The 507705-nt window shown below is 41.2% G+C and overlaps 2 protein-coding genes across 4 annotated transcripts; one reads left to right on the forward strand and one right to left on the reverse strand.

The window, feature by feature from the left end:
• Positions 1 to 229385: 229385 nt before the first annotated feature.
• Positions 229386 to 483723, forward strand: ANO3 (anoctamin 3). 3 transcript variants are annotated; one of them, XM_075836999.1, is made up of 27 exons: positions 229386 to 229575; positions 324063 to 324257; positions 346343 to 346467; positions 348117 to 348173; positions 366973 to 367131; positions 372484 to 372584; positions 380826 to 380870; positions 397795 to 397926; positions 410333 to 410439; positions 411448 to 411503; positions 412921 to 413042; positions 414503 to 414637; positions 415494 to 415590; positions 419590 to 419650; positions 462302 to 462384; positions 464365 to 464505; positions 465970 to 466134; positions 468087 to 468123; positions 469520 to 469631; positions 471921 to 471978; positions 476142 to 476239; positions 476804 to 476949; positions 477532 to 477684; positions 479114 to 479261; positions 479349 to 479429; positions 481663 to 481768; positions 482317 to 483723. In XM_075836999.1, the coding sequence occupies exons 1-27, from the start codon at positions 229530 to 229532 to the stop codon at positions 482497 to 482499; spliced, it is 2949 nt and encodes a 982-aa protein (XP_075693114.1). In that variant the 5' UTR covers positions 229386 to 229529; the 3' UTR covers positions 482500 to 483723. The 3 variants fall into 3 exon arrangements, with proteins under 3 accessions (XP_075693114.1, XP_075693112.1, XP_075693113.1); XM_075836997.1 differs by lacking the exon at positions 380826 to 380870; XM_075836998.1 differs by lacking the exons at positions 229386 to 229575; positions 380826 to 380870 and adding an exon at positions 323723 to 323958.
• On the reverse strand, positions 430018 to 448667 carry MUC15 (mucin 15, cell surface associated). The gene is made up of 4 exons (XM_075836996.1): positions 448581 to 448667; positions 436331 to 437131; positions 434746 to 434901; positions 430018 to 431304 (listed from the first exon to the last, which is right to left on the reverse strand). Exons 2-4 carry the CDS (start codon positions 437085 to 437087, stop codon positions 431174 to 431176), a joined length of 1044 nt encoding a protein of 347 aa, XP_075693111.1. The 5' UTR covers positions 437088 to 437131; positions 448581 to 448667; the 3' UTR covers positions 430018 to 431173.
• Positions 483724 to 507705: the final 23982 nt, after the last annotated feature.

The following is a 507705-nucleotide window of genomic DNA, read 5'->3' on the forward strand; positions in this document are numbered from 1 at the left end:
CGGATACAGCTCATCTAAGTATGCTGTAAAGGGGGAAAATACTCTATTCACAGCACTCTTTGCATGTTCACATGTATAGCAGTTTTTTTTTTCTTGATAACATAATTATAGACTTGCATTAAGAGTCTGACTTCAGCTTCTACAGCAGACCCCCGGTTGAACGGATCGCCTATGGGTATAATAGAAAACCAAGTAAGCTGATACTACATTTTACCACATGTAAAAACTGGAGTGCTTCCCAAAATAAGAATTCCAAACTTAGACATTTATGGCATGTTTGTTCGGCCCCCTCTCTACTAGCCCCAACCTGGAATCGGCAACTTGCATTCACCACACCAGGCGAAACGGGGGTCAGGTGATCGTCGTTCTCGATATAGGTGTGGGTACCAGTGCTGGAATCCGCATTTATCAGACCTTTATGGCATATCCTGTAGATATGCCATAACGTCTAAATTGGGAATACGTTTTTAAATTATGAAATCCTGGCTGATTTCAGTCACCACTAGGGGGAGCTCTACATGATGATTTATACAGCTCTCATTAAATGCAATGCTAGTCATGTAAATCCATATGTAAGTAGCTCCCGCTAGGTGCCTTGCAAACAGAAATAATCGAGTCATTTAAAGGGGTTGTCTGGTTGGGCGAATACCTTAGCACAGTAGGGGTCCCCTGATGCTGAGCCTCTGGGCCCCATGTCTACGTGGACTAGCGTGTCACTGTGTATAACATTATACTTATTAGGATATGATTTTGACTGCCTTGCTCTGCTGGCTGTTCACTGTAAAATCTTACCCAGGATATGTACAGATAAGATAAGACAAGTTTCAGTAGATGTGGTGTCAATGATTGGCAGTAATTCTGAATGTACTTGACACAAACATAAGTTTATTGAGGTTTTCAAATGTCAACATTGTATCCAAATCTAAAACTAGAAATGTTACACACAGAGGCAGATTTGGCATTTCTCAGCCGTCTTCTGTCTAATTTGTCTTCTACGCAGTGTTAAGAACGGGATTTATTGATCTTTAAACCATAATTTAGGTTTGTAACTAACAATTAGCGGATGAAGGATGTCAACAAACAGAACATACTGTATACTACCATTCGCTGCAGGGGCCGGGGTAATTATTCATGTCTCTGCATGATTAGGAAAAAATCAGAACTGTGTAATATTGATCTAACAGCTTGAAAATATCACTCAAATGGTAAGAAGATTACAGCAAAAAGAAAGCAAAAATTACAGACTAAGAAGAAAATTATAAGTTGCGGCAGTGTTTCACAAATTACTATGCTTGTCACGACGTCTAGATCTTTCATGGGTTCCATTGTTGTGCTAATTTTATTTTGTGTTTTGAGATTTGAATTCTACTGATTTTAGATTCTTTGCTTTAGGCTCTGTTCACATGGAGTTTCCTGCAGGCAGAAAAAATCTGCCTAAGACCGGGTTCCCACAGGACGGATACGCTGCGTAAATATCATGCAGCGTGTCTGACCTGGAACCCGCAGGACATTTCCATCCGGAAAAAATTTCGGACGGAAATTGCACTGCGGAAGGAAGCCGTTCATACTTACCCCATCCCTCCTCTGACGTCTGCGCCGGCCTCCCTGGATGACGTTGCAGGCCATGTGACGCTGCAGCCTGTGATTGTCGGCAGCGGTCACATGGGATGCAACGTCAGGAGGCCGGACTGCAGGAAGAAGGAGGACGTCCTGGGTAAGAATGATTTTTTTTTTCTTCCGGCGTTACGATTTTTGCACCATAAACGCAGCGATTACGCCGAAAAAGTCGCAACGCTTGGCTTTCTGCTGAGGGTTTTGCAATCCCAATTAAATTCAGTGGGGAAAACCCGCAATGGAAAATCAACAAAAACGCAGCATAAATTGACATGCTGCAGAATTAAATTCCGTACCGTAGGTCAAGTTATTAACCTTTTATCTGCGTTTTTTTCCGCAGCGTGGACATGAGAGTTTCTAAATCTCATCTACTTTTCTGCTATTTTAAACGCTGTGGAATTTCGTTGCAGAAATTCCGCAGCGTTTATGCTACATGGGAACCCAGCCTTAGAATTCCTTCGGGAATTTTGAGGCCGATTTTGAACTGCCCTCGCTTTTTCCCACGTTTATTGCGGCGTTTTTTTTCGCCCGCAGCCATTGAAGCTAATGCAAGGACCGCGGGCAAAGAATGCCTCCAAAAACGCTCGGAAACTAGCGCTGCAGGTTTTTTCTGCCTCCCAATGATTTAATGGGAGGTCAGAGGCAGATACCGCGGCAAGAAAGGACATGGCACTTTTTTTTTTTCCTTAAAAGCTGCCCTGGAAAAAACCGCCTCTGCCTCCCATTAAAAAATCAATGTGGGCGATTTCGGACAGTTTTTTTGGCACTGATTCCGACGCAGTTATCGCATCAAAATCAGCGACAAAAAAAACTCCTTGCGAACAGGGTCTTATGTTCTTCTTTATCTTATTATTTTTTGTTTGAACGTTCATCTTCATCATTTTTATAATCAACATATTTTTCTATGCTGTCTATGTTTGTTACATAGTTAGTCCTCTGTTAACATGGCTTCTACTAAAATGACCATTGTGTAGCTGCCTTGCATCATGATCATCATCATCATCATCATCGTCCATCATTCATCATCATCATCATCATCATCATCGTTCATCATCATTATCATTATCATCATCAACATCCATCATCATCATCTTTCTGCTACTTTTTATTTTGCCTCAAAGTTCATGTTTTTATTTGTCTTGTTAGGCTGTGTTCACACGGAGTTTTTTGACACGTTTTTTGACGCGGAAAACGCGTCGGAAAACGTGCCAAAAACGACCCAAAATGACTCCCATTGATTTCAATGGGAGACGGAGGCGTTTTTTTACCGCGAGTAAAAAAAACGCCTCGAGGCAAAAAGAAGGGACATGACCCTTCTTGATGCGGTTTCCGCGTCCAAAACCGCATTGAAATCAATGGGGACACGTAAAAAAACACCTCGAACTAGTGAGGTGTTTTCTGACGAGTATATTGCCGAGTGTTTTGGAGGAGTTTCTTGCAGGAGTCGTCTCCTGCTGCTAGTCCAGCCCAGCAAGGGGCTGTCATTTCCTGTCTGCTCGTGGAGGCTGAAAAACATCGTGGACAGAACTCAGGGATACAGAAAACCGAAGTCCTGCATCCAAATCGAATACAAGTAAGTGCAATTGCTCCTATGTTCCCTACATGCTATACATGTATGGAGCTGTGCATTTTTCTTTTTTGCATTTTTTTTTAAAAAATTTTTAAAAAATGTTTTTTTTTTGTTTTTTTTTAATTTTGTTATGCAGTTGTTCATGTATGTCATCTCTTTTTTTTTTTAACATTTCAGGAACAGACATGACGACAGCAGAGGTGTACCACCGAATGGACATTGATGTTGGGAAATTGATTCAAGAAGTAAGTATACTTTTTTTTTTTTATGTGGGCCTGTTCACATCAGCGTGGTTTCCGCTGAGGGGTTCCGTCGGTGCTTTCAGTCAGGGGAACCCCTCAACAGAAAGGCAAGTGTGAAGTGGTGACAGATCCGTTGCTAATGGTTTCTGTTTGTCCCCGTTGTGCAAAGGGTTCTGTCGTTTCGACGGAACCAATACCGCAGTGTAGGGAATCCCATTAGCAACGGATCCATCAGCATTGAAGTCAATGATGATGCAAACAGAAAACAATGGTTTTTTTTAATGTGGGCCTGTTCACATCAGCGTGGTTTCTGCTGAGGGGTTCCGTCAGTGCTTTCAGTCAGGGGAACCCCTCAACGGAAAGGCAAGTGTGAAGTAAGTTCCGTTTGCATCACCATTCATTTCAATGGTGACAGATCCGTTGACAGAAGGATGTCAGGCTGGGTTCACACGACCATGTTACGTCCGTAATGTACGGAACGTATTTCGGCCGGAAGACCCGGACCGAAGACAGTGCAGGGAGCCGGGCTCCTAGCATCATAGTAATGTACGATGCTAGGAGTCCCTGCCTCGCTGCAGGACAACTGTCCCGTACTGTAAACATGATTACAGTACGGGACAGTAGTTCCACGCAGAGGCAGGGACTCCTAGCGTCGTACATCACTATTATGCTAGGAGCCCCGCTCCCTGCACTGTCTTCGGTCCGGGTCTTCCGGCCGAAATACGTTCCGTACATTACGGACGTAACATGGTCGTGTGAACCCAGCCTCATGCATGTGAAAACCTCGGCAAAAACAGCCTGAAAAACCGCCTGGAAAACTGCCTCAAAAACCACGTCAAAAACCACGTCAAAAACCACATCAAACATGAAAACCTCCAGGGTCAGTTTTTACAGGAGGAATTTTCCTCCTGCAAAAAACTCCGTGTGAACAGGGCCTTAGTATGCCTGTCTTTACTGTATACATTTCATCGTCAATCATCATCATTATCGTCCATTTTCATCATCATCTTTCTACTACTTTCTTCTCCATCTACCCTCAAACCTCATTATTTTTACTTACTGTTTATGTTTGTTACATAGTTGTTGCTCTGTGACCAAATGACCATAACTACATTACATTGCCTCATCAAAATCATTATCATCACTGTCCTCACTCATCCCATTCATTCTCATCATTGTCCAACCTCATAATTATTAATCATCATCTTTATCATCATTATCTTTCACTTCTTTCTTCTTCATCTACCTACATTGCATTGAATCATTATCATCATTCTTTGTCATCATTATAATCATCATCATCATCATCATCGTCCTTCTTGTACTTTCCTTTTTTTTTTTTCCTCAAAGGGGTTTTCCACGTTCTGACAACCGATGACATAGCCTCCGGATCGGTTATCAGTATATGATCGGTGCGTGTTCAACACCCGGACCCCGCACTGATCCGCCACTCCGGCTGCCTCCGTGCACCGGACAATATTGCCGGAAGTAGACGGTTCCAGTCAAAGAATAGCGGCGGAGCTGCAGTACTGTAGCTTTGCTCCTATTCAAGTAAATCGGAGCAGAGCTGCTGTTCTGGCGAACGGGCGCTATGCAGTGGTATGCAACGCAGCACTGGCGACATTGACGCATATAAGGACATTGTATGAGCGCCGCTAGAGTGATGAAGGAGTCAAAGTTAATAAGTGGAGCGGTAAGGTGAGTATGTGGTTTTGGGGGGGTTTTATTTTGATGAAGGGGGGAATGTATGGAACATGGCTGCGGTCATTGCAACACAATTGTAGCGTACGGTTTACTCGAAGTCTTCAGTCTATTAAGACTGGCGTATGAAATGCCAGTCTTAACAAATTCCGCCTTAAATGCTTTTATTTTTCCACTAGTGCAAAATTCAAAATGTCATGTCCTCAAACTTATTTGTGGCTTGAAAACATATATAGATATATATCTATATATCTATGTATCTATATATATATCTATATATATATATATAGATATATATATATATATATATATATATATATATATATATATATATATATATATATATATATATATATATATATATATATATATATATACACAGTGAAGGAAATAAGTATTTGATCCCTTGCTGATTTTGTAAGTTTGCCCACTGTCAAAGACATGAACAGTCTAGAATTTTTAGGCTAGGTTAATTTTACCAGTGAGAGATAGATTATATAAAAAAAAAAAAGATAATCACATAGTCAAAATTATATATATTTATTTGCATTGTGCACAGAGAAATAAGTATTTGATCCCCTACCAACCACTAAGAGTTCAGCCTCCTCCAGACCAGTTACACGCTCCAAATCAACTTGGTGCCTGCATTAAAGACAGCTCTTACATGGTCACCTGTATAAAAGACTCCTGGCCACAGACTCAATTAATCAGTCTGACTCTAACCTCTACAACATGGGCAAGACCAAAGAGCTTTCTAAGGATGTCAGGGACAAGATCATAGACCTGCACAAGGCTGGAATGGGCTACAAAACCATAAGTAAGAGGCTGGGTGAGAAGGAGACAACTGTTGGTGCAATAGTAAGAAAATGGAAGACATACAAAATGACTGTCAATCGACATCGATCTGGGGCTCCATGCAAAATCTCACCTCGTGGGGTATTCTTGATCCTGAGGAAGGTGAGAGCTCAGCCGAAAACTACACGGGGGGAACTTGTTAATGATCTCAAGGCAGCTGGAATCACAGTCACCAAGAAAACCATTGGTAACACATTACGCCGTAATGGATTAAAATCCTGCAGTGCCTGCAAGGTCCCCCTGCTCAAGAAGGCACATGTACAGGCCCGTCTGAAGTTTGCAAATGAACATCTGGATGATTCTGAGAGTGATTGGGAGAAGGTGCTGTGGTCAGATGAGACTAAAATTGAGCTCTTTGGCATTAACTCAACTCGCTGTGTTTGGAGGAAGAGAAATGCTGCCTATGACCCAAAGAACACTGTCCCCACTGTCAAGCATGGAGGTGGAAACATTATGTTTTGGGTGTGTTTCTCTGCTAAGGGCACAGGACTACTTCACCGCATCAATGGGAGAATGGATGGAGCCATGTACCGTCAGATCCTGAGTGACAACCTCCTTCCCTCCACCAGGACATTACAAATGGCTCGTGGCTGGGTCTTCCAACACGACAATGACACGAAACATACAGCCAAGGCAACAAAGGAGTGTCTCAAAAAGAAGCACATTAAGGTCATGGAGTGGCCTAGCCAGTCTCCAGACCTTAATCCCATTGAAAACTTATGGAGGGAGCTGAAGATTCGAGTTGCCAATCGACAGCCTCGAAATCGTAATGATTTACAGATGATCTGCAAAGAGGAGTGGGCCAAAATTCCATCTAACATGTGTGCAAACCTCATCATCAACTACAAAAAACGTCTGACTGCTGTGCTTGCCAACAAGGGTTTTGCCACCAAGTATTAAGTCTTGTTTGCCAAAGGGATCAAATACTTATTTCTCTGTGAACAATGCAAATAAATATATATAATTTTGACTATGTGATTTTCAGGTTTTTTTTTAAATATAATCTATCTCTCACTGGTAAAATTAACCTAGCCTAAAAATTGTAGACTGTTCATGTCTTTGACAGTGGGCAAACTTACAAAATCAGCAAGGGATCAAATACTTATTTCCTTCACTGTATACATATATGTACATAACTAAATGTTTTTATAAAGAATTCTGTATATACCAGGCATAGTATTTAAGGAGTACAGTGTGCATGCCTGACCTTCAAAGAAAGGACAGAGAATTGTTTTCTAATGTATGTAATAGACTCTGCGATCTATACAAGAGACTTGTGAGTTACTCTTGAGCAGAGCATGAATAATGACCTACATGGGAGAATCAAAGTTCTCAAAATGCAAAGAATCCCATTTTCTCCAAGACGGTTACTCAGATATTGAACCGGTAGGAAATTCATTATTCTGGTCAATATAAAAGATTAAATATGGATAAAAGATGACTTCACAATACAGGACAAGAATCTCATAAAATGCCAAAGTACACCACAGGGATAAGGCTTTCGTATTCTTGCACGATGAGGTCAACGGGGCTTTGTTAAACAGAATATTTATGCTCCGGTGTATGTTCAGTAAAGTATTTATCCATAAGATAATGTGAGTAGAGAATACATGCATCATCATTTTATTGATATCTTGTCTTCACATTCTATAGCAAACTACTTTAGACTTAGGCAGAGCAAGGTTGGTGAACTGAAGACCCATGGGGAAAAACTGTGTATATATAACCTGTACCTAACTGTAATGCCGACGGCGGGTCCCGCTACTGCTGGCGGTCCCCGCCATCAGTTCTCGTACCTCTTCCAGAGGCCTGGGTCAGCCTCTCTCCCAGGCCGCCGGTGTCAGCTGTTGTCCTCCATTCTGGGCCCTGTTGCCCCCCCAGGGCTATTTAAGGCACCTCCACTATCCATCTGATGCTGAGCAAAATCTGAACAACATAGTTGTATCCTGCTAAGGTTCCTGTGTATCAGATTCCAGTCCGCTATTGCTATTTGTTGTCAGCATGTGTCCAGTTATCAGCAACCATGCTGTATCCAGTCCACTATTGCTGTTTGTTGTCAGCTTGTATCCAGTTATCGGCTACCAGCCTGTATCCAGTCCGCTATGGCTGTCTGTTGTCAGCCTGTATACTGATATCTGCTATCTGCCTGTGTCCAGCTACCTGTCATCAGCCAGCTTCCAGCTACCCGCTAACTGCCTGTGTCCAGCTACCTGTCATCAGCCAGCTTCTAGCTACCCGCTAACTGCCTGTGTCCAGCTACCCACTAACTGCCTGTGTCCAGCTACCCGCTACCCACCTGTGACGCGCTACCTACCTGTGACCAGCGATCCACTATCAGCTTCCATCCAGCTTCTCGCTATCAGCTTCCATCCAGCTTCTCGCTGCCACTCCATCAAGATACAATCTGCCAGTGCCTGTTCCAGGTCCACTGGAGCAGCAGCTATTCCGCTGGGATCACATCAAGAGGTAGCCTCCCACAGCGAAGACCGGATCCCTGTATAGCGCATAAAGGGTGGAGACCGGGAAGGCTTCTTAGATAATGACCTTAGTGGTGGCCCGAAGCCAAACCGGTGGAGTAGCCCAGTGACTCCACAACTTACTGGTCGTAAAACTAACTAAAGCTGGCCACACTGATTGGACAATTGTCACCAGATCTCAACACAATAAATAGTTTGGAAGCAGTGATGTCTTCTGTTAGGGAAGATTTGGCCATGTGGTATTGTTACTTGTGCAATCCATTGTTTCTCCAACGGTAAGCTGAGCCAAAGGCACCAAAGAGAAAAAAGAGAAGGAAGCTACAACCCTAAGTAATATTTATTAGTAAAAGCTGCATAATCACCTCGTCTATCACATGTTAAAACCTTGTATTACTGGAAGTACACTTTAAAACTTTTCAGACTCCTATGTCTTGCTGGTGTGAGTATCGGGGAAGCATTTGATACTATTCTACATTTTACATGGTTATCTATTTTGGTCCATGATGATGTAAAAACATTAAATTACACATTCGCTTCTTGGCAGATACTGATAATTGTGGTTAAATAGCAACAACAGTAACTGTACTTGAGAAGACCTATTGGGACTGGATATTTAAAAGTGAAGAATTATTATTATGCTCATTTTACCACCTTTCACTTTTACCAACCGTTTCTAAATCAGGAATTGCGTAAAATGTCACAATATACTCAGCCCTGCAGGTAGAACACAGAATTTGAGAGTCTCAAATGACTTCTCTACAGAACATGAGACACATTCTTAACATTATCTGACGACTACTATCTAAATTCTGATAATTGGAAACTGAATTTAGGAATGTAAGCTCTTGCTCTACTAGCTGGATATCATTATAAATTGATATTTTGTGCTACTAAAAAACGAGTCTTCATGATACAAAAGATATTACAATAATGCCAGTGGCTTTGGTTGGCCACCGCATTTAGAATAGGGATACAGCCCAATATGTTCTATAAACCCACGGAAAATGAGGGTTCCAAAAATAGCCAAAGTCTATCCAATTATGACTATATCAAGCCATTCTCTTTTGCATTTTAAAATACATTGGTAGAGTGAGTTTTTATTGAAGGTCTTCACTAAAACATGGGGGGGAAAAAAGGTAATAATAAATGTGCAACGCACTATTTGTAAATTTAAAGAGGCTCTGTCACCACATTATAAGTGCCCTATATTGTACATAATCAGATCGGCACTGTAATGTACAGGGTGGGCCATTTATATAAATAAAATGGGAATGGTTGGTGATATTAACTTCCTGTTTGTGGCACATTAGTATATGGGAGGGGGGAAACTTTTCAAGCTGGGTGTTGACCATGGTGGCCATTTTGAAGTCGGCCATTTTGTATCACACACTGATAGCAAGACCGCAGAAGAAATTCCTCCCGATCTGACCCCCTTAGACTTTTATCTTTGGAGTCATCTGAAGGCAATTGTCTATCTGTGAAGATACGAAATGTGCAGCAACTGAAACTACGGATACTGGAAGCCTGTGCTAGCATTTCTTCTGCGGTGTTGCTATCAGTGTGTGAAGAGTGGGAGAAGAGGGTTGCATTGACAATCCAACACAATGGGCAGCACTTTGAACACATTTTATAAGTGGTCAGAAACTTGTAAATTACTCATGAAAAAATAAAGTAACGTTAAAACCAAGCACACCATTGTTTTTCTTGTGAAATTCTCGATAAGTTTGATGTGTCACATGACCCTCTTCCCATTGAAAAAACTAAAGTTGGATACAAAATGGCTGACTTCAAAATGGCCGCCATGGTCAACACCCACTTTGAAAAGTTTCCCCCCTCCCATATACTAATGTGCCACAAACAGGAAGCTAATATCACCAACCATTACCATTTTATTTAGGTGTATCCATATAAATGGCCCACCCTGTAGATTGCAGCAGTTTTTTTTATTTCGAAAAACGATCATTTTTGACTGAGTTATGACCTATATTAGCTTTATGCTAATGAGTTTCTCAATGGACAACTGGGTGTGTTTTACTATATAACCAAGTGGGCGTTGTACAGGGGAATGTATGATGCTGACCAATCGGCGACCAATCAGCGTCATACACTTCTCTCCATTCATTTACACTGCAGATAGCAATATAGCTATATCGCTATGAGCAGCCACATAAACACACTGTAACGTTACTGCAGTGTCCTGACAATGAATATACATTACCTCCAGCCAGGACGTCATGTGTATTCATTCTCCTGACCACTTCTGTAGCGTCTCTGTGAGTTACAGCATAGCAAGGCATAGCCTCGCGAGATTATGCTGTAAACTGTCATCCACAGCAATATCTCTCTGTGCTGTGCTGTAACTTAGAGACGCTACAGAAGTGGTCAGGAGAATGAATACACATGACGACCTGGCTGGAGGTAATGTATATTCATTGTCATGACACATGAGTAGCGTTATAGTGTGTTTATGTGACTGCAGATAGCGATATAGCTATAGCTATAGCTATGTAAATGAATGGAGAGAAGTGTATGACACTGATTGGTAACTTATTGGTCAGCGTCATACACTTCTCTACAACGCCCACTTGGTTATATAGTAAAACACGCCCAGTTGTCCATTGAGAAACTCATTAGCATAAAGCTAACAGAGCCTCTTTAAGGAAATGATTGAATGACCAAGGCTCACAATTATTGATGGATTCTTAGGGAGGCATAAGGGGGGGCTCTATGAAGAGATAGTAGAGCGGAAGGGGCCCATATATAGTTCTTGCATGAGGGCCCTCTGATGTATGCGTCTGCCACTGCTTTCTGCCAGCTATCCCAGATTAAATCCAGAAATCAAGATTCCTTGTGATTAGAAGTGAGAAATTGAACTTCCAGTCTCCAACCCCCAAAAGATTAATCACTTTGATTTGTTGTAGATTTCAAACCTGGTAAATCGATTCTACTAAGTCGTGGTTTTAAGATCTTACTGTTTGTAAGGTTTTGCCAATAACCTGATGGAATTGGAATTTTCTGGTTATTTTTTATATTTATTTCCAGTTATAATTTCCATCTGAGTTTTTGATTTGTCTGAGGTTACCGTTGTAACTTTTAATTTGAAATCTTTTAAATTTACTTTTTAACCGTATAGTAAATCATAGTAGAATTTTATCCTGTAGAATTGTGTCCATTTATGATTATTGTTTTAAAGTGTAGCTAAACGTTTGACAAACTTCTGACATGTCATAGTGACATGTCAGAAGTTTGGATTGGTGGGGGTCCGAGCACTGAGACCCCCACCAATTGCTAGAACGAAGCAGCTGAAGTGCTCGTGTGAGCGCTCAGCCGCTTCGTGCCTGTTCGGCTTTTTCCGGAAAGCCGGTGTATCGGAGTACGAGCTCATAGACTTTCTATTGAGTCCGTACACCGATACATTTATTTCCGGAAAAAGCCGAACAGACACGAAGCGGCTGAGCACTCATCAAACTATTTTAGGCAGGTGTAGGGGGGGGATTGTCCTGGCTTCTGTGTCCCTGGTAGTTCCAGTCAGTTGATGTGCTAGCAAGCCACACTACTTTGGCTAGTCCATCTAAATACAGTGCTAGGGCAGTGATCTAAATGTTTGACCCAGTGAAGGAAGGCCTATTCATAAACAAATTTAGATTAATTTGAAAATTATATTTTGTTAATTAATCTTAAAAAATGTAACAGAATTTATTAAAATTATTACTAAAATTAGTGGAAAATCTTGTATTTTATGCTGACTTGTTGTTAGGATTATGAATATTAAATTTTTTTTTTTTTTTATGTAGGGACAATAATACTTGAGCGGAACTTCCAATAAATTTATCCGATCTACGATCGCTTGTTGGTGAAATACTCCTTTCATTCTTCTCTTTACAGATATTGTTTGAGTGACTATCCAAATATGTTACTTAATCTATTGTTTATTTCCCTAAAGAAAATTTGCACAGAAATTATCTGAGACGCTCTTGAGCCTTCTCAATCCACCACAAATGTGTGGTGGACTTGTAGCGTTTCCTAAAGAGCGTTATTAACAGTACTGCTGCTTGAGACAGGAATAAACTGATATTGAGACTTGTCTTTTGTTGTATCACTAATCTTTTGAGAACATGAGGGTCTGGGGACAGATGTTATTTTAGAGTTAAAGTGTAATAATACAATTTCTGCGATACACAGAGAAAGAACCTACCGGACTGCACTGTTTCACCTATAGCACCACCCTTTTCCCACGACATCGGTTAGGGTTGAGTTACTCAGCCGGCTCCAGGACTTATGTACCTCTTGTGAGTCCGGTAGTTAATTCGCTGAGTAATATTAGCAGGTAGGGAACCAGACCAAATATAAGAGGGATTGCAACTGAAAACAAAGTCTATATAGCCGTTAGGCCTTAATCACACGAACATGTTTTACGTCCGTGATACGTGCGTGAAAATCACGTGCGTCGCACGGACCTATGTTAGTGAATGGGGCCGTTCAGACAGTCCGTGATTTTCACGCAGCGTATGTGCGCTGCGTAACACTCACGACATGTCCTATACTTGGCCGGTTTTCACGCATCACACAGCCAATGAAGTCAATGGGTGCGTGAAAATCACGCACGGCACACGGAAGCACTTCCGTGTATCGCGCGTGATTCGCGCAACAGTAGATAAAGAAATGAAGGGAAAAATAAAAGCACCTCCTTCATTTATTTTTCAAAAAATCAAAACCGCGTGTCATAAGCATGGCATATGCGGGAAAATCACGCAGCCACGCAGCCAACACTGATGACACACGGAACTGCAACGCGCAAAAAAACGCAGCATTTTTTGCGCGCGCAAAATGCACACGTTCGTGTGAATAAGGCCTAAGGGAAGGGTAAAACATAGAAAGGAATGAAGCGAGGTGAGGTGTTCAGTAGTTGGCAATGGGAGTCAGGCAGAGACAGGTGTAGTACCAGGGGTAAGGCATAACGTACTCAGGAAGCCAGGGGCCAATAACAAAGATGTTGCAGAGCTGGCTAGGCGGTACAGTAGTAGTAGTCGTCAGGAGGGAAGTCAGACGAGCCAGTGTTCAGTAACGGAGATTTAGCAGAGATGGTAAACCGGTCAATCAAGGGTCTATCAGAAGTCAAACACAGTACACAGTATACACCTAAAACATTGGCACGGACACTAGTGCAGTAGGGATTTAAGAATTTCACCCTGTCTCTCCATTGGCTGTGCTGCAAACTTACTGCGGCGGCGAGTCGCGACGGCTAGAGGGGAGAATTAACAGAGTAGAGAGCCACTAAGAAAGAGCATGTCCTGGTCTTGAAGACTTGTCCAAGGCAGAACAGGCATCATGTAATACTACATATCGCCTGCAGTGGCCACTGCAGGAAAAATTTATGTCTAACATATCTTCCCCTTGCGTTGCTTGCTTGAAGGGAGTTTCAGAAGCCGGACCCATAGTGATTGATGAAAGGAAGTCAAATCAAGACAACTTTTTTAAAAATAAGATTTTTTTTAGAACTATCCATAGAACAGCATATGTTATCTACTGCTGTTACATCGTATGCTAAAAAGCACCATAATGCTATCAAACTCTTTCTAATCTACTCCTCCATGTTCTCTTGTTGCACGCAGGGAAGAAATTTAACACATGGCACTTGAAGTACGAAATGTTACATTTACTTATATAGCAAGGCCAAATAATAAGAAAAACATAATTTAATTTCACTGTGATTTGTCCATCTTTGACTCACCGTGTCTGCTATTGCACCAAGAAAATTATAGTCTTCCAAGCTTGCATTATTTCTTATGTAGCATTAGAAAATATATTTTCATGTCTATGGTAACGTGGGAAAAAAAATAGACAAAAAGGGAATTCTATTAACATTTAGCAAAACTCGTAGCAAAAAATAAAAATGGACATAAGAGAAAATATGAATATATTTTGCGCTGCATCAGATGATTATAATTGATAGGCTTTCCGTTCATTAAAACACGTGCATTTTACCATGATTTTCCTTAAAATCTGCATGTTTAAAAAAGTCCCAATGGTATTATAAAGAATTCCCTAACAAGCACCTGTCAGCTCTGCTAATATGTCTGTTTTAGAACATTTTTACATTCCTCATAACAAAAATTATGGAATACATAATGAATAATGCTGGATTATCACTTCTTAGAACTTTGCATTGTGCCGTTCCTCTGTCACTCCTCCTGGAAATTACAATTCTGACTGTCAGCTTGGGCAGTGTCAAAGTGTGTGGAGAAACGTCCCATTGACAGGGAGAATGGTAATACACAGTTGTCAATTTATTTATACATTTCCAGGAGGATTGATAGAGGAAAAGCACAACGTAGAGTTCTAAGAAAAATTTCCCTAGAATATTATGTTATTTTACAGGGAATGCAATTGTTTACTAATACAGACATGTTAGAAGATAGATAGATAGATAGATCATCTTTAAATGGTTCAGGACCGCCCACTATTTATAAACGGTGCGCAATCTAGGTCCTTAAAGCCTGCACCATGGTATATCTACGGTGTGGGCTTTAGCTGGCTGACCGCCGAGGACCCTGGATAGAATACAGGAGCGGTTTTCACTGCTTCTGGCTTCTCTGTACATATTGCTCAATGAGCGTTGTGTATAGGATAGAGACAGTGGCGCTATTGGTCCCAGTGATCATGTGACTAGTCACATGATCTCTGGGATACCATTAGTGGGAGGTGGCAAATAGGTCTAACTAGACCTGGCACAGCCCTATCAGTAACAATAATCACTATAACAGGGCTGGGTTTCCCTGCTGTGGGGCAGCCCCAGTTACAGAGGAAAAAAATAGTGGGGAAAAAAGAAGTAATAATAAAGTCTCCTAAAGTCCTTTTTTGACCTTTGAAGGATAATAATAAAAAAGTAAAAGAAAAGTACAAATAAATAAAACAAAAAATACGCATAAAATAGTACCAGAAATTTTTTTTCCCCCCGCCAATCATTGTCATAATGCTAGCCCTCCTGACCCAAATACCCTAAAATAGACATGTAATATATCAAGATTTATGGTAGACAATGACAATCCCAAATAAAAAAAAATCTATTTTAGGGTATCACTATATTATTACCAGAGAAAATGAGTTAGAAAGTAAAACAAGTATACTTTTTAAAAAAAAAATAAATCAAACTGAGCCTAAAAATTCTATAAAAGGCAAAATTCAGTCTATAAAACTTATGAAAAAAGAAACCTGCATTGTTCAACATAAAACTTCGCCACAATCATGTCGCTAGTTCAACAAATAAAAAAGTTGTAGCCGTTTAACTAGCGCGTGCTAAAAATGGCTAAACGGTGTCTGATCCTGAAGACTCAAAATAGCCTGGCACTGAACCGGTTAAATACATGGGCCGCAGCTGATCTTTTTTACACATACAGTATAAGGATCTACACAGGAATTAAGGAAACTTCAGATCCCGCATTGCTATAGCAATCATATTTTAGACACTTTAGAAAAAAAAATATAGGATTTGAATTTTACTTCTCAGCAGGAAATCAGCAAATTGGGTCTTTTAATTGAGAAAAAAACCAAAAACATTTCCCGTTAATAAAAACAAATCATTGCTGGCTGCAGGGAAAAAAAGCAATTTAGCTTGTACTCAACCTTTTCTTATCAGATTCTTCAGGCTGGTTAGATGCAAAGCAAATGTTAATGTAATAATGTTATAAAGTAGTCAAATGGTACAGGGTTTCCTCAGCACAGAAGAAAGGCCTAGGAGATGATAAAATATGTACTTTACCTTGTTTTAATATTTGTATTATTGGAAACATTGAAGCCACACAAAGAACAGTCATAGTACAACACTTATGGAAAGAAAGAATAAAACCCATAATTTATAGTGTAGGAATAACACAAATATTACAATGTTTTACAATAATGACCGGTTTTATAGTATCAAATATTACATCATGTAGCACAATGCAGGCCAAACACTACAGTTACTAAGCAAACCAAAATGAAAATTGATTAGAATAGAATTTCCAGTTGGGGTGTTATCCAGCATACACATGAGGCGGTCACTTAAAGGGGGTTGTCTCATCATAACAACCCCTTCCATGGGCAAAATACTTCTCTCCACATTATACAGACTGTACAGGAATTTGTTAATGACTGGTAACCCTGGTTAATACTAGTGATGAGCGAATCAATTCTAAACAAATCAATATGGGTCTGAATTTTCCCAAAATTTCTGATTGGTCAAAGTCCAAAAATATTGGGGTTTGCGCCATGCAAATTGGTTACATATTGGCTAACGGCTGCCTTTTTACAGGTTAGAAACTTAAGAGGGGAGAAGAGTAGATTGAAAAAATAAATAAATACCATACTCACCATGCAATGTCCTGATGCTGCCCGGCGTCAGGACGTTGTATGAGCCGTGTCATATGACCCGGAGAGTAGAAAATGAGCAGTAAAATGATTCATTTAAAAAAATAATCGAATTACATTTTCCTTTTAAACGTAATTGTACGATTCAACGTGGGCGTCTACCTTTCCATGCCACACAGATTGAAATCGACGCCAGCTCCCTATTTTAATTTACACCAGTTTTCTGGTCCAAATTCTAATAAATGTGTTGAACCGCTGTGGCCCAGCCCCCTGGTGTGAAGCTATGCCCCGTTTCCATAAAAGTGGCGAGGGTAACGCAAATTGCGACTTTTGGGCCCTTTTGTGACTTTTCTACACCAGAAAACTGGCATAGAGAGGTTGATAAATCCCCCCATGTCTTTTATCTTATGACCTAAAATGTAATAACACAAAATTCTCCAATGCTTTGTGTGAGGATGCTGGCATTGGAAATACACTTATGTTTGTGACTTTGAACCAACAGTATGAGGCTGGTTTTAGGGGCCATAGAACTTGCACATTTTTGTGTCAATATTATGGACTCAAGAGTCGGGTTCCCCTTTGTTCTACTGGACCGAACATAGATGAATGATAATAGAACCCTATGATGATATAAGTTTGATTCAGTACAACCACAGGCGATCCGGGTCTTTTAGTTATAATATGATCACTAAAATGCGGCCTCAGACCTGAGCCCTGTCCGGGCATTGTATCTTACTCTTAGGCAGTGTATGTCAGTATTATTAGGGCCCTATATGCAATTTATATTGACACTATATAACTCGTATTTGAGCATTGTGGTGTCATTATTCTGTGCATTGAATGGTAGTGTTATTTGGACACTGCGTAAATACCTTCCACTTTTTAACGAATATGCCATAAAGAGGGACAATTCATGCGGCGCGTTGCGGAAATCTTTTATTTTTCACGTTAAGCCGAGCTTTTAGTCTTGCCCAATCCCTGTTCATACACCCCAGTTCCCTTTGTGCCCCCACAGAGTAATAGTGGCCTTCTTTGTGTAACAAACAGTAATACTGCTCTTTTGTGCCCCACACACCTTAACAGTGTCCACTTTGTATGGCACACAGTAATAGTGTCCCCACACAGTGCTAAAACTTTCTTAGTGTCTCCTCACAGTAATAATGCCCCCTAGTGCCCCCCATACAGTAACAGGTCCCCAAAGTGCCCCCACACACAGTATAATGCCCTTATAGGACTCCCTGTACAGTTTAATGCTCACCAAGTTCCCCCACACACATAGCATAGTGCCCCTACATAGTATTATTCCTTCATAGTGCCCAATACAAATTTTCTAAAGCCCACATAGTGCCCCACACACAGTATAATGGTCCCATAGCACCCCACAAACAGTATAACATCTGCATAGTGCCTATATACCATATAATGTCCCCATAGTGCCCCCCACACACACAGTCTAATGTCCCCAAAGTGCCTCCTAAAAATAATAAAATAAATGATTACCTAGACCCATTCCCACCACAAATGGAGGAGATTCCTCTACAAGTCTCCTCCGGTGTATGCTGTGCGATGATGTCACCGCATCGTGCATGCATGCGCCAAGCTACTCACAACAGGCATCACAGTGAGAATGATTGACCAGGGAGCTGACAGCTACCTGGTACACCATTGTATCCAACTGTATATGTGTATTGAGGATGAAGATACAGTTGAAACCGGGACACATTCTGGGCTAAGGCGGTCCTTTAATTACAGAAAATAGAGACAGGTGAAGGTGTTTGGACTGTTGATCTGGTCATCATATTTCCATCTAAGAGCCTAATAAAAAAAATTCTAGAACATGAGGACTTTATATTTGTAGAGTTTATATTCTCAGTATCTGAGAATTTGCATTGAAATGCTTTAATGAACAGACTAAGTGAATATAAAGTGGGTTTTTTTTGTGTTTCGATATTAAAAAGGTAATTTATTTGATGCATAACAGCCGAATCAAATAAAGATAAGAGACTAAGACAGACAATAACCATTCATCATACCTAAGTGTTCCTCGCAAGCTAGATAATATGTAAGCCTAAAGTTACACAGTTTTTAATCACAAGTCTTAAGTTTCAGTTGCTTTTACAATACACGAGGTTTAATATTAGAGCCATGATTGATTATATAAGGTAAGGTTAAAGAGAAACTTTGAAAAGAAGACCTTGGACATAGATGTAAGATTATTCTAAAATCCATTAAAGGGGTTGTCCCAAGTTGACTCAAATTTTTTTTTTTTTAAACATTCTAAGCAGGAAATGAATTTTAAAACATTTGCTGTTAAAAAAAATTTAAAATTCATTTCCTAAGTGCCTTTTTTTTACACTTGATAACTCAGCAAGTGCTGGTTATCTTTTCTAAAAAGGGGCGTGAGCGGCTCGATGTCAATCAAGCCGCTCTGCTCTGCAGTGTGCGCGCTCCCGATGTTGCTAGATACTGTAGTTCTAGCAACATCGGGAGAATGTTCGTCTCAAGCGGGCATGGTAAGCCCGATTGAGACGAACTTACCGTGAATGTCATCAACCCTACAATACACTACACTACACTACATTACACTACACTGCATTCACCCCGTTTCGGCATTGTTATGATGCATGAGAAGTAAAACAGATATAGGTCTTGTTCACACAAAGTTTTTTTTTGCAGGCAGAAAAAATCTGCCTCAGAATTCCTTCAGGAATTTTGAGGCAGATTTTGAACTATCTGCGCTTTTTTCAGCATTTTTCGCTGCGTTTTTTGCCCACGGCTATTAAAGCTAATACAAGAACCACAGGCAAAACATGCAATGCTGGTTTTTCCTGCCTCCCGTTGATTTCAATGGGAGGTCAGAGACAGAAACTGCGGAAAGAAAGGAAATTCTGATTTATTTATTTTCCCGCGAGCGGCCAAATGAAAAAGGCTGGGAAGGCTTTCCGTAAGATTTTGAAGTGTCTTTGTAAGGATTTATGCCTATTTAGCCAAAGGAGTATTTCTGAGGTCAGGAACGGCTGTTGTATGTGAATATCTGTCATGGAATCGGCATTTCAATTCATCCCAAAGGTTTTAGACGGGATAAGGTTAGGGCTCTGTACAGCCTATTCAAATTCCTCCACACACAACTCCTCACACCATATCTTTATGATCCCTGCTTTATGCACAAGGGTATAGTCATGCTGTATGCAGGAAAGGGTCTTTAGTATAGATGAGCCAATTGATTCTGCACATATTGAATTCCTTATGAATTTCCCCAAAGTTTTTGATTTTTGCAAATTCGAAACTTTTGGGATTTGTCCCGCATGAATAGCTTAAAATGGAGGACACCATTTTACAGATCAGAAGAAGACAAAAATATGGAGAAAAAGGATCCCATGACCTTGGGTGGTGGCCTGGCGGGCTTCCCCATAATATCTTGCAGACAGCCCTCCCTCTTGCACAGCCAATTATGAGAGGTATAGGTGTGAGTCACCGATGACTCACCGTGGATAACAGTCATATGATTCATAGCCACTATAAATAGCCCAACCAGGAAATGATGGTGCTTTGTAGGGATAGAGATAGGAGAGAGAGGAAGTCAGACAGAGCGTGAGAGATAGTAAAATACAGAATTCAGATAAATATTAAATTAGTGTCAGTGAGTGTGTTTCATAGTGAGTAGAAAAGAATAGATAGCTAGATTTACAACAATTTGAGATAGATTTCAAAGAGACAGGACCAAGTCAGTGTCATTGTGTTAGCTAGGCAGGCACAGGCAGCCATTGCTGTGAGTGAGTGCTGCTGCAACTATCCAATACTTGAGCACCGGTCGCGCTTGTGTGAATGCATGACCGGTGCTCCATTCATTTCTATGGAGCTGCCGGACACAGACCCCGGAACTCCCAAGCTTCTCATGGAGCACTTCGGGGGACTTTCAGTTCCCCGTTATCCTTATCGTTGGAGGTCCCAGCTGTCTGACCCCCAGTGATCACACATGTATCCCCTATACTGTGGAAAACCCTTTTAAATTCTGGCGCTCATAGCGTGTTACTGCCTGCTGATTCAGATGTCACAGGGTTGGATACTGTCCTAGAAGACCTCAGTCTGTCATACACAACTGTCACGGCAATCGGGCAACCAATTAGGTACAGTTCTCCTGGCATCTAGCAAACCAATATTTGTCTATCAGACTGCCAGATAGTGAAACTAAAGTTATCACTCCACAGAACATGTTTCCATTGCTCCAGAGTCCAGAGGTTGTGTGCTTTACACCACTCCAGCTGACGCTAGGCATTGTACATGGTGATCTTAGGCTTGTGTTCAGCTTCTCAACCGTGAAAACCCATTTTATATAGCTTCCAAAAAACAGTTCTTGTGCTGATGTCACTTCCAGAAGCAGTTTGGAACTCTGTATTGAGTGGTGCAACAGAGGATAGGCGTACTCGCCACAAGCTTCGCCCTGTGCTGGGAATTTGCGTGGTCTACTGATACGCGTCTGAGCCGAATTACTCCTAGACAATTACATTTCACAATAATAGCACTTGCAGGTGACTTGGGCAGATGTAGCAGGAGGCATCCTATCACAGTGCCACATTTGAAGTCACGGAGCTCTTCACTACAGCCCGTACTACTACCAATGTTTGTCTATTGAGATTGCATGGCTGTGTGCTTGATTTTATGCACCTGTTTGCAATAAGTATGACTGAAACCCCAGAACCTAAAAATTAGGAGGGCTATATAGCTTATGAAAATTGTTAATTCTGTATTAGCCCCTTAAGGACACGGCTAATTTTGGCCTTGAAGATACAGCATTTTTGTCTCACTGGATTCTGAGGACCATAACTTGTTTTTTTACATTTTGAAATAATTTTTGGCATGCTATTATTTTGCAGAACATATAACAGTGTTAAATATATATTATTTTCTTTTTTTGAGCAGAAAGCAAAATAAAATAAATTATGTCGTTGTTTTATTTACGGCACTCTAAATTACATGTTCATGTTAGTTTCTTTAGTTTAATGAAAACAATTTAAAAGTAAAATAATAGCATTTTTTATCTTTTTTACTTGTAATTTTTACTCCCATTTTAATTGTAATTATATATATATATATATATATATATATATATACATACATACATATACACCCTATATATACTGTTTGTATATATATATATATATATATATATATAAAAAACTAGATTTTTATAATGCACAGGAGCAAAGACAGCGATTAGGCTATACCTAGGATATACCACATACAATATTTCAGCACAGAGCCTCTGTTAGGCCATGTTCAGACGTGGGAGAATTTTTCCACTGAAAATGTTGCTGCAGATTCTTTGTGAATTTGCAGGAACATTTTCATATTTGACAGGTAATTCAGACGTTGTGGATATCACAGCAGACTTGTTGCAGATTTCAACCTTTGCAATGCAAATGCTGAAATCCGCTGTGAAATTCCGCCGCATCTCCGCAATATAATGTGCATGCTGCGCAGGGGAAATTCTGCACCGCAGCCTAAATTCCACAGAGTTATTTTCCGCAACGTCTGAAATAAGTTTTCTAAAAATGTATAGAAACAAATGTAAATAACGGCTGCTGCAGAATTTCACTGCGGACTGTCCGCAGCGGAATTCAACAGCAATTCCGTCACGTCTGAATGTGCCCTTAGGGGTTACATTGTCAGCATCAGAGCTTTGGTGGCATTGAGCCACAACTGGGGATTCTACTAATTACCTTATGTTTCAGGCCCAGCTAACGAAACTTTTTTTTTTACATTTTGGCCAAAGTTTTTGGTGCATTAAAAATGAAAAATCTATATTATATATAATAATATATAATTATAATATCATTATTAGCAAAACATCTTTTGTGCTTTGTTTTATTTTGCTGTAGGTTCTTTTTCTTCTAGTAGAGCAGAGCTGGTCAATAAACAACAAGAGGAAAAAAAATCTAATATTCAATATCTAAGTGGATAATTGGCTGTTTGCTCTCGTCTCCATGCTCTGTGCATGATTTTGGCTGAATGTGTGGTGGCTTATTACAATAATCAAAGACTGTTTGACCACAATAGCAGTAAACAGATTAGTTTGAAGTAGACATTTTCTACCTCTGTGTTAACCTCACAGGGCACAGCAATGTATTATTCATCTACCACTTGTGACGTCTTGTCTTTAATTCAGACTTGTCAGGGGTCCAATTTTTTGTCTTTATTTTTTTCCAGTATATGTGGAGCCTTAAAGGGGTTTTCCACAACCGAACAACTGATGACCTATCCACAGGATAGGTCATGAGTATATGATCAGTGGGGGTCCAACACCTGCACCAATCCGCTGCTCCGGCTGCCTGCGGGCAGCGGTTGTCATTGCCCACTATGCAGTGTACGGCGCTGGAAGAAGTTGGCGCCGTACATTGCATAGCGGCCTTGCTGCAGGACTGCAGCTCTGCTCCTATTCACTTGAGCGTCTCGGCCGCTATTCCGTAACCGGAGCCATCTGCTTCCTTCATGGATGTTCGGTGCCCAGAGGCAGCAGGAGTAGCTGATCAGTGTGGGGTCCAGTGGATAGGTCATCAGTTGTCCGGTGGAGGAAAACCCCTTTAATACATATATATTTTTTTTAAAAGTCTTTGGTCTCTAATTTTGTGTTCCCACTAAATTAAAGTGGTATTAAAAAGTGGTATTAACATCTTAGACAATTAGGGCATCTTCACAGGATAAGCCATAAATGCCTGATAGATGTGGGTCCCAGCTATGGGACCCACACCTATCTTGAGAACGGTGGTTCCCCGAGATAACTGCTGCATTCACGCTTAGACTAAGTGGAGAGGTATCCAGGTGTACAGAAACAGCTGAGCTTGTTGTGCTACGCTGTTTCCGTTACATCGTCAGATGGGGATAGGATCAGGGGACCTACATTCTCGAGATAGATGCTGGTCCTAGCAATTCCGACATTGTTTTTTGCATTTAAATTGATGCCATTCATCCTGCAATATAAATAATGTGTTACCTTTATTCAATGAGTTGGTACAACTACGGCGATACCAAATATGTATCATTTCTTTTACTTGTTTTACTACTTTTGGACAATAAAAACTCTTTTAAACAACAAAAATGTTTTTTATTTTGCCGCATTTCAAGGGCCATAACAATTTTCTTTTTCTGTTGATACAGCCATATGTGGGCTGCATTTTTATAGGATAAGACGTCGTTTTAATTGGTACATGGGACTTGATTCACTAATATTATTGTTTTTAGGGGGGATAGAATAAAAAGAGATTCCATCATTGAATTTTGTGTTTTTTCATTATGGGATTTACCGTGTTATTTAAATAAATTATGATCGCAGCGATACCAAAAATATGTATTTTTTTTTTACACTTTCACAAAATAGTACCACTTTTTATGGTAAAATGTTTCTTTAAGTTTTTTACTATGCTCCTTTTTTTTTATAAACTTTATTTGAAAGTAATTAATAATTTTTTAATCCCACTAGGGGATTTCACAAAGTGATAATTTAATTGCTGATATTTTGCTCTGGTATACTCAGTATACCAAAGAATCACTGTCTGTCAGTGTAAGCGCACGTTCTGATGGGACAGAAATATTCCGCTGCAGATTTTGCCGCACGTTCGCAGCAATTACACAACGAATTTGCTGCAAAATTTGCACATGTGAGGGTTCACCCAGATTGCTGCCCCGCAATAGACTGAACATGCTGCAGAATGTAAATTCAGCACCGAAAGCTATTTTTGGCACCGTTGTTTTCTGCAACGTCCGCATTAAGTAAACTAAAAAGCTATAGAAACAAAAAAAAAGCGGCTGCAGATTCTGCAGCAAACCCCCCACATCTGAACTGTCACTAAAGTCTATTTGCAATACACACACAGCCATGGCAGGCCTGCAGGTCTTTGTTAGACCCTATTGCCACCATGGCAGCCTATTAGCCACCCAAAATCCACTAACGGGTGACAGAGGGAGCCCCCTACACCTGTCAAACCCTTAAATGCCGCAGACGCTATTGACTTTAGCATTTAAGAGGGGAAATGGCCAGGATCAGAGTTATATCTGATCTTAGCTGTTGCAGCGAGTAACTAGCCCCTGAAGATGATGTACACGACATTCTGCATTAGTGGCTAATCTGGAGTTGTAATATTGTCTTCCAATCTTATAGTACTAGATTTTGTTTTTATAGTTCATTTTGGATGTTTTTCTGAACGTTCACTTATAGGGTATGTGCACACGTAGAGTTTTCAGCCGTTTTTCGGGCCGTAAACGTTCCGAAAAATGGCTGAAAAATCGGAAGCAGAACGCCTCCAAACATCTGCCCATTGATATAAATGGGAAATACGGCGTTCTGTTCCGATGGGGTGTTTTTTTACGTCTCGTTTTCCAAAAACGGCACGTAAAAAGACGCCCGCGAAAAAGAAGTGCATGTCTCTTCTTGGGAAGTTTTTGGAGCCGTTTTCCATTGACTATAGAAAAACAGCTCCAAAAATGGCCGTAAAAAAATGCCGCGGAAAACGCGAGTTTGATTAAAAAAACGCCTGAAAATTAGGAGCTGTTTTCCCTTGAAAACAGCTTTGTATTTTCAGAAGTTTTTTGCTAAGCGTGAGAACATACCCCTAGGTTCACATGGCCTATTTTCAGCCGTTTTTCAGGCCATAAACGTCCCAAAAAACAGCGGAAAATATGGAGGCTGAACGCCTCCAAACATCTGCCCATGGAAAAACGGCATTCCAATCCCACTGCATGTTTTTTACGTGGGCGTTTTTAAAAACGGCACTTAAAAAAAGTCCCCTAAAAAAGAAGTGCATGTCATTTCTTGATCCGTTCATTGGGTCAATAGAAAAACAGCTCCAAACACGGACGTAAAAAACGCATCAAAAAAACGCTAGTTGCTTAAAAAACGGCTGAAAATTAGAGGCTGTTTTTCATTGAAAACAGCTCCGTATTTTACAGCCATTTTTAGTTTGCCATGTGAACATAGTCTTGTAAGTGACTTTAACCCCTTCCCGACATTTGACGTATCCATACGCCAAAGTCGGTTAGGGGAAGTATGGAGCGGGCTCACGAAGTGAACCCGCTCCATACGATGCGGGTGTCGGCTGTTTGTTACAGCCGACACTTCAGAGTAACAAGCGTCATCGCGCTCGAGCGCGATCCCGCTCGTTTAACTCGTTAAATGCTGCGGTCAATAGCGAACGCAGCATTTAAATCGTTAGAAAGAGGGGGGCAACCCCCTCTAACAGATTATTGGGCTTATTAGATGCCTGTCAGAATCACGATATACTGCAATACATTAGTATTGCAGTATATCGTGCAAGCGATCTAACGATCGCTGGTGGAAGTCCCCTAGGGGAACTATTAAAAACAGTAAAAATGAGTTAAATAAAGTTATTTTTTTGTAAAAATATTCCAAGAAGTAACAGTGTAAAGGTATACGTTTAAATTACTAAGGTGTAAATATTCTGCCTGTATAAACGTTTAAAATAATTGTTTATTATCAAAATTATTAAAATTGGTGGGGCACGGAGTGCCAAAAGATCCAGGTACAGGCGTTGGCAACCAGATCAAGAGCGCAGACTGAATTGTATGTGAAAAAAAGGAGACAATCAGCACGCACCCATTCATGGATGCCTGATTGTATCAGAGGTGAATTGTCACATAAACCAGCTCAGAGTGCTTGGCAAATATTGATGAGATCTGATTGCCACAGATTAGTTAGCAGGCACACTCCCAACGCGTTTCTGCACCTTGTAGGGGAGCGTCCTCAGGGGTACGAGTTGCCTGAATTATTAACGTAAAGTTTAGAAAGAGCCTGTCAGCTGATATTCAGCTGTTCGTTTGGTGTAACGGCGCATATGAGACATCTGATGGTGGTCTGACGCGCGCCGGGGAAACTCGGAAGTTTTATCAACCCAAGCCCCACCCATAGAGGCGTTGCGTAGTGTCGGGCCGTCCAATGAAGGAGTAAGGCGTGTGAAAACACACGCCCCTACAAGGGGCGGCTCCATAGTAACCACGCAGCCAATGAAAGAGATGCATCAAGCATCAATGGTAACAAGGGGGAGCTAGAGGTGGCCAGAACATACAGCGCCGATACCAAGGCTGGAATAAGCGCCATGTATGCAAAACAGGGGATCTAGTGAGCAGATCAGTGCACACAATCCAGCAAAGTAGTGTATCAATGGCAAAGGTCATACAAGAGATGGATCATTAGATCCAGTATTAGGGAAACAGTACAAGAATGAGATCGGGAAACAATCTCATAGCACACTAGGATGTTAAAAAGAGGTCAGTGCAGGAACACAGTAAGTGGGCAAGGCATATTATAAGAAAGGAAGGTAGGATATAGACTCGTTAAGGCCCAGTGCCTTGATGGTTTGCATCCTGAAAATCCACTGGGCCTCCTTCTGTAGAACACGTCTATCCCAATTGCCTCCCCTGGCAGGGATACTAACATGTTCCATACCTTGGAACCTGATAGAGGAGGGGTCTCCCTTGTGGTGGTCCCATACATGTCAAGAAACAGAAGTGTCAGCTTTATTCTGAATGTCACAGATATGGTCCCGAATTCTGCGTCTGAACTCCCTTATTGTTTTGCCGACATACTGCATACCACATTGACACGTAATCAGGTACACCACCCCCTTGGTGAGGCAGTTGATGAATGACCTGTTGGAAAACATGACTCCTGTCACAGTACTCTTGAATGTTTTGCTTTTCCAAACAGAGCTACATGCTTTGCATCTACCACACTGGAAGGACCCAGTGACATTGGTCGAAAGCCAAGTGGTGACAACAGGCATCTTCAGGTGACTGTGCACCAATCTGTCCTTAAGATTGCGGCCCCTCCGTAAAGTAATCTGAGGACGGTCCCCAACTAGACCACCTACGTCCGGGTCCGCTTTAAGGATGTCCCAGTATGAGGTAAGTATATTTCTAACCTCAAAGTGTGCAACATCGTAGGTACCAATTATCCTCATGACGTTATCCTTCTCTGGAGATACTTTAGGGTTCAATAGGGACTCCCTATTTGATGTAATGGCGTGTTGGTATGCCGATTTCAAAACACCACTGGGATACCCTTTATGCTCAAATCTCTTTCTCAGACTGTTGGCCGACATTTGAAAGTCTGACAGTGTGGTACAGTTCCGCCTAGCTCTAATGTACTGACCCTTTGGGATGCCCATCTTCAGGGGTCTAGGGTGACAGCTATCCCATCTGAGAAGGCTGTTGGTGGCTGTGCTTTTCCTAAAGATTTGTGTCTGGATATGTCCCTGGTCAGTCTTCTCTATTTGGATATCAAGGAATGTGATATGATTATCCTTAATTTCAGAGGTAAAGTAAAGACCCAGGTCATTGATATTAAGAATAGAAACAAATTCTCCAAATTCTGCTGTTGTACCTGACCACAATATGAAAATGTTGTCAATGAATCTTAACCATAATAAAATGGAAGAGACATATTTCTCCATTCTATCACAAAACACAAATTCTCTCTCCCACCAGCCCAGATAGAGATTGGCGTAGGTGGGAGCACAAGGACTACCCATGGCAACTCCTCTGAGCTGGTGAAAGAACTTCTGTTCAAAGATGAAGAAGTTGTGCTCCAGTACAAAACGCAACAGGATGAGCACAAATTGATTATGCGCACCAAACTGAGCCCCTCTCTCATTGAGGAAGTATTCAACAGCACCACATCCCAAGGAGTGAGGGATGGAGCTGTAAAGGGCCTCTACATCCAGACTTGCCAAATGGACATTGGATTCAACTTTAATCCCCTCAAGCTTCCTGAGGACCTCCATTGTGTCACGCACATAGGACGGAAGTGCCGTCACAAAGGGCCTCAAAATCCTATCCACATAGATACTAGCGTTCTGAGACGTCACGGGATGAAACACTGGCACTTAAGGCACTGGAGAATGACACGGAGATCATAATTAAACCCTCGGATAAGTGGGGTAATGTTGTTGTGATGGACCGTGCGCAGTATGTTACCATGTGTCATAACATCCTGAAGGACAGACTTTGCTATAGCATCCTGACTGCCAATCCTACAGCAAAATACATGGCTGAACTCAAAGAGATTGTGGGGGAGGCTAAACAAGCTAAGATCATTGATGTGCGAGAGTTGTCATTTATTGTGGGACAATGCCCACAGATAGCTACCTTTTACAGTCTTCCCAAGATTCACAAGGGTCTCAGTCCATTAAAAGGAAGACCCATTGTCTCTGGGATTGATAGTGTGTCTCAGAACGCTAGTATCTATGTGGATAGGATTTTGAGGCCCTTTGTGACGGCACTTCCGTCCTATGTGCGTGACACAATGGAGGTCCTCAGGAAGCTTGAGGGGATTAAAGTTGAATCCAATGTCCATTTGGCAAGTCTGGATGTAGAGGCCCTTTACAGCTCCATCCCTCACTCCTTGGGATGTGGTGCTGTTGAATACTTCCTCAATGAGAGAGGGGCTCAGTTTGGTGCGCATAATCAATTTGTGCTCATCCTGTTGCGTTTTGTACTGGAGCACAACTTCTTCATCTTTGAACAGAAGTTCTTTCACCAGCTCAGAGGAGTTGCCATGGGTAGTCCTTGTGCTCCCACCTACGCCAATCTCTATCTGGGCTGGTGGGAGAGAGAATTTGTGTTTTGTGATAGAATGGAGAAATATGTCTCTTCCATTTTATTATGGTTAAGATTCATTGACGACATTTTCATATTGTGGTCAGGTACAACAGCAGAATTTGGAGAATTTGTTTCTATTCTTAATATCAATGACCTGGGTCTTTACTTTACCTCTGAAATTAAGGATAATCATATCACATTCCTTGGTATCCAAATAGAGAAGACTGACCAGGGACATATCCAGACACAAATCTTTAGGAAAAGCACAGCCACCAACAGCCTTCTCAGATGGGATAGCTGTCACCCTAGACCCCTGAAGATGGGCATCCCAAAGGGTCAGTACATTAGAGCTAGGCGGAACTGTACCACACTGTCAGACTTTCAAATGTCGGCCAACAGTCTGAGAAAGAGATTTGAGCATAAAGGGTATCCCAGTGGTGTTTTGAAATCGGCATACCAACACGCCATTACATCAAATAGGGAGTCCCTATTGAACCCTAAAGTATCTCCAGAGAAGGATAACGTCATGAGGATAATTGGTACCTACGATGTTGCACACTTTGAGGTTAGAAATATACTTACCTCATACTGGGACATCCTTAAAGCGGACCCGGACGTAGGTGGTCTAGTTGGGGACCGTCCTCAGATTACTTTCCGGAGGGGCCGCAATCTTAAGGACAGATTGGTGCACAGTCATCTGAAGATGCCTGTTGTCACCACTTGGCTTTCGACCAATGTCACTGGGTCCTTCCAGTGTGGTAGATGCAAAGCATGTAGCTCTGTTTGGAAAAGCAAAACATTCAAGAGTACTGTGACAGGAGTCATGTTTTCCAACAGGTCATTCATCAACTGCCTCACCAAGGGGGTGGTGTACCTGATTACGTGTCAATGTGGTATGCAGTATGTCGGCAAAACAATAAGGGAGTTCAGACGCAGAATTCGGGACCATATCTGTGACATTCAGAATAAAGCTGACACTTCTGTTTCTCGACATGTATGGGACCACCACAAGGGAGACCCCTCCTCTATCAGGTTCCAAGGTATGGAACATGTTAGTATCCCTGCCAGGGGAGGCAATTGGGATAGACGTGTTCTACAGAAGGAGGCCCAGTGGATTTTCAGGATGCAAACTATCAAGCCACTGGGCCTTAACGAGTCTATATCCTACCTTCCTTTCTTATAATATGCCTTGCCCACTTACTGTGTTCCTGCACTGACCTCTTTTTAACATCCTAGTGTGCTATGAGATTGTTTCCCAATCTCATTCTTGTACTGTTTCCCTAATACTGGATCTAATGATCCATCTCTTGTATGACCTTTGCCATTGATACACTACTTTGCTGGATTGTGTGCACTGATCTGCTCACTAGATCCCCTGTTTTGCATACTTGGCGCTTATTCCAGCCTTGGTATCGGCGCTGTATGTTCTGGCCACCTCTAGCTCCCCCTTGTTACCATTGATGCTTGATGCATCTCTTTCATTGGCTGCGTGGTTACTATGGAGCCGCCCCTTGTAGGGGCGTGTGTTTTCACACGCCTTACTCCTTCATTGGACGGCCCGACACTACGCAACGCCTCTATGGGTGGGGCTTGGGTTGATAAAACTTCAGAGTTTCCCCGGCGCGCGTCAGACCACCATCAGATGTCTCATATGCGCCGTTACACCAAACGAACAGCTGAATATCAGCTGACAGGCTCTTTCTAAACTTTACGTTAATAATTCAGGCAACTCGTACCCCTGAGGACGCTCCCCTATAAGGTGCAGAAACGCGTTGGGAGTGTGCCTGCTAACTAATCTGTGGCAATCAGATCTCATCAATATTTGCCAAGCACTCTGAGCTGGTTTATGTGACAATTCACCTCTGATACAATCAGGCATCCATGAATGGGTGCGTGCTGATTGTCTCCTTTTTTTCACATACAATTCAGTCTGCGCTCTTGATCTGGTTGCCAACGCCTGTACCTGGATCTTTTGGCACTCCGTGCCCCACCAATTTTAATAATTTTGATAATAAACAATTTTTTTAAACGTTTATACAGGCAGAATATTTACAAAGTAATTTTTTTGTGTAAAAAAAAATATATATATTAAAAGTAAAAAAAAAAAACCTTTTCCCATTTTCCCCCTAGAGCATAGTAAAAAAAATAAAAAAAATAAGCATAATTGGTATCACTGCATCCGTAAAAGTCTGAACTATTACAATATATAATTATTTAACCCGCACGGCGAACGCCGTAAAAAAAATAAATTGTAAACGCCAGAATGTCTATTTTTTTGGTCACCTAATCTCCCACAAAAAAATTAAATAAAAAGTCATCAAACCGTCGCATGTACACCAAAATGGTACTATTAAAAGCTACCGCTTATCCCGCAAAAAATAAGCCCTCATACCACTTAATGTTGTTTTAATTGCACAGGGAATTCCGTAAAAACGGAACGCAAAAAAACATGGAGGAATCGCTGTTTTTTTCATTTTCTACCCCACAAATATTTTGTCTCCCGTTTCCCAGTACATTATATGGCAAAATAAATGGTGCTACGAAAAACTACAACTCGTCCTGCAAAAATCAAGCCCTCATAGGACTATATTGACGGAAAAATAAAGACGTTATGGCTTTTAGAAGGTGGGGAGGAAAAAACGAAAATGAAAATCTGAAAAAGGGCTGCGGCGGGAAGGGGTTAAGTGACTTTTAGAACAAGGGGCTGTTTAATAATACAGAATATTTGACAATCTGGCACCTGTCAGATCCCATTGATGTCAGATTAAAGGAGGTTTATGCATGAATGATGTACCGTATTATGGCATTTTTTACGTGCCTCTTTGTGTTGCGGTATGAAAAAGAAAATATATCAAACGCCATCAGTTTTCTGGATACTGATTTTCACCCATAGAAGTCAATGAGGACTTAAAAAGGACGTCTATGTGAACGAATCTGTGTTAAAACCTCTGAATAAGTTCAGATTATTTTCCCCTAAACCACCGACAAGAAGGACTGGCTCTGCAGTCAGAAAGGCTTTACCACTCATAAAGTACTTAATACGGAACACCATATGGAACACACAAGCACACAGAACTCATACAGCACCCATACGCAATACCACATGAAAAATATACGGTTAATAATATGGTACCATACGATACCAATTTGAACAGATTCATGAAGTTGTGTGCTTGAGGCCTTGGGCACCAAGGAAGCTTCAAAGTGATTTTCTATATATGAAGCATTTAGGAAAAAACAAGCTGGTGTTTGTCAGCAAAAAAAGATTCAATAGAGACACAAGAATTTAATATATAAGTACAAGAACAGCAGAATCGCTGATAATTTTTCATTCCAGTATAAGGATGTGGCACGCTTTTTAAGCGCATAAACTACTTTACACTTTAGTTGTTAATATAAATTGAAAGTCTGGAGTTTTTGCTGACCGCAGTCTTTAAGGAAATATATATGTAAATTAGAAAAATACTGACACAGCAAATGAGAACTATAAAATTAACAGAAAATAAAGAATAAAAAGTATAAATAAAAAAAATATATATACTAATATATATATATATATATATATATATATATATATATATATATATATATATATATATATATGTGTGTTTTATTTCTCTTCATTATTGTAAAGCTGCATTAGAAACTAACTTACAGAAATGAATAAAGGATATTGTGGATGAACGTATGGGCCTAAACTTCTGTGTTGACAGTTACAAGTTACCCCAGGGATGATGAAATATTTTTATTGTATATAGAGATATTAAAATAAATTCCCCAGGTTCTAGATTCTAGGCACATCAGAGTGATTCACATTTTGGTCAATCAATTAAGTGTAGATCTTATAAAGTTTTGCGTATGTATACTTGTATATTTTATAATTGCCCCAACAGCTCTCCCTGGGAATATTAGCATCATATATTGGACTGTCAATAAGTACCTACTCAGTGGCAGGGACGGCGTTAGGGGGGGGCAAACTGGGCAATTGCCCAGGGCCCCCATTCCTGAGGAGGCCCCCTCCTTCAGCATTGCTGTTCAGCTGCCCATCTGTGAAAGCAAGAGGGCGGGTAGCTGAAAAGTAGAAACAGTCAGGTACAAAAGAGTCTCTACAAAAGAATCAGCATGGAGGAGCGTCGCCAGATCAACAATATTATCATTGATAATAGAGGCAATCCGGCCAGTGGCGGATTAAGTAGACCATAGGTCCTGGGCTGTTCCCCCAAGCTTGCCCCCCCTCTCCACCACCGCCCTGCCACGTAGTGTCTATATTAAACACCACCTTTCTGCGTGAGCATTGACAAATGAGTGTTACGATTCACTGTTAAAGGGCTGTGTCCCTACATACTGACAGTCTCCAACCATCGCTAACAGTATCACAATGTGTAGCGACACATCCTCCTGACAATTGGAATGGTAACACGCATTTATCTATTAGTCCTGGGTACACAAAGACTTTTTATAGAATACAAGGATTTTCTATAATAGACACGTCAGGAGAGGTGACAGATTTTGTTTAAATACTGTGACTCACAAGTGATGTCTTCTCTGATGGGAGTCGTGATCTTTTCTTCTCTTCTCCATCTGACACAGGCCGTTATTGCGACTTCCACTGATAACTGAAGTTTCCTGATGAGAAATCTTTGCCCTTCGATTCTGCAGCCATTTTCAGCATCTATAGCAACACAAAAATTCAGAAACAAAACCCCCTAAATTGTTTTATACCCCAGACCAAACCCCATAGCAAATTAAGACCCCAGGTCCATACATTAACCCAGACCAATAAATTCAGTCCCCAAGGGGTAACTAAACATTTAAAAAACTTTTGGCGTGTCATACTGAGATGTCAGAAGTTTTGATCGGTGAAGGTCCAAGCACTGAGACCCCCAACGATCGCTAAAACAAAGTGGAAGAGCACTTTTCCACATAATTTCAGATAGTCTTTCCTCGGAGCGGTGAACGGATTCATAGGCTTTCTATTGTGCCCATACACCGCTTGCTTGACTCAGAGGAAAGACAATTAGAAACAAAGTGGCACAACACTTACCTGAGAGCTTCTGACACTTTGTTTTAGCGATCAGTGGGGGTCTCAGTGCTCGGATCCCCACCAATGAGTGCATTTGGCATATCACTATGGCATGTCAATTTTTAAAAAAAAGTTTTGTTACCCTTTAAGCAGTCAGACACTGCGTCTGACTGACTGCTGAGTGCTCTATGGGAGGGTCTGAGCGTCTGACTCTTATGACTCTGGGGGGAAAGAGTTATCCCCCCGATAGAGCCCTCAGCAGTCAGTCAAACGCTCTGTCCCCCCCCCCCCCCTTGCAGTATAATAACTACTCAGGGCTCTATGGAGGGGCATTATACTGCAAGTGGGGTTCTGAGCATCTGACTGACTGCAAAGGGCTCTATGGGTGAGAAATAATTTCCCTGCCCATAGAGCCCTCAGCAGTCAGTTAGACTGTGTCCACACGGGAGGATGCGCTGCATAATAGCACACAGCGTATCCGCCCTGTGCGCCGCATGGAATTCCAGGCGAAAAAGCGCACCAAATTGTGGTGGAGTTTATCACCTATAAAGTCCGATGTGAAAAACTGCAGCGCTAGCCGGTCTTATCCCAGGAGACCGCTGCAGCCTGTGATTAGCTGCAGCGTCGGTTACATGAGATTAATCGTCATCCCAGGAGGATGAAACAAAGACTCCTGGGTAAGTATAATATATTTTTTGTTCTCTGAGTTATATTTTTTGCGGTGGGATCGCTGTGAACCCGCCGCATCAGTATATGATCAGTGGGGGTCTGACACCCGGACCCTGCACAGATCAGCTGCTCTGACTGCCTCCGAGAGCAGCAGATGGCTCCGGACACAGAATAGCAGCCGAGCTGCAGTACTGCAGCTCTGATCCTAGTTAAGTGAATAGGAGCAGATTTGCATTTCGGCCGCTATGCAGTGTACGGATCTGCTTCTAGCTCTGTACACTGCATAACATCCGGTACCCGGAGGCAGTAGGAACAGTTGGTCGGTGCAGGGTCTGGGTGTGGGACCCCCACAATCATATACTGATGAGATTACCTATCCTGTGGATAGGTCATTAGTTGCCCATGCCAGAACATCCCCTTTAAGTACTATATGGCCTGGCGGCAGCAGTTCTCTTGTCTGGGGTCTGAATGTTGTTGTTTTTTTAATTCTCTCATTGTGATATATATTATCTGTGTTCTGAATATATATTGCTGCAATAATACTATGCAGCCAGAGTAAAGTAATGAAAAAGAAGAGCTTGGTGTTCTGTAGACCAGTGAGTGTGAATAGGGGACCTGATTAATCCCTTCACACCGCAGCCATTTTTTGGATATTAACTTTTTTTTTTCCTCCCCACATTCCAAAAGCTATAACTTTTTTATTTTTCCATTGATATAGCCGTATGAGGACTTGTTTTTTGTGGGACGAATTGTTGATTTTTATGGCACCATTTATTGTACCATATATTTTACTGGGAAACTGGAAAAAAATCTTTGTGGGGTGGGATGTGAAAAAAATCAGTGACTCCTCCATATTCTTTTTTTGGGGTGTGATCCCATCAATTTGTCCCTCAATTCCGTGCAGTCTGGCAATTTACTTGTCATAGCCAGATGTCCATGTTGGGTCCATGAGAGCAAGCACCCCAACATGAATTAACCCCTAGTGGTTTGGCATTTCTACATTTCTCAACATGCAATGTTAAATACTTTTGTGTATAAAGGTATGATACCTTCATTGGCTAACCATAAAAGTTCTAAAGCTTTCAGAGCACAGAGGCCCCTTCGTCATGCAATTTACAAGTGAAAATGACATTTCTCAACAAAAGAAGACATTCGTAGGATTACATTGTCTGTCTATGGGGCACTCCAACCCTCTGTAGACATCTGGACATAATCGGGATCCTTCCCTTTTAGTCTTTCCCATATTGATACCTGAAATAAGGATAGGGTGGGGATATAACCTGTACCCGTCCTGGGGAAGTGCAGGTTCAGGTATCTGATGTATCATTTGGGGTGGGGGAGTGACTATCATACTGGTAGATTTATCTCCCGCTGTATCTCTAGCTGCAGTGTTTTTTCTTATTTCTGACCTTGTGTGTTTTATATCTGGTTTACTGTAACATTTTTCCCTTTTACTTTCCTCCAAACCCTTATTCCTTCTACTGCACACCCTTCCTTCTGTGGTCTCACTATATCCATAGCCCTGGTTCTCCTCGCCTTTTCCTGGCCCTTAGAACCTAATTTGCTATTTAGTGAGCCCATTTTAACCCAGTCCTCTACTTATTAGCGTAGCAAGCCCTAATTCTTGAGGTTTATTCCTGGAACTCTTTACCTAGATTCCCCTGTAACAGTTCCCCTATCCTGGAAATTTTTACCTAAATTTCCATTAACCTGGAACTTTTTTATTGTTTTTTTTTTTTCCTTTAGGATAGCTACCTGACTTTCTGGAATTAATACTTCAAGCACAGATATAATACACAAGAAGAAGAACACACTGCAGCAGCTATTCATTCTGGGGACCAATTTTTACCTTACAAATATTTGACAATTATATGTTACATACAAACGTATGACCTTATTCTGGTTCAACCAAAATATTTTAAATCTACAAATGTAATGTCGGGGTAGGGAGACAGACAGGTGAGCCCTAATCTACCCGCCTCTCAATCCCTGCCTACTTGCAACGACCCGCCCTAGGCGACGGGGTACAACTGGGCGACGGTCCCTACACTCAATAGGTGCACGACAGACAAACAGACAAGGGTACAAAGAAGCCGGGGAAATGGGGAAGTTGCCCACGGGAACACCGTGAGCAACAAGCGAGGTGAACGAGCCGAGTCAAACCAGGAGATGAGCGAGGTACAAAAACGCAGAGCAGAAGAGTGGTCAGTAAAGCCAAGGTCAATAACAAGCAGAGGGTCAGTAGTTCAAGAAGCTGCAGCAGGGCCAGGAGACCAGCAGAGAAGAATCACAAGCAAAGGAGGAACAGGAAAGGCAGGTATAAATAGACAGAGGGCGGGAGCTAGCTCCGTCTGGCCAGGCTGTGATAGGCTCTCCCACTCCTAAGCCTGCCATCCTGAGTGGTGGAAGATGGAGTCAGTCTCACAGACATAGAAGCAGGTGCAGACTGATTACCTATGGGCATTGACACAGAAGCTGTGTCTGGCAGATCCTTTACAACAAATGCCAAAACCCACTTAAAACTATTACTTTACAATAAAGATACAGACGTTGCTGAACAAAGACATTCCCAGACTTTCAGAAGGGGAGGGGGAAGGGCGATATGAACACACATAGCTGGATTAGCTGTGTAACAGGATCTCTTAAAGAAGAGATAAGGCAGGTGTGAGAGGACCAATGAGGGTGAGGCCAACCACTGTTTCCCTCCCACCGCTAAAGTTCAGCTATGCACAGCAAGATTCACTATTAGCCCTTAATGTGAGGATTACTAGCAGCCTAGAGCCTAGTAATAGAAGTTGTGGTGGCTTAATTCCTTTTAACACCATACTGAAGAGGACCATTCTACTGACTCAGATATGTTTCATATCATACATTAACAGAAGCATATACAGTGAAGGAAATAAGTATTTGATCCCTTGCTGATTTTGTAAGTTTGCCCACTGTCAAAGACATGAACAGTCTACAATTTTTAGGCTAGGTTAATTTTACCAGTGAGAGATAGATTATATATTAAAAAAAAACAGAAAATCACATTGTCAAAATTATATATATTTTTTTGCATTGTGCACAGAGAAATAAGTATTTGATCCCTTTGGCAAACAAGACTTAATACTTGGTGGCAAAACCCTTGTTGACAAGCGCAGCAGTCAGACGTTTTTTGTAGTTGATGATGAGGTTTGCACACATGTTAGATGGAATTTTTGCCCACTCCTCTTTGCAGATCATCTGTAAATCATTAAGATTTTGAGGCTGTCGCTTGGCAACTCGGATCTTCAACTCCCGCCATAAAGTTTTCTATGGGATTAAGGTCTGGAGACTGTTTAGGCCACTCCTTGACCTTAATGTGCTTCTTTTTGAGCCACTCCTTTGTTGCCTTGGCTGTATGTTTCGGGTCATTGTCGTGCTGGAAGACCCAGTCACGAGCCATTTTTAATGTCCAGGTGGAGGGAAGGAGGATGTCACTCAGGATTTGACGGTACATGGCTCCATCCATTCTCCCATTGATGCGGTGAAGTAGTCCTGTGCCCTTAGCAGAGAAACACCCCCAAAACATAATGTTTCCACCTCCATGCTTGACAGTGGGGACGGTGTTCTTTGGGTCATATGCAGCATTTCTCTTCCTCCAAACACGGCGAGTTGAGTTAATGCCAAAGAGCTCAATTTTAGTCTAATCTGACCAGAGCACCTTCTCCCAATCACTCTCAGAATCATCCAGATGTTCATTTACAAACTTCAGACGGGCCTGTACATGTGCCTTCTTGAGCAGGGGGACCTTGCGGGCACTGCAGGATTTTAACACATTACGGCGTAATGTGTTACCAATGGTTTTCTTGGTGACTGTGGTCCCAGCTGCCTTGAGACCATTAACAAGTTCCCCCCATGTAGTTTTCGGCTGAGCTCTCACCTTCCTCAGGATCAAGGATACCCCACGAGGTGACCTTTTGCATGGAGCCCCAGATCGATGTCGATTGAGAGTCATTTTGTATGTCTTCCATTTTCTTACTATTGCACCAACAGTTGTCTCCTTCTCACCCAGCGTCTTACTTATGGTTTTGTAGCCCATTCCAGCCTTGTGCTGGTTTATGATATTGTCCCTGACATCCTTAGAAAGCTCTTTGGTCTTGCCCATGTTGTAGAGGTTAGAGTCAGACTGATTAATTGAGTCTGTGGACAGGAGTCTTTTATACAGGTGACCATTTAAGACAGCTGTCTTTAATGCAGGCACCAAGTTGATTTGGAGCGTGTAACTGGTCTGGAGGAGGCTGAACTCTTAATGGTTGGTAGCGGATCAAATACTTATTTCTCTGTGCACAATGCAAATAAATATATATAATTTTGACTATGTGATCTTCTGTTTTTTTTTAAATATAATCTATCTCTCACTGGTAAAATTAACCTAGCCTAAAAATTCTAGACTGTTCATGTCTTTGACAGTGGGCAAACTTACAAAATCAGCAAGGGATCAAATACTTATTTCCTTCACTGTATCTATATACATCATTACCATGCACAGCACAATGTAGACACTTACAGAGACAAACCGCTATTCCCCTCATATTTCAATCATACACTTGGTACACATAAAGCACACACATATAACACGTACAGCATCCCAGACAAATTCACGGAGATTCTCTGCTGCCCAAAAGATTCGAAAGAGACTTACCCAACAGAGAAAGGGAGAGGTTGATTAGCAAGACAATGGCTTACCCACCGATTTTTCTCTCCCTTTCTCCAAAGGGAAACTCCACGCTAGTTTCAGATCAGGCGGGTTTTGATGAGATCTCACTGGGACCTCCAACTGTGAGATTAATCCCCAACACTATTGAGTTCCTTTTCTCCATAACAGAATTTGTCCAGGATTCATTCATATTCACAAAAATGACCGATCGGGAGAGATTGCACATACAATGGTTTGATGTACAGAAATCTAAAATGGCTGTGGAGGGAGCCTTTATTTATAGGTTCATGCTTTCACTTAACACACATTAACCAATAAGATGATGCCAAATATGCAATGTGTATGTTCACTTCTATATAAGGTAACAAGATTCTTCCTCCTAGAATCCCTTCAAGAATATCTGGTAGTCATAAGTTTGGAATGCCTGGTGTCGACATCTTTATCCTATGTATTCAAATGATGGGGAATGCCATGTTTTAAGAGAAGATTAAAAACATATCTAATACATATCTCCTTGAATATAATGCAGTGATTTTGATAAATATAACAGGTATTAGATTTATTACTCTGACAGGGGGGGGGGGGTTTACCGCCTCCACTGTGCAGTAAAAATGACATGTTAACTTTATTCTGTGGATCAATATGGTTACAGCGATACCAAATTTATATTTGTTGTCATTTACCGAATTGACTGAATGTAACTATATTCTTGGTACAATATTTTAACATTTGGGGGCCGCTATTGTTATTTTGCCCAGGGCCACACTTTGCCTAAAACCGGCTCTGCTCAGGGGCGTACTAAGTAATTTGTCAAGAGGTGGTTTTACCTGAAGGTTATAAATATAATGCGCCCAATATAAAGTGTAAACATAATGTCCCCATATAGTGTATGTAAATACTGTCCACATAAGTAACATAATACAGATCAACATAGCAAAATACTGTATAATACAAACAGTACACATAAATACTGCTGTCATACTGTACACATAAACAATGCCACTATACAGTACTCAACAATCCCATCTAACAAGAGCCAGAGTAGCCCCATTAGATGCACCATCAGAGGACTTAGCCCCAATAATATGACAATCATAACCAGCTGCCCTATATAAAGTAGGGCCATTAGTGTGCTCCCTATAAACAATAGTGCCAGCAGAGTGTTTCTGGTATTGTGTCTTCCTGGCTCTGATATAGAGCTCCAAACCCCCATTTCCTTCATAAGGCTATAGAGGTACTTGATAAAATTCTTGCTGCCTACGGCCATAACTGGAGCTTCGTTTGTAGGGTTTTATCAGCCATAGTATTATACATATGTAGGTGTGTCACAGATAGTATGAGAATATGGGCCTAACAGGTCATCCTCCAAACTTATAAAGCATATTTTTAATGGATAGGAGTTGTGTTTGATAAACCTATTCCATTTCTCCTGTATTATATCTTTCTTTTCAGATGCTTTAGGGGAGATTTATTAATAGTTTCATAGGTTCCATGAATTTTGAGAGTCAGCACAAATTGTGCTAAATTAATCAAAATAATGAATGAGGTCTAATATATTTGGCACAACTCACTAAGGATATTAAACAGGCAACTCATGGATGTCTTACAAATATATCAAAATAGCGCACCTGCTTAATAAATGTTATGACCTTATTTTAGCCATACTCCGTTTTCCTAGACACTTTTTAAAACTGTCATGGTAGGTGTAAAAAGTGTCTAAAACACTAAATAAATTTAATACATATCATGTTCTCCATTGCTTTAGTGCATATTGCTTACCAAGGCACCAAAAATGCGCAAAAAGTAGCGTACAATACTAGTAAATGGGGTTTTACATGGTGGATTTTATTTTATCCATATTAGGACACGCTACAGATGTTTAAATCTGCAGCATGTCCTGTATGCGGCAACATTTTTGGCAATATTTTTGTTCTGAATTTCACCATTGGCAGGGTTAAAGGTGGATTTTGCCATTTTACTGTAGATTTGTGGTCAAAGCCATAAAAACTTCTTAATCTCCCCTATGTCAATCCTCAATTGCATGATTTTAATATGTCCCTATGGGGGTTAAAAACATGGGCATTATACAATGACCCATCATTTTACCCCAACCAATAGCAAACTTGGTAAGTCACTCAAATTGCCAGCCCTAGTTGTCACTTTTGCTGTGAAATATTTGCTGGCAATTTGGGTGACTTACCAAGTTTGCTATTGGGCCCCATGAAATTGACACCTGCTCTGCGACTACCATTTAGAAAACATGGTATTACATGAAAGGTTTTCTTTTAACATTTACTTTATAACAGAATATAATACAGATGTAGAATTAACCTTCAACCTCCAGATAATTTGTAATTTGCAAAACCGTAAAATCTCGAAAAAGACAAAATCTTCAATATTATTATTATGAATCTCTAGCCACATTGTGATGTTAGAAATTATACTGCTGCAATCAAGAAATGAGCAATTTCATGTCCTTAAACTAATCTCTTTATCTTTCATTTCCTCTTTCTAGCAATAAACTGGTTTTGTCACCTTCGCGTCTTTGAATTTTAACAATCATAACAGAAAACAAATTCAATCTAAATATTTTTTAGTTTAAAAAGAAATGATGAACATTCAGATATTTTTAAAGGTGTACATACCCTTCTCTATGATAGTCTTCTCTTTAGTATATGCTGGTAAAATAATGGCAAATTAAAGTCCTGATCCATTCCACTCTATTACGGCATTGTACAACCTCCGAGTTGTACGAAGTCAATATATGACACGCATACAAGTCTATGGGTCCATTCAGTACCTCCGTATGTCTCTGATTTCAAATGAAGTTTATTCTTTCGGCTTCATACAGAATCCAGTCGAATTTTTTTCTTTTTAAATATTCCATCAGATGTCATATTACTTAGAACACCTACATAATACCAGGCAGCATAAAGACTGCCTAAACCTCCACAGTACAGAGCCGTAGTGTGTGCCACCATACAGATTGCATGCGCGCAGCTCTTGTGATACATAACTAGACATGCCCCTTTAAAAAATAATCCAAGCATTTTCTTTTTTTATTTTGGGGGGGGGGGGAGATCCATTGATTAACAGGGCACACGCATTGAACACCATCGTCACATACATTTTCCGTTGTAAAGAAATTGTTATTTGTTAGTATATTTCAGGCTTGTTATTTTGCATGGGATGAAAATTAAATGAATGTCCTTCAACAAACCTTGGTTCTTAGACAACAAATTGTATTACACTTTAGTGTCACCTACCTCCTAGCAAAATGCTGTTGGATTGTTTTTCCTCCCCTTAGATTGTCGTTAAAGAAAATAAGGTAATTGATTTTTTTGTCATTATTTGTAAGTAAGCTTATTTTTTCCTAATGATATATATATATATGGAGACATTTAGACAGGCCTTGTTATATGACCTGGCAGAAGTATAGAAACCTTTCCCTAACATTTAAACTCAATTCTAAAGAATATAAACACCTGCAGTATTTTTGGTGATTATTTTTTTTGTGCATTTTATCTATTATGTGGGGGAAAACATCCTGCAATTTGTGTTAAGTAAAATGTTTTACTATTTTTCTTCTGCAGTTTGCATGTATTACAATACACGGCTGCTCGAGTTCGTACAGTCTCAATCCAGTTGGGTCAATCTGCAGCCCCTCTCTTTCTCCTGAATGCTCATCTAAACTTGAAACTAATCAAATTATGTCAACTGAAATCAAATCAGAATTGGGCGACTTTTTCATTGCAGTGTTTTGCATCAGTATTTGTAATCCAATACCAAGAGTGGAACATAGAGAAAAATTATAATGGAAAGATTTGCACATCTTCTGGGTTTAGGAATCTCACCTGGTTTGGCTTACATATATTGACCAAAATATTGACGTGTGAAAGTAATCTAAAGCTTAGGAGAGCATTCAGGAGAGGAGAAAGAGGGGCTCGAGACTGACTCGACAGGGAGCCGACTGTCTGTATTGAGACTGAACTAAAATCCGCAATAAATCCACTTGTAACAAACTGCGGAAATGCTGCGGAGAATCCGCAACAAATCTGCTACCTGTGTGGGTATCAGGTGAGCTGTATGTTTCAGAATAGCGTTTTTTTTTTTTTGCCTACAGTGTTAGATATTAATATAGAAAGTGTATTTCCCTGATTAAAAAGCAATTCGTTTTTTCCCATTTTTTTAAAAATTGAAATAGGTGTAAATTTGTTGCGGATTAATGCCTTATATATATTTATAGTGGTCGGAGATTTGTTTTTCTGATACTGAACTTAAAATCCACTGCATAGATGTACAGTATGTTTAAAAGAGAACACAATGGCTACCTGCAGCCTCCACTAGAGGGGGCATACGGTTATACATTGAACAAAATCGTAACTCAATATGCAGTAAACCCCTAAACTCCCTCTAGTGACGGCAGCAGGCAGCCAGCATGTTGAATCTATGTCTATGCAGGCAATTTGGAGTGGGTGGGGGGGATTAGGCAACAATCACCGGGTCATCCTGTTCCAGGATGGTGGATTGGGATGGCATGGACCAATATCATGATGGGTTGTGATGGGGTCCAATTAGATTTTGGCTATGTGGCTCAGTCTGTTCTCTGTATTCTAATTAAATAGGGTAAAAGGGATAGATCATAAAGCATTATGCTGGATCATAACGGATCCTTCGTATCCTTCCCATGTCATAGATCCTCTAAAAATAGAAGGCATAACGGCAGGGTGAACAGGCCTTGCTTAAAGGGAATATATAGTCAGAAAATTATATATTATTGCAATCGGGTTATTATTATTATTATTATTATATACATGTTTTTTTAAACAAATAAGTGCTTTTCTATTTTTATGTTACTATCCACATAAAAAAAATATTGCCGTTTTAACACTGATCACTAGAGCAGTCACAAACAGCTGATATTTCCTGTTCTCTGCAGATCACTTGTCAGTTTAGCTGTATATACAAACACAGGATGAGGAGAATCATGTAATTATCATTAGCGGATGGGCACGTAAATGACAGCTCTATTGTATGTGGCCACATGCACACAACAGTAAAAACGCCCATAATTACGGGCCCATAGACTTCTATTGGTCATGGGTACCTTCCCGTTTGCTTACGGGAAGGTGCCCGGGCCGTTGAACAATATAGAATATGTCCTATTTCAGGCCGTAATTACAGCACGGGCAGGCCCATAGAAGTCTATGATGCTCCCGTATGTACGGGTGGCTACGGGTGTGCACCCGTAATTATCGGAGCGTTTTAGGCGACGTCAGGGGATAGTCACTGTCCAGGGTGCTGAAAGAGTTAAACGATCAGTGCTGGATAGAGAGAATGGGCTGCACTGATCAGAAGTAACTCTTTCAGCAACCCTGGACAGTGACTACCGCTGGACAGTGAGTACCATGAGCGGCGCTCACAATATAGATTTCTAATGTTTCCTTCAAAAACCTGCAACAAAAAAAAGTTTATACTTACCCAGAACTCCCTGCTTCTTCCTCCAGTACGGCCTCCTGGGATAACTTTTCATCCCATGTGACCGTTGCAGCCAATCACAGGCTGTAGCAGTCACATGGACTGCCTTGTCATCCAGGGAGGTCGGACTGGATGTCAAAAGAGGGACGCGTCACCAAGACAACGACCAGGAAACATTTGAACTTCTTTTTCTTTCTATCGCTGCGTTCCGCTGCGGAAACTCTGCCTGAAAGGGCTGCCTCTTCTCTCTATCCATCACTGATAGAGAGAAGATGCTGCCGATCAGAGCTGGATAGAGAGAAGAGGCTGGCGATCAGTGCTAGATAGAGAGAAGGGGCTGTCCCTTCTCTCTATCAGTGCTGGATAGAGAGAAGGGGCTGCCGATTAGTGCAGTGCAATATCATGTAAAGAGAAGCAGAGAAAACGGGTCTGTAAATATGGGTGGAATACGGGTGACAAAGGACTTGTATTTACGCAAGTATTTACGGGAGGGAAAAAATACGGTCGTATGCACGGGGCCTTACTTGAAGCCCAGATAAGGCAGCATAGCAACACTATATACTATACATTATATGCACAGATAAGGATCTGTATGCCTCTCCCCTGGTCTTTGGGGGAGGGGCTATACTGAATCACTTCCTGGACACTGTAAAAATCAAAATCATTTCTCTGTCAATCGACTCCCATTTATTTCAGCTCTCATAAAATGCACACACCATGCTGTATTGACTACACAGGTATTAACGGAAGAAAGTGTGTCTCCTATATGGCTGCCCCATGGAAGGCTTTTTAAATAACAAAAAAATAGTTACAACATAAGAAAAGACTAAATACATTAATTATTGTGTATATATTTAAATCTAATTAGTGAATCAAATTAAATACATGACACGTCCCTTAAAAAAACCGAAAAACCTAATAGTGGCCTTTAGGATTACTTGTAGAAATGGAATCATAAAATGATTTGCCACAGAGTATAATAATTGTACCGTTACTCTACATTCACTTACCTGAATTATTTCTTTTTCAGCTAATTAAAAATTGTTTCTTCTTTAATTTTCGAGTCTAATTGACTGTATGCTGTATGAATCACTTTTAATTATGAGTAAATTAATTCTTATCACATGTGAATGGCTTGCCAGTATCAACTACAAAAAAAAAGTAAAATTGAATTGTCATCTGCATGAGGATGAATGGCGTCTCTGTACTAAAGGTTATCCAGCTATTTGAAAATTCTAAATTATGGAGTCTAACATTTTGCAAAGGTGTTCTGGTGTCAAAAAGAGACAATGAGTCAAATAGTAATGGTCCCTTGATCATCGCATACATCATATTGTATTAATAGGATACTGTGTGAGGGCAGGAATTACATGGCATTGATAATGATATTGTGGATAAATGATTTACCGCCGGATATGTTTGCTATTCATAATAATTACTGATGAGATTAATCTTTATCTATTCATTGCAAGTTTTAAAAAACTGTGAATAACAATATGATGGCTCTCAACACCAGCAGGCCCTGAACATGAAATATTTAGGTAGAAAAACTATATTTTTATGTAGCTAAAAGAGCATGGGACCATTAAAGCCGGATTGCTTGTAGCCTCATTCATTATTAATGCTCCGTAGATTGTTTAAGGCTGTAGCATCCTTCACATCATAATTACGTAGGGAGAACATCTTAAATACAACTACGTAGGGAGAACAACTTACTTACAACAGTTGTCTCAGGTAAAGGGTTAAATATGTTTCTGTCAAGAGGAATAATATCTGATCGTGTAATGTGTCTTTTGGTTATTAGTTTATTAAGGAACAAACATACATGTGCAGCTGCTCAGGGGCCACAAAGACAAGGGGGCCCACTGTTACCTTAAAAGCAGTTTCCTACTGTTTACTGGAGATTATACTGAATTTTATAGTTTACAATAACTGGTGGAGGTTTGAGAGAGGTATGTCGTTGTTCTATGCTTAGTTATTTGATATTGAAAGGCCTATACACTGTACTAGCACTGGGGCCGATTTCTATCTGTGTCTGTTTAGCTGGTTGACTGGTTTGAGTCAACACAATGGGTAACTGGTCTGTTTAGTAAGCAACTGGGATTTGGTATTTGGTATATGCTTAGATTACCTTGTTGATCTTCTGGCACTTTATTTTTTCTTTCGGCAAATTTATAGCACATACCAGGCATAGTAGCAGGCTGTTATGAGCAGCAGGTCTGTTCTTGCATGCTCGTCATATCCTAGCTATTACTCAGCAGCTGGGGTAGTTGCTAAGGCAAGTAATGCCTAGCTTATTAATCAGTGCAGGTCAGATGATCACACTGATGTGAGTTACAGTGGCTCGTTTAGAGAGAGCAACCTAATTGGTCTGCCTATCCTTAAGATAGCTTCGGCATTATGGTGTCGGTGATAGTGTATACTTTGTGGGTTAGCCTGTCCTTCTCTGCACTTTGTAAAACACAATCTTACACTGTCTTGTTTTTTCCAGCTCTGTCTTGTATTTCATCAGTCCTTGTTTGCTTTAATATTTGGTCTTTTTTAGTTGTTCAGTTTTATTCTGTCTCAAATGTTTTCTGTTCTGCTTGCCTTGTTACACTGGGTTTTTAATCTGTTCAGTTTGGGTTTCATTGCCTCTGGTTCCCAGTGTTTTCATGGGGCTGTGTTAGGGACAATGTTTGCAGACCAGGGACTTATTAGAGAAAGTGTTTGGCACAATAAGGATTAGTGGCATCTGGTGTTAGGGTCAGTGCTTAGGGATAGATACAGGGACAGATATAAAGCAAGCTAGAGTTAGGGTCAGCTTGTTATCATCACCCATTATTTGTTTGTTACGATCATCTGTCTAATATCCTCATCTTCTTACCATCCCTGTTTTCAATAAGTGAGTTCCTTTTTCCTGTATTCCTGTGGCCTACTAGTATTGTGATATGTGCTCCATATTTTCCTTTCCTTCGACAGTCCGGTTCACTCACAATTTGGTCTTACTGTAAGTCCGGAGGATAACGGAGAACCGGGAGACACTGGAAAGTGGATTGCTGTATGTAAATGCCCTGTTCTGCCGTCTTTTGGCCAGCCAGCATCGTTACACAGGCATAGTAGTTACAATGGAGCCCAGAAGTCGAAGCAGACTCTGAGTTGAGAGGCAGGAGAAGATGGAATAGAAGTTATTGGCAGTGGAATCTATAGCACTGAGACACCAAGAAAGGAAGGTAAAGACTCAGGCGCCATACCAGTGTACCATACCAATGTATGTGCATGAAGGTACAGTAAAAAAAGAATCACCCAGACATGTTTTGTTACAGATTTTCATAGAATATTGAATTTTAAATAGCTTTAAGCTCTAGGTTTGTTGCTTTTATGGTGTTTTTCCCCCATTAATTTCAATACGAAAAAACAAATGCACCAAGGAAAAACATATGTAAAAATCATGTAGACAGTTTACATGCATTTCAAATAAAAAAAAATCTTACAACATTTCCTAGTACTGTGATTCAAAGGAAACTATAAAACCTTCAGACCTTTGTGCAGATCTGAACTTTACCACATGGTGAATAACCGTGGTACATACTTGTCCTTTTCAAGATCCAACTCACGTGACCCAAGCTGTTTTAGTTTTGGAACTTTACAAACCCTTCACCAATTGTAATGTCATGTACCCTGTGAAGTCATGTAAGCTTATGTCTATAACGACAGTCATGTGTCTAATGATGTCATCATGATTGCCAAAGTCGGATTGATTATTAACTTGGTGGTGGAGGGTAACTGCAGATTTTTATCGCAAATAGTAAGTTATATTTTAGGTTTTGTCCATACTACTGCATACCTCACCCCATTTCCTTACTACTTTTGGCAGCCATATTGAAACAAATGAAGAATTTTTTCCTCCTACGGCCTGTCTTAGGTGGCTTTTTCAGAAGTGTCAGGCAGGCCGAAGATGTTTGTGTCATAATTCACCGTGAATCTTATGCATTGAACCAAAAAATATTATATTAAAAATAATCCGTCACAGTCTGAATATCAGTCAGAGACAGTCACGCCCTAGGCAACTACCATCACTTTTACACTACAGATTCATTACAATGGGCTGCAGGAGACTGGATTTCACAAAGAAGACGGCTAAAACAGTCAAATAAATATATTACAAAGTATATTATATTTACACAAGCAGGCGCTTTATCTGTATTTGTATAAAGGCGGAACTTCTCCCTAAACACCTATTACATTCAAATTGGAAAAACTGTAAAGAAAGTGTCACTTTTTTTATTGTAGACATTTAATTTATGTCTTATGTGCAGTACATATAGTTCAGGCACATATTATTTCATCAATGTAGCCAAATAAGGACTTGATTTTTGTAGGATGAGTTGAGGATTTTTTTAGCCATTTTCAGGGAAAACATATGTAGCATTTAATTGGGAAAATGCATAAAATAAAAAAAAGGAACATATTTTTGGCAGGTTTTTTTATGCCATTGACCGATCATCATACACGCATTTTTAATTCAACAGGCTATTATAAATACGGGGACACAGAATATATGTGCAGTATATCATCTGTGAGAAAGACACTGTTAAGCCTTGACATTAAAATCACCTGCCTAATATTGTGCAGGTTGCCCTCGTGTTGCCAAAACAGCTCTGACCCTTTGAGGCATGGACTAAAATAGACCTCTGAAGGTTTCCTGTGTTATCTGGCACAAGACATTAGGACCAGATTCTTTAAAGGGAATGTGTCGCTAGAATTTATTTATTTATTTTTAGTTAAACAGTTAGTATATAAATGATTACACATTCTTTTAATTTTTTTCATTTTTTCACAAAGTCAGGAAATATTATAGATTAGGTTCTAATTTATACCATTTCCATGTGCTGGTCACTGGAGGGAGCAATTCCCAAAATTTCAGCATTGGCATGTGGTAAAGCAACCTCATTGCTTTATGCTGCAAAATTGGAGAAGCCACACTCGCTCTAGTGTCCTCACACAATCCCCCCTCCTTTCTCCTGGCTAGTGCCAGGAGAAAGGAGGGGGTTGAATGTTCAAACCTCCTACACTGTGTGACACAATTTTTTGAGCGAATGCACAGTGTTGGAGGATTAGATACAGTGGTAATCACACAGTATAACACGAACATACACACACATCACATACACAAATATAACTTACCTGCTCCTGCCGCCGCCGCAGCCGCCGCCGCTCCTAGTCCTTGCATCTGACCATATGGCCGGAAGCCGTGACCGGAAGTTGTCATCTTACTGTCCGAGCGTGGCTTCTGGTCCACATGAAAATGACGCCAGATGTCGCTCTGCCGAAGACCTTCCTTTTGGTCTGTGTGGGAGCGGAGCATGCGCCATTCCCACACGGATGGCGTACGCTATAGTGAATGGAACGGCTCCCGTTCCCATTCTCTATGGAGATGTATGTGCCGTATTCCATCTCTGTATGTGTCGTTAATCGACACATACAGAGATGAAACAAAAATGGCAGCCCCCATAGAGAAGTAAAAGAAAGAAAAAAGTACAACACAGCAACATAAATAAATAAAATTTATTTTAATGACATACTAAAAGCCATAATATATAAAAAAAAATATTTTTTCGTGACACCTTCCCTTTAAGTCCTGTAAGTTGCGAGGTGGGACCTTCATTGAGGGAATTGGTTTTTGGCACATCCCACAGATGCATGATCGGATTGAGATTTGAGTAATGTGAAGGCCAAGTGAACTCTTTGTCATGTTTCAAACCATTCCTTAACAATTTTTGCAGTGTGGCAGGGCGCATTATTCTGCTGAAAGAGTCCACTGTTATTAGGGATTATTGTCAAAATAAAGGTGTCTACTTTGCCTTCAAGAATGTTTCGGTAGGTGGTCTGTGTCAAAGTAACATCCACATAAAATGCTAGGACGCATGGTTCCTCAGCAGAATATTGCCCAGAGTATCATACTGCCTTTTTCAGCTTGCCTTCTTCCCATAGTGCATCCCGATGCCATTTCTTCCCACGTTAAGTGACGCACACGCACCCGGCCGTCTACATGGTGTAAGAGAAAATGTGATTCATCAGACCAGGTAATCTATTTTCATTGCTCCATTGTTCAGTTCTGATGCTCACATGCTTACTGTAGGTGCTTTTGGCAGTGGACACAGGGGGTCAGCATGCGCACTTTGACTGGTCTGCGGCTATGCAGCTCCTGACACCACAAGCATGATTCATTGTGTGTTCTGACGCATTTATATCATAGCCAGTATTAATGTGTTCAGCAATTTGTGCTAAAGTAGCTCTTCTGTGGAATCGGACTAGACTGGCTGATCTTCACTCTCCACATGCATCAATGACAGTTGGGCACCCATGGTGCACTGGTTGTCCTTCCTTAGACCACTTTTGGTATGTGCTAACCACTGCATGCTGGGAACAGCCCACAAGACCTGCCGTCATCTAGCCATTCCAATTTAGCCCTTGTCAAAGAACATTGCGCTGTCAGTCCCTCTTTGAGAACAAACAGTATTATTAAAGTTGATAAAATAACCACCTTCTTATTTTAGTTTTAAGGTGGAATTTTCCTTTAACCCTTTCCCATCCCTGGATGTGATAGTAAGGTTCTATTAAGTCCCTGTAACACTGATAGGCATAATACATTGCAATTCTTATGTACATTAGTATTGCAATGTATTATAGAAGCAATCACAGGTTCGCATGTTCAAGTCACCCATTAGGACAAAAAAAAAATAATTAAAAAAACAAACAACAGTGGCCAAAAAAGTTATGGTGATCGGACGGAATGTGGTGATGCAAAAGCAAATGTTTTTCTATAAAAGTGAAAGAGAAATCCTTCAAAACAATGGCAGAAAGACACTTTCTTCAACCCTAAAAAATAACAGTTAACCAATAAGTTGTACTGTATGTACCCCCAAAACTACAACTCATCCTACAAAAAAACAAGCCCTCATACAGCTATGTCAACAGAAAAAGAAAAAAGTTATCAGCAAAAACGGAGAAAAAAAAAAGCTTCGCCCCTGAAGGCCCATAATAGGGTTTTTACAAATAGGGTGCTTACTTAAGGGGTTAAGTTGGTTATGTCGAAAATTGGAGTTCACTATTGCACTTCCATTTTTCTCCAATTGGTCTGTTCATTTAATTACCTGGACACCAATCTGTGCATTTTTGTCTTTATCTATTTCCACTACAACCTGTAGAGGTTTATGCAGAGGAACACTTCATATAATTTATACTCTACCGCGCAGAAGGTTTTAAGTATATTATTGCTGCATACAAATAATTTGTTTTAGTCAAGATGCTGCAGTACTCACTGGAGGCTCATTTCTTTTTTATGCATCTCCTATGTCATTTCAATTCTGCAATAAAGTGCTATTTAGATTATTCATGTTTACAATTCAGTCATCTATTACATTTGATCTCTGGGATAGCAATGAACCATACATGAGGATAAATATCACATCTGTACAAAAATAGAACCAATGCAAATGGCTTGAATAAACATAAAATTTCCATTTTGAAATTCATGAACAATTCACATATTTTGTATGTTGGACCCTGTTTTTCACCAAGCCTTAGGCTATGTTCACACGGAGTATTTTGGGGGAGGAATATCTGCCTCAAAATTCCGTTTGGAACTTTGAGGCAGATATTCCTCTCCCTGCACGCCGATTTTCGCGGCAATTATCGCGCTGTTTTTCGCCCGCGGCCATTGAGCGCCGCGGGCTTAAAACAGCGAGATATACGCTTTCTCCTGCCTCCCATTGAAGTCAATGGGAGGTCGGAGGCGGAAGCGCCCGAAGATAGGGCATGTCGCTTCTTTTTCCCGCGAGGCAGTTTTACTGCTCGCGGGAAAAAGACGCCGACGCCTCCCATTGAAATCAATGGGAGGCGTTCTCGGGCCGTTTCTGCCGAGTTTTGCGACGCGGTTTCCGCGTCAAAAAACTCGGCAAAATACCCCGTGTGAACATAGCCTTATTGATTAACCGGTCCTGTTGACCATAACAACAAATCACAGTGCAGCTTTTATTTTTTTAAGCAGGTTAAAAAAATTAAATCTGATCGGCGACGTATGCAGCGAACGTATTGGATGTATTTACACGCACAGGTAGTTTGTTACACAGTCAAAAACAGAGAGACAAAAAGCATCAATGTTACGATTTGCTGCAGTTTATTTTATTATAATATTTATTTATTGTAATAAGACAAAGCTGTGCAATTTGGTAGCACATGTTTAAAATCAATACTCTGGAAACCACAACTTAAGTGAATGTGCCATTCGTGAACACAATTTAATTTTTTTTATTATCTAAATTAATAAAAAAATTCTTAATGAATCTTTATAGTGGCCAGATTTTAAAATTCTAAAATTCCGACTGCCTGTAGTCACAACCAGAGGGAGCCAAGGAGCTTATGAATACTGTATAAATATTGAACATAATAATAAAACACTATGCAGTGGCCTTTAAAGAAGACCTCTCACCTCTCCTCTCCCGTCTATTTTTATCAATACTTGTATTCCCCATGATATAACAATTTCAGATTTTTTTTTTCTTAGAACTCTGCTTTAAGAAAACTGGGTGTTACCATTCGCATTGTCAAAGGGGTGTGTCTCTACACGGTCTCACTCTGTCAGCACTGATTGGACATTGTTAGTCTGTGTAGGAACAGACATCCAACTGGTAACACCCAGTTGTCAATATATACATAAATTTATAGGAGGAATAACAGAGGAATGGCACAATGTATTTACTAAATTAGACTTGTCAGGAGTGGTGACAGGTTCTCTTTAAGATCTAACTAATGGTGCCAGAAGGAAGCCAGAGTTCTGTCATTTAACTGTAAGGCTATTTTGGATTTCTATATCAGAAAAACAGAGCTCTGACTGCTATACAAATATACTAACAAATTAATCTGCACAGAATAAACTGAAATTCAATATGATCTGAAAATGTAGACATTCACTTTAATGAACAGAGATATAGACAGGTATAATCAAGTAAAGTTCTTACGCAAATACTATATAGGTATAACATACTTACCCCTCTGCGATCCAGTGTCATCTCTCCCTGCAGGCCACTCCAATTAATATCTCAGGGTGGCTGGCAGGGATGCTGGCCGGCACATACGCAGAGCGCAAGGATGTCCGTTTAGTCAGATGCCACTTATAGGTTTCGGGTTTTTTCTATCCTGTTCCCAGTTGCTGACTTTATACTTGAACCTTTTTTGTTGTGACCTCTTTTCCTCGTACCATAAACTCAACTTGCCGAACTACTGACCACTGCTTCTGTGTCCCATACCAGATCTTCAACATCACGAACCCTAAATTGCTTGACTTCACTGCATGATATTTCTGATATGTGCTTGTTAGGGATCTGCCAGGTACTTCATCTAGCTATACTCCTGGGATTAATCAATCCACACCTGAGGCCAGACCTGCTCGACTGACACCATCTCCCACCAACCAGGGTGGCAGGCTCAGGAGTGGGAGAGCCTATCGCGGCCTGGTCTCTCGGAGTTAGCTCCGCCCCCTGCCCTTTATTACCTGCCCTGTGCTCTCCCTCAGTGCTTGTAATTCTTTTGGATTCCTGGCCCCACTGCTGCTTGCTCCAGCCTGCTTCTGCCGTGCTTCTGCCTTGCTGCAGTTCTGCTTGACCTGCTTGCTTGCCCTGGCTTGCTTCTGTCTCCGTGCCTGCTCGGGTGTACTCACTTCGTCCTGGTCCTGACTGTTCGTTCGCCGCCCCGTTTCCTCGTGGCGTTCCGTGGCTACTGCCCCTTCCCTTGCGTGTTCCCTGTTTGTCTTCCTGTGCACTTAGCCAGCGTAGGGACCGCCGCCCAGTTGTACCTCGTCGCCTAGGGCGGGTCGTTGCAAGTAGGCAGGGACAGGGCGGTGGGTAGATTAGGGCTCACTTTCCCTTCACCTCCTTCCTGCCATTACATAATTACAAGCCCTTACCTAGTCTACCATTTCTCCTACGCTGACGCTATCATGGACCCCCTTGAGACCCTGACCCAGCAGATGCAGGGCCTCTCCCTACAGGTCCAGGCCCTGGCCCAAAGGGTCAATCAGGGTGACGCTGCTTTAGTAGTACCCCTCACCTCACCTCTAGAACCCGACCTCAAGTTACCTGACCGGTTTTCAGGGGACCGTAAGACGTTTCTCTCCTTCCGGGAGAGTTGCAGACTGTATTTCCGCCTAAAGCCCCACTCCTCAGGTTCCGAGAACCAGCGGGTGGGTATCATCATATCCCGACTCCAGGAAGGGCCCCAAGAGTGGGCCTTCTCCTTGGCTCCTGACGCCCCTGAACTTTCCTCTGTTGATCGTTTTTTCTCTGCCCTCGGACTCATTTACGACGAGACTGACAGGACTGCTTTAGCCGAGAGTCAGCTGGTGACCTTACGTCAGGGTAGGAGACCGGTTGAGGAATACTGTTCTGATTTTAGGAAGTGGTGCGTAGCTTCTCAGTGGAACGATCCGGCCCTAAGGTGCCAGTTTAGGTTAGGATTATCTGACGCCCTGAAGGATCTGCTGGTTAGCTACCCCTCGCCTGACTCCCTTGACCAGGTTATGGCCCTAGCAGTACGACTTGACCGACGTCTCAGGGAACGTCAGCTAGAACGCTTCAGTGTGCTCCCCTCTGACTTTTCTGCGATTCCCCCCGAGGTCCCGTCTCCTCGCCCCTCCACGGAGGACTCGGAGGTACCTATGCAACTCGGGGCCTCCATGTCCCCTCGACAACGTAGAGAGTTTCGCAGAATGAATGGTCTCTGCTTCTACTGTGGGGACGACAAGCATCTACTGAACACCTGTCCCAGGCGCAAGAATAAGAAGCCGGAAAACTTCCGCGCCTAAGTGATCATCGGGGAGGTCACTTGGGCGCACAGGTATTTCCCGTTAATGTGAAACGCAATAAAATTTTGCTTCCCTTTCAGGTCTCGTTTGCTGGCCAGTCTGCCACGGGCAGTGCTTTCGTGGATTCTGGCTCATCTGCTAATATCATGTCTGTGGATTTTGCTATGTCTCTAAAGATGCCTTGTATTGATTTACCTTATCCCATCCCTGTAGTAGGAATCGACTCAACCCCCCTTGCTAATGGTTATTTTACTCAGCATACTCCTGTTTTTGAACTCCTGGTTGGCTCCATGCATTTGGAGCAGTGCTCTGTACTGGTGATGCAGGGATTATCGTCTGATCTGGTATTAGGTCTCCCCTGGTTGCAGTTGCATAATCCCACATTTGATTGGAATACTGGGGATCTCACCAAATGGGGTAATGAATGTCTTATGTCATGTCTTTCTGTTAACTCTATTTCTCCCCGGGAGGAGGTAAACACGCTTCCTGAGTTTGTTCAGGACTTCGCCGATGTGTTTTCTAAGGAGGCCTCCGAGGTGTTGCCCCCCCATAGAGATTACGATTGCGCTATCGATTTGGTGCCTGGTGCCAAGCTTCCTAAGGGTAGGATATTTAATCTTTCATGTCCTGAACGTGAAGCGATGAGGGTGTATATCCAAGAATGCCTGGCCAAGGGTTTCATTCGCCCCTCGACTTCTCCCTTAGGTGCTGGCTTCTTCTTCGTGGGGAAGAAGGATGGTGGTCTTAGGCCGTGCATTGATTATCGTAACCTGAATAAGGTCACCGTAAGGAACCAGTACCCACTTCCTTTGATTCCGGATCTTTTTAATCAGGTTCAGGGAGCCCAATGGTTTTCTAAGTTCGATCTACGGGGGGCATATAACCTTATCCGCATCAAAGAGGGGGATGAGTGGAAAACTGCGTTCAACACACCCGAGGGTCATTTCGAATACCTGGTCATGCCCTTTGGGTTGTGTAATGCCCCTGCTGTCTTCCAGAATTTTATTAATGAAATCCTGAGAGAGTACCTGGGTAATTTTCTTGTTGTGTACCTTGATGACATACTGGTGTTTTCCAAGGACTGGTCCTCCCACGTGGAGCATGTCAGGAAGGTGCTCCAGGTCCTTCGGGAGAATAATCTGTTTGCTAAGACTGAAAAATGTGTCTTTGGGGTACAGGAGATACCATTTTTAGGGCAAATCCTCACTCCTCATGAATTCCGCATGGACCCTGCCAAGGTTCAAGCTGTGGCGGAATGGGTCCAACCTGCCTCCCTTAAGGCGTTACAGTGTTTTTTAGGGTTCGCCAACTATTACAGGAGATTTATTGCCAACTTCTCGGTCGTCGCTAAGCCTCTTACGGACCTTACCCGCAAGGGTGCCGATGTCCTCCATTGGCCCCCTGAGGCCGTCCAGGCCTTTGAGACTCTCAAGAAGTGCTTTATCTCGGCCCCCGTGCTGATTCAGCCCAACCAAGAGGAGCCATTTATTGTGGAGGTTGACGCTTCCGAGGTGGGAGTGGGGGCCGTCTTGTCCCAGGGTACCAGCTCCCTCACCCATCTCCGCCCCTGTGCTTACTTCTCTAGGAAGTTTTCGCCCACGGAGAGTAACTATGATATTGGTAACCGCGAACTTCTAGCCATTAAATGGGCTTTTGAGGAGTGGCGGCACTTCCTGGAGGGGGCCAGACACCAGGTAACGGTCCTTACGGATCACAAGAATCTGGTTTTCCTAGAATCGGCCCGGAGGCTTAATCCTAGACAAGCTCGGTGGGCACTATTCTTTACCAGATTTAATTTCTTGGTTACCTATAGGGCTGGGTCCAAGAATATTAAGGCTGACGCTCTGTCACGTAGTTTCATGGCCAATCCTCCTTCCGAGAAGGATCCCGCTTGTATTTTACCCCCTGGTATAATCGTCTCTGCCACGGATTCTGATTTAGCTTCTGATATCGCGGCTGATCAGGGTGCAGCTCCCGGGAACGTCCCTGGGGACAAACTGTTTGTTCCCCTGCAATACCGGCTGAGGGTACTCAGGGAAAACCATGACTCCGCTCTATCTGGTCATCCTGGCATCTTGGGCACCAAACACCTCATTACCAGAAACTATTGGTGGCCTGGGTTGCCTAAAGATGTTAGGGCTTACGTCGCCGCTTGTGAGGTTTGCGCTAGGTCCAAAGCCCCTAGGTCCCGACCTGCGGGCCTACTACGTTCCTTGCCCATTCCCCAGAGACCTTGGACCCATATCTCCATGGATTTTATCACCGATTTGCCTCCATCTCAGGGCAAGTCGGTGGTGTGGGTGGTAGTCGACCGCTTCAGCAAGATGTGCCACTTTGTGCCCCTTAAGAAGCTACCTAACGCCAAGACGTTAGCTTCTTTGTTTGTGAAACACATCCTGCGTCTCCATGGGGTCCCAGTCAATATAGTTTCTGACAGAGGGGTACAATTTGTTTCCTTATTTTGGAGAGCTTTTTGTAAAAAGTTGGAGATTGATCTGTCCTTCTCCTCCGCCTTCCATCCCGAAACTAATGGCCAAACGGAAAGGACCAACCAATCCCTGGAACAATATTTAAGGTGTTTCATCTCTGACTGTCAATTCGATTGGGTCTCATTCCTTCCCCTTGCTGAATTTTCCCTGAATAACCGGGTCAGTAACTCGTCAGGGGTCTCCCCGTTTTTCTCTAATTTCGGGTTTAACCCAAGGTTCTCCTCCGTCTCCCCTGGTTGTTCCAATAATCCTGAGGTAGAGGAGGTTCATCGGGAACTGTGCACTGTCTGGGCCCAGGTTCAGAAGAACCTAGAGGCGTCCCAGAGCGCACAAAAGATTCAGGCGGATAGTAGACGTTCTGCTAACCCCCGGTTTGTCGTCGGGGATTTGGTCTGGTTGTCGTCCAGGAACTTGCGCCTTAAGGTCCCGTCCAGGAAGTTTGCTCCCCGATTTATTGGACCTTATAAGATCATTGAAGTCCTCAACCCTGTATCCTTCCGTCTGGAGCTCCCCCCATCCTTTCGCATACATGACGTCTTCCATGCCTCCCTCCTTAAACGCTGCTCCCCGTCCTGGTCCCCCTCGAGGATACCTCCTGTTCCCGTTCTCACCCCTGAGGGGGTGGAATTCGAGGTGGCCAAGATTATGGACAGTAGGATGGTCCAGGGCTCCCTCCAGTACCTGGTCCATTGGAGAGGATACGGGCCGGAGGAGAGGACTTGGGTACCTGCCCGTGATGTTCACGCTGGGGTATTGATCAGGAGGTTCCACCTCCTCTTCCCCACTAAACCGGGTCCCCTTAGTAAGGGTCCGGTGGCCCCTCATAAAAGGGGGAGTACTGTTAGGGATCTGCCAGGTACTTCATCTAGCTATACTCCTGGGATTAATCAATCCACACCTGAGGCCAGACCTGCTCGACTGACACCATCTCCCACCAACCAGGGTGGCAGGCTCAGGAGTGGGAGAGCCTATCGCGGCCTGGTCTCTCGGAGTTAGCTCCGCCCCCTGCCCTTTATTACCTGCCCTGTGCTCTCCCTCAGTGCTTGTAATTCTTTTGGATTCCTGGCCCCACTGCTGCTTGCTCCAGCCTGCTTCTGCCGTGCTTCTGCCTTGCTGCAGTTCTGCTTGACCTGCTTGCTTGCCCTGGCTTGCTTCTGTCTCCGTGCCTGCTCGGGTGTACTCACTTCGTCCTGGTCCTGACTGTTCGTTCGCCGCCCCGTTTCCTCGTGGCGTTCCGTGGCTACTGCCCCTTCCCTTGCGTGTTCCCTGTTTGTCTTCCTGTGCACTTAGCCAGCGTAGGGACCGCCGCCCAGTTGTACCTCGTCGCCTAGGGCGGGTCGTTGCAAGTAGGCAGGGACAGGGCGGTGGGTAGATTAGGGCTCACTTTCCCTTCACCTCCTTCCTGCCATTACAGTGCTATTAAACTTTTGTGGCTGTTACTTTTAGGAAACATATACCGTATTCTTCCTCTATATAGTCATCTGGTTCCCCTACCAATGATGCCAGAGAATCAATCACAAAGTCCTGGGGCCTGGGTGAGTACCTTGACCCCAACTGAAGTCATGGGAAAGGGGGGTGCTATAGGCTTAATTGTGCCACCTGGTTGGTCCTTTCTCTGGGTATCGTAGGAACTAGATCTTAAAACAACGTGACATCGTTTTGGGCAATAGATTAGCACTGGTTAATAATCAAACACTCCGAATTTTCCGGTATATCATTTTATTTATTGTTTAAATATTTAACAATATTCAACAGTAATTCTAATGCCAAAGTGCATATACAGATGTGGCCAACCTTACTTTTCTTGAATAGTAAGTTATACAATTTGTCACGATACCAATTCAATACAACCTCGCGCCATCCCGTAAAAAAACGTATGCGTTAAACGTATAATTTTTTTAACATGGAAGTCTATGGATGTTTGAGACATGTTTGTTTTTCTAACATGTGAGTCTATGGGCGATGGATGGCTGACTGATGGCTGATGGAAGTATACTTTTTTACATGTTTGTTTTAAATTTCACGCCATACATATGTCACATTTAGAGAGAAAGTACAGAAGGACACGTGTACTCAGAGAACAAAAGTGTGCTTCAGAGTGTGCAGTGTCCTAGTCGCGCCATCTATAGCTCTTCTAAAGAAGTTGAAAAGTACAGAAGAGCAAAAAAGAGAGTTCTCGGTGCCACTCAATTACACTTAATAATAATTAGAGCTTATAATTATTAAAAACGGTTCTCATCCAATACTAAGTGCATAAATTAAATGACTAACATAATTAACAGCAGTGAATGCATTACAAACATATACATAAGTCACATAGTTACATAGTTAGTACGGCTGAAAAAAGACACATGTCCATCAAGTTCAACCAAGGGAAGGGAAAAGGGAAGGAAAAATTTCTACACATAGGAGCTAATATTTTTTTGTTCTAGGAAATTATCTAACCCTTTTTTAAAGCCATCTACTGTCCCTGCTGTGACCAGCTCCTGCGGTAGGCTATTCCATAAATTCACAGTTCTCACTGTAAAGAAGCCTTGTCGCCTCTGCAGCTTGAACCTTTTTTTCTCCAGACGGAGGGAGTGCCCCCTTGTTTTTTGAGGGGGTTTTACAAGGAACAGGATTTCACCATATTTTTTGTATGTGCCATTAATATATTTATATAAGTTAATCATGTCCCCCCTTAGTCTTCTTTTTTCAAGGCTAAATAGGTTTAATTCTTTCAATCTTTCCTCATAACTTAAATTCTCCATGCCCCTTATTAGCTTCGTTGCTCTTCTTTGTATTTTTTCCAACTCCAGGGCATCCTTTCTATGAACTGGAGCCCAGAACTGAACTGCATATTCTAGATGAGGCCTCACTAATGCTTTGTAAAGTGGCAATATTACATCTCTGTCCCGCGAGTCCATGCCTCTTTTAATACACGACAATATCTTGCTGGCCTTTGAAGCAGCTGATTGACACTGCATGCTGTTATTGAGTTTATGATTTACAAGTACACCCAGATCCTTCTCAACAAGTGAATCCGCCAGTGTAGCGCCCCCTAGGACATATGATGCATGCAGGTTGTTGGTACCAAGATGCATAACTTTACATTTATCTACATTAAACTTCATTTGCCAAGTGGACGCCCAAACACTTAGTTTGTTTAAATCTGCCTGTAATTCATGAACATCTTCCATAGTCTGAACTATATTACATAGCTTGGTGTCATCTGCAAAAATAGAAATAGTGCTATTAATCCCTTCCTCTATATCATTAATAAATAAGTTGAATAATAGTGGTCCCAGCACTGAACCCTGGGGTACACCACTTATAACCGGGGACCATTCAGAGAAGGAATCATTGACCACAACCCTCTGGATACGGTCCTTGAGCCAATTCTCAATCCAATTACAAACTATATTTTCTAAACCTATAGTCCTTAATTTACCCATTAGGCGTCTATGGGGGACAGTGTCAAATGCCTTTGCAAAGTCCAAAAACACTAAATCCACAGCGGCCCCTCTGTCTAGACTTCTGCTCACCTCTTCATAAAAACAGATTAGGTTAGTTTGACAACTTCTGTCCTTAGTAAAACCGTGCTGGCTGTCACTTATAATGCTATTTATTGTCACATAATCCTGTATATAGTCCCTCAATAGCCCCTCAAACATTTTCCCCACAATTGATGTTAAGCTTACTGGTCTATAATTACCCGGGGAAGACCTAGAGCCCTTTTTGAAAATAGGCACCACATTTGCCCTGCGCCAGTCCCTAGGCACTATACCAGTCACTAGAGATTCTCTGAATATTATGAAAAGGGGGACAGAAATAACTGAACTAAGCTCTTTAAGAATTCTAGGGTGTAACCCATCTGGTCCCGGAGCCTTGTGCACATTTATTTTATTTAATTTAGCTTGGACCATATCTACATTCATCCAATTCAGTATATCAACTGATATATTAACAGCACTGGCACCGACTACATCAGCTGCTCTTTCTTCAGTTGTATATACAGAGCTAAAGAACCCATTTAGTAACTCTGCCTTCTCTTGATCCCCTGTGATCAACTCCCCATTACCATTATCTAGGGGTCCTACATGTTCAGACCTTGGCTTTTTTGCATTTATATGCTTGAAGAATTTTTTAGGATTTGTTTTACTATCCTTGGCCACCTGCCTTTCATTTTGTATTTTTGCTAATTTTATTACATTTTTACAGATTTTATTAAGCTCCTTATATTTTACAAAGGCTACAGCTGTACCCTCAGATTTGTATTTTTTAAATGCCCTTTTTTTGTCATGTATTGCCCCTTTCACAGAAGGTGTAAGCCATGTGGGGTTTAATTTGAGTCGTTTATACTTATTACCTGTAGGAATAAATTTTGCACTATAATAACTCAAAGTAGATTTGAAAATCTCCCATTTATCATTTGTTCCATTATTTGACATTAGTTCTTCCCAGTCTATATCCTGAATTGCAGCCCTCATCCTGGGGAAATTGGCTTTCTTAAAATTAAATGTTTTTGCCCTCCCAGCCTGCGTTTGTTTTTTACAGTATAGGTAAAATGTAACTATATTATGATCACTGTTACCGAGGTTTTCACGAACATTGACATTCCCAACAAGATCTGCATTATTAGAAATGACCAGATCCAACAGAGCTTCACCTCTAGTCGGGTCTTCCACAAACTGGCCCATAAAATTTTCCTGCAACAGGTTGAGGAAATGTCTCCCCTTTGCAGTTGAAGCCGAACCATGACACCAATTAATATCCCGGAAATTAAAATCTCCCATTATCACTACAGTACCCGCCTGTGCAGCCCGCTCCATCTGTTTATATATCTGACCTTCCATCTCCTCAGTTATATTGGGGGGTCTATAGATTACACCAAAAGTAATTTTTTCAGTGTTTACCTCCCTTTCTAGTTCCACCCACAAGGTTTCAACCTCCTCACAGTCTTCACCCACTATTGTCTCTTTCACACTCGCCTTCATATCCTGTCATCCTGATATATCTTCCTAATACTTCATAGGAGCAACCATGGGTGAAAACTATGGCCAAAAGTGGAACTGTATACTCCCCTGAACTGTGGATCATTTGATTTAGTATATGTGTAACAATAACCTGCTAGAATTACCGTATTTTCCGGACTATAAGGCGCACATAAAATGCTGAGAATTTCTCAGAAATAGAAAGTGCGCCTTATAATCCGGTGCGCCTTATATATGAACCCGACAGTAAAGAGAGGGGTTCATACAGGATCCTTTACCTCTATCGTGGGCGGCAGGGGTCGGCGGCGGCATACCACAGCACACACCATGCTCCTCCCCCCCGTGCGCCTATGAATTTATTCTTCACTTGGGTTTTTACAGTATCCATAAATGGATTGAGCATTACGGCCACCGTAGTCAGGAGCCACACTGAGTGATACTTACAGCTCTGTGCGCAGGATCCTTGCAATATATCTGTGCTTTAGCGTTAACTATACCCACTACCCCAAAAAATGCCTCCTGTTAAGAGACATGCTTATGATGCAGGTTTCAAGCTTAAAGCTATAAGTTATGCAGTAGAGCATGGAAATAGGGCAGCTGCAAGAGAATTCAACATTAATGAATCCATGGTGCGTAAGTGGAGAAAACAAGAAGATGCCCTCCGCCAAGTAAAGAAGACCAAACTGAGTTTCCGAGGAAACAAAGCAAGGTGGCCACAGTTGGAGGACAAAATAGAACAGTGGGTTATGGAACAGAGAAACGCAGGTAGAAGCGTCTCCACTGTCTCTATTCGACTCAAAGCCACTGCTTTAGCACGTGACATGGAGATCAAGGACTTTCGAGGAGGTCCTTCATGGTGCTTTCGTTTCATGAAAAGGCGTCATCTCTCCATTCGCACCAGAACTACTGTGTGCCAGCAATTACCAAAGGATTATGAAGAGAAGCTGGCCATTTTCCGCACCTACTGCATAACCAAGATAAATGAAAAGAATATCCAGCCAGAACACATTATTAACATGGATGAGGTTCCCCTCACTTTCGATATCCCCGTAAACCGTACTGTTGAGAAAACAGGGACCAGTACGATATCTATACGTACCACAGGAAATGAGAAGTCATCTTTCACTGTAGTTCTCGCTTGTCAGGCTAATGGCCAGAAACTACCACCCATGGTAATTTTCAAGAGGAAGACTTTGCCTAAAGAAAATTTTCCTGCTGGTGTCATCATTAAGGCTAACCCAAAGGGCTGGATGGATGAGGAGAAGATGAGTGAGTGGCTGAGGGAGGTCTACGTCAAGAGACCGGGTGGCTTTTTTCACAAATCCCCATCCCTATTGGTCTGTGACTCGATGCGCGCCCACGTGACCGATACTGTCAAAGCCCAAGTGAAGAAAACTAATTCGGAGCTTGCTGTCATCCCTGGTGGATTAACCAAAGAGCTCCAGCCGCTAGATATCAGCATCAACAGGTCATTTAAAGTTAAATTGCGAGCTGCATGGGAGCATTGGATGACAGAAGGTGACCACACATTCACCAACACAGGGAGGCAACGCCGTGCGAGTTATGCCACTATGTGCCAGTGGATCGTGGATGCCTGGAAGAATGTATCAGTCTCCAGTGTCATCCGAGCTTTCAGGAAGGCTGGAATCACCACTGAAGAGCCTAGCAGCAGCAACGAGACCGACTCGGATAATGAAGAGGAGGACCCCATGCTTGATGCCGAAATCGCCCAACTGTTCAACTCCGACACTGAAGATGACGGATTTGATGGATTTCTGGTGGAGGAATGAACTGAAAAAGTACGGTAAACGTTTTGATTTGCAATTACAGCTGAACCAGTTGCAAGTTATTGTTAAAAAGTGTAATAAATTTTGACTTGCAGTCTGAGCAATGGTTTATTTAACGGTAATGTGCTGCGCCTTATAATCCAGTGCGCCTTATATATGAAACAAGATTGCTTATAAGGCGCTCATAGAAAGTGCGCCTTATAATCCGGTGCGCCTTATAATCCGGAAAATACGGTAGTCTAATTTTTCTCACTTGTAGCTTAGTTGCTTGTAGTTTATAATTGATACTAAAGCTATCTTAGTTGTAAAGGAAAGAGGCTCAATATCCACTTGCTTGCTGGTGAGCTTATGCTCACATACAGCAGCCAACCTGAATACAATGAGCTGCAGTATAAAAATGTGGGGAGCATAGAGCAACGGCATTAGCCACTTATAAGGCAAGAGGTCTGTTCAAGACTACCTGAAACTCCTTTGCAGCTGTAGACCGCCGCTCATAGTTGTGTCCTATTGGATTGGAGATAAAAGGCAGTCAAGCAGCCAATACTGAAGAATATAAATTGCAGGTAAGCATCATCCATTGGCTTGATTATAATTTTTTAGACCTCATTTGGAATTCTGCTTTAATTTTTTGTGTGAGAACAGTCAATACATATGGAGACATGATAACAATAGAGCCATATCCAATATCAACCAATCTGGATCCAGCTGTAATTTTTTTTTAACTCTGTGCTTTGGAAATTAAAGCATCGATCTCATTGGTTGGAATGGGCAACCATATCACTTTTTTCTTCTGCTAGTTTTCCCTAATATACCAAGGGAGTATGAATAAAGTTCAGACTACACAGAGTTTGTTTGTAGTCTGTAACCATGGAAACATATAAGTCTGCATAAGAACTGTAGACACAGAATGCTATGGGATTTGTAATGAAGACTACATGCAAAGTTTTTCTAATTTAAGATACTTTGGAGCAATAAATATGGTTTAAAAGTGGACATATCGCTTAAAGGGCTTATCTGGGCCAATTTCTGAAGACAAAAAAAAAAAGCTTTTACCTGAATATGTCATAATTAAAAATAATAATAATCTCATGCTCATAATCTAATCCCCTACTGCTTCAGTGCTGCCAGCAGGGCCGCCATCAGGGGGGTATTAGGGGTAGTAGTGTAGGGGGCCCGGCCAAACTTAATTGAAAGGGGGGCCCGGCAACTGCCGCGACTTGCCTTTGGTAGAAAAAAACAGGCCCCTGCAATGGGGCCTGTTTTTTTCACCAAAACAATGTCGTGAGCTGCGGGCCCCCCTCTCGTGAAACACCGCCGTGAGCTGCGGGCTCCCCTCTTATCACTGCCGCGAAACACCGCCCGCTTGCGCGCGTACGAGCGCAAGCGCGCGCGCCCACGCACGAACGACCAGGCGCGCCGCCGAGAGGGAGGCGGTGCGCCCGCAACACAAGATCTAGGGGGAAGGACAGCCACACTGGACAGCGGCGCAGTCTACTTACCTGCTGGCCCGCCTCCGACTCGTCCTCCTCGTCCTCCTCCGACTCCGCCTCCTCGTCCTCTCGTCCGACTCCGCCTCCTCGTCCGACTCCGCCTCCTCCTCCTTCTCCAGAGCGTGGCTGCCTAAGGAGAGGGGGAGGAGTCTAGTTGTTGCGCGGCGGCAGTTCTACGATCCCCGCCATTTTCTGGAGCCTGGAGCCTGGAGGTGAAGGACGACATCTGGACCGAAGACATCGCCTGAAGAGGACTGGAGTGGGAGCAGCTCTTCTGACACGGTGAGTAAAGTGTCTCAAAGTGCTGTTTATGTATGGCCCTGTTCACACAGAGTATTTTGCAGGCCAAAAAAATCTGCCTCAAAATTCCTTAAAGAATTTTGAGGCAGATTTTGACCTGCCCACACTATCTTGCCGCGTTTTTTGCCCGCTGCGATTGAGGACAGCAGACAAAAAACGCAGCGAAAAATGCATTTTCTGCCTCCCATTGATTTCGATGGGAGGTCAGAGGCGGAACTGCGGCAAGAAAGGACGTGCTGCTTTTTCTTTTTTCCGCGACTGGCTCCCATTGATTTCAGATTAAATCAATGGGAGGCGGTTTTGGAAGTTCTTTGGTGCTGATTCTGACGCAGTGTCCGAGTCAATATCAAGGCCCAAAAACTCTGTGAACTGGGCCTTATTGTTAGGGCTTATTCAGACGAACGTGTAATACATCCATGCAACGTGCGTGATTTTCACGCGCCTCGCACGGACCTATGTTACTCTATGGGGCCGTGCAGACTGTCAGTGATTTTCACGCAGCGTGTGTCCGTGTGTCCGCTGCGTAAAACTCACGACATGTCCGATATTTGTGCATTGTTCTCGCATCACAGACCCATTGTAGTCAATGGGTGCGTGAAAATCACGCCCAGCACTTCCGCAGCCGTATAAACTATGAATGAAAACAGAAAAGCACCACGTGCTACAAACATACAAACAGAGTGTCATAATGATGGCGGCTGCGCGAAAATCACGCAGCCGCGCATAATACGCTGCTGACACACGGAGCGGTTATGACCTTTTGCATGCGCTAAACGCCACGTTTTTGCGCACACAAAAAGCACACGCTCGTGTAAATCCGGCCTTAGGGTAGGAACACACTAGGCATGAACGCTGCGGATTTTATGCAACACATTTTATTGTGGAAAATCCGCAGCATATTACAGTCGCAGCAGAGTGGATGAGATTAGAACAAATCTCATCCACACGCTGCAAAAATAATGGACCTGCAGTGTGGCTTTTTAAGCCGCAGCATGTCAATGTATTCTGTGGAATCGCTGCTCCTCTGTTGCGGAAATGCTGCGGTTCTGCCGCAAAAAGCACACATGAGAAAAAAAAAAAAAGGCACTTTTTTAAATTTATAAAAAAGTTTAGACTTGCCCCGGCCGTAGTCCTGGTGACGCGATCCTCTATTCTTAGCGCAGCCCGGCCTCCTGTCATGACGTTTCATCCCATGTGACTGCTGCAGGTCACATGGTCTACAGCGTCATCCCAGGAGGCGGGGCTACGTTCAGAAGAGAGAGATGCGTCACCTAAACTACGGCCGGGGCAAGTCGAAACTTTTTTTTCCCTGCAGGATTCCCGCAGCGGACACGCCTCACGAAACCTGCGCCACTATTTGGTGCGGTTTTGCTGGCGGAATTCCCTGTGGCTACCGGGGCGGATAAGCTGTGTAGTTTTACTCAGCATATCCGCCTAGTGTCTTCCTTATGATGTCGCTCCTGGAGCTGCTGCCGGTCTCTAAATAGGCAGTTGGTCCAGTAGAATTTGGAATTATTTTTTTTTGTGAACCAGCTTAAAAAAATACAAAACTTTTGTGTTAGGGCCTGTTCACATCACCGTTCGCTTCCGTTCCGTCTGAGGTTTCCGTCGGGTGAACACCGCAACGGAAAGTGAAAGTGACAGCTTCCGTTTCCGTCACCATTAGCGCAGTCGACTACTAATCTCATCCACTCTGCTGCGACTGTAATATGCTGCGGATTTTCCACAATAAAATGTGTTGCATAAAATCCGCAGCGTTCATGCCTAGTGTGTTCCTACCCTAAGGCCGGATTTACACGAGCGTGTGCTTTTTGTGTGCGCAAAAACGTGGCGTTTAGCGCATGCAAAAGGTCATAACCGCTCCGTGTGTCAGCAGCGTATGATGCGCGGCTGCGTGATTTTCGCGCAGCCGCCATTATTATGACACTCTGTTTGTATGTTTGTAGCACGTGGTGCTTTTCTGTTTTCATTCATAGTTTATACTGCTGCGGAAGTGCTGGGCGTGATTTTCATGCACCCGTTGACTACAATGGGTGCGTGATGCGTGAACAATGCACAAATATCGGACATGTCGTGAGTTTTACGCAGCGGACACACGGACACACGCTGCGTGAAAATCACTGACAGTCTGAACGTTCCCATAGAGTAACATAGGTCCGTGCGAGGCGCGTGAAAATCACGCGCGTTGCACGGATGTATTACACGTTGTTCTGAATAAGCCCTAACAATAAGGCCCAGTTCACAGAGTTTTTGGGCCTTGATATTGACTCGGACACTGCGTCAGAATCAGCACCAAAGAACTTCCAAAACCGCCTCCCATTGATTTAATCTGAAATCAATGGGAGCCAGTCACGGAAAAAAGAAAAAGCAGCACGTCCTTTCTTGCCGCGGTTCTGCCTCTGACCTCCCATCGAAATCAATCGGAGGCAGAAAATGCATTTTTCGCTGCGTTTTTTGTCTGCTGTCCTCAATCGCCGCGGGCAAAAAACGAGGCAAGATAGTGTGGGCAGGTCAAAATCTGCCTCAAAATTCGGTGCGCGGTTCCAGGCGGTCGCGGGTGCGCATGCGCGGGAGTTTGCGGTTGCGCGCGATCGTTCGCACGGGCGGCAGTGTTTGACGGCCCCCATGACGACCCCCATGCTACCCAGGGCCGCCATCAGGGGGGGTATTCGGGGTACTGATGTGAGAGGCCCGGCCAAACCTAATTGAAAGGGGGGCCCGCAGCTCACGACATTCTTTTGGTGAAAAAAACGGGCCCCATTGCAGGGGCCTGTTTTTTTTCTACCAAGGGCAAGTCGCGGCAGTTTTCCGGGCCCCCCTTTCAATTAGGTTTGGCCAGGCCTCTCACATCAGTACCCATAATACCCCCCCTGATGGCGGCCCTGGGTACCATGATATAGTGCTGGACGGAGTACCGTTAACAGGTGGTGCCACGGTAGGGGGGCCCAGAAAATTTAGCTGTAGGGGGCCCTGAAATACCTGATGGCGGCCCTGGCTGCCAGTCCATGGTCCCTGTGTTGTACCAGTACATGACTGCTCCAGCCAATCACTATTGACAGGGGTGATTTCAGTAAGTGGGGCATATGGCTGCTGCCATCAGTGATTGGTTTGAGTGTTCACATACCAGTATGGTACATTACAGCTAAAGCTAATGTAAATAGAGATGGACGAGGAATCGTCAAACACCACAATATACAGGCAGGGGATTAGAAGGGGAGCATGAGCTTTTCTTTTTTTTTGCCAAATGCAGTTATATATATATATATATATATATATATATATATATATATATATATATATATATATATATGGCTTGGAAACTCCTTTATTTTCCTTTGGTTTCCACCTTTGATTTTTTTTCTGCAAGTATAATGATTTTAATATTTCCCATACTAATCTGTTTGTATACACTGGAGAGAAAATATGCCCCATGTGCATAATACAGAATCCTGTAAACATAAATTCCAATTATGAGTTATTAATTTCAAAATTAGGCAAAATCTGAACTTTTTTATTAATAACCTTCATCAGGCTGATATATGCCAAATACCAATTTCCATAATATCACTATGAAATTTTCAAATCTATCCTCATAGATCATATTGGATAAATCACACAGTAAATTAACTAAAACATGGAAAGTGATCGCAAAGTAAAATTTAGGAAAATAGGGACTAATAAACCGAATCATTATTATGGACTTCGTAGATTGACAATCAAAAGCTTAATTCACAGAGAGTTTCTAGGACAAATTCTACTTCCTGGAACCACACAACTGCAATTATGCCGTCCTTATGTTACACAGTGGGGGCTATAATTAATGATGAGGGGTTTAATTCTATATACAGCTTTCCTAGATTATGCATTGTTGGTGGATGAGAACAAGTTTGTTAGAGCAGTATGGGTCTTTTATCATAAATATCCGATGCAGTCAATACTTTTTGTAAAACTATACATTGGGAGTTTATTCAATTCGAATAAAAGCTTTAAATTATATATATAGAATTAACACAATAAAGCAGAAGGGATTTTGTGTTTGTTACTGCAGAACCTTAGTGAGTCCAGCAAATGTGTTGATTATCTAAACTCAACCTGTATTCCCATCATCCCTCCATGTGGTTGTGTAAAAAGATGTTGCTACTTAGTAACCAACTCTAGTTTCCGTAAATTGTACCGCTCGTGGTGCCTTTTGGATGGAGCATCAGCTGCTCTTCCAGTTTGTACATGCTGAGATTTATTGATCAAATACAAGGTAGTTAACACAACGTTAAAGGGCTATAACGTGTGCTAAATCCTAATAGAAAAAGAAGAAAACAGCCTCAAATTATAGGAAGAAAGGAAGAATAATACAAACATTAATAAAACAGAAGCATGAAAGCAATGCAATTTTTTCTAAGTCTAATAAAGGAGGTCGAGTCATGGAACGCTAATCTTTTTAAAATACGCCAGAAAATAAGCAGTGTAAACATGCCCTTCAAGTGTTAATTTAAGAGGGGTTGCATGGAGAATGGCGCAGGAACATGTTGGTAGCTATTTTAAATTTTTGCTTCATGGCGCGCATTAAACTTTGCATATCCACTACAAGAAGTGCCACGTGGTCGCAATAATTTGACATAGCTGGTTGGTTCAACAGCGCAAAACTGATTGTGACTGATCTGGTAACAGGGGAAATGAAGTGTAAAAAAGTGAATGTCTAATCTTTTGGGGAACTTTTAAAAGTAAAAGAAAATAAGCATGAAAAAAAATAGTAATAAAAGAAATACTAATAAACTGGGGGGGGGGGACCCTTGCCTCACCACCAACTGTTTCTGCAGCTGTAACCCTGACACAATTCCCATATGCCTCATGCCCACGACCGTTGTGCCACTCGGGCCATTTTTGGCAGAATCCGAGTGGCACCCGATAGTCTTCACGGACCTGTTCACTTGAGCGGGTGAATCGGGTCCGTGAAAAATGGTCCTAGTCTCCGATCCGAAGAAAGATAGGACATGTCCTATATTTTCTTGGATCACTGACGGAACTCGGATGGCACACTCGGTTGTGTGCATGAGTCATTAGCTATGGTCCGAATAAATTGGTTTCTTTAATAAAGCCTTAAAATAAAAAATAAAAACATAAATACATGCAATAAAAAGCAGATGAAAATAAAAAGTTATTTTTTCTTATACAGGTGATGTGGTGACTACCTTATTACAATTTATCCTAAGGTGAATCAGTTTAGGATCCTCATGTCTGGTAATTGTGCTGGCTGAATAGTTTACAGTTTTCATTGGGCAATCTATTTCTAAGTTTCATTGTGAGCTTAAGGATAAACAGGTTTTGGATGCAAATTGGCTGACAAAGGTTCGACACTACAAAAGAATACTAATGTCTGCAGAGCGTTCTAGACCAGGCGATGAGAATAAAACAGACAATTTTTTTCTTAAGAGACTTCTGAGAAGAAACTTAATGTGTCTTCTTGACACGAAAATATATTTTGGTATTATTAAGCACTTAATGTAAAATCCCTGTAGTAGATAAACGCGTGGAGTTGGGTTGAATGTTAAAACTCTTAAGATGTTTAATCCTCTCTCCTCTTCAAGGAATTTAGCCAGAATATTTGTTTCTTACAAGATAAAATGTCAGAGAACTTCTTGTAACCCATTCACTGCTACCCTAACCTAATTCTCTCTTATTGTTAAAATAAAAAGGGTATTGCAGTGGCGAACACTGCATATCAAAAGGGGGAATAACACATTGAGATGGTATTAGCCTTCCACCATCTTGTATGCAAGCATTATCTCATTCTACAAATTAGAGGTCACACGCAAGTTGGAGGTCACAAGCAGCAGGGAGAAGCCCACTGCCTGCTGCTTGCGTTTGGTACATATTGAGAAGTGTGTGTCCTGACAACTGTCATGGTTTAGAGCATTAAACTTGGGTGCCCAGTGCTGTCAATGCTAGATTTGACAGATAAGCCTAACCTTCTGTATCTTACTTTTCTCTAGACTAAACTGGTGTGCCCCTCTCCCTTAAATGATCACTAACCTTTCAACAAACTTTTCATGAATTAAGATGACAAGCGAATATAAGAAACTTTGTAATATATCTTATTGGAGAAAAATTACCTTTTCTCCACTTATCATGCCTCCTGAACTGATCATTTACTCTCAACTCACTGCTAAAATTTGTCTTGAGAAACAGATTATCAACTCACTGTGGGATCAGGTTACATGCTGCCCATAGAAGTCTATGCAGAGGGGATGGGTGAGGGAGCTGCTGGAGGAAGACAAAGGCAGATAGACACATGGAGATACTGACGCAGCATCTAGTAAGTGTTATATCTTTCCCCAGTGCTGGATGCACAGTTACACTGCTCATTACTGCTGGATGATGTCCTCCATGTTGCTGCTATTTCTGAGGGTGCGATACAAACAGATAATGGAGCAGAATGTTCTTTTCCTTTTGTGTGCAATGTTTAGGAGACATTATCGCAGTTAGACTCCACTTACTAGCTATGGGGAAACTGGGAATTATAGTTAGAGCCTGCAGAGGGAGGAATCTACTAAAAAAAATGCAAAATACAAGTCATATAATGGCCAGAAATAGTGTTATTCCTTATATGACAGATTATTCTGAAAAGTCACCTGAGGGGCGAGGTACACTTTAAAGGCGTTATCCAGGACCATTTAGTTACCAAAATTGGTGTGTGGTCATGTGCCGTTCAATGTAACGCCTCTTCCAGTGGTCATGTAACGTCTTCCAGATGCTCTCCCATTATAAACATATATTGGGAGCACCTCTAGGGGATGCAACAACATGACTTCTTAGTTAGGTAATGCTTTTGATAGCACATGACCATGGTTGTATTGTAAACGTGTGGCTGCCTTAACCAGTGGTGGGTTCAGAAAGCTAGACAAAATTATTTTGGTAATTGAAGGTTACAAGTAAACATAATTTCTTTGTATAAGTCTTGTAGCAGTCCAAGTGATATCGAGAAGAATTATCCCCAAAAACAGCTCTTGTGAGCTGCTCGAGATACAGTAAAACAGCATAATGAACCCATAGATTTCATAGACATATGAGATAAAGTGACTAGTTGCTAAGAGTCCTGGTAGACATGAACTTCATTTTATCTATTGAGGCCTATTACACATCTCATTCATAAGATTCTCTCCCCATACATCATTTTTGATCAAATGGATGATAGGATCTCTGCACAAGGGAGTGGGTATTGTTTCTAGGGAAATCTTTATTTTAAACAAAAAAGGCATACAGGCAGATCTCCCGATGTACAAAGATCCTAAAAGTGACCAGAATCCAATCTAGTCAAGATGAAGGCTAGGCTCTCATACACACCTCTGACGCCCCCAAAGTATGCATTCATAGTTAAAGAAGTATTTCAGTTGTGTTCTAGTCCCCCACTCCTCCCCAACAGAACATCCCTGTGAGGAGTAGTTGTATGGAGTGGCAATCGGCCGTGCGCGCTTCTGCTTCATTTAACTCTATAGGAGGTAAAAACATAGCCCTCACCAGTTTTGCCTTTCCCATAGACTTGCAGGAAGTAGCTGGAATACCCCTTTAATAATTAGAGAGAGTCTTTAAACATTTTCTAATTCTACTAAGTCTCTAGGAGGTAGAGCAGCAAAATTTTCTCCAAATCCTAAACCTGACAGATCCATTTTCCCATCTCTATTAGTAAGTAAAACAATTTCCTCAAGAGATAGCAATTAGAGTAAAATAAATTCCACAAAATGCAATTACTGTGTTATGTCCACATTTTTATTTAGTTGTTCTGTCTTCTTTCTTCATTAAATTGATGGTTAGATTTTTTTTCTCAGCGATATTATTCAGTATCTTTTTACTGATGATTGGCTGCTATGTAATTATCTCCAGATTCCATGAATAACAAAGATTTTGAGGGTCGGAGATCAATCTTCAAAATTAATGAAATTTGATCTGTAAATGGGTTTCCCTGTCGAAGCTCCTTGGAACCAATGCGAAATCTGTAATGGGATTCCCAGCCACCTACCATGTACCATTTATAATATTGGTATTTCCTTATGTGGCAGATGAGACTTTGAGCATCCTCAAGTACGAAGGCCCTGCTGCGACTCCGTCCTTTGCACCCCATATAGCTACACCCCTGCTCTCTCTACTGTCTTGGACACAGACTGATAGCTATTGCTTACAATGCAACTATGTGAGCCGGACTACAATGATTCCATTTATCGACAACTAGAAGAGATCTTGCAAATAATAAGTGATATAGAAATTATTTTACAAACGCTTATACATTTTAGTTATGATTTGATTAAAAGGGTTGTCCGGGCACGGGGTGGTATTTCATACTGATGACCTATCCACAGTATAGGTCATCAGTATATAATCGGTGGGGGTGTGACACCTGGAGAACTCACCGATCAGCTGTTCCGGCTGCCTCTGGGCACCGGATTTCTGTGCTGGAAGCGGATGGCTCCGGTCACAGTATAGCGGCCGTGCTTCAAGTGAATAGGAGCAGAGTGGCATTACTACAGCATGTCCACTATACAGTGTACGGAGCCATCTGCTTCTGGCACTGACCACTGCATAACATCCAGTGCCCAGAGGCAGCCTGAACAGCTGATCGGTGCGGGGTCCGTACTCCCACGATCATACACGCCACGTTTATCTTGACTGATAATTTCCTGCAGCGTAATAGTACACAACAAAAGTATTTAATGCGTTACAAGTCAAGATAAAGATGGCTACATCTGTATACTGATGACCTATCCTATGCATAGGTCATCAGTATGAAAAAACGCCCAGCACCCGGACAACCCCTTTAGGCTTTATTATATATAACAGGTCAATCTCTTTAAATATTCAATTATCTTTTCTGTTTGTCAAATCATAAGGACTGCACATGAGCGTGATATGGCTCCTTGTAGATAGCCGCAATACAACACCTATAGGCTGTTATTGGGCTCGCCCTGCTGTACCTCCTTGTACTTCTAATTTCATGTTGGGACCATAATACGGACCCTAGATAATGACACATTTTATCCATGACCCTTGGATGAACATTCCTCTTGTTCTCGCTCACATTAGATTAGTATAGGATTGCTACAATGAAATAAATTGTGAGAATAGATAAAATAATTTCTTTTTTAATAAATGTGATTATTATAATTAAGAAAAGCAGAATATATAACGATAATCTGTAGGTCTCCCTTAGCAATTGCCAGAATGCTAATTTATTTTTCAGGACAATTTTAATTATTTTAGTTTAAGGAAAGAATAAGAAATGATTTTAATTGATAGAATATTCATCTTCAACTTTGTTTTGCTTCTTCTCTATTTAGGAACTAAAGCTTGAATAAGTATATGCAAATCAAATCAATTCAGTGTTGAATTGCTTTATACATTAAGGAACATGTATGTATAATCAATCAATCAGGCTAGATGAAGGTAATTATTTAATTACAGTCCTTGGGAGCTCCATCGTGTGCAAAAACATTTGTCTAGATTAGATGTATCATTCTACAGTAAAAGGAAAAACTGCATTTACAAAACAAGAATTACAGGAAATCTCTGTCTAGCATCAAACTGGGGCTCCATGTTCCCACCAGAGGAAATAATTCTGCGGCCCACACTCTATCTATACAGAACATGTGCACATCCATTTTTAATTGCATCGTAATCTTTGATGTTATCATTGCACAAACAGAATATATCATCAATAAGGTTTAGTTGGTTATTTGTGAATTATCCCATTAGAAATAAATTCAGGGTTGGACTGGCCCACCAGAGGATCCTCCAGTGGACTCAAGTTCTGACACAATAATGAGCCCAAAGGACCAGCAGAGTTCAACCCCATTTGCAGCTGACATTAAAGTCAATCTCCAGGGTTCCTTTCTTATGGGTGATTACCTAAATAACCACTTATAACCTATTATAGCCTTTTTACACAGCCCGGTGATCAGGGGAACGTAACACTCGTTTCCAATCAAACAATCAGCTAACAAACAAGCAAATGCTCATTTGTAAACAGGGGTGTGCTACCGACAATGATGTAAACTGTATGGGGATGAAAAATCTTATAGTACAATGATTGCTTCACGTAAATGATAGGCGATCGTTTACAGGCAGAAATCTGCCGATCTAAAATGATCCTTAGGTTGGCCATACATTTTAGATAGCTGCCAGCCAAACGCTCGTTCAACCGACGCTATTCCTCCTGGTTCCCCCATACACATGCACGCTTGGCTTGACAGAACATGTATGGGTTCTCTGGGAGAAAACCACTGCCAGACTCCTCCAGCAGCAGCTTATCTAATAAAGAACAAAAAGATCGGGCATTTTGAAAGTTAATATGCAGTCCCTTCTCTCCCCCGACAACTGCCATCGGAAAAGAGTCGGACACCGGCAAACACATTAGATGGTCAGCCGGTCCCACCGAAATTGGTGGGTTCAGCCGACATTCATCTAATGTATATGGCCACCTTTTGACCTTATTGTTCATATATGATAACAGAAAGGTGATAAAAGTGATATAACAGCAAAGTTTATGATGCAAATAAAAGTGGACATGCACATGTCCTGTATAGATGAGAGTGGGACCTCCAGTGGGTCCAATATATATACTGTCGGCCATGACAACAGTATCTCTTAAGAAAGCCAATGACTCAATTCCTTAACATCAACTTTTTTTTTCGTAAAATCAGAGCATTTAGTTTGAATCAACCTCCTATAGACCCCAACGTGATGTAAAAATGAATGTTGGCTTCTGTAAGCTGTTTTGTAATATTGTTTTTCTTACTTATCTAATATTTTTCATCTTTATTTCGAAACACCATTTATCATAGGAAAAGCTGTTGTGTCACAATAATTACACATCCATAGATTTCTGTGCAACTTCTCTAATTGCAATATCATTCATAGTCAGGAAGTCCCATAATTGAAAATAGCTAAAGTTTCTCTACAGGAAGGATTCTGAAAACTGTGCCCTGTAGCCATATTGGTATTTGTTGTTTACCTACAGTACATTATAACAGTCTATGGCTTGTATATGAAGAATATAAATTCTGTTTGATCCTAACATTTCTGCGGACATTCTGATCAAATTGGCATCATTCTCTAGAGTTATTTAAGCTAAGTATTTACTAGACAGTTGTACTATAAAAGAACATTGACCAAATCAAAGAAAAATTGAGGCCACACGGGAACTAATCAATTATTGGTCTGACATTGCCAACCAATTTTACTGGACGTTGCATGCCATGTTTGATTACCAAGCAAACTACAACATGGGAATTACACGGCCTCCGCTGTCACATGGGAATATGGTTTACTCCATCTTCATCTAAACATCATTGCCTATAAAAAAAAAAAGAGCCAGAAAATTTCAATGAGAAACCTTCGTTTTCCCTGGTGTTTCCTATTAAGTAACCTATTGGTAATTAATACTAATCTATAATTATATAGTGCCAACATATTGTTAGGTGCGTTATTTTTATACTAGCATGACGAAAATATGGCAATATGGATCTGGGTTGGGGGTATAGGTGTAGCAAACCATGTAAATACAGCACAAAAAATTGCCCCAAAACAGTGTGAATTATTATACTATGAGTAAATATATAATTTACTTTTCAATATTAATGCAAAACTGATTAAATCTAAGTGCAGAAAGTAAATACATCACTATCCATTCAAGTGAGTTTCACAGTCTAATTTCCCTATTTCAGGCTAGTCTACCATTATAATTGGAATGTGGGAGGAAACATAGCATGGCTCCAAATTTCACTTGTAATACCACAACTAACCACATGGTGTGCTATGTAAAGAAAGTATGACTATGAGCAAGATATAGTGCAAAGCACTTTTTTTTTCCAGCAATGTAAAGCACAATACTTTAAACCACCACCTAGTGGTGTTTTTATTTACATTTTCTACTCTGATATTTTGAGTTGAGTCCTTGTGCTAAAATAAAAAAATCAAGCTTTTCCCCGTCATTCTGCACTCAATACCCCATAATGACGCAGTGAAAACAGAGTTTAAGAAATTTTTGCAAATTAATTAAAAACGAAAAACTACTATTTGGTATGGACATAAGTATTCAGACCTTTTGCTATGACACTTGGAATTTAGTTCTGGGGGCCTACCATTTCTCTAGATCATCTCTGAAATGTTTCTACACCTTGATTGGAGTCCACCTGTTGTAAGTTCATTTGAGTGGACCCCTTGTCTATATAAGGTCTCACAGCTGACAATGCATATCAGAGCAAAAACTAAGCAATGAGGAGGAAAGAACTAACTGTAGAGCTCAGAGAAAGGATTGTGGTACAGATCTGGAGAAGGGCACTAAAAAATTTCTGCTGCACTGAAAGTTCACAAGAGGACAGTGGCCTCCATAATTCTTAAATGGAGGTTTGGAAAAACCAGGTCTCGTCCTAGAGTTGGCCGCCCCACCAAACTAAGTAATCAGGGGAGAAGGGCCTTGGTAAGAGTGGTAACCAAGAATCCAATGGCCACTCTGGCTGAGCTCCAAAGATCCTGTGTGCAGATGGGAGAAACTTCGAGAAGGTCAACCATCACTGCAACACTCCACCAATCTGGGCTTTATAGCAGAGTGGCCAGAAAGAAACCTATCCTCAGTAAAAGATACATAAAAGCCTGTCTGGAGTTTGCAAAAAGGCACCTAAAGGACTCTCATACTGTGAGAAACAAGACTCTGTGGTCTGACGAAACCAAGATTTAACTTTTTGGCATCAATTCTAAGTGTCATGTCTGGAGGAAACCAGGCACTGCTAATCACCTGGCCAATACCATCCCTACAGTGAAGCGTGGTGGTGGCAGCATCAAACTGTGAGGGTGTTTTTTCAGCAGCTGCGACAGGGAGACTAGTCAGGTTTGAGGCAAAGATGAATGGAGCAAAGTACAGAGATATTCTTAATAAAAATCTGGTCTAGAGTGTTCTGGACCTTATACTATGCCGAAGGTTTACCTTCCAACAAGATAATGACACTAAGCACACAACCAATACAACTCAGGAGTGGCTTAGGGGCAACTCTGTGAATGTCCTTGAGTGGCCGAGTTACAACCCAATCAAACATCTCTGGAGAGACCTGAAAATGGCGGTACACCAACATTTCCCATCCAACCTGGCAAAGCTTAAGAGGCTCTTCAGAGAAGAATGGCAGAAAATCCCCAAATCCAGTGTGGTATCATACACAAGAAGACTGGAGGTTGTTTTCGCTGCTAAAGGTGCTTCAACTAAAGTACTGAGTAAAGGGTCTGAATACTTATGTCAATGCAATATTTTAGTTTTTCCTTTTCAATAAATTAACAAAGATAACTAACATTCTGTTTTCACTTTTCACTTTGTCATTGAGTGCAGAATGATGGGAAAAAATGTATTTTTTTTTAATTTTAGCACAAGGTTCCATTCAACCTTTCCTTCGGAGGAATAGATGGACAGAAAGCCAAATGGAAACTATAGCTTTCGTTTGCATTACCATTAATTTCGGTGCTTCCAATGGTAATGCTTCCGTTGCAGTTGGTTTCCGTTCTGTAAAGTTTTGGTTTTTTATTCACAAATCTGTTTTTATTGAATCAGAAAGAATATGAAGAATGGTATTACAGCAGGGATGGCTCGCAAGCCCAATCATTGATGCAGGCAACAAAGACGCCAAAACAAGAGATAGGCCATACCAATAGAGTAGAACTAAACATACAAATAATAATAATAATAAACAAAAATAATATGATAATGAGTGTGACACTAGGATAACATAGTTATCTCAGGGGTATACCTCAAGATAGAAGTGACCCATAAAATATTTGATTAAATTGATAATCAAATATTCGCACATCTGAGGATCCGTGCACTGGAAATCTAGGATGCTCGAGAGCCCAGACACCCAAACTCACTTTTTAGTTAAATAGTAGCTTGGTCAAGTCAATGGCAAAGTACTGATCACTGCAGAGAGTATATACAGGCTTATTTGTACCTTTGTAGAGGAGGATTATCAGGATTATTGAGATGTGTCACGCATTGGTTGAGAGCCTCGTGAGGCATGAAATTCATACCAGGACTTGAACAGCTTTAAGAACTTAGTATGGCTACCTAATTCCCAACTGGAGAGTTCCTTCAACCTTGCAATTTGTTGGATCTTATCAAACCACTGGTCAATAGTCGGGGAGACAGGCGACCTCCATTTCAGAGGTATGAGAAGTTTTGCAGCAGTAAGTACAGTTGTGGGAAGGTTATTTTTTGAGGGATGAAGCCTAGGAGAGGGAAACCACAGCATTAGTTACGGAGATAAAGAAATGGAGGTTGAACATATTCTATTAATATGCTGTTGTACTTCACACCAGGAGGGTTTAATTAACTCACAGTTATACCAGATGTGGGACATTGTTTCAGTATCTTTGTTACATCTCCAGCAACTATCAACTTGGGAGCAGCCCATTACTTTAAGCTGGTAACGAGTTTTATGCCATCTCGTTAAGGTTTTCTATGAATTTTCTTGAATCTTAATACATCTATAAAAGCCATGTGAATTAGAGAGATTTCTGGAGGGCGTAAATTGAGTATTAAGTTATTTTTCCATGAGGAGATAAAGGTTGGTTTAGGCGGACCTGAGTTTGTGATTAGTTGGTGGTATACTTTGGAATGAAACCACTTAGGGAGTTGAGGCTTTAAAAGAAAGGATTCCAGCCAATTTACATCTCTCATAGGAGATGGGGTTGTCTCTAAAAAAAAATTGACAGAGGTGTTTGAAAGACACTTCATGCAAAAAGGATGTAGTGTGCTCTCCAGCAATCGCCAATAAAGAACAAAGAGAAGATACTTGGGTGTTATCCTTAAAAATGCGGAGATGGACTTATGTTTGTGAGCTTGGACCAGGGGAATGTCAATGGGAAGGGGTTCCATTGACAAAAGCCGGTATGGGGCTTATTGAAATTTTCATTTTTTTCACGGAAGCAATAGAATGGTCGACTACACTATTGTTTTCGTGAAAAAAAACAAAAAAAAAAACTTTTCTGGAATGGAAACAAATGGAAATCAACTGCAACGGAAGCATAACCATTGAAATCAATGGTATTGCATATAGAAGGTAAAGTTTCCATTAGGCATTCCAGTCATCGGTTCCCCCAACGGAAAGGTTGAATAGAAACCAAACGCTACTGTGAACAGGCCCTCCATGATAATCGCTGTTTATCCAGCATCGTTTAACTTTTTGTTGCCGACAATCCTGATGCTGGGCCTCACTGGGATTAGCTCTAATCTGTAGGGGAACCTGTGATCAATTCCTCTGTAGCGCCACCACAGGAAAAATAAAGAATTACACAATTCAAATGAAAACTTTTGGGCTGTCCATGAAATACATGGACAGGCCGGAACCCCCAGAATGAGAGATACTCTTTGTAGCTTGTCTTTGTTCTGACTAATAGATGCTCCATCTAGAATTCCGTAACAAGGTATTAGAAAATGGGTTTTCTAAACCAGACAACCTTTAAAATATTTTTTGTCATAATGTAAAACTATACCGTATGTACACATTGTATATGTAGTATTGTGTCTTCCACTACACAACTAATGTGCTACACAATCAGTTATTTATGACCGCCTATTTTTTAGAAAGGAGTATGTAGGACGTACTATACAGATAGCTCCATTATTTATAAAAAAAATTGATCCTGAATTATAGGCATTACCTTAATTGTTGTAATTAGGATGATGCTTTATGATGCCTGTCAGATATATATATATATGTATGTATGTATGTATGTATGTATATATATATATATATATATATATATATATATGTTTATATATTTATATATATATATAAAATATTAAATAGAATATCGTTTTCTGATACAATTCTTTAAGAGAATAATTTCAAAAGTACATGTACATTTTGTAGCTAGTAATAAATGTATAAAAAAAATAGAATAATATTTATCTAAGGATATTTTTAAATGAATCAGTTATTATTTAGTATAAGTGAAATGTGCCAGCCCCCATGCATTTATTATTATTAATAATAATACTAACTATTATTATTATAATAATAATAATAATAATAATAATAATAATAATAATAATAATAATAATAATACATTCGTAAAATATGGAATCTTTTTTTGCATTTTTTTTTTTTTTTTGCAAATTTTCCATTTTAACTAGTTTTATTCAGGAGAACTCTACAATCTATTATTATGTTTCCTCACTCATTCTATGGCAATTTTCCATCACTTTAAAACATGCCTGTGTTTTGATGTATAGTGCAATTCAGACCCAGGCTGGCTTCAGACTTTAGGAAGGTGCATTTTGTCTCACTCTGCATCCTCTGTCAAGTAGGTTGGCACTGTCACCTCAAATTAAGATTACTCGCAAGGTGCAAAATTATTCCTTTAAGAAGCCAAACTCGATACCCTTAGCTGTCTGTTCTGCATGAAAGACATTTAGTTATAGGCAAATAAATAAAGTTGGAATGTTCTAATGTCAAGAGTCTCCAATACATTCATCAGCAAAGTTTTAAAGTTGGCTATAAAAGTTAGTGGACATTTCACTACTGGTTACGGACTTGCAGCAGACAAATTGGCCATGGTGGTCACAATGTATAATAATCAATTATTTTCAGGGGATTCCGCACTACAAAGCTTGGATCACTGAAGCAACTCAATGTATATTAGACATAAAGAAAAAAAAAATGTGTTTTTGAACATAGAGCTTTACTAAAGATATAGACTTTTCTTTGTAGACCAGAGTAAATGTGGATGCAGGTGTAATGCAATGCAAATGACAAACTATACCAAAGTCAGGACATAGAACAGTCTTTGTATTTGACTAAACCAGATGATAAAGTTATAACACAGATAAAAAAACAACGTAAATATCAGATATAATTAATTAAAGAAGACCAGTCAGCTCTTCTGACATTTCCTTTTTTATAAATATTTGTATTCCCCATGAAATTACAATACTGATGCATCCTTTATTAGAAATCTGCATTGTTTCGCTCCTCCGTTATTCCTCCTTGAAATGTATGAATAAATTGACAACTGGGTGAATAAATTGACAACTGGGTGTTATCACTCGCCTTGTCAATAGGTTGTGTCCCTAGCAATGATTCAATTATATCAATCTGTGTAGGAAAACGACAAATTGACAAGGGGAATAGTGAGACTATGTTCACGCGCAAAAGTAAAAATGGCTGAAAATTACGGAGCTGTTTTCAGAGAAAACAGCTTTTGATTTTCAGCCTTTTCTTAGCTGAAAATGTTTTTTCAGGTGTTTTTTGGAGCAGTTTTTGGAGCTGTTTTTCTATAGACACAATAAAAACAACTCCAAAAACGGCTCAAGAAGTGACATGCTCCTTTTTTTTACGGGGCGTTTTTTTATGCAATGTTTTTTAAAACGGCGGCATAAAAAAATTTCATTAGTGAGCGACACACCATTTTCCCATTGAACTCAATGGGCAGATGATTGTACTCTTTCAGCTATCGGTTTTTTCGGGCGTATTTTGGGGGGTTTACGCCCTGAAATACAATTGAAAACACCTACTGTTCTAACAAAAGTTGTTTCAGAATTGTTATTTTATAAAGTAATGCAAGTATTTAGTTAAATAGACATGGCAGAAGATCTGACAGTTCCTCTTTAATTTAAAGTCCTCCAGGCAGACATCGAAACAGTATTATGTTGTATATTATTATGCTTCAAACATCTCGGTGTGACTGTTCCAGTATCTCCCATACAATATGGAAAGTGCCCACATGCCCAGCCACCTATCGTCTGTAAACATATATAGTGATATACCATAAATGTTTGGGGTGTAAAAACTTCTTTAACTGCAGCACGATTTTACCCCAGGATCAAGACTAGAGATGAGTTTCACCAACATACAAATTTGGGCTCATCAACAGAGGTAGAAATGCTAAAATATGGATCTATATTTCATTTTTACAAGCAGCAAATACAGAATAGGAAATATGCAATCTGCAAAATGCTAGCTAAGCTCATTTTCAGTTTTGCTTATCTCTAATCAAGACCTAAAGCTTCAAAAGTGTCAACTGCTCTGGGTGTGCGTTTTGGATGCCCATAGGGGCTTAAATCTTATTGTCCCTTCATAGATGTGAATTACTTGATATTTTCTCAAATTGAAGCAAGGTCCTGGATACAACCTGCTCCGGAAACCCCAAAAAATATTGTTTAGAAGAATTTTTTTTTTAAATGTATTTATGGATCTTAATTAGGCTCTGTTTATATCTGCCTACTGGATTCCCTTTACAACAGAAACCACGACACAGCGCCTGATAAGTCGTATGATGAATACCACCGGTGCCTGATGGACTCCACTTAGTTATAATGGGTTCTGCCATGTACTGTTGTGGCGTCTGTTATTTTGGTGGAAAGAACAGTGCAGCATGCAGCGCTATTCTTTTTGTCAAATCTGGCGGAATCTGTGTCAGAGGCTTCTTTTACACGGCCCGACATGATCGTCAAAAGCTCGGTGATCGGCGCTCGTTTGTTCCATTGGCAAGGAGTTAGTATGGGGTAGAGCGCTCGTTACTACAATCGCCCATCCCCAAATATTTCCATCATGTCGGCAGCACATCTCCCTGTTTACACAGGGGGATGTGCTGCCGACAATGATAATAGTTTCGGCATTTAAAGTCAACTGATCAACGAGCGTTTTTTGATCATCGGCTGATCATTGCCCTGTTTACACAGGGCAATAATTGGGAACACTCATTTGCCCGATAATTGGCTGGTGTAAAAGGGCCCATTGAATGGATCCTCTGAGGCACATGTGAATACAGCCTTACGTCATTTTTGGCCGGTGAAATGTATTTTAGTTAACAACAGTTAATATTTATAAAGACAAAAAAAAATTCTTCTCTAATAATGTTTGTTGTTAAAACTAATGAGAACAGGTTTATCAGATAGGACGTTACGGATGTGTTGTATTTGGATAGTTTTCCTTATCAGTTAGCAATGTGTTGGTTTATGTTTGGAATAAATTAGTAAACTGTTTTATCAGCTTGTAAAAAAAAGTGTAAATTGCTTATTAAATAAAATCTCTACATGAACTTTTTTATTGGTGTTTTGAGATCTTATTTCAATAATTCCCCCTCTTAGTTACTTTCCCTCACGCTATCCAAACCCACAGTTATTTACAGTGAACATAACTATTGACTTTTACATTTTAATTTTTTAGGAAGAAATTTATTGGTGATTTTGTTTAGGTATATACTGTACACAAATTAGACATCTTACCACCACTTATTTTAAAGCAGTTTTTTACTCTTCAAGATTGATGGCATAGAGTATTCCTAGGATGCGCAATCAATATATGATCAGTCAGGTCCAACCATTGGGAATACGTGGCTCGTACTGGCAGCAGAACTTCTCGTAATCAGCACAATGACCTTTTACATTTGCAGGGGTTGTCAAAATCGCTTTAATTATTTATTTCCAAATAGTCCCAATATAATATGTCTCACGTATATATAGTTGGCGCATCATTCAGGTCCCTTTAGTGCATATTACCCCTTAATGACCCTTAGGGCAGGTTCAGATGTGGTGGAATTGCTGTGGAATTCTGCTGCGGACAGTCCGCAGTGGAATTCTCCAGCAGCCGTTTTTTACATTTGTTTCTATTCATTTTTAGGCAAGTTAGTTCAGACGTTGCGGAAAACTCCGCTGCGGACCATAGGCTGCGGTGCGGAATTTTCAGTCCGCAGCATGAACTGTCTGTTGCGGAGAAGAAGCGGAATTTCACTGCGTATTTCAGCCTTTGTAATGCAAAAACTTAAATCTGTGGCAAGTCCGCTGTGTTTTCTGCAACGTCTGAATTACCTGTCAAATATGCAAATATTGGTGCAGATTCGTTGCGTAATTGCCCCAAATCTGCACCAACATTTGCAGCGGAAAAATTCTGCAATGTCTGAACGTGCCCTTATTTTGGCCTTTAAAAAAAAGACTCCAGGCTCCCCCTTACCCTTCTTTTCAACTTGTTTAGTTATCTCTTCCTATGAAATCCCCCCTGCCCTAATACAATACACCAGTGATTGTCTCTCCGCTGTCTCTAACATCATGTCCTCTCTCTATCTGAAACAGAATCTTTCTAAAACTGAGCTCCTTGTGTTCCTACCATCTATCAACCTCCCTAAACTTCATGTCTCCATCTCTGTGTGTGGCACTACCATAACTCCTAGGCAGCACGCCCGCTGTCTCGGGGTTATTTTTGACTCAGATCTTTCCTTTACTCCTCACATTCAATCATTTTCACGCTCCTGACACTTTCACCTCAAAAACATCTCCAGAATCCGCCCTTTTCTTACTGTGGAAACAGCCAAATCTGTCATTGTCGCTCTGATTCACTCTCGTCTTGACTACTGTAACTCATTACTAATCGGTCTTCCCTACACTAAATTCTCCTCTTTCCAATCTATCCTTAATTCAGCAGCTACGTCTCCCGTCAGCTCTGTCCTAATAGAGCTGAGCTAAAAAGCAACATTCACTGGGGTAAAAAAAAAATAGTAGGTAAACATCACCTATAGGAAATGATTTACAGATAATTTTTATGCTCACTACTGGACAGTTGCTTTAACCCCTTAATGACCGCCGATAAGCCTTTTCACGGCGGTCATTAATGGGCTTTATTCTACAGCGCCGCCATTCTACGGCGCTGCTGTAGAATAAAGTAAACAGAGCAGGGAGCCGTCAAATCTCCCTGCTCTCAGCTGCCAGAGGCAGCTGAGGGCTGGGGGCGTCCCTGCTCTGCCGGGTGAGATCGATATTAGTATCGATCTCACCCGTTTAACCCTTCAGATGCGGTGCACAATAGCGTGCACCGCATCTGAATGGTTTTGGAGAGAGGGAGGGAGCTCCCTCTCTCTCCCACCGGCACCCGGCGATAAAATCGCCGAGTGTCAGTGTCTTCTATGGCAGCCGGGGGTCTAATAAAGGCCCCCAGGTCTGCCTGGACCGAATGCCTGCTAGATCATGCCGCAGGCATGACCTAGCAGATGCCTGTCCGTTTTAAACGGACAGGCAGTAATACACTGCAATACAAAAGTATTGCAGTGTATTATAATAGCGATCGGAGGATAGGGAAGTCCCCTAGTGGGACTAGTATAAAAGTAAAAAAAGTTTAATAAAGTTAATTTAAAAAAAAAGTGAAAAAAAAAATGAAACACCCACTTTTTCCCCTTACAAAATGCTTTACTATTAAAAAAAACTACAATAAAGCAAAAAAGTTACACATATTTGGTATCGCCGCGTCCGTACCGACCCCGACTATAAAGCTGTTACATTATTTAACCCGCACTGTGAACGCCGTAAAAAATAAAGTAAAAAACAATGGAAAAATTGCTGTTTTCTGTTAATCCTGACTTTAAAAAAATGTGATAAAAAGTGATCAAAAATTCGCATCTACTCTCAAATGGTACCAATAAAAACTGCAAGTCGTCCCGCAAAAAACAAGACCTTATACAGCTATGCCGACGCAAAAATAAAAAAGTTACAGCTCTTCGAATGTGACAATGGAAAAATGTAAAAAATGGCTTGGACATTAGGGCCCAGAATGCAAGCAGGGGGAAGGGGTTAAAAACCAGTAGAATTATTTGCCCCTCTGCATAACGTTTTTATTTTTTTTACAGGACAAATTGTTGAATTGTTTTAGAAACCATTTTCAGGGAAAATGTATATAGCATTAAGTTTATTTTATGAGGAAAATGCCTAAAATCCCCCCAAAAAAGTGTTCCCCCCCCAGCAATTCACTGATTATAATGCCTGCCCTTTTTTTTATTATTATTGAATGGGTTATTATGGACATGAGAATGCATATGTATATCATTTGCAATTTTACTTATTTAAATTTTTTGCAAAAATTACAAAAAAATATTTGCTGCCTTTTAAAAAAATAAAATAAAAACGAGCCAAACACTGAGCTTTTACTGTGCAAGGAGAAGTTGCTGCTGAAAACAAGTAGCTTGCCATGTACTCGGACTTCTGCCAGAGCTCGGAATAAATAGTTGGAGGGCTAAAGAAGGTCAGCTATTTGCTCATTCAACTGATAGCTTTCTCTCCTGATTTCACCACAAACATGCATGCTCAGCTCAACATGCATGTTTAATTTAATGGGAAAAAAGGAAAAAAAACACTGCCAGACATCTCCTGCAAGAACAAAGGACCAGGCATGTGGAAATCTGGAGACCCCATAGGAGTCCCCATACAGAGATCGTCTCCCGAAGGGATAAGTAATTTACAGTAGTGGATAAAACAGCTGAATATTTGTTCCCAGTTACAGGTAATAAAAATAATCTGACATTTCAAACAAGATATTATGTCATATGGATAATATGTAGATCATACACTGCACATTGCCTCAATGTCAAAGTTGAACTATAAAATATAAGTCTCTAGAGACAACCTACTGAGTCGTGGAAGCTTGGTGCCTGGATGGTGTCTCATTTTTACTGTGGAGCCCCACCAGGTCTCCATTTTATTTTTTTAATCTACCTCTCTGTGACATTCAGAGAAAGAATTAAAGAGGCTCTGTCACCAGATTTTCAAACCCCTATCTCGTATTGCAGCAGATCGGCGCTGCAATGTAGATAACAGTAACGTTTTTTTTTGTTAAAAAACGAGCATTTTTGGCCAAGTTATGACCATTTTTATATTTATGCTAATGAGCCTTTCTTAAGTACAACTGGGCGTGTTTAAAGTTATGTCCAAGTGGGCGTGTATTGTGTGTGTACATCTGGGTGTTTTTACTTGGCACCAGGCGACAGAGGCTACAGTTGATTCTGCAGCAGCATCGGCGTTTGAAGGTAAGTCGATGTAGCCTCTGTCGCCTGGTGCCGATGTGTCCTCGCTCGTCCGACACGATGCAGGACCTGGGGCAGAAAGTGACGTCACAGCGTGATCTCTCGAGAACATGCTGTGTGTCTGTGCACTGCCAGAAGCTGGGTGGTAACGAAGAGAAGTGGATGATGCTGATTCGTCAGCATCATACACTTCTAGTCACAACGCCCAGCTAGTAAAACAAGTAAAAACGCCCATATGTACGCACATAATACACGCCCACTTGGACATAACTTTAAACACGCCCAGTTGTACTTAAGAAAGGCTCATTTGCATAAATATAAAAATGCTCATAACTTGGCCAAAAATGCTCGTTTTTGAAAAAAACCAAAACGTTACTGTAATCTACATTGCAGCGCCTATCGGCTGCAATATGAGATAGGGTTTGAAAATCTGGTGACAGAGCCTCTTTAAGCAGGATCAGACGTTTCACCTATAGGACTCACTTTTACTGCGGCTTTGGTTAGGGAGTTGCTACTCTGCTGGCCTGAGGACTGGCCAGTGGGTGTTGGTTATTAGGAAATAGATTTTCTGGGTAATGTACTGTAGGTGGAACTGTGGCAGGAAAAATATAGTGGACAAAAAGGTTGCCAGTGGCCATAGGAGTCTTGTAGTCTAGCTGGGTCAAGAGTGGTCAGTCTGGTGCAGCGCCAAGGGGCACAGCAAATAAGTAGTCAATACTAGTCAGGTTGGAATAGAAACTTAAGGCAGCTAAAAGTTCAAAAGGGCACAAACTATACACAAAACAACCCAAGGTCAGTAAACGGAGGTCAAACATTTTTTGTATAAACAGAATACCAGTAAGGTACAGGGTATAACCACTATTACTGACAGTGAGAGCAATGCAGCATAAGCTTTACATAGAACACCCTGTTCTCTAAAAGGTTGGGCGGCCATGCACACTGAAACAATATATATAAGTGTGAATAAATTATGAGTGATCGCATTAATTAGTATAGGTGTGCTATGGTTATAATCATTCTCCTTAACTCTTAAAGGGGAACTGTCAGCTTTTCTGGCATGTCTGTTTTATGAAATACTTGTATTTTCCCTAAACAACAATTCTGTAGTATCTATTCTTAGAACTCTAGGAACAACTCATTTGCGCCATTCCTCTGTTATTTCACCTGGAACTGTATGAATACATTTATAACTGGGCGTTACCATTCCAATTGTGAATAGGGTGGGTCCCTACACACTCAGACACTCAGGGGAATAGTAACACCCAGTTGTCAATTTATTCATGCATTTCTAGGAGGAATAACCGAGGAATAGTGCAACTCAGATGAAAAGAAAAGATACCCCAGCATTGTTTTTTCATAAGGAATTTATAATGTTAGATTTTTTTATTTTTTTGCTAAGTTTCGTAAGTGTCCATTGAAGATATAATGCACATTCAGTCAAGTTTTCAGTTAATAACCTTTTTTTCTCAACAGAACTCATGAAATATGCTTCAAGTCATAAATGCTTGTATAGATTGAGAATAACTGTTGATATGATTTAAGAGAATTTTACATCAAAGGGCATTGACTATTGAGCAAAAAGATATAGACTTGTTTTCCATTCCATAGGCAGAGTCATTTTGAAACTATGAAAGGAGACCTAACTCGGATCCTGTCGAATTAAAAATTGCTAGTGCAATGTAGTGAGATGAAGAACCCCATTAGACATGTCCTCCGCAGTAGAAAATAAATCATTAGAAAGAAATGTTAGACTTATACATTTTAGTGGTAGAATCAAAAATTTCTACATGTTCCTAAACTGTCCAATGTTTAGTAATAAAATTGTTTCAAATTTTTGATGTGCTTCCAAAAACTTGTTAAAAGTTGAATTTACTTTTATCATGATGTTGCCTGGTCTTACACCTGATCACTGTCATCATAGCTTATAAGTCATTTGAGGTATGAATTTGCGGATTCACCAATACTGGAGAACTGTTGTGAGTCCGGAATCCGGATGACAAAGGGATGCAGAACAAGGGTTTTATGTCATCCGACTGACCTCAATAGACCCGTGCTTTTGCGGACTGCAAAACTACGGGCCTGTGCATGAGGCCTTAATGCTACAACAAGGCAAATATGTTATGGGGGCATTTTACTATGGATGCACTCATTTCAATTACCAACCACCAACTTTTATGCCCTTTAGTGACACTATTTAATATTTTTGGCCTTCAGAACGCAGCTCATTTTTCCATTTTCTCCTTACTGCATTCCAAGAGGCATACCTTTAAAAAAAAAAAAATTGATGATATTGCTGTGTGTGGTCTTAATTTTAACATTTTGGGTTGTATTTTTGATATATAATTTTATGGTACATAAAAATTGCCATTTAATGTAAGCTGACTTTGCACAAAACCGCCATTGTTTTTTGTGGTTTGTTTTTATTGCTGTTCTCCGAGAACCCTAAATTCTGTTTTAAATTGATTGTATAGGTTGCAACGGTTAAGGGGATATATCTTTATTTTTTTATTTTATTTTTGTTTGATGACATTCATTTAAAAAAACTGTTTAGTAAAGTAACCATGTCAATTCTTATATATATTTTTCATGCGCATGATTTTTTTTAAACAAATTCTTTTATTAAGCTATATCTACATTTTTATTTTACTTTTAAATGTATTTATTTTTTCCTTATAATGCATTGGAATACCTATGTCTTCCAATGCTTTAATGCCTGTACGTATAAAATGCATAGGCAGCTGTTAGGACATATCCAAGGTATGTCCTAACAGAGAGTGGCTCCCTGTGGGCCTTTGTTAGACCCAGTGCTGTTCTTTAAAACCATTAGCCCCAGTGATCACTATCACTGGGGCTGACGATCAGGGGGCAAGGGAGTCCCCCACCTTTGTGATGCAGCGATCGCTATTGATCCCGACCTAATAAGAATTAAACAGTCAGGATCAGAGTTTCCTTTGATGCCGGCTGTTGCTGCGGGATGGCGACTGTCAATCATAGCTATCCCACCCTCGAGTGGTCGCATAGACTCAACTGCTGTGCCCCTGCGACCTCCGCATCATAAACGTACGGCGCTGGGAGATGAGTGCAGGTTTCCAGTGCCGTAGATGTAGAGTGCAGGGCGGGAGCGGGTGAAAAGTAGATGACCTCACTAAGCTATTTTATTGTGAGGACTTTGTCATACCGCACTACTGTACTCTATGTATTGTCCTTTTAAAAGATTTTTTTACTTGAAAGGAAATCAGCACCCTCAAGTTAACCCTTCACTCAGCTTAACTCAATAGACATCAATCCGACTCACATGAAAGCAACTTGTCAATATTTAGTTTTGCACAAACTGAATTCTCTAGTATATCTCATCTTTGTCCTCTGCGACACAACACGGCAAACTAATAAAAAACCTCAGTGATGAAAAATTCTTCAGAGCGGACCTGGCCTATAGCAATAAAAACACTCCGTTCTTTTAAATGCAGACTGAGTTCATAGCTTCCACTTCAAAAATCCAATCAATCTTGTAATTTATTAATACTCGCAGTCCATCTAATATCCAAGATATACGATTGCCTTTTCTTCAGGTTGGTTTATTGTCACATCATTATTAAGCTGAAAAACCTTATGGGTGCAATTATATTCTACAGAGAAAAGAAGTGCTAAGTCTGAAGTAAGTGGATTAAAATTGATTCCGTGAGCAGATTTATTCGGATTCGCTGTTAGTAATTACAAAACATGGGGCGAACAGATGTTTGGAATCTTGAAATTGAGATTTCAGGCTAAATCCAAGGAAAAATCACAAGGACAAATAAGCATTATATTGATTTGATAATGGATGATGACTAGGTACGAGTGCCAAAAATAAGCTACTTGGTAGGGTCTGATTACATTCATGATATATTAAGAAACAAAAGTTCTTGAATGATAAGGAGCCTATACAACTGGGATTTTGTTTGGATATTTTAGTGGAATAATCCTGTAATGTTGAAAATTATGTTTTTATTAAATTAAATTATATATTTCCTAGAAACCCACAGTCTTAAGGCTGAGCAAGACTCTTTAGCAACATAATTATAAAATCCTAATATATAAAAATAACATAAAGAGGATGTCCGTTTTTTTTTTACAAAATTTTTTGTTAAAAGGGTCCACTGAAAATAAACTGATCACAAGGTATCCTGCTGGCACCCACAGTGATCATCTGTAATCTGCAGGAAAACCTTACAGCAAGTGTTCAATTTACCTGCAGCGCCACCACAAGGAAAATTGAGCATTACATGGTGTTCATTCAAATCAATAGGCCATATCCTCATTATAGTCTTTAAATGTCTGATAGGTGATGGTCCCACCTTTGGGATTATCATCCCCAGCAGGAGAAAAGAGGTCCCGTGACCTCTGAGTAGCCGTAGAAGCTGGCTAGCGGTAGCCTAAGGCTATATTCACATGACCGGGTATCAAATTGGCCGTGAAAAGCTGACATTTTTCACGACCGATTTGCACCTGTGCGGGAGCCGTTTTCACGGATCCCTCATAGACTTGAGTCTATTGAGGGATCCGGGAAAATGGGCAAAAATAGAATATGTCCTATTTTTTCTCGGGCCGTTCACACAGTTCGTTAAAAAGAATGGGCGTGTGAATAGCCCCATAGACATGCATTCATTTTAATGCAGCCGTAAGAGGAGAAGAAGAAGGGAAAAATGGCTATGAATGGCAATAGTCAGAGGCATAACTTGAAGCTCCAGGGCCCTAATGCAAAACCTGTAACAGGTCCCCCCACCTACCTCGTGCCATTTATTATTCTGATATATGTTTTCTTATGTGGCGGAGGGGCCTTTGTGCTCCCTAAGGCACCACGTATTGGGTGCATACTTCTACACCAAAAGCTACACCCCTGGAAATAGCTTTGTCCACTATAGTCTATGGTAGTTAAGAAAATAGCCAAACAAGAGCGCTTAAATTTTCCTTAACTTTCATGGGCTACAAAGTATAGAAATGTGCACACCTGTGGTCAGCTCTCCTCCAAGTTGTGGCTACCATTCGTTGTCTTCTGCAGCTAAATGGGGTTATGGAACCCCCATTATCTCGAGAACTGAGGTTATCGAAGTTAGAGCCTCAAATTTGACAAATTTTTGGCTGCTGCTCTTACTTCTAATTTACCAATATGTGATCAATTTTATATTTTGGGTGAAAATACTTTGTAAAGTCTTACTGAACAGGATTTTCCTAATTAATATAACATATGTAACAGTTATTACCTGCTCTTCTAAATGGCAGCTAATGCTAGGGCGCTGCTCCTTCTATAGACATTGGCCATAGAAGAGCAAAAAGTGCCAAGATGAAGCATTTGATTCTACAATATATTACAATTTGTATTCTACACTCATTTGATCACTTGGCCTGACATGATTATTTTGTACTTTTAGATGATACTGTTGAATACAGTGGTCTACAGCCAATGGCTAGGGTGCCACATGTGGATCACAATTCCCAGTTCTGTAGCTCATAATAGGAACCTTGTATTATGACTGTATTATGACTGTACACGCTTGCTACCTAAGACTTCTACATTAACCATATTGCAGACATACTGTATCCTTACCCCTAAATAGTGGCGGTTTGGATGATATAATACCTATTTGCATTCGGTGTGTATCACTTAAATTGTGCAGTATCACTCCTCATTTGAGCCAATCAGTGCTTAAAGATGCTCTGAGAATCAAATTTCAGGTTTCATATGTGTGTTCGCCATTTTGTACTTGATAGTGACTACCGACCATTACTCAGAGTTCACTGTAGGCCACATGGTATAAAAAGTTGTAGATACTAAATGTCCAGTTGTTAAAACTGTTGTCCTCTTGTAATTGAGAACGTATTTTGTAGACCAGCTGATTATAGGGTTCCGGTGCTAGGACTCTCTGCAATTAGTTAATGACAGCTTTGCAGAGAGTGATGCATTGCACTTGATGTTAATAGGTATCGATGTAATTCACAGACACCAGTCCTAGAAATGATTACATCTGAAGAACATTCAGCAAACTACTGTAACGTCTATGGCCGGGGATTGTTGTTCAGACTTACCCCTTGACGATCCCGGCCATGGACATCTCTCTTCACGGCATCAGCTCCCTCCAGGGAGACGCCGGCACTGTCTTCCGGGTCCCCGGACTGATTTCTGCAGGGCGCGCGCCCGCGCGTGCACGACCTTAGAGGGCCAGTACGCATCCAACTGTCACCCATCAATTATCAGCCCAAATGGCTGCTGGACTATAATAAGGGGCTCTGCTCACTGGTTCCTTGCCTGAGAGTTTTTGTATACCTAAGTTTGTCTTGCAAATGGTCTTCCAGTGTTTTCCAGTTCCCAGTGTTATCCGTTCTTGCTGCCTGTACCCTGTATCCGGCGCTATCGTATCTACAAGTGAAAGTCAAGTTGTGCCTTCCCACTGCATCTGCGGTGCCACCTGCTGTGAAAGTCAAGTCGTGCCTTCCCGCTGCATCTGCGGTGCCACCTGCTGTGAAAGTCAAGTCGTGCCTTCCCGCTGCATCCGCGGTGTAACCTGCTGTGAAAGTCAAGTCGTGCTCCCGCTACTGTCTACATTGCCTCAGGTACCCGTTCTGAACTATAGACATTGTTTTGTACCTTGTTGGCCAGCTGCTACTCGGCTATGCGGTACGGCCCAGTGGGTCCACGCCTCGCGCCGTGACAACTACCTTCCCAGGAGTCAGTCTAATTAAATAAAACTAAAGTAGCAAATGTTGGCTAATGCCCTAACTTTTGATGTATGAAAATTTTCAGTTTTTGGTGGAAATTCTTTTTAAAGAGTTTGTCTTCTTTGGACATTACTTTATGTTAAAAGTGTCCCTTGTCGATAAGCCGCTAACGCGGTGTCCTGCTGCTGAAATCCCTAAATATTAGTTATAATCTGTAGGGAAACCAGACAGAAATGATCCATTTCCCTTACAGCGCCACCACAGGGGAAAAGGAGCATTCAAATTTCTATTAAAAATTAATGGTCTGTCTATTCAATGCACGGATGTGCTAGGTACTCCAGAGTGAGATGCACTCTTATATTCTCTCCACTCTTGATAATAAATGAGGGCCCTGAACAGGAGATTATCCTCTATTTACCCAGAATTTCCTAATAGGCTATTTGAAAATAGGGTTTCTATATCAGACAACCCCTTAAAGTAGAGGTCAGCAACATGTCGGTTGATCGCCGACTGGTGCCAAGTATATCACAAGCTCAGTCAGTGCTGCAGATTAAAAACCAATCTGCAGTACTCAGTCCCCGGATTTCCATGGAGCCCAGATCCTCTGCATAAAGCATCAACATAGTGACGTTCGTGCAAAGGCGTTTGGGAAGGGTGTGGGTTCCACCACTCCAGCGATAGTGCACATCATCCCCGGCTCTATCACTTGAATAGCTGGGTGATATGCACTGACAGCTTTAACCTGGTTTGCTGCATGTTAGGAAAAGGCTGGGTGACGTGAGGAGGTGGCGGCTGTTTGTCAGGGCACGAATATTAGCAGTTAAACACTATGGGAGCATTATTTTTATTGAAGGCACTGTTACTCATAGTGGTACTATAGAGAAGCATTATTATTATTGAGGGCACTGTAGAAGAGCACTATTACTTATGGAGGCACGGGAGAGCCCTTTTACTTATTGGGGCAATGTGGGAAAGCATTATTACTAATGGGGGCACTAATATTGGCATTTGGGGGGTGCATTCTTATAATTGAGTGCACTGTTTTCAGTGTGGGCACTGTGGGGAAGCACTATTACAAATTGGGGCACCATGGGAAAGCAGTATTACTAATGGGGACACTGGGGAAAACTATTACTAATGGGGCACTGTAAGGGGGTACTATTACTAATAGAGGAACTGTAGGGGGAGTACTATTATATTTAAGGGAACTATGGGTAGCACTGGTACTAATAATGGCACTGTGGGGGAGCAGTATTACTATTGGAGGACTATGGAGCAGTACTAGCACTAATGGGGGCACCCTGCTTTGCACAAATATTTTTTCCAGCACTGCTTGAGCACTTTTACTGTCAGGGGCTGTGTGTGAATATTTTTAATGTCACTGGCACTTTCAGCTTGGCACATTTAGTTTTGAAGGACACTTTGATTGTGGCACTATTACTATCAGAGGCCGTATTTGCTGAGCCTAATTATATTTTAGGATGCTGTGTGGCACTAATTACTTTAGGGGGCACTATCTGTGTGATACTAGTATTTTTTTAGGGGGACTATCTGTATGGCACTAGTATTTATACAGAATTTGGGTGCACTGTGCAGCACAGCAAGCATAGTATTAGAGGTAGCAGCAGTGTGACACTGTTGGGGCACCAGGATGGGGAGTTTGTGTTAAGTAGGTGGGGAGGATGATGGAAAAGGGAGGAACCTAAGATGCCTGGAGAGCAAACGCTGCAGAGATGAGTTGTAGCTGGAATAAGCATTCATAGAAAGTGAGCAAAGAGAACGTTTATATCAGAGAAGACCTCACCTATGAGTCACAGGAAGTAATTGTTATGTACTTTACCAGTGACTTTGTCTGATCACTATTGTATTCTCCTCAATGTTCTGTAGTGCTAAATTTAATCAAATGGTAATATCCATTCAGGGACCATGTCTTTTAAGACTTTAGCAATTCTTTAGATTGGGAAATAGAAAACGGTGAGCACTGCTCAAGGCAATATGATTCACCATACAGTCAGAAGAATAAATTAACAAGCACAAATTACTAATGATATATAGAGGCCCATATCTGGAATAAAGTCCTGTCATTCTATATGTCAGAGTAGGTCTAGATGCAGACTTGATCTGATTGTTGGTTGATGTAAATGAAAACCTTCTATTTAGACAATTTATTCATCTTTAAGCATTATTCTAAACTATTCCTCTTGTCATTTTAGCTGAAATGAAGCTCAAGGTGAATGTATTAGCCTTTCAGGCATGACGTTAATGTCGGCTTATTATCATTTCAATTAGTGATATTAAATGCTTCGGCAGGATTTTTATTATACAAAATTTTTCACAAAGTAGTATCTAAATTATCTGTTCATTACAGACACAGACCTTTCTTTTCCATTTGACTGGCAAATCAAATAGTGCCTTTAAATAAAAGCAATGCGATTATGGTTATTGTACCTACTGGCAAACTTTGTCTAACTTCACAATTTCTTTAAAATTTCATTCCGAGAATAAGTACATTAGTTTAATATCATCATACAAGCAAGACATCTCTAGTCTAGTTCCTTTCATAAATGTAAAGAATAGGGTAATTTTATTTTATAATGTATATAGTAGTATAAAGAACTTGAGACATGGACACCTTATGGAAATTCAATTCATATTCCATATTTTATAACTATGTACAATGAAAGGCACTGGTGCTGTTAATTAAAGTTAAATGTACCTTTTGAATTATATATTTTATTCTCTATTTAAAGGGGGTTCTTCTTTCTGGAAAATGCTTGTACTGCAAGTGGTTATTTTGTGATCCTGGCCTTAGATGGTTTTGAACAGTGTTTTTTAAACTAAGTTCCAGGGAAACGCAAGATATCTCAAATAGGTCTATGGGGTTCCTCAAGATAAAAAGGGTAAAAACGAAAGACAGTTGTTATATCATTGACAGTCTGACATCATTATGACGCTTCAAAAATCATTCGCAGTAGCAGGCTCTTAAAGGAGTTATTTTAAAAAGACAACCTTTTTTTAGGGTCTGTTCACACTGTCATCAAGGGTTCCATTATATCATAAACCATGACAGTGGTGCCAGGTCGATCACACGACGGACACTTACGGAGCCCAACGGACCTCATTGTCTACAGTAGAGTTCATTCAGGTTCTATCGTGGTGTCCATAGTTTTGACAAGAAGAATAGCGCTGCATTGTTCTTCCCTTTAAATATGACGGAACTGCCAACGGAGACTCCGAACAGAGCCTCTGACAGTAGTGTGAGCCTTAAAAGGAAGCGATCCCATGATCAACTTCTGATAGCAGCTGATCACCAGATAGACGCACATTTGTGATATTCAAATGAATAGAACACCGTCTAATACATGGATGGGATAATATACCAGAGCTCTTCACTCTGGCTAATAAAGGGGAGTTCTGAGAGGGGAACCCATTTAATGTTATCCATAGGCCCTAATAGGTCAAATGGACAGAGTTTGTCTTTCTGAGATAACCCCTAAAGTAAACTAAGACACAAAGTATGAGCTATGATGGTCCCTCATTGTCTGAACCAAGCTGAACAGACCATAAGCATTTGACCAAGCAAGTCAGGACCCAGCATTGTGATCTTGAAGACTCTGCACTCTCAGACGTCTCGAGTTGTGCAACTAAATGTGTGCTCTGGAAAAGACAATGTTCTTAGATGCTACCTTGACACCAGCCCAAAATGTTTTTTTCCTAGGTGAATTCTTTAAGAGAACTTAGGATGTTGTGCTTTGACTTTCTTTTGGAGAAGTGAATTTGGGTCATAGACTTTACTGCAAAACATTTCTAGAACTGAAAGAGCACTTTAAGCTGGGGTATACTGTATTTAATGTTTCTAAGCATAAAATAAAAGCTAAATTAAAAAAGAAAAATAAAGTTGACGTTTAGCCGGCACCTCTAACTTCTGAAATCAAATATAAGTGTTCTTCAATTACTTTTGTAGCTTTTATGAATCCATGCGTTACAATAGTTTGAGAATCTTTTCTTTAGAATTTTCAGTCGAATTTTAACACAGTTGCCATTTTATAAAAGGGGGAAAGAAATCAAAGTCATTGCTGCTATGGCGCGACCAGTTGTAAGGACCTTTGTGTAATATTGGGGGTGATGTGTATGACACCGGTCTGCCCTTGGCTCATACTGCATTGTGTATATAGTTTATACTTAATGCCAGGCAAAAGGGGTATTGCATTTCAAAAGCAGATTTGTTATAGAGATTATACCCTTATATCACAGAAAATCAAGAGGACAGGGAGTGGTAAGAGTAGGGGTGGGGTATCCCAACACTCCAGGACTGATAGGCAATAGTCCCTGTATGTCTTTTAGCTTATGTGTCTTCAAACAACATCCTTTTAAACATAGGTGAACTGAGAATCGCCTGGGCCATAAAGCAATACAGATGAAGGGGACTGTATAAATGTGCATGACGCAAGCTCCCTCTAGTGGTGACTGCAGTTTGCCAGAATTGTGTCACTTAAAGACTATGTAAACCTTTGAATGCCATTTTTTTTTAAATAGAAAGGTCAGTCAGTGTTATTGGTGTAACTTTATAAATAGTTTTTATTAAAAATTATTTTCACTTTTTGAGATACAGCTGCTCTGTATTCTGTATACAGAACCGCGGACCTGATGGGTTCAGCATCAGCGGGTCATGCGTGTCTCTGACACACAGGTCCCGCTGACACTGAACTCGTCAATTATGTGATCTGACGGAAGCAGGATTTAGCGAGCGATACAGCTGTTCTGTATAGGGAAAATAACTTTTTAATAAAAACTATTTATAAAGTTGCACTAATCACACTGACTGACAATTTTAGTTAAAAAAAAATAAATAGAAAAAATGGCTTTCAAAAGGTTTACATAGCCTTAAAAGCGATTGTCCACAAGTGGACAACTGATGACCTATCCACCGGATAGGTCATCAGTACATGATCTGTGGGGTCTGACACCCGGACCCCGCACTTTAAACTGCCCCGGACGTACATGTCGAAAGCAGTTGGCTCCGGCCACTGAAAAGCGTCCGAGCTGCAGTACTGCAGCTCTGCACCTATTCAAGTGAATAGGAGCAGAGCTGCAGTTCTGCAGCCCGGCCGCTATGCTATGTACAGAGCCATCTGCTTCCAGCTCCGTGCATCGCATAATGCGCCATAACAGTCGGTGCTCGGAGACAGCCATAGCGGCTTAACGGTACGGGTTCCGGGTGTCGGACCCACATCGATGATATACTGATGCCCTATCAAGTTGATAGATCATAATTTGATCAGTAGTGGACAACCCCTTTAAGGCTTTTTAACATCTGCGCCAGATGCATGCTCCCCCAATTTGTCCGACAAAACGACGGAAATGTCAACGGGTTCCATTGGGTGCTGATGATGTCTATCATGTGACGAATTCAGCGCTTTGGGATATTCCTTGTTCCGCTCCTATTATAAAGTAGAACAACGAAAAACCATAACGCAGATGTGAACACAGCCCTAACTCCAAGAAGGTATCAGGGGAATCAAAGCTCCATATATAAATAATGCAGCCCTGACCCACTGTGCCCTCCCCACCCCAATCCTCTGGGCTCTCGATCCTCCTCAATCTGAATTGTTTTCACTATTTGTATATGTTCACTTGGCATTAGTAGTAGTCCGATGTGCTTTGTTAGAAGTGGGTTTTCTGGATCATTAGATATCAAACGTATGTCATGGATTTCAGCAGACTAGGTTTTGAAATCAGCCAAGCTTATCTAGTGAGATATTGCAGCCGCTTATGCTTCAACAACAGGCTTGATATATTCTGCATAGCAGTGCCGGCATGATGTGGATAAACAAGGACATAAACACTAATTACCTCTTACGTGGCAGTACACTTAAATGTTTTCTAAAACTGCTGGAAATTAATTTAGAGATTACTGGATTACTGTTAAGTATGTTCTCCATCAGAATTGTACACAGTAATAAAGGAAAAAGGCGAAAGATTATGTTTACTTTTATAAAATAGTAATATTTGCTAAAGACATGTTTGTTTTGTGTGCGTAATGCACAGTGGTTCTGTATAATTGAGTGTAATCCTCAATCTAATAAAGTGTTGGGTTTATTTACAGTAATTATTTCAAGTGTCCAACATTTTTAATCATTGGTAGCTGGGCTTATGTTGTTGATCTGATTTTTACATTTGCATTGAAGAAGAGTTAAATATCCAAAGTTACAAAATATACAAAAAGAAGCTGGACCCGCAGCAATGAAGTAATTGTTAGGCTGGCTTATATGAAAAAGGGATTGATGAGACAACCTGCTTAGGCCAGGATCACATACAGTTTTGATACAGTTTTTGGATCAGTTTTTTAAGCCAAAGCCAGAAGTGGATCCAAAAGGAAGGAAAGGTGTAAAGAAAAAACTAATACTCCTCTCTTTTGTGTCCACTTCTGTGTTTGGCTAAAAAAAAAAAAAGTCAATAACTGCAACAAAAATTGCATCAAAACGGTGTGTGTGATCCTGGCCTTAATGTTGGAATCACACATGCCGTTTCATGGCAGTTTTTAATGCAAGTTTATTTAGATAAACCACAGGAGTAAATACGAAAGAGAGAAGTATCAGTCTTTTCTTTAGGCTGGGTTCACACGACCATGTTACGTCCGTAATGAACGAAATGTATTTTGGCTGCAAGTCCCGGACCGAACACAGTGCAGGGAGCCGGGCTCCTAGCATCATAGTTATGTACGATGCTAGGAGTCCTTGCCTCGCTGCAGGACAACTGTCCCGTACTGTAATCATGTTTTCAGTACGGGACAGTTGTCCTGCAGCGAGGAAGGAACTCCTAGCATCATACATAACTATGATGCTAGGAGCCCGGCTCCCTGCACTCTGTTCGGTCCGGGACTTGCGGCCAAAATACATTCCGTCCATTACGGACGTAACATGGTCGTGTGAACCCAGCCTTATACTTTTCCTACCTTTTGGATCCACTGCTGGCTTTGACACAAAAACTGCATGTATGATTTCAGCCTTAGGCTGGATTCAAACATTGCGGATTTGTTACAGATTTTAATTCAAATTTTTGAGCCAAAGCTAAAAGTGGTTTCAAAAGGAATGGAAAATATAAAGGAAGAACTTATACTCCTCATTCATCCTGGATCTACTTCTGGTTCTGGTTGAAAAATGTGCATCAAAGTCTGCAACAAATATTTGATGTGTGAATCCAGCCTTAGAACCACTCCAATCACAAATGGTATGAAGCCTAGCTCAAAGCTAAGGAAGCTGAGATATGGGGAGTTGTTTGGTACAGTTCTCCATACCTCCGAACTTTCAATTATCACAAAAAGGGACAACCGTATTTAAGCCATGCCTCTAATCCCGCCCAATTCCCACACATACACACACACCCGCTCCAACATTCACTATATCATGCTCCCATAGTGCCTCCCTCATAGCTGCCACCATACAGTATAATGCCCCTATAGCTGCCCCCATACAGTATAATGCCCCCATAGATGCACTAACAGAGTATAATGCCAACACAGATGCCATTATACACTGTAATGCCCCCATAGCTGCCCCATAAAGTATGATGCCCTCATACGGTATAATGCCCATAGCTGCCCCCATACAGTATAGTGACCCATAGCTGCCCAATACAGTATAATGTCACCATAGCTGCTCTTATACAGTATAATGCCCCACGGCTGCCCCATACAGTATAATGCCCCCACAGCTGCACCATACAGTATAATGCCCATATAGGTTCCCCCATACAGTATAATGCCCACATAGCTACCACCTTACACTATAATGCCCCCATAACTGCCACCATACACTATAATGCCCCCACAGCTGCCCCATACAGTATAATTCCCCTGTAGCTTCCCCCATACAATATAATGCCCCCATACAGTATAATGCCCCATTGCTGCCCCCATACAGTATAATGCCCCCTTAGCTGCCCCTAGTGCCAGTGCCCACATATAAAGTGGCAGTTCCCACATAATGCCACAGTGCCCATGTAGATAGTGCCACACACAGTGCCCAAGTAGATAGCGCCAGTGTCACCTGTAGATAGTGCCACAGTGCCCATGTAGCTAGTGCCACACCCCCATTAAAAATAGTGCTACCCCCCTGTAGATAGCGATACCCCCCTGTAGCCACTGGGAGTCCCTCTGGGGGTGGAATCCCAAGCAAGAGCATCAGCAACGCTGTGTCCCAGGATTCGGCTCCAGTAGGAACCACTGATGTTGCTGTTCATATATGGACAGTGATGTCAATGTTTCCCTCTCGGAGCGAAATCCACGGCCATAGCATCGGCAACGCTCTATCAGTGTATTCTGCTATGGAGGAGCCATTGACGTCACTGTCCATATATGGACAGTGACGTATGGGGATTTCCAGGGCTCAGCGCTTAAAGTAGCACTGTCCCCGGAAAGTCCTTTGTACTAATGCTGAAGCAGGGAGCTGACGGTTCCCTGCTTCAGCATTGGGTTGAACTGTATTTGCATACAGTTGACACCGGGAGTCTGGGACATACCACCGGCCGCCCAGGACAGTGGTTCACTGCCTAAAATCCCAGACTGTCCTGCTGCTAGTTGGGGGGTATGGTTCTCTGTTACAAAATGCGTTCTTGCTCACCTCTTTCCTGATGGCAATGTCGTTTTTGACCCTGGTGGGATTAAGGGGTGGGATTGACCCCTCCTGTGCTTTGCAACTTCTTGCTGTTCCATTGGATGCTCCTGATGAACTGTGCTATTTAAAGAGTAACTAAACTTTCAAGAAAAATTCTGACATGTCATAGTGACATGTCAGAAGTTTTGATCGTTGTGGTCCGAGCACTGAGACCCCCACCGATCGCTAAAACAAAGCGGCAGAACGCTCGGGTGAGCGCTAAGCCGCTTTGTTTATGATCAGCTCTTTTTGGAAAGCCAAGCAATTGGTGTACGGGCTCAATAGAAAGTCACCAGGTAAGCATAACTGCTTACCCCCAACCCATTGTTACTATAAACAAGAGATGATGCACGATGTGCGCCGGGTGTTCTTTGTTTTTTCCTCCTATTCTGTAGATACTATACGTTTTTTGAAATTTTAGTTACCATTTAAATCCTGTCTGTCCCATCAGACTTTGCTTGAGGAATGTGTAGTGTTCCTGATTGTGGCCCAGTCTGGTGTAGCCTGCCTCTTGCCTCTTGATCCTGATCCTGTTCTTTGTACCAAAGTACCAAAGTCCTTTGTGCTCCTGGTATTAACCCCTGGATACTGTGTTTGATCTCCTGCTGTGATTGTGTACCAGTCTTGCTTCATAACAACAGACACACAAAGACCCTGGTAGTTGGTGGGCATATGAGCAAATACTACTAACTACTTGCCTAAGGCAGAAACCCTGTTTCCCAACTACCTCTCTAAATAATGAAATAATCTTTATTAATGCTACTAGAAGCAACAAGAAACGAACCACATAAAATGTAACAGAGTCAATGGGCACTGATAATGAATGACCTGAGGTCACAATGCCTAAATAGCATAGGGTTAGTGTAATGCTAGTGTCGGCATGTGTTGCCGCCAGCAACTGCAGTTACGCCACGGCAACACAAACTAGTGCTCTATGATACGTCTATCAGCCAAGCATTGTATTAAAAATGAAGTATAATAAGCCCCCATGTCCTGTTTCGCTACATCAGTAGCGTTTTCAGGGGTTTCCAGGGTTAAGACGATATTGATGTAGCGAAATATGTCGCAAGTGTTTTTATGCTTGGTGAATAAATCAAATACATACACTTCATTGGATTATCTCGAGTGCTACAGTTCCTTTCTTTGATTTACATACTGATTGTTTCCCTTGAACCTGGGATTCTTTGCTAGGTGCACCACCCATGATTGGGGAGTTGTCTTTTCCCGCTGGTGAGACTTATATGGCTGCGCTGCTGATTTCTTGAATATCTACTCTTGGATTTTGTTCATGGCATCTCCTGGTTTCATGTCTAGTGCCTAGGCTTGGTCGCTGCTCTGGTTCAAGGTCTGCTCACGGTTCAAGGTCTGCTCCTGGTTTAGTCTATGGTCAGCTTCATCTCTTCTACTCCGGTGTTTACCATGTCTGAGCTTATTGGCCCTTCTGTCTACTTATGGACTGTCTGGTTACCCATTACCTGTTTCTGCATCTCTGTCCTGGTGGTGTTGTCTCTGCTGCTACTAGTTGCCAAGTGGCTGCAGTCCAAGGATCCACTACCCAAGTTAATAAATGACATTGGACACAGGAACAGATGAGCAGATTTCGGGATAAAGCAGTCTGTCAATAAAGCATCGTTACATTCCCACACTGCCGAGCTGTGGGTCAATCATGGTTATATACTCCTGTCCTGTGACACATTTTACTTATGATGAGTATTGCACTATGTATAATATGCTAGGAGGAGTAAATCCAAAAAACACATTTAAAGTACCAGTTAGTCTTATATATTGCAAGGAGTAAAAGCCAATTTTCACTTTATCCTCAAAGACCATATATTTATGTTTTCATGGAGAAAATACAATTGACTTGTAACTAGTGGTTATTAAAATTGCTGCATATTCCTTTTTATGTGGTAATAGGCTTTTTTTTAACAGCTAAAATATACATGAATAAAAAAATAAAAAATTTTCATAAAAATGGCCGGCCTATTTTATTGGCTGTGTCTGGTATTGCAGATCAATCCCATTAAAGTGAATGGAACTGAGCTGCAAAACAAAAACAAATAGGTCTCTTATAACCCCTTTTTCCAATACTTATAAATAAAAAAATATATCAATGTCCAAATGTAAAATGCCAAAAAGTTGAACTCCATGGTTTACCAAACAAAAGCTGTAGACCCTAAAGATCAAACCGAAAGATATAGAACACCAGTAGTTTAAAATCTTCAACTTTTTTTTTGAATGCTTTTTCCTTTTATGTGTTTTTGATTTATATGTTGAATCGTGAAGTAGTTAAGGTCAGAATTCCCTTATCGGTTACCTCATTGAATGTTATTTAAAATGTAATTAGGTTCAGCTTTGAGTATATGAAGCAATATATAGCTCCCAAGGCTGAAATAATTCCCTGGCTGCTTCCACTATGTAGCAATATACCAAAGCAAGGGGATGCTCGGCTGAAAATGTATTATGGCTACTCTGCGTGTTCTTCAATAAAGGTGTGATCTGCATGTTTAGCAGCTCTGTATACTGTATTCCAATCACATTGCGGAGCTAGCATTCACAATAAGAAGATAATAGAGATGCAGAATATTGTATGATTAATGACCTTACAGTAATGTGATATCTTTATATTTATGCTGTAATATAACAATTTCCTCAAATTTCCTTCTGAGGCAAAAAAAGATAAATCAGTTTTAGAACATGCCCAAATTATTTAATGAAGATGTCTGTTATAATTAGTAGCTTTGCCCAGTGCAGTCAGTGAGAGAATTTTATTTTATTTCTCAGTTTCACATGAAGCATCCCCTGTTTGGTGGCACTTCCCATTGACGATGACACCAAGAAATCAGTTGTCACTGGAGGTGGCACTTCCCTCGGCATTGGTTTTCAATGGGTTGTCCACTTTGTTGCCCCCCTCCTCAAAAAATGAGATCGCAATAGTCCTGCTGCTAGGACCCTCAATGATCAGCTATAATGTGCAGGGGAACTGGGCAACAGGTGACTAATTGCCTTACAGCAACACACAGGTGAAATTAAGTATTACACGGTTCCCAGATAAACGAATGGGATGACCTTGTCGTGCATTGAATACCTGGTTCTCCAAAACGAGAGTTTCTTTAAAACCGTTCCAGCTAATCCATGGTGGACATGAGGGGACTCAGAATGCCCCAAATAGAGTATTTGAAACATATATTTAAACCAGGTAGTGCCTTTAATGTAGGGTATAACAAAGGATACTATGATTAAGCTATATATATATATATATATATATATATATATATATATACATATATATATATATATATATACATATATATATATGTGTGTATATATATATATATATATATATATATATATAAAAGTATATACATAAATATATATATATGTATATAAAATTATAACACGTTTTTAATAGTTATAATCCATGTCGAAATGCCTGAAATAGTAGTGCCTCTTAAAAAAATTATGTTTCCAAGGAATGTTTGACCTAAAAACAACATCAAGGTAAAAGGTAGAATTTCAATTATGTGTTAGCTAAAATTAAAGATTTCTTTCAAGTAATAAATATCTTGAAAAACAAAAACTTTGCATTCAGACATTATATTGAACAAAATAATCAATTTTTAATGTTCACCTAGAGATTTGACTATAAAATATTGAAAACACAAACAATGTAAGATGAAAGTAAAGGTAAAATATATATATATTCTAAAAAAAAACATGTAATTCTGGTTAAATAAAAAAAAAGTAAAACATGAGTACAAAAAGAGGAATTGGTGAAATGTAAATTTGACATAGACCCCTAGTAGCAAAACGGGATGTATTTTTCTACATATTTTTCTTTATTTAAATATATTGTCAAAAATACATGAAGTAGTTTAAGGCCTAGTTCGAGTTTTTTGGTGCTTTTTCTGACGCGGAAACCATGCCAAAAATGGCCCAAATCAATGGGAGGTGAAAAAAAGCTAAATGCTCTTTCATCAGGCGTTTCCGTCTCTGACCTCCCATTGACAATAATGGGAGGCAGAGAAAGCGTTTTCCGTGGTGTATTTTCCCCGCTCAATGGCCGCGGCCGAAAAACAAAGCAAAAAAAATGCAGCAAAGAGAGTGCAGGCAGGTCAAACTTCCTGAAGGAATTTTGAGGCAGATTTTTCTGCCTGCAAAAAAACTCTGTGTGAACATACCCTTACTGATCCACACTTTGTTTTCATTACCAATACTTCTAGTGCTTGTGGCACACATCTACCCTCATTGAAGCTCGCCATTGTGTATATAATGAGACCAGTAACACGCATTATTTTAAATCATTGATGGCAACTTCTAATAAATGTATAATTTGCTCTTGCAGTGTCTCCAGGGAGCTTGGTATTTGCGATGCAGAATAATTGCAATAAAAATGTTACAATACTTTATCGAAGAATATTCTGTCCCCGAGAGCATTTCTTTCCTTTTGTAAGAGGAGCCACCAAGTTGAAACCATAGTCAACCAAGTACATTCTTGGATTGTTTCTATGCAATAGCCCAAGAACAGATCCAGATATTTTATTATTCTTTAACCTACAAAAGACATTAGTGACATCAGACATCGTGCTTACAGGTAGGAAGTGGAAAGGAAAACTGTCTTTCCCTTTAACATTTCAGGTAAACCTGCTGCATTATTTCAACTCAGAGTTACCCCATTGCAAAAACAATGCAGCCCCATTGAGTTAAAATTCTCCTGTTCTGTATGTTTTTCCCCCTTCAGGACACAGTAAAAAAAATTTTTTCATTTTTGTTCTTCTATCGTCGCGTTCCAAGAGCTATCATTTTTTAATTTTTCTATTTAAATAGCCATATGAGGGCTTTTTTTTTTTATTAGGGCAAGTTGTAGTTTTCAATGGTTCCATTTATTGTACCATATAATGTACTGAGAAACTTTTCATAATCATTTTCCATTTTTCACAAAATGAAAAAAGTTTACATAATTGGTATCACTATTAAAATATCACATTATTTAACCCGCTGGGTGAACCCTGTAGGAATAAACAAATCACAATGCCAGAATTACTGTTTTCTAGTTACCTCACTTTCCAACTAAATGGAATAAAAATAGACCAAAAAGTCGTATGTACGGCAAAATGGTACTAAAAAACAAACGCTTTCACCACTCCATTGCCTGAAAAATAAAAAAGTTATGGCTCTCAGAATATAGCGACACAAGACAATTTTTTTTAACAAAGAATTTACTTTGTAAAAGTAGTAAAATAAAAATAAAAAACACTATATAAATTTGGTAACAGCGTAAACGTGCTGAACGGCAGAATAAAGTTAACATGTCATTGTTACTGCACAGTGAACTCCGTAGAAACAAAACCCTAAAAACTATGGTAGAATTGTGTTGTTTTTTTCCTCCCTCGCTATTGACCGCTGCAATCCCAATCCCACTGTTTCAGGCAGGGTTCAGCTGTATGAAAAAGCTGGCACCTGCCGCACATGGCGGATGCTCAGCTCCTGAGCCTTTGCCATAGTGGGGTAGCACACATCTGCCATATGTGACACTATAGGGTTAAAGTAAATCGCTACCTTTACTCATCATGTCATTTGTAGTTCCAATATTTTGTGCTGATGAATTTTTCTATATATTCGCTAAGTTTTTCTGATACAAAGCTCCAAATAAACATACAATTAAATTATCCAATTCTGTCTTCCTGTAGCTACCACTAGTGGGAGCTTAGTAGCTTACTGTATACTCTTTCCTTATTGAGTTCAATGTATAAACAGTATGCAGTAAACCCCCAATGTCCTAATTACATTATGTACATGCAGGCGATTTGGAGTTCACTTTTAGAAAAACGGCCGCTATAAAGATATATTAAAAAAAATAATGAAACACTGGAAATTGACCTATTTAGAGAAAAATAAAATGTTATTTAAGGGTGAACATTCGCTTTACTGAAAGTTAGAATGTATGTCATTCATAATTTGTTTTAACTATATGCCATTTTATTAGGTTTCTCACATTAAATTCTCTGTACTGAATATTTCATATTTCATATTTCTCTACACCAAGAAAATCTACCTATACAATAGTAAAAACCTATTGCACTTCACGGGTGAAAAAATATTCGACTTGGAATAAAGTGACTTCATATGGTGGGTGATCTATCCTACTGTCGACAATTCTCATCTTTTATAGACTGGAGAAATCTGTATTTTATGTGCCTGAAATTAACTTTCAGTAGAATCTGACAATTAACAGAAGCAAAATGTCAAGTTTCAAATGCTAGAGGACATTTTTCTTTACTTAGAATAATTGTTAATATTACAATGATTATCTGGATTAAATATGGATGTATTGAACAAAGAATCTTGCCATTTCTCATAAAAGAGCTCGAAACTTTCCATGAAGTACCATTGTTAATCTAAGACTTTTCATTACTTCCAAATCTCTTCCATCAAGCTACTGTACTTATGTAGGATTAAATGTTCCATAAATCTCTTATAGATATATACAGTGCACAGCATAAATGAGTACACCCCATCTGAACATAAAAATATATTATCATTTCTAAAAGATCACCATAGAGAGATGCTAATATTATTAAACATATAATTATTAAATATATCACATTACTATCTGTAAAATAAAGAAATGAGGCAACTTTGCTCAAATCTAAAGTTGAAAAAATGAATACACCCTTGATCATATGCAAAAAAAATTAGCAACATACTAGTACCTAGCATGTCCTCCGTTACTTTAAAGTACTGCGCTGACCTTTTTGGCATCAAGTCTTCAAGTTCACAACATATTGTCACGTCTATCCTTTTCCACTCTGGGAGGATGACCTCCTTGAGTGACTTGATGCTTGATGGTAGATAAACCAGAGTTGCTAAAACATTACAAAAAAAAAAAAGGAACCCTAAATATGTCTTATTTGTAAAGAGAAATTGCTGAATTTATTAGGTTTCAGAGCCATGTTCCCAGAGCTTGTACGGTGCCAAATGGAGCCCTATGATTCTAAGTACGGAGCTGTAGGCACTCTGCGTGCCTCACTAGGGAACTATATTAGGCTAAATTGACACCATGGGAAAATGTAGAAATGACAATAGACTTTAATGGGGAAACATATGCCAAAAGGATATTCTTTTGGCATAATCTTGGCTGGGATACGACAAAATCTCACAACCTCAACTTTTAACCCCTTCCCGCTGCAGCAATTTTTGGATTTTAATTTTAGTTTTTTCCTCCCCACATATCAAATGCCATGACTTTTTAATTGTTGCATTGGTAAAGCCATATTAGGGCTTTATTTTTGTGGGACGAGTTGTCATTTTTCATGGCACCATTTATTTTACCATACAATGTACTAGGAAACTGCAAAAAATATTATTCCTAAATTTTTTTGGGGTTTTGTTTTTACAGCGTTCACCGTGCAGTAAAAACAACATGTTAACTTTCTTCTGTGGGTCAATATGATTACGGCGATACCAAATTTATATAGTTTTTTTTATGTTTTACTACTGTACTTTTACAAGGAAAAAACTAGTTGATAAAAATAACATTTGTTTTGTGTCGCCACATTCTGAGAGCCATAACTTTTAATTTTACCGTTGATTGAGCAGTATGAGGGCTTATTTTTTTCTGGGTGAGCTGTAGTTGCTATTGGTCCAATTTAGGGTACATGAGACTTTTTGATCACTTTTTATTCCATTTTATTGTGGGAGATGGGTGACCAAAAAACAACAATTCTGGCATTTTTTTATGTAGTTCACCGCGTATCCAGCAGGGCTTAATAAGTTTACAAAGATGGTAGACCTGAGGACTTTCATTATGCCCCCAGGCTGCCATGACAACCACATGGCTTTGATTTTTGAATTTACAGACACCCAAAACTGTCTAAATTATTTGAAGCTGGCCCTGAATACAGATAGTAGATCTGACCTATTAGGTTTAAAGGGTAACTAAACGTTTGACAAACTTCTGAAATGTCATAGTGACATGTCAGAAGTTTTGATCGGAGGGGGTCCAAGCACTGAGACCCCCACCAGTCACTAAAGCGAAGCGCTCGTGTGAGCGCTCAGCCGCTTCGTGTTTGTTTGTCTTTTTCCGGAAATCAATGTATCGGAGTACGGACTCAATAGAAAGTCTATGAGCTTGTACTCCGATACATCGGCTTTCCGGAAAAAGCTGAACAGAAACGAAGAAGCTGAGTTGCATCGTTTTAGCGATTGTTGGGGGTCTCAGTGCTCGCACCCCTTTCAATCAAAACTTCAGAAGTTTGCCAAACGTTTAGTTATCCTTTAATATTCTTAGTGAAGCATTGTTACAGTTTATAATATGATAAAAATTGTGCAATTTCCACATTGGAGGTTGAACTACAATTCCCTCATCTCTAGTATTGAAATTGCAGCTGGGTCTTCAACAACACATTTTTGTTTTCCTTTGAAAATGTTTTCTTACTTTTTATTTTATGGTAAGTGCTACTTTATTTTCTTTCCTCCAGTCTCTCTGATAAGAAACGCTGTGCTTGCTGTGTGGTTAATTCATCATAATAATGCAGCTCTATTTTCTATATCACCACTCCCTTTGTCTCGCTTAGTTTCCCTTAGTCATTCATCTCTTAATAAAGCATGATAAAAAGAATATAAGTTATTTTTCTTCCAGGTTTTTGCTTAGTTAAAATATTTCCAACAAAGGCTTTTTATTTTTTTGTTCAAAACGAGAAAATACCTGCATCAACAATATAGACCACATAGAAGCACAGAGAGCAAAAGCCTGCATCATATACACATATTCACTAAGCATAGGACCTATCTTGTGATCTGAAGTCCTGTGCCAAATAAAAAGAACAATCGTAACAAAAAAACGTAAAATGACTAAATGTCTGTGAGTCGTTATTAAATAAATGCTTGAACTACAAAAAATAATCACTTTTTAATAGTATCTGTTAAAACCCAGTTAAAGTTTCTTGAACTGCAACTCTTTGCTAGTGCCCATCTGTTTGTGTCCACTTTCATTAAGAATATACACAAGGAAAGACCATACTTACTAAATGGGCAGGTTAACACCAGTTCCCAGCCGGATGCAGACAAGCCACAGATGCTACATAGAGGAAGAGTGCTCAGGTGCGATATACTAGTGATATCCACTCCCACTATTCATGAGGGGAGCGGCTGCTCAGTGTTGTCACTGCACACAACAAAAGCTTCAAAAAAGGTCTTGGCTGCACGGCGTGGCATATCTTGCCGCATCACAGCCTATTAGTCAAATAGTTCCTGGTCTTGAATGGACATTGACAGGCAGGGCCCATTTTATGGGGGCAGGGCGGTAGCAAACAAGGCAATTTCTCAGGGCTTCCATTTCTAAGGGGAACAGGATCCCCACCTGAATTTACCATAGACCCCTTCCATGCCCTAGACCACTATGAACCCTTTAAATGCTACTGTATAGATCATAGACATTAAATAATGAGGAAACACTGTCCAAAAATGCAGAGCATGGGGGACCTACTTTGTATGTTTCCCAGGGCCACATTTCTATAAAACCAACCTGTTGACAGGTCTGGAGGAAACACGGCTAAACTCTAACCCCTTCGGGACGAAGCCATTTTTTGATTTTTGATTTTCGTTTTATCACTCCCTGCATTCCAAGAGCCATAACTTTTTTATTTTTCCGTCAATAGAGCGGTGAGGGCTTATTATTTTGCGGGAGGAGTTGTAGTTTCTTTTGGTACCATTTATAGTTCCATATAATGTATTGGGAAACTGAAAAAAAATTCTTTGCGGGCTGAAGTTGGAAAAAAACTGTGATTCCTCAATTGTTTTTTGGATTTCGTTTTTACGGCTTTCATCGTGCGGTAAAAATTACAACTTATCTTTATTCTGTGGCTCAATACGATTACAGTGATACCAAATTTATATAGTTTTTTTTATATTTTACTACTTGTATTGATAATAAACTCTTTTTAAAAAATTAAAAAATGCTTTGTGTCGCCACATTCTGAGAGCCATAACTTGTTTATTTCTTCACCGATTGAGAGGTGTGAGGGCTTTGTTTTTGTGGGACGAGCTGTAGTTTTTATCAGTATAATTTTTTTATTACATATTTTTTGAGAGCTAAGTTGACCAAAAAAACAGCGATTTTGGCGGTTTAATTTTTTTATTGTTTACGGCGTTCACCGTGCGCATTAAATAAGACGACATTGTAATAGTTAAGACTTTTACGGATGCAGCGATACCAATTTTGTTTACTTTTTTTATTTTTTACATTGCTTTAGGGGGAAAATGGGAAAAGGAGGGTGTTTTGAACTTTACATTTTTTTAATTATTTTTTTCACTACTAAAAACTTTTTTTCACACACTTTATTAGCCCCCCTAGTGGACTTGAACCAGCGATCATAAGATCGCTGGTACAATATACGGCAATACTAACGTTTTGCAGCATATCGTTACTTTTCGCAGAAGCAGAGTGAAGGCAGCCCTGGGGGCCTTCATTAGGCCCCTGGGCTTCCATAAGAACCGTCATAACACCCTGATTGAGCGCAGCATTTGAGGGGTTACATAGCCGGGAACAGCGCGATCGCTGCTCCTGGCTGTTAGTCTCGGGTGTCCGCTGTAAACTACAGCCGACACCCGCAGCATATGGAGCACGCTCAGCGCGTGAGCGCGCTCCAACATCAACTTCCGCACCCGGACGTAATGGCACATCAGGGTGCGCAAAGGGGTTAAGTCTTCAAATACTTACTACACATATGGATTCTGGAGCAATGTGATATTTTTTTTTATTTTTTTTGGCTGCACGTACACTTTAATCATTCTTATCCTAATAAATCAAGATTGGTGATGAGGGAAAATAATGTAATGCAGATGATCTGACCAATCGACATTTACGTCCTATTGTTCCCCTATTCTTCTTAATATATGCCGTTTACATTTTTTACAGTGATTGCTCTTCAGTATAATATTCAGTTCTGCGTGTTCTTAGATTTGTAAGTCTTACCAGAGGATGTAAGATAAGTCCTTCTGTGCGTACGCTGCATTCCAAGCCAAATAATTATATTATACAAATTTAACCAAAGCTTCTTGCCAAAATAATGCTTCCGTATATCACTATTTAAGTGGGAATAATACAGACCTACTTGACAAGTCAGTGATAATGTTGGCAGAGGACAATGCAATCTATCACTGAATATTACTTGTGGGTTCTTAAAGGCTACTTCTGGCGGAATCCATCTCACTTCTGCTAAAAGATAATGGTTATTGTAGACAGTATGGAAAGATAGTTCTGATTATCGCTGCCAGTGCTTCAACACTGAGCAAATGTAATGTTGAGGAAACAAAGAATGGAATCGTAAACTAAGTCATACCTGTAAATCTGCGACTATGACGCAACTTAAAGGGAACCTGTCTCCAACATTTCACCTATTAAACCAGAAATACCTGGTGGTAGTGGGTGAAAAATCATTTTGATGTTACCTATAATTATCTTCTAAGTCGGCTCTGTACCTTTAGTATTCAGTTTTTTAGGGATCCCGAGCCGCATCCTAATGAGCATAAAAGAGTTATATCTTCGTTTGAAGAGTCATATCTTTACTCCTCAAGCCTTTCCGAGTTAACCTCGCCTCCCTTCTTTTGATTGACAGCTCCTCGCCTCCCCCCAGCACATTAAAATCCCGAGCTTATGCATTGATGTCCTGTTCTGGTGCGTGCGCACAACGGGACACCATAGCAGCGCATGCACAGTAACTAGATTTGAGGCTCGAACAATGCAGGGAAGGGTGTTGGACCAGACATGACGGGCGAATGCGCGCTGTCTCATACGAGATTTCGGCATTCAGGGCAGGCTAGGTTTCGGCAGTGGGCGGGTATTAGAAGAGGAACAAACGAGACTGACGGATTATTACCATAAAAGGCATACCTCCCAACTTTTGAATTCGGAAAAGAGGGACATTTTAAGCCACGCCCCTAACCACTGCCAATATCCTGCATAAACACATCAAATCACGGCCAGATCCTTCTGCAAATAACAAGCGCACATTCTCACTGCGGATCTCTGGACTCTCTGGATATCACAGATATTATGGATCCGGTTATGTCGTCTTGATGTTACTTTTCCTAACTTGGGTATAACATCTGCTCATCATGGCAGCAGCTGCAGGACAAACCAAAAGTCTGAGAACAATGAAAGTCAATAGGGAGACCCTGTGGTTGATGACTTTTTGATTGACAAGTAGCAGAGTTACATGATGGGGTTTTTTTTTTCCAGTTGTGTAACTCTGCTACCGTTCAATGGAAAAATAATCCACCAGAGCCCCCTTGTAGATCGCTCCACATGCAGCCTCTTGTAGATAGTGCCACACACAGCCCCCTGTAGATAGTGCCACACACAGCCTCCCTGTAGATAGCGCCACACACAGCCCCCTGTAGATAGCGCCACACACAGCCCCTGTAGATAGCGCCACACACAGCCCCCTGTAGATAGCGCCACACACTGCCCCCTGTAGATAGCGCCACACACAGCCCCTGTAGATAGCGCCACACACAGCCCCCTGTTGATAGCGCCACACACAGCCCCCCTGCAGAAAGCTCGACACACAGCCCCCCGGTAGATAGCTCCACACACAGCCCCCCTGTAGATAGCTCCACACACAGCCCCCCAGTAGGTAGCTCCACACACAGTCCCCCTGTAGGTAGCGCAACACAACCCCCTTATGCTTTGTGCCACATTGCCGCCAGCCCTACTGCTGCCACTCTCCGCTCTGCTTTGACGTCACTCACCGTCAGAAGAAGGCAGGGGTCTTGCAGTGGCGTTCTCACTGGTGTCGATGCCAGCCCGGGAGTGAACCAGTCCAGTCACCTGACCGGTGAGGTCAGATGACAGGTCAGGTGACTGTACTGGTCCACTCCCGTGCCGGCATCGATACCAGTGAGAACACCGCCGCAAGACTCCTGCCTTCTTCTGATCGCTGCTGCAGTCAGCAGCGATCAGCTGTTTTGCTGCAACACCCAGTGGGACATTTTGCAGACCGTCCGGGACGGCAGGACAGCGGTGAGAAACCGGGACTGTCCTGCCGGAACCGGGAAGGTTGGGAGGTATGTAAAAAGCGCAAAATGTTTGCAGACAGGTATTAACCATCGAAGGAGTTTAGGAGAGGGGATAATGGCAATTAACTTTTGATAGCAGTAGCCAGCGATGAGAAGAGTTCAATAGGTGAAATACTGGTGACTTGTTAAGTGTTTTCATATGGGAAAATAGTTGTTAGCGTTCCTGTGACCATTGCAAAATAAATAAACTAAATAGAAATGATCAGACACTATTAATTGCAACAACACATTGAAGTCAAAGTGTAGTCATGATAGTCCCGCAGTTTTGCTTAATTTTTTGGGGCAATGCCATTTTGCTATGGAGCACAAGCCATAAATGTTTTTCTCCTATTACAGAAGGGTGACATCCAGAGCTAGATTTACTAGATTTACTAGATTTACCTATAGGCACAGTAGATCCATACCTATAGGTAGTCCTGGGGGGAGGCCACCTGCTAAAGAGGAAATTTATGAATGGATGTATTTTTTTCTATATGTAAATCATAGTATGTATACAGAGGCATATCTGAAGGCCTCTGGGCCCCAATGCGTAATCTGGAATAGGGCCAAAATCTACGATGTGCCATTCATAATACTGGTGTATTCTTATGTGGCAGATAGACATTATGTGGCAGAGAGACCTCTGAACCCGCTATAGCTTTGCCTCTGTATGTATATGTTAATAATGCACTCGATGTGTGGACAGAGACTAGAACATCCATTGAGGGACAAGGGGAAGGCTGCAGAAAAATACATTTTACTTATATATGACAGGGGGTGGCCTTTTTTATGAATAGCACACAATATATGCCTACAGGCCCTTGAGATCTGGTAATGGTCATATCAGCACAGTAACTTTGCCACACTATGTGAGGCGCCATATTATATATGAAATCACTGCGGGAGGTACAGTATGGCCCTGAAGACTTCTATTCGCACCATATTATGGCTCAATACTTGGAGCTTGCATAGAACCATAATTTGACTGTTTGCATGATGCCTTATGGAAACCTGTGTGATCCTTCTGACATGTCCAATCCACACATTGTTATAATATCCTAATCCCTCTAATGTTCAAATGTCTATATCCAGTGACTCTTTTTAAGGGTTCTCTTAATAATTTTATTATGTAATGAACGTCATTGCTCCTGAGCCACTGCCATTAGGTAATGCTTATTGTATGTATTTTTAGTACATATAACATACAAATATTTCACTAATTACTCATGTAGTCTTCCAATACTGATATATTATAAACAAGTACCACTTAATTATCCTATCATCTAACACAGAGATACAAAACTTATGAAGTTATTACAGTCCCAGTTAGAGGACACCAGTTGGGAAATACTAGTAACTAGAGAGGAGCGAATTGATTCTACACAAATCAAATTTGTTATGAATTTCCCAAAAGTTTTGGATATCGTGAATCTGAAATCTTTACGATTTATCCCGCACGAGTGGCTCAAAATGACAGCCGACATTCTACAGATCAGAAGAACACCAGAGGACAGAGAAGAATGATCACATGACCATAATGACTTGCAGCCCACCCCCCTCTAACACAGCCAATCATGAGGACTATAGGTGTGAGTCACTGATGACTCAGTGGATGACAGTCACATGAGTCATAGCCACTATAAATAGCCCAAGCAGGATGTGCTGCTGCTTTGTGGCTGGGGATACACATAGGAGAGAGAGGATGTCAGACAGAGAGTAAGAGATAGTAAAACACAGAATACAGATAGATAGTGGATTAGTGTCAGAGAGGGAAATAACAGAGGAATAACAGAGGAACGACACACAAAGTTCTAAAAAAGGAAAACAAATATTTACTCTAACAGAGATATAGGGAGAGATAACAGGTGCACAATAAGCACATTATCCAATCATTACAAATAGACAAGTCCGCTACAATAGCATATTGCAAACAATGACTAGTATCTGAAATTGAGATGAGGACTGTGGAAAATGAGTTGGATAGCCGATCTCCACTTTAAACTGCAACTTATAATTCACTTGAGTCGAAAAGACAATTTTAGGAAATAGTACAAAAACTGATGTGACTGTATGCAGACGCCGGCACTGCTCAATTCTCAGGTGGATTATGTTCAGATGCTGCCAACATTCATAAAACTGGCACATACTTGAAAGACAGTTAGCTTAAAACAATGGGACATTTGTTGATCAGACATACAGAAAATATGAATCATTGTCATCTGCTGAGTCTAATAATATTGCTAGAGAAAAGCTCGGTATCAGATTTGTCTGCTGGAAGAGCTCTGTTATAAATCTGCTATTAGATTGCATTTCAGTTGTCTTGATAGAGATTTGCTGCATAGAGATTTATGTGTAGTCACTTGGATCCAGGCTTATTACAGGGACCAAAATACTCATAGACCATAAAACACTTTAAAGTGAATTTCCACCTGTTGTTTTTAGGTTCAAAATCCTGTGCTAATTATTTCTTAATTTATCTTTATAGTGGTCAGAGCTTTGTTTTTCTGATACAGAGCTCCAAATCCCCTGCATAGCCATGGACTTAAAAGATAACATGCTGGTTCCTGCAGCCACCACTAGAGGGAGCTTATGAGTTTGTTGTATACATTGACGCCAAAGCACCATGCAATAAGGAATAACAAGAGCGACGGGGAAAGCCCAAAATTATTGGTTATACTGAAGATGAGGCATAATTTGAAGCACCTGGGCCCTATTGCAAAACCTCTTACAGGGTCCCTGCCTACCATGTGCCATTTATAATACTGGTGTCTTCTCATGTGGCAGATTATATATAAGAGAGTGTGTGTGTGTGTGTGTGTGTGTGTGTGTGTGTGTGTGTGTGTGTGTGTGTGTGTGTGTGTGTGTGTGTGTGTGTGTGTGTGTGTGTGTGTGTGTGTGTGTGTGTGTGTGTGTGTGTGTGTGTGTGTGTGTGTGTGTGTGTGTGTGTAGAGAGACATACACACATATAGACATTATTATTATTTTTTTTAATTCTCTATTTTTTTTATTCTCTCCATATAATTGTTCAGTTTTTTCATGTGACATAAACACTATAACTCTTTATTGCCATCTTGTGGAATAAAATATATTGCAGTTCTGTACTGCAATGAGTATTTTAAAATATTATATAATACACTGAGACTCTTGTATGTTTAAACTTACTCAATTACTCATATACTGTACATTCTAGTGGAGTAAGTTTTGATTTACATATCTATAAGGCCCTGCTCACCTACAGTAAGTCAATGGGTCTGATGGGCATCAATGGAGTCCCACATACAGCGGATCTGGCAGAGTGCCATGGCTTCCGTTATAAATGATAGTCATGACACAGATCTGGTCAGAGCCTAGTATTTAACAAGTTGTTTGGACTACACATCAGTATTACATATCTGAGTGGTTGTATATATTGTCAAAAATAGCTCGATCTTCTAATCTCAATTCCGACCAAGTCAAAGTTAATGAACTTTGACTTGATCAGAATTGGGCTTAGATGATCAAGCAGGAGAAGGCAGAAGCCACTGTACAATGAGCCAAAATACCAGAGTTCTGACGGATTTGTGTAAGAACGGGATTCGGCAGAAGTTAACTAGTGAAACTTTTTTAATAAAAGCAAATTACAAAAGTAATTTTTATGTTCAAATAAATGCATTCCATTAAAAAAAAAAAAAAAGTCCCTAAAGGTGTTCATAGTTAAAGTTTAGGGTATGTGCACACACACTAATTACGTCCGTAATTGACGGACGTATTTCGGCCGCAAGTCCCGGACCGAACACAGTGCAGGGAGCCGGGCTCCTAGCATCATACTTATGTACGATGCTAGGAGTCTCTGCCTCACTGCAGGACAACTGTCCCGTACTGTAATCATGTTTTCAGTACGGGACAGTTGTCCTGCAGCGAGGCAGGGACTCCTAGCATTGTACATAACTATGATGCTAGGAGCCCGGCTCCCTGCACTGTGTTCGGTCCGGTACTTGCGGCCGAAATATGTCCGTCAATTACGGACGTAATTAGTGTGTGTGCACATACCCTTACAATTCAGATTTTTTTACCTTTCATTTTATTGTTTTGATGAAATATGACAAGCGTGTGGATAGATAGATAGATAGATAGATAGATAGATAGATAGATAGATAGATAGATAGATAGATAGATAGATAGATAGATAGATAGATAGAACACTGCTCGCTCGGCTTTCTGAGGAAAGTCGATCAGAAACGAGACAGCACAGCGCTCTCCCGAGTGCTTCTACCGCTTCGTTTTAGCGATTGGTGGAGGTCTCAGTGTTCGGATCCCCACCGATCAAAACTTCTGACATGTCACTATGACATGTCAAAAGTTTTTTAAAAGTTTAGTTACCCTTTAACAGAAATGCATCCAAAATTCATCTGGGAATGCACAACACAACTGCAGCATCAGAAGACAACATGACTCTGCGCCTCTAAGCTAAGAGTTTACAGAGGGCACAACCTCACCATAATTGGACAGAAGAATATTAGTGTAGTGAGTCTTGACTTATACTGAAACTTGTATATGGTAGGGCTAGAATTGTTGGTACCTGAGCATACTCGAGTATCTTTGTTTACCATGTTGAACCCTTGAAGACCACAGTTCCTGTCTTCTACTGGTTCCTTTTCACAGGATATCACAAACGACATGTTACCTCAAGTTGGTTGAACATAAGAATGAGTTCTCTGTTCTCCAGTAGATGCCCATTCACCAGATATAAATCCAATACCTTTGGGATGTGGTGGAGGAGTGTGCAGCTAGCTGACAAATCATTAGTATCGTTGTGAAATGTTTCTAGCACCTCGAATCCATGTCGAGGAATTCAAGAAAGATGCAGCTAAGAGGAAAACATACCTTACGCCATCAAGTAGTGATGTCACTAAGACGGAGAATGTGTTACTGAGTCCTTGAAGTAGTCAGGTACTTTACTTACTATACAAAAAACAAAAGTGTTGGTCCGCTCACCATTGCAGCAGGATGAGGACGCCACAGCCCATGATCAATCGGTGCTCGGGCAGAGAATCCACGTCGGAGGTGGGTACATAGCCAAGAAAAAAGTTAGGATCCGGCACATGACGAGGTAGGATAAAAAATGCAATGCTGTTTATTGGTATCTGTTTATTATAATGATACCAATAAACAGCATTGAATTTTTTTTATCCTACCTCATCATGTGCCGGACCCTAACTTTTTACTTTACTCACTATGTTGTGCTTGCCATTCACTAAAAAAAAGGCTCATAACCCTAAGGAGAATAGTGTTGATCTCAGTACCTGAAGGTGGTCCGGTGGCATCTCTGCATCAAAGGCTGGATATTCTGATGGGTTCATAGAACTGGGGCAAATGGAGAAAAGGAAAAAAACTTTAGGCTGGTATTGGCCACAGAAGAGAAGAAGAGCTGGAGGTCGACCAAGAGCAGCAAACTCATTAAAATATGATACAACGTATCTCAGTGTCTCTGCAATCCATCCCTTGGGTTGTACCTAAGATAGACATCTGATTTATTTCCTCCTAAAAGATCTTCTCCAGCTGGTCTATTTTTTGGTAGCACCAATGCTAGCCTCAATTTTTTTCCTCATCTTTATTTTGTACAAAGAATTTATTAAATTGAGGGCAAAGCGGTTGGAGGGGAGGTAGATTTCCATATTGCGTTCTATCAGCTATAATTTTGTTTGTCTAGATGAGTTGGAGAGATTGATTCACTTGATTGTAATGCGCACATGCAGCAGAGCTGGGCTTTGTCAATGCAGCAGAGCTGGGCTCTGTCAATGCAGCAAAGTTAAATCCGTCATCCGTCAGTGTAATCAGTGAACTAATGAAACAAATAATTGACAAATTCACCTCTGCTATATCTTTATGATACAAGGGCCATGGTGCCCGAGGACAATGCGTTTTCTAGGCTACTGGAAGGTGAGTATTTGTCTTACTTGCAGAAGGTTTTCTTTATAAAATAGGAAATTTCAAGAATTTGTCACCGATGTCGCACGTAATCAGGATTTTGGATCAAGCATTTCACTTTCATAACCCCTCTGGGGGGTTTAGAAGTATTACAAGACATAGGCCGCAACAACCACAGAGTTCACAGACAAAAGCTGATGGATATTTGCAAACTTACAAAGAAGCAATAGAAAACTGCGAGATAAGACATGAAAATCTCTTTGATAATATATTTATATTCCCTAAAATGAGAGAACCGCTACAGATCCTATAACTGTGGGATATTCTATCTATTTGTCACAGGAAATAGTCACGATAAACCTTTTCACAAGTTGTTTTCTTACTTTTGTCAGGTAAACATACAAAACATAACCTTTACATTGTGTCTCAGCAGATGGAACATTTGTGGCTCTATTCAGAAAAGCTGGAGGTCTTATCTCTCTTATACTAATCCTAAGTTATCATGATGTAAAGCCCTGGTTATCTGCATGGCATGTGCACTGCGTTCTTCATGCCAGTTACTCATCTTGTGGATTATGGTCTCAGTCTTGGAGTTATGGAGCGCAGGAGAGATCTACATCATAGAATGGTACGGCTAAAATCATTTTTCGCTGGATATCAGTGGACTATTTGCTATCGAAACTGAATTTAACATTTTGATGTGGTTTAAAGCGACAGGCACATGTATTATGACTAGGTTTTTTTTACAGAGCCATAATAAGAATCCCATTGTATTGCATGGGGCCTTTACTGTACGTCTCTATTGTGGGGTGCTCCATCGGAAGACGTATGTACGGAAGTATTCTTGCCTAGAAGCATTAAATGGTTCACTACATGCGGTAACTGGCGGCAGGGCTGGCCTTTGGAGTGTGCGACCTGTGCGAGTGCACAAGGCGCTGCACCCTCCCTGCGTGTAGGGGGCACTACTGTGTCTGCTGTTTAATGAGCTCTCTATCCTCTGCTCCTGGTTACACACAAGAAGGAGACAGGAGCAGAGGCAGCAAGAGAGAAGGAAGCTCTGCCCACAGTCCACCCTTGCAAAAAGCCTGTAAGCTTGTCAGGAAGAGAGGATGTAAGTGCCTAATGGAGAATCTTTCTGCTGTTTATGCCTGTGTGTGTCTGTCTCTATGTGTCTATGTGTCCCTGTGTTCCTATATATGTGTCTGTGCATATGTCTCTGTGTTTCTATATATGTATCTGTGTTTGTGTATATGTTCCAATATGTGCGTGTATATGTGTGTCTGTGTGTCTATATATGTGTCTGTATCAATGTGTGTTATTTGTGGTATTACATAGGACTGCAGGTAACATGTGGTCTCCAGACCACTCTGCAGCTATCATTGCATCCTAGCCAAAAGCAGGACTCATCGCTGAAGAGGATAGGCCTCCATTCCAGCTTCCATTGCCATCTTGCTGTGCACCACTATAATCTTTGAGAGCGGTGGCATGTGGTCAATTGAACACATGTAGCTGGACGTCTGACCCATAGCCCAATTTTGTGCAAACACCTTCCGATGGTTCGTGTTGACACTGGTTGCTGCCCTAAGCTTAGGATGTGAGGTCCAATTTCACTTGCACTACAGAATGGATCACCACGCACCATTCTTCCAATCAGACGATCCATCCGTGCAGAGGTTCGCCTCCACGCACTTCTTGCTGTCATTCCCGTTCGTTGTTATTCTCCCAACCTCTGGGACACGCAACTTTGAACAGTGCTGACATCTCGGCATAGGCACATAACGATCTGCCGAAGTCATAAACCAAGGTCTTTCAGTTCAAGGATTCTGTCCCTCTCAGTTTGCGACAAGTGGCGATAACTGGCACGTCTATGAACAGGAGGCATCACACAATCATCCCACACCACTTGATCTGATTTATGAGGTTTCATGTGGCTGAAAAACTTTGCTTTCTATCTGGCTTTTATGCCTCCCACATGCCACAGATTGGAGCTCGGTGCTTGAAAATCTGATCATTTGCCGATCTTAGCGACACCTGATACTTCTTCGATTTGCATAACCTTACGGCTTGTCCTTCCTGGTGTTGTAATTTTAGTGTTGAGGAGTGTATATTTGCCTGTATATCTAAATATGTCTTTATGTATGTACAGTATATACTGTATGTTCCAATATGTGCGTGTCTATATAAGTGGTTAATTTTTGGTTTGTGTAGGGCAGCAATAGCGTCCCGCTCAGGCTGCCATCCAACCTAAGGCCGGCCCTGCCTGACGGAGCCTGTACAGCAGCACACGGAGGTTCTTTTTCTTTACATTGCCAGTACAGGAATGATGGCCTTAAACTGTGATGAATGTTAAAGTACAATTTTTTTTTGCAAAAGCCAAGTGCACCTACCACTTCAGGAGATTTTCAGAATAAGCTGAAATCTGTGTGTACATGAGGAATAACACTAATTCTGGCCATTATATGGCTGGGTTCACACGAACATGTTACGTCCATAATGGACGGAACGTATTTCGGCCGGAAGTCCCAGACCGAACACAGTGCAGGGAGCCGGGCTCCTAGCATCATAGTTATGTACAACGCTAGGAGTCCCTGCCTCGCTGCCGGACAACTGTCCCGTACTGTAAACATGTTTTCAGTATGGGACAGTAGTTCCATGGAGAGGCAGGGACTCCTAGCATCGTATATAACTATGACTTGCATTCTGCATTTTTTAGCAGTTTTCGTCGTTTGCAGGATCTCTCCCTAATTCTCAGTTGTTTCTGAGCATGTGGGCTTAGCCTAACAGCTATCATGTCTCCCATACACTGCACACAGAGAAAAGGAGAATCTTGCTCTCCAACGTATCTCTATCTATCACATCTACTGTATATAGAAGCTGCAGCAGCACGGAGGAGATTCTACAGCAGTACTGAGCAGTGTCACAGAAAATCCAGCACTGGGGTGACATAGAAATCTTACTCGCACGTCTCTGTCTTTCTTTCTCTGCTCCTACTTAAAGGAGTTAGCCACATTTTTAAAACATACCAGTCATATGCCTTAATATAAAAATTTATGAAACGTACTCATATAATGTGTAAACTTATGCCCCCCTGCCCGGTCTGTAATATGCAGGGCAGGATGAGGGAAAATATAAATAATTTGCGGCGGCAGTAATGAAAGTTGCGGCTTGTGATGCATTATTTGACAGCTGCATATGCAGATCTATACAAGCTATCACTTAGCAATATCTGCCTATGCGCAAGCAGGCGATGCCATAGATGCAATGGTAACGCAATACATCACATGACTGCCGCCACCATTTTTGCCACCACTGCTCCTGCCCCACCAGCTAAGCCCCTGCTCATACATCCCCCTTAAACACCAGAACATTATTTCCCAACTTAATTAAAGTAAAATATCTCTGAGTTATCATCTCAGTGGCGTAACTATAGGGGTCCGAGAGAGCCCACGGGCTGTAATGACCGGGGGGGTAGGGAAACGGACAAGTGAGCCCTAATCTACCCGCCACTCTGTCCCTGCCTACTTGCAACGACCCGCCCTAGGCGACGGGGTACAACTGGGCGGCGGTCCCTGCACTCAGTAAGTGCACGACAAACACGACAAACATACAAGGGAATACAAGCAAGGGAAAAGGGGCAGTTGCCCAAGGCAACACCGTGAGCAACCAGAGTGGTGAACGAGCCGAGTCAAGCCAGGAGTGTGCGAGGTACCAAACGAAGAGCAGAAGAGTAGTCAGTAAGCCAGGGTCTGTATGGAGCAGGAACAAAATAGAAGGAGCTGTAGCTGGGCCAGGAAACCACACGAAAAAGAATAACAAGCAAGGAGGAACAGGAAATGCAGGTATAAATAGACAGAGGGCGGGAGCTAGCTGAGTCTGGCCAGGCTGCGATAGGCTCTCCCACTCCTAAGCCTGCCAGCCTGAGTGGTGGAAGCTGGAGTCAGTCTCAGGGATGTAGATTCAGGTGCTGACTGATTAATTAAGGGAGTTAACCCCGAAGCTGTGCCTGGCAGATCCTTTACAGTACCCCCCCCTTTTATGAGGGGCCACCGGACCCTTTCTAAGTGGACCTGGCTTACTGGGGAAACGCAGGTGGAACCTCCTGACCAATACCCCAGCGTGAACATCCCGGGCGGGTACCCAAGTCCTCTCCTCGGGCCCGTAACCTCTCCAATGGACCAGGAACTGGAGGGAGCCTTGGACCTTCTTGCTGTCCACAATCCTGGCCACCTCGAATTCCACCCCCTCAGGGGTGAGGACGGGAACAGGAGGTCTCCTCGAGGGAGCCAAGGACGGGGAGCAGCGTTTAAGGAGGGAGGCATGAAACACGTCGTGTATACGAAAAGACAGGGGTAACTCCAGCCGGAAGGAGACAGGATTGAGGACCTCAATGACCTTATATGGCCCAATAAACCGGGGAGCAAACTTCTTGGACGGAACCTTGAGACGCAAGTTCCTAGACGACAACCACACCAGATCCCCGACCATAAACAGGGGGTTAGCAGAACGTTTTCTATCAGCCTGAGTTTTTTGTACGCTCTGGGACGCCTCTAGGTTCTTCTGAACCTGGGCCCAGACTGTGCACAGTTCCCGATGAACGACCTCTACCTCGGGATTGTTGGAACTACCAGGTGAAACGGAGGAGAACCGTGGATTAAACCCAAAATTACAGAAAAAGGGGGAGACCCCTGACGAGTTACTGACCCGGTTATTAAGGGAAAATTCGGCGAGGGGAATGAATGAGACCCAATCATATTGACAGTCAGAGACAAAACACCTTAAGTATTGTTCTAGAGATTGATTAGTCCTCTCCGTTTGACCATTGGTTTCATCATGGAAGGCAGAGGAGAAGGACAGATCAATCCCCAACTTCATACAGAAGGCTCTCCAAAACAATGAAACAAATTGTATCCCTCTGTCCGAAACAATATTGACAGGGACCCCATGGAGACGCAGGATGTGTTTGACAAACAAGGTAGCCAATGTCTTGGCGTTGGGTAGTTTCTTGAGGGGCACAAAGTGGCACATCTTACTGAAGCGGTCTACCACCACCCACACCACCGACTTGCCTTGGGATGGAGGCAAATCGGTGATAAAATCCATGGAGATATGTGTCCAAGGTCTCTGGGGAATGGGCAACGAACGCAGTAAGCCCGCTGGTCGGGACCTGGGAGTCTTGGACCTAGCACAAACCTCACAAGCGGCGACGTAGGCCTTAACGTCTTTAGGCAACCCAGGCCACCAATAATTTCTGGTAATGAGGTGTTTGGTACCCAGGATGCCTGGATGACCAGATAGTGCGGAGTCATGATTTTCCCTAAGTACCCTTAGCCGGAATTGCAGGGGAACAAACAGCTTGTTCTCAGGAAGGTTCCCGGGAGCTGAACCTTGATCAGCAGCAATTTCAGAGACTAAATCAGAATCGATCGAGGAAATGATTATACCTGGAGGCAAAATACAAGCAGGATCTTCCTCCGAAGGAGGGCTGGCCATGAAGCTACGCGACAGTGCATCAGCCTTAATATTTTTAGACCCAGCCCTATAGGTAACCAAAAAATTGAATCTAGTAAAAAATAACGCCCATCGAGCTTGTCTCGGGTTTAGCCTCCGGGCAGATTCTAGGAAAACCAGATTCTTGTGGTCGGTAAGGACCGTTACCTGGTGTCTAGCCCCCTCCAGGAAGTGGCGCCACTCTTCAAATGCCAATTTAATGGCTAAGAGTTCGCGGTTGCCAATATCATAGTTACTCTCAGTTGGCGAAAACTTCCTAGAGAAGTAGGCACAGGGGCGGAGATGGGTGAGGGACCTGGTACCCTGGGACAAGACAGCCCCCACTCCCACCTCAGATGCGTCAACTTCCACGATAAATGGCTCCATTTGGTTGGGCTGAACCAGCACCGGGGCCGAGATAAAGCACTTCTTAAGGACCTCAAAAGCCTGGACAGCCTCAGGAGGCCAGTGGAGGAGATCAGCACCTTTGCGAGTGAGGTCCGTAAGAGGCTTAGCGATGACCGAGAAGTTAGCAATAAATCTCCTGTAATAATTAGCGAACCCCAAAAAACACTGTAACGCCTTCAGGGAGGCAGGTTGGACCCATTCCGCCACAGCCTGAACCTTGGCGGGGTCCATGCGGAATTCATGAGGAGTGAGGATTTGACCCAAAAATGGTATCTCCTGTACCCCAAACACACATTTTTCGGTTTTGGCAAACAGTTTGTTTTCCCGAAGGACCTGGAGCACCTTCCTGACATGCTCAATGTGTGAGGACCAGTCCTTGGAAAACACCAGTATGTCATCAAGGTACACTACAAGAAATATCCCCAGGTAATTTCTCAAAATCTCATTTATGAAATTCTGGAAGACCGCAGGGGCATTACACAACCCAAAGGGCATGACGAGGTATTCGAAATGGCCTTCGGGCGTGTTAAACGCAGTCTTCCACTCATCCCCCTCTTTGATGCGAATAAGGTTATACGCCCCCCGTAGATCCAATTTAGAGAACCATTGGGCCCCCTGAACCTGATTAAAGAGATCAGGTATCAAAGGAAGGGGATACTGGTTCCTTACCGTGACCTTATTCAGGCTACGGTAGTCAATGCATGGCCTAAGACCACCATCCTTCTTCCCCACGAAGAAGAAGCCAGCACCTACCGGAGAAGAAGAGGGACGAATGTAACCCTTGGCCAGGGATTCCTGGATATACTCTCTCATGGCTTCACGTTCGGGACAAGAAAGATTAAATATCCTACCCTTAGGAAGCTTAGCTCCTGGTACCAATTCGATAGCGCAATCGTATTCTCTATGAGGAGGTAACACTTCGGAGGCCTCCCTAGAGAAAACATCAGCGAAGTCCTGAACAAACTCGGGTAGCGTATTCGCCTCCTCAGGGGGAGAAATAGAATTAACAGAAAAACATGACGTACAACATTCATTACCCCATTTGGTTAGCTCCCCAGTATTACAGTCAAACGTGGGATTATGCAACTGCAACCAGGGAAGGCCTAGAACCAAATCGTACTATAATCCCTGCATCAACAGTACAGAGCATTGCTCCAAATGCATGGAGCCAACAAGGAGTTCAAAAACAGGGGTATGCTGTGTAAAATAACCATTAGCAAGAGGAGTGGAGTCGATACCCACTACCGGGACAAGTTTAGGCAAATCAATCAGAGGCATAGCAAGAGACATAGCAAATTCCACAGACATAATATTAGTAGAGGACCCTGAATCCACGAAGGCACTGCCGGTAGCAGACCTACCACCAAAAGAGACCTGAAAGGGAAGCAAGATCTTAGTACGTTTCCTATTTACTGGAAATACCTGTGCGCCCAAGTGACCTCCCCGATGATCACTTAGGCGCGGAAGTTCTCTGGCTGCATTCTTACGCTTAGGACAGTTGTTCACTTGATGCTTGTCATCCCCACAGTAGAAGCAGAGACCATTCTTCCTGCGGAATTCTCTACTTTGTTGGGGGGACATGGAGGCCCCGAGTTGCATAGGTATCTCTGAGTCTTTCCTGGAGGAACGAAGCAACGGAACTTCGGGAGGCATCATGGGGGAGTCGGAGGAGAAAACACATAAACGTTCATGTTGTCGTTCCCTGAGACGTCGGTCAAGTCGTACCGCTAAAGCCATAGCCTGGTCTAGGGAGTCAGAAGAGGGATAGCTAACTAGCAGGTCTTTCAGGGCATTCGACAGACCCAACCTAAACTGGCACCTTAAGGCAGGGTCATTCCACCGAGAAGCTACGCACCACTTCCTAAAGTCAGAGCAATACTCCTCAACAGGTCTCTTACCCTGACGTAAGGTCACCAGCTGACTCTCGGCAAAGGCAGTCCTGTCAGTCTCGTCATAAATAAGTCCGAGAGCAGAAAAGAAACAATCAACGGAGGAAAGTTCAGGGGCGTCAGGAGCCAAGGAGAAGGCCCACTCTTGGGGCCCTTCCTGGAGCCGGGACATAATTATACCCACCCGCTGGCTCTCAGAACCTGAGGAATGAGGCTTTAAACGAAAGTAAAGACTACAACTCTCCCGAAAGGAGAGAAAAGCCCTCCGGTCCCCTGAGAACCGGTCGGGCAACTTGAGGTGGGGTTCAAGAGGTGCGGTGAGGGGAACTACCAAGGTAGCATTAGGCTGGTTGACTCTCTGAGCCAGGGCCTGGACCTGTAGGGAGAGACCCTGACTTTGCTGAGCCAGGGTCTCACGGGGGTCCATAGTGGTGTCAGGGACCAGGGTAAACTAGGTATGGGCTTGTTATTATGTAATGACCGGGGGGGTAGGGAAACGGACAAGTGAGCCCTAATCTACCCGCCACTCTGTCCCTGCCTACTTGCAACGACCCGCCCTAGGCGACGGGGTACAACTGGGCGGCGGTCCCTGCACTCAGTAAGTGCACGACAAACACGACAAACATACAAGGGAATACAAGCAAGGGAAAAGGGGCAGTTGCCCACGGCAACACCGTGAGCAACCAGAGTGGTGAACGAGCCGAGTCAAGCCAGGAGTGTGCGAGGTACCAAACGAAGAGCAGAAGAGTAGTCAGTAAGCCAGGGTCTGTATGGAGCAGGAACAAAATAGAAGGAGCTGTAGCTGGGCCAGGAAACCACACGAAAAAGAATAACAAGCAAGGAGGAACAGGAAATGCAGGTATAAATAGACAGAGGGCGGGAGCTAGCTGAGTCTGGCCAGGCTGCGATAGGCTCTCCCACTCCTAAGCCTGCCAGCCTGAGTGGTGGAAGCTGGAGTCAGTCTCAGGGATGTAGATTCAGGTGCTGACTGATTAATTAAGGGAGTTAACCCCGAAGCTGTGCCTGGCAGATCCTTTACACGGGCCCCCCTGCCTCATCAAGCCCTCCATAGCCCAATACGCAAGGTCCTGATGCGGGACAGTGTTAGGACATTGTATACAGCAGCGCATACAAGATCATTAATTTGACTGGCGTCAGGACCTTGTGTTCTGAGCATTGAAGAGAAAAAAGCAGTGGATAGGTCATCAGTAGGAAAAATGGTCCCGTGCTTGGACAACCCCTTTAATTGTGAATCAATTTTGGGGTCTGATTAATGTAGGGGTTCGGTGTGGGGTCTGAATTAATTTAGAGGTCTGGTCTGGGTATTCATTTATTTAGGAGTCTTTCTCCCATGCCCCCATCTTACAGTATGTGGTTGTGTGTGTGTAGTGCCATTGTCCCAGCATGCTCTGATGGTTTATCAGGTCATGCTAGGAGTTTTCGCAGAAGCTGTATTTTTTACCATAACTCCGCCGACATGTGTGCCCTCACCCTAACATTTAAATGGAGTTGGTAAATGCTCGGGAGGAAGGGGGCCCCATTCAAATGTTTGGTATTGGGCACAGCACTTTGCTTGTTATTTAATATTCTTCTCATACATTTTTGAGTTATCTCAATTTCCCACCCATTAAAAGACACTGTATGGCGACCACCAAACATGGTCCTTACAGTGCTGGAGGATGTCATCTGGCTTCTCATATATCTTAACCCCTTCCCGACATTTTACGTATCCATACGCCAAAGTCGGGTAGGGGAAGTATGGAACGGGCTCACGGAGTGAACCCGCTCCATACGATGCCGGTGTCGGCTGTATGTTACAGCCGACACTTCAGAGTAACGAGCGGAACCGCGCTCGAGCACGATCCCGCTCGTTTAACTCATTAAATGCCGCGGTCAATAGCAACCGCAGTATTTAATTAGTTAGAACCCCCTCTAACCCCCTCTAACAGCTCATCGCGCCCCCTGCAATGCAATCGCGGGGTGGCGATAGTTGCTATGGCTGCCTGGTCCACCGTCTTTGCGCTCCTATTAATACTTGCCTGTCAGAATCACGATATACTGCAATACATTAGTATTGCAGTATATAGTGCAAGCGATCTAACGATCGTTGGTTGAATTCCCCTAGGGGGACTAATAAAAAAAAGTAAAAATTAGTAAAATAAAGGGTTTTTTTTCATGTAAAAAAAAAAATGAAATATTAAATGTAAAAAAAAAAACCTTTTCCCATTTTCCCCCTAGAGCATAGTAAAAAAAATAAAAAAATAAACATAATTGGTATTGCCGCATCCATAAAAGTCTGAACTATTACAATATATCATTATTTAACCCGCAAGGTGAACGCCGTAAAAAATAAATAATTGTAAACTCCAGATTATCTGTTTTTTGGTCACCACATCTCCCACAAAATATGAAATAAAAAGTGATCAAAACGTCGCATGTACCCCAAAATGGTATCATTAAAAACTACAGCTTATCCTGCAAAAAATAACCCCCCATACCACTTAACTGACGGAAAAATAAAAAAGTTACGACACAAAATAAATTTTATTTTTTACACTTAGGTTTTTTCTTGTAAAAGTAATAAAATATAGAAAAAACTATATATATTTGGTATCGCCGTAATCGTATTGACCCAAAGAATAAAGTTAACATGTTGTTTTAATTGCACATTGAATTCCGTAAAAACGACGCGCAAAAAACAATGGAGGAATCGCTGTTTTTTTTCATTTTTTACCCCGCAAGTAATTTTTTTCCAGTTTTCTAGTACATTATATGGCAAAATAAATGGTGCTACGAAAAACTACAACTCGTCCCGCAAAAATAAAGCCCTTATAGGACTATACTGATTAAAAAGTTAAAAAGTTATGGCTTTTTGAAGGTGGGGAGGAAAAAACTAAAATGAAAATCTGAAAAAGGGCTGCGACGGGAAGGGGTTAATATTCTTCTCAGGCATTTTTGAGTTATCCTCATTTCCCACCCATTAAAAGACACTGTATGGACCGAACACGGTCCTTACAGTGCTGGAGGATGTCTTCTGGCGTCTCATATATCTTAAACTCCATACAAATCCTCGCCTGCATCTTCTAGTTCTCCTCCTGTGCAAGATTTAGCTTTAACTTTAATTCTGGTAATCTAATCATGAAGCAGGAAGCCCAGGATGAACAGAACTACAAGTCCAGAAGAGATACTGTAGATAGTGCTTGGAAATCATGTAAATAGGGGAAGGATAATTCTTTTGTTTTCCTAATAAAATGCAAGCAATGCTGTATTCATAGCATAAATCTACAGGGGCTTCCGAGAATAGCTATTTACATTAAACATCATGGCTTCTAGAACAAGATTGACGCTAATGATTATGGTTTAAAACAGAACTATTTGTGCAATAAGCCCCTGTCTTTGTTGATTCTTTTTCTTGTACTTCGGAGCCTTCAAGACGCGTCCTGTAGCTATTTGCAGCATCATTAACAAGCATGTCTATTTCTTTCCTCCTGCGTCTTATGCAGTTTTTCGCCTAAGTCCAAATAACGGAGTGTTGCTTCCAACACAAATCACTTAGACTGATTCCCCACTATCATCATTGCTTAGAAAACACTATGTTGTGATCCCCTTGTGTTTGTGGATAATTTCTGCCGAGATGGAGTGAATTGCGCTATTCATACTGAACATCCCCCTGAGATAGCATCACACAAAAGCACAGGATAGTTTCAATCCAAGATAAAACTGCTGAATGTCAGGACGGAATTGAAATGATTTTCAGTCTTGTGTTATTGCTACAACTCGGTGGAAATGAGAACTTTTATTTGGCATAAAGGCCAAGATACACTAGACTGTCAAATATCTGGCGTGTCAGCCATAAATAATGGTGAGCGGTCCGCTCTGTTTAAGTCTAACTCCCTTTACTTATAGCACAGCTCCATCAGCTTTAAATCTTTAAAAAAAACGATTGTAAGAGCAATATAGATCCAGCCGCAAGATTGTTTATAATGTACGGATGCATCAAACTGCTTTAATGCACATGTAATCTGAAGGAAGATCTAGGAAAAATTGCTATAATCTTACCAAAGATTGGCCTCCTTGTAAAAAAAATATGCCAAAGTAGTCATTATATCTGGAGACATTTAATATATTTACTCGGAATAGTCAAATATTGTAAAAAAAGAGGACGATGGAAAATAGCTGTGAAAGAACCACTTGTATAAACTGTTGTGACTGCTGGTGGAAGTGCAGTTATATTAAAGAAAATACTATTGTAAGAATTCATTTATGGGGTAGATGTGGAGTTTACAATCAGAAATGTTTTGCAGAAGCGAGAAAAAAAATTTTTGCTACAAAAATTGCATCAAAAAGTCACTGGTTGTAGGCTGAAATTCGAGAATTTCTCCTTTGTGGGTCAATCTTCCTTATGTCACGACACTGTGACAAGAGTAGTGACGTCGGTCCTATGCTCTACAATAGCCAGGAGTTACTGTTGGCTATCCTAATTTTTTGCCTCTAATATCCCTTTCCCTATGCAGGAAGCTAAGATATGGGGAGCTGTTTGTTGGGGGTTCTTACACAGTAGAGCTGCTTTATATGACCATGTGCCTTCCTGTAACATAGTATTCATTCAAAAAAAAAAAAAAAAAAACCTTCCTTGCAGAAGCACTATTTTGTCAGGAGAAGGAACCATGTGTGACCATATTGTTTCTGTTATTTCACAGGCAGGAACAGGGACACAAGGCAACTCAACAGAGTGACGAGTCCGTCAAACAACTTCTTATATCTCAATTTTTCGATGACTGTGAGGGTGACATTGGTGAAGAGCAATATTGGCCTCAAAGGGGTATTCCGCGTTATCTGTGAACCGACCCACAGTATCCCATTGATCATCAGAACGAAGAACCCAGCATTGATTCTTTAGGCACAGCGGCTTGTCCCTATGTGTGGCTTTGCCTGGTAGTGCGGCTTAGCCCCAATCACTTGACGAGCCATTGTGCCTAAATAAACAATGGAAGGGCTGCAGTAATTGGACCTCCCTGATCAGACATTGATGGCCTATCCCAAGGAAAGACCAACAATGTTTTATTCCTGGAATGAATTTTTCTTCCTTTATACAGTAATGAAATGCCTGTCCGCAATACAGTATTCCAAACATTTTATACTAATGTTGCATAATCTATAAGTATGTGGAAACATTTATTATATGAAAAGTGTTTTATATGTTTCATATGTTTCACTTTTAAAAAGTATTTTAAAGTTTTAGTGCCCTGGGTTGTATTATGTTCTGGGAAAGTTAAACATAGGAGGAAATTCTCCAAAGAGCAATGCGGAGACATGATTCAGAGTACTATAACCTAATAAAAAGAGACCAGAGGGAGAGTGATCCAGACAAAGCTGGTGCAGTCCATCAAGGTCAATCTATTATCAGTGTTGATTCAGAGGAACCCCTCATATTATGGGGAAAAATTACTCAAATATATAATTTTAATAACCAATTTAGGGAAATGTATATTTGTAATGATTTTGGATAGAGCAGAAAGATTTTCAATGAGAATATATGTATTTACTGAAAGAACATTAAAGAGGCACTGTCACCACATTATAAGTGGCCTATATTGTACATGATGTGATCAGCGCTGTAATGTAGATTACAGCAGTGTTTTTTATTTAGAAAAATTTTCATTTTTGACTAAGTTATGACCTATTTTAGCTTCATGCTAATTACTTTCTTAATGGACAACTGGGTGTGTTTTATTTTTTTGACTAACTGGGCATTGTACAGAGGAGTGCATGACGTTGCCCAATCAGTGACCAATCAGTGTCATACACTTCTCCCCATTCATTTACACAGCACATAGTAATCTTACAAGATCACTATGTGCAGCCACATATGCACACATTAACGTTTCTGAAGTATCCTGACAATGAATTGGCGTCACCTCCAGCCAGGACGTGTTGTCTATTTAGAATCCTGACACTTCGGTAACGTTTGTGTGAGATTTACAGCAAGGCAAGCGTAATCTCACGAGATTACGCTGTAAACTGTCATTTAAAACGAGATTACGCTTGCCTTGCTGTATGTCTCACACAAACGTTAGCGAAGTGTCAGGATTCTGAATAGACATCACGTCCTGGCTGGAGGTGATGTCTATTCATTGTCAGGACTCTTGAGTAACGTTAATGTGTGTATATGTGGCTGCACATAGTGATCTGGCAAGATCACTATGTGCAGAGTAAATGAATGGAGAGAAGTGCATGACGCGGATTGGTCACTGATTGGTCAGCGTCATACACTGCTCTGTACAACGCCCACTTGGTCAAAAAGTAAAACACGCCCAGTTGTCCATTGAGAAACTCATTAGCATAAAGCTAATATAGGTCATAACTTCGTCAAAAATGATTGTTTTTCTAAATAAAAAAAACACTGATGTAATCTACATTACAGCGCCGATCACATCATGTACAATATAGGCCACTTATAATGTGGTGACGGGGGCTCTTTAATAAAACGTTGACCAAAATAAAATGTTGTTACAATAAAAATCACCAAAAAATAAAATCAGATTTAAAGGGTTTGTATCATCTGGGCATCCCTTAGTATAGAATGCAGCCAACCAAGGAAACACAGTGACTGCTGCTGGTCAACTGATGTTGCTGAGAGAAGATGTCGAGTGGCCACATATGTTTTATTACATGGCACGTGTTAAAAATAATGGTCATGTAAAGCAGGAGCCACTCTTTCTAATACCTTTCCATTCTGGCTAATTGAGGAGAATCTTGCGTGTGAGACCCTCTCTGTGATGCCCTCAAGGGCGTACATACCAATGTCATGAAAAGAGGATGGTGGGGAAAATTAAGTAATTCTATATTGGGTGGCAAAAACTGGCATCATAATGGGGGGCTATTTAGATCTTAGCTATGGGGCACCCCTATCTTCTATGTACACCAGTGGCAGACGCAGACAGTCGAGGGCCCCAGTGCAAGAACAGTTTATGGGCAACTTGCTCTCCAGTATCTCTTCATAGATCATGCAATTATGTCTCTCTAACGATCCATCAGTAATTGTGAGACATAAAATGCAATATTAGCCATAGAAGCCATTTTGCTATAAACATGTCAACACTTCAATGTCTTCTGTTGGGTTTTCTGGTTATTCCAACAGTCATCTGTGCCACATGGGGCAAGAAAACAAAACGTCTTATTCTAATTCAGCGCAGTAATATATTTTCTCAACTGTGTATTTGTCTCTACAGTATAAGTAAAACATTTTTCTATCTTCAACTATGTAAAATTGAAAGTCTTGTTACAATAATATTTTCTTGCAAAATAAATATTTCTGCATTATTTATATCTGGTAAAAGAAAACTTTTCTGAATTTTTTTGCTGTTTTTGAATTTTTGAATAGCAAGGGGTAACAATGTGTGGTAGGGTGGGGGGGGAGGAGTTGAAAAACTTGCAGTGGCTCCTTGATGTCATGGAAATGCCAAGTTATGGTAGATGGTTACATATAAAAAAAAAGTTGGTGTGACCCATTACAAGTCTTAAAAGTGTAAGCATATAATAAATATAGAAAGTATAATAAAAGAAAACATGAAGATGATATGAAATTAAAAATTTATCCAACTGCTCTTGCAGGCTAATAATTTTAATACTAACCCTAATCGTTTTACCACCAAGACAACACAACCCACAGACTCCCTCTTAGGTATCAGCCTAAATCAATCTCATTTAGAGGGGAAACTAAGGGGTCAGGCACTAATATTGTGTGGAGGGCACATAGGGGCCACCATTACTTTTTTGGAGGGGTACTAAGGGGGCACTATTATTGTGTGGGACACAAAGGGGGAACTACTTCTATAAGGGGCACTAGGTAATAACTTTTACAGTGTGGGGCACTAAAAAGGGCCCTATAATTGGGGGGGGATGTGCTGAAAAGTAATGATCCAGAGATGCTTGGGAGTCAAATTCTGGAGAGACGAGTTGTGGCCTGAAGAAGTCGTCATGGCGTTCTAGGGAGAATAGAGAAGAAAAGGGAAGGTGAACAACTCAAACCAGAGAAAACGTCACCTGTGAGTCATTGGATTTAACTGTATTGTAATCACTTATACAGTCTGCAGCTTGATAATGCTCTGCGGAGTGCCAGTGCAGAACTGGTATATGACCACTGTTTAGGCACTGTATGGTGATATTATTGATTATATGGGTCTTGTTGTAGTTATACGTGGTTATGGTGTGAAGGTATTATTTGGCTCCTATATAGTGGTATTGTATGGTGAGAAAATTTGATAAGTGCATGACTGTATTATTTAGAGATATACTATTATATGTAAATTAGTGTTTATGACGGGGCAAATTAATTGGGAGCAGGGCTCATTTATCTATGGATAGATAGAGCATCTCTCCATAGATAAATGAGCCCTGCTCCCAATTAAGAGCAGGGCTCTTAGAACCCTAGGGCCCTAAAGCTTCTAAAGCCCTAGAGCCCTAATTTTCATTATAAAGTAATTTCGAGGGACAGTCTACTGATTAGGTGGTGTATCTAAGCTTATCATGTGTTCTAAAAATTATTTTATAGCTATCCTGTCTTTAGTTTATATATTTTTATGGGGAGGACAAAACCTATGTCTTGGGACTTGTGCTCCTGATCTTTTTAGACCCCAGCAATGCCCTTGCTCTACAGAGTGAGGAGACCATCAAACAACTTCTCAAACTGTATCTCAACTTTCTAAATGACTGTGTGGGTAACATTTGGGTAGAAAAATATTGTCGTTAAAGGAGTTTTCTTGGAGTAAAACATTAATAGCCTATCCTAAGGATAGGCCATCAATGTTTTATCAGTGATCCGAACCCCATTGATTCATCATTAAAGAAGATGGTGAGTGGCCACACATGCTATATGACATGGCACCTGTTAATATGAATGGGCATGTAAAGCAGGAGCCACTAGGGATAATAGAGGAGGGTCTTGAGTGTGGAACCATCTCTGTGATGCGCTCAAGGGCGTACATACCAGGGGTCATGAAAAGGGGATGGTGAGGGAAACAAAGTAATTCTGTCTTGGGTGGTAAAAATTGGCACCATAATTGGGAGCATTATGATCTTGTGTATGGGCCCCTCTATCTTCCATATACAACACAGACAGGGATTCTGAAGTTTTTCAATTCATCTATCTGTTATAAATGAATATTTGTTCTGTGATTTCCAATCTTTTCTTTGTTCTATGTATATTAAAATAAAATTCTCACAATTTTTAAGTGTCACTGCATGTATATTCATGACAGTATTTAGTTGCTAAAATACGGCATTATATAACAATTTGAAGCTATGTCGCAGACACTGGGATCACGCCTAAGTACAATATTAGTCATAGAAGCCATTTGGCTATAAACATGTCAACACTTCAATGTCTTCTGCTGGGCTTTCTGCTGATTCCAACAGTCATCTGTGCCACATAGGTCAAGAAAACAAAATGTCTTATTCTAATTCAGCGCAGTAATATCTTTTCTCAATTGTGTATTTGTCTCTACAGTATAAGTAAAACATTTTTCTATGGTCAATTATGTAGAATTGAAAGTCTTGTTACAATAATATTTTCTTGCACAATAAAAATCTCTGCATTATTTATATCCAAAAAAATAAAACTTTTTGCATTATTTTTGAATTTTTGAAAAGGGGTAAAAAGATGTGGGGGGGGGGGGAGAATGGTTGAAAGACTTACACCAGCTTCTTGATGTCATGGATATGTCAAGTTAAGGCGGATAATTATGTATAAGAAAGTTGGTGTGACCCGTGACAGGCCTTGAAAGTACACCGTGTTCCAAATTAAATTGCACATTGGATTTAAGTGTCATAAACATTTAATTATTAGTTTTTCAATTAAACTCATGGATGGTATTGTGTCTTAGGGCTCTTTGTATCATTGTAATCAATCTCAGACACCTGTGATAATTAGTTTGCCAGGTGTGTCCAATCAAAGGAAAACTACTTAAGAAGGACGTTCCACATTATTAAGCAGGCCACAGGTTTCAAGCAATATGGGAAAGAAAAAGCATCTCTCTGCTGCAGAAAAGCGTGAAATAGTGCAATACCTTGGACAAGGTATGAAAACATTGGATATTTCAAGAAAACTTAGGCGTGATCATCGTACTGTGAAAAGATTTGTGGCTGATCAGAGCACAGACGGGTTCCTTCAGATAAAGGCATAATGAGGAAGGTTTCTGCCAGACAAATTAATAGGATTAGGAGAGCAGCTGCTAAAATGCCATTGCAAAGCAGCAAACAGGTATTTGAAGCCGCTGGTGCCTCTGGAGTCCCGCAAACCTCAAAGTGTAGGATCCTCCAGAGGTTTGCAAGTGTGCATAAAGCTATTATTCGGCCACCCCTAAACAATGCTCACAAGCAGAGACGGTTGCAGTGGGCTCAGAAATACATGAAGACTAATTTTCAAACCGTGTTGTTTACTGATGAGCGCCGTGCAACCCTGGATGGTCCAGATGGATGGAGTAGTGGATGGTTGGTGAATGGCCACCATGTCCCAACAAGGCTGCGACGTCAGCAAGGAGGTGGCGGAGTCATGTTTTGGGCTGGAATCATGGGGAGAGAGCTGGTAGGCCCCTTTAGGGTCCCTGACGGTGTGAAAATGACCTCTGCAAAGTACGTAGAGTTTATGACTGACCACTTTCTTCCGTGGTACAAAAAGAAGAACTGTGCCTTCCGTAGCAAAATTATCTTCATGCATGACAATGCACCATCTTATGCTGCAAAGAATACCTCTATGTCATTGGCTGCTATGGGCATAAAAGGAGAGAAACTCATGGTGTGGCCCCCATGTTCCCCTGACCTCAACCCTATTGAGAACCTTTGGAGCACCCTCAAGCAAAATATCTATGAGGGTGGGAGGCAGTTCACATCAAAACAGAAGCTTTGGGAGGCTATTCTGACATCCTGCAAAGATATTCAAGCAGAAACTGTCCAAATACTCACAAATTCAATGGATGCAAGAATTGTGAAGGTGATATCAAAGAAGGGGTCCTATGTTAACATGTAACTTGGCCTGCTAAGTTTTTTTTTGATTGAAAGAGCTTTTGATTTCTGTAAATATGACCTCCTGATGCTGCAAATTCAACAAATTACCATTTTAGTTCTCTTTACAACCTTTAAAATGTTTTGATCTCTGTTGTGCATAATAATTTGAAACAGTGCATTTTGAGTTTTTTACTTCTAAAAAAAAAATCTTATCATTAGGAGATTTGTTCAATAAAATTAGCATTATACTCCAACGGTTGATGGCTTGAAGATTATACTGACTGTCATTTGCATCGACTATTTAGGAAAATCAGCGAAAAATAACATTTGCATAATAATTTGGAACGCGGTGTATAAGCATATAAAAAATATATAAAGTATAATAAAAGAAAACATGAAGATGATATGAAATTAGAAATTTATTAAGCTGCTCTTGTAAGTTATGTGCATATGACAATGTTATCTTATAGCTTTATAGACAGGAAAGATGTTGACAATATGATATTTTCTGCAGACCTGAGGTCAACGATGAGTAATATTGAATTTATTTGAAAGACATAGTATAAAAAATGTACAGAAATATACAAATATACTGTTTTATGTAGAGAAAATTTGTTATAGGTCTGATCTTGTCCGAATCGCAAGCATGATTGCCCGGAAAATTTGTGTCTGACTCTCTGATGTCTTCTAGGACTGTATACATCAGTTAAAGTGGCGCTCGCCGGTGGCTGAAATTTAGTTAAATCCCAAAAAGTTTTGTAATTCATCAAATCCGAAACTTTTGGGAAATTTAGACTGAATTTGATTTATGTATACTCGATTCGCTCATCTTTAGTTTTAGGGTCAGTTCACATGTTACGTAAATACTGTGGATTTTCCGCAACGGATTTCGTTGCGGAAAATCTGCAGCATGATAGAGTAGCAGCAAAGTGAATGAGATTTAAACAAATCTCATCCACACACTGCTTAAATGCTGAGTGGAAAAAAACACGCAGAAATTGACCTGCAGTCTGTTTTTTTATTCTGCAGCATGTTAATTGTATTTGCGTAAATGCTGCTTATTTGTTCCGGGATTTCCCCATTGCATTGAGTCGCAGCGATTCCGCCGCAAAAAACACAACTCAGGATAAAAAAAATCTTATACCTAATACTTACCCAGAAGTTTGTGTCTCTTCGACCAGACCGGACTCCTGGGATGATGTTTTATCCCATGTGACCGCTGCAGCCAATCACAGGCTGCAACGGTCACATGGGATGAAATGTCACCCCAGGGCTGCAGAACCCCATGGCATCAGGACTTCAGAGGGATGTGTCGACATAGTAAGTATCTTTTTTCATTTTATTTATGCAGTTTTCCGCAGCGGACATTCTTGCCGTTTGGTGCGGTTTTTCGGTCGGAATTCCCAGTGGCGCACAGGGCGGATACGCTGTGTGCTTTTACGCAGCGTATCCGCCCTCTGTGAACAAAGCCTTAGGTTGGGTTCCTACAGTGCAGATTTTGTATGCGTTTTTTTTTTTTTGCCAAAACCAGGAACGGAAACCTAAACAGAAAAAAATATGTAAAGACAGGCCTTATAGGTCTCCTCTCCTGGATACAATTCTGGTTTTGGATAATAAAAAAAAAAAACACATGCAAAATCTGCAGCAAATCTGCACTGTGGGAACCCAACCTTAGGGTATGCTCCCACACACAGGATATGCTGCAGATTTTCTGCAGCAGAATCTCAAGAAAATTGCCGGTAAATATGTCTAAAAAATCTGCACCAAATAGTGTGTTTTTTCTTCTCATATTGCTGTGGAAACGTTGCGGTTTTACTTGCGGATTTATGTTAAATATTGGTTATAGCAAAACGATATGTGAACCTGAGGATATCCAGAATATTTTTTCTGCGTTTCCCCTGCGTAAACGCTTTAAAAACCACAACAAAACAAATACGTTGTGGAATTTATGTTCCCCATTGAAGTCTATGGGCAAAACAAGCAGCATCTTCGTACAGAACCCGCAGCATAAATTGACATGCTACGGAATAGACAATCGCACCTCAGAACACTTTCCACACGACTTTTCTGCATTTTTTTCCCGCATCGTGCGCATGACATTTTCTAGATCTCATTCATTTTGCGGCTACTTTTAATGCTGCGGAATCTCTGCTCAGAATTCCATCTTGGAAATTCTGCAGCGTTTACGCTACAGTGGGAACCCGGCCTTATGGTATTAACCTCTTGTGATTCTGCCGGTGGGAATTCTGGGAATACTAAGCTAGTGCCCAGGCTGGCTCTTGTGCCACTAGCTGCGGCAGGATTCTGTACCCATTAAGCCTTTAATGACCAATTAAAAATAACGAAAGGGAAGTCAGGTCTTTAAAACAATTCAGAAATGTTGTGTTAAGCAGACTATGACCACTAGGAGTCACTCTCATCATCCAAAGTGCCTGCATCCCTGGATACGTTTCGTCCAGTGAATGTGTATTTGTGTGGATTGCATTTCGGAATTGTCTTCATTGTGACATAAGACAATTATATTTGATATACTATAAATTAGGCTCTGGTGTGTATGCACGTATTTAGGATAGGGAATTTAGATTGTAAGCTCCTTAGGAACGGACATGATATGAGTGATGACAATCTCTGTACTGCACTGTGGAATATGTTGGCACTATATAAGCAACAGGAAATAAATACTGTACTTCAAACAGGTAGAGTAAACATGTGTAAGAGAAAAATATCAATTCGATTGTGAGCTCTGCTAGGACCAATGTGAGGTCATTCTGTGATAAATAAATCTATAGGAGGGACAGTAGGGTCATTTCAGTTTCAGCAAATACAGACTATTCAATGTATAATAAAAATGTATACAACTTTCCAATATACTTCCTGTTTCAATGAATTCATATTTTTTAAGATCTCTGCTTGCAGTCATCCATTCAATCGGAACCTTCATTGTTTAGTTCCAGTGCAAAAAAAATCTGTCCTGGACATGCAGGTGCACTGCTCGTTACAAAACAGTACTGTAACGAGCCGTACACCTATGTGATCATCAAAGGACCAGGACAGATTTGTATCCACTCAAAGTAAATAATAAAGGTTTCCATATAATAAGAGCAAGCAGAGATATTAAAAACCATGAAGAATTGATACAGAAAGTTTACTGGAAAATTGTATAACGTTTGATTACACAATGAATAATTCTAAAAATTTATTTGCTGAAAACATAAAACCCCTGTAAACCTTTATTGCTGGCATAGAATAAAAAAGTAATAAAGTAATAAAGAAAAATTTGAAAAAAAAATAAAAAAAATAATGAGGGATATGGAATTCTATGCTGGAGCGGCATCTGAGCTCCAGACTGGTCCTTCTTGGCCACACCCAGCTGGTCCTCTCTTTTGTCTTCATAAACTTGGCAGGGAAACTTCCTCAGACTGTGTTCCTAAATCTGAGTCTCCAGCAGAAACTTCAGCGCTATCGTTGACAGGATCCAGCACTTTCAAAGACAATGACTCCTTCAAGTCTAGCAGAAGAATAAATAATTGAAGCAATGAGGTGTTGCCGCTTTTAGAAACTCTTCTAACATATCTTATGGGAGACAGGGAGCAGCTGATTGAAGTGAAAAAAGAAAAAGTGGCTACAGAAGTCAACTCTGCACTTTCGTAACTTTGCTCTTTGAAAGGTGGATTTTTTTTCTTCGTCTTTTTGGAAGGTGAAAGGTTTTCATAATGTCAGCAGTGAAAGTTGAATTGGATAATCTTTCTTCTGAAGAAATTGAGTGTGACAATGACTTCAAATCCAATTTTATTGTGACAAATACCAGTGAAGCAGATGTCGATTACTGTGAACCCGAATGTATGGCTTCAAGCTGTAACACTCCTGGTAAGATTTTACTTTGTATTCTCCGGAGCCTTAGCTGGATGTTACCTTGTTAAAATGGTTCTGTAACGACTGATAACCAATGTTTGGTAAATGGGAAGAATTCTGTTTGAAAGCACAACTTTACGTCATACATATACAGCATGTACGTGTCTATATATATATATATAAATAAATTTATTCCAACATCAATGACACCTGACAGATCCCGATTATAAAAATTTCTGGATTATCGAATCTTCAAATAAAGTGTCGCAAGGGTAGAAAATCTCCGAAATCAATATATCAATATGTTATTATAACATTGATTTTTTTATTTTTTTTTCACAAGAGGATTATTCTGATTCTGTTTATCTCGACTTAGTCTTCTGTCTCTAGTTTTGTAAAATTCCACAATTGCAGTTTTAAGGTGGAAGCTGCGTTATCAGATTTTCTGGATTATTGGATGGCCGATTATAGGAATTTTATTGTATGTATATACAGTATATTACATGATTGGTACATAATTCAAACTTGTACATTTTATACATTTAGATTGTATGAGATCAGACAAAGTAGTTGTACAGGATTAGAAAACAAGAAATCTATCATAAATCCATGTCAGATAGTGGAAGCCGTATGTGAATGAGATTTATCTTTATTATTTATTAATCAAAATCTGCGTTGCAAATACACAATAAATCTACAGACTGTATATCCAACAGTATCGCATCAAGGCTTGTGGAGCCCATGTAAAAACACATGTGGGGCTATGGAGATAAGGAGAATAATACTGTTACCCAATAGTTGACAAATAATATAGCCACATAGTGACAAATAATAGTGTCTTACAGCATCCATATGATACTAGCATACAGGGTGTATATAATAGAAGTATAGGAGTGCTCATATAATAAGGCTATAACACCCTGATGAAGGTTTAGGTCATGGAAGGAGCAGGATGGAACAGGTCCCAAAGTCATGGAGGCCCCGAGGCAGTTGCCGCATTTCTCCAAACTGTTATCTGGCCCTAAAACTTGGCCTTAGATTACTGCCAATAATTATAACATTGTATCCAACATACAAGACTTGAAGCATATAAACAAAACAAATACCTAGTCCACCTGGGCATTAACTAACCAGCAGGTTTCCTTACATATAGTAAACCAGGAGTACTCGGTTCCTTGGATCAGGCTTTCCACACTATCCTTGTGTGGATTCCTAGGCTCTGACTCTGGACTACATTCACTGCAGCCCTGATTAGCGCAGTGAGCCCAACTGTACTAATTTAGGATAGGGAAAACCCCGTACTGGAGCGGGGAGGTAATGTCCCTTTACCAATCCTGCTTGCCATTTCATAGAAATCCAGGCCCGGAATACAGACTTGGCAAAAAACCTCCACAAACTTAGTTTTGCTGAGAAACCAAATTTCCTGGATTCTTCATCACACCCATCTTACCCAGCCAGGTGAGAAATACACCCCATCCAGTACTTTCAGAAATGGCACCCCTGTTGCCTATGGCATACAGTCAAGTTGTCATCAGGAATAGCTTCTGTTACTGCTAAAGGGGTTTGGGAGAAGATAATCAACGGTGAGGCGGGATGCATTCATTTGTCTAAGGTGCACGTGACATGAAAAAGCATGCTTGAGAAAGGGGGCGGCCCCCCGAAACGTTGCACAGGTGTTGTCAGATGCCGACCCTCCACACATGTTGTCTCTGCTATCGGTGAAAGCCCTGGATGTAACTGGAAAGACTAAGACGGAATTCTAACAAGGACACTTCCAGGACTCTAACCTTCTAAATGGGTGAAAAAATATTTTTGTACACATTTGCCAATTGTTATGCCTTTGTTTTCTGTCAATTGACATGGAAAACGATTTAATACAGTTTTCTATATTTGACACTTTTGTCTGAATTAGTGCTTATTTTCTATACTCTATAGCCAAGAGATTGAAAGCACCTGCACTACCACACCCATAGGTTAGAAACCTCAGACTTGGCATACATTTACACCATTTATATGCCCCGTATTCTAGACACTTTTAAAAACAATAAAAGTAAAGTAGGTATTTAATGTGTCTGAAACCTAATTCAGCATTTCCCTTAGTAAATCACCTCGGGTGTGTTCCACATCTAAATAGATTCTTCACTCTAGGACTTCTTCAACATATATATAAATGGACAGAAAGTGTGGGCTTGATTCATGCTACAGGTCTGTTTTGTCACTGTTGCTATGTCTGGTGGTTGTATTTAGTGCCGCAAAGTTAAAAATATTACTGAAGACAACCAGGAGCTATGCATGTGGCATAAAAGGACCCGAGGGCAGAACTGTCAATTATAAATATGTCTCACCCATATTCAGCTGCCAGTGTAGATAACTTTTTCCAGATACACATATGTCATTTTTTGATATTATAGTATATGCCAAAATACGTATATATGTTCTTATTCCGGAAAACAACTTAAAGGGGTTTTTCCCATCAGGGACATTTATGGCATATCCACAGGATATGCCATAAATGTCAGATAGATGCGGGTCCCACGTCTGGGACCCGCACCTATCTCTAGAACGGGGCCCCCTAAACCCCGTTCTACCTCTCAGTGTTGCAGCTGAAGTGTGTGATTTCTGGCCATGAAGAATTAAACAGCGTAGATCGATAAGCTTCTCTGTTCCCGTAACTCCCAGTGAATGGCAGTTACGGAAGCAGCGTAGCATGCGAGCTACTCTGTTTCCATAACTACCTTTCAGTTCTATGGGAGTCACGCAAACAGCGTAGCTCAGCGATCTACACTGTTTTCTTCTTTATGGTCATAAATCACACGCTTCAGCTGCAACATGGGGGTAGATGGGGTTTAGAGGGCCCCTCTGCCATGCTGCAGAATGCTGGGACTTAAAGTGCACTGAATACCCGATGCCTTAGATGTTCACTCTCTATGCAATACCAAGGTACGCTTAGATACTGTAATAAGATGTTTCTATGTAGTGTTTCTTCCTCAACCATAGAGATCAGGTACATAACACCTTACAAATCACTCCAAGACAAGTCTAGAGTAGCGTGTCACAATCTTTAATGATTCATTCCCAATTTCCGTCTTTCTGTGATAGTCGTCATAACCTGTACATGTATTAGAGACATATGATAGCTACGGCATAGTCTGGTGGCCAGGACACATGAGAACCACAACAAGTTACAGAAAGTTACAGAAAGAGCTCCTGTTTTATTAACACCTAGAAACCAATTACAACGATGCTACACAAACCAGTAACCATTGAGTTTACTTGAACATCCACCCTAGAAGAAACATGAAATGTCTATGAGATATCATTCCGCCTTCTTCATTCCCATTATTCCTCCGCATATTTAGCAGGTATTAGATTAATACAGAAGTAGAGTAATACAAAATAAATAATAGTCATATACAATTTATACCCAAAAGCCTATTTCTTCAGAAAATAATCCCCTTCTTAAAATCTGTTTCTAGAATCAAACTTGAAATCTTGTTTCTATTCCTGCGTGGAGATTTAATTTGCACTTTGTATTGTTCCAAGCTTGGTGGTGATATATTGCCCAGTGCAATGTCCCTGTCTCTTGTCCTGTGTCTGACACTTGAGTTGCAACATGTAATGGAAATTAGTCATGTGGGACTTGCACTTACCTCTAGGTCCATAGTACTATAACTAGACACATCCTGAAATACAAATATTACTATATCTGCTATGTAAACAACTCAATTTCCCATAGGAACATTGCAATTTACATTCAGGTGAAACTTGATAGGACATCAGGAATAAAATAATGTAGAACGTAGTACTGTTCTACAAAATAAGAATGGTTGTGGGAGAATAAAACATTTGTTCTTTTCTTCATTCTGTAAAAAATGTAAACGTTATTATAATTTTTTACATATATATATATATATATATATATATATATAGATATAGATAGATAGATAGATAGATAGATAGATAGATAGATAGATAGATAGATAGATAGATAGATAGATAGATAGATAGATAGATAGATAGATAGATAGATAGATAGATAGATTAGATAGATAGATAGATAGATAGATAGATAGATAGATAGATAGATAGATAGATAGATAGATAGATAGATAGATAGATAGATAGATAGCTATATATATATATAGATATATAGATATATATATATAAAGTCTACACACCCGTTAAAATGCCAGGTTTTTGTCATGTCAAAAAACCAGTACAAGATGAATAATTTCAGAACTTTTCCCACCTTTAATGTGACCCATAATCTGTACAATTCCATTGAAAAACAAACTGAAATCATTTAGAGGGGGGAAAATAAAAGAACAAAACTACAATAATGTGGTTGCATAAGTGTGAACACCACCTTATAATCGGGGATCTGGTTGTGTTCAGAATTAGCCAATCACATTCAAACTCATGTTAAATAGTAGTCAGTACACAGCTGCCATCATTTAAAGTGATTCTGAGTAACGCCATATAAAGTTCAGCTGTTCTATTAGGATTTTCCTGACATTTTCTTTGTTGCATGTGACAGTAAAAGCCATGGTCCGTAAAGAGCTTACAATACATCAAAGGGATCTGATTGTTGAAAGGCATCAGTCAGGAGAAGGGTACCAAAGAATTTCCAAGGCATTAGATATACCATGAAACACAGTGGGCAGCATGGTGGCTCAGTGGTTAACACTGTTGCCTTGCAGTGCTGGGGTCCTGGGTTCAAATCCAACCAAGGACAACATCTGCATGGAGTTTGTATGTTCTCCCTGTGTTTGCATGGGTTTCCTCTGGGTACTCTGGTGTCCTCCCACACCCCAAAAACATATAAATAGGGAATTTAGATTGTGAGCCCCAATGGGGACAGTCAAAAAGAGGAACTCTGTACAGCACTGTGTAATATGTTGGCGCTATATAAGTAACTGAAATAAATAAATAAAAACACCTGTCAAGAAGTAGATTATATTTGGCACAACAGTGACATTACCAAGAACTGGATGAAAAGGCAAGACAAAGAGGCCTACAGCAACATTAAAAGAGCTGCAGGACTTTCTGGCAGGTAGTGCTTTTGACAACAATCTCCCATATTCTTCATATGTGTGGGGTAGGGGGGCAAGACGTGGAAATGTTCAGAAAATTATGGAACATGTCCGTTCTTTTGCATTTTGCGGGCTGTGCTCCCATACTTTGTATGGGAGCACGGCCCGAAAATGCGGCTGTCAGTCAGCGGTCGTGCATGGAGCCTTAGGGTGTGTTATAATTGAACACAGAGGACATATTATCAATAAGGTCTAATATATTTATGAATCAACCCATAAGTAGTAGACCCTAGTGGCAAGAGATTGTCTCCAAAGTCAGCCCCACATGGACCTTTAAGGTTCATTATGTGACAGAGTTTGAGCCCACCAGAGGATTCCATAGTATTCTGGTCAGCTTGTCATATGTTTGTATGAAGGTTTTTTTATTTATACACAGTGTGTCATTGAAAAAAATATTAAGCCATTCTCCATCAGATGTCCTATGGACACCAATTCCAACCCTTGGAAGGCAATGGAGACTGAAGAATCTAAAGTATTGGCAAAGATGATGGTTTTGAAGCTGAAATCACATTGAAACTCATACAATACCCATTCGAAACTCCATATAGAACTCATACATACATGGGTTACGTATGGTATCTGTACAGAACATCTTACAGAAACACATACGGTTTTGATGTAGGGTAAAAAATATAGTACTAAACAGAACTTCACAAGTACAGTAGGGGCATACGTATCAATTGGTACCAATTTTTCATACAGTCATGGGCCTGATGCCTATAAATTTACTGAAAAAGTACAGCAAAAAAAAAATTATGAAGCTAAATTACAGAGTTGCTAGATTTTTCTTTAGATGACTACAGACGTGTCCATCCCTACCTTTGCTTGCATTTGGTTAAGTAAGCTATTTCTCATGAAACCATATTGACACAATATCGCGACATGATAGCAAAACCCTTCATAGGCTGCAATCCACATCACAAACCCTGGGTGACCACGCCTTAACACATATAGCATAGACATCTCATGACAAAGTATCGTGAAATTATGTTGTTTTTTTTAAAGCTAGTCATCTCTCGCCACACATCTCAGGATATGTTGGATAAGAGAAAAGGTCATCAGTTTTTGAATCTAAATTTAAAAAAATTGTTGGGATATTTGAAATTTTCAGAAAAAGACTAAACTATTTTCTACAGTTTGATCTTTTGGAATTGAAAGTGCACATTTATATATTTAAAAAATAAAAAAAAATCTTATATCCAAGCACATTCTGACTGTTTTGTAATATCATTTAAAGTCTATAATATGACTGACACATCTCCACCCCTCAGGGCAAGCTGAAACTGGTCTATTCTCTTGAATACCAAATAACACATATTGCCAGAATGAAACACTTTATATAATTTGATATATTCTTTTATTACTGCCCTTTTCTTCTAAACAGTCATTCCCACCTGATACTTTTACATCCGCAAGATAGCAGTAAATATTCTCATCACTAGACTTTTAAGGTCAATGGATCGAAAAGTCTCTGATTCACTAGGTTTTATTTATTGCTTTCCAAAATTGTCAACGCTTCATGCACCTTGATAATCATAATACGACTTTCTTAGTAATAAAAAGAATGTTCAATGTTTAGCCGTTAAAATATTATTTTTTCTAAGTTAATTCTGAAAAATGGGGCTGCAGAAGTAGAAAGACCCCTCTGCCACATAAGACTGCATCAGTGATATAAATGGTGCATGGTGGGTGAGAGACCCTGTTACAGATTTTGCATTGGGGCCCAGGAACTGTAAGTTACGCCTCTGGATGTAGTAGAGCCGAATTTTACATTTAAAGCATATGTTCAGCAGTGTACAACTTATATATAGAAGGAATCTATATATATTTATATTACATTACTTATCTTGCTCTCAATCTGAATTACGCCATGTTTTATAATCTAAAGATGCGTTAGAAATTCTGAAGGCTTCAGAGTTAAAATCTCTCAACATCCCTTTCTTGTTCAATATCAGCACATTAATGTCTCCTGATTTGCATTTTTATGGAGGCGAGCGCGCACGCACAGCTCCGACGCCGTTGCTGACATGAACAGAAGAGGAGAAGAAGAATGTGAATTCTTCTTCTCCTCTTCTGTTCCATAGCGACAGCGTCAGAGCAGTGCGCGTTTACACGCATGCTCTCCTCTTTCCAGCTCTTGTCAGATAGTAAATACAAGAATGTGTGATCTCGCGAGAGAGGTCACACAGCACAAGCTGCTCAGAACACTGTCCGTAGCTGATTGGACAGTGTCAGAGTGCTGTGTCCCGCCCCCTTCCCTTTCCATAAAAAGAAACATCCCACTGACTGTACAGGGGGTAATTTACATATTGGGCGCCAAATATAATGGCACCGATATCTCAAAAACGTAGGAGGTTAGACAGGTAGTATAAAGTGCCCCGGGGTTTACACAGCGGTGCCTATAACATGGTGCACTCAGCTGCACATGGGCTAGTGAAAGGTTCTCTTTAAACAATTAAATACCAAGATAAACGGAATCTTTTCCACAAATCTATATATCAATCTTCTCAACGCCTGCTGAGCAGATATGACAGAACGATCCATGTGACAGGTTTGCAAGGCAGCAATCCATCAGTATGTTCTATTAAAATGTGTTGTCCGAGATAAAATTACTATGTGTTAATGCTTGTAATTTATTAATGTAAATAGATTTGTAATATACTTACATTTTCCAAAGTGGCCCCCGTTTCCAGATCCTGCCATGGGGTACTTGAAGGGTAACGTCACTCTCTGGCCACTGTGTTGATCTTCAATTATTTTCTGGGTATACAACATGTTACTTGTGACGTACAGTATATGGGCTGTTCTGCTGTACAGCCCGTAACACGAATGCGCGGTCCCTGCTGTTCTCGCGGTCTCTGCTGTTCTCGAGATAACAGCAGGGACCGCGCATGCGCGTTACGGAGGGTACAACAGGAAAGCCCATATACTGCGCGTCACAAGTGACGTGTCGTATACCCGGAGAAGAATTGAAGATCAACACAGCGGCCAGAGAGTGACGTCACCCGTCAAGTACCCCACGGCAGCATCTGAAAACGGGGCCACTTTGGAAAATGTAAGTATATTACAAATCTATTTACATTAATAAATATTAATACAAGACTGTAATATTAATATTAATACTACAAATATTAACACATAGTCATTTTATATCTTACAACCTCTTTAAGGTATTATGCACTATTCCTTCTGTAGAGAGCACTGATCCTCCATTGCTGTTTCCATATTAAGTTGGAACGGCCTTGCTATAAAACAATATCAGTAACATCTAAATGTGGAGGAAATTCAGAAAGAATAGGCAAAATAGGAGAAAAAACTGCATAAGGTGGAGGACTGGTGGTCTCCATAGAAGGGATGGTCCAACGGACCTTGACTAAAATACAACTGTTCTCATTCTATGCTGCCCTGTTTAAGAACAGTATCGTATGGGGACAGATTCGCTGCACTCATACTCCAAAAGGCCCAAAAATTAATAGGAGGCTGAGCCTGCATGTCTCTAGCTCCAGGATCTCACAGTCTAGAGGTCTTTATGGACATCGCTACTCTGATAATCACTTACTCTGCATTCTATTCAGATGTTCAGACAGAATTTGATGTCCGCTCGAGGGCTTTGTAGTGCAGAAGACAGAATATTTATCAACATACATGGCAAAGAAAGTGCTTCTGCAGCATAGTCTCAAAAGATAATGGAAAGTGAATATAACTTAATGAGCATCTATATACATGCCACTACTCATTATGTCTTCATGTACACATAAAACGAGTGGGAAAAAGAGGGATAATTAGGATTGCCATCCGACGCATTAGAAAGGAGGTGGTTGAGTGGCAAGCATACATATCTACAAGCTGATTAAAAGACAGAAGTAACAATAGAGCTGTCTCACATTCAACTTAGATATCTCCAAAAGTGTCATTTTGTACACCTGATGTATGAGCTTTAATGGAGGTTGAATCTAATTTTCATTTCACAGATATATCCAGGAAAGCTTCATGCTGTGCAATACAAATCTTTTCATGCAAAATTGTGAAGAGACGGTAATGACAAGATTGGTTGAATCAAGTATAGAATAAGCACGTGCGCTGCTCCTTACATACACAGCCAAGCCGGGTGACCGCCGTTCTGGAGATACTGTAGGTGTGGGTCCTAGAGCTGGGACATGCATCTATCAGAAATGTATGGCACATCTGTTTGGGATATGCCCTTTAAAGTAGTGAAACTCTATTTTGTGCCCAACCTTTGTCCTAAATGGGGAGAATAAAAAAAAAAAGTTTCTATATGTAGTAAAAAAAAATTATGTGAAATCAGAGAAATTGACATAGTTGATAATAAGGTTGAAAAAAGACACAGGTCCATCAAGTCCAACCTATAATCCGACAGTGTTGATCCAGAGGAAGGGGAAACCCTAATGAAGTTGATGCTAAGTGCCTCATTAGGGGAAAAATTCCTCCCCGACCCCAAATACGGCAATCAGAATAAATGCCTGGATTAACGTCCCATCTGCAGAATCTAGTACTCGAAACCTGTAATATTATTTTTTTCAAGAAAGGCAGAAACGAAATTATTAGATATATTCTGGATTATCTGACAGTCATAAACATAATATAACTATATAAAATTTAAATACATTGTGAGGGTAAAGATCGACATCTACTACTATAAGGGTATGTTCACACGTAGTCAACCAAAACGTCTGAAAATCCAGAGCTGTTTTCAAGGGAAAACAGACCCTGCTTTTCAGACGTTTTTTTACCAACTCGCATTTTTCGCGGCGTTTTTCGCGCCGTTTTCGCGGCGTTTTTTACGTCCGTTTTTGGAGCTGTTTGCATTGGAGTCTATGAGAAAACAGCTCCAAAAACGTCTGAAAGAAGTGTCCTGCACTTCTTTTGACGAGGCTGTATTTTTACGAGTCGTCGTTTGACAGCTGTCAAACGACGACGCGTAAATAACAGGTCGTCTGCACAGTACGTCGGCAAACCCATTCAAATGAATGGGCAGATGTTTGCCGACGTATTGGAGCCGTATTTTCAGACGTAAAACGAGGCATAATACGCCTCGTATACGTCTGAAATTTGGCCGTGTGAACATACCCTTACTTTGTTGTTTAGGGTGGTTTCATACAGTGTTTTGCTGCATTTTTATGCCCTTTCGTGTTTTTTTTTTCAGGGTATTTTGTTTTGCGTTTTTGTGGTGCTTTATTTGTGTGCAGCATGATGTTCCATTGAAGCCTATGGTCAGAGGCATTTTTTTTCCAAAAGGGGCATGCTCTGGATGTGTTGTTTTTTCTATAGGTTTCTCTATAGGACTTAAAAAATGCCAGAAAATAAAGTGAAAAACTTCACTAAAAACGACATGAAAAAGGGAATTACATTTTCATAACACTGGTGTTTTTAGAAGCGTTTTTTCATGCAGTTTAACATGCCAGAAAAGATCTTTGTGCGAAGGAGGCTTAAGGGTATGTTCACACGGCCGTAAACGCCCGAAAAATGGCCGAAAAATCGTAAGCAGAACGCCTCCAAACATCTGCCCATTGATTTCAATGGGAAAACGGCGTTCTGTTCCGACGGAGCGTTTTTCGTGGCATTTATTTACGCGTAAAAAAACGGCCGCGAAAAAGAAGTGCAGGACACTTCTTGGGACGTTTTTGGAGCCGTTTTCCATAGACGTAATTGAAAAAAGCTCCAAAAACAACCGTAAAAAAATGCAGCGAAAATCGCGAGTGGCACAAAAACGTCTAAAAATCAGGAGCTGTTTTCCCTTGAAAACAGCTCTGTATTTTGAGACGTTTTTCACTCTGCGTGTGAACATACCCTAAGGCTGCAGTCATGCAAGGAAGATTTTGTTGCGGAATTTTTTTACGAAAAAAATTAGTTCAACTAAATGGAACTTGCAGAAATCCATACACCTGCTGCAGAAACAACCACATTTAGATGAATTCTACTGATTTTCAGTATCAGAAAATTTCTGCAATAAAATCTGTTGCATGTGACTGCACCCTTAGTCAGAGGAATAACCTCCGTTCAGTCCACTGCTTCCGATCATGAGAAGTTACACATTATATTGCCGTTCAAGTGGATTGTCTGACTTTCTGAATTATCAGCTGTTATGCGAAGTGCATTCCTGATGACATCCTTGAAAGTGGGAGAGTCAAAATATCTGCACTGCAGCTGTGTAATAGAGCTCTGTGTCCTCCGGATAGGCCATCCATTTCTAATCGGGGGCGCAGGACTCATACAAGCGCTGCTTTCCCTTCATTTACCTTCCTGCATGTGAATTGGAGAAGGCTGAAATATTGTGAACCGCAGCTACAAGTGTGTCAGCGATTCACAGTGTGAGTGTAAAGGAAATGAACGCTTGTATGAGCGCTGCGGCCCCTTCAAACAGCTGATCGGTGGGGGTGCTGGGAGTCGGACTCCAACCGACCAGATATTGATGGCCTATCCTGAGGATAGGCCATCCATTTTTTGGGATTAATTCTCTCAATAACAAACACATTCAGGTAAACAAGAGAGGTGAATGTCTGCCAGGCGTCACCATTGCTATGGAGGGGAAAACACAGAAGGCTAGGAAAATCCAATCTGTATGATTTATTGTTATCCAAAAACAGACATCCAAGTGTGTCATCCAGCTTCTATAGGCTTTCTAATCTATAGAAAGCCTAAAGAAGCCTATAGAAAGTTTGGGTGGATAAAATGTGAAAGAAAGTGATGGATATATGTTTGTTCCAAACATTTTATTAAATATGAATTTATAAGAAACGAATGATCTTGGACTAGGGTTCCTTGGTCCCGCTAGAGAAAATAATTCTAAGTGAACATGTTGCACGTCCACTTTTAATACCATTGTAAACTTTGTTGTAATTATTGCACAAACAGGACATATTGTCAATTAGGTCTAACAGGTTATTAGTAAATAATCCCATAAGAAATAGATCCTAATGGCAAGTGTTCGGCTCCAAAGTCAGCTACAAATTGAGTTGTCTTCTTCAGGTGTGAGGGGCTCATCATTGTGTCTCACTAGAGTTTTCTTGGGTAGTATGATGGACTAGTGTAACCCTTAGTACCTTCTGCTTGTCACGTTGAATGCTTTAATGGATTTGATTTGATTGATTTGAGTGTTTTCTGGTAGTGTATTGTTTAGGGCAGGGGCGTAACTAGGAAAGATTGGGCCCCATAGCAAACTTTTGACTGGGCCCCCCCCCTCCCCTGGGTATCACACAACCCCCCCTTGTAGATAGTGCCTCCCTGTAGATTCCGCCACACAGCGCCCCCTGTAGATAGTACCATACAGCCCCCTGTAGATAACGCCATAAAGCCCCCTGTAGATAACGCCATACAGCGCCCCTGTAGATAACGCCATACATCCTCCCCACTGCAGATAACGCCATACAGCCCCCTGTAGATAACGCCATACAGATCCCCTGTAGATAACGCCATACAGCCCCCCCTGTAGATAACGCCATACAGCCCCAAACCCCCCTGTAGATAACGCCATACAGCCCCTGTAGATAACAGCATACAGCCCCCCTGCAGATAACGCCATACAGACCCCAAACCCCCCTGTAGATAACGCCATACAGCCCCAAACCCCCCTGTAGATAACGCCATACAGCCCCCCTGTAGATAACGGCATACAGCCCCCCCCCCCCGTGTAGATAACGCCATACAGCCCCAAACCCCCCCTGTAGATAATGCCATACAGCCCCCCATGTAGATAACAACATACAGGCCCCCTGTAGATAATGCCATACAGCCCCAAACCCCCCCTGTAGATAACGCCATACAGCCCCCCTTTAGATAACGACATACAGCCCCCCTGTCGAAAATTCCATACAACCCCAAACCCCCCTGTCGAAAACGCCATACAGCCCCCCCTGTAGATAACGCCATACAGCCCCCCCCTGTAGATAATGCCATACAGGCCCTCTGTAGATAATGCCATACAGCCCCAAACCCCCCCTGTAGATAACGCCATACAGCCCAAAACCCCCCTGTAGATAACGCCATACAGCCCCCTTGTAGATAACGCCACACAGTCCCAAACCCCCCTGTAGATAACGCCATACAGCCCCCTGTAGATAACGCCATACAGCCCCCCTGTAGGTAACGACATACAGCCCCCAACCCCCCCCCCCAAAATAAACGGCCTATAGTTTGTCCTACAAAAGAGATGTATCCCCTATCCACAGCGATAAGGAGACCGGGGGACCGAAAGTCCCCTGAAGTTCTCCATGACAAACTTCGGACTACCGGAGTCTGCACAGTTCAATAAAAATGAAAGGAGCGCTGGTCACGCATGCTCACAGGCACGACCGCTGCACAATTTATTTCTATGGAGCTGCCGACAGACCCCAGAAGTCCGAGGTTTGTCATGGAGAACTTCAGGGGACTTTCGGTCTCCCGGTCTCCTTATCGCTGCCAGCGATCACTCATGTATCCCCTATCCTGTGGATAGGGGATGCATGTCTTTTGTAGGAACAAACCCTTCAGTGGCGTCGCGCTGTAGCAGCCATCGCGGCTGCTAGCGGAGCCTCCGGCCATGTGGGGGGCCCGTGCCGGTGGGCAGCGCGGGCCCCCTCATGCTGCGGGCCCCGTAGCAGCCGCTGGTTTAGGGTTATATTTTGTTTCCGTTTTGTTCTGATTTACTCGATAATTAACTCTAATGAGGGTGAAGTTATCACACTCTTCACACCAATTTACAACATTCATAAATACATTTTTACAGCTCCACAAGGGAGTTATGGTTTTGGTAATTTATCATGCTGTCCTTTGACTTTAAATCCTGGAAAATGTATAGCACTGGTTAGCATTCAAGTAATACACATCTAGAAACAGACTTAGCATTCAAAGTTCTTAACTTTTGGTACGTATTAGCGATTGTGACCGTCTACCATTAGATAAAGCCGAGAGCTACTTTTGAACTAAAAAGAAATGTCAACAATTTTCAGATCCATCAGTCTTTGCTGATTAATTTCTTAATATAACCTTCCAGGGCTCTATTTTGTTGATACATTGCTCCAAATTCCCTAAAATTGCATATAGTGAAATGCATACATTCTGTATGCTTGTTGTCATCACTAGATGCAGCATATGAGCTTACTGCATATTTCTTATTATTACAGAGGACTTGTTACCTCTCTTGACATGTCTGTTTTAGTAAATACTTGTATTCCCTATGAAATAACAAGTCTGGAACATATATTCTTACAACTCTGCGTTATGCAATTCCTCTGTTATTCCTCCTAAAAAGTAATGAATAAATTGACAACTGGGTGTTACCATTTCCCTTGTCAAAGGGGCGGGTCCCTACACAGTCTGACTCTGTCAGCACTGATTGGACATTGTCAGTCTGTACAGGGACACACCTAGTAGTATTACAGAATGGATGGCCATGATGTGGTCACTAGAATAGTAGACATCACTGGTACGCGTATTAATTTACGACCCCTGCTATGTGGTCAGCACTAAGAACAACTCCATAGGAATTACTGTGAAGCTGACTATGGGTATTTAAATGTGGCAGACACTATTGTATAGGCAGTGCTGTAGCTCTAGCGCCGTTGAATCGGTGCAGATACTGTAGGTGGTAAGGACTATTTTATGAACTCCATATGGTTGTGATTACTAGTTGAACATCAATATGTTGTTGTCACTACAGTATAAATACTTAATTGTGGCTGGCACTATTTTATGATCTAGAAAAGAAATTGGCACACTTGCACAAAATCATGGATTTTGTAGTAATTTAGTCAGGAGTATGATTAACTAATTATACCAAACAGGTGATAATGATCATCATTTTAATATGCAGATTGAAACATAGTCATAAGTCCAGAAGGAGCTGTGTAGGAGGCTTAAAACTGGGTGAGGAACAGACAAACTCTGCTACAAAGGTGAGGTTGTGGAAGAAATTTTCATGTCACAGGTCCACCATTGCAAGACTGAGCACATCAACAATACACATGGTGGTTATACTGCATCAACAAAGTCTCTCCGAGGCAAAGATTTCAAAACAGACTGGGGTTTCAAGTTGTGCTGTTCAAGCGCTTTTGAAGAATCACAAAGAAACGGGCAACGTTGAGGACCGTAGACGCAATGGTGGGCCAAGGAAACTTAGTGCAGCAGTTCAAAGACACATCATGCTTACTTCCCTGCAGAATCAGAAAATGTCCAGCAGTGCCAACAGCTCAGAACTGGCAAAAACCAGTGGGACCTCATTAAATAATTGCGGCAAAAAAGCCATAACTTCGAGGTGGAAACAAGGCCAAGTGACTCAACTATGCACAAGAACATAGGAACCTGGGGTGCAGAAAAATGGCAGCAGGTACTCTGGACTGATAAGTCAAAATTTGTAATATTTGCTGTCCAAAGAAATTTGAGAAAAAAGGATCACTCTTTGCTGAAGGTGCTCCAGCACAAGCATTGAAAGTCGACCACGTCCCCAATAATGGAAGGTCCTCTCAGTAAATGAAGATAAAACAGCTTTATTGCTTTAAAAAAGAGACATGTGTATCGAACAGCAAATGTCTCTGTGTATAGAACTGGAAGCTACGAGTTTCGGCTACAGGGCATGCTTTGTGTGATGCTTATGCTATAGACAGCACAAAGCATGCACTGTAGCCATATTTTATACTTTTTAGACACAGAATCTTCCTTTGCTTATATGAGAACCACACAGACAAATATTAGAATAGTTTTTATTACATAATATCAAAAAACATAAAGTAACATTATCGCTTACAATTGGACACTGGACGTCTTTTTGTCAAATGTTATGTTAATTTGGTTTTGTATAGTTTCAATAAGATTTTAACATTGTTTTATAGTTCATATGCATTTTACTCTTTAGAGTATGATTGATTGTGAACACTTTTACAATTACCAGCAGAGGAACGGGAACTGACCACTCCCAATACGAACTTTCACCTGCACCTCTGACCCAGAAGTGTTTTTTTCTCAAGTGAGCAATTAAAGAATGTTCTTCATTGTTTTTCACATAAGCCTGATGAAGACCTAAGTACCAGGTCGAAACACATAGCTTCCAGTTCTATACACAGAGACATTTGCTGTTCGATACACGTGTCTCTTTTTTTTAAGCAACAAAGATGTTTTATCTTCATTCACAGAGGCATTTCCATTATTGGGGACGTGGTCGACTTTCAACGCTTGTGCAGGAGCGCCTTCAGCAAAGAGTGATCCTTTTTCTTTGGACTGTTTTTTCACATCGGATCCCGCTGTTTTGTCAGCCACCGGTGCCTATTCTGAAGGCCAGCAGACTGCCCACGTATGGAGCTCAAGGTCTCCACATACTAGATGATTGTGTTGTGCCGACTAACTTGCACAACCACAAAAGATGAGTGTATCATGAAATACACTTCTGTTTGAGCCATCTGTTTTTGAATCTACGGTATTACCTTAGAGGAGCGCTCTGTGTCTCTCTTTTTTTCCTGTATCCTTTTCCATAATATTTGACTGTAACAGAAGGCAGTTTGTTTGCCGAAGGACTGGAGATTGGTACAATGAGTGTCTGCAGGCAACAGTGAAGCATTATAGAGGTTCCTTCCTTGCAAGTTTTGGGCGGCATTACAGAAAATAGAGTTGGGGATTTGGTCAGTATTAATGGTGTCCCCAATTATGAGAAGTACAGGCAGATACTTATCTATCATGCAATACCATCAGGGAGTATGATTAGCTCCATATTTAATCTGCAGCAGGAGAAAGACCCCCAAACATACAGCCAATGTTATTAATAACTATCTTCAGCGTAAAAGAGAACAAGGAGCTCTGGAAGTGATGATATGGCCCCACCGTGCCCTGACCTCAACAGCAGCAAGTCTGTGTGGGGTTACACGAAGAGACAGACGGATTTGAGGGAGTCTACATACTCAGAAGATCTGTGGTTAGTTCTCCAAGATGTTTGGAACAACCTTCAAGCCAAGTTCTTTCAAAAACTGCAAGTGTACCAAGAAGAACTGATGATGTTTTAAAGGCAAAGGGTGGTCACACCAAATATTAATTTGATTTAGATTTCTCTTCGCTCATTCACTTTGTATTTTGTTAATTAATAAAAAAAAACTATTAACACTTCTATTTTTAAAAGCATTCTTACTTTGCAGCATTTTTCCACTTTTGCACAGTTTATATATATATATATATATATATATATATATATATATACATATATATATATATATATATATACATCTGTTACATATACTGTATAACGTGTTCCAATTAGTTCATGTATAAATTGATGTATGATTCATATAATTTGTCTAATACAACATTCCCCAATGTTAGAACATACAATATTTATGCCGTCCAGTATATGTTACCATGAACATTGTCAACCATTTTGGCCATCCTAGCCCAGTCTTTTTCTTTACTAAGCCCATAAAAGTTGGGTAACTGCATACGTTAATGCATTCATAAGCTGCCTTTCATTACTGTAAAGATCTAGCAGCACTACAGTTAATGTCATGTATGGGATCACATTCCCTGATCCAACAGATCAGTGATTTGTTAATAATGTCTGAACGTTCATAGAAGAGTAAAACCCTACTATAGCTTTATGTATTATGCACTAACATGTCACTTACATCATTTGATGTAAGACAGCACTGCCCAAGGTCAGACAGGGCACATCCAGCCAAAAAATAATTACGACTAGTAAACATCCCCGGCTTTCATCTTATACCACAAACACCTTGTTTTATTTATTTATCTACAAAGACTGTGTTGGGTTTTCTTTTCCCAGATTTTCTCATTTTAATTTCTCAGCAGTGCGGCACCTAAAAGTAAGACTTTGTTCTTCCTCTATCACCAGAGGGAATAATACTAGATCAATCATGACAGATGTCCTTTCATGCCTTGACTTTTTAAGAACAAAACAAAAAAATACAGCTGAGACATGGATTATTTCCGGATTTACTACTTTTACTTACTGCTGTTTATTTATTATATTGTATTTATTGTACATTTAAAAGTGTCTATTAGGTAAATGAAAGCATATAGAATACAAAGGGCCCCATAGCTGACATCTTAATGGGGTCCAATTTTGAAGCTGGTTTACATGAGCACACATTTTCTACGTGGAGCAAGAAGGGTCCAGTACTTGCTTAATCAATCCTATCCAATCCTTTCTAGGAAAAAAAACAGGCAGCATGTCCCCCCTTCTTACCTTTATTTTGCGCTGCAGTGCCCATAAGAAAATGTTGCCTTTTTTAGGTTGTCATCACTTGCTTGGAATCAGGATGAAGAAAAATCTGAGCTGAAGCCCCATATTCCATTTACCCCCATAGCATCTGCCTGTTCCGCCCAATATTATTTACACCCTTGCACATGGACGGGCTGATTTAGTGGACACAGAGATGGGTTGCCAACCTACTTCTTTGTGTTTCTTGACAAAAGAGCAAGAAAACAGAGACAAAATCTTTATGAACATAAAAAAAAAAATCAAATAGATAATAAGTAAGAGTTGTCTTTGTCTCAGAATAGTAATATGAAAACATTAGTAGCATTTACTGAGAACTGAAAATTCATCATAAGTACAATGACAATAACCTGCACAAGTTACTTCAGCTTCACAAAAATCATGGACGCATCAATTTATTTACCACAAATATTGACAAAAAAATGCTTTATTTTATGGACTGTCCATGTATAATCTATCGTTAGCAACCTTGGCAATGGGCAAGGATAACAAAAGTAGAATACCCACAGTGCTCAATTCAGATCGGTTTTCGGGGGACCTAGTTATTCTGTCTGATGTTGGGATGGAGATCCAAGGCGGGAGCGATGAATGGCGGCGGCCATGTGTGAGCTCCGGAGCGCGAACGGCGGGTGCTGCTGTCTGCTGCCGGGATGGAGATCCAAGGCAGGAGTGATGCATACCAGCGGCAGCCGTGTGTGAGCTCCGGAGCGCAAGTGGCGTGTGTCGCTGTCTTATGCCGGGACAGAGATCCAGGGCAGGAGGCATGACTGGGGCGAGCGCCACTCACTGTCTGCAGCCGAGAGCAATCTCCAGAGCGCGAGTGGCGGATGCCGCTGTCTGCTGCCAGGATGGAAATCCAAGGCGGGAGTGATGCATGGAGGCGGCGGCTGAGAGCGAGCTCCAGAGCGCGAGCGGCGGGCGCCACTGTCTGATGCCGGGATCGAGAGATGGAGAGATGCTGGGATGCCGCTCTCCTGGAAGTCCCCCTCGGCCTCGCTCGTCGGTCAGTTCCCATTGCACTTTACCTTCCCAAAAAGCTATGGGGTCGGATCTGAAGGCTGGATCCGACCAGCAGTTCCAGAAGCCCGGCCGCTTTGGTGCCTCCCGCCGGTGTATTATGCTTGAGGCCACTCGAGGGGGTGACGTCGATTACACAGGCTCCCCGATCCCTGGCTGAGAGAGAGTTCCAGGGCGAGAGCGGTCAGTCATGACCACCTCATTCCGATCTCCTGGAGGACCCCTTCGGCGTTGCTCGCCAGTCTGTTCCCATTGCACTTTACCTTCTCAAAAATCTATGAGGTTGGATTTGAATGCCAGATCCAACCAGCAGTTCCCGGAGTCTGGTTGATTTGGCACCTCCAACCGGTGTATTAGGCCTGGTGACACTCGAGGGGGTGACGTCGATTTGGCCACCACCTGAAAAACACTGAGGGAGCACGGGCTCCCCGGTCCCTAGCCAAGATGGAGTTCCAGGGCGAGAGTGGCCACCTCATGCCACTCTCATGGAAGTCCCCTCCGGCCTCGTTCGCAGGTGCCATAATTTATAGTGATTTTGAGTAACCCCATATAAAGTTCAGCTGTTCTATTAGGATTTTCCTGACATTTTCTTTGTTGCATGTGACAGTAAAAGCCATGGTCCGTAAAGAGCTTACAATACATCAAAGGGATCTGATTGTTGAAAGGTATCAGTCAGGAGAAGGAATTTCCAAGGCATTAGATATACCATGGAACACAGTGCAGACGGCCGTCAAGAAGTAGATTACATTTGGCACAACAGTGACATTACCAAGAACTGGATGTCCCTCAAAACTTGATGAAAAGGCAAGATGAAGAGGCCTACAGCAACATTAAAGGAGCTGCAGGATTGGCAGGTACTAGTTGTGTAGTGCATGTGACAACAATCTCCCGTATTCTTCATGTCTGGGCTGTGTGGTAGGGGGGCAAGACGGAAGCCTTTTCTAACAAAGAAAAATATCCAAGCCCGGCTATGTTTTGCCAAGACCTACATCAAGTCTGTCAAAAGCATGTGGGAAAACATGTTCTGGTCTGATGAGACCAAGGTTGAACATTTTGGCCATAATTCCAAAAGGTATGTTTGGCGCAAAGCCAAAACTGCAAATCACCAAAAGAACACCATACCCACAGTGAAGCATAGTGGAGGCAGCATTATGCTTTGGGGCTGTTTATCTGCAGCTAGAACTGGGGCTTTAGTCAAGGTAGAGGGAATTATGAATAGTTCCAAATATCAGTCAATATTGACACAAAACCTGCAGGCCTCTGCTAAAAAGCTCAAGATGAAGAGGAATTTCACCTTTCAGCACGACAACGACCCAAAGCATACCTCCAAATCAACAAAAGAATGGCAGAAGAAGATCAACGTTTTGGAATGACCCAACCAGAGCCCAGAGCTGATTCCCATTGAAAATCTGTGGGGTGACCTGAAGAGGGCTGTACACAGGAGATGTACTCGCAATCTGACAGATTTGGAGAGCTTTTGCAAAGTATTAGTTTAAGGGTGTGTTATAATTGAACACAGAGGACATATTATCAATAAGGTCTAAAAGGATATTTATGAATCAACCCATAAGTAGTAGACCCTAGTGGAAAGAGATTGTCTCCAAAGTGTTTGTCACATGTTTGTATGAAGGTTTTTTATTTATACATATATGAAATTGCGGGTGCTGTAATATTTACAAATTAGAAAGTTAGTGATTTAGCTATGGTTCAAAAGAATAAAAATATACTTGCCCCAATCACAGGCAAAACAAATTTATAAGTTTCACAAAATTAATGTAAAAACTCAAAAAGTTACTTCTGAGGGTTGTGTACATTATAACAATCTAAACTTGATGCAGCCATAAGTATAGAAATTCTACTTGAAACCCGAACTATGAAAGGTTTGATGTGAAGACTGAGGTACATAGTGTCATATTTTACTGTTGTAATCAATGTGTAAGGGCACATGAATTCATCCGGGAGGAATTTTCTTTCTCTTTGGATATTGTTCCAAGTTTTTTTAATAGTGTTCTGCAGTTGATTTATTTCAGCAGAATTCTTTTTTATCTTTGTTAATCCTGCCAAAGATTAGCATCTCTTAAAAGGTTTACTCTCTGTTGCCTATGTAATTCTCTGTTGTTATTCAATTTAATAGGGATTGTTTTTTTTATATTTATGTATCAATTATTTTTATATATAATATGTAAAAATATATTATATACCGGATATTATTGTCAAAATTTGATTCCAGCAGAAAAATTCTCTATAGCTGGCCATAGACTGAAAGATTATCTATGAACAAACAATAATATGATTGTTAAAGGGCATGTATAATCAGAAAATTACATATTATTTAAATCAGGCTGCAATTATAAACTTATTTTAAACTGGTTTTTTTTTGTCTTTGTTATGTGACTATTTACAGAAATAAAATCTTAAAATACTGCAATTTTCACACTAAGCACTAGAACATTTATAATAGGTTGATGCTTTCTGTTCTCTGTAGCTGTTTTCAGCTTTGCTGTATAGATTGGGAGAGAATGAGCAGAGCCATCTTATTATTATTAGAGGGTGGACGAGTAAATGATAGCTCTATTGTACTGCTGGAGGCTGAATAAGGCAGGATAGCAACAATATATACACAAAAATAAGGTTCTGTATGCAGTTTCCCTGTCGCTCCTGGTTTCTGGGGGAGGTGGCTGTACGCCATGACTTTCTAGAGAGTGTAATAGTGTATGACATTTCTCTTTCAATTGATTCCAATGAATTTCAGCTGCTATAGAGCACACACAGGGAAGGGTTTCCCTTTAATAAAGTCGACCATAGGGACGTTTTTAAAACTAAAATTAAATACATGAGTCATTATTTTTAATTAAAATTGTTACATGCATGGTACTAAAAATAAAAAAATAAACAATCAGTTTCCAATTAATGGGAATCTACCTTTATCACTCATGTTTTATTTATTTTGCAGCCATTAGTTTTAAATGCAATGATCAAAACAATTTAAACAATTTAAAAAAAACATGTGCAATGGAAATATTTTCTATAGAATTTTTTTGCATATCATAGGAAATATCTGCTCATGTATGCTCCTTTCCTGACAAGCAGTCTGATCACAAAAAAGTCAGGAATTGTTAGTGCTGCTTGGTCTATCAGTCCCCTTGACAAAGGGGTACTGATAGACCTTAATACAATCTCTCTCTCTATCTCTCTCTCTCTCTCTCTCTCACAGTTCTTACTGAAAATCTTCTTAAATTGAATTTAAAAAAAGATAATTAAAAAATAAAGAATAAAAAAAAATGATTTGTTAGAATGTAACCTTGTTTATGAAATCATATTTTCCAATGTTATACATTTTAAAGTCAACCTGTCCCGATGAATATGCAGTCCAATCTGCGAGCAGCATGTTGTAGAGATTAATATACAGGTGGGTCTGGCTCTTAGTCCAGCTGGACATTTAAAAAATGTGGTATTACATGGTGGCCGTTTAGATGACTGGCTAGTCATGTAATATATTAATGGCTCGGATACGCCGGAGCAGGAACAACTCTTACAGAGTGTCTCTTCGCTCTGGCTAGAGGAGGGTTACGACCAGGACACCCCATCTATGACATCCATATGTCCTAGTAGGGCATTGGGAGAGGTGCTGTCTTTATTAGACACCCCCTTTAACTGCAAAAACGTTGAACAACTTTGCAAGTGCATTATTTTCTACTGATCCTGAGTAATATCATGTGTTATAGGCCACTGTCAGAGTAGCATTCACAGTTCTGTTGGCTTCTGAGCTGAAATCTCCCAGCATTTTCTATACAATGCTCAAAAACAAAGAAGGTCCAGAAGTTTAACTAGTTGGCAGTTGTCTACCCCAAACTCTTTTTATCAAGCAAATGTGTCTCTTCTGAGCATGCATGCTACTCCTAAGGGGTGAGGAGGGGTAAGCAACTGCACTATACCTTTATAACTTTTCATTCTTAAGAGAACAAAAATAGGATCCGTTAAAAAAAAAATTGTGAACAATACTTTTTAATGCCGAAAAATAGATGGCCGGTCAAACCTGTTTAAATCCATGCATGTTATATTTTCAGCATATCCTGCTAAAGATGATGGGATCTGCCCACCAAAATGTAATGTGTGTGGGCAGCAGAAAAAAATAAAAAAATTGAGGCCATAAAACAGAAAAAGTAAAGTTGACTGTAAGTGGCGTTTCTTTATAAATATGGATTTGACGCAAAATATACACTTGGCAAAATGTTGGCTTCAAATCAAGAACCGAAATACAATTGAAGCTTTTTTAGATTTATAGCTAAAATGTATATAAAAAGGTGAATTAAAATGATAAAGACCTGACTGTAACATTATTATGCGATGAATCTTTAACTACAACACATAGAAATGTCATAAAGCAGCATAAGACATCCTGTTTTCCATTTATAATATAGATTTAATGTGATAAAAGATTATACAAAATTTTACAATGCAATTGATTTCTATGGGAGAAAAAAAATCACATGAATAAAAAAAAAATCTATAAAGTTATAAAAGCCTCAGGATTTTCATCTATGAACGGCCATTATATATAATGTAAAGAAGCTTGTCCCTAATAACTATCGATATATTTCTACTGCTGACTGCATTGTTAATTTAGAAAGAAGTATCCAGTAAAATAAAATTGATTTTGGGCTTTACCCGTTACTGCTTCAGGTTTGTATTTATTGTCCTATAAACAGTTTTAAGATCTTAAACTGTTTAATCAGCCATAAAAAAGTTTTGAGAACGTTTTTATACTTTTTGCAATTCATTACTTATCAGACAATAGCCAGGCCCTACATTGGACCACACATACCCATTAATTTTCCAAACAAAGATTGTTGTCTTTTCACAATGGGTGGTAGTATAATGTGATGGGTATTTTCTGCAAAGGGGATGTCTTGTTCAGGCTATGTTCAAATCTACGTCGGAGCCTCCAATTTTACTAGAATAATGGCGCTACATGCATCGCAATTCTTATCATTAGAGTGATGTACACCGCTGCCACCAGTGGTATTTGTCATACAACAGATTTGGCACTGCATGCTGCTTTCCATTTTAAATGGAAACTAGAATACAGATGTGAACAGAGCCTTAAGAAAACAATTTTTAAAGACCCCATTATGAAATTAAGAACTAATAGTGAGAAAGGGGCCCCCACCAAGGAACCTCATCTATTAGCCAGAGCAGAGAACAGCTACAAAGAGCTTCGGACATTCTGGAAGGTGTGTGTATTACATATACAGCACATTGATTTCAATAAAAACTGTGTAATGCCTACTTTCCCCTGTAGTGGCACTGCAGGGGAATTGAACACTGCCAGGTTCTGCCACATATTACAGCTGATTGCTGAGGATCCTAGCAGAAAGATACCCTGTAATCAGCCAATCAAGGGACCCTTTTAACAAAAAGAGATTTCCAAAGCAGATGACCCCTTTATTTAAGGCTTTGTACACATCAGCATTATGGCTTTCATTCTTAATAGAGCCACGACAGATCAGATCTTTGTTCAAAAGAATCCCAATGAATACAGATGGATGCCGTTGACTTATAATAGGTCAGTCACATCTTTATTTGGTTTCTGTTTATTTTTAAAGGAAGCATAGCAATGAAGTTACAGTTCACTTATCTGAGCTGTGTCTGTAACAAACCACGCACCTGTGTGTCCATCGCATGACCCACAAAGATTTTTACAGATTTTTATTCTGTAATCTATCTATCTCTCTATCTCTCTATCTATCTATCTATCTATCTATCTATCTATCTATCTATCTATCTATCTATCTATCTATCTGTCTGTCTGTCTGTCTGTCTGTCTGTCTGTCTGTCTGTCTGTCTGTCTGTCTGTCTGTCTGTCTGTCTATCTATCTATCTATCTATCTATCTATCTATCTATCTATCTATCTATCTATCTATCTATCTATCTATCTATCTATCTCTCTCTCTCTCTATCTATCTATCTATCTATATCTATCTAGATAGATATAGTGATAAATAGATATAATTTCTTTTTTTCAGTGTGTACATGGGGCCCAGGTTCACTATTACATCCCTTTCTGTGTATTTTTATACCCTCCACTTTTTTTCTAATATACTGTGTGAATCAATTAATCATTATATTTTGTGTTCAAGATCTCTGTTGTGCTCTGATTGCTGTTTGTGAAAGAGAACCTTCATTATTTACTTCCACGGGATGAAGATCTGTTCTGTTCATGTGATGCTCACACAGGTGCATGTTTTGTTACAGTTACATTGTAGTGATCAGAGATCTCTCATGTGGCGAGCCGTGCACCTGAACATCACATGACCAGGACAAAATGTCATCCTCTGGAAATAAACAATAAAGGTTTAAATTCATAGACAACAAGCAGAGATACGTAAAACCATAAGGAATTGGGACAAAAAGTATCTTAGAAAATTGAATAACTTTTTTTTTTAGCATAAAATGAATACTTTACTGGTTGAACATGAAATATCCCTTTAATCACTATGTACTTAGAGATAATACAGGTTTTGTAATCGTTCTACTTGCGTAAATAAAGTAATTGTCTGAAGTGTAAGATGTATCCGAACTTGTCTCCCCTGAACAGTCTAAGACAAGACTACAGGTTGATGTTTCCCTTGAGAAAATGACATCAGAAGAGGCAATCCCCAGCACGCAGCAATGTAACGCAGCCTCTCTGTTCTCCTCCTTAAGTAAACAGCACGCATCCTTTGTTTAATGTTGTGTTCAACTTTGGATACCCAGAATGCATTGCCAGGGAGCTAAATAAAAGGTTATGTGCCTGCAGAAAGGAAGTCCTTGTAAGCAAAAAGCTTCCTAAACAAAAACCTGTTATTATAAGAAGTCACTGAGTAAGAAAATGTTATTTATAGAGGTTTACTTATGATAAATGATTCGTAATCCGCAGATATTATAACAAATATACAATAAAAAATAACAGAATATGTAGAAAGACTGTATAGCGAGTCACCCTATTGCAGGCGCGTAACTATAGGGGTTTGCAAGTGGGCCCTGGAGCCTGAGGGGTCCAAACGGTCATTTTGTCCATATAAGGAGACCAGTAGGATGAATGACGTGATAGTTGGGGAGCCCTGTTACAGATTGTGCATTGGTGCTTAGTAGCTTTAGGCCCACACAGAGTCTCGCGGGAAAAAGAAGCGTCATGCCCTATCTTTGGGCGTTTACGTCACTGACCTCCCATTGACATCAATGGAAGGCAGAGAAAGCATTTTTCGCGGCGTTTGTGCCCGCTCAATGGCCATGGGTGAAAAACGCGGCAAACGGCGTGCAGGCAGATCAAAGACGAAATTTTGAGGCAGAATTCTCTGCCTGCAAAAAAACTCTGTGTGAACAGTGCCTAAAGTTACGCCTCTGCCCTATTAGCAGTTACTACAAATATTTCACACATTCTTTCTGATGGTGTGAGAATGACCTGTGGCAGGGCCACCATCAAGGCAGTAAACTGAGGTATTGCTTTCTGGTGTCCAGGAAAAAAAAGGGACCCAAACTCACCTGTGCGTCGTCACCCACATATTACCCACTAGTCGCTGAATGGGAACGGCAAAGTTTCACCAGTGAAATTAAAGATTCCTCTTTTATAGGGAGTCATGTGCAAAACTGGCTCCCAACATGGTGCCCTTTATTTAACATAAGTGTAAAATATATTGGTGCTAATTATTATACTGTCCCCCTCCCCCATTGACCCTTAAAATGTTTGGTATAAGCTTGAGAGGCAGCACAAAGTTCATATTATGCGTCTTCATTTTAAAGTCAGTGGGTCAGTGTGCCCACCAAATGTACTCAATAGGGTGAAGATCGAGGTTCATGGACAAAAAAAGGGAGTCCAGGGGGAACTGATTATTTGCCTTTATGGGCCCCAGGTATTTCTGATGGCAGCTCTGCCTAAGGTAAACCTATGCATTCTCTTACCGCCCTGTGCTGCACACAGTTCTCTTTTTACATTTTTCAAGGAGCATGAAAATGATGGGCACTGGCCCCGTTTGTCCTCCGGAGCCTCTGCTACATCTGCTGCACCTGCGCTACATCATTCTCACTGCGGCATTTCACTAGTTTATGGACAAGTATCAAACATGAATCATCATGGGTTGCGGATTTTGTGAATCAAGAACAGAATAAAATGTATACCATTTTATTGTCCCAAATGAACACATGTACTTTACTGTAATCTAATTGTTTTATTCTTGCCTGATCCACATCCTGTAACTGTAACGAGCCGTACACCTGTGTGTATCCACTAGAAGTAAACAATAAAGGTTCCTATTGAATGACTTTATAACTGTCGACCTGTGTATAGCTTGAATTGATCTTGGTAGAGCTAATTCTCCACTTTTGATTAACATTGATATATTTACACAGCAAATGTCAGCCAAAGGCCACTACGACGTGTCGGCCAATCTTGAGTCATGGTCTCTCTTTGACAACAGGACACCACGGTCATCCTCTGCTTACCCAACCCGCAAAATCGTGACCCTGTGACATTATTCTTCCCGAACCTTTAAAGGGGTATTTCTCCCGTTTCCCACGGCTTGTTTATCAGCCCTGTGGTTAGTTCCTAGCTATTTTCTTTTTTATATTTTTGTGCTTTTCATGTGTTTGCTCCAGCCTGCCTGACTTTATTTGATCTGACCTTTTTGTGTACAGACCCCAGCCTGTCCTTTCGACCCAGTCTTCTGATACTGATTTTGGACCTGACAATTGCCCACCTGTTGCCAAAATCTTGTCCTGACTATGTATTTTACCCAGCCGCTATCTGCTGTTCAACCGTCTATTGAGGACTATTTTGGGCATCGCGACCTGGGTCCATCCCTCTTTGCGGGCGTTAAGTGTGAAGAACGGAGACTAACTTCCATAGATTAGACTGCACCAACCCAATAATAGTCACCTGAACCGCTGCCAATATTTTTCCAAGACCGTTTCAGTCTTACTTCTCGCTGTGTTACTCAAATCCCCTATCCTAAAAAGCCGTCTGCATTTCTGCTGCCAGCTAGCCGCGATCTGGCATCATGGCGCACTCTTAGACTGTAACTGTAGGGAGCGTGAAAGCAAATTTCAGATCTCAGAATCATTGTAATATGTTGTTATGACATTTTTGCTATTTTACTTTCCCAAGTATTATATATTTATATGATAAAATCAGACTATGTGGATGTTTATTTATAAACAGCATTGATCCATTTACAGCAGCTATTCTGATTTTGAGTGGTTTCCAGGTACACAGCACAGAATAAGAGTAGACTGAAATACATACAAACAAAATTAAATAGATGGTTCATTTCATTAAAGCCATATCTTTTCAGATTAAATCCGGACCAGCGATCAGCAAATCACCATTAGTCCTTCTTCAGGAACCTACAATATACGATAACATGCCACTGGCTTTACATTCTCCCTCCTGGAGCTCTTGCAGGGAAATGTAATATTACAGTATATATCATTAATTGAAATAAATGAGCAAAGACTGTATGGAATTGATGGGTTCACCTCGGCGAGAGTATCCTGACGGTGAGACCACCCTCTTTGTCACCCATATGCCCTTATAATGCATATAAAGAGGGATTGTCTTCGTAAGTCATCCCCTTTTAATGAACAGGACTGAACTATAATACCAGTCCCAGCCAGGTCCAAAAGTAGCGTTATTTCCGGGTGGAAAAAAATGCAGACCTCCTCTTCAAATCACCTACAACATTGTTAGATCTGTATATATAGCCAATGTTAGTCAAACATTTAGACAAAACTAAATGAGAAGGAGTAAGACTAGGGCTCCACGATGTTGCTCGCAAGTTGTGGTAAAATCGTGACATTACCTTAAATTTGTTTTTCCCTATGGCAGAAAAAGTCAGATATTTTGTAATGGTAGCAAGGTCACCTGTGATTTATTTACCCATAGGGAAAAATTAAAGTCAGGACGTGACTACCAGACGATACCATGTGGCCATGGGGCCATTAAACCAACGGCCGTCACAAGGACCCATGCATTTCAATGGGGCCGTTCACACGACCGTTGTTTCAACGGAGTGGTTGAACGCTCTGTTGAAAAATAGGACATGTCCTATGTTGTTGCGTAGTCTATGGGGGATCCGTGAAATCACGGCCCGCAGGGGTCCACCTCGGACGTGGAAAACGGCAGTTTTTCACGTCCGAGGTGGGCTATGTTCGTGTTAATGTAGCCTTAGACTCAACTTCAGTTAACTTTAACCAAAAAGTTTTTTGCTTTTTTCTGATTAACCTTTTCTATGACGGATTTACATCAATCCTAGTGAAGCTAACCGTGCTGATGTTTACCTTTCTTCATCGGTGATGGACAAGCATATCCCAAGCCGCATATTAATCAGTTGAACTGCACATAAATTTGCATTTAATTTTTTTTTAATTACTTCTAGTTAATTGTCATTTTGTTGTGATATTAGCCACACAGTACAGCTGCATACATTCTCAACATCAGACCAGATTATTTTAATTTAAAGTAAATAATGATAATGATATGCTGTGATAATTGTAAAGCCTCTCATGCTGAGATGACATAAAGCAACTAAAATAACAACCCAACAAAATAAACTTAGCTTTTTGTGTATTTAGCAACTATAAGGCCGGGTTCTCACGTAGCGTAAACGCTGTAGAATTTCCGCAGCGGAATTCTATGTGGAAATTCCGCAGCATTTACAATAGCAGCAAAGGGGATGATATTAAGAAAATCTCATACCCGTGCTGAGTAAACTTTAATAAATTGACCTGTGGTGCGGAATTTAATTCCACAGCATGTCATTTTATGCTGCATTTTTGCAACTCCGGAAAACAAAAATCATACTTACACAGGACGCTCTTCTTCTTCCTGGGATGATGTTTCATCCCATGTGATTGCTGAAGCCAATCACAGGCTGCAGTGTCACATGGCCTGCAACGTCATGATAGGTGGCCGGAGCGGGTGTCAAAGGAGGGAGGGGGTAAGTATGAGAGCTTTTTTATGAGCGGAAATTACGTCCGAAAAAACGGAACATAATGTGGTTTGATTTTTCAGACGGAAGGTGCTGCGGGTTCCAGGTCAAATACGCTGCGTGATTTTTACGCAGCGTATACAACCCGCGGGAACCCGGCCTCAGAATATCCATTGCACTCATTGGCGCAGATTTAGTAATACTGTCCTGAAGACAGACAGGATAAAATTAGACCAGACAGGCTGAAACTGCGCCAAATTTATTGCAATGGTGCACGCTGTATGTTGCATTTAACACACGCCGTGTACGCCACTTTTTGCTCATTTATATTGTGTATACACAGAATGAAAAAAAATGTAATGATCAAAACATAGGTTAAAGGACTAGCAATCATTTTCTTTGCTTTATGGAAGGGCTTGATTTATTTCATTGAGGCCAGACCTGCATGGTACAGGTGCAATTCTACTTTAAATTTCAAAATTAGATCTATTTGCTGCATGCTAAATACATTTCTAAAATTTCTACCTATTTTTCAGTTCATTTTTATTATGTGTAGTATACAATAATCTCCTATTTAACTGGAAACCGTCAAAAAGCAGCTGTTGATGGATCTATTATTCTTATTCTGTGTCTATATTTACAATATTTTAGAAGTGTCCTGCTGAAAATAGTTTGCAAATCTGATTGGCTCGATAAAGGGGTTGTCCCAAGATTAAATGTTATCCCCTAACCACAGGATAGGTAATAACATGCTGATCGGTGGGGGTCCGATCACTTGGACCCTGACCGATCACGAGAACGGGGATCCGGTTCCTTTGAATGAATGCACTGCCGCTCCATTCATAGTATATGGGACTGCCGGAGATAACCATCTGCCATGTGCGACCTGCCACTCCATTCATTTGGAGGAACAGGCCCCCTGTTCCTGCGTTTCGTCTGGGTCCCAGCGGTCGGACCCCACCAATCAGCGTGTTATCACCTATCCTGTGGTTAGGAGATAACTTTTAATCATGGGACAACCCCTTTAAATGGTATATCCGGGAATACACATTGTTGGCCTATCATTAGGATAGGCCATTCATTTGTGATCAAAGGGAGTCCATCCCTACCATCCCTACCAGTCGGCAGAACAAATGGGCGCTTCGATATTTATCCAAGCACATCCGTAAAGCGTTACTGGAGCTCAAAGCCATTGTGGGGTTGCTGATACATGGGGGTTCTAGAATTTGGCCCCACACCGGTCATATATTGATGACCAACCCAAAGAATGGGCCTTGAGTGTGTATTGCCAAAAAAAAACTTTAACACCTAAAAACCCCCTGCTGACCTGTTCATTAACACATGAATTACCATGGTACAGTGAATATTAATGACAGTTGAATTACATACACAATATAGGCACATGCCATCAATGTGGGTGACATGTACAAAGTAATGGAGATCTGTAACATATGGTGCTAAATTGCAATGCAAAGGTCCAAAAATATTCAGGCCCCTGATTAACAATCAACCCTGAATATGAACAACTATAGTAAATAATGATAATGGGTATATTCAGTTTTGGATTTTAGTTTTCACTTATCATACTGTATTGCAGATATTGGGCTTTTTCAAAGAATGATAACAAAAAGTGTACTCGTTGCTTGTGGATTGATCTACAAGCCTAAGCATACAAGTTTTGGTCACACAGTTGAAGCAGGGCGGTGTTTGTTTTTTTGGCACAATTAATACACTATCCGTAGTTCTACATATAATAGCAGGCAAACCTACTGTATTATTTTAACTTAGTGAGTTATTACAATACAGAATTTAGGCGACTCCAAAAAGTTAAATGACAAACATCTATCAGACCGAGATGAGAGTGGCTACAAGGAATCTCTCTCAGTCTGGATGACCCGGCTTATACGTGCACTGAATGAGCAGCTTGTTGACTTTAAGGGTATGTTCACACGAGTTCATTACGTCCGTAATTGACGGACGTATTTCGGCCGCAAGTACCGGACCGAACACACTGCAGGGAGCCGGGCTCCTAGCATCATAGTTATGTACGACGCTAGGAGTCCCTGCCTCGCTGCAGGACAACTGTCCCGTACTGTAATCATGTTTTCAGTACGAGAAAGTAGTTCCACGGAGAGGCAGGGACTCCTAGCGTCGTACATAACTATGATGCTAGGAGCCCGGCTCCCTGCACTGTGTTCGGTCCGGTACTTGCGGCCGAAATACGTCCATCAATTACGGACGTAATGAACTCGTGTGAACATACCCTTATGGGTTCTGTGTAATGCTTAATTTCCCCTGTGGTGACGCTGTAGGAGAATTGGACATCTGCTTCCCATGAAATTCCAGCTGATCATTGAAGGCCTTGCAACAAGATACTCTGTCATCAGCTTAACATCTGGATATTCTTCTAAAAAAAGGCATTGTTTAAAGCACTTTGACTTTTTTTGTCGGCACAATTTTTATACACAACGCCCATTATTTGTATTCTTTGTCTCTTGCTACTTCTATATTTTTATCTGTGTGTTTTATATTTACTGAATATTTATCTCGGGGGTCAGTTAATTATACGCGTATTTGTTTTTCTTTTTGTTTCATAATAGTTACATTTTTTATCAAATGTTTTTAGATTTGTTGTTTTTGATGCTGGCAATTAGGTACATTTTCAATCCTCTAAAGGGATAGACTGGGGAAAGCTTTTACTCACTCGAAAAGGATCTTTATTTACACACCCCTAGTAACACTATTCCTTTACAGTATATTTTTCTTGAAACTGTGAACATGTATCCAAAATGAAATAAAGTTTAATGTATTATTATTATTATTTAACCCCTTAGTGACCAGCCCATTTTAGGCCTTAATGACCAAGCTATTTCATTCGTTTTTCTATAGTCGCATTCAAAGAGCTATAAAGTTTTTATTTTTTCGTCTACATAGCTGTATGAGGACTTGTTTTTTGCGGGATTAGTTGTGCTTTTTAATAGCACCATTTTTGGGTACATATAATTTTTATATTAACTTTTATTAACCTTTTTGGGGGGGATTATAAAAAAAAACTGAAATTCCGCCATTGTTCTATGCGTTTTTAAATTGACGCCGTTCACTGTGCGACGTAAATAACATGTTACCTTTATTCTATGGGTCGGTACGATTACGGCGATACCACATATGTGGAGGTTTTTTTATGTTTTACGACTTTTGCACAATAAAAACACTTTTGAACTAAAATCATTTGTTTTTGCATCGTCGCTTTCCAAGAGCCGTATTTTTTTTATTTTTCCATCAATGTAGTGATTTTTTGGGCTTGTTTTCTGCGGGACAAGACATAGTTTTGAATGGTACTGTTTTGGGGTACATGGGACTTATTGATTCATTTTTATTATGACTTTTTTGGGGGGCAATGGAAAAAAATTGCAATTTCGCCATAGTTTTTTGCGTTTTTTTTTTACGGTGTTCACTTTGCGGTTTAAATTACATATTAACTTTATTAATGGGGTCATTACGGTCGCGGCGATACCACATATGTGTACTTTTTTTTTTTACACTTTTACTAAATAAAACCACTTTTTATGGAAAAAAATGGTTTTATTTATTTTTTTACTGTACTTTTTATTAATAATCTTTATTTCACTTTGATGACTTATTTTATTAGTCCCACTAGGGGACTTTACTGTGCGATGTTCCGATCGCTGCTATAATGCTCTGGTATACTTCGTATACCAGAGCATTATTGCCTGTCAGTGTAAATCTGACAGGCAATCTGTTAGGACGTGGCTCCGGCGCGTCCTAACAGGCATATGTCCAGGGCAGACCTGGGGGCTTTTATCAGTCCCCCGGCTGCCATGACACCCCATTGGAGACCCGCGATTGCATTCGCGGGCCGCCGATGGGTGACAGAGGGAGCGCACTCCCTCTGTAAACAAAGTTAAATGCCGCGGTCGCTATTGACGGCGGCATTTAACGGGTTAAACGGCCGCGATCTAAGTAAACTTCGATCGCGGGCGTTGGAGCAGGAGCTCAGCTGTCATCAGACAGCAGAGACCCGGCTCCTGCCTGCACGGGAGACCCGTGCAGGACTTAGACTAGGCTGACGTGAAAAGGCGTCAGCCTAGCCTAAAGCCCATTAGTGAATCACGTAAAAAGGCGTATTAGTGGTCACTAAGGGGTTAAGACACAGCCAATTTTGGCCTTGATCACGGAACTATTTTTTTTATATTTCCCTCTTTGCATCCCAGCGCTTATAACTATTTAATTTTTTGGCCCACGCAGCTGTATGAGACTTTATTTTTTGCGGGACGAGTTGTACTTTATGTAGGTACCATTTTTTTTGTACATTTACATATATATTTAATATCTATAGATTTTTATTTTGGCAAAAACATAGAAAACAAAAGAAGTTCCACTGCAGTTTTCTTTCTTTTTTTCTACACCATGCACCGATCATCATAAATAATGTTATACATTTATTGTACAGGTTGTTATGGATGTGGGGATACCAAACATGCGTATGTTATTTCATGTTTTGGGACTTATATTTTGAAAAGTTTATTTATTGTAAAAAATGTGTATTTCTGTGTATTTTTTTTACTATTTTTTTATTGACCTATGACCCGATTAAAGGGGAGACCCCCTTCTCATTTGAGCTTTAAATCAGCTTTGATCGCAACATTCAAACTGTTAACGGCGGAAAGAAGAGGTTTCTCTTCTCTCCGCTAATAGAGCGGGGCTGCAGCTGTGTATTACAGCCGTTACATCCGCTGCCCCGCTCATAGTGGCGCGCGGACACAGGACCAGAATACTCATCCTAATGCGCCAATTACCTGCCGCTCAGGACGAGTATTCTCGTCCTGTGTCTGCAAGCAGTTAATAATAATATTTTTATTATTATAACAAAACACTATAATTAAATTATTTAATTTTGAGACCCGTGTAGCTGTGTGTTTCAGTCAGGTAATAATCGGGTATAAACAGGGCAGCGATCAGCCGATGAATGAGCCAACGCTAGTTTATCGGCTAATAGGATCTTTCATACGGCCAAAAAACTGGTCGCTGATCGGCAGCAAAATTCCCAGTGTAAACAGGGAGATGTGCTGCAGTCAAGATGCAAATGTATGGGGACAAAATATCGTAGCAACTAACGTTCATCCCCATATTCCCTCCCGATCATTGCTCAGTTTGGATGGAGGAAACAACCGCTGGTCGACCAGCTATATTGTAGATATGAGCTCATTAATGGGTGGTAAACACGGACAAATATCTGCCCATGTAAAACCACCTTTAGTTATTGTGATATCATATGTGGGTTTAGTTATGTAAGCTGCTATGACATCACAAATGTGTATCACTCAGGTAAGCTGCTGTGACATCACAATTGGTTTTAGTCAGGTAAGCTACTGTGACATAACAAGTGTGTTTCTGTCAGGAATGCTGCTGTGACATTATAACTATTTCAGTCAGGTAAACTACGTTTTGTGATATCACATGTGGGTTTTAGTCAAGGAAACTGCTGTAATATCACAACTGTATATCTATCAGGTAAACTGCTGTGACATCGCAAGTGGGATACAAATAGGTAACATGCTGTGGCATCACAAATGTGTATCACTCAGATAAGCAGCTGTGACATCACAAATGTGTATCACTCAGGTAAGCAGCTGTGACATCACAAATGTGTATCACTCAGGTAAGCAGCTGTGACATCACAAATGTGTATCACTCAGGTAAGCAGCTGTGACATCACAAATGTGTATCACTCAGGTTAGTAGCTGTGACATCACAACTGTGTTTAGGTCAGGTAAGCTGCTATGACATCACAAGTGGGTTTGAGTCATGTAAACGGCGGTCAGGTTCTGTGACATCACAAATATATCTCCGATTATAAAACAAGTTTCCATAAATCAATAGCACAAGTGAAGATAACAAACTTTATAATATACCTTATTACAGAGAAATGCCTCTTTCCCGCCTTTATTCTGTAATAAGATATATAACAAAGTTTCTTATCTTCAGCTGTACTATTGATTTATGGAAAACTGTTTTATAATCGGAGATATACTTTAAAGAAAACATTTCACCTGCCCATACATGTGAAGCTGAGTGCAGCATGTAATGGGGAGGGCTGCACAAACCCTGGGGCACTTTACATTTTTTTTCTACCCTCCTCCTTTATTTCGATATCGGTGCCGTTATATTTGGCACCCGATATTTAAATAACCCCCTGAACTGTCAATGAGGTGTGTAATGCCAAGGCTGCGCGTAACATGGATGTGACACTGTCCAATCAGCTACAGACAGTATCACAGCAAGAGCTGGAGAGAGGAGAGCGTGTGCGCGCGCACGCTCTCACTCTTCAGCTCTCGGCAGACAAGGACAAGACTGATCTCTCACGAGAGATCACACAGTCTTGTTCCTGTCTGCCGAACTGGCAAGGAGGCGTGTAATGGCAAGGGGGCTTGTCATTGCTGCGGACTGTGCAAGAGCTGGAGAGAGGAGAGCGCGCATTTGCGAAAAATCACAGTCTTCTCCTTGTCTGCTGAGTGCTGAAGAGTGAGAGCGTGCGTGCGCATGCGCACTCTCCTCTCTCCAGCTCTGGCACTGTCCGCAGCAGTGACACGCCCCCTTGCCATTACATGCCCCCTTGCCATTACACGCCCCCTTTCCGGTTCGGCAGTCAAGTACAAGACTGTGTGATCTCTCGTGAGAGATCAGTCTTGTCCTTGTCTGCCGAGAGCTGAAAAGTGAGAGCGTGCGCGCGCACATGCTCTCCTCTCTCCAGCTCTTGCTGTGATACTGTCCGTAGCTGATTGGACAGTGTCACAACCATGTTACACGCCCCCTTGCCATTACACGCCCCACTGACAGTTCAGGGGGTTATTTAAATATCGGGCGCCAAATATAACGGCACCAATATCTAAATAATGGAGGAGGGTAGAAAAAAAAATGTAAAGTGCCCCAGGGTTTGTGCAGCCCTGCCCATAAAATGCTGCACTCAGCTTCACATGTATGGGCAGGTGAAAGGTTCTCCTTAAAGTAAGCCTTTGCAACATAACTAATGTGTTGACCCGTATTCACCATCTTCTAACCCCCCTGAAATCATGATCTGGGGAGTCTGAGCATCTCTCCAACATTCATCCCTCAGGTACTGATTCAGAATTGTCAGGCTGTTTTTGGGGGCGTATAATTTAGTCTGAGTACCCCCAGCTCCTTGGTCTTACCGTATGGCAGGTTCCATAGTTTTAAGTAGCTCCCCCAAGCACATTATTTCATATTCGTCACATTCTTTTCTACTAGATATAAGTACATGTTATTAAAATGTAGCCCCTGATATATTTTTTTTATTCATATTCTACAAATGTTGGTGTTCTACTAATGGACCAAATCTGTACATACCTCTATGCATCGCCCAGTAAGGTCAATAGGAGCTGTATGCAGCTTTCTAAAGATGGGGATTGAGATTTCTACACTCTGCGCTTAACCCCTTTACGACCGCCCATGATACATGTATGTCATAGATGGACGGGGGTTGTATGAAGCAGGACCCCGGGTGAGCCTGCTCCATATGCCACGGGTGTCATTAAATGGTTAAGAAAGAGATCACCAGTGTCGTAAAAACATATATTAGTACAGTGTACAATACCCTGCAGCCATGTCCCACAATCTACCAGTCTACTAGAAAGCCATCCCGGAAGAGTGAAGCATATTATTGTAGCAAAGGCAGGACCGAGTTCATATTAATCTCCATGGAATAAATGTACAATAAGTACAGGTACATATGGATCTGATGTCTGAGTTTAAGCCTTCATACTCCTCTTCTCCATGTTCATTGCCTTCTTCTCCCAGCTGTTAACGACTTCCTTTACCAGTTGTGATATTCGGAGTAGTCCCTATACAAAGTCCTGGGTGGCTTGTGACAGTGATACTCAGTTGGTATTGTGAGATACATTTGATAATTTAGTATTTCCTATACTGACTCCCAAGCGGCTAACGACAGCTCTGCTTCACTGTCATGTCCAGCTCAATCTGTCGCTGGGGCTTAGGAGAGGACAGCAGGGAATCTCAAGAATGGCCACATTCAGATAAATGACAATTCGGGGACCAAACGCTAAATCTTCAGCTTTTGCCTGGACAAACTATAAAATGAATTTTTCTTTATCTTTAAATTCAGAATAAAGGTGACCCCCTCCTCCACACTGCCCCCCTCATCGCACGACTTTATTTACTGTTGGTGTTTACTTGGATAAGATACCAAGAATACAAGGTGTCATCCTATAAGGAGGATCTCATCATTGTCTCATCCTTATTATTCTCACCAATATCTAATACCACAAGCCTCATCTATTAGTGACCTGAGGAGGTGTTCATAGAGAAGTAACACAAGGAAATCGGAGTAAGTGGATCTGGAAGAGCTGTAGGTCACTCATGCTACAAGGAGGTCAGGAGGAAGTCTTGACTTCTTATATGTAGAGTTGGAACTTGTATGAACCGCCGGCTCAGTTCTCGTTCATGATATAACATAATGTAGGCAGCCAATTCTAGGTTACAAATGTCATTATTTTTGTATTTAATAAATAATACTCTTGGCAACAAATAAGAATAGTTATTATAACCACAGCAATGAATTCCAATAAAGAAAATTCTTCAAGGAGCTTTTTATCTAAAGTACAAACATATTGATGATTGATATTTAGTAAATCTGAAAATAGGAACTGCTCTTCTTCCCTGAAGGTCAAATCCTGTGCATGCCATCAATCTCCCACCCTTTCATTCATCATCTTCCAGAAAAAAAATCCAGTTTGAGGTAAAAAACAAAAACAAATCTACGTTGAAAACAATCGGTTTTCATTTTGTATTGTGGAAGTGCATGAGTCAGAGACTGGAGTGGTCCAAGCATTTACCAAGTGCCAGTATAGATTTATCCATGAAACAACAATTCAGGAGACTAATTTCTTAGAACTTTACGTTCTACTGTTCCTCTGTTATTTCTCCTAGAAATTCATGAATAAATTGACAACTGGGTGTTGCCAGTTGGGGGTGTGACAATGTCCAATCAGTGCTGACAGAGTGAGTCTGTGTAGGGAGACGCCCCTTTTGACAAGGATAATGGTAAAACACCCAGTTGTCAATTTATTCATACATTTCTAGGAGGAATAACAGAGGAATATCACAACACAGAGTTATTAGAAAATATGTTCCAGAATTGTTAATTAATGGGCAAGACAAGTATTTATTAAAAGAGACATGTCAGAAAAGGGGGAAGGTCTTCTTTAAAGATAAGAACCCCCAAATATTTGATAATAGAGAACAACTAAAAGGGGCAATTATTTATTCACAGCATTTTATATATTGTGTGTAACTTTCTACATTGTTCTTTTTGGACACATTTTATACAATCTATCCATATAGAGCAGTTTGTATAAAAAAATGTGTAGTAACTGCATGTAAAAAAAAATAATAATACCACACTCCCAAGTTCCTGTCCTTAAGTTCAACACTTGAAGACTTAAAGGGGTTTTCCAGCCAATAAAAATTGATGGCCTATCCTCAGGATAGGCCATCAATAGCTGGTGGGTCGGGGTCTGACTCCCGGGACCCCCACCGATCAGCTGTTTTGCAGGGGCCGTAGCGCTTGTACGAGCACCGCTTCCCCTTCATTTCTTGTTGATCACTGTGAATCTTCGACATACATTTAGCAGCGATTCACAGGTATTGCAAACTTTTCTCCCATTGAAGAGAATGGGAGAAAAGGCTGCAATACCTGTGAATCACCCCTAAATGTGTGTCAAAGATTCACAGTGATCAACAAGAAATGAAGGGGAAGCAGTGGCCCCTTCAAAACAGCTGATCGGTGGGTGTCACAGGAGTCGGACCCCTACCCATCAGCTATTGATAGCCTATCCTGAGGATAGGCCATCAATTTTTATTGGCTGGAAAACCCCTATAATTTTGACAAAATTTGTCTAGTAGAATGCTTAGCATGCAGTCATTAATCTCCGGTCGTTTTATTTCGGGTCACATAGTTGTGGAGTGGCTTAACAATATGGCAGGTATTCCACTGCAAATAATGAAGTAAGTGGAAAATGCAGCCTGATAAAGCAGTGCACTTATTTTACAAGTTCAGGCACTATAATTTATCTATATGGAAGGACCATTACAGGCATCTACTTGATGATCATTTTCCTGATCAGGCTAAAAAGCCGACAGTTTGTTAATTGGATTATGGATATAATGCTACATTTTTCATTGCACCATATTGATCTGTTGATTTTAGCCACCCTTAATTTATGTTGGTTACAGGACATTGATTTTCAGAAATCCACAGTCCAAGATCCAAACAATGAATTCATTACATTAGGGCTTCTTCACACAGGCAGATAAAGGCAAATTAAATATAATAAAGGAGATGCCAGGGAATCCCTTCTATGTATATTGTATTGTAGAGCGCCTTATTTCCTTTGCACCACTTGTGCCAGTGTGCTGGAGAAGTTCCTTATCTAAGGTTTCATCTAATTTGTTTATTTTTTTTCCAGGCTTTTTTTTTGGCCAATTTCTCCACCAAAAAACATATTCCTATAACCACTCATTGTACCTGTACCTAATATGTATGGAGCCGTATTAAGAAACCCATAGAAATCTATGGGGCCTTATGGTACTCCCCGATTTCATTCAAAGGAATATGGAGGTTTTCTGTTGGGTTCCTCATGAAACCCACAGAAAATAAATCCTACTATGTTCTGTTCTATCGGATGCCATATTGCAGAGCTATTCTGTCCTATAATCTCCATAATATGGTGCATGGAGCGCCCCAGTATGAAACTGCACAGGGGCGTAACTAAGAAACATTGGGCCCCATAGCAAACTTTTGACTGGGCCCCCCTCCCCTGGGTGCCACACACAGCCTGCCCTTGTAGATAGTGACCCCTTTAGATAGTGCCATACAGCCCCCCCTGTAGATTGTTTCATACACACCCCTTATCGACAGTGCTTTACAGCCCCCCCCCCCTGTAGACCATGCTATACAGCCCTCTCCCCAGTACAGTGCTATGCTGCCCCCCTGTACAGTATATAGTACGATATATCGCCCCCCCCCAAACAAAATATATTATACTCACCTGGGCCCCGTTCCCTCGACGATTGGAGCAGCTTCTCAACGCCGACGGGATCCTTGTGTAGGCCGGCATAATCCATTGACGTCGTCACACCGGCCTGCACAGGGATCCTGACCCTGCACCTGATAGGCTGCCGGCCGAATGTGGCCTGTGGCTCTCGGCAGAGCAGGGAGATACCTCCCTACTCTGTCATAGTGTTTAATAGTATCTGCCGCAGGCCTCGTAGCAGACGCTATGGCAGCTACAGCGGTAGTTATGCCACTGAAGCTGCAGTGACTCCCTGTGCCTCCATACAGCCTCTGTGCATATTTCTGCCTTATAATGGGCTTTTTTGAGCCAGGCACCAGAATTTCTTCAAAAACGTAAGGCCCTTTTACACTGGGCGATTATTTGGGAAAATGATGGTTCATAGACTGCTCGTTGCCGATCAGCAGGGGAACGATCAGCAGATGAACGAGCAAACGCTGGTTCATCTGCTAATCATATAGTTTTAAAAGTGTAAAATATTATCATTGTCGGCAGCACATCTCCCAGGACGGGCCGTGTTAGGACCTTTATACCTGTAAGGAGAATAGGGAAAAGATTGAGTTGTAGATACTGTATGGTTGCATATTGCTATGTCTTCAAGACTCTTAAGCAGTAGCTAAACGTTTGACAAACTTCTGATATGTCATAGTGACATGTCAGAAGTTTGGATTGGTGGGGGTCCGAGCACTGAGACCCCCACCAATCTCTAGAACGAAGCAGCTGAAGCGCTCGTGTGAGCGCTCAGCCTCTTCGTGTCTGTTCGGCTTTTTCCGGAAAGCCGATGTATCGGAGTACGGGCTCATAGATTTTCTATTGAGTCCGTACACCGATACATTTATTTCCGGAAACAGCCGAACAGACACGAAGCGGCTGAGCACTCACATGAGTACTTTAGCTGCCTCGTTCTAGCGATTAGTGGGGGTCTCAGTGCTCGGACCCCCACCAATCCAAACTTCTGACATGTCACTATGACATGTCAGAAGTTTGTCAAATGTTTAGCTGCACTTTAACTCTGTAGCTGATTATTCACAAGATGTTCAGATGTCGTCTTAGGAGCTCTGCCTGCACAGAGAAACACATGCTATTGTTTAGTGTGAACTTTTACTCCTACAAAATGAGTGGGAGAAAATAATGTGCCTGTATATGCAAGAAAGAATGGCACGCTCCCACCACTTTTGTGCTGTGAACAATTTCTGCAAAAATAAACCCAATCTTATTGTCTTGGTAATATGTATTACTACTATCAGCAATTGATTGAATTGTCAAACCCGAAGTAGAGGCCAAATACGTGTCCCATTTATTTCCATGCTATTCAACACATGTTCTATGGACCTCAGAAGGAAAGGATTTTATATGTCAGAACATGCTAAAATAATGTTTAAGTAAAAAATGCATATGTGTAAGTAAAGTTCCTACTTGAAAAATACAACTAATATTTAAAGGGATTCTAAGGATTAAATAAATGTGTCTTATTTAATATATTGGCATATTCCCATTTAGAGCATTTATGGTATATTCTCATTCACTGATTTCCTTTTACCATTGATATCAATAATGGTCATGCTGCTTAATCGAGTCTTTCCATAACTTCCATTGACTTCAGTATAGAGAGCAGCGTGCAATGCAGCCACCTTTCCTCTGATTTCAATGGAATGAAGGGGACTTGCAAATGGGGGTCATGGGTCCTTAGATATGCCATAAATGTCTAAAATGGTATTAAAACTTAAAAAATGCTGATCATTTGTAGTGTAGTCAGTTGCTATAACAACTTTCACAGAATTACACATGCTCATAGAGAAATAAAGCGGGACAGCCACGGATTCTGGGTAGTGTCCTGCTGCCCCTGTTTCAATTGTTGAATACAATGATGGTGCAGGGAGCCGTGAGCTTCCTGCTCCAGCATTCACTATGTGACACACGCTGCGAACGGCTTGTCGCAGACAGGCACATATCAGCAACATCATCGCGCCTGTATGCCGAGCCAAACACAGCACAAACTGGTGACCTGCAGAGGGATTTCCTCCATTCATAGTGGAAAGGGGTTAGGTGGTTAGTATTTATTTTGTTATTTTTAGGAGGCACTATGTGGGCATTATACTGTGTGCGGGAGGCACGATGAGACCATCATACTGTATGGGGGCACTATTATTTTTTTGTGGCAACCAAGGCGTTAAAGGAGTTATCCGTTTTGGATAATCCCTACTTGTTAAAAGAGTCCCTCGGCAATAAGATGATGACAAAGGTTCCCACTGCCGGGACCACCAGCGATCAGCTATGATTTGTAAGGAAACCTGGTAGTAAGTGTTCAAGTTCCATGTAGCGCCACCACAGGATAAATGAAGCATTACACAGTGCTCATTCAAATCAATGGGTAGCCTTTGTAATGCAGGACAGGTCAGGTCTTCCAGAGCAAGAGACACCCTTTGTAACTGTTCTCCACTCTGGTGCAGAAATAAGGATCCAGAACAGAGAACTCCCCTCTGAGGAAATATACATTCACACTTTGGCATTTTGTCACTGAATAGCTTCCATTTACATAAGGCACCCACACATATGTAAATAACTCGTTCTATTGTCCTCATTGTGTATGCCACAGGCACTTTATTGTATAGTCTATTAGTAGCATTAAAGTACATTTATTTCTATCTTAATGCACATTTTGATGATGGAGAAAACTACAAGTAAACATGTGACAATCATTTGTTTATAAGTGCGGTCGTTCCTTCTATAGAATAAATATTCCCTTTCCATTCATTTTACTAGCACAGCATAGTGGAGGCGCTATAGGCTGCTGGATTACAGATCTTTGCTACACTCTAGTGGACTTTATCTGCAATACAAAGTCACATTATTCCTAGATAGATTGTAATATATCAGATTCTATTTTTGATCTTTATACAAAAATCAATGGCAAATTATTGCAAAACTGCTTCATTTTAGTCCAGTATTGATGTCTATATGTCAGACATTGCTGTAAAATTATATATGCAGAATTACAGTAGTTACCATATTCCGAGCTATGTAATTACTGTAGAACGGATAGCTGGTATTACGAGTCAATTTACACATATGAAGGGGTTGTCCCATCAAGACAACCCCATTCTATATGGCCTATTATGGACATCATAGAGGGGTGCCCCTTGATTTTGCAGCCCCCACTCAAAGAGCCAAAGAAGAGAGCCACTAACAAGCATCAGCTCTCGTTCTGCTGGACTCAGGCCATTTATGTAGTACATGGGCAGCCATTCGAATGGCCATTATGTAATACTACCTTTGACCTGCAGTGGCGGCATCATCCCCCAGCAAAATCAGCTATTTGTCAGGGGTCTCAGGAGCTGGACTATTGTGAAGCCCTACAGACCCTTAACAATAAGCTGATCACAAATTGTCCTTCTGCTGGGACCCCCAGCGATCAGCTGTAATCTGTGGCATAACTTGGCAGTAAGTATTCAATTTCCCTGCAGTGCCAACACAGGGGAAATTAAGCATTACACAGAGTCTATTTAAATCAATGGGTTGTCTGTTTAAGGACAGGACAGGTCCTCCAAAACGATAGACACTCTTTATATCTGCTCTCCACTATGGTTTAAGAACTGAGAATCCCGAAGAGAGGATCCCATCTATTAGTTTATAATTCCCTAGTAGCGTATGTGAAAATAGGCTTTATAAACCCCAGCAATCAGCTATAATCTGTGCATAACTTTGCGGTAAGTGTTCAAATTCCCTTAAGCGACACCACAGGAAAAAATAAGTGTTACACAGTGCCCATTCAAATCAATGGGTTGTCTGTGTAATTCCGGACAGGACAGGTCCTCCAGAGCGAGAGACGCTCTTTGCCACCGTTCTCCACTCTGGCAAAGAAATAAGGATCCTGAACAGAGGACCCACACTCTATTAATTTTGAATTTTCTAGATTTTCTAAACTGTTTATATAGGTTTTCTCTAATGAGACCATTCCTTTAATTTTGTAGACTTATTTATAAAGTCAGAAAGAATATTTATTGATTTATTAGAGACTGGTAATTCCAGAAATTTTCCAATATACCTTTATCTGAAGTTTAATGTAGATAAATGTAAAGTTATGCATCTTGGTACCAACAACCTGCATGCATCATATGTCCTAGGGGGCGCTACACTGGCGGATTCACTTGTTGAGAAGGATCTGGGTGTACTTGTAAATCATAAACTCAATAACAGCATGCAGTGTCAATCAGCTGCTTCAAAGGCCAGCAGGATATTGTCGTGTATTAAAAGAGGCATGGACTCGCGGGACAGGGATGTAATAATGCCACTTTACAAAGCATTAGTGAGGCCTCATCTAGAATATGCAGTTCAGTTCTGGGCTCCAGTTCATAGAAAGGATGCCCTGGAGTTGGAAAAAATACAAAGAAGAGCAACGAAGCTAATAAGGGGCATGGAGAATTTAAGTTATGAGGAAAGATTGAAAGAATTAAACCTATTTAGCCTTGAAAAAAGAAGACTAAGGGGGGACATGATTAACTTATATAAATATATTAATGGCACATACAAAAAATATGGTGAGATCCTGTTCCTTGTAAAACCCCCTCAAAAAACACGGGGGCACTCCCTCCGTCTGGAGAAAAAAAGGTTCAAGCTGCAGAGGCGACAAGGCTTCTTTACAGTGAGAACTGTGAATTTATGGAATAGCCTACCACAGGAGCTGGTCACAGCAGGGACAGTAGATGGCTTTAAAAAAGGGTTAGATAATTTCCTAGAACAAAAAAATATTAGCTCCTATGTGTAGAAATTTTTCCTTCCCTTTTCCCTTCCCTTGGTTGAACTTGATGGACATGTGTCTTTTTTCAGCCGTACTAACTATGTAACTATGTAACTATGTAACTATCTATATTACCCTTTTTACAAGCATGAGCAATTGCGGTAATAGAAGAGAGTTTCCATGCAGGAATTATATTCCCTTTTGTGGGGTGGAGCAAGGGTGTTAAAATGTGCATTGAATAAAATTGTATTCCCTTACAGTACGTATTGCAAAATTTTTGACATTTGTGTTATTATTCTCCAAGTTTCTCTCAAGTGCAATAAAGGGGCTGCAGCGTTCCAGCAGGCACCATATCCCCTTTGTTCTCTTTATATAGTTAAGGACCCACAGTCCGCACATTATTGGCATATCTTAAAGCGGCTGTCCAGGCATGGGGCAATTTTTCATACTGATGACCTATCCGCTCTGCCTCCCATTGAAATCAATAGGGGGTGATTTCGGACATTTTTTGGCCCCGATTCCGACGCTGTTTCCACGTCAAAATCAGCGCCCAAAAAATCTGTGTGAGCTAACCCTAATATGTCATGTAAGTCTTGTCCATGACCTTTAGCACAGCTCTGTCTGTCTGTTAAGTGATAAAGGCTCTGAACATAAGTAATTGTATTATCATCCTGGATGTACCTGTCAGAGTGACTGAGACACTGATTGATGTACTTTACCTGCACCAGTGTGAGAATATTCTTACAGAGCGAACGAAAGCAGCGACGAAGAACCATCTGACATATGTCTCAGACATAGCATGTGTTTGATCGCGTGTTTTATCTTGTCTGATTTATCAACCCGTGTTCAACAATCCTTATTCCAAGAGACACGAAAATAAAGTCCTAATGGGTCATTTCACGAAGCTGCTCCACACTTTTCTATTTTAATTAAATTCTTATTTTTTACTTTTATGTTAATTAGTCTACTCAATACATTATTCTATGAGCAGCGACCCCTATACTCTTTTATTAAGCGCACATGTGCAGATTTATGATAGCATACATTTCTGGCCCACCAGGGGACCACAGGAACCAGGGACAAACTGAAAAATGGCGCGTTTCTTTGTGTTTTTACTTTATTTAATAACTTCAGTTCACTACTTTTTTCTATGCTCTTTTTTCAGAGTTTTCCTTGACATGGCTGGATATTACAAAACCGTGTCAACCTGCACAAAATAAGGAAAAAAAGTTGTAAAATTATTTTTCTCAAAATGTATCACTTCATATCCTTCACCAGTCCTCTGAGCTCTGATGTGAAGTATAGGCCACAGTGATGAGGTGTTCATAGTGATGCCACGTCATACCATTCCCTTCCCTTAGGGGGTCCAACGTCATATGAATGGGGCAGAAATTGGTAGGTTGTCCCAGACTGGACCTTTCTCACATAACTTTATTCAGTCCTCTCTTTTTGTTTTCTGCATGTACTTACTAGCTTATGTTGTAACCATTTGTAACTACCGTAATAGTCTTGCAGTTTTCTTGGACATTTATATGTTTTCTACTTTTTCTGAGTTCGTTCTGTACACTATATTTATTTGGGCTTCACACTTTTGCAATATATCTTTTCATGAACTACCATATTGTTGTTCTTCCACCTGTATACAGCTTCTAAATTTAAGGGCCAGAACTTTTATCCCTAAGTTAGAGTGGATATTTTTACATTTTGAAAACTATATAGACAGTAGATATATATACAGTGAAGGAAATAAGTATTTGATCCCTTGCTGATTTTGTAAGTTTGCCCACTGTCAAAGTCATGAACAGTCTAGAATTTTTAGGTTAGGTTAATTTTACCAGTGAGAGATAGATTATATTAATAAAAAAAACAGAAAATCACATAGTCAATCGACATCGATCTGGGGCTCCATGCAAAATCTCACCTCGTGGGGTATCCTTGATCCTGAGGAAGGTGAGAGCTCAGCCGAAAACTACACGGGGGGAACTTGTTAATGATCTCAAGGCAGCTGGGACCACAGTCACCAAGAAAACCATTGGTAACACATTACGCCGTAATGGATTAAAATCCTGCAGTGCCTGCAAGGTCCCCCTGCTCAAGAGGGCACATGTACAGGCCCGTCTGTAGTTTGCAAATGAACATCTGGATGATTCTGAGAGTGATTGGGAGAAGGTGCTGTGGTCAGATGAGACTAAAATTGAGCTCTTTGGAATTAACTCAACTCGCCGTGTTTGGAGGAAGAGAAATGCTGCCTATGACCCAAAGAACACCGTCCCCACTGTCAAGCATGGAGGTGGAAACATTATGTTTTGGGGGTGTTTCTCTGCTAAGGGCACAGGACTACTTCACTGCATCAATGGGAGAAAGGATGGAGCCATGTACCGTCAAATCCTGAGTGACAACCTCCTTCCCTCCACCAGGACATTAAAAATGGCTCGTGGCTGGGTTTTCCAGCACGACAATGACCCGAAACATACAGCCAAGGCAACAAAGGAGTGGCTCAAAAAGAAGCACATTAAGGTCATGGAGTGGCCTAGCCAGTCTCCAGACCTTAATCCCATCGAAAACTTATGGAGGGAGCTGAAGATCCGAGTTGCCAAGCGACAGCCTCAAAATCTTAATGATTTGCAGATGATCTGCAAAGAGGAGTGGCCCAAAATTCCATCTAACATGTGTGCAAACCTCATCATCAACTACAAAAAACGTCTGACTGCTGTGCTTGCCAACAAGGGTTTTGCCACCAAGTATTAAGTCTTGTTTGCCAAAGGGATCAAAAACTTATTTCTCTGTGCACAATGCAAATAAATATATATATAATTTTGACTATGTGATTTTCTTTTTTTTTTTAAATATAATCTATCTCTCACTGGTAAAATTAACCTAGCCTAAAAATTCTAGACTGTTCATGTCTTTGACAGTGGGCAAACTTACAAAATCAGCAAGGGATCAAATACTTATTTCCTTCACTGTATATACTTATATATATATATATATATATAAATATATATATATATATATATATATATATATATATATATATATATATATATATATATATAATATATATATATATATATATATTTATAGCAAAAAAGAAAGCAGCAGCACTCACACAGAAATTGTTGATCAGGTGCCCAGCAAAACGTCCCGATCCTCGGACGTAATGTAATCTATAGAAAAAGAAACTTTGCAGCACTCTAATATGAAAAAAGTGGTGGTTTATTCACTCCAGATACAACAGCAACGTTTCAATCCTACAATAGGATCTTTATCAAGCCTAGTGACACATCTAATACTGCAAACATATATAGGGTTGAGAATGCTTTGCATAATTGGTCTCATTACAATATAATAAAGTGTTAAGTGCTTAAAAACTTGATTAATACATGGTTTAAGGTATCATTGTACATAATAAACATGATACAGAAGGTGCATATGTGCATATACAATAGCGTGAACAGCAATATACAATACAACAAACGTTAAAAACAACTGATTAAATCATAATCATTTATGCCTCAGTGGTGTTGAGATACATCATCATGAACCCACTCACCAATCAGAACTTCAGATGCATCAGGTAGATCATTAGTATGCAAAGCCATAGGCATACATAGTAGCAGTCAGCTGCACAACTCATGGTAATTAGGATGTGATACATCCGTGTAATCCCCAGAGGCGGAAATGTATCGTTGCTCAGCAGCAGGACGCATCGAGCGCATCAAAATGATGTAATGCGTGTCAATGCGTTCCACTGGTCTGATCATGTGTATAACGGCATCACAAGTTGCCAGGCAACTGGTGCAGATATACCACGGATAGCAGATAGCACGGCTATGTCAGTCAAAAGGTCTAAATTGCAGAAAAAGCAAAATACATTAATACATGCTCCTCATGGTAAGTAATGGAGATATCAAGAATACCGAAAAGTAGCGTTACAGTATTATATTATTATATCGGCTTATTGTAGATGATCCACACGTGGGTACACAAATCTCTGTCCACTGTCACGTGTCCAGAACTACCTTATTCCCAGAGTTTCCAGAACCACATAGCAGCGTCTTCACGTGCACAGGATGTCCCGTCAACCACACCCGTGTAACGGACCAAAAGTGTCACATCAGCGACATCGTATCTCAATGAAGAATATATATTTTTTAATATTGTAATATCTCTACATCACTTAAAACCAAGAATAGGAGACTAGAAAAAACTCAATCAAATAATATACATATTTTATTGATATAATAGGACCAAAAGAACATAACATAGCCATGCCAAGTATCAATTACACAGTAACTTTATTATTGAAAATAATAGAGGAGATTCCGAAATTCTGTTGGGAGTGGTATTCAGATCTAAAATTCAGTTCTTATATTAGAAACTACGGTAGGTCGAGCCAAAGGTCAGAGCAAGCGGCAAAGGTTTGTCATGGGTCACTAACAAAAGGTCAGGGCATGCGGCAGGCAAGGATAATCAAATCTTGATTTTATTCTAAAGAAATTATCTACTCTCCAGATTGCAATACCAGAAAAAAATAATGAGAGAAGAAAAATGGTGTATCCAGCACACTTGTGAAAAAAAATAGCTATGATTAAGAACCCTAGAGGTCTGAAACGCGTAAGCGTGGTCCCGGAATTATCATTTTAATTGTTTTGTTTTTAAAATGACCAAATAAAGCCTATTTTTTTTACAAGAGTGCTGATACACCATTTTTCTTCTCTGATTGCATTGCAATACCAGACACAGCCTATGGACAGGAGAGGTGCTGTTTCTGGGGAAAAAATCAGACCCTCTTTTGTCATTCTGGGCAATACCTTGAAATACATGAGATTTTTCAATTTGTTACCATTACCCTTTAAATTTCTCAGAAACTGCATTCTTAATTAAGTACTAAGAAGTATATTATAGACAAGATTCCTATAGGAAAAATAAAGTAAGTTATCTGTATGTTAAATGTTTCTAACAATATATAAACTGGGTATAAAAAGAGTTCATCCACATCAGAATTTGAATATAAACTATTGAGATTGGCTGAACGGTATAATAGTTCCTGCGATCTGAAATCAAGTGAAGATGTTTCCACCCAGAGCGGAGTTAAGGGGCTACTTCAAAGAGCATTTAAAAGTGATAAAATGAGCGGGGAGAATGTGTATACAGAAGATGACAGTGAGTATATCCATTCATCGTCAGGGCTCTCCAGAGAAGATTTCTGGCGCCCAACTTGTCATAATATCGGATGGTCAGAGAACATGGTGTATTTGAAGCCTAGTGAAAGTGACAAGAGGTAACACAGGAGGATGATCAGGGTTATATTTATAAGACAGGGCACAGACAATTTACTAAGTGTTATGTCACCAAAGTCAGGGTGAATGCTACATTATTTAAGCTTGGTTTATACAGTTCAGGACATCCCAGCACTCCTTTATTTCAATTGGCCTTTGACAATACAGCATGTCATACCGCTCCTTATTGTCACAAGGCCCAGGGATAATAAAATTGTCAGCGGGCCTGCAGAAGGCGCTGTAAACTCACTTTGTCACCAAGGGATTTGACGTGAGGCTAAACCGGGGAGTGGAGTCTAAGGGTACGTTCACAGGGTTAACAAAATACGGCTAAAAATACGGAGCTGTTTTCAATGGAAAACAGCTCCTGATTTTCAGCCGTTTTTTTAAATAAAAAAAGCGTTTTTTACGGCCGTTTTTGGAGCTGTTTTTCTATTGAGTCAATGAAGAACAGCTCCAAAAACAGCTCAAGAAGTGACAGGCACTTCTTTTTACGGGGTGTCTTTTAACGCGCCCTTTATTGAAAATGAGGCGTAAAAAAAGGCCCGTCAGAACAGAACGCCGTATTTGCCATTTAAATCAATGCGCAGCTGTTTGTAGGTGTTCTGCTTCCGATTTTTCAGCCTTTTTTGGTATGTTTACGTCCCAAAAAACGGCTCAAATTAGCACGTGTGAACATACCCTTAAGGAACTCCTGTCCATTACTCTTTAACCCCTATACAGGGATCTGAACTTTACTACTGGGGAACCCCAGGTTAGTACCCCCAGAGTAGTCTCCCTTAGTGACGACAAAACCAATAGACTGAGGGGTCAGATATAACAAAGATCAGGGCAGGCGGCGAATGGACACTCACGGTTGGTTGAGCCAAAAGTCAGAGCAAGCGTCAAAGGTTCGTCAGGGGTCACTAGCAAAAGGTCAGGGCAGGTGGCAGGTAAGGATAGTCAAAAAGTACAGGCAGAGGTCAATCACAGGAAATCCAAGAAAACAATGGCAGGGAAATTCTAGACACGCTAGGAAGAACCTAATAGGTCAGGCTAGGTGTTCAGGAAAGGGAGCACCCTTAATACTCAGGGAAAGCTGGGTGGATAATTTGGCGCGCGCTGGGACACTTATTAATTTCTGTCCACGTTAAAGAGGACCTATCAGCTCTCCTGGCATAGTAAATACTGGTTTTCTCCTTAACATAACAATTTTAGAGAATCTTTTCTTCTGCATTGTATTTTCCCTCTATTATTCCTCTTGGAAATGCATAAATATATTGACAACTGGGTGTTACCAGGCCATCGTTAAAGTCAGACTGTGTAGGGACGCACTCTATTTAGAAGGGGAATGGTAACGTCCAATGGTCATCTTATTCATACGTTACTCACGTTGTTTCAGCGACCGGCGCTCCTAGATAACTTCTCTTTGATATCAATAAAAAGTGTATGAAATGGATTGGACTGGTAGAGAACTTATTCTCACTCACAAACAACACATATAGTACTAATGTAAGAACACAATCCTGCATGTACTTGTAGTTCTATGATAGTCGTAGAGCCAGAACTAACTATTGCTGGTGTATGTAATGGCTGCTGTGAGTATATACGAGGGTGAGTCAAAAATTATCCGCACTCAGGCTGTAGAATTTATTTTAATTCACTTTCATAAAATACAAATACATCCTTTGTCGACATAATCTCCCTGCTTTTCAATACACTTTGTCCATCTGTCAACAAGCTTTTGTATCGCCACAATAAAAAAATGTTTTAGGCTGATCTGCGAGCCACGAATGTACTGCTGTCTTCACCTTATCATCAGACGTGAATCTTCATCCCTGTATGGCTTCTTTTACTGGACCAAACAGGTGATAGTCCGATGGGGCCAGATCAGGATTATAGGGAGGATGCTTTAACACCTCAAAAATAAGTTTGGGGAGAGTGTCGACAGTATGGGCAGCGGTGTGTGGATGTGCATTGTCATGCAACAACACAACGCCCTTGGGTTGCAGTCCTCTGCGTATTGTCTGAATTTTAGGCTTCAGCTCCTCAGTGAGCATTTTGGCACCAGACACCCTCAGATCAGAAAAAACGAATCACTGTACGCTGCTCTTCTTTCGTGCAAATCACAAGTGGGGCATGGGCACCCCAGTCACAAACAAACAGATGTAAAACATTCATACCAGCATAGAAGTGACTGGGGAGACGGCAACCTCGTATGGAGAGCGCTGATAATACCAACAGAAGTTTTAATATATTCGGAGTGCGGATAATTTATGACTCACCCTCCTATATTGTCTGTACAGCGCTATGGAATATGTTGCCACTCAATACTAATTCTAAATGAAGCAACTCAGTGTAGAATACATAATATCCTCTCACTTATATCTGGGAGGAAACATTCTCAGCTCCTGGTGCCACATCACCCTCCACCTTCCACGCTGCAGTTGACAGATCGCACTTGGGAAAAACATGTAACAATTCCAGCAATGTAAACATGTCATTTAGAGAGGAAATGGCCTGGCATGTCGGAAGTGCTCGATGACGACCGCGAGACCGCAGACGGAAATGTACTGAACTTTACTGTAATGATCCATTCTTATAATAACTCTCCGCTGGTGCAGTCGTGTCAATTCATGAATAAAAACAGACACCTTGTATTACCGTAAGATGTGGTCCAATCTTATATAAATAATGCTTAAAGGGAAGGTGTCATGAATTATTTTTTTTTTATCATACTGCTTTTAGTATTATATGAACATAAATATTATTTATTTGTGTTGTTGTGTTCTACTTTTTACTTTTTTCTTACTTTTACTTCTCTATGGGGGCTGCCATTTTTTTTTTCATCTCTGTATGTGTCGATTAACGACACATACAGAGATGGAATACGGCACATACAACCGCATAGAGAATGCAAACGGGAGCCGTTCCATTCTCTGCAGCGTACGCCGTCTCCCACACAGAACAAAACGAAGCTCGTTCGTAGAGCGAAATCCAGCGCCATTTTCATGTGGACCGGAAGCAAGCTGCTGCCGGACAGTAAGATGACGACTTCCGGTCGCGGCTTCCGGCCATATGTTCAAGGAAGCGAAGACACAAGGAATAGGAGCGGAGGTGGCGGCGGCAGGAGAAGGTAATTTATGTTTGTGTATGTGATGTGTGTATTATGTTTATGTATGTTCGTGTTATACTGTCTGCTGAGCACTGTATCTAATCCTCCTAGCTCTGTGCAGTTGCTCAGAAAATGGCGGCACACAGTGTAGGAGGTTTGAAGATTCAACCCTCTCCTTCTCATGGCACTAGCCAGAATAAGGGAGGGGGGATTGTGTGAGGACACTAGAGGAGAGTGTCTACCCCAACTTTGCAGCATAAAGCAATGAGGTTGCTTTACCACATTGACCATGCTGTAATTTTGGGAACTGCTCCCTCTAGTGACCAGCACATGGAAATGTTATAAATTAGAATCTAATTTATAATATTTCCTGACTTGTGAAAAAAATGTAAAAAAAATAAAAGAATGTGTAATTGCTTAGATAATAATTGTTTCACTAAAAAAAAAATAAAAAAAAATTCTAGCGACACATTCCCTTTAAAGGGGGTCTCCAGGACTTAAACATTGATGGCCTTTCCTTAGGTTTGATTGGTTGGGGGTCTGGTCCCTTCATGGTTTACACAGGCACATCAGCTCATCCATAGGGGCGGCTGGGACTTGTAGTGTAAATCTTACTATCCACTTGAATGGGACTGAGCTGAACTACCAGGCACAGGAGTCAATACAGAGGAGCCTGTGTAAACAATGAAGGAGACGCAATGCTCGCTGGAGAGTCGCTGTCTCTTCATTCTGCAGATTTGGGGAGGTCCTGGAGGTCAGACCCCCACCATCATTAAATCTGTATTTATTTTCATAGATTTTACTTAAATATAAAATATTTAAGAATCGTATATGGACACGTTTTGAAGATCAACCTCCTCTTCAAATAAAAGTGATTGCAGTCCCATTACTGCAGCTCAGTCCCATTCAAGTGATCAGCCATCTCTTTTGTTTGAAGGGGTTGATCGGACAAGCTTTTGGTCTTTGATTTCAGCCACAGTGACTTAAGATATTGCTCTATGAAGCACTCTGTTCCTCATTTTTAGTTGTCTTCTACCACATTTCACTGTGAGGGTATGTTCACACGGCCTATTTACGGACGTAATTCGTGCGTTTTTGCCCCGAATTACGTCTGAAAATAGCGCCTCAATAGCGCTGACAAACATCTGCCCATTGAAAGCAATGGGCAGACGTTTGTCTGTTCACACGAGGCGTAAATTTACGCGCCGCTGTCAAATGACGGTGCGTAAATAGACGCCCGCGTCAAAGAAGTGACCTGTCACTTCTTTGGCCGTAATTGGAGCCGTTATTCATTGACTACAATGAATAGCAGCGCTAATTATGGCCGTAATGGACGCGGCGTTCAAGCGCCTGCACATGCCGTTACGGCTGAAATTACGGGGATGTTTTCAGGCTGAAACATCCCCGTAATTTCAGCCGTAACGGACGCCCTCGTGTGAACATACCCTCACTGTTATAGGGGCATGTGGCAGGCACTGTTATGGGGGTCCTGTGGCAGGCACTGTTATATGGGCATGTGGCAGGCACTGTTATCTGGGTTCTGTGGAAGACACTGTTATGGGGGTCCTGTGTGTTGGGCGCCTGGGACGATCAGTTGTGAGTGAGGCTGATGAAGAGTGAGATGGAGCGATCCATGTTTGCTTGCCCCAAAAGAGAGACTAAAACGGATGAACCTCCCCCACCCTGTAAGCATAAGATGGGTCATAGAGCCCTAGGAGTAGACCCCTGCATCAGAGAAAAGATTGTTTGACTGCCCATTGTGCCCGCGCTGCATACTTAGAGACTGTATAAAGTTGTCGCAGTAGCTGCCAAACGTGTGCCCCTCTGTGAGTAAAAGAGATATGGTGCCTACGGACTGTACACATTGTAACCTCCAAGATTTCCACCTCTGAGTTAGGGGGGATTCACACGAGCGTGTATTCGGTCCGTGCGGGCCGCGTGGTTTTCACGCGGCACGCATGGACAATACAAGTCTATGGGGCAGTACAGACAGTCCGTGCTTTTTGCGCAGCGTTTGTCTGCTGCGCAAAAAGCGCGACAGGTTCAAAAACTCTGCGTATTTCGCGCATCACGCACCCATTGAAGTCAATGGGTGCGTGAAAATCACGCGCACCACACGGAAGCACTTCCGTGGGACGAGCGTGATTCGCGCAACAGCAGTGAAAAGGATGAATGAAAACCGAAAAGCACCACGTGCTTTTCTGTTTCCGAACATCCAAACGGAGTGTCTTTGCGATGAGCGAAGCCGGACAAGCGTACCGAACTTCACCGGGTTCGGCCAAACTCGTTTTGGCCGATCCCGGCAAAAAAATTATCGGTACGCGACGTCAGGAGATAGTCACTGTCCATGGTGCTGAAAGAGTTAAACTGTTTCAGCACCATGGACAGTGACTTGCGATCCCAAAATACATTAACCTGTAAAAAAAAAACGAAGTTCTAACTTACCGATTACTCCTGTCTCCTTCCTGCAGTCCGACCTCCCGGGATGACACTTCAGTTCAAGTGACAGCTCCAGCCAATCACAGGCCAAGCACAGGCTGCAGCCAATCACAGGCTGCAGCGGTCACTTGGACTGCTGCGTCATCCAGGGAGGTGGGGCCCGATGTCAAGAGAGGCGCGTCACCAAGGACGCGTCACCAAGGACGCGTCACCAAGGACGCGTCACCAAGGCAACGGCCGGGAAGTTCTCGGTAAGTAGGAACTTTATCTTTTTTTTTTACAGGTTTTTCGCTGTTGTGTTCGGCATTCACTGTCGAGGGTGCTGAAAGATTTAGCTCTTTCAGCACCTTGGACAGTGACGGGCGTTGACAAGCCTCATCTCTATGATGCCGGCTGCGCGAAAATCACGCAGCCGCGCATCAGACACGCATGACACACGCAGCTGTCAAATGGTTTTTGCGCTCGCAAAACGCTGCGTTGTTTGCGCGCGCAAAAACGCAACGTTCGTGTGAATCTCCCCTTAGTGAAATTATGTTTGCACTTTGAATGCCATGTGGACTATTTGCTGCTGCGTCATCCTTCTGCGTAGCGATTGCCCAGGCCTACCACCGCTGGTTTAGTCGCTTTCCAAGTACACTACAAGTTACTGCATTAAAGGATCATGGAGCAGAGAAAACATTTTCATTTTTGGATGCAAGTTTATTTTAAAGAGTTTATTCAGTTTAATGAAAACAGGCTGGATAAAGATATACAGAAAAGTTCTGCAACTTTCTAATATATTCAGTGAAACATCTGTTCACGCAGCTTAGGGTTTGTTACAATGTATCTGTGTAGAGTAGGTCAGGAGTGGAGAATCTTTAGGACCAAGTGTTCCAAAATTTGCAGTCATACTTATGGGAAATTCTAAACATACCAACAAGGTTAGGACTACGCTCTGACAGAAAATAGAGGTAAATTGGTATAAATCACCAATTGCAAAATCTCCAACATGATTTTACCATGATTGTACAGCCGGGTACTAGGATTTTTTTGTCCCCCTGTAGACTCTGAAGGGGCGGACATACCGCATGTGCAGCCGGTGCAGCTGCACAAGGGCCCCGCGTGGGAAGGGGGCCCGTTCCTCTGCTGGCCGACTCAGTTCTCAGCTGCGCGATGCTGAGGACTGAGACAGAGGCCCGTCACCCGCCGCAGCCCCCATCCTCCTGTCTCGGTCTGTGTTACAAGTGTACAAGGCTGCACTGGTGACGCGCTGCCGATGGCACGTGACCGCTGCTGCCAATAACTCCTCATTGGTGTGCTGCTGAGGACAGTAGTTCCACAGCAAATCGCTGTTGAGGGCATTGATTGGCTGCAGCGGTCATGTGCCATCGACCGCGCGTCACCACAGCAGCTTTGTAAACACAGAAAGGGATAGGGGCTGCGGAGGGGGAACGGAGGCGCCGGAGGAGGTGAGTATAGGTTTTTCATTTTCTTTGCCCACATTTAGGGACTTAGTTTAGATAAGAATTTAACCCGGAAAAAAATGTGTTACTTGTGTTCTAAACTGGTAATAAAATGTACAATATAAATCTTCCTTCATAATTTTTATTAGTAAGGTTTATTTTTATATGCATATATATGTTTAGGTAACTTTGTCGGTATTGGGGGGGGGGGCGGGGGGGCCCTGGCACATTATCTGCACAGGGGCCTTTTGCAGTCTGTGTCCGCCACTGAGACTCTGCTAAATATGAACACAGCACTCCGGCCCCTGTCTTAATGGGACACAATCTCTTGTGCAGCATCTTCGTCTCATCAGCTCTCACACCCAGCATCTCTACTCCTTGGCTGTACATCCCTCTGCTGGATTTCACACTACCTCGGCAGTCTCTCTGCAGCCGGCACACTCTTTCTCTTCAGTAGTTCTTGATCTGTATAAAGCGGCCTCCACATCATCTCTCAGTAAGCACACAACTATCTCTATTCTCTTAGGAGCATGAGGACCTCCTATCACTCCATGTGGTTTCTACCACACTATGATCTCCTCCTTTTTGACAGCCCTTTTTTGATGGCTGATGCAACAGAGCCATCTAGTGGCGGCATCAGCACACAACACCAGACAACCATAGTACATATACAGTGCAAAACAGTGAAGTAATAAAATATATATATATACAATAACAGTGCAGATGGCAATACAGTTCACAGCACTGCAGCGCCACAATGCTGACCACCACAATACTATTTTTAAAGGGTTAGCAACATGAAAATCACATACCAAACAATAAAAAACATATGTCATTAGTCATTTTTAAAGGAGGGCTCCGGCCACACCTTAGACACTCTATCTCTTGTATGCTTAGCTGTTTCTGTTCCGTTATGCTCCTGCCTTAAGTTTTTGACACGAGAAGAAAATACTTCCTGTCAACCATATTAGTTCTTAAGCATTGGATTTTATGGATCTTTGTCGGATATTCACGGGACAGCCTACAAGTCCCTACCCACCTAATGACTCCTGGTTTCTTCTTCCCCATCCATCTTAGCTCTTCCTGGCAACCAATCATTGTTGGACAACCCTCCCAGCCATCTAACTTTGACAAAAAAATGCCTGGAACAGTAGTAACTTTCATTCACTGATCACTATAGAGGTGAGGTTTTATATATTTGCCCAAATGCTGTGCATAAACCCTAAGTGGGTGTAACTACAAGATGCCATAAACATGAAACCAGACTGTGTGCTTGATTTTATGCACCTGTTTGCAAAGAGGGTGGTTAAAAAAAACCTAAACTTACTAATAAGAAGGGCTGGTGACAAACTTTTGGCCACATAGTTTATATGAAAAGGCATTAATAAATCTCCAGTGCTGGAAAATCTAGTTTGCTGATGATGTTATTAAGGAAGAAAGTTAGAAAATGCAAGGGTATTTTGGCTCTGTTCACACTTTCTAGTGGGTTTCTCGCTATTTTTGAAGGCAAAAATAGTCCCATCCGCAGTGAGAAACCAGAACCCGTAACTGGTATAACTGTAATTGCTCCTTTATAATTTTTCATTTTTTCTATAGTACTGATAGTGCTTTCTATGTGTGTATATGTGTGTATATATATATATATATATATATATATATATATATATATATATATATATACTGAGCTTTTTTTATTTATTGCGGAGGTCACGACAATAAAAATTATATTTGTACTTTTGTAATTCTGGCGTTTGTCCAGAAGATGGCGATGTTTTGTTAAAAATATTCACCGGGTTACATTGGCAGTGGCAAAACCACAAATTCAGGAAAACGTCGTTTTAGATATTGTGATATTGGAATAGAAATAATTGCTGCACAACAGAGCAAAATAACAAATCAGGGAAAACTTAAAAAAGCTTTAATACATTTTACTATACTAATACATTTATATAAATTATACTAATATTTTCTTTTGAGTACTCTGGATTGATCAGTTGAAACAACCAATTACACATAATAATATTTTTGCTAAAACTTTGCTCTCTTTTTATAACTTTCAGAAGTTTGTACAATGAGTAACAACCACTAATATTTAACTTTTTAACACTGCTTCAGAACTTTTGATACTGCTGCTTTGTTGCCAGAAGCAGCGCCACTCTTATCCCCAGGCCGTGTCTGCTTTTGCAGCTCTTTTTTTTTTTTAATGAGGACATCTCTTCCAAAAGCGTTAGACCGGGGACACACATTGCGTACAAAAAAAATAAAGTATATTGTAAGTATATTGGGTTTAAACAAACCCCATTCACTTACAGCTTAAATAATCTGCAGCAGATTCTAGACATGCTGCAGACTTTCAAATGCAGCGCCCACTACAGGGGAAACGTAGTGTCACATGCAGCCATTCAAATAAAGGAGGTCCATTTAATACATAGATGGATCAAGTTCACCAAAATAAAAGTTGCTACTTGTTAGATAAGACCAACTGCTGGATGTAATTTGTGTTTTTTTTAGTCAAAATTGCTCCTCATGAATATTCATTAGGGTTTCCGCCCCTGCTTAACTCTTTTACAGTAAATACTCTACCAGCTTAGTCTAAATGCAGACAGCTGATTGGCCTGTCAAAATGTTCTTACGTCATGCTGACCTGGTTCTGATCAGTACTACATCTCTTTGAATTAGGAAAGACTTGCCATATCTGGCTATGGGGACTTGCTGGGAGTTGTAGTTACCCAACAGCTGGAGAGCCACAGCTACACCCCACAGCTATACACCTTGACTAAATAGCATTCACGCAAGTCTCTAATGCTTTGTCCTTCCCCACTAGTATTTTACCGGCCACTACTTATCCAAGCCATGTGGCTATCCACCCTAATAAAAACTACTCAGGAATTGGACTACTACCGACTAAATTTAAGGTGGAAATCAATAAATAATGACTGTATCATATCTGTATTGATTTCTGCCCTAAGTAAAAAATGAAAATGTAAGGTCAGTGAATGGAGATGTTGGCACAGCATCAACAATGTAATACAATATATTCCTCTTATATCCAGGAGATAGGAGATATTTGATTATTAAAGGCACAGTAACCCAATGTCTGTATGTTCAGCTAATAAGATAATCAATGGCACAATTCCATAGCAGTACCATCATTTCCTTAGTAGGGTTTAAAGGGATACTCCACTCCAGTCTGGAGCCACTTAAAAGAGAATGTCTGAGGTTCGGAGAGCCCCTTTTCCCCAGCTGTTATCTCAGTGGGAGAGATGGAGCATTGCTTGGTAACAAGAGAAATAACTGGAATCCAATTGTATTCATTTAAAGAGTACATGTCACCTCTCCTGACATGTCTATTTTAGTAAATAGTTCTATTCCTTATAAACTAATGATTCTAGAGCACCTTTTCTTAAAATTCTACATTGTGCCGTTCCTCTGCTATTCCTCCTAGAAATGTATGAATAAATTGACAACTGGGTGTTACCATTCGCCTTATCAAATGGGTATGTCCCCATACAGTTACTCTCCGTCCTCACTGATTGAACTGTGTTAGAATATGTAGGGACAATCCCCAACTAGTATACCCGGTTGTTAATTTGTTCATAAATTTCTAGGAGGAATAACAGAGGAATGGCACAATGCAGAGTTCTAACAAAAGGTGCTTCAGAATTGGGGAGTACAAGTATTTACTAAAATAGACATGTTAGGAGACCACTGGGTTTTCTATCTGGACAATCCCTTTAAGTAGCTGTCACTTTAATAGCACGGCTTACATAAGCAGAGAACAGGGAATTTACCATGTTTGCTATCTAGAATCCTTTCAGCAGAAATAAACCACAGTAATGAACACCGGGCAGCTTTTGAAATACCACCTACACATCAGCGCGCAGGTAGTCACTGTTCTATCTAGTATTCCCCTTGCAACATATTGCTACATTGATAATTTACCATTAAAGTTTATTTGAGGACTTGTTACATAATCTAAATGATTCATTAAATCACCAGACGAGGATAGCAAGGCTGCCTGTATAACGCGCAAGTAACAGAATCTCTGCATGAAACAGTCAATATCTGGAATTTAATACATCCTCGTAGAAATCCCAAACCTCTGTAAATGTGTCCTTTATTTCTAGTCTGCCACGATGCCGCTCTAACAATCTATTTTTGGAGGAAAAACTTGTTACTGATTGATACAATATTCTTTTTATACACACAGATGTAGCAGAGCTGACTTTAAGGGTATGTGCACACGACCTCTTCTCATACGTAATGGAGGCGTTTTACGCCTCGAATTACGCTTGAAAAGACGACTCCATTACGCCTACAAACATCTGCCCGTTGCTTGCAATGGGTCTTACGATGTTCTGTGCAGACGAGCTGTCATTTTACGCGTCGCTGTCAAAATACGGCGAGTAAAATGATGGCTCGTCAAAAGAAGTGCAGGACACTTCTTGGGACGTTTTTGGAGCCGTTTTCTCATAGACTCTATTGAAAACAGCTCCAAAAACGTCCGTAAAAAACGCCGCGAAAAACGTTGCTCAAAAAACTTCTGAAAATCAGGAGCTGTTTTGCCTTGAAAACAGCTCTGTATTTTCAGACATATTTTGTTAATCATGTGAATATAGCCTTATTTGGGACCACTTATGGTGATTATATCATGAGTGCTCTCTGTGGTTTTCCATAGGTCTGCAAGTAAATATACTGCATTATCTTAAAAAGGGTAGTGTAGTTTAGATACATTTTCATATATCGTATTAGGGAATTCTAAGTCAATAGCAGTTGGGGGCAATGGCGGATTATAATATGGGCGTTTCGGGCGGTCGCCCGGGGCCCGAGGCTGCCAGGGGGCCCATCGGGGCCCGAGGATGCCAGGGGGCCCATCGCGGCCCGAACCGCCCATCGCGGCCCGAACCGCGCTGCCCGCTTCCAACTGAATCTGCATCCGCAGGACGCAGATTCAGTTGGGTTGAATGCTGGAGCCTCGCTCCAGCATTCACTCTGCCGTGAGCGGCTCGGTGCAGGCAGGCGCGATGTAGTGACGTCATCGCGCCTGTCTGCACGGAGTCACTCACAGCACAGTGCAGAGGAGGAGAAGCATCGCATCCCCCACCGTCGTGGGAACCGGGATAGGTAAGCAATTATGTTTTCTTTTTTTATTAGGTACGTACATATGGGGCATTATGCTGTGTCAGCTATGGGGCATTATGCTGCGTCAGCTATGGGGCATTAGCTGGGTCAGCTATGGGGCATTATACTGTGTCAGCTATGGGGCATTATGCTGTGTCAGCTATGGGGCATTATGCTGTGTCAGCTATGGGGCATTATGCTGGGTCAGCTATGGGGCATTATGCTGGGTCAGCTATGGGGCATTATGCTGGGTCAACTATGGGGCATTATAATGTGTCAGCTATGGGGCATTATACTGTGTCAGCTATGGGGCATTATACTGTGTCAGCTATGGGGCATTATACTGTGTCAGCTATGGAGCATTATACTGTGTCAGCTATGGGGCATTATACTGTGTCAGCTATGGAGCATTATACTGTGTCAGCTATGGGGCATTATACTGTGTCAGCTATGGGGCATTATGCTGTGTCAGCTATGGGGCATTATACTGTGTCAGCTATGGGGCATTATACTGTGTCAGCTATGGGGCATTATACTGTGTCAGCTATGGGGCATTATGCTGTGTCAGCTATGGGGCATTATGCTGTGTCAGCTATGGGGCATTATGCTGTGTCAGCTATGGGGCATTATGCTGTGTCAGCTATGGGGCATTATACTGTGTCACCTCTATGGGGCATTATACTGTGTCAGCTATGGGGCATTATGCTGTGTCAGCTATGGGGCATTATGCTGTGTCAGCTATGGGGCATTATGCTGTGTCAGCTATGGGGCATTATGCTGTGTCAGCTATGGGGCATTATACTGTGTCAGCTCCTGGGGCATTATGCTGTGTCAGCTCCTGGGGCATTATGCTGTGTCAGCTATGGGGCATTATGCTGTGTCAGCTATGGGGCATTATACTGTGTCACCTCTATGGGGCATTTTACTGTGTCGCAGCTATGGAGGCATTATACAGTGTCACATCTATGGAGGCATTATACTGTGTCATAGCTATGGAGGCATTATACTGTGTCGCAGCTATGGAGGCATTATACTGTGTCATAGCTATGGAGGCATTATACTGTGTCGCAGCTATGGAGGCATTATACTGTGTCATAGCTATGGAGGCATTATACTGTGTCGCAGCTATGGGGGCATTATACTGTGTCATAGCTATGGGGGCATTATACTGTGTCACATCTATGGGGCATTATACTGTGTAGAGGCAGCTATGAAGGGAATTATACTGTGGGGGCAGCTATGGGTGGCAATATACTGTGGGGGCAGCTACGGGGGACATTATACTGAGCAATTACAAGAGCTGCAGGTCCAAGGGGGAGACGCTGTGTAGCACAATATACAAGGAGGGATTGTTGTATAGCACTATATAGAAGAGGGGGAGGGCTATGTGACGCTATTTACAGAGGGGGAGGACTGTGTAGCGCTATTTACAGGGGGCTGTGTGTGGTGCTATCTACAGTGTTTGACACAATTATATTCAGGGACGCAGTCTATGGTGCTATAATATTTAGGGGCACAGTGTTTGTACTATTTCATTCAGGGGCGCAGTGTTTGGTGCTATTATATTTAGGGGTACAGTATGTGGCACCATGATAATATTATCTTTGTTTATAGGTGTGGAAATGTTGGAAAAGTGAGGAGCCAAAGACATCTGAGTGGCAAATTCTGCAGAAATGGATCATGGCCGGGAAAAGTCGTCATGAAGTCTGGACTGGATGGAGAAGAGGAAAAAAACTACGTCGTCACCTGTGAGTCACTAGATTTATAGAGAATCTGTCACCTCTCCTGACATGTTTATTATAGGAAATCCTTGTATTTCACAAAGTCTTTCTGCAGTCCAGGACTGATAGACAATTCCCCTTGTCAAGAGGATGTGTCCTAGCACAGTGTGATGCTGTCAGTATGTAGGGACACAGCCCTGTGACAAGGGAAATCGTAACACTGTTAATGCTTGCCCAAAAAAGTAGTGTTAAAAATAGTTACGGTGCGGCAGGGCGGCGGTGAGGAAGGGGGGCCCAAGTTTGGGTAACAGCCCAGGGCCCATGGTCTACTTAATCCGCCACTGGTTGGGGGTCCCCCTTTAGGATCCTCATCTCATAGTCAGAGTGGAGAGCGGTTACAGAGAGCGTCTCTGGCTTTGGAGGACCTGTTCTGTCCTGCAATACACAGACCACCCATTGATTTGAATGGAAACTGTGTAGTACTTATTTTCCCCTGTGGTGGCGCTGCAGGGAAATTGAACACTTACTGCCAGGTTTCCCCACAGATTACTGATCATCACTGGGGGTCCTAGTGATCAACTTATTGTTAAGAGCCCTTTCCAACAAGTAGAGATTATTTACAGCGAATAATCACTTTATTTTAATGAGTCATCACAAGGCACAAAACAGAGAATACAATTAATGAAAAGGAAAATCTTCTACATCTGTATATACTGTATACCTAGAGTAAAATGAGTAAATGTAGCAGTGCCAGTGAACATAGTATACAGTGTAGAGTGCAATATCTATCACCGCTATTTGTGTAACTAAATAGCATGTATGGTACAGTAAAGCTCTGTTTACACTGGCTTCATAGCCTCCTAGTGGATCCCATTAACTTCTGTAATATTTGGCAGCCACCATTGTTATTCCATAGTATATGCCTTGTTATGGTGCGGGTTGTGCACTGCTATGCCAAGAATGATAAATACACTTTAAACGTATTACTCTCACCCACAAAGCTCTCCACAGCGCTGCACCTCCTCACATCTCCTCCCTCATCTCTATCTACCACCCAACCCGTGCTCTACGTTCTGCCAATGACCTTCGATTAACATCCAGCATAATCCAAACCTCCCAAGTTTTCTCTTGTGCTGCACCAGTTCTCTGGAATGTGTTACCTTGGAAAATCAGATTAGTTCCCAACTTTCACAGTTTTAAACATGCCCTCAAAACACCTATTTTTAGACAGGCCTATAACATTCTCTAATCTGACTCTTTTCCCTTTTACATTAGTCATGAGAACTTGACCCCTCCATTCAGCAGTATCCCCCACACTCCTTACATCCTAATGCACTTCATGTCCGTCATACACAGACACTGGCCGGTGACCGGCTGAGGCCTCATGCACACGACCATAGCCATGTGCACGGCCGTGATTTTTGGGTCGGCCGGCCGCAGAGTGTCACACGCGAGTCCACCTGCAAATTGCGGCCCGTGCACATGGCCGCGTGCATTATTTCCTATGAGCCTGGACCGCAGAACACGGCCGTAATAAGACATGCCCTTTCTTTCTGCGGTCCAGGCTCCACGGGAAACCACGGTCGTGTGCATGGGCCCATAGAAATGAATGGGGCCGCAATTCTCCCATGGATTTTTGGGGTAATTGCGGCCACAAAAGCACGTTCATGTGCATGGGGCCTTATGCAGCTTTATGTACCACCCCATGTGTATAAAAGATGGCTGGACTATTGTACTTAACAAGCACTTTTCACATTTTGTGTCTCCCTTATTTCCTCATAGATTGTAAGCTCTTGCGAGCAGGATCCTCACTCCTCTTGTTTAAATTGTTAATTAGTTATTAACTATGTAATGTCTGATATTGTCTGTACATGTTCCCTCTGAATTGTAAAGTGCTGCGGAATATGTTGGAGCTATATAAATAAAGATCATTATTATTATTATTATTAGTATTATTGCTGCTGTAGCTAGCACTATTGTGCGGGTGCTGTGTGGCATTATTATAATGTCAATTTTATGATGGCACAAAATCTTCTTCATGCTAACCTACCAAATTTAAGGAATTGATGGAAGGAAGCATGACTAAAAAAAATCAGACTGCGCTCAGGATTTTTTTGTGGTCTGTAACTATGGAGACTGTAACTCAGGAGCTGTAAACACAAAATGTTTTTTTTTTAATCAAGACTTTATGCTTCATTTTGTATTTAAGATGCATACGAGTAATAAAATGCATGAATTGGAAAATAAAGTTCCCTGACATCTCCCTGCAGGAGCCATAAGCAAGGCTCCCCGTGCGCTCCATTCAGAAAACACAGGCTGCCTTATGAGGTGCTTGTTTTTGGCATATGGTGCTCCTAGTCATAAAAAAAGTTATCTGGACAGTGGTGTAACTTGTAAAAGTTTCTATGCCCCGTTACAAAATCCGTAACAGGACCCCCCACCCAATAAATAAAGTGAAGTCACAGCACACAGATAATAAATACAGTGATGTAACAGTTAAAAAAACAAACACATTGATATCTTACTCTATACAAGCGCTGAACTATAAGGGTATGTGCACACGTAAACTGCATTTACGTCTGAAATTACGGAGCTGTTTTCAGGAGAAAACAGCTCCGCAATTTCAGACGTAATTGCTCGTCCTCGCATTTTGCGAGGCGTCAATGACGGCCGTAATTTAGAGCTGTTCTTCATTGAATTAAATGAAAAACGACTCAAATTACGTCCAAAGAAGTGTCCTGCACTTCTTTGACGAGGCAGTCATTTTACGCGTCGTCGTTTGACAGCTGTCAAACGACGACGCGTAAATTACAGGTCGTCGGCACAGTACGTCGGCAAACCCATTCAAATGAATGGGCAGATGTTTGCCGACGTATTGGAGCCGTATTTTCAGGCGTAAATCGAGGCATAATACGCCTCGTTTACGCCTGAAAATAGGTCGTGTGAACCCAGCCTAAACGCCCCGGCTGCAGCAGAACTGCTGTCCTGATAAGAACGATCCCACCTGGAACCTGCTTTGTGTCACAGTGCAGAGATAATAAGCATAGTGATGTCACAGTACAGGGATAATAAAGTGATGTCACAGTACAGGGATTATAAACATAGTGATGTCACAGTACAGGGATTATAAACATAGTGATGTCACAGTACAGGGATTATAAACATAGTGATGTCACAGTACAGAAATAATAAGCACAGTGATGTTACAGTACAGAAATAATAATTACAGGAACATAACAGTTTAAAATAATAAACACAGTGATGTCACAGTGCAGCCAGAATACACACTGTGCTGTAAGAGTATGAAGATAATAAATAAAGTGATGCCACAGTACAGAAATCATAAACAAAGTGATATCAGAGTTCATCGCTAATATACACAGTAATGTTACAGTACAGAGATAATAAACAGTGATGTCACAGTTCATTGATAATAAACACAGTGATGTCACAATTCATTGATAATAAACACAGTGATGTCACAGTGTCACAGTTCATTGATAATAAACACAGTGATGTCACAGTACAGGGATAATAAACTGAGTAATACCGTAGGAAATGGGTAATGATCAAAGTGAAGTAATAGCACTGAAATCATAATCACAGTGATGTCACAGTGCAGGATTGATCCAAAAAGTGGTTATGGTCACAATATGTTACTATAGAGATAATGTATGTGGTGTCCCAAAACAAAAATTATCTCACAGTACCTGGATAATAAACACTGTGATGTCAAGGAAAAAGGTTATTGTACTTCAGAGTGATGTCAAAGTATTGGAATGATGCCCAAAGTGATGTCACAGAACAGAGATTATGTCAAAGAACAGGGATAATAAACATCGTGATTACACAGTCAACGGAGATACTAAACTCGAGATTGTAACATGTACATTTTTTTTGTGGGGATGGATAAAAACAGCTGACAACTGTTAGTGATGGGATGGGCACAGCTCCTGTGCCCGCACCATCCCCGTGGCGTAAATTCTGCTTATTTATAAATATGGAGAATTACAATGGTATTACTTTATAAGTTCTTCTCTATCAAACTGGCCCTTCAAGACTATTGTGAGAAATGTATATATGGCAGCTTGAAGGGTACAATAAATATTGCAGGTCCATTATATAAGCACAACTCTGGCCTAAAGGTTAATAGGATATATGATATATTCTAGTGCAGGAAGAACTGAAGATCGCTGTGATTGGGTAGTCATGCAGAACACATCATTTTTATCACAATAACTCTTGAAATGCCGGAGGTGGGTATTGTACTGCCCCATAATATACTCTTATTGGAATAACCAGTGGGACCCTTCCCAGCAATGTTGTGTACGAACAAGTGCTGACCATGACATATCCATGATATAATCTATAGAACACTCACTATAAACATTTTTTGCTCATGTATGTAAAGATTAAGTATTCTGCTCTCTGCATAGACAATCAGAAGCTTATCTAGGCCACGGAGCTGTTTCCTTTGGGAAACTTGAATTGTCCAAAAATAAACCTTGAGTTTGACAATTATCCTGGAGCGATTTTACAGTAACCAGAGGTGGGGTCTGTTTTACATTTCCTGAAAGTGTTAAAGCATGGACACTAAGTAATTATACCCACTGAGCATCACTGCAACCTGCTGATTTAGGTGCCCCAATAAACGGTGCTACGTCTGCAACTGAGCATGCTGCAACATACGTAGGCAATTGTGTGTATGGGTTGTCAACCTATCAATCACTGCTAGACCACGAAAAACGTAATAATTATGGTCATAATGATTGTTATTATCTGGGATGAATAAATAAATCAATGTTTTAAATTCACATTTAGGCTGGGTTCACACGTGGCGGAATTTCACTTAAATTCCGCTGCGGACACTCCGCAGCGTTAATCCGCAGCGGAGCCGTTTGTCCATTGACTTCCACTTTAATTTAGCAGTGTTCGTTTAGACGATACGTAAAATTCCGCTGCGGAGCATAGGCTGCGGAGCGGAATTTGGTGTCCGCAGCATGCTCTGTCTGTTGCGGACCAGTGGTGGACTGGTTGCGGACTCATGGCGGAATTTCTCCATTGACTTCAATGGAGATTCTAATTTCCGCAATGAAGTCCGCAGCTGTCATGCACATGTTATGTGTGCTGCGGATGCGTCTTGCTTTTTTAACATGACATTTCTTCATTCTGGCTGGACCTATGTATTTCTAGGTCTACAGCCAGACTGAGGAAGTCAATGGGGCTCCCGTAATGACGGGAGCGTTGCTAGGAGACGTCTGTAAATAGTCACTGTCCAGGGTGCTGAAAGAGTTAAGTGATCGGCAGTAACTGTTTCTGCACCCTGGACAGTGACTACCGATCCCAATATACAGTTCATACTTACCGAGAACTCCCTGCTTCTGTCTCCAGTCCAGCTTCCCAGGATGACGTTTCAGTCTAAGTGACGGCTGCAGCCAATCACAGGCTGCAGCGGTCACATGGACTGCCGCGTCATCCAGGGAGGTCGGGCTGGATGCCGAAAGAGGGACGCGTCACCACGACAACGGCCGGTAAGTATGAATTTCTTTGACTTTCACAAGGGAAAGTGCTGTCCCTTCTCTCTATCCTGCACTGATAGGGAGAAGGGAAGTACTTTTACCGCAGTCCGCAGCAGCTAGTCCGCATCAATTTACTGCACATTTTGTGCAGATCCGCAGCAGAATCTGCAACGCAGATTCTGTGCGGCATTGATGCGGACAGTTGCGGAGGAAATCCGCCACGTGTGGTCATGCCCTTATTATTATTTTTTTTTACTTTTTACCCTACAGCTTCATATACATAGAAGCCGCATCGTTCTGTCTCGGTCGATTCCGTCAGTTCAGCTGAACTGACGGCGCAGCTGAGATCGGGTCCTGCGTGTCTCTGACACTCGGGATCCACCTAAATAAATTATGAACTTAGATGTGATCATTATTAGGTAGCTCCTGTGTGTCAGAGACACGCAGGACCCGATCTTCAACTGAACTGACGGAATCGGTTGAAACAGAACGATACAGCTTCTATGTATTCAGGATACATAGAAGCTGTATCTTAAAAAGTAAAACACATTTTTAATAAAAATCCATTTAAAAGATGTTTAAAAACACATAAAACATGAATTTATTATTTAAAAAAAAATCTTTCAAAAGTGTACATAGCCTTTAAAGGAACACTCCAGGCAAAACTTAAACAGTGTGTAAAGCTTAGTGCAGGGGTGGTGCACGGCAGAATGTATATGTAATACACGATCGATTTAGGTCCTGAACTAGGCACAACACAGTGTATCAGTTTTGCTCGGAGTATCCCTATAAAGGGGTTGTAATAGATTAGATAAAGGACCTGCTTTTCCCAGAAATAGTTCTATACGTCTCTATGGGCTTTGTCTGGTATTGGAGCTCAGCCAACTGAAATGTATGTGCTGCAATACCAGACACAACCCAATGACAAGTGTGGCACTGTTTCTAGAACAAAGATGCTTTGATTTTGCAATGTGCTCTCCTAAATGTCTATATTCTTAATAATAAGTTAATATACTTCTTTATCTATATAGTTCATAAAAAAAACAACTGTACAAAATCTAAATACAGTGGATTGACTTTACATCTGATAATCCAGAAAGTCGGATAATCTAGCACTTCTTTCTAGCAGAGTACTGTAATGTAATGTGGAGTTTTTATACCATACTCACCAGCTCCCCAGGTCTTCAGTAGTGACACGGCAGGTGAGATGGCGTAGCTGTCCCATGTGATCGCTGCAGCCTGTAGAAATTACTGTTATGAATCATCCTGTTGTGACGTGAGCTTTTATGTGTGAACTTACACTTAGCCGCAATCATCATCCTACATCGCGAACAGATTGACACCACATAACGTGATGGACTTCCCTCTGCTGCAGAAAGACCACGGCCTCCCCTGGGATGATCCCGGCTCTAGCAATGACAGTACAAACTGATTCCTTGAAAAACTTAGGAATCAACTTCATTATAAACAATATATTCTATTTCATTTCTGAATGTTTCAGAATTTGTATCATAACCCTTAAGGGTACGTTCACACGCAGCGACCGAAAATATCTTAAAATACGGAGCTGTTTTCAGGCGAAAACAGCTCCTGATTTTCAGACATTTTTGTAGCAACTCGCGTTTTTCGCGGCGTATTTTTCTGCCGTTATTGGAGCTGTTTTTCAATGGAGTCAATGAAAAACGGCTCCAAAAACGTTCCAAGAAGTGACATGCACTTCTTTTTCGCGGACGTCTTTTTACGCGCCGTATTTTGACAGCGACGCGTAAAATTACACCTCGTGGGAACAGAACATCGTAAAACCCATTGAAAGCAATGGGCAGATGTTTGTAGGCGTATTAGGGGCGTTTTTTCAGGCTTAATTCGAAGCGTAAAACGCCTGAATTACGTCTGAAAACACTGCGTGTGAACATACCCTAACTGTCATGAGAGAGAGGCACTACAAATTACAGTATCTACATGATCTATCTGTCTATCTATCTATCTATCTATCTCATATCTATCTATCTATCTATCTATCTATCTATCTCATATCTATCTATCTCATAATCTATCTATCTATCATCTATCTATCTATCTATCTATCTATCTATCTATCTATCTATCTATCTATCTATCTATCTATCTATCTATCTCTCTCTCTCTCTCTCTCTCTCTCTCTCTATCTATCTATCTATCTATCTATCTCTCTCTCTCTCTCTCTCTCTCTCTCTCTCTCTCTATCTATCTATCTATCTATCTATCTATCTATCTATCTATCTATCTATCTATCTATCTATCTATCTATCTATCTATCTATCTATCATCTATCTATCTATCTATCTAGTTTCCGGACAGGGGGTATTGTCATATGCTCTCCCTATTAAAACACTATGTTATTTTATTCCTATTATCCCTGACATTAATACAGAAAAATAGGTCCGGTTTAAGCTGCTAAAAAATATAAGCAGCTTAAACAGTTGTTTTTCTTCCTCTTCATATTTCCAGGGATATGGTATTCTTAGCTGTGTAGTTTGCTTTATTCATCAGATGTATACAGTATGACGCATATGAAATGTGTTTAGTATTTAGAGGATCTGTCACTGCAAAGTTAATTAAATAGAGAGTAATAGAAACTAAAGCAAAACTTCTATCTATATGAAAGTACAGCTGTCTTATAATAAACTTAAAGGAGTTGTCCAGTTTAGAAAAGCCATTTCCATACACCCTATTAGGGAATTCTGAGTTAAAGAGATGGGGGTCCTCTATTCCGGATCCTCATCTCTTGTCAGAGTAAAGAGCGGATACAAAGAGTGTCGCTCTGGAGAACCTGTCCAGCAATACACAGAAAACCCATTGCTATAAATGGGCACGGGTGTAATGCTTAGTTTCCCCAGTGGTGGCACTGCAGGGAAATTAAACACTTACTGTCAGGTTTCATCATAGATTACAGAAGATCGCTGCAGAGTTTAACAGGGGGACACTTTGTGATCAGCTTATTGCCAATTGACCCTTCTAACAAGTAGGTACTGTCCAAAGCAAAGAACCCCTTTAAAATAGGTTACAGAGTGTTGCCCATTATACAACTCTCACGGTCACTGTTGGCACGCCAACATTTTCCTAAGTGTCGCCATTAACATGAATTAAGTGACCACAAACGTTTTTTCCACTTCTACCAAGAAGCTCTCCCCTGATGAACAATTATCAGATTCGCAGAATGCGTCAAGAGAAAAGTAGAGAGTGTCAGTAATGCATAAGGCTCAGATAACAAAAAGCAGGGGCACCCTTTTCGGAAATTGGAAAGATACTTACGGAAAAGAATAATCCTCTACGTTGATGTCCTTACCTCTTCATGGTATGCTTGCCACTTAAATAGATGACATACCGGATATATGAGTAGACCTGATAATCAGGGATGTGCATATTTTGCAAAATTTGTTTTGGATCCGAGTTGGCCGAATTGGCCGTCTGATTCGATTCGGTCCCAATAAATCCGTTGTGAATTTCAATTGCCCCGATTGCTCTGAAAACTCGTTTCTGACTCTGTGATGTCTTCTAGGACTGTATTCAACCGCTTTTAAGCTCTTTGACTCTAAGCCAAAATTATAAATGCCAAAGTGACATATGCGGGTAGAGGGAGGGATAGCCACAATGCATTTCGGGAAGGCTGCGGGCCAGACGAGAGCGGAATCCGAAACTTTTGGGAAATTCTGACTGAACTTCATTAGTGTAGAATAGATTTGCTCATCTCTACTAATAATCTAATACGAGGGATTTGTGAGAATATTCTTGATTATTTTTTATCGTAAAAGAGATACAGTTTATCACACTATATAAGCCACATCTAGCATTTATTACAGGTTTGCTATTCTGCGGCAATGATAATAAGGATGCCTCTGTTTACTGAAGTTTATAATAATACATATGTATACAGTATATATGTGGGCTATGATTTATTTTTGTAATATTTTTAGTAAAAGTTACGTTTTCAGTGCTTGAAGTTTGCCTTTTGTGATGTGTTTAATGTGTCCTGGCTCTAAGTATATCCTTTTGATCTGTGATTTGATTGGCCAATTTAATCCATCTCTTCATCTGTCTGTTATGAATTTACAAACTGCGTTCCAGCGCCGTTTCTTCTCCCGCCGTGCCACTGCCGTAATGTGTCTCATTGTGGGGCAAGCAGGGATGCTGGGTGGTGCATGCCTAAAGCGAGCAGCCTACTGGCCAATCATGGTAAGAGGTTGACTATTAACCCCTTGGAGACATGGCCAATTTCAGTTTTTTCATTTTTTATCTTTTTCTCCCCGCCTTCTATAAGCCATAACTTCTTTGTTTCTTTGTTGACATAGCCGAATGAGGGTTTGCTTTTTGCGGGACAAGTTTTAGTTTGTCATGGTACCATCTATTGTATCGCATAATGTACTGGGAAGCTGAAAAAAATTATTTGTGGGTTGAGATGGCAAAAAACAGTGATTACCGAACCCTGTTTTACCTGTTATCTGACCCTCAACTCATCCGACTATTCTCACGTCTGTTCCATAGGACCGCATACCTGGTACCTGGTTCTGCCTGACTTCCATTATCGACCTCCAGCCTGTTGACTATTCTTCAGTTGTCCCTGACTCATCGTTAACCCCTGCACTGATATATTCTGAAATGTACTGTCTGTTGTTGCTGTCCATAGGTACCTCCAACCTGTTTCTATTGTGTCTGGCTACACTTCTGCTTGGGATTTATCCTGGGAACAAATTATCGGACCAGCTTTGGGCACCTTGTCTTAAGGCCAGCTGAGTCCCTTGACCCTAACCAAAGTCGTGAGAAGGGTGGGGTCCTATAGGTGAATTGTGCCATCCGGTTCATTTTATCCCTGGGTTTCGCAGGAATCTGGCGGTGAGTGGGGTGTGTTTGGGGTAATTGTGAACAGTTTGGTCTAGAAATTAACTTAATACCAAAGTCACGTACTTTCTCACCTTAGAAGGTCCCTGCTAGTGGCTTTGTGCCTGATCTGCCCAGACCGGGCTGTTTGCCAAATTTGTACTACACTGATTTATTATGGACTCGCTTTGTTTAGCAAATGTTCTCTTAGACTGAAACTTCTGTTATAAAAAAATTTAAGGTATCAAAATCCTGCTCACTTAATTTCCTTCTGTTACTTTTATTATAGTAAATTACTGGTTAAATGGTGTTAATAAACTGAATATAACAAAATTATTTTTACCGGTTATGTACAGTACCATCAGTATCTGGGGTCAATTTGGAAACTTTGAGGAACTATTTTAACCCAAATAGATGCTACTTTTACAGGTCTTGCTCAGCAAAAACTTATTCTCTCTTCTTCTGTCACCACTGCCAATGAAACATTAAAGGGGTCTTCCAGGACTTTGGTATTGATGGCCTATCCTTAGGATAGATCATCAATATTGGTTCAGTGGGGTTTGACTCCTGACACCCCCACCGATCATAGTGATTAAAGGGGTCTCTTCATTGCTTATATTGCTTATGGGCAGCACGGTGGCTCAGTGGTTAGCACTAGCACGGGGGGGGGGCAGACCGTTCTTTCTTATCCTGGACAACCCCTTTAAGTCCACATATACTTTTAAAATGATGACATTTGTGTCCACTGAGACAATATGATTTGTTTGGATAACTTCATATAATTCTTCCATCTGTCTAAAAATGTATCCGAACTGCTTAAAAAATGTTTCTGGTCACCGGTCATTATCACTTTAATCATATTATTTACCAAGAATCCACAAAGCATTTCACACATAGAATTTCCCATAAATGTCCATGCAGAATTTAACGGGAAATGTTTTGATCATTGCAAGATACTTCTCCTTAGATCTCTATAGGGTTCTATGGGCATCAAATTCAGTAGAACCGCGGGAGGTCCACAGTAATTAAAGTACATTGGAATTGTATATGTAATGCCTAATGATAAATGTCTAGATTACAGCCCCTATTACCATAGACTAAGTTATAGCCTGATACTTTCATCCCCCAGTACTGCACGTAACCACTAATTCACTAATAGAATTAAAAAAAGACAGGGTTGAGGCCAAGTAAACCATAATTAAAATCGACAGGTCATTGCTAAAAGCTATGTACACCTTCAAAAGCAAAACATTTTTAATTTTTTTAGTAATAAAAAAAATATCTATCAGTGTGTTTGATGCAACCTTCTAATTAGTTTTTATTAAAAATTAATTTTACTTTTTGAGATACAGCTGCTTTGTATCCTGTATACAGAGCAGCTGTATCTAGCGCTGAATTCTGTATTCGTCAAGTCAGTGGGACTGACGTGTTCAGTGTCAGCGGGTCCTGCTTGTTTCTAAGGGTATGTTCACACGGCATATTTTTGGCCTTTTTTCGGGCTGTAAACAGCCGAAAAACATCCGAAAAGTCAGAAGCAGAACGCCTCCAAACATCTGGCCATTGATTTCAATGGGAAAAACTGCGTTCTGTTCCGACGGGCCGTTTTTTTATGCGGCCGTTTTGAAAAACGGCTGCGTAAAAAACCGCCCGTGAAAAAGAAGTGCAGGTCACTTCTTGGGACGTTTTTTGAGCCATTTTTCATAGACTCTATAGAAAAACAGCTCCAAAAACGTAAGTAAAAAAACGCAGCAAAAAACACCAGATGCTCCAAAAAGTTTGAAAAAAGTATTTTCAGCCGTTTTTGAGTTTGCCTGTGTACATAGCCTAAGGCTTCCCACACACGAGCACGTTCAGCCCATGATATACGGACCGTATGTCGGAAGTATTTCCCGGACCGAACACAGTGCAGGGAAGAACGCTACAAGCATCATAGTTATGTACGATGCTAGGAGTCCCTGTCTCGCTGCGGGAAAACTGTCCTGTACTGTAATCATGTTTTCAGCACAGGACAGTATTCACGCGGGGAGGCAGGGACACCTACCGTCGTACATAACTATGATGCTAGGAGCCCGGCTCCCTGCACTGTGTTCTGTACGGGAAATGCGGCCGGCATGCGGTCTGTATATCATGGGCCGAACACGCTCGTGTGAATTAGGCCTAACACGCAGGATTCACCTGTAATCGATCACAGAACTTAGATGTGATAGATTACAGGTGAATCCTGTGTATCAGAGACAAGCAGGACCCGCTGACACTGAAGCCGTCAGTCCCGCTGATCTGACGGATACAGAATCACCAATCACCCTGATAGACATTTTTATAAAAAATTATAAAAAATCGCTTTCGAAGGTGTACATAGCCTTTAATACAATATCCACATTTCAATAAGTGTCTTGCTATACTATGCATCCATATAACAACATAGGGAAATTGAGTAATGCATAGTATGTGTTTCACTAACATTGCTGAACACACTCATTTGTCTCTTTCCATTAGAAGAGAATCAGGTAATTATGTCTAAACCTGCAGAGTGACATATTGAAAAGACATATATCATAGGCCAAGAAACAGGGTACTTAAAATAACGCATACTTACATAAAAGAACCTTGTCAGATATGTTCTGTGTGTCATACATTGTTACTTTGCTCATATTTATGACTACAGAGCATAATGTTAGAATATATTGCATCTCCACACTGTCTATAGATATTATTTTGCCAGAACTTTTTATTCAAAGGTCACAAGTACTTTAAAAGCAGTCAAACAATCATTACATGGTCATTGTGTGAACACAGATGCTGCGCTATCATCTATTTCTGGTGTGTCAGTCTTCACTGCAGTTCTAGCATTCTATTCGGGAACCAGAGTGATCAGAATGACCAGCAGTAAAGTTCTCATATTGATTGCACTGTGTTGGAGTGCTCTGAAATGTTGGAGAACAAATAAAAATGAGATTTAAATAAAAAAAAATATTGGGCAGGCTCTTGAAATAGTCTGTCATTCGAGCATAAATTGTCTTCTGATATGTCAATGATACAAGTCAGAGGATAACATTAATGGGGACCTTAAACTGACACCTCACACCGAATGGAAGGAGTCATGGCACTCAGTAAAATACCCAAACCCTTTGGCATCGGTTGGAGATTTCTATATAGTCTGAAGCTACGGCGTTATTGCTCTCCATGACTATAATTGGGAAGATGTCACCGTGATCCTATTAGAGCTTATTCAGACGAGCGTATTATATGTCCGTGTGATGTCCTACAATGGGGCTGTTCACACAGCCGTTGTTTTATCGGACCGTGTGAAGGGCCCGTGAATAAATAGAACACGTCCTATTTTCGTCCGTTTTCACAGATCCTATAATAGACTCAAGTCTATAAGGGGTCTGTGAAAACGGGTGCGACTCGGACGTGAAAAACTGCCATTTTTCACGTCCGAGTTTACACTCGTTCGTCTGAATAAGCCTTTAGAGAAGGGATATCAGGGCTGAATATATCTATCCTGCCCCGACATCACATGTAGCGTGGCTGTCCAACCGAACAATCACTTCAAGCCCTAAATATAATATTGGTATAATAAAATCTAAAAGTTATGACCTTATTACCTATCAACGCTTGGATTGGTTTTATACTGGAGATCACTTTTCTATGCTGATGGTTGAACAGTCTTTCTTCTAGAGACAAAGACGTTCCTGCCATTAGGAGATCTTTGTATTGACTTCAAATATATTTATTCACCAATCTCCATAAAGGCTCCTTCCTTTTTTATACAATATTAATATGTCTTACTGGAAGACGTGAACACATGACATCAATATGGTAGGTAAGCTCTTATGTACTGTGTTTAGGGTTAGGGTATGTTCACACGGCTTATTTTCAGCCGTTTTTCAGGCCGTAAATGGCCGAAAAACGTCAGAAAAATCGGAAGCAGAACGCCTCCAAACATCTGCCCATTGATTTCAATGGGGAAAATGGCGTTGTGTTCCGCTGCGGCGTTTTTTTACGCGTCCGTTTTGAAAAAACGCCCACGAAAAAGAAGTGCATGTCACTTCTTCAGCCGTTTTTGGAGCCGTTTTTCATTGATGCAATAGAAAAAGAGCTCCAAGAACGACCGTAAAAAACGCAGCGAAAAACGCGAGTGACTTAAAAACCATCTAAAAATCAGGAGCTGTTTTCCCTTGAAAACAGCTCCGTATTTTCTGATGTTTTTTGCTAAGCGTGTGAACATACCCTGATGCAATGAAGGACAACCGGGGACTGGGGTCAGGGGTGCCCTAAGCTCATTGATGTGCATAAGAAGAAAAAGGCTAGCCTATCTGGTCTGATCCCACAGATGAGTTAGGGTATGTTCACACGGCAGCATCCGTAACGGCTGAAATTATGGGGCTGTTTTCAGGAGAAAACAGCTCCGTAATTTCAGACGTAATGGCATGTGCAGGCGCTTTTTGCTGCGTCCATTACGGACGTTAAATGGAGCTGGTTTTCTATGGAGTCCATGGAAAACGGCTCCATTTACGTCTGAAGAAGTGACAGGCACTTCTTTGACGCAGGCGTATTTTTTACGCCCCGCCTTTTGACAGCGGGGCGCAAATAAAATGACCGTGTGCACAGAACATCGTAAGACCCATTCTAATGAATGGGCAGATGTTTGCCGACGCTATCGAGCCGCATTTTCAGACGTAAATAGAGGCGTAAAACGCCAGAATTACGTCCGTAAATAAGCCGTGTGAACATACCCTTACTGTAGCAGAATTTGATAGAACAATTAATACTGGTAATGAGATGAAGGTGTGAGAACACGCAGAGCATTGCCGCTTGCTGCGTTTGGGGTTGCATAGCCGCGGATTGGTCAGAGTACCCATGCTGACCCCTGTCCAAGCACCTAGAAATGGACACATGAGCATAAGAACCGGACCATGGAGCAATTGAAGAAGGTGCCTGGTCTGATGAATCATGTTTTCTTGTACATGATGTGGATCACCTACCTGGGAAAGAGATGGCACCAGGGTGAACTATGGGAAGAAGACAAGACGGTGGACGCAGTGCGATGCTCTGGACAATGTTCTACTGGGTAACCTTGGATCCTGGCATTCATGTGGATGTTACTTTGACACGTACCACCTGACTAAAAATTGCAGCAGATCAAGTCCACCCCTTCATGGCATCGGTATTACCTAATAGCAGTGCCCTCTCTCAGCAGGATTATACACCCCGCCACACTGCAAAAATTGTTCAGGAATGGTTTGAGAAACATAATAAAGAGTTCACGGTGTTGACTTGGCCTCCAAATTTCCCAGATCTCAATCCGATGGAGCATCTGTGGGATGTGCTGGAAAAACAAGTCCAATCCATGAAGGCCGCACATCGCAACCTACAGGACTTAAAGGATCTGCCGCTAACGTTTTGATGACAGACACCACAGGACACGTTCAGAGGTCTTGTAGCGGCTGCGGCCATTCCTCAACTGATTGGAGATGCTTTGGCAGCACAAGGAGCACCTACAACATATTAGCAGATAGTTTTAATGTTTTGACTTCTATAACTTAAATCACATCATTTACAAGCGTAAAAAATTCTTGTGCAGGGATGTAGCTAGAGGCGGCTGGCAGGGCATATGCCACAGGTGCTGGGTGCCTAGGGGATGCCAATAACCCGCCCTGCCTTGGCCAGTATGTTTAGATACAGAGCTAGGGCAGCATATTGAATCTATGCCCCGGGTAAAGGAAAGTGTTCCCCAGCTTTCCCTTCTGGCAGAATTATCTTAGACTTTAAACCCTAGGGGACGCATGGGTCGCAGTTTAAACAGGCACCATGGCAAAGATGGGTTACCCTAAACCTTGGTGAGGGGTGGCCCTTCTGGCTCACATAATTAGATAATAGTTGGGAGCCCTTTCTCCTTTCGGAGTAGGCATGTGATAGATTGCATCAAGTACTTGTTCACATGACTGTTTTTTTTAACCTGGGTAAGAGAAAGATTGAATTTGGGCATTTATTAAAATGAAAAATATTTGATGAATATAACTAATATGAAAGCAGCACTGAACTTAGAAATTAAAATATAACTTATTGAATAATAATGTTGGCACGGATCTAAATTTGGGATGTAAATGTTGCATGTAAACAAGAATCTTGCCATTCACTGACAGCAAGCTGGGATCTTAAATATGGTGAAGAACTGAAATGCAAAAAGTTGTATGAAGTTCCATAACTTTTTATTACACAGTAAAATTCCTTTAATCCAGAATCAATGAGACTTGACAAGTGCCAGTTTATCAAATATTCCATTTTAAAATTAATAAAAATGTTAAAACAAAATATGTTTCTAGATCTTTGCTTCCAAATTCGAAGAATTTTCTGCCTGGTTCTTTCTTCTCAATTTTTTTTTTTTTTTTCAATCTTGTGAAATTCCACATTGTACTGCAGTTTTGTGCTGGAAACAAGCGCCAGATTATCAGATTTCCCGGATTATCAAACGCCGAATTAAAGAAAGTTTAGTGCACAATGATTTCGTTACAATAGACATGACACCCCTGATAATATAGGACATTTAATACAGATTTAGTTGACAATTTTCTTTTTTTGTCGTGGTCTTTTTTACTTTTACGTTGCAGTTTTATAATATAGTCACATCGGTTAATAAACGCACATGTCCATCAAGTTCATCCTCTCTCGGATCCGGCTGTGTGATGTTGTGGGATGACATACTGCAGCATGCGGTGGAGGGGAAAAAAAAAAAGAAGAGCATTGCTGTGAATTATCCTTCAAGCAACCGCTAAGGGGAGTCAATAGCTGGACCTCCCTCCATGGTTACTATGACAACATGAGGGAGCACAGTCTTTCAGGCGAAGTGTTCAGCTACAGCAGGTGTCGTATTCCGTATCCAGCTCTCCCCGAGCCACGGGATTCTAGAAGTGGCTGTCCATTGCCCCCTATTTCCCATGCATTATCAGCTTTTTGCCTTCTCATAAGCCCTGTTCACATTCCCCTAAGAAGATGGTTCATCACTCCGGCTCTATTCAATGCTTTAAGCAGCAGAAAGGTCAGTGGGATTTTCCTTTTCGCCTATGGTGTGAGCTCGGCATGTCCTTGTGCAGCATGTGCTACCGGAGCTGATAATTGCAGGGAAGCCGGTGTAATGCAGATGTATAGGAATCCCCCCCCCCCCCTCTAAGCCTATAATATAGTCCTACAGAGGAATGGACTGCGGCTGCTATTCTGGATGCTTCACTGAAACTTGTGCTATGACATTATTCTGCAATTAAAACTTACTGCATTGAAAGTTCTGCGGCCGTCACTTGTACTGCGCCCGCCGTCTGCACGCAAGTCCTGTTTAACCCTTTCAGGGCCTTGGCATTTGAGGGGTTAATCTTATACGATACGCTCATATGTTTACTTGATGGTGGTTCTTGTTCCCTGTACGTGTCCATGTAGTGCAGTATTTCATGTTTACTTTATGTCACATGAGATTTAGAATGATGAGGATGTAAATAAATTCTGTATAATGTAAATAATAATAATAATAATAATAATAATAATAATTATAATAAATGTTATGTATTAGTTTTACTATTATTATTCGTTTAGTATTCATGTATATAGGGACATCATCTCCCATGGTGTTTCTTATAATGATAATGATCCATTTTATTACCTGAAAGGTATTACCTTACCATGTACAAGAAGATGATACTAATAAATAATTACAATTAATATTATTATTATCATCATCATCATCATCATCATCATCATTATTATTATTATTATTATTATTATCATCATTATTATCATTATGTTCAAATTATTTTTATAGTAAGATGAAGTAGTTGCAAAAGTAGTAGTTGTAGCAGGAAGACTAAGGCCTTATTCACACGAACGTATAATACGTCCGTGCTACGCGCGTGATTTTAATGAATGGGGCCGTTCAGACTCTCAGTGAATTTCACGCAGCGTATGTGCGCTGCGTGAAACTCATGACATGTCCTATATTTGCCCGTGTTTCGCGCTGCACGCACGCACCTATTCAAGTCTATGGGTGCGTGCAAATCGCGCTCGGCACACGGAAGCACTTCTGTGGGACGCGCGTGATTCGCGCATCAGCAGTAAAAACTATGAATGAAAACAGAAAAGCACCTCATGCTTTTCTGTTTGTAAACATAAAACCAGAGTGTCATGATGATGCCGGTTGCGCGAAAATCACGCAGCCACGTATCATATGCTGCTGACACACGGACCTTTTGCGTACGCAAAACGGACACGCTTGTGTGAATCCGGCCTAAGCCTGAGACTAAGACTAAGGCCTGATTCACACAAACGTATACGTTGGTGTGCTGTGGGTGAAAGCAACGGACAGCGCACGGATCTATGCAACTCAATGGGGCTATTAAGATATGTGCGAGTATTCACGCAGCGAGTGTCCGTTGCGTGAAACTCACTGCATGTCCTATTTCGGTGCGTTTTTGCGGATCACGAACCTATTGAAGTCAATGGGTGCGTGAAAATCACGTACAGCACATGGACGTCTTCCGTGTGCTGTCCGTGATTCACGTACCAGTTGCTAAAGAAATGCAGAGGAAAAAATAAATAAATTAAGAAATGTGCACCAACACTGACATAAAAAACGGATGCCACACGGAACACGCACTGATGCCACATGGAACTGCAACGCAAGAAAATCCCAGCATTTTTTGCAGATGTAAAATGGACACGTTCGTGTGAATCTAGCCTAAGCCTGAGACTAAGACTAAGCCTGTATTCACACGTGCTGTTTTTGTTGATGTTTTAATGTGATGCCCCCTGTCAACCCTCAGTCTCTAAAGTTCAGCATAATAGCCGTCAGATGGACAAATGTCCATAATATTTCAGCCTCATTGCACTAAAGGGGAGTGATTATTGGCCCCCGACACCTACAGCGATATCGGCAGCATTATCAGTGTCCAATTAGAGTTACAAAGATACTTAAAGGCAGAGATTAGTTTTTTTAATTTCTCCCCACCTCAGTAGTGCCCTAGGTGGACGCCTACTCCAACGACCCCTCATGTCGGACTGTATATATAAAGCAATAATAATATTTAATTTTGAAGACTATTGCTGCAGACCAGCAGTCATCTTTCTCCCTGAGGGCATGGCCAGGCTGAATTGCTCTGGAATTCCGCTGCGGCCAGTCTGCTGCGGAAATCCGCAGCAGACATTTTCTCCATTGGTTTCCACACCTTTTTAGTTAGGTTCGTGCACACGTGGTGGAAAACTCCGCTGCGGACCATAGGCTGCGGTGCGGAATTTGGTGTCGGCAGCATACACTGGCTATTGCGGACTTGTAGCGGACTTGATGCGTACTTGTGGCAAAATTTCTCCATTGACTTCAATGGAGTTTCAAAATTCCGCAATGAAATCCGCAGATGTTATGTGTGTTGCGTTGCGTATTGGTTTTTAGAAACAGGATATTTCTTCATTCTGGCTGGACCTATGTGTTTCGAGGTCTATAGCCAGACTGAGATGAAATGTTTTAAAAGAGAGCAGGAAATACTCTTCACCTGAATACGCAACGGCTAATCCGCAGCAATTTACTGCACATTTTAGGCAAAGGCGCAACGGAATCTGCAACGCAGATTATGTGCGGCATTGATGCGGACAGTGTCTGCAGAAATACGCCACGTCTGGCCATGCCCTCAGGGTATGTTCACACGGCTTATTTTCGGCCATTTTTCGGGCCGTAAACGTCCGAAAAATCGGAAGCAGAATGCCTCCAAACATCTGCCCATTGATTTCAATGGGAAAACGGCGTTCGGTTCCGACGGAGCGTTTTTCGCTGCGTTTTTTTACTCGTAAAAAAAACGGCCGTGAAAAAGAAGTGCAGGACACTTCTTTGGACGTTTTTGGAGCCGTTTTCCATAGACTCTAGTGAAAAAAGCTCCGAAAACGTCCGGAAAAAACGCTGAAAAAACGCAGCGAAAAGCGCGAGTGGCACAAAAAAAACGTCTGAAAATCAGGAGCTGTTTTCTCTTGAAACCAGCTCCGTATTTTGAGACGTTTTTGACTCTGCGTGTGAACATACCCTTAGGAGCTGGGTTCATAAGCACTGGTGGCAGTGGTGTAGCTAGGGGGCGCTGTTAAGACATGAGCCCTGGATGCTAGGGGGAGACAACAAGCCACTCTGCCCTAGCCAGGATACTTAGATACAGGGCAACATACTGAATATTTGCCCCACATGGAAGAAAGCCTAGCTACGACTGGCATCATGTAATAAACATGTGCTGTCAGCCCTTCTGAAGTATATAGTGTAACACGACTGGTCACCGCAATAGAATATAAATTCAGCAGTCACCCACATACTGCAGCCTCTGTCAATAATAATTTGGCTAAGCTTAGCCAGCAGCACGGGTAAAAAAAAAACATTCACTAGAAAGTCTAAAGAAAATTTAGGATTTTCTCAGAATGTACCTTTAATAGTTAAAGGGGTATTCCAGCCTAAAGCATTTTTCATTCATCCACTGGGTAATAGGTAATAAATGCTAGATAAGTCTAAATGCTAAACTGAGTGCCAGATCTGTGGGGGTCCCATTAGTCGGACCCCCACCAATCTAGCATTTATCACCTAGAGAGCGGATAGAAGACATTTTTTTTAGGCTGGAATACCCCTTTAACTCATCTTATTAATCTGTTTCCAAATGTTACTTACACGTCCAGGCAGATGGGAAATACCCTAAGCATCCGGCACGTTACTAACAGCTGACATGCTTTATATACAAGTCAATAGCTATTATATATATAGTGTTCATTGACGAGCCCATTACATCATGTGATACAAAGGATCAATTAAGAGAAGCTTTACATTAACACTAAGTAATCACACTGAGTTTTATTACGGGTGAATTCACACGCGGCAGATTTGTTGCAGAAATTTCATTTCAATATCAGTTCTATTTATTTGACTGGGATTGTTTTGGCGGCAATCACATGGATTTCTGCACGTTCTAGTCAGATGAACGAGACACTCGCACAAATGTTTGCCACAAATCTACATTATTAGTAGGTAATATTATTGTCTTCACTATATATATGAATAGTGTAGTTCAAGTTATCTATGTTTATTAATGCAGTGCATATACATGATACTATTATTAATATTAATAATAATAATGTTAATAATTGATATGTGTTCACTAACAGTCATCATAGCACATGTATTTGTAGACTACTGAGTGTTTAAAGGGTTTTTCCCATAATCATTATTTATTACCTATCCACAGGATAGGTGATAAATATCTGATCGGTGGGGGTCCGACCGCTGGGACCTCCACCAATCACGAGAACGAGCTTACCTTGCCATTCCTTGGAGCCCCAAAGGAATGATGCGGTAGTAAGCATGCTCAACCACTGCTCTTTTAATTTCTATAGGGCTGCCGAAGATAGCACCATAAAAATGAATGGAGCGGTGGTCAAGCATGTGCACTACCGCTCCAGTCCCATGATCGGTGGGGGTTGCAGTAGTCGAACCCCCACCGATCAGATATTTATTCCCTATACTGTGGATAGGATAGGGGATAAATGATGATTATGCAAAAACCCTGTTTGGTCAACATTTCGGCAACAGGGCAAAGGCAACACTTTCACTTTTTAATGTGACCTGGATTTGCCTGGCAAGTATCAGGGGTACTGCAGACTAAGCAGGAGCTTTAAAGGCTTTGTCCACCTTTGCGACTATGTCCTTTATTGTTCCAGTACACATAAAATAAAAATGTACAACTTTTTAAATAATTCTGAGTAAAAATGTCCTATTGTTTGTGTCTACAGCCCCTAAACAGATCTTTGCATTTCCATGGAGACAGACTACAAATAAACCTAGTGTAGTCTGATCGTGCAGTCATACTCTTGTTCATCGGTCGCTACATCTTGCCTACCTTCTATGGGCTGTAGGCTACATATTACAGTTCTGTACCACACTAATCTTTAATATGTCCACGTGCATGCGGTCTAGGGGCTCACGCACATGGTTTTTAGCTTAGAACAGATCCGTTATATAGCGCCCATTACCCATACTGTACCTCTATATGCCTCCGATTTAATACGGAGGCACAGGGTATATGCTTCTTCCTCTATTTCTTAACCTTGTGAACTGCTGTGTGAAATTTTAGCTATTTTGTTACATTATAAATAAATATATTTTTGAGACGAACACCCGAAATGCATTGAAAAGTGGTCTTCTAGGGGGTGGTCTTCTCAAAGAAGATGGCCAGTATACATGATATATGGTGGAACAAAAAAGCTGTCATTGGAAATCTGGTCTGGATAAGGGGGGTGGTCTTCTTAAAGAGGTGGTGTTATTATGAGGTTTCACTGTATCTTATAAAAAGAGAAGCATGTTATGTGAAGGGTGGTATGGAAATTGTAGCTTATGGTATCAGAAGGGGTTATATATGGGGGTCCGGGAGCTCGGATATGAACCACCGTGTAAGTGCTTGTTTTCCCTGCAGCACCAATGTAAAAAAGGAAAAATACAGCATTGCTGGGTGCTCGCCACGAGCCAAACATGTTCTAATAGGGCACAAGCAGACAATCACATCGTACTGTGTAAAGTAGCACAAATGAGATGGGGAGAATACGGATCACTGCTCAATAAAGAATGAACTGTCTTTTACGGCTGATTTTTCAGATAATCTTGATTATTTATTCCTTATCCATTATTTTTTTTTATAGCTTTTTTTGTTTTACTTGGAGCACTGCAGGGAATTACAGAATATTTGCTCAATACCCAAGTGCTGGTAAACTCTTCTTGTTCGATAACTGGTGTTTTAGTCTTATGGTAGCCAGTTATGTGTCCTCGTTCCCTGCTCTTCCCCTCTTTTCCTCTCTGTAGAAAGCTTTCCTTTATAATTTTCCACTGTTTATGCAAAAATGAAAACAGAAGCTACTGTGCATATTGTCTTAATTAAAAATCTTTTGCGTTTACAACTCCTATACAGACCTATATGTTTCCATGGGAACAGACAACAAACAAACCCTGTGTAGTCTGATCTTTGCCATCATATTGCCTTCTATCTGTCCCCTACTTTTTGTTTGCTTATTAAATATATATTAGTAACAAGAAGGGGACAGATGGAAAGCAATATGACTGCAGGATCAGACTACACATGATTTGTTTTATGTCTGTTACCATGGAAAATTATAGGTCTGTTTAGGAGATGTAGTCACAAAACAACTGGAAATTTTTAAGTAAAACTATTTGCAAAGTTGCTTCTTCTTTCATTTTAGATGCATTGGAACAATAAAACAAATTGGTTTAGAAGGTAGACATAACCTTTAAAAAACTATATGAAGACAATATGTTCACATTCATCCACACTGGTCATACAATAATTACGATTTTGATGTAATTGACACTTATAAATAAGGTTTCTCACGACCGTAATATGGGTGAATTTTACGACTGCAACCCCTGAACTCCCTGCTGTTCTACTGAACAAAGATTAGATCACATATAAACCTATGCTGATCTAGGTACAGTTCAGTAGAAGCATGGGGGGGGGGGGGGGGTCTGGTGATGCAGCTGTGACATTAGCTCTAAAATGTGGCCATATTGTGACCGTGTGAGACCAGCCCACGACACATGGGTCGTTTTTCCCTGCATGTCAGATCTCCTGACATGTCTGTTTTAGTAAATAATAGTTTTCTGTGAAATAACAATGCTGGAGCATCTTTTCTTTGGATTTTGTGCCGTTCCTCTGTTAATCCTCCTGGAATTATATAAATAAATTGACAATGCATTACTGCAGTATTCCCCTTGTCCATAGGGTATATCCCTGCTTAGTCTCACACTGTCAGCATGGATCGGACCATATCAGACTGTGTAAGGGGGAATGATGACAGCCAGCTGCCAATTTATTTCTTACATTTCCAGGACGAATAACAGAGAAATGGCCCAACACAAAGTTTTATAAAAATATGCTCCTGTAATGTTTTTTTTACGGGAAATGCAAGTTTATACTAAACATATATACGTCGATAGAGCTGACGGGGCCTTTACAAAGACGCCATATTTTTTTGCACCCCCCGTTTCAAAATGTGATGAAGTGAAAAGTAGTGAGCTGTATTAGCTTACTAATTTACTTTATTTTCTGGGTAGCAGCTCCGTTCGAGATGCCATAGCGTCATGTGATCTCCATTCTGAATCCCTGAATCCTATACCATCTTCTCTATGACAAGGAAAGCAGCAGTGTAAAGCATGGAGGAGGGACAGAATTGCAACCTGAGTTATTGATGAAACAGGAGATAGACGTGGCAGAATTTTTCCGCTGCAAATGTTGGTTCAGATTTGGGGCAATTACGTAACGAATCTGCACCAACATTTGCATATTTGACAGGTAATTCAGACGTTGCAGATATCACAGCGGACTTGCCACAGATTTGAGTTTTTGCATTGCAAAGGCTGAAATCCACAGTGAAATTCTGCCACGTCTGAACGTGGCCAAAGGAATAAATACACGATAACTACTTAAATATAATTTTAAAGGATACTTAGACTTTGCAACCCATTGTTTTATTTGCTCCAATATATCAAAAATAAAATTAAAGCAACTTTGGAATAATCTTGATTAAAAATATCCTATTGTTTTGTGTCTTCGGCTCTGAGGTTATGTTCACACGATTAACAAAAAACGGCTGAAAATACGGAGCTGTTTTCAAAGGAAAACAGCCTCTGATTTCCAGCTGTTTTTTAAGCAACCTGCGTTTTTAGGGGCGTTTTTTATACACGTTTTTGTAGCTGTTTTTCTATTGAGTCAGTGACCTGCACTTCTTTTTACGGGGCTTTTTTTTATGCGCCGTTTATACAAACGGCGCGAAAAGAAAAACGCCCTGTGGGAACGAAATACCGTTTTTTTTCCATTGAAATAGGCCGATGTTTGGAGGCGTTCAGCCCCTGTATTTTCAGCTGTTTTTTGGGCCGTAAACAGCTGAAAATAGGCCATGTGAACGTACCCTTAGGGCATGACCACACGTGGCGGATTTCCTCCGCAACTGTCCGCATCAATGCCGCACAGAATCTGCGTTGCAGATTCTGCTGCGGATCTGCACAAAATGTGCAGTACATTGATGCGGACTAGCTGCTGCGGACTGCGGGAAAAGTGCTTCCCTTCTCCCTATCAGTGCAGGATAGAGAGAAGGGACAGCACTTTCCCTAGTGAAAGTAAACGATTTTCAAACTTACCGGCCGTTGTCTTGGTGACGCGTCCCTCTTTCGGCATCCAGCCCGACCTCCCTGGATGACGCGCCAGTCCATGTGACCGCTGCAGCCTGTGCTTGGCCTGTGATTGGCTGCAGCCGTCACTTAGACTGAAACGTCATCCTGGGAGGCCGGACTGGAGACAGACGCAGGGAGTTCTCGGTAAGTATGAACTTATATATTTTTTAACAGATACATGTATATTGAGATCGGTAGTCACTGTCCCGGGTGCAGAAACAGTTACTGCCGATCGCTTAACTCTTTCAGCACCCTGGACAGTGACTATTTACAGACGTCTCCTAGCAACGCTCCCGTCATTACGGGAGCCCCATTGACTTCCTCAGTCTGGCTGTAGACCTAGAAATACATAGGTCCAGCCAGAATGAAGAAATGTCATGGTAGTAAAACCAATACGCTCCGCAGCACACATAAGATCTGCGGACTTCATTGCGGAATTTTGACTCTCCATTGAAGTCAATGGAGAAATTCCGCCATGAGTCCGCCACTGCTCCGCAACAGACAGAGCATGCTGCGGACACCAAATTCCGCTCCGCAGCCTATGCTCCGCAGCGGAATTTTACGCCTCGTCTAAACGAACACTGCTAAATTAAAGTGTAAGTCAATGGACAAACGGCACCGCTGCGGATTAACGCAGCGGAGTGTCCGCAGCGGAATTTAAGTGAAATTCCGCCACGTGTGAACCCAGCCTTAGGGTAAACTGAATGTGAGTGTGATTGAAGGATTGTACTACACATGATTTATTTGTAACCTATAACCTTGGAGTCACATAGGCCTGCATAGGTGCTGTATACACAAAACGGTGAGAGATTTTGAATCAATAATACTTGCAGAGTTGCTCTATTTTTTTCTTTTTAATGCATTGGAGCAATAAAAAAATGGTTGCAAATGTGGACATGGCCGTTTTATCCCCTTGCTGGACATTTACGGTTACCTGAGCTATAGTATATCATTTATAGAACCCTTTTATGCGCAGGAACGCAGCATCTGTGCTTTGTTGCACGTGCCTGACATGATCATTGCAAGTTCTTTCTGTGTAACATTGATTGGTGGGAACATGTCACACAGACAAAGTCATCTATCACATTTTAGCTCTACGTTGCGACAAAGCTATTTTATGCATGAAAATCCATAATGAGGAGACGATATGGGCAAAATGCAGGGAGTCAGAATGACATTCAGCTCGAGTCGTGTTGGGTTTCCCATGTGGAATATCAGTTAAGGAAAAAGAAGACAGAGAATGTAACTAGGAACACACAAGATATTGCTACTACACAGAGGCGTTATTATAGCTGAATGGCCTAATGAGTCTATTATCATAGGGGGACAAGCACCATCCAAGTGATAAAATATTTGATGATACCGTGTTATTGTATTCTGCGCCGCTATTCACTACAGGACTTTGTAGAAGCAACACAGTTGCTGGCTTGCGCAGCACGGCTCTGCTGCATTGACATGTTTTATTGATGCTTGTGAGAGCTCTGTTCCTTAAAGGGCTTGCACATTGTTTTTTTGTGCTAATATGCAGTATTAGGTATGGGATGTAGATAAAGAAGAGGAGTGGAGGTTAGAAGAATATTGTAATGTAGAATATGTTCACGCAAAAAGGAAACTTACTGCAAAGGACATATACATGGAAGTCAATGATAAAACAGTATACAGTGGGCTCTTAACCTTCCCCTAGTGATGACTTCAGGCAGCCAGAATTGTGTCTTTAAAGGGGTATTCTGATTTCAGCAAATACATTTGTATGTGTGTGTGGCCCTATGACAAGACTAAGCAAGTTCAGAGCACAATCAGGAAGTGTTGTCATAGGGACAAAGGAGTACAGATACTGCAAGCATTGAGCCTTCCAGGGCTTAGAACTTAGTGAAGAAGGATGTTAATAAAAACCTGTGGCTCATTTTTCATGTACTCTAAAGGGCCTTTTATATATTTCTTACTGTAGTTCTCCTTTATAGAGGTTCTTTAGTCAAATTGATGTCACCAGGAAACCTTGGCTTCAATACAGATAGTTACGCAAACAATATTGATTCAGTAAATCCCATTATATAATGTTTATGTACAATTTACATGTAAAAGAGGTCCACATAACAGCCCACACGGATTACAAGATGTTTGTGTAAACATCTGTATCAAAGCAATGAGTCTCCTGTCATGTGTCAGCCGGAGATGATGTATCGTGTGACTTCTGTGGTTGTCAGGTAATCATCATGGGTGAATAATTTGTAGTTTATTTCTAGTTTCTTTTTAAGGCCTTATTCACACGAGCGTATCTGTTTTGCACACGTAAAAAATGCAGCATTTTTCCTGCGTTGCAGTTCCATGTGACATCCGTGTACAGTGCGTGTCTGCAGTTTTTTTAACGCGCGTATGTCATGCGTTTTTTAGGAGGTGGTGTTGAAGGAGGTCTTTTTCTATTTCTCATCATTTCTTTAGCAACTGTTGGGTGAATCACGCACAGCCCACGGATGCACCGATGCACATATGAACAGGTCCTAAGCGCTATCTAAACCTTTGAAAGCATGTTTGTTTGTTTTTTTATAAATCAATGTTTTATTGTATTTTAAACAAGATTTCAATTGGGTTTTATTAACAAAAAAAAAAAAGTTTACTTTTTGAGATACAGCTTCTATATATCCTGGATACATAGATGCTGTATCTTGCGATCACAGCAGAATCCGTCAGGTCATTGGAACTGACGGCCTTGGTGAACGCTGGAGACACGCGGAAAACAGATAGTATCGATCACATCCAAGTTCATGAACTTATAGGCAATCGATAATAGCTGGATCCTGAACGTAGATGTGATCGATAATAGCTGGATTCTGAACGTAGATGTGATCGATAATAGCTGGATCCTGAACGTAGATGTGATCGATAATAGCTGGATCCTGAACGTAGATGTGATCGATAATAGCTGGATCCTGAACGTAGATGTGATCGATAATAGCTGGATCCTGAACGTAGATGTGATCGATAATAGCTGGATCCTGAACGTAGATGTGATCGATAATAGCTGGATCCTGAACGTAGATGTGATCGATAATAGCTGGATCCTGAACGTAGATGTGATCGATAATAGCTGGATCCTGAACGTAGATGTGATCGATAATAGCTGGATTCTGAACGTAGATGTGATCGATAATAGCTGGATCCTGAACGTAGATGTGATCGATAATAGCTGGATCCTGAACGTAGATGTGATCGATAATAGCTGGATCCTGAACGTAGATGTGATCGATAATAGCTGGATTCTGAACGTAGATGTGATCGATAACAGCTGGATTCTGAACGTAGATGTGATCGATAATAGCTGGATCCTGAACGTAGATGTGATCGATAATAGCTGGATCCTGAACGTAGATGTGATCGATAATAGCTGGATCCTGAACGTAGATGTGATCGATAATAGCTGGATCCTGAACTTAGATGTGATCGATAATAGCTGGATCCTGAACGTAGATGTGATCGATAATAGCTGGATTCTGAACGTAGATGTGATCGATAATAGCTGGATCCTAAACGTAGATGTGATCGATAATAGCTGGATCCTGAACGTAGATGTGATCGATAATAGCTGGATCCTGAACGTAGATGTGAACGATAATAGCTGGATCCTGAACGTAGATGTGATCGATAATAGCTGGATCCCGAACGTAGATGTGATCGATAATAGATGGATCCCGAACGTAGATGTGATCGATAATAGCTGGATTCCCGAACGTAGATGTGATCGATAATAGCTGGATCCCGAACGTAGATGTGCTCGATAATAGATGGATCCTGAACGTAGATGTGATCGATAATAGCTGGATCCTGAACGTAGATGTGATCGATAATAGCTGGATCCTGAACGTAGATGTGATCGATAATAGCTGGATCCTGAACGTAGATGTGATCGATAATAGCTGGATCCTGAACGTAGATGTGATCGATAATAGCTGGATTCTGAACGTAGATGTGATCGATAATAGCTGGATCCTGAACGTAGAAGTGATCGATAATAGCTGGATCCTGAACGTAGATGTGATCGATAATAGCTGGATCCTGAACGTAGATGTGATCGATAATAGCTGGATTCTGAACGTAGATGTGATCGATAACAGCTGGATTCTGAACGTAGATGTGATCGATAATAGCTGGATCCTGAACGTAGATGTGATCGATAATAGCTGGATCCTGAACGTAAATGTGATCGATAATAGCTGGATTCTGAACGTAGATGTGATCGATAATAGCTGGATCCTAAACGTAGATGTGATCGATAATAGCTGGATCCTGAACGTAGATGTGATCGATAATAGCTGGATCCTGAACGTAGATGTGAACGATAATAGCTGGATCCTGAACGTAGATGTGATCGATAATAGCTGGATCCCGAACGTAGATGTGATCGATAATAGATGGATCCCGAACGTAGATGTGATCGATAATAGCTGGATTCCCGAACGTAGATGTGATCGATAATAGCTGGATCCCGAACGTAGATGTGATCGATAATAGATGGATCCCGAACGTAGATGTGATCGATAATAGCTGGATCCTGAACGTAGATGTGATCGATAATAGCTGGATCCTGAACGTAGATGTGATCGATAATAGCTGGATCCTGAACGTAGATGTGATCGATAATAGCTGGATCCTGAACGTAGATGTGATCGATAATAGCTGGATTCTGAACGTAGATGTGATCGATAATAGCTGGATCCTGAACATAGATGTGATCGATAATAGCTGGATCCTGAACGTAGATGTGATCGATAATAGCTGGATCCTGAACGTAGATGTGATCGATAATAGCTGGATTCTGAACGTAGATGTGATCGATAACAGCTGGATTCTGAACGTAGATGTGATTGATAATAGCTGGATCCTGAACGTAGATGTGATCGATAATAGCTGGATCCTGAACGTAGATGTGATCGATAATAGCTGGATCCTGAACTTAGATGTGATCGATAATAGCTGGATCCTGAACGTAGATGTGATCGATAATAGCTGGATCCTAAACGTAGATGTGATCGATAATAGCTGGATCCTGAACGTAGATGTGAACGATAATAGCTGGATCCTGAACGTAGATGTGATCGATAATAGCTGGATCCCGAACGTAGATGTGATCGATAATAGCTGGATTCCCGAACGTAGATGTGATCGATAATAGCTGGATCCCGAACGTAGATGTGATCGATAATAGATGGATCCTGAACGTAGATGTGATCGATAATAGCTGGATCCTGAACGTAGATGTGATCGATAATAGCTGGATCCTGAACGTAGATGTGATCGATAATAGCTGGATCCTGAACGTAGATGTGATCGATAATAGCTGGATCCTGAACGTAGATGTGAACGATAATAGCTGGATCCTGAACGTAGATGTGATCGATAATAGCTGGATTCTGAACGTAGATGTGATCGATAATAGCTGGATCCTGAACGTAGATGTGATCGATAATAGCTGGATCCTGAACGTAGATGTGATCGATAATAGCTGGATTCTGAACGTAGATGTGATCGATAATAGCTGGATTCTGAACGTAGATGTGATCGATAACAGCTGGATTCTGAACGTAGATGTGATCGATAATAGCTGGATCCTGAACGTAGATGTGATCGATAATAGCTGGATCCTGAACGTAGATGTGATCGATAATAGCTGGATCCTTAACGTAGATGTGATCGATAATAGCTGGATCCTGAACGTAGATGTGATCGATAATAGCTGGATTCTGAACGTAGATGTGATCGATAAGAGCTGGATCCTGAACGTAGATGTGATCGATAATAGCTGGATCCTGAACGTAGATGTGATCGATAATAGCTGGATTCTGAACGTAGATGTGATCGATAACAGCTGGATTCTGAACGTAGATGTGATCGATAATAGCTGGATCCTGAACGTAGATGTGATCGATAATAGCTGGATCCTGAACGTAGATGTGATCGATAATAGCTGGATCCTGAACGTAGATGTGATCGATAATAGCTGGATCCTGAACTTAGATGTGATCGATAATAGCTGGATCCTGAACGTAGATGTGATCGATAATAGCTGGATTCTGAACGTAGATGTGATCGATAATAGCTGGATCCTAAACGTAGATGTGATCGATAATAGCTGGATCCTGAACGTAGATGTGATCGATAATAGCTGGATCCTGAACGTAGATGTGAACGATAATAGCTGGATCCTGAACGTAGATGTGATCGATAATAGCTGGATCCCGAACGTAGATGTGATCGATAATAGATGGATCCCGAACGTAGATGTGATCGATAATAGCTGGATTCCCGAACGTAGATGTGATCGATAATAGCTGGATCCCGAACGTAGATGTGCTCGATAATAGATGGATCCTGAACGTAGATGTGATCGATAATAGCTGGATCCTGAACGTAGATGTGATCGATAATAGCTGGATCCTGAACGTAGATGTGATCGATAATAGCTGGATCCTGAACGTAGATGTGATCGATAATAGCTGGATCCTGAACGTAGATGTGATCGATAATAGCTGGATTCTGAACGTAGATGTGATCGATAATAGCTGGATCCTGAACGTAGAAGTGATCGATAATAGCTGGATCCTGAACGTAGATGTGATCGATAATAGCTGGATCCTGAACGTAGATGTGATCGATAATAGCTGGATTCTGAACGTAGATGTGATCGATAACAGCTGGATTCTGAACGTAGATGTGATCGATAATAGCTGGATCCTGAACGTAGATGTGATCGATAATAGCTGGATCCTGAACGTAGATGTGATCGATAATAGCTGGATTCTGAACGTAGATGTGATCGATAATAGCTGGATCCTAAACGTAGATGTGATCGATAATAGCTGGATCCTGAACGTAGATGTGATCGATAATAGCTGGATCCTGAACGTAGATGTGAACGATAATAGCTGGATCCTGAACGTAGATGTGATCGATAATAGCTGGATCCCGAACGTAGATGTGATCGATAATAGATGGATCCCGAACGTAGATGTGATCGATAATAGCTGGATTCCCGAACGTAGATGTGATCGATAATAGCTGGATCCCGAACGTAGATGTGATCGATAATAGATGGATCCCGAACGTAGATGTGATCGATAATAGCTGGATCCTGAACGTAGATGTGATCGATAATAGCTGGATCCTGAACGTAGATGTGATCGATAATAGCTGGATCCTGAACGTAGATGTGATCGATAATAGCTGGATCCTGAACGTAGATGTGATCGATAATAGCTGGATTCTGAACGTAGATGTGATCGATAATAGCTGGATCCTGAACGTAGATGTGATCGATAATAGCTGGATCCTGAACGTAGATGTGATCGATAATAGCTGGATCCTGAACGTAGATGTGATCGATAATAGCTGGATTCTGAATGTAGATGTGATCGATAACAGCTGGATTCTGAACGTAGATGTGATTGATAATAGCTGGATCCTGAACGTAGATGTGATAGATAATAGCTGGATCCTGAACGTAGATGTGATCGATAATAGCTGGATCCTGAACGTAGATGTGATCGATAATAGCTGGATCCTGAACGTAGATGTGATCGATAATAGCTGGATTCTGAATGTAGATGTGATCGATAACAGCTGGATTCTGAACGTAGATGTGATTGATAATAGCTGGATCCTGAACGTAGATGTGATCGATAATAGCTGGATCCTGAACGTAGATGTGATCGATAATAGCTGGATCCTGAACTTAGATGTGATCGATAATAGCTGGATCCTGAACGTAGATGTGATCGATAATAGCTGGATCCTAAACGTAGATGTGATCGATAATAGCTGGATCCTGAACGTAGATGTGAACGATAATAGCTGGATCCTGAACGTAGATGTGATCGATAATAGCTGGATCCTGAACGTAGATGTGAACGATAATAGCTGGATCCTGAACGTAGATGTGATCGATAATAGCTGGATCCCGAACGTAGATGTGATCGATAATAGATGGATCCCGAACGTAGATGTGATCGATAATAGCTGGATTCCCGAACGTAGATGTGATCGATAATAGCTGGATCCCGAACGTAGATGTGATCGATAATAGATGGATCCCGAACGTAGATGTGATCGATAATAGCTGGATCCTGAACGTAGATGTGATCGATAATAGCTGGATCCTGAACGTAGATGTGATCGATAATAGCTGGATCCTGAACGTAGATGTGATCGATAATAGCTGGATCCTGAACGTAGATGTGATCGATAATAGCTGGATTCTGAACGTAGATGTGATCGATAATAGCTGGATCCTGAACGTAGATGTGATCGATAATAGCTGGATCCTGAACGTAGATGTGATCGATAATAGCTGGATCCTGAACGTAGATGTGATCGATAATAGCTGGATTCTGAATGTAGATGTGATCGATAACAGCTGGATTCTGAACGTAGATGTGATTGATAATAGCTGGATCCTGAACGTAGATGTGATCGATAATAGCTGGATCCTGAACGTAGATGTGATCGATAATAGCTGGATCCTGAACTTAGATGTGATCGATAATAGCTGGATCCTGAACGTAGATGTGATCGATAATAGCTGGATCCTGAACGTAGATGTGATCGATAATAGCTGGATCCTGAACTTAGATGTGATCGATAATAGCTGGATCCTGAACGTAGATGTGATCGATAATAGCTGGATCCTAAACGTAGATGTGATCGATAATAGCTGGATCCTGAACGTAGATGTGAACGATAATAGCTGGATCCTGAACATAGATGTGATCGATAATAGCTGGATCCCGAACGTAGATGTGATCGATAATAGCTGGATTCCCGAACGTAGATGTGATCGATAATAGCTGGATCCCGAACGTAGATGTGATCGATAATAGATGGATCCTGAACGTAGATGTGATCGATAATAGCTGGATCCTGAACGTAGATGTGATCGATAATAGCTGGATCCTGAACGTAGATGTGATCGATAATAGCTGGATCCTGAACGTAGATGTGATCGATAATAGCTGGATCCTGAACGTAGATGTGAACGATAATAGCTGGATCCTGAACGTAGATGTGATCGATAATAGCTGGATTCTGAACGTAGATGTGATCGATAATAGCTGGATCCTGAACGTAGATGTGATCGATAATAGCTGGATCCTGAACGTAGATGTGATCGATAATAGCTGGATTCTGAACGTAGATGTGATCGATAATAGCTGGATTCTGAACGTAGATGTGATCGATAACAGCTGGATTCTGAACGTAGATGTGATCGATAATAGCTGGATCCTGAACGTAGATGTGATCGATAATAGCTGGATCCTGAACGTAGATGTGATCGATAATAGCTGGATCCTTAACGTAGATGTGATCGATAATAGCTGGATCCTGAACGTAGATGTGATCGATAATAGCTGGATTCTGAACGTAGATGTGATCGATAATAGCTGGATCCTGAACGTAGATGTGATCGATAATAGCTGGATCCTGAACGTAGATGTGATCGATAATAGCTGGATCCTGCGTGTTAGAAACACTCAGTACCAGAATTCACCGAAGCCATCAGTTCCCCTCAAGGTTTCCATTAATTTTAATAAAGGTGACACTCAGGGAGAATAAGCATTAATATTCCAAAATGTTACTCTTTTTTTTTTTAATTTGTTTTATTTAAAATGTTGCAAACAGTATAAGTTGAATACATTGATATAACATCTCAAGAATATGACATGAATAATATAAGCAATCCTATTCAATATGGCAAATTAAATGCATTGGCAACATTTGTTTCCTTCTTTTGTTACAAAACCATTAACATATGGAACAACATAACCGGTGGTCTATGCCGCTATAGAATTATAGGAAGGGGAAAAAAAAGTGACAGCAATCGAGACAGAACATGTAAGGATCAGCATCACAACTTACGAGACTTACCTTAGGAGTCCTCCTTAACAATGGACTCAGAAGTGTCTAACCATGGGCCCCAGACTTTAAAAAATTTACCTGGGCATCCTCAAAGTTGATATACTAATCGTTAATAGGTTATGACGGTATTTACGAGTGTCTTCCATTGCAAAATGGAAGGTGGCCTGTCCGCCATCTAATTCATCGCTATGGCTTTCCTAGCCAAAAACAGAGATTCTCTCAGAAATATGCGCGTGTAGTGCGACCATTGTACCATTATTCCAAACATGGCAATTTTAGGAGAATTAGGTACAGGGGTAGGTAAGAGGGACGTATGAAAATCAATTACAAGTGACAAAAAGGAGGAACTAAAATTAGCCTCTAGGCGGTAACGTCTATGACATGGTGTCGTGGGAATCCTGCCCATTGTATGTAGTCTCGTGGGTGTTAAATAGGCCTGATGTATAATACACAATTGAATCAATTTTTTATTGATCGCCGGTGAGACTGTTAAGTGAGCGCTTAATACATCAGTCCGATCTTCCGGGGTGAGGTCTGGAATGTGTGCTAGCCACTTGTCATATATTATCAGTGACATTGACGTCACTTTAGCTGAGGACAAATGAGTGTAAAGTGCGGATATAAGGCCTTTAGGACCATGTGATTTTAAGATACCAATAATGAGGTACTCAGAGATGGTAATGGTATTAGGTGGGAATTGAGATTAAATGGCATGTCTGAGATGAAGATATCTATAACCTTGAGACGAGGGAGGGGATGAATCTCTCGCAATTGAAGGAGTGTGAGGAGGCAACCATTTTTGTATACATCAGGCACTGTCTGAAGGGACAGCAAAGTGGGGTTATGCCACAGAGGTAAATCTGGAAGGGTATCCATAAAATGTAGTATATTTTTTGACGTGCGCCATACAGCTAAGGCCACCCTATGTAGGGGAAGTAACGTGGCTGGTCTAGTAAATTGAGGATATTCAAGGTAACTAAGTAAACTGCCTCCAGCGACCAATGAAGCCATGAAATTAGTGGAGTCTGACAAAGGTTCATCCAAGAACCAGTCTCTCAGTCCACGTAGCTTGCCAGCTAGATAATGAATGTGGAAATCTGACAGTGCCATCCGTCCATCATGCTTGGGTCTTTGCAAGGTGGTCAATTTAAGTTTTGAACGTGAGGAGCCCCAAATAAACGGAATAAGCAAAATAGTTAATTGAGCGAAAATAAGATAAGGGAACTGGAATTGGCATATGGTGCAGTATATACAAGCACTTAGGCTGAATCACCATTTTAATCAGGTTAATACGCCCTGCCACTGACAACGGTAACTTAGACCACAGCTTCAGCTTCAACACTATATGGGCAAACAGCAGGGTAATGGTTTCAGTCTTCACATTAGAGTGATCCAGAACTATCGCCAGACCCAGATAAGTAAATTTGGTCACTACAGCTAGACCACATTGCGATACCAAAGGATCCTGGGTGTGGTTAAGGGCTGTGTACATTATAGATGATTTCTGCCAATTGATTTTTAACCCAGAGAATAGCGAAAAGGTGTCAAGTAAGGAAATATCGTGGCGGAATGACTCATTAGGATTACTTAAAAACAGCACCATATCATCCGCGTATAGGCCCACTGCGCTAGTCTCCCCCTCCCACTACACACCTGTTATCGCAGGAGTAGATCTGAACCGAATCGCTATGGCTTCGATAGCAAGTGCAAACAATGCCGGGGTGAGAGGACAACCCTGTCGTGTATCCCGGGCTAGAGGAAAAGAGTCAGAGGGAATGCCATTAACCACCACATTCGCTTTAGGGGACTTATAAAGAAGTTGGATCCAAGTCATAAAATTAGGGCCAAAGCCAAAGCGTTGAAGGCAAGCCATAAGAAATGGCCATTTAACTGAATCAAACACTTTCATGGTATCTAAGGAAGCCACAGCCCAGGGCATATTGTGTGCCCTACCTAATTGTATGATCGTCTCAACGCGTTTAATGTTTATGGTAGTGGACACAGTGTGGTCTGGATGAATAATCCCTTAGAATAACTTTATACAACCTCTTTTAGTCAGAATTTTATAGTCTACATTAACTAAAGAGATCGGCCTGTATGAGCTGCAATCTTCAGGGTTTTTCCCAGGTTTTAGTAACACTATAATAGAGGTGTCACAGAAGGTGGAGGGGAGTAGACGGGTATTCAGGGGCTGGGTAAGAGTATCCAGCAGTAAGGGGCCTATATGATCCCAATATCTCTTAAATACCTCGATAGGAAGTCCATCTGGGCCTGGGGACTTGTGAGGTGCCATATCATGAACGGCCTCCTGTAGCTCCTCTAAGGAGATGGGAGCATCCAGTAGACTGGCTTGTTCCGGTTCAAGGTAGGGAAGTTTAAATCACTCAAGTAGGTTAAAGCATTAGCTATATTACGATCAGTAGAAAAACTATATAAAGTGTCATAATACTCTTTAAATCTAGTCGCAATGGCACCCCCCCGTCAATATGTGGCCATCAGAATACTGAATTTTAAGAACCGAGTTGGGGGTCTTATCTTGTCTAATTAAATGAGCCAACAATTGGCTGGATTGATTACCCATTTCAAAGTAGGTTTGTGGTGTAAAAAATAGTTTACGTTTGGTTTTGAGATGGAGTTACTGCTTATATAGACGGTTTAAGCTGAGCCATTGAGCTTTATTAGCTTCTGTGGGATCAGAAATATATAATGTTCTGAGTATGCTGTAGTTTTTTTTTAGATATGAAATCGTGGATCTCAAACAGCCACGCAAATAAGCCTTAAACACGTCCCTTTTCAGGGTATGAGAGATAGGAAGATCATGAACTTGCAAGAATTGAACAATTTGATCACTGAGCGTCTTGCTTCAAAATGGTGGAGAAACAACAGGAGTAGAAATATGTCCCTCTTCACCTATCGCACAGCACAGTTAAGGCCCCATGCACACGACCGTAAAAACGGCCATAATTATGTAGACTTCTATTGGCCATGGGTACCTTCCCGTTTACGTACAGGAAGGAGCCCGGGCCATTGAAAAATATAACACATGTCCTATGTCAGGCCGTAATTACGGCACGGGCAGGCCCATAGAAGTCTATGGGGCTCCCGTAATTATGGATGGCTACGTGTGTGCACTGGTAATTACGGGAGCGTTGCTAGGTGACGTCAGAGGATTAAAATTTTTGAATAAAGAGAAGCAGAGAAAATGGCGTCTGAGCGATCATGTGACCCTTTTAAGGGGTTTGGACATGATAGTGACATCATTTCCAGCCCCCCTTTTTTTACAGGTCTGTAAATACGGGTGGAATACAGGTTAAAAACGTGTGACAAAGGATTTACGTCCAGTATTTATGGGAGGGAAAAAATATGGTCGTGTGCATGGGGCCTAAGGAAGTTAATGATGCAACAGGCAGAAGCAGAGTAGAATAAAGCGGTTACCTTAAGGCCTGTATGATAAACAGTTAAAAAGATCGGTACTGTGCAGGAGGCAGGGTAGATTGGTTGAGCAGACTGTAATGTTGTATAGGAGAACACATAAAATGGCCGCAACAGGCCTCAATTTACCATCTGGTTATCTCAGGGAGAAATACTCAGTCCCTATTGCAGTGGGGTCCAGGGCACGCCCTGGACAGCTTGGAGAAGTGTAACATCCGTATGCACACTACTGAATGAATATGGGCATAGAAAACCAGACTGCCCGTACGCCTCCAGAAGCGGGGTTGGTTACGGAGCTCGTTCAAGGAAAGCAGTGTGGCTGTTCTGGATAATATCTCACCCTGCTCAAACACCATTGTCCATCTTGACTGCTGGCCACTCTCCCAAGACTTTACATTTTTAAATACAAAATCTAATGTTTTTAATGAATCCTGAAGCAGAATTTTGAAAATAACTGGAACACTCCAAGCAAAATTGATGGACTGTTATACCCAGTGCAAGGCCTGAAGGGGCGGAGCATGACACAGGGATTGACTCTTTGGTGTCGTGCTCCACCTTCTCAGTTCCTGTACTAGACATAACACAATGTATACGTTTTACCTGGAGTGTTCCTTTAACTTTATTGACCTATATGTTTTCATTTACCAATACATATCAAATCAGAGAGATGGCAAATGATATTCTAAAGGCAATGCCACATGGGTATGAGAACTAATGATGCAGGGACTTGGCAGTCACAGGCCAAATAACACATCTCAGGTGCCATAAACAGTGAGTCTGTATATACTGTGGTAAAATGAGAGATAAACGAAGGCTGGATTCTAGACAAAGCAGCATATTACCATAATCCACCATATAAAAAGCTCAATGGGCCAAAATTGTGCAGTATAAAACGAAAGTAATTTCCATATTGCGTCCCAAATCATTTAACATGGCATTGAATTTATCATTAGCTGATGCCAGTCTCTGATTTGTGCCTGTAAGCGAGCTGCCAGTGTTTTACAAGCAGTTCCAATGGTCGTTGGCAAAAATTCCATTGTAATTTTGTTATGGAACAAAAACACATTAAACCTCTTATGTCTACACAACATAATCCTCGACATGAGTCCAATAATCCTCTGAAAACAAAGAACATTAAACGCGCATACACTAGCTGGTGAGAGGCATGGCTGCTCAGCTCTACACCCATAGCAGGGGCTTGTTATGGGGCAACATCGCAGGTGCAGAAATAACTTCTGCCACATTAACAATCAAACGTTATGGTCACAGGGCTGAGCTTCGCAGGACAGAAGAAAACAAGATTAGTAAGAAAAATAGGATATTATAAGGCAAATGTTAGTTTTTTTTCTGTCAAAAATTGTAAACCTCATATTCCCAATCCCAGCATTAAAAAAACAATGATACAACGCAGGCTGAACCCCTGAACTGCTTTAAATACCACCAGTTTTGCTTAATATTCATTTGTTTAAGATCCACATTGGGACTATGTTAAAAATACATTTAGAAAGCGCTTAAAAAAATACCTTAAGCCCATGTATATTTTTAAAATAGTTGTTGTTTTTTTTTAATAAAAATGTTTATCAGTGTGATTGGTGCAAAATTCAAAATATTTTTTATTAAAAATTATTTTTACTTTTTCAGATACAGCTGTTTTGTATACAGAGCAGCTGTATCTTTCACTGAATCCTGGATCCGTCAGGTCCGTGGGACTGACGGGTTTAGTGTCAGCAGGATCGAGCTGTTACAGATCACATCTAAGTTTATAACTTAGATGTAAGTGATAACAGGTGGGTCCTGCGAACATGACGGATTCAGGTCTTAGCGCACAATACAGCTGCTCGGTATACAGAATACAAAGCAGCTGTATCTCAAAAAGTTAAAATATTTTTTAATAAAGGGTATTTTTAAAGTTGCACCAATCACATCATTATTATAATATATATATATATATATATATATATATATATATATATATATATATATATATATATATATATATATATATATATATATTCATGGGTGTCCATAGCCTTTAATGAAATGGAATAATTGAAGTTACTTTCATTGGTGTTTTAATAATATGTACAGGAGGTGTGCAAGAAATGTCAAATTAACTTCTTTCCCATATACAGTAGGTGTGGACATGCAACAATGGCTGCTGCACAATGTCCTGTAGTAGCTCACTGCCATCTTAGAACATACGTGGTTACTTTTAAGAATTATTTTTAGGGAGACACAATAACTGGCCATACCTTACAATAGCCAGTGCCTATTAGTGCCATCAGAACAACCCCATTAACAATGGCAGAAGATTACTCAATAGAAGTGTTTCAGCAGAATGCCCCTATAAATAAAAAACCAGTGCCAGCAAAGTTTACTGCATAATTAGTGCCAGTATAGCGACCCCTTTAACTCTGACAGCAGAGTGCCCAATCAGTGCCAGTGCATGGGGTTTTAGTGCCCCATTCATAAACAGTGCCCCATAAAAGTGGCAGAATAACAATTTTGTCTGCCTGCATTTGCCACATGCGAAGATCTCCAGATAAATATTTACACATCTTCCTTTGAAGCCATGACCGTGGGATAAACAGAGTACAGTTCTGTAACCCTTACCATTAACAGCGTGTGACATTCCCAACTCCCTTAATCTACCCCTTTACCTTTTTTTCACAAAATAATGACACAGAGACTTAGAGCTGGAATGAATTTTCCACAGCAGCCATTGTATTAACAAAAACAGAAAACAACACATTAATAAATACCAGTAACAAACAACTGCTCCTTCCTGTGCTTCCGGACAGACTGGCGCTCAAAGCAGAGCGCCGCCTAGCCGACCTCATGGCACAAGCTCCTTCCCTTCCTGTTTCCTCCGGTCATGTGGCCTCCGCCTAAGCCCGGGGCAAACTCTCCCTAGTGGTAGCTGCTCGCAGTCTTTTGTGGAAAACTTGCCTGGAGTTCGGAATATCCTCCTCCCCAGTTTCAGGGAATTCCCAGACAATGCAGGAGAGCAGGCAAGTATAGGTATAGCTTAGAAGGATAATACCAGTGATTCTTCCGTCTAATAGACAATGTGCTAGATTCCAATAACACACAGCTACTTATAGATTCCGAGCCACAAAAGATGTTGGAACATTAGTGGGGGCTTTCTTAGAGAACCATAAGGCAAATACTATGTCACAAGTTAGCCGTTTAAGAGCATGGTATCCACATACAACTCTCATTCAGGAACTTGTCAAAATATACCCCTACTGCAAACCCATCAGCATTGGACACAACACTACATGCTACCATAAAACAGCTTATTTACGATGATTGATCAGCATGGAAACACGGGGTTAAAGGCAAATGCGAGTGTTAATTCGGGATAGGGACAGATTACTGTCTGCCAATGTTGTTGATTTGACGGATAGTTATCCCATATCTGAACCTGGTCCATAGGCTATTATATAGATAGATCTGCAGCGTATAGACATGAAGCATTTCTGATAGTAATATTTATCTTTGCAATTCACTGATTCTTTAAGGGCTATGTAAACCTTAGAAAGTGATTTATTTATTTATTTATTTATTTTTTAAAAAGAAAAATCAGTGTGTTTCGTGCAACTTTCAAATTAGTTTTTATTAAAAATTATTTTTACTTTTTGAGATACAGCTGCTCTGTATCCTGTATACAGAGCAGTTGTATCTTGCACTGAAACCTGTATCCGGCAGGTCCACAGGACTGACGGGTTCAGTGACAGTGGGTCTTGTGTCTCTGACACGCAGGATCGAGCTGTTAATTATCACATCTAAGTTTGTAACTCAGATGTGATGGATAACAGGTTGATCCTGTGTGTCAGAGACACAGGACCCACTGTCACTGAAACCGTCCAGGGATGGTGCCATAATGGGATGCCATGTAGCCCTCTGTCTTCTTTGTATGCCACTGATCTTGTCCCTGATGAAACAGCCAGTTCTGTAATCGGGTTAAAGGGGTTGCCTAGGCACAGGGCCAGAACAGCTAATTGGTGCAGGGTTTGGGTGCCGGTGCCCCACTGATCATATACTGGTGACTTTTCCTGTGTATAGGTCATCACTATGAAAAACCGCCCCGTGCCCAGACTACCCCTTTAAGGACTCTAAATTAGGAAAGACAACTACGCCTAATGTGAATCCCTTTCCTGGGATAGGGGCACCTAGGCACAGATCTAGGGCACAGATTATAATGATGGAGATGCAACATGGGTGATCATAACTTTTTCAGCCCTGGGTTCTGGGTTTGAGGACTATTCATGCTGAGGAGAAGATGTGCAGAATTAAAGAGCAGTTCCAATGGAAATTTTGCTGTAGGTGTTACGCTTGCCCTATAGCTTTGTATGGTTCTGGTAGTGGATTTCTTCAACTGAATAGATTTATAAAAGCTACGGTATCACCTGGGCTCACAATATCTATTTACTTTAATTATTTTAGTTATTTTAAATCTGTTATTTCAAGGTGGTGACTTTTTTTCGGGTAGAAGGATTATGCTGAGATCCTTCAGTCTCTGTGAGGCTTTAATTGATTACATTTGTAGCACAGCTCCATCAAATCTGTATTACAGGGTCAAACATGGTTCAATAGATGTCAGTCTCAGTGAGAATAATGCATTGATTTTTCAGAAGATCACACATTTACCTGCATACAACCCTGGAATTGGAACTGATTCATGGACTTTTAATGGTTTCTTTGACTGCATTTTACCATAAGAGCTGAGGAGCACGGCGGCTTATTAGCATTAATTAGCTTTTATTTGTTTAATTAACATGTAAAATAATCAGAATTGCCGGGACGTGAAACAATGGGGGTGCAGGGCTTGAAGTCACATCTTAGCCCGGTGCCTGAGAAAACCTAATGGCTCCTCTGCCACATAGTAAGTCACCACTATTATGGTAGGTGGGGGCTTTGTTCGTAAGACAAACAGTAGCAATTTGAAGGCAATGGAGAAGTTTAATCAGAGAGAGCTGATCCCCCTCACTGCGATCATACAGTGAGGTAGAATGGGGTCGATACCCCGTTCTATTGATTAGTGGGGGGTACCAGTGGTGAGACCCCCAGCGATCATAAATGTATTAGCTATTATGTGGATAGGTGATCAATGTACTTAGTGGAGTTGTAACGTTTTATATGAATATAGATCCTTTCATTTGATTTAAGTTAGTAATAAACATTATGTAAAGATGTTATTGCAGACCCTCATACTAAAACAGGTTGTGCTCACATGGGGGCACTGGACAAAAAGCAATGTAGGGCTCACCTTCTTACCATTTTTTGAAAGTTTTTCCTTGTAATTACAAAATCTCTGGGGGTCTGGCATAGTGAAGGGGTTCATCGTAACTCCCTGGGAGTATAATTTAGGGAAGGTGTTAATTTTACATTCCTTGGGTGTCTAGGGCGCTGAAGTAGTAAATTGTAAATTCAGGTTGCCCCCTACACAGGGGACCTCTAGGAAAAGTGTACTTGGTGCAATTGGTGTTCCACCACCTTAAAACGACCTGAGATGAGCACTGAGGGGCTAAATGTTTATGCAATGTGATTTGCAATGTGGACAGGGGTCGGCATGGACATTCTGACCGGTCTGCAACTACGCAGCCCAAAATGCAGCAAGTTGTGATGTTTTGTGTTTTTTGACACCTTTCAATCTCTGTGAGCAGTAACATATTCCAGCAATTTGTGCTACAGTAGCTCTTCTGTGGGACCGGCTAGTCTTTGCTCCCATGAGCGTCAGTAAACATTGGGCGCCTATGACCCTGTCGCCGGTTCGCCAGTTGTCCTTCCTTGGACCACTTTTGCTAGATACTAACCACTGCATACCGGGAACACCCAACAATTTTTGGAAATACTCTGACTCATCTAGCAATTACAATTGGCCCTTGTAAAAGTCACTCAGATTTCACCAGTTTCCCTGCTTCCAAAACATCAATTTCAAGAACTGACTGTCCACTTGCTGCCCAATAAATTCCTGTTGACAGGCGCCATTGTAACCAGATAATCAATGTTATTCACTTCACCTGTTAGTGGTTAGTGTCTGGACCGTGTATATTACAATATTAGAATTAACCCTTTGTATGAGATTCATGAATACCGATGCACTATACAAATGGTGCACCGGGCTCTACCCCAGTGCAATGATCAACATGCCCTGTTAATGAATGTTGCGGTGGCCGGATGAGCTCGGAGTAACTCTTAAGACTGAACTCATTTTCTGACGCATTCATCATAATTTTCTGGTACTGCTTTAAATTCATTTCTAAATTTGTCCCTGTATGTTGAAAGTGGAGTACTGTGTTAGCAGAAGGAATAACTTGAAGCTCCTAGGCCCCAATGTAAAATCTGTTACAGAGCCCCCACCTCCTATTGTGTCATTTATATATGTGTTATGTTGCAGAGGGGACTTTGGCCCTCTCAGGCACCAGGACACAGGTGAGACCGTTACCTCTGCACCCCATCCGCATGCTCCAGTGTATTAAATAATCAACCGCTCCCTTTATTATGTATTTTTGCTCATCTGATACAGTAGGAAATGTTTATTAAATTGTCACTAAATCGGCAAGTGAATAGTTTTGTGCTCAATTAATTTTTCCTCCTGAACTGATATAAAAACAAGATCTGGGTTATTCAATGATATTGCAGTTGTTGTCCCTAAAAACTAAGATTTACCAAGTTTTCTCTGTTAAAAATATGATACCAAAATGATTTTTGGTATAGTTGGGGGTAGGGGCATTGTTTATTAACTTAAGTCCAATCATAGACATGGGACGCATCATAGGAATCTATGAACATATGCTGCCTATACACACAAGGTCTTTGTAAGTAAATGGTGTTTCCTCTCCCTACAGCTTTGGTCCCATTTGGACATCACATTTTAACAGAAGGCATAGATTTAAAAGAAAGACATAGTTACATAGTTACATAGTTACATATGGTTACATAGTTAGTACGGTTGAAAAAAGACACATGTCCGTCAAGTTCAAGCAAGGGATGGGAAAAAGGAAGGGAAAGGGAAACATTTCTACACATAGGAGCTAATATTTTTTTGTTCTAGGAAATTATCGAAACCTTTTTTGCAGCATCTACTGTCCCTGCTGTGACGGCTCCTGCGGTGACTATTCCATAGATTCACAGTTCTCACAGTAAAGAAGGCTTGTTGCTTCTGCAGGTTGAAATTTTTTTCTCCTTTTCTTCTTTGTATTTTTTCTAACTCCAGGGCATCCATTCTATGAACTGGAGCCCAGAACTGAATTGCATATTCTAGATGAGGCCTCACTAATGCTTTGTAATGTGGTAATATTATATCCCTGTCCCGCGAGTCTATGCCTCTTTTAATACACGACAATATCTTGCTGGCCTTTGAAGCAGCTGATTGACATTGCATGCTGTTATTTAGTCTATGATCTACAAGTACACCCAGATCCTTCTCAACAAGTGACTCCCCCAGTGTAGCTCCCCCTAGGACATATGATGCATGCAGATTGTTGGTACCCAGATGCATAACTTTACATTTATCTACATTAAACCTCATATGCCAAGTGGATGCCCAAACAGTATATGTGAAGAAACACCTCCAGCTCACCTTGGGCAGGATCCTGCTGCTGGCTGCGCCCGGATCGTCGTGTCGGCACACGGTATATGTAGACAGGAAGTAGAGCAGGGTAGATTCCAGCACAAAAATAATTCTTTAGAAGATGAAGAGTTTAAAATGGAACCATGTTCCAATTTTATTCGAAATATAGTAAAACAGGGAAACAATGTCCCGTAGAGAAAGGTGGATGTAAAAGGTATACGCTGCCAACGTGTTTCAGACAGCTTCCGCGTCCTTAATCATGGCTGAAGTGAGAGTGTGACAGCATGGTCGGGGTTTATATCCGGTTAGTTACAGGTGAAAATTAATTGCGTTTCACGATAATTCGTTTGGAACGCACGGCGGAGAAAGTCCGCGCGATCCATGTCAGATGGATGTTTCTGGATAACAAGTGAAACTAGAATCTGTGATCATACTAGGTAGGATGGTAGATCGTAAGTAATGCATTTTGTCGTGGGTTACAATGTGTGACTGTGTTGAATACTTTAAGACGGAATTCAAAAGTATTGTGTACCTGTTGCTTGTTTACCGGATGTAAGTATTGTTTCCCTGTTTTACTATATTTCGAATAAAATTGGAACATGTTTCCATTTTAAACTCTTGATCTTCTAAAGAATTATTTTTGCGCTGGAATCTACCCTGCTCTACTTCCTGGATGCCCAAACATTTTGTGTGTTCAAATCCGTTTGCAATTTAGGAACATCTTCTATAGACTGAACATTACTACATAGCTTGGCGTCGTCTGCAAAAATAGAAACAGTGCTATTAATCCCATCCCCTATATCAGTGGTCCCCAATTTTTTTTGCACCGAGGACCAGTTTAATGCAAGAAAATTATTCCAGGGACTGGCGGGGCTTAGAGTCAGTTCACACATTACGTAAATACGGCGTATACCTGTATCATGCTCCGGAAAATCTGCAGCATAATAAAGTAGCAGCAAAGTGAATGAGGTAAAACAAGTCCCATCCACACTCTGCATAAGTACTGAGCGGAAAAAACGCTCAGAAATGGACCTGCGGTGCAGAATTTTATTCCACAGCAAGTCAATTGAATTCGCGTAAACGCTGCTTATTTGTTGCAGGTTTTCCCCATTGAATTTAATGGGAGGTAAAATCCACAACAAATAGCAGCAGGGGTGTAGCAAAAGGCTCATGGGCTCTGGTGCAAGAATTCAGCTTGGGTCCCCCTAACCCTCCCCAACACCACCAGACCCCTGCCCGCACCTATGCCCAGCCGCCTTGCCCAACAGTCCCCATGGATGCCCCACAGTATAATGCCCCCATAGTATAATGCTCCCTATAGCTGCCCCACAGTATAATGCCCCCCTTACAGTATAAGGCTTCCCATACAGTATAAGGCCTCCCATGCAGTATAAGGTCCCCCTTAGCTGCCCCCATAGTATAATGCTCCCCATAGTTGCCCCCACAGTATAATTCCCCCTATACAGTATAAGGCCTCCAATACAGTATAAGGTCTCCCATACAGAATAAGGCCCCGCTTAGCTGCCCTATACATTAAAATGTTCCCATAGCTGCCACCATATCAGCCCCCCCCCCATACCCAGTATAATGCCCCCATGTGTGCCTAATAAAAAATAACATAATTACTTAGCTATCCCCGTTTCCATGACGGATGGAGGATCCTTCTCTTCTGGTCTGTGCTATGAGTGACTCGGCGCAGACAGGCGCAATGACGTCAAAACAACGCGCCTGCCTGCGCCAAGCCGCTCACGGCAGGGTGAATGCTGGTGCAAGGAGCCAACACTTGCTCCAGTATTCAATTCAACTGTATCTTCATCTTAAGGATGCAGATGCAGTTGGAACTGGGACCAGTTTTTCGCCCGAAATTCCCTGAGGCCACAGGGGCGGATACCAGATACCAAATGATCCGCAGACCGGTATTGGCCCAAGGCCCGGTGGTTGGGGATCACTGCTCTATATCATTAATAAATGAACTCTGGGGTGCACCACTTATAGTTACAAACTATATTTTCTAAACCTATAGTCCTTAATTTACCCATTAGACGTCTATGAGGGACAGTGTCAAATGCCTTTGCAAAGTCCAAAAACACTATATCCACAGCGGCCCCTCTGTCTAGGCTTCTGCTCACCTCTTCATAAAAACAAATCGGGTTGGTTTGACAACTTCTGTCCTTAGTAAAACCGTGTTGGCTGTCACTTGTAATACTATTTTTTGTCACATAATCCTGTATATAGTCCCTCAATAGCCCCTCAACATTTTTTCCCACATTTGATGTTAAGCTTACTGGTTTATAATTACCCGGGGAAGACCTAGAGCCCTTTTTGAAAATAGGCACCACATTTGCCTTGGCACTATACCAGTCACCAGAGAATCTCTAAATATTATGAAGAGGGGGACATAAATAACTGAACTAAGCTCTTTATGAACTCTAGGGTGTAACCCATCTGGCCCCTTGGCCTTGTGTACATTTATTTTATTTAACTTAGCTTGGACCGTATCCACATTCAGCCAATTCAGTATATCAACTGATATATTAACAGCACTGGCACCGGCTACATCAGCTGCTCTTTCTTCTGTTGTATATACAGAGCTAAAGAGCCCATTTAGTAACTCTGCCTTCTCTTGATCCCCTGTGACCAACTCTCCATTACCACTATCTAGGGGTCTTACATGTTCAGACCTTGGCATTTTTGCATTTATATACTTAAAGAATTTTTGGGGATTTGTTTTACTATCCTTGGCCCCCTGCCTTTCATTTTGTATTCTTGCTAATTTTATTACTATTTTACAGATTTTATTAAGCTCTTTGTCATTTACAAAGTCTACAGCTGTACCCTCAGATTTGTATTTTTCAAATGCCCTTTTTTTTGTCATATAGTGCCCTTTTTACCGAAGGTATAAGCCATTAATTTTAGTCATTTATACTTGTTTTGTACCTATAGGAATACATTTTGCACTTTAATTATACAAAGTAGATTTTAAGATCTCCCATTTATCATTTATACCATTATTTGACATTAGTTCTATGTCCTGAATTGCAGCCCAAATCCTGGGGAAATCTGCCTTCTTAAAATTAAGTGTGTTTGTTTTTTACAGTATAGGTAAAATGTAACTATATTGTGATCACTGTTAACAAGGTTTTCACGAACATTGACATTCCCAACAAGCTCTGCATTATTAGAAATGACCAGATTCAACAGAGCTTCACCTCTAGTCGGGTCTTCCACAAACTGGCCCATAAAATTTTCCTGCAACAGGTTGAGACTATTTCTCCCCTTTGCAGTTGAAGCCGAACCATGACACCAATTAATATCTCAGTAATTAAAATCTCCCATTATCACTACTGTAGCCCCCTGTGCTGCCCGCTCCATCTGTTTATATAGCTGACCTTCCTTCTCCTCAGTTATATTGGGGGGTCTATAGATTACACCAAAAGTTATTTTTTCAGTGTTTACCTCCCTTTGTAATTCCACCCACAAGACTTCAATCTCCTCACAATCTTCACCCACAATTGTCTCTTTCACACTCACCTTCATATCACTTCTCACATACAGACATACACCACCGCCTTTCCTATTTGTCCTGTCTTTCTGAAACAGTGTGAGACCTTGTAGATTTACAGCCCAGTCATGAGAAGAGTCTAGCCATGTTTCAGCAACACCAACTATATCAATATGATCCTCCAGTACCAAGGCCTCAAGCTCCCATTTTGCTTGCTAGACTTCTTGCATTTGTGAACATACACTTTAACTTGCATTTCAAATTGCCACGTTTGGTATCAGAAATGTGATTATTTGACATTATTTGGACATTTTTATTTTCACTGCTGTTTTGTAACAAAAGGATAGCCTTATCTTGTTGTCTAGTCCTCTCCCCACCGTCTATTTCTCCCCTCACCAATATAGTCTGACCCCTCTCTAACCTGACTACCCCTTTATTTTCTACATTGACCTCCCTCCTCAGCCCTAGTTTAAAAACTCTGCCACCCCAGCTAGAATTCTCTCCACCAGCACAGCGGCCCCCTTCCATTTAGGTGCAAATCATCTGCAGAATACAGCAATAAAAAGTCAGCCCAGTGCTCTAGGAACCCAAAGCCTTCTCCTCTACACCAAGACTTAAGCCATGCATTTAAGTCCCTAAGCTCCCGCTGTCTTTCCTGTGATTCGTATGGCACAGGCAGTATTCCTGAGAATACAACCTTGGAGGTCCTTCCCTTCAGCTTGCAGCCTAGTTCTTTCAAATTATTCTTAAGGCTCTTCCACCTACCAAGTATTCTATCATTGGTACCCACATGGACCACGACAGCTGGATCATCACCAGCCCCACCCAGTAATTTTTCCACCCGTTCCACCACCCTGGCACCAGGGAGACAGCAAACCATTTGGTTGAGGCGGTCTTGGCGACAAATTATTCTATCCGATTTCCTGATTACAGAATCCCCTTACCTGCATTACCATCCCGCGGACTACTAGCTGGGCGGTTCTCCAGCCTATTAGGGAGATCAGTATCCACTAGGGCTGCCATTTCTGAGGCAGACACCCTCGCATCATCACTCAACTTGGCAATTTTACTTGGAATTACAGAAACAGGATTGACCTTCCTTTTCTTGGACCCCTTTCTACTGCCCCTAACTACATTAACCCAACTACTTGCCTGATCCTGCTGACCCATGTCTTCACCCTCCAGATCTACTCCACTAACTGCTTGCTCAGTGAGCAGCATGCTCCGCTCAAGATTGTGTACCACCATGAGTGTTGCATTTTGCTCCTCTAGATCGATTTCTAATGCGAGCTTCCAGGTGAACAACATACTCACATCTGCCACAGAGGTATTCACCCTGGAACTCCGGCTCCAGTCGTGTATACATATGGCAAACTGAACACTAAAGAAAACCTCCAATCTTGATGTCCATTATCCCAGTTACATAAAAATAGTGAACAATTCAAAAAGTAAAAGAAGAGAAGTAGAAAAGTACTTACAGGGGCTTTAACTCCTCTTTTCAACTCCGGTTTAATAACTCCACTTGTTCACAAACCACTTAATCCAGCAAGCCCATATGAGACATGTCTTCAGAAATTTTCAGTGAACCCCTGAAATACAGCAGCTGAAGGCATAATTTAACAGATTTTCCTGATGCTGATTCCTTGGTTATATTTATTCCGCTGAATCATATATATAACAGCAGTATTATGTTTTACTATTGAATACTCCATCTGTTTGGTCATGGAGATGTACATATGTTTGCCATTTGCAGATGTCACGTTGTCATCTTGTATGTTTGACTGCTGTTTTTACTGTGACATTTTTAAAAAAAAAATGTTCTTTTTAATGTTATGAATATTTATCAGAACGTAAAGTTGAAGAAAACAAGAACATTAGAACATTAGCAAGAAGAGAACAAGTGCCTATCAATTCCACTTCCTGACCCTTTACAAAGCTCATCTCAAATCACAGCATTTTGGTTTGTGGCGTTTTTTGCAGTGTTTTTTTTAGGTCAGTGGCGTTTTTTCTGGTTTTCTGAAGGCTTGCTGCTAGTATCCTCCACAGATTACAACTAGGGGTCACAGCAGCGGCATACCCTGTGCTCAGCTCATTATAGAGCAACCTCTGTAACTAAAAGAAATCATCCAAAGGGGAAAACCGTTTTAAGACAAGCTTTCTATTCTGTTATTAAGGAAACTACAGCTCAAAACTCTTTTTTGTGCTAGCAATCCCCAAGAAAAACATAAAGCTTTATATATATCTTCTCCAGTATCTCCAGATGAGAAGCTCCTTTACAGCGTTCTTTATTTTGAAATCCAGCCATAACTTTTATATATTAGTTGTAAGATTGATTTATGACCATTGATTAAGATGAAAAAAACGGAATCCCATCCATCTCACAAGGATTAGTTGGACCAGGCGGAAGACATCAAGCAAAGCTCTTTGTAGAGAACAACAATACTTTTTAATCCTCTGCAAAATTTTTGGTCTCTTTTTTGTTTTTGTTTCTTGCCACAAGTCTCTTTTATAGGTATTTCCCAATCTTGGATTTATATTTCCAATTTGCAGACACAATCCACTGTCTCCAAAATTACTGTAGAGAACATAAGCAGCTGGCTCTGTAATTTGTATATATAATTACCACACATCAAACGCAATAAAAAAAAAATAACAAAAAAAGAATATGGACAAAAACAAGCACCTTTTAGACTATACTGGACCACTGACAGGTCCGTACATTATTATGCAGGCCCGATGCCTGGAGAGCTCATAGACTTGTCACAAGTGTGTCTGAAGGATGGTAATTGGTTAATGGATTTTGTCCAGGTAGCTGTCACCATTCGTAAAAATTCTCCAGGCACTGTGCCTTGAAGATCAGTGTCTATTTCTTATGCTTGAGGACCCAAGTGTTTTTATAATCAGCTACCAGACCACTCAAAAGTTTGAGAAATTCTTCAAAATTGTTAAAAGTTATGTTATTTTCTCAGTCAAATACAATAAAAAAAATCTTATGCGTTATATGCTTGAGATCCCATGGGAACGCTGTGCCAAAGATATAGAAGTAATTCAGTTGACTTTGATGGAGAAGAAGTGTAATGCTGTGTTGTTGCTGTGGAAACTCGAGTTAACTTTTGAATAGTTTATTTTATCTCCATCTTTCATATTCAGTATATATAAGAAGGCCATTTTGGGGTTCAGTTGCTCTTTAAATAATGTTATAGTGCTTTGTGAAGAAGCTATCAGTTGTAATCTGTTCAATTTCTGGAAGCACTGATACAGGGGAATTGATGCCTTACATGTAATACATGGACATACTGGTTCCTACAGAGAAAGAAAATCTTTGTAATATCAACCCTGCTCTGGCTAATTGATAAAGATCCTGATTTAGGGACCCCCAAAATAATTTCAGAATGCCCTAATTAGTTATTTGAAGACCGGGTGGATAAATCTGTTCTTAGGCAACTCTACAAAATCATTCGAGCGATGCTTAGAAAAGATCTTCTGCTTGCAGAGATTATAAAGTAGTGTCACGAGATGTTCGTGGACCCCCTGGGCCGTACCGTCTTGGCGGTATGGCAGCTGGCCAACAGGACGCAGGTGAGAGTCTATAGTTCGTATAGGGTACCTGTGGCAGCTCGGACAGTAGCAAGGCTGGCTAGGCAGGAACTTGGCAGCAGGTGGACGTCAGGTGTGGAGAAGCAGGTCAGGCGTAGAATACAGCACAGCATGGCAACAGCAAGCACGACACTAGATCAGGATACAGGAACAGGAAACACTGCGAGCAGGAAAAACTAGGGACCCCTCTTATAGTCCAGAGTACTCACGGGTCAAAGTTCAGGAACGAGGTCTGGTGCGTGCGCTGCCCCTTTAAGAGCAGGCACGAGCGTGCCCGCACACCCTACGGGATCCGGCATTGGTGAGTAGACGCGAGCACTTGCTTCTCCTGAGAAGGAGGCTGAGGCCAGCGTTTGCCGACTCATGGCTGCGGCTGTCAGGGGAAGAACGGAGCTGACAGCCCGCAGCCACGGACATGACAAGTAGAGAGTCTGAAGGTTCATAATACACAAATACAACAGGAAACTTCAGTTTCAGCAGAGTTTCCCTTTAACTGTAACGATAATAGGAGGAAAAGCGTCACTTCTATGTCACAGCTCTATTCATAAGCAGATAAAGATGTACCTGGACCAAACATTTCTAATGGACACCTGAAGGTTTATTTCCAATATGTGGCCCGAATCAGCAATTCAACTTTTTGGTTTTAAAAAGTCCCCAATCATGTGGCACGCCATTTTTGTGCAGTAATTTGCAACTTTTCTCAGCACTCGCTGTCACAGCTATGGGGTATGTGGACTCACTCGGCCGCTTTGCCATAGCGGAGTAGCAGCTGGCCAAACAAAAGTCAATAACTGTTTCTAGGTCAAGAGAAGCTGGACAGATGATTTGGCAAGCACTCAGCGTGGCAGACACTAGGTGTAGCAACACGTGGCGTAGCAGACACTTGGCAGAGATGACACTTGGCATAGATAAAACTTACCGCAGAAGGCACTCTCGACTCTGATACTAGATAACGCTCGGAACAAATACAAGTATTGGATATGGGATACAGGAAACGGAAACCATTGGCTGGGGAACTTTGCACATGTGCGTGCGCTGGCTCTTTAAGGCCGGGAGTGAGTGCGCCTGCGTGAGCCAGCATCTCTGGGGATGGAGACGCCAGCATGAAGAAAGTGTCCTGCGGTCACAGCTGCTCTAAGCAGGACATGCCGGCAGTCAGCCACCGTGGGTTCAACATTCGCCAGTTTTGAAAGAGCTGAGAAATGTAGATGGCATAGACGTGGTCTCTAACTTTTTGATTTATTAATGGCTGAAATTTTGGTGCAGATCTACACCTGCCTATAGACTAGAACAGGGCTTCTTAACCAGTAGTATGCCAAGAAAAGAACCTGTAGAGTGCCACCAGTGCTAGACACTGTGCTCTCAAGTAGAGTGCCACAAGTACCTGCCAAGTACCAGCCCCTGTGCCCCCAGTAACCTACTTTCTCCGAGCTTCTGTATTTTCTACAGGAATTTAACTTGTCTTTCCATGTTGTTGTCGGAGTAACATTTCTCATTACTGAAAAGGAAGATCTCGGCCCAAACTCCACCTCTAGCAAATCACAAATCTTAATAGAAAACATCTCCTAACATCCGCTAAGTCACATTTGTCCATCATTCTGCCAGATGAGGAGGTATGATTCATTACCTCAGGGAAAACAGTTCCATGAAGGTGTTTTTTTTTTTACTATATTCTTCATTTTATGCACCGGTTATCAGCGAACGTGCCCATAATTGCCAAACCCAATCATGAGAGAGGATATCCAGTTACTTTTGTGTTGTGTATTCATACTAAAGTAAATGTTGGATGCTTCTTGTTTGCTTTTGTTTTTTCTTTAGTTGTTTCTGTATTTTAACACTTCTCAGCAGGTCTCATGATGTTTGATACAAAACAAAGAACACAATCAGTTGGATATCAAAATGAACATATTGAAAAGTCAGCAGGAATAAAACTGATGTGCGACTTGTGTATATTTATGTACTTGTTTGATTAGACCGAAGGTGTTCATCTATTTAGCTAGAGTCCAAAAGTCAATAGTTGCTATTTCAGTGGCATGAGATACGTCATTACTCTGATGTCATAAAGTGGATGTATGTACAGTATATTTGACAATTGCAGACCACTATAAGGATCTGATTAATGTATCATGCACCTAAGATTAGACAGTAGGGAGAACTGTCAACTATTTCAAAGGGTTTTTATCACTATAGAAAGTGATGGTGTATCACTAGGATATGTCATCTCTTTCTTATCGGTAAGGGTCTGACTGCCAGGACCCCCAACGATCTTAAAAATGAGGGTGCTGCAGCGCTAAACTAGTTAAAATATTTAATTGAAATTGGCTCTAAAGCAGCTGCAGCACTCAAATTTCTTACAACACCTCAGGACCGGCGGTTATTTTTGAGGTCAGACTCCCATTAATCAGAATGTTATAGCATATCCTAGCAATATGTCATAACATTAAAAGAAGCTGTCCGCTTTGGAAAACCATTACTTGTTAGAAGGGTCCCTTGGCAATTCGATTACAAAGTGTCCCCCTTCTGGGACCCCCAGCGATTATCTGTAATCTGTGGGAAAACTTGACACTAAAGGTTCAATTTCCCTGCAGCACCACCACAGGGGATGTGAAGCATTACACAGTGTCCATGCAAATCATTGGGTTTTGTGTGCAATGCCGGACAAGACAGGTCCTCCAGAGTGAGACGATCTTTGTAACCACTCTCCACTCTGTCCAAGAGATGAGGATCCTGAACAGAGAACCTGACTCTAATAACTCAGAATTACCTAGTTGGGTATATGAAAATGTTTTTTCAAAACAAAATAACCCCTTTAGTGATGGGAATACCCTCTAATATATAATGGTGTAAGGTTACATTGTCCAGTTCATAAAATAAAAGGGTCGTCTTCATAAGACAACCCCTTCTTAGATGGAAGCAGGCACATAAAACAGCTGATTGTCCGACTTCAGAAACCCCCGGCGAGCTGCCAGTAGCCATTCATTTTCCTTGCAAAGGCTGCTGCAAAGAAAATATGTTCCAATAAATGGTCAACCATGTAATACATGGATGGTCCTCCAGAGGAGGAGGTGCCTCTGTGCTCTTACTAAAGGAGGGATGTCCCAAGCTCAGCCCTCGCTCGCTATAGGGTCCATGTGCTTTAACAGGGCATATGGCAAGGGATTGTCTTATTTTGTCTCAAATAGTACTGCCACAAATACTGCTGAGTTGAATAATTGTAACTATATTAGTACATCAGAAAACATCCTATATATTTATACAAAGAGGGGATTAAATCCTAAATGAAAGATACCTTGCCGAGATAAGAAAGCTCATGTATATTGGAGAAGCAGAGAACTATTCTGCCTGGAGTTTTCAGTTTGGTCAATCTTGGCAGATAGGCCATGACAAAAATACAGATTAAACCCTCTATCTATATTTGACAACAGTGATATAGAAAAATGTTTGCAGGGGATGATGGGAATAGCATTGACATCATTTCAAATTCCATGGAAGAAGTTATATTATTAATATAATATTAGTATATTATTTTGCCTAATTCACTGGAAAAATGCATGAATAGCAGAGTTTTAATGAAAAGCGAAAGAGCCTTAGAAATAACAGTCAGCAAATATATTTTTAATTTCGCCCAAAGCTAAACCAACCAGCCAAGCCAAGCATACAGTATAGATGCAGCTCCAATGCTTTAAGTCCATGGTAAGGACAAAGGGCAATGATTAGGTTGGCTTCATCTTTCTCTCACAAGGGTGGTGCATGTGTACAGAAGTCTTCCACCCCAAGGGTTACACTGCTAATCTCGTCTACAAGCAATGACTAAAAGGCAGAATAGGGGATGTGGTGATGTTCAGCATGGAGACTCATTTGATTTTAGATATGCAGTAGATTTTCCTCCTTAAAGAGAACCTGTCAGCTCTAACGACAGGTATGTTTAGTAAATATTTTTATTCCACACAAAATACCAATTCAGGAGAATTTTTCCTTAGAAATCTGCATTGTTCCATCCCTCTGTTATTCCCCCTAGAAATGTATAAATAAATGAACAACTTCCACTTCACTAAGGGGCGTGTCCTTACACAGCCTGAGGCTGTGAGCACTGATTGGAGACTGTTGGTACACACCCCCCAGCTTGTAACACCCAGTTTTTAATGTATTCATATATTTGTAGGGGTAATAACAGAGGAACATTACAATGTGGCAGGTCCTCATTAAACTTCCCTGGCAAGTGAATTAAGGTTGGTCTGGGGAACCTTTAGCCCATCGGAGGAAGGCCCACCCTACAGCTATACAGAGGTGCATGTTCACATGTATTTGCTGTTATGATTGCACACACAGGTCATATCATCAACAAGAACGAAGATATTCCAATGAATTCTCTGCTAAAGATTAACATCCAAGTAAAATATGCAGAAGATGTTTTCATGTTGATTACTATTCCTGTTATTTGGTGATTGTATTTCTCTGGTTGACTTCCTCTGCATCAGTTATAAATGTTCTATACTGATTCCGACTTGAATAGTTTTTGCTCATTCTCCTTATTCAGGTCCATATTTTCCTCCCTCTGGAGCAGTCTTTTGGTATTTTGTATGTCCCAGGAGCGAGGCGATTAATGCACCTAAAATTTACTACTGGCACCTCACAATTTTGGCTTGTTTTCTATTGATGTCTTTGGAAGTTTTTATTGTCCGGCTACTAAAAATCAAATTCAATCCTACAGGTAGTCCAACTGACTCATAAAGTCTACAGTAATTTGTCCACCTCTGGTATAAAGAGTTGCACAGTCTTACAAATTGACAACGACTCTCCTGAACCGTAAATATGTTCAGAGCAGTTGTCACTTCCCCGCCCCCACTCCTTTCTGCAGGTCTCACCTATTGCTTCCTTCCGCTAAATGAGACAAGGAGACAAAATCATCGTATTAAAAAGAATCATAAACTGTGGTCTATTGTAAGGCATGATGGAGCATCAAAATGCAATGCTGCACAGATGGCACGCGCTATATTTGTATTTATGGGATTCTGCAAACTGTGAAGAAAAACTCGTGATGCATAATAATGTATGAAATCCTTGTGTTAGTTTCATATAACTTCTAAAATAAATTTACCTTGTATTATACAAAGTATGTGCACCTCAATACATTACCAAATAAGAGTAGAGAATGTCATGCAGAATAATTGAGCTGAATAAACTGTGAAATACAATAGTATAGCAAGAGAGGTGCTATGGATGTGGCCATTCAATCACTGATATGGCTCCGCTGGTCACCATACAGTAAAGTCTCTCTTATGACACCCCATATGGAGGTGCTATGTGCAGGACCGCTGCAGGACTCTTTTTCAGTTAGGGGTATTTCACACGTGCCATTTTGATGCCGTTTTTTTGTGTAATTTTTTAACCCAATGCCAGGTGTGGATCATAAAGGAAGGAGAAGTTTATAGGAAAGATTCTACTTCTCCACTTTTTTTTCTGTTTAAATTTTTTTTCTAAATCACTGCAGCCATTTCGTTATGTGTGGACAAGCCCTTATACAAGATATGCTTTTTGACAGTAAGTCTGTGTATATATATATATATATATATATATATATATATATTCATCTTTCATGTACAGTGTTTGTAAATGTAACTTTCCAACATATCCGACCATTATATAATGTATTGGTTGCATGGAATCTTTGGGACATAATAAATTCTACGACAGGCTTGACCTTGTGCACTTGAGAGTTTCCAGCACTCCCTCGAGTTCTCCCTGTGTACTGTCTTGTGCGACAGCAAGAATGATATCCATGCAGGTATTAATTGGCTCATCTGAAAGTTGTCAAATACATGAAATTGCTTTCTTCTGTCATTTGCTTAAAAGTCTTACTGTTGTCCTTTTCATACAATGTTATATGCGACGTCAGCTCCAATAGATCACGAGGACGTCTCAATGTGTCACCTAAAACATAAAGTTTTATCTTGATAATTTACATATGGCAGATTAATAATTAGGTCTCAGTTGATTGATCTAGTGCAAGAATAGCCATGTGGGAGTTTATCAAGAATTGAAGGTTAGACATTTGCAGCACTAAAATGTACTCGGCCGTAATATGGCCACATGTTCGCATCCGTAACACCAGAAACACTCCTCCTCCCCTGGTTCTATTAGACCTAACAAAAACACTAAGGCTTTATCCAGATGAACGAGTGTAAATTCGGATAGGAAAAAACACAGTTTTTAACGTCTGAGTCTCACCAGTGCAGGACCCATTTTCACAGATCCCTCACAGACTTGAAACTATTGAGGGATCAGTGAAAACGAACGAAAATAGGACATGTCTTATTTTTCCACGGGCCCTTCACATGGTCCAATAAAAAAACGTCCGTTACACGGACGATTTTTACGTTCAGCTGAATAAAGCCAAAATAATACGTTTACTGGGAATAAATTGGTGGATATAACTATGTTACAGCATTGGTTAAGCTTAAAATTCATATACGGCATGTGTGCATTTCAGTTGCACCCAGTCCGTGAATCCAAAAGATCCTTCTGCTCCATGTAAGGCTGGGTTCCCACTGGGTCGGATATGCTAGGTAAAAATCACGCAGAGTGTCCGACCTGAAACCCGCAGTACATTCCGTCCGAAAAATTGCACCATATTGTGGTGCATTTTTTCGGACAGATTTTCCTCTGCGGAAAGTAGTGGTAAAAAAACTCCCATACTTACCCTGGCCATTGTTATGGCGACGCGTCCCTCCTGTGCAGTCCAGTCCGGCCTCCCTGGATGACGCTGCATCCCATGTGACCGCTGCAGCCTGTGATTGGCTGCAGCGGCGGTCACATGGGATGTAACGTCATCCCAGGAGGCCAGCCCTCTGACATCATCCAGTCCGGCCTCCTCAGATGACGTTTCATCTCATGTGCCCACCATTGCAGCCTGTGATTGGCTGCAGCAGTCACATGGGATGCAACGTCATCCCAGGAGGCCGGATTGGACGAAGAAACACAGGCTTCTGGATAAGTATGTTTTTTTATTTTTCCGTAGCTGTGATTTTTGCGGCGTAATCGCAGCGAATACGCTGCAAAAGTTGCAACACTTGGCTTTCCGTTACAGAATTTGCATCCCCTTTGAATTCAATGGGGAAAACCCGCAATGGAAAATCAACTAAAACACAGCATAAATTGACATGCTGCGGAATGAAATTTCGCACCGCAGGTCAATTTATTAACGTTTACGCTGCGTTTTTTTTTTCCACAGAATGGGCATGCGATTTTCTAAGGCTGGGTTCACACGAGCACATTAACGTCCGTAATGGACGGAACGTATTTAGTCCGGAAGACCCGGACCGAACACAGTGCAGGGAGCCGGGCTCCTAGCATCATAGTTATGTACGATGATAGGAGTCCCTGCCTCGCTGCAGGACAACTGTCCCGTACTGTAATCATGTTTCAGTACGGGACAGTAGTTCCACGGAGAGGCAGGGACTCCTAGCATCGTACATAACTATGATGCTAGGAGCCCGGCCCCCTGCAGTGTGTTCGGTCCGGGTCTTCCGGCCGAAATACGTTCCGTCCATTACGGACGTAACATGGTCGTGTGAACCCAGCCTCAATCTCATCCACTTTGCTGCTACTGTAAATACTACGGAATTTCCGCACAAAATTCTGTTGTGAAAATTCCGCAACATTTACGCAACGTGGGGACCCCGACCTAAAGACCCCAGTTCGACTAAAGACGTGATTTGGGGGCCCTCTAACAGGTTTTTCATTAGGGCCCACGTCTTTCAAGTTAGGCTACTGATGCTGGGGTGCATTTGTAATATGACTTTAAGGACAATAATTACTGACACCGGGATTATATTCGTTTTGTCTTTACTGAACATGCAGAAAATATGACAACAGTCAAAAACTTGAGCTCTAGGCAAAATATAACTGGTGCTCGGTAAACAATACAGTCTCTGCCTTTATCCGGCACTTCAATATAACACAGTCTCTTATAATCCGTAATGATTAAAATATGTTCTCTTTATCCGGTGCCTTAGGATAATAAAGTCTCTTAGCTTCCAGGTTTAGTGTAATGTGATCTTTGAGGTCCGGCAATGTAATACAATGCACTCTCTGATGATCCGGCAGTTAATGGCTCTATGTTACCTTATGCTCAAAATGGCGTCTTCAGCTTCTTGCTCTAAACACTCTCTTCTTAACTCAGCCGGATCTCCTTAACTTGGAACTCCAGTAAATGCGTGTCTGATACTTCACATTACTTATGCTCTGCTGCTGGCCAGAATGCTCTTTATCTTTTACAGTTATCTGAGTCACAATGTCTTCCTTACTTGCTACAGCTCTCTCAGTCCAGTCTCTGTCTCTTCCTGTCCAGCGCTTCTCAGACCTCTCTCCAGACACTTCCTCACTAGACCTCTCTTGTATATCACTCCACACACTAAACACTGTCGATGTACTAACCTCACAGCGCCCTCTAGTGGCCGGCCACAACCTCCCATTTCTCAATGCCATACAATCCTTTTGCTGGGTTACATCTTTTCCCCCAGGTTTATCAGTTGCCGTCCCGGCAACTTGCTGTGGCGTCACAAATCCTTCAAACCTAGAAGGAAGTCTTCCAAAATTGGATCGCTGAGAATGACGTACCTGTGACAACTCTTCTTCCACAGGAGTAACATTCTCTTCTTGTACTTCACTGGTACTTTCTTGTCTCTCTGGTACTTGAACCGGCGGACTCCACCAACCTTCATCTATGGGAACGGGTGTTGCAACAGGAGGATCTCTAGTGTTTGCTTCTGGTTCACGACTTATAAATGTGCAGGGTCTCAGCATATTTCTGTGTACGGTTTTCAAAGGGCCACTACTACACTCCGGCTTGATCACAAATACAGGAATATATGGATTGGGCTGACGCACCACCTCATACGCCACGGTTTCCCACTTCCATTGCAGCTTTCCTGCTCTTCTTGCACCCTGGTTTCGCACGATTACTCTGTCACCCACTTGCAAAGGTAGTTCCTTCAATTTCTGATTTACTGTAAGATCATGAGGCCCCAGTCTCTGCGCCACTAAATTATACATTTCTTGTACCTTGCGTCGATGACCCCACATCCAGGTCTGCGGAATCCACTCTTCTTGTTCTTCCGGGATAGGCATCATTAAATTTAGGGGACATCGTCCATTTCTTCCGAACATTAACAGAAAAGGAGAATATCCAGTAGTGGCATGTACAGTGTTATTATAGATCCAGATTAATTCTGCAATGTAGTCAGGCCATCTCTCTTTTTTTTGTTTCTCCAGTGTTCGCAACAACTGCAATATGGTCCGATTCATCCTTTCACAGGCCCCGTTCCCTTGAGGGTGATACGGGGTCGTGCGGGTCTTTTTAATCTGGTACAATCTGCATAATTCTTCTATTACTCGCCCCTCAAAACAAGCTCCTTGATCAGAGTGAAGCTGTGAAGGACATCCATAGGGTAAGATGAAATGAGTCCACAATCCCTGTGCCGCAGATTCAGCCGTTTGATCTCTGGTAGGTACGGCCACTGTGAATTTGGTGAAGTGGTCTATCACAACCAATAAATATCTGTACCCTTGTAAAGACTCATCTACTGTCAAATAGTCCATCATGACCAACTGTAATGGATAATGCGTCTGTATATGCCCCACCGGAGCTTGTTGTTCAGCCGCTCTGGCCAGGGTGCAATTTCTACAGTTCTGACACACTTTCTGTGCCACTGCAAACAGCAAAGGATGATAGTAGAATTGTTGCAACCAACGGAAAGTCTTTTCAGGACCATAATGCCCCTTTTTCTCATGCATCCACTTAACCGTACTTTCTAACTCTCGCTCCGGCAACACAGCTTGCCAGACGGGTCCTTCCATGGTCGGTAGGAATACTCGGCGGTACAATATCCCTTGTTTTACTGCCAATCTATCTCGTTGGCGATATATTCTCTGTCCCACTCCAGACAATCGCAATCGCTCTCGTTGATTGGGTCGGTATCTCTCTAGCACCCATCTTCTTACAGTCCGAATTTGAATATCTTGCAACTGCTGTTTCTTCCATTCTTCAGCAGTCCATTGATCGATGGTTTCTCTTATGGGCTCCACAGTATGCACCGGAGCACTTTGAATATTCTCACCTGGCATCTGATCATGTACTTCATTGGCAAGGAAATTAGGAGTCTCTGTTTCCTCTAACTCCTCTTCAGTCAGTCCTTCAGGCAAATCTACTGGATTACGGGACAGGGCATCTGCATTCCCATTAGCTCGTCCTGGGCGGTACTTCACAGTAAATTTAAATTTGCTAAGTCGTGCTCGCCAACGTTGCTCCATAGCACCCAATTTGGCCGAGTCTAAATGAACCAATGGATTATTGTCAGTCCATAACACACACTCTGCGCCCAGCAAGATATCTGCAAATCGCTCGGTAACCGCCCATACGACTGCCAAAAGTTCCAACCGGAATGAGCTATAGTTGTCCGGATTCTTTTCCCCATCTCTCAGCGTCCGACTGGCATAAGCAATGACACGTTCCCGTCCATTCTGCACTTGAGAAAGAACAGCTCCTAATCCTTTTAAACTTCCATCGGTACACAAAACAAATGGTAGAGAGTAATCTGCATACGCCAAGACAGGAGCACCAGTTAGTCGTCTTTTTAACTCTTGGAAGGCTTGTTCAGCCTCTATTCCCCAAGTGATACTTCTCTTATGATCGACTCCCGGTTTGGTTCCATTCAGTAACACATATAGGGGAGCAGCCACCTTAGCAAAATTCTGTATGAACCGTCTGTAATATCCAATCAGTCCTAGGAAACTTCTAAGCTCTGTTACTGTCTTTGGTACCGGCCATTGTTGCACGGCTCGTACTTTGGCATCCATTGGTTGTACACCGTCTCTAGTAACCACGTGTCCCAGGTACTCAATTCTTTCTTTAAACAAGTGACATTTGCCCGGTTTTAGTTTTAGACCATGTTCTTCGATACGCGTAAGTACCACTTTCAATCTTTCCAAATGTTCTGTGAAAGTGGCTGAGAAGATAATGATGTCATCTAGGTAGATGAGCAAACATTCAAAGTTTAAATCTCCCAAACAAACTTCCATCAAGCGCTGAAATGTAGCTGGTGCATTGGTTAGACCGAACGGCATTCTCAAAAATTCGTATAACCCCATAGGGGTGATGAATGCAGTCTTTTCTCGATCTTCTTCTGCAACTGGTACTTGCCAGTACCCACTGGCCAAATCCAGGGTAGAGAAGTATTTGGCCTTACCCAAAGCCAGCAAAGAGTCTTCTATTCGTGGTAAAGGGTATGCATCTCTGACGGTGCAGGCATTCAATCGCCGGTAATCTACACAGAACCGCAAGCTTCCATCTTTCTTTTTTACTAATACTATGGGAGAAGCCCATGGACTTTTACTGGGTCGGATAACATGACTGTCTAGCATGCGTTTTAGCAACACTTTGGCTTCTTGATAAAAAGCGGGCGGAATGGTACGGTATCGTTCTCGTACCGGGTGAGCATTTCCCGTATGTATTTCATGTTCTAAAGTTGTTGTCAACCCAAAGTCTGCTTCATTCTTGGAAAAAGCCTTGGAGTGCTCTCCTAACACTCCCGCCACTTCATCTATTTGTCTGGTAGTCAAATCCGTTCCTTCTAAAGGTATTTGCTCCAGTAATCGCCTCCCAATGGTGTCATTAGCTTGAGTGGTGGCTCGACACACTGTAACCACAGCTACACTTTCACAAGGATAACTCACTTGCCAATCTGAACGGCTTTCCACCTGTTCCTCCCTCACCGGAAACACTTCAGCTACTAGTTCCCGGGGAAATAAGGTTACATTTTGTTTCGTGATATTAACCACTCGTAATAATACTTGTCCAGCCTGTACCTTGCATATCGACCGGGCCACGGCTACTCCTTCTTTCTGCAGAGCTGATTCAATTAACACAGTGGTGCCCTTTAACACTTTATTAGTACCCACTGGCAAGGGTAACAACATTTCATGGCCTGCTGGTACTTGTATACTTCGAGAGGCTGGTATCTTAACCAGTCCTACCCTTCCAGGCCAATTTAACAGTTCTCCATTAATGCGACAATGTTTTAAAGTGCGCTGTAAAGCCATTTGAGAAGGTCGTTGAGTGGGTATTTGTTTCCAGTATTTTGGGCCCAGCTCTTGTGACATTACTCCATCTAAGTCCCGCAATATATTCATTCCTAGAATCACGGGAATTTCAGAGTCCATAGCTTTTTCTACTATGATAACCCCCTTTTTGTTCAAATCACGATTCCATATTGAAATGTCCATTTGTATAACTCCCAGGATAGGGATAGGTAAACTATTAGCTGCCTTGAGTCTTATCCAAGTGTCACTCTTCTCACATAACAAGGAAGGGAAATAAGTTTCAAACACAACTTTATCCATAGTGGTCACTTGAGATCCAGTATCGATTAAACATGACAACTCAACGCCATTGAATTTTGCTACGACGACGGGACATTCCCCCACTATATCTGTAGCATCTAACGCAGGGCATGTATCCGTGGACTCCCCTGTAGTTTGCCCCTCAACTACAGGTCGTTCTAGTTTAAATTCCTGCGATTGCTCTGATAGTGAGAACGCATGCAATTTCTAGCAATGTGTCCTGCTCGGCCACAATTATAGCAGATGGTAGGGTCTGGAGCATTCCTACCTTGATTCCTCCTATCTGCAAACGACTGTCTCTCTTGTGAGTATCGAACTGGAGTTCCAGGGTCAGGCTTATTAGTAATAGCGGCTTTCAACTCTCTCATGGCACCTTCCAATGACTCCATTCTTGCCTCCATGTCGGGGTTCTTCTTGGTTACAATTTCTGCTTGCCTGACCACCGTATCAGTGCTGGCCGATTCCTCTTTTTCCAATGCGATAGCTTCCGTCAATAATTGATGAATCGTCATATCTGGTTCTTTCTTTAACTTTTCCTTCAGAGTTCTCCTTAACGGTGGATTCTTGAGACCTATTACAAACTGATCCCGCAATACTACGTGTACATTGGTAAAGGACCCGGCTGATTGTTCTTCTTTACGTTGCAACATTGCCATTATTTCCTGTAATCCATTTGCAAACTGCGCCAGTGTCTCTTCTTCTTTCTGCTGGCGGGCAAAGAATCGCTTCCTTATCATGCCCTCAGAGGACGTATCCCCATACACATCATCTAATAGCTGCCGAATTTGTTCGAAGGTTTGTCGATGTCGTGCTGGCTGTAACAAAACGGTTTTCCTAGCTTCTCCTTCTAAGGTACTTAGCGCCAATTCTACTTTTAAATGTGGAGCGACATTACAGAGCCGTGCCGCTCCTTCCAGCCGTTCACTCCAATCTTCCAACAATAGATCAGATCCATTAAACTTTGGCAAATGATTTAAGAGGGCTCCCACCGGTATCATTGGATGGGTCACACTGGATGATAATGTTGTCTCGTCCATTGTATCTGCATCCATCCTTGCCGACTACGCCAAGTTGTAATATGACTTTAAGGACAATAATTACTGACACCGGGATTATATTCGTTTTGTCTTTACTGAACATGCAGAAAATATGACAACAGTCAAAAACTTGAGCTCTAGGCAAAATATAACTGGTGCTCGGTAAACAATACAGTCTCTGCCTTTATCCGGCACTTCAATATAACACAGTCTCTTATAATCCGTAATGATTAAAATATGTTCTCTTTATCCGGTGCCTTAGGATAATAAAGTCTCTTAGCTTCCAGGTTTAGTGTAATGTGATCTTTGAGGTCCGGCAATGTAATACAATGCACTCTCTGATGAGCCGGCAGTTAATGGCTCTATGTTACCTTATGCTCAAAATGGCGTCTTCAGCTTCTTGCTCTAAACACTCTCTTCTTAACTCAGCCGGATCTCCTTAACTTGGAACTCCAGTAAATGCGTGTCTGATACTTCACATTACTTATGCTCTGCTGCTGGCCAGAATGCTCTTTATCTTTTACAGTTATCTGAGTCACAATGTCTTCCTTACTTGCTACAGCTCTCTCAGTCCAGTCTCTGTCTCTTCCTGTCCAGCGCTTCTCAGACCTCTCTCCAGACACTTCCTCACTAGACCTCTCTTGTATATCACTCCACACACTAAACACTGTCGATGTACTAACCTCACAGCGCCCTCTAGTGGCCGGCCACAACCTCCCATTTCTCAATGCCATACAATCCTTTTGCTGGGTTACACATTCATCATTATTTTACTCCAACTTGATGCAGTTAAAATAGCTTTGGTTCGACTTGGATAGGAGTGAAGAGTCGGGAGTGGATTTAATTTGAGTTTTATGGCCTTACATAGAATATAAATGGAGGTGGAGCACAGGGAAAGTAGCACTAAAGTAATAAGGTTAATCTTATTGTGAACATCAGCGGTTTATAGCATAATGCCTACCAACATAGCGGCATAAAGGCATCTGCATTCCCTTCCATCTGCTCCCATTTTTTATGTCTGTAGTTTAGCAAGTAGGAATGACAGAGGGAATGGAGTGACGTATGACTGCAGTATCAGACTACACAAGTCTTGAGCATTTTTTAACCATAAAGACACATAGCACTGCATATAGGGGCTACACAAATTTTGTATCAATTCTGTTTACACATTTTTTTTTAGATTACCTAGAGCAATAAAAAAAAATAGATTTTCGATAATACAATTATTTAATTATGTAACTTGATCCTAGACATAATGTTTAATAATAACGCATAGCACTAGGCCAGCAACTTTTTGCATGGAATCAATGGCTGCTTTCACACATCCGTAATACAGGCGCATTTTAGTGTCCGTATTACGGCTGCAATACCCGCACCGCCCATGGTTCTACTGAAGTGTACTTAGGTTTACCGTGGGATCCTATGGTGATCTGAGTCTGGTTCAATAGAACCGCCGGAAAATAATATGGTGATCTGACTGTTTCTCTATAGAACTGTAGGAGGTCCGGGTATAACAGCTATAATATGTGCGCTATACTGCGTCTATATTACGGCAGAGTGAAAGCAGCTACAGGGTCATGTATTATGACAGTAGTACCGGCTGAATGTGAATGGTACAGTAGTCATGGCAGGAGCAAAGTAAATACCGTATTCCCCAACACTGTGTATGCATGAGGAATATAGCGCCCCCTACTGTAAAATGCCAAGTCTCACCTATGTCAAAGAAATGTGCCAGGGAAAATTAGTAAATAAGTGGCACTTGTGTGAGTGGTAGTGGTAATAGGCCAAGAAACTGGCTTAATAACATGAATACATCACCACTAATTTTACACATGTATGTTATTAACTGGCAATAAAACCTGTTGTGAGATAAAGTAAAATGGACTCTAAAAAATTCTGCCCCCTAATATGCCATCACTCTGCCACCTGTATGCCACCACTCTGTCCCCTGTTTGCCTTCACTGTCCCCTGTATGCCACCACTCTGTCCCATGTATGTCATCACCATTCCCTATATACCCCCACTATCCCCTGTATGCCATCACTGCCCCTGGGTATGCCATCACTCTGTTGCCTGTTTGCCATCACTGTGCCATGTGTCTTTACTCTACCCCCTGTATGTCCATTGCACAATGGGCTTTAGAAAACTCTTGTTGGTCAGTTCTTTCATTTTTCATAAAACATTAAAATACAAAATGTGGAAGTATTTGCAGGATGATAATCCTCCCAGGGCAGGAGATGTGGAGCCCTTTCGTGTGCTGCTTCATATTTTTTTTGTTTTTAATGTTTTTTTTTTTGCTCCCCCCATATCTATTTTACTGTCTGTATCCACACACTAACCTCCAGATTACAGCCTTCTACTGGTGCAACAAAACCGACTACACACCCACACCCACAATACGCCGGATTTACCTTGGTCGCTCATTACCCCCATCTAATTTCTGACCTATTTATCGTCTTTATTTTCTTTGTAGCTCTTCTTTTACTTTTTTTTTTTTTTACTTCCCTCGCAATCTCCTAGATTTCTTAATTCTATCTATTAAACGTTCTACTGAGGATTCACATGTAGGCAATCCACCAGATTTTACTTTGTAGAAATAGGAGTTGATTTCTTTACATTGAAATCGGATCCAAATAATGAGAGCATTTTCTATTCTTAGTCAAATCTGTAACTTAATTTGTCAGTTAAGAAAATAATACTGTACACAGGTGATGCCCAAAAAATCCAGCAGAGGATGCAAATGCACTGATAAATGATATTTTATGACCCCGGCGGTAATTAAAATCTGCAGCTGCTCATAAAAATCAATTGCATGTAAAAGCAACATCACGCAGACCAAAGCTACAGTATAAACCGTGCAGAAAGCCTTTATGGGATTACATCCTTACTTGTTTTCGGACAGCCTGACTCTGACAAGTGACTAGTGGTGATGAAGTCATTGGTACAGTGCCGAAACGTTCAAATAAAAAGGTAAAGGGAATCTCCCCTGGCACATTGATTATCCTTGCCAACGGCAAACTTCGTACCTTGATTTTTCTCACTGTTTCTTTACTCCGTTTGGAGGGATGTGACTCGAGACATGCTTATCTTGCTTCCAATGTGGCGCAGCAATCAGCATGCATCTGTCTTCTCTGCTCTCATCAGTGTTTTGCCTGTGACTGGCAGAACCACACCAGATTGGCACATTTCTTCTCAACTCTGGCATGAAGACATTGGTTATGCTGCGAGCGCCGTATGATGAGACATTAGTTCTCAATGAGAAATAGGTCCACCAAGTGAAGACCTCGACTAGCTTGGCCAATACTTAAGAATATTGAAGAACACAGTTGGAAAATATTCCGGTTAAAGGGGCACCCATGGATGAAGTCCGTATACTTAGAATTTCATGTATATAGATATTGTACTGCATGCTTAATGTAGAGCAAAAGCAATCACCTCTGTAGGCTGGGTGTAGATCCGACCATGTTCATTAAATATCACAACTTCACATCACAACCTAAAGAGGACCTGTCACTAAGTTGAACTAGTTATCTGACCAGAATATCGCTGTTTTTCTGATTCCAGCACTGTTGCTTTCTTACTAACTCCCCCCCCCCCCCAGTTTCCAGAGATATGGACCACTGTTGTGTTAGCTCCCTATATGCTAATTTGCTGTTTGGGGTGGAGCTAGCTTTCCTGCCTCTGATGCTGACCAATCAGCACGAGGCAGCATGAGGGTAGTTCACGCCCTGTTGGCTAACTACAGCAAAATAGCATATAGGGAGCCAACACAACAGTGAGCCATATCTCTCGAATGAGGGAGTCCAAGAAAAAAAAAGCAAAACAGTGCTGGAGTCATGAAGACAGTAGACTAGTTACATTTATATAACTTGGTGACAGGTCCTCTTTAACATGTATTCTATATTTCTGTTTCTTTTGTCCTTAGAGGTACTAAAAAAAGAAGAATCTTATTAGAAATATAAAAAGCCTGTCCCAATAAACATAGTAGCTTATTATAATATAGACTTAACATATTTTCTTTTACCAAATCTGCAAGTTCATCACCATAGAAAAGATTCATTGTAAACTGAATTAGTCTTCCATTTAAGACTCTTGGACCTATGCCCGCTGTGTATAGACCTAAATATTCCTCGTGGTAATTGTCTTGACCAGACTTGACGAGTCTTACTGTATGTGCGCTTTTTATAATACCGCTGAATGCCACTTCTGAATGTATTATACAAAGTAATGATAAATACTTTGAGACATGTTGAGTGTTTGGAGATGACTCTGCTTGATAATGTGTTGCGGAATAGTTGTAGATGGCAATCGTCTGGCCACAGCTCGTGCTGGAAGATGAGAATAAACATTAAATGAAAAATTGGCTTCAGGGCACAAATGGGCACCAGAAAGAATCCTCTATTCTCAGGCCAAATATACAATACAAACTGGAAGGTCTATATATAATATGGATGAGTTCCAATGTGGCTGAGACGTCTAAATATGTTGGTTACCAAAGACCTAGCAAGATTGTCCTGTCTAAAGTGGTAACAAAACGTGTCACTATGTATATCAATTACAGAACAGCACGAGGGAACAGTAATAACACATTTCTACGTCAGTTTTCAGGTCTAGAAATGTTGCAAACAACACAAAAGTAGGCAAAAAAATGCTCCTGCTCTCACAACTTTAAAAAGTGGGCGGAGCTTCACTGAATGGGGCGTCACCATCGCGGACTGATGCATTTACTATAATTTAGGCCTCCTGGCTGGCATAGGTTTCATTAGTGTCGCCTGGACAGCCGAAGATGCGACAAATTTATTAAGAGGCCTCTCAATAAATTTGTTGCATCTTACTCTAGATTGCTTTTTCTTAAGACTGGCGTAGTCTTAATGCATCTACCCCTATGTGTATAAATTAGTATCATGTTTTATATCTAATATAATGTATTTACAATTTACACAAATCAATGGCGTTACTGTATATCACCTATTTATCACCGTATAGGGCTGATTTTAGGAGTGGCAAACGAGGCAATTGCCCAGGGTCTCCATTTCCTAGGAGACCTCCCCGAGAACGAAACCCTCATCGATAACCTGACTTTACCATTGACCCATTCACTGCCCTAGACCACCAGGAAATGAAATATTAACCCCATTCACTGCATTAAACCACCAGGGAATTCGCATTGATCCCTTTTACTACCTCAGACCACAAGGGACTTGTGAGGAGCACTATTTTTCTTGTTCTCCAAGGCCTTATTTTACATAAAACTGCCCCTGTGCCTTACTAAGCTAGATAAACTTTTTAACGCATATATTTATGCCTTCTATTTTACTGGCAAATTTTTAAGGACATATTTAAGATCCATTTTTAAGGCCATATTTAGCGATATTTTTGTATAACTTTAAGGAGTTATTCCAAAAATACCATATAAAAGGTAATGTACACATGGAACATAAGAAAATTAACTGCAGTATTTGCTAATTAAGGAAGTCTCATTGCTTTTTTGGCTATTTATCCTCCCTCAACAGTAAGGCCCCATGCACACGGCCGTAATTTTGATTCGAAACTACGGACCGTAATTGCAGATCAAAGTACGGACCCATTCATTTCTATTGCCCACGGACACCTTCCCATATATTTACTGGAAGGTGTCCGGGCCGTAGAAATGACCCGTAAAAAATAGGACATGTCCTACTTTTTTATTTTACGAACTTGGCTCCTATACTTTCTAACAGTAACACGGCCCGCAAATGCGGGTGACTGTCTGCGGCCGTCCATAGCTGTAATCACGGACCAGGATTACGGGTACGAAAGTGTGCAGGGGGCCTAAGATGGCAAAGAGGAGTAGTATTTTGTCTGAAGAGAGATCAACTTCCTCTATCTGCTATATCACCCATCAAATTACTGACAGTATCTTGCATTACCTGTGGCACGTGTGGTCATAATGTTGTTTTTTAGTAGTACTAGAACTTGTAAGGGCAGTATCTTCTATTCATCTAAAGGTTCAATTTCACTTATTAAACACTACAGACTGGCAAAACTAATCACGGGGGAGAGTGCTAGAGATTGGTAGCCTCCATTACTTTGGGCATATGCCTGTCACTACTTGTGTTCTACCAACTTTAGGAGAAGGGAGGTCCAGGTATAAGAAGGTACTTCTGCAATATTATAGCCCAGGAATTTAATTTCTTGACTTGTCACATAAGGAGCTGTAATGACGACATGCATTTATTGTCATGTCGGAACTTTCCGTGATTACACCATAGATACATTGATCCGTACTACACAAATATCATTTATATTAAAGGGACACAGGTATGTCATGTCCCCATCAGCATTGACATGGTGAATTTCCATTTTGGAGAGATGTGTCCTTTAATTATTATTTTTGGCCCAGCAGATTTAGGATCTACATTAAATTTCACCTGCGCCCTTTCATTTAGAAGCTTCTAGTGTGAACTAAACATGAAAAGTTCTGCTGTATTTTATGGCCTCGCTTCGTATTAAAACACCATTACCCTACGACGCAGCTTCCAGAAGATAATGATAGAATTTCAGGTCCCATGATTAATGTTAAGCGCTCTTGGCTTCAATGGAAAGTACATTTTTGGCTCCATTCAATCTACTCTCCTCCGCAGTATAAAGAGTCCCGTCTCTACAAGCTGACAATGTGTAATTAGCAGAGATGAGTGAATAAGGGGATTTCGATGACAGGATTTCTTGCTACTAAGTCATATTTCAGCATGACAATGGACACGCAAAATACTTTAAGGGTAGGAACACACACGGCGTAAACATTGCGGATTTTCTGCAACGGATTTAATTGAGGAAAATCCGCAGCGTATTACAGCAGCAGCAGAGTGGATGAGATTTGAACAAATTTTATCCACACAGCAGAAAAATATCTGACGATAAATATTCATAAATTGACCTGCGGAACATTTTTTTGAATCCACACAGTTCACACAGGTTTTTTTGGCGCTGAATTTGAAGCGGAAAATGTGTCGAAATCGGTGCCAAAAAATGGCCGAAATCGCCCCCCAGTGATTTCAATGGGAGGCAGAGGCATTTTTTGGCTGCTAGCGGGAAAATAAAAGTGGCATGTCCTTTTTCGCCGCGGTTTCCGCCTCTGACCCACTATTGAATCAATGTGAGGCAGAAAAAAACCTACGGTGCTCGTTTCTGAGCATTTTTTGCTGCATTCCCCCCTCCCCCCCCCCCCCCCCCGCGTTCCTTGCATTAGCTGTAATGGGCGTGGGCGAAAAGTGCTGCAGAAAAGAAAAAAAAGAAAAAATGCGTGCAGATTTTTTTCTGCCTGCAAAAAAAACTCAGTGCGCACAGGGCCCTAATTGGATTTTCTTCTATTATGTTGCAAAGTTTGCATTTCATTTTAATATATCTGGAGAAGAAACCTGAACATAAGAATAGATTAGTATTGTATGGTAAAGACTATAGTATACAGTCTATGGTTTATGTAGTCAATGCAACATCGGGTATGGGAAACTAATTAAAAGCCTGAACCTGGAGCACAGGCAGATGAGAATTTAGTAGACAGTAGTCAATAATAAGGGTATGTGCACACACACTAATTACGTCCGTAATTGACGGACGTATTTCGGCCGCAAGTCCCGGACCGAACACAGTGCAAGGAGCCGGGCTCCTAGCATCATACTTATGTACGACGCTAGGAGTCCCTGCCTTGCTGCAGGACAACTGTCCCGTAGTATAATCATGTTTACAGTACGGGACAGTTGTCCAGCAGCGAGGCAGGGACTCCTAGCATCGTACATAAGTATGATGCTAGGAGCCCGACTCCCTGCACTGTGTTCGGTCCGGGACTTGCGGCCGAAATACGTCCGTCAATTACGGACGTAATTAGTGTGTGTGCACATACCCTAAGAGTGATCCGAAACTGAAGTCAAAGCCGGGACCAATGTAAAAGTGATGCCCACACTAGAATACCTCACAGGAATCAATAATTTATAATCACACAATAAGCTCTGTCATCCAATCTAATCTAATCGTCATTCTACGGGAACAGCCTGTCAGCACTGACAACCATTGTTCCATCTATATAGATTCACTTCTTGCTATGAGAATGACGGAATGTGTACATATAGAGAAGAATGATCCATTTCTCATTTTAATGTGTATTAATTATGCCAAGGATATTGTTACATGTAGAAATGTAGGTGTTTTATTTCAGATATGACTGTTCTCCAGCTAACCCAGATTTTTCTCCATAGGTGGCAGTATTGTAGGAGTTATTGCTAGTCCAGTAAGGATATGAAATATATGCCAACCATTTTCCTCAGAGTAGCTGTCACTTCCCTTCCCTCAATTCTCTTGGCAGCTTATACAGATGTAGCCATATTTATCTTGACTCTTAACCCAATCAATACACAGAGGCAAGAAACTTTAACTTGACTTTTTCAATGGTTTTTGTCGTGTGATATCACTCTGCAGCAAGTTATCAGAGTCAAGATAAACTGTTCACTGTTAAATGGACAGGAAACAGCAGGAGGCGACGAGGAGCACAGGGGAAGGCTCCTCCCACATTCATAAGAATGTGGAATTTGGGCTTCGTACTTGGGCAAATATCATTTTAGAACTTTTTCGAAGCAGTTTTCCCCAGCAGACATTCCGGCCGAAAAACTGCACCCCAATTTGGTGCGGTCTTTTGTCTGGAATTCCCTGCAATGTCCAGGGCGGATATGCCATGTACTTTTATGCAGCATATCCGCCTTGTGTGAACATAGCCTAATATAAAAAAACTGTTTCGTAAAAGAAAAGTATATATAATTATAACCTGACAATCCATTCAAAAATATCAACTAGAAAATAATTTGTATATTCATTTTGAGTATTTTGTAGATTTCTGAATTAAATATTGCAGATATTAGTTCAATTAAGGGGGAGGCCACACATTGCTGCTGAGATACAGTCAAAAAACGCAACCACATTCAATTTTACCCCAAAACAGTGGGGCAGATTCACTATCGTGTCTGCAGCTTTTTTTTTATCATATGTTATGCCCAACTGTGGCACATTTTTGGCGCACAATGTCATATTTATTACCAAAATACTTTGAAAGGAACAGATGTTTATGCCTCACCAGACGCCTTGTCAAAAGTGTGTAGAAAATGGGGTGTGGCTTAGTAGAAAGGGGTGTGGTTGAAAATGTGCCAACGTATACTAAAACTGAACCATAAACTAAGACCTCATGCACACGGCCGTAGCTGTGAATGGGAATTCGTTTCCTCTCGGAAACGGAAACACGGAAGTGTACACACGGGAACCAGACTGATACAATCACGGACACACGGATCCGTGAAAAACGGCCGTGAAAACCTTGATGGAAGAGTGGTAACCCCTGTGGGAGCAGCAATGCCATAAAAGTTGTCATCTTTCTCAGAAACTTCTATTACTTAGAAACATAACTTGTAACAACTTGGTAAAAGGACAAATGTTTGGGGAACGGCTCATTATACTATGTGTCAAATGTAACAAATATACTTGACATTTTGTAAGGATAGCTGAATCATTTTGATGACAAGTAGAATAAAAGTGTCTTTAATTAATCTGACTAAAAGCTTTTATAATCTCAGTACTCGTAATGAACAGTCAGAAATGACCTAGATGTTCACACAGGGCGGATAAGCTGCGTAAAAGGAATTCCGGCCAAAAAAAGGCACCAGATTGTGGTGCAGTTTTTCGTCCGGAATGTCCGCTGCGGAAAACTGCATTGCAAAAAAATATGGCTATCATGGCGACATGTCCCGACGTTCTGCGGCCCTGGATGACGTTTCATCCCATGTGACTGCTGCAGCCTGTGATTGGCTGCAGCGGTCACATGAGATGAAACGTGATCCCAGGAGGCCGGCCCTGATAAAGAAACACAGAATTCTGGGTAAGTATACGATTTTATTTGTCTGAGTTGCGTGTTTTGTGGCGGAATCGCTGATTTTCCGCTGCAAGAGAACCCTGCAACATCTGCTATTTGTTGCGGGTTTTACCTCCCTTTCAATTCAATGGGGAAAACCCGCGACAAATAAGCAGCGTTTACGCAAATACAATTGACATGTTGCGGACTAAAAAAACACACCGCAGGTCAATTTCTGAGCTGGTTTTCTGCATTTACGCAGCGTGTGGATGGGATTTGTTCATATCTCATCCGCTTTGCTGCTACTGTACTATGCTGCGGATTTTCCGTAAATCCGTTGCGGAAAATATGCAGTATTTATGCTACTTGTGAACTGACCCCTAATGTCCCATGCAAAGTTTTGGGGGGATCTGATAACTCAGATGTGGTCATTTTCCCTGTCAGTTCTCTGGAGGCTCCAAGCATTGCAGTTTTATGATTATTGTCTGTATTGTGCAAGCTTGCTCTTCAGTGCTGTAATTCCTTAGTCTCGCTGTCTTAGGCCTCATTTACACGAGCGTGTGCGTTTTGCGCGCGCAAAAAACGCTGCGTTTTGCGCGCGCAAAAGGCACTTGGCAGCTCCGTGTGTCATCCGTGTATGATGCGCGGCTGCGTGATTTTCGCGCAGCCGCCATCATAGAGATGAGACTAGTCGACGCCCGTCACTGTCCAAGGTGCTGAAAGAGCTAACTGATCGGCAGTAACTCTTTCAGCACCCTCGACAGTGAATGCCGAACACAATATACACCAACCTGTGAATAAAAAAAGACTTTCATACTTACCAAGAACTTCCTGCTTCCCCCAGTCCGGGCTCCCGGCCGTTGCCTTGGTGACGCGTCCCTCTCTTGTCATCCGGCCCCACCTCCCAGGATGACGCCGCAGTCCATGAGACCGCTGCAGCCTGTGATTGGCTTCAGCCTGTGCTTGGCCTGTGATTGGCTGCAGCTGTCATTTGGACTGAACTGTCATCCCGGGAGGTCGGACCGGAGTTATCGGTAAGTCAGAACGTCTTTTTTTTTTTTACAGGTTCATGGATTTTCGGAGCGGAAGTCACTGTCCATGGTGCTGAACCAGTTTAACGCTTTCAGCACCGTGGACAGTGACTGTCTCCTGACGTCGCGTACCCGAACATTTTTTACCGGTTTCGGTCAAAACGAGTTTGGCCGAACCCGGTGAAGTTCGGTGCGCTCATCTCGAATTTGACACTCCGTTTGGATGTTTGTAAACAGAAAAGCACGTGGTGCTTTTCTGTTTACATTCAGGAGTTTGACAGCTCTTGCGCGAATCACGCAGTTCGCACGGAAGTGCTTCCGTGCGGCATGCGTGGTTTTCACGCACCCATTGACTTCAATGGGTGCGTGAGTGCGCGAAAAACGCACGATTATAGAACATGTCGTGAGTTTTTTTCTGCGCACACGCGCTGAGCGCAATTCACGCATCGTGTAAACTGCCCCATTGACTAATATAGGTGCGTACGACATGCGTGCAAAGCACGCGCGTCGCACGCGCGTATATTACGTTCGTGTAAATGAGGCCTTAGACTGTTGTGTATTTAATTGCTTCCTATCTTCAGCACTCAGCTCAAGTCTTAATACAGAACGTCCTTTGCATTAAAGTGAACACGACTCTGGTTAATTTTCTTTCTCTGTTAGTAATAATTTCAACTTTGCAAAAGAAATCCTCTGAAATTGATATACCCAGAATATATATCCAAGTTCCCGAATCTCTTTTTTTGTGTTGTTTTCACATTTATTATCCAATGCCTGGTTTAAAAGAGTTATGTAGGTTAGAAAACCCATTTTCATATACCCTATTCTAGAATAGAGGGGGTCTCCTGCTCAGAACTCTTCTATTAGCCAGGGCAAAAACTGTCCATACATTATACAGATGCCCATGGGACCCATGTAATACTTCAGGTCTCCTGTAGTAGCGCTATAGAAAAATTTAACACCTGCTGTCAAGTTTCCCCACAGATTACAGTTTATCGCTGGGGGTCCTAGCAGTGGGAAACCCTGTGATCACCATGTAAAATGTTGGACTAAAATGGATCGATGACTTTGTATTTGGATTTCACAACTTTAAACTTAATGAATGTTTTTAGATGGACCCATGTTTTACTAAAGAACAGATTGGGCTGGTCCAAAACCGTATGTTTTTCTTTGCACAGCTTAGTTACATCATGAAGAAGTTTGGAGGTGGTAGGTTTATGTTTCCAAGTTTTAGAAAATGGAAAGCGAAACATAAAAATGGGGCGAACCGTGGCACATTTTTTCATTCTCCACAGAATGCCTCCATAATAGAGCCAGCTGCAGTCTCCCCATAATAGTCAGTCACTTTGTCCACACTACAGAACCAGTCTCAGTCCCAAGAGTCAGTCTGCAACATGTAATAGAGCTAGCCTACAACAGTTTCCCCACAACAGAGCTGGTCACAAATAGTGCGTCCATTACAGATTTGGTTAACAACAAAAAAACTATCTACACAATATACCAAACAAACTCCAAACTAGCTCTAAATACCCAGCATAGCAATAACTACCATAGTGGCATGCATAGCAGGTGCTATGTGGTCCAGCAATTGCGGGGGCCCATTTTTAGTCATAGTTGAGGTAAAGTTAGGCTAACTGTTTAATAGCAGTGCCGGATCCCTGCTGGTCCAGTGGTAATAGCAGTGCATGGTCCCTGGTGGTCCAGTGGTAATAGCAGTTTCGGATACCTGCTAGTCCAGTGGTAATAGCATTGCAGGATCCCTGCCTGTCCAGTGGTAATAGCAGTGCATGATCCCTGGTGGTCCAGTGGTAATAGCAGTGCAGGATCCCTGGTGGTCCAGTGGTAATAGCAGTGCAGGATCCCTGCTGGTCCAGTGGTATTAGCAGTGCCGGATCCCTGGTTGTCCAGTGGTAATAGCAGTGCCGGAACCCTGGTGGTCCAGTGGTTATTTGCAGTATAGGACCTCTGGTGATCTAATAGTAAAAACAATACTTGATCCTTATTAGCAAAGATGGAAGAAAAAAGCTAGGATCCTAGTCTTAAGAAAAACATGTGCATGATCCCTAATGGTCTTGCAGTAAAGGGAATGCCCTGATTCATGATTTTCCAGTAGAGAAAAATCAATGCTTATTCCGTGGTGATCTATCACTCAGAATAGTGTCTTGACCAATAGATTAGGGAACATAGAAAGGGTTTTCTAGGACTTAAAGATTTATCAACGGCTCATATGTACGTGTGGCTATGCCTGGTACTGCAGTTCAGCCACATTTAACCACTCCCCCCTTCATTTTGCTGATCACTAAGGGTCCAGGGGATCAGAGCCCCACCCAACTAAGTAACCCGGAAAACCCCCTGTAAAGGATTTGCCTGACACAGCTTCGGTGTCGACGCCCGTGGCCAATCAGTTTGCACCTGCTCCTATGTCTCTGAGTCTGACTCCATCTTCCACCACTCAGGATGGCAGGCTTAGGAGTGTGAGAGCCTACCACAGCCTGGCCAGACGGAGCTAGTTCCCGCCCACTGTCTATTTATACCTGCCTTTCCTGTTCCTCCTTTGCCTGTGATTCTTCTATGCTTGTTTCCTGGCTTGCTTCTGCTTGTACTACTCATCCTCTGCTTGGTATTGACCTTGGCTTTCTGACCACTCTCCTGCTCAGCGTTTTGTACCTCGCTCTCTCCTGGTTTGACTCGGCTCGTTCACTACTCTTGTTGCTCACGGTGTCTCCGTGGGCAGCTGCCCCGTTTCCCTAGCTTCTGTGTACCCTTGTCTGTTTTGTCTGTCGTGCACTTACTGAGCGTAGGGACCGTCGCCCAGTTGTACCCCGTCGCTTAGGACGGGTCGTTGCAAGTAGGCAGAGACTGAGTGGCGGGTAGATTAGGGCTCACCTGTCTGTCTCCCTACCCTGTCATTACACCCCTGGTGGAGACAACTGAACTTTGCCTGGCAGCATAAGTTTGATACAACTATCCAACTTTGAAGGTTTCTCAAAGGGTATGTTCACACGGGCTATTTTCATCAGTTTTTCAGGCCGTAATCGCCCCGAAAAACTGCTAAAAATGCGGGTGCTGAACGCCTACAAACATCTGCCCTTTGATTTAAATGGGAAAAACGGCGTTCCGTTCCCGGGGCGTAAAGAAACGCCTCGTAAAAAGAAATGCATGTTACTTCTTGAGACATTTTTTGGAGCCGTTTTTCATTAACTCAATAGAAAAACAGCTCCAAAAACGTCCGTAAAAAACACAGCAAAAAAACGCAAGTTGCTTAATTAAAAAACAGCTGAAAATTAGAGGCTGTTTTATTAAGCGTGTGAACATACCCAAACTGTGACATATGTTCATTTGTTCCAATTTAGCATTTTATTCTTCAGTACGTTGGACCCTGATTTTCTCGGATGATGTAACCTCTTATATGGCAACATGTCTGACATCTTAATGAAACCCTAAATCTTTAAGATCTAAATGTTAATGTGTTGCCCTTTTCATTTTCCAGTCACCACAATGCCACACTACCAGCCTCTTGTATAATGTAATTACATAACTCTTCTCCGGCTTCTTTTGCTGCTTAGACAAGCACTATGTAAAATACATCGCAAACACAATGCAGCATAGTAAAGAGTGGTTAACAGTAATAAATGAAATTAATACATAGGACTTGTCCGCGGCTGGTTTGAAGGAGGATTTAACTATATGACAAGAACATCTAGCTAAAGGCAATTGTATTGTATAACTCCTCTCAAGCATAGAGAAAAAAACACCATCATGATTAGATTATAACATGCATTATTCTGCTCTACTTACTCATGGATTGTACTGCACATCTAAGTCATTATTAAAGCTTTTTATTCCGCTTTCAGAGTACTCTATAGAGAGAAATTCCATTAATCCAGAAATTCTAATAATTGGACACTTCTTTCAGGTGTAGAAACTGTAAAATAATCTGGAATCTTACAAAAGCAAAACAGTAGAGATACAGATGTGGGGTTTTCTGACTCAAAAAATCCTTTCAAAATACTCAAACCCTGACAGAAACCTGACGGACCCCATTATAAGTCAATCAGGATCTGTTTGGTAACAGATCCAGTATAGCTGTGATTGCTCTGTTCTAAACAGAAGCCTTGACACTAGTGTGAATAGAGCCTTAAAAAGTGATAGTAACATATTTTATGTGCTATGTACACCTTCGAAGGGCAATTTTTTTTTTAATAGGGGGAGCCATCCTGGGGACCAAGAGTGAGTGGGCGGTTTAGTGACTTCATCTTACACTTTAACCTGCATTATGTGTACTCTTTTCTTTGAAAAATCCACCCCATAAAATACAATTTTTCTGTGGAATTTTGAGTGGTCGACTCAAGGAAGTTTCACTGTATTTGCTATCAATATTCTCCTGCATGCTTTCTAGCAACTGACTAGTAGTCCATTTTGCATTTATTTGTTTTAATTTTAATGCAACAAGGGGGCGTGGCTTGGATGGAAGCCTGAGAGGACTCATTGTCCGGAGCTCCTGCCATCATGACAACCATCCTGCTATTTCTGCTGCCATCCGTTGCCCTACATCCTGCTGACGTAGTGGATCTTATCCCTGACTGGTCCAAGCATCACCTGGTCGCTGAATCGCAGTGCTCCTGCCTGCCATAGCGGAGATACGCCACCCTCTTTACTTGATGGCCTCGTGCCTTCGCCATATTGCAACCATCCTGCCGGCGAATAGCCCGCCTCGCCTGCTTCCCCTGAAGGGACATGTGAGTACCCCCGCTCATTTACTTACCCGGCCTACGCTTACGGAGCCGAAATATCTGGACTGCACCTTGTTGGGGATTGTGCACTTTGCGGCGCCTCCTTGTTGCCTCTGCTCTGGCATCTTTGCTGTACCCGGAGTCTCATATGCCATGCCAGGACTTGCATCCATTTCCCTGTAACTATTAGAGACTCCTGCCGATACGAACAGTCCACTGTTTGTCATTGTGCGTTGGCTTGATGATGTCCCACCGTTTCCAGTGAGTGAATCTCTACATATTCCCATTATCCATATCCTGTCATTTTGACTGTGTGAGACTTTGCTTCTTCTTGAGGCCCTCCATTTTGCTACGTTTATAAGCACTGTTCAAACTGCTTTTACCTTCTTAACCTATAAAGTGCGACGACCATGTCATCTACCTGCACTAAGGGCCCTTCTGCCTCTGGAAAGCTGAAGGATTTTGTCAGAACTGATCCCCCTGAGGGGGCTAGATCCCTACGTTGCAACACTCCTAAATCCACAGACACGTCTAGGGCACCTGTGTCTGGAGATGAGCAGGAAGAGGAACCCACCATGCGGGCGGTATCCCATCAATTTTAATGCAACATAGGCAAGCAATTTTAACCACTTTTTTTCATAGTACAGTTCCTGTATTACTAAAAGGGGTTTCAGTATATTACCGAGCACCAGGGCTCCTCCTTTTTAAGCATCTTTGGAGGTTGAAGCTCACATACCTTTACCAATGTTGTCTACTAAGCAATGGGCAACGTACCTAAGGCAATATGGCACCATCTGAAATAAAAGACTTACACAAGAGGCCAAATCTCTTTTCCTGCCTCTATTGGGATCTGGATAGCTGAATAACTCAGGGCTGCAGCTAAAGACTCATGGACCCCGATGCAATGGTTCTTCTTGGGCCCCCCCCACAAACTTCTCATGACCGACGGCCCGCAGCTTTCAGCTGTATCGCTGGGTCTCCTAAGAGACCCAACGATGAAGCACTAGTAGCCAGGGGCATCGCTAAGGTCTTGAAATGTTAGGGGAAATAGCCCCAATACCTATACACCCCCCAAAAAATGTGTGTGTATATGTGTATATAGGAGACAGCATATCTATAGCACTATGACCCTATAGCTATGGATAGGATTAGATAAAGTGGTTCAGCAGACAGTATCACACATTATAGGATTAGATACAGTGGCTCAGCAGACAGTATCACATGTAATATGTAGGGATGTAATATTGTAATATAATCACATGTAGGGATGTAATATTACCACTTTAAAAAGCATTAGTGAGGCCTCATTTAGAATATGCAGTCCAGTTCTGGGCTCCAGTTCATAGAAAGGATGCCTTGGAGTTTGAAAAAATAACAACAAAGCTAATAAGGGGCATGGAGAATCTAAGTTATGAGGAACGATTAAAATAATTAAACCTATTTAGCCTTGAAAAGAGACGACTAAGTGGGGACATAATTAACTTATATAAATATATGAATGGCACATACAAAAAATATGGTGAATCCTGTTCCATGTAAAACCCCCTCAAAAAACAAGGGGACACTCCCTCCGTCTGGAAAAAGAAAGGTTCAACCTGCAGAGACGACAAGCCTTCTTTACTGTGAGAAATGTGAATATATGGAATAGTCACCACAGGAGCCGTCACAGAAGGGACAGTAGATGGCTTTAAAAAAGGCTTAGATAATTTCCTAGAACAAAAAAATATCAGCTCCTATGTGTAGAAATTTTTTACTTCCCCTTTCCCATCCCACTTCCCCTTTCCCATCCCTTGGTTGAACTTGATAGACATGTGTCTTTTTTCAAGTACAAATTATGTAACTATGTAACTATAAGATACAGTGGCTCATCAGACAGTATCACACACTATATTATTAGATGCAGTGGCTCTGCAGACAGTATCACACATGATATGATTAGATACAGTGACTCAGCTAACAGTATCACGCATGATAGGATTAGCTATAAGGCCCAGCAGACAGTATCACACATGATGGGATTAGATACAGTAGCTCAGCAGACAGTATCACACATTATAGGATTAGATACAGTGGCTCAGCAGACAGTATCACACATGATTGGATTAGATATAGGGCCCAGCTCGCTAACATTGTGGCTGCAGCGCTGGACCCAGGAAAGGTAAGAATAAGAAGAATTTTACTTTTTTATGTTTTACTAATTATTTTTGTGTGTTTGTGGTTTTTTTACAAGTTCGGTGGTTGGACTACGTCGGATTTGAGGACTACTTCGATGACAGTGTTTTATTATTCTCAATGAAATGGATAACGAGGGTTGTGTGGGATTTTTATTTTAATAAAAGATTTTTCCTATGTCTTTGTATTTTTTTAAACTTTAATATTACCGTCTTATTAATGGCCACCGGCTGATTGACAACATCTTTTACTAAAGCGAGTCTTAATGTTAGACAAGAAGAGGCTAACACTAACCCCCATTATTACCCTGGTACCCACCACCACCAGGAATACTGGGAAGAGCTGGGTATGATCCAGCACCCGACCATCTGTAGTGATGGCGTGGCATTGGGGCGGCCGCAGGCTGGTATAATTAGGCTGGGAAAGCCCAAAAACAGTGGCCCTTCCCACCCTTGTAATGCTAGGCTGCTTCTGGGGTGTTGTATCTGGCTGGTTATAAAAATGGGGGAACCCCACATCGTTCTTTCCAATTATTTATTTGTTTTTTTGTTTTTTTTTAATGACGTGGGGTCCCCCCCATTTTTTATAACCAGCCAGATACAACACAGCAACAGCAGCCTAACATTACAAGGGTGGGAAGGGCCACAGTTTTTGGCCTTTCCCAGCCTAATAATACCAGCCTGCGGCCGCCCCATTGCCCGACCATCACTACAGATGGTCGTGTACTGGATCGTACCCGGCTCTTCCCAGCACCCGTGGTAGCGGTGGGTACCGGGCTAATAATGGGGGTTAGTATTAGCCTTTGCACCAGCTAACACTAAGCCCTGTAATGCCCATGGCCGCGGGACGCCAGGTTTACTTACCTCCTGACGGGCGCAGCCATGGATTAGTGAGTGCTGATCCCCATCTCCTCCTCAGGAGACGCCAGCGCTCACTTCCGCTTCACTCTGCTGTGTCCCGCAGGGTGCACGCGCACGCTCGTGCCCGCTCTTAAAGGGCCAGCGCACGCACCTGAATTAAAGACCAAATTAGCCCATGAGCACCCTGGACTATAAGAGGGGCCCAGCCCCTTCCTGCATTGTCTGAGCGTTGTTGTCATTTACCTATGTTTGTCTCTGCAAATGGTCCCTTAGTGTTTACTAGTTCCCAGTGTTCCCATTCCTGCTACCTGTATCCTGTGTCCCGTACTATCCAGAACCAAGTGCCATATAGAGTTGGAGTCAAGCTGCGCTAAGTACTACACCTGTCCTGTTACACCACGCCTGGTGTCTGCCTGCTGCCAAAGTCTCATTTGACCCTGTCTTGCTGCTGTTCGAAGTTGCCACAGATACACCTATTTGAACTATAGACTTTGACCCGTGTCCTGTTGGCCAGCTGCCATACCGTTAATTCGGTACGCCCCAGTGGGTCCACTCACCCAATGTGACAAGCCCCGCCTTAGAAATGGATGCTGTCAATCAGCCAGCAGCTATTTATAAGGCTGTAGTAATAACGTTTTTAAAAAAATACAAAAACATAGAAAAAACAGTTTTTTTTTTAAATAAAAAGAACCCCCACACAACCCTAATTAACCATTTTATTGATAATAATAAAAAAACAGTCATCGAAGTAGTCCTCGTATCCGACATGTCTAATGACCAAACCTTTAAATAAAACACAAAAAAAAACATTAGTAAGGGCCTGTTCACATCACCGCTGCCCTTACTAATGTTGGAAAGGCAGAAACCTCTGACGGAACCACTCAGCGGAAGGGCAACGCTGATGTGAACACAGCCTAACACATATAATAGGCTTAGATACAGGGCCCAAGTGCTTGTGTCATACTGTTTGTTAGACCCTGTATCTAAGCCTAAGGTAGGCTTAGATACAGGGTCCAGCAGACAATAATCTTATACAGTATAAGATTACTGTCTGCTGGGGCCCTGTATCTAAGCCTACCTATGTAGGCTTAAAAGGGGTTGTCTAGTCCCTATACATTGATGGCCTCAGGATAGGCCATTAATAGCTGATGGGTCAGGGTCGAAGTCCCGGGACACCTGCCAATCAGCTGTTTTGAAGGGGGTGCAGCGCTCGTACAAGCGCTGCTTCCCCTTCATTCCCCTTACTTGCTCACACTGTGAATCGCTGACACTTCTGCGTCGGCGATTCAGTGTGAGAAAGTGACCGGAATGAAGGGGAAGTAGCGCTCGTACGAGTGCTGAACCCCATTCAAAACAGCTGATTGGCGGGTGTCCCGGGAGTTTGACCCCAATCTATCAGCTCCAGCAGACAGTGGTATTAAACTTACCCTCTTCTTCGGCCGCAGAGGAGGTCCTGACTCCATCCAGGGTCGGGAAGTTGTGCGCAGTGCATAGTGTTATGACGTCATGCGCTGTGCACAGAGCTGTGACGTCACGACCGCCGCTGCGCTCCGGAAGGAGGAATGTAATTACTGTCAATTTCTATAGTAACAGGGGCCTGTGTAGTTTATTACATAGGACCCAGTTAATATAGTAACTTTTCATTGGTGTGGTACGGGGGGGCTACGGGCCCCACTGGCTGCATGGCCCGGTCGCATTTGTGACTGCTGCGACCCCTATAGTTATGCCACTGGTAACAAACCATTGCTCTGCAGCACTGCTGAGTACATGCCAGGGAGACCCAACAAGGAAACTTTTGCCAAACCAGTGCATTTATGGGGGTTGAAATTGGATGGTCTGAAAAGGGACAAAGAACAATTGCTCCATTGTCATTTTGCTATGGCCGTTTCGCTCCTCAGTGTTGGCCCTGCACGATGATTCAAATATACATTTAAGTGGAATTTTCTTTTTAGTGCTATTGTTTCATCATGCTTTTTCCTGTCAAATCTTTGTTCCTATCAGGCTGCAATTTAGAAACTAAGAGTGCTAGGGAAAGCGTTTTATAACAAAGCATCATTACAATGGAAAAATATAGAAGATTATAGTATATAAAACACCATAAAAAGCCTGGCGTGCATAAAATGTTCACTAAGATGACATGATGAATAATTTATATAATCTCGACTCAATGTAGGCGTGAGTGATTTATTATCCTGTCAATAAAACTTTTAATAGGATGTTGGGTATTCGTTTTTTTTTCCTTTTCCACAAAAAGTAGAAAATCTAAAGAATATGTTTTACCAGTTATTTTTTTTTCCCAATGGCCAATAATTTGAACAAACTGAACTTACATACATTTTGCTTCCAGATAAGGAGTTAGCTGAGTAGGTCTGGGTGATCTGCAAATTTGGAGCTGCCAAAGGGGTAAAGAGTAGTGGTGCCCCACTGGCCTCCCTTTCACCTCATTCTGGCAAATTGACCCAGTGGTTGATCCCATTGTCAGAGTGGGTTTCCTTGGGCATTCCAGAGGAAATAGTTCTAAGGGTCCAGCCTCCATCTAGATAGAGTACATTGTATACACGGCCACTTTTAATTGCATCGTAACATTAGTATTATCATTGTACACACAGAACATATCAATAAGGTTATTTGGGAACTATCTCATAGGATATAGACCCTAGTGACAGGTAATTGGCTCCAAATTCCACTCCAAATGAAGTTGTCATCTGCTAGACCTTTTGGAGCCCATTATTGTACAAGAGCCTGTGCCCATCGGAGGATCCTATAATACTCTGGTGGGCCAGTCCGATCTCACTATTATAAAAATGTCTTGAATTTTTTATTTTTGTTTACTTTACTTTTATTTTTACTAAGGGCTAAGTACGATATATTTCACTTTTATATGCCTGTTTTATGCCCTGCTCTGGAGGAATAAATGCTTTAAGTGAAGATAGTATTTTGACTATAATTGTATTCAGCAGCGCGCAGCAATCCTCCAGGACGTAGAATAAATGAAGAGATCATATAAAGCAGATAATATGATGATGGATTTTTTTTCCAACTATCTTTTTGATGTACGATCATCTTGTAAACCTGAGGCTCATGTCATTTATGAAATGTGAGTGTATCCTGGATTCACAAATACACCGCAGGCATGTGTGGAGAAAGGAAAGTTGTCCCTGAAGCATTTTTTTTTTACCGTTTCTCAATAAATTGCGATTTTTGTTTGCAGATTTATTTAATTTCCCAGCCATCACTAAGAACTGTGATACACGGTCGGATTGCGCTGGTTCATTTCCTATGCAAGGACCCGGTGATCGCATTCACCTCTCCACAATTCAGCAAAGTACCGAATGTGACAAATAGCTGTCACATTAAGGATGATATACTGGGAAACCACATACTTTTTGATGACCCTTGGTAGTGCCAATTGCATTGGGTTCCTCTAATTGAGTATTCAAATGCAGAGATCTTTCCTCCCTTCTCAATATACTTATATTATACAGTAATATCCTTAATGCCAGTCTTACACGGCTCTAATACAAACACATTTTGGCAGGCGTGTTATAGCTGCAACACCCAAAACCCATGGTTCTAATAAACTGAACCAGATTATCATATGTAAAGCAATATGTATGGTGCTCTAAGTTGGGTTCAGTAGAATTATTGGCGTCCAGGTGTTAGCTGTAACGCAGACCCTAAAAAGTGTCCGTATTATAGTTGTGTGAAATGGGCCTTACCCCTTCCTGCATCTACAGAGCTTTATGTGTCATACAGCTAGGGCTGAGCAATTATAACCTAAATCAAAATCACGATTAATTGAACAAGTAACCTCGATTACGGTTATTGAACCATTATGTAGGCTACACCCCTTTTTGCATACCACGCCCCCTATTTGTGTGCTACGCCATTGAATTAATTTTTATCCCATGAGCCTGCTGTACACTACTGTATATAATATAACCCTGACACTGCCCCCACACAGTATAATGCCCCATAGCTACCCCCACACATTATAATGCCCCTATAACTGCCTACACACAGTATAATTCCCCTATAGTTGCCCCCCACAGAGTATAATGCTCCCCATAGCTGCCACACTATAATGGCTCAGTATAATGCCCCCATAACTGCCCTTCCCACAGTATAATGCCCCATATCTGCCTCTACATAGTATAATGCCCCCATAGTGTCAGATAAAAAATAATAATATACATACTCACCTAACCGTGTTCCAATGACGAGTGGAGGAGATCCGTCTGCTCCTCCGGTCTGTGCAGCTCGACGCAGAGAGGCGCGATGACGTCACTGCCTCGCGTCCAGTGAAACATAGTGAATGGTAAAGCAAGGACCTTATGGTCCCCTGCTCTACCATTAGGATCCAACTGTATCTGCGTCCTAAAGATGCAGATACAGTATAAACCGGGAGAAAATAATTGAGAAACCCGAAAATCACAAGATGACGTTGATTAGTTGCGCTGAATTTTGATTCTTTTTCGATTAACTGCCCAGCCCTACATTCAGCACATTGTACCATAATATTTCAGTGTTACCCTATTATATTATCACAATGCACATAAGGAACAAATGACAAATACAACTCTGCTACAACTGTCCCTCTTTGATATGATAATGGTTTTTATTAAGTGATGAGTGACCGTTAAGCGAAAAATGAGCACCTCTTAAAATATTATATTAAAATAATTTGCAAACCTGATTATAAGTTTTAAAGGAAAAAAATGATAAGCGAACCTTTGGTGACAATATTAAGAAAGTTCTGTATTACTAACTTACTAATTTTTATTATCAGAATAGCTTTTTTTTTCACAGTGGGGGTGATCATGTAAGGATATTTATTATTATTGGAAACCTCTGAATGCTTAACTGGATTTTAAGACTATGAAAATAAATGATTAAACTGAGGATTTGAAGTGCTTAACCGTACCTGTCGCTTCAAGTGACTTCACAATAAGCTGTCATATGAGTTTACATGAGGAATAACACGATTTCTGGCCATTATATTACTTGTATTCTGCATTTTTTTTTTAGCATTTTTTTCCTTCTGCAGGCTCTCTCTCTAATTCTCAGTTTTCTCTTAACTAGTGGGCAGAGCTTAAAGGGGTTTTCCACTTTCTGATAACTGATGACCTATCCACTGGATAGGTCATCAGTATATGCTCGGTGCGTGTCTGACACCCGGACCCCGCACCGATCCGCCACTCAGACCGCCTCCGTGCACCGGATGTTTGGAACGGTATGCAGTAGTTGGACCCAAAAGCAGATGGCTCCGACCACTGCATAGCGGCCGTTCGGCAACATAAAGCTCTGCTACTATAAACTTGAATAGGAGCAGTGCTTCAGTACTGCAACTCGGCCGATATTCTTTGACCGGAGCCATCTGCTTCCGGCAATATCGTCCAGTGGATCCGTGTGGGTCCGGGTGTCGGTAGTGCCACACAGCCCCTTTGTAGGTAGTGCCACACCCCCTGTAGATAGTGCCACACAGCCCTTGTAGATAGCACCCCCATAGATGGCACCCTCTGTAGAAAGCGCCACTGTAGCTATGAGCGGAATCCCTCTGGCCGGGGATTCAGCTCCTAGACGGAGCCCCTGACTTCTCTGTCCATATATGGATAGTGACGTCAGGGGCTTCTCCTAGAGTGGAATCCTACCCACCTGGGGCTGTGTGGCACTACCTACAGCAAAAAAAATCTCCTCCTCAAATGCACTTCGGGCTGTGAGGAAGAGGCGAGAGCGAGCATGGTTGTTTTCCGAAAAATAAATCACAAAGCGTCTGGTGCACCCTGTATATAGATTACTGCTTTTGACAAATTCTAATGGAGAATGTGTAGTCTGTATAAGACTGAGAAATCTAAAACATTCGGTAATGTGTGCAGGGATCATTACAGGAAGACCTGACATGTATGATGTTAAGTGAAGTTCTCTTCACACTTAATGCATTGTAATTACCATCTAAGCTAAGAGAACTCAGTAATTTTGCCTGCAGTCCCATGTAAAAGCACTGATGTCATGATATCACAATGAGCTTTGCCAATTAACAATCCCAACTCTATTTATTTAGCGGTGACATATTCTGCAGTACTGGACAAAAAAAATTATTCACTAATACCGGTCCTACAATACTGTGCGGCTCAAAATCCACTAATATAAACACCTTCTAGAAAAGTGCAGGAAAACTGCACCATTTTCTGCGCAGTTAAACGGGTTTAATGCTCCTCTTGGGGGTGGAAAAATTTCAGCCCAGGAGGTAAGAACTCTGTGAGGCACCTGCGACAGGCACTCTCATTGGTTGGCATTTTAGTGGCAACTGTGGTAGGCACTCTGGGGGCTTTTGTAAAGGAGGAACAGTTGTGCCTCTTATTTATTTTTAACTGTAATATTCAATAAAGGGGAGGCCGACCCATGACATTTTTGCACTCAGCCCGCCAACGTTTAAAATGGCGCTGACAGGTCCTTTGATGAGCGGATCACAGACCTGCTTGGTCCCCTTTTTGTTTTGACACATCCTGGACACTTTTAACAAGTGTCTATGAGGCATCAAAAGTTTTTGTAAACTGAAAAGTCACCTATTTAGTGCAACTTTAATTCTAGTTGTAATTGGGATTTCTTGTTTTTAGTCCTTGTGAAAATAATAAAGCTTGGAGTCATCTTTCAGATCCTATTAGATGTCCTATGAGGGCTGTGAGACATCCTACTATACGTATCTTGTTCACCATTTGGCTTTCTGTCTTCTATGTGGATTTTATGTTGCTTCGGAAGGTCTAGTATATGCCATAACCATCCATCCATGATCACTGCTCAAGTAAAAGTTGCTGCTGTTCTGTTTACTGTCCTGTTTAGTTCTGTTTACTGTCCTGTTTAGTTCTGTTTACTGTCCTGTTTACTGTCAACAAGGTGGGGGCCCTCTATTAACTTTGCAATGGGGCCCTTTAAATTCTAGGTATGTGTGTAGTAGTGGCAGGCCATGCAACTACTATGGTGCCTTTGGAAAAAAGTAGCTTAGCTCCAGGACTACCCTCCTTTCCTATGGGCTAAGTGAAGCTTCATAGGTCTCCCTCTCTACAGACATAGCAGCATTATCAAATAAGTGAGCAGAAAATGTCCAGAGGGTCATGCAACCCCTTTTTCTCCTACATGAGAAGGGAGTGGGGAGGTCAACATCAGATTGTCCTATATCCAGAATAGTGATGTGTGAGAGTATGGATCAGAACTAATAGGTTACTTTTTGCTATTGGAACTCCTCCACACTACGTAAACCATGGCTTGTAACACTGATCATTTGCACAAAGATACATGTGCCCACTGGTGTAGCTCTTAGGTAGGCATTGATAGCAGTTATGCCCTAGCCCTGGTGCCTAAGGGGGACCCAAAGGTACCTCTGCCACATAAGAAGACACGTGATATAAACTGGACATAGGGTTTCTGTTATACATTTTGCATTGGGCCAAGGAACTGCAAGTTAGACACTGAATGTGCCCCATTATATCTGGTATAATAACGTGCTCATGTTTTTTTGTATATTGGGTTCACTCATGTAAAATCTTGCATTATTGTTTGGATCAGGTTTCCACTTTACCTAATTCTGGAGAGTCACCAGCCGTAATCCATTTATAAACTATATAAACCAGGCTGTTACATTTTATATGATTATGAGAAGAGTTAATGGCTGGCATTATGTAATCTTGGGCTATTATGATACCTTCATTGTCTTTGGAAGCAGCGCAGCTTAAAGAACTTTATTGCTTTTTTATATTATGAACGTTGCTTTTCCCCATTTATCTCATCAAGCTGCTGCTGTTGACTTCACTTGACCTTGTTTGCTGCGATGTCCAGGACATGTATGAAAGGATTTGCTTTTTACTGAACATTGCAAACCACAAGCTTGAAAAGCAGCCAAGAGAAAGTGCTCGGAGGAAGCCTTTTGCTGTAAGAAATGGATTTTAACACGTTCCAGAGAAAAGGGCTAAAATGTTCAGTACAACCATGGCAAAGCATATGTCGTTCTGGACTTGTATCACTGGGTAAAATGAAGACCCCCCTCAATAATAAAACATTGCAAAAACAGCAGTTGCCCAATTTACTGTATAGATATAGCAGAGCTAGACAAGGGATGTGGCAGAGCATTAAACGTTAACAGAATTACAAGAATGTAGTTCATTTATATCGGTAAATAGTAAAAGAAAAAAAATTTTTTTATTTTTTTTTGTGTGTGTTCTTTTTTTTTTTATGTTTTATCCTCAATGTTTATTGGTCCTCTTTTAAACTTGTGGTCATGAGTTACTATAAGTAAGATATTATAGGAGGATTTTTAGAACCAATAATAAAATATCCATGAGAGCCTGTATTCTTTGAAACTGTTTTACAAATTTTGGTGGATACAAAATCATTCCGGTGCACTCGACACCTTGTCCATGTTAGGCTTCGTTGACATCTGCGTTGGGACTCCGTTTATGGGTTCCATCTGAGCTTTCCGTCAGAGGAACCCATGAACGGAAACCAAACTAAAACAAATATAAACCATAGGTTTCTGTTTGCATCAACTTTGATTTCAATGGTGACGGATCCTTTGCAAATGGCTTTCATTTTCCACCGTTGTGGAACGGTTCCGTTGTACGGAATTAATACCATAAGACGACTGCGTTATTGATTCTGTCAAAATGATGGAACCCTTACACAACGGTGACAAATGGAAACCATTTGCAACGGATCCTATTGTTTCGGATCCTATGGTTTCCGTTTGTTTCAGTTTGGTTTCCGTTCATGGGTTCCCCTGACGGAAAGCTCCAACAGGACCCAGAAACGGAGCCCTGACGCAGATGTGAACGAAGCCTTATTGGTTTAATGGCGAGCTGCCATTATTTCCCATATAAAAGGAAAATATTATATATGAATTTGTAAAGCATATATTTAAAAAAAAAAATAAAAAAAAATAAACGTGCCTTTTGGTCAACCAAAATTAGAATACAGTAGCACCCGCTGAATTACTTTATCATCTTATAGATGTTCTTTATAAATTGCATGATAGAATTAAATATGATTTCCCCAGTAATGTTTCATGATTTTTACAAAGAATTTAATAAAAACTTCAAGGATGTATTATATGTATACCCGACGAGGCTGCATAAGGACCTTGTAGGCAAGGGCGGTTCACAAATAGTACCCTCTACTGTCTATTAGATATCTAAAAAGTACAAGGCTCACAATCACTGGTGGATTATTATGTGGAGAGCTATGAGAGGTGTTCTAGGACTTGCACCCCACTGTCGTTAAATTAGGGTTTGGATAGCAAAGAGCCTGTACAGGGGCGTAGCTAAAGGCTCATGGGCCCACGTGCAAGAATTCAGCTTGGGCCCCCTACCCCTCCCCAACACCACCATCATCAGACCCCTGCACGCGCCTATGCCCAGACGCCTTTCCCAACAGCCCCCAAGTATAATGCTCCCATAGCTGCCCCCACACAGAATAATGCCCCATAACGTATAATGCCCCCCATAACAGCCCCATACCATATAATGCTCCCCATATCAGCCCCCACAGTATAATGCCCCACATAGCTGCCCCCATACAGTATATTGCCCCCCATATCAGCCCCCATACAGTATAATGCCCCCCATATCAGCTCCCCATACAGTATAATGCCCCCATATCAGCTCCCCATACAGTATAATGCCCCTCCATATCAGCGCCCATACAGTATAATGCCTCCCATATCAGCTCCCCATACAGTATAATGCCTCCCATATCAGCTCCACATACAGTATAATGCCCCCCATATGAGCTCCCCATACAGTATAATGCCCCCCATATGAGCTCCCCATACAGTATAATGCCCCCCATATGAGCTCCCCATACAGTATAATGCCCCCATATCAGCTCCCCATACAGTATAATGCCCCCCATATTAGCTCCCCATACAGTATAATGCCCCCATATCAGCTCCCCATGCAGTAAAATGCCCCCAATATCAGCTCCCCATACAGTATAATGCCCCCATATGAGCTTCCCATACAGTATAATGCCCCCATATGAGCTCCCCATACAGTATAATGCCCCCCATATCATCCCCCCATACAGTATAATTCCCCCATATCAGCCCCATGCAGTATAATGCCCCCATACAGTATAATTCCCCATATCAGCCACATGCAGTATAATGCCCCCTATCTTATCAGCCCCCCATGCCATATCAGCCCCCCATGCAGTATAATGCCCCCCCCCCTGCAATATCAGCCCCCCCATACAGTATAATGCTGTATATGTGCATAATAGAAAAATAGCATAATTACTTATCTATCCCCGTTCCCACATCGGGTGGAGGATCCTTCGCCTCCTCCGGTGTGTGCTATGAGTTACAAGGCGCAGACAGGCGCGATGATGTCGCTACATCCCGCCTGCCCGCGTCGAGGCGCTCAGGGCACAGTGAATGCTGGAGCAAGGAGACGTCAGCTCCTTGCTCCAACATTGAATGGTACCGGGTCCTCGGTGAGTGACTCGCGACCCCCCCGGAGGTCTTCACACGAACCCCCAGGGGGACGCGACCCACAGTGTGTAATGTATTGTGTTGTATTGTGCAGTTTGCGGGGAAGAGAGGAGGGGGGGGCTGTAATTTAACGGGCCCCCCTCTCCACTGCAAACAGCACAATACAACACAATACATTACAAGGCAACACAATACAACACAACACAATACATTACATTACAACACATTACAATACAGACTCTGAAGCTCACCTAGAGTCCTCCACACCGGCTCTTCCACTGCACTGGCTGGGAGATGTGTCACGTGACAACACGGTCACATGGTACACTAAGTGTACCATGTGACCGTAACCAGGAAGTGCCGGCTTCACGGCACAGAAAATTTATTTAACAAGCCTGCTGTATGGCAACGGGGGCCCGTGGGGCCCCCAGGCTTAGGGGCAACTGCGACCGCTGCGACCCCTATAGCTACGCCACTGGGCCTGTATATTGTTCTCACACAATGCCCTCTAAAATCTGTATTCATTATTAAAGGAGTATTCCCATTTAAAGCTGGCCATACACTTGAGATAGCTGTCAGATGAACGTTTATTTGACTGACAGCTCTTTCTTCCGACTCCCCCATACGCATGCACGCTCGGCTCGTTTTCAACAGGGAGAAGCTAGAAAGACGCTGTTAGTCTGCTGTGGTAGTGACTTATATGTTTCCAACTAAAAGGATCAGGCATGTTGAAATTCAACATGCCCGACCCTTCTCTCCCCTGACATCTGCTGTCGGGGGAGAGTCAGGACGCCACTATACAAATTAGATGATCGGCCGGTTCCAACGAAATCGCCGGGTTGCATCTAATGTGTATGATCAGCCTTAGACATTTAGAGCATATCCATGAGTTATGCCCTAAATATCTGATAGATACGGTTTCCAGCTCAAAGTCTTAGATGGGAATGCCTTTAAAGGAACTAGATATCCTGTCATCTATTTTTGCCTTGTCCAGCACTGACCTGTTGTTGGTTTCTCAACTTTAGATTTCTTTTGACTTTGTCTCTGAATTTTTGTTCTAGTCCTTTTTCTGGTTATGTAGTCTATGCATTCTTAACTATACACCTGTTCTTCCTGACTTGAGCTTAGTAGGGTGGTGGGTTCTTGTATGCATTGGTTCCTTCTGGTATCAATTCTTCATCTTGGACTGTTTGTTTGAGCTCAACAGTTGAATGAATATAAGCAGCCAAACCCCTTCGTCTATGTGTAGGCCCGTGGTATCAGGTTTAACTCCACACCCATGAGGATCTCTTCCCTACATTAAAAATATCTGCATATTGGACTCGGCTCACACTACTGTTAGGGTTTGTTTTGTCAAGTGCTTTTTCATGTCTAGATGAATTAATGATCGGTATTAAAGCATTGTTGCCTCCATTGTCTTATATAAGGTAAATTTGGCTCTTTTATAAAAAAGTTACCATCTGCAACATTTTTCACATATTCGCTCACCTCTAGCTAGAACCACTGCTTTGTAACAGTGTCTGGAGTTTGTATCCTCTCCGAGTTTTCTCGGGATACTCAGGTTTCTTCCCCCACTCCATTGACTGCTTAGTTTAATTGAATTTTTAAGAAACTGGGCCTAGGGTGTATGTGTGTAGGGAAATTAGATTGTGAACCCCGGTGGGTGCTATATAAATGACAATATATAAAATATGGGCTGTGTACCAGTTAATATACATGTAGTATGGCGTTTACCGCTATAAAACAGTAGGTGCAATCTGTATTTTTAATTAGGATAATTATTTGGCCTTTTTTAATGACTTTCATCACATATGTGTATAAAGTGTTGGATTGAATTTTAACTAAACTTTTCCTTTATCTATTTGTTAAAAGTGGATATTGGATATGGTCATTTTTCCTGCAGTGCAGCCCTTGGCTCTGCAGTGCAGACATCGTGACCAAGTGATTTATAATTGTTCTCTATCACATTTCTGCGCTATCGGCTGTTAAGGCCTCTGACCTGTTTTTGTTGCTGTGTGCAGTCACTGTTAGATCACAACTTCTCACCCACCACAGCGAGTCAGACATCTGATGTGTGTACGGGAATGTTAGTAGATTAGTATTAGCAGAGTGGAAATGATTTGGTTAGACCGCTCAAAGCTGCTTAAAGTAGTTACAATATGAAGAAAATTGAATGAAAATAAATTTTGAATTAAAGGAGTTTTCAAGCCCCATAAAATAACAAAATGAGAAATACTTATTTTACTATCCCCAGACACTCCCTGGTCCCCGGCCAGTCTCTGTTTACCTGGCTCCAGCGATGACATGTTGTCTTTACACGTGACCACTTAAGCCAATCACTGGCTGTAGCGGTGAAACCTGGACCCGGATGACGTCACCGCTGGGACCAGTGATTGGCTCATATGTTGAGACGACATGCAGGCTCTAGAACCGGGAAAAGAAAAAGACCAGAGATACATTAGCATAGTAGCGGCAGAAAATTGGTATGATGAGAAAAAATTTCCCAGGGTTGGAAAACCCGTTTAATAGCAGGGGCCCCTCATTCAGTTAGTTAGGGAGAGCAGCGGCAAAGAGTGCGCATTGCTCAGAAAGACTTAACAAGCCTGTGCGTTACACAGAAAGCACATCAGGCACCATGTAATTCTTCATTTGCCCTGTGGTGGAGCTCTAAGAGAATTAAACACTTATTGCCAAGTTCCTCAACAGATTATAGCTGATTGCTGGGGATCACAACAGCAGGAAATACTGTGATGAGTTTATTGTTGGTGTGGAATAAAAAAGGTTCTAAAGGGCCTCTTACACCGACCGATAAGCCGCCGGTACAGCGAGCGCCGATCAACGAAACATCGTTTACACAGTGAGATGTGCTCTCAACAACTATAGCATTTTACTTTTTTTAAATGATACGACCAGCAGATGACCCAGCGTTTGCTCGTTCATCTGCTGATCGTTTCCCTGTTTGCACAAGGCAATTATCGGCAACGAGCGTTAAATTAACTGTCTGCCCGATAATCGTCCAGTACAAAAACCCCTTAATCGACATATCGATTAGTTGTTGCCAACTTTTCCATTTTTTTCATGGTCCTAAGATGGATGTTAACACCATTACAGCTACTGTATGCATATAATTTTATGTATGGAGGATAAATTTTCACCATTGATAAAAGCTACTATGATTGTTGATTATTTTGTTATTTAACACTGGGTAATTATCTTTATGCTTATATTCATATGTAGCAGGAACTAAAAGAAAAGTTGCCACATGGTGGCGTCCTTGGAGCATCGCAGTTCAGTGCTGTAAAGAGTATCTGCACTTTAAAAAAAAACCGTTTAATATGTTATAGAGACATATTAGGAGTTTTGATAAGTGGGAGTCCGGGTGCTGAGACCCCCACCATCACTGAAAGGATGGTGCCGAAGCGTTCAACTGAGCTCCCTGCACCTTTGGTTGTTATCAGCCCTCCTTGTTAAGAAAGGCTCATAAAGGTCTATGTGAGCCCGTCCTCAGCATGCCAAGGAGGGCTGATCACAGCTGAATATGCAAGGCACTCAGCTGAGTGCTTCTGCACCTTCCTTTCAGCGAAGGACATGGACCCCCACCAAACTTCTTATATGTCTTTATGACAAATCAAAAAAAATTTAATAAGTGCATTTGGTAGGGGTCCATGTCCTCAGCTGAGCTCCTTGCACATTCGGCTGTGATCAGCACTCCTTGTCTTGCTGAGGATTGGCTCACATAGACATATAGACCGTCTATGATCCCTTCTTTAGCCTAATAAGGAGGGCCAATCATAGCCGAGGGTGCAGGGAGCTCAGTTGAGCGCATCTGCACCTCCCTTTCAGTGACCGTGAAGGTCTCAGCACCAGGACTCCCACTGATCAAAACTTCTAATATGCCACTGTGACATATCAAATGAAAGTGCAGATACTCTTTTAATAAACATAAAAGCAAGTTAAATTATTGTCTGTTTAGTAAAATATTTTAAAGATGCTATCAAAGTATGGTATAAAACATTTTATAGTTCTAATAGTGGATTCCATTTAAAAATGAGTTGAACATTAATCCAGCTGGTTAAGGCACCTTGTACAGAAAGACATGGAGTCCATACTGGTCCATATTACAGATCAATGGGCGCTCCATGTGCCATGCCACCATGTGGCGCCTCAAAGAGGCACTGTATCCTGTACTAGAAGCAATGCTCCTAGGAGAGAATTCCTAGGTAATATGACATGCTATGGAGGGTGCCATAATTGTTTTTCAAACATATTCCATATGAATTTGTCTGAAAAATCCCCTCTGTGCCTCCAGAAAAAATTATAGCCACATGGAGTAAAAACATAAGCCCATATCATGCTATAAGCGTCATATTATGGATCTGTACAACACCTATAGGGGAAATGTATGCCCTGACAGGACTTCCCCAATGACTATTACAGCTGACTAGCTTCGTTTTTTGTAATGATATTATATTTCTATGTAAGCTAAGGCATCGTGTGGTGCCGAGACATCATAAATAACCGTAAGCGGGTGGTAAAGGTGGTAGAACAATTATAGTCTACCTATTTAGGGTCAATACACACCATGCGTATTATGTGCGGTTTTGCCGCTCGTATTTGCGTGTGGCAAAACCGCAGCGTAATACAGTACCAGCATAGACAATGAGATTCCAGGAAATTTCATGTACGCGCTGCTGTATTTTTCGCGCACGTAAATTGACCTGCGTTGAGGATTTAAAAATCTGCAGCATGTCAATATATCTTGCGTCTCCCCTTGCAAATTGTATCTGCCTAAGGCTGGGTTCACACAAACCATGTTACGTCCGTAATGTACGGAACGTATTTCGGCCGGAAGACCCGGACCGAACACAGTGCAGGGAGCCGGGCTCCTAGCATCATAGTTATGTACGATGCTAGGAGTCCCTGCCTCTGCGTGGAACTACTGTCCCGTACTGTAATCATGATTACAGTACGGGACAGTTGTCCTGCAGCGAGGCAGGGACTCCTAGCATCGTACATCACTATGATGCTAGGAGCCCGGCTCCCTGCACTGTGTTCGGTCCGGGTCTTCCGGCCGAAATACGTTCCGTACATTACGGACGTAACATGGTCGTGTGAACCCAGCCTTATGCTCTGGAAATTCGCACCAAAACCTCCATTAGCTCTGCAAATTTCCTACGTGTTGCTGCGGTTTTGGTGCGTATTTTCTGAAGCAAAATATGCAATGTGTGCATGTAGCCTTAAGAAGTGACTGTCTCTATTGCCAACCACTTGGGATCCAATTTAAATACCTATGGGCTGTATGTGATAAAAAAATCGACTACAATAAAGAGTAAATGAAAGCACAATGTAAAAGTTTGCTGAAACATTTCAACTCTAGGAAGATTTATGTGACAAGAGAGATAAATGAGCCGACTTTACGGACTGCTGTGCAACTTTCAGAAATGCTTGTATTGCTCTAATACTTATTACAAATCACATAAATGTTCTCACGCAGAATTTAGGTAATAACTTCGTCACACAAGATGGAAAACTTTCAAGTTTTAAAATGTATAAGCACAACAAACAAGTTTACCGCAGGCGTCCCTCTGCCTTGGGCTATGCCTACATAGAGAACATTTTCAGTGTGATGTTGTGGCCATGAGCAGGATGAGCTGAAACTAGAAAGTTTTAATAAACCCTCGAGGCTTATTATATGTTTAAAGAAGAAAAAAAACGAAGAAACAAATCTGTTAATTAAAGGCCACTCGACTCTTTGGTTATAAAAATAATAACATTTTTATTCGTACAAAAATGTAAAAAAATATCCAAAAATAACTGCATCACGGGTAATCCTATATAGCAGTAGAGCAATATACACCCGGTTGGGTCAAGGAAAAATATAGCCTATATTATTACAAATGCATACACAGCCAATAATGTAATTCAATAGTTACAATATACAAAAAGGCGATAATGTATAGATGCACATAAATAAACAGGGATATTCAAAATGCTAGTAAAGGCTATAGTTACAGCATTAAATAGTTGGTTAATTGTAAATCAATGGCCTTCAGTAAATGAAACACTTTAATAAGAGAGGTTTGCATTCAATACGGGCAAATAGCAAGACCAAAAAACATATTGCTGAAATATGGGTGGGTATATAACCAATAGCAGGATCACACCAAAAGAGTCAGAAAAAGGTTTCGAACATAAGTAAACCAAGCGTGAGCAAATACTATAGTAGCAGAAAACCCAATAGTATATTCAGTGACCTAGCTCTGATTGAATGAACCCATATAGCAAGATTAATTATATGTTTAAATTGTCATAGAATGGACCACAAAGTACAGATAAGACAGTGCCGTACGTAGATAAGACAGTGCCGAACGTATATGGGTAGTCATCCAGTGATGGGATACGGGTGCTCAGCCCGGCAGGAAGCTTAGGTAGACTCGCTAACTGTTTATTCCAAGAGATAATGTTCAAGTTTGAGCCTAAACCGCAATGTCCGGAGGTCTCGCCAAAAAGGCCGCAAGTAAAGCAGCGACATATAGTAGACCATGGCCGTGCATACAGGGATCCGGGTGTGTGACGTCAGAGTGTATGGTTTAGGTGCGCTGACGCGTTTCGTCACCACGTGACTTCATCAGCGCATCGCATTGTTATATGTTTAGATCAATGGGATGACCCAGTATGTGTTAGGGCTACCCTGTCCTAGGGACAATGTTGTGGCAACTGAATTGTTCACATAGACCGAGCCTGTGAATGTGCTTCAGGAGTTCATGTATGGCCTTATGGCTACTTACTGAATGGTGAACAGCGCTATATATTACCAATAGGAGAAGTAATTCTTCACCAGGCAATTTATTGCAGGCACTTATCCCATTCTGAACTGCCCGAAGCAAGCAGGAAGAGCCCTAAAGGTCTCCAAATTGGAGAAACGAATGGTGGGAATGGTGAATTGGTTCCAACTTGTGCAAAAACTTATAAATAGTAGATTGACTTAAATTAACAGGTTAGATGGCCTAGTACTGTTTCTAAACATGGCAAATTCTTGTTCACCTACTGAAGCAATAATTTAAATAAAATTTAAATCATGGTGATTATCACTGCTGCCTTGCAGCATTGGGCCCCGTCAAGTAGTCAGAACCCCATTATCTGTGTACAGTGGTCTGGTCCACAGTGCACAATGTATGCCCCTCTAACTGATTAAATCAGTATGGAACAGACCACTGCTCACAAATTAAGGGGGGTTTGACTGAGCTAGGTAACAGTTTGTTGCGTCAGTTACCTGAGGATTTTTCTATTATTTCTGCTATGCAGGAAAAGCAACAGCAAAACATAGACATATAAAGCATTAGAAAAACGATATTAGAAACATAAATTGCTCCTTATAATCTCCCAATCTCCTAATTAAACGATGCTTAAATCATATTTAGATTTTTCGGGAGAACTGACTATAATAGGATTCCTCTAAAGGGTTATTCCCATTACAGAAAGTGATATCATATTGCTGGGCCACGCCGATCCTGAGATTGAAGAGGTTGCAGCGCCTGAAAATGATATGATGATAAAAAGAGAACATGCAGTTTAGGCTGGATTCACACAAACGTGGCGTTTTTGCGCGCGCAAAAATCACTTGCCAGCTCCGTGTGTCATCCGTGTATGATGTGCGGCTGCGTGATTTTTGCGCAGCCGCCATCATAGAGATGATTCTAGCCGACGTCAGTCACTGTCCAGGGTGCTGAAAGAGTTAACTTTTCGGCAGTAACTCTTTCAGCACCCTCGACAGTGAATTCCGATCACCATATCTAGCAACCTGTTAAAAAAAAAAAGAGGTTCGTACTTACCGAGAACTTCCCGGCAGTTGCCTTGGTGACGCATCCTTGGTGACGCGCCCTTGGTGACGCGCCTCTCTTGACATCTGGCCCCACCTCCCTGGATGAGGCGGCAGTCCATGTGACCGCTGCAGCCTGTGCTTGGCCTGTGATTGGCTGCAACTGTCACTTGAACTGAATTGTCATCCCGGGAGGTCAGACTGGAGGAAGAATCCGGGAGTTATCGGTAAGTTAGAACTTTTTTTTTTTAACACGTTCATGTATATTGTGATCGGAAGTCACTGTCTAGGGTGCTGAAACAGTTTAACTCTTTCAGCACCCTGGACAGTGAATATCTCCTGACATGAATTTCGGTTCGGTTGTCCGGTTTTGCTCTTCTCAAAGACACTCCGTTTGGATGTTTGTAAACAGAAAAGCACGTGGTGCTTTTCTGTTTACATTCATCCTTTTGACAGCTCTTGCGCGAATCACGCAGTTCGCACGGAAGTGCTTCCGTGCGGCATGCGTGGTTTTCACGCACCCATTGACTTCAATGGGTGCGTGATGCGTTGAAAACGCTGAATCAACGGACATGTCGTGAGTTTTTTGCAACGGACCAACGCAGTGCAAAACTCACGCACATGTCTGCACGGCCCCATAGACTAATATAAGTCCGTGCAACGCGCGTGAAAATCACGCGCGTTGCACGCGCGTATTTCCCGTTCGTCTGAATAAAGCCTTAAGCAAATGCATTAAATATGCACTTATTTGGTCTTTCAGTTTTTTAAATAAAATATAAAGACAAAAATAATTTAAATTGATATGGCATATGATATGGTGTACAATTCATTTTTAGAAACACCTACAATTTACAGCGTCCTTGTTTGTTGCTGAGCAGTGCAAGTGTGCCACAGGCAAAATGAATGTTCCAGTTCTTTGGAGTCATTTTTAGGTCATGGTAGGACGTGGTCGGATTTGAGATAATTCATTATTTGTAATGCTGAGGGATGAATGTAGAGACATAGGGTCATTTGGTTAGTACAGATCAGGTAAAACACGAATCAGCTGTTCCGCATGCGAAAAAGCTGTGCAGACGCATTGCTTCAAGAGGACCTGTAGTCTCTCCTGACATGTCTGTTTTAGTGTCTACATGTATTCCTTATAATATAAGAATTCTTGAGCATCTTTTCTTAGAACTCTTTGTTGTGTCATTCCTCTGTTATTTCTCCTAGAAATTTATAAATAATTTGACAACTGGGTGTTACCATTCCCCTTGTCAAAAGGGACGTGTCCCTTCACAGTCTCACTCTATCAGCACTGATTGGACATTGTCAGACTGTGCAAGGACACACCCCCAACTGGTAACACCCAGTTTTTAATTTATTCAAAAATTTGTAGGAAGAATAACAGAGTGATGGTATAACACAGAGTTATAGGAAAGGATGCTCCAGAATTGTTATTTTATAGGGAATACAAATATCTACTAAAACAGACATGTCAGGAGAGCTGACAGGTCCTCTTTAACAGGAACACTCAGTAGAAGTTAATGTACCCATGGATTTCATGAGAATTATTTAGACATTGGGTCTAGAGTCCTTTCTTTTAGCATGACTGGACAGCGTTCACTACTGGATGTCATCAAACCCTTATCCATGGCAAGGATATTTTTCATATCAACTAGTCAGATCACTGTTTCCATTTTTTAATTCAAATTAAGAGGAGAATGATGGATGAAATTGATTGGTTTCTATAGGCAACACTTCCACTTGATACATTTAAATAAATAAATAAACCATAATGGGAGGTGGGGGGTCTGTAGGTAAATTTTGGGGTTTTAAAATATTGAATATTTTCATTAAAAAAACCATCTCAGTGGTGCAGTCACATAAGGCTATGTTCACACGGAGTATTTTGCAGGAGGAATATCTGCCTCAAAATTCAGTTTGGAAGTTTGAGGCAGATTTTCCTCTCCCTGCACGCCGATTTTCGCTGAGTTTTTCGCAGCGTTTTTCGCCCGCGGCCATTGTGCGCCGCGGGCATAAAACACCGCGAAATACGCTTTCTCTGCCTCCCATTGAAGTCAATGGGAGGTCAGAGGCTGAAACGCCCGAAGATAGGGCATGTCGCTTCTTTTTCCCGCGAGGCAGTTTTACTGCTCGCGGGAAAAAGACGCCGATGCCTCCCATTGAAATCAATGGGAGGCATTTTCGGGCCGTTTTTGACGAGTTTTGTGACGCGGTTTCCGCGTCAAAAAACTCGTCAAAATACTCAGTGTGAACATAGCCTAATAAAAGAGTCCAGGCTGCTGTACATCATTGTGTCATCAATACTCTGCCATACTTGTTACTTTATAAAAGCAAACAGATAATTAAATGTTAATAAGAAATCTATCCCAATTGTGTTATAGTAAATGAGGAAACATTCAATACGACTGAATTTTTAATTAGAGCAGACAATTTAATATATACAGTATAGTGAGAGGCTTGTTCTATAAAATTAGTTTATGGGCCTGTGAGCAAATAGCATTACTGAACGACAGCCAAAGACTCTCATGGCGGAAATAGAAACACTAGTACCATCGCACTGCACAGCCAAGATAAGGGGAAAGGTGCAGGTCAATAACTCCTCTTGATACAATAAAGATAATATTACAGGAGTCATAATTAAGTGCCAACAGTAAGGAAATCACCGTATGTTCCCTTGTCAGTAAATCTGGTGATCTTTAGCTGTAAACATGGCTATAGAATGATTTAAATACTGTACATTAAGAAGACAATGCAGATTAGTGATCAACAGGGCAGAAAACCAGTGTTTTGTTGTGAAGGTATGAGGTTATTGAAAAAAATGGTAAAATGTTGGGAGAAACGTGTACGTGAGTACATAGCTGGGTGTGTCGTGGTGCTACATGTGTTGGGGGCGACACTGACTCCAGCAGTAAGTGATAATACATTTTCAATAAAAACGGGGTGACATGCTATTTTAGCTGCAGACTCTCTTTGCATGGTGGAGGAGAGCAGCAGCAGTAGTGCAAAAGCAGGTCAGGCTGAGAGATGGGCAACTAAGCTACAAATTCCTATATGCACGTCAGCCAGGACGAACAGCAAAGGGTCCCAGTGCAATAACAATACTAGCCCCATGATCTCATCATAGAACCCTCCTTTTTGTCCCTCTATCAATCAGTAATTCGATGTCATGAAATCCATTAGCTCGATCTGTCACATACAATCTAATAGACAGTAGGAAGATCATTTTAAGGTGGCTATGGGCACCCTACCTACTTGGCCTTGTGCAGATGCACATCTGACGTCAGTATACAGGGATTTATATGACTATTTTTTGGGGAGGGACACCAAACTCTGGCTCATACATGGGGGTACAAGTGGAGGACCCTTTAACGATGATATTCATATGACCCATTAGGGCATATGGACAGAGGTTGTCTATGTGAGAAAAATAGAAGAATAACACAATCGCCAAGTGGTATTTGCACTTTCATACAACCTTTATGTCTCCCTGTATAGCTGACAGCGTGGGCCCCTTATATGGAACCCCTCGAGTTCACCTTAGGTACCCAGTACCTGTGATCTAAGATCCAATGTTTATGCACAAACCAAACTATTGTAAATTATAAAGTTACGTGAGCACAATATAAAAATAGTACGGAACCTTTTATAAAGCTTCTCCATCAAGAGTTCAAGAAAATCTACAATACATTTTACTACGGTTTAGGTAATGGGTAATGTGAGTACTGTGTTAGAGGGTTTTACCACTAATAACATTTATGGCACAGCCGTAGGCTAAGCTATAAATATTTGATAAGTGGGCATCTGACAACTGGGACCTCAGCAAATACGACTGGTCATATCAGAACTGGGAGGAGAGGACGGAAGAGTAGGCTGCACATGTGCAGAAGTTATAGAGTGCTTACTTGTGTAACGATTCGTGGGTGTGTGGACCCACTAGGCCGCAATGCCGTAGCGGAGTAGCAGCTGGCCAAACAACAGTTCTAGTACAATAATACCTTTAATAGTCCAGACTGTAATGGAGACTCGGCACAGATGAACTTGCAGACACCAGACATGTTGTATCTCAGCAGGCGTGACAGGTGGCACAACATGACTCCAACACTCTAAGGCACAGGAACAAATATAGCACGGGATACAAGGTACAGGTAGCAGGGCACGGGAACAACGGGAACAGGATTACACTAAGGGACCATTTGCTAAGACTAACATGGATAAACACAACAAGGCTCAGGCAATGAGTGAAAGGGCAGAGCCCCTTTTATAGTCCAGGGTCATCATGGGCTAATTAGAGATTCTTTTCATGTGCGCGCACTGGCCCTTTAAGGCCGGGCTCGAGCGCGTGCGCACACTCTACGGGACCCAGTGAAGCAAGGCGGAAGTGAGTGCTGGTGTCTCCTAGGAAGGAGATGCCGGCCAGCACTCACAGAGTCATGGCCGCGGCCGTCGAGGGGTGAGTAGGAACGACGGTCCGTGGCCATGGCCGTTACAACTTGGCTGTTTCCATCCCTCGTATAGACTAATAGAGAAAGTGCCTGCACATGCATGATCCTTGGTTTTCTCGGCTCGATTCCGATTTTAGCAAATAGGGACAAAGAACAGACATTCCTATGATCAGTGATGGCCCCACTGGTCATACCCCTAGTGATTAAGCGTTGTGTTATGCCATAAATATATTGAGTGAGAAAACAGCTTTAAAGCGTACCTAACTTGTCAGATGAATTTCCATAATAAGCTGATATATGTGTGTATATGAGGAATAACACTATTTCTGGCCATAATATGACATGTATTCTGCTATTTATTTTTTTTAGCAGTTTTCCACTCTACAGGCTCTATATCTAATTCTCAGTGCTTTTTGAGCTAGTTGGGTGAAGCCTAACTGCTATCATTCCTCTCATACTCTGCACACATAGAAGAAGAGAATCCTGCTCTCCTAAAGTATCTCTATCTATATCTATCTATCTATCTATCTATCTATCTATCTATCTATCTATCTATCTATCTATCTATCTATCTATCTATCTATCTATCTATCTATCTATCTATCTATCTATCTATCTATCTATCTATCTATCTATCATCTATCTATCTATCACATATACTGTATAGAAGCTGCAGCAGCATGGAGGAGATTATACAGCAGTAATGAGCAGTGTAGCTGTGAATCCAGCACTGAAGTGACATATAACACTTAGGGTATGTTCACACGGCAACGCCAATTATGTCTGAAATTACGGAGCTGTTTTCATGCGAAAACAGCTCCTGAATTTCAGACGTTTTGACAAGTGCACGCGTTTTTCGCGGCGTCTTTAACGGACGTAATTGGAGCTGTTTTTCATTGGAGTCAATGAAAAATGGCTCCAATTACGTCCCAAGAAGTGAAATGCACTTCTTTGAGGCGGCCCTTTTTTTACGCGCCGTCTTTTGACAGCAGTGCGTAAAAAAAAAGCCAGTCTGCACAGAACACCGTAAGATCCATTGAATTCAATGGCCAGATGTTTGAAGACGGTTTGGAGCCATTTTTTCGGGCATAATTCGAGGCTTAAAACGCCTGAATTACGTCCATAAATAGGGCGTGTGAACATACCCTTACTAGAAGCTGCAGTAGCATCTGTGTATGTGCCTCTTTCACTCTGCTACTACTCTCTACACACCCCCTCTCCATAGAGTTCAATGGGCAGCTGTAGCCTGATCCCTCAGTGAACAGATTTCCCATCTTGTCTTGAGGAGACAGAATTAGGAAGTAAATTCAGAGTGTGTAAATAGTAAGGAGGGGGAGTGTGGAGAAAGGAGTCTGATAAGTGGGGAAAGAGGCATTTTTTTAATTAAAATTAATTATTACAAAGTGCAAAGTTTGTTTAAAAAGTTAGTGACTATTTAAGCTAAATTCGGCTTTAGAACAGCAGTTGATATAGCGGAACAATTGTCACTTTGTACTTGAACCTTCCTAAACTCTAGCATGAAGCACGGAACAAGTCTGGAATTTCAATTACTTATCGACAGTACCTGATGGATATGTAATCCAATTTTTAGATTTGCTAACACAGCAATTTACAGGATTACAACTTGTGCAGGACATTGTACATGACTACATGACTGCCGCCAATCAGAGCAAGATCAGCAGTTTACTACTTCTACAATTATAAGAATGTTCATCTCGGGTATTAGGTCTTATATTGTAGATACAGGTGGAACTAATAATGAAGTATAAAACATATCCATAGCATGCATAGATCGCAATAGAAAATTCTCAGTATGAAAAATGCTTAATGTTTCAACAATTTAGTTCTGATCTCGAGAGGGGAGTTCTGCACAGTTTCAATGTACCTAATAGCAAAAGGGGTTCATGTAGCGGAGCTGACACCACTTACCATTTCTTGCTGCTATCTATGGGTGAGTTCATGACTTGACATATGACTCGTTTGACAGCAATGTCACTTGGATTATACCCTCTTCTGGTATTCACTAGTTATTAGATCTGTATTTCACAGCTATTTCTTCTAAGAGAACTTTTCCTTCCTATGAGGGAGGGTATATTGGTGTCAAAAGTGTCTCGATCATTTTAGTTACTTATATGTACACCCATATATTTGAGCTAGCAACAAATATTGATATTGTCTCCGCAATTCACACTAGAGTTGTATCTTTCTGTATTTTAATTGTCCATGTTATTTGTCTAATAAAATTTACTACTTTTATATATACATTGGCGTCATAAGCTCTGGTTGTTTCTTTATGGTATGTGAATTTGTTATGGAGCTGCTTTTGTGACATGGGGGGTACGTTCTGTTATTTGCAGTGCCCAGCCCTTATTACACACTTGTTTGGAGTCTATATATTGATTCTAATAGCAAAAGGGATGGATTCCAAGGTTGGGCCCCCTCTCTCCACATAGCAGGAAAGGGTTACGTTCTAGCGAAATGGAGATGTGGCTTAAAATGCACTTCCGGATGCCAAAATTGTGACAAATTTTTGGTGCGAAACACTGGCGTAAACGAAGCCAATCAAGAGGTGATTTAAGGAAGAGAAAATTTTCTAACATGTCTAGCAAGATGCGCCAAATCTATCATACAGTGTGCACCACTGTGAAAAATTTGGTGTGTCTTCTGACTGCCTAGTCTAAGTTTACACTGTCTAAATATTAGACAGTATATATAGTAAATCTGCCCCATTATCTTGTCCAGCTGGTTTCTGTCATGATACTTCACATATACGTCATGACCTCAAATGTGGCCCACGCTAAGAGGACAGGTAGGAGCTACAAATGTGTTAAGATGCACTCAGACACTTCCATTCATTTCTGGAAATAAATCTGCCTTCATCCAGGCCTCCTTAATCACAACTCCGCTTTATATTTAGTGTTATAGCCTCTTAGTCTCCAGAGAGTCCACAGCTCTTTCTGTCACCCCATGAGTCTGTGCTTTGTCTTCTTTCACTTGTGTTATTCCCAATGATGTCACTAACTGAATTTACCAGCTCCAGACTATATATTCTCCTCTCCTTTATACCGTACTCCCACTCTGATCAGATTCTCAACATTGTTCAGTGAACATAGGTTACGCCTGTGGATTTTTCTATGGAACATGTTATTTCTGTGGATTCTTCCTAAGACAGTTTTACGTCTGCAGTAAGCACAGAGCTGTATGTCACCATGCAAGCAGCGAGATGTATGTCACCATGCAAGCAGCGAGATGTATGTCACCATGCAAGCAGTTGAAGGAAACATCTCAACAGCTTTCATTTGCTTTCATGCTACCGGTTGCATATGGCAGGTCGCACAATGCAATTACGCAGTTTCTTCTTTCTTTATAGCTATCAAACAACTTAATAAACTGGACAGCAAAACTCAATATTATTATTTTTTCTACTTCATTAGGTATGTTTAAAAGCAAGAGTGGGACAGATAAGGAGCACCAACTGAAGCCATCAAGGAGAAGTATGCCATGCTTAGCCCAGAGCCAAACCCACCCTCAGCATCTAAACAAGCAGTCTACAGTGATCCAGCAGAATAGAGTCCAGCCTCAACCGGATAGTGAAGAATCCTCAGCCATCGATGTAGAGCCTCAACAAGGTAAGACCTATCTATAATTCACATAATAATATGAGTCAAGGTCAGAAAGAGTGAGAGTTGAAGGACAATTGTAGTGTCTTTGCAGGAGATCTGAAATGTAGGTTATTTTCATAGGGAACATGAATAACCTAATTTATATTAATCAATCAATGATAGACAGAAACATGCCCCATACTGTTCAGAAAGAGGTTTTTCAGCAGCTGAGGTATGCATTTTAAGGAATAATGTAATTAAATCGAAAAAAAATATCATCTTCATATTAAAACCGGATCAATAATTTGTATATAACAGCTGTTTTTTTCCCTGAAAATCTGAATTACATTCCTCTAAAGGGTTTGTCGGTTGTGGATGATCACTGCTTGTTAGAAGGATACCTAGACAATAAACTGATCAAAGGTCTCACCCCCAGCGATCAGCTGTAATCTGTGGGTAAACCATGGCAGTAAGTATCCAATTTACCTGCAGCGCCACCACAAGAGAAATTAGGCATTACACAGTTTCCATTCAAACCAATGGGTCATCTGTGTAATGCCGGACAGGACAGGTTCTCCAGAGTGAAAAACACTCTTTGTAACCGCTCTCTACTGTGACCTAGAGATGAAGATCCTGAACAGAGGACCCCTCTTTATTAACTCAGAATGACCTAATACTGTATATGAAAATTAAGTTTTCTAAACTGGACAACCCCTTAAACATATCTCTTTGTCCTGTAAATTCCTGGTATTACAGGTCAGTGCTCCCTAACCAGTGGCTCACATGTGGTTCTAGGACCCACTGCTTGTGTCTCCCCCGCTGTTGATAGCTGCAAAAACTATTGTGCACTAGTGGCAGCAGGGATGTCTTTGCATTACTAGACCTTGGCACTAGGAAAAATAAAAATCATTGGAAACTAATACTAGGGTAAGAACCATTTCACATGGGTAAAATTACTGCGGACAGTTTTTCTTTTAATACTCAATGAGGCTCAACACCACCAGTCATATTTGAAGCTGGCTCACGAGCAAGATTACTTTATTGCTTTGCCACAAGCTTTAAATAGATAATTTGAGTATCTCAATTTAAGTGACATCATCATGCTTGAATGGTGATGTCACTAATCCCCACCCATGGACCTGGACATGTGTCATTCTACTCAACTATTACCTCAGACTGATATAACTCTAATCATAAAGTTTTAGGTTACACAAGACTAGGCGACATCTTGTGTGGCTTAATTTTATTACATCCTCATATTGCCATAGTTAATAACATAGTTTAACGAAGAACTAGACTTTTAATGACTAATGGCATTGAGCTATACTTTTTTTAAAGGAATGTATGGAGCTCTAGTGGGTGCAGAGGTAGCACTCTCACCAGGACTTGGTGCCTGAAAAGCCCTGAAGGCCCCTTTGCCATTTAAGAACACACGTGTATTATAAATGGCACATGGTAGGTTGGGACCCTGTTACAGATTTTACATTGGAGATTTAAGTTATTCCTCTGTGTGAAAATGGATAACCTTTTATTGACTAACCTGGGCTCATTCTCACACTGTAAATTGTTGAGCGCTATACTTGGTTAGTATTATGCTTTAATAACAGCGCACTACATCAGAGGTCCGATACAGGCGGCGCAATGACGTCACGTCTTCACACTTTGCTGGGCCACTGACATCCTGTGCTTTCAGTGGCCTGGTGCAGGTAGTGCAATTCAGTGACATCATTGTGCCCAGGGCCGTCCTTAGGTTGAATGGCGCCCTGTGCGGCACTCTCTATTTAACGCATTAAATACACAGTGTCAAGAAACTTTAACGTGACTTTTTCAATGGCTTTTCAACGGCTTTTGTTGTGTGATATCACGCTGCAGCAAGTTATCAGAGTCAAGATAAACTTGGCTACATCTATATATACACACACACAAATATATATATATATATATATATATATACATATATATATATATATATATGCACACATATACGGATGTAGCCATCTTTATCTTGACTCTGATAACTTGCGTGATATCACACAACAAAAGCCATTGAAAGTTTATTGAAAAGGTAAAGCTAAAGGATCTTGCCACTGTGTATTTAATGAGTTAAAAGTCAAGATAAAGACGGCTACATCTGTATATACACACACAAACAAACAAACAAACAAACAAACACACACACATATATATATATATATATATATATATATATATACACACACATATTTATATAGTGTATACATACACATACACACACACACACACACACGCGCGCACACACACACATATATATATATATATATATACACACACATATGTGTACACACACATACACACACACACCTAATGTAATATATGTAATCTGCAGTCCTATGTAACACCACAGATAACACACAGTGGTAATTCCCTGAGTACAGATAATGTAGTGGATGTTACCTGCAGTCCTATGTAACACCACAGCAGTGGCATAGCTAGCGGGGGGGGGGGGGCAGGTGGGGTGGTGGTCCTGGGCCCACTGAGATGGTGGGGCCTGCCGAGATGGTTGGGTCCGCCTCTCCACCGCCCCCACCATGACCGGTGCGGCCACACTACAGTATTATTCAATCTAGCAAACGTGCCGCACGCTAGGCACCTCTGCTAGAGCATGCCTCTGACGCTGCCCGTCAGAAGCAGAAGAATCCTGCGTGTGAGGAGAGGGTGAGTAAGCCCCCCTCCCTGATGGATAAAGTTATATTGTTAGGGTTTATATACAGGGATAATGGCGTGCAAATACTGGGACGATGGGGGTTAATATAGGGCTGATGGCTGGACTACCCATCATCCTTGTATATAACCCCCATCATCCCCATATATTATCCCCACATACATAACAACCATCATCCCTGTATATACCAGCCATAATTCCTGTATATAACCCCCATCATCTCTGTATATACCAGCAAGGCTGGTATATACAGGGATGATGGGGGATGTGTAAAGTGATGATGGCTGGTATATACAGGAATAATGACTGGTATATACAGGGATGATGAGGGTTATATACAGGGATTATGGGGGTTATATACAGTGATGATGGCTGGACCAGGAATCATCCATGTATATAACCCCCATCATCCCTGTATACAACCCCCATCATCCCTAAATATACCTGCCATTATCCCTGTAGTTAACCCCCATCATCCCTCTATATAATTTCCACTATCCCTGTATATACCAACCATCATCCCTGTATATAACCTCCATCATCCCTGTATATAACCTCCATCGTCCCTGTATTTAACCTCCACCATCCCTGTATATACCAGTCATCATCCCTGTATATAACCTCCATCATCCCTGTATATACCAGCCAGCCTGGTATATACAGGGATGATAGGGGTTATATACAGGGATGATGGCTGGTATATACAGTAACAGGGATGATGGGGGTTATAAACAGGGATCATGGAGGTTATATACAGGGATGATGGCTGGTATATACAGTAACAGGGATGATGGTAAATATATACAGGGATGATGGGGTTTATATAGTCTTTCATTCACTTTCAGAGAGGTCTGCAACACTTTCTGATGCAAACTATATATATATATATATATATATATATATATACACACACACGTGTGTGTGTGTGTGTGTGTGTGTGTGTGTCAGTGTATTTGGTGCAAATGTCTATTTAGTTTTTATTCAAAATATTTAAACTTTTTGATATACAGCTGCTTTATATCCTGTATACAGAGCAGCTGTATCTAGCACAGAAGAGACCTGAATCCGTCAAGGCCGGCGGGACTGATAGGTTTAGTAAAAGCGGGTCCTGTGTGTGTCTGACACCTAGGATCCACCTGTTATCGATCACATCTAAGTTATGAATTTAGGCTTCATTCACATCTGCGTCGGGGTTTCCGTTCATGGGTTCCAGCCAACCTTTCCATCAAGGTAACCCATGAATGGAAACCATAGCTTTACATTTGCATTACCATTGATTTCAACTACACTATTGATTCCGCCGAAAAACCGGAAACCTTACGGAACGGAGACAAACAGAAACCATTAGAAACGGAAGTGTTACCATTGAGATCAATGGTAATGCAAACGGAAAGCTATGGTTTCCGTTTGGTTTCTGTTCATGGGTTCGTCTGATGGAAAGGTCTGACGGAACCCATGATTGTATCCCTGACGCAGATGTGAACAAAGCCTTAGATGTGATCAGTAACAGCTCGATCCTGCGTGTTACATGCGTTGAGGGGGCCTACTGAGTTGAGGCCCACTCAGATATGTTTCGACCCCCTGTGCTAAACCCCTTGCTACGCCTCTGCACCACTGATAATACACAGTTCGAATTCCACCCGAACCTCCCATTGAAGTCAATAGGAAAAGGAATGTTCCTGCCGACGGCAGAAAGAATTCTGCGGCGGATTTTGCGGCGGGACCCGCCACACAAAATCCGCCGTGTGAACTGACCCTAAAATGGATCTGATTGGAGATGTGGCTTTAAATTTTCTCTGCAAAACATCACAGTCTTCTAGTAGCTAGATAGCTATGGATGCCCCATAATGCAGAGGAGAGACTTTTCGATAGATATATTGGTTAATACATATTTCTCTGTCAGCATTTACCTACTTAGTATTTGAAAATTCACGTGTTGAAGAATTAACAACGCCTGTCTGCTAGGTTTCCAATCACTGATATATCCAGCACTTGAGTCCAGGTATTTACTATAGACATCAATGCTCGAATCAAGGAACTTCGGGGGACATAAATTAAATTACCTTTATTACATGGCCCTTCGGCTATAATTGTTATTAGTGAACTTGGTTCTTTTTATTGAGTTCTCAAACGTCATCCCCTGCAGAAATTCAGTGACTATTGCATTGTTTTTGTAATGCTGCAGAATTGAATAAATGTCTTACGAATGTCTGATTGTAAGAACAGAAAATGGTAATAGCAATGGTATAAGATGTTCAGTATAAGGATTGTCACCGTGATATTTATGAGTGTGCTAGCAGATTACTGCACCGAGAAGCAAGAGCCGAAAGACCGCAGTGTTTTACAAAGTAGCTGACAAAGTATATCCTCCAGCTAAGAAAAGCCACAATCAGGGGTACGGTTCACATGAGGTTAAGGAGACATGAGGTAAAAGTTTTCATTTATACTCTTCATAGATTTAGAATGAACTGACATTCTAGGTTATAAAAATATTCAATATCCATGCGTTCACAACTATGTTAATACTATTTAGGGGCATTGGCTAGTGTTTCCTGGCCGATGTCTCTGTGCTAGGCTTTCTTACTCTCAGGGCCGCAGTCAGAAGAGGGGCTATTTGCAGTATTTTTAGCCATAAGTGTGCAAGCATTTTATTTTTATTTTATATTTTTTCCTGTTGCTCACACAGTACATATTTGATGCAGATTTTCTAAAACCAGGAGCGGAACCTAAATAGTAGAAATATATAAGTATTTTTATTAATTCAAAGTTTTTTGTGTGTTTCTTCACTTTCCTAATTTACTTTTATTAAATGTTTTCCTTTTTACGATACAGCTTTTTTGTACCCTGTATACACAGGAGCCGTATCGTTCCCTCTTAGCCGATTCCGTCAGTTCAGCTCAACTCACAGCTCGGCTATCGGCGGGTCCTCTGTGTCTCTGACATACAGGATCCACCTAATATCGATCACATCTAATTTCATCAACTTAGATGTGATCAATATTAGGTGGCTCCTGTGAATACAGGATACATAGAAGGTGTATAGTAAAAAGTAAAAAAAAATAGTAAGAAAAGTCAAATAGAAAAGTGATTAAAAACACAAAAAAAGTTGATGCAATAAAAGAAAAATTCATTCAAAAGTGTGCATAGCCTTTAAAGTGTCTCCTCCGCTGAATCCAATTTTGGTTTAAAAAAAAAAAAAATCTGAACAAGGCCATATAGTGCCAACCTATTCTGCAGCGCTGTACAGTAAATTTATTTTACACACATTCGTCTGGTACTGCAGCTAAGCTTCTTTAACAATAGGAAAGTGTGGCGCTATTCTGGATAAAAGCAGCGGTGTTTTTCTAGTCTCATGCAAGCTCTTCGGGCAACATTGAGTATAAAAAATATATATATTATTCTGGACCTGTCACTTAACTTATTTGTGACCACCAATACGACTTTTCACAGCGGTCACTAACGGATCTTAGACTAGGCCGCCGCCTTTTCACGGCAGCCTAATCTAAGACCTGAACAGGCTAAAGGGTGCTTTTCTAACTCTGTACAACCCCTTTAAAGAGCTTGGATCTTGTGCACAGTGATGGCTGTCAATCGGCCATTTTTATTCACCCCCAAAATCTATTTAACGTTTATAATGTAAAAATTCTGATAATTCGAGGCATAAACTATTCAAAACTCCACAGCGAAAAACTTGCTTGGTTTATTGGTACCGTGTTAAAGCCCACTAATGTGACTTCTCCCTTAAATCCTGTATTAAACTCTTTCTGGCGTTAATTCTATGTCAACGAGTTGACTTTAATTACAAAGTTGTATTCAGCTCCCTAATTATATTTGACTAACCATACTTAAAAGCAATTAGATGCAAAAACAAACAAAAGGGAGAAAATTGTACGTGATCAGCTATTGTTGAGCAAAGAGAGAAGTATAATGTAGTTAGTATTTGAGTCCATGATTAAATATTGCTTCAAACTAAATTTATGGAGCGTAATATTACTTATATTCCAGGCGCCCATTCACTTCCACTTCTGTATAAACATTTCTCAGTTTGAATGTTCAGTTTTACTTCTTCTGGTTCAACAGATTATAAATTCATAATATGTAGCGCTGACCATCAAGTTCAACCTGGATGTGGATTAAATTCCATCGCTTCTAGAGTTCACACGTAGCATAAACACTGCGGATTTTCCGCAACGGATTTAATTGTGAAAAATCTGCAGCGTATTACAGCTACAGATTTGAACAAATCTCATCCATCCACACACTGCGTAAAAAATCAGCTGAAAAACGCACATAAATTGACCTGTGGAGCGGCTTTTTAATCTGCAGCATGCCAATTTATTTCTTTTTATTTATTTGCTTCTTTTCTGTTGCAGGTTTTTCCAATTTGATTAAATGGGGAGGTAAAATCTGCAACAAATAGCAGATGTTGCGATTTTTGCGGCGGAAAAGCTTGTCTAAAATGAATAAAAAGGTTTATACTTACCACCCGGGCGTTGTCAGAACGATGCATTCTTCTGTTCTTCGTCCAGGCCAGCCTCCTGGGATGACGTTTCATCCCATGTGACTACTGCAGCCAATCACAGACTGCAGCATCATCCAAGGAGGCCGGACAACAGAGGGATGCATCGCTATGACAACGGAGAATGGGGTAAGTATAAAAAAAATGTTAACCACTATTTTCCGTAACGGACACAATTTGGTGCAGTTTTTCCCTGCAGGTTCCAGGATGGATATGGTGTGTACTTTCACGTATCTGCCCTGTGTGAACATGGCCATATAGTGCCAACGTATTCTGCATATTCTTTGCCATCACTAAAATAGTCCCTGTCCTGAATCGGCTCAAAAGCTAATTTTCTATCAGATACATGGGACAGTATTACCTACCAGTATGTTTTTGGAAACACATGCAAATGTGGAAAAAACATACAGTACATAGTCCATGGTTGGATTTGAACTCATAACCCCACTTTTACTGCACGGGAACAATGCTAACCACTGAGCCATCATGATGCCCAAACAGCACTAAGGTGGAAGAAAGTAAGGTTGCAAAAGGCAAAAGAAAAAAAAACATAAAGGCCAGGATCACACACACAGTTTTGATGCAGTTTTTGGTGCAGTTGTTGGATCAGTTTTTTGATCCAAAGTCAGAAATGGATCCAAAAGGAAGGAAAGGTATAAAGAAAAAAAGGATGCATTTTATTTTGTGTCGACTTCTGTGCTTGGTTAAAAAAAACAGCCAAAAACGGCTTCAAAACTGTATGTGTGTGATCCTGGCCTAAGGCTTGAGCCAATCTGCCCTAGAAAAGAAAAATATCCATCCGAAGCTCACAGGGAGATCAGATTTTATTGACAGTCATACAAGGATTCTTTACATTTAGGCCCTGTTCACATGGCGTGTATTTGACGTGTATTTTGGCACATTTTACGCACTGAAATACGCATCAAAAAGCAGTTGATTAAACTTCCCATTCACATCAATGGGAAAGCGTGCAATTAGCCGGATTTAGCAATCCAATTTGGGGGTCACTTTAACCTTAAAGGGTAACTAAACTTTCAACAAACCTCTCACATGTCATAGTGACACGTCAGAAGTTTTGCTTGGTTTGGGTCCGCACTGATCGCTCAGCCGCTTAGTTTCTGTTTGGCTTTTCCCGGAAAGCCGATATATCAGAATACGGGCTTATAGAATTTCTATTGAGCCCGAATCCGCTACATTGATCTCCAGAAAAAGCCAAACAGAAACGAAGTGGCAGAGCGCTCACACGAGCACTTCTGCCGCTTTCTTTTAGCGATTGGTGGGGGTCCCAGTGTTCGCCGCCCCCCAATCCAAACTTCTGACATGTCACTATGACATGTCAGAAGTTTGTTGGATGTTTAGTTACCCTTTAATATCTCATACAGGGTAATGTAGGTAGTACAGTCACAGACAGGGCCGATTCTAGCTTTTCTGCTGCCTGAAGCGAAAATTGAAATGGCGCCCCCACAGATTTTGATTGACATGCCCCTGGCTGTTCTACATCACTAACAGCCTCCTCCAACTCTTGTGCATGCGCCGTTGCCCTGTAATCCCCAAGATGCTCATCTCGCCTCATGGATGGTGCGGCCCTGGTCACAGATATAGGTAAAGCAGTTATCTCCTCCGTTAAGACCCGATTAAGGTCCAGTAGTGTTCTTACAAACTTCATAGGGGACCGTCAGATATCAGCCGTAGAGGGTAAATGACACTGACTTAAAGTGTAGCTAAACGTTTGACAAACTTCTAACATGTCATAGTGACCTGTCAGAAGTTTGTATTGGTGGGGGTCCGAGCACCAAGACCCCCATCAATCGCTAGAACGAAGCAGCTGAAGCGCTCGTGTGAGCGCTCAACCGCTTAGTGTCTGTTTGGCTTTTTCCGGCGGAGTGCGGGCTCATAGACTTTCCATTGAGTCCGTACACCGATACATTTATTTCCGGAAAAAGCCGAACAGACACGAAGCGGCTGAGCACTCACAGCTGCTTCATTCTAGCGATTGGTGGGAGTCTCAGTGCTCGGACCCCCCACCAATCAAAACTTCTGACATGTTACTATGACATGTCAGAAGTTTGTCCAACGTTTAGCTACACTTTAATGTTCAAATATCTGAGGGATGCGTTATTGCTCCTTATTCATTTTCCTATGCTGGGTATAAATCATAGGACATAGTGCAGACTGTACACAACGGGTTCCATGCCCTGGAAGAATTGGCAAAACTCATGGTCGGGCTGAGTTCGGCGCGCCGCGTATTTTTCACTTATAATAAGTGCTTTTATTTTAAGACATTTGTGAGTAAATAGTATTCAAGACTTGTTTGCTTTTCCCCGTTGAGTACAGTCTGCACTATGTGTTCCCAACACATACGCCAAATGTATCCATAGGCCCCCATTCACCCGATGGAGGACGAAATAGTGTCCTTTTGGCCCCCGTCAGGCTGGTATTTGTCAATGTGTCTTTTTTCAACTGTATGGAATAGCCTATGTAGTTTGCTGAATACGATTTTTTTTTATAACAAAAGAGTCTATGGTCTGTGTTTTTTTTAAACATGGGAGCCCATGGGCTAAGTTTCTTTTTAACATGGAAGCCTATGGGCAGCAGATGTCATTGTAAGACTAAATCCATTGGAGGTATGTATCGAGAAATTATCCCAACATATAACTGCAATGTAAACTGCAAAGGCAGTGTGAATAGTCCCTAAGATTCTATATGACTCTTATCACACATAGTTGTTTTTTTCCTTTTTTTTTAATTTGGGTTTTATGGGCTTTTTTGGGTATTGTTTGTTTTGTTCAAAGTGCTTTGCTCCTTTTTTAAATTGCTGCATGCCCAATATACACCAAATACCGTATATGTCGGCGTATAAGACGACTGGGCGTATAAGACGACCCCCAACTTTTACCCTTAAAATATAGAATTTAAGATATACTTGCCATTTCGTGCAGGAGCGCTTCACTATGGCCATCGGCGGCAGGACCCAGGACTCTCTGTCTCTTTGAACTCGCGCATGCGCAGATAGGCTGCTTCATCGCGCGAGATCTGAGAGGCAGGGAATGAGAGGAAAGGGAGATCTACGGAGGCTTACAGGATCTTACAGAGATGTTCTCTGGCGGCTAATACCGGCTTCCCTCAGATCCGTGGCGGATTCCGTGCATCCCGGGAGCCTGTGTACCGGACTGCAGGCTCACAAGGTAACACACAACCTGTGTACAAGACAATATCCGGCATATAAGACGACCCCACACTTTTGACATTTTTTTAATTGTGTAAAAAGTCGTCTTGTACGCCGATATATACGGGTAGCTTTTCCCTGCAGCAGGTCCATATCTTTTTGAGCTGGTTCACAGTGAATCTTCACACCTGTTTAGCCCTAAACCAAAACCAATAACAACCTGGCAGGTTCGCCACCCATTTGTGACTTTTTAGAGTATTGTAATTGCAGTATTATACAGTATTGCAGTATTATTATTGCATTTCTAGTATTTACATTGTTGGTAGCCCAACCCATACATGCCCAAAATCCTGGTAGCGGATACATGTTCTTTCAACCCCCTAATTTTATAATACATTTCTTGTGAATCCACCTTTAACCCCTTCCCGACATGCGCCGTACATGTACGGCGCTGTCGGGAGGTGCTTCCCGCAAAGCGCCGTACATGTACGGCGCAGTGATTGTGCGGGCTCAGAAGCAGAGCCGGCACCATCACCGCGGGGTGACAGCTGTATTATACAGCTGCCACCCTCCTGTAACTGCCAGGACCGGAGCTACTCTCCGATCCGGCAGATTAACCCCTCAGATGCTGCGCTCAATAGAGCGCAGCATCTGATAGGTTTTCACCCGATCGGCAACCCAGTGATGCAATCGCTGGGTTGCTGTGGCAATCGGACGCCAGAAAATGGTGTCTGAGTCTGCCTTGTACGGGAGCCGATGAGGACCCGCCTGCGGCGTGTCCTCATAGGCTTGCTGTCAGTGAATAACTGACAGCGCTAATACACTGCACTTCGTATGTAGTGCAGTGTATTAGAGTAGCGATCGGGGCATCAGGCCCTCATGTCCCCTAGTGGGACAAGTCAGAAAAGTAAAAAAAAGTTAATAAAAATGTGGTAAAACAATAAAAACACACACATTTCAAATAAAAATAAAGCTAAACTGACTTTTTTCCCATAGTAAGTCTTTTATTATGGGAAAAAACGTAAAAATTAAAAAAACTATACATAATTGGTATCACCGCGTCCGTAACGACCCAAACTACAAAACTATTATGTAATTTATTCCGCACGGTGAACGCCGTAAAAAAAAAACATGAAAAACAACGGCAGAATCTTTGTTTTTAGGTCACATCTCCTTCCAAAAAATGCTATAAAAAGTGATCAAAAAGTCACATTTACTCCAAAATAGTACTAATAAAAACGACAATCCGTCCCGCAAAAAATAATCCCTGACACCGCTTTGTGCATGCAAAAATAAAAAAGTTATGGGTCTTACAATATGGCGACACAGAAAACAAATGATTTTATAAAAAAAGTGATTTTATTGTGCAAAAGCCGCAATACATAAAAAAAGTATATAAATTTGGTATCGCCGTAATCGTATCGACCCGCAGAATAAAGCTAACATGTAATTTAGGGCGCACTGTGGATGCCGATAAAAAAACCAATAAAAAACGATTCCAGAATTGCTTGTTTTTGGTAATTTCCTTTACCAAAAAATGAAATAAAAAGTGATCAAAAAGTCGTATGTGTTCTAAAATGGTACTAATAAAATCTACAGCCCGTCTCGCAAAAAACAAGCCCGCACACCGCTCAATCAACTGAAAAACAAAAAAGTTACGGCACTAGTAATGCGGTGATGAAAAAACATCTCAATGCGCAGGCCGGAGGGGCACATTCCTTCAGTTTCAGGGCCCTAGTATTTAGGAACTAGGAAAGGGAAGGGACATTGCACATCCGCTGGAAGCGAGGACGCCCGTATTATACCAGCGCAAAACTTTCCCAGCAAAATTTCCCAAACTACGAAGGAGAAAAAGTCCCCAAAAGGTGCAGAGCGTTACAGAAGTGGGATAAGAAAGAAAACCGTTTATCAGTGTGACACCGGCCTTCGCATAATGGATCGCTTCACAGCGTAACACACATCTATGGATAATTGTATTATTTACCCCATTATTATACCCTCTTATTATGGCCTGATGTACTCCGCACAGATTACATATGCCCTGATGTTCTCCGCACAGATTACATATATCCTGATATACTCCTCACATGTTACATATATCCTGATGTACTACGCACAGATTACATATACCCTGATGTACTCCTCACATATTACATATATCCTGATGTACTCCTCACATATTACATATACCCTGATGTACTCCTCACATATTACATATATCCTGATGTACTCCTCACATATTACATATATCCTGATGTACTCCTCACATATTACATATATCCTGATGTTCTCCGCACAGATTACATATACCCCTGATATACTCCGCACAGATTACATATACTCTGATGTACTCCGCACAGATTACATATACCCCTGATATACTCCGCACAGATTACATGTACCCTGATGTACTCCGCACAGATTACATATACTCTGATGTACTCCTCACAGTTTACATATAGCCTGATATACTCCGCACATATTACATATACCCCTGATATACTCCGCACATATTACATATACCCCTGATATACTCTGCACAGATTATATATGCCACCACATTATAAACGGAAATACCAGCAAAACTCAAACAAAACTACCAAGCAAAATCCATGCTCAAAATGGCGGTCTATTCCTTCTTAGCCCTACAGCGTGCCCAAACAGCAATTTATGGCCACAAGTAAGGCATTACCATACCCGGGAGAACCCGCTTAACAATTTATGGGGTAAGATTCTCTAGGGGCACAACATCTTGTGCGGTGAATGGGCAGATCAGTGGAAAAATTGCAATTTTCACTTTGCACCATCCACTGCGTATTCATTTCTGAAAAACACCTGTGATGTCTAAATTCTCACTACACCCCTTGATAAATGCCTTTAGGGGTGTAGTTTCTAAAACGGGGTCACTTTTGTTTGGTACATCAGGGGTTTTGCAAATGCAACATGGCATCCGCAAACCATTCCAGAAAAATCTACGCTCCAAAAGATAAATACCGCTCCTTTTCTTCTGAATGCTCCCATATACGTAAACAGCCTATTATAACCACATATGGGGTGTTACCGTACTCGGGAGAAATTGCTTTACAAATGTTGGGGTGCTTTTTCTTCTCTATTCCTTGTAAAAATGAAAAATGTTGATCTAAAACTACATCTTGTTGGAAAAAAAAATTATTTTTCATTTTCATCGCTTAATTCTAATTAATTCAGCAAAAAACCTTTGGGATCAAAATTTTCACTATACCCCTAGATGATTCCTCAGGGGGTGCAGTTTCCCAAATGGAGTCAGTTTTGGGGTGTTTCCACTGTACTAGTACTACAGGGGCTCAGCAAATGTGACATGGCGCCCAGACACTATCCAAAATCCAAATGGTGCTAGTTCCATTCTGAGCCCTACCGTGTGTCCAAACAGCCGTTTATGACCACATGTGGGGTATTGTTTTACTCGGGAGAAGTTGCTTTACTAATTTTATGGTGCTTTTTCTCCTTCAGTCCTTGTGGAAATGAAAAAAAAAATACCTAAACCTACATTTTATTAGAAAAAATGTAGATTTTCATTTTTACGGCCTACTTCCAATAAGTTCTGTAAAACACCTGTGGGGTCAAACTGCTCACTGTACTCCTAGATAATTTCCTCATGGGGTGTAGTTTCCAAAATGGGGTCACTTGTTTGGGGGTTTCCACTGTTTTGTCCCCTCAGGGGCTTTGTAAATGCGACATGGCCTCCGCAAACCATTCCTGCTAAATTTGAGTTCCAAAAGCCAAATGGCGCTCTTTCCCTACTCAGCCTCGCCGTGTCTCCAAACAGCCGTTTATTACTACATGTGGGGTATTGTTTTACTCGGGAGAAATTTCTTTACAAATTTTATGGTGCTTTTTCTCCTTTAGTCCTTGTGGAAATGAAAAAAAATTAGCTAAACCTACATTTTATTTGAAAAAATGTAGATTTTCATTTTCATGGCCTAGTTCCAAAAATTTTTGCAAAAAAACTGGCCGGTCAAAATGCTCGCTACACCCCTAGATAAATTCCTCGAGGGGTGTAGTTTCCAAAATGGGGTCACTTGTTTGGGGTTTCCACTGTTTTGTCCCCTAGGGGGCTTTGTAAATGCGACATGGCCTCCGCAAACCATTCCTGCTAAATTTGAGCTCCAAGAGCCAAATGGCGCTCTTTCCATTCTAAGCCCTGCTGTGTGTCCAAATAACCGTTTATTACCACATGTGGGGTACTGTTTTACTCGGGAGAAATTGCTCTACAAATATTGTGGTGCTTTTTCTACTTTAGTTCTTTTGTAAATGAAAAAAAATTAGCTAAACCTACATTTTATTTGAAAAAATGTAGATTTTCATTTTCATGGCCTAGTTCCAAAAATTTTTGCAAAAAAACTGGCTGGTCAAAATGCTTGCTACACCCCTAGATAAATTCCTCGAGGGGTGTAGTTTCCCAAATGGGGTCACTTTTGGGGGGTTTCCACTGTTTTAGTTCCACAAGACCAGTTCAAAGCTGACATGGTGCCTAAAATATATTCTAATAAAAAGGAGACCCAAAATCCACCAGGTGCTCCTTTGCTTCTGAGGCCGGTGCTTCAGTCCAGTAGCACACTAGAGCCACATGTGGGATATTTCCTAAAACTGCAGAACCTGGGCAATAAATATTGAGTTGCATTTCTTGGGTAAAACATTCTGTGGTACAAAAAAAATGGATTCAAAATGAATTTCTGGAAAAAAATAATGAACTTTGTAAATTTCACCTCTACTTTGCCTTAATTCCTGCGCAATGTCTAAAGGGTTAAGAAATTTTCTAAATGCTGTTTTGAATACTTTGAGGGGTGCAGTTTTTAAAATGGGGTGACTTATTGGGGGTTTCTAATATCTAAGGACCTCAAAGCCACTTCACAACTGAACTGGCCCCTGTAAAAATAGCATTTTGAAATTTTCTTGAAAATGTGAGAAATTGCTGCTAAAGTTCTAAGCCTTGTAACGTCCTAGAAAAATAAAATGATGTTCAAAAAACTATGCCAATCTAAAGTAGACATATGGGGGATGTTAGTTTGCAACATTTTTGTGTGGTATAACTGCCTGTCTTACAAGCAGATACATTTAAATTGAGAAAAATGCAAATTTTTGCAATTTTTCGCTAAATTTTGGTGTTTTTCACAATTAAATACTGAATGTATCGGGCAAATTTTGCCAGTAACATAAAGTCCAATGTGTCACGAGAAAACAATCTCAGAATCACTTGGATAGGTAAAAGCATTCCGGAGTTATTACCACATAAATTGAAACATGTCAGATTTGAAAAATGAGGCTCTGTCAGGAAGGTCAAAAGCGGCCAAAGAGGGAAGGGGTTAATCTAGTAGTGGAAGATTGTCAAACCTCAAATCATCAATCCTGGAAATTAATATGGACAAGATGAGATAATTCCCATTACCACCTCCTTTAGCGGGGATTATTTTTCTTGGCACGTCTTAAAGAACTCAAACATCATTTGGATCAGTTTCATGAAACTTGACAGGTGCTGAACTCCTGCAATTTCATAAATGCAAGCACTGACACAAAACTGCACAAATACTAAGATACTAAGAGACATCTTCCATTATTTTACCATACCTGGAACTCTAGATGCCAATTGTATGTAATAGATAACGACCCTATTTACCTTATAAACATTGCGCGATATTATACTTTACTGTAGATATATTGTACAGTACTGCATTAGATTACTGCAATTTACTCATATTATATATTACAGAGCCGCTAATATAATATTTATCTCCCATGGAGCATAGCTGTCAATTTTAACACCACTGCCTGTCAGTGCATGAGTGAACAATGACAGGGTGTGCAGGGTCCAGGAGTATGTATTGATTACAGATTTATGGATTAATTTTTTTCAGCATGCCGTTTCTCCACTGCCGCTTGCCATGGCACTGCCATAGTATCTACCTGTAGTCACCACTAGGGGAGGGGGGCTCACTAGAAACAGATTTATTCAACTCCCATTAAATATGTTCTCCTGGATTATACCATCGATGGCCTATCCTTTAAGTGAATGAGATGAGCTGCAAAACATGGCACAGCTGCTTTGTTGGACATAGAGGTTAGACCCTCACCGATCAAACCTATTCTAAGGATAGGGAATCAATGTCATAGTCCCAGAGAACTCATTTAAAGATTTCCTGTCAACAGGCATACCCTATCTGTGTTAATTGAAAAATCGTTGAAAAATCGTTCCCCCACCCCTCCAAAAAAAAATGCAAATGATCCAACTCCACGCAGCAGTCGGGCCCAAACTTCCTGATAGGGGGATCAGGGCATGGCCAGAGTCTTCATCCCCCATGGCAGCATACAGCATCAGACCGCAAGATCTTGCGGCTCTGACTAAAAACTTGCGGCTCTGTCTACAGCCTTAATTTAGCAGTTATCAATCGGTCTGATGCTGTATACTGCCTTGAGGGGTTGTGAATATGCCGGGATCCCCCTACCAGGAAGTTCAGACCTAACTATAAGGGTATGTTCACACGCTAGACTAAAAACGTCTGAAAATACGGAGCTATTTTCAAGGGAAAACCGCTCCAGATTTTCAGAAGTTTTTTAAGCCACTCTCGACTTTCGCTGCGTTTTTTGCTGCGTTTTTACGGCCATTGTTGGAGCTGTTTTCTATAGAATCAATGAAAAATGGCTCAAAAAACATCCCAAAAAGTGACCTGCACTTCTTTTTCGCGGCCGTTTTTTTACGCGGCCATTTTTCAAAATGGGCGCATAAAAAAACGGCCCTGTAATGGCAGGGGGTAGGGAGACGGACAAGTGAGCCCTAATCTACCCGCCACTCTGTCCCTGCCTACTTGCAACGACCCGCCCTAGGCGACGGCGTACAACTGGGCGGCGGTCCCTGCGCTCAGTAAGTGCACGACAAACACGATAAACATACAAAGGAACACAAGCAAGGAAAAGGGGCCGTTGCCCACGGCAACACCGTAAGCAACCAGAGTGGTGAACGAGCCGAGTCAAGCCAGGAGTGTGCGAGGTACAAAACGAAAAGCAGAAGAGTAGTCGGTAAGCCAGGGTCTGTATGGAGCAGGATCAAAAATAGCAGGAGCTGTAGCTGGGCCAGGAAACCACAAGGAAAGAATCACAAGCACCGAGGGACAGGAAGTGCAGGCTTAAATAGACCGAGGGCGGGAGCTAGCTGAGTCTGGCCAGGTTACGATAGGCTCTCCCACTCCTAAGCCTGCCAGCCTGAATGGTGGAAGCAGGAGTCAGTCTCAGGGATGTATTCTCAGGTGCTGACTGATTAGTTCTGGGAGTTAACCCCGAAGCTGTGCCTGGCAGATCCTTTACAGTACCCCCCCTTTTATGAGGGGCCACCGGACCCTTTCTAAGTGGACCTGGCTTACTGGGGAAACGCAGGTGGAACCTCCTGACCAATACCCCAGCGTGAACATCCCGGGCGGGTACCCAAGTCCTCTCCTCGGGCCCGTATCCTCTCCAATGGACCAGGTACTGGAGGGAGCCTTGGACCATCTTCCTGCGGAATTCTCTACGTTGTTGGGGGGACACGGAGGCCCCGAGTTGCATAGGTATCTCTGAATCTTTCGGGGAGGAACGAAGCAACGGAGCTTCGGGAGGCATCATGGGGGAGTCGGAGGAGAAAACACATAAACGTTCACGTTGTCGTTCCCTGAGACGTCGGTCAAGTCGTACCGCTAAAGCCATAACCTGGTCTAGGGAGTCAGAAGAGGGATGTATTCTCAGGTGCTGACTGATTAGTTCTGGGAGTTAACCCCGAAGCTGTGCCTGGCAGATCCTTTACAGGCCCATCTGATTACTCGGCCGTTTTTCGGCCGTTTACGGGCCGAAAAATGCCAGAAAATAGCCCCTGTGAACATACCCTTATTATTTTTTGGAGGACCAATGATTTTTTAAATGAAAAAAGATACGGTATCTCTGTTGATGGGTACTCTTTTAGGTAAATTCTAAATGTATAAAGGCACAGGAAGTTAGCTCCCCCTAGTGGTGGTTGCACACAGCTAGAATTATATAATTTTTCCTATATATTATGACATTAATCAGAACAGAATTTTATACCTATAAAAACGAATTCATGATTATTACTTATATTAAGGTGGAGCTTTTAGTGTGGATCTGAGCCCATTCTGAGTTTTGCTATGGGGCCCTATGATTTTGGTGCATGCCCCTGTCATTTTTTGTTATGGTCACACAGAATATTGTGTTAGCCGGTTATTTAGTCTATATTGTAAGCTTTATCTCCAACATTGACTGTATTACATACGAGGCCCAAAATGCTCAATTTTTAAAGGGGTTAATGCAAAGCAGACTTAAAGGGGTCAAGTCCGTGGGATACACTGAAGTCCGTGGGATACACTGAAGTTGGGTTAACTCAATGCATTTAGGCAGAATTTATCTCAAGTAATTTAATTTTCCATTGCAGACCCTACACTTAACTTTTTGTGCAGAATGTAACTGAGGCACTATTGAACCCTCAAGGGGTTGGCACACTGAATCTACGAAATGCCCAAGATAGTTCTAAACTCTGTGATCCCAAGTCATAAGAAATGGGATATTGAGAATAGTAGCGCTTTATTCAAAGACGTCTTTCCGTACCACACCTGCCTCTTCATCAGACCAAAAATAAATTATTACTTTTATACTAATTTTTTGAACATGTGAATCCAATTAAAATTTCCACTGTTGTGCTAAACATTTTTTTGAATAACTCTAAATATCATTTTGATCACATTTAAGACCATGATGCTTTGCATTATGTGTCTCATGCATTCTTTTTCGACTTTAGTGCTATTTAAGGAAAGGAAAGTGTTAATTGATTTGCCTACATTTTACGAATGTCACTTTTTGGACTTCCAGGCCATACCATGGGAGGCTCCCTCAGTCCATTTTAATAATGTTCAGTAGGAAATTCATTTTTAGGTAGAATGTAATTTTAAAACTTCTGCACACAGCCATACAGATCCATAATGCGGCACTTAAAGAAGTTAATGGGTCCATACTGTACCTACGTATGCCTCTGATTTCATATGGAGGCATATAGAGGTTTTTTTGACATTCCACCAGATCCCATATTGCGAAGATCCCCATCCTACAATAAATGCTTCTAGGGGATAATTATTCTGTACTACTGCACTGTATGGAGGTCTACACATCCCTAGCATGGAAGTGTAGGGACTCCATGTGCCACCCTACATGCTCCATGCACACAGCCATGTGTATAATTGAACTTATTTTTCTAAACATTGATTTCACCAAAGTCTTTACTAATAGCAATGATTATTTCTGGCTTGGTTAACTAGAAAAAGAATTAGGTTTTCAAGGAACGGGTCTGTGACCATGGCAGTGGAGGTGTTGATGAGCGTTGTTGTATCTGATTGCACACTGGGGACGGTAAATAAGGCACAGGAGGAATTGTTCCCGATGAATCATCTGGTGGTTAGTCAGGAATCCCCGGCTGTTGAGCTGCGGGGCTGTGGTTTCCACCTTGACTTTCACATAAGTATATTAATGGAGTATTATCCCAAAGGTAAACTATGCCTGTAACTGCATCATTCATTGCAAGGAGGAATTATATGAGCCTCAAACTAAAACCATGTAAAGGTCAGAGCAAAGAATTGTTAAGATAATCCGGAGACCATGACCTGAGAAAGTATCGGCCCCCTTTATTTTTCCATTATTATTACGTGGGTGTCACATGTGATGTACGGATGTAGACATCTTTAACGTGATTCTGATAACTTGCTGCAGCGTGATATCACACAACAAAAGCCATTGAAAAGTAATTGAAAAAGTCAAGATAAGGCATCTAGCCACTGTTTATTTAATGCGTTAAAAGTCAAGATAAAGACGGCTACATCTGTAAATTTAGACTAAGGGAACCTGAATAAACACATCACAGTTTTGTTTTTTATTCCATTATTATATCATTCATAGATTTACAAAGCAAAATTTCCAACACTCATATATAAGTGCCCCCTTAGTTATTCAGTCAACCAAATGGCTAAATTTAATTGGTAATTCTATTCACATGATTGCAGACAACCATTCTTGATCGCAGGCGCCTTGGTCTAGACCTCACTCCAGCCGCTGCAGGGGAAATGTAGTAATACATGCCGGACAATCAAATGAAAGACTGACTACGAAATAAATAAGCTTGTGGGGTCCGCCAGAACGATTGACGCTTTTTGTTAGTGGCTCTCCGTTCTATCTAGTAGAGAGAGGACCACCTCTATGATGTCTATATGCCCTATTTTTGGCCGTTTTTCGAGCCGTAAACGGCCGAAAAACAGCCGGAAGATCGGAAGCAGAACGCCTCCAAACATCTGCCCATTGATTGCAATGGGAAAAACGGCGTTCTGTTCCGAGAGGCATTTTGAAAACCATCCGCATAAAAAATGGTCGCGAAAAAGAAGTGCAGGTCACTTCTTGGGCCGTTTTTGGAGCCGTTTTTCATAGACTCTATTGAAAACAGCTCCAAAAACGGCCACGAAAAACACGAGTAGCTTAAAATACGTCTGACAAATCAGGAGCTGTTTTCCCTTGAAAACAGCTCCGTATTTTCAGACGTTTTTGAGTTTGTGTGTGAACATAGCCTTATCATGCAGCACTACCACAGTGATAAATTGTGTCTGAGGATCAGACGGACCTTTCCATCCGTACAATCTGTGTCGAGCAAGGAGCATTATTGTTGCCTAGTGGCTTTCGCAAGAGCAGTGCATTAGGCAAGAATGTTTTGCCCAAATATTGCTTCGAACAATTTACCGAATGCATTTACCTTCACAAAAAAGAATAACTATAAATTACAGTTTTAGCGCTTATCATTCAACGTCTTCATTCACACTGGCCAATAAACGCTCGGAAATTGTGATCAGAATTGGCAAGTGTCAACGGGCCTCCTGAATTTCAGACGTTTTTACAAGTGCACACGTTTTTCGCGGCGTCTTTTACGGACGTAATTGGAGCTGGTTTTCATTGGAGACAATGAAAAACTGCTCCAATTACGTCCCAAGAAGTGACATGCACTACTTTGCCGCAGGCGTAATTTTATGCGCCGTCTTTTGACAGCGACGCGTAAAATGACAGCTCGTCTGCACAGAACATCGTAAGACCCATTGCAGGCAATGGGCAGATGTTTGCCGACGTATTGGAGCTGTCTTTTCAGGCGTAATTCAAGGCGTAAAGTGCCTCCATTACGTCTGAAAAGAGGTCGTGTGCACATACCCTAACTGTTGCGCATCTTATTCCAATGCCAATGGACAAAGAAAATATCATATTCCTTACAGAAACTTGTAGATAATTAAAATAAAAAATTAAGTTTTTATGGTAAAGGAGACTAGGGTTCTATGGTGATATTATTTTGGTCCGTCGAAGAGGGTCCGTGTGCTTCGACCGTAATATGATCCCTAAAATGTGGCTGTATTACAACCGTCTGAAATAGGCCATATATGTATGAAAGTTTATATTTATGTTCATTTTATGTCACCAGGAAACATAAAAGGGTTGAATGAGATTAGAAAAAAAAAACATGGCTGCCTTTCTTTTGTCCATGGGCTGTGTCTGGTATTCAAGTGAATGGGTTTGATTTGTAATACCAGATCTGCTGTCGTGCTGTTTCTGGGGAAAAAAAGCAGATTTTTTTTCTAATCGTGGCCGACCCCTTCATTTTACTATGATAACATATTAAAAATGTGTTCCCTATTCAGATTCTACAAGAGATACATATACAGATGACTCAGAACATGGAACGTACGACTGCCGCACGGATCAATCTCTGCTCATTCAGCACAAACTTAACAGACAAAAACAAGTCTCTCGGAAATCTCAAAAGGTAATCCAGAATCTCCGTCCCCAATCAATATGTGTGGAAGTTTTACATTCTGTACACAAGCTATGTACAGATAACAATCAATTCCATCACCGCATGATTATAAGGGAGTCAGATGCTCTTCAGGCAGCTCATTTCATTGCAATATCTTTATATAAACTCAGCGAGACTTGTAAAACTTATCACCTCAAGATTTTTCTTAGGCCCTGTTCACACTGAGTTTTTTTTACAGGCAGAAAAATCTGCCTCAGAAGTCCTTTAGGAATTTTGAGGCAGATTTTAAACTGCCTGCATGTATATTTGAATGTTTTTTCGCTGCATTTTTCACCCACGGCCATTGAAGCTAATGCAAGGACCGCGTGCAAAAAACGCTGCAAAAAACCCTCAGAAATGAGCGTCACAGGTTTTTCCTGGCATCCCATTGATTCAATGAAGATCAGAGGCTGAAACCGAAACCGCAGCAAGAGAAGATTTTCCTGCAAGCAGTCAAAGCTGTCCGGTTAAAAAAAAGTGCCTCGGCCTCCCATATAGATCAATGGTGGGCGATTTAGGCCATTTTTTGGCTCTGTTTCTGACGCGGTTTCTGCTTCAAAATCAGTTTCAAACTCTGTGTGAACTGACCCTTAGAGCTGTCACTGTTAATAGATTTTACTTTGTATCCTTCGGGCCCTAAAATGGGTAAAAGATGATAGATAGATAGATAGATAGATAGATAGATAGATAGATAGATAGATAGATAGATAGATAGATAGATAGATAGATAGATAGATAGATAGATAGATAGATAGATAGATAGATATGAGATAGATAGATAGATAGATAGATAGATAGATAGATAGATAGATAGATAGATAGATAGATAGATAGATAGATAGATAGATAGATAGATAGATAGATATGAGATAGATAGATAGATAGATAGATAGATAGATAGATAGATAGATAGATAGATAGATAGATAGATAGATAGATAGATAGATAGATAGATAGATAGATAGATAGATATGAGATAGATAGATATGAGATAGATAGATATGAGATAGATAGATATGAGATAGATAGATAGATAGATAGATAGATAGATAGATAGATAGATAGATAGATAGATAGATAGATAGATAGATAGATAGATAGATAGATAGATATGAGATAGATAGATAGATAGATAGATAGATAGATAGATAGATAGATAGATAGATAGATAGATAGATAGATAGATAGATAGATAGAGAGATATGAGATAGATAGATAGATATGAGATAGATAGATAGATAGATAGATAGATAGATAGATAGATAGATAGATAGATAGATAGATAGATAGATAGGTAGATAGATAGATAGATAGATAGATAGATAGATAGATAGATAGATAGATAGAGAGAGAGAGAGAGAGAGAGAGAGAGAGAGAGATAGATAGATAGATAGATAGATAGATAGATAGATAGATAGATAGATAGATAGATAGATAGATAGATAGATAGATAGATAGATAGATATGAGATAGATAGATAGATAGATAGATAGATAGATAGATAGATAGATAGATAGATAGATAGATAGATAGATAGATAGATAGATAGATAGATAGATAGATAGATAGATAGATAGATAGAATTACCTGTATTAATAACATTCTCATTTCTTTTTTAGTGTAAAGAAGATTTAACGAATAGAGAAAAGCTAAAATTCCCGACACACACAAAACCGGTATGAATTATTTTCTATTATATTGTTCTATTAGCCTCCAGGTGTTTATATTGCTGTAAATTCCGGTACATTATTATTATTAGTTTTATTGACTGAGTGTTTTCCCAGGATGACCTGTCAATGTTTAGGTTTGTCAGAACGATGTTCAGTAATTCTGTGGTAGTGTCCAGCCATGTATCAGTGATTTATGTGGGTGCAATAACTCAGCTGTGAGACCCTCCCTCACCAATGTAAGCACTTGTTTATCTCATACACAATGAACTGTCTGTTATTCATATCAATACAGAGGTGAAGCTGTGCATTGATTTATATATGTTTAATGGAAGAGATGTTTCTGCATTTACAGTATTCTGCTGATCAGTTCATGGAATATTTCCTCCACAGTCCTACTATTACTGAGAAATAATATTCATCCATTACTCATTTAAAGGAAAAAATACATATTCTGCTGTAAGTGGAATAATAGAGTCCATTCCAATGGCAAAGCACAGCAGACTTTGACCTCATTACACTTTAAAGACATTTGCTTGGCTTCTGTTAGGATGAGCTGAGCTTGCACATACGTTGTATAGTATCGGAAGCACTTAACCAGTGGAAGATATGACAGCTTTAACCCCTTAATGACCAGCCTATTTTAGACCTTAATGACAAAGCCATTTTTTAAGTTTTTCCATCGTCACATTCAAAGAGCTATAGCCTTTTCATTTTTGCGTCAACATAGCTGTATAAGGTCTTGTTTTTTTTTTGGACAAGTTGTAATTTTTAATAGCACCATTTTGGGGTACATAGAATTTATTGATTAACTTTTATAAACTTTTTTTGGGAGGGGGGAGTAGAAAAAAAACAGCAATTTCGCCACAATTTTTTGTGTCCTAAATTTACGCCGTCTACCGTGTGGTAGAAATAACACAATAACTTTATTCAGTGGGTTGTTGCGATTGCAACGATACCAAATTTGTATATTTTTTATATGTTTTACTACTTTTACACAGTGAAAACACTTTTTTTTCAAAATTATTTGTTTTTGTGTCTCCATATTTGAAGAGCCGTAACGTTTTTATTTTTTCGCCGATGCAATTGTAGGAGGGCTTTTTTTTGCGGAACGACTTTTAGTTTTTATCGGTACCATTTTGGAGTAGATGCGACTTTTTGATCACTTTTTATCACATTTTTTTTAAGGCTGGATTCAAAGAAAACAGCAATTTTGGTTTTTTATTTTATTTTTTACGACGTTCACCGTGCGGGTTAAATGATGTAATAAGTTTATAGTCGGGTCGTTACGGACGCGGCAATACCAAATATGTGTAACTTTTTTACTTTATTTTGTTTTTTAATAACAAAGCAGTTTGTAAGGGAGAAAAGTGGGTTTTTCTTATTTTTTTTATTTTTTTTTTTCACTTTTTATTAAACTTTTTTTTGCACTTTTTTACTAGTCCCACTAGGGGACTTCACTATGCGATTATCCGATCGTATTTATAATACACTGCAATACTTCTGTATTGCAGTGTATTATGCCTGTCCGTGCAAAACGGACAGGCATCTGCTAGGTCATGCCAGAGGCATGATCTAGCAGGCATTCACGACAGGCAGACCTGGGGGCCTTTATTAGGCCCCCGGCTGCCATCGGAGACACAGACACTCAGCGATTTTATCGCCGGGTGTCAGTGAGATGAGAGGGTGCTCCCTCCCTCTCTCCAAAACCACTCAGATGCGGTGCACGCTATTCAGCACCGCATCTGAAGGGTTAAACGGGTGAGATCGATACTAATATCGATCTCACCCGGTCAAGCAGGGATGCCCCCAGCCCTCAGCTACCTCTGGCAGTTGAGAGCAGGGAGATTTGACCGCTCCCTGCTCTGTTTACTTATTCCGATGCAGCGACGTAAAAAGTCTATTGCATCGGAATAAAGCCCGTTAGTGACCGACGTAAAAACACTATGGGCCGGTCACTAACAGGTTAAAACAAAGTCTGTAGCTGACTTAGAGCATATGGTTAAAGGCTATGTAAAGCTTCACACACACAGCCCCCCTTGTATATACTGCCACACAGCCTCCCTTGTATATAGTGCCACACAGCCCCCTTGTATATACTGCCACACAGCCCCCCCTTGTATATACTGCCATACAGCTCCCCCCACCCATGTATATACTGCCCTACAGCCCCCCTTGTATATAGTGCTACACAGCCCCCCTTATATATACTGCCACACAGCACCCCCTTGTATATACTGCCACACAGCTCCCCCTTGTATATACTGCCACACAGCTCCCCCTTGTATATACTGCCACCCCGCCCCCCCTTGTATATACTGCCACACAGCTCCCCCTTGTATATACTGCCACACAGCTCCCCCTTGTATATACTGCCACACAGCCCCCCTTGTATATACTGTCACACAACCCCCTTTGTAAATACTGCCACACAGTCCCCCCTTGTATATACTGCCACACAGTCCACCTTATATATACTGCCACACAGCTCCCCCCTGTGTATATGCTGCCACACAGCCCCCTTGTATATAGTGCTACACAGCAATCCCCTGTGTATATATTGCCACACAGTCCCCCCCCCAAAAATAAATATAATATTGTACTTACCTTGCCCCGTTCCCGCAATGGACGGAGCGCTGCACTGCCTTGTTGGGTGGGATGCATGCACAGACCATCGTAAATGTATTGACGTCATCACGCCGGCCTGTGCTGGCAGTCTTCCCAGCGCCTTATAGGCTGCAGGCCTAACGTGGCCTGCAGCCTATAGTATTAGTTTTTATTTGGGTCCTGAGGACGCAGATACAAGTGAATTTGGCTACCCTAGCACTGGAGCTCCCTCTAGTGCTAGCGACGCCACTACATCCCCCCGTCGCCCGTGACAGTGCGCAGGATTTAAACATTAGTGAGCGGAGGGACCATGGAAGGTGTGCGCAGCCGCGAACCTTATAGGGAACACTGATTAAGATGTGCAGAGCATTTAAGTACATCAATCTATTGTCAATTAGAAAGGTTGTTCCAATGTACACATTTATGGCATATCCACACAAAATACCTTAAATGCCTGATTGGTGGGGCTCCCACTTCTGGGACCCCTACATACTAGGAGAACAGAGTTCACTAGACCCCTGTTCTGGATTACGAGGGGGCAGGTAACAGTTTTATCAAAAGGGAGACTTAATGGAGAGATATCCATGATTTTGCTCTCTTCATTAAAGTCTATGGTAAATTTATCGCAAATTTATAAGGTGGGAAATCCCTTTAAGTTAAAAAATAAAAGGTGTCCTGTGGCTTGATTTAAAAAAACAAACATTTTCACGCAGTTTTCACATGCATCCAGGGAGACAGTTGTAGTGAAGGTCAAGTAGATGGAATGCTACTTCTAGAGCAGAAGTGGCCAAACTTTCTCATTATGGGATCTACTTTTTGTGCTTTTTGTGAAGTTTATGTTGAGCGATCTACTAGGAGACCAGGGTCAGGCACATGTTTTCCCTCTTCTGTATTGATGCCAACAAGAGGAAAGCCCGGGGGCCTCAGATCAAGGTCTTCTGATCTCCACTCTGAGATCCACCAGTAGATTACGATCTACTTTCTGGCCACCACTGTTCTAGAGACCTTCCCGGCTGTCATTATTTTTATTTCTATTCTAAGGCCCTGGTCACATTAAAAGGAGTTGCAAGAATGTAAGACAAGAGGCCACAGAGAATCTAGGCCGGAGATGATAAAACATGTACAAGAATTTTTGTTGACTCAGGAAAGAGTGAATTCCAGAATTTTTTTGGAGAGGGCAGGAGGCGATAAGGGTTTGGATGTGTGGTCTGAAGGATAGTGTGAAATCAAAGGTCATCCCAAGTCAGTGGATATTACATAATATAAGTATATAAGGGAATTGTATACACAGCAATTCTCTCATAAAGATATAATTATATTAATATTCCAATTACAATCACATTCAAAACTCTTAACATTTCCAATGTGATTGTAAGTTGAAAGGGGTTGTCTCATCACGAAGGCTAGCTTCAGAAATCCTCGGGAAATCTCCGGCTAGCTATGCGGGGGAAATGTAGTATTATCTACCAGCCATGCATAAAGAATGGTCGCCTTTGTAAGACATTGATGGTCTGAGTCCGTCAGAGCAAGAACTGATTTTTGTAGAGGGTCTCTGCTTCCAATTGGTGGACATCCATGTATGATGTCGATATGCCATAATAGGGCAAATAGTAGGGGGTCATTTAAAAACAGTGAAGACATCTCCCCGTTACACCCCTCTCTTCCCTGTCTAATCCCTGCCTGATAAGAAGAAAACATTCAATATGCACTAAATATAAAGATAAAGTAAAGTAAGCCACTGGATGTTGTAGCCTGACATTACCCTGGTAACCTTTTCCCTGTCCCATGTCTGCAATCCCTAATGCTCTGTTTTCCAACTCTGACTACACCCTAAGGATCTTACTTATTAAGACGTCACATAAATTGTATTAAACCCATAAAAATGAACTGCTAAATACTCCTTGTATAAAATCCTGAAGGGAAGAGATAAGAAGGCTGACATTTTATAATCACAATGCGTCCAGCACGTATATCTAAAACACGTTCCAGAAGGCCTACACTAGAACAAATTAGATATTAATGTTTACTTAGGCTTGTGAACCCCGTATTCCATACTTGTAGTAATAGCTCATATACGTTCTGTGTCCATTAGAAAGGTATGCTGGATAAATAAATGCATCTCTGGGGATGGAGAGAAATGCTCTGCGAATCCCATTGCAGTCAATTGTCCAAACCTACCATCAAGTTAATGGTGCAGCCGTCTCATGGCTGTGGATAAAACAGCGGTGTCTCTGTGGTTAGTTGGAAGGTGATTCACCTGCTTGGAACATTTACAAATCTCCCTGCTTTTCCGGATAGAAGCATTGAGTCACTGGATATGAATGACATGGTAGGACAGCCTTTTATACACGTTTCTGTAACTAATATGATACAGTAGACATTATTTTAACTATATCTATTATTTGTTAATTTTATGTTTTTATTTTATATGCATATATATTTTATATAATGCTATTACTTTTCAGATATACATTTATGTGATATTGACTAGGGTATGAAACCTGCCCCAGTGATTTGTAATACGTCATTGATTATGCCATGAAATAATTTTGGTTGTCTGAAAAAATACTTTTGCATCTACCAATTTTTATACTTTTTTTTATCAAATTTTTTTTTTTTATATATTCATATGGTACAAGAGTTAATATAACAGTTAATAAAAATGTATATTAATAGAGAGATTTTGAATATTTATGGGTTTATAATTTATACATTTGTATATATATATTTTTTTATTAATACTTTAAGCACACACAGGGAACATAGGTAAAATAAAAAATAATAACAATTCCTAATAATATAAGATATATAATTTACAATCTATATATAATTCACTTCACTTTTTTAAATATAGATTAGATTATTTAATATATTCATTATATAATGTAAAATAATATAGTCATAATTTACTATGATATATAAAAAAATAAAATTAAATATATTTACAAGCTAATTAAAAATAATAATAAAATTACATTTTTATTTTTTGATAGTATTTTTAATTCGTAAATCATGTGAACTAATCAATTCTCATAGTGTATAGAAATTATATTATTAGTTATAATATATAGGAGTTGCTTCTGAATATATTATGTTGTAATGTTTTTTACATGTTAACTATTTAGTGTACCAAGAAATGATTAAGAAATAACCTTAATGATGTAGACTGTCAGAAGTCTCAATGTGTTGCCTTTATGATAAACATGTAAATTTGCATCTAAAAGAATTGTCTTTTTTAAGAGCAATTTGAAGTGTATGTCATTTTCTATACTGTGAAGTTCTATCATTCAGCTCTTAGCTTCAAATTTGAATAGATTGTTCTAATCAAAGGTTTGGGTTGTTTCTGAAGTGTTTTATAGAAGATTATATATTATAAATATATATTAAAAAAATGCAACAAAATTGTCTTGATAAATGTGTTGTAGAATTTCTTAAACATAATGATATAATTCCACATTATATACTGTAGTACCAAAGTGAAAAAAAAAGTCAAATTGATGGCAACCCTACAAACCTTTCAGTTTATACTAGCATCCAGGGATGAACTATAGTAAACCTTGGAATGGGCCCCCTCTCCACTAAGTCCCCACTCTGTCTCCTATGCCTTTTCTTATGTTCCTTGGTCTTTCTGTCATCTGCATTCAATTTCCCACTGCCCCATTTACTTTCCATTATACACAGTACCCACTAACTGCACTTCTCCTATGAGTGAACATGGACCCCCTTGAACATTTGGCCCCATAGCAGTTGTTATGCCTGCTACCCTGGAAGTTATGACCGTTAGTATCTACTACAGACTAGATGCTGCTGACAGGTCTTACAGGGCAACAGATGAGAATTTAATTAAAACACACACCAAAGGCAAATTATGCCAATTTTCTAGTATACTTATACAGTATGTGCTGGGGATAGGCTTTGGGTGAATTTTTTTCTTAGTATGACTATGCAGTGACTAAATAATACTACTATACAGTTATTGATTAATACTGCCATATAGTGACTAAATTATATAATCACAACGTGGCTAAATAATACTGCCAAACAGTGACTGATTAATACCACCTTGCAGTGACATTATAACACTGCCATATAGTGATGAAAAAACAGCACTATCTTTTAAAGCACGTTGCTGACCTCTCAAGTAATAGAAAGCCCCACTCTCTGTCAGCACACACATATTTATTTTGACTTGAGCTTGACTTGATCGCAGAATAATTAAAATAGCTACAGTGTTTGCAAAGCAATGACAGACACCATCCCCTGCATAACAGCTCCTTCAACCACTGTGCCCTCAATAATAATGCCTCCTTTAAGTAGCCACTAAAAATCTACCCATTTCAATATAGCCTAACTACATTACTATATTTAAATCAATATAATTTTGTATTACTGTAATATGTTAATTATAGAAACTCATTAACTTGCTCTCTGCCATAGGAGCTTTATTTATTTCATGACTCAGAGATGTAATATACACCAAAGATAGAAGTCGTGCACTGCCCATTCAGGCCCTGCACTAGGCATAACACAGTGGGGGAGATTTACTATTACAAATGTGAGGAAGGGGATGAGGCTTAATGGTAAAGAGGTGTGGTCTAATAGTGCGTAGCATAGCTCAAAATACTTGTCACGATCTAAGGGACCCACTGGGCCGCCCTGCCGTAGCGTAGAGGCAGCTGACCAACTCACAGTCTATGCACAAAGTCTATCATAGGAGTGTGGCAAAAGGGTACCTGGGATAGTCCGGATGGCAGCAAGGGCTCTGGCACGGATGGGGCTGGAGGTGGTGGGTTGCGCCAGACGTGGCGGATGGTATCCAGGATGACAGGCAACAGCAGACGTGGAGTATTCCAGCAGGCGGAGCAAGGCACGGCTCAGGTACTATACAGGCTCGGGAACAAGGCACAGCACGGGATGCAGGATATAGGAGGCACAACAAGGGAACCCTGGGAGCAGGAAAACACTAAGGGACCATTTGCAATACAGACATGGGAAAACTACAACAATGCTCAGCAAGGAGTGGAAGGGCAGGTCCCTTTTTATAGTCCAGGGTGGTCTGGGAAATAAGAGGAGGTCTGTGGTTTGCAAGTAAGGGAAGGCTGCGGTCCGTGACCGTGGCCATTACAATACGCGGTCGTGCGCCAAAATGTCACCAAAATATTGCTGAAAAAAATGGTGTAGACTAAGCCGACCAAGTGGTGGTAAAAGGAAAAGAAAAGTGCCTAACATGTCTAGCTAAATGGACCAAGTTTATCATACAGTGTGCATCACTTTGATAAATTTGGCACTTCTGACTGCCTGTCTAAGTTTACACTGTCTAAAACTTAGATAGTATTAGTAAATCTGTCCCAGTCTATCAGACATTATTAAGGACTGCCCTGTTCCGCCCAAGTACGCCCACAAAACCACCAGATATGGCCATTTTTTAGATATTAGAAACACCTTCTCCTTTGAGGTCAGTTTCACAGGACGATCCAAGACGATTGGGATGTATGTTAATAGAGACAAAACCTACGGTAATGTCACGTCAGTCTTTCAGCCACCAAGGTTTTCTCATTACGATAATTTTTCACCTATCCACAGGGTAGGTGATAAATGTTTGATCGCTGGGGGTCTGACCGCTGGGACCCCCACTGATCCTGAGAGCCAGGATCTCGGAGTGCCCTATTTGAATGAAGCGGGACTGCGTTTGCACGACCACCGTTCTATTCACTTTCTATGGGGTTGCCGGAGATAGCAGAGATATCTTGTATATAGGTTTTAAATTATCATAATGAGAAAACCCCTTTAAGTGCCTGATCTGGCATAAACGCAAGAACTGGACACAGGGTGATATTCCTATATGCGAAGCCAGGACTGATTTTTATAACAATGCTCTGTACTGATAATGATATAGGGAAAATGTAACATGAAGTTCAACTATTTCCAGAGACATTCATGTTGTAGATTATTGCTTATCAATTGCACAATTTTTTTAATAAAATGCTCTATATATTCACCTTTTAAAAAATGAAATTAACTGCTCTGGTTTATAGGCCTGAAATAGTATTGATCACATTAGGGAGAATGTACTGAGATATGACCCTATTATACAAATGTATTGCCGCTAGATAAATACACAGGACATGCAAAGAACGGTGAGAGAAACGGTCAGCGATTATAAATTCGATTAGATATAGCAGAAGCATAACTTTTCTTCACCTGGAGCAAAAATTCAGTCTGGTGCCCCACCTAACCAAAAATGTGACTTTCCAAGCTTACAGTTGAAAGATTGACTTGTTTATACACTGCATCCCCGACCCTTGAGACCCTGAACCCGCCAACCTCCCCCTAGCTATATCCCTGAACACAAGCAGGTACCATGAAATTGAAAATAAAGAAAAAAACATTTTGAACCAGAAATGGCTGCAGAGACAGAGGTAGCAGTCACACCAGGGCCCTGGTGCCTGAGGGGGCTCAAAGGCCCCTTTGCAACATAAAAGGTTACTAGCATTATAAATTGCACATGGTAGATGGCAGGGCCTTTTACAGATTGTGCATTTGGGGCTCAGAATCTTAAAAGGGCATTCCAGTCTCATAAAATTGATGGCCTATCTTGATGTGATCGGTCAGGTTCCTATGCCGATCTGCTGCTTTGAAGGGGCCGCTGCCCTTGTCCGAAGTCTGCTTCCCCTTCATTTCCACTGCTCACGATTTACAGTATGAGAAGTGGAAATGAAGGGGAAGAAGCGACCATATGAGCACTGAGGCCCATTCAAAACAGCTGATCAGCGGGGGTACCAGGAGATGGACCCCGACCTATCACGTATTTATAGCCTATCCTGAGGATAGGCCATCAATTTTATGGGACTGGAAAACCCCTTTAAAGTTCCACTTCTGTCTGCAGGGTAAGCATTAAAATACTCCCAGCATTACTGTATACTGGGTAACTTTAGCACCAGAACAGCAGAGTTCTAATAATAGGAATTATTATTATTATTATTATTATTATTATCTTAGAAAATGGATAGGAAAGCGGTTTCCCAGTACGTTATTAACAGCTTCAAAGGTGAAACTTCACTATAAAATCCGCTCACAAAGTAGAGACAAGCCTTGTTTGGAGTTAGGGACAGATGGGGTTTGGAGAGAGAACCTTGGGCTTGGCATTTGACTTGAAAGAGTGGTGAGAGATGAGTAAATTTCCCGATTATTTTTTTATAGGGCTTATTCTATCAAATCAGCTGTCCAATTCAATTCAGTCCAAATAAATTTGCAGCAAATCACAAGTGCCCCCATTGCACAGTCTGTCTCTCTGATGTGTGATGTCTTCTAGAACTGTATCTAAGTTGGGTTCATTCCTAGTAGAGTCAAACAGGTCAATCGGAGCACTTGCAATTCCACCCTTAAAATAAAAAAAATACCCTACTCACCTCCCCTGGGCTCCCATCGCGACACTTCCCTGCCGGTCTTCTGAGATGATGCAGTTTTGTACTATGTGACAGATGCTGCGACACGTCCATGGCAGACTCCTGAGATGACGTAGTTTTGTCCCATGTGACTGCTGCCTGTGATTGACTGCAGCGTTCACATGGGACAAAACAACATCATCTCAGGAGGCGGCCAGGGACGTGTCGCAGCTGCGGTCACATAGGGCAAACTGATGTAATCTCAGGAGACCGGCAGGGATGTGTCGCTATAGGAGGGACGGTGAGTATTAATTTATTTTATTTCTTCTTCTCCCTTCTACCTTTTTCTAATCTATTTGTGCAGCCCAAACCCCAAAAGATTCGTATTTCGCCGAGTTTGAAACTTTGGGGAATTTAAACCAAAAAAGTTATGTTACTAGAAATGTGAGGAGGAAAAAACTCAAATCAAAACTGGCTGCGGTAGAAAGGAGTTAAAGGGAAGGCAACATCTGGGGAGACCAGGCTACCAGCCTTTACCCTATTTATCTTGCAGACAGATAAAGACATATTTTGGTGGGTGGGAGAGGGGTCATGGATTGTAAAACTGATTGTTGTATCTATCATGGATAAGATAAAGGTTTGGCGGGTTTATTTCCCGTGGTGCCTTTTGCCAGATTATAAATATAAATGCTTCCTTATGTACAAGAACAACTTATAACAGCACAGAAATGAGCACAAGTAGATAATTAATAGAAGCTTTTAGCCATGAAACAGTAGCCGGCAGTCAGCGTTCGGTAAGCTGTGGTTCTGGCTTTCACGCAGGTGTCTAATCTCCGCTGTCTGCTTACTACTCCTTTCATTTAACAGGCAGCAATTTCTAAAGGTGATAACACAGCCAATCATGTCCTGGACATGAAAGGGAATACACTTTCAGCAAGTAAAAAAGACCATAGAATTGTAAAATAGGTCACGGAAACACAATATTCCGCTAACCATGAAGGTCAAGCTCTTGGAATTAATTAGATGGACCAAGCTTGGAGATATTCCACACTCATTACCTCGAAAGAATGGACATAAAGTGTAATGAAACAAATCTTAACAGCCTGTATAATAGGGAGCTGATTTGTAGCTGACACTGGGGTTGCATTTGGTGCCTTGCTGTTACTATGAGGCCAAGTCTTCATAATTCCGGACAAAGATATTATGTAATTCTAGAATAGTGAAAACAGGGCATTGAAGGGCTTTATGTACCGAAATAATAGGGCAAACATAATGCCTATTCTATCATCTATCATAATGCCTATTCTATCATCTATGCTGTTTTTGCTTCAGCTGTTTTACGTTGAAACCCAACAAGTCTCTTGGTCTAAATCCCAATGAAGACCCAAGATCTAGGTGTGCCCAAGTAAGATGTGACCAACACTAGCGCTGATGGGAGACAGTCTTAGCATCTCTGTGGTTCCTTACCACCTGCTACCTTTCACAGAATAGTGGATCAGTTCCACCATGCTTGGTGGTGTCCCAGACCTCTTGTGTGAGAAGAACACCTCAACGGGTTATCGTGGTGGCCACCTGATACCTTTTACAGACTAAAGAATCTGATAGTCTTGATTATGTAGCAATATGTCTATGTCGCTCACTACAATTTTCAATTATACTATGACACAAGGGCAAAGAAAATAATAGTGCTGTAATGATAGGGGTAAGGCAACAAACAAGTGAGCCCTAATCTACCCGCCACTCAGTCCCTGCCTACTTGCAACGACGCACCCTAGTCGACGGGGTACAACTGGGCGACGGTCCCTACGCTCAATAAGTGCACGACAGACAAACAGACAAGGGTACACAGAAGCAAGGGAAAAGGGGCAGATGCCCACGGCAACACCGTGAGCAACAAGAGTGGTGAACGAGCCGAGTCAAACCAGGAGTGTACGAGGTACCAAACGCAGAGCAGGAGAGTAGTGAACAAGCCGAGTCAAACCAGGAGTGTACGAGGTACCAAACGCAGAGCAGGAGAGTAGTCAGTAAGCCAGGGTCAATATGAAGCAGGGTCAAATAGATCAAGAAGCTGCAGCAGGGCCAGGAAACCAAACAAGAAGAATCACAAGCAAGGAGGAACAGGAAAGGCAGGTATAAATAGACAGAGGGCGGGAGCTAGCTCCATCTGGCCAGGCTGTGATAGACTCTCCCACTCCTAAGCCTGCCATCCTGAGTGGTGGAAGACGGAGTCAGTCTCACAGACATAGAAGCAGGTGCAGACTGATTACCTATGGGTGTAGATACCAGAAGCTGTGCCTGGCAGATCCTTAACAGTACCCCCCTTTTATGAGGGGCCACCGGACCCTTTCTAGATGGACCTGGTTTATTGGGGAAACGAAGGTGGAACCTCCTGACCAATACCCCAGCGTGAACATCCCGGGCGGGTACCCAAGTCCTCTCCTCAGGCCCGTATTTTCTCCAATGGACCAGGTACTGGAGGGAGCCTTGGACCATCTTGCTGTCCACAATCTTGGCCACCTCGAATTCTACCCCCTCAGGGGTGAGAACGGGGACAGGAGGTTTCCTCGAGGGAGCCAAGGACGGGGAGTAGCGTTTGAGGAGGGAGGCATGAAACACGTCGTGTACTCGAAAAGATGGGGGCAACTCCAGTCGGAAGGAGACAGGATTGAGGACTTCGATGACCTTGTACGGCCCTATAAACCGGGGAGCAAACTTCTTGGACGGGACTTTAAGGCGCAAGTTCTTTGACGATAGCCACACCAGATCCCCGACCATAAACAAGGGGTTAGCACAACATCTTCTATCTGCCTGAGTTTTTTGTATGCTCTGGGACGCCTCTAGGTTCTTCTGAACCTGGATCCATACTGTGCACAGTTCCCGATGAACGACCTCTACCTCGGGATTGTTGGAACTACCAGGTGAAACGGAGGAGAACCGTGGATTAAACCCAAAATTACAGAAAAAGGGGGAGACCCCTGACGAGTTACTGAACCGGTTATTAAGGGAAAATTCGGCGAGGGGAATGAATGAGACCCAATCATATTGACAGTCAGAGATAAAACACCTTAAATATTGTTCTAGAGACGTATTAGTCCTCTCAGTTTGGCCATTAGTTTCAGGATGGAAGGCAGAGGAGAAGGACAGATCAATCTCCAACTTTTTACAGAAGGCTCTCCAAACGAAAGAAACAAATTGTACCCCTCTGTCAGAAACAATATTGACAGGGACCCCATGGAGACGCAGGATGTGTTTGACAAACAAGGTAGCTAACATCTTAGCATTGGGTAGTTTTTTGAGGGGCACAAAGTGGCACATCTTACTGAAGCGGTCTACTACAACCCACACCACCGACTTGCCTTGAGATGGAGGCAAATCGGTGATAAAATCCATGGAGATATGGGTCCAAGGTCTCTGGGGAATGGGCAAAGAACGTAGTAAGCCCGCTGGTCGGGACCTGGGAGTCTTGGACCTAGCACAAACCTCACAAGCGGCGACGTAGGCCTTAACGTCTTTAGGCAACCCAGGCCACCAATAGTTTCTGGCAATGAGGTGCTTGGTACCCAGGATACCTGGATGACCAGATAGTGCGGAGTCATGATTTTCCCTAAGTACCCTTAGCCGGAATTGCAGGGGGACAAACAGCTTGTTCTCACGAAGGTTCCCGGGAGCTGAACCTTGATCAGCAGCAATTTCAGAAACTAAATCAGAATCAATAGAGGAAATTATTATACCTGGAGGCAAAATCCAAGCAGGATCTTCCTCCGAAGGAGGGCTGGCAATGAAGCTACGCGACAGTGCATCGGCCTTAATATTTTTAGACCCAGCCCTATAGGTAACCAAAAAGTTGAATCTGGTAAAAAATAACGCCCATCGAGCTTGTCTCGGGTTTAGCCTCCGGGCAGATAGGAAAACCAGATTCTTGTGGTCGGTAAGGACCGTTACCTGGTGCCTAGCCCCCTCCAGGAAGTGGCGCCACTCTTCAAATGCCCATTTAATGGCTAAGAGTTTGCGGTTGCCAATATCATAGTTACTCTCAGTGGGCGAAAACTTCCTGGAGAAGTAGGCACAGGGACGGAGATGGGTGAGGGACCTGGTACCCTGGGACAAGACAGCCCCCACTCCCACCTCGGACGCGTCAACCTCCACGATAAATGGCTCCATTTGGTTGGGCTGAACCAACACCGGGGCCGAGATAAAGCACTTCTTAAGGACCTCAAAAGCCTGGACAGCCTCAGGAGGCCAGTGGAGGAGATCAGCACCCTTGCGAGTGAGATCCGTAAGAGGCTTAGGGATGATCGAGAAGTTAGCAATAAATGTCCTGTAATAATTAGCGAACCCCAAGAAGCACTGTAACGCCTTCAGTGAGGCAGGTTGGACCCATTCCGCCACAGCTTGGACCTTGGCGGGGTCCATGCGGAATTCATGAGGAGTGAGGATTTGACCCAAAAATGGTATCTCCTGCACCCCAAACATAAATTTTTCGGTCTTCGCAAACAGTTTGTTTTCCCGAAGGACCTGGAGCACCTTCCTGACATGCTCAATGTGGGAGGACCAGTCCTTGGAAAACAAGAGGATGTCATCAAGGTACACTACAAGAAATATCCCCAGGAAATCTCATTTATGAAATTCTGGAAGACCGCGGGAGCATTACACAACCCAAAGGGCATGACGAGGTATTCGAAATGACCTTCGGGCGTGTTAAACGCAGTCTTCCACTCATCCCCCTCTTTGATGCGGATAAGGTTATAAGCCCCCCGTAGATCAAACTTAGAGAACCATTGGGCCCCCTGAACCTGATTAAAGAGATCAGGAATCAAAGGAAGGGGATACTGGTTCCTTACAGTGACCTTATTCAAGTTACGGTAGTCAATGCATGGCCTAAGACCACCATCCTTCTTCCCTACGAAGAAGAAGCCAGCACCTACCGGAGAAGTAGAGGGGCGAATGTAACTCTTGGCCAGGCATTCCTGGATATACTCTCTCATGGCTTCACGTTCGGGACAAGAGAGATTAAATATCCTACCCTTAGGGAGCTTAGCTCCTGGTACCAAATCGATAGGGCAATCGTATTCTCTATGAGGAGGTAACACTTCGGAGGCCTCCTTAGAGAAAACATCAGCGAAGTCCTGAACAAACTCAGGTAGCGTGTTCACCTCCTCAGGGGGAGAAATAGAATTAACAGAAAAACATGACGTTAAGCATTCATTACCCCATTTGGTAAGATCCCCAGTATTCCAGTCAAACGTGGGATTATGCAACTGCAACCAGGGAAGGCCTAAAACCAAATCGGACGATAATCCCTGCATCAACAGTACAGAGCACTGCTCCAAATGCATGGAGCCAACAAGGAGTTCAAAAATAGGGGTATGCTGTGTAAAATAACCATTAGCAAGAGGAGTGGAGTCGATACCCACTACCGGGACAGGTTTAGGCAAATCAATCAAAGGCATAGCTAGAGACATATCAAATTCCACAAACATGATATTAGCAGACGACCCTGAATCCACGAAGGCACTGCCGGTAGCAGACCTACCACCAAAAGAGACCTGAAAGGGAAGCAAGATTTTATTACGTTTCATATTTACGGGAAATACCTGTGCGCCCAAGTGACCTCCCCGATGATCACTTAGGCGCGGAAGTTTTCCGGCTGCTTATTCTTACGCCTAGGACAGGTGTTCACTTGATGCTTGTCATCCCCACAATAGAAGCAGAGACCATTCTTCCTGCGGAACTCTCTACGTTGTTGGGGGGACACGGAGGCCCCGAGTTGCATAGGTACCTCCAAGTCTTCCGTGGAAGAACGAAGCAACGGAACCTCTGGATGCTGTAATGTCGGGGTAGGGAGACAGACAAGTGAGCCCTAATCTACCCGCCACTCAGTCCCTGCCTACTTGCAACGACCCGCCCTAGGCGACAGGGTACAACTGGGCGACGGTCCCTACACTCAATAGGTGCATGACAGACAAACAGACAAGGGTACAAAGAAGCCAGGGAAATCGGGAAGTTGCCCACGGGAACACCGTGAGCAACAAGCGAGGTGAACAAGCCGAGTCAAACCAGGAGATGAGCGAGGTACAAAAACGCAGAGCAGAAGAGTGGTCAGAAAAGCCAAGGTCAATCACAAGTAGAGGATCAGTAGTTCAAGAAGCTGCAGCAGGGCCAGGAAACCAACAGAGAAGAATCACAAGCAAAGGAGGAACAGGAAAGGCAGGTATAAATAGACAGAGGGCGGGAGCTAGCTCCGTCTGGTCAGGCTGTGATAGGCTCTCCCACTCCTAAGCCTGCCATCCTGGGTGGTGGAAGATGGAGTCAGTCTCACAGACATAGAAGCAGGTGCAGACTGATTACCTATGGGTGTCGACACAGAAGTTGTGTCTGGCAGATCCTTAACAGATGCATCATGGGGGAGTCAGAGGAGAAAACACAAAAACGTTCACGTTGTCGTTCCCTGAGACGTTCGTCAAGTCGTACCGCTAAAGCCATAACCTGGTCTAGGGAGTCAGAAGAGGGATAGCTAACTAGCAGGTTTTTCAGGGCGTTCGACAGACCCAACCTAAACTGGCACCTTAAGGCAGGGTCATTCCACCGAGAAGCTACGCACCACTTCCTAAAGTCAGAGCAATACTCCTCAACAGGTCTCTTACCCTGACGTAAGGTCACCAGCTGACTCTCGGCAAAGGCAGTCCTGTCAGTCTCGTCATAAATGAGTCCGAGAGCAGAAAAGAAAAGATCAACGGAGGAAAGTTCAGGGGCGTCAGGAGCCAAGGAGAAGGCCCATTCTTGGGGCCCGTCCTGGAGCCGGGACATAATTATACCCACCCGCTGGCTCTCAGAACCTGAGGAGTGGGGCTTTAAGCGAAAATAGAGCCTACAACTCTCCCGAAAGGAGAGAAAAGTCTTCCGGTCCCCTGAGAACCGGTCAGGCAACTTGAGGTGGGGTTCAAGAGGTGAGGTGAGGGCACTACCATGGTAGCGCCAGGCTGGTTGACCCTCTGAGCCAGGGCCTGGACCTGTAAGGAGAGACCCTGCATTTGCTGAGCCAGGGTCTCAAGGGGGTCCATAGTAGTGTGAGGGACCAGGGTAGACTAGGTATATACGGCTTGTGATTATGTAATGATAGGGGTAAGAAAACAGACAAGTGAGCCCTAATCTACCCGCCACTCAGTCCCTGCCTACTTGCAACGACCCGCCCTAGGCGACGGGGTACAACTGGGCGACGGTCCCTACGCTCAATAAGTGCACGACAGACAAACAGACAAGGGTACACAGAAGCAAGGGAAAAGGGGCAGATGCCCACGGCAACACTGTGAGCAACAAGAGTGGTGAACGAGCGAGTCAAACCAGGAGTGTACGAGGTACCAAACGCAGAGCAGGAGAGTAGTGAACAAGCCGAGTCAAACCAGAAGTGTACGAGGTACCAAACGCAAAGCAGGAGAGTAGTCAGTAAGCCAGGGTCAATATGAAGCAGGGTCAAATAGATCAAGAAGCTGCAGCAGGGCCAGGAAACCAAACGAGAAGAATCAGAAGCAAGGAGGAACAGGAAAGGCAGGTATAAATAGACAGAGGGCGGGAGCTAGCTGTGGCCAGGCTGTGATAGGCTCTCCCACTCCTAAGCCTGCCATCCTGAGTGGTGGAAGACAGAGTCAGTCTCACAGACATAGAAGCAGGTGCAGACTGATTACCTATGGGCGTAGATACAGAAGCTGTGCCTGGCAGATCCTTAACAAGTGCCTCCAACTTTCTACTACAATGTTTCAAGGAACTGTGTTAATGATTCCAATGCATTGTAACTACTGGTGGACTGTGATCCATTGGAGAAATTGCACACTGGTGAAGGAATTGCTAGAGAGCCAAGGACAGGAATTCTACGAAGAACCACTCTCTCTTCACAAATAACCAGTTGGGGAAAAAGAGGTCTGCATAGATCTCTTGCATAGGTGCCTTCTGCTGTCTATGTGTCATGGATGGATGTCATGGCATGGACAAACAGTCTTCAAATTCCCAGGAACTTCCTGAACTATCTCTTAAAAAACAGGGCAGCGCCCACATCATGGGCCATATAACAGAAATTGTGATTCTTAAGTCCTAAACATGGAAAGATACCCTTGGTTTGTTCACTACTGATTTCACCAGTTGGACATAGGGAAAACTGTAGTCTTGAACCATTCTAATAGACTGTGATGGTGCCGAATGCAAGATTTTAGCATAGTATAGTTCACCTGTCGTTGTCAAGACATGTTAGGAGTTGTAATTTTGTCACAGGTTGGAAAGTCACAAGTTGGAAAACACTGGTCTAGTCAATGAGAAGGTGCAGGTGACACAATCTATGAGTGTACTCATCCACTCCTTGCAGACCACCTATGAAGGCCACCATCACTACGGTTACCATAACGGTTAATAGAAAGTTTTTTCAGACCCTTATTCAGTCTTTAAGGGAAAAGTAGGTGACAACTAGAGATGGTAGAATCGATTCGCTGAGTTCAAGATTTGCAGGAAATCAGGCAATGGAGAATAGGATTTTTAAATTATGTAAATTGTGTAAATTCTTGTATTTATTGTAATAACAACCAAATTAGTTGTCCAACAGCTTTCCTGGAAATCGATACAGTTCTATGAAATAAAATATGAGGACAATCCGTATATATATTATAACTTTACAACTTGATCTTTGGGGAAATTTCCTTTCAGGCGGCAACATTACCAAGATATGTACACTTGTGATCATTTAAGGTCTTCGAACACTGCTCATCACAATCTCTAGCAGTGTTACATCCGATTAACCATTTGTTTTTGTTGTTTTTTTTGCAACTCTCCAGAATGAAATGACTTCAGTGGCGTCACTTGGCTTATATTTTAAAGATGGAATAAAACGCATTGATTATATTTTGGTATATAAGAAATCAAGCCCGCAGATTGAGAAGCGCAGCACCTTCGAAAAGAACCTCAGAGCTGAGGGCTTAATGCTGGAAAGGGAAGTAAGTGTCTTAATCTAGTATACGGGGTGGAGTAAACTGAGCTGGATGCATTTGTAATAGGTTTCTGCAGCTAAATGTCACTCCTTATCGTTATTTTTATGCCACTACTTGTTTGTAACAGCATGCTTTAAATTAAAATATTAATGGGACGGCTGTGTGCCTGCTTTTAGCCTTTAACATTAAATCAATTTTGGATGACTGAGAATCCCCCAACCGTAGTGACGGATGTTTTATGTGTCTAGTGTGAAACATCAAGGAGCACTTTGCTTCAACTTACATAATTGCTGAGCAATTTAGTTTCTATGTGTTTGTTTTTTTATGATTGTGTGTATCTGTGTCTAGTGCTTCTATAAGGACCTACATAAGTACATTCATATGGATTTTTATAGTAAATATTATATGTTCTAAGATATAGGGTTCAGACCCTTAGGGGTGACTTGGTCTTGGTTATAGTTCTACTCAGAGCAGCCAGGGTTTATGGAGAAAAGTGTCAGCTCAATAGGGAAAGGCTAAAGGCTCTTTGTCTAACCACTAAGAAGAAGTACGTAAATATGCAGGTACAGCGTATGGATAGGAATACAGCATTTCCACTATATATGAATAATAAATCACTGATAATTATAATGCATATTAATGAGTAATTGAGTCATTTATTTGGTTTATTTATTAACAATTCTATTCAGCTGTTTCAAAGTTACATATGTCTATGGGAAAACTGGGTGACAAAGAATAAAGGCCCTTTTACACGGGCCAATGATTGGGCAAACAAGCGCTCATATGAACGCTCGTTCCCGATCATTGCCCTGTGTAAACAGGGCAACAATCAGCCAATGAAAAAGCAAACGCTCATTTATTGGCTGATCGTATAGTTTATGCAGCACAAAATATCATTGTTGTATAAACAGGGAGATTTGCTGCCGGCATGATGAAAATGCATGGTGACAAGAGATCGTAGTAACAATTGCTCGTCCCCATACATTACTGATCATAGCTCCTTGTGAAAGGAGCAAACGAGCGACGATCAACGAGCTGTCTCGTTGATCGGTGCTTGTCTTTACAGCTCATATTGGCCAGTGTAAAATGATCGAGCATGGCTAGAGTCCTGAATGTTAATAATGCAGTGAGGGGGCTGGGGAATGCATCTCTACATAGCTAAGTAGATTGAGATTAGAAAAAATAATGCACTTTTTACAAAAACAGCGACTCTCTTATCCATAGGCTGTGCCTGGTATTGCATCTCAGCCAGGGGCGGACACAAACAACTTAAAGCCACTGTCATCAGTTTATTAATTCCCTATCTCCTAACTAATCTAATAGATGCTATGATACTGATCACTACAGTGTGATTTGTTTTAAAAAAAAATGTTTATTATTTGCAAAGTTATGAGCATTTTTGTAAATATGCGAATGTTGCTGTAATAGCCAAATAGGAGGTGACTCTTTTCACTCTGGGCGGTGTAATGTTTTCTGTATGACGCTGTCCAATCAGCATACAGCTTCTCTCCCTTCCCAGCCCAATAACAGTGTGATTATATAGTATACAGCTTCCATTCCCGACTGTGTATACAACTGGTGATATCTCCAGTCGTATCACAGATAGATCACTTCAATCCACATGTCATATGAAAGATTAGAATCTCATCTTTCATATGCCACTAAAGCCGCTGTTCTAGGTGGTCCAAAGCCCAAGATATGGCTGATTGAAGTGATCCCCCATCCCTCCAGCCTTAGTCTCTCACGCTGTGAGAAGCAGCTTCATACTGATTGGACAGTGTCAGAGGCTGTGAGGTAGCTCCACCCCAGGAGAATCGCTGATGGTGACACCCACTTGTCAAGTATAGGCTAATTTACATATTTAGAAAAAAAGGTCATAACTTTTAAAATAATAAACCTTTTGGGACACAATTTTCACTATCATTATCAGTGTGACAGCGCCTATCAGAATAGCCAAGAGATAGGGCAATACTAAACTAGTGACCAAACCTCTTTAAGGCCCCTGTGCAAGAAAAGTTTGTAAGACCCTTCTGCCAACATACCCACAGCTATTTTGTCATTATTTCTCTGGAAAATTGCCAATAGCCTTAATTTCTCCTGCAACGATAGGTAGCATCCCTGGTGGTCTAAGCTAGTGTAGTGAAGGGGTTAAAGGTGTTGTCCAGGATTAAAAAAAACATGGCTGCCACACCTGTCTATGGGTTGTGTCTGGTATTGCATTTTAGCTTCATTGAAGTTAATGGCGTTGCAATACCACCAACAATCTGTGGACAGGTGTGGCACTGTTTTTTGAAGAAAGCAGTCATGTTTTTCTAATCCTCTACAACCCCTTTAACTCATTGTGAAGGGGTTAACTATCTATACTAAAGGCCGCAGGACTTCATCCTCTTGCTCTTTCTTCTGTGACTGTAGACTGCTCAGACACACATATTACATCATCAGCTATCAACCAATCACAGAGAAGTCCGGTCATAGAGGCTTTGTGATTGGCTGACTGGGATGACGCAGAGTCTGTTTAATCTATGAGAGACCCATGTAAAGTGTTAGCAGGGAGAGGCATAATACTAGTTTTAAGCCCCTCCTTTGCCTAGAATTGTCCCTCTCTACAGGGACCCCTTTACGGGCTGCACAGGCTATATGTCCGCCCCTGAGCTCAGCCCCATTCATTCGGAACAATCTGTCCTTATTTAGGACTCTTCATCCATCTGTGCTTCTTGTCTACAGCAATATGTTTTGGTTGGGAATGTAAAATTTCAATCTACTCTGTTTAAAAACAAAATGCAAGCTCTGCAGGGTACAACCTTCTCCTGCAGACATTGCTGGACCCTAAAATGTTTGTAATCTGATCTGCAGAGGAAGATAGAAAAAGTTGTGTGGGTATAAAACGATCTTCTGGTGTGTCTTTGAGATATGTGAGGAGAAAACACTGGTGAAGGTCAGTGACATGCCTAAAGAAGCGCCCCACAGCAGAAGATCAAAATGTGCCCCTCAAGATGTTGCCAGGTCTTCCCACCCAAGACACAGGAGCCTTCCTGATGTTTTGAGAGAGGCGTCCTGTTCGGGTTCTACAACCCAGTAGTGGGATGGAACCAAGCAGGGCTGGGCCCCTTCTCGCCAAGGGTCCAATAGCAGCTGGTGTAGGTCTATGTGCATGGACCGGCTATTCAATGGCTTTCCCGTTCTATCATTGAGTTTTTACTGGCACGTTGTTGAGGATTGTTCTGGGCATTGATGTGTAATCTCATCTTAATGGACCCTACTTTTATTACTTTCTCACTTGCCTGATTGACGTGGCAGAATTTTTTTTAAAGAGAAAACCTTACTGTGTTTGTGCTACATCCAAAGGTCGCTTTACTGTTTGCCATCTGTAAAGAAACTCTGACGTTCAGCATTTAAGTACCAGAGAACATGATCTCTTCTGTATGTCAATAAAAATAAAAACAGCTGCTATTGTATTTGTGTGCACAGTTATGAGTGTTATTCTTTGCATTCGATAAGTGGCAGATGTGTCATTGGAAGGTGGAGCTGTCACGGCACTTGCCAAACCGGGTGATAATATGCTCCATAGTTCCTACGTCTCTTTCCTAGCAGTACCCTCAAGAGATAATGTCTGTCCTTTGTTCTCTGAAGGCCAACCTTTACATGTCGAGTACAGAAAGCCACAACAAGCCTCTCCAGAACACAAGTGATAACACAAAGAAGCTTGTAATTTTGGATGACTTATCTCAAATATACTTAAAATTCCAGTAAACATATTCCAAATGTGAGCTATCATTGGGACGAACCAGAGACTTCTCTGTATATATATCTATCAGCGTCCTGATTCCTAATTCACGTATTAATGAAGGCTCCATACAGTACAGCCACAGATACAGCATTCCCAAAGGCATCCATACAGTCAGGCAGGAAGCCACCATTGCAAAAATAAAGATCGGTCCCCCTCTTGTGTATAAATCCAACCAGACCTCTATCAAGATCATGAAATGTCCTGAGATTGTCCCTCAACCCCCCTTACCAATGACTTAAAAGAGGGAATGGCTGTTGGTTCTTCATCCTTATTTGCTAGGGTTGCTATCCTCATTGACAATGGGAAGGGTGAAGTCAACCGGATTTGGGAACCTCATTCTACAAGGACCTCATAGAGCTTGCCTGAGATGCCTCTATGCTGCATATACTCTTGATCAGTCTTTACTGTCTTTACACAGTTCTGTGCACTGAAGTTCTCTTTTACCTGGGTGGAACTTAGAGAACTGCTCATCCTGTGCCTTCTGGTTCATGAATAGAGAGCTAGGATTGAAGTGGTGATTGACACAGGAGAACAGTAGAAGATAGGAAGCAGAACCCCCGGAGAACTGGTCGGCAGCCCATGTGAGCTTTATAATAGCAGATTTGAATGGTTGCCTCTCAACATCTGTTACCCATATAGGAGACCAAGAAAAATAAATAAATAGCTAAATGTAAGCAGATGGATTAGGACTTTTTTTTATTATCTTGGGGGAGCTGCCCTTTAAGCAATTGCCTAAACATTTCTGGAAAATACCTCCAAGGTGGAGCTGCACTTTCCAACGGTTTCCCACCAACAGTTTCCAACCATAGACAAGTCAATTATCTTACTGTTTTCTATTGATTATCGAAGATATAAATGGGGAATCTGTTGAATTTCCCTATCCGGTTAAGTGATATGATTATCTCTACTTATAATTACAGATTAGCAATTTTTTTTTATCTGATGCAAATTTAGTCACAATTTACAAGTCATTTGGATGCATTGGGAGAACTGATCTTGCTAGGTTTGAGATTCACTTAGGAGAACAGATTCTCCCATTGTATTCTATGGCAAATCCGGCAAAAAGATTTGCTGATCTTTACTTATAGTAGATGAGCAAATTTTTAAAAATTCTACTCTCTGATCCACTGCAAAATCTAGCATATTGATTCTACCATTTCTAATCATCTAATAGAGATGACCAAATCTCTGAAAATTCACCTTGGTACCATTTTGCCAATGGGTACGTTTTCTATTTGGTGTTCATGGTACATATGAGACAACGAAGGCAGAAATACAGATCCATATTCAAGTATATCAACCTCCGTTGACCTACATGCATTCCACTGTGGATACATAATTGAAAATTCACTCATCTGGGAAACACCAACAAGGCAAATTTTCTAAATTTTTCTAAAAATTCACTAATTTCTAAGGGCAGGGGCTCTTTATTCAGGTTTGTACACTGTTAAAAGGATGTAGTTTGTTCCTTACTGACTATTTTTCTATTTTCTATTTTTGATTGTTTTTTAGTCATTAAAATTTAAACCCGTTTGCTTTTAATAAAATTTTCATATTTCTCCTTATTATAGAATTCTATAACCAACAACGACATTATGTTTGTAAAAGTCCATTGTCCATGGGACACATTGTGCAAATACGCCGAGCGGATGAACATCAGAATGCCTTTTAGGTATATTTGTTTTGGGTCTTTTCTTTAAGTCATAACTTTCCTTAAGTGCTGAGTGTCTGAAATTTTTTGCCTGTCTGCACAGTAATGTGCTAATTATTGCTGGAAGGATGTGTCACTATCCGACAGACCATGTTTTCATGTTTTATTAATGCTGCTTTACTCTTTTGGATTATTACTCTGCATTTAACAATGACTTCTATTATCGGGATGATTCGTGACATAAAGTGACGCTACACTTTTCGAGCCATTTTGAAGATTATGTTTAGCAATTACTTTATTGGCAATTTACCACTGCCATGCTATTACTAGAATCACTTACTCTTACATGACCTTACAAATTTGGTACCTTAAAGGGTAAATAAGCATTTAAAAAACTTTTGACATGTCATAGTGACATGTCAGAAGTTTTGATCGGTGGGGGTCCAAGGACTGAGACCCCCACAATCGCAAAAATGAAGCTGCAGAAGCACTTGGGTGGGCGCTGTGCAACTTAGTTTCTGATGGGCTTTCACCGCTGGCTCGGCTTTCAGAGGAAAACCGATAAGAAACTAAGCGGCACAATGCTCACCCCCATCACTTTCTCCACTTTGTTTTAGAGATTGGTGGGGGTCTCAGTGCTCAGACCCCCACTGATCAAAATGTCTGACATATCACTATGCCATCACAAAAGTTTTTTTCAAATTTACCCTTTAAATATTCTGCCAGCATTTTAAGCAAGGGAATGTGAATTTTCAGGAGCAGAGAGTGTAACAATTCTCTATTATAATGTTTAAAGGGGTTGTACCAGAATCAAAAGTTATCACTTATCCACAGGAAAATAAGATGATAATTGTCTGTTTGTGGAGGGGGTAGGGTTTGACCTACCGATCATGTGAACGGCGGTCCCAAAATCCCCGTTTCTGCTCACTGTTTGACCGATGTGAGGAGGGCTTTAAATGGAGTGGTGGTCGAGCATGCATGCTGCCGCTCCATTCAAAGTCCATGAGAATGACGGAAAAGTGCTTGGCTGTTTCCAACAGTCCCATAGACATTGAATGAAGGCCACTGCGAATGCTCGGCTGCAGCTCCATTCAAGCTCCTCCTCACTGCGGGGATGCAGAGAGGACGAAAGGCGTTCACGCGATCGGTATTGGTCCCAGCAGTGGGCCCCCAGCAATCAGACAATTATCACCTATACTGTTTCTCTGGCTGGACTGAAAAAGGGCATGCCTTAAAGTGGCCACATATAGCCCATAAGGCTAAACATTGTATTTGTCAATAATGAGTGCCAATACCAGGTGATCTTTTTTTAAATTATTGTTCAGTGCATCCAAAATAGAAAATTGAACACATTTGCAAATAGTTTTGAATAAAATTATCCTACATTTTTAACCACAGCTCTTATGTGGACCTCTGTGTCTCCATGGTAACAGACTACAATCCTACTCTGTGTGTAGACTGATCCTGCAGTCATACTCCATTTATTTGGCTTATTAAAGGCTATGTACCATTGTTTTGACCAAGGGTGATTTTAATTAGAGTAAAGCTAGCACCTACCTAGCCTGAGTCTATTCTGCAAGCTTAGACCGAGAACAGATGTGTATTTTCAGGTTAGGGACTCACTTAAAAGAGGTCACCTTGTCGTGGCAGGTGGACTCACACAATTTGATCAAGATGTGCGCTAAGAACCTCCTTCTTGTAAGTAAACGTAGCAGTAATGCATCTTTTTTTGTGTTATAAGTTCATAACTTAGATGTGATTGATTACAGATGGATCCTGCGTGTCAGAGACACACAGGACCCGCTGACACTGAACCCGTCAATCCCGCGGACCTGATTAATTCAGGTCTTAGCGAACAATACATATGCTCTGTCTACAGAATACAAAGGCACCTGTATTTCAATGTATCTAAAAAAGTACAAATAATTTTTAATAAAATGTATTTAGGAAGTTGCACCAATCACACTGATACACAATTTTTTTTTTTTTTAAAACACGATGTCAATGGTGTACATAGCCTTTAACCTAATAAATGTACGTTAGTAAAAGTAAAGGCCTGATGTAAGGGGGGTATGACTGTCAGATCAGACTACCCAGGGTTTGTAGTCTGTAATCATGGGGCACATAGATCTGCATAGTAACTGTATACACAAAACAGTCGGAGTTTATTAATCAAGACTATTTGCAAAGTTGCCTAATTTTATTTTATTTTATTAAAGATGCATTGAGGCAATAAAAAAAAGATTTACTTACCCTTCAAAGGTATACCAATGCCAATTGTATAAAAATAATATATCCAATGCAGTGTTCTTACTGGAAGTGCACTACGAGGTGCAGCCCAATAATACTGCAGGATTGCCAGGGTATACTAGTTCCCCAAGATTTTCCTGTCATCTTATCAGAATATTATAGGCCGTTTTCAAAGATTTGCTATTAATTCATAGACTATTCTTAAAGAGTTCAGATAATATTATATACAGTAACGGTGTTTTTTTTTTGTTGTTGTTCGCAATTCTCTTATATATTCCTATTGCTTTAAATACAATAATTACTTTGAATATATGGCTACAAATTAGGTAGATCTTAAAGGGGTTGCACGCTTTGTGCAAACTCTACTTGTTAGGAGAGTTCCTTGACAATAAGTTGATGACAAAGTGTGCCCATGCTGAGATCCCCAGTGATCAACTGTAATCTATGGGGAAATCTGGCAGTAAGTGTTAATTTGTTCTGCAGCGCCACCACAGGAGAAATGAAGCATTACACAGTTCCCATTCAAATCAATAAGTTGTCTGTGTAATACAGGACAGGACAGGTCCTCCAGAGTGAGAGATGCTCACTGTATCCGCTCACCACTCCAGCCAAAGATGAGGATCCTGAACAGAGGAGCCCCCTCTATGGACTCAGATGTATAAAAATGGGTTTTCTAAACAGGACAACCCCTGAAAACCTAAAACAAAATGTGCTATTAAAGACTGAATTTGGGAAATGATAATTTCCAAGGTAACGACAACAAGCACTGGCATTGGTACTGAGCCTGTCTGCTGGGTGGTGATACATTTCTTGTACCTATGAACGCAAGGGTCCTGCTTTCCATTATTGGTGCAGCGTTTACTAGGAGGTCAATAGATGTAAATATGATCTTGCATTTCTTTAACACTTATCCCTCTATTAATGGTTTGTTTGCCAATTGACTGAACTATAATTATTGCAAAAGCAACATTTTATTACAGCATTGCATAAATACCTTTTAGGTGTCTATTAGTAGAATAATTTATTATACTTAATAGGCTACAGTACTTATTAAGTGCTTCCACCCCTTCACTCATCTGAGAGAGCTGTCACAGTTTTCACTCTGTTGGAAAGTCTCATATAAAGATCTATGAGTAAGGGAAGGCGTGATGCCCAATCGCCCCCTTCTGGTCAGAAGACGTATGGCACTTTTAATAAAGTGCTCTACATGTGAGCTGTCCAGCATGAATACAAATTTATCTTCTGGCACCCCATACAATATTTGGACCATTTTTATGAACACTGTATTGGATAGAAAAGTTAAGTATTTATTTTTTATAGTAAGATATTGACTGTCTATGTTTACTACACTATAGTGCAGTTAAAAGTTTACCAGTTTTTGATGAAGCCTAAATATTGTATAGTAAAAAGTTCTGCAACCTTATACTATACTTTTGCCATTTTTAAGATCTCTGTTTGATGTCAGTGAACGAAAAGATTCTTATTTACATACGTTAGAAACCCTTATAGACCTGATATATCAGCTATGTGGCTACAATTGTATCCAGTCTACGCAATCCTCTGTAAGCTGTCATATCAATAATCATAGTATACAAACATAATATTTAAATACACACCCTCTTTAATTGTTTTGTATTTTTGTTCGCTATTATTACCCTCTGTTCTGTGTGTGCATATGTGTTACTTTTCTTTTTGTGCCACCCTATGTTTACTATTGTTCTAGCCACATTTCTGTCTCCTGTTGTATTATACCATGTGTGGAAGGAGCTTTTACGTAGGTTAGGAAATGCATTAGGTGTTTTTTGTATATTAAAGCAAAATACTTTTTGATGATATACAATGTTGTTAATCGGTTGGCGCAATATTTAAGTCTCAACGTGTCTAAAATGTGCTGTCAATGTGCTTTAAAGCATTTTTTCCACGATTTATACCTTAAACTAACACTTTAAGCTAAACTGATACTCTAAGCTATGTCTCGCACAAATTCTGAGGGGGCGGAGGATGACACAGGATTTTTATTTTAGTTGTATTTTGAATCCCTGTGTCATGCACCGCCCTTTCAGGCCTCATACTAGTCATAACATAAAGTTAGAGTATCATTTAAACCCAGAGTGCATCAGTTCTGCCTGGAGTGTTTCTTTAAATGTCTAAACCCTTTTAATATAACTAAAACATACAGTTTATTTTTAATCAAGAAAAAAAAAAATTAAGCCGTTACATATTAAATCCAAATTGCACCTTTCTAAAGAGAACCGGTCATGGAACAATAATATTATTTAAAGGGTTTGTCCAGGATTAGAAAGAAGGGGTCTGATTTTTTTTCAGAATCCCTGCTACTCTTGTCTATTTGCTTTACCTGGTATTGAATGGAGCTGAGCTGCAATACCTGACACATCCTGTGGACAAGAGTGGCGCTGTTTCTGGAAAAAAAGCGGACTCTTTTTTTCTAATACTGGACCACCCCAGCTTAATTTTATTGGGAGCACAAGTTTATACTGCCAGCCAAAAATCTATTAGAAAAAAACTTTGGGGTGTTTTGGGGCCATCTATGTAAATGACCAACTCCTCACCAAAGTCCTGTTGGTAATTAACCTGTTTTTACTCCACCTACCCACACTTGTAAAACTGATGTAACATGTCACTGATTTATATGTATGCGTTTTATGGTCAAATGGACTGGTGCTGGTGACAAGAACAGGCGCTCCCGAGTTATATGACATGAAATGTTGACCCTGTGACCAAATCTATTCAATGGTGTTTATTCCCTTTTAATTGTTTATATGTAAAAAATATCATTTTGGTCCTAAAAAGAATATGATATTTGTCCATTTATTGATTATTTTAATTTTTCGATTATTACATAACCTTTCACTTCTGTGTCATGTATCGGGTACAAGATCTGGAATTTATAAAGCGACCACTGGTTTGGAAAAATAATTCATTAAAAAGACTATTTCTCTAGATTATGATAATTCTATTTTACATAATGTAGTCACATCATCCAATGAGAATTCATTTATCTTTTTCTTCATTGTGGACGTATTCTGCATTGGTCACCATTTCCTATAATGTGAATTATTCATTATTTGCTTTCCAATGGGCCTCATGTGTGACAAATTAGAATAGCATTGTAGAAAAACCAAGCTCATAATTGCCTGGCAAATCATTTGGAGTCATGTATAGTGGCGAATAACAAAAAATTGGGGGTATTGCCCGTGGCAACCAATTAGATATTTTTGTATGTATTTTATATTTTTCTTTCTTATGCATGCTATTCAAGGTACTTGAAGTATGAGTCCACCTTTGTGAATCTATAAAAATAATATTATGGAAATATTGAAAACATATTTCCACAATTAAACACCATGTTACCGTTTATAAATAAATATAATTAGCATAAAAATTGGAGCTATGTTATTACGACATGTCATTACCATCTTGCACTGATCCTGAGTTACAGCATGTATTATAGTTTACAACTACATTCATAATTCTGCTGGTTGCTATTGGAAAACGTCAACAAGCTTGTTGACAGACACACCTCTAGCACTTTAGATGAGCTCATATAGTCCAGTGGAGAAAGTTTAAATTCCCTACATCAGATTACTGTAGAGTGCCTAGTGTAAAAATGACATGTCCAATAATGTAAATCACCAGGATAATCTCTGTGCAGACAATAAACCAGCAAGAGGTGATAACTTGAAGCATCTAGAACCAACATAAAAATTTGTGATAGGGCTCCCTACCTACCGCATGTTCATCTTGTGGCCGTTAGCCTTGGCTCTTCACCCCTTTACTTATATACTATTGTTATTATTGGCCTTGCTTGCTTTTGCAGTGGGATTGTTGCATTTTGACACATGCAAACTTCGTCAGTCCTATTAGGTCAAATGGACATCACAGAGAGGGGTACCCTTCTCTGAATCCCCCTATATTAGCCACTAATTAGAAAATAGCAGTTCTCATTCTGGCGGACTCGGCTAGTCAATGAATTACATTAAGGTAATTAATGTGAATGAACATGTATGGCCAGACGGAGTATCCCCTGGATTGGGGCCCGCTGGGGGTTTATGTAGAAACTGGGACGATCAGCTGATTACCAAGCCGGCTTCAATATAGTTTTGTAATCGATTTGCTGGTCAAAGAAAGGGAATTTGAACTTTCCAGTTGCCCTGTAGTTGTATTAGCAGAAGGTTTCCACTGCTCGGAGTGAATACAAATATAACACTATAATGGGCATTTTTGCCTTCACCCGTGTCCACTCATACTGCCAAAGGTTAGCTATATGGTCTTCCTAGAGTATGTGTTATACACTATATAGTCAAATTAATGCAGATGTGGAAATGAATTGTAGGATAACCAGGGAGCTAGCTTTTGCCATATGGATGGAAAAAGCCAGAAATACATTCCCCTTTAAAGAGGAACAGTCACTTCTCCTGACATGTCTGTTTTAGTAAATCATTGTATTCCCCATGAAAAACAATTGTGGACCATCTTCTCTTAGAACTCTACGTTGTGCCGTTCCTCCGTTATTTATAATAGAAATGTATGAATAAATTGATAACTGGGTGTTACCAGTTGGGGGTGTGTCCCTAGCCAGACTGACAATGTCCAATCAGTGCTGACAGAGTGAGACTGTAGAGGGACACGCCCCTTTGACAAGGATAATGGTAACACCCAGTTGTCAATTTATTTGTACATTTCTAGGAGGAATAACAGAGGAATCGCACAATGCAGAGTTGTAAGAAAATGTGTTCAAGAATTGTTATTTCATGGTGAAATACAAATATTTACAGAAGTAGACATGTCAGGAGAGTTGACAGGTCGTCTTTAAAAAGGATTTCCCATCAGGGACATTTATGACATATCCACAGGATATGTCATAAATGTCAGCTAGATGCGGGTCCCACCTCTGGGACCCCTAAATCATGTTCTGGCTTTTTCTGCTCCTGCTGTCTCCCACCACTTCTTGATTACATGGTTGAGAGTAACTCGCTGAGCTACGCTGTTTCTGAAAATCCCATAGAACTGAATTGTAGTTACGGAAACGGCGTACCTCACATGCTACGCTGTTTCCGTAACTCCCAACCATGTAATCAGGAAGTGGCTGGGAGTCAGCGGGAGCAGAAAAAAGTGGAGCGGGGTTTAGGGGACCCCGTTCTAGAGATAGGTGCTGGTCTCAGAGGTGGAACCGCATCTCTCTGACATTTATGACATATCCTGTGGATATTTGAAGAAAAGTGGATTTCCACAGCACTCACTGTGACACAGGAGCTCCTCACTCAGAAGAAAAGGAATCCAAATTCCATATCCAGAAATCCCTTCCAGACCTTCCTTAAATGGTAACAAACTTGAGGACAGCATCCAAATTGGCAAAAAAATATATAGTGTTTTTTTTAACACATCCCAATACAAAGAGTTATGTTTCGACCCGGCTGGAGTCTTTTGCTTGAAAAATACTCCAGCGGGGTCGAAACGTAGCTCTTTGTACTAGGATGTATTAACAAACACAATATATTTTTTGGCCAAGTTGGATGCTGTCCTCAAGTTTACTATATGTCATAAATGTCCCTCATGGGAAAACCCCTTTAAGTGAGTCTCAAATATGTAGGAGCAATAAAGGTGGATCTTTACTTTAACTACCTGTAATCTCTGTGAAGCAGGCTGCCCCCAACAGCAGCTACTGTATGAGCTCTTGAATCAGAGTTGTGCAGTCTGAGTCCTAGACGTAAGAAAAGTCATTTATGCTATCAGGACTAAGTGGGACTGGCACAGGTTGGAGGAAGGAGGGTCATGCAAACATAGTCCATTACATAGAGTGCTTGATCCTGATGGGCTATGCAATTATATGTGAATGGCTCGTATTATAAAGCATTAGAGGACCTGGTGACTGGCGAAATCTACCTCACAATATCCGTCCGTGCTCTGTATAAAGTGCAGACATAGTAGGGAATCATTATAATTTGATCTGATCTCGTGACATTGTGTTGCTGACTCTAACTATTCTTACAGGAAAAAATGTTATTACACTGACTGGAGGAGCAAAACCATGGGCAGGTTGGTGGGTGATGCAGTTTTTTATTTCGCCAAATACCCATCCTGCACAACCAATCAAATCCCTTACAGCAGTTGTAAATTTATACTAGATATAGATAGCGTTTACTACACAGATCACCACACAGCGTACAAGCAATGATAATTGTAATGCATTTAGCAAAGACAGTAATTCATCCGTTATAGAATTCTGCAGACATTTAATCTTCTTCTATTATTTCCAGATTCTGAGAAACGTGTTTCTGAGTTTTCACTGAACTGAAATAACTGCTGTACCTATGAATGAATGGAGCCGTGTTCCTCCTGAGACGAGAAATTTAGGCAGCTGAAGGGTTTATTTGTTATAATAGGTTTCACTTAAACGAAGGCCAATGCAAACGACCGTAGCGGTATTGCGGGCCGCAAAACCACAAAAAAAAACTTTTGTTGTATATCCGTGTGTCGTCAGGATTCATGTATCTGCAACAACAAAAAATTGATGTCACCAATTTGTGAAACCACAAATCCGGACGGTAAAAATACTTGTCCTAAATTTTTGCGGCCCCAGTACGGATCTTTGAAAATCACGGTCATGTGCATGGGGCCATAGAAATGAATGCATTTACATTACGGACACAAGAGCACGGTCATGTGCATAAGATCTAATACTAATTGTAATGACGGGGGTAGGGAAACGGACAAGTGAGCCCTAATCTACCCGCCACTCTGTCCCTGCCTACTTGCAACGACCCGCCCTAGGCGACGGGGTACAACTGGGCAGCGGTCCCTACGCTCAGTAAGTGCACGAGATAAACAGACAAGGGAACACAAAGCAAAGGGAAAGGGGCAGTTGCCCACGGCAACACCGTGAGCAACAAGAGTGGTGAACGAGCCGAGTCAAACCAGGAGTGCACGAGGTACCAAATGCAGAGCAGGAGAGTAGTCAGAAAGCCAGGGTCAGTATGGAGCAGGATCAAATAGATAGAAGCTGTAGCTGGGCCAGGAAACCACGCGAGAAGAATCACAAGCAAAGGAGGAACAGGAAAGGCAGGTATAAATAGACAGAGGGCGGGAGCTAGCTCCGTCTGGCCAGGCTGCGATAGGCTCTCCCACTCCTAAGCCTGCCATCCTGAGTGGTGGAAGATGGAGTAGTCTCAGAGACATAGACTCAGGTGCAGACTGATTACCTATGGGAGTGTCCACAGAAGTTGTGCCTGGCAGATCCTTTACACTAATATCACATTTTGTAGAGCCGGTGCCACTTACAACCCATTCAGCACAGATGCCCTCATGGATATACACACAGACAAGGGGCCTCCGTAGCTAAATTAAAATACCCCCTATTTGTGCTTATTCCTGTTATGAGCCCCCATCCATCTTATCCAAGATAAGCTGTACGGGGTAATCCAGTTCCCCCACCGTGTTGCCGATTCTCTGATAGGGATGAGGATTAAAGGGGTTGTCCAGATTTATGATGACCGTTTGACAAGGCAAGTGTTAAATCAGCCAATGCTTAAAATAAGCCTTTTCAACAGCTAAATCATTTAATCATTGGGCATTAGGAATGATATTTGCTTGCTGTCAGTGAATGGGTAATTTCTTATTTAAATTCATAGACTGAAAACCCATACAAACCTAATACATCCCACATTTGACAGTTTACTAATGTATATAAGTCCAGGCAATCCTCTGTGAGCTAAACACAGCAGCAGGTTTGATACAATGTATAATTGCACACAAGATCTACAGCATTAGGCCTCATCCACACGTCCGTAGTTTTTATCCACAGTTACGGACCTGTAATTGCGAATGAAATACGGACACCTTCCCGTATATTTACAAGTGTGTGTCCGGGCCGTAGAAATGAGCCGCAAAAATAGGACATGTCCTATTTTTCGCATTTCCGGACACAGTTTGCTCACAGTAATAAGTATAGGAACACGGTCCGCAAATGCGGATGATATTGCACGGACATGTGCTTGGGGTCTGAAGTCAGTAGCTCACAGAGGATTGCCAAGACTTGATACATTGTAAAAATAAAAAAAAAACACAGCTGTGAGAAGTATTAGGCTACATTCAGACGAGCGTCTGCAACCTCGGATGTGAAAAACAGACGTTCTTCACGTCCAAGGAGCACCCGTGCGAGCCATCATGATCCCTGCCACCAGCAGTATAGGGAATGTGCCCACTTCTATTAACCCCTTCCAGACATTTGACGTATCCATACGGAGTGAACCCGCTCCATACGATGGGGGTGTCGGCTGTATGTTACAGCCGCCACTTCACATTAACGAGCGGGATCGCACTCGAGCAAGATCCCGCTCGTTTAACCCGTTAAATGCCGCGGCCAATAGCAACAGCGGCATTTAAATTGTTAGAAAGAGGGGGGCAACACACTCTAGCAGCAATGCATTCGTGGGGGGGGGGCGATGGTTGCTATAGCTGCTTGGGGGCCTAATGAAAACCCCCAGATCCGCCATCTTTGTGCTCCTATTAAGCCTTGCCTCTGGCAGGGCTTAATAGGTGCCTGTCAGAAAGACGATATACTGTAATACATTAGTATTGCAGTATATCGTGCAAGCGATCAAATGATCGCTGGTTGAAGTCCCCTAGTGGGACTATTAAAAAAGAGTCAAAATTAGTCAAATGAAGTTGTTTTTTTACATTAAAAAAAATGTAAAAATTAAAACTTTAAAAAAAAAACCTTTTCCCACTTTCCCCCTAGAGCATAGTAAAAAAAATGTAAAAAATAAACATAATTGGTATCGCCGTGTCCGTAAAAGTCTGAACTATTACAATATATAATTATTTAACCCGCACGGGGAACGTCGTAAAAAAAAAATTGTAAACGCCAGAATCTCTATTTTTTGGTCACCTCATCTCCCACAAAAAAATGGAATAGAAAGTGATAAAAACATTGCATGAACTTCAAAATGGTATTATTAAAAACTACAGCTTATCCCGCAAAAAAAATAATCCCTCATACCATATAATTGACAGAAAAAGAAAAAACTTACGGCTCTCAGGATTTGGTGACACAAAATAAATGTAATTTTTTACACTTAGTTTTTTACTTGTAAAAGTAGCAAAATATAGGAAAAACTATATATATTTGGTATCGCCGTAATCCTATTGACCCGCAGAATAAAGGTAACATGTTGTTTTAATTGCGCAGTGAATTCCGTAAAAACTAAGTGCAAAAAACAATGGAGGAATTGATGTTTTTTTCATTTTCTACCCCACAAATAATTTTTTTCCCGTTTCCTAGTACATTATACGGCAAAATAAATGGTGCTACGAAAAACTACAACTCGTCCCGCAAAAGTAAAGCCTTCATAGGACTATATCGACGGAAAAGTAAAAAAAGTTATGACTTTTGGAAGGTGGGGAAGAAAAAACGAAAATTAAAATCTGAAATTTTTTATGACGGGAAGGGGTTAAATTGCTGGTTCAATTACATATTTTTTTTACCGAGAACCAGAATGTGCTTTGCTGCTATTTTCTTAATTTATCTGATTGCATTGTTATATAAAGTGTCAATTACAGCCAATTCCTTGATAACATTGATAGCGGAAGTAAATTGCTAAATAAACATGGACAGAAAGAAATAAGATGTTATTATAAAGCAAATTATGGAAGAAGTACAATAAAGTTGTTGTAGGGGGTGACGTAGTAATGAAGACACTCTTGACACAAATCTTTACTTCTATTCAGTGGCGTAACTACCGCTATAGCAGCATAAGGGGGCCCGTGCCTCATAATACCCCCAAGCCTGCCTCTAAGGTGTTTGGTGCATTTTTTTGACACGGAAACCCCATTGATTTCAATGGGAAGCGGAGTAGTTTTATTCCCGCAAGCGGATAAAAACTCTCATGGGAAAAAGCCCCATTGAAATCAAGGGGAGATTAGAAAAAACACTGTGGCGTTTTTTTACGTGTTTTTTTACGTGTTTTTTTATTTGCCTGGCAAAAAGTGGTGCAAAACCACTTCAAGAAAACTGGAACTGATTTTTCCAGGCAGAATTTTCTGCCTGCAAAAAAACTCTGTGTGATCTAGGCCTTAACCCTTTTACACGGGCCAATTATCGGGCAAACGAGCCTATGCATATGAACGCTCATTCCTGATCATTGCCCTGTGTAATCAGGGCAATGATCAGCCAATGAAGGAGCAAACGCTTGTCCATTCATTGGCTGATCATATCGCTTGTGCAGCATGAAATATTATCATTGTTGGCAGCCCATCTCTCTGTGTAAACAAGAGATGTGCTGCCGACATGATGGAAATGTATGGTGACGAGTGTTCGTAGTAACGATCACTCATCCTCGTGCATTACTCCGTGTGAAAAGCGCAAGCGAGCGTCGATCAACAAGCTGTCGGCGCTCGTTCGATTGGCGCTCGATTAAACGACCCGTGTCGGGCCGTGTAAAAGAAACCTTAGTATTTAGCTGGACTATGACTTCAAATGTTTCTTGTTCCTGTACCTTTTCCACCTCGTCTTGCTTATTTTTATCCAGACAATATATGGTTTATTAGGCTATTTTCTCATGCTGCTTGAAGACATAAAACCAGCCTGTGTAGCAAGAAGAGGTAGTATATTTTATAGCAACTTCCAGAGACCTCTTCAATATATGTAGCTAGGTTTCAACCTACCAAACAGAACCTGGGGAAGGAGGGGGATAGAAGCAGAGAAACAATGATGTGGTCAACTTTGCTGGAGTTTTTGGGTAACACCTGGCCCTCCTCATCTACTCGCTCATGTAGTTTTCACCCTGATGTTTAAATGCCTGCAACCACCACTAGGTGGAGGGCCCCTGAGATACAGATTTATACAGCTAGTATGAGAATTCAATAGACATTGTATAAATCGAAAGCAGTAAGCTCCCCCTAGTGGTGGCTGCAGACAGACAGAATTTTACCATTTACCTTACAATTTCACCATTTAACCTGTGCAAAAATGAGAAAAACAGAGCTCCAAAACCTATACAAATATATTATATATGATAAATTAGACATAAAATATTTGAATACACAGTTTACATAGCAGATCCTTCTTATTTCTTGTTCATTCATTGGTACAGTAGAGCTTCATTGATTCTTTCTACCCTTATCTTCTGTTCCTATAAATGTGATGTATTGCACTCATTCAAACTACTGAATTCACACAATGTATTTTACACTAGAAATAGAATTTTCAAGAGGTAGATCTCCTAGGGAAACATAGGGCTAATGTATAAATTCACAACTGCTTGTAGCATTTACCTAGTTCTGCTTGTGCCTGCTTACCTTAGCAAACCCTAGAATGCAAAATCTGGCTGTAAATTGCATTAACCTAAATATCTGGATCATGAATAACATCATAGCATTGTCTACATTCTAATATACTTGTTAGATTATTTTTCTAATTTTAATAACATTTGGGGATTCTTTAAACGTTTGAATGTGAGATGAATAAATAATGACCTGTACGGTTCAATTTATAGTTATAGCATGTAAAGGTAAAATGTGATCTGTTTCCAGACAATCATTTTCCTACCTTGAAGAAAAAATATCAGATATGCAGGTGGAGTATTCTCTAGTGCAATACACAAATTGATTGTAATAATGTAAGTTGATGTATGTGGTCAGCTATAACCTGTGCTAATTTCTGTTGTGTTTTCATCTTAAAGGGATAATAAGGTTTGAGTCAAAAATAAAATAAGTGCCAAAATAAGCACAAAGCCAATGTGCAGTGTTAAAGGGATGTTATGGTTACAGTAAATAAGGCTTATTCTTTGTATAATTAAATAGTTACATAGGTTGAAAAAAGACACAAGTCCATCAAGTCCAACCTTTCTCAATCAATTACACGTCATCCATTGCTAGATTAGTTATAACCCTCAATGCCATTTGTCAGTAAATACGAATCTAGCTTTTTTTTAAAATGCTGACATAGTATCTGGCATTACTGTCTCTTGGGGTAGGGCATTCTATAGTTTTACTACTTTAACTGTAAAGAACCCTTTCCTATATTGATGTCTCAAACGTCTTTCTTCCACACGCAATGGGTGTCCCCTGCTCCTTTGTAAAGTCCTTGGAAAGAACAGATGATGTGCTAGTTCTTTGTATTGACCACACATATACTTATACATGTTAATAAGATCACCTCTCAGGGCTCATTCAGACGAGCGTATAAGTCATCCGTGTGACGGCCATTAAAACAACGGCCATCACACGGACACATGTGTTTCAGTGCAGCCGTTCCCACGACTGTTGTTTCAACGGAGCATGTGAAGTGTCCGTGAAAAAATAGGATATATCCTAGGTTGCCCACGCTCATCTGAATATAGCCTAAGGCGTCTTTTTTTCCAAGCTGAACAAGGCCAATTTCTCAAGTCTTTCATTGTAAACGACACCTCCCATCCCATTTAATAATCTAGTCACCCGCCTTTTAACCATTTCTAATTCTCCTATGTCCTTTTTACAATGTGGAGCCCAAAACTGAATCCCATATTCAAGATGTGGCCTTACAAGGGCTTTATAGATGGATAACATTACATTTGAATCACAGGTTTTTATCTCTCTTTTTATACACCTAAGATTCTATTTGCTTTTGCAGGTGCTGCCTGGCATTGAGTGCTGCTGCTTATTAGTAACCAGAATATCCAGGTTCTTCTCTTGTTCCATTATTCCCAGTTTTATTCCATTTAATGTACATGCAGTAATACTATTACAGCGTCCTAGGTGCATTACTTTACAGTTATTAAAAGTGATATAATTTTCCAATATACTTTCTGTATTAATTCCTCAAGATTTCTGCTTGTTGTCATTTAATTGGATATGGTATTATTATTGCTTACTTCAGATAAAAAAAAAATCCCGCTTATGTGATGAATGCACAGGTGCATGGATCGTTACAGTACAGTTATCAGAGCCATATGTTTTCACAAGCCATGCACATTTGTGTCTATCACACGACCAGGAAAAAATTGTATCCACTAAAAGTAAACAATGAAAGTTCCTAGTGGATAACAGCAAGCAAAGATCTTGAAAATTATAAGGAATTGATACAAAAAGTATATTAGACTATTGAATAAATGTTCATTATACAAAGAATAACCTTTATTTACTATAACTATAATTGCCCTTTGTGTTAGCCACTGAGAGCCTATGTTTATTTACACATGGCTCATCCATATAGGTAGATATTTCTATAGAGATCTATGTGGGCTGGTTATTTGCACAGTGCCTGGTGACTTTATGGCCAGGCTTCCATATCTTTTCTATAGCTCTTTATGAATGTATCTTATATTTCTCCCCCATAGGGACTGTGTAATATGTAAACAAACCTAACATTTCAGAAGTGACAGCCCATAAAACCGTCTCTTAGGTACAAAATGTTAAAGAGAACCTTTCACCTGCCCATACGTGTGCAGCTGAGTGCAGCATGTAATGGGCCGGGCTGTACAAACCCTGACTCACTATACATTTTTTTCCTATCTTTCTCTGGTATTTAGATATCGGTGCCGTTATATTTGACACCCGATATTTAAATAACCCCCTAAACTGTCAATGGGGCGTGTAATTGGCAAAGGGTCGTGTAACACCGCTGTGCCACTTTCCAAACAGCTACAGACATTGTACAAGCAAGAGACAGGAGAGCGTGTGCGCGCACACGCTGCTGTAAGCCCCATAGAACTCAATGGTAGTTATGGAAACAGCGTAGCTCGCATGCTATGCTGCTTCTGTAACTGGCATTCACTACTATGGAAGATACGGAAACAGCATATCTCTGCAAGTTACGCTTTTTCCGTAACTCCCGACAATATAATCAGGAAGTGGCCGGAAGTCAACGTGATCACAAAATGCTAGAAAGGGGGTTTAGGGGGCCCCGCTCTAGAGATAGGTGCAGGTCCCAGAGGTGGGACCCGCATCTATCTGACATTTATGACATATCCTGTTAATATATCATAAATGTCCCTCGTGGGAAAACCCCTTTAACACACTTTATGTTATGAAGATTGAGTACTACCTGATCCGTTATTTAAGCCCTATTAACATAAAGAGGACCTGTCGCCTCTCCTGACATGGCTGTTTTAGTAATACCTGTATTTAATTTGTAAATAATATGTATTCTGTGTATGTGTTGTGTTATTGCTTGGTTTATTTATTTATCATTGAGGATATGTTTATATGTGTATTGATGTTTAACTGTAATTGTTCTGTTTTTGTCTATGCTAACCTAGGAGCTGTTGTGATACTGGAATTTCCCTTTGGGGATTAATAGAGTTATCTTATCTTATTCCCCATAAAATAACAATTTGGGAGAATCTTTTTTTTTATAACTCAATGTTGTGCTGTTCTTCTGTTATTCCTCCTAGGAATTTATAAATAAATTGACAACTAGGTGTTACTGGTTTGGGGTGTGTCTTTTCACAGAGTGACAATGTCCAATCTGTGCTGGCAGAGTCCGCTTCTGTAGGGACACACCCCTTTGACAAGTGCATTTGTAACACCCAGTTGTCCACTTATTAATACATTTCTAGGAGGAATAACAGAGGAATGGCACAACTCAGAGCTCTAAGAAAAGATGCTCCAGAATTTGTATTTTATGTTGAATACAAGTATTTACTAAAACAGACTTGTCAGGAGTGGTGACAGGTCCTCTTTAAACAATAGAACTCCTTTAACTTTGCGCAGGATATAATAATAGAAAAGGCATTCATGGCTATACACAAAGCAGACCAATCAGATCCCACTGGAATATCTGCTGCCATGGACCCTATAAATCTACTTTGAGATTAGAAAGGTTTGATCCCACCATGTAGCTAAAAATTAGTACAAGACCAGCAAAGCAAAGCTGTGGAATGTTGTAAATTGAGTTGTCCTCCTCGCTACTGTAGCCATGCAATGTTCAGTAAAGGACTTGAGCTGTGACATTTTTTGGTCTCCCCTAGAGAAAGTTGTGCTACTGTTGCATGGTAGTGGTAAAAGTCATTGACTTCTATGAGGTGAGATTGTCAACTGCAACTTTTCGGCTAAGTTGACACGGGGCGGATACAGTGTGTAATAGCACGCAGCTCACCCGCCCTGTGCTCCGCAGGGAATTCCGGGCGAAAAAGCGCACCAAACTGTGGTGCAGTTTTTTTACCCGGAATGTCCGCTGCGAAAAACTGCAGCACTTAGCCGACAAGCTAGCAGACTGGCCTGCTGGGATGACGTCTCATCCCAGGAGACCGCTGCAGCCTGTGATTGGCTGCAGCGGTGGACACATGGGATGAAGTGTCAACTCAGTAGGATGAAACACAGACTCCTAAGTGAATTTAATAATTTTTTTTCTTTCGGAGTTCCGTTTTTTGCGACTGAATCGCCACGAATCCGCCACAAAAAAAGTAACAACTGCTATTTGATGCGGGATTTGCATCCCCATTGAATTCAATGGGGAATTTCCGCAACGTATAAGCAGCGTTTACGTAAAGACGATTGACATGCTGCGGAATGAAATTCCCCACCGCAGGTCAATTTCTGAGAGTTTTTTTCCGCTCAGTATTTACGCAGCGTGTGGATGAGATTTTTTTTTATCTCATCCGCTTTGCTGCTACTGTATTTGCTGCAGATTTTCTGCAACTAATTCCGTTGCGGAAAATCTGCAGTATTTACGCAACATGTGAACTGGCCCTTCAGGTCTTGGTCACTTTAGTTTGCACACACTATTCAACTATACATTGCTAGTGGCACCACTAGCATGCAACTTCGAAGGCTGGCAATCACGCCAGGAGTATCCGACCTGTGGGAACCCGGCCTCATTATTTCCCATTTTTCCACTCTTCTAGTGTTTATGGGTTACCAAAAAAAGGGGCCAGAGTGAGAGGAGTAAAATGGGAGTGCAGAACCAGACTACACAGAATTTGTCTGTAGTCTGTAACCATGGAAACAAATAGGTCTGTATAGGTGCCCTAGACACAAAATGTGGAGATCATTTAAATCAAACCTTTTACAAAATTGCATAATTTTTTTAATTTACATACATAGGAGCAATAAAACAAAAGTGGCCAAATCTTTTAAACAGCTCCTCAGTAATACAGAACACACTTCCAATTACAATGTATTAAACAAAGAAAAAAAAAGAGCAGTTGGATACAATACATTTCTACCATATTGCATTTAGCGAGCACCACCGCCTCTGCATTATGCACATTGGTGGAGGTCGCAGAATTATTGATAAAACCCCTTGAAATCTTTTTATTTTCCTTGTGAGATACATGCATTGATTTCTATGTACAAATCACATCCAGTCAGAGTAGTACAGAGGTAGCCAAATTTATCTTGACTCTGCTGCAGCGTGATATCACACACAAAAAACCATTGAAAAAGTAAAGTTATAGTTTCTTGCCACTGCGTATTTAATGCATTAAAAGTCAAGATAAAGATGGCTATATCTGTACACTGTGCAAGTAGCTCACTGGAGCCGTTACTACTAAAGGAAAGCATTGTGCGTGCTCTGCTATATTTAGCAATGAAACATGAGAAAGGGGGAACTCATGTACAGGTGACCCCTAATAGCTCAATAACCATATTACATCACATTAGTATGGAGAGGAGAACATTGTAGCACTGAATATATGTGCAGTGTTGTGCACTGTATTTCCTATCCTATCGTGTATGTATTTGTAAAAACCTTGCACAAAACCCTGCACTCTGCATGTAACCGTATGTAAACCGGCTTTCCGTTATTACGCATGTTCTGTCAATATATTATTTCATATTTCTGTACGTATCTATTTTTATTTTTTTTGCAACGGAGCTGATATATCAAATATATTTCCAATACACAACCACATCACCAAATCTGAGATTGAAGTTTGCTTACATATTATGAGATGTTATGTTCACATTTTTTTTTTATGCCTCCGCCATTCTCTAATATGTTGCCCTAAGAAAATGGTATCCAAGCACAAACCTGTCAAACGTATGCCAAAAAGACACCCACGGAAATGTTATAATGTACAATACTTTTTTGGTATACAAGTATATATGCCTATATGCCTTCCTCTGGATCTACATGGTAGGAATAAAGGTTAGACTTAGTGGACCTGGGTCTTGTTTCAACCTTATCAACTATGTAACTATATAGATTAGATGTATGGACCAAACATGTGAGCAGGTCTTTGAAAAATAGTCATTAAAGGTATTGTCCCACAAAACACATGTATCCCCTATCCACAGGATAGGCAGTGGCGGATCATCATTAGGGCGGTTCAGGCGCCTGACCGGGGCCCAAGTCTCCCGGGGGGCCCATGGCCGCCTGAACTGCACATGACCGCATGGGTTCCCTGATGCCCGGTGGCGTCGCTAGCACCAGAGGGGGCCCCGGCGCTAGCGGCAGCCACATTCATTTGTATCTGAGTCCTCAGGACTCAGATACAAATGAATATTATAGGCTGCAGGCCACATTAGGCCGGCAGCTTATAAGGCGCTGGGAAGACTCCCTATGCAGGCCGGCGTGATGAGGTACTGCATTACGCCGGTCTGCGCATGCGTCTAGTCCGGAGGATTCACATGCGTCCAGCTGGAGCGGCCGCCACGGGGCAAGGTAAGTAATATATATATTTTTTTTAGGTGGGGGCAGCGCTGCATATATATTCAAGGAGGGGGGGAGTGCTCCGTTGCAATATATACAAGGGGGAGTGCTGTGTGGCCCTATATACAAGGAGGAGGGTAGCGCTGTGTGGACCTATGTAAAAGGGGAGGGGAGTGCTGTGTGGGCCTATATACAAGGGGGAGGGGAGCGCTGTGTGGGCCTATATACAAGGGGGAGGGCAGCGCTGTGTGACACTATATACAAGGGGGGAGTGCTGTGTGGCCCTATATACAAAAGGGGAGCGCTGTGTGCACAATATACAAAGGGGGAGCGCTGTGTGCACTATATGCAAAGGGGGAGTGCTGTGTGCACTATATACAAGGGAGGAGCACTATGTGGGCCTATATACAAGGGGGAGGGCAGCGCTGTGTGACACTATATATAAGGGGGGAGTGCTGTGTGGCCCTATATACAAAAGGGGAGCGCTGTGTGCACTATATACAAAGGGGGAGCGCTGTGTGCACTATATACAAAGGGGGAGCGCTGTGTGCACTATATGCAAAGGGGGAGTGCTGTGTGCACTATATACAAGAGAGGAGCGCTATGTGGCCCTATATACAAGGGGGAAAGAACTGTGTAGCCCTATATACAAGGGGGGAGGGGAGCGCGGTGTGACCCTATATACAAGGGGGGAAGTGCTGTGTGACCCTATATACAAGGGGGAAGGGGAGCGCTGTCTGCACCATATACAAGAGGGGAGCGCTATGTGGCCCTATATACAAGGGGGAGCGCTAAGTGGCCCTATATGCAAGGGGGAGCGCTGTGTGGCCCTATATATAAAGGGGGAGCGCTGTGTGACACTATATACAAGGTGGAGCGCTGAGTGACACTATGTACAAAGGGGGAGGGTTGTGTAGCACTATATACAAGGGGGGGCTGTGTGGCGCTATCCACAGCGGTATGTGTGTGGCACTCTTTACAGGGGGGGGCTCTGTGGCGCTATTTACATGAGGGGGAGGGCTGTATGGTGCTATCTATAGGGGGCTGTGTGTAACGCTCTCTACACGGGGATGTGTGTGGGGCTAGCTATAGGGGGCTGTGTGTATGTGGTGTTTTACAGTGTATGGTATTATTATATTCAGGCGCGCAGTGTTTGGTGCTATTATATTTAGGTGCACAGTATGTGGCACCATGATCATTTTATTTTCGTCTATAGGTGTGGAAATGTTGGAAAAGTGAGGAGCCGAAGACATCTGAGTGGCAGATTCTGCAGAAATGGGTCATGGCCGGGAGAAGTCGTCATCAGCTCTGTACCGGATGGAGAAGAAAAGAGGAAAAAAACTACTAGAATCTGAGACGTCGTCACCTGTGAGTCACTAGATTCATAGAGAATTTGTCACCTCTCCTGGCATGTTTATTATAGGAAATCCTTGTATTTCACAAAAAGTCTTTCTGCAGTCCAGGAATGATAGACAATTCCCCTTGTCTGGAGGATGTGTCCCTGCACAGTGTGATACTGTCAGTATGTAGGGACACAGCCCTGTGACAAGGGGAATTGTAACCCCCGTTGGTTAATGCTTGCCCAAAAAGGCAGTGTTAACCATAGTTACGGCGCGGCGGTTCGGAAGGGGGGTCCAAGTTTGGGTAACAGCCCAGGACCTATGGTCTACTTAATCCGCCACTGAGGATAAGGGATACATGTGTGATCACTGGGGGTCCGACCACTGGAGAACAGAGGACCGAAAGTCACCCGAAGTGCTCCATGAGAAGCATGGGACTTCCGGGGTCTGTATCCGACTTGTGTGTCCAGAAGCTCCATAGAAATTAATGGAGCGCCAGTCACGCATGCACACCTGTGCCCCATTCATTCTATGGAGCTGCTGGACACACAAGCCGGACACAGACATCGGAAGTCCCATGCTTCTGATGGAGCACTTCGGGGGACTTGCGGTCCCCCATTCTCCTTATCGCTGGGGGTCCCAGCGGTCGAACCCCCAGCTATAGCACATGTATCCCCTATCATGTGGATAGGGGATACATGTGTTTTGTGAGACAACCCCTTTAAAATGAACCTATTATTTGCTTCTTACAATATGATGATCCAGAAAAATTCAAAACAAAATATAAACAGTTTTTTTTTACTAGATACAGTTGTATGGAATAGCATAGTCTACTACACTATTCCATATCCTTTTTTTATAACGTGTACTGGCCAGACAGAGGCCAAAAGGACTCTTTATTGACCGCCGTTGAGCTAATGTAACCCTATGGACACGTTTAACATGTATGTCGGGAAATGTACACACTAAACATATGTCACAAAGGTGATGTGAACAGGGTATATTAGGTTTGTGTGTATACAGTAATTTCCTAAAATACTCCTATTACCCAAAATCGACTCCTTTATGAATGGCCTCAACCCAACTGGAAATGTCTGATAATAGATAGCAATATTGCATTCAATTGCAAATTAAAGGGAATCTGTTGCTATAAAGAACTATGACAGAACTTTTCATTTAGAGCATCTTTTAGATGCCCTTATAAACACAATCTCCGCTAAGTGTCTGCCATTTGTGTCATTGCAAAAAAAATGCTAAATGCTAAAAAAATTGTGTGATATATTTATATTTACAAAGGTTGTCTCATCTGGGCAACACCTTCTATAAATGAGGACCCACTGGCAATCAGCGAATCACCATGGGTTCAGTATCTGAATCCACCAGTTGGTTGCTGTTATCGCTGGGGGAGCTGCTCTGTGGCCCCGCTCTATATTGTCCATATGCCATAATTTGACTTATGGACAAGATTTGACATAATGGAAAAACCCCTTTAAAAGTCCCTCTTCATCTTAAAGTCTAACTAAACATTTGACAAACTTCTGACATGTCATAGTGACATGTCAGAAATTTTGATTGGTGAGGGATCCGAGCTCTGAGACCACCACCAACCGCTAAAACTAAAACTATTGAGCCCGCACTCCGCTACATTGATTTCCGGAAAAAGCTGTAAAGACACAAAGCCGCTGAGCACTTATGCGAGCACTTCTGCAGCTTCATTTTAGCGATTGGTGGTAAGTACTCGGACCCCCAGCAATCAAAACTTCTGACATGTCACTATATGTCAGAAGTTTGTCAAACGTTTAGTTGCCCTTTAGTATAGTAAATAAGGCCACATGGTTCCCCTTGGCCATTCAGCCATTAGGGACAGTTAATTTACATGAATGGCACACTTTGTCGCAGTGCTTGGAATGAGAGATTGGGGGCTGCATAGTGGAGCAGTAACACCCGCTGGTTTGTGCTTCTTGGGGTACCTGTTAGATATCCTAACTTAGAGTTAGTCACAGTTATAAATGACCATTAAATATAGAAAAGATACATTTTAGGTATAATGTCCCTTTAAATCAGGTGTGAGGGACCTGTGGCCCTTTATGTGTACTTCAAGTCTTAGCACATACTTCAGCTTTTCTTTCCTTCAAGACATCATTGTAGTATTGTGTATAGAACAGTGAGCTGATTAAATATCTTATATCATTTGTAAAATGATTATGTCTAAATATACTTATATTCTGCATATGCACCTCTGTATTTTACGGTAACCATAACCTAGCCTAAAGAATCATGTAACATGATCTACAAACCTCAACATTACTAAATATAATCACTAATATAAAACCAAGATATTTTTATTAAGCTAACATCAAGTAGATATATGTATATGCTTTCTTGGAAATTCATACCTCCAACTGAGATTTGCACAAATCCTGCAAAAAGGTTTTTCTTCAGAAGGAAGAAAACTCTCTCTACACTGCCACCTATGGGTGACTTTCCCGGTAAGTCAAACCATTACACTGAAAAGAGTCTTATGATATAATTTTGGTACTAGCTAGCCTGATACCCATCTGAAGACAGATCTGTTTCTGCCTGGTTAATTATTACTACTTCTCTTTATGAAAATACTATTCAAGTATCATTTACTGCTATTAACCTCATAATATTGTATACACAGTACATTAAGACGGGGATTGATGCAACTTCTTTTATTCACAAACTTTTTGAGTCTCATTTCAATAGAAGTTAATTTAAATATTAATTGACATTTACATTGATTTCTGTTGCTGTGAGCTGAGGTGCTAGGTTCTGTTTCTGTCGTCTGTCCATTTTCGCCAGGTCACTCACATTGTATAACCCATTGAAAGTCTATGGGGTTCAAATGTATCTCATCTAAATTAAAGCGACCCTCCAGTTTTCAATAACATTTTTACATACCATAGGGAACGCATAGTTAAGCTTCTCAGTCTACCCTCTTCACACTGTGCTTCGGGAATCTGAGACACTCCGCAACTTCCCTATGAAGGACCAGCGCTGATGATGTCAGCAATGTGTCCATCGAGTGTCTTCCAGTGCTGACATCATCTGCGCTGGTCCATCTGAGAGCAGGGAGGGAGTGTCTCACACTTTTTTCGAGAACAGGAGGGTCACTTTAACTTCAGCTGCTGAGAAATCTCATGTAGTAGAAATTACTGTCTAAGCCAAGCCTATATGTTCATGCACTTGGAAATGCAGTGTACATTGCCCTGTACAGAGGAATACTGGGTGCCCATAGGTCTATATCACAGACCCATTGGCTCTACGGGTGCCACCAATGCTTCCTGGGGTGGAATAACTCTGTTATATGACATGTGATGCTGAATGCCAAGTTCACAAGTGTACATTAAAGGCCTAAATATTTCAATGGCTGCCATATTCCAGAACCATATAATATGGACCTTAAATATAATGATGTGTCTTATACATTACAGCTGTACACTCAAGTTTTTTTCAACAATCCTTATGGTTTCTTCAATAACATTCATGTATAGCTGCCAAATTGCTGTTTAGCTGCCCCTTATGCACATTAGAGGGGCCAAGAATCCCAATGAAAATGGAAAAAAAAATACTATATATATATATATATATATATATATATATATTTTTATTTTTTTTTATTTTTTTTGGGTGTATAGCCAGCTTTACAGAAACATTCCTTTATTCTATCCTGGCTAAATTCTCCACGGATGGGATAGTCATACACTTTATATGAAAAAATAATAACGGTATCAGTTGGAGGTTATGATTTCCTTTTAACATGTTGTCCAGTTATGATTTAATTTTTCAATTGAACATGGCTTGGGCTTTTTTTTTTACATAGGAATGATGGGAGATAGACTCCACCAGCTCCTATAACTAATGCTAGACATTCATTTGAACTTGGTTTCAGAAGACGGGTGACGTAATATCTTATCTACTGCAGCAACGTGCATTGGGTTCTTAAGATCCAGATATTATTTTATGAATCTCTGAACAAGGTCAAATCTGATAAAGAACTTTTCTATAAAACATTTCTTTTTCTTAGTTTGCAGAGGAATATGAGGCAACTTAAAAGCTGGCTGCCTCGAAACCCAATGAAGCTTGACAAAGAGGCCCTTCCAGATCTCGAGGAGACAGATTGTTATACCGCTCCATTCAGCCGAGCTCGCATGCACCAGTAAGTGAATATCAGCAAACTTTTCGTGTTAAGTCATTCAGCTAAAGTTACTTACTCACATTGGTCCGGACGTGACTAAAGCACTTGGGAAATGCCCCGGTACTTTGATCAATGAAGGTGTGTTTCCAGTTATGTATTCAGAGTTGTGGGCCAGGGAGCAAATTAAAGTTTTTTACTCCAAAATTAATTTTTATCATTTTATTATAGCAGTTTTCTGCCGTGTCTGCTGTCTCCTTTAAAATTAATGAAAAACGGGGGGCAGAGTTACAGCGCAACGTGATGGTAGCTTAATCTCTGAGCTCCTCACTACACCTCTGGAAACTACAGCTTCTAAGGCAATTTAAACATCCGACATGGTGAGAACAGCAAGGGATAAGGGTAGGGACTCACCCTGCCCTGGGAAACAAAGCAAAAATCAGTCTGAAATGGACAAATTTCTGAGAAAGAAAACTTCTTCTCCTGCGGGCCGGGACAAAATGGCGCCGACACAGCATGCTGCAGAAGCTGCAGATGACGACTCAGAGGGAGACAGCTCTACTGCATACTCGGACTCAGCAAGAGGAAGAGACACACTATCGCGCTCCTATTTTAAAAAGGTACTGACTCAAGCAATATCCCCGATAATGAAGGAGCTAGCGGATATAAAAGGAGATATCAAACAGATTGGGCATCGAGTAGACTCGCTGGAGGAAACACAAACCTCCATTCTAGGACACAGCGCAGCTATTTCTGACTTGCTCGTTTCCCATCAAAATCATATCAACAACGCGCATCTAATGATTGAAGATCAGGAAAATCGCAGCCGACGCCGGAATATTAGATTGCGGGGTCTGCCAGAATCGGTAACTGGCGATGCCTTACCCCAGGTGATCATCCGGATTTTCGCAGAGCTCGTTGGTCAGGAGAAGGCCGACAAGATGGTGGTGGAGCGTGTTCACAGAGCACTTAGGCCGAAACCCGCGTTGAATGAGCCACCGAGGGATGTGATATGTGGTCTGCTGAGCTTCATAGACACAGCAAGTTTGCTGAAAGCGTCGAGGGAACGACAGGAATTTATCTATGAAGGGACACAACTACTCTTTTTTCAGGACATAGCACCTAGTACATTGGCCAAGCGAAGGATCCTGAAACCGGTGACGGACATGCTACGAGTCAAAAAGCTGCCGGTGAGATGGCTGTTCCCGTTCGGATTGGCGACCATGATAGGCGGACGGCAACTTACTATCCGCTCTCCAGATGACCTCCCTAAATTTTGGGAAAAGTTGGACACTCCTCCACTTGACATACCGTCGTGGTTGCCGGTGCAGGCGGCCTCGGAGCTACCAGATCTACCGCAGTCGCGAGGTTGGGAGATGGCGACCAGGATGAAATCCCCACGTCATCGGAAGCATCATGTACCTAATTTGGCTGATTGAATTGATCATCAAAGCCGATGAGATTTCTACTGCTTTAGCAAAAATTGATATGAGCCATGGTGTATGCGTGAGTGTTCTTTGGATAAGTTGTACTCTATTAGTATATCCCTATGTATTTTGCATAGCACATATATTTCTTTTATCTGTCCTAAGACAATGTATATTCTGTTATCTACTATATTATTATCGCTAACAAGATATTAGGTGTTAATATGGTATGTTTTTCAGAATGTGGATTTGTGTATCATTATGTCTCTTTTCTAAAAAACTTTTCTAAAAATCGCTATGTATACATAGACTAACTTACACTAGTATATAGAAGAGGAACAACAGGTCAGCCTAGAACAGGATATAATAGTGTCTAAAGGTTTCATTAGATGATAAAGTTTCTGGAGGTGGAACGTGGTTACATGGCGTTCTACCCTTCCCCCCGTCCTCTACCCTGTGTTTTCCCCGGATGGGAGTTCTCAATTGCAGCCCTAGATTTCCCTTATGGATCTCCTCGCTTCGGGGTTGATATTAACGCAAGGATATATGTATATAGTTTTTGTTTTTATGTTTATTATGTGACCGTGCTTGGATATCACTGCGTCTGTCTCACTGTAACTCTACAATATGGCCTCGCTTAAAGTTATATCATTTAATACCAAGGGCTTGAATACCCCTCAGAAGAGGAGTCAGGTCTTTAATATGTTAAGGCGAGAAAGTGCTGATTTGATTTTCTTACAAGAAACGCACTTCAAATCAAATAAGATTCCTACGCTCCCCACTAAACCCTATGACAAATGGTATCACAGTACCTACTCTACCGCTTCGAGGGGAGTTTCTATAGCGATAAGAGATACTGTACCTTTTATGAAGGAAGCCACTCAAATTGACCCAAATGGTCGTTACGTATTTCTCAAGGGTTCGATCTTGAACACAAAAATAACATTGGTAAATCTATACGCACCAAATGTGAGACAGGCGCAGTGGTTGACAAAGGTATTGCATTCTCTTAAATTCTTCTTTGAAGGGTTAGTGATAGTAGGAGGGGACTTTAACTTGGTTTTGGATCCGAACTTGGATTCCACCTCCAACATGTCACATATCACCCATAAAGCACGCAGACGACTTAAAATATTGTTAACTACACTGAAACTAGTAGATGTGTGGAGAATACACCACCCGTCTGAACGCGATTACTCCTTTTATTCAGCGCCACATAAATCATATCAGCGTTTGGATCATTTACTAATTTCCGAAAGATACTTGCCCGTGGTCAACTCCTCCTCCATTGGTAACATCACTATATCCGATCACGCTCCGATTTCCATTAAATTTAAACTGTCAGGACTCCCGGTAAGAGGGTGGAATTGGAGGCTTAATGATACTTTACTAGAAAATACTAAAGAGTTCGAGGCCATGGAACATAGAATGAGAGAATTTTTTGTATTTAATGACGATCCTCTTGTGTCTAGACCTATCCTATGGGAGACGCATAAAGCCTTTGTAAGGGGGGAATTTATTGCTCTAGGGTCCAGAATCAAGAGGGAAAGGGCGACAAACATAAACCGGGTACTGGGTCAAATTGCTTCGCTAGAAAATATTCATAAAAGTGCGCAGTTGGCATCTGCTCAGATCGAATTAAGACATCTCAGACAGGAACTTAAAAATATTCTCAACGTGCAATCGGCTAAAGCCCTTCAACTACTAAAATACAAAACATATGCTCATGGGGACAAAGGGAATATAATAATGGCAAATCTCATTAAAAAACAAAGGGGGAAAATGTTTATCACCTCCATAAAAGATGGGGCAGGACAAACACTCTCCACAACAGATCACATTGCTCGGGAGTTTCGGAAATATTACTTGGGCCTATATAATATTACAAAAGACCCTAAACAGCATAGGGAAACGTCACATGTTATTGCCATACAAAAATATCTAGCATCCATTGAGGCGCCTTCCTTGTCAGAAGAGGAAAGACATTCATTAGTGGCCCCGTTCACTTTGCCTGAAATGGAAAAAATATTGTTGTCAATTCCAAATGGGAAAAGCCCGGGTCCTGATGGGCTGCCCATCATTTATTATAAAAAATTAAAAAATATACTAATGCCGTATTTCCTGTCGTTATGTAATGCTGTGTTGAGTGGAGCCAACTTCCCCAAGCAAGCTTTGGAGGCTAACATTATAGTCCTTCCTAAGGAGGGTAAGGATCTGGAAAGGTGTGGTAGCTATAGGCCTATTTCCCTCTTAAACTCGGATTTGAAATGGTGGGCGAAGATCTTGTCAGCACGAATAAATACTTTCCTTTCTAAATTGGTGGGAGCGGAACAAGTAGGATTTGTACCAGGGAGGGAGGGTAAATTTAATACTATAAGAACAATACATGCTATATATCACGCTAGACAACACAATATACCTCTGATATTATTAGGGACTGATGCGGAAAAGGCCTTTGATAGGGCTGATTGGGTTTTTCTAAAAGAGGCTCTTGCCAAGTTCGGTTTTCCGCAACCATTCATTGACATGGTTTTCTCTTTATATAAAGATCCTACTGCGAAAATTCAAGTGAATGGCACCTTTTCAGATCCTTTCCCCATCCATAATGGCACACGCCAAGGTTGCCCTTTGTCCCCCACGTTGTTTGTACTGATAATGGAAACATTACTACTTAAAATTAGACAGACCCCAACCATTGAGGGCCTCAGGGTAGGAGGATTTGAACACAAAACAGCTGCGTATGCAGATGATTTGTTAGTATTTATAACAAACCCCAAGGTAGCTTTGCCGAATCTCATCCAGATTTTCGAAGAATTTGGATGGGTCTCAAATTTTAAGATCAACTACGAAAAATCGGAGGCTTTAAATATAACCCTTTCTCAAAGTACATTTTTGACAGTTAGTTCCAATTCACCTTTTAAGTGGCAAAAGTCCGAATTGCAATTTTTGGGCCTTAAAATTACATCTACTCCTAAAATGCTTTTTATACGGAATTATAACCCATTGTATTATAAAATTAAGGATTTTCTGGATAAGTTACATATCCCATATATGTCATGGATAGGCCGTAAGAATCTACTAACTACATTCGTACTACCGCAGGTATTATACTTGTTTCAGACTCTACCAATTGACATCCCCAAATTCTATTTCTTAAGATTCAGACGACTTTTCACAGACTTTCTGTGGAACAAACAGAGGCCTAGAATTGCATATTTACAGCTGATAAAAAAGAAAGGAGAGGGAGGGTTGGCGTTGCCAGACCTGACATCATATTATAATGCCATACAATTGGGGAGATGGACACAACTGGCAAGGTTGGACAAGGGGCTCCCACATGTTGCTATAGAGAAGGGATTGTTGAAGGCTAATTTAACTTCCGCACTCTGGGTAGGAACTGCGTTCCCGGCTAGATCATCGGTAATAAGTGATATGACGTGGGGAATGCTTAAGGTATGCCACACATCTCCGGCACTACATTTGCATAATAATAAGTTCTCTCTGGTGGCACCACTTTCTATACTTCCTTGTTTGGTAATCCCCAAATGTACTACGGTTCCTGATTCTTGGTCTCAACTGCAGTCATTGCACATGGATAAAATATTTGATGCCTTGGGCCCACCCACCCTACAAACCCTACATGAAGAATTGGACATCCCCAAACCCACAAGTTTACAAGTAATCGATTTCTCAAATACGTGCAAGAAATTTTTGTCATTAATAGCTGAGCGTAAAGCTGATCCCACCTGGTTGGAAAATTATACTTTATTTGCATCAACCCCTAAAAAGTGTTTTTCAAAGATATACAAACAATTGATAACAATCTTGGATGATGGATTTCAGGGTTTTATTTTAGCATGGGAAAGAGAATTGAATTGCACATTTACTGAAGAGGATAGATCTTGCATTCTAAGGCACTCATTAGGATTCTCTAGATGTGTTAGAATGCAGGAGAATTCTTATAAGGTGCTTACAAGGTGGTACAGAACACCGGATTACTTGCATAGGATTCGAATCTCACCCTCGAATCAATGCTGGAGATGCGGGAAGGAAGTGGGCAGTATTTCACATATATGGTGGTCTTGTTCGGTGGTTCAGCCCTTCTGGAAAGAGGTGGAGACTTTGATATCAAGGATTTGTGGAAAACCAGTTTCTCTTACTAGAGAACTGATATTACTGTGGCTGCCCACCAAAGACTTCACCCCTTCGTCTAAAAATCTCACTACATTTATTATTTCAGCAGCTAAATTATTAATACCTGCCCAATGGAGAGACACAAAACCTCCTTCAATGGATCAACTTGTGACTAAACTTCACCAACTTTGTAGGCTGGAAGAACTTGCAGGGTGGGAAAATAAAAATAGGATTGCTTTTCTAAAAATTTGGCAGCCTTGGCTGACGTTTAGAGACTTAGCCCAGGGACACGCAGCGAAATGAGAGACACATATAGAAGCAGTAGAATGAGAGGTTCGGTGAGATAGGTTAAGCAGGTCGATAAACGGTAAAACAGCAAATTGAGCTTGGCAACGGTCACAATGTTTGGTTTATTTGTTTATTTGTTTGTCTGTAAATTTACAGTTGAGCTAATAGTGGCTCAGGATCACGCTTATTAAAATATGAAGCTACTGTACGCAATTTTAGATGTAATGTGGAGAATTGTTTGATCTCGTGCAAAAAGTAATGATGTACAGGGCATAAATGCTGCCATCTGAGCTGTATGTAAATGTTGATGTAATCTCTGCAACTGTTTCAATAAAAAGAGTTTATACAAAAAAAAAAAAATTAATGAAAAACGTAGAAAGGGAGATTTGCTATGCTAGTTCCCAGGTCGTGAAAGTGGGTGCTTAGATAATCACTTCCCCTTGTGTACTTGTCCAAGACAGCACATAAGACACAGAGATTTTAATTAAGGTGTAAAATGGGGAGGAAAGAGAATAGAACATGGATTAATTTTAGCATACTTGTGACTGGGTGACTAAAGACAATTATCCATAGCCTCCAAAATGGCTGACAATGGATTTAACTTCCTGTCTTTCATTGGGTAATATGAAGTCAATGATAAAGTCTGCTGACTACTGTATGTAAATAGGCAAGAGGAGTGCACTGCTTAGGATACAGCGGGAATGTAATGATGGGGATAAGGAAACAGACAAGTGAGCCCTAATCTACCCGCCACTCAGTCCCTGCCTACTTGCAACGACCCGCCCTAGGCGACGGGGTACAACTGGGCAACGGTCCCTACGCTCAATAAGTGCACGACAGACAAACAGACAAGGGTACACAGAAGAAAGGGAAAAGGGGCAGTTGCCCACGGCAACACCGTGAGCAACAAGAGTGGTGAACGAGTCGAGTCAAACCAGGAGTGTACGAAGTACCAAACGCAGAGCAGGAGAGTAGTGAACAATCCGAGTCAAACCAGGAGTGTACGAGGTACCAAACGCAGAGCAGGAGAGTAGTCCGTAAGCCAGGGTCAATATGGAGCAGGGTCAAATAGTTCAAGAAGCTGCAGCAGGGCCAGGAAACCAAACGAGAAGAATCACAAGCAAGGAGGAACAGGAAAGGCAGGTATAAATAGACAGAAGGCGGGAACTAGCTCCGTCTGGCCAGGCTATGATAGGCTCTCCCACTCCTAAGCCTGCCATCCTGAGTGGTGGAAGATGGAGTCAGTCTTACAGACATAGAAGCAGGTGCAGACTGATTACCTATGGGCGTAGATACAGAAGCTGTGCCTGGCAGATCCTTAACAGGGAACCTATGAAAAGCTCTCAGATAAGGAATTTGTTGGCTGCTCAGTAGATGAAGTAGCAGCAACAGGCACCAGTTTTACAGCTCACAGATCCTATTTGATGTGCCTCTGTTTCATGTCATTGCTTTAAAGTGGTTTTCCAGGCTTTGAAAACGCAGATCAAACAGCCCAAAAACAAACACAATACAATTTTTACCTGTACTGTATGTAGATGTGTCTAAAAATGATGTCAGTTGTAGCTCATGAACGGGCAGCCTTACTGGTTTCCCAAGTGAAGGGGCAGGAGAATTCCTTACAACAGCAGTCTCCAACCTGTGGCTCTCCAGCAGTTGTGAAACTACAATTCCCAGCATGCTCTGACAACACCAGGCTTGCAGGAAATATGATTTCACAACAGTTAGGGCGTCGCGGGTGTAAGACATCAGCTCTCCATCATTTTAAATCCCATAAAACCATACTTTGACTGGCGCAGTGGCTTTATTTATCACAGCTGTGTCACATACCAACGGCACACCATAGTGGAAGACCATGCGATCCTCGGTGACGAAACAGAACATAATAGGGGGTTCATTTAAGCCTTGCTATGGGTCCTCACACTTAAAGTCACTCTATATTATAGAATCTCAATCTTTAAATGAATCCTATAAATGTATTACTATAAACTGCTCATTACCATGAGCGGCAGACATTCTTCTGCCCATAGGTACCATCCTCTTGTGCCTCGTGGAAAATCTAGGCCTGTGGTTAGGACCTGTCATTCTCAGCAAAAATGGAATAAAAGAGTTAATCCTTTGTATTTGCTTGCAGAGTGGGTAACATATAGATCCCACGACACCCACAGAAAGCTGTTCTCATTTTCTCACAGAATATTTAGCGGGATGTTGTTACCATTAGGTATTTATATCCAAGCACAGATTTTACACTTGTCTTGTTATGAAACATGAGAACGTTTCTCAGGAATGTCTGCACAAGATGGATAAATTCCTCTATTAGAGAACATTTGCTGTTCTTGTACTGTGTTTGTATTAGTCAGGTTGGAAAAACACTAAGGTTGCAGTTGTAGGAAAGAAATTCGACCTTTTTAAAATTATTAATTATTATTATGTATTTTATAGCGTTATTACCTTCCAATATATAATATACAGAGGGTTTTACATACATAAAATGAATAAACGATAATAACAAGTAAAATAAACAGTCATGCAAAGTTCCCCGGAAAGGCTTGATAATGCCTTCATTGAGAAGGTGAAACGTCGCCTTTTGCACTAGGTATAAACACCTCTATTTTGTATACACGCTGGTGTGCTGCCTCTCTTTCTTTTCGATGGTCCAGATCCTTGAGGTTCAGCACCCATTACCCATTACTACTTTGCTCTGTTTAGACTTAGTAAAATACACATGAGTTTTTTGAGTGCCAGACTGGTACAGAAGGAGAGAGGTTCTTGACCTCATGGGCTTACCATTTATGAGGGAAGGAGGCAGTAGGTGAGGGTGGAAGTTGCTCATGTACTGGAGACAGAGTTATTGCAGGCTGTAAGCTTTTCTGAAGAGGTGGGTTTATAGGTTTCTTTTGAAGGTTTGGCTGGTGGGAGAGTCTGATATGTTGGGGTAGAGTGTTCCAGAGTATAAGGGATGAACGGGAGACGATGTGAGGAGCAGACAAGAGGAGACAGAGAAGAAGGTCTTGTGAGGACCAGAGATTACATGTGGGAAGGTATCGAGAGATTAGGGCAGAGATGGTATGGAGGGGACAGGCTGTGGAATGCCTTGTATGGCATAGCCCGTATTTTGAATTCACTGGGCAAAAAGTAGCCAGAGAAGGGATTGGAAAAAAGGAGAGGCAGAAGAGGAAAGAGAAAAGAGGTGGATTAACCAGGCAGAGGAATTCAGGATGGATTGGAGGTTACAATGATGTTAGAGAGGAGGCACAGAGGAGGATGTTCTAGTACTCTAGGGAAGATGTGACAAGGGCATGTACAAGAATTTATATACATAGCATTTATATTATATTTAGATTTTCTAATATATTATATTTAGATTATATTAAGTTCTGTTAGGTTTACAGGATGTATGACGTATAGGTAGAATCCATTATATCTGTCTTGATCTGTTGTGATCTATTTGATGAATCTGTCATGCTCCATTAGGATTTCAATGGGTCGTCAGGTTTTCCTTTACAGACTGTGACATTGTCTAAAACTTATTTCAGTATTCAGTTGTCCCTTTAGTCAGCAAGACGATTTCACCTCTATCTATATGTTTTTGCACCATTAGTAAGACCATTTGTAACTGTTGTGAATGCAAAGTGCATGGGTTTGTGTTTTTTCTGATACCAAAACCTGTATGTGTTGTAAAAGTGGTTTGATGAATCGTAGGTTCTCCATGTTTATTATATGTATAAAGACTACAGAAGTGGCATGTGGTGGTCGGGAGGGGGTGCAGTGCGGCACACAAAAGTATGCTACTGTCATGTTGGATGCGTGTACCAATGGGCCGTACCGCCTTGACGGTATAGCAGCTGGCCAACAGGATACAAGTCAAAGTCTATAGTTCGGATAAGGGTACCTGTGGTAATTTCAGACAGTAGCAAAGATAGGCTTGGATAAGACCTTGGCAGCAGGCAGACACCAGGCATAGTGTACCAAGGAAGGCGTAGTACACAGCACAACACAACTCTAAACGGCACTTGGACCAAGATAGCACGTGACACAGCATACAAGTAGCAGGAACGGGAACACTGGGATAGGAAAACACTTAAGGGACCATTTGCAGAGATGAACATAGGTAAACGACAACACCGCTCAGGCAATGCAGAAAGGGTCAGGGCACTTCTTATAGTCCAGGCTGATCATGGGCTAATTTGGTAACAATTTCAGGTGCGCGCGCTGGCTCTTTAAGACCGGACACGTCCCCTACGGGACACAGCAGACAGAAGCGGAAGTGAGCGCTGGTGTCTCCTGAGGAGCAGATGCGGGCCAGCGCTCACTGATCCATGGCTGCGGCCGTCAGGAGGTGAGTAAACCTGACGGTCCGCGACCATGGGTGTTACAGTTATGTTAACGCTACCTTAAGGGTAAGTGTGTTATTATTTTATTTTAGTTTTTTTGTGTTTTTTAATATTGCTAGCATGTAGGAAGATCTAGTAGGGGTCGAGAGAATCTTTTTATTTCAGTTATATTTTACACCACAGGACAGTCACATGACTGCACTGCTATGTGTCAGATGTTCATTCTTATCCATTCAATTCTAATGAAACAATAGTACATCTTTTAGTCTCTCATTAGTCGAAACGCTGGTAGTTTAGTAAACTGCTATAACATTTCCAAATTCATTCTCAGGTTGCAAATACAGTTGTATCCAATGCTGGAGCAGGGAGATGACGGCTCCTTCCTCCAGCATTCACTATGCAATGCCGGCCGTGAGCGACTCGGAGCAGACAGGTGCGATGTAGGGATGTCATCGCGCCTATCTGTGCCGAGCCAAACACTGCACAGACCGGAGGAACAGAGGGAACAGGAACGGGATAGGTGAGTAATTATTTTATTATTTTTTATTTAGGCATTATGGGGACATTATACTGGGTGTGGGGGCTGCTGAGGAAGCATTATACTGTGTGGGTGCAGCTATGGGGGCATTATACCATGTGGTGGCAGCTATGGGGGCATTATACTGTGTGGGTGTGGCTATGGGGGTATTATACTGTGTGAGGGCAGCTATGGAGGCATTATACTGTGGGGGGCTCTAAGGGGGGTCATTATACTTTGTGGGGGCAGCTATAGGGGAATTATTCTGTGTGGGGGCAGCTTTCGGAGCATTATACTTCGTGGGAAGTTACTATAGGGACATTATACAGTGTTGGGGCAGCTATACGGGCATTATACTGTGTGGGGGCAGCTATGGGGGCATTATGCTGTGCGGGGCAGCTATGCAGGCAGCTTTCGGGGCATTTTGCTGTGTGGGGGCAGCTATGATGGCATTATACTGTGTGGGGGCAGATATGGGGACATTATTCTGTGTGGGGACAGCTATATGTGCCTTATACTGTATGTGGGCACCTATATGTGCCTTATACTGTGTGGGATCCACTAGATGGTCACTACACTCTGATGTGTTACACCTCCCCTGTCCTAAACCCATAGCTACACCTCTGATGGCCACTGATGGATGGGTTGGGTCACATGACCCACCATCAGTGGTAATATGGCCTCAGCAACGCACAGCAGATGGATACCTTGAACCCGCCCCCTCAATTATCGTGGCTTTCGATGTTGCAGTGACGTATTTTTTCAAATGGAGCTAAGTACCGGCATCTAGCTACAAATGATGTTGACATACGTCAGATGAAATGGGGCTAAATACGGTAGTGGGGGGTCTCAAACAAAAGTCTCGGCCAAAAGTGGGTCCCACACTCAGAAAGTTTGGGAACCACTGAACTAGTAGGTAAGGTAACATATAACTGTAATGCATTATTTTTTTTTTACTATACCAAGCATTCAACTATGAGGTTGTCTGTTCTGAAGCTTCCTCCAGGATGCTCTACTTGATGTACCACAAGCTTGGTCTACATCAAGACCCTACCCTACTTAAATACTATGCTTGTCATCTCTGAGTGCAGTGATAACCAAAATGGGCCCCCATTATGGTGTCAGGCACTTCCACCTAGGACAGAAGGGTTTGTCCCCCCCCCCCCCTTATCATGTTCCTTGGGTCAATGCCCCACAACCTTGCTTGCTAACAATGCAGTTTCTCTGGAATGGGGAGTCCTGCCCAATGTTCTCACCACCTAGTAGCAAAGTTAGTGGGTCTATATAGGGCTTGGGCCCCCCTTTCAAAAGGCCCGATTGCAGCCTTATGGTCTGCCTCAATGGTATGTACCCCCTTGTCTGCATGGCATGAGGAAGCATAAATCCTTTTCAAGTAGGCCATGAGAACAGGTCTTCAATCTCCTCCACGTATGAAAAGATTGTTTCTAAAGCTGACAGTGGTGTGAACAACCCCATGGGGCTAAGGTTAACAAATGTATTATAGAACTTAGTTTCAGGTTTATCACTGGTGTACAGTCAAATAATTGTGATTGAGAACCTATTTAATGAGCATCTGTCACTGTTTTTTTTTTTGTTAAAATCAATGTTATATTACAATTTGTGTTCTGTTAAGCCGTTTTGGGGGAATTTTTACCATTTTGGGAGAATTTTCAAGTAGGAAATCTGATGAAAAATCTGAAATAAAAATGTGATTCTGGATTTTTCTTTAACAGTTTCACAATAAACAACAAAGACACATTCTTCAGTAACTCTACAAGAAGCCGCATTGTCCATCATGTCTTGCAGAGGACAAAGTATGAAGATGGAAAATCGAAAATGGGTAAGTTATCTATATTTTAATACAAGTGAAAGAATAAAATTGTGGTCTCAGACAGTATATGGGCCTAGGTTATTTTTTTGACTAAGTGGCCCTTAGTAAATACCTACGGAGACTTGAAAGTTACTGTATGTTATATCAGGTTATTAAAAAGTCTTAGCCTTGTTTACTAGGATAAAAACATGTACCGTACAGACCGCCAATAGGGCTGCTATGGGGCCCTTGGAGAGAGTGTGCCAAGTCTAGATTTGTCCATTACCCCTTTGCCCCTATTCAGGACTTGCTCCCCAGAGGAATTGCAGTGATATCAGACATAATAAAAAAGGGAGTTTAGGAAACAAACACCTGGTACTCAATAAAAAAAATGTGACAACTAAATGTGGGGCGTAGTTTGATCTTTGCTATAGGGCTGCTTCTCTTCTGTACTCGTCACTGGCTATGATTATTTCAGAACTTGTTAAGTGCTCATCAGTGCAGAGATATGGGGCATATAAGTAAGTATGTGGGTTTATCATCTCTATTAGGGAAGGTTCCATAATGAATAGTATGCTAAAAATAAAATGGCACAAAAACTATGTCAAAGAGTTAAATTCTCTCCTAATGGCCTCTTCCGACCCTGAGGACTGGAAGACTAAATATTAATATTTGCCACCAACACGGCTTCATAGGAATAAATAATCTGAGTCCTGACATGATCTTGATCCGCCACTGTTTCCTGTTAGTTGCGAACCTTAATGTACTTAGTTTCCACCTAAATCTATATCCAGGTGGGGTCCAGCTTGCAAAAATGATTCTTCATCACTCCTAAATCACTTCATCACTCCTAAATGAATATTTTATTTATTATTTATTATTATTTAATATTATTTTAATATTTATTTATTTAATTTTTTTTATTTTATACAACCAGATGGTTCAATAAAATTAATGTATTAAATAAATTTCTGTATTAAATACAGAAAAAATATTTCTGTCAGTTCAATAGAAATCTCATTTACACATTGTTTTTAGGAATCAACAGATTGCTCAGCAACGGAACATATGAAGCAGCATTTCCGCCTCACGAGGTGAGTCTATTTCTATGATTATTATTTCTTGTTTGTTGATACATTCTTAGAAAAAATCCACCACAAATCTGCAGCAGAATTGAAATGCTGTAGATTGAAATTTCGCACTGATTTTTCCTCCTGCATGTGGATGGGTTTTTACATTTATAATGATTTTCAGTGCGAAATCTGCACTAAAAATTTGAACTAGTTCCGCACCGTCTGAATTCACCCTAATATGACTTCTCCGAGAGCCATGTTCTTCTATTATATTGCTCTGGGCAAAACATTTATTAGATTCATAAATGGAGAACACGTTTCTTGTATTTAAGGGAGCACTAAACAAACGACAAAGCTTGATGTGTAGCTTATTAAAAGATCTGCTAGTGATGGCGGTTCTAAGAACTGGAGATATGCAAGATCAAGTGGTAATTGTGGGGGTAGACATTTTGACTTTTGGATTCCTGTCTGTTAGGCTGGGTTCACACCTGCGTTCGGCATTTCGTTGTTCTGCTCCATCAGAAGAGCAGAGAAATGGGAATATCGGAAGCACCGGTTCCATTGCACGAAGGACACCACTGGCGGCCAATGAAACCCATTGATTTTAATGGGTTCCGTCGGGTTTCCATCAGGGTGTCCGAGGTTTTACAGAAAAAATAATAGCATTTATTCTACAGAGACCCCTACTGACAAGACTTCTCCAGTCTGTATGGGGTGAACGTGGATTTCAGACCTGGACCTCTTCCAATGGTAAAGAGGCATCACTTCTAAACTTCTTCAGAAGAATTTGGATAGTACATCTGTAGACATACAAAAATTGTATACTAAAAATACATTCAAAAATTCTATCTAATATTTTGGTGTTTTTTTTTTAAGAAAAATATTTTTGTGAATATACAATGTATGTTGTAGATATTTCTTTAGATGTTTTATCAGCCTACAAAAACACTTTCTTCTTCAGTTCATCATTATCAATACTGTGATTTTTCTCCTGCACACATTGCATATTCGCTGCGGAAATGTTGCCGTAATTTTGCAACTTAAATGAATATGCTGAAGATTAAGAATAAACACCGCAGGTCAATTTCCGCACATCTTTTCTGTGTATTTTTTCCAGCATGTTGGACTTTGCTGCTACTATAATACTCTGCGGAATTTCTACACGGATTATCCGAACAAAAATTCTGCAGCAAATAGGCAGGAAACCTTTGAGCTGGTTTCCTGTAAAAGCTTTTTTCTGCCTTTGCAAAAATCCCTTAAACAAACATCTCATGGTAAATTGTTGAGAAGTTCATATCATGCAGAAAAAAGAATTTAATTATTTATGCTCATAAATATTTTCACTAAAGGAAATACTGAAAAACGAATTATAATGCTATTCAAGGTAAAGATACGTCAACATGGTGTAATAATAAATTACTTTTGATCATGTTTTTAGGGGAGCTACAAGAGCAGACACCCAATCAAAACTCATGGGGCCCAGAATCACAGGCACCTATTGTATGAGCGGTGGGCTCGATGGGGAATGTGGTATAAGTATCAACCTCTGGATTTAATCAGGTGTGTCCATGTTTTATTACCATTCAATAGTAAATATACAGTATCTCTTCAAGGGCTTGCTTTCTGCTAGTAATGTCTTGCTATTTTTCACGCAGTGGATCTGGTTCCTACATAAAGAAAAATTCTACCCCAAATGAAATTAGCAATTTAACTCTCCAAGGTGCCAAATTCAAACACCTCCAAGAATATATAATCCCTGGGGAAGCAGATAGCCAGTACTATAGGTTCCTAATGATATAATATAGAAAAAGGTAGAAAAGATGTACATTCAGGGTCAGAGTGGCCCAGCGGAGTACCAGTGAATCCTCCAGTAGATCAAGGTTTGGCATAATGATGGACCACAAAAATGTACAGAACGCAACCCCATTTGGAGCTGTCCTTGAAGATAATAAGTTGCTAGGGTGTTTTTTTATAGGATGATTCACAAATAACCTATTAGACCTTATTAATGATTTGTCCTGTGCAATTGCGGATTAAGTAGACCATAGGCCCTGGGCTGTTCCACAAACTTGGGTCCCCCTTCCCCACCGCCGCTCTGCCGTGTCTATAGTGAACACCACCTTTCTGTGCAAGTATTGACAAATGGTTGTTACGATTCCCCTTGTCAAAATGCCCTATGATGATCTGCCATTGGTCCTGTGTGTACTATGGTGACAACACACAATCTGTATAGATAAAGGATGGACCCTCAGAATAATCTTCTCTGGTGGGCCCAAAGATCCCAAGTCTGAGTACATCAATAGGAGACATAAATTGTCATCGGTATACACAAGTAAGAAAGCAAATCGACAAACTCAAAGAACATTGTCATAGTTCCTATAATTTCATAACTGTAGGGCAGAGTCTGAATAAAATATTTAAGGATCAGTTGCATATTTGCGAATAACTTGGTTTTTTACATCCTTAAAGAGGTTGTCCAATTTTTACAATTCTCTTTTTTTTAGAAGAGTCTTTTAACAATAAATAAAGGGTATCCCTTTAAGCTTTAATCTGCAGGGGAACCTGGCAGCAAATGTTTAATTTCCCTGCAGCACCACCACAGGGGGAAGGAAGTATTGCATGGTATTCTAGTTAAATCAATGACTGTACATGTAATGCATGGAAGAGCTGGGTTCCTCCAGAGTGCCAGATGCTCTTTCCATCAGGTCTTCACTCTTTATAATAAATAAGGGTCATAAACAAGGGACCTCTGTCTATCAACCTCAAAATACCCGAATGAAAATAAATGTATTCATTCATTTAGTCATTGTGGATTTTTGTAAATACATATACGACAGATAAAAACACTTCTATATTTGCAGTATCTAAATGAAAATAGTGAGTACAGGTCCTGTGACCGAGGAGAAGAATGTCTGCTGCGGCATTTCTTCCAAGAACCTTGGACCAGAAGCTGCCATGTATTAGGGAAATGATTAAATAAAACATGGGCCTTGTTTTAACATGTTTTGCTTATTGCACAGGAGGTACTTTGGTGAGAAGATCGGCTTGTACTTTGCATGGTTGGGCTGGTATACAGGGATGTTGATTCCCGCGGCTCTCGTTGGATTATTTGTCTTTCTCTATGGATTGTTTACCATGGACTCCAGTCAAGTAAGGTGAGGTCTGCAAACACTGCCTGCCTCCAGATCAGTCACTCACTGCATGTCATGATCCGTGAAATAGACTTTAACGTGCAATGTGCCTTGAATTGTCGCTGCAGCCAAAAAGTTAATAACTGTTGAGAGGATTTTATAATCAGAATTATCAGTGGTAGGGATGCGTAGCGGAGTTTACTCATGGCCTCTTTGTCAAATACAATGATTTATTGTAAGTACATATTATTCTACGAATTACTCTTTATTTGTCAAGGACAATACAAATGCAGAATTTTAAAGAACACCTGTTGTGAATGAATACAGATGACAATGCTCAAGAGGTGTAGAAAAGTTATTTTAAAATTCCCTATTCCAAAGAACAGTACGCAGAAGTAAGGGGACTCCTTAACGAAGATCAAAGTGGGCCACCTAGGCCTGGTGATTGTTGATCCTTTACCTCGTTTCCATGATCCATGTCCAATTCCCAACCTCCAGGTTAGCTAACAATGCAGTCCACTGGGGAGTAGTGTCCTACAAAGGTTCTCACCAGATTAGGGTGAGACCAACCAGGTCTGGATGCCCTCTTTTCATGGGCCCCATAGCATCCGCATGATATGCCTCTATGGTACTTGTGCTTTTGCCAAAGGAGGAACACAGAGTACTGGCCAAAGCTTGGATATTGCAGCCATGTTGACTAAATTAAACCACGTTTATAGTGATTTATATTGCAGAAATCCATACGTAAATGGCTTTAGAGGCAATGTGCTCACTTTTACTATGGTCTCTTGGCAGTTTCATAGTCTTGGATCTATTGCGTTGACTAAAATCACATTAAAAATAATTTCTGAAATATTTCTATGTTAATTACTTACTTTAGTGTAGAGATCTGTGAAGCAAATGAGACTATTATGTGTCCGATGTGTGAGAAGAACTGCACACTCCAAAGGCTGAATGAGAGCTGCATATATGCCAAGGTAATGTCCGTGATTTTGGTTAATATTGTACGAAAGTCAGGATAATAGTTATAGGTCACTAACACAATTTACCAGTCCTTTCATCAGACAATTGTTATAGGACCTTACCCAAATTTTTTTCTCCTATGAAGAACACATAGGTCCATGTAGGTCCTCCAATTTCTAGGTTCTCAACCCTGTACACATTAATGCCTAGAGGTCAGATACAGTTCCCCCAGGTCAGACTTCTCTGTCGGAAGAGTTACTACTTATAACCAGAGCAAAGGTAAGTGTATTATGGTGACACTGTAGCTGGCAATAAATGTTACGAGGTCACTGTGGCTGGTGATAAAATTAGGACACTCAAATCCTGTTTTTCCTAATCCCGGACAAGCCCTTTACTTTTAAAAGAGCAAAAAACTATAAACAGATATAGTGGGCTACTCAGAAACACCATCTATGTTCATACAAAGTGTTAACTTTCATAGATCAAGTAAAACCATCCAAGGCGAATCCCGATAGAATCCCACCTAAGAAAATATTGGGACACCTACGAATTTCACTAATACTTAGATCTGATTCAGATGGTTGATCATATGTATTTGGTCTGTATGAACAATATACAGTAGATCGTCCATTATGGATGCTTACAATCATTGTATATTACGGGAGTACGAAATGTTAGGATATTAGGGCGGTTCCAGGGGGTAAATTGCCAAAGGGGGTCTTAGGATCAGCACTTACAAAATTTGAGCGCAGTGTCTACAAAATTGATAAGTGCTACTCTAATGCATTGTATTAAGCCAAGACAGAGTATTATATTGTTGCTCTAGTGATTGGTGAAGTGCCCATGACCATTAATGCTGGAGGGCCCAGACCACTCTCAGCCGGCCATTATTGTGGACAAGCACTGGTGTTTGTCAGGAACCAATGTCTCTGTATATTGTTTTACGTGCTATTGAAATTAAACGGAACAATTTTTTGGTACATATTAGGATCAATAAGACCTATAAGACCTATAGCCACTCTCTTTGGTGTTTGGTACCAGAAGGGTAATTTGAAGCTACATGGACCCAATGCACAATCTGTAACAGGGCTCTGAATTATCATGCATTTTTTTTTTAGTTCTGTTTTACTCACATAGTTCAAACCTGGGGTTTGGGCAATTTCAGGCTCCCCCTCCTCGTAAATGGTGGGGGTCCGAGCTGTCGGACACCCACCGATCTGCAAGTTACCCCTTACCCTATGGATAGGGGGTAACTTGTTGTAACCGGAATACCCCTTTAATTTGACAAGTTCCTCTTCTTTTAGCTAAATTAAGTTGGCACTGTAAACAGTGCAAAGATCAGCCAATGAATATCGTATCTTATTTGGCCATAAAAATGGTCGCTAGTTGGCAGCACGTCTTCCTGCGTAAACAGCATGATACATATGCATGGGGACAAACGATTGTAGTAACGAATGATCGTTACTCCACATTGTAGCAAACGAGTACAGATTGACAAGTTGTATTGTTGATCAATACTCATTATAGTTGGTGAACATGGGCGAATATTGACCCGTTTAAGACCACTTTTCAATTTATTTGCAATTAGTAAAAATTTAGCCCCTTTCATAAATCCTGCAGCTGGAAAACCTATTGAATTCACATATTAGTGTGTATTACTATTAACCAAACTGGTAAGGCTGATTTCACACAGAGTTTTTTGGAGGCAGAAAATCTGCCTCAACATTCCATTTGGAATTTTGTGGCAGATTTTGCTCTGCCTGCACGCCGATTTTCGCTGCGTTTTTCGCCCGCGGCCATAGAGGGCAAAAAATGCCGCAAAATACGCTTTCTCTGCCTCCCATTGATGTCAATGGGAGGTCAGGGACATAAACGCCTGAAGATAGGGCATGTCGCTTCTTTTTCCCCCCGAGCCGTTTTTTCCACACGCAGGAAAAAAAACGCCTCCGCCTCCCATTGAAATCAGTGAGAGCCATTTTTGGCAATTTTTTGGCACATTTTCCGACGTGGTTTCCGCGTCAAAAAACTTGTCAGAAAAACTCTGTGTGAACTGACCCCATAACTGCAGACTATGGAATAGGAAATAGTAATATGCACTAATCTGTGCAGCAGAGGGGTACTGGCTACATAATAATTGGTATTGGAGGATCTACTTTTTCCTAAATGCATCTGAAATCTGACTCAATTTGCACCAAAAAATTGGTATTACATGCCTTGAGCCAGATTTATCATGTGTTGTAGACACTTTTTGCACCAAATTGCGGCAAAATTTGTCTAAAGTAAGTCAACCTAGAGGAGGTGTAAAGAAGAGAAAAGTGTCTAACATGTCTAGCAAGATGTGCAAAATCTATCACACAACGTGCACCATTGTGATAAATTTGGCGCATCTTCTGCCTGCCCGGTGTAGCTTTAAACTAAGCCTAAATTTAGGACATTAATAATAAATCTCCCCCATTGAATTTCCAGTGTCCTCTCTTGGCAGCAAGTTGCAGTTTAATCACAGAAAAACTGATATTTTGGACAGGTCTTTCTAGCTGTTTCAATGCCCCAACAGCTCAGTGGTCTTGTTGTAGTTCACTAGTATATATATATATATATATATATATATATATAGACATTGATTTACATACAATTAGTAATGGAAATCATTTAAAGTGCCTCTCCAGGAATCTATATGGCCTAGGGCCCATTCATACGAACGTGAATCTCGTCCGTGTGCTGTGCATGGAAATCACGAACAGCGCACGGACCCACTGATTTCAACGGGGCCGTTCACACATTCAGGAGTTTTCACACAAGGAGAGTCCGTTGCTTGAAACTCACTGCATGTCCTATATTGGTGCGTTTTCACATACTGACGCGCTCATTGAAGTCAATGGGTGCGTGAAAACCACGGACAGCACACGGATGCACATTCATGTGTAGTGCGTGATTTGCGCATCAATTCCATTGAAAATAAAAAAATATGTGCTTTGCGAGTGCATGAAAAACGCATGCATCTTGAATAGCACACTAATGCATAACACAGCACACGGATCAGATTTACAGTATAACCACCCCATAGCTGCCCCACACAATTTAAATGCCCCATAGCTGCCCCCACACAGTATAATTGCCCCATGGCTGCCCCAAACAGTATAAGGCTGCCATAGCTGCCCCAAAAACGTATAATGCTCCCATAGCTGCCCCACACAGTATAATAGCCTCATAGCTGCCCCTACACAGTATAATGCCTCCAAACAGTATATTTTCACATTGCAGCCCCCCATACTTAGTATAATGCCCCTTAGCTGCCACCACACAGTATAATGCCCCATAGTGCCTATTAAAAAAATAATAAAATAAATATTTACCTATCCCTGTTCCCACAACGAGTGAAGGAGATCCATCTACTTCCCCACTCGGTGCAGTGTGTGGCTCGGCGCAGACAGACACAACGACATCGCTACATCGCGCCTGTCTGCGTCGAGCCTTTAACGGCTGGCAATACACAGTGAATGCTGGAGAAGGGAGCCGTTAGCTCCCTGCTCCAACATTGGATTCAACTGTATCTGCGTCCTGATGATGCAGATACAGCCACTGCCCCCCCCTATAGCTACGCCTCTGCTTCTATAGTTGTTTCTTTAATGTGTATCCCTCCCTAAAAAAACACAAATCATTGGGCTATTTATATAGTTTAATATTGCAAGCAATTATATTCCAGCTGTATACTGTAGGTGTATGTATCCAAATTAAGTAATATAATAGATTATATTTTCTATTGTGCAATGCTTTTATATTAAATTATACCTTTCAAATACTTGAAAGTCTGGAACAAACAGTCCTACATATTACTACAAAGGAGAAAACTATGGTACGCGGAGCGGACTGTACTTACAAGAGCAAGTCACCGTGGGGGAAATGAAATGACATATTTAAGATATCCTGTTACACCATCAATGCAGAAATGTATTTAGAGTCTAAGAACGCGGCTATACTTGTGTGCGGTGACACTTGTGCTTTTCTATTCTCAGGTCACTCACTTATTTGATAATGGAGGCACAGTGTTCTTCGCTATATTTATGGCAATATGGGGTAAGTCTGATTTACTAGATACTGTTGGCACAATATTACAGAACTGTGCGGTGTCTGTTAATGACTCGGCTTCCATATTGCGGTTGTGTTGCCTGAGGAGGGTGCACGTCTCCGGGATTCTCTAAACGCCTGTGTCATATACCACCCCCTCAGGCCCTGCATTTCAGGAGGGCCACACGTGTCTGTATACGGTGTTCACAAGTGTTTGTGCCAAAATAAATTACTGTTTGCGCCACATGTGCCACTTTGTGATTCATGTTAGCCAAGTGGGTGTGGTTATGGGCGGAGTAACTTTTCAGCCATATTTATAAAATGCAACCTTTTATATGTCACCAAAAAAAGACGCAAAATGTAAGCCACAAAGCTAAACCAAAGGCCCCATAACTTCTCCAATGTTACATGCATTAAATTTGGAATGGCACAGAATAAGAATTGCTATTTGTGGGCCAGTGAATTTGTTTTGCCCTGAGTGTTTTTTTACATTTAATGAAAACAAATTGCATGCTAATTAATAATACTTAACCACATTCTCTGTGTGCGCGCCAGGCCAAAATGTACTATTACATTAATGTCTGGATTCTTGGTGGCAGAGGCTGGAATTTGTCTACACTGGCACCCCCTGCTGTACTGTGTTAGCACTGTAAGCATGAAAAGTACTTGTAGGAAAATAAAAAAAATGTGGTGTCAGAAATGTGGTGCTATGTGATATATTAACAGAAATATTGTACTATAAATGGAATATGATGAAATAAAAACCCTTATGGCAGCTTAAATAAATGACAGCTGAAATATTTGTGCATATCAATCAAATACTCTGCCCTCACTAGTGAAATGAGCTGTGCATGCTTACGGGTGAACCAAGGGTTGTCCAGTATTATAAGTGGCTGTTTTATTCCAAAAACAGTGCCACACCTGCCTACAGGATAGGAGTGGTATTTCAGCTAACCCCATTCCCTTCAATGAAGTTGAGCTGCAAAACCAGACACAACCAATGGACAGATGAGGGGCTATTTCTTGGAGAAAATAGACATGTTTTTCTAGTCCTGTACAACCCCCTTCATTGGGCAATAGAATTTAGGCCAGGATCACACACACTGTTTTTGACGCAGTTCTTGGCTCATTTTTTTTAACCAAAGCCAGAAGTGGATCCAAATGGAAGGAAAAGTATAAAGAAAAGACTGTTGCATCTACTTTCTTTTTTGTGTGTCCACTTTAGTGTTTGGCTCAAAAAACTGCCACAATAACTGCATCAAAACTGTGTGTGTGATCCTGGCCTTACAGAAAAATCGCTAAATGACACAATTAAAAATTCCAACATAAATATACCATTATCACTTGGTTATTTAATCATATGAGTCTTCCTAATTGGTTATCCCTGCTCTGTCTTATGCTTCTAATCTTGTGCAGATTTATCACATACTGGGTTAATTTTTTTGTTACTGTAGTAGCTTAAAGAATGTTTTCCCCTAAAATAAATAAATCCACAGACGATATCGCTAAACAGCAATATGATCGGTATAATAGATCACTGCATAACTAGATAGTGTTTCCATTCAGGAGCACGGGAAGTCTGAATGATGCCATACAGGGTTGATTGTAGGGAGTGGCAGACTGGGCAATTGCCCAGGGCCCTATATCCTAAGCCCCTCCTCCAAGGACCAGACCCCTACGAGCAACCTGGACTAACAGGGACACTACCATTAACCCCATCACTGCACTGCATATTAGCTGCAATTGTAGATCTGGAAAAAGAGTGGTGCCGTTTTAAAAAAATAAATAAAAAAATGCAGACCCTTCTTTCTAATCCCAGACAACTCTTTTAAACGGAACGTGTCATTAGAAAATGAACGATTTTTAAAATATTTTTTTACGTTAATTTTCTGTCATAATCTATATTATAAAAAAATAATCCTGGCATCTTGCGGTTTTCACTGTGGCCACTGAGACTCACAATAGACTGACCCTTCCTGTTCTGCAGAGATCACTTCTCAGCAGCCATCTAATTATCATCACAGGCAGCATTACACTGACAGGTAATACTTCTATATAGATAACACAGGATCCCCCATTAACAATAGGTGATGGACAGCGCTCCCCTCCTAGTCCTTCTTGCACATGGACCTATCACAGGTCACACAGCATGCCTAGAAAACTCTCCCATAGCAGCTCAGAAAAGATGGCTGCCCCCATATTCATGTACAGAAAATAGAATAAAAACCATTGTGAGACAGTGACATGTAAAGTCATTGAGGGAAGGTACATTTCCCCTAGAATCCTGTCATATGTATCCTAGGCTCCAGGGAATGAGTAGTTCTTGCAATAGAAAGCTCTAGCTTTCCAATCTCGGCTTAAGGAAAAGCCGGAAAAAGGGCCTGGAGTTGGATTGGAGAAGAGCAGGGCGGGTTCCCCAATCCCTAGTCCATCTCTGTTTGTAGGACAAGGCTGCTGCTCAATTAGCTGCACCTGTAGCCTGTGTATAAAAAGGTGCAGACACAGTGTGTGGGAGTCTCACCCCTGACTCAGACTGGAGACTACTAAGGCTGGAGTAGCCTGTATTCTATGTGAGTAAAGACCTGTGTTACTTTGTGTCCAGTGCCTGGTAGGAAGGCACTCGGTATAGTTAGATAATATCTTGTTTAGTTAGTGCTCAGACGAGCAGGATTTATTTTTTATTTTGCCTTGTTGTACCAGAGGCTGTTTCTTTGACAAGAATAAAAACACAGGCAAAGCCCTGTTATGACTTTTAATGCACGGTGTCCCTGTCTCTGGCTACAAAGAAACCGCTGTACCAACCTCCTGATGCTAAACCCTCACATATGGTGGCCAATGCGGGCACGGTCTTAAAGAGACATACACCTATTTAAAAGGACTTTTGCTGCTCCAAGTGGAAAATTGTTGCTAGGGGCAACAACACAATTTTTCTTCCCGAGAGTGCTTGGAAGTGTATGTCTTGGGTGAAGGCGGCAACAGGGCTAAAAGAGACTGTTAAAATGGATGAAATACTTAAACAGCTGATTCAGGCTAATATCAACCAGGGGAAGATAAGCACAGCTCTGCAAGAAGCCAGCGCGACTCAGCGAATGGTGCATGAGGAAGCCATGCGTGCACAGGCTGAAACCAATATTCTTCTGGGTGAAGCCCACAGACTGGTCTTAAAAGAACAGCAGCAAATTAATCGCTATTTGCAAGACCAAATTCAGGCCTCAGTGGAGAGGTCAGCGGGGCCTCATGGTTTGCGCCAAAACACTCATGCAGCGGTACAGACATCTCTGCAGAAGATGACATCCACCGACGACGTTGAGGCCTATCTCATGGTGTTTGAGCGAGTGGCAGAACGAGAGAAGTTACCTTCAGATCAGTGGGCAGCAGTGGTGGCACCTTTCCTAACCGGAGAGCCGCAAAAGGCGTACTTTGATCTCAATGAGCAGGATGCCAAGGATTACTCCAAGCTGAAGGGTGAGATCCTTGCCCGTCTGGGTGTTAATATGAATGTGCATGCTCGACGGGTGCACAACTGGACTTTCGTGGAACACCTACCTGCGCGATCACCAATGTATGATCTTGTCCATCTTGCAAGGAAATGGCTACAGCCAGAGGAATCAACCCCTGCGCAGATCGTGGAGAGAGTGGTACTTGACAAATACATCCGCTCCTTACCAATGAAGGTTCAGCGTTGGGTCGTTCAAGGAGATCCTACAGATGCGGAACAGCTGGTGAACCTGATTGAAAGGTACAGAGCTACTCAGGATCTACTCCAAGAAGTACCGCCTGGATGTTCTAACCCCAGGAACAGCAAATCGTGCGGAGCACCCGGTAAGACTGTTCCATTTACTAGAGGGGTGAGAAATGTCTTTAAGGGAGGTGGCTCAGAAGGGGAGCAGACGGAGGGAAGAAATCCCAGAGAGACACTGAAGGCCAGACCAGGGTCTCAAGTTGGGGACCGGGGCCGCATACAGTGCTGGCGGTGTTATGGACCTGGGCATATTGCTGCCAATTGTCCCCTGACTACTGAGCCAATGGAGTGTGATGCAGCAAGGCGAATATCCTTGTTTGCACGTCCTGTTTGTTCTGCTGAGACTGTTTACGAGACTGAGCAACAAATGTGTGTCATAAAAGTGGAAGGGTGTACTGTGAGTGCCTTGCTGGATTCTGGGAGTCTGGTTACCCTGGTGCATGCCAGCCTGATAGACCCTGGAACATTCAGCGGACATAGTATAGGGGTCCTGTGCATACACGGGGACACTAAAGAATACCCCACCGCTTTGGTCACTCTAGAGACTTCCTGTGGAACCGCTTGCCATGAAGTGGGTGTGGTCAAGTCCCTGATGCACAGTGTGATCCTGGGGAGAGACTTCCCAGTGTTCTGGGACTTATGGAGGAAGAAAGATGTAACCTCCACTGTAAATGTTAATGATGGTATTAATGTGTGCGCTGTGATTAGCCCAGAACCCTTTAACGAAGATGCTGAGGTGCCAGCAGTAGGGCACCACTGAGCCTGATAAATTTCCTCTGGCTGTTTTTGCTGGTGAAACAGATGAGCAGGAGGAAATTTCTGAGATACCAGAGTTAAATGTATCACGTAACAATTTTGGGACCGCTCAACTTAGCGATCCCACATTGGTAAAAGCCAGGGAAAATACTAAGGTATTAAATGGAGTGCCTCAACATCCAGGGGCTGATAAGGTGTTTCCACACATGGCGGTTAACCAGGATTTGCTGTATCGGATAGATAACGTACGTGGGGAGGTTGTTGAACAGCTGGTGATACCCCAATCGTATCGTAGAACGGTGTTGGACCTGGCTCATAAACACGTGCTGGGTGGACATCTATGTTGCGAAAAGACCAGAGAGCGTATCTTACAACGATTCTTCTGGCCGGGGGTATATACGGAAGTTCAGAGGTATTGCGAGTCCTGCCCGGAGTGTCAGATAACGGCTCCTATGCCACATTTTAGGAGTCCGCTGGTGCCTTTGCCTATCATTGGGATCCCTTTTGAAAGAATTGCCATGGATCTGGTCGGCCCTTTAGTCAAATCCTCTAGAGGACATCAATATATCCTAGTGGTGTTGGACTATGCCCCACGCTACCCTGAGGCAGTCCCTTTGCGAAATTCCTCTTCAAAAGCCATTGCAAGAGAGTTGTTTTACATGTTTTCCCGTACTGGTTTACCTAAGGAAATCCTTACCGATCAGGGAACTCCCTTTATGTCAAAAATCACCAAGGAATTATGTAAACTGCTGAAAATGAAACACCTGCGTACCTCTATATATCACCCTCAAACTGATGGTCTTGTCGAAAGATTCAATAAGACATTAAAAGGCATGTTGAGGAGGGTGGTTAGTAAGGATGGGAAGGATTGGGACTGTCTTCTGCCCTATTTCATGTTCGCTGTACGTGAAGTTCCTCAATCATGCACAGGGTTTTCTCCTTTCGAACTTGTATACGGCAGACAACCCCGTGGTCTCCTGGACATAGCCAAGGAAACCTGGGAGCAAGAGTCCACACCTTATAGGAGTGTAATTGAGCATGTCACGTTGATGCAAGACCGAATCGCTGCGGTCATGCCGATAGTTAAGGAACACTTGGAGCAAGCTCAGGATGCTCAGAGCAGGGTGTATAACCAAACTGCTAAAGTTAGAAATTTTACCTCGGGTGATCGAGTGTTGGTCTTAGTGCCAACCATAGAAAGCAAATTTCTTGCTAGATGGCAAGGGCCGTATGAGATGATTGAAAAGGTGGGGGATGTAAATTATAAAGTTTACCAACCAGGTAAAAGGAAGACAGTGCAGTTATACCATGTAAACTTAATTAAGCCATGGAAAGAAAGAGAGACCCTCGTGGCAGTAAGGACCCCCTATAGTCCTAACCCAGATGTGTATGTGTCAGAATCCCTCGCAAAGCCACAGAAACAGGAGACAAAAGAGTTTGTGCAGAGAAACACAGACGTGTTTTCAGAACTGCCAGGACAGACCAGTATAATAAAACATGACATTGTGACCGAGCCTCAGGTTCGGGTCCACTTGAAACCCTACAGAGTCCCTGAAGCTCGTAGACAAGCCATATCTGAGGAGGTCAAGAAAATGCTAGACCTTGGGATCAGAGCTTTTCTAGGAATTGTAGGTTATTACCGCAGGTTCATTCCAAACTTTGCCAGCACAGCAGCGCCCCTGACAGATCTTACCAAGGGAAGTAAGTCTGTCATGGTCAAGTGGGACACGAAGGCTGAAAGCGCCTTTCAAGAGTTGAAACTGGCCCTGTGTAACCAACCAGTCTTAGTCACTCCTGACTTCAAAAAGGAGTTTGTTGTCCAAACTGATGCTTCTAATGTGGGGATCGGAGCAGTTCTGTCACAAGAGGTGGGTGGTGAGGAACATCCGGTGACCTATTTGAGCAGAAAACTTACCCCGGCTGAGAAAAAAACTATAGCATAGTTGAACGGGAGTGCTTGGCAATTAAGTGGGCACTTGAGTCCCTGAGATATTATTTATTGGGTCGTCGGTTTAGGTTGGTTACAGACAACTCTCCTCTTACGTGGATGTGTCAAGCTAAAGAGAGAAATGCAAGAGTTACACGGTGGTTTCTTACTTTGCAGAACTTCAAATATACTGTAGAACACAGAGCAGGAAAACTGCAGGGCAATGCTGACGCTTTGTCTAGGACACACTGCCTTGTAGCTAAATGTGTCCGATCCCACGGGCTCGAACAGAGGAAGAGGGTATGTGAGACAGTGACAGGTAAAGTCATTGAGGGAAGGTACATTTCCCCTAGAATCCTGTCATATGTATCCTAGGCTCCAGAGAATGAGTAGTTCTTGCAATAGAAAGCTCTAGCTTTCCAATCTCGGCTTAAGGAAAAGCCGGAAAAAGGGCCTGGAGTTGGATTGGAGAAGAGCAGGGCGGGTTCCCCAATCCCTAGTCCATCTCTGTTTGTAGGACAAGGCTGCTGCTCAATTAGCTGCACCTGTAGCCTGTGTATAAAAAGGTGCAGACACAGTGTGTGTGAGTCTCACCCCTGACTCAGACTGGAGACTACTAAGTCTGGAGTAGCCTGTATTCTATGTGAGTAAAGACCTGTGTTACTTTGTGTCCAGTGCCTGGTAGGAAGGCACTCGGTATAGTTAGATAATATCTTGTTTAGTTAGTGCTCAGACGAGCAGGATTTATTTTGTATTTTGCCTTGTTGTACCAGAGGCTGTTTCTCTGACAAGAATAAAAACACAGGCAAAGCCCTGTTATGACTTTTAATGCACGGTGTCCCCGTCTCTGGCTACAAAGAAACCGCTGTACCAACCTCTCCTGATGCTAAACCCTCACACCATCTACAATAAAAACAGATTAGAAAAAAAAATTCCCTTTACGGACCATTATTTAATGCCAATTTCGTATTATTTTATTTAGGGGGAAACATTCTTTGAAGTATTAGAAATCAACACAGTAATTAGAATAATAATGGATTAGTATAGACGGGTGTACGTTACATTCTGTGTCTGGTTTCGTTGACAGGCTGGATAGTGTTATAATAACATATCACATTTGAGCCATGAAGTACGGGAGAAGTACGCCACAGATTTCTTGGAGTCTTTTTGAGTGCTTGCTTTTCCTTGACCTGATTCTAGGTTTTTGATGTATTACGTAATACAATCCTATCACAAGTAGCAAAAATAAATGTCGCCATCTCTATCTACTTCAAATAGGACATTTGATAAGAGATAATTTTATACACTGCCCTATTACTTAAAGGGAATTAATACAAGGTCATGGCAGCTAAAGGATCTTGGACTCTTCTGCTGCGTAGATATAGAATCTGGTTCCCTAGATGTTACTCCTTCGGGTACTGATCTGTATTTTACACGTTACTCCTATAGGTCATGCATTATTTGGATTTCTATATGAACATTTTAAAGTTGCCTAACATAATAGACCGGACCAGATTTACCTATAGGCAACGATGGGGAAAACCATCAGCTGAATGGAAAATTTGTATATGAATACACTGAACAGTGTGGATATACACATCAGAGAGAGAAGGGACGGCATATGGGTAACAGAGTTGCAGACTGTCCTTTACATTTTTCACCAGTGTCTTTGGTGTCCGGAATTAAAAACAAAAAAAACATACATCCTTAAATAAACCTGGCTATTGTATTGGCCCTATGCGGGCATTTTATAGGAACTTTGATTGGTACTATGTCTGGTGCTATATGTTATGGGCACTGTTGATAGCAATGTCAGCTAAAGGGGTATTCCAGCCAGAAACCTTTATCATCTATATACTGGATAGGTGATAAATGTTTAATCTGTGGGGGTCCCACTTCCCCCAATCATGGTAAGGAGGAGTTTGGATGGAGCAGCGATGTCCCCCAAAACAAATTCTATGGGAGTTATCCAAACAGCGCCAGTAGATACAGTATGTGATAAATGTTTCGGTCTAGAATATCTACGAGGATCTACGTCCGGTCCAGTAGAACTGTAGGAGGTCCGGGTATTGCGGCTGTCTGAAAGACTTCTATTAGCCAGACGTACGTCAAAGGAGTGTCCTTTTGGCATACATTTGTCTGGTATACAGTATACGCTTTCAATACAAGAGGATGCTACAAAAAAAAAAAAAAATGTACACTGCGAATATACTTTTTGTTACATAAACCCACTTTGGACTACCATTGTAGTGATGGTGTTTAATGCTTTCTCGTTCATTATAGAAGTATTTCTCCTCACAGGCACCTAACTGTATAGGCCTATAGTTGCATAGTTTGGGACATACAATAGGATGTAAATCGGATGTAATGCATGAACACAATGTAACAGAGATTAAATTGTAATGGAATAAGGCAAAACAACAGACAACAAGAAGTGCAGTATATACAGGTGTGTTTAATAAATATATATATGTACATTTAGGCAGCGTATTAGTAAGATAAATGTTCTCATGCTCAAAAAGCAGGGGTAAAGATAATTTTCACATATACACATATCAAGTGAATGATATAGGCATTTATTTGTGTGTATATATATATATATATATATATATATATATATACACACTGCAGTTGTTTTATAATTACATTATAAACTTTTGCATTTGTGATAATTTCTCTGTGTTAGTATGACAAGTACTTGCTCATCGCTGCCCCCTGTTGTATTTTTAAATATCCCCTTATAACAAGAGGGGGTCCACGGTTTATAACAGAGTGGAGAGCGGATACAAGGAGTATCTTTCACTCTGGAGGACTCAGCACATCAATAGATTACATTGAGAGCACACTGATTTAATAATGAGCACCATGTAATACTTCATTTCACCTGTGGTAGTGCTGCAGGGGAATTACAGCCGATCTCTGGGGGTTCCAACAACAGGACAACCTGTGATCTGCTTATTTTAAGAGGGCGCTTCTAATAAAAAGATGAACAGCTCCTTTAAAAAAAAGATTCTAAACCTCGGTATATTATGATTTTTCATCCATCAGGTGCTTTATTAGAACAAATTGCACCTTGAGAAACACCCATGAGTCTTGCTAAAGGTGAACTGTCAGCGACCTAGTTCAACAGCTTGAATAAGTTATATTACATGTCAATCAGAATTACAATGACCATCAATAAAGAGCATTGGGGCTGTAAAAACATGAAATTCTAGTGTATAGTTGAAATTCTTACATAATGGTATGGATTTGAAGTCAATAAAATATGATAGTTCGATCTTACTGTGACAAATAATGTTAATACATAACATGCATAAAAAAGCATAAACAAAACATAAAACACATGAATAATTCATAGTAACAGGATCCTACTGCATTATGGCTATATCAATTTTCATGTTTTAGGTAGACATAGCAGCGAATGACTTGATATTTAATGCTTTCTTGTTCATTATAGAAGTATTTCCCCTCACAGGCATAAAACCAGCATTTATGACATTTACAAGACCTTAATAGAACAGACCCACCAACGGTTGTAGTAATAAAAGCTTAAAAACGTCACAGGAGCAAAGGCAGGAAAAGAGACTTGGTACCTTGTAGGAACATAAACATGTACAGGTCAGGAATCTGGATCACTAGCACTGACATTGGTGCCAAACATCATGAAGCTTCTATTTTTTATTTTACATTTTGGAAGTCAAGTAGGTAATCTTCATGAAGATAGCCCATGTGGCTGCTATGTGGTCCATGGGGAGGAGCAACTGACTGTACTGGACTCCTCCTCTCCACAGGAACCAGGATGTTTGGAATAAGATGGGACACAGTTGTGGGCATCAACATACCCCAAAGCCAGCTCTCTTGTCCTGGGATGTGAAGGCAAGAGAAGTAGGCTGGTGGTGAACCAGCACCAGAAGTGGGTCACAAGTATGATATTTAATAAGATATATATATATATATATATATATATATATGCCCCTGGTAAGAGTGTTCGATCTTTTATAATCATTTTTATTTTTTTAGTCGCCGTTTTAGGAAGATTATACCTTATATTTCATGAAGTTGTCGAAATACCACTTTTTTTTTTTTTTTTTTTAATATGCTATACGTTTTTCATCTTTCTGGGAAAAACTTCAAAACCACCATCGGTAAGTAACGAGGGTCCAAAAACAAGAAATAGCCCTCCACTTAATTGTAGTCCATCCCCTGAATAGTGGAATATACATTATGAAACATTTCCTTGTGTGCTTGTAGAGTAAACTTGTGCTTGATGTGCTAGAGGTCAAGGACATCTAAGGCCTCCTCCTTACCTAATATTGAAACATCTCCTTAACTCCTGTAGCTAAATACCTTACCACATACTTTGAATAGTTCCTAAGTTAGTCTACCATTGTACAAGGCTGTAAAGCGTGCTATTTAATGATACATTTTCACAGATGCAACAAGCAGAGACTCCTCGGCCCCAATGCATAGTCTGGAGAAGGGCTGATCAATTACCATGTACCATTTATAATACTTCTGTCAAAGTGGCTTTTGGGCCACCCCAAGCAACAGGACCAGGGTGCCACCGTTACGCCTGCACCCCCTATAGCTACATCCCATTCTTTACATCCCTTAGATAATGCTATCCAGTTGGTTATATGATAAGCCCCATGTATATTTCAAGTACGTGCTGGAAAATGTTATAAAATAAATAGTTGGAAATGGTGCTAAGGGGAAGTCTCAAGGGTGTTACTAGGCCCATGGACCACCTTGCAGTTGGTGCCTGGAAACAGCATGGTCAGATATTATCTTTTTGATTTTCTTCTTTTGCTACCCTCATGGACCACAAGCAGTATCTCACCCATCTTTATAGAAAAAAAATATATTTACAATATTATGGATTATGATGCTGGTATTTAAAAAAATTATTTTAAAAAAAAATCTGATAAACAAGGGGCAGCCTGCCACCCCTTAAAATTCTGATGCATTTTGCGTAAGTCACTTTCTTTATTTATTCAAGGAAATTCTTCAGTTTTCCTTGTCACATTCCAAAGAAACTTGGGCAGGTGTCCCAAGGCATTCATGAACAAAGGAGTTAATGTCCACGCCAGACAGTCTTTGCTGAAGATTAATGAGGTCTGATGTCATCCATTGCGATTGTATCATGTGGTGCGCTGTTGTAAGGAGGCTCTTCTGTGACTGTAGGGTTGTAAAATGAAGACGCTCCATAGGGACTTGCAGGATTATCCAACCGCAACACTGCAATAAAAAAAAATAAAAAAAATATATATCATAAAATTATAATTTTCCGACATTTTTAGCTCAGATTTCAAACTCCTAACAGACTCCTTCAAGTTTCCCATACCAGCAGGGCCGATTCTAGCTTTTCTGCTGCCTGAGGCGAAAATTGATTTTTGCCCCACAGATTTTTATTGACATCCCCCTGGCTATTCTACATCACTACCAGCCTCCTCAAACTCTTGCAGATGCTCCGTTGCCTTGTACTCCCCTGGCATGCGTGGTGCAGCGATGAAGCCGGGCAGAGTACACCTGACTGCACGGTGTGCCCAAGTAGTACAAGGCAATGGCGCCTCCGAGAAAGTTGTATCAGCCAGGGGGATGTCAATCAAACATGGAAAGGAGGGTTTGGATGCAAGACTATGTGACTCTTCAGGAGAGCGGCACCACCACATGACCCTTTAATGAGTGATTAGAATATAGCATGCGCCGGTTTAAAAGTGGATTTTATAGCTTTTGCTGCATCTGAAAAAAAACACATTTCAAAATATTGTCAGGTCATGTATTACTGCATAGTGGCAGTTCAAGGGGTTAAAACTACCAGACAGGTTCCCATAGAATATACAATGAATTGAAAACTCCAGCTGCCCTGCAATTTTGATATTATAAATATATCCTATATAATTACAGCATCAGAACCAAGCTCTGACATATACGGCTCCAGAACCAAGCTCATTACATATATACACAACACCAGAACCAAGCTCAGTACATACATACAGCATCAGAACCAAGCTGAGTACGTATATACAGCACCAGAACAAATACAGCTCAATTTAGTGCATATAGTGTCCCACATATAGCCCACCCCTGTAGACCGTGCCCTGTAGACAATGCCTCACATATAGCTCCCCCTGTATAGTGTCCCACATATAGCAAACCTCCACATATAGCTCCCCCTGTAGATAGTGCTCCACATATAGACCCCCCCCCCTATAGATAATGCCACTCAGTCTTACTAGAAAAAAAACCAAAAACTTTAGATTCTCACGCGATCCCATTCTCACGCCATCCGGGGGCAATGGAGACCAGCTTTCTTCTGAGCAGGTCTGCTGGGGCTGAACGACGCAATGACGTTATCGCGCCTCTAGCGTCATTGAAAGGCACTGATTGGCAGGGCAGAAAGACTTGCCACATCAATCAGTGCCTTTCAACAACGGAAGCAGTGCAATGACATCATCGCACCGCTAGCGTACTTGAAAGGCGCCGATTGGCAGGGCAAGTCATTTTGCCCTGCCAACTAGCGTCAGTGTGAGGCACTGAATGGTCGGGTACAGAACGTGGTCGGCCACTCAGCGCTAATGCTTGTAATTGTATCTGCGTGCTATAGACGCAGGTACAGTTAGCGCAAGAGTGGGTGGTGGTGGCTGGTTTCAGTGGTGCCGCCGCCCCCTGAGGCGAGAAACTCATCTTGCCTCATGGATAGTTGACCAGGGTTGTTTATTTCTTAAATTTGCAGAGAACAGGAGGATTTGGACCAGTCCCTGCTTGTCACTTAGATGCCTCAGTGATAGACAATATGGTTTTCCAGGATACAGAGTCATAGCTAGGGGTTTAGCACAGGGGGGGGGGGGTGGGCACCCCGCACAGTACAGGGACCCCTTAGTGGCCTCCACACAGTATAATGCCCTTAAAGCTGCCCCACACAGGGTAATGTCCAGATAGTTGCCCCCACAAAGAATAATGCTCCCATAGCTGCCCCCATTCAGTGTAACCCATTAGTGCCCCATACATAGTATAATGACCCCCTAGCCTAGCGCCCCAAACAGTATAATTACCCCTTAGTGGCCCATCACAGTATAATGCCCCTAAAGCTGCCCCCTCACACAGAATATTTTCCCATAGCTCCCCCCCCCCCACAGTATAATGCCCCTATACCGGATTATGCCCCATAGCTGTCCCCACACAGTATCATCCCCATACAGTATAACGCCCCATAGCTGCCCACATACAGTATATTGCCCCTAACTGCCCTAATACAGTATAATGCCCCCATAGCTGCCCGCATACAGTATATTGCCCCTAACTGCCCTAATACAGTATAATACCCCCATAGCTGCTCCATACAGTATAATGCCCCTTAGCTGCCCCTACACAGTGTATTGTCCCCAAAGCTGCCCCAATACAGTATATTTCCCCATTGTGGACCCCCATACCAGTATAATGCCTTCATAGTGTCTAATAAAAAAATAAAAATAAAAATACTCACCTAGCCCAGTTCCCACGACGAGCGTAGGAGATCCCTCTGCTCCTTCGCTCTGAGCAGTGTGTGGCTCGGCACAGACAGGCACGATGACGTCACTACATCGCGTCTGTGTCAAGCCGCTCACAGCCGGCATTACATAGTGAATACTGGAGCAAGGAGCAGTCAGCTCCCTACTCCAGCATTGGATTTAACTGTATCTGCGCCCGAAGTATGCAGTTACAGTTGAAACTGCAACATCTCAGTGGGCCCAGGGCCACCGCCCACCTGCCTGCCTGCCTGCTAGCTACACCTCTGCCAGTAGTCATGTTGTGTGCTATAACCCCGCCACCTATAGCCCTCCTCCATGCATAATAGTGTACTCATGTTAGCAGAAGTTATGAAGTAATACTGCAGAAGATGTGGGTATAGCGTCCAGCTAATCCAGCCTTGCAGACTAATACTAGGACTACTGGCTTACCCAGTTCCAACCAAATCAGGTAAATTGACCTTAAAAGGGGGTATGTGGGGATCAACAATTATTAGTAGTGTACTCACTGAAGTATGTGAGTACACTTGGTAATATACATTCCGGTCCCCTGTTGCGCTGATTATGAGATTTTTATAGCACTAGCAGGGCACCAGAAGTCTAGTTGCTCAGCCTTCTTTGATAACTATACGACTCTTCATCATGTGACCGGCCCCGCTCTATTCTATGTACTCCCTGTACTACGGCTTGTACTTAGAGTACAGCGGGGATCGGTCAACGGACGAAGCATCGTATCATCATCGAAGAAGGCTGTGCAACTAGACTTCTGGAGCCCCACCAGCGCTATAAAAATCTCATAATCAGCGCGACAGGGGACCGGAATGTATATTAGTAAGCGCACTCACATACTGCAGGGACTACACTGATATTTTAGTCTACACATAACCCCACGGGTTGTCTAGTTTAGAAAACTAGTTTTCAAATACCTTGTTGTTAAGGAATTCTGAGTTCACGGGGGGGGGGGGGGTTCCCATTGAAGATGCTGAACTATTAATCTGGGTGGAGAGACAGAGGACAACTACAAGGAACTTTTCTCACTCAGGAGGGAATTACACAGACAGCAAATTAATTTTAATGGAAACTAGGTGATCACTGAAACTGAAACACGTATAACATTTAATAGATTATAATGTATTCTATCCTCAAATATGTAGTTCATATTTTTACATACCTGTATCATTCCTAATATCCTCATATAGTCGTCGATGTGTAAAAGAGCCGTTTTTTTTTGTTCCACATAAGATGTAAGCTGCAATACACACCAGTGCAATTCCTAGCAGGGACCCAATAACTGCACCTAGTACAACTCCAGCTGTGTTTCCTACATCTGCAAAAGTTAAAAAAAAAAAAATATAAATGTTTCAAAAGAAAAATCTGACAATATTCAACACTTGTTTAAAAAAAATAAATAAAGGTCTGTTTTAAGCCAGGATCACACACACAGTTTTGATGCAATTCTTGGTGTAGTTTTTGCCTCCGTATTTTTGAGCAAACACAGAAGAGGAAATAAAAGAAAGAAGATGCATGTCTTTTCTTTATAACTTTTGATTCCACTTCTGGATTTTGTTTAAAAAAAATAAAACAGAGCCAAAAACGGTGTGTGTGATCCTGGTTTTAAACACAGACTGCCATTAACACTAATGACACATTATTTTATTACTAATATTGGGCCTCATTTATCAAAACTTACAGAAATATAAAAAAACTGTCCTTGTGGCATATAGCAACCAATCGGGGCTCAGTTTTTATATCCTAAACAGCTCTGGAAAAATTAAAGCTGCACTGTGATTGGTTACTTTGATCAACAAGGACAATTTTGATAGTCTGTCAGTATAGTATAGCTTCAGTGTACCAGGCCGGGTAGAAATGTGTCACTATATGACATGTTTTGGCATGTTATAATAAAAGTCATTGTAATGGGATTGAGGCAAGTGCCAGAATTTGGATTCCTGTTTAATATTTGGGTCAAACGCCAATCAGTTCATCTCCTTATAGTGTAGTATATCAGACCAATATTCCTACACACACAGTCAGCAATCATTCATAACCCCCTTAAGGACGCAGCCAGTTTTGGCCATAAGGACACGGTGATTTTTATTGGTCCCCCCCCCGACGCATTACAAGAGCCGTAACTTTATTTTTTTTATCAATATACCCGGAGGTTGGCTTGATTGTTTGTACCAGGACAAGTTGTAATTTGTAATGGCACTATTATGGTGTACTTTAAATGTATACCTTTGACTATATTGGAGGGGTGGGGGGGGGCAGCAATTTTTATTTTGCATAATTAAAACATGTAAAAAATAAATTATTTTTGTGTTGCCACATTCTAACATTTGTTTTTGTCGACGGAGCTGAAGGCCTTTTTCTTTTTTCACAAAACGAGTTGCCCTTTTTCTAGTTACCATTTTAGTACCCACGCTATTACTGAACTGTAAAATGAAATTCACGTGAACAACCCACCAGGCTCAGACCATGAAGTTAAGTGGGAGAGAGTTTGCAGTTTAACTGCCCAGATCATACCAAAAATATTCTAAAGGCAAAAATTTGCCCTAACCGAGAAATTCTTGTATAATTGTCACATGTTTAGTGAGAACGAACAACTTGCAGGCAAGAGTAATTTTTGAACAAGACTAACTGGTCTAAAAAGACTTGAAACATCCTACAGGGCAAGGCTTACTTGACTTTCCCGCAATACAAAGACAATTGTACACCTTATAAAATGATCAAAATTCGCGATCTACAGCTAGCATTACCTTTTTCACTTCCGGATATTCCTGAGCCACTGCTGTTTGTTGTTGCGACATTCCCGGTGCTTTGTGTAGACTCTGTAGTGGCATTTGTTGACTCACTGGTCGCCGTCGAATTGCTTGTTGGAGTAGACTCTGTCGAATTTGGAATATTCGTTGTATTTCCAGTTGAATTGGTTTCTGTGGAGGATGTAGTAGACATGGAGGTTGTATTTGTTGCCGTTGTGTTTTCTCGTGTGACACTTTCAGTGGTAGCTGTACTGGAGACATTTGGAGAAGTTTTGATGATTGGGGTTAATGTGGAAGAGTGGTCCTTAATTGTTGTATTACTTGTGGAGTAGCTTGTAGCACCATCCACAACAGATACGTATGTTGAGGTTTCAGTGGTCAGTCCTGAGACATTCATAGACGTTGTGTTCTCTGTCGTGAAGCTCGCGTTGGTAGTTCCTAATGAGGTGGAGACACTCAGGCTGGTAGTGCTAGTTGGGGCTATGCTTTCTGTAAATGGGCTGCCCACAGATGAAGGCGTGGTGAATGTGGAGGTTGCATTATTATCAGTGGTAGGTGACACAGTGGTATTTGGACTACTCACTGTACTGTTGTCTAATGCAGTAGTAGTCTCGTGTACAGTGCTCCCATTAGAAGATGTTGCGTCAGTAACCATGCTGGTTGTCGCACCAGTCGTGACGTTTTGGCCATGACAACCAGTCCAAAAAAGAGAAATCAACAATAATAATACAACTCGTCTAAATGATGAAAACATTGTTTCTTTAGATTTTCTATTTGTGAAGCAAAAGTTCAGAAAAGCTGTAAAAACAGTAAAAAGATGTATTTTAGTTATTAATTGTTTGAAAAATACATTCAAATCAAGATGTATATCCCCGTGTAAAAGAACGTTATACACCCAAGAGTTATTTTTCATGCACAGTTATACAGGGTGGGTTGAAGATAAATGTAGATCGTGTGGTCAGTGAATCTCAAGGTCCTCGTGGGAGTAGCTGGAGGCTCTTAGATGAGAGGAGGACATGACTGAGGGTTTTAGAGGGAGTCGGTCATCAATTTTGAGCCCCCCCAAAGCACAAACACCACTAGTGAGCTATAGTAAAAAGCAGTAGGAACATACCACTGTTACATATCTTAGTCCTTAGATAACTTTAAAAAAAAAAAAAGTTGTTTTAGTCTTCCACACGCCGTATGCAAATTTGGTTTCAAGTGTTTGCCGATTCGGGAAGCGTCCAGCATCTTGAGCTCCAACCACTCCCCTTCTCCTCCATTCTGAAATTTACAGGCGGCTCTACTCGTCCTCAACATCATTCAAGTCATACAAGTACAGTCAACTGCAGAGGGGAGGGGAAAGTTTGGAGCTCAAGATGCTGGACACTTCCCGGTTCGGCAGACGCTTGAAACCTAATTTACATATGACACATGGGAGCAAAAATAAAACTTTTTTAAAGTTATGTAAGCACGAAGATATGTAACAGAGGGATGTTTCTTTACAGTTTTTTTGCTATAGCTCACTAGTGGTGTTAGCAGTTTGGGGGGGGGGGGCTCAAAACTCATAATAGGCACCTTTTATTTTGAGCAGAAGTAATCAAGGCGTGGATTGATGAAGGCTAAGGGAAATAGCCCAGCAGCTAAAGATGATGAGTGGGAATAATGCAGATGAGGATCTGGGATGGGGGGGGGGGGGTTGAGAGGTATATACCGCACATGTATAGTGGTTTCTGGTAACAGTATTTTGCGTGGTACTTATCTAAACATTTTCAACTACATGAATAAAGGATCCAGCCATTTAGTACGGCATCTTGTTTTTTGCATCTCCCTAGTGAAAGGACGGCTGGTCATATGCAGATCACGTGGGTTACGAGATACAAATGCAACAAATGGCACTTAAATGGACTGTGCTTGCTGCCATCTCATCATGAAGGGATTATGGGATTCTGTGTAAATCATACTAGCTCCTGATAGCGCTTTAAGTACATACATACTGCTCATTAAAACTATAGGCATTACTTGAAATATCATACCTAACCAATGCAAACGTACCATATAGGCAGCCCAGAGAGCTGCCATGGGGCTCAGCCAAAGGGGAGGTAGCCCTTTTTTAAACCATGGGCAAACCCTATAATGCTAGCACAAAAACAAAAACAAATGGGTTGGACAGACCCAGTGGTCATGCTGCACTCCTGATCTCAAAAGAAAACATTAGGAAGGGGATTACCGAGAATTGTCTATAGATATAGGAATATATAGTGTGAACATACACCAGGATGAGTACCCTATTTAATTTTACCCTCTTTTCAATGTATTCCTGTGTAACTAATAGATTGTGTTGTGTGCCATTCAGGGGATAGTCAAGTTTGAACAACCCTCTATCTATATGAAGGATTCACTGACAATTAGGGTCCCACTTGCAGTTATTGTACAGCAGACAATCCCTTTATAGACAAAACAAATCTGTAACTAAAATTACATTCATTTCACTTTCTAGCCATCTAGACAAATCCTGGCACAGGAATGTTCTTTGGCAACTATTGTGAAATTACAGGATTTTTTTAAGCCTTTGTCTCAGTCATGTGAGCACTTATACTAGAACATGCTCGAGTGTTTCTCCTTGCATAGTATCTAACCCCTAAAATAAACCGTATTCACCGCTTTATCTGACCGCGCCTTTGCTGCTGTGACTCATACATCAGTATCACCATTGCTATTGAATAAACACACAGCCTACCACCGGTGAATTCTCTCACAGTTAAAGAGGCTCTGTTATCAGATTAATAGTGCCCTATCTCCTACATAATCCGATCGGCGCTGTAATGTAGATAACAGCAGTGGTTTTTATTTTGTAAAACGATAATTTTTGAGCAAGTTCTGAGCAATTTTAGATTTATTCTAATTAGTTTCTTAATAGACACACTGGCCGTTTACCTTTTGACCAAGTGGGCGTTGTAAAGAGAAGTGTATGACGCTGACCAATGAGCGTCATAAACTTCTCTCCATTCATGTCCATTTGTACTCAGCACAGCGTGATCATGAGAGATCACGCTGTGCTGTCACTTACTCACACATTAACTTTACTGAAGTGTCTGGAGAGTGAATAGACATTGGCTCCAACCAGGATGCGCTGTCTATTCACACTCCCAAAACTTCGGTAAAGTTTGTATGGGACTTAAATCACAGCGCCGCGGGATCTCGCGAGATCATGCTGTGAATGACAGCACAACGTCATATCGCGAGATCACGCTGTACTGCATGAGTAAGTCCCACAAAAACTTTACCGAAGTGTTGGGAGTGTGAATAGACATAACGTCCTAGCTGTAGGCAATATCTATTCACTCTCAAGACACTTCAGTAAAGTTAATGTGGGTATATGTGACAGCACAGCGTGATCTCGCGAGATCACGCTGTGCGGTGAATACAAATGGACATGAATGGAGAGAAGTGTATGATGCTGATTGGTCCGCATCATGCACTACTCTTTACAACACCCAGTTGTCTATTAAGGAACAAATTAGCATAAATCTAAAATTGTTCATAACTTGCTCAAAAATGATAGTTTTTCAAAATAAAAACCACTGTTATCTACATTACAGCGCCGATCAGATTATGTAGGAGATAGGGCAGTTATAAACTGGTGACAGTTTTAACCTTTCATTTACACAACTTCAATAAAAGTGCTAATTTTTTTATTCGGTTGTCACTTGTGATAGGTTATAATTAAGCTCCGCCTTTAGAGCTAGTTAAAGGGGTTGTCCCATAATAAATGGAAAAAAACAAAACAAAAAAAAAAAAAAAAAAAAAACACACACGCAATATAGTGCATTTCAATTTCTTTCTAACAAAGCAAGAACCAGCCCTGTATCTTACATGGATCCAGAGATCTCCCCATTTATTGCTCCAATTACTCTGCTAGATCTTCTTCAGGCTCACAGTTCAGTCCTTTCTGCTGCAGCCCCTCCCCATCACAGCTGATCTAGGCAGATCACTCTGTTTCACTAACTCCTCTCTAGGACAAGTTTTACAAATGACCCTCATTACATGTCTTTTTAGAGGGAGAGCCCAGCCCTAAATAACTGAAAAAGAGGGAGAGCCGCAGCTAACACAGTGACAGGATGAGCAGAAAAGGGGAGAGCTCAATGCTGTATGTAAGCAGTGCTGCATGTAGGCCTCTTTATCTAAGTAAACTGCTGGCTCTCCTGTGTGTTTCTTACTGTGCGAGTCTCCAGCCACACTTATTCTCTAATTCTTTGCGGACAAGCAGAGTAGACATTTTCTATTGGCTGGTGGCATCTGGAGAGTGGAAATGAGCATGTGCGTCCTTATTCAGCTCAGTAAAAGGACGTGCACATTAGTATACAGATTAAAATAGCGCTCCCTGGTGTTCAATTAAATAAAGGTAATATCTTACAACTGGAGCATTTTGTAACAAAGTAACGTACAAAAAAAGTATTATTTTTGATGCTGAATTATAGTGCAATATCATTTAATATTGTATGAGTGTTAATTTTACAATAATACATGTTTGCTATATTTTATACTGAATGGGTGTTGTCAAGATGACTGAAGCTACCAATTATAAGGAGTTTCCTTCATAGTTTTGACATCTATATATCTGTCACTAGGACCCTTGTATACTAATGTCTTTGGGTGGTGTACAAGCCTCTTTTCTTCCGTTATAAAATTATTAGACTTAGTTTAGCAAGGGGTAGCATAGTGGTCCCGCTAGCACACTACCATAAAAAAAAAAAAAAAATATTCAAATGTTGGAGCTCCTTTTTCTTATTTTTTTCCACAGAAATCATTCTATGAAATGCTCCTATAGTTTTTGCCATAAAAAAATGCAGTTTTTTTTTTTTTTTTTACATGGAGTTCTCTGTATATCAGTTTCTATTCTCCTGAAATGGATAGTGAAACCTATCACAAGAAAGCCGCACCTAAAACACGATGGGATTTAAAAAAATCTGCAGCATTTTCTAAAGCCACAATAAATGACAGATGGAAGCACTGCAACGTGTCAATAGGAATCCATGATCCATTTGACACATTGCACAACTTACCGCTGCAGTAAAAAAAAAAAAACAGCACATAAACGACCTTTGTGTGTATCTGCTGCTTTATTCCTCATGCTCGCAGTTTCCAATGTCACATACAGTTTCTAGCCTCAGGGTGTTTGTCCCCCTACTACAGTCTACAATCTATGAGGACTATCCCAAGGACTAGCAAGATGTTTTGTGTTTCACATTACCTCTACCCTATAGAACAATGCACAATTGACACAGATTTACGCCTACAAGATGAAATTACGCCACTCGATAGTTTAGGGACTGAATGACTCTTTTCATTCCGAGTCATTATTACACGTCACTTACACTGAATCTACGGGTATACATTACGAAGACGTGATTTATATTCTATAGCTGTCGCCACAAAGCTATTTTATAGCCTGTGGAATATATTACACTGTTAATCCAATGTTATTATTACTTTATAGCAGTTTTTGGTGATATGAATGCAGTTCAAATAAAATGCCTCCATGCATGGCTTCCATTGACTGCAGTGTAACAACACATAAATGTAACAGATAATTAATACGTTTTACACATATTGTACATTGAATAGTCATACGTAAAAAGTTGTGATTCTATAATTATAACCCAGACTGTATGGTCAAGAAATACTTTGGTAATACATATGTAAAATAAACAAAAAAAATGGACCAAGTAAATAGGTTCATCTCCTTACTCTATTCTGCATTTGTAAAATCACTACTTGAATGTTCACCATATGCTGCCATTTCCACTCCCTATGAGGTTGTCACTTATGAGAAGCAGCTTTCTGATACAGAAAGCTGCTAACTCCACCATCCCCTCCCTTTTTCTGAGGTATTTGCAGCATTATCCCTCACCCTGGAGTCTCACCTCCGGTCTGCTCCTCTGGGTCTGTCAGCCTGCTGAGTCTGAGTGCAGGCAACCACCAGAATAATCCAGTGCTTACAAGAGCTCCTGCACTGCCTAAGAACACATGTGCCCAAAGGAATGTTAGATTTTGTAGAACGCTACTTCTAGGTTGCCCCATCCCTAAAACCATTTTTCTCCCTCCCCACTATAACATACCTATCCATTACCACTCTCCCTTACCTACTTCCCCAATATTCAACACTATTGCCCTAATTTTAATCCTTCTCTCTAAAAAAAATATGTATTTTTCTCTGATTCGTAGCCCAACACTTACCTTTTTCACATAGTACACTCCTCTCCCATCTATTGCAACTTCCTTCCCCAACTAAAAATCCAACGGGGGTTGAAGGGGTTTACCCATGAAGGATATATTATAAACGTCAGATAGATGCGGGTCCTACTTCTGGGACCCACACCTATCTCTAGAACAGGGTCCCCTAAACCCCGTTCTAGATTTTTGTGCTCACGCTAAGCTACACTGTTTCTGTAACTCTCATAGAACTGAATAGTAGTTATGGAAACAGCGTAGCTTGCATGCTACGCTGCTTCCATAACTGCCATTCACTACCATGGGAGTTACGGAAAGAGTAACTCAGCGAGTTCCACTGTTTCCGTAACTCCCGACCATGTAATCAGGAAGTGGACGGGAGTCAGTGTGAGCACAAGAGCTAGAACAGGTATTAGGGGGCCCCGTTCTAGAGATAGATGTGGGTCCCACCTCTGGGACCCGCCGCTATCTGACATTTATAACTTATCCTGTGGATATGTCATAAAATGTCCTTACAGGAAAACTCCTTTAATCTCTTACTTTCCTCCCCATATTATATATCTATTCAGTGCCATCCATTTTTAACTACTTATTCACCTTTTATTGAGCCCTTCAGTGTCCCTACCCTTCACCTCATCCATCATAAAGATATCAGCCCTCTATCCATTTACTTTAATATAATCATGGTGGTGATTACTCATTACTTTTCTCAGAGATGATAATCTAGGTAACAACTATAAAGTCACTTCCAAAAGCAAGTTAACCGGCATCGATATGTAGTCGTTCACTCTATTAATAAATTGAATGTTTTTTTCTTTTACATTAAACCTCTAACACTCATCTATGGCCTCAACTGGCAAATCCTCATGAATTGTTTAGTACTTTTTTCCTTTAGGTATGTGAAGTTGCACCTATATTATCTGGGTTATAGTGTATGAGATCAGAGACATCAGCACTTTTTAGATTACTTTAAAAAAAAAAAAGTCCAACTCAGTCACACCCTCTGCTTGCTTTATCCATTCGTGTATATATGGGCGGGAAACTATATTTAGTACAGAGGAATTTACACGTTATGCCAAAATTACGTATAGCGAATATTTGTTTTTCCTTTTTTTAGAAGTTGATCTGTAGTTTATTTACAAGCCCTTTTTGAAATGAAACCGGACCAGCGATCAGGTATGATCACTGCAGTAGTGGCCGCTGGGGGGAGATGTAGTATTTAATGGCAGCCATTCAAATTAATGGACGTCCATGTAATACATTGATGGGCCAAATCTTCTAGAGCGGAAGCGGACTCACCGTTATGATGCCCACATGAACCAAGCATTTGCAAAAGGGTTGTCCTACTGAGACAACCCTTTTATATCCTGGGCCAGAAGTTGTGATCATGGGGGCAAGGATTTTTATGGGCTTCTTTTCAAAAATCTTCTTGACTTACCATTACAACCTGTCAGCCTTTCCCCAGACTAAATTGGCTGCTTACAGGGAACAGTAGATTGCACTCAACTGCATAGCAATTATAAGTAAGACAGATTGCACATTTAGAGTCCTTCAAAGTCCTTTGTAACTAACAGAAGCATAATCTGTAAGCACCGCCACTTTGTTGGGTTAAGATTGCGCACTTGAGGTATGAGTGTATTTTGGCATCTTTGCCTTGGGTTCTTAACTTTCTTATGCCACCACTTATGCCCACAGTGAGAACATAAAACATTCCCTTCATTCCTTTAACTTTATTTTGCACGTCATTTATTTTAGTTCAATTTGGAAATGGTAAGAAAAGGCACCCAAAAGTATCATCGGCATCCTTACAATACCGGCATGATTTAATTATATAGGAAAAATATGGGACACTTTAACCCTGTTGTGGAAAATCACCTTGATCTCAACATCGATTTTTTTCTTTTAATAAAAATTTAAAGTGGTCTGATTTAGAAAAAAAATTACAAATACCCTTTTAAGGTATTCAGAGTTAACAGTGGAGGGGTCTCCTGCTCAGGACCCACTTTTAGTCAGAGTGAAAAGTAGCTAAGGAGTGTCTCTCGCGCTGGAGGACTCGTCATGTCCTTGCATTACACAGTCAGCCCATTTATTTTCAATGGATACGTTGTAATGCTTCATTTCCCCTGTGGTAGTGCTGTAGGGAAATGTATTACTCACTGCTAGGTTTTTCCACAAATTATAGCTGATCATTGGGGGTCCCAGCAGCCAGACCTGAGATTAACCTATTGTTGGGGGAGCCTTCCAAGAAAAAAAATAGGATTGTCCAAAACTTCTATAATACTATATTATTACATGAATGTTACAGTAAAGTTACAATACACCTACTGGTTTAATGATCACATTATCTTGGAATCTACTGAAATAACCCTCTCTGACATGTTCATAGATAGAGAGATGTCCTCCTACTATGGAAACATCAAAATCAGGTCAAAATCTGGCTTGTTATGGACTGCCAGGCTGAGCCAACATTAGATTCCGTTGACTCATGGCACAAAAAAAAAAAAAAAAGCAGCATAGAAGCAACCGACCCTGCACTGAATAGAGTTAGGGCTCTTTTTGGCACCTTTTGGAGCAGCGGTGGCCTAAATTATAGTAAAGACCAGTACTCAGGGATGTCAAGTCTCCACCTGGATATTAGATCTTATCATGCCGCAGAATTTGATGCAAAAGTCGATAATTCATCATTCTGGAATCAGGAATCTGTCAAGACAAGAGTGCAGGAATTGAATGGAGGTCGAGCATGCGCCCTGCTTCTCCATTCATTCTCTATGGCACTGCCAGGGATAGTCGAGTTCTGTACTCTGCCATCTCCAGCAGTCCAATAGACAGTGAATGGAGCGGCAGTGCGCATTCTCGACCTGCCACTCCATTCGCTTGGCGGAACGGGACACCCGTTCTAGTGATTGGCGGGGGTCCCAGATGTTGGACCCCCACCGATCAGCATGATATCACCTATCCTGTGGTTGGGGATAACATTTAATCTTGGGACGACCCCTTTAAGCATCTTGTATATCATTGTATGCACTATTACTGTAAAAAATGACAACTCTTTAGTTTTATAAAGTTACATTGTTTTCAATAACAACAAGAGTAATTCCTACAGTAAGTGCCAATGAAGAGCAAGGAAAGTTACGGGGGATCTGTTGCAAATTTTACCTGCGGATTTGCACAGGTAAAATCCACAGTACAAGGCAAGATTTTCCAAATTTAATTCACATGCTGTGGACATTTAGGCTGGCTTCACACATCGTGTATTTGATGCAGATTTTGTACTTTGCTGTAGGTTTTTGAGCAAAAGCCAAAAATGGTTCAAGGAGGAAGCAGAATTATACGTTTCTGCTTCTATATTTATATTTGCCATTCCTTTTGAAACCAGTTCTGGTTTAGGCCCAAAATTCTGCAGCAAAATCTGCAACAAGTACGTGGAAATCCAGCCTTAGGCCGGGTTCCCACATAGCGTAACTGCTGCAGGATTTTGCGCAACGGAATTCTGTGCGCTAATGTCCGCAGCATTTACAGTAACAGCAAAGTGGATGAGATTCTACTCTGCGGAAAAAAACCGCAGTGAAAACGTTAGTGAATTGACCAGCAGGGCAGAATTTAAAATCCGCAGCAATTTATGCTGCGTTTTCATTGCTTTTATGTTGTGGGTTTTCCCCATTGAAATCAATAGGGATGCAAAACCCGCTACAGAAAGCCAAGTGTTGCGACTTTTGCAGCAGAATGGCAGGGAGTCGGCAGACACCACAACGTGGGGCGGTTTTTCGGATGCGACCCGTGGGAACCCAGCCTTATTGGGTGGAAAGACGAACATGTTGCAGATTTTCTAATCCCCAGCATGCTCATTTTGTTGCGGAAATGCCGCAGATTTACCACTTTCAATGTAGCAAGGGGGAAGTCTGTGGTGAATCTACAGCACAATCCGCAGCACAATCCACTTGTAACATATGCAAATGTTGCTACCAATTCACAGCAGATTTACGTCAAGACCTGCAGCAGAAAATGTCCCTCATGTGTGGACATACGCTAAAGGTAAGTTCACACGGAAGTTTTTGTCAGGCAGAAAAAATTTGTCAAAATCTGCCTCAAAATGCCTTCAGCGTTTGACACTTTTTTTAAAAGGTGTTTTGTTTTTTTTACGCCTTTTTTAGCCTATTTGTAATGAATCAAATGCAAAAACCGCTTCAGACTAGCAACGCTTTTTTCTGCCTTTCATTGATTTAAATGGAGGTTCAGAGGTGGAAACCGCTCCACGATAGGGACTGAAGTTTTTTTCTTTGCGAGTGGTCTTAAACCGCCTGGGGAAAAAAACACCTGCGCCTCCCATTTAAATCAACGGGGTGAGATATGGGGCGTTGTCTCACACTGCTTGCGACTCCGTTTACACATCAATATCACCACCAACACCCTCTGTGTGAACTGGGCCTAAGACTGGATTAATACATCACGTATTTGTTGCAGATTTTGTTACACATTTTTGAGCCAAAGCCAGAACGTGTTTCAAAAGAAATGGGAAACAAAAGGAAGAATTTATACTTCATAATTTTTCTGGAGCCTCTTCTGGTTTGGATAAAAAAAACTTTGTAACAAAATCTGCAACAAATACGCGACGTGTGAATCCAGATTCACCTCCGTAGAAACTGCATTTTAAGCTTAAATAATTACGCAGACTATTTTCTATGGATGCGTCCAAAATGACTGACTCATAAAGGGGGTCCCAGGACCCCACTGGGCCAAGTGAAATGACCAACATCGGAAGAGAGAAGGTCAGGTATGCGCGCTTCTCTCTCCGTGAAACAGGTTATGTGGGGACCGAAAATGATTAGCAGTGCAGTCCCTGCTGTATGTGAGTGTACTCGCTAATATACATTCCGGTCCCCCGTCGCACCGACTATGAGATTTTAGTAGATTTTTATAGTGCTGGTTGGGGGCCGGAAGTCTAGTTGCACGGTCTTCCTTCATGACGACACGACTCTTGGTCACGTGACGGGCCCCGCCATACTCTATGTAATCAATGTACTAATGCTCGTACATAGAGTACAGCACAGCCAGTCACGTGACCAAGAGTCATGTCGTCAAGAAGGAAGACCGTGCAGCTAGACTTCCGGTCCCCCGCCAGCGCTATTAAAATCAACCAGAATGTATATTAGCGAGTGTACTCACAAACTGCAGGGACTACACTGCAAATACTTTTCAGTCCCCACATAACCCCTCTAAAAAGTCTACGGGAGTTACGAGAACAGGCTAGCGAGTCTCGCTTGTATGCATGCTTCCCTATTCTCCTGATAGCAGAGAGTCCAAGAGGCCCCCAACCCACCCACCTATGAGACATTTATGGCAGTGCTCAGAATACCGCTTTAATCTTCAATATTATATGAAGAAAAAAAATGCACGTTTAAATAAGTTTCCATGGTATTTTAGATCCCAAAATGTAATTTCGAAAAGTGACTCCTCCAGTAATTTACTATTTCTACTAATCCCCAACATCTACCCCTTCTAACCTAAACTGTGACAAAAACCCCATACATTTAAAAAAATAAAATAAAATAAAAAAAATCATATTTTTCATTCCCTTCCATTAAACCCATCCCCGTTTATTAGTAAATTAACTCATTTGTGTGTCCAAGTCATCAGTTCCCAGCCCTGCCGCCTGCAAAGTGCTTCCAAACCACAAGTCCCTGATTCAGTTTCATTCCCGCTAACGACATTCCACCGCAAGCCGAAAGCGCGAAACATGATCTATGTGTTTCTTAAATAAATTTGATGTTAAAGTTAACCAAGATTAATAGCTCTTAAAATAATGTTTTGGGTTAACAATAAAACAGGTGTAGCAGAAGCAAACTTGTCAGATGTAGCAGAGCTGAGTACCATTCAACCTAATTCATCATCATGTGTGGTTTTACATAGTTCTTCAGGCATACTTACTACTTATTAAGTAAAGCTAATATAACATGACAGAACATGAATTACAATTTCAGCTCTGCTACATCTATAAGTCAGTTTTATTTTATATGATATATAAATGTGTTACCTTGGTAGAAAGTTCAGCAGTCCCTGGCAGGTGTATCGTGCAGCTGCGTATGGGAAGCAGGTGAATGACACCAAGGAGCAGTAGGAATGGAACGTACTATTAAAGGATCGTTAGGCGGGGCTACATTTCCCTGTGTGCAATACAGTGAGTACCTGAGAACCAGACAGACCTGATCCTCAAAGTATTCAGATGTAATCTTACACATTGCTTACCTTGCCAAGTCTTGATTGCAACCGTCACGACTGTGAAGTAGGTAGAAACTGTTTTACGTCAGCCAGGATGTCTAAATAACACAAACATAGCACTTAAATATAAAAAGGGAATATAAAGTACTGGTTGTGCCACAATACACAGAGAAAACCCTCTGAGAAGCAACTGGAAATACTGGTTGTTTCTCTATGGGCTCAAGTGAATGGACAGAAACTCTTTAGGCGACTGATGGAGTCGCATGGATTTCAGGGCCTTTTGTTGTTTTTTTTTAGTTTGATGTCCTTTTATTTAGTGTTTGGTTTGTGTAATTTTCCAGCCAAGTGCAATTGAGGGATTATAATTTCTCATTGACAACTCTAAAAGAATATAGAAAAAAAAGTATTAGGGAAAGCAGCACCACTCTTGTCAATGGGCCAAGTCTGGTATTACAGCTCAGTCTCGTTCAAGTAAATACTGCAACACCAGGATAAGATTGGTGCTGTTTTGTTTTAGAGAAAATAAAATAAAGCAGACCCTTTGTCTAATCCTGGACTGTGGCTTCAATGTTGTGGAAGAAAATAGCATTTTATGGTAGAAAAAACAACAATAAACAAACAACATTTACTGTTGTTTGTTATTTGAATTATAGAGAATTTCCACCTGAGTTCCTGAGAAAGAAAATATACATTTTTTTGTAACTTCCTCTATAAAGTCCATATGTCAAAACAGAGGAAAACAGCTCCTGATTTTCAGACGTTTTTTTAATCAAAGTTGTGTTTTCCGCTGCGTTTTTAACGGCTGTTTTTGTAGCTGTTTTTCGATAGGGTCTATGAAAAACGGCTGAAGAAGTGACATGTACTTCTTTTTCACGGCCGTTTTGAAAAACGGCCATGTAAAAAACACCCTGTCGGAACAGAACGATTTTCCAGCCGTTTTTCGGGACGTTTACGGCCCGAAAAACGGCTGAAAACTGCGTGTGAACATACCCTAAGGGTATGTTTACACGGCTTATTTTCTGATGTTTTTTGCGCCGTAACGGCAAAAAAAATCGGAAGCAGAAGCCTACAAACATCTGGCCATTCATTTCAATGGGAAAAACGGCGTTCTGCTCCGATGGGCTGTTTTTTTTACACGGCCGTTTTGAAAAACGGCCGCGTCAAAAATTGCCCGCGAAAAAGAAATGCATGTCACTTCTTGAGCCGTTTTTGGAGCCGTTTTTCATTGACTCTATAGAAAAACAGCAACAAAAACTGCTGTAAAAAACACTGAAAACAGCTCCGTATTTTCAGATGTTTTTTAGTAAGCGTGTGAACATACCCTTACTATCGTCTTTCAGCCCCACGGAGTTCCTATCTGTGAATATAACCTACTCAGTCCCGAAAATTCACTCTCACTCTCGCTATCTCTGATTCTCTCGCCCTCTACCATTTATTAGATGATAAGTATATCGCAGCAATATGGTTCATACAGACCTGATATAAATATATAACAACGTGGACATTTTCCATTCTCCCTATTAATATGATCCATCATTTCTGATTCACCTCCATATTCCCTTATTGCTGAGATTAGCAGTAGATGTGTGTAATCTGTACCATGACAATACTAGATTTGTGCGCGCTCAGCTTCATTTATACATCGGTGATTATATGGGATAATTTGCACAATGATGATGGTCTTTTCATATTTAGCATAAAATCATTTATAACATATCGAGTTAGAATGACGATCTCGGCTTTAGCTAATAGGTTCCCACTATGAATTTATTAGAAATAAAGAAAACACCTTTAATGGCAGTCGCTGTTGTAATATTGAGGCTGACAGCCGCCACTTGTGGGACCTTGCTTTGCAGGCAATTCTATTGACTTTAATGGGAGATTGTCTGCAGTGAGCTCCCCCTAGTGGCATCTGCAGGCAGCCAGAATTGTATCTTGAGGGAAAACACTGTGCTGGGACTGTTTATAAAGGGGCACCTCTGCTGGTATTGTTTATGAAGGGTCACTTTGCTGGCATTCTTTGTGAAGGGACACTCTGCTGGCATTGTTTATGAAGGGGCACTCTGCGGGCATTGTTTAAGAAAGGGGCACTCTGCTAGCATTGTTTATAAAGGGGCACACTGCTGGCATTGTTTATAAAGGGGCACTCATCTGACACTGTTAATGGGGTGATTCTGATGGTATAGTTAATGGAGGTACATTAGCTGTCATTAAGGGGGTTATGTCCATTACTTTCAAACACGATTTACGTAGAGAAAAATTCTGCATCTCTTATCTCTGTATAATTGTTTCAAATATGTGTAATATGCAAGAGAGAAATGAAACAGAAAATTATATCGTCTCGCATGTCCATCGAAAATCAAGAAATGTAAATCCTTCAGCTGTCCTCTTCTTCCAGAATGCTATATATTTCATAGTGCTGTATGTTTTATATTATATATTTATAAAGTATTATAAAATTAGATGCATTGGGTGACACGGACACCTTTTAGTAGCGGTGAGGGCCGTAGTGGAAATGGGATTTTGCTGCGCCGATCTAGTTTACACCAGAACATTCACATAAGAGTTTAATAATTACTATCCATATGTAGCTCTGAACTATATATATATATACTCAGAACATATCGTACAAATATAGGTATTAATTTTCAATTGCAACATTACAATAGAGACAGACTGACGTCAATATTAACTGGAGCAAGTCTTCTGAATGAACACACTAATCACATATCTTGTAATTATGCCCCATATATATATATACACATAAGAAATTGTGCTTTAAGGTGATGCAGAAGTAAAAGTCAAAGATAGTGTGTGTGCTAGGTGATATAGTTCTGCAACATTTAGGGTATGTTCACACAGGCTATTTTCGGACGCCTCCGAACATCTGCCCATTGATTTCAATGGAAAATACGAAGTTCTGTTCAGACAGGGAGTTTTTTTTATGCGACCGTTTTTCCAAACGCCCGCGAAAAAGAAGTGCATGTCACTTCTTGAGCAGTTTTCCATTGACTCCATAGAAAAACAGCTCCAAAAACGGCCGTAAAAAATCTTGAGAAAAACGCGACTTTGCTTAAAAAAACTTCTGAAAATCAGGAGCTGTTTTCCCTTGAAAACAGCACCGTATTTTCAGACGTTTTTTAGTAAGCGTGTGAACATACCCTTAGATTGCAACATATGCAGATGCAGCAGAGCTCAGTTTGTGGTTTTTAGTTCAGACTTTTCATTGTGTCGTGGGTTTCAAACTGTGTTTTTGTGCAGCTTGGAGCTGCAGTGACCAGATGTTACTTAAATGTGAATGAGGTTTGTAAAATAAAACTCATTTACATTTTGCACTTGAAATCGCACGTTTTTCATGTCTCGCTACGTTTGAAAACAAAAGAACAAAAAGCATAGCTTTGAAGACCAGAACCGGGATTGCAACTTTCACTATAGTTTTCACTCTTCGCAGTTTTGGTAAAGACATTAATGAGTTGCCCTAAAATGCAAAGTCTGAAGTGATGATAGACAATGGTGGCATATGACTACAATATGCCATCAATGTTCGATAAGCTTGGGTCCAGCTAATATGATCCCTACTGATCACTAAAATACAGTGGCAGGCTCCAGGAAAAGCTTGTGCCGTTCTGTCTCCTGTCGGCTTTGCTCGGCTTTCTTCGGAGGCGCGTTATAGTCAATGTCCAATTATACAGCCACCCGTAAAATGGGAACACGACACACATCAAGGGCCGCTGCTACTTTATTCTAGCGACTGGTGGGAGGCACAGTGGTCAGATTGGTCATGTTAGCGATGTGACACCGATGTCAATCATGAGACCGCCCCTTCATCTTTACTCTGGAATTGCTTTATTTGAGCTTTGTGGTAAGAGAGAGAGAGAGAAAGGGCCCTTTTACACCGGCCACTTATCGGGCAAACGAGCGTTCAAAAAACGCTCGTTCCCGATCATTCCCCTGTGTAAACAGGGCAACGATCAGCCGATAAAGAAGCAAATGCTCATTCATTGGCTGATCGTATCGTTTAGGCAGCATAAAATTTTCTCGTTGCCGTCAGTACATCTCTTTGTGTAAACAGGCAGACGTGCTGCCGACATGATAGAAATGTATGGGGATGAGCGACTGTAGCAGCGAGCGCTCGTCACCATTCACAATTGCTCATAGCTTCTTGTGAAAGGAGCAAACAAGCGCCAATCAGCGAGCTGTCTCATTCGCGCTCGTTTACACGGCCAGAGTGTAAACGGTGTAAAAGGCCCAGAGACACCATAATGGGGGGCCAATTTTAGTCTTTACTATGGGGTCCTACCTCTTCTTTGTCACTATGTAGTGTTTTTTTCCTGCAGGGAGATCCAGTATCTGCCTCCAGACATAATTTTCTTTTCATATCACAATAACCATTTTTTATAGTTATTGTGCGTCATGCAAGACTCATGAGATATGTAACCACGTCTTCAGCCACTTTCCTGTCATGTCAGTGATGTTTGGTATGTGGGAGTGCTGGAGCACAGAAAGCAGCAATGACTTCCAGTTCTATCTATGTTTCTGTATATGACCTTTGTACATTGCACCATAGTTATCCAGTACAATTTCTAAGCTGGTATTTATAATCACTTCAGCGAAATATAACGTCATACAGAAGGAAAACGGAACAATTCATCTGTTTCATTCACACCTGTGTCGGTGTGTTACGTTGTTCTGCTCCATCAGAGCAACAGAACAAGGGAAAAGCGTAAGCAACATTTCCGTAAGCACAACAGACACCGCCGGCGGTGGATGGAACCCATTGACTTTAATAGGTTCCGTCAGCTTTCCGTCGGGGTATCCATGATTTTACCAGAAACAGTAGCGCAGCATGCTATTGTGCTATTGTCTTCGGTAATCTCGGCCGGATCTGCAACAAAGGCCCCTAACGGAGCCTCCAACGATAGATCTGAACGAGGCCTCAGCCGAGTATTAGTATTGTATTGTGTTTTGTGTTATTTTATATTTGTTGCTCTACTTTTACATATATTACATTACTTTAGGCTCTGTTAATTTCTGCGTCCTGTTTTTAGTCTATAATGGAAACTAGGATGTAGTGCTAGATCCGTCGTATAACAGATACCACTGATTTATAATCGGTTTAATTGTTTTACGTTGTGGTCCCAGTGTTTTTGATGGGAAAAATAGCGCTGCATACAGTTCTATTTTTTCTCCTCATATATGATGGAAACTGTGATGGAGGCTCCGAGCCCCCAATGCAGGTGTGAACAGAGCCATATAGAATATATAACAAGTTACAGTCATCTCTTTTTGTTCAAAAGGCCCCCTTAAAAATACGTTGATAACATGGATCGCACTGCTAAGACACCCCCCCCCCCCAGTTATGATGTGATGATCCCCAAAGCAAGTGTTTTTACTTTCCTGCAGCACAACCACAGGAGAAATGAAGCATTACACAATTCTTATTGAAATCAATGGGCTGTCCATGTATTAACAAGAGGTGCTGGGTCCATCAGAGGGAGATACCCTTTGTAGTCACTCTCAGTCATAACTATATACTTGCCTATGAAATAGGAGCAATTTTGTCATTTATAGTGGAGCTAAAGGAAACGGGAGAAGATTACATTGGTGGAGTCAATGACTTGGGTCACCACCAATTTCTTGTAATAATCTGATTCCTGTGATACCCAGGAAAAGAATCAACCACAAGGCACAAATTTTACTTTAGGACCCCCTTTTCCTATGACTGCAGTTAGGGTCGAGGTACACAGAGAGCTCCAGGACTTTGGTTCCCTAAGCTAACCTAGTGTTTGTTTACCTGGATAATCTTCCAACAGGGGTGGAACCAGAAGACATCGGGATGGGTTGGAGGAACGGTTTCAAGGGAGAACGACAACAGAAAGTAAATATAAGAACATATTGGTGAAGGTAGTAGAATGAGCAGGGAATATCAGACCATTGTCAGAGAGGCCAAAGGTCAGATAACCTAGAATGCGGTGCCATATGCAAAGTCGAACAAGTCAATCGTCTGGTGACAGAATTCAGGCAAAAACACGATGCAGTACTGTGGACAACGCTAAGGGTATGTTCACACGCTAGCTGGCTTTTACGGCTGAAATGACAGCCTGTTTTCAGAAGAAAACAGCTGCGTCGTTTCAGCCGTAAATGCTCCTCCTCGTAATATATGAGGCGTCTGTGACGCTCGTATATCTTGAGCTGCTCTTCATTGAGTTCAATGAAGAACGGCTCAAATTACGTTGCAAAGAAGTGTCCTGCACTTCTTTGCCGAGGCAGTCAATTTACGCGTCGTCGTTTGACAGCTGTCAAACGACGACGTGTAAATTACTGGTAGACTGCACAGTACGTCGGCAAACCCATTCAAATGAATGGGCAGATGTTTGCCGACGTATTGTAGCCCTATTTTCAGGCGTAAATCGAGGCATAATACGCCTCGTTTGCGCCTGAAAATAGGTCGTGTGAACCCAGCCTAAGTGTATGAGGGTAAGCAAGGTCATAACAGGTCAAATTGAAGTCCAAACACATGCCAAAACAGGGGAGTAATACTTGGCACAGGCATTAATCCATTTAAAATAGAAAATGAAGCAAGTTTATAAAAAGTCTTGATTAAAATTATTACACCATTTTGTTTTTACAGCTCCTTTACAGATCTATGTGTTTCCATGATTACAGACTACAAACAAAAACCCTGTGTAGTCTGATCCTGCAGTCATATGTGTTAGGGTATGTGCACACACACTAATTACGTCCGTAATTGACGGACGTATTTCGGCCGCAAGTCCCGGACCGAACACACTGCAGGGAGCCGGGCTCCTAGCATCATACTTATGTACGATGCTAGGAGTCCCTGCCTCGCTGCAGGACCACTGTCACGTACTGAAAACATGATTACAGTACGGGACAGTTGTCCTGCAGCGAGGCAGAGACTCCTAGCATCGTACATAAGTATGATGCTAGGAGCCCGGCTCCCTGCACTGTGTTCGGTCCGGGACTTGCGGCCGAAATACGTCCGTCAAATACGGACGTAATTAGTGTGTGTGCACATACCCTTAGTATTATGGTATCTTCCATACATTATGTCTCTTCTCCTACTCTTAGTAGTTAGAAAAAAGAGGGGACAGATGGAAAGGATAACAGATGACTGCAGGATCTAACTATATGTATCTGACTATATGACTCGTTTGTTTGTTGTCTGTATTCATGAAGATACAAAGGTCTACATAAGAGCTGTAGAAACATTGCGGTAGGATTTTTTTTTTAATCAAGACTATTTTCAAGTTACTTCCCTTTTTTTTAATTTAGATGCACTGGAGCAATACAAAAATGGTTCAGTGAATATAAAAAGTCTCATTGGTTAGAAACTGGACAAGGAGGATGAAAATATGCAATAGAGCTCTGATCAGAATGGAAATACTTAAAACATCTACTTGGAGTAATTTCCAGTTGCGCCCTTCTCTCATGCTTCATTTGGGTACACATTGACATACATGTGGTGGCGGAGCTGTGACATTAAAACCCATGATGGGAATGCAGAGTGGTGACAGAAATATGTCAATGAGTGAATTACAGGAGCTGCCAATTAATGTAGCATTTCAATTAACTCCACCCAACAATGCACATTGAGTTCCATTATAAGGCCAGGATCACACACACACAGTTTTGATGCAGTTTTTGTGGCAGTTTTTGGATTCGTTTTTTCAGCCAAACAGAGAAGTGGACACCAAAGAAAGCCAATGTGTCAGTCTTTTCTGCATACTTTTCCTTCCTATTGCATCCACTTCCAGATTCAATTTAAAAAAAATGGAGGCAAAAACTGCATCATAACTGTTTCTGTGACCCTGGCCTAGATATCAAACTTATTTATTTTTAAATGTTATTTATGGTGTGCATATATTAAACCCTCAAAAGACCACACACCAAAATAATTACACAATGCCATAAAGTTGGGCTGGGCAATTAATCGGAAATAAAACCAGAAACCGAAATTCAGCGCAAATAACCAAGATCATCTTGCACATTGTGGTTTGTTAGGTTTTTGCCGGTTTCAAATGTATCTGCATCCTCAGGATGCAGATACTGTTGAATACTATAGTAGAGAAAGGGAACGTCAGTTCCCTGCTCTACTATTCACTGAATAACGCTGGCCGCTCACGGCTCAGCGCAGACAGGCGCAATGACGTCACTGCCTCACGCCAGTCTGTGCTTAGCCATGAGCGGCTCAGCACGCATGTATTCAGTGTCCGCTGCACTTCTGCCATATACCGGCAATTCAGGCAGCTTATTGGTCCACGGTCTCCTCAATGCCCATCCCATATATTTCTTGTTTAGCCTCAATGACCACCCCAATTGTATAAACACAGATGATGAGGGTTATATACAGGCATGATGGGGGTCCCTGTATATTACCTGATCATCCCTGTATATTACCCCGATCATCCCTGTATTTAACCCCCATCATCCCTGTATATTACCCCCATCGATCCTGTATACAGGGATGATGAAGGTAATATACAGGAATGATGAAGGTAATATACAGGAATGATGGGGGTTATATACAGGAAACTCCAATATTTCTTTATATACCAGCCCGACATCTTCCCTGTATATAATCCCCATCATCCCTGAATATAACCCCTATTATTCCTGTATATACAATTGGGATGGGCACTGTCCTCTCCCCTTGGTGCATTGGCATTGAGACTAAACAAGAAGTAAATTGTACACGGCATTGAGGACTCCATGGACCAATAGGAAGCCTGAAACGCCGGTATATGCCAGAATTGCAGGGGAACAGGACAATATGCGCCGAGTCACACAGACCGGAGGAGCGGGGGATCTCCTCCACTCGCCGTTGGAACGTGGTTAGGTGAATATATATTTTATACTATTGAGGGTGGATGGGGGCATTATACTGTGTGGGGGAAGCTATAGGGACATTATACTGTGGAGTGGCAGTGTCATGGGTTATATTATATAGAATAGTATACAGCAGGCTCAGGGGATCTATATTAATTAAATGGTGTGGCATGCAAATAGGGGTGTGGTATGCAAAAGGGGTGTGGCCTAAAAAATATATTAATCATAATCGAGGTTACATGTTTAATTAATCATGATTTTGATTTAGGTCATAATCCCCCAGCCCTAATATAACGTATGGCAAAATTTTGTAACAGAAGTCAAATTTACCCAATATGAGTCGCATTAAAATTGGAAAAACCATCCCAAAAATTTCACTTTTATATTATTGTAGATAATGAATTTATGTTTCATGTAAATAAAGTGGGTACATAATTTGGCATATTAGTGAATATTAACCCCTTAATGATGTAGCTAACTTTGACCCCAAACATCAGTAAAAGGATTTGCCCCTCTGCATACCATCTTTATTTTTTCATCAATGTAGCTGTATAAGGTCTTAATTTTTTGAGTTGTAGATTTCATTTTTTAGAACTAATTTTTGGGAAAAATGTATGTACAGTAGCAATTTGTTTTATGAGGAACATGCATAAAAACGCAAAAGACACTGGGACACATTTATAATTGAAATTGAACCAGAATTATGGCGCACATTCAGTGCACCACATTCATTAATGTTTTTAGACCGTTTTTGCGCCTTGCTTGTCAAAGGGCGTTGTTTAAAATAAAGGGGTGTAGTCTTGCAGAAGGGGGAGTGCTGTAAAATACACCACAGTGCGGCAAAATTTAGGGGCAAAAAAAGTTGGTCTAAAGTAAGCTAACCAAGAGGTGGCATAAAGTTAGAAAGATGTGTCTAATGATGCGCCAAATTTATCATGAAGCATGAGCCACTGTGATAAATTGGGTGCATCTATTCTAGTTCTAAGATGTCTAAATTTTAGATTGTATTCATAAATCTGCCCCTATAAGGGAGATTTATTGTTACTGTCTTAAATGTAGAATGCCTGAATCTAGCTCGGGCAGACAGCGCCAAATTTTTCACAGTGGCACACGCTGTATGATAAATTTGGCGCATCTTGCTAGACATGTTAGACACTTTTGTCTAACTTTAGGCCACCTATTGGTTGGTTTACTTTAGACAAATTTCTGGCAACAACATTTTCATGCAATTGTTGAATTTCATGCCGTGACCCCTTTCCTCTAAGCCTTGCCCCATTTTGTATTTACCACACCCGCCAGTCTAGTGAGGTGTCTAAAACACCTTATAAACGTGGTTTTTCCAGTTTTATGGCTCAATTTCAGACAGAATTCTGGCGCACTAGGAATAGTAAATCTGCCCCAATTAATCCACCTGGTTTTTTTTCCCCACCATTCACCGATCATTACGCACATGTTGTACACTTTGTTGTTTGGGTTAATACAGATATGGGAGTCCCATACATTAAACAATTTTTATTTACTTTCATTTGTTGGAAAGAAAGACATTTTGGAAGGAGAACTTTTTTACTTTTAGGGTATGTTCACATGCACTGTTTTCAGACGTAATGCTGGCATTTTACGCCTCGAATTACGCCTGAAAAAACGCGAGTTGTTAAAAAAACGTCTGAAAATCAGGAGCTGTTTTCGCCTGAAAACAGCTCCGTATTTTCAGACGTTTTTGCTCACTGCGTGTGAACATACCCTTATACTTTATTTAGCACACGCTATTAGAAGGGTGTGCAAGGAGAAGCTGCTGCTGATTACATGAAGCTCTCCCTGAAAAATCCTCGGGAAAAATTGTATTAAACGTATTCTCCTACCCGAGCACCGCTCAGGATAATTAGAAGAAAATGTTAAACTCTACAATTGTGTGAACTCACTGATCGCAAGCCCCAGAGTCTCTCCTGGCCAGCCATTAGTAACCACTCACCAACATTCACACTTCCCTGATCCATCAGTGTCCAAAAAAATACTGACTCCATGTGCCACAATCCCAACTTACATCAAACACATATGAAACTACAAGGGTTGGAGGGTGAATATTGCTTCACCCGGTAAGTGTTTAAACAGAGCTGCTGTTAACGTCCGAATCCTATTATAAACCCTCTTAAAGGGGTTGTCTAGTACCAAAAATTGAATGGCCTATTCTCAGGATAGGCCATCAATATCTGATCGATGGTGGTTCCTTACGAGCTCTGCTTCTACTTCATTTCCTTTACTGCTCACACTGTAAATCACCAACAGATTTGTAGTGGCGGTTCACAGTATTACAGCCTTCTCCCATTCACTTCAATGGGAAAAAATTGGTAATACTGTGAACCGCTGCTACAAGTGTGTCTGCGATTTACAGTGTGAGCAGTAAAGGAAATGAAGCAGATGTAGCGCTTATACGAGGGCTGTGGCCCCTTAAAAACAGCTGATCGGCGGGGGTGCCAGGAGTGGGACCCCGACCGATCAGATATTGATGGACTATCCTGAGGATAGGCCATCGATTTTTTTGGGGGACTGGACAACCCCTTTGAGCCTCAGTCCCTCTCCAATTCCTTGCAGCCAATTCCATATACAATTCTTCTGTCCTGTTTTTGGTAGCTACTCTACCCTCTAATTGCATCGTGTCATATTGTACCTATTTGTCCCACTTTTATATTATAATTTTATTACCATTTGGTGAACTTTAACTTGTAGAATGCAGAGTCGGCTCTACATTAGTATTCAGCAGAAGATGTATCAAAAATAAAATTGTATCAATAAAAAAGGGCAAACGTGGCGCCACTGGACTATCGGGTGCCAGTCTATGATATTGTTTCTGTATCCTAAAATCACCTCTATTCCAAGCTCACTTTATCACTCATTTACATTACAATTGTAGCACCAAGAATGAATGGTGGAGGTGAGGGGTCCTCTTGGTTTATTTTGCCTCGGGCAGCCTACATGTGTGTAATCCACAACTGCTAACAATACTACTTCATTTCACAGTGTGTTTGTCTGCAGAGAGAGATGACGGGTTTCTGTATTCTGTGTTCTAATTATGCTAAACTTCCAATTGATAATTACTAGACTATAGGTATTAGTAGCTCTATAGGAAATGTGCAATCTAATATTGTATCTATTTTGGTGTGTCTTAAAGAAGCACTCCACTTTTTTATTTTATTGCCCCCTCCATTTGTACATTGGTGTTTCAGTGGGATGCTGTGTGAAGAAATACTTACCGATCCCTGCATCGTGTCATTTTCGGATCCAGCGCCTTCCGGCAAACCGGAAGTCAGGCTCTAAATGCATTCCTATGAGAGCCGGAACAAGGCCCCCATAGGAATGCATTGAGAGCCTATTTTCCGGTTTACTGAAAAGCACAGTGATTTCAGACAGGTCAGAGTGAAGATCACATGGGTGGCGCTGGACCCGAAAACGACATGATGCAAGGATTGGTAAGTACTTCTGCAAACAGCCCCCCACTGAAACACCAATGTACAAATGGAGGGGGCAATAAAATAAAAAAGTGCAGTGCTTCTTTAAATTGACTTCCCAAGACAGGCTACTCCACATAAAGGAATCTCTTGAGTGGCCTTATAGTGCTGAAGGTGCGAATGTCAAAAAATAAAGTCAGGGACTGCAACGTAGGCTGCCATCTAGCCATCTGTGGGCATCACTTCTTCTTGAAGAACTTAGATAAATTCAAGTCCAAATAAATGCATTGATTCGTCAGGTGTGAAGGTGTATGATGTGCGTATCGTTAGGAAGGGACTGATCCAGTCCTATAATGAGTAGATACCTTCAAACCTGTCAAATGAATACATTTATTTGGAATAAACCATGAATTTAACAAAGATCTTCAAGAAGCAGCGCTGCCCTAAGAATCTATAAGTTTTCTGTTCTTTCTCATTGTGCCGTGATGGGCCTTCTGGCAGCAGCAGCGGTTATTCATCGGAAGCATCTTTCTTTAGGTGGGCAAGTGCCCTCCAGTTTACAGGTATACCTATTACATCTGGGTTACCCTATGAAGCGCTGTTTCCCTTTTTCTTTTCCAGGTATTTTAGTGTCTTCTGGCACTTTGAGAGGCTTTTCTGCTACCGGTTGATCTTTGCACCTGTAATGGTGGAGAAGAATGAATAGATTTTTCCTTTGTGAATTACAAAATATCCCAATTCCGTGTATGTAGTCATTGACTATGTCTTGTGAAGAGCAGGTTCAACACAAGTCTCCATTGTGAATATGGAAGATTTGCCAATCACAACCCTGTTTTTATGTATTTTTGGCAGCTGCTTATCACTTTTCTTACCGTGCCCGTTGTCTTTATATGGTCCGACTAGCTGACAAATCCTAATGATTTTTTCTCAGCTTGTAATCTGGCCTCATTTACTTTCAAACTCTGCCAACTTCTTGCTTATGTGGTTATTATAATAGCATTATTATATGAAACAGTTTGCACTTGCATTAAAGAAGATCATTTACTGTGTGCATAGGTGCAGAGTCGAAGTTCTTGTGTGCCATTGTGCTCTTATACTTTAAATTGATCCACCCCAATGCAAAGACTGGGATGGATCAAAGGCATTGGTTAACGCACACATTGCTATAAAGACACCGTTGAAAAGTTGATATGTCTATTGAATATGAATATTATCCCAATTCTGGTATCTCTTACTTTTACAGCCACTGTTTTTCTTGAGTTCTGGAAGAGGAGAAGAGCTGTACTCACGTATGATTGGGATCTCATAGACTGGGAAGATGAAGAGGTAATGGATAAAGGCAGCATTCTTATATCAAATTATGCAATATCCAAAGCTTGAAGGAGTTTCTCAGGACATAAACATTGATGGCTTATTCTTAGAACCTCAGAAAAATCAAGGGGTCTTGGGGATCCAGCTGTGGCCCCACCATTGTTTACACAGGCGCAGGGACTCTTCTGTACGGGCAGCTATGCCTGATAATGAAGCTCAGTCCCATTTAAAACTTCTTTAAAGGGTAACTAAACTTCCAAAAAACATTTCACATGTCATAGTGACGTCAGAAGTTTTGATTGATGGGGGTCTGAGCACTGATTTCCCCATCGATATCTAAAACAAAGCAGCAGAAGCGCTCGGGTGAGCACTGTGCCGCTTCAGTGCTGAACGGATCTCCTAGGAAAGCCGAGCAAGTTTATGAGTCCGTACACCGCTCGCTCGGCTTTACGAAAAAAGCCGATCAGAAACTAAGCGGCACAGCGCTCACCCTTGCGCTTATGCCACTTCCATTTAGTGATAGGTAGGGGTCTCAGTGCTCGGAGCGCCACCGATCCAAACTTCTAAAGTCACTATAACATGTCAAAAGTTTTTTTTAAATGTAGTTACCGTTGAAGCAGCCAGCAGTCCAGAATCTTCTTACAGAGAGGTAATTACCTCAGTATATGTGTGCCAGTTTTCTATATCTACATTATGTACTTGTTGAAAAGGAAATCAGTTTTTTATGTACTTTATACACTAGTGGGCTTGTGATTGGCTTGTGCTTATACAAAGAAGTCAATCTGAACAAGCCGATCTGCAGTGTTATAGGAAAATGTAAAATAAGTCTGAGTCTCTGATGAGATGGGGATGGATTTTAGGCTACCTTGTACTTCCAGTAAACACTCATATCATATCTGTTCCCTTGAGCAGAGCTAAAAAACAAAACAAAAAAAACCCCCCTGTATTATAGTACAGAGCTGCATTCACAATTCTGCAGACTCCAGAACTGAAATCTAACAGCATTACCCCATTTACATTCTCAGTAGCCTTTACACTGAGTGATGATGTATGAGAAGCAAACAATCTCATTTTTGAAGCTCAGCTAAGATGTGAGGGGTGTTTTTCTGGATAGAGTTATTATCTGCTTCCACTACTAACCAGCAGAATTGACAATACAGCTCCGGAGTATATTAAAGGCTGTTACTCAGGTTCAATACAAGATAATTGATTAATTGTATTAACAAGCTTAGTTAACTTATTGTGTTGATTATTTCTATATGTGAACAAAAAAATCTAAGGTAGGCTATGTTCACACCTGCGTCAGGGGGTTTCCAGGGTTCTGCTTCGTCAGAGGAGCAGAACAAGGGAAACCAGAAGCGATGATTCCATTGCACCATGAATACCACTGACAGCCAACGAAACCCATCGTCTTTAATGGTTTTTGTTGGCTTTCCATGGGGGTGTCTGTGGTTTTACCTGGAAACAATAGTGCTACTGTTTCCATTAATCTTGGCCGGATCTGGGATGAAAGCCCCTAAGAGGGCCTCCAACGCAGATGTGAACCAGATATACCTTTTAAACTGACTGTAGATTATTTGGCCTAAGATTTCTATTAAGATCTTTTTTAGATCTTGATAATATAGAAATTTTGGAAAGTGTGCCGCCTCTTTTACCAACTGAAACGGTAGAACAATGAAGGAACGGATGCTGGTGTACTTTGCTAGAATCGTAATTATTTTATTTTTATTTGTAAATTGCTATAATAGGAAAATTTAAATGCAAGGACATTATTGTCACCTTCATGTCATGGTTCAGGGGTATATTTTAGTAGAATTGATCAACTTCTATATATCAACAACAAATAGATTTTATGCAACCCCTCCCCAGTCGTGTTCATGCACCGAGGTCCCACTAGAGTGGGAGGCAAAATTTGGGACAATAGTAAATTATATGAAATAATGTAAATTCACTTGTGTACTGGTGAAATGAGCTTACAGGTCCATGTCTTTCCAGGAAGAGTTGCGTCCACAGTTTGAAGCAAAATATTCCAAATTGGAGCGAGTAAATCCAATTACTGGCAAACCTGAACCCTTCCAGCCCTTCAGTGACAAGCTCAGTCGACTCATGGTGTCCGTATCAGGAATATTCTTCATGGTAATGCATTTTTTTTAATACACCAAAATATTTTTGAAATTCAGTGCAAGGCCTGGTTGGAATTTGGTTTGCAATGCAGGCCGCAGTCAGTTCTTAAAGTTAATGTGTTAGAAGCAGGGAAAATGGATAAGCGTAAGGTTCTGAGTGGCTGTGACAATGGTCAAATTATGATGGCTAGACGACTGGGTCAAAGGATCTCCAAAATGTCAGGTCTTGTGGGGTGTTCCCAATATGAAATGTTTAGAACCTACAAAAAGTGATCCAAGGAAGGACAACAGTAAACCCATGACAGGGTCATGGGTGCCCAAGGCTCATTGATACGTGTAGGGAGTGAAGGCTAGCCCGTCTGGTCCAATCCCACAGAAGACCTACTGTAGCCCAAATTGCTGAAAAAGATCCTGGACAAGCTCTTTAAAGAATCTGTTGTTAACATCTTGGTAACAGATACACAGGATACCTTCAGTGGTCTTGTGAAGTCCATACCTCGACTGGTTAGAACTGTTTTGGTGGCAAGAGTGGGACCTACACAATATTAGGCAGGTGGTTTTATTGTCATGGACGAACGCTGTAACAGTGTTGACATTTCTACATAGGGCTGGAAATGGTGATGTGTACTGAAATATCAAACAGAGGGCACTTCTCTTTACCATTAGCTTAAGAAGTACTCGGCACACCAGATTGGAGTGAAATTCTTAATTATTTTTAATTTATATGTCAATATGCATGTGCATATGCATATTGACATATAACGTAAAAATAATTAAGAATTTCACTCCAATCTGGTGTGCCGAGTACTTCTTTTGCTAAACATATTGGATTGGGTCCCTACTCGTGCACCCACTACTGCCTAGTTCTGTCCGAACCCCTGGCAACTACCTCTTTACCATTATGCAGGTTTCAAAGATAGGTTCCCCAATATGAGTCTTCCATATAGCAGTGTTGAAGTGTTTGTGTAATGTCTCCAGAGTTTGTAATCATAAATTGAGGAAGGGAATACAAGAGTGCAATACCTGACATGGGGCTTTCTTAACTTTTTCATTTGGGTGTCTTCCATGTTTATCTGGATTTCTTAAAGAAGTGTTACACACTTTGGATAAGTATCTTCTTACCTTTCCAGAGGGCATGGCAGATGATAACACAACTCTGAACGGAGAAATTATTGAGACAGAGCAGGGATCTCCAACCTGTGGCTCCCCAGCGGCTGCAAAACTACAACTCTCAGCATGCCTTGACAACCTGTGGCTATCAGGGCACTTGGTGAGTTGTAGTTTTGCAACAGTTGAAGACCTACAGGTTGGAGACCACTGATAGATCCTGAGATGTCCTCAGTACAGCTAGAAAGCAAGAAATCCTAAAATATCCTCACTACAGGCCCCCAAAAAGTATGACATCCCTCCTAACTTGTTGAAAAGCGAAATATAAATTTTTCAAATTGTGTTCTAATTTACATATGTTTCCTTTCAGATCTCTCTGGTGCTGACCGCAGTCTTTGCAGTGGTTGTATATCGACTGGTCGCCATGGAGCAGTTTGCGTCCTTCAATTGGGATTTCATTAAGAAGTATTGGCAGTTTGCAACATCTGGCACTGGGGTCTGCATAAACTTCATGATCATCATGTCCCTTAATGTGGTAAGGTTCCTCAGTATCTGCTTCTACAATGGTAGAGACCAATGTTAACCCATACTTGCCCCCCGTTTGTTCCAATGCTGGGGTTCAGCTGCCAAATAGTCTGCTTTTCTATAAACTTAGACATTGACTGCAAACAAGCGAATGTGTGTCCCGTGTTCCTTATTATATTACAGAGAGCAGAACTGACTTCCCTGGTGCTGCTTACTGAGCGGATACAATTGAATATATACCCCATAAAGGCAAATGTTTTTAAGCGAGTCTTTCTCTGTATTAGAACTAAATAAGAATACACAGTATTGAGGTATTCCATCTTTCTAAGGAATCATGTACATGGACATGTTAAAGACCCGTGTTGTATGAATCTGTAATACGGAACCCATAGAAAGCTAAAGGCCAATACTATGATTTTATATAGAGCTACATAGATTTTTTTTTTCCCCATATGACTCCATCAGAAAAAATTGTGGCATGACCAATTGGAAGCCATATTATTAAAGTATTCTCTCATAGAAGCATGCATCATAGAGACACCAGAATGCCTACGGATCCGTAATACTTTGGGTGTTGTTGTTCAGGATCTGTGCACATGGCAATGCATAGGTTGGATCTCTTGTGTGTGAAGGGCTGCCAGATCCATAGCCACTGTGAATAACCAGACAGGGGTCACAGGACCCCAATCTCCCGATAGGTGAGGGTCCCAGAGGTAAGACCCGTGCCGATCCGGCATTTATAGAAAAAAGTTGTACATGGTACTCACTTCTTGATGCAAAGGCGTTATAAATGTAACCCGTTTCGGCTCAGCAGCTTTTCTCCAGCATATCCAAAACACAAGTGAACAAGATATACATAGGGAAAGTATACAGTAAAGTGGGTGGAGAAAACAGAAAATTTATGCAATCTCCAATAAACATTATCATAGTGTAGAACTTATATCGTAACCATACTCACATGACTGGATTAACACTTTTGCATAAAGACGTGACTACTTTTTACTTGTCTATATTGTGCTGGAGTCCACTTGGACAAAGCTCCTGTGATGACATGTACTGTACCAGGCATTTATGGCATGTCCTGTGAATATGTCATAAATGCTTCAGTTAGGAACACCCCTTTAACAACTGGGAGGTTATTTAAAGATAAGAAAAGAATCAATCACAGCCAAATCGTGTAAAGTTTCAAGGTCAGAAATAACATTTAAGGAAGCTTGGCAACAGATCATGGCCTAGGGCCCACATGTTATCCGTAATGCACACCTTATTTGCTGCCAAATGCTATTATAGACCAGATGACTTCATTTCAGACCTTGTGCTTTAAATATAGGTCAGGTTAGGCCCCATTCACATCGCGTTTGTGCTATCCGCCAGGCGTATGCGTTTTTAAACGCTAAAAAAGTATTGAAACGTACAGCTCGGCGTGTACATAGAATATAATGGGTCAAACGTAGAACAAAATAGCAGACGTTTGGTCTATGGTTGCCATGGTTTACGTTGGGGTACTGTTTTTTTGAAAATACTGAAAGCGTAGTCTGCAGCGCTATTCTGTACTTCAAAAAATGTATACGCAACGTAACATGTTTTTAAGCATTGATCCCAATGGACGACGTATGCAAACGTAATGCTATATGTTTGTATCCGTTTATATACAGTAAATCTATCCGTTTTTTTTATTATTCTTTTTTGTGTTCACTTAAAATATATATATATATTTTTTTTAGGTAAAAACGGACAGAAACATATACCGACGTTTGAGTGTATGCTAAAACAAAAACAGAAAATGGTACACGTTTGTATAAGTTTTCAATGGTCCCCATTTTTATAAAAAAAACAACTTATACGCCTGGCGGATAGCACAAACGCGGTGTGAATGGGGCCGACGTAAGACGAAAAAAATGAGTTAGAAATTTACAATTTTGTAAAATATTTTGCATACGTTTTTTATTGTTTTGATTTCAGGTGTACGAGAAAGTTGCCTATCTTCTTACAAATTTAGGTAAGTACACTGCTGTCAGAGGCAACCCAGGGAAAGATTTGGCATACCGTAACTAGATATTAAATCCTATGTAAGTCTGGCCATATATATATTAGATCAAAGATGCAAACGAGCATTCGCTATGCCTGACAACCCACTGTATCTGACAAAAAGGTTATCAGTCATATTGGATATTTTCAGTTGGTCATTGGCTGAAAGTAATAGTGTATATGGCATGATTTAGGATGATCATTTACCCCTTTTTTACCACATTTTTTTAAACCATGCCCCTGGCCAGCCTGGCATGTTGATGGATGAATTATTCGTATGTTTGATACTTTTGACCGGTGGCTTGGCGCTCAGTCTTAATCTAATTTGTATGGTCATTTTAAGTCTTTTTCTTGGGTGTACGCGTAAATGACATAAAACATTATATATATTTTTGTCTTTTTACTTGTACAGATGTAGCCATCTTTATCTTGACTTTTAACGCATTAAATAAACAGGGGGAAGAAACTTTAACTTGATTTTTTTCAATGTGTTTTCAATGGCTATTGTTGCGTGAAATTACCCTGCAGCAAGTTGAGTCAAGATAAACTTGGCTACATCTGTATTCACAATATCTTCTAGTCATCACATTAGACCATACTTTGTACCAGTCAAGAGTTTTTGCATCCTTTTCTTTAAACCAAAATATTATTTTAATTGTAATCATCTTCAGTTCTCAATATGTATACTTAATAGACATTTCTTTAAATAAGTAAAAAAAAAAATCAGGATACAACCCGTGATCTCTCACAGTCCTCTGCAAGTCAAGTTCAAATGCCTAATTCAAGTTATACAGTTATTCCCACCACTGAGAAGACCTTCACCCAAAGTTTCTAGAACTTTTAGTTTCATCTTTGGGCTCTTAGCCTTTCTACATTATGTGAAGTCACTGCAGACAAAGGCACATCATGGTTAGGAGTGGTTAATGGTACAAGTTTTGCATTGTGGCCAAGGAGCTTCAAGCTTTGATTCTGTCTAGACCATTGGACTTGGTGTCAATTTCCCTTTAGGACTCGTTTTCACTTTCAGCAGAAATCCTGGGCAGTTGGTTGTAGATGAAGTGTTCAGTATATTTATCTATATACTAGAGAAAATTATTATGGGATAAATTGGGAACTGTACATTTAAACTTCTGAGGTCTATTGGTCCTCTAACTTGGTCAATATAGTCTAATGACAAATACTTCATAATACCCTTCATAGGTTTACTCTTTAAAAAAAATAAATATGAAAAATCCACATTAATGTGAAAAAAAGAAACCAAATGTATATCCTGTACTAAAATGGCATCTCAAGGAATTCGCCTGGGGCAAACAAGGAAAGCAGTACAATGAATTTCTCAACAATAAATTCTTGTGTTCACTTTACAGAGCATCCAAGAACGGAATCCGAGTGGGAAAACAGTTTTGCTTTGAAAATGTTCCTCTTCCAGTTTGTCAACTTAAATAGCTCCATATTTTACATTGCCTTCTTCCTTGGCAGGTAAGGTAATATTTAAAGTACAAAGATTACAAGAGCCTGATGCCAAGACAGGCCTCTCATAATTAGGGCATATCATCTCTAAACCAGAGAGTACAGTTTCACCCAGTACACACCCCTATTGGCTGTGATCAGAAGCTCGGAAAATAGCATTAAGGAGGACCTGTTACCTGAACCTGAAATGTCTGCTTTAGTAAATAATTGTATTCCCCTTTAAATAACAATTCTAGAACACCTTTTTTTAGAGCTCTACGTTGTGCCGTTTGTCTGCTATTCCTCCTAGAAATTTGATTAATGAATAAATTAACAACTGGGTGTTACCAGTCGGGGGTGTGTCACTACCCAGACTGACAATGTCCAATCAGTGCTGACAAAGTGAGACTGTGTAGGGACACGCCCCATTGACAAGAGACATGGTAACACCCAGTTGTCAATTTGTTTATACATTTATAGGAAGAATAATAGAGAAATTACACAACACAAAATATGTTCTAGAATTGTTATTTTATGGAAAATACAACTATTTAATAAATTTGACATATCAGGAGAAGTGAAAGGTCCCCTTCAAGGAGTTGTCCCAATTGGACAACCCTGTTTCAAATATATTCCAACTTGATGGCTCTTGCTGCTGAAGTCCCCAGTCATGAGTTCATATCACTGGGGGAAGCTGTGAGAGGCCACAAATTTCACCTCAGTGTCCTGGCTAATAGAGAAGGATGCCTCCCCCTCTCTATGCTATCCATATGCTGAGAAAGGGGCTGTCCAGCTTGGATAACGCCTTTAATGACCATACAGATATAGCACTCTTTATCTTGACTCTTAACGCATCAAATAGACAATGGCAAGAAACTTTAGAAGAGATGGGCTCTATAGCAAAGATAAGAATGGACTTACCATTATGGTGGTGTGTTTTGTGACCCAGGAAATAAGTGACTAGTGTTTATTTCCCCCTCCATACTCTTTTACTGACCTTTGGGCCAATTGCACCTTGTTTGTTAAAGGAGTAGTCCAGACAGCGTCAAATTTGTCCACAGGTTGCGAGTGGTATTGAAGCTCAGCCCCATTGACTTCAATGGAGCTGAGCTACAATACCATGGACAACCCATGGACAAGTGTAACACTGTCTGGAAGAAGGCAGACATGTTTTTCTCATCCTGGAAAATACCTTAAACAATGAGGTCCCACTTCAGAGGGCAGTCCTGCACAGGTTTTCCCCACCCAATTGCAAAAGTGATAGGACCAACCAGAGCTGGAACCCTTCTCTCCCAGGGCGCCATAGCAATGGCATGATCTGCCGCTATTGTATATAAACCTTTGCACTTACAGATGGGTGCTTTGGGTAAGGTAATCCCGAAACCGTACTTTGAAAACACCTAATGGGAGTGATTAGGGCCTGCTGGCTATCTTCTTCCAATTGCATTTGCCAACATGCCCCATATAATTTCTCTCAACATAAAGAGAATTACAGATGGCCATTTTAATTATGTGCACCCATTTGGTAGATCTCCAATACATGAGCATCAGTGACAGTGTTTAGGACTTTAAACAGTGCACATGTCTATGGCTGGCCATGCATTTCAGAAAGTTGTCAGCCGTATGATCGTTCAGTCGACCGTTTTTTATTGCAACTCCCCCATACACATGCACGCTCAGCTCAGCTAAGCGTACATGGATTCTCAATTGGGAGAAGAGAAAGCCACGGTCAGACTCCCCTGGCAGTGGCTTATCGCCTTGCAAACAAAAGGATCGGGCATGTTGAAATCTAACATGCCCAGCCCTGCTCTCCCCTGACATCTGCCACCAGGAGAGGGTCGTGACAACGCCATACACGTAAGAACATCGGCCGGTCCCGCCAAAATTGTCAGGTTCAGCTAACATACCATGTTGTGTATAGCCACCTTTACTAGATAGGTTACAGTGAATGGTACCAACTATTACACCCTGAGGCCACAAAACAAATCTTGAGATTTGCCACTGAGTTCAAAGCTTGTGACTGGTCTAACAAGAATGAAGGCGAATATCCAAAACCCTGTCTGACCACAATCTGACAATGTTAGGTATCTTATCTGCAGCAATGGAATTTCTCAAATATACATCTGAGGTCAAACCTGTTTAGATTGGGTTTAATGTTGTGGTCAAAAATATTTTTTTGCGAAAATCACAGCAAAACGGCATGGTTATACCACGGTCATAGCAAAAAAATAAAATATTTTGACATCGTGGTGTGAGCCGAGCCTTTCTGGACTGATATAGAGAAGTAAGGGAAATAAACATTCTGTTCATTGGTTACAGGTTTGCAGGGAGACCTGGAAAATATAACAGACTTTTTCAAAGATGGAGGCTGGAGGAGGTAAGAGAAAGCCCTTGTATCGTCCTCTTTTGTTAAGTTGTTAAAAACATTTCTCAGCTATTCCTTAATTATATCTGCTTTCAGGAAACGGAAAAGACTGCTATATACATCTATCTATTCTCCTTCGGTTTATTCTAACATGTTACAGGCTTGCTATTTATGCAGTACAATAATACGTCATGTCCACCTCCAAACCGGCAAATTCACTTCCAAATAGTACTAGTGCGTTCGCAATAATTCACTTCCTTACCACCAATGTCCATGCACCCACCAAGGGGCATGCACCAAAATCATAGCAAAAGTTATAATGAGCCCCACTCCCTACTGAGAGCTCTGTTAAATGTACTCATTCTTTAGTAAAGTTAAAGAAGCACTCCATCTATTTTTTTTAAATTTGCATATATTATTCTAACTCAATAAAGCAATATTGTAGTAGTGTCATTTGTTTTCTTTTTCCCAGCTCAGTTGCATCCATGTATTTTGAACCCTTTCATTATGAGCAACTTTGTCATGTGATCTCGGTAAGACCACCAAAATAGACCGTGCTCTCATGTGTAGACAGGAAGTCACTCTCCCCTGTGTGGCTGACTTCCTGTGAACTACATGATTACATCATCACCTATCAAATCCCCCCTGGCAGCTCTGAGACCCCTCCCCCCCAACTCTACCCTCCCTGTTCTTCTATATGTCATCCCCCCATATATGTAGTGCTGCTGAAGAGAGATAAGATAGATTTTTTCTGCCCTAACTAAGGTAACAGGAGTGCAGTGATATCATAGATGAGTCCATACCATGTTTAGCTGCAGAGTTATAAAGTTCCCCTGACTCACACTGATTGTCTATAGGGCCAAAGTCAGTCGTGTAGCCCCAGCCTAAAACTATACTATATATCAATAGATGGATGGATAGATAGATAGATAGATAGATAGATAGATAGATAGATAGATAGATAGATAGATAGATAGATAGATTATAATATCTATCTAGATTGCAGATTTTTTGTGTTAAAGATTCTTATTATTTCTATCTACACATCTCTTTATCCATATCTTTCATATCATATATATTGATATATAGTATAGTTTTAGGCTGGGGCTACACAGTGACTTTGGCCATGACACTGTTCGCATGCACAGAGATCGCTATGGAATCCGCTTTGGAAAATTTTCTCTCCAAAAGCCAGTTTGTGCACCATTCATTGTAAGCTCCAACTTGCTCGGAGCATGTAAGAATTGCGCACACATTTAGTATAGCTGAAGTCAGCAGAAGTTTCCAAATATGTATTCAGGTGTGTTTACCCAGTGGCATGCACCAGATGTCAAAAAACATAATATAAAATTACAGATTCATTTTTTTTCCATTTTTTTAAAAACTAAAGTATATCACTTTTTTTTTTGAAACAATATGGAAGCCAAAAATGTTTTGAGAAAAATAAGACCAAATACATGTAGGTTGGAAAAGTAATAGTAGAACAATTTGCTTTAAAATTGGCACATAGCTAAAACTCTCCTATTTTCGGTGCGGATTGAGCCTGAAAATTCACTACAAATTACAATATAACTCATTCGATTGGGGTTTACCTTTTTTTAAAGGATGGAAAAGCATAGTAGACCATGCTATACCATCCTGAGAGATCCCCCAAAAGTAATATGTACTGCTCCTGCCAACACTATATGGACAGTAACGTCAGGAGCTTCCCAATCGCAATCGCCCTACCCTTGGCCTTTGGCCCTGGGGAATTTACTGACATTACTTTCCAAATATGGCCATCAGGAACAGCGCTGGAGTCCCTGGGCAGAGTTCTAGTAGAAGTTCTGCCTGGGGACTGCAACCCTGGGAAAGCTACTAACGTCACTGTACAGTTATGAACAGTGACTTCAGGAGTTTCCCCAGGGCCATTCCCCGGGCGACGTAGCCCACTGTATGCCATACAGTGGGATACGTTTTGGCAGAATTTAACAAAACCGGTGCATTAACGGTTATTAAAACCAGGGCATTAACCGGTCATGTGCCTTTTGTTCACTGTCATTGACATCAATACCAAAATCAGTTACTGCAGATAATGTACAAACGTGAGCGCACCGCTTTCCATTGCCCAACCCTCGTTAATGGAGGGGGGCCCAGGCTCCTTGGCTCTACGAGCCCAGAATTTCCTGGGCCTGTAGAGCCAAGTATAGAGGGCCCTGTCTATACTATCTGTGAATGCTGTGTGCAAAGAGTCCAGTGCATTTCTATGAGACGCAGCTTCTCACTGCTCTGCCCTGCATTCCACTTGTTAGAGCGGACAGGGAAAAAAAATAGCAGGAGACGGGTGTATCGCATAGGAATACACTGAGACTCCGCAGTGTGAGGACAGATGTTCTATGTCACTGATCTGTCACTTAGCGCACTTAGATAGGACACAGAGCAGAGCAAGTGCAGTGTGATAAGACACCGCTACCTCTGAAAAGCCAGAAGCATCATGGGAAATGTAGGCTGCATTATGAGAACCATATCAGAGGGAAAGAAAGAACCAAGATGGCAGATAACTCATAAATGGCACATCAACTAAAACAGGTATACACAAGGCATACACAAGAGCCTCTACATTATTCTTTAACCCCCTTCCCGACATTTGACGCATGGCTACACCAAAGTCGGGTAGGGGGAAGTATGGAACGGGCTCATGGAGTGAACCCGCTCCATACGATGCGGGTGTCGGCTGTATGTTACAGCCGTCACTTCACAGTAACGAGCGGGATTGCGCTCGAGCGCAATACCGCTAGTTTAACTCGTTAAATGCCACGGTCAATAGCGACCGCGGCATTTAAATCATTAGAAAGAGGGGGGCGACCCCCTCTAGCAGCTCATCGCACCCCCTGCAATGCAATTGCGGGGTGTCTATGGTTGCCTGGGGGCCTAATGAAGACCCCCAGGTCCGCCATCTTTGTGCTCTTATTAAACCCTGACTCTGTCAGGGCTTAATAGAAGCCTGTCAGAAAGACGATATACTGCAATACATTAGTATTGCAGTATATCGTGCAAGCGATCCAACGATCACTGTTTGAAGTCCCCTAGGGGTACTAATAAAAAAAGTTAAAATTAGTAAAATAAAGTTGTTTTTTTGTTTAAAAAATAAAATTAAAATTAAAAGTAAAAAAAAAAAACCTTTTCCCACTTTCCCCCTAGAGCATAGTAAAAAAAAATAAAATAAACATAATTGGTATCGCCGCATCCGTAAAAGTCTGAACTATTACAATATATCATTATTTAACCCTCATGGTGTACGCCGTATAAAACCAAAATTGTAAACACCAGAATCACTATTTTTTGGTCACCTCATCTCCCACAAAATTTTTTATAAAAAGTGATCAAAATGTCGCATGTACCTCGAAATGATATCATTAAAAACTACAGATTGTCTCGCAAAAAATAAGCCCTCATACCATTTAAATAACTGAAAAATAAAAAAGTTACGGCTCTCAGAATCTGGCGACACAAAATAAATGTTATTTTTTTACACTTAGTTTTTTACTTGTAAAAGTAGTAAAATATGAAAAAAACTATATTTATTTGGTATCACCGTAATCGCATTGACCCGCAGAATAAAGTTAACCTGTTGTTTTAATTGCACAGTGAATTCAGTAAAAACAAAGCGCAAAAAAACAATGTCGGAATCACAGTTTTTTTCATTTTCTACCCCACAAATAATTTTTTCCCATTTTCTAGTACATTATATGGCACAATAAATGGTGATACTAAAAACTACAACTCCTCCCGCAAAAATTAAGCCCTCATAGGACTATATAGACGAAAAAATAAAGAAGTTATGGCTTTTGGAAGGTGTGGAGGAAAAAACGAAAATTACAATCTGAAAGTTGTTTATGACGGGAAGGGGTTAAAAAAAGCCTCTGCTGAACTATATAGGCAAAAATAAAAAAAATAGAAAAGAGTTCTGAACATGGAACCACCTCAAAATTTCCTAATAGGGTATTGAAAATGGGTTTTCTAAACCAGATATCCCCTTTAAGAGCTGTGGGGCCATGACTATAAATGAACTGCAATGCATCTAAATATTGTTTTTTACTTGAATAAGAGTTTATTTATATTCTACATTTTTACGGAATTGTTTTCATATGTAGGCATTTATTTTGGTTGGCCATTTTTTATTTTTTTTTGCTTAGTGTCACCCAAGTGGCTGTCTCATAGATCTCTGCCTACAAATGGGGGTCATCATGGTCTTAAAACAAATGTGGAATAACTTCATGGAACTTGGATATCCGTAAGTAACACATATTGTATATATCTTTTATTATATATTCCATGCATAAAAGCTAGTCTACCCAAAGTCAGCCATGTATGGTACAGTCAGGCCGTTCGTGGATAGACCTAAGGCGGTTCTGTTGACCTGAAATACTTGCAGAATGACACTTTACAGCAAAATGTGTATGACATGACCAATCTATTCCTTCTCTCATGGAAAAGGGAATTTGGTTTATGGAAGAAAAAAGGGACAACTCCTAGGAGAGGCGCTCCTGTGTCCGCGGTATATATCTCTGGATGCTTCAAGAAGGTGAAGACGACTCAGAACTTTACAGAACCTGACGTTATTTACATTAGAGGAGCGCCTATTTTTATTCCCCACCCCCTTTTTATTCCTTCTACCATGGAAAAAGGAATGATTGGATCCTGGTCATGAGAATGTAGATGTTGTAGTGTAAGAGAAAAACACTTAGCAACAAAGGTCTTTTTTACTTTAAGAGCTGGATAACCAGACCCCCAATGGTTCCTTTCAGTTTTAATTTTAACCTTCCGCTATAAATGTTTTTGTTATATTTTCCATCAGACTTCTTCAAAATTGGTGGTCTCGAAGGAAAATCAAGAAAGGAGGACAAGCTGTAGAAAGCAAGTTAACAATACCACAATGGGAAAAAGATTGGAACTTGCAGCCCATGAATGCTCATGGTTTGATGGAAGAGTACTTAGAAATGGGTAAGTAAAAAAATGAAATTGATTTTTCATTATCTAGTACTGAGGGCAGATATATATCGTTACTGCTACATGACTGGTGACATCAGTCATTATTCTCCAACCAGATCAATACGTAAGATACTAGATGAGATCACAAAATCGGACATTAGCCAAAAAATAAAAAATAAATTGTACGCTCCACTTGAGCATGTCCTCGGGGGCTGTGTTTTCTTAACCTGTACCCCAAATGCCCAGAAATTCCCATCTTCAGACAATGACCTCTTCTCAGAAGGAAACCTAGTGTTTCTAAGGTCAACATGACAATCATAATTTGAGGACCCTATGAGACTTGTTTTTGGATTTAACACATACGTGTATAAATATGTTTGTATAAAATTGTTCTATCATGTCTGATCCATATCAATTCAATACTTAAATATAATATACATTTTTGTGTTGAAAAACAACATCAAGCTATAAAAGTACTGTACATAATATCTGGAAAGGACTACTTGTATTTCATATCAACACATACATTCTGATTTTTATTATCTGAAAGAATTACTTGGCGGTCTTGATATCTATTGACCTTTTATTATTCAGTCATACAGTTTGGATTTACTACAATCTTCGTAGCTGCCTTCCCACTGGCTCCTCTCCTGGCATTGCTTAACAATATCATTGAGATAAGACTGGATGCTTATAAGTTTGTTACGCAGTGGAGAAGGGCCATGCCTGCTCGGGCTACTGATATAGGTAGGTATTTAGCTCCATGGATGACCACATGAATGATCCATGAATTTTACTTGGTTGTAGGACAAAGTTGTCACTTAGTAATTTCTATTTTCTTTAAAGGGTTATTCCAGTCACAGAAAGTAATAGCATATCACTAAGATATGCCATCACTTTCAGATCCATGGGGATCCAACTTTTGGGACCTCACGATCTTGAGTGTGAAGGGGCAACAGCACTGAATGAATCTGTGCTGCAGCTCCCTGCACAGCCGTTGGCCGGGAGCACGGCTTCTCAGGGAAAAACAGTGAAGGGCCATGGTGTTGCGGCCCCTTCAATCTCAGGATCCAGCAGTCGGACCCTCAAGGATCAGAAAGAGATGGCATGTCCTAGTGAAATGCCATCACCTTCTATGATTGGAAAAAAAAATCACTTTGCGTTCAGAAAAGCCTAACATTTTGATTTTTCCATTGACATAGCCATGTTGAAAACCTTTTTTTTTCTGGTGGGAGGGTAATGGGAAATCAAACCATCAAAATAAAAATAAAAAAAACCCATCAATTTGGTTTTGTTTTTACAGCATTCACCGTGCAGTAGAAATGACATGTCAATTTTATTATATGGGTCAGTTCGATTACGGTGATATTAAATTTATATAGGTTTTTTTGTACTACTGATGCACAATATAAACACTGTTCACCGTGTCCGATAAAAAAGGTTTTTGATTTATCATACGGGTCATTATGTTTTTTTTTATTATTATTATTTTATTTAACAAGGCATTTTGTAGTGGAAAAAAGTTTTATGCTAATTAGTTTCTAAATAGAAACTGGGCGTGTTTTTACTTTTTATCAACTGGGCGTTGTACAGAAGAGTGCATGATGCTGACCAATCGGTGACCAATCAGCATCATACACTTCTCATTGTTCCAGCCCAGCATCTTTCACTGCACAGCGTGATTGTGCACAGTGTGATTGTTCAGTGAAAGAAGCTGGGCTGGAACAATGAGAAGTGTATGACGCTGATTGGTCACTGATTGGTCACTGATTGGTCAGCCTCATACACTCCTGAGTACGACGCCCAGTTGGTAAAAAGTAAAAACATGTCCAGTTGTCTATTAAGAAACTAATTAGCATAAATCTAAAATTGCTCATAGCTTGCTCAAAAAATTATCGTTTTTCAAAATAAAAACCACTGCTGTTATCTACATTCCAGCGCCGATCAGACTATGTAGGAGATAGGGCACTTATAATCTGGGGACAGAGACCCTTTAAAGCCAGCCGTGGTTGTGGACATCCAAGGCAAGCAGGACTACCAGACTGCAGAATGTATACAGGAACATGCTAAAAACTTAGGCAAACATATTTTGACAATATAACGTTAGTCAGAATTTCTTAATGTAGGTAAAGCTATTTTTGTTTACACAGTAATAATTGTAACCCCTGGTTTTTAGGAATCTGGTATGGGATTTTGGAAGGAATTGGTGTTCTGGCGGTTATCACCAATGCCTTTGTCATAGCCATCACCTCTGATTATATCCCTCGCTTTGTATATGCCTTCAAGTATGGACCCTGCCAAGATCAAGGATACAGACATGAGAAGTAAGACTTAGTCTAATGACTTTCTGACATATAATGACCTCTACAAATCTCCATATTATATCTGAAATCCAAATATGTGTGTTTCAGATGTCTACGAGGCTACGTGAACAGTAGTTTATCAATATTTGATCTAAGTGAACTTGGTGAGGGATATACTGGGTATTGCAGGTATGTCAAGAACTTTGCTCAAAAGACAATTGTTTGTTATCATGTACAGACTTTATGTATATTAACAGTAATTAAAGCGTCATATCAGTATTATTTATGGATTTAAAAAAAATCTGCTTGAAAAAGGTAATTTTTAAGTGTAACTAAACTTTTAAAAAACTTTTGAGATGTCAGAAGTTTTAATCGGTGGGAGTCAAAGCACTGAGACCTACACCGATCGCTCAGGTGACCTCTATACCGCTTCATTTCTGATCGGCTTTCCACGGAGCAGTGTACGGCCTCAATAAAAAGTCTATGAGTCCGTACACCACTTGCTCGGCTTTCCGAGGAAAGCCGATCATAACCTACGCGGCACAGCACTCACCCAAGTGCTTTTGCCGCTTTGTTTTAGCAATTGGTGGGGGTCTAAGTGCTCAGATCTCCCCCTATCAAAACTTCTGACATGTCACTATGATATGTCAAAAGTTTTTAAAACTTTAGTTACCCTTTAAAGAAATGTACTTCTACAGCATAAGCCATGAGTAATGACGCAGGAGGCGTCTGAAACGCGTAGGCTAACAATTCCATTGAACCTCCCTTTGTACCAGGAAATTATCCTGCCGATTTTGATTTTAAACAATTGAATAAAACTTGGAAAAAGTTTCCTTTTTATCTACAACTGGCGCTGGATCCAATCTTTGTTCTCTGCTTCTACTTCTACAATCTTGGTTCACAGCATTTTTTAAATTGTACAGTAGTAATTTTCCGTTCATTACATATACCATAAAACATTCTAATTATAGATAATAATAGGTTCTTGTTACTGCTTTGTGTTATTTAAGGCTTAAAGAGGTTATCCATTTAGGACAACTTGTGTACAGGGGTGGATTATAAGGAGGGCAAAAGGGGCAATTGCCCAGGGGCCTCAACCACCCAGCCCCCTTCAGGACTTTTTCTAAAACATCCCCAACAGCAAGGCATGGGACTATGAAAAGATTAAAAGAATACATCCAACAATATAAGAGTTTTAATATGTGTCAGAAAAACCTACTCTTTAACTTTTTACTAATATTTATTACTAAGGCTAAGGGCTCCATTCTCCTAACTGTACTAGTAACTAGAAGAAATCCAGTGGCCAAGCAGGCACATTTATTGCCATAGGTAGAGGAATATAAGCAACTGCCAGATACTTTTGGTAACACTTATCTTATGGTTTAAAAGAGGATTGGGCATGTTAAAATTCAACATGCCAAACCTTGCTTCCCATCACCAGCAGACGCCAGGAGACAGTGGGGCTGCCCTCATACACATTAATTTGTTGTCAGAACCTGTTGACATCAATGGGATCTGCCAACAATGATCTAATGCTTATGCTTTTTTCCCAAGGGCCCCTACCAACTTAATCTGGTCCTACCTGTGTCCATAGAGGGGTTTCCCCCACACGGGTCCTCCCTTATAAGCCAGAGTAGATAGCCGCTGCAAAGCTCTAGTTTTTTATTACATGGTTGTCTACTCCTTGGAATGTGTGGCGCAAAATGCTACATTTTCCCTGATAGCAATCATTGCAAAGGAATTTATATTTTGGGGTTGTTTAGGGTTTCAGAAGTCAGACCCACTTTACCCTCCTTTCTGCTGTGAAGTGGCATGTGATGCTATTAGAGGACTATAAATAAAGGAGCTGATTGTAGCATTAAAATATTACGCTTAAAGACGACCTGTCACCGCTCCTGACATGACTGTTTTAGTAAATAATTGTAATCCCCATGAAATAACAATTCTGGAGCATCATTTTTGCAGTACTCTATGTTGTACTGTTCCTCTGTTATTCCTCCTAAAAATGTATGAATAAATTGACCACTGGCCGTTACCAGTTGGGGTGTGTCCCTACAGTATGACACTGGCCAATCAGTGCTGACAGAGTAGGACTGTGTACGGACACGCCTTTTTGACAAGAGGAATGTTAACACCCAGTTGTCAATTTATTCATACGTTTCCATGAGACATAACAGAGGAACAGCACAACGCAGCGTTCTAGGCTAATATGTTACAGAATTGTTATTTCATGGGGAATACAAGTATTTACTAAAACAGACATGTTAGGAGTGGTGACAGGTAAGTACGTTTTATATTAGGGATTTTACGTCTCCTACCGCTCTCCATATCTAAATTAGTATATATTGCAAGTGTTTTGCCTTTGAGTCTAATAATTAGAATTTTTCATTTAAAAGTAATAAAGTTTCTTACCTCTACCCAGATACCGGGATTATCGAGCGCCTCCTTGGAGCGCAGTTCCTTATGAGTTCACCCTGCAGTTTTGGCATGTTCTGGCTGCACGACTAGCATTTATCATAGTTTTTGAGGTATGTGTTTTATTTTACGACATAATTGATATATGGGAATGTTCTAGTCATTTTTCTTCTTACATAAAGTATTGGCCTCCAGTAAGATGTCCACATCTTGATCCGTAATTGGATGCAATCAGCGATATTGAATTGGCAAACTGAGAGGGAGCTACTAGTACCCGGAAACCCTTCTCTCAGCAGTTTGGAAAAAAACATAATATTAATAAGTGTTAAACACTAAATAACCCTAACCTTCCAGGGATGTTAGATATTAATTCATAACCATCCTAGACCACCATGAAAAATGGATATCAGTATTATTGCTTTAGTCAACCTAGATCACCAGAGATACTAGGTATTAACCGCTTAGACACTTGGATACAGGAATACTAGCACCAACTCCTTAACCACCCTATGAAATTTTGCCATCTCTGTCATGGGCACCAAGACATTTGGGGGGGGGGGGTGTTTGCCTTATATTGTGATATTGTCAGTTAAATTGATATCTTAGTTTTCCAATATTTGTCTAATTTTCATCAATACATTTTTGTATATATTTTTTTTAGCACCTTGTGTTTGGGATAAAATCCTTTATTGCTTACCTCATCCCTGATATGCCAAAAGACCTATGTGACCGAATGAGGCGAGAAAAGTACCTGGTCCAAGAGATGATGTATGAAGCTGAACTGGAGCATTTACAACGAGAACGGAAGAAGAATGGAAAACACTATAACCATGAATGGCCTTAAGTGACACCATGAGAAGCTTAAAGAAAAGTAGCCAAAATAAAAAATAAAAAAAGTGGGGTATGATCCTATAATGTTTAAAGGTTTCTCATTGCATTATATTATTTACATATATGTCTATTGTAGGACATGATCATATATGTATATTGATATGTGTATACCAGCCATATATAAACTGGAATATTCATGGTGTTGGACCACTAATGCAATGAAACATTTTTAAGTCAGTGTTATGGGGACTGAGGTGTTTGCAGTAGAGTGTGGCCGCAGTCAGGTCTATGACTGGAAACTGCACATCTTCAGTATTGTACATGCCCAAATTTGCATCAGTACGTCAAAGGTATACCAACCCAGGCAACTATTTCACAGAATGCTCCCTGTCTATTGCTGCTCTTGACTTGTACATATTAATGGACCTACAGTTCCACCATCTCTGGTAATATAGGAGGCCAGTATATGTTGAGCAGTAGACCAGGACTTTAACACATCATGCAATTTGCTAAAAAAATTATGAAATTAGCCATTTAAAAAAAAGACAACACAGAGGACTTTTGAGTGACATCCGAAAGTTGTCCTGAAGACTTGCATGAGAAGTTGGGAACATCTATTCTATAGATTGTATCTACAGCGCGCTCTTCCAAAGACATAAAAGCATGACATGGGCAATGCAGAAGGCTTAGAGGTTTTGTAGGGTGCTGGGCATCCACTTAAAGCAGCCTAAGCGTCCAGGCAGCTTAATGGCTATCACATCACTACAACTGGGCTCTGTATGTAAAGCAGTGGGTCTTTAATATGATGTTTCTGTGACGTGACGTTGTCTACTTTACAAGTGACCTGCACATAAAGATCCAATCGGGCAGTTTGGTTTTAAAAGCTTTTAGTATTTACTTGCACATCTTTTCAAATTGAGCACAAAGTTATAAAATATTCATAAAATGTATTGTGCACAAAAAAAACAAAAAACTATGCAGTTAGACAGCTTGTTCTCAACAGATAGTAGAGGGGAACTACTGGCACCCTAACGCTTTAATTATTCAGTGTGGAAATCACTGAATGGGTTAGAGTTACAATATGCTTCCATCTGAAAGATTACAAAAGTATTTCTTCCAGGACAAAAAAAAAAACATTCAATTATTTTGGAAAATTGGTCCATGTTTTTCAAAATTACCTTAATTTTTTCCATGCAGTGTTTTGATATAAAAATTGAAATTCACAAATTTGCATGTTTCTACCTAATTATCTAGATATTTTTTTGAAAATTACAATATCATGTAGAGTAATTACTTAATTTAAAAAAAATAATATAAATGAATCACATATTTATAGATATATATCTATATATGCATATATATATATATCTATATATATATATATAGATATATATATATACATATATAGATATATATCTAAATATATACATAGATATAAATCTATATAGATATATATCTATATGGAGATATCTATAGCTATATATTGATATATATATATATATATATATATATATATGTGTGTACGTGTAAAAGCCCTTTATTCCAGCATCTGTTACTCTGATAATCCCTTCAAGAAGTGGAGGACAGGTCAGAAAATGCATCCTCTGATTAAGGCCTCATGCACACGACCGTAGCCATGTGCACGGCCGTGATTTTCGGGTTGGCCGGCAGCGGAGTGTCACCCGCGAGCCGCCCGCAAATCGCGGGCCATGCACGTGGCTGCCTCCATTATTTTCTATGAGCCTAGACTGCAGAACACGGCCGTAATAAGACATGTCCGCTCTTTCTGCGGTCCACGCTCCTGGGCCATGCACGGACCGTGGAAATCACGCTCGTGTGCATGGCCCCATAGAAATTAATGGGGCCGCAATTCTCCAGTGGATTTTCACGGGAATTGCGGCCGCAAAAGCACATTCGTGTGCATGGGGCCTAAAAAATATGTATTAGGCCTCATACACGCGTTGCTGTCTATTTGGTGTGCATGTGGGCTTATAGTGGCAGATTTTGTGATCACTTGTTATTTGGGGCTTTCTTCTTGTAAACTCTTTACCCTTTCATGTGAATTTTAAATATTTTTCTATGACCATCCAGAATATCTGTTATTAAAGCACCTATCAGGTTCCATTGATGCCAGAATAAAGGGTTTTTACTGTATATATTTGTCATAAATAATATTTTCTGCATATTTCATGTGATAATCTGAATGTAGTTAGCATAAGTGTAAATTTTATATGAAAACGTTGACTTATATGCCTATCACTTCAGGAAAAAAAAAATATTTTTATGCTTCCGGATAGCATGCAGCTGTTTTTTATATGCAGTATTTTTGATTTGTTTGATTCTAAATGTGATGGATTTTGCTGTGCAAACCCTCTAACCCCCAACCTTAGATATTTATGCAAGCATCATTTTGTTAAAAATTGTAATATAAAAGTTAACGTTGATACACATGAAACTTTTTCACCATAGAATAAAAGGTTTGCATGGTCCTATCGCTCATCAATGAGTTAATTTAATAAAATAGTGCATGAACCAATCACCTGCTGTAACCCTTAGCAGCCAATCTGATGAGCCTCAATTGCTAAACAAGATCTGATTGGTGCCTATTGGGTATAGAACATCATTGATCCTTTCACGTGCGATTTACATATTTTTTTTGTTTTGTTTTTTACTATGGGAGTCAATGGACGACTTATGCAGTTGTATAGCATGCAGTTGCATATATTGTAGCTATACATTCAGCGTACACATCGGGAGTGAACAGAGCTCTTCAGAAAAATATTTTTACCATTTTGTAAAGACCTAAAAAAGAACTTCATCTACATTTGTACTCTAAAGACTGTGTGAACATTTTAAAATAGGTATTTATTTGACTGTAAGATCCAACAACAGCACCCCACGGCCTCCAAAAACCATTCCTATAACTATCCTTTCAGATTGTTCTTCCCCGTGCTTCATATTAGCTTGAACCAAGAACCTGAACGGGCTAGACAACACTATTCTGAAATAGACCTTCAGGACTTTTGCACAGAAAATTTGAATGGGACTGTGGAGTGCTTTTGAAACAGCAGTTTTAGTATAGGCAGCAAGTAAAATACTATATATAATAATTACATCTATTTAACTCCACCTAAAAATCATTATTGATAAACATTTAGGCTGGGGCTACATGGTCACATGCAGTCTTGGTCACGACACTACTTCAGTTGTTCCCTATGAGGAAGAGCTGTTGGTGACCTTACAACTAAAGTATCACAAAAATTCCGAGCATGTCTATGGAAGTCTCAATGTGACCACAATTTTACCATTATTCCAGTATACCTTCATATGACTTTGTAGCCCTAGCCTTAAAGGGAACCCATCATTTACAAATACCTTAATAATGCTAAACTAGATGTTTCAGTGTCACCAACTAAATTACATCTCAAAGTACCGATCAAGAGTTTTAAAAACATCTCCCTGTTGTGAGTTTTCTCAACCATCAGCAAAGGTGAGAGCTGTTACATTTCTTTGCAGCCCTAACGTCTCGAAGTTTAGCTTCAAGGGATTTAGTGAGGTGAAGTACACTTTACTAGCCCTTGATTGACTCTTTGGGGAGCTATTTTGATGGCACAAGTATGCCCACTTGGTCAGGTTCCTTTAAAAGTTACATGGATACTCCTTAAAGTGGATCTTTTAACTTAACACCTTAACGACATGTCACGTACTGGTACGCGGCAGCCGTTAAGAGGAAGTATGGAGCGGGCTCACGGACTGAGCTCGCTCCATACACAGCGGGTGACGGCTGTGTTACGTTCCGTCGGAGCTTTCCGTCAGAATGGAGCCCTGACTGACACAAACGGAAACAATAGCTTTCCGTTTCCATCACCATTGATTTCAATGGTGACGGATCCGGTGCCAATTGTTTCCGTTTGTCTCAGTTGTGCAAGGGTTCCAGCGTTTTGACACAATCTGTATCGTAGTCGACTAAGCTATTGATTCCGTCAAAACGATAGAACCCTTGCACAACTGAGACAAACAGAAACCATTGGCCCCTGATCCGTCACCATTGAAATCAAATGGTGATGCAAACGGAAACCTATGGTTCAATATGGTTCAGTCAGGGTCCCGTTCTGATGGAAAACTCAGACAGAACGTCAGAACGGGACGAAGCCTAAGTGAATGGACTTGCAATCCTTTGAAATCCTTATCTTTATTCTTACAGCATTTATGAAAAGCCTTTTTATGTAGATAATTTCTTATTATTTATACCAAATAATGTGTACTTAAGATAAAATGAATGGGTGAAAAAATGTTCTACTTTGACTGATATTTGGGGTTGAGTGATTGGATGGGTGAAAAGTTAACTATCATAGGGAACAAATATTTCAATACCAAAATAAGGCTCTATTCCATAATTTCTATGCAAAAAAACAAAAACATAAAGATTTTTTTTTTACAACACCCTTAATTTTTTTCATGGGATTTTCAGTTACCTTGCCAATTTACATTGCTCTTAGTGGGAGGTATAAAATCGTCTAGTATGCTATACTACCCAGTAATTCGAAAACCTGATGAATCCCATTACACGTCATTGTGATCCATTAGGATCTTTTATGCTTGCATTTCAATCCAACAAAAAATAGATCAATCATGGATCCACCACAAGTGGAAGCCTTGATATAACCACCGCAGCCAAGTAGCATAAGTGCCGCCGTAGCATACGCACTGTATTGCCAGTGAAAAAAAAAGGTAAGTATTGCTTTTTGGGATTATTTATATCCTTTCTGGCCCCTAATAAAAATATTTCACATCCCTGATAACTCAATTAAGCCTCTTCTATATCATGTTTGAAAGATCCGTTGTGATCAAAAGGAGGATTGGCTTTCATCAAAAGGTGAGAGGGTAAACATTCCTTAACATTTCCTTAGGGAAAGTTTGCCATCTCCCTTGTGATGAAATCTGTTGTTTTTTTTTTGTTTTTTTTTATTAAACAAGATGTACGGCAGAGTGGATCTCCTTAACATGATGTACAAGCAGCTTTAATAGCAACAATAGTCTAACACTGAGTTAAAGTAAAGTATCAAGTGCCTAACATTTTGATAGAGCTAATATAAATATAAGACATTTCCCTGTACTTCTCAATCTATATTCTTAAAAATCCAAGAGGGTCAAGCAAATGTGTGTAAAGAAATTACTTAAAGAGAACCTTTCACCTGCCCGTACATGTGCAGCTGGGTGCAGCATGTAATAGGCAGGGCTGTACAAACCCTGGGGCACTTTAAAAAAAATTCCTATCCTCCTCCTTTATTTAGATATTGGTGCTAGATATTTAAATAAACCCCTGAACTGTCAATGGGGCGTGTAATTGGCAAGGGGGCATGTAACATCACTGTGACACTGTCCAATCAGCTACGGACAGTGTTACAGCAAGAGATGGAGAGAGGATAACGTTGGCGCATGCGCGTGCACACTCTCACTCTAGCTCTCGGCAGACAAGGACTGTGATCTTTTGCGAGAGATCACACAGTCTTGTCGTCCTTGTCTATCAAGAGCTAAAGAGTGAGTGAGAGCATGCGCGCGCGCGCCCACATGCATGCCCGCACATGCCGAAGATACTCCCGCCGCTATGGAACAAAAGAAGAATTGACATTCTTCTTCTCGTCTTCTGTTTCGTGGTGGCGGCGGAGCAGCACGCGCACACGCTCTTGCTCTCCTCTCTCCAGCTCTTGCTGTAACACTGTCCGTAGCTGATTGGACAGTGTCATAGCGATGTTACATGCCCCCTTGCCAATTACACGCCCCATTTACAGTTCAGGGGGTTATTTAAATATCGGGCGCCACATATAACGCCACTGATATCTAAATATCGGAGAAAGAAAGGAAAAAACTTATAGTGAGACAGGGTTTGTTCAGGGTTTGCTCAGTTGCACATGTATGGGCAGGAGAAAGGTTCTTTTTAAACCTTTTGATTATCTACACCATGTAATTTGGGAAAAAATCGAAGTCAATTAATTTCTAACACGTGGATTGAATAAATAAAGTTTCTCTACTTGTATTATAACATGTCCACTGTGATGGAGTCAGTGAAAAAACGTTATCCGTCATCTATTATTTGTAATCCAACCCTCATCCCAAAATATGTTGTTTTCCATGCAGTTAGAATATACAGTTGAAGCAGGCTTCATTGCAATTCCTGTTGCTAGCATATTTCGACTTTACAAAAACTAGCTAAGGAGTTGTCCAATCAGTGAGCTCTATTGGGTACCAGTTCAACAAAGGCTTCTTCAACTGCATTTCTCAAAGTTCATACAAATTTTATAAAAATTTCTTCCCAATGAAAAGCTGCTTAATATAAACCCTGAATGGGTTTTAATGCCATTTATTTTTTAATTAAGTGTTTTATTTTATTACAAAATTGTACTTAAAGAGGCTCTGTCACCAGATTTTGCAACCCCTATCTGCTATTGCAGCAGATCGGCGCTGCTAAGTAGATTACAGTAACGTTTTTATTTTTAAAAAACGAGCATTTTTGGCCAAGTTATGACCATTTTTTTATTTATGCAAATGAGGCTTGCAAAAGTACAACTGGGTGTGTTGAAAAGTAAAAGTACAATTGGGCGTGTATTATGTGCGTACATCGGGGCGTGTTTACTACTTTTACTAGCTGGGCGTTCTGATGAGAAGTATCATCCACTTCTCTTCAGAACGCCCAGCTTCTGGCAGTGCAGATCTGTGATGTCACTCACAGGTCCTGCATCATGTCGGCCACATCGGCACCAGAGGCTACAGTTGATTCTGCAGCAGCATCAGCGTTTGCAGGTAAGTAGCTACATCGACTTACCTGCAAACGCTGATGCTGCTGCAGAATCATCTGTAGCCTCTGGTGCCGATGTGTCCTCGCTCGTCTGACACGATGCAGGACCTGGGGAAGTGACGTCACAGCGTGATCTCTCGAGAACACGGCTGTGTCTGCACTGCCAGAAGCTGGGCGTTCTGAAGAGAAGTGGATGATACTTCTCGTCAGAACGCCCAGCTAGTAAAAGTAGTAAAAACGCCCCGATGTACGCACATAATACACGCCCAGTTGTACTTTTACTTTTCAACACGCCCAGTTGTACTTTTGCAAGCCTCATTTGCATAAATACCAAAATGGTCATAACTTGGCCAAAAATGCTCGTTTTTTAAAAATAAAAACGTTACTGTAATCTACATTGCAGCGCCTATCTGCTGCAATAGCAGATAGGGGTTGCAAAATCTGGTGACAGAGCCTCTTTAAGTCAGGTCCTTTTTCACAGTTATATATTTATTATGTTTAGAAATATCACAAATAAACTTAATTTTAACATTTGAGCACATTTTTTGTAAATAGACTCCTGGGCATAGTAAAGCCCATAGTGGGAAATATCTCATCCTCGTAACTAATTGTCATTAGCCATTTATTACTAATTAAAGGCATACATAATTGTATTGAATTGAATGTACAAATCAGGAGGCAAATCTCTCGAAATGATTGTAATATTTCTTAAGTTGCATCCAGGCTTTAATCGATTGGGATTTACAGCTCGTGTATGAATAAGCAATCTACTGGTTGGATTCAGCAACATATGATCAGGTTAACAACATTCCTGGGATCCCCTGTTTGGTCACACACATGGCGCTGTGATTCTCTACAATGCCTGGCTTCACCTAAGGGGTTGTTTCAACATAGACAACTTTTTCATATGAGAGCAGCCGAGGTGATCATTGGATCGCTACAAGTCCGGCTCCCGAGAAGTGTCTGGCTATACATTTCCCCTGCAGTGGCCACTGCAAGTGTAATGTAAAATTACGTGCAGTCAAATGAATGATTCCTCTGAGAGTGCAGCTGCTTGTTAGCGGCTCTCCACTCTGGCTCATATAGGGTAGTCTCGAGTGAATACCCCCTCTATGATGTCCATATGCCCTGATCGCACATATGAAAATAAGTTGCCAAGAAGTGACAATCCCTTTATGTGCTTTCGTACTGTCAATGAGTTTAAATACCTATAAAAATAAATCTGTCATGTTAGGGTTCCATGACCTCCAAACCTTTTCACACACAGTAAGCAAAGGAGAGAATTCTTACAAGATGTTGGTCATTTACCCTACCCAAAAAAGAGCCTTTGTGTAATACGATCTTATACAATATTAGTAATTTGCATACTGAACAGGTTACGGTCTGTAGGTACAAACATGGGACCTTAACTTTAGTAGGAGCAAGATTCATGGTGGGGCGTGCTTTACTAATAAAGTGTACTCCCATTAACACTAAAACCAAAGTCTAAATATACTGTCGAGTTTTTGAGAGATAAATCCTACTTATTACCTACTTGGTGATTAGTTTACATTTTCTTGCACATAGGCAAATGTAAAATGGGTTCACTACTAAGTATTTCTTTATACTCCAGAAAGAGATAAAGCTTCTCTTAACGAGGACCTGTCACCTCTCCTGACATGTCTGTTTTAGTAAAGACTTGTATTCCCCATTTTAAAACAAAAATATTCAGAAGCATATAATCGTATAACTCTAAGTTGTGCAGTTCCTCTGCTATTCCTCTTAGAAATGAAATGGAAACTTTTTTAACCTATTTAGCCTTGAAAAGAGACAACTAAGGGGGGACATGATTAACTTATATAAATATATGAATGGCACATACAAAAAATATGGTGAAAAATCCTGTTCCATGTAAAACCCCCTCAAAAAATAAGGGGACGCTCCCTCCGTCTGGAGAAAAAAACGTTCAACCTGCAAAGGCGACAAGTCTTCTTTACTGTGAGAACTGTGAATCTATGGAATAGTCACTGCAGGAGCCGTCACAGCAGGGACAGTAGATGGCTTTAAAAAAGGGTTAGATAATTTCCTAGAACAAAAAAATATTAACTGCTATGTGTAGAAATTTTTCCCTTGCCTTTTCCCTTCCCCTGGTTGAACTTGATTGACATGTGTCTTTTTCAACCGTACTAACTATGTAACAATGTAAATTTATGAACAAATTGACAACTGACTTTTTACAATTGGGGGTGTTTTCCTATACAAAGTGACACTGTCCAATCAGTGCCGATAGAGTCAGACTGTGTAGGGACACGCCGGTTTGACAAGGGGACTGATAACACCCAGTTGTCAATTTCTTCATAAATTTCTAGGAAGAATAACAGAGGAATGGCACAATGCAGAGTTCTAAGAAAAAATGTTCCACAATTATTATTATGTCGGGAGAGGTGACAGGTCCACTTTCAAATATAATAGTAATACAATTTTGATGGCTGGACATGTAGCACGTGGACTAGAGATTTACTAACTATTACCTAGCCCACACTATTACCCAGCAACTCCTGAATCTCTAATGGTTCTACTGAACAAACTGATATATCAATAGCGTTCCATCGTGGTCTAAGTTTGTTTAGTAGAACCGGAGGGGAGGGAGGTATGGAAGCCCCAATGTTCTGTAAGAAAGTATGTACTTCTGATGGGCTCTATAATGATAGTGACGTCTACTGGCAATACTACTGTTTTCCCGTACATTAGGTTTGGAGAATTTGCAAATGGGTTCTATACTTTTATCCACTTCCACCCTTGTGGCTGACGTAGACAACCTGGTCTTCCTTGGATTTATCCTGCATACAATATGTCCATGCTTTCATAGGTAAACACTTCCCTTTCTTTGCAAGGCAGACCAGGCTGCTTACCTTGTTCGCAAGGCATAGAATAGAAAAAAATTCAGATTGAAATTCCACCTTAGTGCTCTTGCACACGACCGAGTTCGGGCTGTGAAAAACGGTCTGAGTGTCGATTGGATTTCCTGGCCCGACCATGGTACAGCTGAACAGGACTCCTGGCATCATAGATAGTTTATGATACTAGTCCCTGCCTCCCCACAGAACTGCTGTTCCATACTCAACAAAATGATACAGTACGGAACAGCAGTTCCTTGGGGTGGCAGGGACTCCTAGTATCGTAAACTATCTATGATGCCATGAGTCCTGTTCACCTGTACCTTGGTCGGGCCAGTAAATCCAGTCGACACTCCGACCGTTTTTCACGGCCTAATCTCGGTCGTGTGAGATCAGTCATAAAATACTCTATATTTTAGATGATTATATTCTAATATCTCTTACGCATGAGATATTTGAGTATTTAAACTAAAGTTTCAATTTGAATCATCTTGTTACCAGGTAAAAAAAAGATTTTGCACCCTATCAAGTGCTAGAAAATATCCAAAGTTTGTAAATGTGCACATGTGGTGGCACAGAGTGATACAGTGTTGTATAACTTCTTCCTTATACCTTGTACATTTACATATATTCATTTTAATATATTGTATGCAATGCATTCATAATGATATAAAATACACGTAACATTTCATGTCTAATATTTGTAATTATTAATGTTTACATTCTTTATGCAGTAAATGATAAAATATATAAAAAAAACACTTGCTTAAATTATTTCTTGTATACAAAATATTTGCATTGTGTATATTTTAAATGGAATTATGAATTACTAAATAAACATGACACTGGAAAGAATTTTATTGTTGCCTGATGTGTGTATTGTATGAATTCTCTATTCTACATGGTTAAATGAGTTGTCCGAGATTTTTTAAAAAAAGGTCCACTTTTCTATCAGAATCAGTGCTCTTCTTGTCTATTGGCTGTGTCTTGTTTTGCAGCTCCTCCCCCTCCACTTAAATGGGTTTGAGCTGCAATACCAGACACAGTCCTTGGACAAGAATGGAGCTGTTTCTGGGAAAAAGTAGACCTTTTTTCTAATTTTGGAAAACCCCTTTAAGACTCATCTTGTTTTTACCACTTGATATTATAATGTACTAAAAAAAATGGTTACATTGGACAAACAGCCCTAATATTCAACAAAAACTTGACTTGGATCATAGAAGAGTGCAAAGATTTCTCCTCAAAATTATGGGTATTTTTTTAAATAAAAATTTACCCTAGCATCACTTACCCATATTTCTAGGCTCCTAAGATTTTAGCTTAAGATCTTACAGTCCTACCATACAGATATTGGTTAAGCCTTAGAATTCATCTTTAGACTATTTAATGGATTCTGCCAAGAGCATAGCTATAGGGGTTGCAAAACCATACCTAAGCTCTGGGGCCTAAGGATTCCTCTGCCATATAAGAAGACACCAGTAATATAAAAAAAAACGCATGGTAGAGGGTCCAGTTACAGATTGTGGATTGAGGCCCAGAAGCGTCAAATTACCTCTCTGATCTCTGGCACCTTACATCTTTTTCCCATTCTGAAAAAAATCCACTCATACAACCAGGGTTGGGAATTATTATTATTTTTACCCATTTTGAAAGCCTATGTCTAGTAGATTCCCTCAGAGTTACACCATACGCCTTATTTGCTTCTGAATACATATGTCCTTTATTTCTTGTTTAACTGGAAAAAACTCTTCTGCTTTACTCTTTGAAACAAATTTACCATCTATGCATTATCTTAAATAAAGCAGTAAATATGAAATATCTCCTCCTTCATGACTCCAAGATCTGCAGATATTGGAAATCGTTACTAAAGCATTTGGTTGCATTTCGCCCAGTCCTGTGGAATCAACCAGTAACTCCTTCCATTTGATGTCTGGTTTTCTAGAATGAATTTAATCAATGTTAAAGGGGTTGTCCGAGATCAAGAAAAAACAATCCAGGAGGGAGAAATGGCATTAAATAATAAAAGAAGTATTACTTATCACTGCCCGGTTCTCCCTGCTGGTCTTTGTTTACTGATTAACAAACCGAACAATACCCCAATTGGTACTAGTGGTCCTAGTGACTAATTTTAACAAAACCAGAAAAAAGAACAAGTCACGACCAGGTAATTGAAAAAATACAAACAATCTTTATTAAAGTCAATTAGACACACAGAAAAAAACATATAACAGTTATACATAATAAAATACCATAGACCCTCAAACAGAAACGGAATCCGAACATAAAAGCAGAGTGGCCCCCCAGATGTACAAATGGTCCAATACCTCCTATACATGGCTAAAGTGCATACATATAGATTACTGAGCAGGTGCGAGGCGTGGTACGCCCTGCACAGATGGACACATAAGTGCAATATAAAAAAGTATATATAAAGTTCAGTCCTAAGTATACATAACATGCAAGGCAATATAGTATACCTACACCTACGTAGCAGGAGATGAAAATAGGAGACCAGGACCGGGAGAGGGGACCTCTGCTTAACCCGACGCGTGTTTCGCTGGTGCTTTGTCAGGGTTAAGCAGAGGTCCCCTCTCCCGGTCCTGGTCTCCTATTTTCATGAGTTAATAAATTCTGCACAGAGAAACCTTAAAATCTTTGCACCTGTAATGCATAGTAATAGTTGCCCAACAGGCAACGTGATACATATTTTTATTTCGTAACAACTTTATAAAGAAAACATGCATGACCACAAAGCAAAAATATCAGATATCATCCCGCAAAATTGTCATCAGGTCTTCGAACAGGACGTTCTCCCACAGCTTGTAAAACATAAACTAACCTTGATACTTATTTAGTAATTAAAAAAACCTGCAATATTGCTACAATAATAGTGTAAGTAATATCAACCTAGACTATCCTATGTGGTTAAACACAAAAATGGGATATATGTTTCCCAGAAAAAGCAGCATTCTTCTTCGTGGGCTGTGTCTGGTTTTGCAGCATTCACTTGACTAAGGCTGAGCTGCAATAACAGACACAGCCCATAGACAAAAGTGGCACTGTTTCTAGTTTAAAATAAAAATAAAAAATACCCTTTTTCCTAATCTCTGACCATCTCTAATCTTTTAAGGATATTTTTAAGGAAATGTTTTTGTTTTTTTCCCCAAATTATTTATTAATATTATATATTTAAAAAAATTGTTGCATTACAACCGCAGGGCATTACAATGCAGAATTACAACTCACATCAGTTCCAGGGACCCCATAGCGCCTCCCATTTATTCAGTTGGTTAATCTTTCTTTATTTTATTTTTTCATACTTTCTTATTTTAAGAACACTGCTTCTCTATTCCAGAACAGATGGAGGTGACTCTGCCATCTATTTTCTTGCGATTACTATTTTAGCTTGCAGTAAAACTCCCAAAATAAGCCGAATTTGGATTTGTGAAAACCATTAACAAATCATCAGTGCAATTCCGAAGCGCTAAGGAAATGTTTTACCAGGATAAAAGCTATAATAGACCATAAGTAAGAGCTGTGGTCATTCATGGATTACCAAACCACTGAAGTACATCAAAAACATATACCATAGTACAGTAGCTCAAAATAACCTTTATTCATACATAAAAACGACAACAATTTTTACATTATGTCATATTTTGCTAAATAAATACCATTATAAGCTACTATCGTCTATGATTTTAGATGGACTTCAGTGGTTTTAAGAGTAAAACAAAAAAAGCCCAAAATTTACAATTGAAAGAATACTGAACTATAGATTATTAAAATAATAAATAAAGTGGTTTTTCAAAATTTTAAATTGATGCCCATCCTTAGGATTGGCACCCCATGTGTGATCAATGGGTTCTGGGGGTTGGACTCCTAGCAGAATGAAGGGGCCACAGCCTTTACTGCAACACTCAACACAGAGGCGTCCAAGTGTTTGAGGTTGTGTTGGGTAATGCATATGGCCTGCCATAAAACATGTCCTACAGCTTATTGAGAAGCATTCTGGAAAATTTGAATGCCAGTTGATAAAAAGGAAATTCTGATTAGTGAAGCGTACACTTAGTCATTGGCTACATAATGCAGCCAAAGTGCTCCATCAATCAGCACCCCATTCACACACTCAGGAAAAAATCCACGTGGAATAATGAACGTGCTAAGAATTTTGAAAGCCACCACATCTTCATTATTATCCTCAGATTCCACGCTGAAAAGCAGCAGATTAGCTCCATTGAACTAAAAATGGGGTAAATCCGCATGCAGCTGCGTAGGTCAAGACACAAGAGATATTCAAGTTTCAGCTGTGGACTTCGGTCTCGGATTATCTAAAAAATCCACAGCCTAATAGCCAAATAGGTGAGATGGCGTCATCACACAGTAATGACGTCATCTGGTGGCACGAGACGATGGGAGCCAATCGCTGGCTGCAGTGATGACAAGTTGTTCATAATGATGTCACCTCTGCACTCACTAATTGGCTGGCATCGTCACATGGCACTTGACAACACAGCATAACAGGAAAAATGGAAGCCTGAATAGCAGTAAAAATACCGGAACTGCTATTGAAATCTGATGGATCCCATAATACTGGTTTTACTTGATAATGTAATTTGTCAGAATTCGGTGGGTTCTATTCAAAAATGTATCCATCATAAACAAGAGCCTTGGTGCTGGTGTGAACAGATCCGTACATTGAGCAGAAGCAGTCAGCAGAAGGCAGAATGTCAGCAGTTGAGATGATTACTCATTGTCACATTCTGCCTCTGGGCTCCAACTATTTGCTTACTTAGCGTTTACATTGCTCAATATGTATTTATATATTATAACAAGGGCTATTAGTCAATGATTCTTTTAGCAATTTTAAAGAGACAACAAATATAAGACCTAGATAAGGGAGGGAATACAGATTATTAAATAAACTTGCAGTAAGTCAAAATTATGGGGGTTAAAAAAAGAAGAAAGAACTTAAAAATAAATCTAAGATACTGTAGAAAATACATTTCTATTGTACTCTTTGACACTCAGACATTAAAGATCATGGTCCCCTTACCAACCATTATAGCCCGGATTGGGTAAATAAATTAAGGAGCACTTATCACTTGCTGTTTTTTTTACCGACAGAGCACTTCAACTTTAAAGTATGAAAAAAATGTCTGACATGTCACTATAACATCCCACAAAGGCAGAAATGAAACCATCACCAAACAGCTTGAGCTAAATATGGATAAGAATGCAGAAGACTGTCAAAATGGCTCAGTCCTCAGTCCTCACCCATTAATCGATACCCCAAAAAATGCAAAGTCAACATATTTTCAATACTTATTTTCTAAGCAGAGGCGTAGCTAGCTTCTCCAGCACCCAGGGCAAAGATTCAGTTTGGCGCCCCCCCCCCAACCTCTTTCCCGACATCTCCTTCCCCCTCACCGTGTTTGTTTTCTCTACCAATTAATGACGTGTCATTTCTTTTCCACATTTCTTTTTATGTAACGCGAGCATAAAAACATTTGTACATTTTACAAGCAATATAGTTCTATACACAACACCAGAACCAATCTCAGTACATAAATACAGCACCAGCACAAATACAGCTCAATTTAGTGCAACCCCTGCTGTACAGGTTTGCACGGCGTAAAACTACAACTCCCAGCATGGCCCGAACAATGATAAGGATATGCTGGGAGTTGCTGTTTCACAAAAAATAAATCCTATCATAATCATACCACCCATCATCTCGCTGCAGATCATACAACGACTACATTACTGATTAGAGGCAGAATAAACATTTACATTAAGTGACTCACCGGTGACGTCTCAGATTCTAGTTCTTTTTCTCCATCCGGTCCAGACCTCTATGATAACTTCTCCCGGTCACAGCCCATTTCTGCAGTTTGCCGCTCAGATGTCTTCAGCTTCCCGCTTTTCCTACATTTCTGCACCTATAAACAAAGAAAGTTCTCATTATATTACGGAACGTGCCCGGTCATTCATTGCTTCTAATTGTACCTGTGTCCTATAGACACAGGTACAATTATAGTGCAGGAGGAGGTGGCGCTGGTGCTCCCCTCTAAGTTGTGCCCGGGGCACATGCCCCGCCTGCCCCCCCCCCCCTAGCTACGCCCCTGTTCTAAGTATCCCATACAACACAGATGCAATGTTTCGGCTTGACAAATAAACCTTATTCAAGCTATTAAACTTCACATCTGTGTTGCGTGGAGTACTTATTAAAGAAGGTTCGAAGATATGCTGACCTTAAACTTTGCATTTTTTCTAGATGTCACTAGGATATGTCATAGTTACACATCAGAATTTTGATCAGTGGTAGTCAGGATGCCGAGACTTCCACCGATCACTGAAACGAAGGGCTAGGCCTCTTTGTATGTAAACGGCTTCATGTTGTTGATCCTCAAGGAGGCAGGATTACATTTTCTATGAGCCCCTACACTGCTCCGAGAAGAGCCGGACACAGCTGATCACAACTGAACAGGCACCGGGCTCATCTAAGTGCTCCTGCCCTATCTTTCCAGAGATTGGTGATGGTCTCAGCACCTGGACCAGGGCTGGATTATAGGGAGGGTACCAGGCGCCTGTGATTGATCTCTTTATTCAGAGCAAATGTGTGGCATTCCCGGCTACAGTGCTGGGTATCCAGAGCTATCTCACTAAATTCTGGACACTTTTCTGTTACAAGGTTCAGTGTACACCCATGGCAAATAATAGCATATAGAAAAAAGTCTTCTGAAGGAGAGATTAACCTGCTACATATGCTAAATCACCCATCTCCTTAAATGAAGAAGGGAGAAAACTTTGCAGCGGTGCACTTCTAAATGGTCAGTACAGAGAGCGAGATTCTCTTCATAGGTAACAACCCCTTTGAAAACTGTAAGGCTGGATTTACATAGAAAAGAAATGCTGCAGATTTTCCATTTGAAAAGGGTAAAATCCTCAGTGAACATCATAAACACAATGAGCATGTTCTGATTTCCGTCTGGAAATTGTCAAGCAACATGTGGATGAGATTTTTTTTAAATCTCATCCACATGGCTGTGACTGTAATCTGCTGCAGATTATCTGCATGGAAATTCTGCATACAAAATCTGCAGTATTTCCATCCTGTGCGAATCCAGGCTTATAGCTTCTTATTGTTTGTTGTTATAAACTTATCATCATAATTAGGGAGACAGCAGCTCCCATTATAAAAACATGTATTAAAGGGGTTATCCAGTACTGCTGCCAACATCACTGTCTATATATGGACCGTGGCGGTGACGTGGGCAGAAGTGCTGGAGTCCCCAGGCAGAGCATCAGCTGATGCTCTGATTGGGAACTCAAGCGATAGCAAACCCCTGAATTGACCACATATGGACGTCGAGAGCAATGCTGGAGTCCCGAGCAAAGCGCTAGCTGATGCTCTGCTCGGGACTTAAGCAATAGGCAATATGACAGCACCTTGCGGTCATGTTCACGAGCAGCACATGCAGCAAGCCTTCAGTCACGTGGGGCCGTGTCGGGGCGTCATCATTATTAGAAAAGCTCCAGCACTTCCGGGAACAATTCACGAGGTTTGAACTGCACCATTTAGTACAGAATTTTTAATTAAAGTATATTAGTAAGTTACTTAGTTTCACATAAATATATTATTGCAATGCAATTTTTGGTCCTTGGATAATCCCTTTAAAAACACAGATGGTCATTTTTATGTCTGCTCCATCTGTAATTCTCATCAACTTTTCCTAACCTTAGATGTATTTGCGTAAGTTCTCATGCATATGGCAAAGCCATTTGCATGATACCTGTCCGGTGGTGTTTGGAGCTCCTACGGTTCTGTATTATGGACCTGTAGGCAATCTGTGTATCGTAATTTTGTGCCTTTGTACTGCAAGGTAAACCTCCCCTGGCAGGCGGCAGCAAATATTCTAAGAGAGAATATACCCAAAATACAGCATGTAATGGAGACCGCCACATCTCTTCTTATGGATTCTGTTTGTCTGTATGAAACTGGAGGCGTATGGATATACAGTATGAGTTCATTTTTATACAGAGCAAAACATTTTGTGACTTTCTTTGATTTATATTTATCTGTTTGTTGTAAAAGAAAAAGAAAAGTTACACATCATCCTCAATAGACCTCTCAGGTTCCTTGGAGACAAACGGTTCCTAAATGTCAAAAGTATCACATACTTCTTAAAAGGTTTTACTACATCAAGTGTTTCCCTTTGCACTTGTCCCCTCACTGAATTGAGATTTGAAGGTCTCTGCTTTCATAACTTCCATTTCTTTGACCTGTCAGTCCAACAAAAGGCTGTGATTTGGAGAAAGTTTTCAAAGACAAAGAGGCTTTGAAGGTTTATGGAAACAGATCATATACATTGTTTCTTGAGTAGCTTTCGTCTACAGTTGTCAAGCTCTTACTATCTTCCCTAGGGCGTCATGGTATTAGCAACATCAAATTTGTCATAAATCAGAACTAGTTCTATACATTGGTCCAATAATAAGTCCTTTTAAACTCTATACACTGAAGACCTAGCCGAGGTTCCCAACCTGTGGTACTTGTACCCTAGTGGTACACGCCATAATTCCCAGGGTTACTCGCACTGTCCTTATTCTGTACATTTATTGAGAAGGAGCTGGGATGGAGTAGCAGTCGAGCATGCACCCGCCGCTAAATTCACTGTCTATGGAAATGACGGAAACAGTCGAGCGCTGCACTCGGTAGATTCCATCATTGCCACATGCTTTGAATGGAGTGACAGCGCACATGCTCGAGGAGGAACTGGGGGTTCGGGCCCCTGTTCTCACATTCAGTGGGGTTCTCAGTGATCAGAGAATTATTACCTATCCTGTGGATGGGGGATAATTTATGATTTTGGAAATACCCCTTTAAGCTAAAAATGCCAGGCCGGACCTTTTCCAACACTAAGTATAAAAGTGGAGGAAGATATTTTCTCTATGTATAAAAGTGGAGGAATTTTTTCTAAAAAGTTGACCTCCGCACAACTGAAAACTCGAAAATGTAATCCGTCTCGTACATTGGAAAAGGTTGAACAGATGCTTCATAAATATGCCGCTCTGTTTAAATATCATAATTTTTAGAAGTATTTACACCAGACAACTGGCATAAATACATGGATAAATTTACCTTATTCAGCTCTAAATCCCCTGCTTCTCCCTATACAGTACATACATGATAAAACTGACTGCCTGCAGTCACCACTAGGAGGAGCTCTGTGCATAAAAATGTATACAGCAGCTTGTAAGAGGTGGGAGGGGGTTTAGGAGGGTTACTGCCCCGCAGAGGAAATTGCACAGCAAGAACTTCAGACGACACCGGTATAAGATGCTGAACAGAACTTTACTCCAACAGAGGCACAATCTTCATGGTTACAATATTTGGTACATAATCTTGACAGTTTCACTAATAAATAGTCTCTATACTTGGCAGTTTCTGATATAACTGGTGAGAACGGGACATGTTGTTGTCTAATGGTTCAGTCTCAGGTTAAACTTGTGGTGCAGGGGATGTTTGTTCCCATATGAAGTGCTGAGTTGTGATACGCCATTCAGCCGAGCAATACAAAGTATTTTTGGTGGATCAGTCAGTTGGTAGCTTGCGCCCTACCTGGCAATCTCAACTGGCAACTCTTGCCCTCCCCGGCTATCCAATCTGACAGCTCTTGTCCTACCCGGCTATCCAATCTGGCAGCTCACGCCCCGCTAAGCAAATCCACCCATTTTGTACTGACTTCTTTCTCCCCCTCCTGCTTATCCGACACATGTAATGCTGGGGTAAGGAGACAGACAGGTGAGCCCTAATCTACCCGCCACTCAGTCCCTGCCTACTTGCATGACCCGTCCTAGGCGACGGCGTACAACTGGGCGACGGTCCCTACGCTCAATACGTGCACAAGAGACAAACAGACAAGGGTACACAGAAGCTAAGGGAAATAGGCCAGTTGCCCATGGCAGCACCGTGAGCAACAGGAGCAGTGAACGAGCCGAGTCAAACCAGGAGTGTACGAGGTACCAAACGCAGAGCAGGAGCGTAGTCAGTAAAGCCAGGGTCAAAATGAAGCTGAGGTCAATAGTAATAGCTGGAACAGCAGAGCCAGGAAACAAAGGAGAATCACAGGCAAAGACAAGAAGCAAATGAAGGTATACATAGACCGAGGACGGGAGCTAGAACCGTCTGGCCAGGCTTTGATAGGTTCTCCCACTCCTCAGCCTACCAGCCTGAGTGGTAGCAGATCCAGTCACTCTATCAGACCTAGGAGCAGGTACAGACTGATTAACCACGGGCGTCGACACAGAAGCTGTGTCTGGCAGATCCTTTACAACACACATCGCTCTTTCTGTCTCTCTCCACCACCACTCACCAACTGTCACTATCAGAAAAAAAATCGTTATTTTTTTAAAAGACTAAGCTCCTCCCTTTTTTTTTTAAAGGGGCCGCACGCCACAACTGACCCCTGGCGCTAATGTGTCTTCTCAGAGTCCCGTCTGTACAAAATATATATATATCTAGTGCTCTATTGAAAATAACCTTTTCTCCTAATACAAATACAGTTGCATTACATAACATAACATTAGGTGCTTAACATATATACATAAGTGGGTTCGGGGCACACCCTACAAGCTATCAATGAGCTCAGTGAGTGCTCACGTGCCAATATTGCACATCAGAAGCTTCATCAATGTAAGAAAGAATGGAATGGAGCTGTTAAATCCCTATGCAGATCTCCATCTAGTGGTGGCTGTAGGAAAACGCTCAAGAAGGACGTGGAGTTCAAAGCCGAGCCCCATTCTTACCACGGGCCCCATAGCAGTGGCGTAGTCTGCCTCTTTGGTGAGTACACCACTACTGTCTACAGAAAGGCTAGACTTGTTACCCATAGCAACCAATCACAGTGCACCTTTCATTTTTTCAGAACAGTTTAAGGTATGAAAGTTGAGCTCTGATTGGCTGCTGCTGTTACACAGCTTGGATAAGTGAGGGTTAGATGTATTGAAATGACTTTGGGACTCAATTAAGATAATTTACAAACAAATATTGTACATTTTCCAATTATGTTAATGTGAAGCAACAAATAATTGCAGGATTCAGGCAGAATATCAGCGGCTGAGATGATTACTCATTGTCACATCTTGGCCCCGAATATTTGTTCATTTAGCGGTTGCATTGCTCAATCACAAATGTTTTATGTATTATAATAAGGGTCATTAGTAAATGATTAACAAATAATAATAAAGAAGTGTAAACAGACCATAGAGGAAATACAGGTTATAAATCAATCTTGTAGTAAGACAAAGTTGTAAAGGTTGAAAAAAAAAAAAGCTAATGAATAAAAAATGATGCCAAGCACTAGAAGTAAATGCATTTGTATTGTATATTTTGATCAGTGGGGGTCAGGTGCCGAGACTCCCACTGATCGCCGCAACAAAAGGGTAGAAGCGCTCAGCTGAGCTTAATCTGGCTGATCCTTGGCAGAGTTAGCATCTGTATCGGCCATAGGCAATCTATAAACCCGTAAACCGGAGAGCTGAGTTTAGCACCTCTGCCCCTTTGTTTCAGCGATCAGTAAAGAATTTGCCATCCAGACTCCCACTGATCAAAGCTTCTGATGTGTCACTATGTCCGACGTTTTCACAAACAATAGATATTCTTTAAGGGTATGTTCACACGGCGGGGGTCCGTAACGGCTGAAATTACGGGGATGTTTCAGCCTGAAAACATCCCCGTAATTTCAGCCGTACCGGCATGTGCAGGCGCTTGAACGCCGCGTCAATTACGGCCGTAATTAGCGCTGCTATTCATTGGAGTCAATGAATAGCGGCTCCAATTACGGCCAAAGAAGTGACAGGTCACTTCTTTGACGCGGGCGTCTAGTTACGCGCCGTCATTTGACAGCGGCGCGTAAATATACGCCTCGTGTGAACAGACAAACGTCTGCCCATTGCTTTCAATGGGCAGATGTTTGTCAGCGCTATTGAGGCGCTATTTTCAGACGTAATTCGGGGCCAAAACGCCCGAATTACGTCCGTAAATAGGCCGTGTGAACATACCCTAAGGAGTGTTGTAACTGAGCCGAGAGCCGCCTCCAGTTCTCATCTCGGTCATTACGTATGTGCTCAATTATCATTAAGGGTATGTTCACACAGATTTTTTTGACGTTAAAACTACGCCGCAAAACTCGCCAAAAACCGTCCGAAAATGTCTCCCATTGATATTAATGGGAGGCGGAGGCGGTTTTACCGCTCGCGGGAGAAAGAAGAGACATGTGATTACGCCTCTGACCTCCCATTGATATCAATGGGAGGCAGTGCAGGGAGAGGTAAATCTGCCTCAAACTTCCAAACTGAATTTTGAGACAGATTTTCCGCCTGCAAAAAAACTCAGTGTGAACCCAGCCTTAAAGGGATTTCTCTGGCTTAAAAAAGAAAAAACTTTCATGAGCTGCATATGTGATAACATGAAAAATGCTCATACTATAAATCCCCCATTGCCTAGCGCCGCCGGTCCATTGTCTCCCACCGGTCTGTGTTTATATTGTTGAAGTCGATCACTGACCGCAGCGGTGGTGTCAGTATGTAGGACACGTGATCTCTGAGGTCAGTGAGTGCTCACGTGCCAATATTACACATCAGAAGCTTCTTCAATATAAGAAAGAAAATTTAAAGGGAGAGTATGAGCTTTTTTCATCATATTGTCACACATGTCACTTAACGTTTTAGTTTTTTTTCTTAAAGCCCAGAAAAACCCCTTTAATGCGTAACCTTTTTGCTGTCGAAAGAAGAGCACAGCTTGTTTCTGAGACCGGCCCTCACATTATAGGATTTTAAGCCCTGCTGTTCTGCTCCATTGTACTTGTGCATTTATTATTTTTTTAGGCTTGTAGTGCCTCAGTATTCCAGTGTGTAATTATTTATTTATTTCAAGGCTATGCTGAGACTCGTGTATATATATATAAATTACCTGGCTCTGCTGGGACCTGTAGTGCCTCTGTGCTCCAGTCTGTATTTATTTATAGGATATGCTGGGACTTGTAGTGCCTCAGTGTCCCAGTGTATATTTATTTATTTATTTATAGGTTATGCTGGGACTTGTACTGCCTCAATGATCCAGTGTGTATTTATTTATTTCTAGTTTATGCTAGGACGTATAGTGCCTCAGTGTGTATTTATTCATTACTAGGATCCGCTAGGACTTGTAGTACCTCAGCGCTCCAGAGAGAATTTATTTATAGGTTGTTTCTGGGACTTGTAGTCCCTCAGTGTTATAGTTTGCATTTATGCCTTACTAGGTTATACTGGGACTTGTAGTGCCTTAGTCTATGTATTTATTTATTTTGTTATTAATTTTGGGCTTATACTAAAACTTATAGTTTGTCATAGTGCCAGTGTGTATTTACTTATAGACTATGCTGAGACTTGTAGTGCCTCTGTGCTCCAGTGTATGTTTATTTATTTTTAGGTTATGCTGAGACTTGTACCGCCTCAGTGTTTTAGTGTGTATTTATTTTTAGGATATGCTGTGTCTTAGTGTTCCAGTGTGTATTTAGATATTTCTAGGTTATGCTTGCAGGTATAGTGCCTCAGTGTTTCGGCTTATTTGCAGGATGGGCTTTCAACTTTGGAGAAGGCCATTCTCGTTGCAGCTCTACTTTGCACAAAGTGAGATACATACAGACATATAGACATGGTGTGAGAAGTTGGCGGTATAGGTCGTATGTATACAAAAACAAAATGTGAACAAAGCCTAAGACAGCCAGACACTGGATATAACTTTAACCCCTTCCGACATTTGACGTATCCATACGCCAAAGTCGGGTAGGGAAAGTATGGAGCGTGCTCACGCAGAGAGCTCGCTCCATACGATGCCGGTGTCGGCTGTATGCCGACACTTCAGAGTAACTAGCGGCATCGCGCTCGAGCGCGTTCCCGCTAGTTTAACTCGTTAAATGCTGCGGTCAATACCGACCACAGCATTTAAATCGGCAGAAAGAGGGGGCGACCCCCTCTAACAGCTCATCGCGGGAGGGCGATGGTTGCTATGGCTGCCTGGGGGCTTAATGAACGCCCCCAGGTCCGCCATCTTTGTACACCTATTAAGCCTTGCCTCCGGCAGGGCTTAATAGATGCCTGTCAGAATCACGATATACTGCAATACATTAGTATTGCAGTATATCGTGCAAGCGATCTAACGATCGCTGGTTGAAGTTCCCTAGGGGGACTAATAAAAAAGGTAAAAATTTGTTAAATAAAGGTTTTTTTTGTGTAAAAAAAAAAAAAAAAGATTCAAAGTTCAAAAAAAACCTTTTCCCATTTTCCCCTAGAGAATAGTAAAAAAAAAATTAATAAACATTATTGGTATCGCCGCGTCCGCAAAAGTCTGAACTATTACAATATATCATTATTTAACCTGCACGTTGAACGACGTAAAAAAATTGTAAACGGCAGAATGTCTATTTTTTGGTCACCTCATCTCCCACAAAAAATTAAATAAAAATTTATCAAACCATCGCATGTACATTATTAAAAACTAAAGCCTATCCCGCAAAAAATAAGCCCTCATACCACTTAATCGACGGAAAAATATAAAAGGTACGGCTCTCAGAATTTGGCGACGCCAAATAAATTTTCTTTTTTACACTTAGGTTTTTACTTGTAAAAGTAGTAAAATATAGAAAAAACGATATATATTTGGTATCGTCGTAATCGTATTGACCCGCAGAATAAAGTTAACATGTTGTTTTAATTGCACAGTGAATTCCGTAAAAACGGCACGCAAAAAACCATGGAGGAATCTCTGTTTTTTTCATTTTCCCATTTCCTAGTACATTATACGGCAAAATAAATGGTGCTACGAAAAACTACAACTCGTCCCACAAAAATCAAGCCCTCATAGGACTATATAGACAGAAAAATAAAGACGTTATGGCTTCTGGAATGTGGGGAGGAAAAAACGAAAATGAAAATCTGAAAGTTGTTTACGACGGGAAGGGGTTAAAGGAAGAAAATCAATAGCATCTATAGATGTGATTCTATAAAAGTCGGGATATTTTGATGACAAATGGCTTGTATTTATCCATCAATACCGCTTTCCCTCTGGCTTTACTTTATTGTATTTTTCTCTCTTCCTCTTACTGTGATAATAAAACAATTTACAGTTTTATTTCTTAATGCTGTATTTGTGAGATTTCCGTGTAACTGAAATGACCACAGCTTCCTAGAGTTATCATCGTATGGAAAAGATTAAGGGAAATCGCAAAATCAATATCAATGTGCTACCTGCGGCTTTGTGCTTTTTATATACAGTGGACTTGTATTATTTTTCAAGTTCTCCAAAAAAATCATTTACTGTATACAAGAGATACAAAAAAAAATACTCTTTGTGAAAATGGCCCCAGTCATTTCTATATGGGAATCTTATAAAAAAAAAAAAGGCAAATAGATGCTATACTGAGGCAAGGAGGGAGATTTACTATGTCCGCAGCAATTGCAGCATGTGTCAGCTGTAATATACAGCCAACAGACCAATCCAACGACG

The sequence above is a fragment of the Rhinoderma darwinii genome, chromosome 9, assembly GCF_050947455.1.
Source record: "Rhinoderma darwinii isolate aRhiDar2 chromosome 9, aRhiDar2.hap1, whole genome shotgun sequence".
Classification (NCBI taxonomy): Eukaryota; Metazoa; Chordata; class Amphibia; order Anura; family Rhinodermatidae; genus Rhinoderma; species Rhinoderma darwinii.

What these genes read in the sequence shown, in the direction of transcription:
- MUC15 (XM_075836996.1), bottom strand. Translation starts at nt 437,087, where the DNA reads ATGTTTTCATCATTTAGACGAGTTGTATTATTATTGTTGATTTCTCTT. An exon ending in AATATCCGGAAGTGAAAAAG is followed by an intron (nt 434,902 to 436,330) that starts GTAATGCTAGCT and finishes TAACTTTTGCAG; the next exon opens with ATGTAGGAAACACAGCTGGA. An exon ending in GGATATTAGGAATGATACAG is followed by an intron (nt 431,305 to 434,745) that starts GTATGTAAAAAT and finishes TTTTTATTGCAG; the next exon opens with TGTTGCGGTTGGATAATCCT.
- ANO3 (XM_075836999.1), top strand. Translation starts at nt 229,530, where the DNA reads ATGGTTCATCACTCCGGCTCTATTCAATGCTTTAAGCAGCAGAAAG. An exon ending in TAGACTGGGAAGATGAAGAG is followed by an intron (nt 462,385 to 464,364) that starts GTAATGGATAAA and finishes ATGTCTTTCCAG; the next exon opens with GAAGAGTTGCGTCCACAGTT. An exon ending in GGATATACTGGGTATTGCAG is followed by an intron (nt 479,430 to 481,662) that starts GTATGTCAAGAA and finishes ACCTCTACCCAG; the next exon opens with ATACCGGGATTATCGAGCGC.